A 548310-nucleotide genomic window follows, 5' to 3' on the forward strand; every position below is an offset into this window, starting at 1 on the left:
GGATGAAAAGCAGCAATTCATCAGCAAGTTCCATCATATGTGATGGTGATGATGTCATCCATAAATGTATGAATTCTCATTGCTGTTCACCGAGTTGACCCCAAGGGTTCCCCAGGTAACCAAAGACTTTGGAAGAAGGATGACCTCCTCTAGCACTGTGGCATCTGGCAAACGGACTGAAGATAGAGGAGACCACTACTGCCTACAAATGTGATATTCCAGAGGCCTGGGCTTGGTTCTGTTCCATAGCAAGGAGGCTTTAGTAGTTGTGCTGAGCTTGAAGGATGCTACTTAAGGACCAAAGAATAATGGGAAGCTGAATATTGAGGGCCACAAACTCAGGACCTATGAGAGACAGTCTTTGTTTCTGGCATGTAGCCAGTGATTACCACTGTAATGGTAGCTAGCACAGCATAAAGAAGAGCAGTTTGTTTCATCAGAAGCTCATGGTCAACTTATGGCCATAATGAGAAGTCCAGAATTTCTAGGAGGAATGAGAGGAAGTTGCTAAAGCCTTCCTAATAAGGAAGTTTCTTGGGGACACTAACAGGAGGGACTGTTTTTTATAACTTAAGACAGATTTTTGGGCCTTTTGTTGGAGGGGCACCATTCAAAGGTGGGCTGATTTGCAAGTAATAGTATAAGTAGGCTTAAATAAAATTTGTAAACAAGGATGATATAGTTTGTATGTTTGTTCCCTCCAAATCTCATATTGAAATGTCACCTCCAATGTTCAAGGTGGACCTACTGGTAGGTGTTTTGGTCATGGGAGTAGATCCCTCATGAATGTCTTGGTGCTGTCCTGTGGTAATGAGTGAGTCCTGCTCTATTAGTTTGCATGAGAGCTGGTTGTTTAGAAGAGCTTGGCATCTCTCTCTTCCTCCTTCTCTCGCCAGGTGATGCACCTGTTCCTTCATCTTCTGCCATGAGTAAAAACTTTCCAAGGCCTCACAAGAAGCCAAGCAAATGCTGGTACCATGCTTGTACATCCTGCAGATCTGTAAGCCAAATAAACCTCTTTTCTTTATAAATTACTCAACCTCAGCTATTCCTTTATAACAATGCCAAATGGACTAACATAAGGATGATGTTGCCTCCAGAACCCAAAAACGCCTAAAGGATGTTGGGCTTGTTTTAATGTTGTAGGTGCTGAGAGTATCAATAACTTTTTCTTGATAATGTAAGAATAGAGCAGCTCTCAGTTTAGCAAATAATTTTCAGGAATTTAGCTGAGGTAGCTGGCCTAGCTCTATGTGGGTCAATGGCCTGTCCTCTTTTCATTAATTCTTTTATGAACATTTGTATGTCCTAAATTAGTATGTCAAATACATCTCCTTGGAGGAAGATGTCATGAGTGTAAGGTCATACCTGTGTTCCTGGAGAAAACTGGATGCAGCAGTTAAGATTTTGTCTGCAAAGATTGTGTGTGATGGCAGTGTCCCTTCAGAGATGAAGGCAAATTGGCTGAGAGGCTGTTGAAATAGGCATGGTACAGAATAGATTAGTCAAATGTATAGTAGTAAAATATTTACCAACTGCTAATTGAATGGAATCAGTAATGTCAGTAACACTGGCTATGGAGGCCTTAATGGATGAGACTATGGTATTAAGTTTGCAGGAATCTACTGTGAGGCATCATGCATTCTTTCCAAGTTTAAGAACAGGCCAAATTGGACTATTAAGCAGAGAAATGGGATAATCACCCCTTCTTTAACTAGGTCTCATGTCACAAGTTTCAATCCTTGAAGGCCCTGTTTTAATTTACACTGGGTTGTATTAACCCTTTTAGCTGAGAGGATGGACTATGGGGTCCTATTTTGTCAAACAATTCATAAATGCCAAAGACTTCTTTTAATTCATTATTTATTGGGTCAGAGCATCCATGCCCACTATGAGAATTTTAGGGCAATGGGTGCTATGACAATAGGGAATTGAGCAGGACAATGGCTCTTACGGTTAAGGTGAAACATATGTATATGTCATTTATTTTATATTTAGGAGCTCTCCTACATTTAGTTTAAATTTAAATTTAAATTTAGTGAGATTGCTATAAATTATAAATGTAAGTTGAGCCCTGGTATTGATGTAAGGCCATGAAAATTGGCCGATTTGTGCATTTCAGATGTTAAAGTTAATTCAGAACCTATGCTGCAGAGGCACAGAAGCAACCAGACCCCTTTTAATCTTTATGTTGCATAAATTCTTTTAGTACATTTTGTCCAATTGGGCGAAATTGTAGAGCTCTTCAGTTTTTTGTTTCTTCCCCTTGCATCCAGCTTTTTTAATTTTTTAAATAGAGTTTCACTCTTGTTGCCCAGGCTGGAGTGCAATGGCGCCATCTCGGCTCACCATAACCTCTGCCTCCCAGGTTCAAGCAATTCTCCTGCCTCAGCCTCCTGAGTAGCTGGGATTACAGGCATGCACCACCACACCTGGCTAATTTTGTATTTTTAGTAGAGACGGTGTTTCTCCATGTTGGTCAGACTGGTCTCAAACTCCCAACCTCATGTGATCCACCTGCCTTGGCCTCCCAAAGTGCTGGGATTACAGGCATGAGCCACTGCACCCAGCCACATCCAGTTTTTGTTTTTGTTTCCTTTTTTAAAAACTTAATACAAACTTGTATTAATTCCAGCTAGTTGAGTGAATGCCATATTCCAATGAGGTCATTATGTTAATACACATGGATTAATATTCAATATAAGACTCTCCTCTTTTTTAACTTTGCAAACGCTTCTTTTATAAGGCAAATCTAGCATTCTTTTTAAGTGCAAATTTGAGTTCTTCCTTTTTAAATAATTTATTTTGTCAATAGGCAGATACTTATATTTTTATTGTATATAACAGGATATTTTGAAGTATATATACACTGTGAAATGGTCAAATCTAGCTAATTAACAAATGTATCACTCACATAGCCATCATTTTTCTGCTGAGAACACACAACATCTACTCTTTTTACATTTCTCAATAATACAACATATCATCATTAACTGCTGTACAATAGATCTCTTGAAATTTATTCCTCCTATCTAATTGTAATTAGATATCCCTCCACCAACATCTCCCCACTCACCCCTCCCCACTAACCACTTAGCCTCTGGTAACCACCATTATACTCTCCACTTCTATGAGATCGATTTTTTTAGATTCTACACATGAGTCACTAGCCTCTCTTCCCTACTCTTCTTTCTTCCTTGATACAAGTGACCGCCAATGGGGCCATATATTGTACAGGGTAGGGTCTTTCCCCTGAGAGATCTACAGAATGAGGGCCAATGCCTATTTGAGCCATCCAAGCAATTGGTTGGTCACAAGGTAAGAGTGCTTCCTTCAAGTCTAGTGTGAGTCATGGCTTATGCTGGAATTGAGACAAATGATTCAAGCCAAGATGCACAGGTAGGTTCAGGCAGAGACACATGACCCAGTGATACATTAAGGAGGGCCCCAAGCTTGTCCTCTCTCCCTAAATGCCAATTAAATACTAAAAAAACCAAAATCTGACTTAGGCCAGTTAAATCTGTAACAAAGGCTCAATAAAATTTAGCAAATGTAGTACAAAGCAGCACAGCTCAAAGAGTCAGCTAGTAAGCTGGAAACAGCTCAAAGTGCATAATTGCTAACAGGTGGCAAAGCCTATTAATAAGCTAACCTAAGATAAGACAGACCCCGGTCATTGTCTAGATATCATGCTTTCTGTGCTAACTGTTGTGACCATTCCACAGAGTCAGGATGAACTCTTACCCAAAATTTGACTTGAATGTTAAGACTGCTTATACTGAATACATACCAAGAGGGCATGAAAGGAAGCATTACATAATAAGGCTTTCTTGGAGAGCATGACAGACCTTCCAAGCTGGTCAAAAAATGGCTTGAGAAACCAGGAAAAGGAGACTGGCTTGGAATTTTTATGGTAGTTAGATGGTGAGGCTGGGATGAGGGTTCCCACATACAGGAAGGGGCTTATGTGGCAATAAAGAAGGACATAGCTAGGGCTTCTTATTAGCTTGCCCAGATGTGGGGCAGAAGAGAAAGAGGTGAGGTTTAAAAGCTGTCAGCAATCAAACATCAAAAAATGTAGTGAGCTCTTTTCTAGTTCCATATGAATTTTAGAATAGTTTTTTCTAATTCTGTGACAAATGACATTGGCAGAATGATAGAAATAGCATTTAAAATCTGTAGATTGCTTTGGGTGGTATGACCATTTTAATGATATTGATTCTTCCAATCCATGAACATGGAATGTTGTCCCATTTGTTTGTGTCACGTATGACTTCTTTCAGCAGTGTTTTGTAATTCTCCTTGTAGCGATCTTTCACTTCCTTGGTTAGCTGTATTCTTAGGTTTTTTTTTTTGTTTGTTTGTTTGTTTTTTTCATTGTGAATGGGATTATGCTCTTGATTTGGCTCTCAGCTTGAGAGTATATTGGTATACAGATATACTACTGATTCTTTTACATTAATTTTGTATCCTGAAACCTTACTAAAGTCACTTATCAGTTCTAAGCAATCCTAAGCAAGAAGAACAAGGGAGGAGGCATCATGTTACCTGACTTCAAACTATACTACTAGGCTACAGTACCCAAAACATCATGGTGCTGGTACAAAACAGACACATAGACCAATTGAACAGAATAGAGAGTCCAGAAATAAAGCTACACACCTACAACCAATGGATCTTCCACTAAGTTGACAAAAATAAGAAATGGGGAAAGCACTCTTCATTGAATAAATGGTGCTGGGGTAGATGTGCAATATACAGGAGAATGAAACTGTACCCCTACCTATCACCATATACAAAAATTAACTCATTATGGATTAAATACTTAAATGTAAGGCCTAAAACTGTTAAAATCCTAGAAGAAAACTCAGGAAATACCTTTTTGGACATTGGCCTTGGCAAATAATTTATGAATAAGTCCTCAAAAGCAATCACAACAAAACCAAAAATTGACATGTGGGACCTAATTAAAGAGCTTCTGCACAGCCAGAGAAACTATCAACAGAGTAAACAGACAACCTACAGAATGGGAGAAAATATTCACAAACTATGAGTCTGACAAAGGACTAATATCTACAGCCTATAAGGAATGTAGACAATTGAACAAGCAAAAAACAATCTCATAAAAAGTGATGAAAAGACACGAACAGACTCCTCTCAAAAGAAGACATACAAGCAGCAAACATATTTTAAAATGCTCAGCATCACTAATCATCAGAGAAATGCAAATCAAAGCCACAATGAGATACCATCTTATACCAGTCAGAATGGTTATTATTAAAAAGTCAGAAAACAATAGATGTTGGCATGCCTGCAGAGAAAACGGAATGCTTATATACACTATTGGTGGGAATGTAAATTAGTTCAGCCACTGTGGAAAGCATTTCAGGAATTTCTCAAAGAACTGAAAATAGAACTACAATTTCAGTCAGCACTCCCATTACCAGGTATATATCCAAAGAAAAATAAATTGTTCTACCAAAAAGACATATGCATTTGTATGTTCATCGCAGCACCATTCACAATAGCAAAGACATGGAGTCAACCTAGGTGTCCATCAACAATGGACTGGATAAATAAAGTGTGGTACATATACACTATGGAATACTATGTAGCCAAAACAAAATGAAATCACGTCCTTTGCAGCAACATGGATGCAGCAGGAGGCCAAGATATACAAAATTGTAGGCCATAAAACAGTCTCAATTTTAAAGGATTCAAATCATACATATGTCTTCTGACCAAGTAGAATTAAATCACAGTCATTTCTAGGAAATCTTCAAACATTAGGAAACTAAACAACACATTTCTGAGTAACCGATCCATCAAAGAAGAAATCAAAAGACAAATAAGAATGTGTTTTGAATTGAATGAAACTAAAAACATAAGTCAATATTTATGGGATAAATTTAAAGCAGCACTTAGAAATTTACAACAATAATGTATGTAATAAGAAATATCTCAAATTGTTTACCTCAGCCTCCACCTTAAGAAAATAGCAAAAGAAGAACAAATTATTCATAAATCCTTCTAGAATACTGAAGGGGGGAGAATATTTCCCAACTCATTCTACAATACCAACTTTACCAAAACTAATAACAACATTACAAGAAAGCTACAGACCTGTATTTCTCATGACTATATGTGAACAACTTTTCATAAAATTTAGCAGATGAACCCAACAATATATGAAAAGGATAATACATTATAACCAAGTAGGGTTGATCCTAGGAATATAAAGTTGATTTAACAATAAAAAATCTGTGCATTAATATTTTATTATACTAATATTCTAAAAACGTATGATCATATCAGTAGTTTCAGAAACAGCATCTGACAAAATCCAGCACCCGTCATTCATAAAATTGCTCAGCAAACTAGAACTAGAAGAGACTTTCTTAAACCTAATGAAGAATATCTATGAAAACCCTATAACCAACATCATACATAATGGTTTTGTGATGGAAACATTCTAGTTCTTGATAATGGGTGGCGATTACACAAAAATACATATTTGTCAAAACTCATCGAACTGTCCACATAAAATTGAGTGTAAGTTTCTCTAGGGAGAGTATTGGCCAGAATTCTGCCCACTAAGTGAAATAACCAAATCAATTTTTGGATCTGTATAGCTGGCCCTTGGGCTACAGCCACAGTGGCCCAGCTGACATCATCAGGTTTCATCTGCTGAACCATCAGTGAACCTGGTCTAGATGTTTAGGGGAAACTGTAAATCCAGGGCCCCACCTGAGCCAGTGGCTTTGTTTTTGGTGGCAGAAGAAAAACGTATTGCATAAATTAATGGCTACCCAAATTAATGGCTGCCACTTTTTATGCAAAACCAAAATGATGCTAGGACTAGGTCAGATGCACCCCTAAAGACACTATTACCATTTGGCTAGCAAGGCCTGTTGGTTTAGGCCCCTTTCAAAGCATGCTGAATAAAAGACTAAGTAGAATCCCAAAGTGAAGTACGTTTGGTCTTTTACACTCAAAAAAATTAAAATCTAGTAGGGGATCAAAGAGATAGTTTTTTCTTTGATTGACAAAGGAATTGAGTGTTGTGAATCTGCCCACATAGTTGTTTTTTTTTTTTTTTTTTTTAGATAGAGTCTTGCTCTGTTGCCCAGGCTGGAGCACAATCTTGGCTCACTGCAGCCTCAGCCTCCCAGGTTCAAGCCATTCTCCTGCCTCAGCCTCCTGAGTAGCTGGGACCACAGGTGTGTGCCACCATGCCTGGCTAATTTTTGTATTTTTAGTAGACACACAGTTTCCCTGTGTTGGCCAGGCTGGTCTCGAACTCCTGGCCTGGCAAGCAGGTCCTTGAATTTGTCAGGGTTTGTCAGCCACTCCTGTTGGTAGAGGTGTAATAACACCATAGTCAGGGCCACTGAAATTGAGGATTTTGATTTGCCAACCAACAGGGCATCACCTGTATCTTTGAGCAAAACTTACTGTGGGGAAAAAGGTACCATGATCTTACACATAGGGCACTCAGCCAATTCAATATATAGTCATGTGCCACATAATGACATTTTGGTCAACAACAGACTACATGATATTGTTTGTCTCTATGTCCCCACCCAAATCTCATCTCAAATTGTAATAACAAAGGGCAGAGGCACTCATCCACCCACCTGTGGCAAATGGCAAGGACTCCTCTACATGTGGCAATGCCCTGAATGGGAAAATTTCCCTTGACACTTTATGATCATTCACAGTAAAAGTGTGTAACACAACAATTTCATTACACACACTTAGCAATAGATGGTATAACAGTAGTATTCACGTATCAACTAACAATGTGAATACACTCAAACGTGTCATCAGGTGATTCTGTCATTGTGTAAACATGTACTTACACAAACCTAGATAGTGTGGCCTATTACACACCTATGCTATAGGATCTAGCCTATTGCTCCTAGGCTACAAACCTGTACATCGTGTTACTGGACTAAATACTGTAGGCAGTTGAAAGACAATGGTAAATATTTGTGTATCTAAACATAGAAAAGGTACAGTAAAATATGATATTATGGTTTTATGGGACCACCATCGCATATTCGGTGTATTAGTCCGTTTTCACACTGCTCTAAAGAACTGAGACTGGGTAATTTACAAGGAAAAAAGGTTTAATTGACTCACAGTTCTGCATGGTTGAGGAGGCCTCAGGAAACTTACAGTCAAGGTGGAGGGCAAAAGAGAAGCAAACACCTTTTTTTCAAGGCAGCAGGAGAGCATGGGTGAGTGAAGGGGAAGTGCCACACTTTTAAACCAGCGGGTCTCACTCACTATCACGAGAACAGCACGGGGGAAATCTCTCCCATAATCCAATCACCTCCCACCAGGCGCCTCCCTCGACATATGGGGATTACAATTCGAGATGAGATTTGGGTGGGGACACAGAACCAAACCATATCATGTGGTCTGTTGACCAAAACATCATTACGTGGCACATGACTATATATTGAATTGGCAGAGAGCCCTATGCATAAGATCACTTTAACTTTTTCCCCACAGTAAGTTTTGCTTAAAGCATATTAATTGATTTCAGGTTTTTGTGGAGTTTTTTTTCCCTACCAGAACACAGACTCACCTTCACCTGCGTATGGGGGGCGGGGAAGGGGTGGGGCACAGATGCTCCAACAGCCGCCAGTTTAACCTTATTTTCAGACCAGGTGCATAGGGACAGCAAGGGAGCAAGAGGGCCTCGCCTATGGGATAAAGCTGGAGTAACAGGAAGCCCTTTTTTTTTTTCTTTCACCTCCTCATCTCGGGATTGGTCCTACTTCCCTCCTGTGTACTTCCGTGCCTCCAGAAAGCTCCTGGCACAGGGACTTTTTTCTTTCTGGCACATGCTGCTATAGCTCTACCTGGGAGCCTTTGGTGCCTGTGTCTAACAGAACCATGAAACTTTGTGTTCTTCACCTGCCTAAAGTTCCCAAACATGCTGGTCTTCTTCCTTAAAGCAGCTGAGGTCATCCCCTTCTTCCCCACTTCCTCACCGCTAAGGGAGAGTGAGCGACAAACAAAGCACCGTTTGAGTGGTTTCGATCCTGCCTGTCACAACTCAGCCTCTGAACAGTTATTAACAGGCAAGACAAGGGGAAGACCATTATTAGCCATTTCCCCTCCCCAACCCCTGCCTCATACCACTTGGATGAGGGCATTGCCACCGAAGTCCAAGGAATCGTCTCATATTCCCTAATCCAGCCTGCAGGGTTTTCTTTTCCTTCCTCTTCCGGAAAGCTATGTCTCTGTCAGCATCCCATTCTCATTGTCAAAATTGGCAGAAACAGTGCAAATTCTAGGATTTTACCCTACTTACAAGCTGTCAAGTTATCCTACCACAGTTTTATAGACGCTGCCAGAAGACTCCTAAGTCAGAAACAGGGGACTATATTATTTATATAAAGCCCTATTGAACCAGCAATTTTCTTCAGAGAGCAGAGTGGAGGGAAGGTTTCCCCCAAAGGGGTAACTGCTGCTTTTTACTGTAAAGATGAAATACTGCTGGAGCCAGGATATCCGTGTTCTTGAATCTACCATTTCCATTTTACAAGTGATGCTTGTTGGGCCCTTTCTACCTTGTTCGTTGCTGAGTCCAAGCTGACCCACCTCAAGATGGGAAAAAGTCAGAGTTACAAGGTCTCCACAGCTTGAGTGTTCATTCTTGAGAAGAGCTCAGCAGGTACTCAAGGTAATAGCTACTTTTCAAAAAGAGTGTACCTGATAGCTAGGTCAGAGGGAAACAAGTCCAAACCCCCAAAGGGTGTCTTCAGGCAGTGGCTCTAATCAGTACAGAGATTCATAGCTCAAAAAAGTCATTAGGATTGCAGGGCCCCTAACATAAGCTTGCTGGACAGCTTCTAACTCAGTCTGTTGGACTGGGCCCTACTAAAAGGATGCCAGTTTGTAGGTTAGCCAAGATTAAGGCCATAGTCAGGCACATGCCACCTCCTATACCCAGAGCCCATCAAGGTGCTGGGCCTCCTCTTTTGGTAGTTGGGGTGGAGGTAGGCGGACTGCAAAAAGGCAATAGTTTTTCTTTGACTGCCAAAAGGACAGCCCATTATGAATCTGCCCAGATAGACGCAATAAACTTTATCTGGTAAGCAGTCCACCTAATTTTGTCAGAGCTTATCAGCCACCACTGCTAGTGGAAACATGGTAATACCACATTCATGACTATTGAGACTAAGGCTTTTGACTTGCTAACCAATAGGACATCATCTATAACGTGAAACTTATGGATATCAGAGGGTACAAGTATTCACGTTAAATCCCAACCCACCCACTGGTGGAAAATGGTAGATGACTAGGTATCCTTAAGGGAGTACTACAAATGTTTACAAACTGATCTTAGTCCTCAGATGTCAGTGGTGTACGAAAGGCATGCTGATAATGTCCAAGATAGCAAACCAAGAGTCAGCTGTCTGAATAATGGATTCAGTAAGTCACAATGTTTGGAACAGCTAAGTTATGGAGGCAACAAATGAATTCAGTTGGTAATAATGCACTGTAAGTCTCCAGCTCCATTAGCAAATTTTACTGGCCATACAGGGATGTTGTATTTAGAAAATGCATTTCTTAATTTTTCTGCTGCCTTTAAGTCCTAAATGAAGGCCATGGTTTCCCTTTGTCCTCCTAGGATCCTGTAAATTTTTTTATTGAACCATCTGGAAGGGGACATGGAGACAAGTGAGTAGTGATTTGTATGTCACACTAGCACTTCTTTACACATGACTCTTCCAATGATTCTGATGTTTATGAAATGGAGATGATCTAGCATATAACACATTAACTCCTCATATACATTCAGGTGTAGGAACAACAACAGTTGTTGTTAGGTCAGTTAAATTGGCCTAAAGAGCCTCACCTGTAAGGTTTAGTTCCCTTCTCCATTGTGAACTATGCCCAAATCCCATGAGCTGAATCTAGGTGACTTTTCCTTCCTTCCTGGGGTAGGAAGAAGCTTTGCCCACCACCAGCAAAGCTGCACCACCACTGCCATGAACTCTGCCAACCTAGGCCACTGAGATGCAAATGACACAAGCACAGATTACAGCTAAAGAAACTACATGGTGACTACACTACTGTGTACATCCAGAATCAAATCCAACATACCCTACCTGAACCAACACCCAAGACCCATCTAAACAAATAAGTCTTTCCCTACAAAACCTTCCCCAAAAGATGTGACTATTACACCAGATATGTAGAAATCTACATAGAGACATATCAAACATGAAAAAGCAAGGAAACATGACACAAAGAAACACAATAATTCTCTAGTAACAGACCCGAAGCATAAGGAAATATATAAAATTCCAGAAAAATATTCAAAATAATAATCTTAAAGAAACTCTGAGATACAAGAGAATACAGATTGATGATTCAATGAAATCGGGGAAAAATCATGATTTGAATGAGAACTTCAACAAAGAGATAGATATCATTAAAAAAAGAACCACAGGAATGCTATGAATAATTAAATGAATGAAATAAAAAATACAATCAAGAGCTTTAACATCAGACTAGACCAAGCAGAATATAAAAATTTCTGAATTTGAAGACAGGTCCTTTGAAATAACACAGGCAGACAAAAAAAAGTCTTCACCTATCAAGTATAACCTTGAAAGTAAATGAATTAAATGCCAATTTAAAAAACATACACTGGTTGAATGGATAAACATAACAAGATGCAAATATATGTTGCCTAAAATAGAATCACTTTACTGGCAAACACTTGAAAGCAAAGAGATAGAAAAAGATACTCCACACAAACAGAAACAAAAACCAAGAAGGGATAGCTATACCTATATCAGACAAAACAGACTTCAAGTAAAAAGCTGTCAAAAGAAACAATGAAGAACATTATATAATAATAACAAAAGGATCAAGTCAGCAAGAGAATAACAACTGTAAATATATATGCACCCAATACCACAGCACCCAGATACATAAAGCAAATATTATTAGATCTAAAGAGAGCGAAAGGCCCCAATACAATAATAGATGGAGACTTCAGCAATCCACTATCAGCATTGGAGAGATCACCTAGAAAGAAAATAAAAAAGAAACATTGGATTTAAACTACAGCACAGAACAAAGGGACTTAACAGACATTTACAGTACATTTCACCTAACAGCTGCAGAAAATACATTCTTTTCATCAGCACACAGAACATTCTTCAGGAATGACCATATGTTAGGACACAAAACAAGTCTCAAAAATTTTTCAAAATTGAAATCTTATCTAGTCTCTTATCTGACCACAATGGAATAAATCTAGAAATCGGTAAGAGAAACATTTAAAATTATACAAATACATGGAAATTAAACAACATACTCCTGAATAACCACTGGGTGAAGAAAGAAATTAAGAATTAAAGTTCATTGAGGGTCAGGCGTGGTGGCTCATGCCTGTAATCCCAGCACTTTGGGAGGCTGAGGCGGGTGGATCATTTGAGGTCAGGAGTTCAAGACTAGCCTGGCCAACACGGTGAAATCCCATCTCTACTAAACATAGAAAAATTATCTGGGTGGTAGTGGCGCATGCCTGTAATCCAAGATACTAGGGAGGCTGAGGCAAGAGAATTGCTTGAGTCTGGGAAGCGAAGGTTGTGGTGAGTCAAGATCGTGCCACTGCAATCCAGTCTGGGCAACAGAATGAGATTCTGTCTCAAAAAAAAAAAAAAAAAAAAAAAAAAAAGACAAAAGGAAAAAAAGAAGAGACATCAAAATGGATACCACAGAAATAAAAAAAAAAATCATTATAGACTACCATGAACAAGAATGTATCAATAAATTTGAAAAACTAGAGGAAATGGATATATTCCTGGAAACATACAACCTACCAAGATTGAACCAAGAAGAAATAGAAAGTCTGAACAGACCAATAAGAAGTAATGAGACTGAATTAGTAGTAAAACATCTCCTAACAAAGAAAAGTCCAGGACCAAATTGCTTAACCTCTGAATTCTACCGAAGTTTAAAGAAGATTAATACCAATTCTTCTCAAACTATTCCAAAAAATTAAAGCAGATAAAACTCCTTGTATTAGTTTGTTCTCACACTTGTTATAAAGAACTACCTGAGACTGGGTAATTTATGAAGAAAAGAGGTTTAATTGACTCACACTTCCACAGGCTTAACAGGAAGCATGGCTGGGAGGTCTCCGGAAACTTACAATCGTGGTAGAAGGCAAGGAAAAGCAAGCACCTTCTTCACATGGTGGCAGGAGAGAGAGAGAGGGAGAGAGAGAAAGAGACACACAGAAAGAGGTGCCCACACTTTTAAACCATCACATCTCCTGATAACTCACTCACTACCATGAGAATAGCAAGAGAGAAATCCTCCCCCATGATCCACTCACCTCCCACCAGGCCCCTCATCCAATTTGACATTAGATTTGGGCTGGGACGCAAATCCAAACCATATTACTCTTCCTAACTCATTGTATGAGACCAGCATCACCCTGATACCAAAAGCAGACAATGACACAACAAAAAAAGAAAACTACAGGCCAATATCCCTGATCAATGTAGATGCAAAAGTCCTAAACAAAATGCTAGCAAATCAAATCCATTAATACAACATGATCACGTGGGATTTATCCCAGGAACTCAAGGATGGTTCAGCATGTGCAAACCACTAAACATGATACATAACATCAACAGAAAGAAAGACAAAAACCGTATTATCTCAATAGATTAGAAAAAGGATTTGATAAAATTCAACATCCCTTTATGATAAAAATTCTTAATTAGGTATAAAAGTACCTCAATACTCAATTCAATGTATTTAATACAATTCAGTATACAATTAAGGCCATACATGACAAACCCACAGCTAATATCATACTGAATGGGGGAAAAGCTTTCAACTAAGAAATGGAACAAGACAACACCACACCACCCACTCTAACTACTTTTATTCAACATAGTACTGGAAGTTCTGGCCAGAGTAATTAGGCAAGAGAAAGAAATTAAGGGCATCCAAATTGGAAAGGAGGAAGTCAAATTATCCCTGTTTGCAGAGACATGATCTTATACATAAAAAAATGTAAAAACTCTACCAAAAACTCTTAGAACTGATCAATGAATTCAGTAAAAATGTAGGATACAAAATCAACATACAAAAATCCAGGAAGAGGAGCCAGGATGGCCAACTAGACACAGCCAGGAAGAGCTTCCTTCACCAAGATAAGATCATCAAGAAGACCAGCACACTCCAGGCAGATCTTTGGAAGGAAGACATTGAGAGTGGATGGAGGGAGAATGCGGACTCTGGTTGAAGTGGGAGGAAGCTGGGAACCCCGCATGGGGTTGCCAAGCACAAGGACTCATTCCTGGCCTCAAGCAGCTTCTAAGGAAAGGGTAGGTTAAATAGGTATAGAGTGGCCCACTCTCAACATGGATCTCCAGAATCCTAGCTGCAGGTGACCCCATGACCCCCACAGACATTTGAGCTGGCAGGGAGAGCTGCTTGGAGAGTTGGCTCAACATTACTCATCATCAGAGAGAAATGCAAATCAAAACCACAATGAGTTAACAACTCACACCATTCAGAATGGCTATTATTAAAAAGTCAAAAAACAATAGATGCTGGTGAGGCTGTGGAGAAAAGGGAATGCTTATATACTGTTGATATAAATGTAAATTACTTCAGCCACTGTGAAAAGCTGTTTGGAGATTTCTCAAAGAACTTGAAACAGAACTACCACTTGACCCAGAAATCCCATTACTGGGTATATACCCAACGAATATAATATTCTACCAAAAAGACACATTCATTTATATGTTCATCACAGCACTATACACAATAGGAAAGACATGGAATCAACCTAGACTCCCATCAGTGGTAGACTGGATAAGGTAAATGTGGTATGTATATTCCACGGAATCTGATGCAACTATAAAAAAAAAATGAAATCATGTCATTTGCAGAAACATGGATGCAGCTCAAGACCATTATCCTAAGGGAATTAATGCAGGAATAGAAAACGAAATACTACACGTTATCACTTATAAGTGGGAGCTAAACAATTGAATACACCTGGATAGAAAGAAGGGAATAGATACCAGGGCCTACTTGAGGGTGGAGGGTGGAAGGAGGGTGAGTATCGAAAAACTACCTATTGGATACGATCTATGCTACCTGGGTGATAAAATAATTTGTACACTAAGCTCCAGAAACATGAAATTTACCCAGGTAACAAGCCTGCAGAAGTTAACTCCTGAACCTAAAATAAAAGTTGGCAGGAAAAAAACAACAAAAATTAGTAGTTTCTATACACAATGAGCTAGCTAAAAAAGAAATCAAGAAGGCAATCCCATTTACCATAGCTATACTAAAAATAAAATACTTAGGAATAAATTTAACCAAGGAGGTAAAAGACTTCTACAAGGAAAACTATGAAACACTGAGGAAAGAAAGAAGATGCAAGCAAATGGAAATATGGCCCATGTTCATGAATTGTAAGAATTAATATTTTTAAAACATCCATACTACCCAATGCAGTCTACAGATTCAATCCAATTCCCACTAAAACTCCAATGTCATTTTTCACAGAAATAGAAAAAATAATCATAAAATCCATATGGAACCATAAAAGACCCCAAACAGCCAAGCAATCTCGAGCAAAAAGAACAAAGCTAGATGCATCAAATTCCCTGGTTTCAAATTATGTTATAAAGCTATTGTAATCAAAACAGCATGGCACTGGCACAAAGACACATAAACCAATGGAACAGGCAGACAGCCCAGTAATAAACCCAAGTATTTAGTATTTATAATTAGTTGATATTTGACAAAAATGCCAAAAACACAATAGGGAAAAAACAGACTCTTTAATAAATGGTGTTGAGAAAAATACATATGGCTCAGAAGATGAAATTGGACACTTATCTCACACCATACACAAAAATCATCTCAAAATGTATAAAAGACTTAAATGTAAGATGTGGAAATGGGGAATTGTAAAGTTAATCGAAGAAAACGTAAGGGAAAATCTCCACAATACTGGTCTATGCAATGATTTATTGGATAGGACTCCCAAAATGCAGGCATCAAAAGCAAAAATAGACAAATGGAGTTGCATCAAATCAAAAGTTTCTGTACAGAAAAGGAAACAATGAACAGAGTGAAGAGACAAAACATGAACTGGAAGAAAATATCTGCAAACCATACAGCTGACAAGGGGCGAATATTCAAAATATATAAGGTACACAAACAACTCAAAAGCAAGAAAACAAATAACCTAATTTTAAAATGAGCAAGTGATCTGAACAGACATTGCTCAAAGGAAGACATATGAAAGGCCAATAGATATATTAAAAATACTCAATATCTCTGATCATCAGAGAAATGCAAATTTAAACTACAATATGATATCATTTCACGCCTGTTACAAGAGCTATTATCAAAAAGAAGAATGATAAGCGCTGGCAAGGATATGGAGAAAAGGGAACCCCTGTACACTATTTGTGGGAATATAAATTAGTACAGCCATTTTAGAAAGTAGTATGGAGGTTCCCAATAAAACTAAAAATAGAATTACCATATGGTACAGCAATACTACTTCTGGGTGTATCTCCAAAGGATTTGAAATTGGTGTATCAAAGAGATATCTGCATCCCCATGTTTACTGTTGTGCTATTATAATATCCAAGATATGAAAGCAACTTAAGTGTCTATCAGCAGATCAATGGATAAAGAAATGTGTACACAGTGGAATGCTACACAGCCTTAAAAAAGAAGAAAATTCTGTCATTTGTGATAATATGGATAAAACTGGAAGACATCATGCAAAATGAAATAAGTCAGACACAGAAAGACAAATACTGCATTATCTCACTTATGTGTGAAATCTTAAAAAGTTGATCTCATAGAAACAGAGAAGGTGGGTACCAGAGGCTGGGTGAATGGGAAGAAAAGAGGTGAGAAAAAGAAAGATATTGTTCAAAGAGGTATGAAGTTTCACTTAGAATGCAGAAATAAGTTCTAGTAATCTAGTCCACTGCATGGTGATCACAGTTAATAATAATGTATATTTCCAAGTTGCTAAAATACATTTTTAATGTTCTCACTACAAAAAAAATGATAAATTGGTGAGGAAATAGATATGTTAATTATATTGATCAACTCTATAATATATACGTAGATTATAAGATCACATTGTATCTAATGAATATACACAATTATTTGTCAATTAAATTTTTTATGAAAAAATAAAATTAAAAATTAAAAATAAAATTAAAAAGGCTGTGGATAAAATAATTGCAAGGTGCATTTCACGTGCATAGTTTTGGTTGATTCAAAGTACAGAATTAGCAAGGACAACGTTTTGGGGAGATTATGGCATATTTCCCAACAGTACCATCAATCATTAGTAAGGGATTCAAATTTAATGAATGGAATTCATGGCTTAAAGAGGGCAGTTATATAAAATGGATGAATAGGAGATATGAGGTTAATGATGTCACATATATCACTCTCTGCCTTCCTTAACCCTAATCCTCTGCAGACCCTACAGGCTTTTAAACTCAAAGACTCATACATTATTAGAGCTCTTACCACTTGCCCTTTGTGGAAATAATCTTGCAGCCTTATGCCTGACACTTAGTGTGTCAGGGCTAGATGGTTCATTCACCTTAAGAGTATTAAAATGATTGCATTTCCTATGACTATGTGATTGACTTAACTACATACAGTGAGGCCTAGGAGTTATAATATAATATATTCAGAGTTTCCACAGCAAATGCCTCAAGACCCTGCAGTATTTTTAACTAAACTAATTCAACAGATGTTTACTACTGCCTAACATGGACTCATCACTATTAGTGGTGAGTTCTAAGTAGTAAGAGCTCTAATTATGTATGAGTCTAATTATGTATGTATTGCCTTTAAAATACTCATTATTATTACTAGATAGTAAGAAACAGTGGTAAATAAGACTAAATCTCAGTACTATCTGTAATTTAAAGTCAAATGGGAGTAACAGACAATAAATGAGTAAAGAAACATAATATGATACCAGGAAATGATATATGAAGAAAGAATACTAGGAATGGAGGAGGGTGGATGGGTAGATAATTACTTTACATAGAGTGGTCAGAGGAGCCCCCCAACCCGCCCTCCATTAAGGAGGGAACATCTGAGCAGAGTCCTAAATGGTGTGAATGAATGAACCCTGAGAAGATCTGTGGGGGAGAGCATTCCCCTGACGGAGAAAAATATTAGAAAGACCTTGAGGCTGGAATAAGTTTGGTTTGTTCAAGGAATAGTAAGAAGACTAATGTGGTTGAAGCAGAGTGAACAAAGGGAAACATGCTAACACATGAGGCCAGAAATATTAAGTGGGGGCATTGTAGATGATGGTGAGAAGTTTGGACTTTATTCCAGGCATGAAAACATGCCATTGAAGAATACTGATCAGAGGAGTGACATGATTTAGATTACATCTTTACAAGATCGGTCTTGCTGCTATTAGAAGAACAAACTAGACAGAGGCAAAATTGGAAGCAGGAAAATTCAGCTTTTATAGCAGACAGGAGAGATGAAAGTAGCTTGGTCTAAGTCAAGGTGATAGCAATGACAGTGGTGGATTTCAGATATATTTTGAATACAGAATTAACAAGACTTGATGGTGGACTGGATATAAGAGATGAGAGAAACCACAATATCAAGGTTGACTCCTATGGTATTGGTCTTAATAGTTTAGAGGTGCCATTTATAAGAATATAAACTCCACAAGAACATTTATTTTTGTATTTTTTGAATATAAGCTCCACAGGAACATTTATTTTTGTCTTTTATGTTCAACAACACATTTCATTGACCTAGAAATAATGCCTGGAATGTTTATATGCTGAAAAGATTAAATGAATAGGGAACATTAAGAGGAGGGAATCTAAGTTAGTGGAGGTGAAAATTAAGAATTCAGTCTTCATCATGTTAAGTTTGACATTTCTATAAGATATCTAAGTGAAGTAAGTTTTTACATATACACTCCGGGAGTTCATGGAAGAGCCCCAAGATGTGGGAGTTATTCATTTACAAATTATATTTAAAGTTACAGGGCTGAATGAATAACCTAGAAAGGTTAGAGAAAAAATAAAATACAAGGACTGGGTGTGAGACAATCTTACATTTAGAAATTGGAAGAGGAGACCTCCCCAGCAAAGAGTAGCCAATGAAGAAGGAAGAAAACTAGGCGAATGTAATATTACAAAAGGCCAGTGAAAAATATCAGTTTCAAGACAAAAAAGGTAGAATTATTTTTTCAAATGTGGCTAAGTAGTCACAGAGATGAGGACTGAGAACTGATAACCACATCTGGTAATATAGAAGTCACTGGAGACTCAGTTGTGGGTTCATAGGAATGTGTTTCAGGGTTAAGATGACAAGGGTATGGCTGTAAGATCTGTTAAGACCTCAAAAAGATTTAAGGTGGTGACTCATAGGCCTACTCAGCTAGGCAAAAATTATTTTAAGAATCTTAAGTAGCAACTTAGGCCTTCTTTGCCAGACAAGGGCACTTCTAAATTTCTTAAGGACATTTTTGCCACAGCACCCTGACTCTCAGCCCAAGGAAATAGGGGCCTGACTTGAAGATATTTAGAAGTGTAACATTTGACTAATTTAGATCTTAGTTTGATACACAGGAAGCCCACAAAATCTTTAAGAGAATAATAGCATCTTGGACTGAAAGGAACAGGGGTAGTTTAGAAAGAAAAGATACATATGAGAAATTTCAGTCTTCAATGAAAGCAAAAATGAAAAGACACATTTGAACTTTCAACTTCCCACACACAGAACATGGGCTGCAACTACAAACAAAAGTATTTCTTATGGAAAAAGGATTATTCAAAGGGTAAGGCTAAAACGTGAGGGCAAGGCCAAGAACTTCAGAATTACTATGGTCAACTGACTGATGTATGCCTCATGTTTTCCCTCCCTCTACCTTTATAACGGAAGTGTCTGTTCCAATTTTCCTGTTGTTGGCTTATCATTGTATGTAGGGGACAGATAACTGGTCTCTTCAATTCATAGATTTTAAGTTTGAGAGGAGTCATACCTAAGGAGCCTCACCCACATGAACCTTAGTTAGATAATAAAATTTTGTAGTTCAAGCCTGAGCTTGATACAGTAATAGCATGACATTGAGGATCTTGGGAGTGAAGTGAGTATATTTTGCATGTAGGAGGAATATGACTTACTTGGAACTTAGTTAATCTCCAAATATGGTCCCTGATGTACAACTCCTCCCAAGATTCATGCCCTTCTGTAGTCCCCTCCCATACTGAATCAGGACTGAGCATAGGACTTGCTGTAATCAGGGATTGCATTGGGAGTTATACCTGATGTAAATGACGAGTTGATGGGTGCTGACGAGTTGATGGGTGCAGCACAGCAACATGACACAAGTATACATATGTAACAAACCTGCACGTTATGCACATGTACCCTAGAACTTAAAGTATAATAATAATAAAAAATAAATAAAAAAATAAAATAAAAATAAAATAAAATAAATAAATAAATAAATAAAGAAGGTAGTGAGGGTGACCCTGTGCTCATCCCAAGCCTATGTCTTAAGAGGACCTGAAGTTTCTGTTTTTGCATTTTGGAAGCCTTGAGCTGCCACATAAAAAGCTCAGCAGCCTTGTTAGACAGATTATATAGAAAGACCACAACAAGAAGCCCCATGGAGAGAGAGAAGGATAATTCCCAAGATTACATGGAAAGAAAGATCTATATATTATCTATCTAACTATCTAATCTGAGGTGTGTGTATATATATACACACACACACATATACACACACATATATATGTGAGACAGAAAGAAGGAAACAGACACATCAAACCAGATGTTCTTGCATCCCAGCTGAGCCCAGCCTTAACAGCTATTCAAGGTGTCAGACATGTAAGTGAGTGATCATGAGTGTTCCAGATCAATCAAGCTCCTAGATAACTGTAAGTCCATCTAACATCCAACATTAAGTGGAGCAGAAGGACTGCCCAACAAGCAAGTCAACCCCCCAGTATCTTGAGAGATAATAAAATGTTTTTTTTCAATCCACTTGGTTTTGGAGTGGTTTGTTATACAGCAATAAATAACTTACTTATCAAGTGAAAATTGAATATTTTGGAAGTCAGATTGAATGTAATACATAAAAGGTAAACTACAAACTATGTGCCTATACAAGTGGTTAATACCTTGAAAATCAAAAGAGCTCATTATAAAACCTAAACAAAAGCCCCAAGTCTTCAAAAGAAAAAAATGGACAAAGGACATGATCTGTCTACTCATAGCAGGGAAAACCAAAATGACTAATGAGCAAGAAAAAGTGTTAATCATTATTTAAAAGACCATTAATACTCAAATACTGTTGGTAAGAATGTAAAGTGGTACAGTCTTTCTGGAGAGCAATTTGTTAGCACGCCATTTCTGTAAATACATTAGGAGATAATCACAGATACACAGATCCAAATAAATAAGAAAAAGAATGTTAATTTCAAACTTAATGTCCAGCAATATGAAAACTGTTTAAAAACTTATGAATATTAATATTTGAGGACATTCTACATCTTGCAAATTTTTAATAAAATTCAGGTGGCATGCATGTAAAGTCAAAAAATAAAAATTATATGTCTATTTTGATTCAAGCTTTTAAAATTCATAAAAGATATATGTATATATGCATAAGAAAGACTAAAAATAAAATTGTTAAATGTAGCAGTAGAATTATAACTGCTTTTATTTTCTCTTTTACATTTCTCTCCATTTTCTAAATTTTCTGTGACTGTGCATTGCTTTCAGAACATTTAGAAAAAACAAGAATGTTATTTTTAAGTTGTATTAATTAAGCTATTGACATAGGTAACTGAGAATAATTCCCAGTTAAAATTATACCTTTTGAAATTTGGGAAAGAATTTAGAAATGACCTAGTCTGATCTACCATTCAAATAATGAGAGAAATAGATCTAGAGACTTAGATGCCCAAGCTAGTATTTAGAAGCATAATCTTACTTAGAACTCAAATTCTTTATCTTCTGACCTATGTATCTTTTTATATCATTTGTTGAACTACCTGTAATAGTGATTCCAATAAGATATAAAGATGTAAGTAGAATGTTGTCATTTTGAGAAAGTCTAGAATTTGATGTACCTTTAAATTCACACTCTTATTCTCATTTTAAACTATAAAATTATTTGTAATAAGGAGAACATATGCTATTTCCTATAATATAATAGTTGTATTAAGAATTTCCACTGAAATAACTTCCCAGGCTTTTAAATTTCCTTTGAATTTACATTTTGTTATTGTTGTTACACTTTCAGCTGAATTACCAACCCATGAGATTAATTTGTATTACTGGCATCTCAAATCACTTTGCTTTTCTTGAAAGTTTTTTATCCATATTTCTTGATTGACATAAGTAAAGTAGGAATATTTAATATACTTAGACACATTTCCACTTGGAGACATTTGAAGGCATTTTCAGTTTATTTGTATTTAATTTTTTTAAATAGATTATTTTGTGTCCCTAGTCTTACACTTCTAATATAAGGGCAGACACCTTGAGCTCAAGGCATTCTTTTGGGTCTTGGCTTTGAAAGCTACCTTTTAATTTTTAATCTGGTGGAAACTAAGCCTGTGTTCTTCCTTTCAGCTAAGTTAAGACTGTTGTTTTGCCAGCTAATTTCTGTTGGAGATGAAACTAAGTTCCTTCTCTTTGGATTTATACAGATACTCCTGAAATTTACCTCTGATAGAGATGAGTCTGTTTTTAAAATGCTTGGATAGTTATCTTTTAATTTTACTTCTGATGGAAAAAACACATTTTTCATTTTTCTGTCTGGCATGCTTTCTGATTGATGTTCACCTAAAGGTGGTACTCTGCCTGCTTTTATTATTTCCTGGTTAGAAATAGTGCACAATGAGTGTACTTCTGTGGGTGAAGGTGTTGATTCATCACTTTTAGAAGTATCAGCAGTTGAATTATCTTGGTCCAATTGGTTCAAAGTTGGTACAGTCAGGCCTTTCTCAGAATCATTATCCAGTAACTAGAAAATACAGCAATAAAACAAACTACCAATTAATCATTATTGACTGGAAAAGTTTACAAATTAAGAAAATGACTCAAAATCAATTGTACTCTTATCCTTTATCATAACAAATTACCATTATTATTTATAAATTTTAAATTCCTTAATAAACATGTGAAATTCTTTACTTGCCTGAAACCATGGACTGTAGAATACTATCCATAAATATGATAAAGCAGTGGTTCTCATATATCCAAATCTATAAATCAGCAACATCTCAAAATAAAAAATCTGAGGGTCTGACATTCTACTATTATTATACTGCCACCAATATATCATGAAACAAAGGAAATTTTAATAGCAAAACGCACAAGGAATGATATCATAAATCACAACTATATAAGAAAATAAAGAGAATATTAATAGCACCACAGTACAAAGAACAATATTGTAAAATAAAGGATGGCCTGTTAAACTAAATAAATTTAGCTTTATGAAAAATTCTCTATATTATCTTCTTTCACTCTCCTTGAACTGGGGAAAATAGCAATACATAATGACTCTTCAATTGGCATTTGGGAGCCACTGACCCAGAAATGGAAATCATTAAATCCTATTTGTCAAGCAGTAAGTGAACATTTTACTCTTCATTGGTTTACATGGGGATTCACTGCTTTATGGAATGAATACCTTACGTAAATTTAGCTGAAAAGCAAGTTATATTATGTAAACTCTATGTTTTGTTTATTTCTATTATAAACTATAGAATACTATTTTCTGTGCAAAGTTTACAATATGATAAAAGATTTTGGTGAGAAAGAGTAAAAACTGCAGTTAGGTCTATGGCATTTATTTCTAAGATCTTATGTAGAACTTCATGCTTTTTTCTTGTTTCTCCTTCATCTCTTCCTCAACACATTTTGTCCCCATCTTCATATTTTTAAATGTTACTATTTTATGCAGAAGGCTCTTTCAAGAGTGTAACTATACAGATATTGCCATAATAGAAACCGTAAAACAACTGAGTAACTTCTCAGATGCCTTTCTCTACCTAAAATATTTCTCCATTTATAAATATTTTATCCCTTTATAAAATAATGACTATTAAAAGTTCTCTTCCAATTTCCCTTACCTCATTTGGAGTGGTTTCAGCTTCCTCATTTACAAGAGGGATATCTGCTTAAAAATTAAAGGGGGTATTTTATTTTACGTAAAAACAATAAACATATGTATGCACATTGATAAAATACTATTACATTTTTTTCTCACTAAAAACAAAGAGCAACTTAAATCAAAGCAGCTATCCAAACATAAACACTACTTACTATAAACAAGCTGATGAATCTCTGGGAAGATGGGGGAGTGGTAAATGATAACATTTCAGATGCGTAAATACAAGACACAAACACAGGTACATGCTATACATTTTTTTAAGTTGAGAGGAAATAAATTCCAGATGATAAGTGATGGGACCAGGATCGGAAGAAGAGACTAGAATAAGGGTGTATGAAATTAGGCAAAATAGGACCATTCAAAGAAGGCTGGTTGAAATACTTGTAAAATTTTCCTAGAAATATAAGGAATACATATTTAGCATGTAAAAAGGGAAAACCTAAAAGGGACAAAAAGAAAATAAATAACTGAGGCAGAATTCTAGCAAAAAAATTTGCTATGGTCACGACTACATGACTTTGTTCAGCTCTTTTTTTTTTCTTTTCTTTTAATTGTGGTAAGAACAATTCATATGAGACCTATCCTCTTAACAAATTTTCTAGTGCAAAGCACAATAATGTTAACTATCAGCACAATGTTGTAAAGCAGATCTCTAGAACTTCATCATCTTGCAAAACTTAAACTTTATATTTGTTGAAAAGCAATTCCCTATTTGCCCCTCCCCCTAGCCTCAGGCAACCAGCATTCTACTCTGACTATTTCATATACCTCACATACGTGGCATCATGCAATATTTGTCTTTCTGTGACTGGCTTATTTCACTTAGTATAATGTCCTCAAGGTCCATCCACGTTGTCACATATGGCAGGATTTCCTTCTTTTTAAATGCTGAATGATATCCCATTGTATGTACACAGGCATATCTCTTTTTATTGCACTTCTCAGATACTGTGTTTTGTACAAATTGAAGGTCTGTGGCAACCTTGCATTGAGCAAGACTATCGGTGCCATGTTTCCAAAAGTATGTGTTCACTTTGTGTCTCTGCATCACATTTTGGTAATCCTCAAAATATTTCAAACTTTTTCATTATTATAATATCTTTTATGGTACTCTATGACCAGTGATCTTTGATGTTACTATTGTAATTGTTGAGGGGCACCACAAACCACACCCATCTAAGATAGCAAACTTTTAAAAAAAAATTTAACTTTTAAATTCAATTGTACATGTGCAGGTTTGTTACATAGGTAAACTTTTGTCATGGGGGTTTGTTGTACAGATTATTTCATCACCAGGTATTAAGCCTAGTATCCATTAGTTATTTTTCCTGATCCTCTGCCTCCTCCTACCCTCCACTCTCTGATAGGCCCCAGTGTGTGTTGTTCCCCTCTATGTGTCCATGTGCTCTCATCATTTAGCTCCTACTTATAAGTGAGACCATGTGGTATTTAGTTTTCTGTTCCTGCATTTGTTTGCTAAGGATAATGGTCTCCAGTTCCATCTATGCTCCTGGAAAGGACATGATCTCATTCTTTTTATGGCTGCATAGTATTCTATGGTGTATATGTACTACATTTTCTTTATCCAGTCTACCATTGATGGGCATTTAGCTTGATTCCATATCTTTGCTATTGTGAATGGTACTGCAATGAACATACCCGGGCATGTGTCCTTATAAAAGAATGATTTCGATTCCTTTGGGTATATACCCAGTAATGAGATTGCTGGGTCAAATGGCATTTCTGTCTTTAGGTCTTTGAGGAATCACCACACTGTCTTCCACAGTAGTTGAACTAATTTACACTCCCACCAACAGTGTATAAGCATTCCTTTTTCTCTGCAACCTTGCTGGCATCTGTTATTTTTTGACTTTTTAATAATAGCTATTCTGACTGGTGTGAGATGGTATCTCATTATGGTTTTGATTAGCATTTCTCTAATGATCAGTGATGTTGAGCATTTTTTCATATACCTGTTGGCCACATGTGTGTCTTCTTTTGAAAAGTGTCTGTTCATGTCCTTTGCCCACTGTTTAACGAGGTTTTTTTTTTTTTTTTTTTTTTTTTTTTTTTTTTTTTTTTTTTTTTTTGTAAATTTGTTTAAGTTCCTTATAAATGCTGGATATTAGACTTTTGTAAGATGGCAAACTTAATTTATAAATGTTGTGTGTGTTCTAACTATGCCACTGACCGGCTGTTCCCCCATCTTTCTTCCACTCCTTGGCCTCTCTATTCCCTGAGACACAATAATATTGAAAGTAGGCCATTAATAACCCCAAAATGAATCTGAGTGTTCAAGTGAAAGAAGATTTGCACATCCCTCACTTTAAATCAAAAGCTAGAAATGACTAAGCTTACTGAGGAAGGCATGTTGAAAGCTGAGACAGGCCAAAAGCTAGGCCTCTTGCACTAAACAGCCCAGCTGTGAATGCAAAGGAAAAAATTCTTGAAGGAAACTAGAAGTGCTATTCCATACACAAATAAGAAAGCAAAACAGCTTATTGCAGATATGGAGAAAATTTTAATGGTCCGGATAGAAGATTAAACCAGCCACAAACAGTCCCTTAAGCCAAAGCCTAATCCAAAGAAAGCCCCTAACTCTCTTCAATCCAATGCAAGCTGAGAGAGGTGAGGTGGCTGCAGAAGAAAACCTTGAAGATAGCAAAGGTTGGTTCATGAGGTTTAAGGAAAGACAGTATCTTTGTAACACAAAAGTGCAAGGTAAAGCAGCCAAGTGCTGATGTGGAAGCTGCAGCGAGTTACCCAGAAGATCTAGCTAAGATAACTGATGAAAGTGGCTACACTAAATAGGTTTTTATTGTAGATGAAATAGCCTTATGCTGGAAGAAGATGTCATCTAGGACTTTCATAGCTAGAGAGGAGAACTCAATGCCTAACTTCAATGCTTCAAAGGATAGGCCAACTCTCTTGTTAGAGGCTATTGCAGCTGCTGACTTTAAATTGAAGCCAATGCTCATTTACCATTCTAAAAATCCTAGGGCCCTTAACATTTATGTCAAGTCTACTCTGCCTGTGCTCTATAAATGGAACAACAAAGCATGGATGACTGCAGATCTGTTTGCAGCATGGTTTACTGAATATTTTAAGCTCGCTGTTGAGACTTACTATTCAGAAAAAAGATACCTTTCAAAATATTACTGCTCAGTGACAATGCAACTGGTCATCCAAGAGCTCTGATGGAAATGTCTGAGGACATTAACGTTGTTTTCATGCCTGCTAACACAGATCCATTCTGCAGCTCACAGATCAAGGAGTAATTTCAACTTCCAAGTCCTCTTATTTCAGAAATACATTTTATAAGGCTTTAGCTGCCCTACATAATTCCTCTGAGGGATCTTGGCGAAGTAAATAGAAAACCTTCTGCAAAGGATTCACCATTCTAGATGCCATTAAGAGCATTTGTGCTTCAGGAGAGGAGCTCAAAACATCAACAGGAATTTGGAAGAAGTTGATTACGACCCTCATGGATGACTTTAAGATGTTCAGTGAAACTTCAGTAGAGAAAGTAACTGCAGATGTGATGAAAATAGCAAGAGAGCTATAATTAGAAGTGAAGCCTGAAGATGTGAGTAAATTGCTACAATCTCATTATAAAACTTGAATGGATGAGGAATTGCTTCTTATGGATGAGCAAAGAAAGTGGTTTCTTGAGATGGAATCTACTGCCGAAGATGCTGTGAACACTGCTAAAATGACAACAAAGGATTTAGAATTCTATATAAACTTAGTTGACAAAGCAGCAGCAGGGTTTAAGAGGACTGACTCCAATTTTGAAAGAAGTTCTACTGTGGGTAAAATGCTATCAAACAGCATCGCATACTACAGAGAAATCCTTAATGAAAGGAAGAGCCAACTGATGCAGCAAAATTCATTGTTGTCTTATTTTTTAAAATTGCCACAGCCACCCCAACCTTCAGCAACTACCACCTTGATCAGTCCCAGCCATTAAGATCAAGGCAAGACCCTCCAGCAGCAAAAATATTGCAACTCACTGAAGACTCAGATGATCATATATAAAAATATATATATAATTTACAAGAAAACCCAAACAACCTCATATATGTGTATATATATGTGTGTATATGTGTGTGTGTGTGTGTGTGTATATATATATATATATATATATATGAGATGGAGTCTCATCTCACTGTGTTGCCCAGGCTGGATGCAGTGGCGTGATCTCAGCTGACTGCAACCTCCACCTCCCGGGTTCAAGAGATTCTCATGTCTCAGCAGCCTCCTAAGTAGCTGGGACGACAGGTGTGAGCCACCACGCCTGGCTAATTTTTGTATTTTTAGTAGAGATAGGGTCTCACCATGTTGGCCAGGCTGGTCTTGAACTCCTGACCTCAGGTGATCTGCCCACCTCGGTCTCCCAAAGTGCTGGGATTACAAGCTTGAGCCACAGCACCTGGCCTCTCTCTCTATTTTTTGAGATAGGGTCTTGCTCTGCCACCCAGGCTGAAGTGTAGTGGCATGATCCTACCTGATGCACCCCACCCTTGAAGTCTTGGGTTCAAGCAATCCTCCTGCCTTGGCCTCCCAGAGTACTGGTATTATATGCATGAGCCACTGTGCCCAGCCAGCAATTAAGTATTTTTAAATTAAGTCATGTATATTGATTTTTTATATAATGCTATTGCACACTTTATTTAATACACAATAGTACAGTGTAAATATAATGTTTATATGCCCTAGGAAACAAAAAAAAAATCATATGACTTGCTTTATTGTGGTGGTCTAGAACTGAACCTGCAATGTCTCTGAATTATGTGTGTATACCACATTTTCTTTATCCATTCATCTATGACATTTAGGTTGTTTCTACATCTTGACTATAGTAAGTAACATGGCAATAAACATAGGAGTGCAAATACTGCTTTGAGATACTGATTTCAATTCTTTTGGATAGACACCCAGAAGTGAAATGGCAGGATCATATGATTTATCTATTTGTCATTTTTTTGAGTAACCTCCACGCTGTTTTCAAAAGCAGTTGCATCATTTTACATTCCCCCAACAGTGTACTAGGGTTCGAATTTCTTCACATCCTTGCCAACACTTGTTGACTTCTTGACTTTTCAGTAATAGCCATCCTAACAGGTGTCGTATCTCATTATGATTTTGATTTGTATTTCCCTGATGATTAATGATGATGAGCACCTTTTCATACACCCATTGGACATTTGTAATGTCTTCTTTGGATAAATATGTATTCAAGTGCTCAGTCCACTTTTTAAAAATTTTTTTGCTATTGAGTTGAAAAAGTTCCTTATATGTTTTGGAATACTAGCCCTTTATCAAATATATGCTTCGCAAATATATTCCCTCATTCTGTAGGTTTCTTCTTCACTCTGTTGTTTCCTTTACTGTGTAGAAGCTTTTTAATTTGATATAGCCCCACTGTCTGTTTTTGCTTTTGTTGCCTGTGCCTTTGGTGTCTTATCCAATAAATTATTGCCAACACCAATGTCAATGAGATTTTCCCCTATGTTTTCTTCTAGGAGTTTTACAGTTTCCAGTCTTACATTTAAGTCATTAATCCATTGAGAGCTGATTTTTGTTTATGGTGTTAAGCAAAAGTCTAATTTCAATTCTTTTGCATTTGAATATCCAGTTTTCCCAACACCATTTGCTGAAAAGACTATTCTTTCCTTATTGTGTATTCTTGGCACACTTCTCAAAGATCAGTTCATCACATTTACATGGGTTTATTTCTAGGCTCCCTCTTCTATTCTGTTGGTCTATATGTCTATCTTTATGACACTCCATGCTATTTTAATTACTATATTTTTGTAATATATTTTGAAATCAGAATGTGTGATATCTCCAGACTTGTTCTTCTTTCTCAAGATTATTTTGACTATCCAGAGTCTTCTGTGGTTCCATATAAATTTTGGGATTGCTTTTTCTACTTCTGTTAAAAATACCATTAGAATTTTGATAGAGATTGCACTGAATCTGTAGACTGCTTTGGGTAGTATGAACATTTTCACAGTATTAAATCTTCAAACTCAAGAAAACAGGATATCTTTCCCTTTATTTTCTTTTTCATTATCAATGTTTTTTAGTTTTCAGTGTGCAAGGTCTTTCACCTCCTTTGAAAAGTTTATTCCTAATTATTTTATTCTTTCTGACGCTATTGTAAACTGGAATTATTTTCTTGATTTCTTTTTTGGGTAGTTCATTGTTAGTATATAGAAACACAACTGATTTTTCTGTGTTGGTTTTATCTCCTGCAACTTTACTGAATTCATTTATTGGTTCTAACAGGTCTTTTTGTATGGAGTCTACAGAATTTTCTGTATGTAAGATCCTGCCATCTGCAAAGATAATTTTACTTCTTCCTTTCTGATTTGGATACTTTCTATTTTTTTTCTTGCCTGATTGCTCTGACTAGGATTTCTAGTACTATGTTTAACAGAAGGGGCAGAATGAACATCCTTGAGCTGTTTCTGATCTTAGAGGAAAAGTGTTCAGTTTTTCACTGTTGAGTATGGTATTTGCTACAGGCTTTTCATTTATAGCCTTTCTTATTAATATATTGAGCTACTTTATTACTATATCTAGTTTTTTGAAGGTGTTTATCCTAAAAGGCTGTTGAAGTTTGTCAAATACTTTTTCACATCTGTTGAAATAATCATGTGGTTTTTAATCCTACATATGGTCGATGTAGTGTATCACATTAATTGATTTCTGTATGATGAAACATCCTTGCATCCTGGAGTTAAATTCCATTTGCTCCTTTTAATATGCTGTTGAATTCAGTCTGTCAGTATTTTGTTGAGTAGTTTTGAATCTATATTTGTTGAGAATAAAAGACGACACACGAGAAGCAAAGAGAAAGGAACCAAAGCATATCAATACAAAAACATCAATGAAACACAAGGAAAGATGGCATGACAGAAAAAGATAGGCAAAAGTATTACAAGACAGACAGAAACAATGTAAAAAATGGCAATAGTAAGTCCTTAATAATTCAATAATTCTTTAAATGTAAATGAATTAAACTCCCCAGTTGAAAGACACAGAGTAGCAGAATAGACATAAAAACAAGACTCAAGTGTATTTTATGTAGAGGAGACTCACTTTGGGTTTAAGGACACACATAGGCTGAAAGTGAAGGAATGCAAAAAGATATTCCATGAAACTGGAAACCAAAAAAGAGCAGGAGTGGCCATATTCACATAAAAAATAGACTTCAAGTCAAAAACTGTAAAAAGATGCAAAAATGGCATTATATGATGATAAAGGATCAATACATCAAGAGGATATAACCATTGTAAATATATATGCAACCAATCTTTGAGTAAGTGGAAAAAAAAAGTAAAAGAAAAAAAGACAGCTACCACCAGTGATTGAAAAAGTTACCCTCCATTCTTCCAGTGATATTGAAGAGAGGAACTATGATTATCCTATATCTAAAACTTGAATGTTTCAGGTAAAGAGTTAGCTAAAGAGGTAGTATCTCTGCTAGGCTGGTAGATTCCTAGAAGTTAGGAAATGAATCTTTCAAAAGCCTGATATAGCCAGAGAATTAGAAGTGGAGAGGAAAGAGACGATTAATGTGTGACAAAAGTCTTAAAACAGTAAGTCATTATTCCATTCCATGCCTGCAGAATCCAAGACTTTACATTATATTATTATGTATTTTAAAGTGTAGTACTATACTTTAACTTGCTTTCTTAGTGAATTTAAGAGATTTTTTAAAGACTGCATTAACAGTCCATTTATTAAATCTCTTACTGATACTTTACGATAAATTCTCAAATGTAACGCTAATCTAATTTCCTCTCCTTCTTCCTCTGCCACACTTTTTCACACACACACACACACACACACACTCCTCTGCATAAACACACTCCTCTACATAAAAGAGACCAATAGCTCTATTGTTCACAATCTCTAATAAAAATGCCTTTTCACAGGTCATAGTTAATATTTTAACTTTTTTCTCATTCTTAAAAAAATAAAAGAGCATTGGCCAAGCGTGGTGGCTTATGCATGTAATCCCAGCACTTTGGGAATTCAAGGCAGGAAGATTGCTTGAGCTCAGAAGTTTGAGACCAGTCTGGACAATACGGCAAAATCCTTTCTCTACAAAAAAAAAAAAAAATACAAAAATTAGCTAGGCATAGTGGCATGTGCCTGTAGTGTCAGCTACTTGGGAGGCTAAGGTGGGAAGACTGGTTGAACCCGGGAGATTAAGGCTGCAGTGAGCTGTGGTTGTGCGACTGTACTCCAGGCTGAGTGGCAGAACTAGACCCTGTCTCAGATGATAATAACAATAATAATAATAATAATAATATTTAAAAATAAAATAAAGCAGCATTAAAACTTCCTTTTTTTTTTTTTTTGAGATGGAGTCTCACTCTGTTGCCCAGGCTGGAGTGCCGTGACGAGATCTCGGCTTACTGCAACCTCCGCCCTCCGAGTTCAAGTGATTCTTCTGCCTCAGCCTCCCAAGCAGCTGGGATTACAGGCGCCTGCCACCACGCCTGGCTAATTTTTTGTATTTTCAGTAGAGACAGGGTTTCACCATCTTGGCCAGGCTGGTCTTGAACTCCTGACCTCATGATCCACCTGCCTCAGCCTCCCAAAGTGCTGGGATTACAGGCGTGAGCCACTGTGCTGGGCCTTAAAACTTTTTAATATTCTTAATAGGGTCTAACACTTTTCTTTAAAATTATCACACCTACCATATGCCGAAACCAGTGAAATGCATATTTATTTCCTAACAAAAAAGAAATCTACTTAAAGCATATTACTAATTGTCTTTTTGTGATATGATCACTTTGATTTCAATTATCTTAATAATAAAAAATTCAAATTAGTTTCTTACCTACTCCTGCAACATTTTCAAGCTTCTCTTTAGATTGATTACTTTTCGGGTTTTCAGATGCCTCATCCACATTAGTTTCCTAGAAGCAAAAAAAAAAAAAAAAGAAAAGAAAAGAAAAAAAGAAAATATATTGGGGAAAATATTTGAAGAACTAAAACATTTTCCTCTGCCTTCATAACCACTTTTAATACAATACACCTTCCTCCACACCCAAATTTACAGAAGACAAGAAGGAGATGGGTTTGTGAGAAAAGCAATTCAAACAGCAGTATTTTAAGGAGCCGCATACTCTGACTAGGAGTTGATGTTCCAAAGAAAGGGTATCCAAGAATGGACGGAGTATTTGAATGATGGATGTAGGAGATAAATACTATAAGATAAATTACATAATATTGTAACTTCAGGGGGTATGAGAAGATACCCCCAGGAAACAGATTACTTTTTTTATTAGAATACATTTTGGCCTGTAACTTAAAAGTGATGTGTCTCTTTACAAAATTCCAAGGAGAATTATAAGGTAAAGTGATCAGTGGGCACTTAAAAAATATTAAAAATGATCTTATTACAAATGATCTTTTAATAAGAACCCTAAGTTCTTAGTCCCTTTAATAAAAAGTCCTCCAAAGTGTCTCCAAAATATGAATAGTGTATTGGTAAATACTAATCAGTTTATCCAAAAGCAGCACAACTCTGCCCATTTATCACAGAGGCATTAAAAAACATGAAAATATCAATATGTTATAACTACCATTTTAGACTGTGATCATAGTCAATGTTTTATCCATCCATTGAGAGAGCTATGAATCCTTTATTTCCAAGTCAACACGTATAGGTTAGAGTGTATTTCTAAATATTAAACCTTACTCACATTTCTGATAAGGGTTTAATGTCCAGAAAATACAAAGAACTCTTACAACTTAACAATAAAAAGAAAAATAACTCAATTTTAAAACTGGCAAAGGATTTGAATAAATTTTATCTGAGGAAGATATACAAATGTCCAGTAAACACACGAAAAGATGTTCACATCATTAGTCATTAGAGAAATGCAAATCAAACCCACAATGAGATACCACTTCAAACCCACTAGGATGGATATAATAATAATTTTTAAAAGTTAAAAAGGGTAGATGAAGATTTTGATCCTTCATACATTGCTGGTTGGAATGTACGATGATGCAGCTGCAGTGGAAAACAGTTTGGAAGCTCCTCGTAAATCTAAACAGGGCATAATTATACAATCCTGCTTCCACTCCTTTATATATACCCAAGAGAATTGAAAACATTTGTTCACACATAAACTTGCACATAAATGTTCATAGCAGCATTATTCATAATAGCTTTTAAACAGAAACAACCTAAATGCCTATCAGCTGATGAATGCATAAACAAAATGTGGTATATCCAAATAATGGAATGTTATCTGGAGAGAGAAAAAAATGAAGTACTGGTACATGCTACAACAGGGGTGAAACTTAAAAATATGGCAGGCAAAAGAGGCAAATCACAAAGGACAACATATTGTATGATTCTATTTATATGAAATATCTAGAATAGGCTAAAGCTATAGAGTTAGAAAGTTGACTAATTGCTGCCTAGGGCTAGTGGAGGGGGTGGAAAAATTGGGAGGTGTTGGCTAAAGGGTATGGGGTTGCTTTTGCAGGTGATAAAAATGTTCTAAAATTCACTGTGGTGATGGATACACAACTCAGTGAATATACTAAAGGTCACTGAGTTCTATAAATGGGTCATTTGTATGGTATATGAATTATATCCTTATAAATTATCAATAACTATTAAACCTTACAAATTATCAATAAATATTCATTGAATGGCACATTATCAAAACAGGTAAGTACCTGAACCATGGAAAGTATTTTATTATATCAAGGACAAAAAAATTGATCATCATTTTTAATTATCATAATCCCATTCTTAATAAAAAGCATTAAAAGCTATATATAGGAGAATGTATTATGTCAATTACCTTAGAATCCTTATGTTCCAATTTTGGCATTAGAATGCTTTCTAAATAGTTAGCTTTGTCTATCCATGTATTCAGATTTCTATATTCTTTTTTCATCTTTTCCAGCCTAAAGAAATCGATTATGAATGAAAAAAGCAAGTGACAGAAGAATATATATGGTATGATTCACAGAAGAATACATGCAACGTGATCCATTTATAAAATGTTCTAAAAGAGACAAACCAACAATATATTGTCTAGGGATACAGTCAAAGGAAAGGGAATGATTACAACAAAAATCAAGGTACTAGTTACCTGGAGACAGTTAAGGAGAGGGATGTAATCTCAGAAGGGTACACAAAACATATTTCTGATATTACTGGTGGTGTATTTATTAACCTGAATCATAAATATGTACACAATGGGCTTATTATCATTATTTAGGCTATATATACATGTTATAGAAATTATTCAATATATATTACTCTTAGTATTTAAACCACAAGTCTTAGTCAGTTTGAGCTGCTATAACAGAATACAATAGACTGGGTGACTTAAACAGACTTTTTTAAAATATACTTTAAGTTCTAGGGTACTTGTGCACAATGTGCAGGTTTGATACACAGGTATACATGTGTGACGTTGGTTTGCTGCACCCATCAACCCATCATTTACATTAGGTATTTCTCCTAATGCTATCCCTCCCCCAAACAATAGACATTTATTTCTCACAGTTCTAGAGGTCAGGAAGTCCAAGATCAAGGTGCTGGCAGATCCAGTGTCTGGTGAAAGTAGTCTTCCTTGTTTGCAGATGGCCTTCTTATATCCTCACATGGTGGAAAGAGATGGATCTTGTGTGTCTTTCTCTTTTTATAAGGGCATTAATCCCATCATTATAACAGTCCTACCCTCATGACCGAATCTAACCCTAATTATCTTCCAAAGGCAATGCCTCCAAATAACATCACACTGGGGATTAGGATTTTAACATATGAATTTGAGGGGACATACATTCAGTCCATAACACTATATATATTTTATATATATATAATTATTCAATACATATACAATATCTTCCACAATAAAGCAAGTGAAAAAAAGGATATATCTTCTAATCTAAGAAACTTCAAAAAGCTTGAATAATTTAAAGATATAATTAACAAGGATTAAATGGAAGACAGAGAATGTTTCCCAATTCATTTCATGAGGACATAATGGCCTTGACAATAAAACCTGACAAAGACATTATGAAAAAGAAAAATTACAGTCTAATCTCATTCATGAATATAGATGTGAACATTATAAATAAAATATCGTTTTAGTACAAAAATCTGGTAGTGTGCAGAGACAATTTGAGAATAGCAGTTGAAACTGGGAGGGTTTTTCTCATTTCGGGATTCATGGTAAGATCTAAAGGGCCCGGAGCAGCCTAACCACTATGAACGCTCAAAACTGACCAGCCAAGTATCTCTTCCGGGACAGGACCCCAGGAAATCTTAAAAAGCATTCCATTATACTACACTCACACACACACACACACACACACACACACACACACACCCCAAATGAAAACATCAGAGGTGTGAATCTGTGAAGCTAGAAGAGTTTTCTAAGCCAATTCTCCTGCAAAAAATTCAGACAAATTAATTTCACATAAAATAGACCAACACACTTTAACAAAGATTAAAACCTGCAATGGATTGCAATGGATTGCAGCCTATCAAATGTTTAAATCTATGAGTTCAAAATAATATTTTAAATATTTTTTTCAGAAACTAAAGTGTAAGACCTTACACTTCTGGTCCACTATAGGTCACTGCCCTAATGTATATACAACATGAAACACCATTTCATCAATAGGCTCATTTATTTAATTAATAACAGTAATATTAATAATTTTCATAATCTGAGAAGGCTTCACTTCAAAATGGGAAGTCTCAGTAGTGGAACTTTCATCTAAAAATCTCGAATGATTTCATGGCCACCCATAACCATATTATACAATCAAAAAGCCCACGTACATAGAAGCTAAAAATAAGAAAGCAAGGAGTCAAACCCCTTATAACTAGTTTCAGGCTAGCTTCATAACCATTATGACTTTTTCAACAAGCAAGATACTAGTAAAAATGTTACATAACTTTGTCAAAGTTAATTTACAAGTTAAAATTCTTTATATCATTGTGGTATACCTATTCCAGTCAGGCTTTCAAGATGCAGCATCATCTATTATAGAAGAACTACACTTACACAATCACACTGTAATAACCATTTTCTTAATTAGCTCTTTAGTCCTTTATGTTATTTCACTAACACTAACAACTAAACTAACCCACACAAAATAGATGCTTAAGAAGTAGAAACAGTATTAATTATCTTACTCACTATTATTTTAATCCTAATTACTTTACTGTCTTTATGAATCCTATACATGATAAGTAAAATGAGTATCTCTTCTCTAACTTGAAAAACCATAGACTACCAATGATATTTAGGTATAAATATACAGACTACGAAGACCTGAAGTTTGATTCTTATATAATCCCTACAACAGACCTTAAACCAGGAGATCTATGACCACTAGAAGTTGATAATTCGAGTAGCCCTACTTATGGACATATCAATTTTCATATTCATCTCATTCAAAGAGGTATTACATCCATAAGCTGTTCCATCATTAGGCCTAAAAACAGATTAAATTCCAGGGCCAGAGAAACCACGCTGCAGGCTGCCCCTGACAGGCATATCCCCAGGCTGGGCAAGCAGCCAAGAGCCCATGTTCAGGACCTGAGAAACAGCTCCTCAGGCTACCTCCAGTGGCCACGCCCCTGAGCAGCTTTGCACCTGAATACCAGACCTGTGAAACGGCCCTGTGGGCAGCTCCCAGCAAAAACATCACCAGGCCAGCAAAGCAGCTGTGCACCCACATCTCAGGCCCAAGAAATATCCCTAAAGGCTGCCCCTAGCAGACAGGATTCCAGGCCAGCTGAAGAGCTGTGTGCCCACATCTGAGGCCTAAGAAACAGCCCCACGAGTTGCTCTGGGCAGGAATATTCCTAGGCCAGACAAGCCACTACATGCCACCCATTTAAGAAACAGCCCAGTGAGACCATCCCTGACAAAGTCACACCACCATCTCTATAGACTCTCTCAGCCTAGGCTACTGAGAAACTTGCAAATACCACTACTATAGATTATAGCTGAAAAACTATATGAAGACTAAACTACTGGATCCACCTAGAACTGGGCCAATGTGCCCCACCAATCTGATATCCCAAGATGTCATACAATATTCATACAAATATTTCCCTGGGAAATCTACTACATACGATTGAAAGAGGTGACTTTTCCATCAGATACACAGAAATCAATGTAGGGACACACGAGTTAGGAAAAAGCAAGGAAACGTCACCTTCAATAAAAACAATAATTCTCCACCAACAGACCCCGATCATAAGGAAATACATGAAATGTCAGAAAAAAATTCAAAATAATGATCTTAAGGAAACTCAGATATAAGAGAATACAGATAGACAATTAAATCAGGAAAACAATTCATGATTTAAATGAGAATTTCAACAAATATACAGATATAAAAAGAACCAAATGGATATCCTAGAGCTGAAGAATTCGATGACTGGAATAAAATGTAAAATTGTGGACCATGTACAGTGGCTCACACCTGTAATCCCAGCACTTCGGGAGGCCAAAGTGAGTAGATCACTTGAGATCAGGAGTTCAAGACCACGCTGGCCAATAAGGTGAAACCCTGTCTCTACTAAAAATACAAAAATTAGGCTTGGTGGCTCACGTCTGTAATTCCAGCTACTCAGAGGCTGAGGCATGAGAACTGCTTGAACCCAGGAGGTGGAGATTGTAGTGAGCCGAGATAGTGCCACTACACTCGAGTCTGGGCAACAGAGCAAGAAAAAGAAAAGGAAAAAAATAATGAAATGTACAATTGAGACCAGACCACAGAGAAGAAATAATTTCTTAACTTAAAGGCAGGACTATTGAAATAATACAGGCAGATGAAAAAGAAGAGAGTGAAGAAAGGCTACAGGACTTACAGGACACGGTTAAAGAAACAAATTATCACATTATGGGAGTTCCAGAAGAGAAGCTCCTATAATCACGAGAAACTGAATTCTTCAAACAACCTGAACAAACTTGGAAGAGAACCCCTCTAAATAAGAATGCGCTGGCCAACACCTGTATTTCAGCCTTGTGAAATCTCTCTCTCTTTTTTTTTTTTTTGAGATGGAGTTTTGCTCTGTCACCCAGGCTGGAGTGCAGTGACGTGATCTCAGCTCACTGCAACCTCCGCCTCCCAGGTTCCAACGATTCTCCTGCCTCAGGCTCCTGAGTAGCTGGGATTACAGGTGCCCGCCACCACGCCTGGCTAATTTTTGAATTTTTAGTAGAGACAGGTTTTCACCATGTTGGCCAGGTTGGTCTCAAACACCTGACGTCATGATCGGCCTGCCTTGGCCTCCCAAAGTGCTGGAATTAGAGGCATGACACACCACGCCCGGCCAGCCTCGTGAATTCAGTTACACTCTGCCCAGACTTCTGACTTACTGTGAGAAAATAAATAGATACTATTTTAAACAACTAAGTTTGTGACAATTTGTTATGCAGCAATAAAGAGAGAATACACCTAATGATCATTAGTAAACAAATGAAAATTGCAGTATATTCACCAAATGGAATGCCATGAAACAGCATAGATGAGTCTTAGAAACATAACAGTGGGTGATGTAAGCAAAATCAAATAATGTATTATTTAAGCATCCTACATATATGATTTTTTTAAAAAACTTAATTTTCAAAAGGCAAACAATAAAAACTCATTGAAGTAGTTAACTTCTGGGAAATAGGCAGGAGGATGAAATAGGAGAGAAGCCCATAAGTAGATACAGATTATCCATAATGTTTTAGATTTTAGGTTAGGTTGAGTACTGGTTGGTATCATTATATTATTTTATACATAATTTACATTAGTATTATGGATTATTATTTTGGATCAAATATTATATTTAAAAGATAATATAGGCTGGGCACAGTGACTCACGCCTGTAATCCCAGCACTTTGGGAGGTCGAGGTGGGTGGATCATTTGAGGTCAGAAGTTCGAGACCAGCCTGACCAACATGATGAAACCTCATCTCTACTAAAAGTACAAAAAAATTAGCCGGGCTTGGTGGCACACACCTGTAGTCCCAGCTACTCAGAAGGCTGAGGCAGGAGAATTTCTTGAACTCAGGAGGCAAAGGTTGCAGTGAGCCAAGATCACGCCACTGCACTCCAGCCTGGGTGACAGAGTGAGACTCCATCTCAAAAAAAGGAAGGAAGGAAGGAAGGAAGGAAGGAAGGAAGGAAGGAAGGAAGGAAGGAAGGAAGGAAGGAGGAAAATAATATAAAACACCTACATTGGCTTCCTATTTTTCTTAGAATAAAATTCAAATTATGGTCTATAAGGCTCTGAATAATCTGGTCTCCACCTATCTTGTCTTAAGCCGCGTTCCCCCTTGCTTTTTGCTTCATTTCAATGGCTGCCATCTTTTTCTAGGCATAATCTCTTCTTATCTTAGAGCTTTCATACATATTCATACAGTAATTCTCTACCCCTGGATATTTGGTATGCTGACTCCTTTCCTTTAATGTTACCTCAAATATCTTCTCTAATTTTTTTTTTTTTTTTTTTTTTTTTTTTTTGAGATGGAGTCTCGCACTGTCTCCCAGGCTGGAATGCAGTGGCACGATTTCTGCTCACTGAAACCTCTGCCTCCTGGGTTCAAGTGATTCTCCTTCCTCAGCCTTCCAAGTAGCTGGGACTACAGGTGTGTGCCACCACGCCCGACTAATGTTTTGTATTTTTAGTAGAGATGGGGTTTCACCATGTTAGCTAGGATGGGTCTCGATCTCCTGACCTTGTGATCCACCCGTCTTGAGCTCCCAAAGTACTGGGATTACAGGCGTGAGCCACCGCGCCCAACCCCTTCTCTAACAATTCTTATAAAAATCAGTCACCTCCTTTATTTTCTACCATCTTTTCGATACCTTCGTAGTTTATTTCTTAATTTATAATTTATTTGTTTTGCTTTGTATGTCTCTACTCATTATACTCTAAGTTCTTTCAGAAAAGATACTATGATCTTTAAAGTGATCACTGTGATTCTGAACTAGGTTATTTCAGACCAATCATCTCACCACACAACTATAAATTCTGGACAAAACATTGTCTAAATTGTGTTGGAAAGAATCACTGAGTTATAAAGACAGCAAGGATTTGCATACCAAAGATTCCAGACAGAAAGGAAGTCCAGAGACATGGAGCCCATCATTTGGTGCCATTTTTCCTTCAAGGCATTTATGCCTTGAGATGGCCAAGAAGTTAAAAAGCTGAGCAGGGCTTTGAGATAGAGACATAAGGATGTCAGAACAAAAACCAGAGTCCCGGGCTTGTTGGGATGAGAAGTCCTGGTAAACACCCAGTTGGGACCCCAAAAGGCTTTAAGAAAATGACTGTCTCTTTAAATGTTATGACCTAGTTGCCTCATGTGCCTCACACTAGTCCCAGTCCTGACACTAGGAGTAAGAATAAACCACAAAGAGACTAACCCCCCTCACAGGAACTAAAGCCCAGCTTCAAATCATTTCAATTTCAGTCTTAATTGAATTAAAGTGATCTGGGATTGTTAGTGCTCCTAGCCCAACCGGTTGCCAGATACAAATGTATATCTTCTTTGTAGGAATATGTAATTAAAATTAAGATCCTCAAAACAGATCTATAAATTTTCAAATACAATGTCTGGCACTCAATCAAAACAACTAGGCATGTGAGAATGTAAGAACTGACTGAAAACTAAGAGAAAACCCCAATAATTTAAATAGACTCCCAGAAGATCCAGATAATGAAATGGTCAGACTCAGATTTTAAAATAGCAATGATTGCTATAAACTGAAAAGTGTACATACCCCAAAATTCATATGTTGAAATCCTAATCCCTTATGTGATACTAATTGGAGGTAGGGCCTTTGGGAGGTAATTGGGTCATGAGGGAAGAGCCCTCATGAATGGGATTTGTACTATTACGGTGAGAGACGAGAGAGATGATCTCCCTCCACAGTGTGAGGATATGGTAAACAGAAGGCCATTTGCAAACCAACAAGAGGGCCCTCAGCAGGGATCAAATCAGCTGGCACCTTGATCTTGGACGTCCCAGCCTCCAGAACTGAAATAAATAAAAGTCTGTTGTTTAAACCATTCAATCTGTGGTATTTGTTATAGCAGCCTGAGCTGACCAAGACAATAATAAATATGTCCAAAGAATTAAAAGACAAGGCTGTGGATTTTGGCAGATAAATAGAAACTATAAAAATGAAGGGAAATTCCATAGTTGAGAAATAAAATAACTGAAATTAAGAATTCAATTGACTTAATGGCAGAATAGAAACAAGAGCTTGTGAACTAGAATATAACTCAGAAGAAAATACCTAGACTGAAGCATAGCAAAAAAAGGACAAGAAATACAGAAAAAAAAAAAAAAAAAAGCACGAGACCTACGAAATATGTTGGTAAATGAGAAGACAGCAAGAATTATGCTTTATCCCTCATAAATGAGTTTTCACCTCAGCTAGGCACAATGTAATCCCAGCACTTTGGGAGGCTGAGACTGGAGGATCACTTGAGGCCAGGAGTTCCAGACCAGACTAGTCAACATAGCAAGACCTCATCTCAAAAAAAAAAAAATAGCCAGGCGTGGTGGTAGTGTGATGTGTCTGTAGTCCCTGCTTCTCGGGAGGCTGAGGCAGGAAGATTGCTTGAGCCCAGGAGTTCGGGGCTGCAGTGAGCATAATCATGCCACTACACTCCAACACTCCAATCTGGGCCAAGCTGGGTGACAGAGTGAGACTCTGCTTCAAAACATAAAAATAAAGGGAGTTTTCACCTCTTTATCTGGCATAACACTTTTTCAAACAAGATACCTAAATTGACAAGTAAAAATCAGAAATAATCTCTGAATCAATGAAACAATAGCACCATAATGAAAGTTTCTGAGCCTACAGCAAGCCTATGTCTCAAAGGGAGAAATTAATGTATTATACAAATAACACCTAAGATGAAAATTTTGAGCTCTTTTGAATTTTTTTTTTTTTTTTACCTTTCCCGGGGTTGTTGCTGAAGTTTTTCAAGTCGCACTACAGAAGATGTCTGGTCGGAGGATTGCACAGCTGGAGTCCCAACAGTAACATTCAGGTCTGGGGATAAGAATGCTGGATATTCTACTGTCTGTGGTGTAATAACTTTTCTGCAAAATAATAATAAAGTGAAATATTGAAATTATACAAAAGTCCACTTCCAAAATCAGTGGCGGCTATTACTTTTGAACCCTTCCCTCTTTTACACTTTTAGCTCACCTAGCCACCTTGGGCCATCGAAGGCCAGAGCTAGGAAAAAAGCCAAGAGCCAGAGTAAGCGCTCTCCTGATTATCCTTACTACTAAACTCAGACCATAGGCAGCAGGGATGGAAAAGGACAGAAGGGCCTGAAGTTCTAATGAGAAGTACAAAGTATCTGAGCCCAGACATCTCTCCAAATCTTTAGACCCAAATTTCTATCTCTTTTTTTTTAATTTCTTTTTTTTAATTATACTTTAAGTTCTAGGGTACATGTGCCCAATGTGCAGGTTTGTTACATATGTATACAAGTGTCATGCTGGTGTGCTGCACCCATTAACTCGTCATTTACATTAGGTATTTCTCCTAATGCTATCCCTCCCCCCTCCCCCTACCCCACAACAGGCCCTGGTGTGTGATGTTCCCCATCCTGTGCCCAAGTGTTCTCATTGTTCAGTTCCCACCTATGAGTGAGAACATGCGGTGTTTGGTTTTCTGTCCTTGTAATAGTTTGCTCAGAATGATGGTTTCCAGCTTCATCCATGTCCCTACAAAGGACAGGAACTCATCCTTTTTTATGGCTGCATAGTATTCCATGGTGTATATGTGCCACATTTTCTTAATCCAGTCTATCATTGATGCACATCTGGGTTGGTTCCAAGTCTTTGCTATTGTGAATAGTGCCACAATAAACATACATGTGCATGTGTCTTTATAGCAGCATGATTTATAATCCTTTGGGTATATACCCAGTAATTGGATGGCTGGGTCAAATGGTATTTCTAGTTCTAGATCCTTGAGGAATCGCCACACTGTCTTCCGCAATAGTTGAACTAGTTTAATATTTATTTTTAAAATCTATTAATTTTTTGGAATGCATTTTGTGCTAGGTGCAATGTTCATATGGCTATGTATATTACCTCATTCACTTTTCACAGCAAGCCCATCAGCTGAGAATTATTAGATCCTATTTTATATATAAAAAAGCTAGTATTAGAGAGATTAAACAACTCCTCCCAAGGTCTCACAGCTGGTAAGTGGCAAAGCTAACATTTGAACACAGTCTCTTTGACAATAAAGTTTAGATTCTTAAACTGTATTCTATACTATGCATAGTAGTAAGCACCTTAAACTCAGCATGTCCAAAATAGAACTCACCATTTTCCCCTTCTCCAGATACGCTCTTTCCTAAGTGTTCCCTGGTTCAGGAAATAACAGCACCAAATGTATAGCCAATGGTCCCTAAATGTGAACATCTTTTTTCCTCCTTTCCCCTTCTGTCATCTTCCATCTCCAATCAGTCACTTCCTAATTACAGGAGATATAGCTAAACATTCTAAATACTTTACAAATTAGTTTGTTCCTCCGTTCCATTATATTAGTCAGGGTTGTCCATAAAAATAGAACCAATAGGATGTATATATACATAAATATATTTATGATAAGCAATTGGCTCATGTGATTATGGAGGCTGGTAAGTCCCAAGATCTACAAAGTTAATCAGCAAGCTGGAGACCCAGGAGAGCCAAAGGTATAATTTTAGACTGAATTCAAAGGCCTGAGAATCAGGAGAGCCAATAGTGTAGTTCCAGTCCAAAGGCTGGTAGGCTGGAGATCCGATCCAGAAGAGCTGATGTTTCACTTTGAGTCCAAGGGCAGGGAAAAGTTAATGTTCCAGTTCAAAGATAGTCAGGCAGGAGGAATTCTCTCTTACCCCAGGGTGAGTCAATCTTTTTGTTTCATTCAACTTATTGGATGAGGCCCACCCACACTAGGGAGAGCAACCTGCTTTCCTCAGTGTGCCAGTTTAAAAGTGAATCTCATCAAAAACACCCTCCTCTCAGAACAATTTTTGACTAACAGCTAGGTACCTATGGCTGCCACTAACATGTCATTAGATCTGTTGCATGATATGATCCAAATGGCAGAGCAGCTTGCATGGCAGCTTGGACCTGTTGCAGAGCCTTCTCTTGTTCTGGGTCCCACTCAAAACTAGCAGCTTTTTGAGTCATCCAGTAAGTGGTTCAGAATAACACACCCAAAGGAGGAACAGATTACCTCCAAAATCCAAAGAGGCCCACCTGTGGTTATTTCTCCAGGTGTTGTATCTCTTTTTTGTTGTAGGAGAAGCCAGATGCAAAAACCCATCCTTCACTGTGTACAGGATATCACCACCCATACCATGGACCCCTAGAAATTTCACTGAGGCAGAAGGCCCTTGAATTTTTGTCATATTTATTTCCCACTCTCTGACACAAAGATGTCTTATCAATAAGTCTAGAGTAGTTGCTACTTCTTGCTCACCGGGTCCAATCAGCACGTCACCAATAAAATGGACCAGTCTGCTATTTTGTGGAAGAAAAAGGCAATCAAGATTCCTGGAAACTAAATTGTAATGTAGGGCTAGAGAGCTGATATACTCCTAAGTTAGGACAGTGAAGGTGTATTGCTCACCTTGCCAGCCAAAAGCAAACTGCTCCTGCTGGTCTTTATTAACAGGCATGGAGAAATAAGCATTTGCCAGATCTGTGGCTGCACTCCAGATACCAGGGGATATGTTAATTTTCTCAAACAATGAAACTACATCTGGTGTAGCAGTTGCAATTGAAGTTGTCACTTGGCTAAGCTCACAAGAATCCACCGTCTTCTTCATCTGTCTTCTTCACAGGTCAAACATGGGAGTTAAATGGAGATGTGGTGGAAATCACCATTCCTGTGTTTTTCAGGTCCTTGATGGTGACACTAATCTCTGCAATTCCTCCATGCAGTATTGCTTTCGGTTTACTACTTTCATAGATGGAGGGAGTTCTATGGCTTCTTCTTGGCCTTTCCCAACATAATAGCCTTCAATCAATAGATCAGGAAACCAATGATTCTGCCAGTTACTGAGAATATCTATTCCAATTATGCATTCTAGAACCAGGGAAATACCACTGGATATATTCAGGGACTCACAGAGCCAACTGTGAGATGGACCTTAGCCAAAACTCTATTGATCACTTGAGCTCCATAAGTCCTTACTCTGACTGCTGGACCACAGTTACATTCAGAGTCTTCCGGAATTAGTGTTAGTTCAGAGACAGTGTCTAGTAGTCCCCAAAAGCCCTGATTGTTCCCTTCTCCCTAGTGCACAATTACCATGATAAAAGGCCACAGGTCCCTTTGGGGAAGACTGGGAGAAATACTAACGGCATACATTTTTGGAAGTATACTAGGGTCCTTTCTTGAGGTGACCCAACCTCCCTTTCATTAAAGGAGTTCTGAGTCTGTAAAGTAGATCAAGTCTGGGAATTGATTGAGAGGTCATGATTCTGTTTTTATGATGCAGATTAGACTTTTGTTCCCTCAACCTAGAACTTTTCTGCTTATACGGATCAGGTTAGAATTCAGTAGGCTTCCTATCTATTCATGTCTAGGAACACAGGATCAGATAGCCAACACCATAGGTCTGCACTACTAAGACCATTCTTATTACTTACTTGATTCTACTGTCCATTATGGTAACCATACCCACCTTGCCTTTGGCAGTTGAGTATCTTCACTTGGTTCCTGCCACCCTGGGACCCTATTACTCCCATTGCATTTAAGTTTCCCAATTCAGTGACTGCAGGTGCCACTATAAAGTCTAGCCCAGAGGGAAGAGCAATCACAGAGCTCTTTAAGGATGCCAGGGTACCCTTCACAAACTCATTTCTCATAGTCATGGTAAAACGTGTGTCTTTTGGACCCTCCCAGGATGGGTGAGTCGATCTTAAATGGCAAGTCCACTCTAACATAATTTCTCTGAACCTCTAAAACCCTTCCTCTACATTAATCGAGCATTTCTAACTAATTCACTGTGAGCCATCTTTTGGTTCCTTTTTCAGTCATTCAACTAAACAAGCTATGAGAGCCCTTTCTAACTCCCCAAGCTGCAGCATTAAATGCAAAAATCTCTGCTTAGGCCAGCTGCAGTGGCTCACGCCTGCAATCCCACCACTTTCCGAGTCTGAAGTGGGTGGATCGCTTGAGCGCAGGAGTTCGTGACCAGCCTGGGCAACACAGAAAAACCCTGTCTCTACAAAAGATACAAAAATTAGTCAAATGTGGTAACACGTTTGGGAGCTACTTGGGAGGCTGAAGAGGGAGGATTGATTGAGCCTCAAGAGGTCAAGGCTGCAATGAACCGTGATCTGTTGCCTGGGCAACAGAACAAGACCCTGTCTCCAAAAAGTAAATAAATAAAAATAATCTCTGTTTAGTAAGTCCATGTCAATAAACTCAGCCTGATCCAACTTTATTTTCCTTCCACCATCATCCCCTGCCCTTAATATCCATCCCTATACATGTTCTCCAGATTTCTGTCTGTATAAATTTAAAAACTCAAATAGTTCTTTTAGAATATATATGGAATATATTCCCGAGGACCCAAAGGAGTAAAATTTGCTCACATTTGAGAAGCATAAACCTACAATGATGATGATGGTAATGAAAAATATTTATTAATTTTATAAATAGGTAACAACTAATTAGGCATTTTGCTATTTGCTACCATGTTCTAAGTACTTTACATGTAACTTATTTAATCATCATAGTAACTCAATTGGGTAGTTTTAATTTTTATCCCATTCAACAAATGAAGCATAAAGAGCCTAAGTAACTTGCCCAAGGTCGTATAGGATGTGAGCCCATGCAGTCTGGCTCTAGGGCCTGAACTCTCAATCACTGTGTCTTGCCCCTGCCAATTACTCTAGCTCATCCCTCGTTGCTCTCCTCCTTGCTCCTAATCTCTTAGCCACTCTCAACTGAAGACTGTTCTCCAACATAATAGAGCCTCTTATGGCTCCCTGCTTTTATTTATGTGCCCTATCAAGAGAATGTGTCCCCTCACTCCTCCAAAATCAGCCAGATGCACTACTACCACTTTTACAAGTCTCACTCTAAGCACTTTCTTTTGTGGAGCCTTATTTAATCATTCTTTCCTCTCCAACTTCCCTAACAAGAATTAGAAGCTCCTTGGCTGTCTCACAGTTCTTTTTTGGTTCTTGAAGGGCTTTTATTCCATTTGCATCATCATAGTAATTATTTTTTATGTTACTTTGCATCAAGGGCAAGGAGAAGGCCTCACATGTCTTTGTATCTGCCATGACTTGGGATATAGCAGACATTCAATAAATGTTTATTTAATCAATGTATGAAGAAGAAAAATAAATAAACATAAGAAAAAATTCAGCTTTACTATTTCAACAAATCACCAATATCAAATAGATAGAGACTTTTAATGATAATATCCAGTGTTGGTGAGACTATAGGAAAATAAGCACTTCAGAACACAATTTCCCATGCAATACCTAATTCCCTCAATCCCATTTCAGCTTTTTTCCATTTCTTATTCTTGGATAACACTATGGATTAAATCTCTTTCTCAGGTGCTTATTTTTCTATAATCTATTTTTATTGTTGAAATTTCAAGATTGATTAGTATACTATATTTTAAGTTACTTTTGGTTTGCTAATGACTTTTTTTTACCATAGACTTTTTACAGATGATTTTATAGCAGTTGGAGTGGTGTGGAGGTAAGGGTAACATTACTCTACTGCAGGGCAGAAAATTGATAACTATCAGACAGTCTGATGTTAAGTCTCTCACCTCTTTTCCCAAAAGGGGTATCTGCTTAGCCTGCTTTCCTTATTAAGCTACTCCTTCCCTCCTTCAGCCATGAACTTGGCACTCCTTCTCTTCTTTTATCTCCACACATCCTCAACTCCTCTATCCAGGGCTATACTCAGAAATTAAAAATTTCTCCCTGTTATTAAGCAAAACAATTCACTACTCTCTGCACCTCAGAGTCTGCCCCATCTTGGCCATGTCCTGGGGACTTCTTAAAAGAACTCCACCAAAATGCTCCACCAAACGGATTAAAATTGTTTTAAATGTCACATGATCTGACCATATTAACGAGACTTAAAACACTTACGTCACGGGATCTGTTCTTTCTGGAGGTGGTGTAGGATTCATAAACATGGATGGTTCAGTAATTTTCTGAAGAGGTTTTAACTGAAAAAAAAATGTAAGTGTATTTTAGCACTGCTTAGTTACAATTAAAACTCACTAATTGTAATATCACACCATATTAATACCATAATGCTATGAATAACCCAGGACTATGAAATAGGCCTTAAATGAGACATGTAAGGAAATAAGGAATTAAGAGAGGAAAGAAAAAATTAACATTTATTAGGTACTAAATATTTGCCAAGCATTTTATTATACTTTTAATCTTATTTAACTATCTCAATAAACCTATACGGTAAGTAACTAAGCATATTCTACAGATGATACTGAAGATCAGTAATTTGTTCAAGGCTACACAATAGGCAAAAGTCAGGACTTGAATGTAGCTTTGTCTGCCCCCAGTGTAGTGCCCTGTTTACAGTATCACGATAGGTTAAGTAGGGGACCATATCACTGAAAAGTTCATAGATATAAAATCAAGTTTTTATTTTGAACTTTTATTATATATCCCATTTTTTTCTGTACAATTCCTTTGTTCCTGGTTTTTAGTAGATTCCACCTACATAAAATAATACTTGCCCAGTTTTATCTGAAAAGAATAACTCTCCTTAAAAATGACTATTACTACATATTATACTTATGTTCAGACACAAAACCTACCTCTGGAGTTGGTGCTCATGTGCTATAACTGTCACAAAAGGAGTAAACAATTAGGGGTCCCTATAAGGCCTAATTATGATAAGAAATTTTTAAAATAACAGAAGAAAAAGTAAAAAATCAAAGCAAAGAAGGGAAAAAAAGCTTGTTCCTTGTGGCTTTCATCTGTATATTACTTCTGATTCAAAATGTATTAAACATCATTATAATATAGGCAAGATTTTAAAACATATTACAGAGACTTCTCAGTTAACATAGTGGTAGACTTGTTTAATAAGGCTGATATCTTCACTCTCAATTCCTAATTTAAAAAGACCCAAAGGCCGGGCACGGTGGCTCAAGCCTGTAATCCCAGCACTTTGGAAGGCCGAGACGGGCGGATCACGAGGTCAGGAGATCGAGACCATCCTGGCTAACACGGTGAAACCCCGTCTCTACTAAAAAATACAAAAACAAAAACTAGCTGGGCGAGGTGGCGGGCGCCTGTAGTCCTAGCTACTCGGGAGGCTGAGACAGGAGAATGGCGTAAACGCAGGAGGCGGAGCTTGCAGTGAGCTGAGATCAAGCCACTGCACTCCAGCCCGGGCGACAGAGTGAGACTCCGTCTCAAAAAAAAAAAAAAAAAAAGACCCAAAACTTTAAAACAGGAAAAACTGAAAGTGAAAAATGATATGCAAATAAAGGTCATTTCCCCTACACAACAGCAGCACTAACAGGACTGCATTTTTGAATACCATAAAACTGATGACATCCAGGAATATTAAGAGTTCTTTCAATATTTGATGACAGTATATATTGGTACAACTTTTCTGGAACAATTCCTTGAAAAGGTCATTGTTCTGGACAAGAATTTCCTTTCTAGGAATCTGGCCTAAGGACATAATGAAAAAAAAAGGATATAGGTTAGCACATAAAAGTATTTGTGGCAATGTGGACCTATGGTAGTGAATTTAAAGGAGGAAGTCAAAACTAGGAAGAGATCTTCTTTGGGTTTATTACTCTCTTGATGAATCAAGGAGAGTTCAAATAACATCAGACGTTGAAATAACTGTGGAGGAAAGGACCGTATGAGTACAAAATATTATCTGAATTAGATCAATTACTCCATTTTGTTTTCCCAGAGCAGGATCTCACTGCGTTGCCCAGGCTGACTCATGTGATCCTCCTGCTTCAGCCTCCAGAATAGCTAGGATTACAGGTGTGAGCCACCAGGCCAGGCAATTACTCAATTTTTAATAACTATTTTTAGATGCAGAAATCGACACTGATTTCTTGAATACTGGTGCCTTAAATTACATCAATATGTATGTGTACACACAAATAAAAGCAAGTTTTATTTTATTTTTTTGAGACAGAGTTTCACTCTATCGCCCAGGTTGGAGTGCTGTGGTACGATCTCGGCTCACTACAACTCCCGTCTCCCAGGTTCAAGCGATTCTCCTGCTCCAGTCTCCCGAGTAGCTGGGATTACAGGTGCCTGCCACCATGCCCGGCTAATTTTTGTATTTTTAGTAGAGATGGGGTTTTGCTGTGTTGGAAAGGCTGGTCTCGAACTCCCAGCCTCAGGTGATTCACCCAGCGCGGCCTCCCAAAGTGTTGGGATTATGGGTGTGAGCCACCACGCCTAGCTTAAAATCAAGTTTTATAATAAAGACATGTCGAATAAAATATCATTGCTTTAAAATGTATAAACAAATCATAGTAAAGTCTCATCTTTCTTTAGGCTGAAGAAAAGCCCACATACCCCAAGATCGGGAGGTAAAGAAGCATCTTTTAAAAATATTTATTTTAAGTAATTGATCAAACTGAAATAGAGCCTCAGAAGAGGATAATTTGACTGAAGAGTTACAACAGAATAATCTTTTAAAAGCGGGGAACTAACCTGATGTGAAAATCCATAACCAAAGTTTCCATAGGAGAACATAAATTCCACCTCCAACCTGCAGACAAACTAAACATGTGGTAAATTTTATTGTTTGATCAGGATGATATTTTAATGGAGAAGTGACAAAAAGTGATATTTTTACTTTACAGATCTGTAAGTTAGAAAAGCCAAAGTATGAACCTCCCGACTTTTAAAAAAGCATTTACACAAGGAACTCCTACAGAAGAATTTGAGTTCCTAAAATGTTAAAACCTTTTATGTTAAAGTTAAGTAGTATTATACAATTAAAATATGGAAAATATCAACTTCTAATTGTTACTAGGATTACAATGAGACACTGACACACATATATATACATGTAGGTTCATACATGTATATGAATAAATATACATTCATGCATGTATATTTTTAAATATTTACTAACACTCCTCTTACCTCCAGTCCCAGTTTCAGATAAAATTTTGATTTAGACAAGTGATTTCACTTCTCTGAAACCCAGGTTGCTTATATGTGAAATAAAGGAGGGCATGAGAGGTAATAAAGTCAAGTGTCCATCATTCTGTTTTTTATGTTCCTGGCCCCTGTTTTGGCCACTGGCAGCAAAAGTCTCTCTGAATAGAAAGATCAATTAATCTAACTACTAATTTTAAGGACTTAAAAAGAAATTAAATTAAGAACTGTAAACAACTCTTTAGAAACTCCCCAGAGAAAAAAATAATACTTCCTCAATTTAGCAAGTGAGGCTCCTGAGGCTATGCAGTCAAGGCAGTGGCCAGAGGCATTCTACTCTCTTACCCAATGATTTCTAATTTTCTTTATCACCATTTAGCCAAAAAAAAAAGAGGAGGAGGAGGAAGAGGAGATTTTTGTTAGTAAATATTGTACTTCCTATTTCATACATTTCTACTATTTCAAACCATGACTGGTACAGTAACTAAAAGAAGAAAAAACATGTAGGCTACAAATAATATCAGAGTAAAGTTACATGAAATGTTAAGAAAATATTACATGCACATAAAACTTAAGAAGTTTCAGGAAAGTCCTTACTACGTTTCTATGCAACACTTGGACTTCTTCAATGAAGCACCCTTTCTAGAAAAAATAAAATAAAAGATTTTAAATATAGAATTACTCATGTATTTCCCTGTATATTATCTAAACCAAGGGTCCCCAACCCCTAGACTATGGAGTGGTACTGGTCCATGGCCCATTAGGAACTGGCTGCACAGCAGGAAATGAGTGGTGGGCAAGCGAGCAAAGCTTCATCTGTATTTACAGCCACTTCCCATCACTCACATTACCGCCTGAGCTTCACCCCCTGCCAGATCAGTGGGGGCATTAGATTCTCACAGGAGCACGAACCCTATTGTGAACTGTGCATGCAAGGGATCTAGGTTGCGAGCTCCTTAGGAGAATCTAATGCCTGATGATCTGTCATTGCCTCCCATCATCCCCAGATGGGACTGTCTAGTTGCAGGAAACCAAGCTCAGGGCTCCCACTGATTCTACGTTCTGGTGAGTTAGTTGTATAGTTATTTCACTATATATTACAATGTAATAATAATAGAAATAAAGTACACAATAAATGTAATGCACTTGAACCATCTTGACCCACCCTCCCCACGCTGGTCTGTGGAAAAATTTGCTTCCACAAAAATCATCCCTGGTGCCAAAAAGGTTGGGGACCACTGATCTAAACCACAAATCAGGTAATAATTTTTCAAATGCACATATGAACCTAATAGCCAAAGTACAAACATAAGGAATGTCCAAAAGAAGAAAATAAAAATTCCAAGTTCAAGTAACAGAAATAAATGTATTTATATTATGTTGTAGACAAAAATGTTCTGCTAAGTTACAGTTCACCTTTTTGAAAGTCTTAAAGGAACTGCCATGCCTACATTGTTTTTGAGGGTGTATTGAGCATCCTTGACATAACTAACTCCATCTTAGAAAAAGACTCCATTTTATATTTTATAGGGCACTTTGCCAATAAGGATAAGATGTTTTGTTTAATGCACAAATAAAAAAATAAAGACTACGTTCAATCAGATAAGGACAGAAACAAGCACACTCTTCCACTATCTGTTTTCAGCAGAGGACTCTGTGACTATAAAAGATTAGGCTTTCAGCAGCTCGAAACAGCCATCTTAACTGACACCATCTTACAGCCACTTGTGATAAGAACTTCACTTCTGCCACTGAAGGTTCTGCAACCTCAGACTCCTCCTTGCAAAACTGATGGACTGCCCAGCCCAGACCAGGGCTCCTTTTGTCTTCTTTGCTCCCCATAGGCCAGTTCGTTAACCTTTTCTCCTATTTCTTTTTCCTCTTGATATTAAATGTTACTTTGTTGTAGAATGTAATGTTTACATATTAAGTGTACTATTAGGTATGTTTGCAATATGGACTGACTTGTGGAGTGGCCTGAGCCTGTGTGCCCGTGGCATGCCAAGTGAACGGGAGGTACTAAGGAGAACTGGCTCCTTGGGAACTCCATGTAGCTTGTGGCTTTCATGATTGAAATAGCATTAATAAAAGCCTGACATTGTCGAAAGACACAAACATGCATGCACCCTCCTGAGAGAGGGGTTACTTAAACATAATTCTACATGATAAGCTGACTCCTGATAGGACTGAGTACTTCTCTCATCTCTCAGGGAGGGCTGGATCTTTCAAACCACGTATCCTTGCTCAATATCTAGTCATCTCTGCTGTTATGAGTAGGTCCACAATTTTCCAGAGGCTTTTTGAGTGCCAAAATGACACCAGAAGTAAAAAATTCCATACCTGGCCTATGTGACAAGTCACAATCAATATACAAAGAAGACTTTGTTTCATGCACAAAATTATTTAAAATATTATATAAAATTACCACTAGGCTATGTGTATAATATGTATATGAAACATAAACGAACTTCATGTTTAGAATTGGGTCTCATCCCCAAGCTATCTCATTATGTGTATGCAAATATTCCAAAATAAAAAAAAAAAATTAGAAGTCCAAAATGCCTCTGGTCCCAAACTTTTTCAGATAAGTGATATTTAACCCGTACAGACATTCTGGAAAATACTATGGGTGTTACTCAAAAAATTAAAAATATCATTACTATATGATCCAGCAATCCCACTTCTGAGTATACATTTAAAGGGATTGAAATCAGTATGTCAAAGAGATATCTGCACTCATGTCAGCACGATAGCCAAGATATGGAAGCAACCTAGTGTCCATCACCAAATGAACAGATGAGTATGTGGTGTACATACCTACATGCAATGGAATACTATGCAGCTTTAAAATAAAAAGAAATTCTGTCATTTGTGACATGGATGAAACTGGAGAATCTTACGCTAAGTGAAATAAGCCAGGCACAGAAAGACAAACACTGTATGATCTCACTTATCTGTGGAATCTAAACAAGTCAATCTCATAGAAACAGTAGAAAGGTGGTTACCAGAGGCTGGGGAGTAGGGGTAGGAATGGAGAAAGGGAGGATGTGTATAAAGTTAGACTGGAGGAGCAGGTTCTAGTGATCTACTGCACTGCCTGGTTAATAATAACGTATTGTATGTTTCAAAATTGCTGAATAAAATAGATTTTCATCATCCTCATTATAAAAAAAGATAAGTTGGTGAGGTGATGGAAATATTAATTGGTTTGATTGAACCTTTTTCAGTGTATACATAGATCAAAACATCACATTGTACCCCATAAATATATGCAGTATTTGTCAATTAAAAATAAATAATCAGCTAAAAAATTAATTTATGGGCAAACAGGAATATATCCATATGGAATTTTATACAGCAGCAAAAAATTAAGACTAGCTAAGTGTATTAATATTAGAAACATACTATACTTAGAAATATAAAGTAATATTTCTACAATCATACATAAGTAGTAAAGTTATGAAAAAATAAGGGAATAATAAATACAAAGTTTTGGATAATCATTTTTTCTTGAGGGAGAGGAAGGAGACAGAAGATGGCAACAAGCAGCAACATAAAGACTTGAACTCTATGTTTATTATAATAAAATAAAGAAAATGCAAAAATCTTGTATTATAAAAGTCCTTTAGACCTCACCTTCTCCCTATGCTATATGCTATGGTTGTCATATGCATTACCTCTCCAAACATTATAAACCGCACAGATCAGGTTATGATTTTTACTTTAAATAGTCACACAAATTTTAAAGAAAGTTATAAGAAAACAATAGTCTTTCCTCTAGCACCTCCATTCTGCTGTTGAGCCCAATCCGCAAATTTTTAATTTCAGATATTTTACTTTTCAGTTCCAGAATACGCATTTGGGTCTTTTTATATTTTCTATTTTTCTGTTTATGTTTATAAGAAAGAATTGGAAAGAAACTCTGAACAATGAAACATTATATTAGAATTGTGGAATGATGGGTGATTTTTGAATTTTAAAAAATTTACCTTTGTATTTTACAATATTAGCATATTATTGATCTTATAAAAATAAATATTGAAAAGTTTGCATATATGCTTCTAGTCTAAGTATTTAAGTTTCTACATTTTCTTGAACAAAAATTAACTAATATGTAATGTCACATATTTTGATGCCTAAATTGCCATAGTCAAAGGAACTTTAGTCATTTCCAAAGATCTTCTCCCAAAATATTTTTGAGACTCTCTGGTTGCTTATATTTATGCATTTCTCCATATGTTTATCTCCTTCTTCATCTCTTTCTATGTATTAGAAATTTATCTGATTTTCCCCAAGTTCTTATCATGAAAATTTTCAAACACACAAACCACTCAAAAGACTCCAAAAAATACACTCCATGGAAGAGTAAAGAAATTCAAATATTTGTTTAACAACTGTTAAAATTGTTTAACAGTGTGCCATTTTTTAAAATCTCTGTGTGTGTATAGATATATGTTTGCTGATCTATTTATAACTTGCAATAATCATTACTCTTCATTCCCAATTTTAAAACTTTACTTTGGATACTGTAAAAATAAGAATATTCATACTTATATATCTACAATATCAGTATTATACCCAAGAAAATTAACAATTCTAGAATTTTTTCTAATATTCAGTAAATATTTATTAAATTTTCCTAATTGTCCCAAAAATGTCTTTTATTTATGTTTATGTTTCCTTTTTTGAGACAGGGTCTCACTCTGTTGCCCAGGCTGGGGTACAGTGGTGCAATCATGGCTCACTGCAGCCTTGACCTCACTGGGCTTATGTGATTCTCCTGCCTCAGCCCCGCATGTAGCTGGGACTACAGGCAGGTGTCACCATGCCTGGCTAATTTTTTGTGGGTGTTTTTTTGTGGGTTTTGTTTTGTGGGTTTTGGGGGTTTTTTTGTTTGCTTGTTTGTTTGTTTTAGAGAAGGGGTTTTACCACGTTCCCCAGGCTGGTCTCAAACTCCTGGGCTCAAGCAATCCACCTCCCTCAGCTTCCCAAAGTCCTGGAATCACAGGTGTGAACCACCATGCCTGGCTCCCAAGAGAGTCTTTTATAACTTTTTCAAATCTGTATTCAGTCAAATTGGTTGTATCTCTTTAAATCTAGAACAGTTTCTTCCATCTTTGGTGCATTTTTTTTTTTTTAATGATCACCACTATTTAAAGAATCTACACTGGTATGTCCCATTTCTGTATTATCTTAAGGTATTGTTTAACTTTTTCCCTACTTACTAAATTCCCGTAAACTTGAAGTTAGTTCTACACTCAGCTTGATTAGATTTGGGTTGAACTTTTTTGTTTTTTGTTTGTTTTTTTTGAGGCAGGGTCTTACTCTGTCACCCAAGCTGGAGTGCAGCAGCACGATCATAGCTCACTGCAGTCTTGAACTCCTGGACCCAATCAATCCTTCTGCCTCAATCTCCCAAGTCACTTGGACTATAGGCACATGCCACCACACCTGGCTAATTCTGTGTGTAGAGACAGGGTCTTGCTATGTTGCCAGACTGGTCTCCAACTCCTGGCCTCAACAACTCTCCCACTTTAGTCTCTCAAAGTGTTGGGATTACAGGCCTGAGCCACCGCAGCCAGCCAGGTTAAACATTTCTGATGACGATAAGTCACAGATAATGTTGTGTACATCACATTGTATCACTACAGGAAGTACATGATGCTGAGTTATCCACAATTCATTATGCTAAATTCGAGCTCTTGGTTAAAGTGGCAACTACCACATCTCTCTATTGTAGAGAGGAACATTTCCCCTGCACTGTTACTATGGCGCCATGCAAATATCTTGCTTCCCAATAACCTTTTACCTAATGGTTTTTGGTGCCATTACTAAATATTGACTGAATTAATCATTATTCATTATAAAGAGTTGCAAAAACAATAATTTGTAATTCTTTCATTACTTCCACATTCATAAACTGGTATTCTTTTGTTTTAAAAATTTCCTTTTTCTTCCTATGCCACCTCTTTTCTTTTCTTTTTTGAAGATTATCATGGAGTCATAAATTTTCCTTTATTCAGAATGTTGTAATTATCTATGTTCAAGTTATTCTGAAGTTGGCCAATAGGAGTCCCTGCAATCTGGCTGTTGACATAACCCCATTAGTCTTTGAAGACTTCCTTGCTGTATGCAACAAAAAATATTCCTGAAAATACTTTAGGTTGTTTGTACTTATTCACTAATCAATAAGTTCTTGACTCTGAGTTCAACACAACCACAAAATGAGCTGCTGGAAAGTGAAAAGGACTCCTAGAAAAGAGAAAACAAGAGGGAAGCAACCACAAAATCTGTGTATAAACTCTGCCCACATCTTTGGCTAACCCCTAAAAGACACATGCACAAGGAAGTCTATAAGCAGCTCAGCTAAGGATGAAAGAACTAAACCAAAATTTGTGTTGCCAACTAAGGGACAGAGTTTGCAGCTTCAGTCATGTCTTAAGACATTTCAGAAACATAATAAAGCATGTATAACTCTATTTAGCCATTCTACAATGTATACATATTTCAAAACATCATTCTGTACATGATAAATATATGCAACTTTTATTTGCAAATTTAAATAGCCAGGCACGGTGGCTCAGGCCTGTAATCCCAACACTTTGGGAGGCTGAGGCGGGCAGATTATTTGAGCTCAGGAGTACGAGACCAGCCTGGGCAACATAGCAAAACCCTGTCTCTACTAAAAATACAATGAGTAGTCAGGTGCAGTGGCATGTATCTGTAGTCCCAAATAGTGGGGAGGCTGAGGCAGGAGAACCCCTTGAGCCAGGGAGGAGGAGGCTGCAGTGGGCCAAGAAATTTTATTTTCCAGAAAGTTAGTTAGTGATACAACCTAAAAGTCTAAGTGTGGGTTTTTTGGTTACTTAATTTCATATATATATATGTATTCTGGAAAATATTTTTTTTTTGAGATGGAATATTGCTCTTGTTGCCCAGGCTGGAGTGCAATGGCACGATCTCGGCTCACCGCAACCTCCGCCTCCCAGGTTCAAGCGATTCTCCTGCCTCAGCCTCCCAAGTAGCTGGGATTACAGGCATGCGTCACCATGTCCAGCTAATTTTGTATTTTTAGTAGAGATGCGGTTTCTCCATGTTGGTCAGGCTAGTCTCGAACTCCCAACCTCAGTTGATCTGTCCGCCTTGGCCTCCCAAAGTGCTGGGATTACAGGCTGGAAAATAAATTTTTAAAAACATTATGCTACTATAAGCCAACTCTTTTAAAAAATATATAGCCAAAGGGAGATTTTATTTCTTAAGCACACGAATTTGAAGGCAGATGATAAACAAAAAAGCCCGTCAAGTATAATAAATCACAACAACAAACTGGACAACCAACTGGCAACATGATACCAAGGTGAAAAAAATCATTTATACATACCTGAATTACTTCATAAAGGTGTACCTGAACACTCCCTAACAAGAAGGCACGTTTTTCTGTATTGTCATATTGTATGAGTTCCAATAAAATATTATTCCGCTCATCATCATAACGTCTGGGAACCTCAATATCAGAATATATAAGAAAAGCAGCATTAAATTTGAGCCTAAATATTTCTGAACACATACATCCACTATACTATTACATTATTTGCATACCTAGTGATTCGTTTTTATATGTCATTAGCTTTGTAACTTTCAACCTCACAGTCACATATATACTAATATCAACAAAATGAAGATCTTGCTTATATCTAACGGCAATTATCGTCTTTTGGAAACACTCATTGCCTACATTCTCTTTTTAACGCTATACAAAAGTTCACCCTCAATACTCTATTGAAATTACACTATCAAAGATAATCAACTACCCAATATGAAATCCAAATAATCCAGATAATCCAAATACAGGTTATCCAAATATCCAACACTAAAAAATATCTAATATCCTTTTCAGTCTCTGTTCTTTAACTTTTTGATAACACATATACTATTGCCTGAACTTGAAACTCTCTCCCAACCCTGAGCTCTGGAGCACAGTACCATTATTATGTAACCTTTAGTATCTGTCCACTCTCTTGCTAATTAGAAACAAAGTCATGCCTCCCCACTCCTAAGAATCCAGGTGCCTTCCTACAGTGTCTCTCCTGATGGTTGACATCAGAGCCTATATCAGCCTTCTTAAAGTTATGTTCGTGACCGTCTTCCCCCGAGAAATGAGAAAAAAGGGATCTGCAAGCCCTGTGTGCCAGCAGACTAGTTAAGAGGGCAGGCTCCATTTTTCCACAATTTGGCATTCGGATTATCAGAAGCAGAAAACTACAAATGCTCAATAAAATATTTAAAATACCATTTTAAAAGCAAAACAGGGTAAATAAAATGGTGAGACATAATCATATGAAACTCCAAGTACTGGCAGACACTCAGAGAAGTAAACTAGACCCTGAAGTTACATTTGCCCTAAGGGCACTTCCCAATCAGGTGACCTAAAACTGCAGTTTGTATGGTCTTGAATGGCAAAGTCTCTCTAGAAGACAAGACAGGATACATTTAGCAGACGGTCCTTGCCCAACCGTCCTCCCAGAAAGCTGAGAACCCAAAGGGCCATGGCTTCGGTGAATGGAGAACCCCTTCTCCCATCATGTATCTATAGAAGGCTGCAAGGAAAGTTGTACTGCTGAGTAGAACGGAGTGTGGGGTCCCTAATAAGCTATAAACGAAAACCGGTTCAGCGAAATTGCAGCCTAAAGTCACAGTCACTGAATCTTATAAAAAATTTTGAGCCAGACACGTAAAATGGTTTACATGGTAAACTTTATATTATGTATATTTTGTCATAACATAAACAAATAAACAGGTCAACTTAAATTTTTAAAAATATCTCAAGTGGAATTTAGTTTAAAACTCTCTCAAACTGGTAGTGGACTCGGTTGCCTTAGAAGAAACACAAATCTTTCGTAGAGCTACTGCTTTCATCCTAGACCTCAAAGAAGTTCCATAAATAATTTTCCAAGGAAAATGAGCAGTTAACAGTCAAAAATAACTCAGTCAGCATGGAAACAAAGTGCCACAAATGAGAATAGCAAAAATAGACCCCCAAAAAACTTTAAATATTGGAATTTTAACGAGCTATGTTTACTATGTTTAAAGGAACAAAAACCAAGCTGAAAATATACTCCTGGCACAGAAAACTAAAAATGATTTAACAAACCTAAACAAGGAACAACTTGTAGAAATGATAACTAAAACAATTGAATAAAAACACTATATCAACTCAACCACAAATCTGATGCAGCTTTGGAGAATTAATGAACCAGAATTAAGGAATCCCAGCACTTTGGGAGGCCAAGGCAGGTGAATTGCTCCAGCCCAGGCATTTGATACTAGCCTTGGCAACATGGCAAAATCCCGTCTCTACAAAAAAATATGAAAAGTAGCCAAGCATAGTAGTGCACGTCTTTAGTCCCAGTTACTCAGGAGGCTGAGATAGGAGGATCACTTGAGCTCAGAAGGTTGAGGTTTCAGTGAGCCGTGATGGTGCCACTGCCCTCCAGTGTGGGTGACAGAGAGAGACCCTGTCTCAATAAAACTAATAATAAAACAAAATAAAGATCACAAGAATTATGTAGAATGCAAGGCAGAGAGACAAAGTGATGAAAAATATTTTTTATAGGTTAAAAGACATGGAAGATAGTGTAAGAATACCTAACATAAGTTAACCAGAGTCCAAGGAAAGGAAATAAAGGATTAAGAAAATGGAGCAGAGAGGCACTATTTTAAGAAATATTAGCTAGCCAGGCATAGTGGCTCATGCCTGTAATCCCAGCACTTTGGGAGGTCGAGGTGGGTGAATCATGAGGTCAGGAATTCGAGACCAGTCTGACCAACATGATGAAACCCTGTATCTACTAAAAATACAAAAATTAGCTGGGCATGGTGTCACGCACCTGTAATCCCAGCTACTCAGGAAGCTGAGGCAAGAGAATCGCTTGAACCCAGGAGGTGGAGGTTGCAGTGAGCCGAGATTGTGCCACTGCACTCCAGCCTGGGTGACAGAGTGAGACTCTGTCAAAGAAAGAAAAGAAAGAAAAGAAAAGAAAAGAAAAGAAAAGAAAAGAAAAGAAAAGAAAAGAAAAGAAAGAGAAAGAAAGAAAGAAAGAAAGCAAGAAAGAAAAGGAAGAAAGAAAGAAAGAAAGAAAGAAAGAAAGAAAGAAAGAAAGAAAGAAAGAAAGAAAGAAAAGAAAGAAAGAAACATTAACTAATAATTTTTCATAACTAATGAACATCAACAATCCAGGTTAAGCAGCCAATAAATCCGAACATAATATACAGAAACCCAAATACAGACACATCAGAGTGAAATTAGAAGAAAAATATTTATAACACACACACACAGAGAAAGATACATTATTTTCAAAGGTGACAGGCTGACAAGTGACTTCTCTTCAACAAATATGGATGCTAAGAGATAGTGAAATGATACTTCAGAAAATAACTGCAAATTTACAATTCTATACTCAATAAAATTTTCATTCAAAAATGAGAATGGCATAAAGACCTTCAAACTAATAGAAAACCAAACACCACATGTTCTCACTCGTAAGTGGGAGTTGAAAAATGAGAACACATGGACACAGGGAGGGGAACATCACACAGGGAGGGGCCTATCAAGGGGTAGGGGGATAAGGGAGGAATAGCATTAGGAGAAATACCTAATGTAGGTGACGGTATGATGGGTGCAGCAAACCACCATGGCACGTGTATATCTATGTAACAAACCTGCCCATTCTACACATGTATCCCAGAACTTAAAGTATTAAAAAAAAAAAAAAAAATTCCCTACAGAACAAGGAAAAAAAAAAAAAAAGACCAGGCAAACAAAATAATTATGTCACCAATTAACTCTCACAGGAAAAATAATTCTAAATAAATAGTTCTGACAGAAGGTAACTGACCCCAGGAGGATGATCTGAGCTGTAAGAAAAGTTAAAGTGGCAAATACGTAGGTAAACTAAACAAATATAGACTATATTAAATAAATACAAATTATAACACAGGGGAATTAAAAATACAAAAAAAAAGAGACCATAATAACATATTAGTTAAGGGCAATAAATGGAATTAAAGTTTCTAAGATCCTTGCTCTTCCCAGGAGAAGGATGAAGGATGAGGGTATTGTTAAACATCAGATTTGATAAAGCATACAAAATTTCCATGATAGCCATTTTTGTTTTTGTTTTTTTTTTTGTTTTTTTTTTTGTTTTTGAGACGGAGTCTCGCTCTGTCGCCCAGGCTGCAGTGCAGTGACCGGATCGCAGCTCACTGCAAGCTCCGCCTCCCGGGTTTACGCCATTCTCCTGCCTCAGCCTGATAGCCATTTTTAAAAAGAGTAGTGTATAATCTCCAAAACAAGAAAGAAGAAAAATGCAATGAAATTGTAAAATACAGTTGACCTTTGAACAACATGGTTTGAGCTGCATGAGTCCACTTAAACATGGTTTTTCTTTTCAATAAAAGTTAGACCCAATGTGCCTGCCTCTCCTTTTACCTCCTCCACCACTACCTCCTCTCCCACCTTTGAGACAGCAAGACCAACCTCTCTTCTTTCTCAGCCTGCTCAATGTGAAAACAAGAATGAAGATCTTTATGATGATCCTCTTCCACTTAATGAACAGTAAATATGCTTTCTTTTCCCTATGATTTTCTTCACATTTTCTTTTCTCTAGTTGCGGTATTGTAAGAATACAATATATAAAATATAACACACAAAATATGTGTCAATCAACTGTTTATGTTATCAGTAAATATTCTAGTCAATAGTAGACTATTAGTAGTCTACTGACTGGGGAAGTCAGAGTTTTGACTGCAGAGTGGGGGTCAGTGCCTCAGTGCCTGTGTTGTCTAAGCATCAACTGTACTCAATCCTGGAGCTGAAGAAAAGAAGACAAAACAGGTAGGAAAAAAAAATAATCCACAGCGGGGGCGCCCAAGATGGCCAAATAGGAACAGCTCCAGCCTCCAGCTCCCAGCGTGAGCGACACAGAAAAGAGGTGATTTCTGCATTTTCAACTGAGGTACCGGATTCACCTCTCTAGGGTGTGTTGGACAGGACAGTCAGTGCTGGTCAGTGGGTGCAGCCCGACCAGCGAGAGCTGAAGCAGGGTGAGGCATCACCTCACCTGGGAAGCGCAAGGGGGAAGAGAATTCCTTTTCCTAGCCAAGGGAAACTGAGACACACAACACCTGGAAAATCAGGTAATTCCCACCCTAACACTGCGCTTTACCAAGAGTCTTAGGAAATAGCACACCAGAGATTATATCCCATGCCTGGCTCGGAGGGTCCCATGCCCACAGAGACTCCCTCATTGCTAGCACAGCAGTCTGAGATCTCACTGCAAGGGGACAGCGAGGCTGGGAGAGTTGTGCCTGCCATTGCTGAGGCTTAAGTAGGTAAACAAAGCCACCGGGAAGCACGAAGTGGGTGGAGCCCACCACAGCTCAAGGAGGCCTGCCTGCCTCTGTAGATTCCACCTCTGGGGACAGGGCATTGCTAAAACAAAAAGCAGCAGAAACCTTGTCAGATGTAAATGACCCCGTCTGACAGCTTTGAAGAGAGCAGTGGTTCTCCCAATATGGAGCTTGAGATCTGAGAATGGACAGACTGCATACTCAAGTGGGTCCCTGACCCCCAAGTAGCCTAACTGGGAGACACGCCCACTAGGGGCAGACTGACACCTCACACCTCACATGGCTGGGTACACCTCTGAGACGAAGCTTCCAGAGCAAGAATCAGACAGCAAAACTTGCCATTCAGCAATATTCTATCTTCTGCAGCCTCCACTGCTGATACCCAGGCAAACAGGGTCTGGAGTGGACCTCAAGCAAACTCCAACAGACCTGCAGCTGAGGGTCCTGATTGTTAGAAGGAAAACTAACAAACAGAAAGGACACCCACACCAAAACCCCATCAGTACATCAGCATCATCAAAGACCAAAGGCAGATAAAACCACAAAGATGGGGAAAAAGCAGTGCAGAAAAGCTGGAAATTCAAAACATCAGAGGGCATCTGCCCCTCCAAAGGTATGCAGCTCTTGGCCAGCAACAGAACAAAGCTGGACAGAGAATGACTTTCACGAGTTGAGAGAAGAAGGCTTCAGTCGATCAAACTTCTCAGAGCTAAAGGAGGAACTACGTATCCAGCACAAAGAAACTAAAAACCTTGAAGAAAGAATGGAAAAATGGATAACTAGAATAATCAATGCAGAGAAGTCCATAAACGAACTGATAGAGATGAAAACCATGACACGAGAACTACGTGACAAATGCACAAGCTGCACTAACCTACTCGATCAACTGGAAGAAAGAGTATCAGTGATTGAAGATCAAATGAATGAAATGAAGCGAGAAAAGAACTTTAGAGAAAAAAGAGTAAAAAGAAATGAACAAAGCCTCCAAGAAATATGGGACTATGTGAAAAGACCAAATCTATGTCTGATTGGTGTGCCTGAAAATGAAGTGGAGAATGGATCCAAGCTGGAAAATACTCTGCAGGATATTATCCAGGAGAACTTCCCCAACCTAGCAAAGCAGGCCAACATTTAAATTCAGGAAGTACAGAAAATGCCACAAAGATACTCCTCAAGAAGAGCAACTCCAAGACACATAATTGTCAGATTCACCAAAGCCGAAATGAAGGAAAAAATGTTAAGGGCAGCCAGAGAGAAAGGCCGGGTTACCCACAAAGGGAAGCCCATCAGACTAACAGCAGATCTCTTGGCAGAAACTCTACAAGCCAGAAGAGAGTGGGGGCCAATATTCAACATTCTTAAAGAAAAGAATATTCAACTCAGAATTTCATATCCAGTCAACCTAAGTTTCGCAACTGAAGGAGAAACAAAATCATTTACAGAAAAGCAAATTTCTGAGAGATTTTGTCACCACCAGGCCTGCCCTACAAGAGATCCTGAAGGAAGCACTAAACATGGAAAGGAATGACCAGTACCAGCCATTGCAAAAACATGCCAAAATGTAAAGACCATCGATGCTAGGAAGAAACTGCATCAACTAATGAGCAAAATAACCAGCTAATATCATAATGACAGGATCAAGTTCACACAAAACAATATTAACCTTAAATGTAAATGGACTAAATAGTCCAATTAAAAGACACAGACAGGCAAATTGGATAAAGAGTCAAGACCCATCAGTGTGCTGTATTCAGGAGACCCATCTCACATGCAGACACACACATAGGCTCAAAATAAAGGCATGGAGGAAGATCTACCAAGCAAATGGAAAACAAAAAAAGGCAGGGGTTGCAATCCTAGTCTCTGATAAAACAGACTTTAAACCAACAAAGATCAAAAGAGACAAAGAAGGCCATTACATAATGGTAAAGGGATCAATTCAACAAGAAGAGCTAACTATCCTAAATATATATGCACCCAATACAGGAGCACCCAGATTCATAAACCAAGTCCTTAGAGACTTACAAAGAGACTTAGACTCCCATACAATAATAATGGGAGATTTTAACACCCCACTGTAAACGTTAGACAGATCAATGAGACAGAAAGTTAACAAGGATATCCAGGAATTGAATTAAGCTCTGCACCAAGCAGAGCTAATAGACATCTACAGAACTCTCCACCCCAAATCAACAGAACATACATTCTTCTCAGCACCACATCGCACTTATTCCAAAATCAACCACATAGTTGGAAGTAAAGCAGTCCTCAGCAAATGTAAAAGAACACAAATTATAACACACTGTCTCCCAGACCACAGTGCAGTCAAACTAGAACTCAGGACTAAGAAACTCAATCAAAACTGCTCAACTATATGGAAACTGAACAACCTGCTCCTGAATGACTACTAGATACATAACGAAATGAAGGCAGAAATAAAATGTTCTTTGAAACCAATGAGAACAAAGATACAACATACCAGAATCTCTGGGACACATTTAAAGCAGTGTGTAGAGAGAAATTTATAGCACTAAATGCCCACAAGAGAAAGTGGGAAAGATCTAAAACTGACACTCTAACATCACAATTAAAATAACTAGAGAAGCAAGAGCAAATAAATTCAAAAGCTAGCAGAAGGCAAGAAATAACTAAGATCAGAGCAGAACTGAAGGAGATAGAGACACAAAAAATCCTTCAAAAAAATCAATGAATCCAGGAGCTGGTTTTTTGAAAAGATCAACAAATTGATAGACCACTAGCAAGACTAATAAAGAAGAAAAGAGAGAAGAATCAAATAGATGCAATAAAAAATGATAAAGGGGATATCACCACCGACCCCAAAGAAATACAAACTACCATCAGAGAATACTATAAACACCTCTACGTAAATAAATTAGAAAACCTAGAAGAAATGGATACATTCCTGGACACATACACTCTCCCAAGACTAATCCAGGAAGAAGTTGAATCACTGAATAGACCAATAACAGGCTCTGAAATTGAGGCAATAATTAATAGCCTACCAACCAAAAAAAGTCCAGGACCAGATGGATTCACAGCCGAACTCTACCAGAGGTACAAGGAGGAGCTGGTACCATTCCTTCTGAAACTATTCCAATCAATAGAAAAAGAGAGAATCCTACCTAACTCATTTTTGAGGCCAACATCATCCTGATACCAAAGCCTGGCAGAGACAAAACAAAAAAAGAGAATTTTAGACCAATATCCCTGATGAACATCGATGCAAAAATCCTCAATAAAATACTGGCAAACTGAATCCAGCAGCACATCAAAAAGCTTATCCACCATGATCAACTGGGCTTCATCTCTGGTATGCAAGCCTGGTTCAACATATGCAAATCAATAAACATAATCCAGCATATAAACAGAACCAAAGACAAAAACCACGATTATCTCAATAGATGCAGAAAAGGCCTTTGACAAAATTCAACAGCCCTTCATGCTAAAAACTCTCAATAAATTTGGTATTGATGGAACGTATCTCAAAATAATAAGAGCTATTTATGACAGACCCACAGCCATTATCATACTGAATGGGCAAAAACTAGAAGCATTCCCTTTGAAATCTGGCACAAGACAGAGATGCCCTCTCTCACCACTCCTATTCAACATAGTTTTGGAAGTTCTGGCTAGGGCAGTCAGGTAAGAGAAAGAAATAAAGGGCATTCAGTTAGGAAAAGAAGAAGTCAAATTGTCCCTGTTTGCAGATGACATGATTGTATAATTAGAAAACCCCATGGTTGCAGCCCAAAATCTCCTTAAGCTGATAAGCAACTTCAGCAAAGTCTCAAATACAAAATCAATGTACAAAAACCAGAAGTATTCTTATACAATAATAACAGACAGAGAGCCAAATCGTGAATGAACTCCCATTCACAATTGCTTCAAAGATAATAAAATACCTAGGAATCCAACTTACAAGGGATGTGAAGGAACTCTTCAAGGAGAACTACAAACCATTGCTCAGTGAAATAAAAGAGGACACAAACAAATGGAAGAACATACCATGCTCATGGATAGGAAGAATCAATATCATGAAAATGGCCATACTGACCAAGGTAATTTATAGATTCAATGCCATCCCCATTAAGCTACCAATGACTTTCTTCACAGAATTGGAAAAATCTGCTTTAAAGTTCATATGGAACCAAAAAAGAGCCCACGTTGTCAAGACAATCCTAAGCCAAAAGAACAAAGCTGGAGGCATCACGCTACCTGACTTCAAACTATACTACAAGGCTACAGTAACCAAAACAGCATGGTACTGGTACCAAAACAGAGATATAGACCAATGGAACAGAACAGAGCCCTCAGAAATAATACCACATATCTACAACCATCTGATCTTTGACAAACCTGACAAAAACAAGAAGAAATGGGGAAAGGATTCCCTAGTTAATAAATGGTGCTGGGAAAATTGGCTAGCCATAAGTAGAAAGCTGAAACTGGATCCTTTCCTTACTCCTTATACGGAAATTAATTCAAGATGGATTAGAGACTTAAGTGTTAGACCTAAAACCATAAAAACTCTAGAAGAAAACCTAGGTAATATCTTTCAGGACATAGGCATGAGCAAGGACTTCATGTCTAAAACACCAAAAGCAATGGCAACAAAAGCCAAAATTGACAAATGGGATCCAATTAAACTAAAGAGCTTCTGCACAGCAAAAGAAACTACCATCAGAGTGAACCGGCAACCTACAGAATGGGAGAAAATTTTTGCCATCTACTTATCTGACAAAGGGCTAATATTCAGAACCTACAAAGAACTCAAACAAATTTACAAGAATAAAATGAACAACCCCATCAAAAAGTGGGCAAAGGATATGAACAGACACTTCGCAAAAGAAGACATTCATACAGCCAACAGACACACGAAAAAATGCTCATCATCACTCGCCATCAGAGAAATGCAAATCAAAACCACAATGTGATACCATCTGACACCAGTTAGAATGGCAATCATTAAAAAATCAGGAAACAACAGGTGCTGGAGAGGATGTGGAGAAATGGGAACACTTTTACACTGTTGGTGGGACTGTAAATTCGTTCAATCATTGTGGAAAACAGTGTGGCGATTCCTCAAGGATCTAGAACTAGAAATACCATTTGACCCAGCCATCCCATTACTGGGTATATACCCAAAGGATTATAAATCATGCTGCTATAAAGACACATGCACACGTATGTTTACTGCAGCACTATTCACAATAGCAAAGACTTGGAACCAACCCAAATGTCCATCAGTGACAGACTGGATTAAGAAAATGTGGCACATATACACCATGGAATACTATGCAGCCATAAAAAAGGATGAGTTCCTGTCCTTTGTAGGGACATGGATGCAGCTGGAAACCATCATTCTGAGCAAACTATTGCAAGAACAGAAAACCAAACACCACATGTTCTCACTCATAGGTGGGAATTGAACAATGAGATCACTTGGACACAGGAAGGGGAACATCACACACTGGGGCCTATTGTGGGGATGGGGTAGGGGGAGGGATAGCATTAGGAGATATACCTAATGTAAATGATGAGTTAATGGGTGCAGCACACCAACATGGCACATGTATACATATGTAACAAACCTGCACGTTGTGCACATGTACCCTAGAACTTAAAGTGTAATAATAATAAAAAAAAAGCTTTACAAAGTTTTATCAAAAAGCAAGCATTTTTCTTGAAATACAGACCATAATGCTTACATCAATATCTCCTTGAAAAGGTAAAATTAAACTCAGTTTTTATCTACATAATCACAGATTTCAGAATAGAATAATTTGCATGAAGTTTATTTTACTGTTTTGATATTACATAAAGGAGTACACAAAGTCATGAGCTCAAGGTTAGAATAATATGACAATATTCATGTTTACTTCCCAGACATTTTGTGACACCACTGATTCAAGAGCTCATATCCCTTAAAATTCATTCATGCATATTTTCAACTATACAGTTTATTGAAGCAGGTATGATAAATTATGTTATTTCCATTTTAAGTGTTGCTCTGTGAAATGAATATGGTACATATTTATGGAGATGACACTGGTAATTAATTCAGAGAAGCAGCAGAACCTACATAATTTTTAATACATGGTTGAATTAAAAGAGTGTTTAAATAACACTTCAACATTTATTTCCTTATTTATTATACAAGTGGACAAAATGTACTTTATAATCATTAAATTATCATTATGAATAATTTACTGGTCCTAAAAACAGGTAAACAGAGTCAAGAAATCTACCTTAACTACCTGTATAGTCAACACTTTCTACAATGTTGCACCTTTCAATTATTCAAAGCCTACTTGTATATAATTGGCTTTATTAAGTAGTATATTTTTGTTTGATGATTAACTCAACACCAATCAGATAAAATTGAATGCGAGTAAATAATGTCAAAATATCATAATAATGTATTACTTTACTCTGGTGACAAATATCTTTTTTTTTTAACAAGGCTTAAACATGTTTTTGTTCTTTCTTATTTTGTTTTTAAATTCTGTCATAGCAAAACTTTTTTTGCCAAATAGAAGCACAGCTTAATTAGTTTTATCTAATATTTCTTTGTGAAGGACACTATTTTGTGTTGAGCTAATCATTATTCTAGGATTAATGGATACTATGATAATAAAAGGTTATTTACTTTGTATTAAAAAAAAAGAAAAAATAATCCATGGTTCAATTGGGATAAATAGAAAGCACAAAAGAAGGTAACCAATTTAAACTCAAATATATTATAATTACATAAAATGTGACAGACGCTACAGTAACGTTACATACATTAACATTACATATATTAACTACTACACTAACAGATGTAGATAAAATACAAAGACTGTCAGACTGGATGTTTTAAATCTATATTCAGTTTACAAAAGATACAGCTAAAACAATGTAATTTATATTTTTCTAACACAATATTCTATTTCATCTATATTTTCAAATTTTTGGCATAGAGTTATATATGATATTCTAACTTTTTAAATTGCCTTCATATTTATACCTATATTCCAAATTTTGCATAATTTTCTTAATGAGACTTACCAGAATTGTGCCTACTGCGCTACTTTTATTATTAGCTTTTGTATTGTTACATTTCTTTAACATCTACATTGCTGTAAATAACTCATTTATTTCTTTTCTGTCAATAATTTCTTCTTCTTGATATCCTAAAGTTTTACTGTCATTTTCTAAGTTCTCAAATTTAATGCTAATTTAGTTTCCACACTCATCTTCCTCCTTCTCCCTGACTCCCTCCCTCCCTCTCCTTCTCCTTTCTTCCTTCCTAATACAATTTTGTTTAACTTTTAGTGGTTGCTCTAGGGATTATAATATGGATCTTTCACATATCACAATGTATCTTGAATTAAAATTAAGCCACCATGTCCAATAGTATAATTCTGTTTACACCTCCTCATTCTCTGTGCTATTCTGGCCATGTATTGCACTTCTACATATGCTACAATTCCTATCATTCCTTGACATTATTGTGTTTTTAAATAATAAGACTCAATTGTCTTTTGGAGAAATTTTTTTAATAGTCTTGTGTTTTTACCCACACATTTACCATTTCTAGTGCTCTTCCTTCCTGTGCATCTGGGCTTCTATCTGGGATCATTTGTCTCCAACCTGAAGCTTTCTTTGATATTTATTACCATGCAGGTCTTCTAGATACAAATTCTCTCAGCTTTTCTCTTTCACCATCTTTTTGAAGTATATTCTCACTGAATATAGAAATCTAGGCTGAACTTTCCCTGCCTCCCAGCATTCTAAAGCTGGCATTCTCTTGTCCTCTGACTTACATTGTTTTTGATGGAGAGTTAGCTGATATTCTTATTGTTGTGCATCTGAATGTAATGTGTTTTTCCCCCCCACTGGCTGCCTTTAAGATTTTCTCATTATCTTGGGTTTTCAGCAGTTTGAATGAGATGTACATATGTGTGATCATTTCTGTACTTATTCACTTAAAGTTCACTGAGTTTCTTGAATCTATGGATGGATTTTTAATCAATTTGGGGAAGACTTAGGTCATTAGTTCTTTAAATATTTCCTCTTCTGGATTCAAATAAACACAATTAGAAACGACAAGGGGGAATATTACCACTGACCCCACAGAAATACGAACAACCATTGGAGAGTATTATGAACACCACTACGCAAATAAGCTAGAAAATCTTCAAGAAATGGATAAATTCCTGGTCACATATACCCTCCCAGGACTGAACCAGGAAGAAACTGAATCCCTGAATAGACCAATAACAAGCTCTGAAATTGAAGCAATAATAAATAGCCTACCAACCAGAAAAAGCCCAAGACCAGAAGAATTCATAGCTGAATTTTACCAGATATACAAAGAAGAGCTGGTACCATTCCTACTGAAACTATTTCCAAAAATTGAGGAGAAGGGATGCCTCCCTAACTCATTCTATGAGGCCAGCATCACCCTGATGAAAACTTGGCAGAGATTCAACAAAAAAGAAAACTTTAGGCCAATATTCTTGATGAACATTGATGCAAAAATCCTCAACAAAATACTGGCAAACTGAATTTAGCAGCGGATCAAAAAGCTTGTCCACCACTATCAAGTAGGCTTTATCCTTGGGATGCAAGGTTGGCTCAACATATACAAATAAATGTGATTAATCACATAAACAGAACTAAAGACAAAAACCACGATTATCTCAATAGATGCAGATAATGCAGCTACTGAATAAAATTCAATACCATTCATGTCAAACCTCTCAACAAACTAGGTATTGAAGGACCATACCTCAGAATAAGAAGAAAGATACTGAGGTATTGAAACCCACAGCCAATATCATACTGAATGGGCAATGCTTCCCTATTTTTTTTTTTTTAATAAACCTCAACGTTATTCAGCTGATGTGCTTCAAAAACAATGGATGTAAATCCAAACCAATTCCCTATTCCCCTTAAAAACTGGCACAAGACAAAGGATGCTCTCTCTCACCACTCCTAGTCAACATAGTATTGGAAATCCTGGCCAGAGCAATCAGGCAAGTGAAAGAAATAAAAGGCATCCCAATAGGAACAGAGGAAGTCAAACTATCCCTGTTTGCAGACAACATAATCCTACATCTAGAAAACCCCATAGTCTCAGCCCAAAAGCTTCTTAAACTGATAAACAACTTCAGCAAAGTCCTAAGACAAAAAATCAATGTGCAAAAATCACTAGCATTCCTATACACCAACAACAAGTCAAGAACTGAATCAGGAATGAACTCCCATTCACAACTGCTATAAAAAGAATAAAATACCTAGAAGTACACCTAACTAGAGGTGAAAGATCTCTACAAGAGGAACTACAAACCACTGCTCAAAGAAGTCAGAAATGACACAAACAAATGGTAAAACATTCCATGCTCACAGTTAGGAAGAATCAATATCATTAAAATGGCCATTACTGCCCAAAGAAATTTATAGATTCAATGCTATTCTTAATAAACCACCCTTGAGATTCTTCAAAGAACTAGAGAAAACTATTTTAAAATTCATGTGGAACCAAAAAAGAGCCCAAATAACCAAAGCAATCCTAAGCAAAAATAACAAAGCTAGAGGCATCACACTACCCAACTTCAAACTATACTATACAGGGCTATGTAACCAAAACATCACGGTACTGGTACAAAAACAGACACATAGACCAAAGGAACAGAACAGAGAACCCAGAAGTAAGACCATACACCTACAACTATCTGATCTTTGACAAACCTGACAAAAACAAGCAATAGGGAAAGGATTCCATATTCAATAAATGGTGCTGGGATAACTGGCAAGCCATATGCAGAAGATTGAAACTGGACCTCTTCCTTATACCATATACAAAAATTCATTCAAGATGGATTAAATACTTAAATGTAAAACCCAAAACTATAAAATAAAAACCCTGGAAGACAACCTAAGCAATACCAATCAGGACAGAGGCAGGGACAAAGATTTCATGATGAAGACACCAAAAGCAAACTCAACAAAAGCAAAAATTGACAAATGGGATCTAATTAAACTGAAGAGCTTCTGCACAGCAAAACAATTAACAGAGTAAACAGACAACCTACAAAATGGGGGAAAATTTTTGCAAACTATGCATCTAACAAAGGTCTAATATCCAGCATCTATAAGGAACTTAAACAAATTTACAAGAAAAAAACAAACAACACCATTAAAAAGTGGGCAAAGGACATAAACAGATACTTTCCAAAAGAAGACACACATATGGCCAACAATTATGTGAAAAAAAGCTCAGCATCATTGATCATTAGAGAAATGCAAATCAAAACCACAATGAGATACCATCTCACACCAGTCAGAATGGCTATTACTAAAAACTCAAAAAAAAAAAAAAAAAACAGATGCTGACGAGGTTGCAGAGAAAAAGGAATGCTTATACACTGTTGGTGGGAGTGTAAATTAGTTCAACCATGGTGGAAGACAGTGTGGTGATTCCTCGAAGACCTAAAAACAAAAATACCATTTGACCCAGCAATCCCATTACTGGGTATCCCAAAAGAATATTAATTGTTCTATTACAAAAACACATGCATGCATATGCTCATTGCAGCACCATTCACAAGGGCAAAGACATGTAATCAACCTGAACGTCCATCAATGATAGACTGGATAAAGAAAATGTAATACATATACACCATGGAATACTATGCAGCCATAAAAATAACGAGATCCTATCCATTCCAGGGGCATGGATGGTGCTGGAGGCCATTATCCTTAGCAAACAAACATAGGAACAGAAAAACAAATACTACATGTTCTCCCTTATAAGTGGGAGCTAAATGATTAGAACATATGGACACAGAGGGGAACAAAACACAGCGGGGCCTATCAGAGGTGGAAGGTAGGAGGAAGTAGAGGATCAGAAAAATAACTGAGTACTAGGCTTAATATCTGGTGATGAAATAATCTGTACAACAAACCCCCATGACACAAATTTACCTATGTACCAAGCCTACACATGTACCCCAGAACTTAAAAGTTAAAAAATGTATTTCCTCTTCTCTTCCTCTGGGACTCAACTATATGTTATAAATTGAGTGACAGTATCCCACCAGTTTCTTACATTTTTCCAATCTTTTTTTCCTCAGCTTCGATTTGAATGATTTTGATGGATCAGTCTTTCAGTTCACAGATCCTTTCTCTGTTTCCAGAATGCTTTTAAGTCCTTCAATGAACTATCCATTTCAAATACCGTATTTTAAGATCTAGAATTTTTACTTGGTTCTTTTCCATTTTCACTGTCTTCAGAATTCCCATTTTGTCCACCTTTTGTACACCATTTCCACTTTGATATGTTTATGACAGTTATTTTAAAGTTCTTGTTTCTAATTTGAACATCTGGGTCATCTGTGGGTTTACTTCTATTGACTGCTTTTATCCCTCCGTAAGTGGTAATTTTTTATTGTATGAATGGACATTATAAATGATAGAGACTCTGGATTTTTAAAATATCTTCCTCTAAAAAGTGTTCTTTTTTGGAAGGCAATTCCTGGCAGATTATGTTCGTCCTATAGAGGCTTCGTTAGAGGATGGGTCTATTGCAGTTTCTGTAGAACATGGTCCTTGCTCCTAAAACTTGGCCTTTCTGGGATCTCAACTGAATTCTGGGACTATTTAATGAGATCTCTCTGCTTTCGCTGAGTCAAACTCCAGGAACTCTGAATTTGGCCTTCTGAATTTCCTGGTCAGCTCTCAGCCCTCCAGCGTCTGTTCTCTGTAGTTTCTCCTGGAGGTTTACCATGTCCACACACAACTTATTTTCAGCCAAGAACCTGAGTAGAATACCTACATAGATTTCTGGGCTCTTTATCTGCTATTCCTTTGTCTTTAGAACCCCGCTCAACAAATTCCAGTCTCCGTAGGGGTACTAAACTGCCGTCTCTGCTTCCTCGGCTCGGCGTCTGCTTCCTCGGCTGGGCGTCTGCTTCCTCGGCTCGGCGTCTGCTTCCTCGGCTCGGCGTCTGCTTCCTCGGCTCGGCGTCTGCTTCCTCGGCTCGGCGTCTGCTTCCTCGGCTCGGCGTCTGCTTCCTCCGCGCACCAAGATTGCCACACTCTTCTTGGGTTTCACTTTCTGTGCAGGAATCGCTGCCAGATAAAAAGCTGCTTAAATGTGGAGCTCTCCGCTTGTGCGTCCCTTCTCTTTAGAAGTGCCTCCCTCCACTTTCCATTGTCCCATGCCAGGATATAGTTTTTTCATGTATTTTTCTGTTTCATAGCTGTTTAGAGCAGACGAGTGAATCCAACACCAAATATTCCAGCATGGCCAGAACCAGAAATTCGCTGCTACTCATTCTTCAGTGTGAGTTTTTATATCACTTTCCCAGCAGCTTTCTGGAACAATAAGTTAAATCCACTTCCCATGTGTTTTCAGTTCTTAGTTTGTATGGATTTAAAATTTTTTAACCTAGATCTATGTTGTACATTTTAGCAAATTAAAGTCCTAAAATGTATGCAATGTAATTTTATTTTATCCTAATTATATACTATATAAAGTCAAAAATTTCTACAATGGTTAAAACAAAGTACTTTTTTTACTCTCGCCTGTATTAATCATGGTTTTGTTGTTTTGTTGTTGTTTGTTTTGGTTTGATTATTTTTGAGACAGAGTCTCACTCTCAAGCTGGAGTGCAGTGATAGGATCATGGCTCACTGCAGCCTCAAACTACTGGTTGCAAGCCATTCTCTGCCTCAGTCTCCGGAGTTAACTAGGACTACAGGTACATGCCACCACACCCAGTTAATTTTTTAATATTTCTTTTGTAGAGATGGGGTCTCACCAGTTTAGAACTCCAGGCCTCAAGCAATCCTCCTGCTTTGGCCTCCCAAAATGCTGGGATTATAGGTGTGAGCCACTCTGCTCAATCACATTTTGTTTTAAGAGGGAGAAAAAAAGCTCCTGTACGTTATGAAATTCTGGCATCTTGAAAAGCTTGTTGAGGGAGAGACTTCCCCGCCCAGTGTTAGACTGCTAGAGACAGCAAAGGCTTAGCAGAGAGCATATCTTTTAATTGCAAACTAACCAATCCCAACACCGTAGCTCCACCCACCAGTTTTTGTTTGTTTGTTTTTGTTTTTGTTTTTTTGTCTCACTCTGTTGCCCAGGCTGGAGTGCAGTAGTGCCATCTCAGCTCACTGCAAACTCTGTCTCCCGGGTTCAAGCGATTCTCTTGTCTCAACCTCCCAGGTAGCTGGGATTACAGGCATGTGCCACCACACCCAGCTAAGTTTTGTATTCTTGGTAGAGATGGGTTTCACCATGTTAGCCAGGCTGGTCTCAAACTCCTGACCTTAAGTGATCTGCTCTCCTCAGCCTCCCAAAGTGCTGGGATTACAGGCATGAGCCACCGCGCCCAGCCAACCACCTACTAATCTAATTCTCACACATTTCCTTTGCCCTAAATTATCCCAGGGCCAGGTATTAGAAAACTAGAGACCATTTCTATAACCCAAAGACCCCTGAAATTATTCAAACTAGCCAATCCTAAACAGTTTTACCTTCCCCTCAGCAATCCCCAAAAGGCCTAGATTCTTCCCTCACTCCTGTCCTCTGCCTCCTGACCATTCTGATACTTCCCCTGTGTCCCTCAGTGGTGTTTCATGTCCCCTACTCTCAGAGAATATAACGAATTCTTTTTTCAATGACAGTACCTCTCCATGTTTTCATATAGTCATACTTCTGTAAATTAAATCCTGGGTACAATATTAGAATTCCACCCCACCCACCCCCTAATTTCCACTCCTCGGAAGCTGCCTTTTTGACTTCTAAATAAATTTCTCTACGTTTTGCCTTCCTGTTTCTAAGTAACATGCTTATATTATTCATTGATTTTTTTGTTTGAAATACTAAGTATTAACTGCATATTGTGGAAGAAAAATATTATCTCTCTATTCTCCCCCGACAGTTTTCATACTTCTCGCCATTCCTCCAATATATTCTATAACATACATTTTTGTTAGATTGTTAGTGTTTGTATTAGTTTATATGTATAACTATCATTCAGAGTTTAACAATATATTACAATAATATTTCCTTTCCTGTATCATTTTTCAATTTCCCTGTAGTTAACATGTATCTTGATTTTTTGTTTCTTTGCTTGCTTGTCCAATTTTCTGTGTAATTATTAAGTCATTCTCAAGCTTTCTATTAGAGTTCCATTAAAACTGTCCTTTTCTGAGATCCGGCCACTGCACTCCAGCCGGGGCGACAGAGCGAGACTCCGTATCAAAAAAAAAAAAAAGAAAAAAAAAAACTGTCCTTTTAATGTGCTCAAACTAACAGTACCTATTTAAATAAATACAGGAAAAAGATTTTGACTATGCTAATGAAGATAAACACCTTACTATATACTTTACATTATTTTCAAGTATTAATGTTTCAAATTTTATTTAAATGGACATATATCCCCCAAATTCTTGAGAATTTGCCAGTGAAGCTTAGGAAAACTATTTGCAGAGTAAAACAAACAGTATGTATTGCCTCGAGCAAAACTATTCCTTGTTTTTTTTTCCTTAAAAAAACAAACAAACAAAACCCTATGCTTAAAAAACTGTCTTCACAGTGTGGCAATTCCTCAAGGATCCAGAACTAGAAATACCATTTAACCTAGCGATCCCATTACTGAGTATATACCCAAAGGATTATAAATCATGCTACTGTAAAGACACATGCACATGTATGTTTACTGCAGCACTATTCACAATAGCAAAGACTTGGAACCAACCCAAATGTCCATCAATGATAGACTGCATTAAGAAAATGTGGCACATATACACCATGGAATACTATGCAGTCATAAAAAAGGATGAGTTCATGTCCTTTGCAGGGACATGGATGCAGCTGGAAACCATCATTCTTAGCAAACTATTACAAGGACAGAAAACCAAACACTGCATGTTCTCACTCATAGGTGGGAACTGAACAATGAGAACACTTGGACACAGGGCGGGGAACATCACACACCGGGGCCTGTCAGGGGGTGGGGGGCTGGGGAAGGGATAGCATTAGGATAAATACCTAATGTAATTGATGAGTTGATGGGTGCAGCAAGCCAACATGACACATGTATACCTATGTAACAAACCTGCACATTGAGCACATGCACCCTAGAACTTAAAGTATTAAAAAAAAAAAAAAAAACTGTCTTCACTACTCAATGCTTAAACAGATAACGTCTGAAAAATAATATAGAGCATACAGAAAATGCTTTAGGATTCCCCTAAAATTCAACTAATGTAATAAATAATTGGACAAATCAATGAATCCTGCAGCTGTATGGAATAGTGTCATTCTTTTTTTTTTTTTTTTTTTTTTTTTTTTTTTTGAGATGGAGTCTAGCTTTGTTGCCCAGGCTGAAGTGCAGTGGCACAATCTCAGCTCACTGCAACCTCTGCCTCCTGGGTTCAAGTGATTCTCCCGCCTCAGCCTCCCAAGTAGCTGAGATTACTGGTGTGCACCACCACTCCCGGCTAATTTTTGTATTTTTAGTAGAGACGGGGTTTCTCCGTGTTGGTCAGGCTGGTCTCAAACTCCTGACATCAAGTAATCTGCCCGCCTCAGCCTCCCAAAGTGCTGGGATTGCAGGCGTGAGTCACTGAGTCTAGCCATTTTTTTTTTTAAAGTTTTAAGATACATTTAAGATTCTAATAAGCCTAACTGTAAGCAGAAACATAGTAAGAGCTGGCGTGTGAGGCAGTTTAATGAAGTGTGGTCTGAAACCAGAGTGCCCACACTCCCAGCTCAACCACTTACCACTTACCAGCTCCATGACCTAAGAAAGGTCCTTAACCACAGAGTGCCTCAGTTTCTTCATCCGTAAAATAAGGATGAGAGAGAGAGAGAGAGAGAGTGTGTGTGTGTGTGTGTATGTATATGTGTGTGTGTGTGTGTTTGGGTTGTAATAAAGACTAAGTTAATCCATGCAACAATACTTAGAGAGAGACAAAGGGGAATAGAACAGGATAGAAGAAAAGGAATGGGAAAGGAGATGGGAAAAACTCTAAGGTGGAAGACAGTAGATGGGAAGAGAAGAGCAAGATAGAGATAAATACATGCATAATGAATACTTGAAACCACAGACAGTAACATCTCAGGAAAGAAATCTACTAAGATTATGCATTTTGCAGTAAATTGTTTATTTTTTTAAAAACATCACTATAGCCCACAGTATAGAAATAGAATACTGTAAGATACCAAATAAAAAGGCACTCACTGCTTTTGTTTCTTTTCTACTAATTTTTATAAAAAGACAGAATTAGGGTAGAATATTTGGAACTATAAGGAGCCATTCTAATATCTAGAAGAGATATTAACATTACCTGTACAGAAAAATACTTCACTTCATCGAACTTAATTACAGTGTTCCTCTCACTGTCTTTGGATAGCAAGCTACACATTTTTGTACATTTCACAGCTTTGTTTATAGAGATGCGAATAAATAAATTAGCATAATGTTGTAAACTGACTGCAAATAGAATGATGTTTAGGAAATAAGTTTTGTTGTAATTGAACAATAATACATTATAAAATTAATACATTAAATGATTCAGACCAAAACCTAAGAATCAATCATGTAGCATTAAACAATAGAAAAAAAGTCTTCTAAAATAGTAGTTTTGCCCATCACTGGTGGACACAATATAAGTAAAAGAAGGTTGATTCTTCCTTACATCCCATATATATATATATATATATATATATATATATATATATATTTTTTTTTTTTTTTTTTTTTTTTTTTTTTTTGAGACGGAGTCTCGCTCTGTCGCCCAGGCTGGAGTGCAGTGGCCGGATCTCAGCTCACTGCAAGCTCCGCCTCCCAGGTTCACGCCATTCTCCTGCCTCAGCCTCCCGAGTAGCTGGGACTACAGGCACCCACCACCTCGCCCGGCTAGTTTTTTGTATTTTTTTAGTAGAGACGGGGTTTCACCGTGTTAGCCAGGATGGTCTCGATCTCCTGACCTCGTGATCCGCCCGTCTCGGCCTCCCAAAGTGCTGGGATTACAGGCTTGAGCCACCGCGCCCAGCTACATCCCTTATATTTTTAACCTCACATTTCCAGCAAAATTTCTTTGCAAGTTTTTCTATATATTAATTTCAAGGTGACTATGCAATATATAGTTGAAATATTTCCTAAGGATAATTATGTAGAAATTCAAAATATTTTAAAATATATCAGAATAACTTATTTTTAATTTTGAGACAAAAAGTGTTCTACCCTAATTCACTTAAGAATATAGTTCATTTATATTATATTGGACTGTATTGTATCTTTCATAGAATGCTACAGAGTAAAACAATTTTGTTTCACGATTTAACTATCTTCAAAAATCTCTTTATACAGAATTATTTTCCAAAATTCTCTTTATATAAAAAAGAAACATCAAATCTCCATAATGAGGCTAGTTTTATGCTGTGATAAATCTAAAAATAAGCACGCAGCTTATTTAAAAGCACCAATATAAAATAAATCCTTTTTAAAATGTTTAAAGGAAGCACACATTACTTACAAATAAATTAACATTATCATACAAGAAGATATATATTTTTCCTTTCACTTATATGGTGATTGAGGTGAATACAGATGGCTGAAAAGCTTTTGTTACTCCCACATGAAAAAGTGGACTTTATTTCCCCTGCCACTAAATCTGGGCTGGCTCTATGATTACATTAACCAATAAAATGTAATGGAACGTGACTAGGGTTGGGACTAGTAAGCCAAAAAGGCACTCACCTCAGGCACAAAATTTAAGGGGACACCAAAAACTAGTAATCAAGATAAATAATATATTACTGTGATATATTTTTAAATTAAAATTAATACAGGGGGAAAAAACATGATAGGACTCAGGGAAAGAGGGAGAGATCCAACCATTTCAGCATCCCAGCTGAGTCTAGCCTTCCATGCATCCCACTAAAGCAACCAGACATGTAAATGGGCCACTTTAGATATTCCAGCCCTTTTGAACTGCCAGACAACTACAACCCAAGCTGTTGTATCATGAAGCAGAAGAAGCAACTAGTGAATGCACAGTAGTGATTAATAATAAAATGGTCAATGTGTTAAGCCACTAAGATTTGGAATGATCTGTAATGCAGCAATGGATAACTGAAACAGTGAGATACAATTACTATGATTCTTAAATCAAAAGAAAGGATACTGTTAGGCGTAAAATGTCTGCAGTTCTTTACATGAATGCCCAGGCAGCCAACCTACAACAATCAAAACAAAAACACAGACAATGAATGCATTTAAAAAGTTAACTGTTCTTCCACTTTACACTGAACTCTATTTTTAAAAAGTAAAACTCCACGTTGTTGTTTTTTCTCACTCGAAATATTGTTTCTCATGAAAAATATCTAGTTAATAGAAATCATCAGAAAGCAGAAATACTGAAGAAAAATGGGCAAGCCGCATTCAAAGTAAACCGAAAATGAACAAGAATACAAAGCCAAAGAATAATTCATTATTCACATAAATCTGATCATCACTTTTTAAATTGTTTTTATTTGATATTAGGTGAGAACTGATAAAATACAGCACCCTGCATATAAAATTAAGAAATGTGCCTTATGTCAGACAAACTCTTTTATCCAGTATCCTAAGACCACTTAATTCATTCAGCAATGATTTATTGGCTGTAACATGCCAGGGGCTGTAAAATATTCATGCTCTTGCACCAAGTTGTTCTAAATGTTAAAGAAAATTGCATCATGTGCTTAACCAAAAAATCAAATACAAAATAAATGCAGGAACATTTGAATCCTTATATGAGAATTAGTTAAATATATTTAGCCATGTTTAGTATTTAAAACCAAGTCGAAATGACAGAAATATTATATTAAACATTGTATATGATAGGAGGTAGAGGGACAAGAAAAATTCTTATTTCATACCCAGTTACAACTCTAATAGTGTTCAGAAAATAAAGATAACTGTAAATGAATGTAATGATATTTGATAGTTCTATATGCATGTAGATTTTCATGTCTTTTTCTGTACTTTGAAAACAGAATAACAGATTTTTCTGGTTCTCAGCCTAGATACTGGGTCATCCCTTTGTGGTGGGTGGGTGGGTGTGTGTCTGTGTGTGTGTGAAAAGAGGGGGGGGTGTTTGCTTTTGTTTCTAGGAGGCTTTTTGGATGGGGGAGGGGCGCAGGATCAATTTTCAAACTTTAGCATGATCTAGCAATAAATATAATCACTTTAAGAGCTCAGTAAAATTACTGATTCCCAGGCTCCTCTCCTAGAGATTCTAAGCTAGCAGATGTTAGGTGGAGCCTCAAGTTAATGTTTTATAAAAAGCATCTCAGGTAATTCTGATGTAACTAGATTTGGGAATCCCTAATATAGAAGATATTATTTCTGTGAATCAGGATGCTTTCTATAATTTCAGTGATTATTACAATGTTTTTCTGACTCATAAAAATTAAAAATTCATAAATATATTATCAGAGAGAACCATTTTCTGCATATACTTTTTGATTATCAAATAATAAATAACTTATACAGGTTTTTGAGGGTTACTCATACATACCACATCCCCAAACGGCACCAAATTTGGTGTCTCCTGTGTTATTTCCAGTTCTTCACTATCAGACCCTTTAAGAGTTTTTTTCAGCATCTACAATGTAAATAAATTAAGATTTGGGAAAAGAAAGAAAAATATAACTAGGTGAAATATCAATTCAATAATTATTGTATGAATCTCTAGTAAGTATCAGGTCTCCTTGGTAGTAGGTATTAATATGATTAAGAAACTCATCCCTATCCTCAATAAGAAGTTATCAGAGAAATAAAAATGTACACAAGTATAAAATTAAGGGAATCAAGAAATAAGAGAAAAGTACATAGTTCTTCAGTTTGTTAAGAGATGGAATATTTAGTAGGATATCTTGAAAAGCTTATAAGGAGAATTCCAGCTGGTCCTAGTATAGGAGATACCTTGAGTGTGAATCTCTACTCAATCAAATATATATATATATACATATACACACACACACACATATATATGCACACATGCACACACATATACACACATATATATGCACACGCACACACACACTATAGGGACAGAAAGCAAGGAAAGAGAAATCTTAAGAGATGCTGGAAAAGAACAGAGAGAAGTAGGGAACACAAAAGGAAGCACAAATAAAATCATCCTGAGAAAGAGAAAGTTCAACATTGAGTACAAAAATTCTGACCACAGGTCTAGGAGTGGTAGCTCACGGTAACAGCCATAGAGAAGGGACCTGAAAGAGAAGGACCAGAAGCAGCGCTCATCATGATGAGCGTGAAGGTGTCAGAGAGGAAGAGGTATCCCTGTATACATGGCAGGGAAGAGAAAGAAGGATGTAAGAGGGGAAAATTAAGCATAGCCAAAAAACCGAAGAGAACAACAGGTTATGCCCCTTCTTTCCCCTTACCTCCCATCAATTACAACTTCATCCATTTAAAGAAACTATACTTCAATACACTGAAAGAAGAGAGTATACTTAAACCACGGCAAAGAAATGATCATGGCCAAGAAATACGGAAAATCAGACCAACTCCATTAAAAGCTGTTATAAGGAGAAAATGGGGAGAAATCTTCATATGACAAAAATTCTTCCTCTCAAATAACCACAAAACAGAAGTAAATTATAACATAAGATTTCAAACTGAATTAAGTATCTTCAAACAAGCATTTGGAGATGTTTTTAAGCCTACAATTAACAGTTCATTCATTTATTCAACAATTAAAACAGAAGTTGACTAAAGAGAAGAAAAAATGAAATAAGCCTTGATTAATTCAGGAAATAAATTTTTTAAAAAGACAAACCATCCCAGAAATAAATACTAAATTACAAAGTGCCCAAGGTAGCATCGATTCAAATAAAAACTTTATAACGGGCATTGAAGAAGATAAGAACCAGCGAAGAAAATGATAATGAGATAGAGAAAGAAGGATAAAGGGTCAGGGAAAAATAGTTCGACTGGAAGGCAGACAAATGAAAAATCCTCGAAGAAGTAAAACAAAATGGAGGAAAAACTAAAAGTTTAAAATTACAATCCAAGAAAAATTTAAGTAATAAGAAAAAAATCTATATGTGGATAGGACTCACCATGTGTCTAGAAAAACTGGCTCATAATGATCAACTCCAAGATATGTCCTAGTAAAATTACTAGGCTTTATAATGACATCTTGCCTACAGGCAAATGACCAAGTTACCTATGAAGATAAGAAATAAGACTGGCATCATACTTCTCAAGGGCAACACACAAAGTAATGCAACTGTAGAGCTGTATTTTTATAAAGTTCAAGGCAAGAAAGCTCAAGCCAGGGATTTTTATCCAACCAACTCTATTTTTATCCAACAAAGTAACAGCATTCGAGTATGAAGGCTATTTTTAAAAATACATGAAACAGACATTCCAGATAACACTTTACTCTTGAGCCCCTCCCAAGCAATCTACTAAAAGATGAGCTTCAACCAAACCAAAAGATAGCAGGGAAAACTTCAGAATAAGACTTACGGAGAAGACAGGCATGGTGGCTCACACCTGTAATCCCAATACTTTGGGAGGCCGAGGTGGGTGTATCACTTGAGGCCAGGAGTTTGAGACCAGCTTGGCCAACATGGTGAAAACCCACCTCTACTAAAAATACAAAAATTAGCAGGGCATGGTGGTGCACACCTGTAATTCCAGCTACTTGGGAGACTGAGGCAGAAGAATCGCTTCAACCTGGGAGGCGGAGATTGCAGTGAGCCAAGATCGTACCATTGCACTCCAGCTTGGGCGATAGAGTGAGACTGTCTCAAAAAACAAAAAAAAAAACAGGGCAGTTCCAAGATGGCCAAATAGGACCAACTCCAGTTTCCAGCTCCCAGTGTGAACGACACAGAAGACGGGTGATTTCTGCATTTCCAACTGAGGTACTGGGTTCATCTCACTAGGGCATGTTGGACAGTGGGTGCAGGACAGTAGGTGCAGACCACCGAGCGAGAGCCGACGCAGGGCGAAGAATCACCTCACCTGGGAAGTGCAAGGGGGAAGGGAATTCCCTTTCCTAGCCAAGGGAAACCATGACACACACATCTGGAAAATCGGGTCACTCCCACCCTAATACTGTGCTTTACCAAGGGTCTTAGCAAATGGCACAAAAGGAGATTATATCCCATGCCCGGCTAGGAGGGTCCCACGCCCACGGAGCCTCCCTCATTGCTTGCACAGCAGTCTGAGATCTAACTGCAAGGTGGCAGCCAGGCTGGGGGAGGGGCGCCTGCCATTGCTGAGGCTTCAATAGATAAACAAAGCAGCCGGGAAGCCCGAACTGGGTGGAGCCAACCGCAGCTCAAGGAGTCCTGCCTGCCTCTGTAGACTCCACCTCTGGGGACAGGGCATAGCTAAACGCAGCAGAAACTTCTGCAGATTAAAATGTCCCTGTCTGACAGCTTTGAAGACAGTAGTGATTCTCCCAGCACAGAGTTTGCGATCTGAGAATGGACAGACTGCCTGCTCAAGTGGGTCCCTGACCCCCAAGTAGCCTAACTGGGAGACACCCCCACTAGGGGCAGACTGACACCTCACACCTCACACGGCCAGGTACACCTCTGAGACGAACCTTCCAGAGGAACGATCAGGCAGCAACAGTTGCTGTTCAGCAATATTCACTCTTCTGCAGACTCCACTGCAGATACCCAGGCAAACAGGGTCTGGAGTGGACCTCAAGCAAACTCCCAGACCTGCAGCTGAGGGTCCTGACTGTTAGAAGGAAAACTAACAAACAGAAAGGACATTCACACCAATACCCCATCGGTACATCACCATCATCAAAGACCAAAGGTAGATAAAACCACAAAGATGGGGAAAAAGCAGTGCAGAAAAGCTGAAAATTCTAAAAATCAGAGTGCCTGTCCCCCTCCAAAGGAACGCAGCTCCTCACCAGCAACCGAACAAAGCTGGATGGAGAATAACTTTGACAAGCTGAGAGAAGAAGGCTTCAGACAATCAAACTTCTCCAAGCTAAAGGAGGAAGTTCAAACCCATCGCAAAGAAGCTAAAAACTTTGAAAAAAGATTGGATGAATGGCTAACTAGAAGAACCAATGTAGAGAAGTCCTTAAATGATCTGATAGAGCTGGAAACCATGACACGAGAACTATGTGACAAATGCACGAGCTTCAGTAACAGATTCGATCAACTGGAAGAAAGGGTATCAGTGATTGAAGATCAAATGAATGAAATGAACCGAGAAGTTTAAAGAAAAAAGAGTAAAAAGAAATGAACAAAGCCACCAAGAAATATGGGGCTATGTGAAAATACCAAATCTATGTCTGATTGGTGTACCTGAAAGTGATGGGGAGAATGGAACCGAGTTGGAAAACACTCCGCAGGATATTATCCAGGAGAACTTCCCCACCCTAGCAAGGCAGGCCAACATTCAAATTCAGGAAATACAGAGAATGCCACAAATATACCCCTGGAAAAGAGCAACTCCAAGACACATAATTGTCAGATTCACCAAAGCCAAAATGAAGGAAAAAATGTTAAGGGCAGCCAAGAAAATGGTCGGGTTACCCACAAAGGAAAGCCCATCAGACTAACAATGAATCTCTCAGCAGAAACTCTGCAAGCCACAAGAGAGTGGGTGCCAATATTCAACATTCTCAAAGAAAAGAATTTTCAACCCAGAATTTCATATCCAGCCAAACTAAGTTCCATAAGTGAAGGAGAAATAAAATCCTTTACAGATAAACAAATCCTGGGAGATTTTGTCACCACCAGGTCTGCCCTACAAGAGATCCTGAAGGAAGCACTAAACATGGAAATGAACAACAGGTACCAGTCACTGCAAAAACATGCCAAAATGTAGAGACCATCCATGCTAGGAAGAAACTGCATCAACTAACGAGCAAAATAACCAGCTAATATCATAATGACAGGATCAAGTTCACACATAACAATATTAACCTTAAATGTAAATGGGCTAAATTCTCCAATTAAAATACACAGACAGGCAAATTGGATAAAGAGTCAAGAACCATCAGTGTGCTGTATTCAGGAGACCCATCTCATGTGCAGAGACACACATAGGCTCAAAATAAAGGGATGGAGGAAGATCTACCAAGCAAGTGGAAAACAAAAAAAGGCAGGGGTTGCAATCCTAGTCTCTGATAAAACAGACTTTAAACCAACAAAGATCAAAAGAGACAAAGAGGGCCATTACATAATGGTAAAGGGATCAATTCAACAAGAAGAGCTAACTATCCTAAATATATATGCACCCAATACAGGAGCACCCAGATTCATAAACCAAGTCCTTAGAGACTTACAAAGAGACTTAGACTCCCATACAATAATAATGGGAGACCATAACACCCCACTGTCAACATTAGACCGATCAACGAGATAGAAAGTTAACAAGGATATCCAGGAATTGAACTCAACTCTGCACCAAGCAGAGCTAATAGACATCTACAGAACTCTTCACCCCAAATCAACAGAACATACATTCTTCTCAGCACCACATCACACTTATTCCAAAATTGACCACATAGTTGGAAGTAAAGCAGTCCTCAGCAAATGTACAAGAACACAAATTATAACACACTGTCTCCCAGACCACAGTGCAATCAAACTAGAACTCAGGATTAAGAAACTCAATCAAAACCGCTCAACTACATGGAAACTGAACAACCTGCTCCTGAATGACTACAGGGTACATAACAAAGTGAAGGCAGAAATAAAGCTGTTCTTTGAAACCAATGAGAACAAAGATACAACATACTAGAACCTCTGGGACACATTTAAAGCAGTGTGTACAGGGAAATTTATAGCATTAAATGCCCACAAGAGAAAGCAGGAAAGGTCTAAAATTGACACCCTAACATCACAATTAAAAGAACTAGAGAAGCAAGAGCAAACAAATTCAAAAGCTAGCAGAAGGCAAGAAATAACTAAGATCAGAGCAGAACTGAATGAGATAGAGACACAAAAAAACCCTTCAAAAAATTAATGAATCCAGGAGCTGGTTTTTTGAAAAGATCAACAAAATTGATAGACCACTAGCAAGACTAATAAAGAAGAAAACAGAGAAGAATCAAATTGATGCAATAAAAAAAGATAAAGGGTATATCACCACCGATCCCACAGAAATACAAACTACCATCAGAGAATACTATAAACACCTCTATGCAAATAAACTAGAAACCTAGAAGAAATTGATAAATTCCTGGACACATACACTCTCCCAAGACTAAACCAGGAAGAAGTTGAATCCCCGAATGGACCAATAACAGGCTCTGAAATTGAGGCAATAATTAACAGCCTACCAACCTAAAAAAGTCCAGGACTAGATGGATTCAGAGCCAAATCCTACTGGAGGTACAAGGAGGAGCTGGTACCATTCCTTCTGAAACTATTCCAATCAATAGAAAAAGAGAGAATCCTACCTAACTCATTTTATGAGGCCAACATCATGCTGATACCAAAGCCTGGCAGAGACACAACAAAAAAAGAGAATTTTAGACCAATATCCCTGATGAACATCAATGCAAAAATCCTCAATAAAATACTGGCAAACCGAATCCAGCAGCACATCAAAAAGCTTATTCACCATGATCAAGTTGGCTTCATCCCTGGGATGCAAGGCTGGTTCAATATACGCAAATCAATAAACGTAATCCAGCACATAAACAGAACCAAAGACAAAAACCACATGATTATCTCAATATATGCAGAAAAGGCCTTTGATAAAATTCAAGAGCCCCTCATGCTAAAAACTCTCAATAAATTCGGTATTGATAGAACATATCTCAAAATAATAAGAGCTATTTATGACAAACCCACAGTCAATATCATAGTGAATGGGCAAAAACTAGAAGCATTCCCTTTGAAACCTGGCACAAGACAGGGTGCCCTTTCTCACCACTCCGATTCAACACAGTGTTGGAAGTTCTGGCCAGGGCAATCAGGCAAGAGAAAGAAATAAAGGGTATTCAATTAGGAAAAGAGGATGTTAAATTGTTCCTGTTGCAGATGACATGATTGTATATTTAGAAAACCCCATCATCTCAGCCCAAAATCTCCTTAAGCTGATAAGCAACTTCAGCAAAGTCTCAGGATATAAAATCAATGTGCAAAAATCACAAGCATTCTTATACACCAATAGCAGACAAACAGAGAGCCAAATCATGAGTGAACTCCCACTCACAATTGCTTCAAAGAGAATAAAATACCTAGAAATCCAACTTACAAGGGATGTGAAGGAACTCTTCAAGAACTACAAACCACTGCTCAGTGAAATAAAAGAGGACACAAACAAATGGAAGAACACACCATGCTCATGGATAGGAAGAATCAATATCATGAAAATGGCCATACTGCCCAAGGTAATTTATAGATTCAATGCCATCCCCATTAAGCTACCAATGAGTTTCTTCACAGAATTGGAAAAATCTGCTTTAAAGTTCATATGGAACCAAAAAAGAACCCGCGTTGCCAAGACAATCCTAAGCCAAAAGAACAAAGCTGGAGGCATCACGCTACCTGACTTCAAACTATACTACAAGGCTACAGTAACCAAAACAGCATGGTACTGGTACCAAAACAGAGATATAGACCAATGGAACAGAACACAGCCCTCAGAAATAATACCACACATCTACAACCATCTGATCTTTGACAAACCTGACAAAAACAAGAAATGGGGAAAGGATTCCCTAGTTAATAAATGGTGCTGGGAAAACTGGCTAGCCATAAGTAGAAAGCTGAAACTGGATCCTTTCCTTACACCTTATACAAAAATTAATTCAAGATGGATTAGAGACTTAAATGTTAGACCTAAAACCATAAAAACCCTAGAAGAAAACCTAGGCAATACGATTCTGGACATAGACATGAGTAAGGACTTCATGTCTAAAATACCAAAAGCAATGGCAACAAAAGCCAAAATTGACAAATGGGATCTAATTAAACTAAAGAGCTTCTGCACAGTAAAAGAAACTACCATCAGAGTGAACAGGCAACCCACAGAATGGGAGAGAATTTTTGCAATCTACTCATCTGACAAAGGGCTAATATCCAGAACCTACAAAGAACTCAAACACATTTACAAGAAAAAAACAATCCCATCAAAAAGTGGGCAAAGGATATGAACAGACACTTCTCAAAAGAAGACATTTATGCAGCCAACAGACACATGAAAAAATGCTCACCATCACTAGCTATCAGAGAAATGCAAACCAAAACCACAACGAGATACTATTTCACACCAGTTAGAATGGTGATCATTAAAAAGTCAGGAAACAACAGGTGCTGGAGAGAATGTGGAAAAATTGGAACACTTTTACACTGTTGATGGGACTGTAAACTAGTTCAACCATTGTGGAAGACAGTGTGGTGATTCTTCAAGGATCTAGAACTAGAAATACCATTTGGCCCAGCCATCCAATTACTGGGTATATATCCAAAGGATTATAAATCATGCTGCTATAAAGACACATGCACATGTATGTTTATTGCAGCACTATTCACAATAGCAAAGACTTGGAACCAACCCAGATGTCCATCGATGACAGACTGGATTAAGAAAATGTGGCACATATCCACCATGGAACACTATGCAGCCATAAAAAAGGATGAGTTCCTGTCCTTTTAGGGACATGGATGCAGCTGGACACCATCATTCTCAGCAAACTATCACAAGAACAGAAAACCAAACACCACATGTTCTCACTCATAGGTGGGAATTGAACAATGAGATCACTTGGACACAGGAAGGGGAACATCACACACCGGGGCCTGTTGTGGGATGGGGGAGGGAGGAAGGATAGCATTAGGAGATATACCTAATGTAAATGATGAATTAATGGGTGCAGCACACCAACAGGGCACATGTATACATATGTAACAAACCTGCACGTTGTACACATGTACCCTAGAACATAAAGTACACTAAAAAAAAAAAAAAAAAAAAAAAAGACTGTGGAGAGCAGTTAAAATATTTAATTGCAGAGTTAAAACTAAAGTAAAGATTCAAATGTTACTACTACAGAAACCACCAAACAACTATAATAATAAGGGAGACAAAAAGGAACAAATGACATATAAAACAATCAGAAATTAATTAATAAAATGATGAGAATAAGCCCCCACCTATCAATAATAACCTTGAATGTGAATGAATTAAGCTTTCCACTTCAAAGATATACACTGGCTAAATGGATCAAAAAAACATGACCTGATTTTCCAGATTTGGGTAAAAGAAGCCAGACCTACTGAGTTTACATTTTGCTTCTGCCCTCTGGCTGTGTTACCCGGGGCAAGTTACTTAACCTCTGTAAGTCACAGATGCCGCATGCAATTTGCTGAATCATAACAGAACCTATTTAATGGGGCTCTTGTGAGACTTAAGAAAATTAATATTTATAGGTCAGGCATGGTGGCTCACACCTGTAATCACACCAATTTGGGAGGTCAAAGCAGGAAGATTGCTTGAGCCTAGGAGTTCGAGACCAGTCTGGGTAACCTAGCAATACCCCCCCATCTCTACAAAAGATAAAAGTAAATTAGCCTGGTGTGATGGCACATGTCTGTGGGCTGAGGTGGGATCATTGCTTGAGCCCAGGAGTTCAAGGCTGTAGTGAGCTATGATTTCGCCACAGCACTCCAGCCTGGGTAGGATAGAGCAAGACTCTGTCACACACACACACACAATTAATATAAATAAAGCAACTAATATACAGTACCTGGTATATGGTAATCAATACTTAAGAGTTTACTCTAGCTAAAAACCGAATTATCTTTCCCAAAAATGCATACATTACAATCCTCACTCCTTGTGCCTCAGAATGTGACTGTATTTGGAGATGGGATTTTTAAAGAGGTAATTAGGTTAAAATGAAGTCATCAGGGTGGACCCTAATCCCATATGCTAAGAAGAGAGGCCTCAGAAGAAACCAACCCTACCACCTTAATTTTGGACTTCCAAGCCCCAAAGCTGTGAGAAAATAAATGTCTGAGGTTTAAAATACCCAGTCTGTGGAGCTTTGTCATGTAGCTCTAACAATGAATGCTGCTTGCATTACGGGACAGCGATGCTAGATTTTACGTATGGTAAGTGTTCCTTCTATAAGCATTTATTAGCACCTGCTGGCTGGGCTGGGACTCATATAGAGTAATTGCCTCCAGCATAAAATTTTTGGGTCACGGGGGAGACAGGGTCTTGCTCTGTCACCCAGGACGGACTGCAGTGATGCAATCATAGCTCACTGTAGCGTCAAACTCCTGGGCTCAAGCAGTCCTCTTACCTTGGCCTCTCAAAGTACTAGGATTAGAGACATGAGTCATCATACCCAGCCTCAGGCACAGAACTTAATTGAATGCCAAAAAACTCAGTCACCATGATAATAATATGTATACATTTATTTTTAATTTTGGTAGAGGGGAAGGGGCATGGAGCCGTCATGCTCTCTCTGGGCATGTGACCCTCCAGGAAGATTTTAACGCATGTTTTTAAAAAGATCAAAATGCTTTCCCCACTTCTCACTACTTCACTTGACCAATATTAAAAATAAAATAGGCTGGACATGGTGGCTCATGCCTATAATCCCAGCACTTTGGGAGGCCAAGGTAGGCAGATTACTTGAGCCCAGAAGTTCCAGACCAGCCTGGGCTACATGGCAAAACCACATCTCTACAAAATACACAAAAATTAGCCAGGCATAGTGGCAAGTGCCTACAGTCCTAGCTACTCAGGAGGCTGAGTTGGGAGGATCACCTGAGCCCAGGACGTCAAGGCTGCAGTGAACTGTGATTATGCCACTACACTCCAGCCTCTGTGACAGAGTGAGACCCTGTCTCAAAAAAAAAAAAAAAAAAAAAAAAAAGAAAAGAAAGAAAGAGAAATAAAAATGCAAAAAAGTTGATTAAAAAAAAACCCTACTATATGCTGCCTATAAGAAACTCATCTCATCTGTAAAGACACATATAGAATGAAAGTAAAGGGATAGAAAAAAATATTCCAAGAATAGCTATGCTATGAGCAGAAGTAGCTATGGTTATATCAGATAAAACAGACTTAAAGTAAAAAACAGTAAAGAGACAATAAAAAAAAAGGTCATTAGAGTATTATATAATGATAAAGGTGTCAATTCAGCAAGAGGATATAGCAATTCTAAATATATTATATACCAAACACCAGAGTACTCAGATATATAAATATTATTACATCCAAAGGGAAGGGTAGACTCCAATACAATAATATCTAGGGTCTTTAACACACTACTCTCAGCATTAGACAGATCATCTAGACAGAAAACTAACAGAGAAACATTGGATTTTTTTTTTTTTTTTTGAGACGGAGTCTCGCTCTGTCACCCAGGCTGGAGTGCAGTGGCGCGATCTCGGCTCACTGCAAGCTCCGCCTCCCGGGTTCACGCCATTCTCCCGCCTCAGCCTCCGAGTAGCTGGGACTACAGGCGCCCGCCACCGCGCCCGGCTAGTTTTTTGTATTTTTAGTAGAGACAGGGTTTCACCATGTTAGCCAGGATGGTCTCGATCTCCTGACCTCGTGATCCACCCGCCTCGGCCTCCCAAAGTGCTGAGATTACAGGCTTGAGCCACCGCGCCCGGCCGAAACATTGGATTTAAATTACACATTAAACCAAATAGACCTAACAGACATTTACAGAATATTTCATCCAACAGCTATGGAATACACACTCTTCTCATCACCACATGGAAAATTATCCATGACAGACTATATCTTAGGACACAAACAAGTCTTACCAAATTTTAAAACATCAAAATCATATCAAGTATCTTCTGAGACCACCATAGAATAAAACCAGAAATCAGTAACAAGGGGAACTTTGAAAACTGTACAAACACATGTAAATTAACAACATGCTCTTCAATGATCATTGGGTCAAGGAATAAATTAAACAGAAAATTTAAAAATTTCTTGAAACACATACAAATTGAAACACAACATACCAAAACTATGCTATACAGCAAAAACAGTGCTAAGAGGGGAGATTGTAGCAGTAAGCACCTATATCAAAGAAGTAGAAAGGTTTCAAATAAACAATCAAACAATACACATCAAGAAAGGAGAAAAGAAAGAATAAACCAAACCCAAAATTAGTGAAAGAAAAGAAATAACAAAGATCAGAGCAGAAGTAACTGAAATAGAGCCTTAAAAAAGTACAAAGAATCAGCAAAACAAAAATTTGGTTTTTGACCTTACTAAGTAACCAAGAAAAAGAGAGAGAACACTCAAATAAACAAACTCAGAAATGAAAAAGAAAATATAACTTATGTCACAGACATACAAAAGATTACCAGAGACTATTAGAAACACATCAACATGGCACATGTATGCATATGTAACAAACCTGCACATTGTGCACATGTACCCTAGAACTTAAAGTATAATAAAAAATAAAAATAAAAAATAAAACAAAAGAATTGCTATAAATGAAAAAAAAAAAAAAAGGATTAAAGGGTTCAATGTGTGCCAATTGAAGGGAGAGGCAATTGGCACACACTGAACCCTTTAATCCTTTCACTACCATCCAGGTGTCCTGCTGGCCCTGGTCCTCCAGGTGCTGGCCAGGCCCCCACTCACGTTCAGCAGCCGGTGCCCGGTGCCCTCCTTGTTCTTGTCCTTAGGCAGGGCCATCGTGCCCTGGTCCAGGGTGTAAGGGACGGAAGAAGCGTCTGACCCTTTCATGTGCATGACATCCGGGCTGCTGTAGGGATTCCTCTGCAATAGCGGGGTGGGGGCCCTGGCTTGGACCCGCCCGCTGCGGTTATCAAGTGTGCTGAAAGGCCTATTTGTATCTTGGGGTGGCTCCATCTCTCCATCTTCTGGGGCCTGTCTGCGCCCAACCGACGGCCCGCTACCGCGCAGGCGTGGCCCTCCCGCAGCCTTTCCAGCATTTTCCCAGCACGTGCCTGCCGCCTAGTGACCCACTCAGGCCGGGCCCCAGCTGGGAGTGGCGGGAGGCCAGCTTTGGAGGCATGCGTGCTTAGCGAGCTTGGAGGGTCTGCTGCACACACTTGCCAGGCTATTTCAGTCTCCTTTAGAAGGAAGTCAGAGCACGCTGGTGGAGAGCAAAGGCCCCTCACGGGGCCCAACCACTTTAGTTCACTGTCTTGTCCGCCCTTTAGCCCTCACGAGTCCTTTTCTCCCTGCACCATTTCTTTCTGGAAGATTTACAATATCAGTTATTACTTCCTCTACACTGTCCCCTGAGCTCCAGATGTTAAATATCCAACAGTCTACTTTGACACTTTTACTCAATTGTTCCACAGACATAACACGTTAATATTCATCTTCCCTCTTAAACCTGTAGTACATTCCAAACTCATTTGATGCAGCAATATCATATCCACAGAATCTTAAAAATTCAGACACATTTTTAAATTCTGACCCTAAATATCTGAATCGTACCTTTCCCTTTATGGCACCTAGTTTGGGACATCTCACACACGAGACAATTGCAATGATTTACTCATAGCTCTGCCAACCTGCTGTCATCCGTCCCTTTCACTGTCCCCGTATTAGCCCTTTGCAGCAACGGATGGAGCTGAAGACCATTACCCTAAGCAGACTAACACAGAAACAGAAAGCTAAATACCGCATGTTCTCACTTAAAAATGAGAGCTAAACAACGAGAACACATGGACACAAAGAGGAGAGCAACAGACACTGGGGCCTACTTGACGGTGAAGGATGGAAGGAGGGAGAGGATCAAAAACTACCTTTTGGGTACTAGGCTTATTACCTGGGTGATTAAATAATCTGCACACCCCCACGACACAAAATTTACCTATATAACAAACCTGGACATGTACCCTTGAACCTAAAATAAAAGTTAAATTAAAAATTTAAATAAATACAAACAGAACAAAACCAGGTAATTCCAGAACTTTTTTATTGTACACAAAAATCTAAATTTCTTAATATGGAAACCAAAGGTCTACAAAATGTACTCTCCTAGCTTAGGATCATTATTTATTCCTCTTATTTTTGGAATCTATTTCTTTTATTCAAGGACCAGCTCAAAGGTCAGCTTTTAGTTAACTCTTATATCCCCATACACACATACCCTAAAGGCAGAGTTAACTGCTGTATCCAAGCTACTTCTTGGCATATCCTTGTCAGCCTAAATAACAGAGAGGCAGACTCTCTGAAAGAAAATGTTTATTCAGGAATGGCATTGCAATGAGAATACAAGTGCCACAGTAAACTATGTGCATATTCAGGGAGGTAAAGGAAGACAATGGTTTTTAAAGCAAAAATGATTGTTTTGAGAGAATTATCCTTGGCTACAAGGATCAATAACAAGGATGTTGCCTTTTGGACATTGGACAGGCAGTTGCTGGGCAAATGTCCTCATAGAAGTATTTTTTGTATATCAGGTTGTGATGGCCTTTGTGCAAGGTGTGGTTTTGTGCAGTCTTTTATGACAGTCCTCATTATCAGGCATCTGTGCATGAAAATCCTCCTTTCATGGCCTTCCCCAGCTCTATTTGTTAGGATTTTTAACACAATGACTACAACTTGATTTTGACAACTTTCACATCCTGTTAGTGGGCTCACACTATTAGTTGCTAATCTCAAAAGATAAGAGTTCTTTAGGGGCAAGAACCTGCAACTCACCTTGCGCTCCTCAGAGTACATGGCCCAATATCCCAAGGCCCTTAACACGTTTGTCATTATTTCAGATTTATACTATGTGGTGTGTTAATTACTGCACCCAATGAAACTTGCTGTCTAGCAGCTCACTCTGTTCCTAGGGTTCATGTTATGCAACATAAAGTAAACAGCATCACAGATGAAGTTATTTTATTTTTGTAAAAAATCTAATCAAACTGCTTGACCTAACCTCCAGTCTACAGGAAATTTAGGAGACTGAGGAACAAATTACATGATGTCATTAGGAAAATGTCAGACAATTCAAAAATGTAGGTGAGACACTCTAAAGCAAAACTAGTTTGGACTCTCCACAAAATTGTCATGGGAAATTAGTTGGTACCACCAACTCTGGAAAACAGCTTGGCAGTTTCTTTAAAAACTAAATATGTAACTACATACAACCCATCAATTTCACTCCTGGGCATTTATATCAGAGAAATGAAAACTTAATGTTCACACAAAAACTTGTACATGAATGTTCACAGCAGCATTATTCAGACTGGAATGAGCCCAGATATCCTTCAATAGGTCAATGAGTTAAACCAAACAAAACAGTAAAAAGAAATGAACTATTGATACACACAACAGCTGAGATGACTCAGAAAAAAAGAGATGAACAGAAAAAAAGTCAATCCCATAAAATTACATACTGTATGATTCAATTTATAACATTATTGAAATGACAGAGTTTTAGAAACCGAGCTTTTTGTACCTGGCCAAGGGCTTTGATCAGCAAGGTGCCCCTGTGTTATCTACCCAGGGCAGTGCCTCACCAGATTGGCAATAAAAGTATTTTAAGTCAGTGAGTAATGAGAAACCATGATGCCTTACCAATTGGACTGAATCAACTTACATGTCAACCTAGTCCACTGTACGCTGGAGAAAGTTACATGAATTATCATCGACAGCCTTAGCAATGTGCCTCAAGTGTCACTGTGAGATCATTCCCTACTTCCTGGAGACATGCATTAGCAGTGAACTTCTTCCAAACTTCCCAGTCATCACGGTCAAACAATCTTTGAGAGACACCAGAAACATCAGAGAAAACATTGAGTTCTCAGTACAAGTCCTTCATCAGGGAAAACATTGAGTTTTACAGGACTTATACAGGGCTACCAGCTGCTCTGGTTTATGTGCTTCCTGGGTCATTAGGAGATCTGAAGTCTAAGTTGTACGTCCCAGACCTGGAAGGATTCAAGGCAACTATGCCCATGCCAGTTACATATTATCAATGTAGCCAGCTTTCCCAAGTGCATTCCACAGCAGCTCTAGCCTTCTTTATTCTCTAAGATATATAGCTTTCTATTGCTATATATAGCTTTCTATTGTTATATTAGCTTTCTATTGCTGCCATAACCAATCACCACCAATTTAGCAGCTTAGTCAACATACACTTGCTATCTTACAGCTCTGTATGTCAAAAGTCTGACATGGGCAGCACCAGGCCAAAACCAAGGTATCCACAGAGCTGCATTCCTTTCTTGGCTCTAGGGGAGGATTTGTTTCCTTACTCATTTGGGATACTCATAGAATTCAGTTCCTTGCAGTTATGTGACTGAAATCCATTTCCTTGCTCATTGTCGGCCAAGGGCCATACTCAGCTGTGAGGTCATCACTCTCCTTGGCTCATGGCCCCCTCTTCCATCTTCAAAGCCAGCAATGACCTCTCTGACCACAGACATAAAAGGCTTTCTTGTCTGCTTTTAAGGACTCATAAGATTACACTGGACCTCTCTGGATAATACAGGACAATGTCCCTGTTTTAAGGTTCATAACCTTAATCATATCTGCAAATCCCTTTGGCCATGTAAAGTAGTATATTCACAAGTTCCAGGGATTAGGACATGGACATCTTTAGGAGACATTATACAGCCTACCACAATCCCCCACATTGGCAGCAGCTTTCTCACATTTCTCCTTGATGACACTGCTCAAGTGTGCTAAGTCTTGGCTCTTTCCTGAAGTTTGCTGACGAGGAAGATTATGAACTCCTATACTGCCAGCTTATTGCCAGAATGAAAACCATTGCTGGTCACAGTGAAAGCTGGAACTGGCAGGATGCCTTCAGAATTGCCAGCAAATTGACAATTCTGTGACAGCAGGGAGAATCCCTTTTCGGCAGCTCCAGCCTTACAAACAGCAAAAGAGATTCCTAGTATAAAGTTCACACCAAATTTAGACCTATTCTCAGGGTCAACCATCTCTATCATCAATTCGTCAATCCTCTTCTGTTCCGTAACATTCAGTTGCTTGCTAATCAAGGTAGGCCCAATAGTCTTATTGATGTGCTTAACAGCCTTTGAAACATTTTTTCCCATAACTAGTCTTCTCCTCATCTTGAGCTCTAGGGTCTCACACACAACAGCTGAGGTACCACTGGATATAGTTCTGAAGAGATCTTTTCCAGTGCAGGACCCTATCTCAAGAGTGGGATTTCCTGGAAAGCCAGAAACCTGTCTGACAAAGAGCTGGAGTACAGAGATGGTGAATTTCCACTCCTATTTCTTGTCACTCAAAAAAAAGAGACACAGGAATGTTGCAGATGTCAACTGGGAGCCCACAAGCTCACAGGTCTCTCCTTTATTGCCGAGTCTTGCCCTGCTCAGCCTCTTTTACTACATAGATTTTTTAAAAGCTCCCTCTATGATCCTGATGTACAACCAGATATGAGAACCAGTAGTACAAATTATAGTAAGAAGCAACTTTTTAGTTACTTCTAGGTAAAAATTTTACGTTATAAAATTCTTCAAACAGAAGATACATTCCCTTTTTATTGGCCATGATGTAAAGCATCTTTAAAGCTAAATTATAATTATTACATGATACTCAATCACTAAGCCAGTTTCAGAAAAGATAAATTTCATATTTCAATTTATTCAGTAAGGGGAGGTCAAAAATGAAGGCTTTTTTCCCCTTCTACCATATTCACTAAATTTATGTTTAAACTTGATATATATTTTATAACACTATTTAAGTTATGGCTTTTTCTCAACCAGTGCTTTTTTAAGATAATAGTTATAAATACAACTGTTTTGAGAAAATAGGAAATAAACACTTTCACTTGCTGGTTTCTAGTTCATTATTCCCTTTGTCATTAAGATGATAATGCTATACAAATTAATATTTGGACATAAATAACAAATACAATTTTAACATTTTTCATAGTATTGAGAGATGTTTCAGTATTATATAATCAAAAAAAATCTATTACAAATACACATGTATACATCTTATAAAAATACATTTAAAAACAAAAGTGGGACAAATACTGAGTCACTATTCTTCCAAAGGTTAGCTGGTATTATGAAGAGGCTTTGATTTCTTTATCTTTATCAGGATATTCTTCCACCTCTGAGGAGAACATTAACTCTGGAGAAGAAAATGAACAGATCATAAAATTGTTTCCCAGTGCCTCCAACAGAGTTGTATAGCTTATTTATAGTCTTTTAAAAATTGACATAGAAAGCCCTCAATAGATTTCTTGACAGTGAAATCTGATTTCAAAGGTAAGCTGATAACAAATGTACAAGTTTTACATTTTAAAATATTTAAATTTTAAATTATGAACCCCTTAAAAGTAAAACATAATAGGGACAATATACAAAATCCTACCTGGAAATTTAAGTCACTTAGATAATCAAAGATCATTAAACAGCTAAAAGGTCTAATTCTACAGTGATGAGATCATCTAAAATATAGGGGACAGATACAGAGGAAGGACCTAGAACTAACAAGAGATATGTGCCAGGATAGTTTAAATGGGTCATCCCATTTCATCATCAAAACAACCCAATAAGCCAGGTATTATCACTCATTTTATACTTACTTTTAAAATCTACATGTTGTATGACTAACATGGCCTTAAAAGAACAGGATTCTGGAAATACTAAGTAACACACACTTTATGATTTAGACTGAATACTGCAAAATCCAGATGCAGTTTTGATGCCAACCACAATGTAGAATGTTATTAGCTGACATTTTCTACATTTAAACTATTACTTAGCATAGATGTTGGCGAAATTCTCCATGCTAAGGCTTCTGAGGCAGATGGGTTGTAAATAGTTGATCAAATCAAAAATAAAGTAATAACCAAGGTCAAGAAAATATCCATAAAAGATGTTCAAGGGTCAAACTGTTGAACACTGCCCAAGGAAACACAATTTACAATACAAATACTAAAAAGTTCCTCAAGTAGCATAAAAGTTTAGCAGTTCGCTAATATGATGATTCTTCTTCAGGTGTTCCAGAAGGGGTCTGGGAACTAGAGATGAGTGAATCACTGCACACTGAGCATGTTAAAAGTAAGAGTACTAAACACTGTGTTAGACAATGAAGAGTTACGAATTTGTACCAAATAGAGGAGGTAAGAATAATTAACTTGAGTATGTGTCTGACAGAAAGGCTATGTAGACGAAGCATGATTTATTTCAAAATTAAGAGATACTTTCATCAGCAGGAAACTAAGAGAAGTAAAGAGCAAAGACTTTTTCTAAATTACTTGAAGGGTTCCAAGAGAAGAAATACCTCCTGAATATGCACAAGGGCCACAGACGCCCCTCACTAAGTAGTTCCAGACTCCAGCCCTCCTAGGCACTCCTCCCTGCTTCTCTTGGCATTCTGTTACACCACTTTATTTTCTCTCTGCTTGTATTATTTTAATTTAAATGTGTCTTTGTGATTGGAATATTATAAGCTATAAATATTAAAAGGAGGTTTATAAAACCATTATAGAAGATTTCAGGATATTCTTATACTATTTTTTTCTTTAATACCTTCACTAAGATCCATGCCTGGCCTATAAGACAAAAATAGCCAAGATAATCCAACCAGCAGAGCCACCACGAGATTCACCACAATCCATGGCTGGAGAATCTGTTCCTCAATTCCTGCTTCCCTAAAAAGGTAGAAATACTCATTAGAAGTACCTTCAGTTTGGTTCATATATACAAATATATCTATTTTAGGAACTTCAAGAAAAAACAGCAGTCATCTCCTAGAGAAATAACAAGTAAAGCGTGAAAGAAAATATAATTTCCCTGTAAAATATACCACATATATAATGAGAACAAGGGTTCAAAGGTTAAACTCTAAACAGATCTGCTCTATACATTCATATAAATGCAACGTTAGTATTCCCAAGAAAATTTTCTAAAAGTTTTCCTTCCAACTACCATGACATTACTCATCAATAAAGTATATTTGCTTTTTCTTTACCTAATGTCCCTAGCCACTCTCTCAAAAAAGACTACTTTTGGATGCCACATTCAGCATTTGGGGGAAAAAAAAAAGATTGCTTCTCTGAGTTTAATGAACTAGAATCTCAGCTATCCTGTCAACTTCATGGCTGGCCACCGATCTGCAGATGTTGGCTCTCCCTATTCTGCTCTTTCTAGCATTGCTTGGTTTTCTGAATCTATCCCAGCTACTCACTCCTATCACTGTTCTGGGGTATGAAACTCTCTGATAGTGGGTAAGAATGCAGGGCTCCTTCCGTCCATCATATGATGACTTATTGTAAAACTATAACTTGGCTGGGCGCAGTGGCTCACACCTATAATCCCAATACTCTGGGAGGCCAAGGCAGGTGGATCACCTGAGATGAGAAGTTCAAGACCAGCCTGGCCAACATGGTGAAACCCCATTTCTATAAAAATACAAAAATTAGCCAGGCGGGTGCCTAAGTAATCCCAGCTACTCGGGAGGCTAAGGCTGCAGAATCGCTTGAACCCAGGAGGCGGTGGTTGCAGTGAGCCGAGATAGAGCCATTGCACTCCAGCCTGGGCGACAAAGCGAGACTCCATCTTAAAAAACAACAACAACAACAACAACAACAAACAAGAAAAAACTATAACTTGAAGATCTAAAACAGATTTTTAAAAGGAAGATATTTCTTTAAAAATGCAGGTGAATATAACAATAGTTACCCATTAACCAAAGGAATAAGTATTTTCTTGCCATAGATTTGGAAACAAAAACAGAGCCTTCATTATTTGTAGATGAAAAAGAATGGAAGGATACGAAAAATTGCTGTTATTGCCATTAACAATTGCTAATGTCATTGTGAATTCTTACCAGAGGCTACCATTAACAGAAGAAGGTGTGTAAAGGTGGATTCTGTCACTTGTCATTTGCTGACTCAGAGATAGTATAAGAGCAGTAAAGTACACTGAAAAAAAGATAAATGAAATTACTAATAATTTTTAACAACCTGGTTTATTTTGAATTTATAGATTAATATCGAAAATAATCTGTACTTTGGTGACTGATATAAAAGAAATTTATTTTACCAAATAAACATATTTCAATAGGCCAGATATCCTTATATAAATTTTTGAGAACAACAGGTGCAGAAGGATCTTTTGAGACGTTCACTGTTTCATCATTAGAACTGACAAGAACCTAGATCTTTTGAAAAGTTAAATGACTTGCTCAAGGTCCTAAAATTAGTTTTATTAATATTCTCAAAACTTAGAACAAAATGCATTCCAAATAATCAGAAAGATATAAAATAGTGTTTGTTATTAAAAGGCTGTACCATCTGAATCTGTTTAATGTCAAGTAGAAAATACAAAAGTTAAAAAGTAAGTAATATAGTACAATAAATTAAGCTTTTCAAAGTTATTCAGATGAACCTCTATTGAAAAATAATTCTATCAACATTATGCCTATTATGTTTCTAATTACAAATTCACTGACCATCTACAGGTAATGTTTATAAGGAGCAGTAATACAACTTTAAAAAAAAAATTAACATTTTTCCTGGTTCAAAATTATGGTATAACTCAAGTATTACACAGTTACCAAGTTAAACTGTTTACTCACAGAAAGATGCTAAAGTTGTAGGATCCAGGGCCAAAAAATTTCGGATTGCTACTGACATTTTAGCAAAGTCAATCCTAGAAAATATAAAAGCTTCTTGTCACAGTGCAGTTGTAAACTTTTTAACAAAACTTTACTTTCTTGACAATAGTTTTTTCCTTCTCTATTCTAATGCTACCACATATACTATTACTAGGTTTTAAGTAGCTACAGTGTATATATAACACATATGACAAAATTATCTTATTTACAAAGGCCACATAAAACATCTAACTAGACTACTTTGGACAACATTCCTTTGGGGTTAAGACATTCTAAAGAAACTTAAACTTGATAAACAAAATTTCATTAGTTTCTACCTCTTTCTATTGCCCATATCATTAGGCTCTAATTAGGTGGGGTTTTTTTTTTTAAACGGGTTAAATTGTGTTCCCAAAAAGATATGTTGAACTAACCTGGAGTACTTATGAATTGACCTTATTTGGAAGCAGGGTCTTTGCAGATGTAATAAAGTTAAGATAAGGTCATTAGGATGAACCCTAATCCAGTATGACTGGTGTCCTTATTAGAAGAGATATAGATACAGAGATACACAGGGGTAAAGCGCTGTGTGACGATAGAGGCAAATATTGGAATGATGCATCTACAGCCAAGGATTGTCAGCAACCACTGGAAGTGAGGGGAAGGGCATGAAACAGACTCTCCCTCAGAGCCCTCGAAAAAGGATTCAACCCTGGCCACATCCTGATTGCAGACTGCTCACCTCCAGACCCGCGAGAGAATAAATGTGCTGTTTTCAGCCAGCCAGTGTGTGGTACTTTGTTACAGCAGTGCTGGGAGACAAATACAAATGCTCTGAGTCTTACCTATACCTGATTTAGATGATATTTAGGAACTTCTGAGTTGACTACATTTGGATGAAATTTTGGACTTATGAACTGATGCTGGAATGGGTGAAGTCTTTTGGGAATATTTTGTTTACAACAGTCTCATCCCCTCAAAAAAGAACAGAAGTAGACTGGCCTTAAAACTTTTTGAAGTAATATTGATACTCTATAATTCTACTTTGAAAACTGTCATGGTCAGTGACACATTTTGCTCAGCATTTCCTTCTGAAGAAGTTAGACAGATCTGGAGTCACAGGCATTACCTGTCAAAAGCTGAAATTGTACTCAGAGCCAAAAGCAAGTACAGAAGACTCTGGAATGGATACGCTAGAGTCTTGTATTGTTGCAGAAGGTTTGAGAGGTTGGATAGCTGATCTCCTGCTAGAACATATATCACAACAATATTCCACACAGCACAGCCAGCCAAGAATCCATGAGAAAAGAGACCAATCATCCTGAATGGTAAAGGGTTTGATTATTATACATGAATTACTAAAGTAAAAAGCTAAAACATGTTTAAAATCTCTTCATATACAAGAATAAAATTCAACATTTCATGACAAGTAAAAGCAAGCTCTTTCTTTTTAGTTACACTGATAGGTAGATCATTCAATTCCAATAGGATGTTTAAAAAATACACCTACCGGCCGGGCGCGGTGGCTCAAGCCTGTAATCCCAGCACTTTGGGAGGCCGAGACGGGCGGATCACGAGGTCAGGAGATCAAGACCATCCTGGTTAACATGGTGAAACCCCGTCTCTACTAAAAAATACAAAAAACTAGCCGGGCGAGGTGGCGGGCGTCTCTAGTCCCAGCTACTCGGGAGGCTGAGACGAGAATGGAGTAAACCCGGGAGGTGGAGCTTGCAGTGAGCTGAGATCCGGCCACTGCACTCCAGCCTGGGCTACAGAGCGAGACTCCGTCTCAAAAAAAAAAAAAAAAAAAAAAAAATACACCTACCTACCATTTTAAGCGGTCATTTCGTTAACCATATTGAACAACCAATAGGCTATTTTTTTCTTTAATTACGGAACTCAGTTAACATTTGTTTTAAGAAAAGTCCAACAAAAGCAGCCACCTGAAAGCCCGGTGCACCGTAAGTGCCACATCTCTGGTGGTCCAGGAAGGCTTCATGTCCATTGACACATCTATGTTTTCTGTGGTCTTTATCAACTCTGAACGGTCAGCAGCCTGGAATCTCCCTAAGAACACATAATGTAATTACTAACAACTAGGGAGAGAGAACCCTGGTAGCCCTTTCTTTTTTTCTTTTTTTTTTTTTTTTTTTTTAATTCCACACTCAGGAAGCTGCAAACTAAGACTGAAATATTGCTGTTCTATCTGAAAATTCTCCTTGACTCAGCACCTATTTCAGAAAGATCTTTACTTTGGGTTCCTTAAACATAATTTTTCATCTTGAAGAAAAATAAGCAATGTCAGTGTATTTTCTTCTCAATCCAAAGTGAAGTAACAATTTCAGAAATCAATTATATTTAATAAAAAATAATGAACTTTCAACCAGAATAAAGTCTAGAAACCTTTAACATGACCTAGTCTACAAAATTCTAATTTAGAGACTTTAGAAGTATTAAAGTTTATATGCCTATACTACCAAGGTAAGTCAATATTTGAAAACTACTTTAAATTTCTTAGAAAAAGATGTCAGGATGTGTAGCATGGCTTTCTGGGATGACAGGAAAGAAATGGGCTGCTTCATAAATTTCTCTTTAGAACATTCCTGTGAAGAACATCAGTTCAAGAGTCAGCACTGCAATATTGTATGAGCAGGGCTTTAGCCTTTTTACTGTTGATTCAGAGGCTCCTTCCTGTATATTTAGTAATCCACAAATAGACCTCAGGAAGCAGGAAAGGTTCCATTTCAATTATCCTCACCAAACCCAGTTCGCAGGTGTTTTGGAGGATGAAAGACAGGGGTGTGACAATTTTCCCTAAGAAAAGACAACTTCTGGGCAGACAGTAGAACCACTGGTGCCTTTTATGGCCAGTTATGGCCAGTTACTCTAGCAGGGAAATTTCTATGCTAAGTGAAATAAGAATAAAAATGAGGATTAAGTGATACTGCTTGAAAAAGAACTGGAGTAAATTAAATGGCCACATGGTAGATGAATAAAACCACATGACTAGAAGTCATAAAACCACAGTTCAAGTCCCAGTTCCACCCTAACCAACTGTGAGACACTGGGTAAGTCAGCCAGAGACCACAGGTTTCTTATTGGCCAAGAACTGCAAGATCCTTTAGATGGGATCTTATGAAGTAGAGTTCTAAAACAATGTAGACAAAATCTAAATTGTAAATTTTAAGGACTAACCTTTATGTTTTAGATGAGTTCTTTAGGCAGCATATCCTTAACATATCCATGGTAGTATACAGTCATGATCACGCTTTGAGTAGGTTTTTCTTAAACACTGTGTTATAGACTGAATGTGTCCCCCAAAAATTCATATGTTGAAGCCCTAACCCCCCAGTGAGTGTGAGGTCACTGGGAGGTAATTAGATTTTGATGAAGTCATGAGGACGAAGCTCCCATGATGAGACTAGTGTCTTTTTAAGCAGAGGAAGACACACCAGAACTCTCTCTGCCACATGACAACACAGTGGCAGCCACTGGCAAGCCAGGAAGGGGCCTTCTCCAGTAACCGGATCTGCTGGAACCTTGTCTTGGACGTCCTAGCTTTAGGAACGGTGAGAAATAAATGTCTGTGGTTTAAGTCACTCAGTCCGTGGTATTTTGTTATAGCAGCCTGAGCTAAAATACACTACAAACCTAGTCTCGTAGCCAGTATACATTATACAATGTCAGCACTATTTTCCAAAAGAATATACAGCTATAATGTTGTATTTCTTATTTAATATGATAGTATCATCATGTATTTTCTCTCTAATTTTCAGATGTAGAATTTATATCATTATCTGTCCCACCACAACTACTACCAATTGCAGGAAGCTGGTAAAGTACAAGAAAGAATAAAGAATCAGGCAGGGGTGGGGAAGATCTTTACATTACCCATAACCCCATAAATCCAGAAACAACCAGCATTAATATTTGAGCCTATTTCCTTCAAGTCTTTTGTCCTATGTATAGATCAAACTCTGTGTGTGTGTACACATGTGTACATGCTCTTTTATCAGAATCTTTCCATAAAATGAAAAATTCTCCCTAAACATGATATTTAATGGTGAAGAATATTATTATATAGATACACCACAACTTACTGAAATCATTCCTCTCCTATTTCACATTTAGGTTGTTTCCAGTTTTTCACTCTCATGAATCATAGCATGATGACTAGTTTTGTGTATAAATTGTTGTACATAGTTTTGCTTAATTCCTTAATTCAGATTTCCAGAAGTATAAAGGATATCCTTGTACAATTTTTAAGAGTTCATATTCTAAAACAAGGCATCTACTTACGGCTTTTTTCCACAAATACTTTGCCTACAGGCTGGCTAATGCCAGTGGGTGCAGTGAATACAGACTGCTGTTCCAGAGTAGTTTGCTCATCAGTGATAATGTCTTCATCTTCTACTCCTAGCTCATTGGCATACTGTAATTCTGCTGGTTGGGTTTTCCTGTAATAAAGAAGTATATATGAAAAATGGATGATTATTGAATACTCACAGACTTACATACGGAACTAGCTATAAATATAATGGAAAGAGCCCTGGACTTGGAGTTAAGAAATTTGATTTTTACTCAAATAAATCTGTTATTAACTATTATGTGCAGCAAGTCACTTACATTTCTGAGGGCTTCAGTTTTCTCATTTGAAAATTGAAGTGACTGAACTAATCTGTAAGCTTCTTTCCAAATTTAAAATTGTATGATTCTCTGTAGACACTGATATGATTTAGCTATGTCCCCACCCAAAATTTCATGTTAAATTGTAAGAATCCCCACCTGTCAAGGGACTGTTCTGGTGATAGTGAGTTCTCAGGAGATCTGATCATTTTGTAAGGGGCTTCCCCCTTCACTCAGCTCTAATTCTTCTCCTTCCTGCTGCCCTGTGAAGAAGGGCATGTTTGCTTCACCTTCCACCATGATTGTAAGTTTCCTGAGGCCCCCCCAGTCATGCTGAACTGTGAGCCAATTAAACCTCTTTCCTTTATAAATTACCCAGTCTCAGGTATGTCTTTATTAGTGTTGTGAGAACGGACTAACACAGACATTGATCACTATTTGTAGGTTCATTTTCAAATACAAACAATAGTGCTATATATATGCCTTCCAGTGTTATTTCTTTAAAGTATACTTTACTCATTTTATCTTAATGCTAAAACACAGTTTTACTTATTGCTGAGATAATCATAGTTTGAATTCTGTTAACATAAGAAAATAAATCATAATAGCCTATTTCATTATCTTTAATTTTTAAATATCCTTAATGTTTAATTTTGCTACTTATATATTCTATTTGTGTTCCTCTTTTTAAGAGATGGCTCTGAAGTTTTTTTATTTAAGTACAATCTTAATTTTTTAAATTTTCTCAGTGGTTTACTCTTCTCAAATTTATCATTAGATTGGTTTAACTGATTTTTTGTAATAATACTTACCCTAGAGGTACACAAATACAAGTATGTAATAAGACTTAATGAGAAGCTACTGTCTGGGAACTCCAAACAAAGCATCAGGGTAATCCTGGAGAATAGTTAGAAAAATAAATTCTTACTTTGTCTTCCTCCGAGGTTTTTGAATAACTGCCTCCTCAGCTGGCTCTGCATCAATACCATTTTCATTTCGTAATAAAGATGAACTAGATGCCTTATTTTGAGTGGAGGAAATCTCCAATTCTGAAAACAAATAAATTTAACTTTTCAAATAACTAAAACAGAAAAAGAAAAGTAATATACAAGACTTGTATAAGAGAAAAGAACTTCAAGAATTTTAATTGGGCAAAAATATTTTCACTATCTTACAAATTTTTAATGTCTAAAAAATGTTATACTTCTAAACTTCTAATGTAAAAATTGAAATTGTAATGCCAAACAATATGAAAAAAAATTAAGTAACCCAACACCCAGGCTGTGTTGAAGATTCCCAAGATTATCTCCAGGTTCGCTGACTTTCTAGAAGTGCTCACAGGACTTGGAAATCATCACACTCACAATTATGGTATACTACAGCAAATGAATATAAAGCAAAATCAGCAAAAGGAAAAAGCACATGGACCAAGTCCAGAGGAAACCAAGTACAAGCTTCCAAGAGTCCTCTATCAGTGGAGTCAAATAGGATGCACTAATCTCTCCAGTAATGAGTTGTGACAACACATGTGACACATGTTCTACAAGGGAAGTTCATCAGAGACAGTATCCAAGGTTAGGGGCTAGTCACATAAGCTTAGCACATACCAAAATTCTGGATGCCCAGAAGGGAAGCAGATGTTCAGCAAAAATCACTTTGTATGCACAAATGCACAGTGAGCCACCTTATAATTTAGGGAAAGTTTTCTATCAGTGTAGGGAGCTGTTTATTATCCAAGTTCCCAGATGCCAGCTAAGGACCAATCTTATCAGCAGGCCTTTCCAAGGATAGCAGTCTCAGGTCTGCTATATTAACTCTTTTCTGTATACAGGGTAGGTATGAAGTTTAAATGAGTCAGTGAAGCCTTCTTCTAATCCACTAGCTACTCTTCCTATCTGGAAATACTAGTTCCCTGGAATACCTTCAAGACCTTACAATTCTATTATAATAAAATACTTACAGCCTGGACTGGAAATATAATGCAAGCAGTAGAGCCTACCATTGGTCATCCTGAACAAAATAAACAAAAACACAATTTTTAAATCCAGAAATTTAGAAAGCTGACCTGCCAGGCTTGGTGTACTTTGGAATGGCAATGACAGGTCCTTTTTGATCCAAAACTTAGTTGGGTCCTGAATTTTCTAAAAAAGGTCATTTCTGTAAACATACTTTTCACAAATTATAAAACTAGGTATTGGTATCCATCTTGATTTTTAAACTTGTATCCTAACTAACCTACTAAAAGGGAGTTTTAATTAAACTACATTTACTGTCACTAATGAAATAAATTGTAGAGTTTTACAACTAGTCTGAGCACCATTTCTGTCTCTTTTCCTTCTTCTGCCATCATCTGCCCCTTCCTTCTCCTCATAGATCCTCAGTGCCCCCAGGCACTGTGGTATCCCACTTCAACTTGCCTTCCAAAATTATGTTCCATTCTCCTGACTTTTCTAGTTCCTGCCCTTCTACTCCTATAATTCTTCCATCCAATCAAGACACTCCGTTTTCTAGAAGGACAAGTAATTAGGAAAATTAATTTATAATAAATTATGAATAAGGGCTGATGTTAATAGGAGAGCACTAATCTCCCCATCTTTGTTCCTTCCCTGAGTTTTACTCCAAAACAACCCTTTGTCCTTTTTCTAATTATTATAAAAGTCATAACGCTCAAAATATTAAAAATTAGTAAAATATAAATGAAGGAAGAAAATTTTAAAAATCATACTTCCTCCTTCTAAAACTTCTACCACTGTAACACTGCTATATTCTTCCATTCTTTTTAATATATAGATGTATGTACATATTTACGTTCTGGGTTGCATTGTGCTCCAAAAAAAGATACGTTCAAGTCCTAACTCATAATACCTGTGAGTGTAACCTTATTTGGAAATAGAGTCTTTGCAGATGTAATCAAGTTAAGATGAGGTCATGCTAGATTAGAATGGGCCCTAAATCCAATGACTGATATCCTTATAAGAAGAGGGAAATGTGGACACAGACACACAAGGAAAAATGTGAAGATGGAGGCAGAGATTGGCATTATGCCGCCACAAGTCAAAGAATGCCAAGGACTATCAACAACCATAAGAAGCTAGAAGAAACGGCCGGGCACAGTGACTCATGCCAGTAATCCCAGCACTTTGGGAGGTCGAAGTAGGCGGATCACCTGAGGTCAGGAGTTCAAAACCAGCCTGGCCAAAATGATGAAACCTTGTCTCTACTAAAAAATATGAAATTAGCTGAGCATCATGGCAGGTGCCTGTAATCCCAGCTACTCGGGAGGCTGAGGCAAGAGAATCGCTTGAACCCGGGAGGCAGAAGTTGCAGTGAGCTGAGATTGCACCATTGCACTCCGGTTTGGGCTGTAAGAGTGAAACTCTATCTCAAAAAACAAACAAAAAAAAGAGGCTAGAAGAAACAAGGAAGGACTCTTTTCTAGAGACTTCAGAGGGAGCATAGTCCTATAGACAACTTGATTTTGGACTTCTCACCTAAGAACTATGAAAAAATAAACTGTTGTTTTAAGTCGCTCAGTTTGTGGTAATTTTTTATGGCAACCCTAAGAAATTAACATAGTATATTTTACAAAAATGGGATTCTCCAATACATACTATTTTATAACCTTTGTTTTTTGATTTAATAATACACAACTGATGATTATCCGTGTCATCCTAACAATCCTTTTAATGAGTACAAAATAGATAAAGTATGATTTATTTAGCCAGTATCACACCGTTAAATATTTGGGTCATTACCAATTTCTACTCTTATAAATAATGTTGCAGTTAACATTCTTTAATTACTGCAGCTATTGAATTTACTACTATTCCCAGAAATCCGACAGGCTGTATCTATGCCCCTACGAGCAAAAAGCATGAGTGCACCCATTTCCCATCAATATTGGATTTTATAACTAGAAAAAAGCATTGCCAATTTGATAGGCCAAAAAGTGGTATAGTATTTTATTTACCTTGTGAACTGCCTGGGACATAGAAAGACTGAACAAATATTAGTTGTTGTTTCATTATATTATTGTTAGTACAGAATCTATCATTTCCCCACTAATCTGAAATGTCCATTTCATCATTTACTAGGTTTTTCTATGCACTGAGATCTGAACTTTCTGTTTAGTCCTGCATTTGTCGCCCTCCTCTCACAATCTATACATATATGATCAAAAGAGACCTATAAAGTATTCTTGGCTGAAGCCATTGGAGTTATTCTAGTGGTAAATATTTTAAACATAAAAGCAAGAAACCACCTGTGGGATATTGATAGGGGGGAAAAATGAGAGCAGAGAGGTTTTTATCGTGTCACCAAAATCACAACTGCTATCACAACCTAACCTTGGTTTCTTCACGTACCAAGAGGTAGCCTTGTCTTTTTCTGTCTTCTTTGAACAGGAGCCTCTGGGTGCTCTTTGAGTTCTTTAGTTGATGGCTCACTGCCCTCAGAGGGCCTTCGACCAGCAGTCTGAGCAAGACCTTCCAAAGAAGCACTTGCTATAGAAAAACAGAGTAGAAAAAAATGAGATTACTTGAGCAAAGATCACTGAATTTTAAAAAGATGGAGGAAAAGGTAACTAGAATGTTTCCTATACAATAACCCCATCTCTTTCAGAACTAATTGTCCCCGAAATCTTTCCTTCCTCTTCACCTTTGGGATTTAAGTTAGGAAAAGAAATAAATGAAGGAATACGAAAGGCTGAGGAAGAAAAAAAGAGGGGGTTAAAAAGAAGAGCAAAAGACAGGAGGAGGAGAAATTGCTTCAGAACATCTAGAACTTTGAAAAAGGTGGAAAACACAATAAACACTGACAGAGAATTCTCTTACTTGCCTCTTGCCTTAAGAATTTTCATCAGCCTCTATATAGTAAAGTCCTTCATTAATAAGTTAAAGAATGATAAAGTCATCATGGATAATTGGAGTTAGCAGGTAATTTATCAATCTCTTCATTTGGTCATTCACTTCAACCTCTTTCCTCATGAAATCTTTTAAAAGAATTTCAACACATTTTGGCAGATTTGGATTTTACCTGACTGCATTCCCTTCCTTGCTTGTCTGCTTCACAAAAGAAGCAGCAGAAAGGCACCGGGCGCAGTGGCTCATGCCTGGAATCCCAGCACTTTGGGAGGCCAAAGCGGGCGGATTACCTGAGGTCAGGAGTTCAAGACCAGCCTGACCAACATGGCAAAACTCCATCTCTACCGAAAATACAAAAATTAGCCAGGTGTAGTGGCATGCGCCTGTAGTCCCAGCAACTCAGGGAGGCTGAGGCAGGAGAATCACTTGAACCCAGGAGGTGGAGGTTGCAGGTAGCCAAGATTCACAGCATTGCACTCCAGCCTGGGCAACTGAGCAAGACTCCATCTCAAAAAAAAAAAAAAAAGAAAAAAAAGAAATAGAAATGTATCAATAAACAAATGAAAAGATGTTTAACTTCACTAGTATTTAGAGAAATGCAAACTAAAATAAGCTACTTTTTGCCCATTAACAAAAAAATTTTAATGATTGATATTGTTCAATGTTAAGGATTTAGAGAATGAGACACTCTCGGACTCTACAGGTAGCAAGATAACAACTAAAGCTTCCTTAAGGTAATTTAGCAGTCAATCATACCAACAACGCACGCATCCTGCACCTAGCAATTCCACTGCTAGCAATCCATCCTACAGAAGTACTTCTTCCCTACCAGCCACTATTTTATGCAGACCTGCAACACTGTTGGAGTGAAAAATTGGAAATAACCTAAATAAATAACAGACCAGTGATTATGGTACATTCTTATCATATAATACAATGAAGTCACTGTTTAAGAATACATAGAACTCTATGTATTAAGAAACAAAGACAGTATGTATGATTCCTTTTATGTTTTTCTTGTTGTTGTTTGTTTTAAAAAAGGAAGAGCAACCACAGAAACCTTTTAGGAGTGTGAGAAGTCACAAGTAAAGAGTGAAGTTAAAGGATCAGGTAAAGACAACCTTGAGGTTTCAAGCCTGAGTGCTGGGAAAATGGCAGGTTCCATTAGCAGAAAATTATGAGATGTAAAAAATTATTTATTCCTAAAGGCGATGATGAATTCTAGATGTTCTGGGTTTAGAGTTACAGATGCAACTTCCAGGATTATTAGTGGATGACTAGGACAAAAACGAGTTCTGCTCATGACTGAAGCTTTACTATTTAAATGATGATGTGGCCATGCTTTCAGACTCATGCTCTAATGTAGAGATAATCTGACTGAAGTGAGATTTAAGAACTCTGTGTTTCTAAATTCAGTATCTTGTTCAAGGGTCTGGAATCAATCATAGCTTAAAACCATGTATGTTGTCTAGGGATAAAAGATCTTAAAGAGTTCAGGAATATCATGGAAGTAGGAGCTTAGATGGCACCACCTTCTATTCCATGAATGCATCCAGATACTCTTCAGGCTACCCACTGCCCTGCACCTGACCACCACCAGGAATTCCACTGCTTCAAACTGGCCTTAATTCTCTCCTCAACGAAGTGGTGATTCTGGGCTGCTGGGGCCTTACTTCTCCCTGATCTGTGAAGTTTACCATGCCTGAGGTCCTGGGAAAACTTGTGATCCCACACAACAAAGAATAACATCTTACCTGGTGTGTTTTTTGTTCTGGGCTTCTTTTTCTTAGGACGACTAAGTGGAATATCATCTATAAAGCAGGGGAAAACGTCAACAGAAAAGGCTGCCTAAAATTCAGTGCAGAGAACAATCAGAAGAGAACTTTTAGCAGGGAAGAATTTTCCCTCTCTTCCCTGGGCCCAGCAAACTTTTATAGATTAGGGGAAGAAGGCAAGAAATTGAGAAGACCAGAGAGCGCCCACACTGTGGTACCAGTAGCACACTGCGAGTCAGTAATGTTAGAAACCATGACACAGAAAGTGGGTTCAACAAATATTCATCTGATCCCCTACATTTCCCAGTCCCCTTGCACATAGGTGTGGTCTATGACTAGTTCTGGCCTATAGGCTGTGAGCAGGTGATCTGTGTCATTTCAGAGCCAAACGTTGAAAGAGCCAGTGAGTAATCTGTCAGCTTCTCTTCCCTTGTTGTGGTGACTGAGGAAGCCTCATGTTAAGATGGTGGGACCACAGCATAGAAGTAGCCTAGATTGCAAGCCAGGCGCAGTGGCTCACGCCTGTAATCCCAGCACTTTGGGAATCCAAGATGGGCAGATCACTTGAGCTCAGGAGTTCAACATCAGCCTGGCCAACATGGCAAAACACTGTCTCTACTAAAAATACAAAAAGTAGCCAGGCATGGTGGCACACGCCTGTAATCCCAACTACTCAGGAGGCTGAGGCAGAAGAATCACTTGAACCCAGGAGGCAGAGATTGCAGTGAGCCAAGATTGCACCACTGCACTCCAGCCTGGGCAACAGAGCAAGATACTGTCTCAAAAAAAAAAAAAAAAAAAAAAAAAAGAAGTAGCCTAGATTGCTATACCAATAGTAAAAAGGTAGTGAAAGGCAATTGTCCCCAGTTTTTGCCATAGCGGAGTTGGTATTAATTAGAAATAACCCTGTGTGATACTAAGTCACTGAGATTTGGGGGTTTTTAGTATGGTATAACCTTGTCTACCCTGACTAAATGAGACAAAGGAAGGTGCAGTCCTCGTTACAGAGCTACAAACTAGCCAACAGTTGTGTGCTCAGTGACCCCATTCAGGGATGAAGTGCTTTTATAATGGCAAGGTCATCTAGTGCTATGTATTAAACACAATTTTTAAATGGTAGTCATGGGAGATTATTTGACAAAAACATATTGTAGAATTACAAATTACACCATTCAGATTCGGTTTTAAGATAAACAAACCAAGGAATCAAACTAATTTTTGAACACCAAATACTATATTTAGAAAATTTTATATTCACATTAAACTAACTCACCTTGACTAACATGTCATGTAACACCAAACAAATTTAATCAGCAGGACAAAGACAAAAAAGGAACAATTAATTAGAAACCTGTTAATATTCACAGTGAAAATTGACTTAAATCATTACAAATTTAAAATAAAATTAGCTTTCATGTAATAGCTAGTTTACAGACTAGTTTACTGTTTATAATTAATAAGCTGTTTAATAACACTACTAATAAAATAATGTCAATATTTTCTGAACCCACATATACATATTCCCTACTGTCTATTAATAAAGTGGATTAAGCAGATTAAGAACTCTTACTTGTCACTGATTAAAATCAGCTTAAACTCTGAGGAAACTATTCTCACAAACGAAAGATCAGAATTCTGATTAAAAAAAAAAAAAAAAACACTAAAACAGTTAGAAAGGGAATGGATCCATTATCCTACCATGATGATATTCAGGCTTTTAAATTTAACATTCAATTTTAACTGCTATTCTTATAATTCAAGGATTTTTCACCTTTAAAATTTCAGAAAATCCCTAAATTTTTCAGAAGAGTTTCCAGAATCATTGTAATTTTGCAATGATACTAGTTAATTTTTCTACTGTCTTCGTTTTCCATTTTTAAAGCTCAATAATGAAATTACTGTAAATTATGTTTACCTTGGCACAGGTGGAAGGGCTCGTGGAGGACGCTGTGGGGGAAAAAAAGAAATTTGCTTGTAAGTAAAAGCCTAGAGCATCTTTACTTCATGTATCCCAAACACCATAAAGCTATTCTTTTTTTCCTTTTTTTTTTTTTTTTTTTGAGACAGAGTATTGCTCTGTGGCCCAGGCTAGAGTGCAATGGCACGATCTTGGCTCACTGCAACCTCCATCTACTGGGTTCAAGCAATTCTCCTGCCTCAGCCTCCCAAGCAGCTGGGATTACAGGCACCCACCATCATGCCCGGCTAAGTTTTGGTTTTTTAGCAGAGATGGGTTTTGCGATGTTGGCCAGGCTGGTCTTGAACTCCTGACCTCAGGTAATCCGCCCACCTTGGCCTCCCAAAGTGGTGGGATTACAAGAGTGAACCACTATGCCCGGTGAAACCACTTCTTTCAAAAGTCTGTTGTTCAGACATGACAGAAAAATATAATGGATCGGACCAGGATCTTCAAATCTTTTGATAATCTTGTTCATTAGTGAAACCTGGGAGGTACTGATGAGAAACATGGGCAATTTAAAATTTGTTCTCCCATTCTAAATTTCATATAAAATTATTTCCTTCCTACATTCCTTTCTATCTCTAGGCCAGGCCCTTTTCTAAGCATTAGGAGTACACTAATGAACAAAACGGAGAGAACTCTGCTTTTATGGAACTTACATTCTAGTGGTTATTAGAAACAAGGTTAAATATATATAATATATACTATATATTATATGCAGCATGTGTAACATATATATGCTATATTTAAGACATATATCTTGTATACATACCTTGTGTATATATACACAAACACAAACACACAAAACGTAATGAATGAAGGAGACTGAGTGCTACTTTTGTTAGGGAAAGTTTCTCTGAGATATTTGAGCTGAGACCTGAATGAGAAAGGAGCAACCGGAACAAATGCAAAGATTTTTAGGTTAAATTGGGCCTGGAATATTTCAGGTAAAAGGACAGCAAGGCTGCCGCACAATTGCCAAGGAGGTAGGCAGGAGCCAGATTTAGTTAGGGCCTTGCAGACCAAGGCAAGGAGTTTGGATTTTGTTTTAATTCAATGGGAAACCAATGGAAGTTTTAAACCACATACTAACACAAATTTTTAAAAGGCCACTTGAATATACTGGGAAGAATGCGTTTTAGGGCAGAAAGAATGGTGGGGGGAACCCTTCTAAACGCTCATTTATATGAATAAGAAAAGTGTTTGCAGTCAGAGAGCATTACAGTTGAGAAGTATTTTCAGAATTAGATACTAAGAGAAATGCCTAGAAGCCAATTTAATGTTCCAAGTATCTCATGCTGCTTGCATAAGACATTTATTCAAAAGGGTTAAATTTTAGACATTTTTGTAGTTTGTCCCATTTAGCAATCCATTCGTTCGAACAGTAGATTAACGCAAGTACTACAAGATTAGGACGAGGCAAGCTCCCGTAATACCATCCAGTAGTCAAAATCACAACTGGAAAAGAATGACAATCACGGGAACGCGCTTGTTCTACAGATGCTACGAAACGCGCGCGATCGATCCAAGGACTCAGTTCACGTAACTGATTTCAAAAGTCCCGCAAAAATGACATTCCACCCACCCAGAGACCCAACCTCTACTCCTCAAAAGTAGGACGGCTCAACTGAAGACAAAAATCCTAACAACTAAAAGTAGCTAAGGCTCGCTTACCACAGGATTCTTCCCCATTCTGTGTTTAGCCGGCCTCGGCAGCCGCCGGCCCGCAAGCACAGGGCGCCCCACCCCTCCCGGCTCTGTCGCGCGCGCAGGCGCAATGCGTCATCGGGCAGCGCCGCCGGGTGGGTAAGTTGGGGTGAGAGACGCGCAGGGACCTGGATTGGCCAGTCCAGACTAGCCCTGCCAAAAAAGGGGCCTCTGAGTTGGGGTAATGTGCCCAGGAGCAGAGATTCGGCGACCGTGGCGCTGCAATCGCAGCTTTCCCGTGGTTTCCTAAGTGGTCGCGGTGATTTGTTTGCGGGGAGCGAGGCGTGAGGGAAGACCTTGGTTAAAGGACTCCGCAGGCAAACAACGATCTTTTCTAGGCAGCTACTGCCCTCTCGGAGGGGGAGTCTATGAGAGGCCTGGCTGGAAGCCCCAGCACCCGCCGGGCGCTGGGCCTCAGAGAAGTGAGGCGTCGTCGTGGCAACGCGGGCTCAGGTACCCGCAAACTTCATGCCAGGCCTCTCTCCCCTACTCCAGGAGTTCGGTCCCGGCCTCGCCTGGGTCTCCGTCCCACTCCTGTGAATGCTGGAGGGGCGGACGCGCGCACCCCATGAGCAAGGCTCTCCCTTAGTGATCCCCAGCTCGTTAGCGCCCCCCCCCCCACACACACACCCCCACCCCGCCAAGTGTAGCTTTTACCCGCCACCCCTCGAGGCCGACGCGCCCCTCGCCGCTCACCAGGTGGCCCTCCTCCAGCCGAGCCCCCGAGTCAGCCCTCATGGTGCTCTCCCCGCGGGGCTTCCCCGGCGCAACCGCCGGCGGCCCGAGCCCAGCTCCCCGCGACGCTGCAGCCTGCGGGACGCCGGGGCTTCGTGGCGCCTGGCGTGGCCGCCTCCCCGTGAGCCAGGTCCCCGCCCGCCTCTGCCCTGCCAAGCATTGCTGGGTTTGGGACGAATGTGTTTACTCTCTAGGACCAACGAGTCTGTGCGGGCCTGGGTGTGTGGATGTGTATTAATATAGGCAATTCTCACATTTTCTCCGATTGCTTACCCTTCATCCCACAACTGTGTAAATCAAATTTGGAAAAACTTTTTCTTGAAGAACCTTAAAATCAAATCCGACCTCACATAAATATCATTACAAACTACTTAATTTGCATAGTTTTATTTGGTTAGGTTTTTTTTTTTTTTAAGATAACTTTCACTTTAAGTAACAGAACTACAAATATTTTGAATCATGCATTCTATTTTACAGTTAAGAAAGAGATGGGAAAGATGGAAGAATGATGTGGATATGGAGAAGAGAATGATGCAGAAGATGAACAGATACAGGGACAGGGAAAGCGCCTGGAAATCTCAAATCTGGGGGAAGAAAGAGAAACAGGACTTTGTAATGGCATCCTAATCTTGTTACCAAACAAACGGGGTTTGTTGCCCTATATGCACAGAAGCCAATATTATGATGCTGGTTTTTTGAGAAAAGTTGTTATTGCGAGTCAACTAACAAGGAGACAGGAGTATAGCTCTAATCTGTCTCCCTGTGCTGGCTTTAAGACAGTATTTTTATTAGAAAAGGTTTAGGGAATGGATTCTGGGATTAGTAAATGATTGGTGGAAGGAAAGAAGCCATCTGGAAAATCTTTTGGCGTTCGCGGTTACCTCTTCATGTCCCTTCATGGGTCGCATGTGCAAATTTTGGAGGGAGTCAGTATGAAACATGGGGGAAGACTCGAGCTGTAATGCCAGCAAGCTCATTTTGTACAGACTTCAGGTAGCCATCCGTGTTAGTCCTAACCAATTTCAGCCAGTTTGCTTTATTTTGTTTTTTAATCTCACAATAGAAGAAGTTTAGGCGTTTTAGCAAATTGTTTTTTATCTGCTGTCCTGCACGCTCAAGAATTTCTGTTAGTCCCTGGTTTAACTCTGAGACACGGTTTCAGTCTTGTGATTCTTCTATATATAGGTCTCCTGGACTAATCCATTGCCTTTTCTAATTTAGGCATGCATGTAGATATTGGCTGTAAGGAAAATTCGTGTTTGTCACACCTCTGATGAGAATAATTTTTTCCTTGTAGGCTGATTTGTAAATAGTGAAGGCAGTGCAGTTTTTTGTAGGTTTTGATTTTAGATGTGAAATGTGCATATTAAACCTTTCTTGCTGAATTAAGTAAGCACTTTTGGTAAAAGATGTTTTCTTTTTTTTTTTTTTTTTTTTTTTGAGACGGAGTCTCGCTGTGTCTCCCAGGCTGGAGTGCAGTGGCCTGATCTCGGCTCACTGCAAGCTCCGCCTCCCGGGTTCACGCCATTCTCCCGCCTCAGCCTCCCAAGTAGCTGAGACTACAGGCGCCCGCCACCACGCCCGGCTAGTTTTTTGTATTTTTAGTAGAGACGGGGTTTCACCATGTTAGCCAGGATAGTCTCGATCTCCTGACCTCGTGATCCACCCACCTCGGCCTCCCAAAGTGCTGGGATTACAGGCTTGAGCCACCGCGCCCGGCCAAAAGATGTTTTCATAAAACACGTTTCATAGAGTAAAATACAATTTCTGAAGTTAAATATTGCTTATTATATTTAGGAAAGCTCTTTATTTAAATCTTTAAAAGATATGAAATCTGCAAAAGGTTCTCATACTCAGTGACTTAACATTATTCATATTTCTACTACAGCTGCATATGAGATAAAGGAAAAAAAAATTTTTAAGAGCCAAATAGGTAACTACATAACCATACAATAAAAATTTTTTCAAATAAGATTAATTAATAAACTACTGCACTTTTAAAGTTGTACACATTATAATGGGTCAAATACTGCTGTTTTAGATTGCAACTGTGGATCGCTGTAACAAGGGCACAGTGTTAAAACTCCAGCATTAAACAAGAAGTCTCATTAAGACTCAGTATCTGAGGAAATCCATGTTGCTGGTACCCACTGAGGCTCCTCCTGAGCCTTCTGTATGGCAGACAACAACTGGGCACATGCATCATGCAAGCTGTCATTCACAATCACATGATCAAAAAATTGGCCAAACTGAGTTTCCATTCTTTGGGCTAAATTTTCCATCTCTTGTAGGTCTTCATCCTTTAGGAGAAATAGAAAAATATGGATAGTACAGACTTAATTGGACAAATGGAAAAAATACAGTTTGTTATGCTGTCACATTCAGTCGTGAAACTACTTATAAAAACAGTAAGGTCCGCAAATTTTGCACAGATGATTTTTAATAATGTTTAAAACATATTTTCTCAAAATTCTACAAAGCTAGCTAACTAGAAAATAGTAATTTTTTTTTACCCTCTGTTAATTGAAAGAATGTTGCTAAATATAGATAAAATTATTATTTTTTTTAGACAGGGTCCCACTCTATCCCAGGCTGGCATGCAGTGGCATCATCTCAGCTCACTGCAGCCTCTGCCTCCCAGACTCAAGTGATCCTCCCACCTAGGCCTCCCGAGTAGCTGGGACTATAGGCACATACCATCATGCTCAGCTAAGTTTTGTAGAGAAAATGTAATTATTATAACAGGTATAAGCATATCCTTCCAAATTAATGTAAAGCATAAGCAAAGCTGGGAAAAATATATCACTATCCACAGTATGTCATCCTTTATTTCTTAGAAATGTATTACTGAGATAAAAGAAATTTTAATTTGTAATTTTTTTAAAATAATAAAAGACTGAAGTTTTTATTTTAAAAAATGAGGTCCAATAAATGTCTTCTAAACTACAAAACTTATGTTTTAATCTTTAATCTTAATGTCTGGTCATGTTTTGCAAAATTTAGTAATAGTTTGCAGACAGATTACTCCCCTCAACTTCCCATATGAAGTTATTTTACTCCTCCCTAAACACTTGAAACTCTAACCATATACAACATAAAACCAAAGAAAATGTACCAGTTTAAATAAAATTTAAACATAAATTTCAAGTGAACATTAATCTGATAGGAATAACATTATTTTAAAGATACAAAATGGCCACTTTCAACATGAGGATGGTATAAGCCAGTTGTATTACTGTTTCTACTATTGTGAAATGTTCATTTAATGAAGGTAAATTGGCCTTCACTTGGCACTAATGCATTAAATTCATTGCTGTTATTTTCTTATTAGTTCACGAGAAATAGTACCACTTGTCACCAGTTCAATCTGAAACACAAATACAAATGCAGCCACCAAAATCTTGTGGCTTTACAAAGTGACCATACATATGATCCAGAAACAATGTTGTTAATTTGTTTAGACTGCCATAAAAGTGAGAACAATTTTAAATGCCCATAAGACTCAGCAAATACATTCATGGACTTCACTGTTCACAAGGCAAACTGGAAAATCAGACCTCCAGAGTCATTGAAAAAAATATGAAAATAAAAATAATAAGAGAAAGGATAATTTAAAGATACCTGTGCTTGCTTTGGCAGCACATATACTAAAACTGAAACAATGCAGATTAGAATGGCCCTTGGACAAGCATGACATACAAATATTTAGTGAATCATTCATAGTTTTAGTTTCAATTTTGCCAAGTAAATAAATTCTGGAGATCTGTTTCACAACAATGTGAATATACTTAACGCTAAATACTAACACTGAACTGTACACTTAAAACAGTTAATATGGTAAGTTTTATGTATTTTTACCACACATACACACACACACACACACACACAAAATAAATGGCTGTAATATCTTAATCTAGGTGATGGTTATCTGGGTGCATACACACCTAAAAACTCATTAAACTGTACACTCTATACACCTTACTGAATGCATGTTATGACTCACAATATTTAAAGTGTATTTCATGTAAAATATATGTATGCAACTGGAAAAAAATCACTTGTTCTAGGATGAGATCACTGATTAATTTCACCTGGCTTGCCCCCTCTATTATTACCATCATCATTTTACAGATGAGATATACTCACTGAGCATTTTTAAAGTAAGCTTTTAAGTAAAAGATAATCTGTTTAAAATACAAATACCAGGTTCATATATGCCCAATTTCTGTTTGGCTTTGCAAACTATGGCTCAAGGATTTTTTTTTTTTTTTTTTTAGCTAGATCCAAAAAAATAAGAAAGAAAAAAATAAGGGTAGCATCATAGCATTTATTAAACTTTATTTTTATATCTGTAAGTGATGTCCCTCCAAAAGGATAAATCATAAGGGCATTATCCATTAGAAACAAAAGTTACATTCTCTAACACAGATCCTGTAGAAACAATACAATTTTAAATTTTGCGTTTCTTGTTTGTTTGTTTGTTTTGTTTTGTTTGTAAAATAAAACCAGAGTAAACCATATTATTGAGGGTCTTTTGGGGAGGGGGTAAAAAAGGAGGAGGAGAACAATGAGATCAGAGATCCTTGGCCTGACCCAACCCAGATCTCTCCCACGCAGAAGTCACTGAAAGCAATACAGTAATTTTTGACTTGCTCTTACCTTGAACTTCATGTCCACAAAGTAGTCAGTAATAATCTTGGCATTTTTCCGAGATTGTTTCATACACCTCATATTCGATGGCTTTATAAATATGACATAGGGCTTCAGTTCATGAGTTCGAACCACTTGAATATCCTACACAGAAAATTCAAATGCACACTTATTTTTTGTTTTTTTTGAGACATGGTCTTGCTCTGTCACCCAGACTGGAGTGCTGTGGTGCAATCACGGTTCACGGTAGCCTCAACTTCCCAGGCTCAAACAATCCACCCATCTCAGCCTCCCTAGTAGCTGGGACCAGAGGCACATGCCACCATGCCAGCTATTTTGTTTTGTTTTGTTTTGTTTTGTTTTTGAGACAGAATATCATTCTGTTGCCCAGGCTGGAGTGCAGTGGTGGGATCTCTGCTCACTGCAACCACCGCCTTCCCAGTTCAAGCAATTCTCGTGCCTCAGCCTCCCTAGTAGCTGGAATTACAGGCTTGTGCCACCACGCCCAGCTAATTTTTGTATTTTTAGTGGAGATGGGGTTTCGCCATGTTGGCCAGGCTGGTCTCGAATTACTAACCTCAGGTGATCTGCCTGCCTCAGCCTCCCAAAGTGCTAGGATTGCAGGCATGAGCCATCACGCCTAGCCCCAGCTAATTTTTTTTTATTTTTTATTTTTTGTAGTGACGGGGTTTCACTATGTTGCCCAGTGGGGTCTCAAACACCTGGCCTCAAGAAATCCTCCCATCTCAGCCTCCCAAAGTGCTGGGATTATAGGCATGAGCCACTGCACCTGACCTAAATGCACATTTAAAAACAGAAGTCCTAACTTTCTAGAGTCAACATGAAGCTTCTCAAAATTTCTAAGACCAGAAATTAGCAATTATTTTTAGAGTATCATCTCATGTGCCCCCAACTGCTCAATTCTTAAAAACAAATGAACATTTTAATAATTTGAAGATGGAGTTTTAGAATCAAAATTAAGGTCAAATCTTGACTCTTACTAGCTGTGACTAGCAATTGAAATCTTACTAGCTGAGCAACAGTCTATACATGAAAGAATCTCATTTACTGAGAGTAGGATTCTGTACATGATCTCATATGACAAAGACTCTCAAGATGGATCAGCTCTGTTTCACCTTCACTTCCCTTTCCTCTTGCTATTATCTCACATTGGATACTACTGCCATCTCTTTTCCTCTGATTCTCTAGCACACGAAGTGTATTTCTAATGACAAAGAAAACATGGCCGGGCACAGTAGCTCATGCCTATAATCCCAGCACTTTGGGAGGCCAAGGCAGGTGGATCACTTGAGCCCAGGAGTTCCATTGCCAGACCAGCCTGGCAAACATGGCAAAACCCTGTCTCTACTAAAAATACAAAAATTAGCCAGGTATGGTGGCTTGCACTTGTAGTCCCAGCTACTAGGGAGGCTGAGGTATGAGAATTACTTGAACCCAGAAAGCGGAGGTTGCAGTGAGCCGAGATCATGCCACTGCACTCTAGTCTGGATGACAGAGCAGACCTTGTCTCAAAAAACAAAACAAACACAGACACACACACACACACACACACACACACACACACACACACGAAGAAAATACAAAGATCACAAAAATTGGGCCTATGGATTGCATGTTCTTTATCTTACCTTAACTTGCTCACCCCTGCTCCATTCTACATGTGGTCTCAGGAAGGTAGCCACAGATATGACAACATAGAAACCTCACCTCCTTGTACAAAGCAACATCTTATTCACTCCACAAGAAGTGACCTTGATGCCTTTGTGATCAAGGTTAAAGCAAGAAAGATTCTTGCTTCTCTTTGCGACCACCCACTCAGTTCTGCTTTTCTGTATGAGAAGCAAGACTTCTTTCCCAACTAAAAGCAAAATGTTTTAAATTGACACATTAAGTAAGATCTTGGATATGAGAAATGGCCTTATTCTTAAAAGGCTAACAGAATAAATGTCTCAACTATAACCTACAGCATGTGCACAAAAAATGGATGATATGCATTCATTGTTTGGGGACATAAATATTCCACAAATATTCCATGGACCCACCTGAGGCTCTAAGTCCATGACGCAGATCTTTCTTTCATCAAGGACTGTTTGAACAGCATCCACACTAGTGCCATACAGGTGGCCTTTGTACTCACCATACTCCAGCATCCTGCAAGGGCAGGCCAAACAAAACAGAACGCTTTCTACAAAGAAAATATTATTAGTAGTAACATGAGGATAAACTGCACTAGAGTTGAATATAAATATGTGGACTTTATTAGCACAGAAAAAATGAATAGATATTCAAGAGGTGAACAAAATGAGCATATCTAGAGTTTATGTATTTCCTCAAATTCTCCAAGGTTTGCAAACTCCATTCTGCTCCCTTTCCAAAGCTAGTGAGTTGGTATGCTGATATACCAATGTACATTTCATGCTTGACTCCTCAGAAACAAAAGGAATTACCCAGGAGCTTTGGAAAATACATAAAAATAGGGAATCTATTTTGAATGTAAAACAACAAGAGGCAAGAATCAGCTTCTGAAGCTCCACTTTACCTGTGACTATATATGAGGCTTTCAAATGTTTCCTTGGACACATAGTGATACTCACGCCCATTCATTTCATAACTCTTTTTAGTACGAGTAGTGTCTATCAAAAAAAAAGGGAATGAAAGGTTTCGGTGTCTTCAAAATTATTTGATTACCAATATACATTTGAATAAAGATATCTAATCAAAATAAATAAATGAATATATAATCAATTAGATAAAATGCTAGAACTAAAAAGAAGAAGCCTGAATTGGTGATAAGTTCTTATATCAAAATCAGTTAGTCTATAAACCTTTATTGAGTGCGTATGGTGTGAAAAAGAATGCACTAGGTATTAAGCCAACATAAGAAAGACCTAAGGTAACACCTGTTATTACTTCAAAACAAGTGCTAGTGAATTATGTGTGAACCTTTAGATGCCTAAAGGCTCCCAGGTAGCAATACCAATAATATCTTACATTTGGATAGTACATTTCCCATTATCTCATTTCATCTTCCACACTCTTATCTTAGGTAAACTGTTACTATCTATATTTTACTCATAAGTAAAGCTTTTGGAGAAACTTGCTCACATTCATAAGACTGATGAAAAATGAAGTTGAAATTAGAACCTATGTGTTCTGACTCCTCCTAGATGAATGTTTTTTACAATAGGTGCTCAAATTTGAAATGGAGAAAGCCCATGACATTCTGCAATCTTGACCAGATGTATTAATACCCAAGTGAGTGGTGATTCGTTTTAGGGATCTCTAGGAGGGAAAGATTAGCTGTGTCTAGATTCAGTCTGATTCTTTGATATGGCCACTTTGATTACAGACTCTTCAACTTAAATAGTGACAGGTCATATAGAATATAGGAATTCATCAAATATCTAAAAGTTATTTGTTGTCTGCTCATTCATGTATTCAACTAGTGTGTACTGAGTGCCCACTATGTTCCAAGTATCATGTTAGGTTCTGAAAACACAAAGACGAGTAAGACAGTTTCAACTCTGCATCCTATATACTATAAAGCTAGTCCCTTAATCTACATTACCACCAGTTCCCTTATTTATACAGAATTTGTGTATTTGCATCTGACAAAGTTTAAGGATGAAATAGATCAACATCTGATGATATCAATACATGGAAATGATCAAGTAGGAGCTCGAAACCAGCCTTAAATTATCAAAGGAGTTACCAACCTTCAAGGGGGTCTAAAAGCAAATGTCATCTTGGGGTCATTTTTGTATTTTCCTTATTCAAGCCTCTCATCAGATCCTTAGAGTTCCTACAGTTACACCACATCTCCCACAGCTTCCTACTTAAAACAAAATTCTAGTGAAACTTTATAGCTCTCAGGTGATAGTGAATTACGTCAGTCTAAACCCAAGATGACTCCTTCTCCTTTGCTTCCATTGGACTAACATTCATATGGTAGGTTAAAGTCTGTGAATTGATGCATAACTTGAGGTATCCATTTTAAGCTTAAAACTTCCATTTAAAAAGCAAAATATGAGAGTATTTTCTCATTTTGAATGATTAAAATTCCACATTGACATTCTTAAAATTCTTCTATGTTCTGTGGGCATTTTATTTTTATTCAGACTATCAGAAAATGGTGATTTTGACCAGGGGCGGTGGCTCACGCCTGTAATCCCAGCACTTTGGGAGGCCAAGGCGGGTGGATCACCTGGGGTCAGGAGTACAAGACCAGCCTGGCCAACATGGTAAAACCGCATCTCTACTAAAAATACAAAAATTAGCTGGGCATGGTGACATGCACCTGTAATCCCAACTACTCAGGAGGCTGAGGCAGGAGAATCGCTTGAACCCAGGAGGTGAGGTTGCAGTGAGCTGAGATCATGGCACTCCAGCCTGGGCAACAGAGTGAGACTCCATCTCAAACAAAACAAACCAACCAAACAAACAAAAAACACACAGAAAAGGAAAACGGTGATTTCTTTGGTAGTTTTTGGTTTTGAGATTAATGCCCATTCCTGTACATGAAAGCAGTACTTCAGAAAGCACGGCCTATGGGATGCGATCATAAAGCAACTTCTTGGTCTCCCACGGCCCTTCTGTGAGGCAAGATCTTCCCCAGCCCCTGCATAAAATCCTAGCAGTTTCCTGGCTAGGCGCGGTGGCTCACGCCTGTAATTCCAGCACTCTGGGAGGCTGAGGTGGGCAGATCACTTGAGTTGCAGGAGTTCGAGAACAGACTGGCCAACATGGTGAAACCCCGTCTCTACAAAACTATAAAAATTAGCTGGGCATGGTGGCGGGTGCCTGTAATCTCAGCTACTTGGGAGGCTGAGGCAGGAGAATCGCTTGAACTCGTGGGGCAGAGGTTCCAGTGAGCCGAGATCGCGCCACTGCACTCCAGCCTGGATGACAGAGCGAGACTCCGTCTTAAAAAAAAAAAAAAAAAAAAACACAAAAAAAACAACTAGCAGTTTCCATGACTCTTTCACTCAGGTTTAATTTTAAAAGTCTATCATCACTCATGCCACAATTTCATTTTCATCAGCCAGTCTCAACTGACTAATTAAAATTCCATTCCCACATAATCATCAAAATTATAAACTTCACTTAGATTTTAGGCTGCTTCTCCACACATCTGGCTCAAATTTGCTACACCGGGGAAGCCTACGCTCAGAGAAGCCAGACAAGAGTATGAGTCACTTCTCTTTCCTTTCATTGTATTTCTACTGCTCCTGCTTCTCCCTCCCCTCGATAAATCTCACTTCCACTGGTTTAGAACTCTCTAAGGCTAGAGTGCGGGGAGGGAGAGGAAAGCAGGAAGGAAGGTTCTGGTTTGGCAAATACTGATTCTGGCTGCTATTGGCTTTCTTTAGATTTGGCAGATGCTTAAATCTGGCTCTTTCTCTCCTAAACCATATATTGGGTTATTGTGCAAACCCTATCACCACCACCACAAGGCCTCTCAAGCCCATTCCTATTCCAGTTCGTCATCTGTGATTCCTTCTAAAGCCAGATATATTTGGGAGTCCACTTTTGGCCTTTTTCTCCTCAGGCTTCCTCCTGGGCAGGAATCATATAACCCCGGGCTGACTTTTTTATACATTACCTGCCCAGATCTGCTCCTTGGGCAACATCACAAGTCTAGCTGTGATGGACCCTATGAGGACAGCTACTTCCCAAATTATAGCCATTGGCCACTTCCTGTAAGCTCTCCTCCTTTGGATTTTTCAGGTATAATTTGGACACCATTCTTCTGTGTCCCCCAAAGTTCAGGGGACACAAAGAAAGCTCTCTAAGTGGTCCCCCTAGGTTCCTCTGTCTTGCCTTGAGGGGAGGGGGGAGCAAGCACACCCGCACACTCTTCCCACACTCAGCGGGTCTGGAACACGCAGCACGGCTCTCTCCAATAAAAGCCTCCCTGAAACGCCCTCAGGAATCTCCCTCCCCAAGCCTTTTATACCCTCGAGATGTGTGAGGAGTTTAACTTGTTTTCACATTCCTCATTTAAAGATGTGCATCTTAGTGCCACAGTCAAAATTTTAACTTCCTTTTACACATATTAGAAACTATGCATTATTATACATTATTATAAACATGCATTATTAACTTTCTATTTTCTTGAAATCAGGATTTCTATCTCAAGTCTTGATCTTTTCTATTTTTACAATAAAACAGCTTTTCTTAGAGTGATTTTAAGGATGAATCTCAGTATGAAACAAATAATTTCTTCTGTTTTTAGAATTGCAGCTCTCAAATGTCTTAAAGCTTAAAAAAAAACCTCATATAACAACTCTAAATGGGTAAGAAATTCACACAACTCTACATAAAGTCTGGAAGATTGTGTTTTAGGAGTTGGTTTGGAGCTGGTAGTAGTGAAGGGGGAGTTTAGGAGAAACAGAGGAGTTATGAGTAAAAGAAAATAAGAAAACACTTTTTTTTTTTTTTGAGTCAGTCTCACTCTCTCGCCCAGCCTGGGGTGCAATGGCGCCATCTCGGCTCACTGCAACCTCTGCCTCCCAGGTTCAAGCAATTCTGTCTCAGCCTCCTGAGTAGCTGGGATTACAGGCATGCAGCACCACACCCAGCTAAATTTTGTATTTTAAGTAGAGATGGGGTTTCACCATGTTGGCCAGGCTGGTCTTGAACTCCTGACCTCAGAAGATTCACCCACTTCGGCCTCCCAAAGTGCTGTGATTACAGGAGTGAGCCACTCCACCCAGCCAGAAAACACTATTTCTAAAACAGTTGTGTATTGTATAATCATACTCATAAATTTATATAAAGTTGTATGTGCATATATCAATTTTTAGATAGTAAGTACTGGGTGTATGTTAGCTATTATTGCTAACTATTAGTTTGCCTGAAAGGCCATCCATGTTAAGAAATAGAAAAAAGCCCATTTAAAAGCCAGCAGCCTACATTCCAATAAACCAATTTTCCTTATTAAAATAAATATGGTTAGAAATACTTAAGAACTATCCCTGGTGTTGTATACTTTTACAACAAAGATGGAATGACATAGTTAAATGAGATGAGCAAAGAAAGTTTTACCAAAACACAAACCATTATGAAAGCAAAACTAAACATACGTGGCACAGCACTTTGAAAATGGCTGGGATTAAATTCAATAAGTTGTCTTCTGAGCTCATTTACTCCAACACCAGAGGGTCCTAAACATAAAAAGTCACACACAGAAATTATCAGATGTGGATAAATATAATTATGCGATGGAATAATCATTTTAGTCCTTCTATTGAAGAAACTTGAGAGCAAATATTTTTAGGGAAATTATGTAACTTCCTTTCTCATAAATTGGAAGAACCCCAGAAAACTTTTGGGAATTTTTCTAGTGACCCATGGAATAATCCACATTGCTTCAACATTCAGGAATGAGGTAAGGAATCGCAGGAACCTGACCCCCAGCAAACTCTATCTAATGTTGAATGCCATGAGAATTAGCTGGTCTCATTTTAGAGAATCACAGAGCTCTGCCTTTCCTTTTCAAATGAAGTTTTTATCAAGTCACAACCAGAAACCAGCCTCGACAATTACAGGTTCTGTGACTTACAGAATTCAGGGGTACATTCCTGACAGGTGATTGAGTAAGCACCCCCATGTCCAGCTGGAGGCAGGGCTGCCTTCGTGGGTATAGAACCTGTGCAGTTACACAGGGCCCATGCTTAGAAGGATACTGTGCTTGGATGAATTATCTGCTATTGTATCTTGAAATCCTTGATAATGTTTTAACCAGGGGCCCTTGCATTTGCATTTTACAATGGGGCCTGCATATGATATTGCTGGTCCCAGCCGTAAGGCACATCTTTCTGCTCTACAGGGACCTGCCTTGCTCATGGAGCTAAACACGCAGACAGGAAGGCAGTAGGATACAAGTTGCTACTGCTACAGGGGCCAGCTTTGCAAAAGTCATGGGCACAAAAGCAGGTCACTCCTGCACTATATTTGCCATGATCTTTATAAAGCACCAAAGATACAGTCCAGAAGATGTTACTTTTCTAAATGAGGTAATTACAAATTTCTTAGGAGAATGGACTTGAAGAATTTAACACATTTCTCAGGGAAATGGACGTTAAGAACTTATTTTCATGATACAGGTTAATGATCTGCCTGGGGAAACACTCATCTATGTTTACAGAACAATTCTAAGCAGGCCAAAAAAAAAAAATCTCAGTCATAACGACATCATAATACTTGTTATATAACAAGTAGCTATATAGTTCATGGACACCATGGCATACCACATTCACTTGTAGATTTTTTATAAAGCTTGATACAATAAAATGTTACTTATAAACTCACAGTACAATGGTTTTATTTTGTTTTTTAAAAAAGGTATTTGTATGGGGGTCTATAAAGAGTTCTACTTTTACCATCATTCCCAATATGAGACACCTGAATCTAGAAGGAAAACTCCTCAAGGAGGAGGAGAGAGAGTGCATGCTGGGACATACCCATGAGCACTATGAGGCGGTACTTGTCTGAAGGGCGTCGCTGGTACCTCACCACCTCCTCGTAAGGGGCACCCACTGCACTGTAGCAGCTGCCGGTGCAGCACACACTGGCATGCAGCGGGCTGAGGTGAGACTTCCTGCGACACAGGCGCATGCTGCGGCGGAAGCCAGCTAGGGAGGGGAAGTGCACAGAACATAAGAACCAGACAGAAGAGATCACTTGTAGCCTCACGCCTGATGAAATATGTAGCAACCATGATCCTAAAGTGTTCGTTAATATAGTCACGTCTGTCTGAAGTTAGAAGACAGGAAGTCATATGAGGGAAACATATGAAAATGCCCCCTGCGCTAGCCCATCTCGCACCTGCTCTGGACCAGGCATTGTCCTGGGTGCTGGGGAGAGAGGGCTCAACTAATCCAAGGCCACTTTCTCATGAAATCTGCATTTTGTAGAAGAGGAGAGACAAAAAGTAGAGGAAAAAAAATAAGTACTTAGAAGACGAAGTAGATAGAGACTGATGGGGGTGCTTTTTTAGATAGGCAGTAAGGTTAGAGTATCTCTGAAAGGTTGGCATTGAGCAGACATCTGGAGGAAGGCAGGGAGCCAGATCAGGAAGCCTCTGAGGAGACAGGCAAGCCAGGTCAAGGGAACTGCAAGTGCAGTGGTGCAGAGAAACGAACTGTGCTTGGAGCATTTGAGGAACAGCAAGGAAACCTGTGTAGCTGCAGGGCAGTAAGCAACAGGGAGTATGAAACAGGGTAGGGGGAAGTGGCTGGAGCCAGATCACATAGGGCCTCTGAAAAGTGTTGGATTGTTTTGGAAGTGTGACGGGAAGCTGTTGGCGGTGGCATGATTGGATTCATGTTTCTGAAAGACTCCTCTGGTTGGTGTAAACGTAGAGAGAGCAAGTGTGGCCTCAGGGGAGAGCAGTTAGGAAGCTACTGCAGTGGTCTGAATGAGGGATGAGGGTGGCTTGGGCCAGGGCAGAAACAGTGGAGCAGGCTCATTTTTCACATTTTTCAGGTGGTTTCACTAAGACACAGACAGATTAGGTGGTTGCTTAGGACTGTGTGGTCAGTGCAAAGTTGGACACATGGATCATGATTTCTAAGCTCCTAGATTCCTGCTTCATCTGCCTTGTGAATCATGGGACTTTCTGGTATCTTCAGAGCTGTTTGCAGGTCTTCTCAGTAGACAGTTAGCAACTCTATGTGTACATATAAATACACATGCACACTTCAATCTATATTTGTATGTCTATATATTGAAAACCATGAGTTCACACCAGTACCTACAATGTCAATCCAACACTAGAGGATTCATTCTAGACTTCCCCTTTCCATGTTTATAACTCCCTTCTCTAACAGTGAGAACCCTGGTCCTTGTTGTCCTCAATACATTTGCTTATCATATCAATCAAGAGCACTTAAGTGTGCAAGATAGGGGACAGACAATGTCAGTCGCCTCGCAGAAAGTGTCAGAGCCCAAGCTGGATGAGGCGGGCATCTTTGTAAAGCCTGTTGGGCATCAGAGGCCAAGTGATGGCAGCGGACCTCTTGATTTTACTCCGGCTCTGACAACCTGCACCAGGCTACCATTGTCCCCTGCACAGATGCCTTCTTTACCCTGCTCATGCTCCTTACTCTCCACCTTTGTGTAGCTGCGTACTCTGCTCAGCTCTACCTGACAGCTTTTAGGCTGAATGATTCTGAAAGCAATACAGAAAGGTGGCCCCTTGTTTTCATTTTTTGTTTTTTGTTTTGTTTTGTTTTTTCACACTCCCCTGATGATTCCAAAATGCATCCAGCTTGGGAACCAACCTTCTAGTTTAGAGACCCTCCAGCTCTGCTAGTCTTCCCCTGCCTCCCTATAGAAGGAAGCCCAGAGCGGTTCTAGATGAGTGGTACCTGGTCCTACAAAAAGCTCTGCCCAGGTGACAGACTATAGAAATGTGGCCATAAGAAGTAAGTTTAAAAGTCAGAGACTTTGTCTCTTTGGTGTAAGATAAATAGGTTATGAAACAGTCTGAAAGAAAACAAAAAGATTTGTGTTTGGTGAGTAATTAACAGATACCCAGTGGAAATTAGATGAATAACAATGAATAATTAACAGATCAGAATATTGACAAGAATAAAGGACAGAAAGAAAAGGAAACTAGAACGAGGAACAGGTTTGGAAATGTCCATCAGCAAAAGAAGCTTTCAAAACAGTGTCAGGCTTGGAAACGTAATTTAACAAGAGACAGAGACCCACCTCATATTATCACCTACCTATAAAGAACTTCTGACCATAGCCAACAAATTCCTCCTTGTCTACAGAGAACAGCAGGAGCAGAATATGTGAGAGTAAGAAGTTTATTTAGAACAAATTCACGAAGTTATCTTCAACTTTTCAAGTGACTACCTTAGTAGATGGCAGCAGAGTTGAATTTATCCTTGAGTGGCTCATTGAATGTTCTAAGCATTTTTCATCCTGTTATTCACACACAACAAACTACAGAGATGCAGTTCACAGAATTTGAGCATTATACTGAATGTATTCTGTCTAGTATGGTTAAAGCCAAAACCAGTTTATTAATTTTTTAAGATAAGTTTCCTTAGGATATGTTTAAAAATACATACCCAGTTTTAATGTTTTTACTGTGATTCAATATCTTATAACTTTAAACAAGCTTAAAGTGGCTCTTTGTTCTATTTATTTATTTATTTATTTATTTATTTTCCGCTCTTGTTGCTCAGTCTGGAGTACAATGGTGCTCTCTCAGCTCACTGCAACCTCCATCTCCCAGGTTCAAGCAATTCTCCTGCCTCAGCCTCCTGAGAAGCTGGGATTACAGGCATGCACCACCATGCCTGGCTAATTTTTGTATTTTTAGATGTATTTTGTATTTGTAGATGTATTTTTAGATAAGAGATGGCGTTTCACCATGTTGGTCAGGCTAGTCTCAAACTTCTGATCTCAGGTGATGCACCTACCTTGGCCTCCCGAGTGCTGGGATTACAGGCGTGAGCCTTGTTCTTGACCATACTGTTTATAACATTATTTTTTTCTGCAGCTCCTAAAATTAATCTCTTTGCTAGATACGGGTTTTTACTTTCTCCCTCTTAAAAGGGTTCATTCTATATAAAATAAGATTTGCTCTATGGCTGCCAAATGTTTCTGATTGGCCAGGACTCTGAGAGACAAAATGAGGAAAACTGCGTCCAGTGCCTCTGAGGCATCTAGAGATAGTTCAAACTCCTGTTTCTCCTTCCACTGAGACCTCAGAAAAACACTCCAGAAAAAAAGTTATAAGAATATTATTTTCAAATTACTTTTTACTTAAGTTCCTTCTCATTTTTACAGCTCTGCTCTAATCATTTAAGTAATATATGACCAAGTGCGGTGGCTCACGCCTGTAATCCCAGCACTCGGAGGCCGAGGCGGGCAGATCACTTGAGGTCAGGAGTTCGAGACCAGCCCACCCAACATGGTGAAACCCCGCCTTTACTAAAAATACAAAAAGTTAGCCAGGCGTGGTGGCTTGTGCCTGTAGTCCCAGCTACTTTGGAGGCTGAGGCAGGAGAATCACTTGAACTTGGGAGTTGGAGGTTGCAGTAGGCTGAGATCACACCACTGCACTCCAGCCTGGGCAACAGAGAGAGACTTTGTCTCAAATATAAACATATATATAAAATATAAAGAGCATTTGTTAAGACAATGAACTGACATATGCAACCTTTTTTCTTAACCTTTTTTTTTTTTTTAAAGTGTTTTAAAATACAAAGAAAGAAAACACACCAATATCAATTCCATCTTCTGGTAAGTATGTACATTTTCTCACTTAGCTATGTCAATAAGTTTAAAAAGAAATGTTTTCTTGGGGATATATTCATAAAGCTTAATTATTTTTATTGTTCTTTTAAATGTTATCTATGAAACTGAATATTTAATCATTGATTTCACCCACAAAATGTCATATCCTTGGAGAACCTCATAAACTTAGTTTGGAAGTGTGTTTCCTGGGGAAAAAATGTAAATATGAGGGGGAAACCATAAACAACAACAAAACAAATACCGTATCTTCATCTTAAACATTATCTGGGCAAGTATTCATTTTGAGGCACTGAAAGATCTTAAACATAGTTCTATTTGGTGTATCTAGGAAATAAAAACAATTACCTTCTGAAAGTTCCTCTGGAGATTTGGGTAGGTGCAGAAACAGACATGAAAAGTTAAGCCTTTAAGAAGATCGTGTTAGTCATCAAACCAGACAAATGACATAAGCAAGACATTCAGGTCACCACTAGCAAAAGGTAAGTCGGGTAAGGCCTGGCAAGGCAAATGATGACCACATGATTGGGCCTGAGAAACTGGTTTGCCCTGACTGCACTGCTTGGGACAGTACCTTTTTCTGAAAGTTGCCTATCAAGACTTTCCCTGAAGGCTTTTTAACCCAGGAAGACTCTACTTGGTTGGCACAAAATGGAGCTTGAAAGGGAGAACTTAAAGGAAAGTAACAGGTTTGAGCCTTCTCTCTCCTCTCTCCCCGAGGCAGTACTGCAGCAGCTCTGTAAAGGAGAGGAAGTGGTAGAAATGGCACTGGCGCTGGGGCTGGTGCTGCAGCAGCCTCTGGCCCGAGCAAGCGTCCTCATTCCTTCCCCTTCCTAGGTCTCACACACTTCCATCCCCAGCTGCCCCTTGAAGACAGAGGAAACTGAATATGAAGCAAACTGTTTTGTTTTCTAGACATCACAAAATAGCCATATTCTGTTTTTTGGTTTGTTTGTTTTGAGATGGAGTCTCCTCTGTCACCCAGGCTGGAGTGCAAATGGCGCTATCTCGGCTCACTGCAACCTCTCTCTCCCGGGTTCAAGTGATTCTCTCACTTCAACCTCCTAACTGGCTGGAATTATAGGCATGAACCACCACGCCTGGCTAATTTTTGTATTTTTAGTAGAGACGAGGTTTCACCATGTTGGCCAGGTTGGTCTGGAACTCCTGACCTCAAGTGATCCACCCGCCTAGGCCTCCCAAAGTGCTGGGATTAGAGGCATGAGCCACCATGTCCAGCCTTTTTTTTTTTTTTTTTTTTTGGCACTTCTGATTAAATAAACTACACCATCACCTCGTCACCTCCTGGGGAAATTCAAGGAAGTCATACTATACTTTATTCAGACTACAGACCGAAACTGAAGAAACTTAACTGCTCAAGAAGCAGTCTAAGTAGCAAAATTAAGCATCACGGAATGAATGCCAACGGTTCTATGCTTAGAAAATATGCCAGCTGGGTGATCAACAGCAATGCGGGGGTAGTGGTTCTCGACAGATAGCACTGACGTGGAGGGCTCAGGGCAGAAGTATAAGGGGCGCTGAGTCACAGGACTGCTCGTGAGGGTGTTCCAGGTACTGCCGGGGTAGGAGGGGCTCTCAAAAAGTCCCAGGATTCAAATGTTCTTGTAGCAGATGAAGAGCTCCCGGCTGGACGGATGGAGCCAGTAGAAGCCACCTCCTCCCCCGCTCAGTTCTTTACATCCCCGAGCGCAGCTGGGCGAAGGAAGTGCCCCCGCATTGCTGTTGATCACCACACTCGCATCTGTAGATAACAGCTCTCCAGCCTGAGCTTTCCGCGTCAGCAAGGACGAATCGTTTTTTGCTGCAGAGAATAAAAGGACCACGTGCAATACTTAATGCTATATGATCTCTATCCCTCTTCCCAGGTGGAGCTCGCTGTTTTGACAGCCCTTGGCCCCTGCTGTCTGTAGAATAAATGCTGTGGCTTCTAAAAAAAAAAAAAAAAAAAAAAAGAAAATATGCCAGCTGGGTGCTAACTGTTCCTTAATTGAGCTCCTAAGAAAGCTGGGTTCAGAACGAATCAATGCTCGAGAGTTCTCTCTTTTCCAGCTGAGAGGAGTCCACAAGGGGCGCTCTAGAGTAGGCAACTCCCTCTGCAGTGCTGTTCACGAGGAACTGGCTGCTGACTCCCGCAAGGAACAGGATTTCACAATAATAACACCTGCTAACACTTGTGCAGCACTTCCTGTGTGCCAGGCACTGTTCTAAGCACTTTATTCATATAAATTATTGTTCCCATTTTAGAGGTGAGGAACCTGAAGGGCAGAGAGGTTAACAGCCAGAGAACCTGCAGTTAGTGAGTAATGAACCCAGGGTTCAAACTGGCAGATCTGGCTGGAGTCTGTGGTCTCACCCATTGCCTCTCCTTCCACAGACCCACAAACACTCCCCGGCCTCAACCACAGCCTTCGCATGTGGAGTGTTCTCCAGTGGAATAGAACAAAGAAGGATGAGAATAAGCTAGAGAAATGAAAAACTAAGCCAATCCCAAACACTGGGCAAGGATAAATAATCAATTAAATTATTTCTAACAGGCCAACCATCTAATGGAAAATAGGACATTTTGAAACAACATAAATGTAAATAATTTAGAAAAGTGGTTCACAACTCATCTGTCTCAATGCTTTTTTTAAAATAACTAATATTCGTAGCAATCTCTCTACTTTTATGAAAGGAAACTCATAGATGGCATAATCTACCATACATGTAATTTAAAAAATCAATACAATGCTCCAGCTGTAACATAAAAAAACATTTTAAAGGAAGTAATTTATATTTTTAAAAATATATATGTATTTTAAAAGTATATACATACGAGGCAGGCGGATCACTTGAGGCCAGGAGTTCAAGACTAGCCTGAGCAACATGGAAACCCGTCTCTACTAAAAATACAAAAATTAGCTGGGTGTGATGGTACACACCTGTAATCCCAGCTACTCAGGAGGCTGAGGCATGAGAATCACTTGAGCCTGGCGGGTGGAGATTGCAGTGAGCCCAGATCACACCACTGGACTCCAGCCTGGGTGACAGAGTGAGACTCTGTCTCAAAAAAATTTTTTTTAAAGTATACATATCAAAATATAAATCCTCGGGCATAACATCTTTGGAAGACCTAAGAAACTACTAGATGCTTATATTAATATTTACTTATAACAAAGAAGCATGGATTCAAGAGAATTTAAGAAATCAGAAAATATTCCTTATATGAAGTACAGAAAAATAGAAAAGAAACAGGTGGACACCAGAATAAAAAGTGTTTTGGTAAGTAATAAAAGGCTAGATTTATTTGTATGTGATAAGAGAAAGAAGGAAATTGCCTTAATTGAGGTAAAGATAATATGCCAAAGCAATTAGAGACCAATGAAATGGAGAAAATGAGGAAAAATAATATGCCTGGAATTGGGTGGGTCATGTTAACATGCCCTAGCAGGTTTGGAGTTTAAAGATAAAATTCTGTGGGGCCTATTTTGTTTTTAATGATTTCAACATTATTTTGAGGGACAGACACTTGATACTTACCGTATGTCATCAATAATAACAAATAATGTATTAAAGAAAATTAATTCAGTATAGATATACTTTCCAGTTTATTTACTAGCAATATCGAGTAGACAGGATACGTGGAATAAATCATTCAATAATTGCAAGGCAATGTCTGCATTCTGTTTGAATGTCTCTCTCCATAATGACTGTCTTCTAAATCACTGTGTTTCTCATGCTAAATCTTATGAAAACTTTTTGTGTGTTGAAAAATGACCCTTTTATATTTGTAACAAGTTTTGTCCAGCAGGACATTCAGAAGATATATGGGTCAAGAGACACCAGTTAAAGGCCAGGAGTATCCCCCAATCAATGTGACAATAAAAAAATGCTCCCAAAGAGTTCCAAAATGCTGCATCAGGGACAGTACTAGCCCTGTGAGAATTACTGGTTAAGGTAAAATCTACATTTCACAACAGCACTGTTGCTGTATTTTTTAAAATACATTTTACTGGGACCAGGTGTGGTGGCTCACTTTGGGAGGTCAAGGTGGGAAAACCACTCGTGGCCTGGAGTTGGAGACAAGCCTGGGCAACACAGTGAGACCTATATCTACAAAAAAATTGAAAAATTAGCCATGCATGGTGGCATGGGACTGTAGTCCCAGCTACTTGGGAGGCTAAAGTGGGAGGGTCACCTGAGCCAAGGAAGTGAAGGCTGCAGCGAGCTATGATCATACCACTTGCACCTCAGCTTGGGCAACAGACTGAGACCCTGTCTCAAAACAAATAAATAAATTAGCCAGGTGTGATGGCATATGCCTGTAGTTCCAGCTATTTGGAAGGCTGAGGTGGGAGGATCGCTTGACCTCAGGAATTCGAGGCTGCAGTGAGCCATGATCACACTGCTGCACTCCAACCTGAGTGACAGATTTTTTCTCAAAAATATTAAAAATTAAAATTAAAAATAAATTTTAAAATGTATATTTGAGATTGACAACATGATGTGGGATACATATAGTTACTTTTTAATTTTTTTTACTGTTGATATATTTAAACAATTATTATAACCCTAAATATGTGTATAAATTGCATCAAAATTTGGAATATACATTTAAAAATCAGTACCAAATACTCATTTTTTTAACTCACCAGATTCAAATGTTTCTTCATCTATGATTTTCCATGGAGGCAAAAATAAAAAATGTTATTACATGACCATCTACACTGAGTCTATATTTTAAGTCTAATTCTCTGGCCCCCTACTTCTGCCCATACACCACCTTTTAAGTTTTTTTCCTAAATCAAGGTCAAATTGATGGTGTCTCTATGGCATATATCAACTTTAAATGAAAGACATGGTATTCGGCAGCTGAGCCATGATGACAGTCAGGGGTGCAGCAGGAGCTCAAAATAAATAAAATAATAGAGGATAAATAAAATAAAATGTGAAAAGCTCAGAGGGAAGGGGAAAGTGGAACGTCAGGGAAACCCGTAGAGATAGTTAGCTACTGCTCAGCTTTGCTGCAGATGGCTTGCTGATGTAGGAGGGGTGCACCCTGCTTGAAGAGTTGGAGACCCACAAATGGGGGTGATGGTGAGGAGAGTGAGCATATGAACGACTTGATTACGTTGGCTTGATCGGGTGGCTGAGAAGGATGTGAGATAAACCAACTTCCTCATTAGTTAAAACAACTCTTGTTAGCATTTTAAAGAAAGATTAAGGATTAAGAAACATACATGGAGGGCAATTTGAAATATATGGCAACATTGCCAATGGATGCATCCTTGGATCAGGCAATGCTGCATCTAAGGTATTCTCATGCATGTAAAATGATATATGTATAAAGCAATTCATTATAGCACTGTTTATAATAGAAACAAATGGACATAACACAAATGCCTACAAATAAGTGATTGTATCAGTATGCAATAACCAATAAGCTGTTAAAAAAAATAAAGACAAGGCTCTTTATGTGCTAAGATAGAGTCACCTCCAAGATTTAGAATGTTAAGTTAGAAAAGCCAGGAACAGAACAGTGTGCATTTCATGCTATCAAAGGGTATGTGCATGTAGATTTAGAAAAAAAGACGGGGGTGATGAAGTGGGGAGGAGAAATATACACATCATTGCTTTTTTTTTTTTTTTTGCTTTTTTTTTTTTTTTTTTTTGACATGGAGTCTCGCTCTGTCACCCAGACTGGAGTGCAGTGGCACGATCTCTGCTCACTACAAGCTCCGCCTCCTGGGTTCACACCATTCTCCTGCCTCAGCCTCCTGAGTAGCTGGGACTACAGGTGCCCGCCACCATGCCCAACTAATTTTTTTTGTATATTTTTTAGTAGAGACAGGGTTTCACCGTGTTAGCCAGGATGGTCTCAATCTCCTGACCTCGTGATCCACCCACCTCGGCGTCCCAAAGTGCTGGAATTACAGGCATGAGCCACCATGCCCGACCACATCATTGCTTTTTGGGCACAGAATATGTGTGGGGTGATACTGAAGAAACTATTAACATTTATTGCCCCAAGAAAGAAAAATGAGTAGGAGAACATGGAAAGGGAGGAACTTCTTACTGAATATATCTTTGTAGTTATTAAATTTTGAACTATGTGAATTATTACCTAATAAAATATAATGAAAATTGTAGAAAGGAAATGAATATTACTGCAAGTTTTAAAAAAAAGTATACTTGGTAAAATAAACATAATGTCAGCAGTATTCTGCAGTTGTTCTGGAAAATATATGTGAATCATTGAAATGCCCACTGTTTCAAAATTTTATATTGTTCTTTCACTTCTAAGAACTAGACTAGCCTATAAAGCAAAGACAGATTCACCTATCAGACTAAGGTTCTCCAACTGGTCTCCTAACAAAATCCTAGTGATTCTTAAGCCGGTCTTATTTCTGCCACTAAATTTGAAAAATCTTTTCCCAATTTACAAAAAAATTAAAGAATAGAAATGTAAAAAACTTTCATGCATGGCTTCTCATTTTGGAACCTACTACTATTTATCTATACTAGAATCCACCAGAAGATGGCATCAAACTTAATAATAAAATATATATTGCTCTTTAAAAATTTGATACTGCAATATTTTATGTTATTTCACAAAGAGCAGAGGTTTCCAAGTGTTCTACCATCTGATATGCTGAGTGTTACTAAGTGTTGCTGAGATCATTTACAAAGCGCTGCTTTCTAGAACATTTTCTAGTAGATCAATGGGAACCTGGAGACATTACCACAGCTTCTCCTTCCAACGGCCAGAACTACAGAAGAAAGATGGGGGTGGAGGGTCATTTTACGCATTTCTCCCAGAGGAAAGGCCCATGGCCCCTTTGGACACCTCTGCTTCAGATAATCTATAATTGACATGCTTCATATTTCTTCTAACAGCAAAGCAATCAAGAGAAAATGTTACCTGCTTCCACACATTTCTCATCAATCTTCATGTCATCTTCTATAAAAGAGTACAGAAAGGGAGAAACAGAATTTAAAATGTGTCTGCATTAAAAACAAAATTCCATGGCCAGGCATGGTGGCTCACGCCTGTAATCCCAGCACTTTGGGAGGCCAAGGCGGGTGGATCACCTGAGGTCAGGAGTTCGAGACCAGCCTGACCAACATGGTAAACCCTGTCTCTACTAAAAATATAAAAATTAGTCGGGTGTGGTAGCGCACACCTATAATCCCAGCTACTTGGGAGGCTGAGGCAGGAGAATCATTTGAACCCAGGAGGCGGAGGTTGCAGTGAGTCGAGATAACGCCATTGCACTCCAGCCTGGGCAAAAAGAGCAAAACTCTGTCTAAAAAATAAATAAACAAATAAATAAAAATTAAAAATTCCCTACGTATGTCAATAAAACTCATAAAATAAAAATAAAAAACTATGCATGTCAATAAAACTCCATCCACCTTATGATAAATTTACTTTTAGAGCTATTGCTTACTTGGAGAGATAAAAAGGGCTCTCCTGTATTAAATGAAAATGTATGATGTGGGAGGCTATATAATATAAAAATGGTGAAAAATTAAAAACCATAGGCTTTTGAATGCTGCACAAATTAGTTGATCTCTAAGCCACTGTTATCCATCTGCAAATGGGGAGAGTAATAGTACCTACCATATAGGCTAGGATTGAGAAAATGCATTAAAAGCTCAGGCATATACTAAGTACTCAATAAATGTGAATTCTCTTTACCTTTAGCTGAAGTATATATAAAAGAATAAAGGAATATAACTTTAAAAACTACTTATCCTAATTCTCAAAACTCTCTACAGCACGATCTAAACCCAGCTTGGAAGGTTGTCGTCCGCTTCTTTCCTTCACGCATTTTACACTACCATTAGAGTGGACATCATGGCCTTTGCTACCCTGTTCCCTGTGCCTGTCATGCTTCTAGGTCCATCTCAAGCACTGATCAGAATGAATACCCCCTTGCAGAGCATTTTCTTCCTACTACCTTGAACTGTCGGCTACTGCACATCTATTGTACATCTATAACCATTCGGGGGTTTACCTTCTTTGTTCTCCTAGACAGCTTCTTGAAGACAGGGACTGTCTCACTAGTTTTTACAGACTCTTACTACAGTATTTTGCACATAGTGGGCAAATGATAAATTATTTCTTAAATTGAGTTTTCTTTTAAATATCAAAATAGTTTATTTGAATATAGGTTCTGAATTTTTTTTGTCTTTCAGCACTTTACATCTTGTTTCTAGCAGTGCCCATCACATCCCAGGTGCTCAACAAATACTGATTTAATAAATGAGGCTAATACAGGTTCCAAAAGTACATAGTCTGTAAAAGTGTAGTCCAAAGTACAGTCTGTAGAATAAGCTACAATATAAAGTGACGCTTATCACCACCCCTTAAAAACTACATCATTCATTAATGTTTTTAAATGAAATATGAAAAATTTTATGAAATAACACTGTCTCGTACAGTTAGGGACACAGATAAACAAGTGACATGGTTTAGATTTCCCGCACTGTCATTTGTTTACTTGTATTCATTTAGAGATTATTTTCCTAATTAATTAGATTAATTTAATTTCCTAATTAAATAATTAGATTGTTATTAGCCATCCATAACAACTAGCCATCCATAACAACAGTGAGTTCATTAGTTCCCAGGACATAATAAAGTTGTTTTTCTTTAGGGCAAACAAAGACTACAATTTTCACTTTTATTTTACAGAGGAAGGTACAAAAACTAGGCATGATTATCTAGTAACAGCACAAGAAGCTCTGACTTTTCTGACACTTGACTCTGATAAGTGTCAAGTGGCCCTAAGATAGGGCCACTGATTTTTGTTCTCCTCAAATCAATAATTCCACATTATCAGCTAGGATAATGTACTGAATTGTGTTCCCCCCAATATTCATATGTTGAAGCCCTTGCCTTCAGTATGGCTGTATTTAGAGATAGGGCCTTTAAGGAGGTCATTAAGGTTAAATGAGGTAATATGTCTAGGGTCTTAAATTGATAGAACTGGTGGCCTTATAAGAAGAAGAAAACATACCAGATCAATCGACCTCCCTGTCTCTCTTCTTTTTTTTTTTCTCTCTCTCTCTCCCCGTGCCCCCCACCACCATCCCTCTTCTCTCTCTCTCCCTCTCCTTTCTCTCTCTCCCTCTCCCTCTCCCTCTCCCTCTCCCTCTAAGGATGCACAGAGGCAACACCAAATGAGCACACAGCAAGAAGGTGGCTGTCTGCAAGCCAGGAAGAGAGGCCTCACCAGAAACCAACCCTGCTGGAATCTTAATCTTAGACTTCCAGCCTCTGAAACTGTAAGAAAATAAATATCTGTTGTTTAAGCCACTTTGTCTGTGGTATCTTGTTACGGACGCTCAAGCTAAGACCATGGCCTTATCACCCACCAATACCATAGAGTTCCCAGCTCCCCTCTCCCACCAAGGGCTATTCCCAGGCTCCCCTCTACAACTCTTAACATGCAGTCTATAACGTGACCCTGAGTAGACAAACCAGAAGCAGGCAACCTGGACTTGCCCCTCTCTCCCTCTCCTTCTGCTCTCACCTTCCTGTGTCATATACCTTTTTTTGTTTTGGGGGGACACAGATTGGAGCCTTGTTCCCATAGATCAGCCTTCAAAAGTCATTCTGCAGTTCTCTGGTTTCCCTTTCCAAATTCAAGGATGAACTGTGGATGGTGGCTAAGGGGACACCTCTTCTTTCCCCTCTCTGGAAGCAGACAGCATCTTGCTTTGGAGAGTGTGTGTGTGTGTGTGTGTGTGTGTGTGTATGTGAGAGAGAGAGAGAGCACCATCAAAATGAGTCATCCAGATGGTTGGGCATGGAGAAGGGGAAAGGCTAGTAACTGAAGGTCCCATTTGTTCCCTAATGCAGGGCCTTTTAGACAGACGGAATCTTGAATCCAGATTACACTGTTTGCAACTACTGACAACTGTTCTTACCTTCTCTGGATGTCAATCTTTTCATCCATAAGATGGGAATAATAATAATAATTTCACTATGGTGTTATTGTTAGGTTAGGTAACGTGTATAAAGCAGTTGAAACAAAACATCTCATCAGTGTCACAGCTTTTATTGAGTTCTTGCCATATGCTATGCTAAACTTTGGAGCTGCATATAAATGTTACTTCTCTTTTCTTTATTCCTCTCAGTGTTAGGACAATTACACTTTGCATGCATATCTTTGAATGACAAATGTTTATAAATTAAGATATTAATGACTATCACACTACTAGGTATATAGGAAGCGCTTAATAAATAGCTGAATGGAATTAAAGTGAATTTTTTAAGCTACAAGAAATTTCTAAAAGATGTTGGAAATAAGAGTTTTTTCCTAAATACTATTTCTTACCTTCTTCCATAGAAATTGCTGGGTACGAGCAAATGATTGAAGCAGGGGGGAAAAAAAGAACACAATATCTGTACTATAGTTTCTCAGATTAATTTACAATAAGAAATGTAATGTGCAAAAATTATTGTAATTAGTATTCTGGGTTTATTCTCTAGAAATTCAGGGAAGATTTAGTAACAAAATGATAAATGAATACCTTATAAAACCAATATATTTGTGAGCCTTGTTGGAAATGGGAATCTACTTGCTTCTGGTAAATCCCACCCTCTTCCATCCCAGCTAGTTCTACAAGGGTAGTATTCTATGAATTTCTGAATTAATATGCTTAGTTCAGCATATTTTAGGAACCCAAATTTTCAGTGGAAGGAAGGAAAGAAGACAGAGAGATGGAGGGAGGAAGGGAGGGAGGGAAAGAAAGAGGGAAGAAAATTATAAGTGCAGCTTCAGTCAATAACTTTTTAATAATCATCTGCAAACTAACATCAATAACACTTCATTAATAAAATTGCCTATATCTTAGGACTCAGTAGCCTGCCCCTAATATTTTTTGCGGGGGAGGAGGGTATGATAAGACTTAAGCAGAGCAGAAATGTAGAAAGTAATATTAATTGTAGGATCATCTATAATAGTTGAAAATAAATGATCTTTTTAGTAGTTCAAAAAATAATCATGTCTATCGGAAACATTCCCTGAGAGAGGGGACCCTTTAAGTCAGTGGCTCCAAATCTGAGGCTCGTGGACCTAGAGATTCGTGAGGATAATAATAGAGTATTGCAAACTATTTTCAGCATGGACTTCTAGAAAGTCTAATACAAATCACACAGGGCACACAACCAAATTAAATGGCAACTAGAGGTTATACTACAGGTAATTATCAGATGCTGATTAGAAACTAATTAGCATTTTCATGTGCCTTTGATAAATGAAAGTTTGATTTAAAAAAAAACTTTTTCAAAACATGGAAGAAGTAACTAAAATATCACTATGAAGATTGTGTCATGAAAAATGTTTCTGATAAGATGTTAAGTGAAGTGGCTGGCAAGATGGCTGAACAGGAATAGCTCTGGTCTGCAGCTCCCAGCGAGATGAATGCAGAAGGCAGGTGATTTCTGCATTTCCGACTGAGGTACCTGGCTCATCTCACTGGGACTGGCTAGACAGTGGGTGCAGCCCATGAAGGGCAAACCAAAGCAGGGTGGGGCGTTGCCTCACCCAGGAAGCACAAGGGGTTGGGGTCTCCCTCCCCTAGCCAAGGAAAGCTGTGAGAGACTGTAAGGGACTGGAACTCCAGCCCAGATATTACCCTTTTCCCACGTTCTTCACAACCCACAGACTAGGACATTCCCTCGGGTGTCTACACCAGCAGGGCCATGGGTTTCAAGCACAAAACTGGGCAGCCGTTTGGGCAGACACCAAGCTAGCTGCAGGAGTTTTTGTTTGTTTGTTTTTCATACCCCAGTGGCGCCTGGAATACCAGCAAGACAGAACCGTTTGCTCCCCTGGAAAAGGGGCTGAAGCCAGGGAGCCAAGTGGTCTTGCTCAGCGGATCCCACCCCCATGGAGTCCAGCAAACTAAAATCTACTGGCTTGAAATTCTCGCTGCCAGCACAGCAGACTGAAGTTGAACTGGGACACCCCAGCTTGGTGGGGGAAGGGGCGACCACCATTACTGAGGCTTGGGTCGGTGGTTTTCCTCTCACAATGTAAACAAAGCCACTGGGAAGTTTGAACTGGGTGGAGCCCTCTACAGCACCCCAAAGCCAGTGTAGCCAGACTGCCTCTCTAGATTCCTCCTCTCTGGGCAGGGCATCTCTGAAAGAAAGGCAGCAGCCCCAGTCAGGGACTTATAGACAAAACTCCCATCTCCCTGGGACAAACAGTCACCTGGGGGAAGGGGTGGCTGTGGGCGCAGCTTCACTAGACTTAAAAGTTCCTGCCTGCCGGCTCGGAAGAGAGGAGCAGATCTCCCAGCACAGTGCTCAAGCTCTGCTAAGGGACAGACTGCTTCCACAAGTGGGTCCCTGGCCCCTGTGCCTCCTGACTGGAAGACACCTCCCAGCAGGGATTGACAGATACCTCATACAGGAGAGCTCCAGCTGGCATCTGGCAGGTGCCCTTCTGGGACGAAGCTTCCCAAGGAAGGAGCAGGCAGCAATCTTTGCTGTTCTGCAGCCTCCACTAGTGATACCCAGGCAAACAGGAACTGGAGTGGACCTCCAGCAAACTCTAGCAGACCTGCAGCACAGAGGCCTATTTTGAAGGAAAACTAACAAACAGAAATAGCATCAACATCAACAAAAAGGATGTCCATTCAGAGGCCCCATTGGAAGGTCACCAACATCAAAGACCAAAGGTAGATAAATCCATGAAGATGAAGAAAAAACAGTGAAAAAAGGCTGAAAATTCCAAAAACCAGAATGCCTCTTCTCCTCCAAAGGATCACAACTCCTTGCCAACAAGGGAGCAAAACCGAATGGAGAAAGACTTTGACGAATTGACAGAAGTAGGCTTCAGAAGGTGGGTAATAACAAACTCTTCTGAGCTAAACAAGCATGTTCTAACCTAATGCAAGGAAGCTAAGAACCTTGAAAAAGGGTTAGAGGAATTGCTAACTAGAATAACCAGTTTAGAGAGGAACATAAATGACCTGATGGAGCTGAAAAACACAGCCCAAGAACTTCCTGAAGCATACACAAGTATCAATAGCCAAATCAATCAAGCAGAAGAAACAATATCAGAGATTGAAGATCAACTTAATGAAATAAAGCATGAAGACAAGATTAGAGAAAAAAGAATGAAAAGGAATGAACAAAGCCTCCAAAAAATATGGGACTATGTGAAAAGACCAAACCTACATTTGATTGGTGTACCTGAAAGTGACAGGGAGAATGGAACCAAGTTGGAAAACATTCTTCAGGATATTATCCAGGAGAACTTCCCCAGCCTAGCAAGACAGGCCAACATTCAAATTCAGGAAACACAGAGAACACTACAAAGATACTCCTTGAGAAGAGCAACCCCTAAACACTAAATCTTCAGATTCACCAAGGTTGAAATGAAGGAAAAAATGTTAAGGGCGGCCAGAGAGAAAGGTTGGGTTACCCACAAAAGGAAGCCCATCAGACTAACAGTGGATTTCTCAGCAGAAACCCTACAAGCCAGAAGAGAGTGGGGGCCAATATTCAACATTCTCAAAGAAAAGAATTTTCAACCCAGAATTTCATATCCAGTCAAACTAAGCTTCACAAGTGAAGGAGAAATAAAATCCTTTACAGACAAGCAAATGCGGAGAGATTTTGTCACTACCAGGCCTGCCTTACCAGAGCTCCTGAAGGAAGCACTAAATATGGAGAGGAAAAACCAGTACCAGCCACTGCAAAAACTACCAAATTATAAAGACCATTGACACTATGAGGAAACTGCATGAACTAACAGGCAAAATAACCAGCTAGCATCATAATGACAGGATCAAATTCACACATAACAATATTCACCTTAAATGTAAATGGGCTAAATACCCAATTAAAAGACACAGACTGGCAAATTGGATAAAGAGTCAGGACCCATCAGTGTGCTGTATTCAGGAGACCCATCTCATGTGCAAAGACACACATGTGCTCAAAATAAAGCAATGGAGGAAAATTTACCAAGCAAATGGAAAGCAAAAAAAAGCAGGGGTTCCAATCCTAGTCTCTGATAAAACAGACTTTAAACTAACAAAGATCAAAAAAGACAAAGAAGGGCATTACATAATGGTAAAGAGATCAACACAACAAGAAGGGCTAACTATTCTAAATATATATACACCCAATAGAGGAGCACCCAGATTCATAAAGCAAGTTCTTAGAGACCTACAAAGAGACATAGACTCTCAAGCAATAATAGGGGGAGACTTTAACAACCCACTGTCAATATTAGACAGATCAATGAGACAGAAAATTAGCAAGGATATTCAGGACTTGAACTCAGCTCTGGACCAAGTGGACCCAATTGACATCTACAGAATTCTACACCCCAGATCAACAGAATATACATTCTTCTCAGCACCACATCACACTTATTCTAAAACTGACCACCAATTGGAAGTAAAACATTCCTCAGCAAATGCAAAAGAACAGAAATCATAACAAACAGTCTCTCAGACCACAGTGCAATCAAATTAGACCTCAGGATTAAGAAACTCACTCAAAACTATACAACTACATGGAAACTGAACAACCTGCTCCTGAATGACTACTGGGTAAATAACGAAATTAAGGCAGAAATAAATAAGTTTTTTGAAAGCAATGAGAACAAAGACATAATGTACAGAATCACTGGAAAACAGCTAAAGCAGTGTTTAGAGGGAAATTTAGAGCACTAAATCCCTACAGGAGAAAGCAAGAAAGATCTAAAATCAAAACCCTAACATCACAATTAAAAGAACTAGAAAAGCAAGAGCAAACAAATTCAAAAAGCTAGCAGAAGACCAGAAATAACTAAGATCAGAGCAGAACTGAAGGAGATAGAGACACAAAAAATCCTTCAAAAAAATCATGAATTCAGGAAGCTGGATTTTTGAAAAGATTAAGAAAATAGACCACTAGCCAGGTTAATAAAGAAGAAAAGAGAGAAGAATCAAATAGATACAATAAAAAGTGGTAAAGGGGATATCACCACTGATCCCACAGAAATACAAACTACCATGAGAGAATACTATAAACACCTCTACACAAATAAACTAGAAAATCTAGAAGAAATGGGTAAATTCCTGGACACACACACCCTCCCAAGACTAAACCAGGAAGAAGTTGAATCCCTGAATAGACCAATAACAAGTTCTGAAATTGAGGCAGTAATTAATAGCCTGCCAACCAAAAAAAGCCCAGGACCAAATGGAGCTTGTACCATTCCTTCTGAAACTATTCCAAACAATGGAAAAAGAGGGACTCCTCCCTCACTCATTTTATGAGACCAGCATCATCCTGATACCAAAAGCTGGCAGAGACACAACAAAAAAAGAAAATTTCAGGCCAATATCCCTGATGAACATCGATGGGAAAATCCTCAATAAAATACTGGCAAACCAAATCCAGGAGCACAGCAAAAAGCTTATCCACCACAATCAAATTGGCTTCATCCCTGGGATGCAAGGCTGGTTCAACATATGCAAATCAATAAATGTAATCCATCACATAAACAGAACCCATGACAAAAATCACATGATTATCTCAATACATGCAGAAAAGGCCTTTGATAAAATTCAACATCCCCTCATGCTAAAAACTCTCAATAAACTAGGTATTGATGGAATGTATCTCAAAATAATAAGAGCTATTTATGATAAACCCACAGTCAGTATCATACTGAATGGGCATGGATGAAGCTCGAAACCATAATTCCCAGCAAACTAATATAGGAACAGAAAACCAAACACCGCATGTTCTCACTCATAAGTGGGAGTTGAACTATGAGAACACATGGCCACAGGGAGGGGAACATCACACACTGGGGCTGGTTGGCGGGTGGGGACTAAGGGGAGGGATAGCATTAGGAGAAATACCTAATGTAGATGATGAGTTAATGGGTGCAGCAAACCACCATGGCACATGTATACCTATGTAACAAACCTGCACGTTCTGCACATGTATCCCAGAACTTAAAGTATAATTAAAAAAGAAAAAAAGATGTTAAGTTTAAAAAAAAAAAAGTGCTATTGCAGCTATTACTGTAACCATGTAAAATATGTATTCACTGCTGGAAGTTAATATGAAAATATTGTCATTGAAAAGGCATGTTTTCTTCTGTCAAAAACTGCCTTTATAGTTGTCCTCATATCTTTTCAATAAGAAAATAAAAGGAAAAGTAATTTTTGGCTTGGAGAAGGGATACATAATAAAGTGGGTGAGGCTTGCCATGGGTAGATCTGTGATGTTGGTACTTTTTGTGCCCTTCCAGTCTCCTCTCTTTGCCTCCCCTCCCTCTTTCTGGTGCCCAGTTCCCTCCCTTAACCCCTTTCCAGGGCCCACCTGAGGGCCATTTCAGAAGGGCCTTGCTCAGTAGGCTTAGCTGGCCTCTGTCAAGCCACAGCACCTTTAATCAAGCATTTGCCACCATGGAGCCTTTACTCACCACTCCCCAACTGCTTCAATAATAATGTCTAGCAATCAAACTGCAATCATTAAGTAACAATTCCATCCCATATTTATTCACCAAAGGCATGCACAATTGTTAATCGGTGCTTCTGTACAGTGTGAAGATTAAGTCCTCTAAGTTGATAGAACCCAAATGAAGGTATATGTGTAGCTATGCAGCCTTGCTTGCAGTCATATATAATGCACATATGAGCTGCGGAGATCTTGGAGGGCCTCAATTTGGGGAGGAATGTCTTCAGGTGTCACCAAGATAAAAACATATGCATTTTCATTAACTGAAAACTCTTCTAAATCCAAAGAACGAATGTCAATGGTAGGACTTCAGAGAGCTGGCTGCCAGGGAGACTATCTGGGAGCAGTGGGGACATTTAGAGATCTCCTGGGCAGGAAGCCAGTCCTGGGAGGGAGGAAGCAGGCTCCCCCAGGATGCACATGCTGGGTCTGAGGTAGCCACATACTGAAATTGCCTTTGTAAAAATTACATCAGTGAGAAAATTATGGCAATGGGGGAGATCCAACATAGCCCAAGCTCCTCTTGCTTTTAGCTTTCAAGCTGCCTTCATTCCAGGGTTAGCTTTGGGAGACATTTTATTTATAGTTTAAATGATAACAGGCCTTCCCCTAAAACTCAGCCACCTTTATAAAGCTAATGAGAGACCATCAGGTTAGCGGGAGGAGCCTGAATTCTGCTAAGGTGAATTCTGCATATCATAAGATATGCAATTTCCCCAATAATTCTTGCAAATAACATCACTATTGTAGAACCTAAGATTGGCCTTTTGTGACATCTTTTTAGGTTTTTTCATGTCTGACACCTGTGGCTCCATCTGGACCCACCAACCAATGGCTTCTGTGGCTCCACCCAGAAGCAACTCAGTGCAAGAGGACAGCTTCAACTCCCTATGATTTCATCTCTGATCCAACCAATCAGCAGCAAGTGCCCATTGAATAGCCACCCCACTCCCTCCCCAAACTACCTTTGAGCAACCCCTAATCTAGGGGCCTTCAAGGAGATTGATTTAAATAACAACTCCATCTCCCACGTGGCATGGCCAGCCTCACATCAATTAGACTCTTTCTTCACTGCAATGCCACGGTCTTCATTTGTGCAGCAAACAGGGAGAACCTGTCAGGCAGTTGCAATACTCACATAAGGTTGACTTGAGGCAGGTGTGAGGCTGGTATGGCTGAGACCACCAGAATTCCCGTTGCTTCCTATGGGGGCGGGGAACCGTGAGACAAAAAACAAACAAAAAACAAAAAGCCAACCCCAGTTAACCGAGGTGAAACAGACCCAGAACAATGACAAACAGAATGTTTCTTAGAATTCTGCTGCCTTCACCCAAGTGAAAAGGGTGATCACTTCTCCAAATGCGTTGTCAAATAAATTTTCCAAACATATAGGCTCTCTCATCTCTTTTTCTGCCTCACAGGATCTTTTCAGAACAACAAATACTTAGAGTGACAATCTCGCCCATGATCACAAGTTTGCACATGGAGTTTCGGTAAATGACCCGTGGTAAGCTGCCTCTCAGGCATGTTAGCCTGCCTCTGCAGTCTCCTTCGAATTCTCATGACATGTTCGGGTTTCCCTCCCAGGCTGTTACAGGCTCTCTACAGTTTCTTTAGATGACTCTGCTCCTTTCTTGATCTCTAGAATCACCCCTGGGCTCGAGGGCAAGGCTTCACCTTTTCTTGGCACCTGAAACCTCTGTTGACTTGTTCCTCCTCCCTTGAGTCCCCCAGCAATTCCTTTGGGCAGGTTTTCCTTGCCTTGCCTACTTCAAAGCAACTTTCTAAGCAAAGTTGTTCCTTCTTTATTCAACACTGTGAAGTTTGGAGCAAGAGAAGACTTTGAAGACACTCTGTTCTTTGTATTCCCGGAACTGCAGCATCACCTTTCCCTGGGAGCTTGTGAGACCTGCAGAACCTCAGGCCCCACCCCAAGCCTTCCAAATTAGAATCTCCATTTTAATAAGAGCCCAGGTAAGTCATATGTATGCTAAAGGCAAGAAGCTCTAATTTAATCTCTCAAACTTTGGAATACATCTGAGGTGTCTGTTAAAATGTAGCTAATCTGGGCCTCCCAGATCTCCTGCCTCCGATTCTCTGAAGATAAGGCCAGGGCATCTGCGTGTTTAAATCAAACTCTCCATGTGATTCTAATTCACAAGAGAGTTTAAGAAGGGCCAATTTAGCCACTGTCCTCACTTTAGAAATGAGGAAACTGATCCAGGGAAGTCAAGCAATGTGGTGGATGTTGAACAATTAGCAGCAGGAGGCATCCATCCTATAATCTACAAAGTGATGGACTGGGATTCAACAGACCTGAGTTCCAGGCGTGCTTCCCCTCCACAGGATCTTGGACAAATCTCCTAACATCTGAAACTTAGTTCCCCACTTATGAAATGGGGCTTAGTGCATTTGAGGCATTGTGAGGACTAAATGATACATGAAACCTTACTGTAAACTCAATTAGCATGGACATGCAGGGCATTCATTAATTCATTTATTAATTATTTGAAGAGATAACACATATACACAGTAAAAATCTTAACAGTATAAAAAAGTAGGCCGGGCGTGGTGGCTCATGCCTGTAATCCCAGCACTTTGGGAGGCCAAGGTCGGCAGATCACCTGAGGTCAGGAGTTCGAGACCAGCCTGACCAACATGGTGAAACCCCGTCTCTACTAAAAATACAAAAATTAGCCAGGCGTGGTGGTGCGCACCTGTAGTCTCAGCTACTCTGGAAGCTGAGGCAGGGAAATCACCTGAACCCAAGAGGCCGAGGCTGCAGTGAGCTGAGATCACGGCATCGCGGTTCAGCCTGGTGACAGAGCAAGACTCCATTTCAAAAAAAAAAAAAGTAAGGCTTCTTCCCTTCCTTCTGCTCAGTTTCTTGTGCATTCTTCCAGAAATATTCTCTGCATAATTAAGGTACTTTAATTCACAGCACATGCAGGCCAGAGCCAAGATTCTTGATTCCGAGTTAGGTGATGAACTCTTTAATATTGTGTTTCCTGTTTTTTAACCTTCTGTACCTTTCCTTGGCTACTTCATGGTTAATTACCGGATAGTCTGATCTCTCTCTATCTCTGTCTCTGTGTCTCTCATTCTCTGTCAGCTTCCTCTCTAGGCTTTACCCTTGCCTTTCTCCTCTGGGAGTTCCCGGTTTTTTATTCTTACAAAATGATATCCTAACATCTTCACATGTTCCCTCTGGTGGAAACTCCAGCAGAATGGGGCCTCTCACCGGAAAGTCATGTCCACTTGCCAAAAATATTTGCTACTCTGGTACAAAGCATCAACTCTAACTCCCCCAATTTGCAATATAGTCATTCCAAACTCCTTTAGATGGGTATTATTTTCCACCAATATGCCCTTTTTGGAGAAGCCTTCCTCCTCACTCTTTTACTGTTTTCTAAAATCAGATGTAAATTTTCTACCTGTTGAAAGTAAAAACAAACAAACAAGCAAAACAAAAACAACCCCCCCCAGCTACTTGCATTCAAATCTGTCACTCTTATAAAGAGCATAAAAAATATTTTATGCGCTCATTCATTATTCTTAAGCACAATGCTGCTCTTCATACCACTTACCCTGAGCACCTGAGGTGCTTGGTGAAGATGCAGATTCCTGGCTCAGTCCATATCTATTGAATCAGGGAAGGGAGGGCAGAGCCAGGGAATCTGTATTTTACAAAATACCCAGCTCATTTTTACTCACAGCAAAGTTGGAGAAATGGGAAGGGAGAAAAATTGTTTGTAGATATCAAAGACCCCATTTATTGAGGCTCGGAGATACTGACTTCTCAAAAGCCACATCAGCCTGTGCTTCTGACAGGACTCTTGTGCAGACGCGGCAGTGGATTTAATCTCAACACCCTCCTCCAGTCCTCCCATGTGCCTCCTGGTTTTCTGAATGAGATTCAGGAGAACCCGAGGTGCCTTCCATCATTCTGTCCCCAACAAGACATTTGTGTAGACTCTGCTATTGACATATTGCTTCTAAATGAAATTGTTTAATTTCTTTTTTTTTTTTTTTTTTGAGGCGGAGTCTCGCTCTGTCGCCCAGGCTGGAGTGCAGTGGCGCGATCTCGGCTCACTGCAAGCTCCGCCTCCCGGGTTCCCGCCATTCTCCTGCCTCAGCCTCCCGAGTAGCTGGGACTACAGGCGCCGCCACCACGCCCGGCTAATTTTTTTGTATTTTTAGTGGAGACGGGGTTTCATTGTGTTAGCCAGGATGGTCTCGATCTCCTGACCTCGTGATCCGCCCGCCTCGGCCTCCCAAAGTGCTGGGATTACAGGCTTGAGCCACCGCGCCCGGCCTTGTTTAATTTCTTATTTTAATATTAGGTTTTCATGTGGCAATGACTAAAAGCAGCATAAGAACTTCCTATCATCCTTTATTTGTGTGTGCTCCCCCAATAAACCCATAATTGGGTTTTGTGTGCTCCTTGCAAGACCCCTGCTGGTCCCCCCTCACCGCTTTCTGACCTGAAACCATGAGGACTAATCTCATTAGGCCTTTATCCCTGTTCATGTCCTTCAGCCCCCAAGCTCAGGTCACCCCTTATCCCCTGTGCTTTAATCCCTATAAGACCCCTGCCAGCCACCCACGCCCTCTGGAACTCACAGCAAATCTTCAGCAAACTCTCTTAGATCTCAGCCTCTTCCTTGAGCCCTTTCTTCTTACTCTAACTGCAGCCTAGCTCTCCCTGCAGCCTGCTTCCCCTGCAGCCTTCAAGAGGGGGATGTTTCCTCTCCCACTCCCAGTGCGGTGCTGGTGAAATAGCTCTGGGGGATGGGAGCCCTGACTCGGAGCCTCTGCTGATTTCTGCAGTGTTGATGCTCTCACGGTGGCTGATTTCAAGCTACCACCCCGTCTTCACCGAATGTGGGTGTGTGAGGAGATGGCTCAGATGGCTCCAGCACATCCCTGTGTATATAGCCTTCCTTCCACTGGGCCTGGAGGTGGGGGTGTGTCCTTGCTTCTCACTGCCATTTCCAGATTATTCTTCCTTTTCCTAGGAGCCCCCAGCTTTGAATATCATCCCACTACTTTTCTGGTAGCCATCACCAGCTCACTCCTGCTCGCTCTTAGGTCTCAACACTGTTCTGTCACAGTTCTCAATGATTTTATCACACATACAAATGTCCCTTTCAGCACGCTGGCCTAGTGGGTGCTTGATCTCCTCTTTTCCAATAACCTTTCACTCATTCAACCTCAGCCACCTCCTCCCATTGTTATACCCAAGACCTCATCAGTACCGACAACAACAATCTCTCCTTAATTTTAACTTCCAGTATCCCTTTCTCCTACTAACACCTCCCATCTTCCCAGCCCCAATACACTGTTGACCTCATAAAGACCTGCAATCCATTGATCTTACTTCCTTCTCACCAATCCTCACGTGTTTCATTTCCTCATCTCCCTCCTAAGCAGCTTACATGTCACACTCCATCCTTATCATCTGTCTCTTGGCCCCCTCTTGATTTGCTGCTAAATCCAACCCTCCGTCTAATCTGGACCCGCACCCCAGAAGCACTTCAGATGTGTGACCTTTAACTTAAGAGGGCCCTGAATGCTGATCACACTGTGTTTACCTAATCTGTTTGTCTCCAACTCGCATGGAAACTTTTCAAGCTTTCTATTCTCTCCTTCCCAATGCCTCCTTCCCCACCCTGCTCTCTGCTTATGGTTCCTCATTTCACTGAGAAAATAACAGTTAGGAGAGAACTTCCACAAGCGCCTGCCATATGCTGCATGCTCAGCTGTGCCCCATACTCTGCCTTCCCTTGTGGTACCATTTCTAAGGATGAGCTGTTTATGATCCCAGGGCAGGCCAAGCCCTCTTCTTGATACTAAAGCATATCTCCTTCTGCCCGCTCAAAGACATCGACAACAGCAATTCTCTTCTCCTTCTCCCATATCATCAAAATGTTCCCCTGGTGGATGACTCCCATTACTTACAGCATCTAAACATTTTGCTCACACCACTCCACTCTCCCCTCTGGCTATTTCTCCGTTGTTCTGCTCTGCTTTATCCCAAAATGTCTCAAAGAGTTTCCCATGCTCATCCATTTCTTCAAATCCCACTCTAATGAGGATTTTGGCCCCACTTCTCCACTGAAATTGCTCTTATTAAGATCACTAATGACTGTCATACTGCTAAATCCAATGGTCAATTCTCAGCCTTCTTAGCAGAAGGTGCTATAGCTGATGAGGACCCCATACAGTCTTGATTTTCATTCTGCCTCACTGGTCATTCCTTCCCAATATCCTTTACTGGTTCCATTTTTCCTTCCTGATCTCTTAACAGTGGCTGAGCCTGGGACTGCTGCTTCTTTCTATTTGTACGCCCTCCCTTGGTAGCTCATCAAACCTCAGTAACATAAGGTGAGGGTGGTAGGTTGAAATTTAGTAACTGAGGTCTCAACTGAGCCTTGAAAGATGAATCCTTTTTTGTCTTAGTCTGTGCAGTTTTCTATAACAAAGTACAGTAAACTGGGTCACTTATAAACAACAGAAATGTATTTGCTCATAGTTCTGGAAGCTGGGACATCCAAGATCGAGGAGCTAGTGGATGCAGTGTCTGGGGAGGGCCCACTCCGTGACTCATAAATGGCGGCTTTTAGCTGTGTCCTCTCAAGGTGGAAGGGGCAAATAAGCTCCCTCAGGCCTCTTTTATAAGGGTACTAATCCCATTCATGAGGGCAGAGTGCTCATGACCTAACCACCTGCTGAAGGCCCCGCCTCTTAATACTATTGCACTGGGGATTAGGTCTCAACATATGAATTTTGGAGGGGACACAAACATTCAGGCCATAGAACTTTTTAAGTTTAATTTAGTTTCCCAAGACTTTTCCCTGTTTTCTAGCTGATATGATTATTCTCGTCTCCTTCGTATTTAAGATGCTTAGTATTTATCAATAAGTTGACATTTGGATATATAAACCAGTGTGTGTGTGTGCTCATTCATCTGCTTGTCCCTCTTTATCTCATCTTAACTGTGGTAACAGAAGCCCAAGAAAAACATTTTGTTTCCTTATGGTTCAGCCCTGAGTACAGGAGTGCTGACGTTCCTTACCTCTTCAGAAGGTGGTTAGAAGGGACAAGCCCAGCGCAGGTAGCAGGGTCTGAGATTTTTCGGGCCTGCCACCAGAGGGCATCATTCTGGTCCACAATCTGGAGGATGTCCCCCTTCTGGAAAGGCAATCCAGCGTCCATGCAGGGGATGTCAGGATCCTCCTGGGGCCAGTACTCAGTCATGGCACGAACATACACCTGATGGCAGGTGCATAATGATGCTATCAGAACGTGCCTAATGGTGCCATCTGAAGAACCCTTGCCCATGGGCCATCATGACTTAAAACCATTTCTCCCACTCCCCGACCTGCTACTCCTATCTTTCCTCTCCACCCTCACCAAAAAAGAGAACTTGCCTCCTGAGCCTAAGTACCATGATAAAAAGCATCTTTGGGAACAGAATCTCTTAACTTAGAGAAGTTCAAGCTCAAATGTTCACAATTTTTGATGTTGCTTCTTGACTTCTTAGTATCCCATCTCCTTATACTGTACTCATTTACTCATTTTGCTTCTTGGGCCATCAGTATTGAAAAATACCCAACACAGTCTTGAGCCCAGGTCCAACACAGTACAAAGGATAGGATTATTATGCATCATATTCAGTTGCTGTTACTTGGGGATTTACTGGGTGTGAGACTGAGGACTCAGTAAATTCTTACCATTTTCTGGCTATTCACAGGAGGGTCAGAGACTGGAACCACCTTGAACATGATTGTGCCTCGAGACATGGCCTGGAAAATGAGAGAGGAGAAAGGATGGCAATCGTGGGGCTAGCAGGGTTACTGGGGCTCGGTAGACAGAGTTACAGTGCAATGTATCCAGGTCTCATGGTGACATCCCCCAAGAGCCTTTCTTTTTTTTTTTTTTTTATTTATTTATTTATTATTATTATACTTTAAGTTGTAGGGTACATGTGCATAACGTGCAGGTTTGTTACATATGTATACTTGTGCCATGTTGGTGTGCTGCACCCATCAACTCGTCATTTACATCAGGTATAACTCCCAATGCAATCCCTTCCCCCGCCCCCTCCCCATGATAGGCCCCGGTGTGTGATGTTCCCCTTTCTGAGTCCAAGTGATCTCATTGTTCAGTTCCCACCTATGAGTGAGAACATGCGGTGTTTGGTTTTCTGTTCTTGTGATTGTTTGCTAAGAATGATGGTTTCCAGCTGCATCCATGTCCCTACAAAGGACGCAAACTCATCCTTTTTTATGGCTGCATAGTATTCCATGGTGTATATGTGCCACATTTTCTTAATCCAATCTGTCACTGATGGACATTCCCCAAGAGCCTTTCTCAAGGGCTCTGCAGCTGTCACCATCCAGAAATAGAAATTAGGAAGCAAATTACCCCTACATCTGCCCTGCTGTGGGGTTCTGGGGTCACTGGTCTGTTAAAAGCCACACTGAGGTGGCCTCTTCCAGGGACCCTCCCACCCCACACTGAAACAGAAACACCCCACCTATCAAGGTCTTCCTCACACAGGCCCTAGGGAGGGACAGGATCTCCATCTGAATTTCCCTCCTTATGTCCTTACTCAGTAAATATTTCCTGAATGCCTGTTTCTACACCAGATACCCCAGTCTGATGGGGAAGAAGAGGGGCTCCTAAGTTTTCTGGGAGAACTGACAACTTTCCAAACTCATGGTGGAAATAGGGAGCTCTCAGACTGGGGGAAGGAAGAATTCCTGTTACATGCACTGTGACGGGCATTAAACATATAGAGATTAAGACCCTGTTTGTACTCAGGAATTTCATAATCCCACTGTCCTGGGCAACATCACAGCTGGCACCAGGGGGTAGAAGCCATGCATATCTGTGATTTCCAGTACTTCAAGCTTCCTTTGCAGCACCTTCTACACCACACAGAATCTTGCAGCAGTGTCTTACAAAGGATTTAGGTGCTTGTCTCATAGCACCACTCCTCACCTCACTCTCTAAGCCACTGCTATGAAATCCTGGCAGGAACCCAGTTTGAGAACCACTGATCTATCCAGTATATTGTAATAGTAATCAACCTAGTCCCCACACCTGGGCTGTGCATGGGGGGAGGTGGGAGGGGCATGCTGCTATGACTATTAACAGCTGAACTGCGATTCAGGGAATGGTTTGAAGGGCAGGAATAGGAACCTGAGGGAGAGCAAATGCTCATGAATCAGGTTATCAATCCTTAGCTCCAACCACAAGAACAGTGGCGGGTCACCAAGGATGTCCCCTCCCTGTATGCTGCTGTCTGGTGACTCCTTTATTCTCCCAAAGCTGCCCTCCAGGAAGATGTTAAACATTTCAGCTGTAGAAAAGTGTTAGTGGGGGAAGGAGTGGTTTGCTCAGGTTCAGATTCTCCTACAAAGTCTCACTCTGTCCACCCCAGGCTCAGTTTCCAATGGAGCAAACCAGGTGATGAGGGAGCTGGGCTAGGGGCCCTGGCAGTCTTCCCATGGCTGAAGAAGGAAGGAGCAACTTGGGAAGGGGAGTTTTCCAGACAGGACCAGAACTTCTCAGGGTAGAGGAGGGAGGTCAGTAAGTGACATGGGTGACAGACAAGGTCTGGGAGCCTGGAGGGAGAAAGCTGCCAAGAGAACTCAAGTCCCCGGTACATCCCAGTGCACACACACAGGCTTGATGGGCCCAGTTCAGCCTTGGCATTTATACAAATCATTAACAAAAAAGCAAAAAGATTTACCAGAATATGGATCACTTGTTCAGGGTCCAGTCCCTCAACTGAAACTCCATTCACTTCTACCAGTTTGTCTCCAGCATAGAGCAACCCTAGGCAGACGGTAACACAAAACAAAGAAAGACACAAAGAAGTAGGATAAAAATAGCAGTAGCTACCTCAATAGTTATTTAACAAACTCACTAATCCAAGCATGCTCTAAAAGTGTTTAATATGAAATAATAATAGAAAAGAAAACTGGTTATTCCAGCTTACGTCGCCCCCAGAAATGTGTGAGCAGTCCATTTTTCTACCTTGTCACAAATACTTGGCATTGACTGATGGTAATACTTTTATTTTTGCTAGTCTGATGTTGTAAAATGGAACCAGAACACTGGTAAGAAAATAGCACTAAAAACAAAGATGTCAGGGTCGTAAGTCAATGACAAAAAGAAAATGGGGTAGGTATTCTTCAAAAGGGAAAATGTGGAGAAACTTGGGGTTTAAGACCTGAGAAATGTGAGGTAAAACAGTGGAGTTGTCAGACAGTTGAGAGAAGAAGCAGAATGATGTCACAGAACAGAAACCAAGGATGATAAAAAAAATTCAAGAAAGGTGTCAACAGCATCAGATGTGGTCAAGAACTGGAAATAAAACTGAGGAGGGGCCAGGTGTGGTGGCTCATGCCTATAATCCTAGCACTTTGGGAGGTCGAGGTGGTTGGGCCACTTGAGGCCAGAGGTTCGAGACCAGCCTTGCCAACATGACGACCCCGTCTCTACTAAAAATACCAAAAAAATTAGCTGGGGTGGTGGTACACGCCTGTAATCCCAGCTACTTTGGAGGCTGAGGCAGGAGAATTGCTTGAACCTGGGAGGCAGAGGTTGCAATGAGCTGTGATTGCCCCACTACACTCCAGCCTAGGTGATGGAGTGAGACTGTCTCTCTCTCTCTCTCTCTCTCTCTCTCTCTCTCTCTCACACACACACACACACAAAACTGAGGAGGAAGGAAGGGCCAATGGACTTAGCAACTAGGAAATCCTTGGTATTTACAATGAGAATGTTGAAGTATAAAGCATGTGCCAGGTTTTAGGGCTTCGGGGTAGCAAGGATGTATAGAATCACTCATTTAAGAAACACAACAGTAGCCAGGTGTGGTGGCTCATGCCTGTAATCCCAACGCTCTCTCTGGGAGGCCAAGGCAGGAGGATTGTTTGAGCCCAGGAGGTTGACACCAGCCTGGGCAACCTAGTGAGACCCTATCTCAACAAAAAATAGAAAAATTGGCTGGGCATGGTAGTGTGCACCAGTGGTCCCAGTTACTGGGGGGCTGAGGTGGAAGGATTGCTCAAGCCCAGGAGGCTGAGGCTGCAGTGAGTCATGATCACACCACTGCACTCCAACCTGAGTGAGAGTGAGACCGTGTCTAAAAAAAAAAAAAAAGAAAGAAAAAAAAGTTTAAAGAAGGACAGCAGTGAAAGGATGAAAACCTGGTTAACTGGTAGAAAGTGTGAGCAAAAGGCATTTCAAGATGGGAAAGAGCTATGCCTTTCTGAAAGTAGAAGGACAGAGTGCAGAGGAAAAGGTGGGAATATAGAGCCAGGCAGATCTGTATTTGAATCCTGACTCAAACGGTGTAATTTTGAGCAAGTTAGTTTCGTAATCTCTTTGAGCCTCAGTTTCCTCATCTATACAATGGCATGATAATACTTACCTTTGAGGTTGCCATGAGAATGGCTTTAATGTGGTACCTAGAATGCGAAGGACTCAGTGAAGGAGCAGAGTAAGATTCTTTGGAATATTTGTTTCTTCTTTCTTTACTGCTTCTATCCAAGCAACGGAACTCACTAAAGCCCTGAACCAAGTTAAGAAAGAGGGATTTCTCTGGAAAGAAGCCTAAACAGTCAAGGGTTTCCCGTTTTTCTGGTAGCACTCGATCCCGGCTGCTCCAGCTTACCACTCCTCTCCGCCAGCCCGCCGTGGATGACCCTGGCCACCAAGATGTCTCCTGTTATCTCGTGGCGCTTGATGGTGGCTCCCTGATGAGAGAATAGACGTGATCCCTCTGTTACCTAACATGACCATTTTTCAGGTGGCTTCCCTCAATCAGTGCAGCTCTGGTCTTTCAAACGAGGTTATTCATGCCAACCAGGACAGAGGGGCTACACAGTGCCCTGTGGCCTGGCAGTCATAGCCTGCCATCACAAAGGAAAGGCCATTCAACTTTGGCTTCCAGCAGTCTCATTCCAACCACATAAACATAAAAGAATATTTAGATTATTCCAAAGATACAGAAACCTCCCACGATTAAAACCTAATTAGAGGGACTGTTCTTAGAAAATCAAATGAATGCCTTCCTTAGATTCTCATTATTATAGGAGGAGACAGGCAAATGCATTGGAATTGAGTAAAATACACGCATAGATCAGAAAGCCACATTCTTTTTCTTTTGAGACAGAGTCTTGCTCTGTTGCCCAGGCTGGAGCAGAGTGGCACAATCTCGGCTCACTGCAAGCTCTGCCTCCCAGGTTCACGCCATTCTCCTGCCTCAGCCTCCCGAGTAGCTGGGACTACAGGCGCCCGCCACCACGCCCGGCTAATTTTTTGTATTTTTAGTAGAGACGGGGTTTTGCCGTGTTAGCCAGGATGGTCTCGATCTTCTGACCTCGTGATCCGCCCACCTCGGCCTCCCAAAGTGCTGGGATTACAGGCATGAGCCACCACGCCCAGCCCGAATATTAAAATAAAATATGTACGTCTTATTTCTCACAAAAATGTCTTATAAATCTCATCTTATTTTTCACAAAAGAAAAACACCAAGCTGAAATCTTTCCTTAGAGAAAACACCATGACATGTAATATGTTTGAAACCACAGGCAAAACCTGTAGAGTTGACAGCTGTTATTATCACTGTATATGTGATCGCAGGGAAGACTACTGCCCAAGTAACCACTAGATATAATTTGGTTCACAATTAACCTAAGCATATCCTAAATGGAAATAAAAAAAATGATTTCCTTACCAGGGGCTGTTGGTTTTTCACCAAACAAACAATCCTCATTGCTTCCTCACTCTCAGGGATATTATCTGGCAGCGGAGGGAGAAGGGGTTCAAAATCTTTCTGAGCTATCGTGTCATGGGCACTGAGCAAGGCCTGGGCACAGGGAAGGAAAAGGTGAGCAAATGTCACACATGGGCCAAGCCCCTCTAGAAGATAGTGACTCAATACTAAGACACAACAACAACAACAAACATCAATACAGACATGCCAGACACAGTGCAAAGCATTTTATATGAATTAATCCAATCCTCACAATAATTCTATGAGGCAGGTACATTAATTGTCCTCAATTTGCAGATAAGGAAATAAGGCACAGAGAGGTTAAGCAGCACACAAAGGTTAAGCAAATAAGGCACAGAGAGGTTAAGCAGTTAACTCTTTCATTTCAGCTAAAATGTATTATGCCACGACATTCTTATTTCCTGGCAGCCCATGTAATCTGTGATGCCCCTGTGGAGTTTGAACTACAAAATAACTTTTATAGTATTTTCCCTAATTAAGGTAGAATGAAGGGCAGTAATCAAAATATCTTGCTGGTTTAATTTGTTAGTAACACTCAAGCGCTCGTGGTACAGAATGAAAAGTTCGTATGATCAAGCTATGATCTTTGATCATAAGCTATGATCAAAGAGTTTCTTTGACTAGCCCATTAGGTTAAATTCTTTATTTCACGGGGTGGGGAAGCTGTCACTTTGCTGCCCTGAGATTGGTAGACAGAATTTAGTTGGAACTCAGAAAATTCTCTAAGTAGTGTGTGCCGTTGAGGATATTTGATGACTGGTGGTTGTGTTGTGAACTATAATTTCAGCACTCCAAATGCAGACATTCTCTTAAAGTTCTAATTTATTGATAAATTGGTCTCAAATCTCTAAGTACTAAGAGATAGGTTTCTGTTCTGCAATCAAATGTTCTTCATAAACCCTCTCACCGGGATAATCATCATTATACTGTATATTCTAAATACCTTCACACACATTATCTAAAACTTAAAATAGTCTCACTTTGGAAAGGAAGCATGAAGGTATTTCTCTAAAACTAGAATGTTCCCTGTTTGCTACCCAAGATTTTTAGATGGGCAATAGCTTTGTAGGGGAAACAAAACACCATGGAAAGTTCTGGATGCCTCCTCATAAACACAGCAGGCTTGGCTGCATGATTGACAACACTGAGCTAGTCACATCTGAGTCCCACATATTTAAGTACAATCTGTTGGTCAGTCCCCATGTACAGTAATAGAACATTATTCAGAGAGAACATTTTCCATCACATATATTTCTCCTTCCCAACTTTGTCTATGTGCCAGATGGGGATGTCTTTTCTATTTTAGCAGGCACTTGCCTTAAAGTGTGGAGCCTGGAGCATTTGTCTCAGCTCTTGGATCTCAGGGGAAGTAGGGGTTTCACGTAATAACTCCACTACCTGGTTCATGGAAAAACATACATTATGAAATTTTTAAAAAAATCTTTATCACCTACGTAACCTCACCCTGGCTGGATAACATATATACTGACTAACATGATATTGACCTTTAAAAAGTTATTATTGGAGCCTTCTTTTTCATCTTTAAAGCCATCCATTAAAGCCTACCATCCTTCTTTATTCATTAAAATTGCTACTTTAATATAACAAATAGAATTCAAGATTTGAGATGGATCTAAACCCAATGCCCCAGTCCTGGCACATAGGCATGGAGGATGTACCAATTTGGTAATAGCATATGAACCAAGGCATTTTTCCTCTAGTGCCTCTAAAATATAATAGCTGTTTGCTGATGTCAATGCTTTGCAGGCTTATGAAGCTGTATGAGTTTCTCTAGGAACGTACCTGGGGAACTCAAAGAGCTTAATCCCATGGGATGCTCCATTCTTCAAATAGAAAATGGGAATCATAATTTCTCTTTTAGAGTATCAGTTGATTAGCAGTTTTAATACTTGTTACAATAAAAAGTGCTAAGCAGAAAAAAATTCTGATCTCTCTGCTGTGGTTTAGGCGTAGACCTGCTTTCAGAGGACATAAGACCTTTCAAGACTTTAGTCAGCCCCATTACCTACAGTCAAATGAAAACAAGCAGTTTACAAAGGTTTACCTCCATTCACTGGGATTTCAACTGAATAAAATATTATATACGTGTTTTCCTGTGGACAACTGAGAACAATTTGAGTTGTTGATTACTGGAATTGAGAGTAGAAGTTTTTTCTTTCTTTTTTGCTGTTTCTTTTAATATGGTTTGGGCAATAAATAATAAAATTGATTATATCTATTCATTCACTTGGCAAACATTTACTAACACTACTATGTGCTGGGTGCTGTTTTAGGTGTTGTGAAAACAGTAGCGGCTGACAAAAATCTCCATCTCACGGAATTTACACTCTAGGGAGGAGACACAGATAACAAATGAAAATGTAAGTAAAATAGTTTTGTTTGATGGTGACAAGTGTTAAGAAGAAAAATAAACCAGGGAAGGTGGCTAGGGAGTGCTAAGAGGGGATGCAGTTTTAGATAGGTGACCAGGAAAAGCTTCACTGAGAAGGTGGCATTTGAGTGGAGACTGGAAGGAGATGAGGGACAAATCAGGTGGATACCTGGGCAAGAGCTTTGCTGACATAGGGAATGGCAAGTGCAAAGGGCCCCAGGCAGAAGCATGTCTGATGATTTTTTTTTTTTTTTTTTTTTGAGACACAGTCTCACTCTGTCACCCAGGTTGGAGTGCGGTGGTGTGATCTCAGCTCACTGCAACCTCCACCTCCTGGGTTCAAGCCATTCTCATGCCTCCCAAGTAGCTGGGATTACAGGCATGCACCACAACGTCCAGTTAATTTTTGTTGTTGTTGTTGTATTTTTAGGAGAGATGGGGTTTTGCTATGTTGGCCAGGCTGGTCTTGAACTCCTGGGCTCAAGTGATCTGCCTGCCTCAGGCTCCCAAAGTGCTGGGATTATAGGCATGAGCTACCGCACCTAGCTCGATGAATTTAAACAACAACAAGGAGTCAAGGTGGCTGGAGAAGAGTGAATGGGGAAAGCATTAAGTGTGAAGTCAAAGAGGTAACAGCAGCTTGATAGTGTTTGGCTATGTAAGAACTTTGGTGTTTAGGCTAGGCATGGTGGCTCACACCTGTAATCTCAGCACTTTGGGAGGCCAAGCCGGGTGGATGGCTTAGGGTCAGGAGTTCGAGACCATCCTGGCCAACACAGTGAAACCCTGTGTTTACCAAAAGTTAGCCAGGCATAGTGGGTTTCTGTAGTCCTAGCTACTTGGGAGGCTGAGGTAGGAGAATCGCTTGAACCCAGGAGGCAGAGGTTGCAGCGAGCTGAGATCTTGCCACTGCACTCCAGCCTAAGCAACAGAGCAAGACTCTGGGAAAAAAAAAAAAATCTTTGGTGTTTACTCTGAGATGGGAAGTCATTTGAAGGGTTTGGGTGTTAGTGAGGAAGTGACATGATTTGACTTGCTTTCAAAGAGGATATGTTTGGTTGCTGCATTGAGAGTAGACTATAGGGGAGCAAGAGTGGACACCGGAGACCAGGCAGGAGGCGATTTTGCAATTCTCTATGTAAGAGATGATGATGATGGTATGGAGTGGTGAGATCCTGGATATATTTTGGTGAGATCCTGGATATATTTTGAAAGTAGAGCTGAGAGGATTTGCTATCTGATTGGGTGTGAGGTACCAGAGAAAGAGAGTCAAAATGACCCCTAAGATTCTGGCCTGAGCACTGCAAGAACACAGGTGTCATTTCTGAGATAGAAAAGCCTCCCAGAAGAGTGGGTGGGGGTGATTGGCAGGTGAGGAAGATCGGGAGCTCAGTTTGGAACATGTGAACTTGGAGGAGTCCATTAGACATCCAAGTAAGATGGAGAGGAGGCAGTTGGATATTTGAGACTGGAATTTGGGGGGAAATCTCCAGGCTAGAGATGTAAATCTGAGAATTATTACTATAACAGTGCCCTGTTTCTGTAGGGTAAATAGAGTACAAGATTTAGGAACAAAGAAAGAAATGGACACATGCTAAAAATGATGTAGGTGGTGGTGGTGGGGAAGTGTTTTAATTTGGGGAGATATCCAGCCAGTTCTTCCTTATATTAAAGTTCAATTAAAAACATTTATTAGGCCAGGCATGGTGGCTCACATCTGTAATCTCAGCACTTTGGGAGGCCAAGGCGGGTGGATCACGAGGTCAGGAGTTCGAGACTAGCCTGGCCAAGATGGTGAAACCCCGTCTCTACTAAAAATACAAAAATTAGCCAGATGCAGTGGTGGGCACCTGTAATCCCAGTTACTGGGGAGGCTGAGGCAGGAGAATAGCTTGAACCCGGGAGGCGGAGGTTGCAGTGAGCCAAGATTGCTGCACTCTAGCCTGGGTGACAGAGCAAGACTCCGTCTCAAAAAAAAATTATTAGATTATTTTATTTAATTTATTATTTATTTATTTTATTAAAAAATATTAAATTATTTTATAGTCATCAATAAAACTTTTCCTTAGAACCTTTAATTTATTGGAACTAGCAATGCGGGTAAAATGGCACCACATCAGGGCTCTACTATTCTGTGGAATAAAACCTCCTTACCTCATAGGATAACGCCTGTGCATGGGGTGTGGCAGGAAGTAGTTTCTTTTCTTTAAACTCCTGGAGGCAGTCATAAATCTGCAGGACAAGGGAGGGGGAATTGATACTGATAATACGACTGTTGCCATTTTGGATTGAAGACTCTGAAAGGGAAGAAACACCCCAGGCAACTGCACCAACAGCCGAACTGCATGGTGTGTGTTGGTGTTTAGTAAGTTGTGCCTCTAGTTGCCAAAGATAAATGAACTCGAATTTGGTGGCCCCAATGCTTCAAAGGCTTAATTATTGGCTGCTACTGGGAAACTGATCTTCCCCAAGCATTTCAGTAATAAAAAGAAATTCAGGCCAGGCTCACGCTTGTAATCCCAGCACGTTGGGAGGCTGAGGTGGGCGGATCACTTGAGGTCAGGAGTTTGAGACAGCCTGGCTGTTATGGTGAAATGCCGTCTCTACTAAAAATACAAAAATTAGTTGGGTGTAGTGGTGGGCACCTGTAATTCCAGCTGAGGCCGGAGAATCGCTTGAACCTGGGAGGCAGAGGTTGCAGTGAGCTGAGATCGTGCCACGGCACTCCAGCCTGGACGACAGAGTAAGACTCTGTCTTAACAACAACAAAGTAGAAATTCAAACTTTCACTTTTGTTACACGGAGTGAGGGTAGGGTGTCCAGGGCCGAAACCAATAGGGATTTATAGAAGATGCATAAAGGAACATCTTAAAGCAGGGGCTCTTTGGGACCAGACACCTGTGAGGACCCCTGTGTTGGGCACCTGTGCAGCACGTGAGCTGCATGGCTCAGGGCCACCGAAGATTCTGAATAAGAGGCAGGTGTGCTACATGTGCGTCTCTGTACTTCACTTTGCTCTTTGGGCAAAGTTTCCCATTCCTCTCCTAATTCTCCATACACGTTCATTTTTTAAAAATTCCAACTTCCTCTCTGCAGACCCTTGGTAGTTTTTTTCCACACCAAGATCTAGGGTTGAGTTGAGGACACCAAAGCCTGCTGAGCTCTGAAGTGCAGCCCTTGATCTTATTTTAGGAATTGAGTTTCTCTTACGGATGAAGAAATAAGGCCCAAGGGGCCAGCTGAGCCCCCAGCCTTTTCTATCCAGATCTGTGACAATGCTGATTCCCTGCTGTATCTCAGGGCCCGCACTCAAGTTTACCTGGAAGTGATGAAGGCTGATTGGATGACTCACCAAGGGCCTAGCAGTGGTGAGCAAGGACAATGCCCACCATGAAATTAAAACTCCTATCTTAGCTGATCCTGTGGGAAAATGCCTGATAGAAATCAGGTGTTTTATAACAAGTGCTGTGAAGAGTACTTCTTTGTTCATGCCAAAGATGTTGCCACTTTTATTGTATAATACTAACATGCATTATAAGACGGACCACATTTCACACTTAAGTGAAGGAAATACCCACATCCCAAAAAATAACTTCAAAAGGATCTTTCTTAATAACATTTGTTCAGAACAGCAAAATTATAGTAGTAGCATCTACTATCTATTTTTCTACTGTCTACTAGATGCTATTGTATAGTGCATGGAATTTTAGCCAAATTAAAAAAAGAATAAACTTTATTTTATTTAATTAAGTTATTTATTTATTTATTTATTTATTTTGAGATGGAGTCTCCCTCTGTCACCCAGGCTGGAGTGGGGTGGCTCAATTTCGGCTCACTGCAACCTCTGCCTCCCAGGTTCAAGTGATTCTCGTGCCTCAGCCTCCAGAGTAGCTGGGATTACAGGTGCATGCCACCGCATCTGGCTAATGTTTTGTATTTTTAGTAGAAACAGGGTTTTACCATGTTGGCCAGGCTGGTCTCAGGTGATCCACCTGCCTCAGCCTCCCAAAATGTTGGGATTACAGGTGTGAGCCATCACACGGGGCCAGAAGAAATTTCTCAGAATAAGATATTTTAGCGTACCTAAACAGAACTGTAGATATCTTACTTTGTAACTTTAACAGATAAAGAGAAATAATTTTTTTTTTTTTTTTTTTTTTTTTTTTTTTTTTTTTTTTTTTTTTTTTGAGACAGAGTCTCGCTCTGTAGCCCGGGCTGGAGTGCAGTGGCCGGATCTCAGCTCACTGCAAGCTCCGCCTCCCAGGTTTACGCCATTCTCCTGCCTCAGCCTCCCGAGTAGCTGGGACTACAGGCGCCCGCCACCTCGCCCGGCTAGTTTTTTGTATTTTTTAGTAGAGACGGGGTTTCACGGTGTTCGCCAGGATGGTCTCGATCTCCTGACCTCGTGATCCACCCGTCTCGGCCTCCCAAAGTGCTGGGATTACAGGCTTGAGCCACCGCGCCCGGCCAAGATAAATAATTTTTAAAAGCATTTTGATGTATCCAGAGTTGCAGCAAGGACAAACGGTTGCAGCCAGCTGATACAGTGTTGCCAGTGACCATTGTGGTGGCTGTTTTGTGATTCCAGGGGGCCTCTGGGAGAAAAAGAGCTGTAGGGAGAAAAGGAAGCGGCTACCGTACTCTTCTCCACCTAAGTTAATTCCTTCCCAAGCTAAGAAGTTTGTATAGCTCTTCTCTGAGAGTTGCCTTCTGAGAACTTTTTCCAAGTTGAAATTTCCTGCCAGTTGATAAGTGACATCATTGGGTAAGTAGTTGCTATGATCTGAACGTGTACTTCCAAAACGCACGTTAAAATCCTCAACCCCAGGTGATGATATGAAAAAGTAAGGCCAGCTGCAGTGGCTCATGCCTGTAATCCCAGCACTTTGGGAGGCTGAAACGGACGGATCACCTGAGCTCAGGAGTTTGAGACCAGCCTGGCCAACATGATGAAACCCCATCTCTATTAAAACTACAAAAATTAGCCGAGTATAGTGGTGGGTGCCTGTAATCCCAGCTACTCAGGAGGTTGAGGCAGGAGAATCGCTTGAACCCAGGAGGTGGAGGTTGCAGTGAGCTGAGGTCAGGCCACTGCATTCCAGCCTGGACAACAGTGTGAGACTCTGTCAGCCGGGCACGGTGGCTCACACCTGTAATCTCAGCACTTTGGGAGGCCAAGGCAGGCAGATCATGAGGTCAGGAGATCGAGACCATCCTGGCTAACATGGTGAAACCCCGTCTCTACTAAAAATACAAAAAATTAGCCAGGCGTGGTGGCGGGCACCTGTAGTCCCAGCTACTTGGGAGGCTGAGGCAGGAGAATGGCGTGAACCTGGGAGGTGGAGCTTGCAGTGAGCCAAGATTGCGCCACTGCACTCCAGCCTGGGCAACAGAGCGAGACTCTGTCTCAAAAAAGAAAAAAAAAAAAGGTAAGGTCTTTGGGAGCCGACAGCTCATCAGGATTCTGCCCTCATGAATATGGAATTAACGCCCTCATACAAGAGACCCCAGAGAACTGGCTAGCCCCTTCCACTATGTGAGGACACAGCAAGAAGTTACCATTTATGAACCAGAGAGGGAGCCCTCAAAAGACACTGAATCTGCTGCCGACTGGATTTTGGACTTCCTGGCCTCCTGAACTGTGAGATATCAATTTCTGTTGTTTATAAACTATTCAGCTATCCAGCCTGAATGGACTGAAACAGTCATTTTTATACACACTCCCCACAACCCCTTCAGCAAGCAAAGGCTTCCGAGCAAACAGCACTCACCTTTAGCAGAGCCTGAAGCCATGGCGAGTGGAGGAGATCATACAAGAGACACACTCCATTCACGTCTCTGCTGTAGAACAGACTCAGCTCTTGCAGCACAAGCCTCAGGATCTGGGAGAGGCCTAGGAAAGGAAGAGAGCAGAGATGGGGTGGCAGGTGCAGGTGTAAATGTGAAAGGCAACTCAAGACAGCTGGGGCATGCCATGGGGTCTCACCAGGAGTGGAAATGACACTTGATTTCAGACCAAAAGATCTGACTTCAAGCCCTGTTCCATCTCTTACTTTGTGAACGTCACAAAGTCACACAACTATCCGAAACCCAGTTTCTTTGCCCAAGATGAGAAGGTGCTAGCTTTGTCACAGTGTTCTTAACATCGAGTAAAATAATAGATCGTGATGTGCAGATGTAAGACGTCATGAAAGGAAAATGATTGCTTTCCCCTCCCCCATCTTACCAGACTGTCATTTATCCCAAAATTATCTAGTTGTGTTCTGTATCCTTTTTCTCTAACTAAACATAAGAGTCATTTCATCCTCTCAAAAAATTCTTACTGAGAGTGATATTGAAAAATTCTAATTCCCAAGAGATTTTTAATGCAAAGCTTAGTATTCTCCTGATTAAAGGGTCTAAACGGATTTTAGTGAATGTTCTATTTTTTTTTTACAGTATTTTTATAGTGTTGTAGTGATATTTTGAATGTGAACATCTTAAGAAGTTCTAAGTTTTACATAAAACATTGTCGGGTAAGGGTAAAAAAGGTTTTGAATCCACCATGTCTGTTTATTTCCTTCCTGGCTTGAAATTTGCTCTTAAAGTTATCACTGTTAGGGCAGTAGTGCAACCAAAAACGTACAAGATCCTCATAGGGATCGCAGTAAGTCTGTCAGGATTCCTGCCTATTGATTTGATCACGTGTCAGAGGTGATACTACTTTCTGGTCTAGAAAAGGGGCCCTGGTGACACATACCATTCTGCGGATTGGTGGCTGTAGAAAGCTTCATGTCCTTCTTGTCTGGTGGATCTGCTCCTTTGTCTGACTGTATCATCCTCCCTGCCGGAGCTTCCAAAAGGAATTCAGGAGTAGGAAGCAGGTCAATACACGGCACACAGCTCACTCAGTCACACTGGCCACCAGCTCTCAGCACACTGGAATATATTTTCAACAGCATTTCCTCAGAAGCCAGGCCCTGTGCGACACATTGGGATACACATCAAATGAAACACAGTCTTTCCCTGTGGTGCCTACTCTTAACCATCACCAGCAGCGTGGAAGAGAAAATGACTATTGCATAAAATGCTCCCCCTAACTCCATGTTTTAAAACATTTTTTTAGCCTTTGACAAGAATTGATTTCCTGGAAACCATCCCTACCCATTTTTAAAAAATAAATGACAAATATTATATTTATTTATCTTCCACCTCTTTACCCAGTTGACTTTACCTAGAGCTCAGAAAAGTCTTCCGTGGACCAGCTGCACTCAGGTACCCCAATTTCCTCTCATTGCACCTTATAGTTCTTCATAGAAGAACTAGCTGGTCTGGTCACAATTGCATGAATTATGGGTTATTACTGAGGCACACTCTTAGAATTTAGAGACAACACTGTAATGATCTGTTTTCTTGTTTTGTTTGATTGTATTTCTAGAGTGTTTTCCTGGCTCAATCCTACAATCTGTATAGAGTCTAGACAGTTTTCTTTTTCCTTTTTTTTTTTTTTTTTTGAGACAGGGTCTCACTCTGTTGCTCAGGCTGGAGTGCAGTGATCATGGCTCATATCATGCACCCTTGACCTCTTAGTTTCAAACGATCCTCCCACCTCAGCCTCTCGAGTATCTGGGACCACAGGTATGTGCCACCACACCCAGCTAATTTTTAACTTCTTGTAGAGATGGGGTCTCACTATGTTGCCCAGGCTGGTCTCCAACTTCTGGGCAATCTTCCCACCTTGACTTCTCTCAGTGCTGGGATTATAGGTGTGAGCCATCACACCTGGCCTAGACAGTTTTCTTAACCCTATCAGATTTAATACCAGTCTTTGAAAATTAGTTTGAAATGTTTATTTTAAGGTTTATTTTTGATATTGCTTTAGGTAGATTTAGTTTCAAGAAGTAGAAACCCAAAATAATTTTGGCTTAGCAGAGTATTTTATAGTCTTGTTCATGTGAAAGTTCAGAGACAGAGAGAATGCAGGACTAATAGGGCAGCCTTGCTCCATGAAGTTCTTAGGGAATAGGTTCCTTCCAGCTCACTGCTCTGCCACCCTAGGATGTAGTATGGTTCTGTCTACCTGCTCCAAGATGGCAGCTGCAGCTGCAGCCATCACATCTACATTTCAGCCAGCAGGGTAGGAGAGGAAGGGATTAAGAAAACACAGGCAAAGAAAACATGCCTACTGCTCTTGAAGCAAAGTTTTCTACAAGTTGCCCTACACAATGAAGAATCGCCTCATGCCTTGTATAACTTTCAAATGTCCCACTGAACTTTCATGTCACTGAAAAACAAAAAAAAACCCTGTAGTTATCTGAATCTAGACACAAACTTTTCTTTACATGTAAACACAAGACATTTTTGCACAGGTTTAATACACAATGGGGAGTAGGGTATTGAGGCAGGGAAGGCGAAAAAGCCAGTAATAGGTTGTTACCAAGAAGTAACCACTGTGGGCAACTAGAGCCTAATCCCACGGGGGAACACGGGCCAAGGGAGTGAGGGTATTTATACACCAATGGCAACAGGAGGGTTCTTATACACCAATGGCAAATTTGGTGTATAAATACCCTCACTCCCTTGGGCCCTGTTGAGAGCCAACAGGTTGAGACCTCTTCCCAGAGAGCATTATTTCTGGCTCTTCCAGCATGCAACATGCATACCTTCAGAGGGGCTTGGAGGGGCTAGCAGCTGGAGTGGGCCCAGAGTGCACCAAAATGGTAACCACCAAGGGGTATGCGGTAGGGGTAGGGACCAACAACATTGTTAGAGTAGCACGATAAAGAATAAATTAAGGTTTTTGTTATAAAAGGAACTCTTCAAATTAGTTGTTAAAGACTGGAGTATTGACTCTGATAGGGTTGAGAACCACTGTCTAGAATCTAGACAGATTGTGGGTTGAAGCCAGGAAGGCTATCTAAAAGAAGAAAAGATTATTACTATTTTGACTCTAAATTCTAAGGCAGTGAGAAGAGCAACACAGAAAGCTGTCCCGGCATTTCAGACAACTTTCCCGTATACATTCCTTTCCAATCCTCCTGAAGTCTTCCAGTTTGCTGGGTTCTACCAAAGCTTGACATCATTATGCTTTTGACTTGCCCTCCATCACCTACCCTGCCCACTTGCAACTGAGTCCGATTAAACCATGCAGTTTCCTCTGTTCTGCGTTTTCGCCTCTATTGAATCATTTAGCATCACAGTTGCAAATCTGACTCATCTTCCTCCCTGGAGGGGAGCACTTCCAGGGTAGAAAATTGAAAAGGGAGACGGACTGCCTGCCAGAGAGCAGACAAAAGTCAGCGTAGACAGATGAGGCTGACGCTCAGGCTGACTCCTACAATTGGTTCCCCTCCAGCATCTCACAAATCACACGTCCTTGGTGAAGCAGTGCAGATTAAACAAGCCAACTGTTGTTTAAAGTGGACCACATTTCTATCATATTTAATGCCCGAATGACTGTGCTGAGCTAGGCCTACCCATTCGGCAGTTGGGGGCATGCACGAGAGACTACAAATTTCTGAGATGAATTTATTGTGAGGGAGCTTTACGGATAGACTGTGCTTCACAGATAGGCGGTGGTTTCTTGAGTGAATGCAATAGTTAAAATAGCTTCTAATAAATCGAGAGCCAACTTCAGGGCTACCTAGATAACTAATTCATATATTCTAAAAGGCTCGTTTTGACCCAAAGTTTCTCAGCCAGAGGCAAAAACAGTAATTACACTAATCTACAACTTATGTAAATTCTAAAAACTGTGCTTGCCTGGTCATCTTCAGGTTCCTATGACAAATTTACTGTGGACTGAAGGTTGTGTCCCCACCCCCAATTCAGATGTTGAAGCCCTAATCCCCATCGTTGATGGTATTTGAAGATGAGGCCTTTGGGAGGTAACTGGGTTTAGTTAAGGTCATGAGGTAGAGGCCCCGTGATGTCATTAGTGTCTGTGCAAGAGCCATCAGAGTTCACGTGTTCTCTCTCTCCCTGCCAGGTGATGGCACAGTGAGAATCCGGCCATCTGAAAGCCAGGAAGAGAACCCTCGCAAAAACCCAACCATGCTGGCACCCCGATCTTCAACTTCCAGCCTGCAGAACTGTATGAGAAAATACATTTCTGTTGTTTAAGCCACTGTCTATGGTATTTTGTTATGGCAGCCAAAGTTAAGACAAAACTCCTAGAAAAAAACTTCCAGAAAATGATTTTCCCTCCCTCCAGGTAGCTAAGAAAACAGTTGCAACTTCTTTCCCTCATAGCACTTCTCATTTTGCCAGTTATCATATCCATTGGCTCACTTAGTGTCTGTCTCCTGCAGATATACTGTCTGCAGAGGGCCTGGGGAGCAGAGCTGTTGCTTAAAATCTTGTTCATGCCGCAGCTTCACCTGCAGCAGTGCTTGGGCCATAGCAAGCACTTGGTATGTTCAGTTGTTGTTGGGAAGGGGTAGAACAAGGAGAGGCCAAGATCCAGAAGTAAAAGGCTGACACCTCCCTCAAGGCAGTGGCCAGCAGCTGGAACTTCAGTCCTGATGTGGGAGGCAGCTGAACTCCAGAGGCCTGTGCCCTCCCTTCCTTTCCTCCCTGGCCTGGTATCGTGACTTAAACCTCTTTCCCTGTCAAACTTTAAAACTGGGGGCAGAAGGGGATCTTAGAGATAACCAAATGCAAAACCTTTGTTTTACAGATAAGGAAACTGACATTCAAAGAGGTATTCAGTAGAGTTAACAAGCAGTAAAATCAAGTTTTCCTCTTTTGTTTCCCTAGTCCTGAAAGATGCGGATGCCTCATAAAAGACTTGCCTTCCTTTCCATGACTTCTGTACCAGATTTGTCAGCTGAAACTTACCTATTTCTGCTATCTTGAGAGTGAGAATTCTTGATTGATTCTGCAAAGAAGTAAGCACCCCACCACATGCAATTCTGGACTGAGTACAGAGAGGATAGCCAGTTCTTGACTCAGAAGATGCATTAGTGTGACTGACTCCTAAGGAATTTGTCCTAAATCTTGTTTTAAAAATCAGTATTTCCATTAGCTTTTAAAAATGTACTATGAAATGCCACAACCCCCTACCCTTATTATGCTTGTTTTTCAAAATAATGCTTTTTACTAGACAAACCCTAAAAAAGCACTTGAAAACGTAATGATGAGAAATGGCCCCTACAAAAATAGCTGGCTTCCTCTGGGTCCAAATGCTGTTGATTAGGACCAGGGCAAATGCCCACTGTACTCAATCTTCCTGACAACTCATTATTCCATACTTAAGAAATGGCTTCTCAAAGCAAAACCTGCTCTTTCAAGATCATAAAATTCCCCGTATCATTTGAGTTACAATGAAACTAAGCCATTTGAGTTAGATTACCCAGATTTATATCTTTAGCTATGAAAAACTGACAGGCAAGCTAGGCAGTTACAGGATACATCTTCTGGTAACTGAGGATTATTTGCCAAGGTCTCTTACCTGCAAGACTGTAAACATGCAATGTTGCTCCTATCCAGACAAAAGCGTTAGTAGAAGATACTAGTGGCCTGTTGGCTGCCAAAGTCACCTCACTGCTCCCAATAAAACCTCTGCACATCCTCTTTGATGTAATCCACAGATGCCTAACCCAGCCTAACAACTAAATTACTCACAAGCCTTTCCTGCCACCAATCTTCTTAAGTATTCCTTGAACTGAAGTCTAATTTATATCATTTTCAAACCTACATTCTAGTATTTTCTCTCAAATTTCTAACACACAGTTTAACAGCAGAAAACACTAATATTTTTGTTGATTATTTCAAGATGACAGACATTCCACAAGAAAAGATAGCATTTTTAATGAAAGAAAAAAAATGTGGTGGGACCAGAAATAATCCAATAACCTACGATCCTTATTAAATCTCTCATGTTATGGTGAGAAAACAACTGAAGACTCTTCGGCTAATAACAGAAGCCCATCAAAAACAGTACCTTCTGGTCAATCCCCTCCTAAGCCACTGTTCTGAACCTAACAAATAGCGTTTTCGATCTCAGATAGGAGCTACTTCTTTATCTGAAAACTTAATACTGCAGGGAGTGCTCAGTGGGAAGAGCATTTGGAAGGGGATATTGCAGAAAGGAGAGGAAGGTATTGCTGACAGCAAGGCAAAAGGTAGAGACCAAATGGCAATTATCAGAGGGTCATCAGCCCTTGTACCCACATGAAACACATGGCTTTCCTTCTCTCTCCATCATAGATGAAAGCACAAGCTGGGAATGTGATACATTTGTGTTTTGAGTACAGCATATTTTGTGAAAAGCACTTGTTTCAATACGATTTTCATTTTTAACTCACTTTTAAGAACTTTCAATACATAACCAGCTATGAAATGACATCTCTGTCAGCTGTAGTAGCAAAAAGCACTGGACTTCTAGAGAAGTAGGGAGTAGGGAAGTTCTGGGCTGGAGTCCCAGCTCTGGCAGTGAGCAAATCTTGGTCACTGCTTGTCTGAAAAATGGGGGGAAATGGGGATAACACCGGTGTCCTTGGGCTGCTGTGAGCATTCATTACGCATCTGAATGATCATTGTAAACTGCTGCAGGAGTGCTGGGGACTTCTATTTACAAACATTGGCCTGGAGATTTAGGGTTTTTCTTCCAATACACTTCAAAATTTATAATTTTAATATGCTATCTGAAAAGCATATAGTAGGAAGAATCCAAAGTAACCGAACAATTTCATCTGTAAAAGGATGAATTGTAACACGGCTTTTCCTAGAACGGAGACAGCCTATCATCATTGGAAAACTTCACAGTGGGTCAATTTGTCTCAAAGTTTTTGTTTGTCCATTTCCACATATTATCCACCCCCGCCCAGAGTCAGATATTCTGTAAATTTGTCTTTACCAGCCAAATGTGGTTATTTACGTGTTTGTTCAGAAACTCAAAACAATCTCCAATGTAAATGCAAAGTATTTAACATAAACGGATCTTTAAGGGTTGGTCCCCTTCCAACAGTGGACAGGCACATTCTGGTAGAGGCAGCAGCAAGATGGAAAGGCCTCTTGAGAAAACATTACAACTAGGAGATAATATCTAACGTTTCTAACCAGAATTTTAAAGCCTCACCTTCCCTTCCCTCAATCTGTTTAGGAGGAAAAAAAAATAAAGAGTAACCATCAAAATATGCTTTTTATTCAAAGAAATAATAGATTTCTTTTGAGACCCATGTCCTTGGGTTATTGGGATCAGAAAGTTAATTTGCTCTTTGCTAGAAAGGGTGCTATAACTATTGGTTTACGTTTATTTTAAAGACAGAGATTTCTAAAACCGAAGAGGGACTTCTCAGGTCAATATTTAGAGGCATGGATTATAATGTGGGCTACAGAAATACTAAGTGTGGGTTTCCTTTCATTTTTTAGGCTGCCCTGTTCATTTCTTCTATAATCATAAAACAACCACATAAACATGAATGCCTTTTATTACGAAAATTGCTGTTACATTACAGCCAACATTCCAAAACAGTATTTTAATAAACACTTGTCTTGATTATAAAGTAGAGCAAAAACCATGATCCTTTTCCAAAAGTAATTATCATCTCAGTCACTTAACATAAATCAGGACACTCTGTATGCTCACCACGGTGTAGGAGATGAGATGAGGAAGAGCACCTATGTTATTCAAAACAGCTACTAGTGTTACTTATACAGTATAAACCAACAACTTACAATAGGGCATTTTTTAAAAAGCAAAACACTGAAATGTTGAGGTGCCACAATACTTTTGAGATGGAAAAAGCCAAAGCTTGTTTCCTTTTTTCTTCCCATCCTGAGTTCAGTGTGAGGTATAGGGAAGAACAACACCAGGCTGGGGATCGATGCAGTTTTTTGCTTATTTTCCAACTGTTAGTCCTGCTCGAAAACACAGCCTGCATGCAAAACCTCCTCAGGCTGCCATTTACAGGCCTCGGAATACAGCGTTTGTGCATGGACAAATGAGGTTCCTAGCAGCTCAGAGTTGGTGTCTGAATTCCAGTGTACTCACTCTCTGTAGCGTGATAAAGAAACCAAAAACAAAATTCCTATGTTCTTTTTAGTCAAGAGGCAGACGACTCCTATTTGGATGCATTCCACATTTCGGGGACAGGATGTGGTAGTTTTGCACAGAACCTCTCCCATAAAGAAAAAGCTTAGAAAAAGTTACAACTGCAGTTTAAAAGCTCCTTTCTCCCCTCCCTTGGCAAAGAAACATGATGCACACATGACTGGAAGGGACTCAGGAAGGCAGAGTGTGGTCACTATAGTTTCAAGTACGATCTGGTTCTTGCAAAGGGATCGGGGTAACTGCAGGTGGATTCAGGCAAACCAGAAATTCAAAAATATCCATCAACTTCTTTAATATAAGAAGCTCTACTGGAAGCTTTTCTTACAACTTCACGTAGCTGACATACCCTTTACTGTAGGAAGGGATATCCTCTTCTTTTTTCAAATAGCAGATGAATGGTATTTTTAGAACTTATCATAGGCCAAGAACTGGTCTAATCTGATTTTTTACCTCCTTTTCAATCCTCCCTTTAAACTATACAGTCCTTTTATCTTGGCTCAGGGCTCTTATTATTAGTAAGGCTCATTCTAACAACCTAAATAACACAAAGTCCTTTCCAATTTCAACACTGTTCTTTTTTGCCACTACAGGAAGACTCCAGATGGTGTTATAACACTCTGTAGTAGATAATCCAGTTTTCAAGCTGTTATGCAGCCTAGTTAAGCTTCTCACGCTGAATCTGGTAGTAACATGCCTGGAAAAAAGTTCAAAACAATTTCAAACTCACTTTTAAAGAAATTACATAAAGAGAGCAATGCATATGGGACTAAAGAAACAAAATCCCTTATGAACAAATTCAGTTGATGGCCCAACAGATTTAACCAATTTCACTTTTCCCGTTCCCTTCTAGTTCCCCTATATAGTGGCTGTCTTTTGCCTACTTGTAATTAGTATAGACAAAATTTTTTCATTTCCCATCTTATTCTAAAACAAAGAAAGTTTTTTTTTACAAGCTATCTAACATTCTTCACCAAGCAGAGACACCACAATTTGCCGTTATTGATTGGACATTTAGAGTATACCAATCATTAAAAGGTACAACTCTAATTAGAATCACCTAGTATGATTAATAAATATACAGATTAAGCATCACTGCAGACCTGGGGAGTCATAACTTTCAGGAACGCATTTTTAAGAAGCACCCTGAATGATAAGTTTCCAGGTATGGGAATTACTCATACCCCAGTGAATAGCACATCCAGATAACATGGAACATTTTCCATTCTTTAATTTCTTAGGCTAAATCCCCAGGAGTAGAACCACTGAGTCAAACTCCACATTTTTTAATGTTGTTTATATCTATGTTAGTAACAATTGCTTTCCAAAATGGGCTACTTACCCCATTATCACCAATGTGGGAATAATAATGACATTACTATAACCCCACCAGTAACTTTAAAACATTCTTGCTAATTTAACAGCACAAAATGGTACCTTATTTAAATCTGCAGTACTATGATTTTCAGTGATGTTGAGTATTTTTCTACATGTAAACTTACTAGTTCAGTTTCTTCTTTGGTGATCTGTTGAGATACTCTTCATATAATGTAAACACTAATAATCAAAGTCATCGGTAGTCAATATTTTCCCGTTTCTCCCCTCTTTCAGTTTATTTAATAGAAATGTTAATGGTAGGCCGGGTGCAGTGGCTCACGCCTGTAATCCCAGCACTTTGGGAGACCGAGGCAGGCAGATCATCTGAATTCAGGAGTTCGTGACCAGTCTGGCCAACCTGGTGAAACCCCATCTCTACTAAAAATACAAAAATTAACCAGGCGTGATGGCGGGCACTTGTAATCCCAACTACTCGGGAGGCTGAGGTGGAGAATCACTTGAACCTGGGAAGTGGAGGTTGCAGTGAGTTGAGATCGCACCACTGCACTCCAGCCTGGGCGACAGAGTGAGACTCTGTCTCAAAAAAAAGAAGGATTAATGATATTTTAGTTGAAAAGTTTAAAAAGTTAACCCAGGTCAGAAACCTGACATTGAATTCTAGTTCTTTTTCTTATTTTAATTTACCTGTCTTTCCTTTTCTCTTCCTTTCTCTATATTTAAACCCCGAAGCATCTATGATTTGCTATTCTACCCTCCCTCCAAAACTGCTAATAAGCTATCCAATACTTTGTTTTACCATTTGTTAAATAATTCCTCTTTTCCATTTTTGTGTTTGGTGTTTCCACTTTCATGTGAAGTTTTTATTATGATAGTGTTTATATGGGAGCTATCCATTCTATTTAGGTAATTGTGTATTCCTGTGACAGTCACATACTATTTTCATTATTATAATTTTATAAATTTTACTAACTGGAAGAGTAGGTCTATTCTTTTTCATTTTTCACAAGTGTTTTTGCACTTTCTATCTGCTGTTCTTTCAATAAACTTTAGAGTGATTTCTTCCAAATTCCAAGAAAAATCAAGGCGGGAAACAAATGACTTCTAACAATCTCTCCAGGCCATCCAGATCAAAGAAGCTCATTTGTAATCTATTGGTTACAGTAAATACAAGGCAAAGAAAGAAGATGGAATTCAAATTCATTATTTACATACTGCCTTCCGTGTTTTACCCTTGTTCCATTAAATAGCACTTCTGCTGGAAACTTTCTTGTACATTAAGAATCCTTTCTGTTTCTTTTTTAGAGTTACAATTATTTATATAAATGTAAGCATTTATAACAATTTGAATGATCAATTTACAAGGAGGATTAGATAATGAAGAACTTGCTTTAGTATTTTGAGGAACAACTGGCTTATCCTACTTTAATATACTATACAATGTTTTAAAGTGTAGAACAAAATGTGCTCTAAAGGCATTTAAGGTTTGCATTAAACTTCTATACAAAAAAAAGTGGTTAATGGCATTTATAATATGGTAAATGAAAGACAGATATGAAGATAAAAAAGTATTAAATAATAACTACACTCACCTTCAAGGTGGTGAACATTATACCCTGTTCCCCATGCTGAAGATAGGGGTCCATTAGATCCTCAATGAGGTGTACCTCAGAGCCTAAATTCCTAATCCTGCCCCAAAGAGAAAAAGATGCTGAGTTATTTTCACCTACATGTCCATTTTCCTTCTGACCCTAGTTGATGGGAAAAAGAAAGAACAGCTCAATAAGAAGGTAATGCCACAGTGGAATGGGTTAATCAATGTTTTTCTAGTGGAAGAGCATACTCCTGTCATCAGTTCAGAAAATGCAAGCAGCGGCCGGGCGCGGTGGCTCAAGCCTGTAATCCCAGCACTTTGGGAGGCCGAGACGGGTGGATCACGAGGTCAGGAAATCGAGACCATCCTGGCTAACACGGTGAAACTCCATCTCTACTAAAAAATACAAAAAACTAGCCGGGCGAGGTGGCAGGCGCCTGTAGTCCCAGCTACTCAGGAGGCTGAGGCAGGAGAATGGCGTAAACCCGGGAGGTGGAGCTTGCAGTGAGCTGAGATCCGGCCACTGCACCCCAGCCTGGGCGACAGAGCAAGACTCCGTCTCAAAAAAAAAAAAAAAAAAAAAAAAAAAAAAAGAAAATGCAAGCAGCAGACTTTTAAAAATAACGACTCACTAATAATAAAGTCAGAAAACAGTTACCTGGCCCGTAGCACCACATACAAGAAAACGGGAAACAAGTCATCCATGGACCACAAGAAGTCTTCCTGGAGTGATGCCAGGACACTCTGGGAGATCTCCTCGAAAGTCTGCTGGATGACCTTAAGTTTGTCTGATGGGGTAAATGTTGTGCTGTTATAGAAACAATGACAAAAAGATATCCTATCATTTTCTTAATAAAGACATTTGATCATGTTTTTTTGATAATATTCCCTCCTAGGGTTCACATGCCTTAACCTGGACACTTAGGCATTATGAGTCGTTGGAAAGAATGACTTTGTACTCCCATGGTGCTATGAGAAAAGTAGCCTCCAACTGTCCTCATTCTCCTAATATATGCTCTTTTCTGAATGAGAAGTTTGGTTCATTTCCCATTGGCTAAAGATGTGATTATGTGGATAAATTTCTGGAATGGCTCTCCACTCCTTTTGCAAATGCAAGGTCATTTTAGAGTAAAAGATAATCCAAGGGTCTCAAAAGAGCTTTTCTGATTTCCAGGTTGAGTTTGACACCATCAGCATATAAAGTGCGGATGCTTAAGGCTTAGATAAAGATAAGACTGTATTAATAATATCTTAACAGACCAAGCACTACTTTGATTTGTGTGGCTTTTCAACAAATCAGAGATTACCTGATCTGCTGCAGACATTCTACTGCTGAGGCAAAACAAGCATCTTTTGTGGTTGGCAAAACCTGCAAAAAAGGGAGTGAAGGTCAAGGAGGAAAACCATTTTCTGCAACAACAAAAATAAATGATATTGATGTCAGAGTGCAGGTCTTTGGTAATAACAGATGCAAACACAAGCTTGGGTACTGTTCTATCAAAGTAAAATGAAAAAGTTTTGCTATTTCAAATCCTTCCCATTAGAGAAAAGCATCTTTGCTGAGGAAAAGAAAATTTACTATACCTTTTTACTCTCTCCAAGGATTGACAAGGTTGCTGGCCAAAATTTCCTATAATGGAAATATAAATTGTTAATATAAGTTGTTACTTATGGTAGACAAATTCCCATAAAAATAGTTGACAGCTATATTGGCTTCCCTGTCCCCATTAAAAAGAACTGCTCCACAACAGGTTAAGTTTTTATAAACATTCCAGAAGTGATTTAAGAGTTTTTATCATCTCCCTAAGGGATGTGTCATTCTATATCCCAATAACCCTACACATTACAGAGATTACCAAACATTTTTCCTTCACTCAGTTTTATCTCATTTCTACTACTGAATTATTCCATTGAAAACAATTAAAGCACAACATTTTTAAAAAGCACAAAAATAAGAAAATACAAAAATTAGCTGGGCATGTTGACACAGGCCTGTAATCCTAGCTACTTAGGAGGCTGAGGCACAAGAATCACTTGAACCTGGGAGGCGGAGGTAGCAGCGAGCCAAGATTGAGCCACTGCACTCCAGCCAGGGCAACAAAGCGAGACTCTGTCTCAAAAAAAAAAAAGGCTTATTCACTTCTCTTGATAGCACAGTGATTGGGGGAGGTGGAATCAGCTTTATCACTGCACTAGAAAGGAAACATAACCATTTAGTATTCCCTGGATAACAAGCAATAATGCCTTCTAATAAAAACAGTGGGGCTGGGCACAGTGGCTCACACCTATAATCCCAGCACACTGGGAGGCTGAGGCAAGCAGATCACTTGAGGTAAAGGGTTCGAGACCAGCCTGGTCAACATGGCAAAACTCCATCTATACTAAAAATACAAAAATTAGCTGAGCATGGTGCCTCGTGCCTGTAATCCCAGCTACTTGGGAGGCTGGGGCATGAGAATCGCTTGAATCTGGGAGGTGGAGGTTGCAGTGAGCTGAGATTGCACCATTGCACTCCTGCCTGCATGACAGAGCGAAACTCTCTTTCAAAAAAAAAGCATTTCAAAAACTTTAACTTAAAAATTGCCAATGGGGAGGGAGGAGAGAAAAGAAGAGAAGGAAGAATGCCAAAGATACGTATTCTGCTCTAAAGAGCTATAAAATACCAGGCAAGATAGCTCATACTTACTATATATACACACACACTTACTATATATATGTATTTATAAAAACATATATATTACTATATATATGAAAACATAATAAAAAACACATTCTGAAAAATCAGTAGGTTTCATACTCATCTCCAAATATTCTCAGAAATAAAGATTATTAACTATCACTTTTTCGTTAAGACGTATGCAAAAAAGTAAATAATTAGAAGCCTTAGATATCAAAGTGCCAAATTTCCAACAATGCTGTTTGCATGTTAAATTAAAACGATTTGGTTGTGCTTATAACTACTACACTTACCTCTGCACCCCAAGAAAGCCCAGGAGAGCAATATCTGGCTGCTTATTTAGTCGAAGGACACATTCCCAGTAAATGTCTTCCTCGCGATCATTATCCAAAGCATAAAGCATAAACAGCGGTGGGTAAAGCCGAGGTAGCAGCACAGGAAGCAATAATCCAGAACTCGTTACTACATAACTACAAAATAATGGAGTGGGAGGAAAGAAGCATTTTTCATATTAAAATTGAATACAGAATCCAAGATACAGCTTCAGTTTCAAAAAGTCAAAAGTAGAGATGGGAAATTTTAAAGAAGTTACATTACTCTGCTCTTTACATGTGCAGTTGACATAAGGACATTACCTATAATTTTGTCTTAGAAGAAACTGTGAATTCTTTTCATGAATTAAAAATCTAACTGAAAACCTACTTTGCTTCCATTTTGAGGCTGATTTCTCTGAGGTTATTCTAGGTCAGTGTGATGTTACTTCCTTTGCTAAGCAGTCTTTGTGCTCAGATCATCTGTGGTTGCTTTTTCCTGGGGTATGGCTAATGGTACTTGAGAGACCTAAGAGGGACCTCAGAGGGGACACCTACCCAGCTACATTTTTTTTTTTTTGAGACAGGTCTCACTTTGTCACCCAGGCTGGAGCGCAATGGTGCAGTCACAGCTCACTGCAGCCTTCAACCTCCCTGGCCCAAGTGATCCTCTCATCTCAGCCTCCCAAGTAGCTCAGCCTGTAGGTGTGTGCCACCATGCCCTGCTAAATTTTTTATTTTTGTAGAGATGGGGTCTCCCTATGTTGCCCAGGCTGCTCTTGAACTCCTGGGATCAAGCAATCCTCCACCTCAGCCTCCCAAAGTATGGGATTACAGGTGTGAGCCACTGTGGCTGGCCCCAACCATACCATTTTAGAAATGAGGAAACAGACCTAGAGAACACACTTTCTCCCTGGGGCTCTTTGGGTGAGATCATCTAGTCCCCACTCCCCTTCTTCACGGTCCCCACCCAACTCCATTTACCCTGGCTCTGGTGATTCAGATCGGGAATCTGACTTCCCAGTGCAAAAAGACTTCCTTTCGGTTGGCAGAGGAGCAGAGAGAGGAATTGTGCTGCCTTCTTCAGGCAGTTCAGGAAATAAGAACCTAAGGAAGAATAAAAAATATAATTATACAATTATACCTCTAGGGGGGTTGAAAAGCATAAAAACACATTTCCATTAGCTATGAAAGCAAGCTTTATTATCAACTAAGTATTTTAGTTCCCTGAGAAAACCGATGTTTCTGACAGGATAAAATTAAGAATGCCACTAATGAATAATACCACTACAAAATCTTCACGTGCTATGATTTTCTTCTGTCTAGTTACTAAGGAATGGAGAATTCCGATCTGTATGAGATACGTGTTCCTTACTGGCAAATCTCATCTGAGGTCAATTTATATTAACTCTGAGCAGGACCACTATTCTAGAATATAAGCAAATACTGATGGAAACTAAATGTCCAACGTTAAGGGAAAAAGTGATTAATTACAGAAGATACAATGTAAAGTTTTATTTTATTTTTATAGATTCAGGGGGTACATATGCAGTTGTGTTGTATGGATAGATCAGGTAGTGGTAAAGTCTGGGCTTCTAGTATCCCCATCACCTGAACAGTGAACACTGTATCCAATAAGAAAGTTTTCAACCCTCACCCTCCCACACACACTCCCCGCTTTTAGAGTCCCCAGTGTCTATTATTTCCCTCTGTACTCAATATAAAATTTAAAAATATGTTTTTAAAAGTTGTTGAAAATTAATTTTTCAAATGATCAAGGGGATAAATCGGTGAGGAATTTTTTTTCCTGAGCTTTGAGTTTTGCCATAGACTTTAACTCTGACTTCTTGTAGGTTAGTGGACTCTACCATAAATAAGTTTATTTTCTCTTATTTTTACAGACTTTAATTTTGGCCCTTTAAAGGCAATATGCAGTCTTCTCTATTGTTGTAGATTTACATCTTGCACCTCCATCTGACCTAATTATATAGTTGAAAAAACTAAAAAAGGTCAGGAAACTTATTTTCATTATACTCATCTAGCTAATGTCAGAGCTAGCCCAGGCTAGTGATCTTTTTAATAGATCACTTCTCCCTCAAAACCTGAAACATTTCCAAATGTTGAGGCAAACAATATATGGAAGTTCTGGGACAAATTTATAAACTTTTGTATAATTATCTCACTATAGTATTTACTTGTTGGCTTCAACTCAGTAAAAGATCTTATATCTCACAAGCTTAAATCTCTTTGCTGCCTGGAACTCTCTTTCCAAAGATGCTTACTGTCTCATTTAATTGCCTTCTTCGAAGTCTCTGCTCAAATACCACCACTGTATTAGTCAGCCTGCTCTGACCTTCTCTTTAAAATAATAGCATCTCACGTCTAGTACTCTTTCCCTTTATTTTTCTCTACAGCGCTAATCACTATCTGACATACTGCATATGTTTTTTATGTTGACTCTTTTCCCCCATTAGAATGTAAGCTCCATGACAGCAAAGATTTTCTTTGTTCACTGATAAATCCCTTGAGAGCCTAGAATGATCGCTATTACATAGAAATGCTCCATAAATATTTGTCAATTTGTTAAACAAATGAATGTATGTGATACTGTTGCCAAAGGACAAGACACAAGAACTCAGGGACAAAACTTTATATTAAACTTTATCTACTCTGTGGTTGGGTTTTAGATACCTGATTTTGCCTAGAGACTGAATCCAAATAAGATGACTACTATACTTCATACCAAAATTGGAATTTAAAAACCCCAAACATTTATTTTAGCTTTCTGTTACACTTAATAAGACATAAAAATAAATAAATAACAATAGCTAAGGTTCATCTTTTTTATGTTTACAGCTTACGCATACATTTAAAACATGTTTTCTTTATTTAATATATTAAAGGACTGTGGCATAAAACTATTTTCTTGATGATTCAGGATGAAACTACCCAAGCATTGGTATAAAATAGTATTCCATAAGCTGCAGACTTTAGTGAAAAGCTCTCTTACCTCACCAGCTGGAAAATTCGCTTAAGATAGGACTTAATCTCCTTTACAGCCTCCTGCAATAACCTGCGGTTGGCTCCTACGCCCACGTATGTCATTCTATACACTGCAACCAGTGTCTCCACAAGCCTGCCCAGGGGGTGCAGAGGAGTGTCACAGGCCTGAGTAGGAAGAGAATCAATGAAGTCAGTCAATGTGCATTAACAGCAGAAACAATCCATCAATAAGAAACAACTTCATAAATGACAAACAATTGTCAAAATGTCAAGAGTCAATTTTGGGACCAGGAATATTCAAATACTTTAATTTTTTTGAAAGTACTGAGTCTACCCCAGTTATATGAACCTGGAGTTCCTAATCTTGATCAAAGAATCTCCTTAACATTTTGGGCAAACGGCTTTGGAAGTACTGATATGGAATACCACTAAAAGAAATACGCTGCTGGATGTGGTGGCTCATGCCTATAGTCCCAGCTACTAGGGAGGCTGAGGCAGGAGGACCGATTGAGCTCAGGAGTTTGAGGCCAGTCTGAGCAACACAGTGAGACCCCCCATCTCTTAAAAAAAAAAAAAAAATTAGGCCGGGCGCGGTGGCTCAAGCCTGTAATCCCAGTACTTTGGGAGGCCGAGGCAGGTGGATCACGAAGTCAGGAGATCGAGACCATCCTGGCTAACATGGTGAAACCCCGTCTCTACTAAAAATACAAAAAACTAGCCGGGCGTGGTGGCGGGCGCCTGTAGTCCCAGCTACTCGGAGGCTGAGGCAGGAGAATGGCGTAAACCCGGGAGGCAGAGCTTGCAGTGAGCCGAGATCGCGCCACCGCACTCCAGCCTGGGTGACACAGCGAGACTCCGTCTCAAAAAAAAAAAAAAAAAAAAAAATTTTTTTTAAAGATTCAAATATACTTTAAACTTCACAAAAATGATACAAAACGTTACCTTGGAGAAAACTAAACACTGACTGTTGATGATACTCTGAAAGAGTCATCCTTCAGTTCCCCTGACTTCTCAGAATACTCCTTCCTGCACTTCCCATCAATATATATCACACTTTAAATTGTAGCCGGTCTTTCAAGGTTTGGAAGGAAGCAAACAGCCTATCCAGGGGTGAGGGCAGCATGCTTTACTTACACAATCTCTAGTTTGCTAATGTTATTAACAAAAAGCAATTTTAAACTCTAATTTTATTTCTTAAGAAGCCCCTTGAATGCCTTAAAAAACTTAAATGTTCTATCATAGTAATGGGACAATCTTTAGATAGAAATGTAATTAGATAGTACATTTATTGGTAGTTAGATAATTAACAAAAGAAATGCACAGGATGCAAAAACAGGATTAGAATAACATTAAGCTGTGAGTCTATCTAAATGATATATTGTGGTAGGTGAATCATTAATTCACAAGACCAGTGTAATTTTTACTCTAGTTTACCTTTATTAAATATTTCCTGATGTCATCATATTTCTCCACAGAGAAGGCACCAACATGCTGTGGAATGAATTCCAAACTCTCTAGTGTCTGAGTCTGTGAACGACTTAATATTTCTGGACTATAAAAAGGGAAAGAAAAGGCTATTGTATTTCACATCAAGAAAGCAAGATACATGTAAATTGTCACATGAAACACAATCAGTGGCTCCAGTCAAAGTGGAGCGTCCAACACAGTACTAACCCCAACGAGCTCAGAAAGGATCATGATCCTGCTATTAGGTACTCGGTTTACATAACATTCATTCGGAAATCAGGTAGTGTTACTTTGTACCAACTACAATAAATTAATGAAGATTCTGCTCCAATCTAAACCATGGTGTTGGAAATAATATGACATTAGCTTGAAGATAAATGTGATATTAGCTTGAAGGTGACAGACCCGTTGATGACAACAGAAAAATTGAATAAAAGGAATAAAAGAGGGAAGGGAGCAAAGGAAAAAGGGAAATAAGTCAAAGGGCAAAGGAAGAAATGAAAACGAGGTTAAGAAGCAAGGAGATAATGATACTCCAACAGGTGACAAGGTAAGCACATAACAGAAACTGGATGAAGAGGCTAAGAGAAAACACATGCTAGTAAACTGAAATTTTTGGTAATAGTATTCTATCATTAGATGACAACCAATGAGAAACTGAAAACTGTGCATAATCATTATTATTATATGATTTTAGATAAACAAATAAGATCTTTGTGGTAGCAATATAATTTTATATAAAAAGTTCATTCATTTTCACTTCTCAGAAACACCTAACCACAGTTAACCCAGGTGAACTGAAGGGCTAAAGTCTCAAGTCGAACTGACAGGCTATACTAAGCTGACCATCTGTATCACGCACCAGGGCCATTCAATGGCTTTAATCAATTCTGGGAGTTTCCATTTCTTCTACTGATAGAGTAGAAGGTAACAATTATGAACTTCATGAATGAAATACTAAAATCAATTCCTATGTACCCCAAATATAGAAAAAAATCACTTCTTTCTACATTTAATTTCTTGAAACACACACACACGAATATCAAGCAAGCAAAAATTATACTATGGTTTACTTTAAATATCAATTTTGGGGATACTCAATTAGATAGAATCTAAACTAATCTCTCCTGGCTAGAACAACAATTAGTATTTGTTAGACTTGACTGTGAAACATTTCAAGTTCCTGAAGTATCTTTCAACCTCTGGAATTTAATTTCTATGTAATTATACTTTAATGTATTAAAATTATTTGAATATTGGTAATTTATTTAAACAATTTGGTAACTTTTAGCAAACTAGAACATTTAATTATTCAGAACAAATATTTGCATTCTGAATACATGGATACTTGCCCAGTTTTTGTTCAATTCCTTTCAGAAAGCAACTGACATGTGGAAATGAAGACCAGCATAAAACTGATTTAAAAATTAACTGTAGGTAGTTACATGCACAGATTAAAGTATGCTCCTTGATATTTTAACAACGAAGGCACAGCTCAAACAAACCATTATCTAGAATTAAACTCAAGAAAGTCATAGTTAATTAGGAAGTTTTGCTGCAGGGATTAGTAGATTTTTTAGGTCCAAATGCTAAGCAATGCTTGTGGGAGCTACTGGTCAAGTTAAAGAAGAAAGGCAGATGAAGAAAAGCAGGAGAAAAGAAGAAAAAAAAAAGAAAAGAAAAGGAAAAAGAAGGTGAAAAAGAGAAAATTTTAAAAAGGAGAAAAAGAGAGAGAAATGAACAAGTACATCTGTAACTTCTCTTTCAGCATTTCAAAAACGTTTTGCCACTTCCTTCTGGCTTCCAAGGTTTCTAATGAGAAATATGCAGTCATTTGAATTGCTGATTTCCCATTATTTTACTCTAGCTGCTTTCAAGATCTTTGTCCATGAATTTTAATATGTGTCTATACATGGTTATCTCTGGTTTTTCCCAAGATGGGATTTGTTCAGCTACTTGAATCTGTAGGTTTCACATCTTTTACTAAACTTGAGATGTTTTCAACCATTATTTCTTCACAAAATGTTCCATCCCTCATTCTTTCTCCTTGTCTTTTCTTTTTTTTTTTTCTTTTCTTTTTTTTTTTTTTTTTTTTTTTGAGACGGAGTTTTGCTATTTTTGCCCAGGCTGGAGTGCAATGGCGCTATCTCAGCTCACTGCAACCTCTGCCTCTGAGTTCAAGTGATTCTCCTCCCTCAGCCTCCTAAGTAGCTGGGATTACAGGCACATGCCGCCACGCCTGGGCTAATTTTGTATTTTTAGTAGATACGGGGTTTCACTATGTTGGCCAGGCTGGTCTCGAACTCCTGACCTCAGGTGATCCGCCTGCCTCAGCCTCTCAAAGTGCTGGGATTACAGGTGTGTGCCACCATGCTCAGTCCATTCTTTCTGCTTTTCTTCTGGAATTCTAAGGAAACAAATTTAGACCCACAAGTCCCTGAGGCTGTGTTCACTTTTTTTTTTCTCATGTTTTTTCTCTCGGTTGTTTGGATTTGATAATCCATATTGATCTATCTTCAGGTTCACCGACTCTTCCATTGCCACCTCTATTCTGCCACTGAGTTCATACAGTAAGTTATTTTGGTTAGTGTAATTTTCAAACCCCAAATTTTGATTTGGCTCTTCTTTATATCTTGTTTCTTTGCTGATACATTTGTTCTAATATTTATTTCAAGGGTGTTTGCGATTGCACATCTGAGCATTTTATAATAGCTGCCTTAAAGTTCTTGTCAGACAACTTCAACATCTATGTCATCTGTTGATATTTATTGATTTTCTTTCCTGAAATAAATTGAGACTTTCATGGTTCTTTCATTGCTGAGTAATTTTGGTTAATGTCTTGGATATTTTGAGCATTATAAAACTCTGGGTCTTGTTTATATCCTATGGAGAATGTTGACATTCATAAAAGAGTAAACATAGCAGGCTTGAAACTGTTATCTTTAGAAGGACCTGGGCTAGGTGCCGTGGCTCACGCCTGAAATCCCAGCACTTCTGTGAGACCGAGGCAGGATTCCTTGAGGCCAGGAGTTCGAGACCAGCCTGGATAATATAGCAAGACCCTGTCTCTATTTATAAAAATGAAATAAAATAAAAAGGAACTGCTTATAAGGTTGACCCTTGGCCGGTACTTGGGAATTAAGCTTCGTATAAGTTCCGTATACTGACAAAGGTGTTTTGCTGTCCTTAGATTAACAATGTGATTTATGTTGAACATCTGCTTTCCTGTAAGCTGGGACTGTGGAATTTGGCAACTGCCAGGCACAGGGTGCCTATGTGACCCGCTCCCAATATAAACGCTGGGCATTGAGTCTCTAGTGGGCTTCCCTGGGCAGAAACATGAGACACGTGTGGCTGCACTTTGCTGCAGGGAAAACTGTGTTGTGTGTGACTCCTCCCAGAAAGGAGAGATCATGGGAAGCTTACACATGGATTCCTCCAGACTCTACCTGTGTCTTTTTCCCTTATGACCTGGTTGTGCGTCCCTACTGTGTTGCTGTAATCTTACTTGTGAGTACAACTATATGCTGAGTCTTGTGAATTCTTCCAGCAAATCACTGAATGTGTAAGTGATATTGAGAATCCCTAAAACAGCAGATATTTTTGCTTTAGTTTCCTGTGGGCCATGAAGCTGATGCCAGTTCACTTCTCAAAGCCTTTGCATCCTTTCTGGGTTTGTTCTGTGAGTGTACAACTTAATGACCGCTCTGGGACCTGAGTGGTCTACCTATGAGCTTGGTTCTCAAACTCTTTGGTACTAATTAGGATCAAATCCTTACATGTGCAGGTCTAGGGTGAGCCCAGGAGTTCACAAACAACTTTATGGGCTTGTTTCCCAGAGCTCCTCTCTCCATCACATCCCCAGTATTTTCTGGGTCTCAGGCACCCCTTTCAAGGTCCTCTGGCCAAAAACTGTCCACTTCTGTGACTGTGCCACATCTAGGGACAGATGGTGGGAGAACAGACAACAAAGTCAAAAATGCAGTGGGGTTGGGGCTTGGACTTCTTTTGACCTAAGGAGCCACCAAAGGGGGAAGAAGATTCCACTCTCTTGGAGTTTTGACTTTTACAAGTTTCCTGTTCATGCCTGCTCTAGCTGCTGCCATTACCACCCCTGCCACAGAAGGTCCTGGAGGCTTGGGCATGAGAAAATGGAGAAAAAAGAAAGAAAACTGAGTATATATCAACCACTCTGAATTTCAGGAGTCCCTTTGTCATTCCTTTAGCCAGAACCAGAGGGATTTTTTCTGTGTCTCTGTCAGTCCTTGCTTTCACGTTTCATGCTGCACTGAGTTCTGGCTGAGGGATATTGGAGCAAAACATCAAGTAAACTCATCACTGGTTTTGTGGTACTTTGAATTCAGGTATTCTTCCTCAATCTACTTATTGATATAGACTTTTCAGAGTTCATAAATAACTGTCCATGTATTCTGTTCAGGTTTAATAGTTGAGTTCAACAGAAGATAAAGAAAGTGTGTTTTAATCCCTCTTACCCAGAAGCAGAAGTACATCATTAACTTTTAAATTAAATGTAGTGAGCCTTGACTACTTACTGGTCTTAAGTTTCATCTTCCCAACATGCCCTGCTCTATGTTGAGCAGGTGTTCACTCACCTGTCTCTGTGTTGGCGCCGACTGGTGGTCAAGGCCACAGCAATGTTGTCCCATGCTTTCCAAACTTCCCCTTGGCCTGGGCCCTCGCAGCCCAGTTGGCGCCAACATTCATCAAACACCGCTTTCCACTTCTCATCAGCTGGCACTGCCAGGTTTCCTAGCTTCCTGCTAATAAAGTCATATCAACCTTTTATTAATCATTTCTTTCGTGCAAAATCGTTCCAAAGAATAGAAACTTTCTAACATACAACTGAGAATGCTTTTTTTGTGACCAAAACTGCCAAGACTGATGGTAATTCTATTTTTAAAACACAAAATGAAAATTTTAAAGGACTATTTTTTAGCTAATTATTGTTTTCTGGATATTAAAGTGTACGGAATATTAAGTACAAAGCAAACCAATTGACTCTGCCTCCTATAATTCCACAGAATTAATTTTTAAAAATTGATTCCTGGCCAGGTGCAGTGGCTCATGTCTGTAATCCTAGCACTCTGGGAGGCCAAGGCAGGCGGAACACCTGAGGTCGGGAGTTCAAGACCAGCCTGGCCAACATGGTGAAACTCTATCTCTATTAAAAACACAAAAAATTGGCTGGGCGTGGTGGCTCACGCCTGTAATCCTAGCACTTTGGGAGGCCAAAGGGGGTGGATCACCTGAGGTCAGGAGTTCGAGACCAGCCTGGCCAGCATGGCAAAACCCCATCTCTTTTAAAAATACAAAAATTAGCTGGGCGTGGTGGTGCATGGCACATGCCTGTAATCCCAGCTACTCAGGAGGCTGGGGCAGGAGAATGGCTTGAACCCAGAAGGTGGAGGTTGCAGTGAGCCAAGATCGCGCCACTGTACTCCAGCCTGAGTGACAGAGCGACACTGCATCTCAAAAAAAAAAAAAAAGAAATTAGCCAGGCGAGCTGGCCCATACCTGTAATCCCAGCTACCCGGGAGGCTGAGGCAGGAGAATTGCTTGAATCTGGGAGGTGGAGGTTGCAGTGAACTGAGATCACTTTGCACTCCAGCCTGGGCGACAAAGTGAGACTCTGTCTCAGAAAAAAAATAAAAATTTAAAATTTAAAAAATAATAAATAAAAATAAAAATTGATTCCTGTTAGAACAAGGACTTTCTGAACCTTGCACATCTTATAATGAGAATTTAAAATGCATTTCATACTGGGTTCTAAAATACTCTAAGAATAAACATGGTACAGAAAACATATCCTTAGGAACAAAAAAAACTGAGGTGCTACCAAATATAATGATAAAATTAAAGCTGCAATCAATAAAGAAAAATAGACATATGCCAAAAACTGTCCACTTCTGTGACTGTGCCACATCTAGGGACAGATGGTGGGAGAACAGAGAATAAAGTCAAAAATGCAATGGGGTTGGGCATAATATACTTAGATTTTGCCTTTTTTCCCTCATATATGCAGATTTTACTATGCCTCTTGGTGGGTGGGTGTGTGTATGTATATGTTCTTTACTTTTCAAAATCAAGTTGTGTACAGATTCCATTTCAGAATGCTCTTTCAGGCTGGGCACAGTGCCTCACACCTGTAATCCCAGCACTTTGAGAGGCCAAAGTGGGCAGATCACTTGAGGTCAGGAGTTCGAGACCAGCCTGGCCAACATGGTGAAACCTTGTCTCTACTAAAAATACAAAAAATTAGCTGGGCATGGTTGTGTGCGCCTATAGTCCCAGCTACTTGGGAGGCTGAGGCAGGAGAATCGCTTGAACCCAGGAGATAGACACTGCAGTGAGCCGAGATGGCACCACCATACTCCAGCCTGGACGACAGACTGAGACTCCATCTCCAAAAAAAAAAAAACTCTCTCACACGTGGAACTTTCCTTTTAAACATCCATGCTTTAAGGCTTATAATCTAAACCAAGACTATAGACAAGACTATAGATTTAGTCATCTAAAGTAGTGTCAGTTGACAATTCAAGGCGGTTACATGTTGTTTAAAAAAAAAAAAAAAAAAAGACGACGACTTTGGCCAGGTGCAGTGGCTCATACCTGTAATCCCAGCACTTTGGGAGGCTGAGGCAGGAGGATCGCTTAAGCTCAGGTTCAAGACCAGCCTGAGCAAGTGCAAGACCCAGTCTCTATAAAAATTAGAAAAATTAGAAAAATTAGCCACGCATGGTAGTGGGTGCCTGTAGTCCCAGTCACTTGGGAGGCTGAGGCGGGAGGATCACATGAACCCAGGAGGTCAAGGCTGCAGTGAGCCATGATCACGCCACTGCAGTTCAGCCTGGTGACAGAGTGACACCCTGTCTCAAAAAATAAAAATAAAATAAAATAAAAAAGAAGACTTTAAGAACTTGATTTTGCTTTTAAAATATTAACCAGCTTTGATAAAAGCAAGACAACTCCAAACATTCAGTAATTCATCCAGAATTAACACTAGTTACTCACAAAACTTTAGGTCTGTCTTTATCACTCTCATACAGACTAGGTTTGAAGTAGGTTCCAGTGATTTTTATCCCAGATCCCCATTCTCCACTAAAATAACCTTCAATGTAGTCTCCATTTGGCATAGTCAGTGTTCCCTAGGTAAAGTCAGAGAATAAAATGTGGGGTTAGAGGAAATATATTCAATATTTATTTATTTATTTGGAGACAGAGTCTTACTCTATTGCCCAGGCTGGAGTGCAATGGTGCGATCCTGGCTCACTGCAACTTCTGCTTCCTGGGTTCAAGTGATCCTCCTGCCTCAGCCTCCCAAGTAGCTGGGATCACAGGTGCCCGCCACCACGCCCAACTAAGTTTTTGTGTTTTCAGTAAAGACAGGGTTCCACCATGCTGGCCAGGCTGGTCTCGAATTCCTCACCTCAAGTGATTCACCCACCTTGGCCTCCCAAAGTGCTGGGATTACAGGCATGAGCTACCACGCCCAGCCCTCAATTTTTAAAATTAAGAGTAAAAAAGCACTAAATGGTTGTTTTCCTTTTTAACTTGCTCTTTACCAGTCTCTAACTCTTTAAATCTCAAACAAAATATGGGCACATGCATGTCTCAAAGAGTATATGAAATAATCCATGGGTAAAAGAAAAAAAACACACACAGGGAAAACTCGAAAATATTTTGAACTGTATAAAATGACCATACAATATATTAAAATATAGGGGATGATGTAAATTACAAGCAGTGCTTAGAGGGAAACTTATAGCTGTTAACACCTATCTTTTCAGGAAGATCTTGAATCAGTAATGTAAAATTCCACATAATAAAATTACAAAAGGAGGAACAAACTAACAACCTAAATCCAAAGCAAGAAAGAGGAGGGAAATGATAAAGATTAGTGCAAAAATCAGTAGATGAGATAGAAAACAAAAAATAAAGAAAAATCAATGAAACTAAAAGTTGCTTCTTTGAAAAGATACACAAAATTGACATTTAACTACATTAATCAAGCAAAAAAGAGAAAACAAAAGTTTATAAAATCAAGAGTGAAACAGGTTATTACTACCAGCCTATAGAATTAAAAAAGTTAGAAGGTGCTATGTTTTGAAAGTGTCTCCTCTAAAATCTGTACTGAAACTTAAACCCTATTGTGATGGTTGTAAGAGGTGGGGCCTTTTGGGAAGTGATTAAGGACAGTGTCCTCATGAATGGAGGAGTGCCTTAGAAAATGGCCAGAGGGTTGGGCGCAGTGGCTCACGCCTGTAATCCTAGCACTTTGGGAGGCCGAGGTGGGTGGATCACAAGGTCAGGAGTTCGAGACCAGCCTGACCAACATGGTGAAGCCCCGTCTCTACTAAAAATACAAAAATTAGCTGTGCATGATGGCACGCACCTGTAATCCCATCTACTCAGGAGGCTGAGGCAGAAGAATCGCTTGAACCCAGAAGGTGGAGGTTGCAGTGAGTGGAGATCGTGCCACTGCACTTCAGGCTGGGTGACAGAGCAAGACTCTATCTCAAAAGAAAAAAAACAAAAAGAAAAATGCCAGAGGGAACTATCTTAGGCCTTTCTGACCTTCCATCTTTTGCTATGTGAGGACTCAGCGAAGAAGGCCTTCACCAGACAGGGAATGCTGTTGCCTTGATCTTGGACTTCCCAGCTTGCAAAATTATGAAGAAATAAATTTCCCAGTCTATGATATTTTATTATAGCATCACAAACATGTGAAGACAGAATGGAATACTAAGAGAACAGCTTTATGCTAACTAAGTAGATAACATAGAGAAATAGAAAAATTCCTAGGAAGACAAAAAGTACCAAAACTGACTCAATGAGAAACAGAAAATCTAAATAGACCTAAAGCAAGTAAAAAAACTGAGTTAGAAATTAAAAATTTTCTCACAAAGTAATGCTTAGGCCCAGAAGACTTCATTGGTGAATTCTCCCAAACATTCAAAGAAGAAATAATAACAAAGCTTCGCAAACTTTCAGAAAACAGGGGAGGAGGGAACACTTCCCAACTCGTTCTATGAGGCCAGAATTATCCTGATATCAAAGACAGACAAAGACATCACAATAAAAGAAAACTACAGACCATTACCTCTCACAAATATGAATGCAAAAATCCTCAACAAAATATTGGCATTAAATCCAGCAACATCAACATATAAAAAAATTATACACCATGACCAAGTACAATTCATCCCAGGAGGGCAAGGTTGGTTTAACATCAGAAAAGCAACCAATATAATACACCATATTAGTAGAATAAATGATAAAAACCACACGATCATCTCAACAGACAATGGAAAAGCACTTTAACAAAAATGCTTTTCAGCCAGGCATGGTGGCTCATGCCTGTAATCCTAGCACTGTGGGTGGATTGCTTCAGCTCAGGAATTTGAGACCAGCTTGGGCAACATAGCGAAACCCTGTCTCTAAAAAAAAAAAAAAAAAATTAGCCAGGCATGGTGGCATGTGCCTGTAGTCCCAGTTATTTGGGGGGCTGAGGAGGGAGGATTACTTGAGCCCAGGAGGTTGAGACTGCAGGGAGCTGAGATCACACCACTGCACTCCAGCCTGGGTGACAAAGTGAGACCCTATCTCAAAAAAAAAAAGCTTTTCTCTAAAATAGAAAACGATATAAAGATGTCCAATCTTAATATTTTCTATTCAACATTCCACAGGAGACTCTAGCCAGTGCAACTGGACAAGAAAAATAAATAAAAGCCTTCCATATTATAAAGAAAGAAGCAAAAATCTATCTACTTGTAGGTGACATGATTCTGTATGCAAGAAATCCTAAGAAATACACACACACACACACACACACACACACACACACACAAACACTAATAAACAAATTCAGCAAGATTTCAGGATACAAGTACAAAATACAAAATCAACTGCATTTTTTTTATTATAGCAATGAACAATCTGAAAATGAAATTAAGAAAACAACGCTTTACAATAGCACCAATACTTAGAAATAAATTTAACCAAAGAAAGACAAGATGTGTACACTGAAACCTAGAAAACATTGCTGAGAGAAATTAAAGATCTAAATAGACTGTGAGATGTTCTATGTTCATGGGTTGGAAGAGTCAATATTATTAATATGGCAATTCTCCCCAAATTGATCTATAGATTCAATGCAATCTCTATCAAAAATCTTAGCAAGGTTTATTGCAGAATCTTGATAAGCCAGTCCTAAAATTTATATGAAAAGGCAAAGAATCTAGATTCGCCAGAACAATTTTGAAGAAGAACAAATTTGGAGGACTTATATTCCTGATTTCACAACTTACTAGGAATCAACAGTAATCAAGATGGTGTGGTATTAACACAAGGAGAGACATGTTGATCAGTGAAATATAACTGAGAGACCAGAAATAAACACATTTGCTGGTCAACAAAGGTACCAAGATTCAACGGGAAAAGGTGCCAGGAAATTTGGATAGCCATATGCAAAAATATTAATTTGGACACATAACTCAACCCATATACAAAAGTTATCTTAAAATCAATCACAGACCTAAATATAAAAGGCAAAACTATAAAATTTTTATTTTTTATTTTTTATTTAGACGGAGTCTCACTCTGTCGCCCAGGCTGGAGTATATTGCTGGGATCTCGGCTCACTGCAAACTCCACCTCCCGGGTTCACGCCATTCTCCTGCCTCGGACTCCTGAGTAGCTGGGACTACAGGTGCCCGCCATCACACCTGGCTAATATTTTGTATTTTTAGTAGAGATTGGGGTTTCACCGTGTTTGCTAGGATGGTCTTGATCTCCTGACCTCGTGATCTACCCGCCTCGGCCTCCCAAAGTACTGGGATTACAGGAGTGAGCCAAAAGGCAAAGACTTCTTAGACATAACATCAAAAGCATAATTCATAAATTTTTTTATAGAGTTCGTTAAAATGAAAAACTTTTCTATTTCAAAAGACACCATTAAAAAAATAAAAGACAAGTCACAGACTGCAAGAAAATATTTACAAATCATATCTGATAAAGGACATGTATCCAGAATACAGAAAGAACCCTTATAATTCATACAAGAGTACAAACAAAATTTTATAAGTAGGCCAAAGATCTGAACAGACATTTCATCAAAGAAGATATATGAATCACTAATAAGCATGTTCTACATCATTAGTCACTAGGGAAATGCAAATGAAAACCAGGATATACCACTTCATACCCATTGGAATGGTTGTAAGAAAAAAGACTGAAAATAAGAAATATTTTTTGATATGGAGAAATTAGTATCCTCATTGATATGGAGAAATTAGTATCCTCACACATTGCTGATGGGAATGTAAAATGGTACAGACATTTTGGAAAAAAGTTTGACAGTTTCTTAATACGTTAAACATCAATTTACCATAAAACCCAGCAATTCCACTCTAGGCATCTACTTGAGAAATGAAAATGAAAATATATGTCTACACAAGAAACTGCATTTGAAAGTTTATGGCAGCATTATTCACAATAGTCTTAAGTTGGAAATAACTCAATGTCCATCAACTGGTAAAAGAATAAACAAAATGTAGTTTTGGAAAACTATTCAGTCATAAAAAGGAACAAATACTATACATGCCACAATATGGAAAAAACAAAAACATTATGCTAAGTGTAGGAAGCCACATAGAGGAGATTGCATGTATGATTCCATTTATACAAAAGGCTGAGAAAAGGCAAATCTATAGAGTGATTAAGAGTGATTAGTGGTTGGCTGGGATTGGTGGTGGAAATGGAAGTCACTGAATGAGCAGAAGGGATTTTCTTGGGTGACGGAAATGTTCTGAAACTGGATTGTGGTGGTAGTTTGTACAGCTATGTTGACTAAAAATCACTGAAATGTGCACTTGAAAGGGATGAATTTTATGGATATATAAATCAGCTATTTTTAAAGTCAAAAAAATTAGTAAAAGAATTTATTAGAGAGAAAAAGAAGAAAGCTAGTTTCCAACCTTTCCACTAAGAGTCCAGTCATCTGAAAATTCTCCCTCATAGATAGTATCGTCTTCGGAAAGCAAAACCCCATTTCCCTATAAGAAGAAAACAAGAGAAAAATTACAACACATAAAATAGAGTAACTTAAGAGTGCACGCAGTCATATCCCCAAAGCCTTATGGACTCTTAAAAGAAGGAAAATAGTACTAAGAGGTAGAAACTAATCAAAAGATGACTTAAAAAGTTAGGGACAAAAGAGCTTTAACAAGTTAGTAATAACTACATGCAAATATTCCACTCACCATCATTTTATTAAGGTGAAAGTTGCCCTCATAGTATAATCCAAACTGGGTAACCACCACACCATTCCCTTGACACACATCATCTTGCCACATTCCCATATACTTTTCCCCCCTGCACAGAAATAAAAAGAAAAGAAAAAGCACTGAAGACAAGGATAAAGTAGGGAAAAGACAATTATCACATGGGAGATCCCAGGCATCAACCCTAGGCTGGTATAGATTCCATTTTTCTAGTTAAAGTAGTTAACTTTGTCTCCTCAAATATGGGACAAGGTGAGAGCAAAAGACATCTCACTCAGTAATGTTCTCTGAGGAATTTAATATTGTGGTCTATCTGACACAGGTCTATAGATACCTCAGGTAGTTACTTGATAACTTTAAAATATATAATTTTTAAAAAGAAGGCCTAGAATTCAACTCTAAATAATTTCATTTAAAATGTAATAAGCAGAATAAAACCTATGCACAGGTTTTTCTTACACAAAAGTTTGCTAACTTAAAAAGAAAGAGGCTGGGTGCGGTGGCTCATGCCTATAATCCCAGCACTTTGGGAGGCAAAGGCAGGTGGAACACTTGAGGCCAGGAGTTCGAGACCAGCCTGGACAATATGGCAAAACCCCATCTCTACCAAAAATACAAAAAATTAACTGGGTGTGGTGGTGTGTGCCTGTGGTCCCAGCTACTTGGTAGACTGAGGTAGGAGGATCCCTTGAACCCAGGAGGCAGACATTGCAGTGAGCTGAGATCGCACCACTCCAGCCTGGGTGACAGAGTGAGACCCTATCTCAAAAAATTAAAATAAATAAATAAAAGGGTTTGTCATAAAAGAAGGTTCATTTTTCACCTACTCAAACTCAAAGAAATCTTACTAATCTCCATGAAAAAGACAAAATAAGTATAAACTGCTTGTTAAATAATCATGGTGCTTAATCATTTGCTTAAACTGTGAGAAAAGAAGGAGAACACTGTACCTAGTGATATCATCAAAGACACCATATCCTGCTTTCTTATCCGTTACCCACTGGCCAATGAACATACTAGGAGAAGAGGACGTCAATTTCCCACTTCGTAGAAGGCCATGACCATGACGCATATTATCTTGGAAACAACCCTCAAACACTTCACCAGAAGCATAGCTGTGGTTGGAAAGAATGGATAATTACCACATGCACATTGAATTCTGATGCTCATTTTTACAAAGTTTAGAAAATCCAAAACCATACTCAGTCTCACTGGTAGCTATAATTATTTGTTTATATGATTATTTTTCACCACTTAAAAAAACCTTGTTTTTGAATGATTAAAGTTAAAAAGTTAAAGACACCATGGGTGGTATTTTGCATTAACATGGAAAAAATGTGTTTTTAGTCTCTTATGGGAAAATGAAATAATGAGTTTTTTGTAAGACGGAAGAATAAAAGTTTTGTCCATTAGAATCAAGTAAATAAAAATAAGATAAATTTATAGATAAGACATATAGGAGTCTCTATAAGAAAATTATGGTTTATGGTTTATAAGGTATATAAAATTTAGATAAGAACTAAATTTAATAATCCAGTATTTTCATCCTGTGATAGATGAGGGGTTGACCTTTAAAAGAAGATCACAGAGAGTTTCAATTTTATTTACTCCTCTAAATTTTATCTATAAGACTAAGCAAAACTTAAACCTTGGAAATTTTGACTATGCAAACATTCAGGTTTACATGGTTATATGAAAAACCAACACCAGTCGAATAGCCTTTCCAATGTCATTACCTGTAGACTCCTTGACCGCACATTTTTCCTTCTTTCCAATGGCCCACATAATGGTCTTCTTTGTTAATTGCCTTGTTTGGGATTCTGTATTCTCCATACCTGCCACGAAAAAGAAAAAATAACAAAAGAATATGCATTTATGACATATTCACCTTTTGTATGTGTATCGTGGTAAACATTTTAACAAGGAAGACAGAGAAAACATTCACCTGTAGGAGGAAAGGGTTAAAACAGCATCTTGGTTTAAGGTGAATCTATAACCTAAGCTGTTTGGCAAGAGGAGTGGGACATCAGCCCCACTACACTAAGATACGGTGTTTTAATACAAGTCCGGTGAAAAACAGAAGACCTGTGTCCTTCGCCTATCTCTGTCACTAATTACCTGCACCACCATGGGGTAAGCCCAGGTATCCAGCTCCTTTATTTAGATAATAAGAGGGGCAACTCAGTGGGTAAATGAGATGATCTAAAGTCCTTCTCATCTAACAGTCTATTAAAAAGAGACTTTAACACATCACAAGAATTTACATGATCACACAGACACACAAAATCACCTACCCAACATTTTTTATACACTAAAATAAATTACTTCCTTAACATTATACAAAATACTGTCACAAACTAATCAGGTAAATACATTTCTAGTGTTAGAAAACATGATAAATTTATTTTAAAAAGTCATTAGAACATCATTAGGATAATAGAGCACTTGGAAATTTTCTCCTTTAACATACCACAGAAATTAAAGATGACTTAAAACAACTGAAAGGAAAATTTTTCTATGTCCTTTGTGTAAAGGGGGACTACTGTCTCAATAGTCCTACCATTAACATTACCAAAGTTCTCAGTCTTCACAACTCAGAAATTATAGAAAACATAGCCCCATTTTAACAGATGGAAGGCTGTGTAATTTGAGGTCACACAGCTATCAAGGAAAATGACCCAGTCTAGGTACATCAGAGGCTGTACCCCTCACTCCTGGCTCTCTTCATGATCATACATGTGCATTTCTGAAAAATAACAACAAAAATATACTATTTGTTTGAAAAGCAGCTCTGCATACAAAATAACATAATTTATGACCTTACTGAACTTGAATTTACTATCATATTTTACAGAATTTTCTTACCCATCTTCCAAGCCATTCCTGAACATGCCAGAATACATCTTTCCATCAGGCCACTTCAAAACCCCTCTGGAATGCGTAAGCAAAGAATAATGCATGTCAACTAATATTTCAGGTAATCAATACTTTTTCTATCACGTGATGATCATCCTCACCCCAGGTATAAATCTTCAACATTTTCACCTGCCATGAGGCTTCCCTGAAAGCCAGCGTCCATCATAGGTGGCATCCTTTAGGCGAGGATCTTTGTAGAAAGTATATTTGGCACTGCGTGAAATGGGTGGTTCCTGTCTCTGAACACTGCTACCACTTCCATAAGCAGGAAGATCAGACATCCCTCTCAAAGCCTGATCTACAGCTTGGCTTATAGCTCGCAGCCACTTTGTCTAGGAGCAAAAAGTAATGTCAATAAGCTTAAGGCAACAATTCATCAAGCATTGCTTTACATCCTGTTAGTTTTCTTTGGTGTGAATAAATTATTTGCGTCCCATGCTTTTCCTATTAATAGAGTAATATTGACTGGCTCTTGGATTTCTCTGCTATATGTTTAAAATTGAGTCACATTAAAAAAAAAACAAAACCAAGAACCTATAGTTTTGGCTTAATGAAGATTTATCAGAAGAACTGTACATCATTAGTCAAGCAAGAACAATTTATATTTCTTCTTTATTACACAAGAGGCAGAAAGAGCCAGGGTGAAGATTGAAAGCAAATACTATAATGGACTAACCTTTTCCTGGGGTGTAGATGAAATGAGAGTGAACTGCTCCTCAGGTGTGGTTATCTTTAAGCCATTCCTAAAACGTTCACAAGGACAAATACCAGTAGGTTTAACAACCTGTCGTTACAGTATCAATCCTCAAATTTGAAAAGCAACCTCTTTATTTCAAGAGGAGCAGAAGTCAATTAATGTAAACGCTTGTTTGGTTTTGGGTCCCACCATGGTGGAAAGAACAAAGAATTCTCTGCTCTGTGTTGAACGATGGGGATGTGTGCAATGAAGATGCCTTTTCATCACCTGATCGTGATTTGCCATGATCTTTGCAACAGGCCATTTTATTATCAATAGACTACTTTACTGTCTAATGTGCTGGGAGGTGGGTCTCGTTATGCAGAATGGGGAGACTGTCTCCCAAGTCCTCCTGAGCCTTTTTTCACGTTTAAGGAAGCAAGGGTAACAGACTGGGACGGGGTAGAGTGGGGAGGGGGGACACACTTACACACCACCAGCTTCTTCAGACAGTGGCTCTGCCCACAGCGTGGCCAGAGGGAAAACATGGTGTGTGGAGAACTGAAACAGAGAACATGGAGGCACTTTTATGAAAGCCCATGTAGACCTTGGGGTCTCTGCCCATATCCCCTTCATGTCATTAACCCACATGGGCCCTGCAGTCGCTGCTGCACAACCCCTTGAAATAGTTAAGTCCATGCAGGTGCCACCAATTCTGCCACATTGTCCCCATAACACAGCTAACCCAAAGGGCCTCGCCATCTCTGCTGCAGGGCCCCTTTCACATGGCTGCCACTCATTCTCAAGCTGGAAAGTTCAGAAGTTCTCTGAAATCCAGTGCATACACAAATCCATGCTGTAGCTGAACAGTCTCTTTCAGTCAACAGTTTCGGTAAACTCACACTAGTTTTGAACATAAACTGATAGTACAGTTAAAAAGGATAGGATTCCACCTTTCAGGGATTCTTTTAAGGTGAGGAATCCAGCCTACCTGGGCATGGACCAGTGCATCATTAAAGAGAATGAACCAATTCACAGAAAACCTCCCAGCATGCTGCAGAGACAGGGCTCGGTTACTGCTCTCACACAGCAGTCGACGCTCTGGCTTCCTCAAGGAGTCCTGGAATTAAAGACAAATATAATACTAAGTGAAACAATCAAAATCATTTTAACATGTAAAGAGAAAATAAAACAGACACAAATCACGTTTAAGGGAATTTGTTGGTCATAGCTTAGCGTGGTGTAAAAACTAAATTTATATGGGATCTAACCACTTCACAAAATCAGAGCTCAAAGGAGATTAAAAAGAAGACAAGGCCGGGCGCAGTGGCTCAAGCCTGTAATCCCAGCACTTTGGGAGGCCGAGACGGGCGGATCACGAGGTCAGGAGATCGAGACCATCCTGGTTAACACGGTGAAACCCCGTCTCTACTAAAAAATACAAAAAATTAGCCGGGCGCGGTGGTGGGCGCCTGTAGTCCCAGCTACTCGGGAGGCTGAGGCAGGAGAATGGCGTGAACCCGGGAGGCGGAGCTTGCAGTGAGCTGAGATCCGGCCACTGCACTCCAGCCCGGGCGACAGAGCGAGACTCTGTCTCAAAAAAAAAAAAAAAAAAAAAAAAGAAGACAAAAACAAACTAAAGGTGAGTAAGTCTTCAGAGAGGATTTCTAGAAATGAGAGAAGGTATTTAGAGTACCCATTGGTATGGTCCTTAGACATTTTAGGAAAGGGGTCATTAAAATGTTATTGCCATAAACAAGTGAGGAACAGAGAAAATGATATCAATTGTTATCGAAACAGTTGCTGTTTGCTAGGGTAACAAATGACAACTGGCATGGCTTACCGTCATTTTTCCGGGGAAGGTCTTCCAGAAGCCCAGTGTGTATTCTGCTTCCTTCCTCTTCCTGCCGAGATGGAGAGCAAGACACTCATAACAAGAACTGGAATCCTGCAGTTTCTGATATTCTGGAGATGCCTACAGGGCAAAAATTAAAGAGGAAAAAAAAAGAACATAAAATCATTATCCAGAATCTGTAGCCTCAGTCTGCTTTAGATATATAGCATTAAATGTAGGGGAAAATTTGGCCCAAGAGCATAAGTAGCACATTGCAGGAGACTGGGAAAAGGAGACTGGTTTTAGAAAAATTCTACTACATAAAAATACATATGAAATAGGGGAATAATTCAGGGGAGAGAGACAAAACCCGGCAGTTACTGAGAAGAGCAGCAGAGACCCCAGGATAGGGCAGGAGTTCTCAAATGTTTTGGTCTCGGGATCCCTTTATTTTTCTTATGTGGACTGTATCTATTAATATTTACCATATTAGAACATAAAATTAAGAAATGTCAAAAGCTTTTATTAATTCACTTACAAAACTTTTTTAGTGGCAGGGCTCAGTGGCTCACGCCTATAATCTCAGCACTTCGGGAGGCCGAGGCTGGCGGATCACGAGGTCAGGGGATCAAGACCATCCTGGCTAAGAGTGAAACTCTGTTTCTACTAAAAATACAAAAAATTAGCCGGGCGTGCTGGCGGGCACCTGTAGTCCCAGCTACTTGGGAGGCTGAGGCAGGAGAATGGCGTGAACCCAGGAGGCGGAGCTTGCAGTGAGCTGAGATGCGCACTCCAGCCTGAGCAACACAGCAAGACTCCGTCTCAAAAAAAAAAAAAAAAAAAGTTTTTAGTGAGAAAAATGGCAATGGTCCACATTTTTTCTAATCTCTTTATTATCTGGCTTTAAAAATGACAGCTGGACTTTTATATCAGCTTCTGCATTTACTGTGTTATATGTTGTTTGGTTAAAACCTATGAAGAAAATCTGGTCTTATAAAGGTATATACCTGGAATAGAGAGAAGCATTTTAATAGCCATTTCAAATGAATGTGGATATTTTCCTTTGATACTACATTAAAACTTGCTAAGTGGTAGATTCTTTTTTTTTTTTTTTTTTTTTTTTTTTTTGAGACGGAGTCTCGCTCTGTCGCCCAGGCTGGAGTGCAGTGGCCGGATCTCAGCTCACTGCAAGCTCCGCCTCCCGGGTTCCCGCCATTCTCCTGTCTCAGCCTCCTGAGTAGCTGGGACTACAGGCGCCCGCCACCTCGCCCGGCTAGTTTTTTGTATTTTTTAGTAGAGACGGGGTTTCACCGTGTTAGCCAGGATGGTCTCGATCTCCTGACCTAGTGATCCGCCCGTCTCGGCCTCCCAAAGTGCTGGGATTACAGGCTTGAGCCACCGCGCCCGGCCGGTAGATTCTTAAAGAGAGCTGCAATGTGGAATCTAAAACCAGAGCCATGAGCTTTTTGTACGCTGAGATGTTAAAATCCAGGGGTTCATCGCGCTCTTTGAATGGGTCTTTTACCATCTATGACTTTGTACCATCTATGATTGTGGATTGGACATATAGAAAATACTGGTTGACTGAATTATGCAGATTTTCCAAATGTTGACATCTTTCTTCTACAACATCAAAAATCACAGGATCATAGAACCACCAATCTCACGAGATAAAGTCCTAAGTATCAGGAAACTGTCACACTCACAGTGGGAGATTCATCTCTAACATTCTAATTTTTGCTTAAAAGTTGAGATTTTATGATTGGCAACAAATACTATCATTTGTTCCCTTTGAAATGACAGGTTCATTTACTCATTTCTGAGAAAATATCTGCCAATATCCAAATCTGAAAAATCAGTTTATCTGTCAATTGTCCTTTCAAGTTGAAAGAAAAAAAAAAAAAGCAACCCATTTATTTCAACAGGAGCTCTCAACTCAACAATCACAATCATGCTTTTTCTTGAAAAACCACCACACTTCAGCATGCAGCAGAACTGCTTTACATGTACTTTGCACGTCACCACACGTAATAGGACATTCTTAAGTGAAATTGTATTTTAACTGCAAGTGCATGGCAATGAAGAATGCAATGACTACTAGTATAGTCTGGTGCCACTGCCCTGATTCCTACCAAGGAGCCAGCAGTTTTACCCACCTTAACTTCTGCACTATCAATGTAAATGACAACACAGTGGAAAAGGCAAATATCTTAGTACTGTCATGAAAATAGTTTTGACCTTGTGAACCTCTTGAAATGGTCTTTGGAAGCCCCAGGGGTCTGCAAACCAAGCTTTGAGAACCAACTACTGGGATGGGTGTAACTGCTATGCCATGTAGTGAGGGAGCAGAAGGTAAGATCGAAGGATGATCTCTCACATTCATGAGTTTACTTGCCACAATTGTGAGAGTCACTCATTTTCATTTTTTCCATTCACTTAAGAAACATTTAATGAGTATCTACCACATATGAAACATTCTGCTAGAATGCTAGGGAAAAAAAAATAAGGCATGATCTTTGTACCATAATTAGGCAGACAAGATAGAAAAATGTACCAGAATAATGCAGTGGTTTTGTTAACAGGCTATATACCATAAAAGACAATCTAGAAAAGTAGGTTAAGAGAACAGATTCTGGAACCAGAGCCTGGATATGAATTGTAGCTCTGCCAGTTCTCAGCTGTGTCTCAATTCTCTCATCTGTAAAAGGCTGATGATGAAATAGGTATAATAATAATGCCTACTTCACCGAGTTGATGCGGGGATTAAATGAATACATATAACTTGCTTAGAACACTGCCTGGCATATGGAATTCATTCAATAAATGTTAAGTATTATTATTATTTTTATATGGAGACATTTAAAAAATACATATATGTGTACACACACACAATGTCAAAGGTGTGCCTTAGACTTACTCAATTATAATGTATAGTGATGGAATACGGGCAGGTTTGTTTTGAAAAAGCTTCCACAGTTGATTTTGACCCCCTGTGATGAGGATAAGGGCCACTGATATAACATGAGAAGTGAATAATGGAAAGTGTTAGCAAAATAGAGTAAATAATCCTTCAGAGATGGATAGGGGAAAGAGAACCAATATAGTCAAAGAGGGCTTTATTTTCATGATAAAATGACTTTTGTCCCAGAATGAGGATGGGAGTGGGAGTGTTTCAGGAAGGAAATATAAAACACATGAAAGCTACATCCAGGAAAACTGAACTCTGACTCTGAACAATTCTAAGCTGATCTGGTAGGAAACTTTTTTGTTGACTGAGGCCATATTGGGGTGAAAGTTGTATCTCATTGGGATATTTGATAGGTCAAACCTTCACAGCTAAAGCTAGATCAGTTTAAAGATCTTGTAGGTCTTTTCTTTAGTCTAGTTTTAAAGTCAAAATCAGACTAAAGAAAAGACCTACAAGATCACAGTAGGCTCAACTGTAGAAAGCCTACATCGATCAGTTCCTGGGTCACTCTGAGGGGTGAAATCTGTTTAGATCAAGAGACAGACCCAGAGATTAAGAAGATTCTAAACCTATAAGGGGCCAGTATGTTGGCTCATGCCTGTAATCCCAGCACTTTGGGAGGCCGAGGCAGGGCAATCACTTGAGGTCAGGAGTTCGAGGCCAGCCTGGCCAACATGGTGAAACCCCATCTCTACTAAAAATACAAAAACAAAAAAAAAGTAGCCAGTGTCATGGCACATACCTGTAATCTCAGCTACTCAGGAGGCTGAGGCATGAGAATTACTTGAACCTGGGAGGTGGAGGTTGCAGTGAGCCAAGATTGCGCCACTGCACTCCAGCCCCAGTGACAGAATGAGACTCTGTCTCAAAAACTAACAAACAAACAAACAACAAAAAAAAACCTATAAGGGACTTTGGAGTCATTATAATTTATCTAGAGACTTTCAGGGTAGAAACAAAATGAAACCACACATTTCGATGGTATTTGAAAGGTGAATGTCTCAGGACCAGCTTTAACATACATCTATATCCTAGTGTGGTGCTAACTTCCTAGGATTCCACCTAACTAGTTTTATATAGGAGTGGACTAGTTAACATTTGAGAAAATCCTGTAACACTGATTCCTCTCAGCATTTGCTAAGGTAACCTAAACACCTGGTATAAAGTCTAGCATGAATCCAGGTCAGTTAACACCCCTGCCTTACAGGTGTATGCCTTTATACAGAAAACCAGGGCTTTGAAGAGCTCTGTTTAACTCATAGTCAGCATGCATCCAATAAATTTTGACAACTACTGAGTGAGTAACATCTGATAGAGTCTCAACTTTAGACAAAGTTTCATAAAATGAATACAGTTTATTCATCTTGATAAGGCCCTAAAAGGAAACTGAATCCACAGAAAACTCAATTTATCTACAGTCATACTTTCCTCTATCATTTCCCTGAAGAAAATTAAATTTAATTAGACACATGTAAATATTAAATTACTGGAGTTCCAGATCTTGTGGTGGCATAATCCATACAAACAACTATGATCCTTGGCTTTCCAAATGTCCAAAGAGGTATACATGGGAGCTTACCACTTCAAAACAAGTAGCAAGCTTTAGCAAAACTTTTGCATAATTATGAAGTCGTCTGATTGGCAAGAAAAACAAAGTATTCAGTATTTCCATCAACTGAGTGTTTTCATCATTCACTTCTGATAAATCTTGCAACAGCTCTTGGTTTTTATTTAGGAAATCACTAGAGGCAGAGGAAAACAAAATTAGTTAATCCTTTTTGAATTGGTAATATGCATGATATTAAATAAAACATTTCACTAGAAAGTACCTTTCAGAATGCACATTTTTTAGCTGCTATGAAAGTAGAAATACAATGAAATAAGCCAGATATAATTAAAAGAATTTCCCTATCTATAAGATAGGATTTTTTAAGTATAAAAAGTAGCAAATGGTAGCAATACAAATGGTTAATCACAGGCTTGTGCCTATGTTCCAGGAAATGAATCATGCATCCCACAATTTAAGGTGAATAATCAGAGACCAGCTGACACCATTACCTGTTAATTTCAAAGCCAAAAGTCACAGCAATAAATGGCAAGACTAATTGCTCTAGGCAGCTGTGCTAAATAGAAACACTGGAAGAAAAGCGAAGCTCCTTGCTCCAACAGAATTAGTGTGGATATTAAAACACTTCTAATTTCTTCTTTTTTCCTTCAATTATGAGTTTATTATAGGAAAGTAATAAAAAGCTGAAAGAACTAGTATTACAGTTAACAAGAAACAATAAAGATGATTATATGTGACGATTTCAATGCTGAGATCTTCAAAAGCATTTCAAACTGAAGCCAAAAATTAGTTTTTAATATTCAGTTTTTTATAAATTCATCGTTAAAATTTTATTCCAAATTTTAATGCTGATCAATAACCCATTAAGGCTTAGCTCACCAAACCAAAATACTTAATGGTAAAGCAGTAAGAGTTGGTGAGCTGGGTGCAGTGGTTCACACCTGTAATCCCAGCACTTTGGGATGCCAAGGTGGGTGGATAGCTTGAGCCCAGGAGTTTGAGACCAGCCTGAGCAACATAACGAACCCCTGTCTCCACAAAAAATACAAAAATTAGCCAGGCATGGAAGTGTACACCTGTAGTCCCAGCTACTCAGGCGGCTGAGGCAGAAGGATCATTTGAGCACAGGAAGTTGAGGCTGTAGTGAGCCGTGGTTGTGCCACTGCACACCAGCCTGGGAGACCAGCTTGTCTCAACAACAACAACAACAACAAAAAAAGATCTTAGATAGAGTGCCCAGATTTTATTTATGTTTGGCTTGTGCTAATGTTCTTACTTTGTTCTCCATGTTCTACTGCAGAGACCAGCTGAGGACTTATTTAATTCTATACAAGTGTTCTGCTTTGACCTGCTCCTGAGAGGCGGAGGTAAGATATAGTGAACACAAACTCCCTTGGACCTTATTTCTCCTCAATACCCAGTACCCAGTCTACAGCAGACCAGAAATGTTCCAACTCTTGTGAACTCCACTACTTTCCAGGACTCACTCATGTCCTTACCTACAGTCTTCCCTGAAAGAGGACAAGCTACACTCCTGAGAAATCTGAACCAGAAATCATCTCTGATCAGCTTATCTTTTCTAGGGAGTTTTTAATCTAATAGTGGCAATATTACTTTTTCCTTATATGGCAAGGTCTATACTTTTTACTCAGATTTTTAAAATAAAAAATATTAAAGGTAGAAACAACCTAAGTGTCCATCAGCAGATGAACTGATTGATAAAATGTAGTAGTGTGTACATATAAGAGAATATTATTCAGCCATAAAACAGAATGAAATTTTGACGTATGCTACAACATGATGAACCTTAAAAATACTATGCTTAAAGAAATAAGCCAGACACAGAAGGGCAAATAAATACATGATTCGACTCATATAAGGTACCTAGACTGGGAAAACTCATACAGAGAGGAAGTAGAATAGAGGTTACCAGAGCCAGGTAGACAGGGGGAGACAGTATGGGAGGAGTTATTATTTAACATGCACTCAGTTTTTCTTGGGGATAATGAAAAAATAGTGATGGTTATACAATACTGTGAATGTATTTGATGCCCCTCAATTGCACACATATTAGTGTACAATTAAGATTAAAATAAATATGACATTACATATATTTTATCACAGTTAAGAAAAAAAACTTGCATAATAATCAAACCACCAGGCAAGCCTGATGTGAGCAGCTGAGTGATAAATCAGATGAATGATAAGTGCTTGCACTTCATCATCCAAGATCCACTAACAGCCATGTGGGCACCCTAGCTGTGCTCTAGATATTCTCAAACTCTCCTCTGAAAATGAAATCTTTAAGGTAATTTTAACTATTGACTTTGTAAATAGAAATGGGAAAAAGTTGTCAGTGCTGCCTTTAACTATGTAAAACCCAGGCTCTGGGCATGGTGCTGTGCAAAAGGCAAGAGGCTTTCAACTTATGTCATCTCATTTTCCTGTTCTAACAAGGTCAGTTGTTCGGTAATGTGAATCTGACTCAGAAATACTAGAGGAAGGTCAACAACAGCAGAATAAGGAACCAGGGTCAGTAATTGCTGTAGCCCTTCAGGAAGCCCAGAAGCTTTCCATTTAAATTGTCACAAGTCTTCATCTATCTTTTGCATCTTCCTGTAATTAAACTTGTTTTTCTTTAAGCATTACTATTTGAAAAATAACTATTGCATTTTCTCTCTGCTCCATTTAATTATAGGTTTGGGTACAACCCCATTTTCTCCTATTTTCTTTGGCTATGATTCAGCATTTCACCAACATTATAGGTTAACTAAGCTATTTTAGTCATTATAATAATGAGATTTAAAATAATAAATATAAAATCAGTAATTACAAATCTAAACTTGTCAAAACCAGAAGTTCTCAAATGTAAACAACAACAATAACAACAAACAATAAGTCTATCCATTTGCTCCTCATAAGAAATATACCAAAACAATGTAGACAGGCTGAAAGTAAAAGAATGGAAAATGGTGATGTATTAAGATCAAGAATTTTAAAGTTACTACACAAGGTTAAAGACATATTCTTGAACCTGTCATTTTAAAAAATAAAGGCCAAACTCCTATATTTTGGAAATCAACAAGCGTGTAAGTCCAAGGATTCATAATGGAAGTTAGAAAAATACATCCAAAAATATTTAGAACTGAATGACTATAAAAACAAAACGTATCAAGACTTGTGAGATTCAGCTAAAGCAACAATTAGAGGGAAATTTGTAGCCTTAGATGGCTACATTAGAAAAATTTTAAATTTGAAAAATGAATGAACCAAGTGCTAAACTCGAAGTTGTAAGAAGTTAACAGGTGAACAAAAAGAAAGAAGGAAATAAAAAACAGAAATTAATGAAATTTTTTAAAAGGGAAAGAAATGATTCCCTAATTTTTGAAAAAATTAATTAAAAAAGTAGTAAACTGCTGACAAGACTGATAAAGATAAAAAAGATAAAAGGCCCAAAAATCATAAGAATGAAAAATAGGGGGTACAACTACAGTTATTCTGGTGTAATCATCTTAAGACTTGAACATTATGCCAATAAACTTTAAAACACGGGTGCAATGAACAATTTTCCAGAGAAATATAAATAACAAAAGCCATAAAAAGAAATAAAGACCTGAAAATACCTATTCATTAAATCAGTAAAAACTCCCTACAGCAAATGTCCCCATGAAGCCCAGATTATTTTTACAGATGAATTTTACTAAATCTTCAAAGTACAAATAATTCCTACTTCATATAAACTACGAACTTCCAGGAAACAGAAAAGGAGAAAAAGCTCCTCCATATCTGTGAGTTCCAAATCTGTGGATTCAACAACCTCAGACCAAAAATATTTCATAAAAAAATTATGTCTCTACCACTTTTTTGTCATTAATTCCTAAACAATACCATATAACAACAATTTATATAGCATTTATATTTTATTAGATGTTATAAGTAATCTAGAGATGATTTAACATATATGAAAGGATGTGCACAGGTTATATGCAAATACTAAGCCATTTTATATCAGGGACTTGAACATCCTTGAATTTTGGTTTCCTTTGGGAGGTCCTGGACTCAATCCCTCATGGGTACTAAGAGACAACTGTATAAGCAAATTTAATTCAGTAATGTATTAAAAAATTAATACATAGATTACTGAATTTTGGAATTTGGAAACGCAGAGATATTTAACATTATAAAAATCGCTTCCTCTACAACTTTTAGAAATAGGGGCTTTTTAACCCTATAAATTGTATCTACCAAAAACCTAAAGTAATCATTTTTAATAGTGAAATATTAAAAGTATTCCCATTAAAACTAGAAATGAGATGAGATGGTTAGCATTCCTTCTATCAGGATAAAAGATCAAAAGGAAACACGGGGCTGGGCGTGGTGGCTCACACCTGTAAGCCCGGTACTTTTGGAGGCCAAGATGGGTGAATCACTTGAGGTCAGGAGTTCCAGACCAGTTTGGCCAACATGGTGAAACTCCGTCTCTACTAAAAATACAAAAATTAGTTGGGTGTGGTGGTGCACACCTGCAGTCCCAGCTACTCGGGAGGCTGAGGCAGGAGAATTGCTTGAACCCAGGAGGCAGATGTTGCAGTGAGCCAAGATTGTGCCACTGCACTCCAGCCTGGATGACAGAGCGAGACCCTGTCTCAAAAAAAAAAAAAAAAAAAGCAAACGTAAAACATTAACATCTGCTAAATCTGGGTGATGAGTACATATTTAAAGTATTTTCTATTAAAATACAGAATTTTTGGCCTGGCACAGTGGTGCATGCCTGTAATCCCAGCACTTTGGGAGGCCAAGACAGGAGAACCACTTGAGCCCAGGAGTTCCTAACCAGCCTGGGTAACACAGTGAGACCCTATCTCTTCTATTTTAAAAAGAAAAAAAAAGTTAAATACAGATTTTTTTAAAACCTTGGCTTTGTTGCTGGGTCAACACTTGTTGAGAAACTATCCGTTTGGGATTATTGCCTTGTGTAAGGAGCTTTTAAATTATTTACCCAGAAGCTAAATGCAAATACTTTCTATCTGCGCAAACACTTTTTTCTGTGTATCAGCACATACATTATTTGTTCCTCTCCAGTGAAAGAGAACATTACCATTTTTCAGATGAGAAAACACTAGGCCTACTGAAGTAAAGAGAGTTGTCCAAAGTCTCAGGGATAGCACGGAAGGACCCAGAACCTGAGCCTATTCATTCAGTGCTTTTTCAATGGCATACTACTTACAATGATAACCAGCGGTTAATAGTACCTGTCCTTTGTAAGACTTTGACTCAAAGTTTATATTTTGATTTGTTTGGTAAAATGATGAAGTCAGAGCTTTCCCTGGGCACTTGAAAACACAGAGCACTATAAAACATGATCTTTGGTTGAGAAAACAACTGGAAGGTGTGGGTTTGCTTACATGGCAGGCTTAGCAAGAAGCTGGAATCCTCCCATAACCAGGAAATTTGTAATAGATGTGCAATACCTTGAGCAGAAAAGAAAACACATGTACGTTAGCTGAAATGTAAATTAGTTCTTCAGTTTCCAAACACATACCTGGAATAGATAATTCTGGATTATTTCACCAACGAATTTCAGAAGTTTTGTGATGTCAACATTTGTGAAGGGCAGGTTGTGTAATAATTACAATAATGGAGGTAAAGGGAGGGGTAGGGGAATTCCAGCTTAGTAAAGATGGTAATATAAGGCTGGTCACATTGGCTCACGCCTGTAATCCCAGCACTTTGGGAGGCTAAGGCAGGAGGATCGCTTGGGCCTAGGAGTTTGAGATCAACCTGGGCAGCATGGGGAAACCTGACTCTACCAAAAAAAATAGAAAAATTAGTTAGGCATGGTGGCACATGCCTGTAGTCTCAACTACTTGAGAGGCTGAGGTGGGAGGATCCATTGAGCCTGGGAGGTTGAGGCTGCAGTGAGCTGTGATTCCAACATTGCACAGCCTGGGCGATAGGGTAAGACTCTGTCTCCAAAAAAAAAAAAAAAAAAGATGGTAATAGAAAAGGAAATTTTAAAAACACCTAAAGCTATGCAGAAAATGCAGTAATTTACTTGGTATCTACCAAACAATATCTATTATGTGGTAACTTAATTAACATACTTGAGAAAACATAATTAAAATAGTTGAATTTTGAATGAAAATTTTCTCTAATCTTCACTTCAGGTTTCCCAATTAAGAAATGACAATGAAGGCCGGGGGCGGTGGCTCACTCCTATAATCTCAGCACTGTGGGAGGCCGAGGCAGGTGAATTACCTGAGGTCGGGAGTTTGAGACCAGCCTGGCCAACATGGTGAAACCCTGTCTCTACTAAAACTACAAAAAGTAGCTGGGCGCGGTGGCGGGCGCCTGTAATCCCTGCTACTTGGGAGGCTGAGGCAGGAGAATCACTTGAACCTGGGAGGCAGAGGTTGTGGTGAGCCAAGACCGTGCCATTGCACTCCAGCCTGGGCAACAAGAGCGAAACTCCAGCTCAAAAAAAAAAGAAAGAAGAAAGAAAGAAATGACAGTGAAGGTAAGAAAATATGTTAAAAGTGGTTGAGTCAGTGTTAGAGAATGTTGATTAAATATTGATATACTGCTAAAGAACAAGTCTAGTTATACTGCTTTGAGCCTTGTACATTTCTTGTACACACCTGGGCTGGCAAAGGGAATCAACTGACTTTGAGGAAGAAGGGAAACTCCTACTAAAATTAGCCCACAGTACTGTACAATTAAATATGGTTATAATGGTTAATTTTATGTGATGTGTATTTTATCACAATTAAAAATAATTTTGGCCAGGCACAGTGGCTCACACTTGCAATCCTAACACTTTGGGAGGCTAAGGCAGGAGGATAACTTACACCCAGGAGTTTGAGACCAGCTTGGGCAACATAGTGAGACCCCTGTCTCTACAAAAAATAAAAAAATTTAGCTGGACGTGCTGGCATGCACCCGTAGTCCCAGCTTCTTGGGAGGCTGAGGTGGGAGAATCACTTGAGCCTGGGAGGTCAAGGCTGCAGTGAGCTGTAATGGTGCCACTGCACTCCAGGCTTCAATAACTTTAAATTTATTATAAAAATAATTTGAAAGATTCATACATAAACCCAAATATTTTACTTGCCCCATCTATAGGAATAAAACGTTATGTTAAAAAAAAGCCCAAAATATCTAAACAAAAGCATTTTTAAGCATAAGGCCTAAAGTACCAGAGAAGAAAAAGAAGTGAAGTAGAAGTATTATGAGATGAATTCCAGTCAAAAAATGAAAATTATACCAGTAAAAGCTGGAATCACAAAAACAACAAAATCTAGTTTTAAAAAAGAAAACTAGTAGTAAGTTCTATTATTTTTATTTTTCATTTCTGAAAGATGATGTGTTAAAAGACTCAAACCAGGATATTTCCTCTTAGACAACAGCTTCAAATATTTTCAATTTTGCTTAGAATTAAAATAGCATCCAACTATCTGCACATATTACATAGGTTGGAAAGGAAATACACTAAGAAGATAAACAGTGGTTAGTTCTGGTGGTAGGATGTTTTTTTTTTTTTTTTTTTTTTTGAGGCGGAGTCTGGCTCTCTTGCCCAGGCTGGAACGCAGTGGCCAGATCTCAGCTCAGTGCAAGCTCCGCCTCCCGGGTTCACGCCATTCTCCTGTCTCAGCCTCCCGAGTAGCTGGGACTACAGGCGCCCGCCACCTCACTCGGCTAGTTTTTTATATTTTTTAGTAGAGACGGGGTTTCACTGTGTTAGCCAGGATGGTCTCGATCTCCTGACCTCGTGATCCGCCCGTCTCGGCCTCCCAAAGTGCTGGGATTACAGGCTTGAGCCACCGCGCCCGGCCTGGTGGTAGGATTATGGGTGATACTTGATTATCTTTATTTGTGCAGTTTTCAGTAATAGACACATGTTATTTATGTTATAAATAATCAAAACACCAACAAAACATGAACTCCGTGAGGGCTGGTGCTTTTCGCAGGCCCCATGCTGTGCTGCTGTGGGCTTGGAGCTCCCCGCAAATGCCTGGCACTGAGTGGGCACTCAGTGTTTGCTGGATGGTTGAGGTGTGAATGAAGAGAGAACAAAACCTATACATACTTCAGATCAAAGCATAACCTAACATACATTAAAATAACACTTAAATTATGCCTCACATCATCATATCAAAATACAAGTTAAGAAAAGGTAAGAAACATTTTAAGTTACATTTTCTAGTACACTTGGGATATTTTACTTGAAAAACATGCAAAGAACCTTGAATAACTATTCTAGGTTTTATTAAGGAAAAACATCTTCGAGTTAAAAATAGTTGGATCTTTTAAAACTTCCATTTACACAAAAGTAAAAAGCAGACATCAGAACAGCTCCATACTTACAGTCAGCAGTTGGTCTTAAAATAATTTGTTTAGTTACTAATTGCTTCAAGTTTTAGTACAATTTAGTTAAGTAAACAAAATTGTTTCCTAAAGAACCACTTATAATAGTACATTTTATGTAAATTATGCTATCACTCTGCTAGAATATAGAAGAAAACATGATAATTCATTTTTTAAACCTTTTTTTTTCACTTAGAGAAGACTAAATTTTAGCAATCCAGAACTATAGTTGGCTTAAGATTAAAATAACTGCTTTGCAATTTCTATTACCTTATATCACTCTCCCTAATCTAGTCTCTTCTGATTAAGGAGCTGTTCTCCTTGGCAGAATAACCCTGCAGAGATTGAACATGACACGGGACTGGATACTTGCTCTGTATAACTATCCAAGAAGAGACTTGCATGCTTCAGGATGACCAAACTCCTGGCTTCCTTTACCCCATGAAGGAAGCTGCTCAGTGAGGCTCCATGTTGACCAATGAGGTAACACAGCTTGCTGAATCGGCTAGCCACCTCCTGCAACAGCTGGACTGTAGTTGTAGTGCCCAAATTTTCTATAACAAAATAATGATGATGATGACAACAACATAAACTGAAAACCGATCACTTTATTACGATCATATGATTATGATTATGAATTCCTCTAAGACTACTTAACCTGTTGCCATGTGCTCTCAACTAAGGAACCCAAATGATTACAGTATTAAAGCAACCTCAAAGATCACAGTAACCAGTACTTTGAGGAACTTGTTAAAAACACATTCACAGGAACCTTATAGATTCCAGGATGGCTTTTTCTGTTAAAAAAGACTCTCCAGGTGATTTTAAAGATGAGCCAAATTTGAGAACCATTGAGCTAATGCAACTCTCTGGTCATTTTGAAGATAAGTCATCTGAAGCCAAGAGAACGGAAGTCAATTATCTAATTTAAGTCACTGATTAATGACAGTCAGGAATTAAACTCACTTGGGGTGTTATATCTTTGTTAAGATTTTCAGCTTTTTTGTTCTGACTTCTGCTCCACTTGCCTCTTTGACAAGCCCAACCGATCAGTGCAGGAAAGGCAATCCAAACACTGGACTGCCGAGGATGCTCTGAATTTCAGAGAGGGCACCAGGATACTATTTGCTTTTTGCCTGTCTAAAAGTCTTCATTTCTAGCACTTCTTTCCAAGCAATTAGGAAACTAGACTGGGAAGACCAACAAAGAAATCAGCAACCAGGACAGGAGAGAGGCAGATTTAACTTTCCTTTCAGAGCAACCCAGGAAGCTTCCAGCTTAGATTGCTTCCTTTCCCTTGGCAAAGTTCTGGAGTGTTCAGCCTACCTAGAGGAGGGGAATTTATAGAACAGAGACTCCACAACACTTAAAAGGCAGAAGGTAATAAAAACAAAAACACAAATGCAGACCGTCCTCAGCTTACAAAGGGATTATATTCACAAAGACTGTAAATTAGTTGTTTGAAAAGATGTTTTTCCACTAGAAACAATGGGCAGGCCAGGCACGGTGGCTCACACCTGTAATCCCAGCACTTTGGGAGGCCAATGCAGGCAGATCACTTGAGGCCAGGAGTTCAAGACCAGCCTGGGAAACAGGGCAAAACCCCGTCTCTACTAAAAATACAAAAATTAGCAAGTGTGGTGGTGCACACCTGTAGTCCCAGCTACTCAGGTGGCTGAGGCACAAGAATCGCTTGAACCCAAGAGGTGAAGGTTGCAGTGAGCCGAGATTATGCCACTGCACTCCAGCCTGGGTGACAGAGCAAGACTCTTCTCAAAAAAAAAAAAAGAAAGAAAAGAAAAGAAACAATGGGCTGACCTGCACAAGAAAGACAATGTCCTCAACGTGGCAAAAGTGATGTATTGAGTATTAGCCTGAATTCTGGATCAACACAGGGGGCAAGGAGTGCAGGACAGAGAAAGAGAAAGAAAACTTCCTCTCTGTTTTCTGACTGTAGGGCCAAGCCCAGAAAAAAAATTTGAAATAGGAAAAGTTTATCTGCAACAGTTCCCTCAACTTCCATTCTGCATTCCTTTCTATTCTCCCAGAAACCCCAGGTACCCAGTATATCTGGACAGGGGCATCCCATCTAGTACTATTGTAACCCATTCCCTCTGTATTACCCCCTCACTTCCAATCTCTTTGTAGCTGGGCATAGCTAAGAAAAAGAATCAGATTTAATCAACTCATGCTGAGGGATAAGATCTTTTTTCCCCCCGAGATGGAGTGTTGCTCTGTCACCCACGCTGGATGGCAGTGGTACAATTTCGGGTCACTGCAACCTCCACCTTCTGGATTCAAGCAATTCTCCTACCTCAGCCTCCTGAGTAGCTGGGATTACAGGCGCCTGCCACTGTGCCTGGCTAATTTTTGAATTTTTAGTAGAGATGGGGTTTCACCATGTTGGCCAGGCTGGTCTCAAACTCCTGACCTTGTGATCTGCCCTCCTCAGCCTCCCAGAGTGCTGGGATTACAGGTGTGAGCCACCATGCCCAGCTGGATAAGATCTTTAACACTCTTATAGTTATCCACAATTTTAAGAGACTACCTGTAAATCCAAATAAATCTCTACTTGATATAATTCTAAGAACTATAATGAGGAAAACAAAAAATTCAGATAGTATACTGGAAGATCTCTTAGGACCAGCAGGGGCAGAAGTGTTGTTTGGAAGTCTAACTTTATGTAGGGTCAACTTTCCCAAAGTTGTTTTTGCTCCTCTGCCATGAATATCCTAAAAGTTCCATTTTTCTACTTCTGCAAGCCGAGGGAGCTCTGGGAGTGGCAGGACAGGGCAGGGGCAGTGAGGCTATTGACAAATTGGAAACAGTTTATAAACTGTTGACTACCTGTGTACACACACACACACAAAGACAGTGGATAGAAAGAAGTAAACCATAAACTAACAGGTTTTCATTATTTGTGATATAGGAAGAAGAGATAAAGACCTGATGATTTAGTGGTGGGAGAGAGGGGGTTGCAACTTACCTAAACTGAGAAGAGGCCTGAGAATCTGAGATTTGATATCACTTAGTTTTGAATAGAATCGTCTTTCTGTAGTAGCTAACTCGTGGAGACTGGCAATATACCCCATAATGTTTTTATCCACCAAGGCTAGATAGCTATCTTTTCCTGCTGTCACTCTGCTTATATATCCAAGCTGAAACAGAAGAAAATAAAAGGATTAAATATAACATATAATTATGTTAGTAATTTGGTATACCGAAGCTGGCTTATATCAGCTGACAAGAGCTAACTTAAATATTCAGAAAATTTGCAAGCAAGTAATTAAACCATTGGCAGCTTGAAAATTGGCCACAGTGAAAATTTGCAAGCACTACAGACTAGGGTTTTATTTGGCGGGGTGGGGGGTGGGGGGTTGTTTCTTTTTTTTTAGAGCTGGTTCATCAGTGCATCATTGTTATATATGCATATCTGGATCTATACATAACTATATACACCTACTTTCAATTATCTCCAAGATACCTTTCATTTCACATTACAAGTGTTTGGAAACAGACACCCTGGATATATAAAGATCCAAATGATAGGGATATATGTCTCAGGACCCCTTTCCGAGTAAAATAAGATTAACGAGATCAGGGAGAATCTCTATGCTATATATTTAAATATCTAGGATTCAAAAATTAACCTGCCTTTTGTACAATGAAACGAGATTTTCTTAAAAAGGGACTTTTTGTCATTTACCCAAGATACCACTGTATAAAAAACATTCCATGTCTTTATTCACATATCCCATTAAATCAGGCAGGCAAGTTACAGACCCAATGCACTATTAACATCCCATGGTAACCAAAGACACACGCGAGAGCTCTTCATTCCTTTCATCGGCCCATTTGATCCTTTATCTAGACTGTGAAATCATTCATGGAGAATGTAACGCCAGGACCAGCAACTACAGACACATCTTGGCCAATGTTGCCTTTAATTTTTAAATATTTTTTTGTTTTGGTTGAGACAGGGTCTTGCTATGTTGCCCAGGCTGGTCTTGAACTCCTGGCCTCAAGTGATCCTGCAGTCTCAGCCTCCCAAAGTTCTGTGATTATAGGGATGAGCCATTGTACTCAGTCCCAGTGTTACCTTTAGCAAGAAAGATCTTGTTCCCACGCATTCGTAACTTACTAGCTAGAAAAACAAACACAAAGACTAAAAAAATAAAATAAAATAAAATAAAAAAGTCAATATGCTATTTTACTCAATAAAAATAAGAAACCCTAGAATATACTAGTTTTGGGGGTTAATTTCCCTGCAACATGTCACTTTATGGGGAAAAGGAAACCTAGAAATAAGCCAGTGGTTTCAGTTTATGAAAAAGAAGAAAGGAAAACAGAGTAGGAAAGCAGATCAAATGAAAAGGGGATAAACAGTAGGTAAACAGTAGGAAATAAAATTAAGGCCAAGCAAGGTGGCTCAGGCCTGTAATCCCAGCACTTACGGAGGCTGAGGCAGGAAGATCACTTGAGGTCAGGAGTTCAAGACCAGCCTGGGCAACATGGTGAAACGCTGTCTCTACTAAAAATGCAAAAATTAGCTGGGCGTGGTGGTGGGCACCTGTAATCTCAGCTACTTGGGAGGCTGAGGCAGGAGAATTACTTGAACCCAGGAGGCAGAGGTTGCAATGGGCCAAGACTGCGTCACTGCACTCCAGCCTGAGCAACAGAGCAAGACTCAGTCTCAAAAAATAAATTAATTAAATTAGAGGCAGAGAAGTGAAGCAGGGGAAAACAGAACACTGCTGGTTGTCTGTCGGGTCTTTCACGGTCTGCCATGAGCCTATCTCAGGCTCTTGCATTGTTACTTCCCACTTACAGTTAGAAATTCAACTACTCTGTTTCTGTTCTGATTCACCTCGAGGGTTCTATGGCTGCAGTCAGGAAACTTCACAGTAAAATGTATTTTCCAATATTCCTACATGAGGGTGTTAATTCAACAAATGTTTATAAAGTATGTACTATGAGGCTACAGCAGTGAATGAGATAGCCTAAAATCCCTACCCTTCTGAATCTTACATTACAGTAAGGAGGGCAGACAATAGACAAAATAATTAATTATATAGTGTGTTCGATGGTGATAGGCCCTCTGGAGAGAATAAGGAGAGAAAAGATAAGGAATGAAGGGGGAATAAAAGGAGTTTGCAATTTTAAATAAGGTAGTTAGAGATGCTTACTAATAATTACGCATACATACAAATAAAAACAAAAAAGACTTCTCATGTGTTACTGAATGTGGGCCTTAGGATCCAATTCCTGTTCACCTTACTACAGGAGAGAAGTACTGGAGTCTTAGAACCACTGTGATTCTCTGGAAGGTTGTCACCTTCTGTAGGGTCCTGTCGGCCACTGTAATATAACCCAGGCTGGAAGTCTTCTGTATCCACTAAAAACAGGGAATAATCCTGGCCTGCGGCTACGCTCCAGACTCCATTTTCACTGCTTATCTGCAACAACAGAAAGATAGTGTCTGTCTAAGATAAAGGCAATCAGAGAGAACTTCAGATCCACAGAAACTGAAATATTAGGTTGCTTAAATAAGCATGGTGCAAAGTCAGTCATATCTGAGAGCAAACTCACCCAGCAATTTGCCCAATCAAATGCAGAGCAGCAGGTGCAGGAGTAAGACGGAATCCCTTGTTCAGCTTTTAAATTTAGAACTGTTTTTATAAAAATCTGAAAAATTGGAATTTAAAAAGGAAAAACCACTCATCTAATTTTTTATTGTTACTTTTGGAAGTCTGCACAGACTGTATTATAATGAAGAGACCCAGAAACTTCCAGAGCCCTACTCTAGAAGTGACAATTAGGACATACCTTTGTCTTTCCACATTTGGCTGTGTGCACAAAAATTGAGGTAAAAGAAAATCTAATAAGGCTAAATTCTATTCTGGCCAACTACACTCTTGGGAGAAAATTCAGTTTTACCACTTGGAACTCTACTGGTCCTATGTGACTTTACTGTGCCTACTCCCAGGATGTTAAAACAGGCAGAGCCCCTGACAAGCCCATCTACAGGGATACCTTAGACCAGTGGTTCTGAGTGGTCTTTGCAGCAGCAGCAGCAGCCATCACCTGGGAACATGTTAGAAACACAAATTCCCAGGCCCCAGAGCTACTGGGGGAAGGGGAATGGGGAATAGAGTCCAGCACTCTGTTTTTTTGTTTTTGTTTTTTTGAAATGGAGTCTCACTCTTTCGCCCAAGCTAGAGTACAGTGGCGTGATCTCAGCTCACTGCAAGCTCTGCCTCCCGGGTTTACGCCATTCTCCTGCCTCAGCCTCCCGAGTAGCTGGGACTACAGGAGCCCACCACCACGCCCAGCTAATATTTGTATTTTTAGTAGAGACAGGGTTTCACCAGATTAGGCAGGATGGTCTCGATCTCCTGACCTCCTGATCCGCCTGCCTCGGCCTCCCAAGGTGCTGGGATTACAGGCGTGAGCCACCGCGCCCAGCCCAGCACTCTGTTTTAACAAGCACTCCACAGGTGATTCTGATGTATGCAAAAGTTTGAGAACCACTGCCTTTAAATCAGTAATTTTAAACCTTGGGATTCCACAAAGTGATTCAGTAGCCACCATGCAAAGGCAGGTGCCAGGGCTCCAGGCCCCCACTCCATCCTTAACCAAAGTAGTTCCTCATTTGTGGGCTTTATGTATGGGATTCCTCATAAGATTTCACTTGGAGAAAGTGTGTTACTGCAAAAACTACTGCCCCTAACCTCTGGACCCAGCTTCAGCTCCTAGACTGACAGATAAAACCACACACACACACACACACACACACACACACACACACACAAATACACTCTCTAATCTGTTAGATCCTTTGTGTTTAGATAGTTTCAGCACTGACTCCTGGACTGATGAACAAATAACCTTAATCTATTCGATCCTTAGTGTCTAGCTAGGCTCTAAATCACAGGTGATTTTGTGTGCGTGTGCGTGTGCGTGTGTGTGTCTACTACTAATTTTATAGCAGTCTTCTTGTGGCATGACATTATGCTCTCAAACTCAGGCTATCCAAATAACGGACTTCCCATTCATTTTGCAAAGGATGCATTACGATTTTTGCAGGAGGAGTGAGTCTTCTTCCTAGCCTCAAAACTAATTCAAATCTCACTCTGCCTTCACTTTTAATTCTCACAGATTAATCAGGATGACTTCAAAAGTTTTTCTCAGCGTTCCTCAAATAAAGAAACCAAGCTCATAATGGTGTTGAAGAGTTATGAAACTAAAATCTTGTAACAAACTATTCTCTTGTCTGACTCTAAAATGTTAAAAAGGAGTTTGATTTTCAGGTCTCCATGCTACATTACAAAGCTTTCCTTAGTATGAATAAGTGCACACTTTAATCAAATAAACAAAAAACAAGGAACAATGATTTGCAATATTTTTGTGATAATGTATCAGAAACTGAATAGCTTACTACTAAGATGTTTTATACTGAAAACATTTCAGATCGGAGCTAGAAGTGATCATTGTTCCCTAATGTTTTATTAAACCTTTTCATCCCAGTAAAATTAAGTTCACCAAAAGGAAAGCCAGCATGTAAAAGTCTTAAATAGTGACAGATGCACAGTGCACAATGCATATATGAATTACTGGAATATATTTTAACTGTCACTTACATTCAAAGCGTATTCCTGAAATTGATGTAATTGCCCTTCTTTAATCTCCATTACTCCAGAGGGAGCATATCTTGGGATAGGGGAGATACCAGGATCCAACTACATATCTATGACCTCCATATTCCATTCTGTCACATGGTGGGCATCTCTACCAAAAACCCCTAAAACTCTTGTTTAAGGAACCAATACAACTGATGAGAATTTGGTATTTCCTCAGGGCGATGAGGCGGAAAACAAGGTGGAGAAACACATTACAGAATTGCTTCAAAGGGACTAGAAGCTACCAGTCTCTCAATAGCATTACATAAACTAAAACCAATCCATCTAACAGTTAAAAAAAAAAAAATCACCTCTACTTTTAGCTTTACTACAGAAAGTGAAAAGGCTTACCAAAAAAGGTTTTACTACTCTGCATGTTATTTTAAAATGCCCACACAAAATTACACCACCAAATAATGTTATGTAAAAGTCGAACAATGGAGAATTCAGAATAGACATTATCTGGTAACACTGAGAAAACAGCAGAGTCCTAGAAACATGTTTTAAAAGAAGGTACTTTTTCATTTTTTTACTTAAAAAACAAAGGAACTATGAATATTTAATGAACAGTTGAAGCTAAGAAATATAAACATATAAAAAGCGAACATTTAGCTTGAAAACATGTGGCTTCCTGTTTTTAAAACTTTTCTTAAGAAAACCAAAACAAATTTAGGTTGTACATATGAAATTCCCCTGATTTTTTAAAGTAAGAAATAGAGAAATATAAGGTTACATTTAAGAATTGTGGAATAAGTTGCTATCAAGTTCACAAAAGTACCTTTGCAAGACGAGGAACTGTTGTTGGAAAATCGGAATGCCCCAGTTGACCAAAGGTATTGCTACCCCATGAGTAAACCTATCAAAAAAACACAGAAAAGTAGCTAAGAGTTGTGAATCTGATTTTGCACATCAACTCTGAACCTTTATAATAATTAACATATATATACAAATACCAACAATTATACATAAATTACTTATGTTAGTCTTTTACTCTTTAACAGATATTAAGGAAATTCATTTTTAAACAAGACCAGAGATAATGGGCAAATAGAGTCTTGCTACATAAGAAGACACAGAGTCCAAAAATTAGCCAGGTGTGGTGGTGCACGCCTGTAATCCCAGCTACTTGGGAGGCTGAGGCAGGAGAATTGCTTGAACCAGGCAGGCAGAGGTTGCAGTGAGCCGAGATTGCGCCACTGCATCATTGCATTCCAGCCTAGGCAACATGAGCAAAACTTGGTCTCAAAAAAAAAAAAAAAAAAAGACACAGAGTTGAAGAGTCAATAATAACAATAACTAACACTTTTCAGTGCTTACTAACTGCCAGACATTGTTCTTAACACTTTCTGTATGTTAATCGATGATTCATTCTCACAACTATCCTAACAAAAATAAATAAATAAATAATAAGGAAACCCAGAGAGGTTAATTAATTTACACGTGGTCACAAATTCATATGTAAGAGGCGGGATTTAATCCCAGGAATTATCATATACTGCCTCTTTTAGAGACAGCAATAAAAACGTTAAGTGATATAGAGGAAAAGTAATCATGATTTCCTACCCTGTAGATAAAAGTACTATGGAATGAACAGAAAACCTTTCATACATGAAGAGTTGCTGTAAGAGAAACAAAAGTACCTGCACGTCACTACAGACAAAAGAAACAAGATTACAATAACTATGTTTAGTTAAAATGTTTGTTTATTCTGATTATGAAAGTAATTCATGGTCATTGTACAAGACTGTGACAGTACAAAAATAAAAATAGAAATAAAGTGAAAATCACTGATCAACCACTTGATGGCACCTACTTTTCTGTACATCAATAAGTATAGATCTGCAACATCATTTTTAATAACTGTCTAGAACTCTACTGTCATATACTTTAACAAATTACCTATTGAATTAAGTTCTTTCCAATTCCTTTTTTTTTGGGAAACAGTCTCATTCTTGTCACCCAGCCTGGAGTGCAATGGCACGATCTCAGCTCACTGCAACCTCCACCTCCCAGATTCAAGCAATTCTCCTACCTCAGTATTCCAAGTAGCTAGGATTACAGGCGCCCGTCATCATGCCCAGCTAACTTTTGTATTTTTTTTTTTTTTTTTTTTTTTTTTTTTTTGAGACGGAGTCTCGCTCTGTCGCCCAGGCTGGAGTGCAGTGGCTGGATCTTGGCTCACTGCAAGCTCCGCCTCCCGGGTTTACGCCATTCTCCTGCCTCAGCCTCCCGTGTAGCTGGGACTACAGGCGCCCGCTACCTCGCCCGGCTAGTTTTTTGTATTTTTTAGTAGAGACGGGGTTTCACTGTGTTAGCCAGGATGGTCTTGATCTCCTGACCTCGTGATCCGCCCATCTCGGCCTCCCAAAGTGCTGGGATTACAGGCTTGAGCCACCGCGCCCGTGGGGGTCTCACTATGTTGGCCAGGCTGGTCTTGAACTCCTGACCTCAGGTGATCTGCCCACTTCAATCTCCCAAAGTGCTGGGATCACAGGTGTAAACCACCACACCCAGCCTCCAATTCTTTAATATTAAAAAGGATAGGAAAAATCCTTGAATACATATATTCATGTATCTATTTGCTTAGGATAAATTCCTAGGCAAAGACTATGCCATTCTGATTTTTGATACATACTGACAAACAGTCTTCCAGCAAGGTCCAATTTACATTCCTGCCATGCACACTTTGTCCCACATTTTAATCAATGCTCAGCATTAAAGGCAATCCTTAGGTTTGCATATGTTAATCTCATAGGTGAGAAAAACAATGTACTGTTGTTTTTTACTTTAAACGTATTTGCTAATTGATCATCTTTTCATTTATTGCTGGCCATTTCTACTTCTTTCATGACTAAAATATAAATATCCTTTTGACAATTTTTATCCTTTGACAATTGTTCCTTTATATTTAAGTGTAGCAACACTTTATCACATATGTTGCAGATATTTTTACCCAGTTTGTTACGTATTTTCATTTTGTTTACACTGTTTTCATTGCTGTTCGGGACTGTTGAATCATCATGTTGACAAACATATCTTACTTCCTAATTTCCAGTTTTGATGTTATGTCCTTTTCTATGCCTAAAAGAGTCATCTTAATTTGTTCACACACACACACACACACACACACACACACACACTCACAGTTCTAGTTTTTAATGACATCATTAATACACCTAGAATCGGAATATGTATAGCCATCTTAGTTTTCTCCTACAGATATGAAGTCAGTAAACATTTACTACATTTACCGGATACTCAAGTCTTGTTTTCCCAATTGAATTGAAACCCCCACTTTTATATCTTAAATTCTCATATATACTTGAGATTATTTCTAGCCTATAGGCATATTTCTGTTGCATTGATCTGTTTAATTTTAAAATATATAAGGATAAATCTCTCTTCCTTTTTACCTGGCTCATCTATGTTTATTCTTCTAAAGTAATTTTGCGATTATTTTATCAAATTGTAAATATTATACTGGAATATTTTGGGGACTGTACTGAATTTTCACTGTGCTGATTAAGGATTCAAGAGAAAAATGACATTTTTACAACTGATGCATCTCATCCAAAAGATGCATCTCATCTCATCTCCCTTTACTACTGCTTTTATGACTCTTCAAAAGAGTTCTAAAGTTTGCATCATATGGGTTATATGCATTTTCTACTGATTCCTACTTCCTTAATACTTTTGGTGTAGTTGTGAGCAGAATTTCCTCGAGTATGTTTTGTTTCATTGTATGTATACAATAAAGCCAGTAATTTTTATTTTGTAACTGACCTCCTTCCTAATCTCTCATTTTTAAGTTTTTTGAATGAATCATGTTAAAAACAGAAAATTCTCCTTTTTCTTTCCTAATATTGACATTTATATGGGTTATGTTAGTTTTTTGGCTAGCCTAGTATGTGAAATTTGCAATCAAATCAAATATTAAAAGGTTTAGAATTATTTATTGGCTTCTTAAAAAGATAAAGGAATTGGTGAAGAACCATTATCGAAGTATGAATGTATTTAATAATAACATTGCAGATGAGCAGTCTGAGTTTTAAAAAAAAGAGTAACTTAAAACAACTTATTTTGTGTTTATGTATATGGGTATGGTTTTTAGTAATGCTAGAGGTCACTTTCAGGTCCCACAGTTTTAAAGAAAAATGCCTTTGTTTTCTTAGAGTTTTACTATATGCTTTCTTTGTCAAGTAACAAATAAAAATTCACCAATACCCCGGAAAATCTGGGGTTCTCTTTTTAGATGAGAACACATTATAGAAAGCTCCTAAATCAGGGAGACCAGTGTTTAAATCCAAGCTCTACTGTTACATACGTGTGACTTTAGACAAGTTACATAATTTCTCTTACTCCACTTCCCTCATCTGTAAAGTGGAAATAATACCATGCAAAATATTGGAAACCTAAATTAAGATACGGTATCACTGCCTGACATATAGCGGATACTCAACAAATGAGGGTCCAATAACGTCATGTTGGCCTTCCATAAAAATAAGGTAAGTATTTAATAGTTTGCCTCCTACCTGGGATTTTGCAGTAAGTGCAAGAGAATGGTAACCACCTGCCTCCAGATGGATTACTTCTTTGCCATCCAGGCATTTTACGCACAACGGTTGAAGCCTTAAGGAGAAACACATAGGCACACAAAGTCAAAGTATTCTCAAGCAAGAATCGTAGCCTTTCTCAAATTATAAACTACATTCATGTAAAAATAATTTTTTTTTTTTTTTTTGAGATGGAGTCTCGCTCTGTCGCCCAGGCTGGAGCGCAGTGACGCAATCTCTGTCACTGCAAGCTCCGCCTCCCGGGTTCAGGCTATTCTCCTGCCTCAGTCGCCCAGGTGCCCACCACCATGCTCGGCTAATTTTCTTTTTGTATTTTTAGTAGAGACGTGGTTTCACCGTGTTAGCCAGGATGGTCTTGATCTCCTGACCTCGTGATCTGCCTGCCTCGGCCTCCTAAAGTGTTGGGATTACAGGTGTGAGCCACCGTGCCCAGCCAAAAATAAATATTTCTAAAGAAAACATTAAAATAAACATAAAGGATATATGTTCAATCTACTCCTAAGTATCATAAATAATTTTTGGAAGGTTTTAATCTTTGTCTATCAATCACTAACTAATCCCCACAATTTAGAATCTGTTAAGAACCATAAAACTACAAATGATTCTTTATAGCAGAAAGTATACTTAGGATATAATAAAAAATAACCATAGAAGGAAGGTAATTTTTAAATTAATTCCAGTTGCCTTCACTCTACTATGAATAGAGGCATTTATATTAACTCACTACTTTAGATAATCATTCCAATTACCCACTTAAAAACTTCTCAACATCTAACTTGTTAATATCATAACAGTTTCTAATAAACAAAATGCCAGTTTTACTCTAATATACATGAACAGACATAGTCTGATGTTTCAGTTATAGTTATTTTGGCAGTGGCAGAGAGACGTCTTTCAGGATAAAAAACAAACAAAAACCTGTTGGCTCTTTTCTTTCCCTATGTGACAGGTGGTGACCTTTTCATCAATTAAAAATCTGAGCCATTCCTGTCTTCCACTGAAATATAATCTTACCCCAACATCCCTTTCTGTACTCCAAGATGAACACACATCGAAGAAGATGTGGAAAAGTGCAGCATGGTACTTAAGTCTTCTACTGCTTTTTTTTTTTTTTTTTTTGAGATAAGAATTTTGTTCTTTTACCCAGGCTGGAGTGAAGTGGTCCAATCTCAGCTTACTGCAACCTCTGCTCTTCCCAGATTCAAGCGATTCTCCTGCCTCAGCCTCCTGAGTAGCTGGGATTATAGGCGCCTGCCACCACACCCAGCTAATTTTTGTATTTTTAGCAGAGACAGGGTTTTGCCATGTTGGCCAGGCTGGTCTCGAGCTCCTGACCTCAGGTGATACACCTGCCGCGGTCTTTCAAAGCACTAAGCACTAGGATTAAAGGTGTGAGCCACCGCGCCCGCCAAGTCCTTTACTGTTAAGAACAAATTCAAGACTAAAGTGACAACTTTTTATCAGAGTTAATGGTGCATAATAATCTGAAGCTAGAAGAGCCCAGATTTCCTCTATGAGGAAAGTGAGATTTAGAGACCTTCCCAGGAGAGAGGTTATTTGTTTAAGCCAACTCCTATCAGTAAAAGGTGGTAGCACTTACCTAGGCAGAACATCGCCATGCCCCAGCTGCCCTTCCTTCCCTTTCCCCCAGGTCCACACTTCTGTTCTCAGAGAAGGCAGGAGCGCATCTGCCTCTCCACTGTATGTGGGGGTCAGAACCACTGTCCTCGTTTTCACCCGTGCAGCCTTTCTTAAGAGCCTGGGGGAAACTGAAAACCAACCAGACATGGGGTGAAGGAGTGGGAGTCCAGAGGGTAAGAAAACATATCATTCGGACAAACTTAACATTTTCAAAAACATACATCACTCGCAGTATTTTTGAAGCATATTCTAGAGGTTCTCTGTAGAAAAGCGGATCTATTAGTCAAATGAAATTGGTAAATACTCACTGCTACAATCTATCCTCCCACTACCTCCTCTGCAGAGATTCACATACACATTAGCACACACTGAAGGTGGTGACAAATCCTGTAAATAAAAGCCCTGTTTAAATATGTTTAACCCAGCTGGACTTCCAAACATTTAGCCACAGAATCCTTTTCTAACATCTAGTGGCATCCTATAGAACTTGTATTCTAAAGAATATGCTCAACAAGTACTATACTAAGGCTGACAAATATTTTTCCCATTTGAAAACAAAAATTAAAGAGCCAGGCAAAGTGGCTGCGATCCTAGCTACTCGGGAGGCTGAGCTGGGAGGATTCCTTGAGCACAGGAGTTTGAGGTTATAGTGTGTTATGACTGCACCTGTGAAAACACACTGCACTACAGCCTGGGCAACATAGCGAGACATTATTTTTTTTTTTTTTTTGAGACAGTTTCACTCTTGTCATCCAGGCTGGATTGCAGTGGCAAGATCTCAGCTCACTGGAATCTCTGCTTCCTGGGTTCAAGCGATTCTCTGGCCTCAGCCTCCTGAGTAGCTGGGATTACAGGCACGCACCACCACACCCAGCTAATTTTTGTACTTTTAGTAGAGACAGGGTTTTGCCATATTGGCTAGGCTGTTCTCAAACTCCTGACCTCAAGTGATCCTCCTGCCTCGGCCTCCCAAAGTGCTGGGATTACAGGTGTGAGCCACTGTGCCCGGCCCCCATCTCTTAAAACACAAAAAGCCTTTCTAAGTCAAGGTCTAAGTTCAAATATATTACAAATAATTGTAATAAAGAATTCATTTTAGCTATAAAATGTAAACATTTCTAAGGCAGGAAAAAGATTATGAAAGGGAAATACTAAAAAGGTTTTGTATTTGCCTATTTCAAATTATTTTATAGAGATGTTAAAAAATGTTTTAAAAGAACACAGCCATTTTTTATCGTTATCGTGTTCAAAATTACATCAAACACACACAACACTATGTGAATAGTGTTTGATGCCCGGATAAGTTTTGAAGAAAATCATCAAATGTCACTCAGTAGAGGCTTAGTCATTAAATCATTAACTTCTGGGCCACAAGAAAAGTGATCATCACTGCCTAACATCAACATCTTTTCTGGTAAATGTATCGTTTCTATGCATACAGAGACTTAAATAAACCTACTTGAAGATTCCTCAAGGATGCACTCCAGATAATTCTTAGAGAGGGGAAAAGAGTACATGTAAAATTTTTCTAAAGATACTTTAGGTTACTAAGTAAAATTTAACCTTAGGAGGTAAGTCTATTAGTGGGAATCATGATGTAATGACATGAAAAAAATATTCCACATTTGTAGTTCAAAGAGATTGCAAATATATTTATATACTTAAAATGGTAAAGGACACTTAAGAATAAGAAAAATTTGGGGCAAGATTTTCCTTCAGACTTAATAGAGATCACAGGTCTTCTTATACATCATATATATATAATATATATATATTCAAATTAATCAGGACTTAAGTTTTATTTGTGTAGAGGAAAATCTGGTGGTAATTAGAATTAGGAGGCAGAATAAGAGTGGCACAAAGTGTTCAGTAAGTAGAGCAAGGGGAGAAACAGGTGCAGAGTAAAAAAAGGTAAGTTTTAGTACAGTCTAGATTTCCTAACTTTTGAGCTTTGCACAAAATCATGTAAACCAGGAGCTGGTCAATTATAGCCCATGGGCCAAACAGGGCCTACCATCTGCTTTTGTAAATAAAGTTTTGTTGGGATATAGCTTCACTCATTCATTACATATTGACTCTGGCTGCTTTTACATAATCACAGCGTAGCTGAGTAGTTGTCAGAGACAGGATGGCCTACAAACCTTAAAATATTTCTCTTTGGCTCTTTACAGAAAAAGTCTGCCAACTCCTGGTCTCATCAAATGCTTCTCAAACTTTAGTGTGCATACTAATCACCTGGGGGATCTTGCTCTAATGCATGTTTTGATTCAGTAAGTTGAGAGTGGAACCTGAGCATCTGCATTTCTAACAAGTTCCCAGGTGCTGCTGATGCTGCTGGTCTGCAGGCCACTCTCGACAAGCTCGAGTCCAGATGGCTGAGGCTGTTGAACTGACTGAGAAAAGGAGAAGAGCCAACTGTGTAATATTCTAAAAAGTTTATTGCCTATGGTCTCAGAAAATGAAGTTTTCTCTTCTTGAAGCTTAAGAGTTCTCTCCTCTTTCAAGTCAAGTACAGTAATTCCTCACTTATCCAATGGTCACATCTGCAACCTCATCAGTGTGGAGTATAGGTCCCAATTAGGAAATAAGAAGGGTATTGTAACACTCCAGAACAATAAAATAAGATTCAAAATAAGGTTCATAAGCAGGAGCAAACACCAAGAAAAAGTTACGTTCTAACTTTTTAGTGATATCTAAAGCAGATAAACATGCAACTTTCTTTTAAAACCACCCTTAAATAAATTTTGACATTTGAATATGTCAGCTTCATAATTAGGAAAGTTTTTATCAATAATACAGCATGTGATGTCAGGAGCATCCTGGATTCCCCAAAAGTCAATTCATAAAACCTGGTTATTTCCTTACCTTGTGACAACAATCCAGGGAGGGAGAGTCTTCGACTGCTTCCCTCTGTTTCTTCTTCTCTGATATCCACAAGACTTGAACTTTTCTTTCCTTGCATTGATTCCTGTTTAACCTGTTCTTCCCTGCTATCTTTCAAACCTTCTGGGCCAATGGCACTACTGCCTGCCTGAGCTCCAGTTTCACAAGGGGTTGTACTATAAAAGTTCATAACTTTCTTCAGTGACAAGGCACCAGCTTCGTAAGTAGCAGCCACTCTCACACCAACAGCAGATGCACAAGAGACCACCAGGCTGTTTAGGGCTGAGGTGCTTGTGGTAGGTGGGCTGTGGAGATTAGGAATTGCTTCTTCTATAAGAGGCTAAAATATACACACATAAAAAATTACATAAAAATATAATCCCTTATACAATAAGCAATCAATAAAAAGAAAGTTTAATATCCATCGCTGTTTGCTTTAAGAATCTAAAATGACAGGAGAAGTTCTCTTCACCTTCAACTAAAGGTATTCTCTTCTTGATCATGGAGTTAACACATTAAAAGGAAATGAGTACTCTAGTTCCTTTTCCAAAGTACTTCCTTTTGTCTGGATGTTGTATTTTTCTACGGTATTTAAAAATAAGCCTCAGCTGCTTTTATAAAATTAAATATAGTAAAAAGGTAGAGGGAAGAAAAAGCATGGAAAACACTGTCTTTAATACCATGTGCACTGTGACAGCCCTGGATGGAAGGTTGAAAAAATGCAAATTTCATTATTGATCACTTTCAGGAAAATTTATACAGACTACCACCTAGAAGTGGCAGGAAAAAAATTAGATTTTATGGAAAAAAAGCTTTCCCTGAAATGCTTTATAAATTGAAATTTAGATATAGCATATAGAGATGGAAAAATAAGTTATACCTATAACCTATCATCTCCCAAATTATGCTAAGCTTGAGTGCCTTTACTGGCTCATCAATGAGTTATTTTCTATGACCCTGGGGCTAGACAAGCTGTAGGATTACCTTTGCTCTTGCTACCACAGATGGCAAATGTGGTAGGTTAATAATTAAACATTTGGAACCAATGTTCTTAGTGTGATTCTAGAAGTGTACTAGAAAGTCAAACTAAAGTTTTCTGATATCTTAATGAAAAATCAGTAGAAATTTACTCTAAGCTATCAAACATCAATGTTCCCTAAAAAGGAAGGTCATTAAATGTACCTACCAAACACATAAAAAAGCTTTCATCTCATCAGCATAGATCATATTGAAAAATATGCTTCTTATTGTACCCAAAGATCTCAAAGGGAATATACACATTCCTTCATTTGTCCTAAATTAAAATACAAATATTGCGTGTGTGTGTGTGTGTGTGTGTGTATTTTAACACTGGTTTTTGACTTCTTAAAGGAAAGAATTCCTGGTACCTAGCAAAGTGCCTGACACGTAAGTACTCACCACATTTTGTTGAATTAAATGCTAAATTCAAAAGAGCTATTTACATGCAAATGAGTAGTCTGTAAATAGTCCATAAAATAAACAAATATACTTAATAAAACAAAAAATAAATACAAAGTCTATTACTTCTTTGGTGATACAGCTCCCATGATAGCTTGTTCAAAAGAATTAGTGTCACTATCTCCACTTTTTGTTCACAAAGACTCCTTACAGAAGCAGTGATGGTATTTAGAGGTAACTATTTTAGGGGGTTCTTGACCACTAGGTAGAGCAAAGTCACAAAACTCTACCTTATATAAACCTTGAACTACTGTTCTAACTGGCTCCTTCTACTTAATTATATTTAAAAATATAGTAAGTAAATAAGCCCTCCCCTACAAAAAACATAATTAGCAATTTTGATGAAATATATAATTTTAGGAATTCCAGTCAACCAATAATACTTTGGTTTATTTCCCAAGTGAGAGTGTCTCAGTTATATCTCACCAGAAGAGAAAAAACTTGCCATAGAACACATAAATTCCTTGTGAATTAGCTGTATGATTGAGATGTTACTTACAGAGAATAAATTAAATGTAATAGAAACACACATTTATTTAATTTAAATAAATTAAATTTAATTCAGTAGAAACACACACATTGTTACTAGCATAAGTAACAAAAACTTCCAATGTTTAACAAAGTAAGTTAAAGGTAATAAGCATGTACAGTCTAAGAATTTTCTACATGCATTATTAAATTACTACTTTTGCTTTGTTCAGACTTTATAATATCTTTCTCCAAACAGCTTATCCTTGATTTTTAAAAAACTCAAATACCCACAAGTTTCAGTAAATGGATTGTGAAATAAAGACTATTTCTAAAAATACCTTCATGTTTGCATTCTGACACAGTAAACAATAAGAATTGAGAAGCAAGAGGCTATGTGGTTTCAAAAACCTAAAAAGAAACACTGCAGGGCAGATCTTTTATGATTATGATCTTTTGTTTTCTTAGAGTTTTGGTAAAGCAAAATCAAAAGGCCACACTGAGTGAAACACAGAAATAATTCTTTTTTTTTTTTTTTGAGACGGAGTCTCGCTCTGTTGCCCAGGCTGGAGTACAGTGGCGCAATCTTGGCTCACTGCAACGTCCGCCTCCCAGGTTCATACCATTCTCCTGCCTCAGCCTCCTGAGTAGCTAGGACTACAGGTGCCTGCCGCCCTGCCTGGCTAATTTTTTGTATTTTTAGTAGAGACGGGGTTTCACCGTGTTAGCCAGGATGGTCTCGATCTCCTGACCTCACGATCTGCCCGCCTTGGTCTCCCAAAGTGCTGGGATTACAGGCCAGAAATAATCCTTTTAAAACAATTTATTTTAAGCGGGAACTCAAGCTTTACCATGTGCTACTGATAAACAGCTTTTGTTCACTCTACCATAAATCTTCAAAATGAAAATAGTTTTAATAAGATACATAAAGTAGGCTGGGTATGATGGTTCCGCCTGTAATCTCAACACTTTGGAAGGTTGAGGTGGGAGGATTGCTTAAGCTCAGGAGTTTGAGATGAGCCTGGGCAACAAAGGTCAACCTCCTCTCTACTTAAAAATAAAATAAAATCAGCAGGTGTGGTGGCACGTGTGTAGTCCCAGCTACTTGGAAGGCTGAACTGGGAGGATCGCTTGAGCCTGGTAGATCAAGGCCGCAGTGAGCCACGATCGCACTACTGCACTCCAGCCTGGGTGACAGAGCAAGACCCCATCTCAAAAACAAACAAACAAAAAGATAAAATATTAGCCAGCTCTTCAAATAAAGCCTAGTAAGGACAACAGCTATAACTGAAAAAAACGGAAACATGTAATTGCCTGTAAGTTTTAAATCTGCCTACAACTGAAGGATCTGCCACAAAGCAACCTTCCCTGTTAAAGAAGGAAAGAACTTTTCTCTACAGAATTCTGAACAGTGTTACAAATACAAGTAAGAAGAATGTTTGTGAATGTATAGTTATATAAAAGTATTCAGGGCCTACCAACATTCAGTACCTTAGCCATAGAAAAAAAGTACTAGCAAGAAAAACAAAATGAAATGTTCCTACTTACAAAACAAGCCCAACATGATACCTTTCAATATCATAAAGGCCTAGAACTTAAACATAAAGAGTCATTTTGGATTAATCCAGGTTCTTTCCTTTATCTAGGCTTGCCTGATAAAACAAAATTATAGTCAAACTCAAAAAACAAAAAATGCTACCAAGCCTCACTCATTTTAAAGTTTCTAAAGAAAAGCTCACACAGTTCAACTCTAGAAACACTTTTATTTTATAAAATTTAGCAGGTACCTGAGATGGCACTGGCTTTTCACCATGCTCTGAGTCCTCTCTTACTGAATGATCTGACAGTTTCCGCAGGTATTCACTGACTGCTTGGGTGTCAGGGTATGATGGCACATTTCTGGCAGAAGAAATTTCAGTTGTTCCCATGACGTTTTGTTGAGAGGATACGGCATCGCTGCTTGTGGTCTGAGCACTGACTGCATTCAGTTCAGTAGCAACAGACTGATCACTGGCTACAAGAGTGTTCTCAAATACTTCTTCCTGCCTGTCAAGGGTTTCAGTGGAGGGGCTGAGAGCAGTGCTGGGATGGTTTTCTGCCTGAGATTCTGTCAGTGTCACACCTAATGGGCAACAATGACTGTCTGATATAATCACATGGTCTTCTTTGTCAGTCATAGTAATCAAGAGCTGGCTGCACTGGTTGCATCGTTCTGGGACTGGCTTCAGATCTTGGGAAGGGAGGCATTGTACAAGGGCTAAGCTGTGGAAAGCACCACAGGCAACTTGAAGCACCACTCGCCCAGCAAGATGTTCTACCTTTTGCGGCTTTGTCACTGGGAAGGCAGTGGTAATGAGACCCAACTGACAACCGGTACCCCATGCCCAAATCTCTCTGCTTATTGACAATGCCAGAGTGTGTTCCTCGCCACATGCCAACTGTAAAATCCTGACTGCTAACAAAGGGCTGGCCTCAGAATCAGCAATGCTGACAGGGTTCGGTTCCGGCACATACTGCTGGTTGGCTACTGCACACTGGCCAGCAGAATTCTCTCCCCACATGTATGCGACACCATTGTCTGTCACTGCTCCACTATGGAAGCTTCCTGTTGCCACAGTAACAACATATTGCCCAACCAGGGCATTTTCTAGAATGGGGCTACTTGGACAAATCTCTGCTGGTCCACTTCTCCAGGGAAGGGTCCCAAAGCTGTAGACCTCACCATCTGAAGTTTCAAAAAAAGGAAAAAGAAAAAAAAAAAGGGTTAGTGAATTAACTAAAAATTTTAACAGTAAACTTTTAGTGCCCTCTAGATTTAACCAAATTGGACTTTCTTTTTAAATTTTCCAAAGCAGTTGTAGAAATCTGGTTCAAGCACACAGTATTTAACATTAATTCATCTTTTTAAAAATGACTCATTTTAATATTCTCCACTATGGTGAGAATTTCTACAAATTGTAGGAGGCTACTCCTTTCCTTCAGCCTCATCCTACAAACTCCTCACATCAATCCACTGCTAATGGCCACCATCACAGGCTATTACAGAAGCAGATTCCAAGTGTTCAAAGGCAAAATAAACAATGATGTTAAAATAAAATAAGCAAAAACTAAGACAAAACAGACACATTCACTAATATCTACAAGTCATTACTAGTAAACAAGTTGGAACAGCAGAAAATTATGCAATGGCTTAAAAATATTAGAGATTCATTTTGGCCAAAACTAAGAAATTAATTTCATGCCTCTAGGCTGTACAGAAAGCACCAGTTCTTAACAAGACATGGTTGTCTTCACATTGTACGGCACGTTATGTACAGTTTTGAGATGTTACATAAATATACAGGTTGAGTATCATTTATCCAAAACGCTTGGGAGCAGAGGGATTTTGGATTTCAGGTCCAGGTTTTGGAATATTTGCCTTATACTTACTGACTGAGCATCCCAAATCTGAAATGTTCCAATGAGCATTTCCTTTGAGCATCATCACATCAGTGCTCAGAAAGTTCTGGATTTTGGATCATTTTAGATGTCAGATTTTTTAATGTGGGATGCTCACCCTGGACTTTTTGTACTAGATACTAGCTAGTCTTTCTGAGGTGAGATTTGTTTAAAAAGCAAATCAGCTTCTTCTCCAAAAAAAACATCAAATGGCAGATGATGCCAGTGCAGCGGGAGGGCCTGGAGGCCTCAGGGAACCTGGGATGGGGAACCACAGCGACTTCCTTGGAGGCTTGGGCAGCAGCATCTGGGGCCAGGGTCAGGGCCACAGAGCTCAAAGAGGCAAGGCCGAGGATAAGGAATGGACACCCACCACTAAGCTGCGCTGCCTGGTCAAGGACATGAAGATCAAGTCCCTGGTGGAAATCTATCTCTTCTCCCTGCCCATCAAGGAGTCTGAGATCATTGACTTTTTCCTGGGGACCTCTCTCAAGGATGAGGTTTTGAAGGTTACGCCGGTGCAGAAACAGACATGCACCGGCCAACACACCAGGTTCCAGGTGTTTGTTGCCACTGGGGACTACAATGGCCACTTGCTCCAAGGAGGTGGCCACTGCCATCCAAGGGACTATCATCCTGGCCAAGCTCTCCACTGTCCCTGTGCATAGATGCTACTGGGGGAACAAGATCAGCAAGCACCATGTGGTCCCTTACAAGGTGACAGGCTGCTGTGGTTCTGTGCTGGTGCGCCTCATCCCTGCACCCAGAGGCACTGGCATCCTCCTAGCCCTGGTGCCCAAGAAGCTGCTGATGATGGCCAGTATCAATGACTGCTACTCCTCAGCCAGGGTCTGCACTGCCACCCTGGCCAACTTCACCAAGCCCACCTATGATGCCATCTCCAAGACCTACAGCTAACTGGCCCCCAACCTCTGGAAGGAGACTGTATTCACCAAGTCTCCCTCTCAGGAATTCACTGGCCACCTTGTCAAGACCCACACCAGAGTCTCTGGGCAGAGGACCCAGGCTCCAGCTGTGGCTACAACACAGGGTTTTTATACAAGAAAAATAAAGTGAATTAAGCCTAAAAAATATTTAAAATAAAAAGCAAATCATAACAGAACAAAGCAAAAAAGCAAATGAACCTGTCAGCAGAATAACCAGCTAGCTTTAGAATTAATGAAGACACCAGTGAGTTGGGTATATAAATAACTTATGTATATCCAGGTATGCTACCAAGTCTTAATTTTACTGTAGTATTGTGGGAATTTGGGAGCAGGTGCACATAATCTACGCTGGCTAAAAATTCAGTGAAACAAAGACTTGGCTATGGGTTTTGAAAAATACTGAACCAAGCCCACTATCCTTTCTTTTCCATATGACCAGAGACTTATGATTTTTTTTTAATTAATGAAGAAATAAGCATTATTTTTTTCTCATAAGGCAGCAATTGAGTTGATGATGAAAACATGCAAACTTTATCTCTGACCTATTATACATGGTCACGTATACACTCAAGTTAACTCATCACATCTATATAAGTAAGGACTCAATAGTGGCTAGAGGGAAGATATATGCATTTATTAGGAAATGTAGAGTCTGGATCAAGATGAGAAAATAAGCTCACTGGTTAAGTTCTTTTAAACTTTGTTTCCTAATACAACAATATACTTGAAAAAGCTCACCAAGTCTTTCAATTAACATTATTGCACTAGAAAGAGCAATACTGCAAACAAACGGATATTCAGATTCCCCTCCTTAAAAAAACAAAAACCAAAAACTGGAGCATATAAAAAATAGTGAAACAGGCCAGGCGCGGTGGCTCATGCCTGTAATCCCAGCACTTTGGGAGGCCGAGGCAGGCAAATCACAAGGTCAGGAGTTTCAGACCAGCCTGGTCAATATGGTGAAACCCCGTCTCTACTAAAAATACAAAAAAAAAATTAGCTGGGCGTGCTGGCGCTCGCCTGTAGCCCCAGCTGCTCAGGAGGCTGAGGCAGAAGAATCGCTTAAACCTGGGAGGCAGAGGTTGCAGTGAGCCGAGATTGTGCCACCACACTCCAGCCAGGGCAACAGAGCAAGACTCCGTCTCAAAAAAAAAAAAAAAAAAAAGTGAATCAATGAAGTATCTTCATGAATTATGAGCTAATGGTCATATTTAACAGAGATGGAGAACCTTGAAAATTTCTAGCACTCAACCATTTCCTCAGCTGAAAAAGATAGCACTGGAGATCTGTATGCAATTTCAAACACACGCTTGTATTAGATGTTTTTTTTGGTAACTGTGTCACACTAATACCAGGACACTGCTTAAACAATGATAGGCTATGTAAATATTTTTGAAAAGTTTTCCTTCAGTTGTCCTAGCCTTGAAGGTATGATTCTAAAGATACCATGTTTATAGTTGAATAACTTTTTTTTTTGAGACAGGATCTTACTTTGTCACCTAGGCTAGAGTGCAGTGGCATAATCACAGTTCACTGCATGCAGCTTTGGTCTCCCAGACTCAAGCTATCCTCCTGCCTCAGACTCTGAAGTATCTGGAACTACAGGTGTGTGCCTCCATGCCTGGCTTATTTTTAAAATATTTCCTGTAGAGACACGGTCTCCCTATGTTGCCCAGGCTGATCTTGAGCCCCTGGGCTCAAGGGATCCTTCTGCCTTGGCCTCCCAAAGTGTTGGGATTACAGGTGTGGGCAATTGTGCCCAGCCGGTTTCACTATCTTAATGAAAATATTCCAAATATATTATTGAAAACAATAGAATTCCACTTATATTTGCTTGAGAACTACATATTTTAAATTTCACAGGACAGGTATTGAATCTAGTTCACATTTTTAAAGTAAGATTGTTTTTAAAGTCCTGAATCATATAATAACATTATAATAAAACTGATATAAGACAAACTAAAAAGAAATCCATGTTTATCCCATACAACCACCAGGACCAGACTTAATCCTTGTTTCCTAGAATTTGTCTTCCTTTAGTTCCTAGAAAGAAAATACCAAATCATTATTTAATATCTCAATAAATGCTTGCACAGCAGAAATGTATAAATTAGTGAAGTAGATGGCAATCGGTGCCCAAATCAAATCTGCCGAGTTGATAAAGCACCATTAAGATTAAAGGTAACTCTAAAATTATAGCACGTTTCTGTAATAGACTCATAGATTTTATAATATGTCTTGTGAATTGCTATTTATGTCTGAAAAAAAAAATTATACTGCGAAAGTTTAGCCAAGTGGCTTTAAAAGCCAGCTTTGAAATCAGACTGAGTTCCAGTCCTGACTCTGACACTTCAATAGCTGTGTGTGCTTGGGAAAATGTAATCTCCCTGACTTTCAGTTTCCTTATCTGTGAATAATAATAGAAGCCACCTCACAAGGTAGTAGTGCAGATTCAGTGAGATAACACATGGAAAGGGCTTAGTATAGTATCTGGCACACAACTGCTTAACAAACATTAGCTATTATTAGCATTATTATTCTGATAGACTTAATGAACAAAAGTTATAGCAAAAGAGTCTCTGAATAGGTGACCTTTTAAAAGTTAATTTTTCATTTATTTATTACTATAAAATTTTAAAACAATAGTTCTCCCGTTTATTCTAGTTAACGGTATATTTTAAATTTAAAAACTAATCTGATTTCTGATAAGGGAGTAAGAATATATCTTGAAAACAGAAAGAGTTCATTAAGAAACCCTAGGCCAGGCGCAGTGGTTCATCCCTGTAATTCCAGAACTTTCGGAGGTCGAGGCAGGTGGATCACCTGAGGTCAGGAGTTCAAGACCAGCCTGGCCAACATGGTGAAACCCCATCGCCACTAAAAATACAAAAAAAAAAAAATTAGGTGTGGTGGCGGGCGCCTGCAGTCCTAGCTACTTGGGAGGCTGAGGCAGGAGAATGGCGTGAACCTGGGAGGCAGAGCTTGCAGTGAGCCGAGATTGTGCCACTGCACTCCAGCCTGGGTGACAGAACGAGACTCCGTCTCAAAAAAAAAAAAAATAGCTGGTGTGGTGGTGGGCCCATGTAACCCCAGCTACTTGGGAGGCTGAGGCCTCGCTTGAACCTGGGAGGCAGAGGTTGCGGTGAGCCGAGATCGCGCCATTGTACTCCAGCCTGGGCGACAAGAGCAAAACTCCGTCTCAAAAAAATAAAAAAAAGAACCCCTAGTATCCAATTATTCCCATACCTGACTTTCCACATTCAGGCATTTGTTAGCATTGCAGTTCGTATTTGTTAAGCCATTCTCTTAATTACCTTCAGTCAGAAGAACTCCATGTTTCACTCCGAGGGCTGCCTGCAAAACAGTCTTTCCTCCCCAGCCTGCCAATCTCTCTGGTGTTATGGGAAAGGATCCTGCCTGCCAGATATGGACCAGGCCTCTTTCTTTGGATCCTTCTGCCTCTGTTGAGCTACAAACATCAAGAAACATAGCTTAATTGTTTCTACAATTCAGAACGGTATCCTTTGTTCTTAATACTTTTCATGATTGTACCTTTTACTAGCACATGGATGACTGGGTCAGATAGCTGAATTAGCACCTATTTTATGCTTTGGTTATGCTCATAGGAGCCAAAGTAAAACAACTATTTATGTAAAAGACTAAAGGATGTGGGACATGGTCGCTCACACCTGTAATCCAGCACTTTGGGAGGCCGAGGCAGGCAGATCACAAGGTCAGGAGCTCAAGACCAGCCTGGCTACTATGGTGAAACCCCATCTCTAGTAAAAATAAAATTAAAAAAAATTAGCCGGGCATGGTGGCATGTGCCTATAGTCCCAGCTACTCAGGAGGCTAAGGCAGGAGAAGCGCTTGAACCCGGGAGGCGGAGGCTGCAGTGAGCCAAGATCGTGCCACTGCACTCCAGCCTGGATGACAGAGCGAGACTCCGTCTCAAAAAAAAAAAAAAAGACTGAAGGACACTCTAAACCCACAAATTACTTTTCTCCATCTAAGAAGCAAACAAAACTTGGGCTATTTTTAGAAGTTTTAGCATTTGGTAGCATAAAATTCCAAGATTCTAACTTCTCAATATATTCACTCCTTGTTTAGATATTAAAGCTACAACATGCCCAAGTTGAAGTCTTATCATAAAATTTTATAGTAAGTAAAAAGTACTTGATGAGAACAATATGAGATACAGGAATTCATTTCACTTTATGTTGAGTTTAAGTGTAGAATTGCTATTTAAACTTTTAGGAATCAAGTTTGTAATAGATATCAGTAAAATCCTTCATGCTTTGTTCAAGTTCTAGCTAAAGAATCCTACACATCTGATGATTTTGGTTTAAAGAATACAAAACACACAGCTGCACAGTAATGACCATATCCTAACTGCCCTCTTCTAAGAAAAGGCCGTGTTAAGATATGTGCCACCACTGGTAATACATTTTTTCAGTTTCTTTTTTCTAGAACACTGATGCCAAAATTTTAATGAGGCACAGAAACTCTTTTGAATAGCTAGGAATTTCTCTACGTTTGCTATATAATATTCCCTTAAATGATAACTGGACATAACCATGGTTCTATAGGAGGAACACTACACATTTAACCTTCCTTTTAGATATCTTCCATAACTAGTTCTTTAAGGATGGAAGATGATTAAGATTAGCAAGGCTACTTCTAAAAACCTGAAATTATTTGTGAGGGAAAAATGGCTACAAGCACTTTAAAATGATTAAATGAAGACATTTAGTGCTTCTTACAAAGCTTACAACTAACTAGCCTTCTTTAAAATTTGTTTTATCTTTACCAATCAACTAACTACAAATGTCACTATTCCCACTTAACAACCATCAACAAGAAAATTAAAACGAAGAGAAGCTACACATATGTGAAGCTGTTTGCTATGTTTTCCTAGGAGGATAAGAGAAAAGGAAGAAATGGTTTTACCTTCTCTTCTTTGAGTCCATCGGTCAGTGGGAACACTCCATCACCAAATCATTCCTTCTTTACAGAAAGTCTATCAAGACCTAAACAGTACAATACAAGTAAGGAAAAGAGCAGTAAAAGAATATGTTACCCCTTCAGACATTAAAAAAAAAAAAAAACAAAACAAACAAACAAAAAAAACTGCCCTCTAACAAGTGCACATTCACTAGGAAATAAATATGCAGTAAAACTATTTAAACTATTTCATATCTTGCCTGCCAAAGTCAAACATAGGCTGAGCCTGCCCACTAAACTTATAAAAATGCCCGTTGACTGTCAAATGTAATGTCAAAGGAAAAGACTACCCACAATTAAGCTGTACTCTTTCAGGCAATAGATTTTGTTTTTTATTACAAAGAAAAAAGTTCAATCTGAAAATCAATATGTTAAGTACAAAAAGTACATATACATTAAGGTTACTTTTTAAATGCTGTATCTGGAAAGCATGAAGACTTAAATACCAATTAACTCAGATTTTCTAAAATCTCTTCAGTAATGTATCTGATTCAAGTAGTTTTAATTTATACTTTTCAGTAATGCACAAAAAATTATGTCATTAAAATAGGAAGTTTTCCACTTATTGGAAGGAGGAACATTTTCCCCAAATCACCTTCAATTCAGACCAACATGCCTCGTAACTCAAACGCTTGAAAGAAAGAAGTCTGAACTTTAAATCAGCTGTTTTAAAATCCACCTTTAATAGAAAATAGCTACATGAAAATCATGGTTACAAATATCATAACCCATCAGTTTAGAAACTCAATATTTAATAAAATAAGAGATAGAAAAATAAACAGAAATGCTGAGTGCATTTCAACTCAAAAAACCACATTTGTAAGGGTAACAAAACACATGAAAACAAAAGCACTTAGGTCTTATTTGTGTAAACCATAAAAATATTGGGGCCAAATTTGTGGTTTTTCTGCAAAAGGATATGGAATGGTCACTGTGTTCTGGAAACAGCCCATACTGGCAGGAGTGATCTACAGTCCATCTGTTTCCTCCAGGTTGCCTGTGAATTCTTACCATTTCCCATCTGTACATCTGAAGAAAATTACTTTCTACCTAATGCTTATTTTAGAAAGATTATGAATCATTCAAAGTTGGAAGATGGATACTATGTTAACAAGAGATATATCTGAATAAATTTAATAAATGCTATTCACTTAATAAATACAATTAAGTGCTACTATGCTTTGCCCATGATAGTAATTAGCCTTTTGTAAAATGCACAGTTCATGGTGTACAGAGAAATTCTGCCACCAGATCTAATCTGTGCTTATCTATCACAGATCATGGAGTTACTATGCCCTTGATTAAATTTCAACAATATGTAGCGGAAGCCAGAGAATTATTCTACGAGGATGTGGAAGCACACAAGCACACTTTACTTCACACAACTGGCACACTATATGTAAACGGAATTTTGTCCTACTGACTAACAATCAAAAATGTCGAGAATTTTTTGATAAAATGAATCAAGTCAACCTTTATTCTCTCTTAGTGCCAGATTTTTTAGTACAGTTTTCTTAAAGTTGGTTATACCTTACTCAATATTATTTATCACCACCACTCATTTTTTTAACCTAAATGGAATTAAAACTCTACAAACTGTTTTTACAACTTTCTTTTCTTACTTACATATAGGGCAGCCCAAATAATGGTCTCCAAAGGTGTCCAGGTCCTAATGCCCAGAACTTGTGACTCTGTTAGCTTGCATGATACTAATCAACTCTCCTTCAGATAGAAAGATTATCCTGGTTATCCAGGTGGACCCAATGTAACCATAAACATCCTTAAAACTGCAAGAGGGAGGCAGGAGGAGAATCAAAGAGACATGATGATGGAGGCAGGGTCAGAGGTGATGCTACACTGCTGACTGAACATGGGAGAAGGCAGCCATGAGCCAAGGAATGCGGTGACAGGTAGCAGCTGAAAAGGCAAGGAAAATGATTCTTTCCTAGAGTGTCCAGAAAAAAGCAGCCATGCAGACACCTTGACTTTAGGCTACAAGACCTGTGTCAGACTTTCAGCCTACAGAACTTGAAGGTAATATATTTGTGTTATTTTAAGCCACTAAGTTCGCAACAATTTGTTGCAGCTGCAGTAGAAAACTAACATACTATTTCATAGACATCTTTTTATATCAGTATTTACAGATCTCTCTCTCTCTCTTTTTTTTTTTTTTAATAAGACGGAGTTTTGCTCTTGTCACCCAGGCTGGAGTGCAATGGCGCGATCTCAGCTCACTGCAACCTCCACCTCCCAGGTTCAAGCAATTCTCCTGCCACAGCCTCCCAAGTAGCTGGGATTACAGGCACCTGCCATTACACCCGGCTAATTTTTATATTTTTAGTAGAGACAGAATTTCACCATGTTGGCCAGGCTGGTCTCGAACTCCTGACCTCAGGTGATCCACCTGCCTTGGCCTCCCAAAGTGCTGGGATTACAGGCATGAGCCACCTTAAGCCACCATGCCCAGCCCCTATCTCATTTTGTTTTAATGGTGTTTAATATGTTTGACATCTTCCAACAAGATATGTCTGCCTGAAACTCAAACAGGGCAATGAAGAAAAGAAAACTGATTGCTGAGGAAACATAACTAAAAAGGAATATTGCAACTAAATGTAGGGAGCTTATGTTATTAAAGTTTTATCCTCACATACTTAAGTAAGGGTGGTATTTACCAACTCTATTTAATCTAACATTCTTTCTCAATTATGTATCCATCCAGGAAAAGAAAGTAAATGAAAAACTTTTGTCTTTCTAATATTTTTATGATTGTCTCTCCAGGAAATCTATTAAGACTCACCTCAACCAGTCAAATAGCATTCAAATTTCTGTATGTTGTTTCATTGCTTTAACATTTTAAGTTTTTATAAAATTGCCTAATCATAAGACTTCCTCTGGGGATATTTCTTCCAGAGGAGCTTTAAGGTCTCTACATTCTTTAAGAGGGGCAAGATCCTTATACTCTGCTGCTTTTCTTCTGTTACAGTAACTTTCCTGCATAGACCTGTTAATCAGCTCTGATAAAGAAGCCATGTGATGCTGCATAAACAGCATTTACTGTGGGACCCTCTCTTACCTTGCGTGGCTTCCCTACAGATAAATGGCATCTCCATAAAATGAGTAAACCAGACATCAGCCTTCTGAGCCACAGGACACAGCTAGATCCACTTTAAAGTATACCACTCTATCCTTCAAATTATCATCTCCTTCACAGTGATATGTAAAGTAATTAAACCCCAGGTGGCCCTTTAAACAAAGAGCAAACCTGGCTTCTCAATAAACTGATGCCACTTTTAGACTCTACTGGATACACACCCTTCTGTCACATCTAACAGAGAAATAAGTTGTCTTGTATAAGCCAAGGATATCATTTTAACACCATGTCCTGGAAGTGCCCTTAACAACAACAACAACAAAAATCTAGTCTAGATGTCCCAACTATTGTTAGAAAGATGAGCTACAACCATCTACAGGTCTACAATACCTTAACCAGAAATCTATAGCTCTGAAAATTAAGTTTTTTCAATAATGCCTTTGGTGGCAAAATCTAATCTGACCTGAATTCATCTGACAGCAAAATCTGACCTGAACTAATACGAGGTTATTTATCACTTTTATCCCTTTAGTGTGAATATTCATACATTGTGTTGTAGAAATATCAATATGAATATAATAAGGCAGCACTACAGATCCTATAGGAAGTGTTATGTAATATATGGCTTATGCATCTTATTCTAAAGAACAAAACATAAATCTGAATTCCAAAATGCATCTTGCCCCAAGGGTTTTGAATAAAGGACCAGGAATCTATATTCAAAAACAACTACTATCATTTTTTAGTAGAAGTCTCAAAACTTTTAACTATTTTATACTTAACTTGGTTTCTTTTATGTACTTTGAACATTTATTAACTATTTTAAACTTAACTTGGTTTCTTTTATGTACTTTGAACATTTATTTCATTTTAGAGAGTACACTGGAGAGTTGCATTGCTTCCAGTGGGACAGTCCACTGATGCTTTCATGCTTTTTTTGTTTTGTTTTGTTTTTGTTTCTTCTTCATTTTTGAGACAGTCTTGCACTGTCGCCCAGGCTGGAGTGCAATGGCGCGATCTCAGTTCACTGCAACCTTCGCCTCTGGGGTTCACATGATTCTCCTGCCTCAGTCTCCCGAGTAGCTGGTGGCGCACACCACCACACTTGGATAATTTTTTGTATTTTTAGTAGAGACGGGGTTTCACTATGTTGCCCAGATGGTCTTGAACTCCTGACCTTGTGATCTGCCCACCTTAGCCTCCCAAAGTGGTGGGATTACAGGTGTGAGCCAATGCGACTGGCCAATGATCTATTTTAATGACGATGATTTACATTTGTTTCAAAAGTTTTAAGCCAATTTTATGGTGAACACTCATGGAGCACCAAAATGATTTTTTGCAAGGAATATCCAGCCTGCGAATACTCAGTCGACTCATCTTTTCAATGGAGGAAGGAAGCCTGGATTCTTAAGTTTCATACAATGCTGCTAATTTGGTGAAGAAGAGGTGAATAAATGAGAGATGCTCTGGAGGCAGAGCAACTAGTACTCGGTGATTAGACAAAGGTGGGGGATCAAGGAGAAGGAGGTATCAGAAATGTTCTCTGGTTCTGCCTCAAACAGCTGTGTGTTGGTGGCTCCATTTCCTGAAATGGGCAAGAGTGAGGGAGATGGGACTCTGAAGCCAAGATAAGATTCTGGTAGGATAAAATTTATTTTTAAGTTCAAGATGTCTGTGAGAAACCCAAGAGTACATATCAAGTAAGCAGTTAGAATATATGAGCACGGAATTCAAGAGAAAAATCTCAGCTGCTGCTAAACTTGGGAGGGCATATGGATAATGTTTAAAAACAAGACAATGGATAATGCCATTGGGGTATATGGAAAGACAAAGGAAAGCACAGGGTCAAGCTTTAAGGAGCTCCTGCGCCTGGAAGTTGGATAGGATGAGGACTGGACAAAGAGGACTGAGATTGAGAAGTGGTCTGCTATGGGCACATGAAAACAAAGGAAAGCACTTCAGGGAGGACGTCAATTAGGTCAAGGCAGCTGGGGTCTTGTAGGAGAACTAAAGTGTCCATTGGATTTGCCAACACAGGTAACTGCTGAGCATGGCCACAACCTCAGTGGTTTGTTTGGGCACTGAAAACCAGATTGAAGTACGCTGAATATAAATGGGAGGTGACAATGTGGAAATATCTTTATTTTCAAAGGGTGATCCTTTTGAAAAATGTTGAAATGGCAAACAAAGAAATGGAGTGGTAGCTGGAGGGGAATGTGAAAATGAAGGGTTTTCTTTTGCTGGGGGGACAAGAGGAAGCTGAACATGTCTGCACGACAAAGACTGTGATCCTGGATAGAAGGATGATGAGGACAGTGGGCAGAGCCAAAGTCCTAGACAATGTGAAGGAGGATGCCATCCAGAATACATGTGGAGGGATGTCTGTTTGTTTGTTTGTTTGTTTTCCATTAGAAGAAAGGTCTACGTTTTTGAAAGAAGCGAGATCACAGGTACTGATATAAGCAGAACTCTAAATTTTGTGGTGGGAGGATAAGGGTTCCATATGATGGTACCTGTGAGTGACGAGGACTTCACAGTATGCATGTTGTAGAGTCTAATCTCCCTCCTGGCTCTACTCATTGTTTCTTTATTTTATCCCACCCTGCTATACATTTTTGTAAGCTGCTTTAAATCCTTTTGGGAACAAGGCAGGATATAAATAAAAACTTTAAATGTGGTACAGAAATGTGTTGAGTCTATTATCCCAAATGCAAAGAGAAAGTTAAGTCATGCAGGATCCTACATATTCATCTCTACTAAACTATTTTCTGGATAAAGTCTTTTTGGCTTAAATCGGTGAAAGGTAAATTTGTGAGTCATAAGTATAATAACTTTCAAATGCTTAAATTTCAACCACTGAAACCACATGCATTTTTTTTTTCATCTACTATGTTCCAGGTACTATGCTAGTCTGAAATTTCCATGAGAGCAGAGTGACAAATATCGTATTCTCTAGTACATCCCACCAGCTTAGTTCTGACGTATAACAGGTACTCAATAAATATCTGTAAATACATGAGTTTCTGCCCTTAAGAAATTTCCATACTAGTATGTTCTCTTTCTCACTAGAATAATGGCTCTCTATAGAGTTACACAGTACCTTAAGGCATAAGAAAGCTAATTTACATTAGCAAAGCTGGGCCTTCCTAGTCTTATTCTCCTGTCTCAAATACTGGTTTAAAATAGCAAAACAACAGTAATAATTGTAGTTATAAGAGTAATGTCAATCAGTGATTAGAATGACAAGACATTCAGATAGAAAGGCAATAAAAATAATAGGGAAGTAAACTGTATCATAATGCCCTGAACGAATATAGACATAGAGTGACCGGTGACTTGGATACAAAATTACCATAGATTTCATGTAGCCATTAACACTTCCTTTTAAAAGTCTGAGTTGGGTACATTTTATTACAATGTAGTAGTGACAAGAGATTTGGATACAAAATTACCAGCAATTTCATATAGCCATTAACACCTCCTTTTTAAAATCTGAGTTGGTTACATATTATTACAATGTAGTAAACCAGAGTTTATACTTTGAATGCAGTAAACAATAACAGAGTCTGGTATTTTACACTTGGTAAATGCTTAATAAATAATTTGCTTTTAGAGGCTAGGTCAACATTTACAAGTGGATTATGGTAACCTTTGACTCAAACATGTGACTTACAAATAATCTATACACCACCAACAACTGCTACTTCCTGGATACCCTGCCACTGAAGCCTTCACCAACCACTGTGGAAGGTTGAGGAAAACCTGCCTTGCACTGAAGCCTTGGCCAACCAACCACCAAGAAGGCCACTTGGAACCCCACACCTCTCAGCCTTAACTGCTGCACAGAAAGCATTGCCTGATACCAGTATGGGAGCCAATGAGCCTTTAAATCTTGACTCAGAGTGAGGGAATTCAGTAAATTAAGGCATTGGATATATTCAATAGACTGGCCTAGAAAGCTACTTATTAGTTATAATTTTGTTACTAATAGGATATGCACTAAGTCACTGATTCAAAATATATTTTAAGCTCCTGGAGGTCAGAGACTACGACTTATTCATTGGTATACTCTTGTACCCATAATAATCATTCTGAACAAGCTGGTTACATTTAAGCGAGTGCTTGAGTGAAAGATACAGCCCCGATTTTCAGTTCCAATCCACAGACTTCCACGCTATAGATTTCTAGTGCCTGTAATAAAATTCAGTATCAGATACAAAAGAAAAAACTGTCTTCTCCTAATAGAAACTCTCATATATAATTTGCTAAAGGTATATCCTAACGATGAAATTACTTTTATCTCATGTCACTTTAAAAAGGGTTAAACAACTCAGAGAAGTGTTCCTTTCTCCCTTTCTCCTTATACACAGACAGCTTTTGGTGCAATGAGAAACAGGAAGATTTTACAGTCCTTTTTTAATGCCTTGCTAATTTCATGCTGAAACTTACTGAAACTACACTCTCTTGGTTATGAGGATCCTCTAAACGGGAAATTATCCACGGTGGAGGGGGTGAAAGTGTGTAAACATGGTACAATAATTTCCCAGCAATGCCCACTTAGCTCTTTTTTGTACCCACTCTATATTATTAAACACATTTTTCAGGATTATTAAATAATCCCACGATGCATTGTGATGAATATTATAATACTAACAACTGAATTTCAAATTCCCAGGTACTGCCACTATTTGTGCCTGTTATTACATGGTACAGTGAATGTCCTGGTAAGTCCTGATACAAACTACTTATTCTCTTAATATTTGCAACTACTCTCTTATTAAAATGGCCACAATTTTTTAAAGGCAATATTAGATTTACAGTTCAAAGTATGATGACTTCTTTTACTAACTGATAACACTTAGTGCTTAGGATCATTCAGGGGCCACATAACCAAACAGGAAATATACACACTAAAAAATATCACTCTGGTGATACAAGTTTCACTTACTTCAATAGTGCTAGTAGCAGGTATTCTTTATTAGAAATGAAAATATTGTTTAACTCACAAGTTTAGATACTGAGGTTACATGAGGGATCAGCTACTAAATGTTTTATTCATTAGTCAACAATTTAACACACTGTCATCAGGTTACTTAGTAATATCTACAGAGACAATTATTTTCTTTGAGCAATAACTAGGATACTTGCACTCAAGGTATAAACTCAAGGTAACTACATTGTAGTAAAATGTAACCAAGCTAAGCTTTGTAAAGTGTTAATGTTAATACTACACAAATCTGTAGTAATTTTGTATCTGAGTCACTCTATGTCCAAATTCCTTTCAGGGCCTTATTATACAACTTGCTCCCCTATACTTCCAGAGTTCATGATTGGTATATGCCTACATTTCCCAGGCATCTCTAGAATGTTAATGCCCCTGCAGGCTTCATGTCCTGAAGAAAGCATTTTCCCAGGAGCACAAACAGCAAAGCAAAACTGACCAAATAATTGGTCTGTCTCCTCTCCTTAGAAAGGCTTTACACAGTGGAGCTGCACTGACACATTCCTTTCTTATTGCAGGGAGAGAAGAGTTATTTTTCCACAGTCTCCTAATTTGAGGGTACAAAGTAAAATAAAGCAAGCATATTGGGAAACAGCCCTGATTATAAATAAAAATGTTAAAGTGCTAGTTTCACAAACTATCTTAACTATACATAAAACTGTAAAAATAAATAACAAATATATGTACTCATCATCCAGTTTTAACACATATTAATATATTTTCATATTGGCGTCCACTCTTTCTTTAAAATACAAGAAAAAATAAGTAACAGAGGTGAAGAAGCTCCACTCAGAATTAGTTACTATTTCTAAAGTTAATGTATCCCATTCCCACATTTTTATATTTACGTTTATGTACTTTCATTAGATATACACATATCAATAAATAATGCATGCTATGATGTTGCTTTTAAAGTGTACATAAATGCGTCTTACTGTATAAATCCTTTAGCATTTTGCTTTTTTCATCTAGTATTACATACTTGAGATGCATATATGTTGGTAAGTATAGATCTAGCTCATTCATTTTTATGAGAAGATAGTATTGAATTGCATGAATAAACCAGTTTATCCATTTCCCTACTAATCTTTACAGTTGGATTGCTCTACTTTATTGCTCTTTTAAAGAGCTGCTATAATCATCCTTGTTATATGTTTGCTTAGGCAATTGCCCCAAGTTTCTTAAGATCTTGGCTCGACAAAAATTTAGGCTGTGGGAAAAAAAAAAATCCTGGAGTGAATGTTAGCCCACCCGAATGCTATTATTGGGTCTAAACCACTCCCTTCCTAACAGGGAGGCCATGTGAACTGAAGAACTGTGTGATGACTCAAAAGAAAAATATTTAAAATGTGATAATTAAGGGAAACATGAGATGATCAATTTGTGGAATTAATGAGACGAAAGCTGATCTTCTCTCTGGACATAATTCATTAGCAGCTAAGCGAACCTCTGCCAACAAACCCCAGTCTTTTTCTCATAGGTGTTGAGAAAACCATAAATTTTCTTCAAATTTAAAAGAAATATACGATAGCTCCAAAAACTACTATCTCACCAATTTAAATATTTTTCCCTCTACCCACCTGGATCAATCAGTTCAGCTACATGCAGGCAAACATCAAGACACAAGCTATAAGCTAAAGAAAGTACCATCACATATACAGAGGAATAAGAGATAGGGAAAGGAAAATTAAATGCAATACTAAAAAGAAGCCAGAAATTGTTGCTATTTTATTGGTGATTACCTAACATTTTCTTAAGGACTGACACCCTACAAAACAGAGTACTTTCTTATTACTGATAACAAAATTGTTTGGGCATCAATGAAGGGTTAAGAGACAAAAATCTGTTAAAATTCTATCAGGAAAATTCATATCCCGAATACACTTGAAATACGTGGTAGATTTAATTCCACCAAGTTATAAAAAGAGCTAAATGATTTAAAAGTCACATATCCTCACAGCATGCCTCTGAGTGAGAAAGGTACCTCACGCACCCAAAGCAGGCCTTCTTTTACACAAGCTTAAAAATCACCACTCTGCCTTTCTTCCTAGTTTTTCAACTCATACTTTACCTAGTCTCACATTAATACATAATTGTAGATTTTTACAAGTCAGTCACATTTTTGAGATTATCATTAGAATGGACCCAGCAGCTACTGCTTTAAACCCACATTTTTCATGAAAAGGTAGGAGATACCACCTAATTACAAAAACACTACATCAAGACTCATTGAAGTTCTTAGCATACCCTTTGTCTTTAACAGTCAAAGTGCCCAAAGTAAGTGTTTCAAATGACAGCCCAAATTCTGAAAAACTGAAATTTGGAGAGAAGGGATTCCTGTTTATATTGTATACATTTAAAAAATAAATGGCTCACATAATGCCACTCAAGTTTTGTTCTTTTTCCCAGAATTACCTGTTTGGTATTTCATTTTTCTGGATCATTTTCAAATTTTAACACTGTTAAACAGTTTTGACGTTTTCTTGCTATAATTATGAATTTTAAATCTGCCAATACTGGTCATAGTTTAGAAGCTAATAAACTCGAACCAAGTATGGATTCTGTCAGTATCTTTTTCACATTAAAATGTCCTTATGGAATACCAAAATTACTACGGAACAACTTGAAATCATATTTTATAGCTACTTCCTTAAAATATTCAGTTCCCTTCCCCATCACTTAGGAAAAGAGTCCGTTTGGATCATGATGTAGTGGGAGGAATTAATTATAAAAATAGCTAATATGTATTGAATACTTACCATAAAACAGGCACTGTAATAAATATGATACATGAACCATTACATGTAAAGGTACTGTCATCAGGAAAACATTGTTATCCCCAATTTAGAGACAAGAGAACTGAGGCAGAGAGATTAAATAACTTGCCCAAAGTCAAAGATGTTAATGGATGTGACTCTGGGCATGTTCAGATGCAAAGCCTAGAATCTTAACCACTATGTTTATGTTATTAAGGTCAAAACACTGCAGTTTACTGCAAAAACAAATTTTTCACTGCTTTAAATTATTCATTAACTCAAAGGTCAAGCGGTCACTCCAAATCATATGATAAATGGGGGGAAAATGTGGGACTAATAGATTTGCTGAAGTTTCGTACCTGCTCAGAATAAACATATCACACAATTTTATTCCGTACAGCCAAATATAAGGGTAACTGAGTAAAGATCTTCATTTGGGTACAGCAGTCAGTTCCTTCTCCACCCTAAACCAGAAAGAAAGCACGGTACTCGGATATGCCACTTCAACTAGAGTGTTTTTCCTCTTCCACCATCAAAGCCCTAAGCAATAGTACGATTCTACCCGTCTACTGCTGCCTGTCTTCAAAGCAGTCCTGTTACCCGAGGACCAACACCAGCGTCAAGGACCTGTGTTATTTTCCTGGCTTCGCTTCTCAAAATAACTTATCTTCTCCTCTTGATAAATCACTTGATACGCTCAAAGACTTGCCTAAACTACTAATTCTTATTATCAAAGCCATTTTCTTTCTCCGTAACCGCCTTTTCAAGCAACCCTTCGTCCACTCTTCAACGCGATTTGCACCCTGTGGCAAGGCCGCCAGGGACAATCAGCTGGGTTCCCGGCCACGGACCGCAGTTTATCAGCTCAGCGACTAGTGTGGGCGTTCAACAAATTCTCATGAATGAATAGCTGGAAGGCAGCGTGGGTGGAGGCGGGAAGAGGGGGGCTGAAAGAATTTCACGCGGCTGAGACCACTGCAGCGGAGCCCAGTCTGGGGAGGGAGAGACCGTGGCAAGTGGGAGAATCTGGGGCCGAGGCAGGGGCCGCCTCGGGTGCTGCTGGACCGGCAGGCACAGTCGATTGCACGCAGAGCCGGGAAGATGCGGGCGCCGTCTCCGCAGGCCCCCGCAGCGCGCTCTCAGGCCTCGACCACAGCCTCTGCCTAGCTCCCTGTCCCCGGTCTTCCGCATACAAGGGGTCGCAGCTGATAAGCCCTCCTTAGCCAATAGCCAACCCGGGACCCGCGCTCGCTCACCTGAAGCTCCACCGGCAGCACGGCGCTCTGCATCCGGCGCGATCCTGGCAACCCCGTGGGTCCGCGGGATCAGCTGATTCATGGGGGGCGGGGCCTCCGGACAGGGCGGGACTGCAGGGCGACTAGCGAAGGTAAACGCGGGCGCGGAGGGGCTCTTGGAATCCGAGCTCCTGGGAATTGCTCTTGGGAGACTGTCGACGGCGTCTGTTGGGGGACAAAATTACTGAGAATGCGTTAGGCACTGCAGGCTATGTACTTGGGAGCACAGCCCCTCCCTTAGGTTAGGGCGGAGCTATCAGTCCTGGGATGTGCTTTGACGATGACGTAGAATAGAGTCGTCCAAGCCTAGCTACCCGAGCGCTTCCATGGTAACAGGCGGTGGTGAGAGTGGTTGGGAGCAGCAGTCGTTTGTTACCACCTCAAACTGCAAGGGCCGGAAGTATGCAAGTAAAAAGGCTGAAATATTTTCAAACTGCCTTTATGGACTGTACCCTAACGGTGGTCGCTGTTCCCGCCCCCGCGAATGACGTCATCGCCTCGCGGCCCTGTTGTGCCGTTGTATCCGCAATGTGTAAACTTACAGGTTAGTTGCAACCCCAAAAGATGGGTTGGGATAGGAGAAAATGAATTGCCTCTCCAATGATTCCCGTAGGACTCCCCAATATGCAATCAGTAAAATCAGTTTTCTTGTCCCGCGCAGTTTCATAACACTGTTTGTCGCAGCCACAGTCCCACCCCACCTAGCCTGCACTCCCAAGTCCTCCCATGATTTTATGATTTTCCAGAGCCACCACTCACGTCGCACAGTGGGTGCAAACCTTCTGCTGCTAGGCATTGTGCCATCGCTGGACCTGCAAACCTGCAAATATTTAGACCATCAACGACAGATGTGTAGTCAGGTTCTGAAACTCCTGTATCATACTCACCAACACCCTCAACTCAATTTCCTCCCTGATCCTTCGCCCACCTGCAAAACTGTTAGTCTGCAACAGTTCACCCAACCTTGCTCACTCCTGGATCGGTGCAGAAAATCACACACCCCTGAGAATTGGCACCACTGCGAACCAAAAGTGTCCAACTTCGGTCGGGACTTCCACATACGACTACGCAATATTGCTGAGCCTAAAACAGTCACGTTTACACATTGCTACTCAGATTATCTCGTATTCCCCTCCCCTACTGTTCCCAGCCCTCACACTCTTCTAACCTCTTATTGAACTCTACTCACCCGCTTTGGTAAAAATAAAAATAAAAAGCTTTGTTTCTTACATCTCTGAGGAAAGTGATTTTTTTTTCTGATGGTGAAATTCACCATCAGAAGTGAATTTCCTTAAATCTCAAATTCCACCAGCCACTACCACAAAACCTACCTGCAACCAGTTTTGTTTTGTTTTGTTTTGTTTAGATGGAGTCTCTTGATCTGTCGCCCAGACTGGAGTGCAGTGGCGCGATCTCGGCTCACTGCAACCTCCGCCTCCCAGGTTCAAGCGATTCTCCTGCCTCAGCCTCCCGAGTAGCTGGGATTACAGGTGCCCGCCACTACGTCCGGCTAATTTTTGTGTTTGTAGTAGAGATGGGGTTTCACCATGTTGGCCAGGCTGGTCTCGAACTCCTGATCTCAAGTGATCCACCCGCTTCGGCCTCCCAAGGTGCTGGGATTACAGGGCGAGGCACCGAGCCCGGCTCCTTTTCACGGAGTCCTTTTCTTCTCCCTCTTTCTTCTTAGAAGAGGTGTTCTGTCCTCTCAAGGTTAATGTCTCCACCTGAACTCAGTATCCTTCCAATCTACCCAAAGGAAAGACTTTATTCTGTTGATGAAAAAAGACAAACTTTGTAAAATATTTGAAGAGGTTAAATATACTCTGATCAAAACATGAGTAACCATGGCCTGGGACACAGCCTCAAGAAGTCCTGAGAACATGTGCCCAAGGTGGTTGGGTTACAGCTTAGTTTTATACATTTTAGAGAGACAGAAGTTATAGGCAAAGACATAGATCAATGCATGTAAAAGGCGGGGGTGGTGCTCACAGATCATAGGTGGATTCAGAGACTTTATGATTGGTTGAAAAAGCTAAGCTTTTCCTAAAGAGTTGAAGTTAGCAGAAAGAAATGTTTGAGTTAAAATGAGGGGGATTGTGGAAGCCAAGGTTCTTGTTATGTAGATGAAGCTTCCAGGTAGCATATGTTATAGGACCTTAAAATGTGTCAGACTCTTGGTTAAATCTCTCCTGGATCAGGAAAAGACCTGAAAAAGGAAAGGGATTCTGTACAAAATGCAGATTCCCCCCAAAAGAGACAGCTTTGCAGGGTCATTTCAAAATATGTCAAAGAAATATATTTTGGGGTAAAATATTTTTATTTTCTTCAGGGTCCACTGTCTTGTAATGCTATACCATAGTCAGATTGGAGTTGGATAATCTTATTGCTACAGGAGTCTGTTTTGTCAGTCTTACGATCTTTATTTTCATTTTATGAAAATGGTTTAGACCAGTTTAATGCTGGTCTAAACTCCAAAGGGAGGGAGTATAATGAGGTATGTCCAATCTGCCTTCCCATCATGGCCTTAACTAGTTTTTGAGGTTTTCTTTAGGATCCCCTTGGCCACAGAGGGTGGAGGGAGATCTATTCAGTTGGTTGGGGAGCTGAGAATTTCATTTTTTATTTACATTTCCATTACTTATCCCTTCTCCTTCATGTATTTTCAACCTCTGCCTCTCTTCTTATTCCTATATACTTACAATGTGTAAACCTGCTACCTATCTCATCTTTAATTTTTTTACTTTCTGCCTTCTTTCCTTTGCAACTTAATTTTCTACTTCTACTTTCTGACTTCCCAGTCTTCCTCACCCTTTCCTTAAGTCTACTGAAATCAACAGTCATCTTCTCATTTTGTAATCTAATGGTGCTATCATAGAATGGAAGCATTCTATGCAACAATCTAAAATAAAGAAAATCATCTCTATATACTGATATGGAATGATCTGGAAATTAGGAATTAAGAGAAAAAAACTAGATGCTAAGTCCTGTGCATAGTAGTCTACCAATTGTGTATTATGTATGTCTTTTCAGGAGAGAGATAGGTAGGCTGGAAGATAGTGTAAACTGAAGAATCACCTTTCTAAATTTGAGATATACAAATTTAGAAAGGAGATTTCTTTTCTTTTTTTTCTGAGACAGAGTCTTGCTCTATCACCCAGGCTGGAGTGCAGTGGCTCAATCTCGGCTCACTACTACCTCTGCCTCCTGGGTTCAAGTGATTCTTCTGCCTCAGCCTCCCCATTAGCTGGGATTACAGGCACATGCCATCACACCCAACTAATGTTTGTATTTTCAGTAGAGATGGGGTTTCACCATGTTAGCCAGGCTGGTCTCAAACTCCTGACCTCGTGATCTGCCCACCTCGGCCTCCCAAAGTGCTGAGATTACTGGCATTAGCCACTGTACCCGGCTGAGACTTCTTTTCTTATGAAGAGTTAAAACCTGCAAGGTGGCCATACTGACAGGCTTGGAAGTATAGCCTACAGTAGAAACCATTAGCAGGCACTTTGGAGGAGGAAGGATTGAGGCAGGAGCTTTATGCTAAATGGGTTGGCTAAACATACACATTCAACAGATTGAATATTCACTTTGGGGGGTCCTGACACATGTATATTGAATAGCATGCATGTTACATGCATCCCATGTTCACTTTGGGGTAGAGACTTAACACTAATTGCATTACATAATTATAATATCATTTTGATATAGAGGGCAATTATAATTATGTAATGCATTTAATGTTGAAGGTGAAGCAGGAATACAAAGGCACTCAAGTGGTCAGCCACTGTCAACTAGCCAGAACCAGTCCATGGTCGGTGGTCTCTTATCAGGAGAAAGTTACTGAAATCAGTCTCTTGTCCAATCAAAGCTGTGGTTATGGCTTGTGGGACAGAGGCTCAGGTAGTCAGCATCTGGTGGTAAATGAGCTGCAATTGTTTTAATATTGCTTATCTCAATGCCAGCACTTGTTTAACTGCTAGGGAAAAAAAAAAAAAAAAAGAAACCTTAGGCAGTTAGAACATAGCTCATTCATTCATTCATTCATCTTTGAGACAGGATCTTACTCTGACACCCAGGCTGGAGTGCAGTGGCATGAACATGGCTCACTGCAGCCTCAATCTCCTGGGCTCAGGCAATCCTCCCACCTCAGCCTCCTGAGTAGCTGAGACTATAGGTGCATGCCACCACATTCAGGTAATTTAATTTTTTTTCTTTTTCTTTTTCTTTTTCTTTTGTAGAGAGAGGGTCTCACTCCGTTGCCTAGACTGGTCTCAAACCCCTGGACTCAAACAGTCCTCCCACCTTGGTCTCCCAAACAGGTGTAAGCCATTTTACCTGGCCCAGAACATAGGTTATTCTTTAAGTGCAGGGGTGCATGACAACCCTTTCGTGGCGTGGTCTTAGATCCTGTTTGTAATTTGGTATCTTATTGCCACAGAGAGTCTGTTCCATCAGTTTTGTGATCTCTATTTTAACGGCTGGTCAGTTGTGTCTAAGCCACAGAAGAGAGAGGTTATAACAAGGCATGTCTGACTCTCCTGATGCCAGGAACTCAGTTTTTAAGGTTTCTCAGGGGTCCCCTTGGCCAAAAGAGGGTCCATTCAGTTGATTGGGGGGCTCAGGATTTTAATTTTAGTTATCAACAAATAGATGGATTTAACATATATTTTTATCCTAGTATATGCATGTATTAGCTCTGAAAGAATACATTAAAGAGTGGCTACCACTGGGGAGGGAAATCGGGAACAAGAGGGAGAAAAAAATTCACTTTTCTCTCTATACCATTTTGTGCTGTTTAAATTTTTAATCGTATGCTCTTTGCTTATTTTTAAAGCTTTTAAACTTTATTTTATTTTAGGCAGGGTCTTGCTCCATCACCACGGCTGAAGTGCAGTGGCACCATCTTGGCTCACTGCAGCCTTGACTTTCTGGGGTCAAGTGATCCTCCCACCTCAACCTCCCAAGTAACTGGGATTACAGGTGCACACCACCATACCTGACTAATTTTTGTATTTTTGGTAGAGATGGGGTTTCACATGTGGCCCAGGCTGGTCTCGAACTCCTGATCTCAAGGGATCTGCCTACCTCGGCCTCCCAAAATGGCGGAATTACAGGTGTGAGCCACTGCACCCATCCCTAAACATTTTTTTTTTAAAGGTCTAGTTCTCAATCATATCTTCCTTTCACTTTTTTCTTCCTTGACTGCTGGGACACACTCCTTCCAGGAGTCATAGCAGGAGCTTCCCCCCTACTCCTTCAGACCCTTCCTTTACCTTTGCAGACTCCTTCTTTCACCTGCCCCTTAAATTCAGAGACAAAATAAATATTTGATACGTACTTATTATGTGTCAGGCATTGTTCTAGGCACTGAAAAGACATAATAATGAATAAAATTGACACGAGTCCCTGTTCTTATGGAACAAAGACTCTGGTGGTGTGGAAGACAGTCTCAACATGGAAGTCATCACTTCCTCCCTCCATGCATACAAACATCACTACTGACATCAAATGATGGAACCTGTGTCCTCTCCCCGCACATATAGGCTAGCCTTGAGATTTTTTATTTTTTTGAGTAATAGAATGTGGCAATAATGAAGTTCTGAATCAAGGCCTTAAAGAGAACTGGCAGCTTCCATGTTTCTCTCTGAAAAGCCAGCTTACATAGTATACTCCAGATTGATTAGCCATATAAAGAGAGAGGTCACATGGATAAACATTGAGGTACCAGACATATAGGTAAAACCTTCTCGTACCTTCCAGGCTGGCCCAGTCACCTTCTGAATGCAGCCGAATGAGTGGCATCAGCCAATGCCAAGTGAAGCAGAAGAACAGCCTAGTCAAGCACTTCCTGAATTCCTGACCTAAATTCCTGAGAAATAATAAGTTGTTGCTTTAAGCCACCGAGTTTTGGGGTGGTTGGTTATGCAGCAATAACTGAAACAAGTGGGAAGAGTGGGAGATAATAAACAAATCTAAAATATGGTAACGACCAGTGCTATAAAGAGGCAAAATAGTGCGGTAGCTAAAAGCCCATGCTGAGCCAGACAGCCTGCATTCACATTTCAACTCCAGCTTTGTGACACGATTTGTTTAACCTCCCTGTGCCTCAATTTCATCATCCAGAAAACAGATAGTAATGTCACCTACTTTATGGAGTAATGTGAGGTTTAAATGACCCAATAATACGTAAAGTGCTATGCATGGTACCTGGTACATAGTAAGTGTTATGTGTGTTGTTATTATTGAGAGCAACAAAGAAAGGTAGGGAAATAGAAGGCAAAGGCCTAATTTTATATTAATGGGACAGGGAAAGCCTCTCTTTTAAGAAGACATCTGAACAGAGACTTGTAAAGAAGTGAGAACATAAACCACGTGGACATAACTGCAAAGGCAAGGAGGGCGGTGCTGCTAGAGCTGAGAAAAGAGTGGGAAGGTGAGAGATAAGAGCCAGTAGATAATGATCTGGTAATAGGACCAGAAAAAGAACTATGGGTTTTATCTGAGTGATACAGGCAACCCTTGGAGGCCTTTTCACAGAGGGTTTTGTAATCTGGCTTCCCTTTTTCAAGGGATGATTCTTCTGCTTTGTGGAGAGTAGAGAACAGAATGTAGGAGTGAAAGAGTGGAAGCAGAAAGATCAGTAAGAGGGTAATAGTTGCAGATGGTTATGATGGCTTAGCCCCAAGCAGCAATGGAGGAAAGGTAAAAAGCAGTTTGGTTCTGGATGTATTTTGAAGGTAGAGCCTGCCATATTTGCTCATGATTAGAAATGAGCTTTGAAAGAAAGAAGAATTAAGGCCTGAGTAAAGGCCTTAATTGGTAAAGATGAGCTGGCTGGGCACGGTGGCTCACACCTGTAATCCCAGCACTTTGGGAGGCTGAGGCAGGAGGATCACCTGAGGTCAGGAGTTTGAAACCAGCCTGACCAACATGGTGAAACCCTGTCTCTACTGAAAATGCAAAAATTAGCTGGGTGTCATGGCATCTGCCTGTAATCCCAGTTACTAGGGAGACTGAGGCAGGAGAATCACTTGAACCTGGGAGGCGGAGGTTGCAGTGAGCAACCTTGCACTCGACTCTGTCACAAAAAAAAAAAAAAAAAAAAAAAAAAAAAAAAAAATGGTGGGCTATCATTTACTGAGATAGGGAAGACTGGAAAAAGAGTATGGTGGAGGCTATGGGAAGGAAGTATTAGGTTTTCATGTTCAGAAAATGGCAATATTTTATATGGCTAGTAGGCATTGAATGGATAGGAGTCTGGTGTTGAGGAGAATGATCAGGGCTGGAGATATAACATTGGAAGTCATTGATAGAAAAGAGAAGCAGTCTGAAGCCTGAGCCCTGAGACACTCATTCTATTTAGAGATTGTGAAGATGGAAAGCATCTAGTCCAAGATCCTGCTGGGTTCTCTGAAGGGAGAAATCATTTGTATTTGAGAAACAGAAGGCCAAAAATAGCTAGCAGAGAAGGAGTGACAGGGAAGAGTGGCACAAAATGGGGTTGCAATGATCATCTAGGGGTTGGTAGGCCAGGGTATGACTTTGTATTTTATCCTAAATGCATCAGAAAGTTTTAAGTGGGGGAATGACCTGACCTGATTTGTATTTTTTGGACTTCATTCTAGCATGTGCTTTACATGTACTTCCATTTCCTTACACAGAATATTAAAAAGATGTTTACTTAAGAGTTAGGAGTTCATAAAATTAATATTATTTGTTTAAATTCATTCAGACTGAATAGATTATAGGAAATTTAGGAAGGAAGTAATCGCCCAGTGGCTTCACCTTGCCTGCTGCCTAGACGGAGCCGATTTATCAAGACAGGGAAATTACAATGGAGAAAGAGTAATTCAGATAGAGCTGGCTGTGCAGGAGACCAGAGTTTTATTATTACTCAAATCAGTCTCGGGGGATTGGAGCTTTTAAAGACAAAGTGGAAGGTAGGGGCTTGGGAAGTGGGGAGTGATGACTGGTAAGATTGGAGATGGAATCATAGGGGGTCGACTTGAGGTTTTCTGACTGTCTTCTGTTCCTGGGTGGGATGGCAGAACTGGTTGAGCTAGATTATGGGTCCGGGCGGTGTCAGCTGATCCATCCAGTGTAGGGTCTGCAAAATATCCCAAGCACTGATCTTAGGTTTTATAATAGTAACGTTATCCCCAGGAGCAATGTGGGGAGGTTCAGACTCTTGGAGCCACAGGCTGCATGACTCCTAAACCTAATTTCTAGTCTTATAACTAATTTGTTAGTCTTGCAAAGGCAAACTGGTCCTCAGGCAAGAAGGGGCCCTTTTTCATGAAAGGGTAATTATCAATTTTGTTTCAGAGTCGAACCATGAACTGAATTCCTTCCCAAAGTTAGTTCGGCCTTCACCCAGGAATGAACAAGGACAGTTCAAAGGTTAGAAGCAAGATGGAGTCGGTTAGGTCTGATCGCTTTCACTGTCATAATTTCCTCAGTTATGATTTTTGCAAAGGTGGTTTCAGAAGCAGGGAGACTTAGTAGAAGGTATTGCATTAGGCCCAATGAGGGATGGTGATGCTTGGACTGGGGAGAGACAGCTGTATGAATAGAGAATTAGATAGATTTGAGTTATTTTCTGGAAGTAGAATTGACATGATTTACTAATGGATTAGATGTGAGATTTTATTTGTATGCTGCCTGGGTTTACTTTCCTGAGTAACTCATTGATGGGAATACCATTTTCTGAACTGGAGAAAACTAAGGAGAAGCCATCTCTGCACAGTTCGAGAAATCTGTTTTTGACATATTATTAAACTTTGGAATACCTTTTAGGCAGTCAAGCAGAAATGTCAAATTGACAGTGTTGTAGAGAGAAGTCAGGGCTGGAGATAGAGATTTGAGAATTATTCATAGATAGGTGCCATTCAAAGTCAAGGGACTAGAAGAAGTTATCTAGAAGCAAAGTACAGATAAGCAAGTGTTGAAAAGGCCCAGACTGAACACTGGGTCCACTCAAATTAGGAAGTTGAGCAGGGGAGGAGGCATCAGCAAAGATGGTTGCAGAAGAATCCCCAGAGAGGCAGAAGGAAAACCAAGGAAGTGTCCACTTCACAGAATCAAGGAGGCTTTCATAAAGGGTGGCACGATTATGGTGCTAAATGCCACCAAAGAGTAAAACAAGTAAGATCTGAGAAGTAGCCTTTGGATTTTAATAACATGGAATTTCTGGTGACTTGGCAAAGGCAGGTTTGTTAGAGCAATAAACACAGAAACTTTATTGGGGTGAGTTAAAGACAGAATAGGAGGTGAGGAAGCGAAGACATCTCCTTCAAGGTTTGCTGTGGAGTCAAAACATGGGGTGGTATCTAGAGAGGATACGGTCAAGGTACAGAGTAGATACTATAAACCCAAGCATTTAAAAACAACGACGACAACAGATAGTATGACAGCAAAGCTAGATTTTCTACTGGACAGAATCTGACCTTAAAAGGAAAACAGAAAAGATATCCAAATATATCTCTCTATATATTGTCATAGACTCAATACTGTGAGTGCACAGTCTGGATCAAATATACTTATAAATATAAGTTCTTTTATCATGGCATATATAACACTAATTTACAAACCTGTCTGTCTCTCTTATTGGAGTCTAAGCGCTCAGACAATTTTACTCATTTTTAAATTATCAAGTCTAGCACAGTGCCTTACACTTTACTGACTTTTCAATGAATTCATTTATTGAGATTCAGCAATTTAACAATTTGTTGAAATGCAGTTCATTGAGATAGACATAAGTACTTGCCTTTTCTGTCACCTACCCAGTTGCCATTGGTTATAGTTCACATCCTCTGATTGGCTGCCCACTGGGAGGAATTGAAGAGAGTTCCTCCCACTTCCCTATCCTTAGAAGTCGTGCAAGACAAGACAAAGATCTTCCTGGTCTCAAATGGAAAAAAGACTGAAGGCAATGGCTTTTCTGCCCCAGAGTGATCCACAAGTGTGGAGTGGTATGTGATGCAGCCTTTGGGAGGTGATGATATTTGGACTAATTTTTATAATGTTGCAATATAATATATTTTAATGTACTATTTGCAAACTTCTTTGTGTGTGCATTTTATCCTCAAAACAACCCCATCCTAGGAATAATTATTCCTAAAATACAGATGAAGAAACTGAGGCCCAGTGACCTGTCCAAGTTAATTTAACTATTCTAAGTGAGAGAGGGACTCAAACCCAGGTCTGCAAACTCCAAATACTCTGCTTTCTCCCTCCTTCAACCCCTAATGAATCAAGGTGTTTTCATTTCATTTTTTATTTTTTGAGACAGGGTCTCACTCTGTCACCCAGGCTGGAGTATAGTGGGGCAACTATGGCTCACTGCAGTCTCTAACTCCCAGGCTCAAACAATCCTCCTGCCTCAGCCTCCTGAGTAGCTGGGACTACAGCTGCTTGCCACTACACCCAGAAAATTGATTATTGTTTTTTTGATATTGGGTCTCATGCTGTCACACAGGCTGGAGTGCAGTGGCACCATCATGGCTCACTGCAGCCTCGACCTCCTGGGCTCAAGTGATCCTCCTGCTTCAGCCTCCTGAGTAGCTGGGACCACAGGCAGGTACCACCATATCCAGATAATTTTTTGATTTTTTGTAGAGACAGGGTCTCCCTATGTTGCCCACACCAGTCTTGAACTCCTGACCTCAAGTGATCCTCCCACCTCAGCCTACCCAAAGGGCTGGGATTATGGGTGTGAACTACCACACCCGGACAAATTAAGGTGTTAAGTAGAGTTCAGGACTAATATAAAAAGTAAGGTTTAAGAAAGGGATGATAGAGGATAACAGAAATGAAATAACGGGGTCAGCGAAGGCCAGTATTAAAAACTGAGGATAAGGTTCATGGGAGGGTGGTAACAGGGATATGCCTCAGAGGGGGATCAGAATGAATACTAAGTAAACATTGGTTCCAGGAGCCCATCTTGCGTGTATGTATATGTGCGTGTGTGGGAGAGGTGTATTCACATTTATATAAGTACTCTTATTTAATTTGACAAGTGTTTCTTAGGACTCTAAAAGAGGTAGAAGATCTAGTTTATATCCTGATTGTATGCTTACCATCTTGTGAGGAAAACAATAAAAATAAGGATTAGAAAGAACAAATCAGGATTGGGTGCGGTGACTCGCGCCTGTAATCCCAGCACTTTGGGAGGCCAAAGTGGGGGGATCACCTGAGGTCAGAAGTTCAAGACCAGCCTGGCCAACACAGTGAAATCCTGTCTTTACTAAAAATACAAAAATTAGCCGGGTGTGGTGGTGCACTCCTGTCATCCCAGATACTTGGGAGGTTGAGGCAGGAGAATCACTTGAACCTGGGAGGCAGGGGTTGCAGTGAGTCAAGATGGTGCCACTGCAACTCCAGCCTGGGTGACAGAGCGAGACTCCGTCTCAAAAAAAAAAAAAAAAAAAAAAAAAAAAAAGGGATTGCACAAATCAGTCAGTGAGTGATCCAGAGCTCCACCTTGGGGGAAGTCAGTGTTGGGGAGGGGAGGGGAGGGGAGGGCAAAGAAGCAAGGAAAGGTTTAGCAGAGATGGCACCTCAGTCTGGACTTGAAGGAGGGCTAGGCACAACGGAAGGGGAACATGTCAGATGAGAAACACTTGAAGGTTCAGTCAGATGAGCAAGGGAGGTTGGTTAGAAAGAGAAGCTACTGGTGTGGCTCCTGTGAACAGAGGTAGGTAGGGCACGATAGAGTCAGGTAGTTAGAAGCCAAGCTGAGGAATTGACACTTAATTCCATAGGTAAGTAGGGGACCTTTGAGGATGTTTAATCAGAAATGGTCAAAGAGGCATTTAAAAAAATAAACCACCAAAAGATCTTCTGTGCTTTCAAAGTACAGTTGTAGTCTGGGTACCTTAATCAACTTAACTATTAAAATAGAGACTGTGTGTATGTGTGTGCGTGTGTGTGCATGTTACATTTTTTATTCTTACTGAATTAGATTACATTTCGTCTCTCAAGTTAAACAAGGTAGTTAAGAACAACTTAGACTATTGTTTTTAAAATATATATGCTGTGATTCTAAGTGGATGAGACCTTAGAAAAGGGGCACTTACCCCTCATTGATATCTGGGAGTATTTTACTATGTGGCTAAACTTCATGCAAGAAGATAAAGCCCAAAATGATGAGCAAAGACCTGTTGATGACATGCGGTAATTTGGAGGAATGATTTAAATAGCAATGCTTCTACTCATCTCATACCAAAAAATAATTAGTGGATTGAATGACTGATCACCAGCTGCAGGTAAGCAGATGCTAGCTTGCTATTTTTAGAATGGAAGCACATGCTGTTTGAGACTTGTTGAGACACATTCATAAATCCTATATTGACATAAATAATTAGACATCGGAGCCAGAATATTTTAATTAAAAGTAAATATCTAGATTTAAATGAAATGTCCTTCTATATCTGAATAGTTTTATGCAATGTGTGCCTAATGGTGTTATATTTCTCCGTCTTATTCTTTTCTTGTCTCAGTGTTGTTGGCAAAGCCTGTGCTGTTGACATGGCCTAGCATTCTGATCTCAATCTGGGCATTACAAGCACCCTGGTTTGTTTTTTTCTTTTTAAACTTCCTTTCTTTTTTTTTTTCTAAAATTTAAGAGCAGTAGTTTAGGGCTAAAGAGCTTCTTTTTTCATATTACAATGCACAACACATACATTTCTATGTATGTTTTTATTTAAAAAGCATTAGTCCCCCTATCTACCAAAAAATCATGCCTCAGATATTTGTTTGCAAGTGAGTTGTTTTCCCATAGAAACAGTGAGGTTAATAATGGTTTAGTTCCTGGGCTGACTTACGATTACTGATTTATGATGTCATTCTTAGCTGAAAGCAATGGTGTTGCAGTATTTTGTAATTTAGAAAATGAGAAGAAAAAACCCTTGGTATGGAGTGAGTCATTTTTCATGAATATCGGTGCTTAAAGAAAAGCATGTTTCAGGGTACCAGGACCAAGAGATCCACGGGAACTGTGGAGTTATGGGGCACAGTGAAGAAGGGGTTGGTGAGCAGAAACAGCACCCTGCCCAGCCATATGGGAGCCCGAGGCAGAAGGAACAATGTGTGCCTTTATACTTATGGATGTCAAAATATCCTCCCACATATTGAATCAAGTAGAAAAAGTTAATACAATTCCTATAATTTGGGAAACACCTACATATAAAGCCCTGTGTTGTCAATCTGTTCTCACATAGAGATCAACCCTCATAAACCCACACTGTGGGGGCTGGGGCAGAGAGGAGGATGGGGGGCCCTCCTGGCAGCACAGTGACCTGGGACCTGTGGACTGATTGGAAACCACTATTCTCTTTTTAAAATTCTGCTACTGATTATTTTGCTAATCATGGATTTTTGTGCATTAATTTTTATTTTAATTAATTTTTTTTTTTTTAGACTGAGTATCACTCTGTTGCCCAGGTTGGAGTGCAGTGGTGCGATCTTGGCTCACTGCAACCTTCACCTCCCAGGTTCAAACAATCCTTCTGCCTCGGCCTCCCGAGTAGCTGGGACTACAGGTGCCCACCACTGCGCCCAGCTAATTTTTGTATTTTTTAGTAGAGACAGGTTTTCACCATGTTTGCCAGCCTGGTCTCGAACTCCAGACCTCAGGTGATCCACCCACCTCAGCCTCCCAAAGTGCTGGGATTACAAGAGTGAACCACCACACCCAGCCTATTTTAATTTTAAAGTTTGTTTTAGAAATATTGCATTGTGAGATTATTCATTATTTTTATGCATTTAACTACTGAGTGTTTTGGGGTCCCCTTGCTTCCTTTCAGTCCCAGCACCCATGGGAAACAGTGAGGAAGGGAGCTGCATAAGGGGTCCTCCAGGCAAAAAGCTTCCCTCTTTCTTTTTCTTTTTCTCCATTCTTTCTTTTCTTTCTTCCTCTTTCCCTCCCTCTCTCCCTTCCCTTTTTCCTTTCCCTTTTTCCTTCTTACTTTGCATCTCCACCTCCATCCCTGGCTGCTACAGAAGACTCTGCTATGGGCAGGAGCCAACCGGATACTAGGGGCTGGGAGCTGGGAGGAGGACAGAATTTCTGAGGGGTGAATGGCCTAATCAATTTCCACAAAGCTTTAAAATACTTAAATTTAAAAAATGTAGTTAGCCACTCTACATTTCAGAGCCTTGGGGCCAAGTCTGGCTTGTCCAGCCCTAGCAACTGTTAGGCTTATGTATGTGATAAAGGCAGTTGGAGGAGTGAGAAAATCTTATGAAGCAACTGGGTAGGGCGAAGAAAAAAGATTTTTTAACAAAGGATGTGTGTACATTTGAGAAAGAGTGCCTGAGGTGGAACCACTTGGCTGTGAGTAGCAAAGTCCAAGGAAAATTGGGGTAGGTGGAGAGGTTTGGGGTTTGGAAGGGCATCATCATCTTGAAAAAAAAGTTGGCAGGGAAGAAAAGGTGATTTGGACAGTTCTCCATCCTGGCCACCGAGTGGTGCTGTCGGTACAAGGCTGTCTTCTTTCTGGAATGAAGGCCAGAAAGGGTCCAGGCACCCTGGGATTGAGATGGGGAGAGGGAGTCTTAGAGGATCTCCCACACAATTTGTGAATATCAGAAATTTACAAATCAGGTTTTTGTAACTTGCGTTTATTTGTATTTATACATCCAAAAATATGCATATTTTAAAGTAATAACTTGCAGAAGACGTTTTCAAACAGTTCTAAAATTACTGTTTTTAGTACTGTGGAGTGTGCTGAAATTCATGAAAAAGGAGGGTTTCCAGGCCAGACCACTTTATTCTGACAGAGCAAGAAACTTTAGGATAATATTAAAGAAGTTAATGGGAGCGTTTTAATGTACTTCACAGGAATTAACAATGACAAATTGTACAAAGATGTCATCATTCTTTAGTCAACAGGCTGGGCACTTCTGTAGTTGACTGATTGTTCTGTGTGCACACTGACTGTGAGGGACTGCTAGAGAGAGAGGCATGGAATTGAGGACAGCAGGTGGAGGACGCTCACCTCAGCCTCTGTTTTAGTAATGCATTGTTTCCTGTCAGAGAGGAAGTTTTTTTCGCATGACTACCAAAAAGCAAATCCTACATACAAGGAATGATGTGCTGAGCTGTCAGACCCACTGTGTCGGGGAAAGGGTGCTTACTCACAGTAGCTGGGTCCTCATTGTGTGGAGACACGGCTAAGTCCCTAGCGTCAATACCAGTGAGTTTATTTATTTTTATTTTTATTTTTTCAAGACAGTTTTGCTCTTGTCACCCAGGCTGGAGTGCAATGGCTCAATCTTGGCTCACTGCAACCTCTGCCTCTCAGGTTCAAGCGATTCTCCTGCCTCAGCCTCCCAAGTAGCTGGGATTACAGGTGCGCACAACCACACCCGGCTAATTTTTGTATTTTTAGTAGAGACGGGGTTTCACCCTGTTGGTCAGGCTGGTCTCAAACTCCTGACCTCAGATGATCCGCCCACCTCCTCCACCCAAAGTGCTGGAATTATAGGCGTGAGCCATCGATCCCAGCACCAGTGAGTTTAAATTCTCCCTGATACCTATGCTCCAAAAAACTTTGAACAATTTGCAGTTTTCTTATCCAAAATTGGGGGAATAAATATCTACATCACAGAATTAACTAAGATAATGTATGCAAAGTGCTTGTTTAGAACAGATACAAAATGGTAGCCATATTCGGTGATAATGCCTGCTGAAGGAAGGCAGAAGCAAGCACAAGCATAAAAGCTCTGGTATGACTCATCATCTCTACATTCTTAAATTGTATGAAGAAGGAAAATGGTCAAGTAGGCTAAAAGTATGGCCTCTGCAGCTGATCCACCTTGGTTCAAATCCTAGTTCTACCACTTCTTTCTTGTTTGGGCATATTATTTAATAATTTTGCCACAGAATGGTTATGAGTAAATGTAAGTAAACCATGTGTTTGCCTTCTTATTATTTTCACTTCCTAGAGCCAGAAGACTTGTACTAAATTCATGACAAGTTGCCTCACTCTGGGACCTGACTGTGCTATATTTGCAACCTGTTCTTTATAAAAAGAACGTTGAGTCATTCTTTTAAAAATTCATGCTGTTATATTGAAAGTGGAAAATTAAATATAAAGTTGTTGTTCTCCATTTCAGGGGAATCACATCATCAATTCAAGTCCTTTCTGGAATTTTCCCATAGTCCATTCAGACTCAAGAAACCAATCAACCGTACAAATGCAAAGAAAAACAGAAAGTATCTAGTCTGTAGAAGCATAATTTTCTTTTTTGTTTAGACTGGAAGTAAGAAGTCTTCCACTTTCCCTGCTTCTACAGCTATCCCAAGTATTCCTACAGTTTGAGATGATGAGTCCTTTTTTAGGTACGGTGTTCAGTATACAGCAGTCCCCCTTTATCTGTGAGGGGTGAGAGATATGTTCCAAGACCTATAGTGGATGCCTGAAATCAAAGCTAGTACCGAATCTCTATATACATTGTGTTTTTTCCTGTACATACATGCCTATGATAAAGTTTAATTTATATTGGGGACAATATGAGATTAATAACAAAAACTAACAACAAAATAGAACAATTGTAACAATATATCAGCATCGCTAGTCTTGCACTTTGAGGCCATTAGGTAAAATAAGGGTTATTGAACACAAGTGCAGAGATACGGTTGATCTGATAACCTAGAGGGCTACAAAGTAACTAATAAGAGGGAAGAATATACAGGGTGAATACGCTGGACAAAGGGATGATTCACATCCTGGGCAGGTTAGTGTGAGATTTTTATCACACTACTCAGGACGGCGTGCAATTTAAAACTTATGTGGTGTTTATTTCTGGAATTTTTCATTAAATATTTTCAAACTGTGGTTGACCACGGGTAACTGAAACCATGGAAAGCAGAATCATGGATTAGGAGAGGACTACTGGAATTGCACTGTTTCACAAGCTAAGCCATTCTGTCACAAGAACACCTTACAATGAGATTTCCTTACCTGCCTGTGCAACGTCCTTTTTTTTTTTTTTTTTTTTTTTTGGCACGTCAAATGCTTTCCAGTAGATTTAGAATGTGGACCTACCCATATGGAATCAATCAGCATTCTTGAGCATTCCATTTGTAGTTAAAAGAATTTTGATCCACAACCAGTAATCTTGTTTCAGGAGTGAAGTCCAGGATGTGGAGAAAGCCTGAATGAGAGGCAGGAATCTAGTATCAAGGCAAGGACCATGGAATTTAAGGCTAGAAACCTAACCACATTATTCACAGGACCTCAGGAATGGTCTTTTTTTTTTTTTTTTTTTTTTGAGATGGAGTCTCGCTCTGTCGCCCAGTCTGGAGTGCAGTGGCCGGATCTCAGCTCACTGCAAGCTCCGCCTCCCGGGTTTACGCCATTCTCCTGCCTCAGCCTCCCGAGTAGCTGGGACTACAGGCGCCCGCCACCTCGCCAGGCTAGTTTTTTGTATTTTTAGTAGAGACGGGGTTTCACCATGTTAGCCAGGATGGTCTCGATCTCCTGACCTTGTGATCCGCCTGTCTCGGCCTCCCAAAGTGCTGGGATTACAGGCTTGAGCCACCGCGCCCGGCCGGAATGGTCTTTTAAAGCCAGTAAAAACTCAATAACTCACCAGTTTCGAACCTTACTCTTTATTAAAAACAGTGGAAATAGAAGATAACACTGGAATTTGCAACATCAATTTCATTGTAAATAGTATACTATTATGCAATAATAGTATGATATAAAGAAGGAACAGATATATGTATGTGTAAGGCTACAGAGGAGACCGAGATACCATGTGCCTGCAGTTCTGCTGACTGTCAGCAGACAGCACTCTCAGCATGTCAGTTTCAAGTTAGGGTACTCCAGGAAGAAGGAAGAAGTGTGACTTAAGAATGGGCGGGACCTGATGGCTCACATCTGTAATTCCAGCACTCTGGGAGGCCAAGGCAGTTGGATCACCTGAGGTCAGGAGTTTGAGACCAGCCTGGCCAACATGGTGAAACTCCATCTCTACTAAAAATACAAAATTAGCCAGGTGTGGTTGCACATGCCTGTAATTCTAGCTACTTGGGAGGCTGAAGCAGGAGAATCACTTGATCCCAGAAGGTAGAGTTTGCAGTGAGCCGAGATCGCACCACTGCACTCCAGCCTGGGCAACAAGAGTGAAACTCTGTCTCAAAAAAAAAAAAAAAAAAAAAAAAGAATTGTAATCTATTGCTTTTATTTTTTACCAAAAGACGTACCATCTTTTTACAAAGGATAATGTTACATACCTCCTGATTAATGAACTAGAGTCACTTATTGCTGGTTTAGTTTATCTATTACTGGTTTATTTGAAATATAACAACTCATTTAAAGTTCAGCCTTATAATTAGTAAGAAATGTGAGCACACTAAGAGACAGTTCATGCTCTTTTACAAATACAAGTTATTAATGTCTCCTCATTAAATAAAATTTGTGAAATTTGGTATACAGTCTTTGGGGAGTTTTATAAATATTTTTCTACTATTTGCTAGTTTATTTTATTATTTACTTATTTTGAGATAAGGGTCTCGCTCTATTGCCCAGGCAGGAGTACAGTGAGGAGATCTTGGCTCACTGCAACCACCGTCTCCCGGGTTTAAGTGATTCTTGTGCCCCAACCTCCCAAGTAGCTAGGATTTCAGCCACGTGCCACCACGCTAGGCTAATTTTTGTATTTTTAGCAGAGATGGGGTTTTACCATGTTGGTCAGGCTGGTCTCAAACTCCTGACCTCGGGTGATCCACTCGCCTTGGCATCCCAAAGTGCTGGGACTACAGGTGTGAACCACCATGCCCGGTCTATTTGCTAGTTTAATAACCTTGGGGGAAAGTTACTTAAACTCCCTGAACTCTGTTCCCTCCATGATTAAATGTGGTTAATAATGGTAGCTACCTCACTGTCATGGCATTGTAAGGATAATCTCTGCCTGCATGGAGCCTGGCACAGAGCAAGCACTGACATGGCAGCTGTTGCTATGATGATGATAATGATTGCTGTACTTTCATTGAAAGCCTCCACCACCCTTGATGAAAGTAGCCATGAATATAAAAAAAGAAATACATTATCAAAATGTATAGATTTTGTATAAAATGTGTTTTTTAAAACACTGTTGTTTTTCTACATTTTTATTTAGAAGTCAGATACACAGAAATGAATCTCCCTATAGTTATTACTCAGTTTAAACGATGATCAATATTTTTACCACTTTTGTATTTTCTATCCCCAGAATATATGTCTGCAGTATTTTAAAGGAAGCCTGGAAATTATGCCATTCTACCTATAAATACTTTAATATGCATCTCTAATGGCAGGATTCTTTTTAAAACATAATCATCATGCAAAATTAAAAATAAATTCTTAAAACCATCTAATACCATATTTGAATTTCAATACTTCTTTCAGGAATGTCATTTTACAGTTAATTTGTTCAAATCAGGAGCCAAACCATATCTATATATTGCATTTGTTTGTTATCGGTTTTTTTTTTTTTTTTTTTTTTTTTGAGAGAGACACATCTTGCTCTGTCAGCCAGTCTGAAGTGCTGTGGCACAACCACGGCTTATTGCAGCCTTGACCTCCTGAACTCAAGCAATCCTCCCACCTCAGCCTTCCCAGTTGCTAGGACCACAGGTGCGTGCCACCACACCTGGCTAATTTTTTCAGTTTTTGTGGAGATGGGGTCTCACTATGTTACCCAGGCTGTTCTTGAACTCCTAGATCAAGCAATTGTCCCACTTCGACCCCTCAAAGTATTGGGATTACAGGTGTGAGCCGCTGGGCCTGGCCCTTAAGTCTTTCAAATTCTCTTCATTTTCTTCTTATTTAATGCCATAGATTTGTTAGAGAAATCTCTTAGAGATTTTTGTCCTTCCTGATTTGCCTATTTGATTCCTGTGATATTTAATTTCTGTGTCCTCCGTGTTTCTTGTAATTTGGTTTTAGAGCTAGAAACTTTATTAGATTCAGGTTTAATTGTTTTCTTTAGTTACATCACAAGTGGTGCTGTATGTCCCGTTCCATCATAACAGGAGACATATAATATCTGGATGTCCCAAATTTAGTGAAGCTAAGATTGATCAGTGGGCTCAGATGGTGTCAGCCTGACCCCTTCATTGCAAAGTTCCTCATCAATCCTCCACCTAATGATTTTAGCATCCATTAATGATTGCTTTCTTAGATCATTGCATTAGAGATTCCATGATAGTGATGTTTGTATTTCTATTCCTTCTTTTGCATTTATTAGCTGGAATTCTCCCATAAGGAAGAAATTTCCCCTCATTAAGTCTTTGATAATCTTGAAAAAATAATTTATGTAGAAAATACAAAATACAAAAAATACTTGATTTTTCTCCTTTATTAATATTCAGAGTAATAAGTTTGTAAACTGGAAACCTTCAAGTGGACACTTTTGTTTAGAATTACTGTAAAGTTACAGATTTTATACATTCCATGTGTCATTGCAGTCATTCTTATTTTTGCTACTCAAATTGCCCAGTCTTCAACCAATGTGAGTCCCTTTCAGGTTAGCTTTCATATCCTTTTAACAGGACTCCAGTTGGCTTAAGATGAGCCTAGGATATCTTTCTTGATAACTTCCTTGTTTCTGGCAAGAAAGATATCCCAGGCTCATTTGTCGAGTTCATACTCCAGACCTGGAATCTGGAATCCACCATTTCTCCACGGATGTTTAGCTCTTTCTTTTTAGTGGAAAATGGTGTTAAGAGACCAAAATTGGAGCAGTAGGGCTGCTCATTGCTATTGAGTTGTCATTGCTTCTAGGTCTTTTTGGTTGACAGAGCTTTTTTTAAACAAATAAAAGCCATAAGTTTTTATTTCCAAGTCAAATTTAAGATCACATACTTTTTACTTGATTTCTTTGATTTGATATTTACGTCTATTTTCTCTCACACTGAAAAGTTTGGTTTCCAATGGCATTAGCATAATTACTCACCAGTTTTAACCTAAGATATGCCTATAATAATGATGGGGTTCAGAATATGCTACCCCCAAGTATGGCACCTTGGTATTTGAGAAAACAGCAGAAGCAGGAAAGTCATTCTCATCTTCCTATCTTCCTCTCAACCCTTCTCCCTTAAAGCAGGTCATAAAATCTAACTGACTTCCCTCTAAAGTAGGTCATAAGACCTCAACTCCAGAGATAAGTTTCCTATACCCTGTAAAAAGGAATATCATTATCCCTGAAGACACGGAGATGCCAAGAATAATAAACAGGTCTTGCTAAGTTCTCCCCAGTTTCTTACCATTAGATCAGACCCTTTTGTCCTCCAATCACGTTTCTTCACAATTATCTACTTTTCTTCATCAAGCTTAGCATAAAAATACAGATTTCCCTGTTTGTTTGGGTCTTCATTTCAGAAGGCTCCTGTGTTGTGTAAACTTGCATTAAATAAATTTGTGTGCTTTTCTCTTGTTAATCTGTCTATTGGTATATGGATGTCATCCATGAACCTAAAGATGGGTGAGAAATCTTTTTTCCTCTATAATAGATTTAAAATAATAGTAATAATATTGCTACTATTGGTAAGATTACTACTACACTTTTTTTATTTGTTATTTTTATTTTTTGGGATGGGGTCTCACTATGTTGCCCAGACTGGTCTCCAACTCCTGGGCTCAAGCAATCCTCCCACCTTGGCCTCCCAGAATGTTGAGATTACAGTTGTGAGCCACCATGCCTGGCCCTGACTATACTTTATTTCCCTTCATTTCTTTGCCACCAAATATTGTTCTGCATTTTGCTTTTTTAACTTAACAATATATTTTGGTCATCACTCCATGTCATTATATATAAATCTCCTTCCTTTTAACAGCTGCATATTACTCCATTGTGTAATTACTCCATTGTAGACATATATGAATTATTTTCAATGTTTATAACAGATTTTACATTATTTCTCATATTATCTGTTGAATGCTGTGATAATCAACATATTCTAGAAATGTTATATTTGGCTAAATTTAATAAAGATAGAATGCAAAGATTGGAAAAAATGGCAACTGTTAACTAAACATAGTAGTTTGAATTTACACCACTTGAGAAGGGAAAAATAACTTCAAAAATGTGGTGGGTGGAGAAGCTAGCCTGAAACGATCAGTAACTTAAAATTTTTACTGCCAATTAAAAAGTGGCTACCATTTGTCTTAACACAAATTCCCTGAAAACAGAGCCTGAGGTAAAAGGGGTGGGGTTGTAGGGGCAGTTTGTGCAATCTTAGGGAAGTAGAAGTGAGGAGAAGGAGAGAGGAAATATTAGGATTATTAGGTTGGTGCAAGAGTAACTGCGGTTTTTGTCATTGAAAGTAAGGGCAAAACTGTAATTACTTTTGCATCAACCTTATAAATGGAAGTTTTTTTCCCTTTCTTTCTTTTTTTCTTTCTTTCACCTTTCATCTCTCTCTCTCTCTCTCTTTTTTTTGAGACAGGGTCTCACTCTTTTGCCCAGGATGAAATGCATGATGCAATCATAGCTCACTGCAACCTCAAACTCCCAGGCTCAAGCGACACTCTCAAAATGGAGCATGTTTCTGAGCTGATCTCAACTCCACAACATCTCTGGTTTCCCAATGGTGGAACCGCACTCCATGGAACTTCCTGCAGTTCTGGTTGTATCACCTGGCCCTTGCAAGCCGTTGCTAGAGAAGCCCGAGCCTCTCTGGCTCTTGGTCTGTTTAGGCTGGTGGGCAAGCACGAGGGTCTCTCCTGGTCAGTCAGCTTCACGTGTTAGGGTTCCTTGTCCTATGACGGGAGGAGGTAGCAGCAACAATGAGTGTGCTTCAAGACCCCAGAAATGGCCTCTGTTGCTATGATGGCAACCAGGCTGCTAAAGGAGGTGCAGCCAAGCCAATCTGGAGTGGTTCACAAACAGCCTAATGCACAATGCTAAATGAAATCGTCTAAGTCTTCTGTCCTTCAGAAATCTTTCAGAACAAAAGCTATTTCTGACACAGCAAGAAAATATCTTAAAAAGTCATCAGATATTTTTCCTTGGCTTTAAACAAGACCGTAAAGCCAGTCTGGTTGCACACACCTGTAGTTTCAGCTATCTGGGAGGCAGAGGTGGGAGGATTGCTTGAGCTCAGGAGTTCTGGCAGGTACGCAGTGCACACCTGGGAATAGCTCTTGCACTCCAGCCTGAGCAAGAAAGCAAGACCCTGTCTCTGGAAGAAAAAAACAAGTAGCTCATTCTAGTATCTAAACATAGCAATTTACACCTTTAATTAACCAGGCTGTAGGCCAGTGCTGTGGCTCACCTGTGTATTCCCAGCACTTGGGGAGGCAGGAGGATCACTTGAGCCCAGGAGTTGGAGACCAGCCTGGGCAACATAGTGAAACCTCTGTTTGTACAAATAATTTAAAAAGTATCCAGGCTTGGTGGTGTGCACCCCCAGTTCCAGCTATTTGGGAGACTGAGGTAGGAGGAATTCTTGAAAGCCAGGAGTTGAAGACAAGCCTGGGCAACATAGTGAGACCCTGTGTCTACAAAAAATAATTATCTGGTTGTCTTGGCACAGGCCTGCAGTCCTAACTACTCGGAAGGCTGAGGTGGGAGGATCACTGAGCCCAGGAGGCTGAGGCTACAGTGAACGATGATCGCCCAGCTGGACTCCAGACAAAAATGCAAGAACAGTCGTCATAGACTTGACCTGGGACATAACTTTTATGTGATGAAATTAACAATCTTTTAGGAAGAAATTAGCATTTCTGATAAAATGTATTATAATTACATTATTATAAATTCAAATGGAATTAAATATTCTGAGAAACTAGCTTCTCAGTCTCTCAGTTGTCAGTCAAAAGTTTAATGTCTTTGGCCGGGCGCGGTGGCTCAGGCCTGTAATCCCAGCACTTTGGGAGGCCAAGGTGGGTGGATCACGAGGTCAGGAGATCAAGACCATCCTGGCTAACATGGTGAAACCTCATCTCTACTAAAAATACAAAAAATTAGCCAGGCGCAGTGCCGGGCGCCTGTAGTCCCAGCTACTCAGGAGGCTGAGGCAGGAGAATGGCGTGAACCCCGGAGGTGGACGTTGCAGTGAGCTGAGATCGCGCCACTGCACTCCAGCCTGGGCGACAGAGAGAGACTCCATCTCAAAAAAAAAAAAAAGATAAAACAAGTTTAATGGTCTTTGAGCCAAGTATTGTTCCTTTTCTTTTTTTTTTTTTTTCCACAAAATATCTCTAGATTGAATCTTAGAATTGACTTAAGTCTCTTGTGGCAATTTTGAAATGAAAAAATACATGCTCATAATTAAATTACCTGAACATTTTAAAAAACCATCATGAGGTTCAAATATCAAATATTCGTAAATATTGTTGTGATGATAGACATGACTCTTATTTTTTCCCTTAATAATGATTGAATGTTTATATATCCTCCATTCTGTCTCACTCTATGATTAGTACATTATAGTGGCAATAATCTTAGGAATCTAACAGAGAAAAATGTTGCATTTGAAGACTACAGACTGCAAACCAATTTGAGCCAGGTTCCTTGACATGTCGTGCTATTATTATAGTACTTTACATATAGTAAACATTAATTACATATATGTGTAAGGAAGCAAGAAAAGAAGAAAGTATTTCATTCAAACTCCTCTCTCTCCATCACCATTGGCTAATATCATCATTTGTATAGTTAAGAACAACACAGGCACTCACCACATAGTTTTTGAATAAATGAATGAATGGCAACCCTTCTAAGACTATTGGATACACTGTTGTTTGAAGGCAAAGAGATAGAGTAGATATCTTCAACTTTTTTCCTGTCTTATGATTCTGTGGTTTCTATGACTACTAAAAGTTAGCTACGTAGAAAATTTGTTTTAAAGTCTGAAAACCAAAATGCTTTCAGATAAAAGGCAGGGAGAAAAATAGTCTTCAACATGTCCACTTTAGCACCAGGAAAACCTAATATCAATATCACTATCAATGATATCATATAAATATCATTACATTGATGAGCAATGTCAATCCCTAAAAACTATGTATACCAATAGCACTAACTTGTGGCCAGAACAAGAACCTTAACTGTGCCAAATTTTATTCTATTCAATAGCAGCTGCCTCGTTTTCAGTTGTGCACATCTGAATGCAAGCAATCCCTGTCTGATGTGGAGTTTCTTGCACTGATAAGGAAAAACTGCTGAAGTTGTGAGGCTGCTCCAGGCAGAGTCATCATGTGAGTCATATGAAAGCTCCACACTGCTGACCTCTGGCAAAAAGGGAGAGAACAAGGATAGGAGAGGCAGTGGGGGAAAGGTTCAAGTGCGGGTTTTCTCCTTGAACCTAGAAGATTATGGGTCAAGAGCTGTGTGCAAAGACTGTACAGCCTGGATGCAGCTGCTATCGTTGTTCAGAGGGAGGCGAGGCACACAGCTGTCGGAGGAGTCAGCCTGAGACCATGGAGGCTGCGTTCAAGGTATTTGTATCCCAGGAGGAGAGCATCTTTCTCTATTGATAAACCAAGGAGTTCAGACACTCCCTTTTTGTAGCAGGGTCTGATTCTTCTGCGGTAGGTCTAAACCAATAAAATGAAAATTCTATTAAAGTCACAGAAAATTTATGGCTGTAGTTATCAAATTTGGAGAATTTCTTGTAAACCAAAAGGGAAAAATAATCCTTGGCTTTGGGTTGCACGAAACTCACTTGGCTTGAAGTAGTTCTCTCGAAATCTCTAAGGTCCTAAATTACAGAGCTGAGATTTAAAAGGCAAGCTGCAGTATTAGTTGATATGCTATGGATTCGAAACTTTAGTAATTAGTTCATGATTATTAGCAATGCAGTAGTAGATTATTCCCCCACAGCAATAAATTAAGTGGACAGGAAAAAAAAAAAAGCCAGAGTTAAACAGAAAAAAGTTGGAAAACATCCATCAAAGAGATTTAGGTTAACCTAAATGTTAAAGACATATTTTTAGGTGAAGAAAGAATGTAGTATTTCAGGAGTTGATACCATTGTGGTCTTTTTCGGGGATTTTTCAAGAAAAGTGCCTTTTGGGGGTACAGGAAGCTTAGAAAACATGTGAAGAGTGAAAATGAGGCAAATAAAGAAAAAATTGTTTTACCAGGCACTGAATCTTTACTTTGCATAAATTATATTTCTGCTCTTTCTTTTTTCTCTAGCTAACAGACCTAAAAGAAGCATCATGTTCCATGACTTCATTTCACCCCAGGGGACGTCAGGATGTCCGTGCCCAGAAGTTCAAGAGTAAAAGGCCACGGAGTAACAGTGATTCTTTTCAGGAAGAGGATCTGAGGCAGAGTTTTCAGTGGGTGAGTGAGCAGCTGATGTTGATCAAGAAGAATTTAATGTGTGCTTGTCTAGGGAGGCCGGCCCTTATGTCCAGGGCAATTACTGAGCGAGCCTTCCCAAGTCTGCTCTGGAAATGCTGTCTAATTTCCCTGGAGAAAAAAGTCAACACTAAAAAAAAGTGCTCTTTCTCTCTTCCCTTTCACTCACTCCTTTTCCCCATTCCCCTAAAGCAGAGGAAGAGCCTCCCTTTTGGAGCAGCCTCATCTTACTTGAACTTGGAGAAGCTGGGTGAAGGCTCTTATGCTACAGTTTACAAGGGGATTAGCAGGTGAGTGACACATAGCTGGGATACACTTTAGAGATAAGGGTCCTGCCCCCTTAATTCACATTATAAAGCCAGGTGAGACATCATAGAGGTTCATAGCACTCAGGACCTGGGCAAGACACCATGGCCGACAGGGAGAGAGACATGATGACTTAAACAGCCTTGAAAGAAAAACAAACCTGCCCTGCCCTAATAAAAATCAGCCCACTTAAATGTTTATCAGCCTTTCCCTTCTTGCATTCAATTCAGAGAATTCAAAGAAAATAGACATTCTCTACTACTGACCCAAAGAACAATTACCACTCTTCAGGCCGGTGGGAGGCACAGTTGGTAAAGCGTCTCTAACAGGTTTTTTATATCCCTCCCTAAATCACAATGACAGAGGTTTGTAATGGCAACCTGGAGTTTGCTGCTTCATTCCTCCACCTGGCCTTTATAGAAGAAATTGGAGTTGGTTTCTGCAAATTATGGTACATGCAAAAGATGATGAATCCTAGATTTTTTATACTTGCAAAATATACAAAATGTCTGGAGAATAAAAATACTGCTTATCCAAAAGCTAAGTACTAATTTTGGTAAACAACAAACTTTGTTAAATATATATAAAAGATCCATGAATTCCCTTGTCTTTTAGTCAAGGTGGGAAAGTTGGAAGGTCGTTTTTTCTTTATGTTACTCCAATAGATAAAAATAATGGCTCAATAGTGGTTAAATATTAATTTTAAAAATATAGCTGATCCAAGTGCAGTGGTATTTACTACTTGATCACAACCAGCTACAGATTTCTTTGTTCCTTCTCCACTCCCACTGCTTCATTTAACTGGCCAAAAACAAAAAAAAGAAAAAAGAAAAATTTTATATAACTACTACGAGACTAAATATTCATTATTTATCTTAGTATTTATGCTGTTATTATTATTTTTACTTGTTAAAACAAGATTGTAGGGGACATACAATTTTATTTTATTTTATTATTTATCTATTTATTTATTTTGAAATGGAATCTCACTCTGTCACTCAGGGAGTGCAGTGGCACGATCTCAGATCACTGCAACCTCCACCTCCTGGGTTCAAGCGATTCTCCTGCCCTGGCCCTTTATACTTTCTTAATCTGTTTTAGTCATGGTGTATATTAACTTTTTTTAATGCTGAGAATATCTGCAATAAAAGACCACATTTGATTTTATTCTAAGGTTCCTCATATCAGTTTGGCCATGGTAACTGTTTCAAGATGGCTCAGATCTGGGGCACCCTGGAACATACTTGGATACATGGGTACCATGAACACTTCTGATCTTCCCTTCTGAGTTCTGACTTTGTCCCACACAAACAGACCTTTCTAGCCCAAAGTTTACACAGAATTCACTCATCTTTTCTTCTAGTTACTGTATGTTTTCTTTTTCATTTAACTCTTTTATATATTGGGAATTTATATTGTATATTCACAATCATCCCAGCTCCATTTACTAGATTTTCTTTTCTCTGATGGTTTGAAATGCTGCCGTGATTACATATTAGATCTCATGACTACTTGAAATTGTTTCTGTTCTAATCTTTTTAAAAAATCATGTTTCCTTAATCTATCTTTTCTTATATTTGTGCTGCCTTTTTTTTTTTTGAGATGGAGTCTCGCTTTGTTGCCCAGGCTGGAGTGCAGTGGCGCCGTCTCGGCTCACTGCAAGCTCCACTGCAAGCTCTGCCTCGCAGGTTCACGCCATTCTCCTGACTCAGCCTCCCTAGTAGCTGGGACTAGGGACTACAGGTGCCCGCCACCACGCCCGGCTAATTTTTTGTAGTTTTTTAGTAGAGGCGGGGTTTTACCGTGTTAGCCAGGATGGTCTCAATCTCCTGACCTAGTGATCCGCCCACCTCAGCCTCCCAAAGTGCTGGGATTACAGGCATAAGTCACCGCACCCAGCCTTGATTTTAATTATTGTTGCTTTAGACTATTTTTAGAATATATCAAAACTCTAAATTAGAGAATTATTGACATCTTTGCTCTATTAGATTTTCTAATACAAATATCCTGTAAATATCTAATACAAAACAGTCCCTGGAATGGTCATTTACAAGACCCTATACAATCCCTACCCTCCATTCCCCAGCACACACTCAGCTGCTCTCTGTCCTCATCTCTCCTTCGCTTCTCCTGCTCCAATGCCAGGACTGCTCCTGCCTCAGTCAAGGACTTTTAACTTGCTGCTCCCTCTGCCTGGAGCTGCCTTCCACTGTTCATGCACACAGCTGACTCCTCCCCTCCGTCAGATTCCCGATTCAACTGTTACCTTATTTATAAAACTGTAGTCCCAGCTACTCAGGAGGCTGAGGCAGGAGAATCACTTGAACTTTGCAGGCGGAAGTTGCGGTGAGCTGAGATCGACACCACTGCACACGAACCTGGGCGAGAGTGACACTCTGTCTCAAAAAAAAAAAAAAAAAAAAAGGTATAAAGCATTTTCTCTTATAAACATACTTGCCAAAAAACTTTTTGCAAGGTTTAGGGGAGAATTTCACGGAACCATGTTCTGAGGAAAATACATCATAAAACTTTTAAACAAAATTTAAAAGACATGATAAGGCAAACAAAAGAAACTGGGGAAAAGTATGTGCAAAATAGTTCAATAAAAAGGTGGGCAAATCAGCAAATCACAAGAAAAACAGAAAAGATCCATAAACGTATGAAAAGTCAGTTTCACATATGGTTAAGGAAATGTAAATTGAAATGTGATAAACCTTTTTACCTTTCAAATAGGCCAAAAAAATGAAGATGAAAGCAAAAAGCAAACCCACATGATAGGGCTATCTCAGAGGGACACAGGAGCCAACTGAAAGAGCTTCCAAAGGACAAAGCTGCAAAAATTTGAGCAACCAAAAAAAGTGGTGTTAAATTATAACCCAAAGTATAAAATAAATATCTATGAGTTCATACTGATATAAATAAATTATTCAATACATTAACAAATGGGAGAGAAGAAACAAATCTTTCATGCCAAATAAATACAAATAATTTATGTAGATAATATACCTTCAAAGAGGTACAGCAAAACTCTCCACTCCTTAAGTGTGGGTCATTCATAGTGGCATTTCTCTAAAAGTACAGTATGAAAAAGGGAGAGAAAGAGTAACTTTATAGTAGAGAAACCTGACCAACACTGTCTCAGACAGGTGATTAAGGTCAACATCAAAAGTCATAAATCATGATGATGGTATGCACTTTTTTTTTTCCAGATGGAGTCTTGCTCTGTTGCCTAGACTGGAGTGCAGTGGTGTGATCTCAGCTCACTGCAACCTCCACCTCCCAGGTTCAAGTGATTCTCCTCTCTCAGCCTCCTGAGTAGCTGGGATTACAGGCGCATGCCACCACACCTGGCTAGTTTTTTGTATTTTAGTAGAGACGGGGTTTCACCATGTTGCCCAGGCTGGTCTTAAACTCCTGAGCTCAGGCGATCCACCCACCTCAGCCCCCCAAAGTGTTAGGATTACAGGCGTGAGCCACCACGCCTGGCTGATGGTATGCACTCTTAATATGATGTGATAAAAATGGTACTTTACCTCCCCCAAACCCATAACCCAGTCTAATCATAAGAGAAATATCAGAAAAGTTCCAAGAGATGGGTATCCTACCCAATACTTAACTAGTACTCCTCAAAACTCTCAAGGTCATCAGAAACAAAGAAAATCTGGGAAACTGTCACAGTCAAGAGGAGCCTAAGGAGACAGGACAGCTAAATGTAATCCTGAATGAGATCCTGGACCAAAAACAAAAAAGACATTAGGTAAAAACTAAAGAAATCCTAATAAACTATGGACTTTAGTTAGTAATAATGTGCCAATATTTGTTCATTAATTATAACAAACATCATATTAATGTAAGATATTAACAATAGAGGAAACTAGATGGGAGATATGTGGGAACTTTCTGTACTGCATTCTCAATTTTTCTATAAATCTAAGACTGTTCTAAAAAGTAAAGTCCAAAAGCCCCCAAAACAAAACCTGCCCCATGTTGGTGAGGGAATAGGAGAATGGCCATTCTCATGACCAGTTAGTGTACCATTACTCCATGGGACAGTTTGGGAACACGAGTGCAAATCAATAAAAACACGTGCATTGCGTACCCTTTGAATCAGCAATGCTGCCACCACTTTAAGGAAATAACTGGGGTTTTCTGAAAAGATTTGTCAACAAGTATGATCATCACAGTATTTTTGTAATAGCCCAAAGCTAGAAACAACGAAAAGGCTTTTGAAATTGGCTAAATACGGTATAGTATATTTATATGATTAAATGTTAAATCATTATTAAATATTGGATCATACAAGAATTAACTATAAGAGAAAAGTTACATGGAGGAAAAAAGGTTACTAACAATATGATTTTAATCCCACTGTATTAAAAACAATGGATTTATACCTGCATTAAAATCTTCTCTATTCTAGGCACTTAGCTGAGAAATGAATAAAATGACAAATGAAGGGACAGTAGGAGGAAATGAAGAGAGAGAGAGAGCTAGTGGTGTGACCTGGGAAGATCAGGTAGCACCTAGAAGCCCGCTGTAAGAATTTGGCTTTTATTCTGAGTAATGCATGGAGATATGGTGGTTTTTGAACAGAAAAGTGACTTGTCCTGATGGTCATTTTAAAAGCATGCCTCCAACTACTCAGCTGAGAATAAATAGTGGGAGTGCAAGTGTCTCAGCAGGGAAACTGTCAGAAGACCACTACAAGGCTGGGCATGGTGACTCGTGCCTGTAATCCCAGCTCTTTGGGAGCCTGAGGTGGGCGGATCACCTGAGGTCAGGAGTTTGAGACCAGCCTGGCCAACATGGCGAAACCCCATCTCTGCTAAAAATACAAAAATTAGCCAGGCATGGTGGCTGTAATCCCAGCTACTTGGGAGGCTGAGGCAGGAGAATTGCTTGAACCCGGGAGGTGGAGGTTGCAGTGAGCCGAGATCATGCCACTGCACTTCAGCCTGGGCAACAGAGCAAGACTCTGTCTCAAAAACAAACAAACAAACAAAAAACAAAACACTACAATAAGTCAGATGAAAAATAATAAGCTCCAAATTTTCTATAATGGACATATATGTATCACTTTAGTAAAGAGGGAAAATGCTTTGGAATATATATGTTATATATGTATTGATATATGCTAAACTTTTTATTTTGAGAAAATTATAGATTTATATGCTACAATATGTTTTGAAGTGAAACTGCTTTTGTTTGATCTTTGGTATAAATTGCTGCTTAGAACCACCTCAATAAGTGTGTGCCCCTCAATCCCTCTTTTCTAGAATAAATGGACAACTAGTGGCTTTAAAAGTCATCAGCATGAATGCAGAAGAAGGAGTCCCATTTACAGCTATCCGAGAAGGTAAGAACAGCAGAAATGGACCCAACAGATCTGTTTTGACTCCTTGATTTGGTAAAAAATTTATTGCATTGATCCATTCAGCATCTAGTTTTGATTCTTCTGGAATACTATAATTACATTTTTATTTTTCATACAAGTTTTTCAAGAGCATTTACACTGCTATTTTATTGCTTAATTTTGAGGAAATTGAGATTTAAAACTATTATATCACTTGACCGAAACTATGAATTCACTGAGCAATTACTAATACTTTCCATGTGTTTGGCCTCATGCTAGGTGCTAAGGCTATACCTATATAACCTCAGAAAATTCCTATAAAAGAGAAAATATATAATCACACAAATTCTTACTGGGAAATTTGCCTGAACATAACATGTTGTTAGCTGGCACCTGGAGATTTTCCAGAAGGTATGCATTTTTAGTGTTCTGCCTGTATTTTGTCTGTGCCCTGGGCAGTATAGCAAATCGGTGAGGAACCTGGTGTCAAATGGACTTGGGTTTGAAGCATAGGTCCACCAATCACTAGTGGTATGATGTTGGGTAGATTACTTTAACTATTTATGACTCAGTTTATTGCAGAAAGAGGATAATAATAGTACCTATTTCATGGAGTTGTTATGAGGATTCAACAAGAATATGTATATAAAGCATTTATCACAGAGTCCATTTTTCAGAGTTCAACAAATGTTGACCATTATTATTCCATTCTTCTTTTCCTGGGTAATGTCTTATTTACCATCAAGATAACTAATACTTTATAATATAAAATATAAAGCCAACATAGTGAAATGAATCATTAAAAATATAATTTATCAACCTTTATTGCATGAGCCATTTGAAATAAGATGATGATAGGATTGCTGTGCATTTCAGCAAAATCCCAGAGAAATGGCACTTCCCTGGCCTTATTTTCTCCCACTTTTAACTACTTATTTTCTGTTCTTTACTAAGCACATGCTATATGCAGATTATGCTGCTGGATGCTGTGAAGGATGAGAAGAGAAACCCATATCTTCGTTCTGTCATTTGTAGTCTTAACGGAGCACATGATTCAAGTCACAAGTGTATAAAAGACATAAACTAAGATTTTAGAGAACAAGTTAGTCTCAGTGTGACTGATGGAGTCAGTAGATTTTGAAATGAGCTTGTAAGGATGGGTTATGCAAACAGGCATGGAAAAAGCAATTTGGAAAATGAGTTTATAACTGAATTTGATATCCTTTTCAAAAGTCTTTCAGAGCCCCTGGGAAATACATCATTTTGAATTTAATTGGAGGGCCAAATGGGCTATTGGTTTAGCCAGAGATTCATCCTGGTAGGATCAGGTGCATTCTGGGAGAAGGCATGGTTTTAAATGTTTAATGTAATGGAAACTGCATTAACTAATGTACTTATTAATGGTCTCCATGAAAGGATGATCAGATTTGGAAAGAGATGTATGGGTAGGTTAAAGAGTATTTGTGAACGTAATAGAAATTCCCAGGTCACCTGCATAAGAGGAAGGTCTCCTTTGTGAGCTTGAGTTTGTCAATTGCTGAAGATTGGCTTTGCTTAGATATTGCCCACAGCCAAGTTTTTCAGGTTGACATTTAACTGTAACAGTGAAACCTTTTGCCAGGTTTGCTAACAGATGGTTCTCAGCATGGTTCAGAAAAGCTGGATCCGTTTTGTTCTGTATGCTAAATGTTTCTTTCATTGCATATTTACGGAGGAATTGCCTCTCCATCACAGGTGTTTACAATTACATTTAGTAGTCAACTGTGGACTTTCTTGGTTTGTTTTATGGACTTACCTTACCGAATGCTTTGCTTGTGTAATATTAAAAACCACAAGAGGATTTCTGACACATTGGAGGTTGTTAGGAATCCAATTTCCAACAATGAATGTTTCTTTTTACACCACTATAAAAGCTTGGAGCCCTTGTTAAAAGAGCCCTCTCCCCTCAAGAAGATATGAGGCTTCATTTGGAAACTTTGGCACTGTCCCATTTTTCCTGTAAGAACTTTAAGGATGTGAGACCAGGGAGACAGGAGGTTAAATGAGAAGGGCTGGAAGGCAAAATAAGAACAGCTGGAGTTCATTAGCTAAAATCCAGGGTCACTAACTAAAAAGGCAACCGAAAGGCACGTGCAGGAAAACTGAACAAGTAATGCAGCCTTCTTTAAACAGCCTTGAAGCAGGAATTGCTTTTCCTGAACAATTTGGCTGCCCTGATGCTATAGCAGCCAAAGATTTATTAAGTATGATTTTACTACATATATGGTCTCTTTCTATACAGGTAGAATACATGTGGCAATTTACTAGTCTGGTCATTTGGAGTACTATTTTCATTTGACCTTAACATGTGATATTATGAAACTAGCAAAAGTATGAACAGCACTAAGGGAAATATATGTTTTTTGTTTTTTTTGTTTTTTTTTTTTAGATGAAGTTTTGCTCTTGTTGCCCAGGCTGGAGTGCAGTGGCACGATCTCGGCTCACTGCAACCTCTGCCTTCGGGATTCAAGCAATTCTCCTGCCTCAGCCTCCCGAGTAGCTGGGATCACAGGCATACACCACCGCACCGGGCTAATTTTGTATTTTTAGTAGAAACGGGGTTTCACCATGTTGGCCAGGCTGGTCTTGAACTCCTGACCTCAGGTGATCCACCTGTCTCAGCCTCCCAAGGGAAATATATCTTAATACATGTGTCAGGTGCTTTTCATACTTATTTCAATCCTCTTAATAACCCTTAGAGGTAGATATTATTAATATTATTCCACTATATGGCAGTGATTCAAACCAAATCTCTCTGATTCAAAAATTTGTGTGCTTTCTATACACCCACTCTAGAAATATTCATTTAGCACCTACTATGACCAGGCACTCTGCTGAACTGCTAGATACGCAGCAATACACAAAATAGATGTGTTCCCTACCACTCTCATTCCTTTGCTAATTAAGAAAAGCAGAGGCCTTCATAGTACCTTAGAAATCTCTCACAATTGACTCTAGAATTGTATTTTAAGTGTTTATTTTTACAACTAGGAGAAAATACTTTCATTTGAATAGGTTAATGTGTTATGTTTTTACATAGTATAACATTTCTTAGTTTTATGAACTTTATAGCAATATCTTAATAATGTGCATTGTTTTAAATATTTTTGTTCAAGTGGTCAACTTTTGGTTTAAACTGAGGACTTTCAGCCTGCTAATAGCAATTTTCTTAGGAAGGAGTCGTATAACTAATCTTTTTTGAGGACCAGGCACATAACATAATGTCCCTTTCCCCCTACATAATATATTTTTTAAAAACCTTTATACTAACCCTAGGAAGTAAAATGTGCTATTTTTGTTTTGGAGAAAAGAAATTCCAGCCGCAGAGAGGTTAGGTAACTTGTCTGAGGTCACAGAGATAGTAATCAGAGTTGTTAGAATCCGTATCTATTCTATTTAAAATCCTTTCTACTTTATTATGATGAATTTGGAAATGCTTAACTAAAGTATTTGTTTAGCAACAGTAAATATAAAAATAGAAATCTGTTTTTCATGATACATTTTGTATAAACATTAAGGAAAATGCAGAAGAAGTATTTTTTTAATCTTTAATTTTAGATTCAAGGGGTACATGTCCAGGTTTATTGCATGAGTATATTGCATGATGCTGAGGTATCCTGTCACCCAAATAGTGAATATAGTACCTGATAGGTCATTTTTCAACCTGTGTCCCCCTCCCTTCCTCTCCCCTTTTGGAGTCCCTGGTGCAGTGTCTATTATTCTCATCTTATGTCTGGGTGTAACCAATACCCCCACTTATTAGCTTCCACTTGTAAGTGAGAACATGTGGAATTTGGTTTTCTGTTCCTGCGTTAATTCACTTAGGATAATGGCCTCCATCTGCATCTATGTTGCTGCTAAGGACACGATTTTGTTCTTTGTGTGTGTGTGTGACTGCATAGTATTTTATGATGCCAGTGTACCGATTTTCTTTATCCAATCCACCATTGCTGGGCACCGAGGTTGAGTCCATGTCTTTGCTATTGTGAAGAGTGCTGTGACGAACATACAAGTCTAGGTGTCTTTTTGACAGAACAATTTATTTTCTTTTGGGTATATACCCAGGAATGGAATTGCTGGGTCAAATGGTAATTCTGTTTTTGGTTTTTTTGAGGCAGGAGGTGGGACTCGACTCCAGAGGTGGGGCTTGAACACTGAACCAAATTTAGGACTAGCCGGAACAGGGCCTGGGTGGAGACAGCTTTCCAGAAGACACACCCACCAGTGTGCCATGTCAGTTTACCATTGCCATTGCAACACCTGAAAGTTACCACCCTTTCCCATGGCAACAACCTGACAACCTGGAATTACCACTCTTTTCCTAAAACTTTCTGCATAAACTGCCCCTTAATTTGCATATAATTAAAATTGGGTATAAATGTAACTGTAGAGCTACCTCTGAGCTGCTACTCTGGGCACACTGCCTATACAGTAGCCTTGCTCTGCAAGGAGCAGTACACCCACTGCTGCTGAACACTGCTGCTTCAATAAAAGCTGCTGTCTAACACTGCAGGCTCACCCTTGAATTCTTTCCTGGGTGAAGCTAAGAACCCTCCCAGGCTAAGCCCCAGTTTTGGGGCTCGCCTGCCCTGCCTCACTCTGAGAAATTTCTAAACTGTTTTCCACAGTAGCTGAACTAATTAACATTCCCACCCACAGTGTGTAAGCATTCCCTTTTCTTCTCAAGTTTACCAACATCCATTAATTTTTTACTTTTAAATAATAGCCTTTTTGACTGGTGTGAGATGGTATCTCATTGAGGTTTTGATTTGCATTTCTCCGATGATTCGTAATGTTGAGCAATTTTTTCATATGTTTGTTGGCCACTTGTGTGTCCAGAAGAAATATTTTAAATAAAATAACATATCATGTTGTATATTCATCAATTCTGATTCTATCATTGATTCTACAGTGCTGGTAATTGCAGTGTTTAAATTAGAAACAGCTCAGCTAAGAATCTTTTAAGATCATTCTCTAGTAGAAAAACATTACAAAGTAATGATTCCCAATCCATATATGAGAAAACTGAGCCAAAAATAGGCTAAAGGTCCTCTCTAAGGTCATACAATGAGGCAGGGGAGGAGGCTGATTAGAACCTCTGAACTGCCAATGACCACAAATAGTCTAGGGTATGCCTGGTTGACAGAAAGTCTACCATTGAACACAATCAAATCACATCACAAATATAGCAAATCCACTGTGCATAGTTACATCTTTATAAAACAAAACAATGCCAGGATAATGGTATGTGATCAGCATTACAATTCCAAAAATACCAAGACAACTACTTATCTGACACTTGTCTTACTATTTCTCTAACATTTATCTAAAATTATTTCAATTATTTCTTTTCTTGGAATGCATAACTTGACTCATTGATTTGTGATTCTCAGTTCAGAGGAAATGTAACAACAGGGACTAGAAACACTTTTTAATTCAATGTCCAATGAAGGTTGGGGAGGACTCCATCCTTGACTCATTATATGATTCCTCATAAACTCATTACAGTTGGCCTGACTTTCATTAATTCATGAGCATTTATTGAGCACCACATGCCAGGCCTGTGCTAGTGCTGGAGATGCAAAGACAAGGGCAAGTTCAATCCATGCCCTCAATGAGTTTACAGCCTAAAGACGACTTTGACTACCAGGCCTTCATTATATAGAGCCACATCCTAGGACTTTGGAGAATCAGCTTTCTTCTGGAGACTTAAAGATATCCCTATTTACTTTTGTGTCATTTATTTGAAGAAAAACAAAAATAAGTATACATAGGATACATGAATAATAAAAAACACTATTTTATGAGACTCAGAATGCTAATTTTAGGATCTTTGCCCTTCTCAGTTGATTTTTGTGTCCCTCAACTGTTTAGTCTGCAGGACAGATATCACATCCTGCTGTGCAGTTTATAAAATGTCCTTAAAATTAGAAGAAAGAAAGACCTTTTCTTCCTGGGTTTAAGACCCACACATCTGAGGCTGTAGGCATTTCAGATCCCTCTGGTGGATGGACCAAAATGATAAACAATACTGTGAGATAAATGCTTTAAACATCATCTGCTCTTTCATCTGAATTCCCTATTCATTATTCAGCAAAATTCAGTTTTCATATAACGATTTCAGTAGTTCTAGGGCACTAGAAAAGCAGTAATAGGCATGGCCATAAAGCCTACAATATTTATAATCTAATGAGGGAGACAACTAAAAGAAAGGGGGAATAAAAGCATCTTCAACAGAAACACCCTTTGCCAACCAACTAGAGGTATAGAAAGGATATTAGGTAATTAGTGACCACTAATTTAAAGATAAATATTTATTGAGTGCCAGACATTGTTTTAGGCACTGGGTATATAGCAATAAACAAAAAAACAAAAGTGCCCGCTCTCAATGGAGTTTATATTCTCAATTGTGGAGACAGACAATAAGCAAATATTTATATATAATATGTCAGATGGTGGTGACAGGCACTATGGAAAAGAATAAAGCAGGGCCCAGAGAGAGAGAGGGTAGGATGGGGTAGAGGTGGGATGGTGTGGAGGGCTGCTGAGATGGGATGGAGTAGATGGCTGCTTTTTCATGTAGAATGGTCAAGGAAGTCTGTACCTGTGTGTATCATTTGAACGGAGGCTCTGAAGAAAGTGAGGAAGAATGAAGGCAGAGATGTAAGAAGAGAGGGTTACAGGAAAAGACAATGAGAAGTGTAAGACCACGGAGTGGAAATGTGTTTGCAAGTGTGTCTAAGGAACAGCTAGGAGGCCAATGAGGCTAAAGCCAAGTGAGCAAAGATGGGAGTGTGAGGAGATGACAGGTCACAATGCGCACAGCCAACACAGTGGGCAGGAAATCACAAGTCCTTTGAATTTACTCTGCATGAGTTGAGAGGCCACTGGAGGGTTTGGAACCAGGAGGCATATGCCCTAACTCATTTGAGAAGGATAGCAGTGTCTGGCTGTCCTGTGAATAAGTGGCCGTAGGAAGGAAGCGGGGAAGCAGGCAGTTGGGAGGCATTTGCAATAATTCAACCAACATATGATAGTGGCTTGGTCCAGGGTGCTGGCAGAAGGTATGGCAAGAAGGGAGGGGTTCTGGACAATCTGGAAGGTAATGCCAATAGATCTGTATGTGATAAAAAGTTGGATGAATGGTTAAAAAGATTTCTGCAAAGAAACTGTGGGTTGTGGGTAAAACTAGTAATTCCAATGTAAGTGAACAACAGAGAAATACAAAACAGACACATTTCCTACTTCTACAAAAACTAGAATTATCAAGAAAACGACATGAAGTTTATATCCAGTATTGTTAGCAGGAAGCCTCATCCCAAGTAGGTATTGTTCCTTGACCATTTTAGCAAATGAGAGCATGAGGCCATCATAATGAACAAAACATGCCATCATGATTTATAAAGAAGCATCTGGAGTTTTAGTAATATAGTTAGGTGAGACTAAAATTATATTAATCATAAAATTAAAATATCTTAACAATATTCTTAGCAATTTCAGTTTTACCACATCCTTTTGAAATCTAATTTTGCTATATGCTTCGCAACATAGGGGTGGGGGAAAGAGAGAAATGTATGAGATAATTTATAAATAAAAATACACATAAAGTATAAGCATTCTCAACTGATGGTCAGAAAATATGGAAGGTGTTTAAGACTCTAGCAGAAACATACCATAAACAAGATTTTAAGACTGAGAGTAGAGGTTTAGTGGGGTTCAAGGTGAAAGGCAGGGGCAAGAAGCTGGCAAGAAGAGGGAAGGGATACCAATTCTAATTTGCCTCTGTAATGCTTTACATTTACCAAGGTTCCACAAATGGTATCTGATTCCATCCTCATAGCAACCCTATGAAGTAAGTCAGAAAAGACGATGTCTCTTTTCCTAAGGAATGAATTGAGACTTGGGTTGAGATACTCTCCAGAGCTTACTCAGATAGGAAGTGACAGGGCCAGGATTCATATTAGGGCTTCTGGCTCCACAGACAGTTCTCCTTAAGACACTCAATAAATATGTTTGACAAATTAAGTGCTTACTCTTGGCTGAGTGTGGTACTAGGTGGTGTGGCAGCATCTCAAAAAGGGGGAAAGTCACTCCCTCAATTCCCATGTGGCCTTTAGTCTGAGACTAGGGAGATTAAACAGATGCCTGAGAAGTTGTTTATTACATTTACAAAGCAACACATTTGTAAAAGTGAAATAATAAATTTAGCCCATAAGGACTCTGGGGGCAAAAAGTAAAAATTAGAGCATTAGTCATTACAGCAAATAGGGTTAACAGGTGTGATGGAGCTCCTTTGGTGTAAGTCAGCTTAAACTGACAAGTAAAGAGAGCAATTCACTGGCTCCCAGATCTGATAACTACAGGCTGGTAGGGCATAAGAAATACCACCAGGAAGCCATGTCTCTCATTACCCAACACTGGTTTGCCGTTCCTTCATTTTATTCCCAGGCATGCTGTCACCAGGTGTTGGTAATCTGACCCCAGCAACTCCTAGCTAAATCTTACAAGTTTAGCTCTCACAATAGAAAAGAAAGCACTTCTTTTCTAATGGCACCAGCAAAACAGGGCTCTGCCAAACTTGGGTTTTGTGCCTGTCTCAGAACCAATCACTAGGCATAGGGGAGTGCCGTGCTCTGATTGGTCAGCTCTGGGTCACATGCCCACTCTTGGGTAGAGGCAGGGTCAGCCCTGCCAGATGAGCATGGTCTGAGGAAGAAGACGGTTGTTTCCCCAGGGGAAAATAGAAGTGCCCCTACTAGAAGGGAGGGTCAAAAGGGTCTGTCAGGAGGGCAAAATGACAGATTCACTAAAATAGGTTGATGACTGAAGAAAATAATTTTGTTCCTAAATTTAAGGGAGTATTTCAGTTGTTTGTTTCTAATCTTATGGAATTCTACACTGGGAGGGAGTTGGTGCAGGAGATTCATGATATGCAGGCATAGGCTACAGAATGCTGCTTTGAGTTTTTATCCTTTACTTTTCCTTTCCTTTAAGCTTTGACAGGATTTATTCATGCAGGGATGCCCTGAAGTGAGCCTCATCATCTTTTTTTTTGAGATGGAGTCTTGTCTGTCACCCAGGCTGGAGTGCAGTGGTGCAATCTTAGCTCAATGCAACCTCCGCCTCCCAGGTTCAAGCATTCTTTTGCCTCAGCTTCCTGAGTGGCTGGGATTACAGGTGTGCACCACCATGCCCCACCATACCCGGCTAGTTTTTGTATTTTTAGTAGAGACGGGGTTTCACCATGTTGGCCAGGCTGGTCTCAAACTCCTGACCTCAGGTGATCCACCCATCTCGGCCTCCCTGAGTGCTGGGATCACAGGTGTGAGCCACCATGCCCAGGCCTCATGGTCTCTTTATTGTACCTTTTCTAGTCTCTGCTTTCCTGAAGCCAGAGGTCTTCCTATCTCTGGAAGCTCAAAGACAGACTTTCAAACCCCTCCCAACCACTTGGCCTTTTGTGATGACTTCTTCCCTTCAAGGCTGCCTTTAGTAACCTATTACTGAAGAGGCGAGAGAAAGCCCTCAGCCTTCTCCACTTTCACCTCCCTGGGCTCCCCAAGTTTGGCTGACTCCTCTTTTCAAGTTCACATTTTCTCCTTTCCACAGAGGTTTGCAACATTACCTTTAGGAAATCCTCTCCAGTCTCTATCATGTTTCAACAGTTCTTTACCCCATGCTCTTATCCCTGTCTCCCACCAATCATATCCACCGGCCTTATTGACCGCTTGTGAGAGTTAGAATTTTGGAGACTGGTCATGTGTCACAAAATCCTGCTTTAGAAGGCAGAACACTCCATTTCCTACTCGTCCAAAGCACTTTATCTCTCAGGCCTCTCCTCCTGTAGCTCTGAAGCTAGGTTGATGAGATTCCCAAAGGGGAGCATTTAGTGATCTGAGTGCTTTGAAGAAATTGATTAGGTAAATGGAAACATATTTTTTGCAACTACTGTAGCCTGTAGGAACAATAAGTTGTGTAAATGCAATGTTTTGCCATTTTTGAAATAATGAAGGTTCTTTGTAATTTTAAATATTCTTTTGCAACAAGAGATTGTTTTCCAGCAGTAAAATAGCCAGAATGTTTGATGTGAAATGTTTAAAAAATATATACTGCCTGATATCTTTAGAGCAGCACTTTCATTATCAATGATGGATTTAACATTTTGTTGAATTTTTCTAGCTTCTCTCCTGAAGGGTTTGAAACATGCCAATATTGTGCTTCTGCATGACATAATCCACACCAAAGAGACACTGACATTCGTTTTTGAATACATGGTGAGTTGTTCGAGCATTTTACAACACATGAGAAAAATAGCCTGGTACTTGTATAATGAATCTGTTAATATTTTATGGCATGATAAAACTTTTATTACACAATGTGGAAAGTATCATGGAAATATTCATTATTGTGATTAGTAGAACCTTATTGTTCCCACATCCGTCTTTGGTCCTGCTTCCTTACCCATGACTTTTGCTGTCCTTTTTCCCCTCATCAGCAATAATAAATGAGGATCTTGAGTTTACCTCCTAAATAAAGCCTTTGCACTTATTTTTAATCTAGTTTTAATCACTATCTGAGCAGAATCCAACATTTTTTTCATTGACAATAAAGGTAAAAATCACAAGATATTTAAAAATTGTATGCAAGCTTGCTAAAGAATAACTCATGTTGTATTTTTGGAAGAAAAAATATTTAAATAAGCAGAAAGAACTTGTAAGGTATGTGTACTTGACTTGCCTCCAAGGACACTTGGAGAGTGAAAAATTCCTGCGTCGTCGTGTTCAGTGCCAGTCATTTAAAATGAGCATCTCTGTGCTGAGAAACAGGCTTTGTTCTAAGAGCCACCAGTTAGAAAGACACACTGTGTTTGACCTTAACAGTGGGTTCTCAGAAAACCTGGTTATATTCCTTTTGTACCTTTTTCTTAAAATTCTGTACTTCGTAATACCTTCTGACAGTCAAGTCAATGTTCTGCTTTAGGAAACTATCCAAGCACCACTGAATTCACTCTCTTCTCTTTCTCTGCTGTTTTATTTAGCACACAGACCTGGCCCAGTATATGTCTCAGCATCCAGGAGGGCTTCATCCTCACAATGTCAGAGTGAGTACGTTAAGGGTCAGGACCCTCTCCTGGCTTGCCCACAGAAGGAGAGTTCTGAAACAGACTGCCTCACAACGCAAAGTCCTATGATACTAAATAAGAGGATGGACATCACTGATATTCCAGAGAAAAGTTTTGTTTTTGTTCTTTTTTAAAAAAAAAAAAAGGAAAGAAAGAAAGAAAAAAGAAAAAGAGTTGCTGAGTTGCCCCTTAAGATATAGAGCAATGTTTTCTGAGCAACCTAATGCTGTCAGTCATGGCCACATGCAAATGTGTCTTTAGATGAATAAACAAGTGAAGGAGAATTATACTAAAAGGAAAAAACTAAAGCTAGGCCATCGTAAAATAAATACCTTCTTCCTATCAGATTACTGTGGTCTGTGATGAAGTCTGCAATACTTGTTCTAGCAGATCCTATTATATATGTGGCCCTAATCCCTATTTTTCCAGTCATTAGAATAGAAATAATAATAAACTTTTAACTAGCTATAATTCTACATGTTATAAATTTTAGAAACCATTTATATTTCATACTTTTCATTCCCTAAGGTTTTATTGGCATTAATTAATTGATTGGCTCTTAAAATAACCATATGAAATTTGTATATGATATATTTATTCATTTAACTAATATTTATTTATGTATTCATTTATTCATTCAAGAAATATTTATTGAGTACTTAGTGCTGTAATAAGTTCTGGGGTTTCAATAATGAATAAGTTGTGTTTCTTATTTTCAATGAGCTTAAAGTCCAGTAAGATATATGAACTTAAATAGGCAGTGAGGGCCACCCTTCAAGCGACAGCAACGCAAGATGGCAGCCACCATGGGCTCAGGCAATTTATGAAAACAGAATATATAGCCTTAAAATAGAATGTGGACCTAAATACCCAGAAGCACTCCCCTTTGTAAGATTTGTAACAAAAATTAATATGAATGGAGTTAATAGTTCTAATGGAATGGTGAACCCAAGAGCTATATCAGTGCTAGCAAAATGTCAGAATTCATATATCATCAAAGTTATCCTTCAAGAGCTTCAGCGCCTAATGATGTCTAAAGAAAATGTGAAACTCCCTCAGTTACCTGAAGGACAGTGTTACAGCAATTGATCAAAAAGAAAAATCACAGGCCCTTCCCTCTCCCCAACATTTGGTGTAAGCAGTCTTCATTTTCCACAGTAGTAAATTTTCTAAATACATCTCATAGACCTCAAAGTACTGGAAAGGAAGCTCCTATTCAAAGGAAGTTTATCTTAAGATACTGTAAATGATACTAATTTTTGTATGTTTGAAATATTTAAGTTGTTAGCCTGGCGCGGTGGCTCACGCCTGTAATCCCAGTACTTTGGGAGGCCAGGGTGGGCAGATCATGAGGTCAGGAGTTTGAGACCAGCCTAGCCAACATGGTGAAACCCTGTCTCTACTAGAGATACAAAAAATTAGTCAGGTGTGGTGGCACATGCCTGTAACCCCAGCTACTCAAGAGGGTGAGACAGGAGAATTGCTTGAGCCCAGGAGGTGGAGGTGCAGTGAGCAAAGATCGCACCACTGCACTCCAGCCTGGGTGACAGGGCAAGACTCCATCTCAAAAAAAAAAAAAATGTAAGTTGTGCTATAATTAATAAATAGGTGGTGAGAATCAAAGTGCTAAAGCCTATGGCCGTAGTAACTAGGAATACTGTGGGAACACATAATAAGGGAACCTAACCCAGTCTTGGAAGTAAGGTTTTGGAAAGGAATGTTTGAGAACAAAGGGTTGAGAAGAGTGAAAAAAAAAAAAAATTAAAATACCAGTGAGCTGTGTGGAGAATGGGATAGGGAGCTAACTAGAGAAACCAAATAGGAATGTTTCATGATGTGTTAAGGACCCTGGTAAGGGTGAAGACCATTACATTATCTGTACAATCGTGGGATTTTTTTTTTATGGTAATGCTTGGCAATTTGAATAGAGGAGCAGAGAATGTAGACAGTTGGATTGAGTCAGAGTTGAAGTTCTGCCAGACATATGAAAGGAAGAGACAGGTAGGCAAGAGAGTTGAAGAGATTATCAAGACAGAAGTTAAGGTGTTGGCCAGTGGTATCTAGTCTGAGTCTAATCTGAGCAAAGGAAGTGAAGATAAGCAGCTTGCTGATAGTTATGAAGAGAGTGGAAGGGTTCAAGGACCTGGAGGTGTTGATTAAATAGAAGAATGGTTGGAGAAAGAATAACTGTGAGAGAGTGAGATTTTCAGGCTTGAGTGACTCTCACATAGCAGACACTGTGCTAAATGCTTCGAAGGAAAACTAGGCATAAAAGATATGATCCCTGCCCTCAAGGGAGTACAGCCAAAAACAAGAGATAAGAAATAGGCACCAATACTATTACAGTACACTTGTGTAGAATGTCAAGAAAGAAATACAATCTAGTACTATAGATGTGCAAGGGCATCAAAGATATCTTCTAGTTTTAAGAAGTTTGAGATCTTAGGCCGGGCACGGTGGCTCACGCCTGTAATCGCAGCACTGTGGGAAGCAAGGTGGGTGGATCACAAGGTCGGGAGATCGAGACCATCCTGGCTAACACAGTGAAACACCGTCTCTACTAAAAAAATACAAGAAAAAAAAAAATTAGCCGGGCATGGTGGCAGGCGCCTGTAGTCCCAGCTACTCAGGAGGCTGAGGCAGGAGAATGGCGTGAACCCAGGATGTGGAGCTTGCAGTGAGCCAAGATCCTGCCACTGCACTCTACCCTGGGTGACAGAGCGAGATTCTGTCTCAAAAAAAAAAAAAAGAAATTTCAGATCTTAAACACACTGTATTTCAAGAGTCTGGAATAGGAGAGCATGTTACAGGGAGAGAAAATGTTTTCAGCAAAGGTACAAGGTAGGGAAATAGAGGATATGTTCAGGGAAGAGGACCCAAAAGTCATGGCTTGTTAGGGTTAGAGGAAACACAGTGTTTTGCAATCTCTAGGTTCCATTAGTGCGTTTTGAAATCAATATGGTGGTTAGCAACCTGCATTTTTAAGAATGAAATAAATAAATGAGAAGAGAATAGAAAATATTAGCATGCATTACATTTTGAAAGAACAAATATTATTTTCTGCAACTTTTGCTCCAATTGTAACTGTACTTATATTTTTAATGTATGGATGTGAATACCAGATACATATATATTTCTTACTGTAGACTGCGGTAAAAAAATCTTTAAAGCACTAGCCTGGTCTAACTTCCTTATTTTGCAGAGGAGAAATCCAAGATCTGAGAGGACAAACATTTTGCCTGAGGTTACAGAACCAACTTATGCCATTGCTAAAAGCGATTCTTAGTTAAAATTCTTTCCCACTAGTGCCATAGTTCTGTTGACCTGAAATACAGAATATATTAGTTCTAGTTCTGTTGACCTGAAATACAGAATATATTAGTTCTGTTGACCTGAAATACAGAATATATTAGTGAAACAGCATATACAAGTCTGGGGAAATAGATTGGGTAGGTGGCTGAGAGCCTCATTTTCTAAGAAATGTGGACCTTGGGCAGGGTATGGTGGTTCATACCTATAATCCCAGCACTTTGGGAGGCCAAGTCAGAAGATCACTTGTGCCCGAGAATTCAAGACTAGCATGGGCAACATAGCAAGACCTCATCTCTACAAAAAATTTAAAAATCAGCTGAGCATGGTGGCATACACCTGCAGTCCCGCTACCTGGGAGGCTAGGTGGGTGGATCATTTGAGCCCAGGAGTTTGAGGCTGAGGTGAGCCATGATCACACAACTACACTCCAGCTTGAGTGACAAAGGAAGACCCTGTCCCTAAAAAAGAAAGAAATGTGAATTTTATTCCTTGGAGAGTACAGTCATTAGTCATTAAATTTGAGCTGAGAGAAAATGATATGATCAGAAGAAATTCATATCACTGTGGTCTGTAGGATGTATGAAAGGAAAGAAGAGACTAGAGTCAGGGATTCCACTTAAGAATTTTTTGTTTGTTTGTTTTGAGACAGAGTCTCGTTTTGTTACCCAGGCTAGAGTGCAGTGGTGCAGTCATGGCTCACCTCAGCCTCAAACTCCCAGCCTCAAATGATCTTCCCACCTCGGCCTCCCAAAGTGCTGGAATTATAGGTGTGAGCCAAAGAATTTATTGATGTGGCCTGGCCTAATGCTTCTCAAACTTCAGTGAGCAGACAAGGTGACTGGAGACCTGACTCAGCAAGTCTGGGGTTAAACCTGAACCTCTGCATTCTAACATGAGCCAAGCTGATGCAGGTGGTGCTGATCAAGAGCCAAGCACTGAGCAAGGATCTAGTTAGCAATTAGTAATCAAGTACAACATTATGGTAGTGACAATGAGAATGGAGAGGAATGTGAAAATCAGTAACAAAGAAGAGTTCACCTCTTGGTAATGTGAGCATGAGGAGGGAAAGGATGGGGCCAAACATAACTGGTTTTGAGTTTGACTGACGAGGAGAATTGTAGCTCTATTAACAGAAATAGGAGAAGAAGTTGGTTTGGAAAGAAAGAGGAGGAGTCCTGTTTCAGACATGTTGAGGTCCCAGGTGAGACAGAATCTCCAAAGGGAAATGAGCAGTAGGCAATCTAAAAGGAAATCTGTGCTCAGAAGGGAGCTGTGAGCTGGACGTGTAGATCTCAGGGTCTTCAGCACATAGAGTTTAGAAGACAAGGAATAGGCAACCAAAAGAGCAAATACACAAAGAGAGGAGGACTGATGATGAGACTTTTGCCTTTTGGGATGAGAAGAGGAACAGGAAATTAAGGAACGAAGGGAAGCAGCTTATAGGAATGCAGAGCATCTGGAAAAAATTACACACTGTCATGGAAGTTAAGGGAAGAAGCAATTTCAAGAAGGAGGGTATAGTGGACAGTATTGCAAGCATCGGAAATACAGCTAAAAGTCATACTCTTGACTGCATTGACCTTGTGGATTTGTGAGGGACACACTAATAAATAAAGGAATTTATTGTGGGTATATAGAGGCACAAAGGAAGAGGTTATCCAAATCAAAGCAGGTGGGAGTAAGGATGAGTTCTCCAAGGTGGAGGCATCAGTGAATGTGTGAAGGGGCACAGAGCATCCATGCCCATCCCAGGCAATCCTCCTCCAGAAGCCTCCATGAGAGTTCAGCTATCCAGAAGGTCTCTGTACCCTAATCTTTCTGGGTTCTGCAGAGGCTTCATTGTGTAGGCATGATTTATTAAACTATTGGCCACTGGTGATCAACTTAACCTTCTGGTGATCAACTTAACCTTCAGCCCCTCTCCCCTCCCTAATCGGGTCTTGGTCTTTCCAGTGACCAGTCCCTATCCTAAAGCTACCCAAGGGTCTGCCAGCTATCGGTCAACTCTACAAAAAAGACATCACTTTGGAGATTCTAAGGATTTTAGGAGTTGGCTGCCAGGAATCTAGTTGAAGATCAAACATATATTTCACAACATCACAGTCGTGCTATTTTATATAAGGAGCCATTAAGTGGTTTTAAACAAAGAGGTGATAAATTCAGATTTTCTTTTTATAAAGCTTACACTGATGACAGTGTAGTGAATAGACTGGAATGAGGGCAATACTTTTTTTTCAAAATGTTATATTCCCCTGACCCTACTTTCTCCTTGTTTTCTTCTACCTCTCTCCCTCTACTCATTCCCTGAATGCTGGTATCTGTTAAGGTTCCAGCCTTGTCAGTGAGGCTAATCAGAACCACAGTGGTACAGATGTGAGATGATGGTAGGAGAAAGTGGGCAGATATGAGACCAATTACTTAGCCAGAACTGATGGGAAAAACAAGAGTCAGCGATATTTTTTTCTGGATTTGAGTACTAAGATGGATAATGGTGCCAGTCACTGTGATAGAGAATCAGAAAGAAAAATTTACTTTGGAGAGATACGGTGAATGGTGTTTTAGACATGCTAAGTTTGAGGTGATTGCGGGATGTACAGGCGAACTCCAGACTATGTGGGCCTAAAGTAGAAAGGCAATCTGAATTGGAGATAAAGATTTTGAAATCATCAGAATACAGTTGTTCATTAGAGCACTGTCAATGGGTAAGATAGCTAAGGGAGCATGTGTAGAGTGATAACAGAAGATCAAAGATGGAGCCCTAAGAATATCAATATGTTATTATTTATTATTTTATTATGTTTTATTTTTTTAATTTAATTTTTTTTTATTTGTTTATTTTTTAGATGGGAGTCTCTGTTGCCCAGGCTGGAGTGCAGTGGCGCAATCTCAGCTCACTGCAACCTCTGCTTCCTGGGTTCAAGCAAGCCTCCTGCCTCAGCCTCTCGAGTAGCTGGGTCTACAGACACCCCCCACCTCGCCCGACTAATTTTTGTATTTTTAGTAGAGGCGGGGTTTCACCATGTTGGCCAGGCTGGTCTTGAACTTCTGACCTTAAGTGATCCACCTGCCTTGGCCTTCCAAAGTCCTGGGACTGCAGGTATGAGCCACTGTGCCTGGCCTATTTTTATTTTTTATAGAGATGGTTTCTTGCTGTGTTGCTCAGGCTGGTCTCAAACTCCTGGACTCAAGCACTCCTCCTGCCTTGGCCTCCCAAAGTTCTGGGATTACACGTGTGAGTCCCTGCGCCTGGCCAGAATATCAATATATTAGATATCAGTAGAAGTAGAATCTATAAAAAGAACAGCCAGAGGGGTAGAAAAAAAATTAGGAGATTGTGGAACCGAAAGAAGAGAGCAGCGCCTCAGGAAGGAAGGCATGGTCTATGATGCCAAATGCTGCAAAGATAAGGAATAAGAGGTATCCATTGGGTTTCATAGGAAAAGTCATAGGAAACCATGGTAAAAAACCCTGTGAATGACACAATCATTGCAAAAGCATTTTTATAGGGGGATGAATTTTGTATTTCAGAGGACAAACAATTCCATACAATGGCAAGATCTAGTGTGTGACCACCGGAGTTAGTGTCTGAAGTGGACTGGAGAAGCAGATCATTGGAGCTGAGAGGTTGGCTAGAGCTGTTCTCATGGGCACTAATGTCATAGAGGCAAAAGCTGTAATCCAAGTGCCCACATCTTCAGTGAATGACAGAGAGTGATTGAGAGTTCAGTGAATGACCGCTAAAAGAAGAGTAATGGAAGATGTCACTGGATGGCATTAAAATCCAAGGGACAGGGGTTTTTACTTAAAAGTAGAGCAGTAATGGTTTTGAAGTGGTAGTGGGGAAAAGGGAGGCAGCTTATGACACTTGTCAGTGGTCAAAGGTATGAGGAAGTTATAGAAAAACTAATATCCACTTGAGAATACTATAGGGAAGCAGTGAGCTCAAGGTCTCATTTAAGGAAAGGAGCCAGAAGGAAATTCACCAGAGGTTAGCTTTTAGGTAGTTTTTAAAGCAGGATTGAGGAATGGAGAGTAAACAGTGAAAAGGTTTGGGGGAGAGGGGAGCAATAGATACGAGGCTAAACAGAGGAAGCACAGAGCAGAATGGAGATGAGCATGTTGGGAGGAAAAGGAATAGTCGGAAGCTTATATTTTGAGTTGTGACCATGGAAGGCAGGGTGGGAATCCTAGTGAGGTTATTTTGTTTCATATTTCTAGTAGAATGAGTCCCAGGGATCAGGGGGATGGAAGGACTCAGGCTTCCCTATAAGGAGTTGGCTAACGGATCTCATTGGTTTTTGAGTAACTCCTGGCCCAGATGGCACTAGTTCAATGGAATTATTTTGTTCCCCCAAACCTTATTGAGTTGGAAACAGGTCTAACCCCTGGGATTTGGGAAGCCTTTCTGGAAAGAGTCACCCACAGTCTGGCTGATGTTGAACTGTGCAGACGCCATCATATTTGGTGATGTTAGGATGCAGTAACTGGTGAAGCTTCTGCAGTGTTGAAGGAAGAATCCAGGTTGGGAGGGATGAAAGGGTGAGTGGGTCGTGAGGTTTGTCAGCACAAAAGTTTTGAGAAATGTGGTTATAAAATGCCATACCTTAATGCTGCAGTGCTTTACCACTTACAAATGCCTGTAGACGTATCTGGCAGAGAGGAAAGGGGTTGAATGGCAAGAAGGTGGGAAGTGACTGTGGCTAATTAGTGAGAACAGTCTACACTCGAGACATAAAAGGCATTTCAAGCTGACCTACTAAGAAGTTCTGTCTCTGACTCAGCCAGCTCGCTCTCTCCTTCCCTCTCATGTTTTCATTTTCTGTCTTTTCTCTAGTTTCTCAGGATGGTATAGTGGAGTCAGACAAGTCTGAATTTGAGTCTTGGCTCTGACTCGTCCTAGACATGTTTTTAAAGTTACATTGAGCCCTGTTTTTCTCTGCAAACTGAGGATAAGCATGCTATTCCAAAGGCTGTATCCCTCACTGGTCACCAACTTCCTGTCTTCTATCTACCTGTCTTCATCTTCCTCTTTCCCTAGTCCTGCATATTGAAAAACTTTTTTTTTTTTTTTTGAGACGGGGTCTTGCTCTGCCACCCAGGCTGGAGTACAGTGGCACAATCCTGGCTCACTGCAACTTCTGCCGTCCAGGTTCAAGCAATTCTCCTGCTTCAGCCTCCCGAGTAGCTGGGATTATAAGCAGACGCCACAACACCCAGCTAATTTTTGTATTTTTAGTAGAGATGGAGTTTCACCACATTGGCCAGGCTGGTCTTGAACTCCTGACCTCAGGTGATCTGCTCGCTTCGGCCTCCCAAAGTGCTGGGATTATAGGCATGAGCCACTGGGTCAGTCTCAAAAACATATTTTTAAGCACATACTGTGGTATCTTCTTGTCTTTTACCTGGAATTTAAGCTGGTTCTTTGTATTGTCTTTTCCGTGAACACATTTATATTTATAACCAATCAGAAGGTTTAAATGTCAGTGTAGGAATTTTGTGCTGTGGAAGCTTTGTGGCTTGGTGAATGGTAAAATGAATAGTGTGTGTATATTTGAAGCACCAGGAAGAGAAAATGCTGGGAAGATTCATGGAACCAGTTAACATTTGACTAGGAGCCAGAAGAAATTTTTAAAATTCTTAAATGGTTTATGAACCTGATGTGGTAGCTACATGAAACCTGCACAGCTGCAGGTCTGCTATGGCAGGTAACTCCCCATGCTCCTGCTTCCATTGGACCATTTGGCTCCAATGTCTCCAGGTCATTGTTAGGTCAGTAGTGGTCCTAGCATCTCTGAAGGTCCTAGTTTTCTAAGATGCTGTTGAAAAAGAGGATTAATCCACATAACTCTGCATCTGCCATTTTGCCCATGTCCCAGGAATGCTGGGCCCGGCCCTTCCTTTCTGAACTGCCAGAACATGTTCTCAGTTGACACAGGTCTTTATAAATACTGATGTTGGTGTTTGAATTCTCAGTTGCCGATGGCACTGGAAAATAGCAAAAGATACTTGGAATACTAAGCATTCTTTTTTTCCCGTAAGTTTCCGTGATGGTGGGAACCTAGTAATGGCTTTGGTTTCAGTGCCTCATAACCACATGAAACATTTTTAAATTGGGGCTTAGAATGTGTTTTTCCCTTTTATTTCTCCACCACTACCATTTACCCTTTCTCCCTTCTTCCCCCTACAATTTATTCCTTATTCTTTTTTGATTTTTTTTTTGAGGGGGGGGGTCTAACTTCTTTTGGTCTCTCTTCCCTTTTCATCGTACTATGTATTTCCCGTTTTCGACTTTGAATTTAAGACTTTAAAAATAGGTTTAAGAAGATAAAGATTTCTTTATTTTCTAATACCATCTAAAGATATATTTTTTAGTGTGGTCTCCTTGTGTTGTGTTTTTAAAAGGGTTTCATATCAGAGAGCCTGGAAAACTTAAGCAGTTGTAAACTTTAGAATATCATTTCCAGGTCAACTTTGATCTTATATGCCAAGTTCATCGGTGGGGAAAAAAATTAAATCTTTCACATCTAAATCAATAACTAGTGTTCCAAAGGAAACTTCAAAGTTTCACTTTAGATTTTTAAAGAAGGGTAATTCCTTCAGTATCAAAGAAATGAGATGTCAGGAAAAGCCGGATTCCCTTTGTTTAGGACACAGTCTAGTTACTTGACTTTCCTTGTCCTTTTTCTTCCCCCTCTGAATGTAAAATTCTTCTTCTTCTTCTTTTTTTTTTTTTTTTTTTTTGGCTCTCAAGAGACACTTTTACTATATTCTTTGAGATGACTGTTTTTGATTTAGAGGCGAAATCAGCACGTGGTGGCTCAAATCTCCTTATGGATAGTGTTTCTTCCTTCCAGCTTTTCATGTTTCAACTTTTGCGGGGCCTGGCGTACATCCACCACCAACACGTTCTTCACAGGGACCTGAAACCTCAGAACTTACTCATCAGTCACCTGGGAGAGCTCAAACTGGCTGATTTTGGTAAGTCGCCCCTCGGGTCTCATTCTGGGCTGTGAACAATGACGCTTTTGTATGCGCTCGTTTAAGCATCGACTGGGCCTGGCCTTTGAAAACTGGAGGCCTGAGAACATGATGCTTTGTGAGGATATCAAACTACCATAAAGGAAGTGTGAGGCACGAAACAGGGAGGGATTGGTAGCTTTCTAGGATTCCACCAAGTCCCAGTTTAGTCAGATGGCCAAAAGCTGGGCACCTCTACTGCCCCACTGCCAGTTTTGATATAGAGACATTGGTAGAGTAAACTGTACTTAGTAAGTTTTCCTAAATCTAAGTGAATATACAAATTATATTTGAGTAGGTCGAGATTATCCCAAGATGATAAAGAGGCTAACCCCAGATTGTAGCATGGACTCCTGTCAGGATGGAGACTCCAGGACACTTGTTCCTGCTCTCCTACCTTCTTTATGTAGGTATGAGATGCAAAGTTTTGTTCCCATTAAAGTGAAGCAGATTTCCTCTAAGTATCACTGTATCTTTCCATTTTAGCACTTATCACAGTTTATAGTTATATTCACACACACAAATACATGCATACACACAAATATATGCACATGTGTGCGCACACCCACACGCACAAATATATATAGATTTGCGTGATGATTTTGTCTCAGCTGGACTGTAAGCATAATGAGGGCACCCTGGGTATGTTTTTGCTTATCATTTTATCCCTAGTGCCTGGTACCATAGTAGGTGCTTAATAAATACTTGTTGAAAAACTGGCTCTATGTGAGCTAAGGAACCAGTCTTCTCTGTCTGGCAGATGCCAAATGGTGATACTATCACTGCAGTATTTATTCTGAGATGGCAGCTTTTATCCTGACATGTAAGCATTTAACAGATATTTGTTTATCAATTTTCCATAATAGCAAACTCATCTATTGAAGTTTTTTTGCAATTCTGTGAGATAAACAGCTGACTGACAGAAAGACTCATTTTGCAGAACAGCACTTAGAAATTCATCTAAGGTCCTACCAAACTGATTAATTTGGATGAGCAGTCCCTACGGTTTATCTGCTGAACTGGGCTTTCCTGGAGTGCCAAAACGGAAAGTGGCCATGTTAGTCATGAACTGAGCTCAGTTTCTGTTACAGAGACCCAAAATCACAGAGGTATAACATGCTAGAAACTTAACTTTCTCTTGCAACACAGTCCTGAACTAAGCGGGCAGAGCATGTACAGTGGCCCCATGCTGTCTTCACCCAGGCTGCTTCTGTCACGTGGCTCCACCATCCCCCATTGCATGTTTCAAGATGGCTGCCACCTCCTGCTCATCACAGCCTGGAGGAAGGAGAAAAGGGAAACAGAACCCTTAACCCCTCCACTAAGGCATGATCTGGAAGTTCACACATCACCTCTGTTCATATAATATAGGCAAGAACTTAGTCACCTGACCACACTCAGCTGCCAAGAAGGCCATATCTAGCTGCAAAGCAGGCCAAAATTTGAGAAATTCACTTAAAGAAGTGATAGACAAGTCAAGATAGCGATTAGTTCTACTAAAAGCACCTAAATTTGTGTTATTTTTTTTAATGGTGTTTACCCCGGTCCAGTGCATCAAGGTGCAAGCCAAGGTCCAGAACAATGGGTTTTATGCTTTTCCCTTTTGGACAGGTCTTGCGCGGGCCAAGTCCATTCCCAGCCAGACATACTCTTCAGAAGTCGTGACCCTCTGGTACCGGCCCCCCGATGCTTTGCTGGGAGCCACTGAATATTCCTCTGAGCTGGACATATGGTAAGAGTGGTGCCAAGAAAATGGAGAAAGTGTGAGTCATCCTACTCACGAGGGTTGCTTTATCATCCACATTATATTTTAACAATAATTCTAATAATGGCAATCACTAATATACATATATATTTTTGAGATGGAGTCTCGCTCTGTTGCCCAGGCTGGAATGCAGTGGCGTGATCTCGGCTCACTGTAACCTCCATCTCCCGGATTCAAATGATTCTCCTGCCTCAGCCTCCTGAGTAGCTCTACTAAAAAAAATACTAATATTTATATACAGAAACATAAAGTACTTTCAAAGATACATCTCATTTGATTCTTGCAATTATTCTACAAACTTTTACTGTTGAACTGAGACTCACAGTGTTCTTGTCAAGGCATCTTCTGAATCGAACACTCTTTCTTTTTATTTTATTTTACTTTTTGAGGTTGGGGTCTCACTAGATTGTCCAGGCTGGTCTTGAGCTCCCATGCTGAAGCAGTCCTCCCACTTCAGCCTCTTGAGTAGCTGGGACTATAGGGTTACACCACTGCACCCTGGCAATCTCATGCTCTTTCTTTCATGCCTTTCCTCCTAGCTCCTCTCTTTAATCCTTTGCCTTGTCTCCTCCTTGACACCTTATCCTCAGAGAAACAAACATACATCCCCAAACCACAGACACACAGATGTGCACACACGTACATGTGCATGCACACACATCTGCATGAACATAGTCACACAAGTTCAAACATAGTTCAGAGCCTGGTTTAGGGGGGAAAAAAAAAAGACCAAGCTTCAAGACACTCGATTTTCATGCCAGTTCGATTTCTAATCAATTAACTCTGGATTCTGTTATCTTGAAAAAGTCATGTATCCTCTCTGTGTCTATGTTTCTCCATTTTAAAAAATGAAGGTAATAAACTCTCCCCATTGTAGTTAAATGGAACTATAGTACAAGTATAAGAACCAAATAGGTAACTGGGCGTGCCGGCTCATGCCTGTAATCACAGCACTTTGGGAGACCAAGGCTGGAGGATCGATCGCTTCCCAGCCCAGTTGTTTAAGACCAGCCTGGATAGCACAGTGAGATGCCATCTCTACATTTTTATTTTAAATTAGTCAGGTGTGATGGCTAATTAAACACTTCAGGAGGGCTGAAGTAGGCGGATCTCCTGAGCCTGAGAAATTGAGGCTACAGTGAGTCTTGATGGTACCCCTGCAATCCAGCCTGGGTTACAGAGTGAGACCCCATCCGAAAGAAAGAGAGAAAGAGAGAGAGAGAGAGAGGGAGAGAGGGAAAGAGGAGAGGGAGAGGGGGAGAGGGGAAGAAGGGAAGAGAGGGGGAGAGGTGGGGGAGGGAGGGAGGGAGGGAGGAAGGAAGGAAGGAAGGAAGGAAGGAAGGAAGGAAGGAAGGAAGGAAGGAAGGAAGGAAGGAAGGAAGGAAGGAAGGAATCCAGATAGGTGCTCTCAAGTAAAGCCACAGAGTTGGGGAGGCTCTAAGGTTAATGGGGTACGATAGTGAGCTCTCAGACACTCATCATCCTAGAACGGCAGTGTTATTTTCTCTGGATCATATTCCTGGGGACCTCCCTGTCATCTGGGGGCCACTGTTAGACATGTGATGACTTTACAGACACAGCCAACTCTCCAAAGGTAATGAAATATATGAATCTCTTTCAGTACCTTGGAAGAAAGGGTTTATATAAAAACACAAAGCCCTATTTTCAAAAATCCATAATTGATTTTAAAAAATTAAATGGTGTCCTAAGAGACTAAGCTAAGCTTTTAGATCTCCCAAAGAATTAAGAAAGGTTGCAGACATTTTTCTCCAGTGTAAGTCATTGATTTCTGATACCCGGCACAATTTCTAGAAATATCATCTGCTAGTCAAAACCCTCCTGAAACTGTCAGCTCACACTGCTCAGCACTGTCACTTCAAAGGACTCCGGCAGGCTCTGGCTTACTCAGCTCTTAATGATAGCTTCCTGATTATGTTTCACAGACAGAGTGAAACTTCTACCCATCAATTTTAAACTATATTTTATTATGGAGTATTTAAAACATTCAAAAGTGTATATAACATATATGTAGATCAGTGATTCTCAACCAGGGAGCAATTTTGCTCTGCAGGGGACATTTGGCAATGTCTGGAAACATTTTTTGTTTTCACAGCTGGGGGTAGGGGGTTGGGGGTAGCACTGGCATCTAGTGGGTAGAGACCATGGATGCTGCTAAACATCCTACAGTGCCGAGGACAGGCCCCTGCAACAAAGATTTATCCAACCCAAAACGTCTGTAGTGTCAAGATTAAGAAAGCTGATGTAGATTAAGAAGTTTAATTTACTTTTAGAGACAGGGTCTCCCTTGGTTGCCCAGGCTGGAGTACAGAGGTGAGGTTGTCTCACAGCAGCCTCCAACTCCTGGGCTCAAGTGATCCTCCTGCCTCAGCCTCCTGAGTAGCTGGGATTACAGGTGTGTGCCACCACACCTGGCTAATTAAAAAAATGTAGAGAGAGAGAGTCTCACTTTGTTGCCCATGCTGGTCTCAAACTCCTGGCTTCAAAAGATCCTCCTGCCTTGGCTTCCCAAAGTGTGGAATTACAGGAATAAGCCACCACACCCAACCAATTCAGAAGCTTAATAACATGAACTCCATAACCTGCTACCCAGTGTAACAACTAGAACATAATCCGTACTGTCCTATCAACTGTGTCCCTTTCACATAACCTGCCCCTCCACTAGAAGGCCTTTACCTGATTTTTTTTTCCTTTTTTTGGGTCAGTATTCTCTTACATCTTTTTAAAATAATCCTTTTACATTTTAGAGGTATTCTAAAGAATTTTTTTGTTTTACTTGATTTTGAGGTTTTATAAAAATGATGTTATATTGCTTTTAGTCTTCTGTAACTTGGTTTTGTTTCATCCAATATGTTACATGTTTCTAAGATTCATCCATGTTGATCTGCTTTGCTATACATTATTTTCTTTAGTGAATATTTCAGATATATATATATATATATATTTTATGTGTGAGATAGAGTCTTGCTCTGTTGCAGTGGCTTGATCTCGGCTCACTGCAACCTTCGCCTCCTGGGTTCAAGCGATTCTCATCCCTCAGCCTTGTGAGTAGCTGGGATTGCAGGTGTGCCCCACCACACCCAGATCATTTTTGTATTTTTAGTAGAGACGGGGTTTCACCATGTTGGCCAGGTTGGTCATGAACTCCTCACCTCAGGTGATCCACTCGTCTTGGCCTCCCAAAGTGTTGGGGTTACAGGTGTGAGCCACCGCACCTGGCCTATGTTGTCTTTTTGAACAAAGTTCTGAATTATAATATTACTGACCTTATCACTCTTTTCTTTTATGGGTAGCTCTTTTTGCTTCTTGTTTAAAAATTCGTTCCCTTCCTGAGGTCAGAATGATTTTGTCCAATACATTATTATTATTATTATTATTATTATTATTATTATTATTATTATTTTGAGATGGAATCTTACTCTGTAGCCCAGGCTGGAGTGCAGTGGCGCCATCCGGTCTCACTGCAACCTCCGCCTCCTGGGTTCAAGCATTCCCCCCACCTCAGCCTCCCAAGTAGCTAGGATTACAGACATGCACCACCATGCCTGACTAATTTTTTTGTATTTTTAGTAGGGACGAGATTTCACCGTGTTGGCCAGGCTGGTCTTGAACTCCTGACCTCAAGTGATCCCCCTACCTTGGCTTCTCAAAGTGCTGGGATTACAGGTGTGAGCCACCACCCCCAGCCTGTCCAATACATTCTTTTAAAGATTGTAAAGTTTCTTCTTTCACTTTAAATCTTTAATACATTGAAATTGACTTGTATTTGCTAAACAGTTGTTTCACACTAATTTCTTCAGTGATGTGCCATGCCAAATCTCCTTTATATCAAGTTTTCATAAATACATAGATCTGTTTCTGGGCTCTCTGTTCTGCCAATTTGTCTGTTTTTGTACCAGTGCCACAATATTAATGTCTATAACTTTGCAATAATACTTGATATTTTGTAGGCCAAGTCTCCCAGCCTATTTCATCTTCTTCAAAAGTGTTTTGGCTATATTTCTCTTCTGATTTTTCATATAAATTTTAGATTTAATGTTTCAAGTTTCATGAAAAATGCTCCTGGGATTTTCATTGGAATTGCATAGTAATTATAGAACAATTCGCATATAATTTACTTCTTTATAATACAGTATTTTCCTCCAATTTTTTAACATGGCATATTGCTCCACCTGTTTAAGTTATTTTTAAATGACTTTTAATGAAGTTTTATATCCTTCTCTTGAAGGTCTGACATATCTGAAACAAAGGTTCTTGTAAGTCTATTTCATTGTTTATTGTTTCTTTTTGTTCTTGCATATGGTATCTTTTTTCCTATGTGTGTTCATTTGTTTTTGACAGTGATATGCTGATTTGCCTTGGAATTTTATTTGTGAGATTTCATTGAGGACCTGAATGAAGTGCGTTCCCTCAGAGAGGATTTGCATTTAATGATGCCAGATATAGCATATATTTTAAATGAAATTTATTATTATATTTTACATAAATGTTGGTCTACTACCCAGACCCTGATTTCTTAATAACGTTTTCTGTTAAAAAGAACTTGGATTCTTTGAATAAATGACTGATTCTAAAGCTGGGGCAGATAATGTACAAGATGAGCCTGGAGCATCTTGTTGGGCCAGAAAATTTCCTTACAAAGTAATCAAAAAATGATAGGAATATGTCAAAAGGACATGGGAACTTGAAGAGGCTTTTGCTGGTTAAATCTGGGACAATTTGAGCATCAAAGTAAATAATGAGAGTAATGGATTATAATCCGTTGAATAAAATAAGATAGCTAGCTTCCTGGCTAGTTAGATAAGAAGGGAAGCTCACTGGATGCAGTGGCTCACACCTGTAATCCCAGCACTTTGGGAGGCCGAGGTGGGTGGATTCCTTGAGGCCAGGAGTTCAAGACCACTCTGGCCAACATGGTAAAACATGATCCCTACTAAAAATACAAAAAATTAGCTGGGCCTGGTGGTGCACGCCTGCAATCCCAGCTTCTCAGGAGATTGCAGTGAGCTGAGATCGCGCCAGTGTACTACAGCCTGCCTGGGCAACAGAGTGACAGCCTAAGCTTCTCCTGACAGAATAATGTCAACTAATAACTGGATTGAATATGACAGTTAGAAAATCACTATTTTATAACCAGTATAGTAGTATTTGGTGGAAACAAGAATAATTAATGCTAAAGTAGAGGGGGAAAGTTTGATGAGGAATAAGATATTTACATAGTCTCAAAGTACCTTTCACAAATTACTTGTTAATCACAAAGGGAAAAAACGGTAACTTTACAGTAGAGAAATTTGGCAGACAATATCTTGCCCAAGTGACTAAAGTTAATATAATGAATAATGGGACTGACTGGCATCATGTGTCTCCTCATATGATGCACTGAGAAGGATATAATATCATTTATGTGGTATTTCTGTTGGGGGGAAGCATAATCTGACTCTAATCATGAGGATACATCAGATAAACCTAGTTTAAGGGACATTCTACAAAGTAACTGGACTGTACTTATTAGAAGTGTTAAGATTTTAAAAGATAAAGACTGAGGAACTGTTCCAGATTAAAGGAGACTCCAGAAACATGCCAACTAAATGTAATGCATGGTCCTAGATTGGATCTTGAGGGAGATGGTGCTCTAAAGAATACTGTAGAAACAATAGGTGAAATTTCAATAGGGACTGTGGATTAGATAGGGGTATTAGATGAATGTAAATTTCCTGATTTTGATAATTGTACTGTTGTTATGTAAGCGGATACTTTGATTCTCAGAAAATACCAACATAATTATTTAGGGATGAAGAGTCATGATATCTGCAATTTACCCCCTAATGCTTCAGAAAAGATATAGACAGATACATAGATAGATAGATAGATAAAATAATGAAACAAAAGTGACAAAATATTGGCAATGACTGAACCTGTTTGGAGGATATAAGAGAGTTCTTTATACTGCTGCAACTTTTCTATAAGTTTGAAATTATTTCAAGATTAAGAGTTGCCTCCAAATTGCGAAATCGTGTTTCATCACAGATAGTGTGAGACACACTAGCCTAACATATGATCAGAATTTGTAATTTCATAGCACACAGAATGTGTGTTTGAGAAGAATGTGTGTGTCCGCCCAATTGTTGAGTGCTATTTTTTGTTTGTTTGTTTTGTTTTTGAGACAGAGTCTCACTCTGTCTCCAAGGCTGGAATGCAGTTGCTCTATCTCGGCTCACTGCAACCTCCACCTCCTGGGTTCAAGCGATTCTCTTGCCTTAACCTCCCAAGTAGCTGAGATTACAGGCGCACACCATCACGCCCAGCTAATTTTGTATTTTTAGTAGAGATGGGGTTTTGCCATGTTGGCCAGGCTGGTCTCGAACGTTAGACGTCAGGTGATCCATCTGCATTGGCCTCCCAAAGTGCTGGGATTACAGGCGTGAGCCACCGTTTTTACATATGTTCAAAAATTCAAGATTGCTGTTTGTGTTATCCAAATCTTCTTTATATTATTTTCGTCTTTTTAACCTACCAACGAAAGGTGTGTTGAAATCATTCACGATATTATTGATTTGTCAGAATTCTATCCACTTTTGCTTTATGTGCTTTGAAGCTATTTTCATCAAGTGCGAGTAAATTTAAGACTGCTCATTATTCCTTTGTGCACTTTAGTTACCACTTTCAGAATAATTTTCCTTTCTCCTGAAATACATCTTTTAGAGTTTTTTTGTGTGTGTATGTAGGCCTGCTGGTGGCAAATTCTCTGTTTTTGTTTTCAGAAGATAAACCCTAATTATTGAAAGGTAGTTTTGTTGGGGATGTGATTCTAGATTGATAGTTGTTTCTCTCAGAACTTTGAAGATGTCATTCGTCTTCTTTGTCTTTCTTTGTTGCTGTTGAGGAGTTTGCTTTTAGCCTTATTACCTTCCTTTTGCAAGTGATCTCATTTTCTCTGGATGTTTTAAAGACTTTTTTCTTTGCCTTTGTAATTAGGCAGTTTTCTCTAGGAGGTGTCTAGTGTGGATTTCTTTTTACTTACCCTGCTTGGTATATCTTGTGCTTCTTCCATTTATGAATTCATGTCTTTCATCAGCCATTTTCTGTTTGAATATTGACTCTATTCTATTCTCTGTCTGTAGAGCTCCAATGAAAGACTATTAGATCATATTCTTCTGTTATCCATTTCTCTTCTCTCCTTCATATTTTCCATTTCCTTAACTTTCTGTGATGCATTCCGGGTAATTTCTTCAGCTCATCTACCAGTTCTTTAAGTCTCTCTTAAACCATGTATTATGTTGGCGCAAAAGTAATTGTGGTTTTTGCCATTGAAAGTAATGGCAAAACCATAATTACTTTTGCACCAACCTATATCTCTTACCTTTTTACCGCATATACAAAAATGTATGTTATTCCATGGATAAGTGTTTCATGAATTTAACCATGAGCAACAATGACACTTACAATATAAAAATGCAATTATAAGTTAAAATTATTATTACTCTTATTGATTTCATTTGATTGTTGTTTGCCTGGTAAAACTAAAAATGTAATGTAGAAATAGAACAATATGCATCTTCCATTGAGCTCACTATATTTGTTTACCCTCAAAGTAATTGCTAGACCTTGGGTGTTTACACTGAGATCCCTCTCCTCCCATTTTTTTCTCTTTCTTTTCAGAGTGATAAGAGGGGAAGTGAGAAGGGAGAAGATTTCCAGTTGGTAAAGAATGAAAAAGAAAGAAAAATAATCCTATTCTGCTAGGCCATGCAACCCCATAGGGTCCAAAGTGAATGCCTTTGTAGGAGGTAGATGATGCTTGGTGAGCATTAGTACCTTTGTCTTAAAGAAACCAATTATAACCCGTAGTGCAGAGCCTCTCCTTCACAATGAGGCCTGGTGGCAGCAGTGTCAGTAGGGGGCCAGAGCAAATAAACAGGGGCTCTTGTTAATTATGGAAAACTTGCAACTAGGACATATTGGTTATTCCCAGTGCTCCCAACCAACATTCTCTCATCTTCCGACATCTTTTCTTCTCTCTCTTTCTGCTACCTTTTCAGACCTTAAAAGATTCCATTAGGGACTTTAGTGAGAAAAACACAATATTTTAGGATTATTAAATGGTGTGGTTTTTAGTTTTTTTGTATTGTGTTAAAATATACATAAAATTTACCATTCATCACCATTTTCAAGTGTACAATTCAGTGGCATTCAGTACATTCACATTGTTGTTGTAACCATCACCACTGTCCGTCTCCAGAACTTTTCATCATCCCAAACTCAAACCCTGCACATATTAAACGATAATTTCCCATTACCGCCTCTCCTCAGCCCCTGGTAACCATTATTCTACTTTCTATCTTTACGAATTTGACTATTCTTGGTACCTCATATAAGTGGAATCGTACGATACTTCTTCTGTGTCCAGCTTGTTTTGCTTAGCATAACGTTTTCAAGGTTCATCCATGTCATAGTACACTGAGTTTTCAAGAAGCATTTATTTCAGTACACAAGGTCGTCTATTCAGTATCAGTTTCAGGCAGCTGCTGGTTTTAGGACTAGAGAAAGTTGTCTCCGCCTAACAGATCTTTACTGTCAAATTTCTTGCTGCAAACTTCCAAATATAAAAAGAGTGGTCTAGAGAAAAGCAAGTGAGAATGTCATGTCACTGCCATATATTACGTTATTCTGAATTAACTTCAACAGTAAAAAATGAAATACTGATTCATTTCTCCCGACAACATTTTGATATGCTCCTTGCACCTCCAAAAAGCCTAAAACTCCTGAGATGGTTTTTTTCTCCAGGGATTGCCTAAGGAATCTGAGGAATCTTTCCCCCTCTTATGGAAGAATTTGTTCATGCTCAGAATAGAGAAAAAGTAGAAGGAGAACCAGAAAGAGGAGAAAACATGTAAGCAGTTTCCTCTAACTTGACTGAAGAACCACAGTTGGAACCATAAAATGATCCAGCGCTTCTCTCCCTTCTGGAAGGGTTTAATGTTTGATATCACCAGGTCTTTTCTCCCTTGCATATGCATTTCCCCTTCATCTACACGGGCTGCCCCAGGGGTATCTCCACAGAGCAGAAATCCTCGGAGAAGCTTAAAGATATGTAGGGTAAGAGGAGCCCCAGGAATGAAGATTTAAGAACAAAATAGAAAAATAAAAGGAAGTGGAAGCTAGTTCCCTATCTGGACTTGAATGTTCAGAATATTTAAAATGTTTGCTTTAACAATAGTCTGTGGTGGGCAAAATAGATGATAGCCACGTGACTTGTATTCTTAAGGGCCAAGAAGCAAATTAAAAAAAAAAAAAAAAACAGTTCTGAACAGAAATGAAAAAAATAAGATAAATTGCATAGTTTTGTTTGTATGTTTGTTTGTTTGTTTGTTTGTTTGAGATGGAGTCTGGCTCTGTCACCCAGGCTGGAGTGCAGTGATGCGATCTAGGCTCACTGCAAACTCCAGCTCCCCAGTTCAAGCAATTCTCCTGCCTCAGCCTCTTGAGTAGCTGGGATTACAGGGACACACCACCATGCCAGGCTAATTTTTGTATTTTTAGTAGAGACGGGGTTTCGCCATGTTGGCCAGGCTGGTCTTGAACTCCTGACCTCATGATCCACCCGCCTTGGCCTCCCAAAGTGCTGGGATTACAATGCTTACACCTAGAACAGATCTGTCACCTTTCAAACTTACAGTGTGGACTTACTTTGTTTTCAATGCATTGATATTTATGGTACCTATGGATAGTCCATGTACTGAAATAAAATTGATTTAGGAATTTTGTAAGTGTTCTAAAGGCATGCACAAGTGCATACTATATATATAGTGTGTGTGCATGTGTGTGTGTATAAATGAGTAACCTTAGACTTAGATTTGTTAGATAAGGAAGGTTTCAACCTTCCCCAAAATGCAAATGGAGAATTTCAAGTATATAAACCAAATATTGGCATTATATCTCTGGAACACAAACATCTTATGTTACTTTATGGTACTTACATAATGGCCTGAGTGCTGTAGTTTTTGCCAATATATTTTACATAATTTTGTATACAATTTTAGTGGTATAGAAGGTAAATGACACGACATAAGGAATTGTGTAACGAAATGACTTCTTGGTTCCCTACAGCTGTAAGTATGAAAACACATCGGCCAGGCACGGTGGCTCATGCCTGTAATCTTAGCCCTTTGGGAGGCCGAGGCGGGTGGATCACAAGGTCAGGAGATCGAGACCATCCTGGCTACATGGTGAAACCCCGTCTCTACTAAAAATACAAAAAAATTAGCCGGGCATGGTGGTGGGCGCCTGTAGTCCCAGCTACTCGGGAGGCTGAGGCAGGAGAATGGCGTGAACCCGGGAGGCAGAGCTTTCAGTGAGCCCAGATCGCTCCACCGCACTCCAGCCTGGGCAACAGAGCGAGACTTCGTCTCAAAAAAACAAAACAAAACAAAACAAAAAAAACACACCATGAAAAGGCAACAAGCTTCTTCCAGGCAATGGAAGGCTTTTTGGGGGAGAAAAGAAAGTGAATTACAGGTTTAAACCTAGGAATGTCATTTTTTGAACCTTGTTTAAAATGTTTTCAATCCTTCTAGTGGTTTGTGAGCTCCTGGGGTTTCTGGGAGGTGTTTGGGAACTGGATAGAGGGTTAGTTCATGCCTTTAAAAGCCAATACATTTCCATTTCTATTTCATAACCAAGTAATACGCCAATTATATATGTATTTTATATACACAGACACGTATTTATTTTTACTTCAAAACAAAATGGTGTGAGGCCTTTCAAGAAAATGCAAGTGGAGAAGTCACAGGGGGCAGGGTGGAGACCATTTGGTGGCGCCCACGAACTAGGTTTCTCCGTTGGCTTATCTCTTAGTGGATCATTGCTAGCAACCAGGGTGTTTTTAAGCATTTGACCATTTTCCATCACTTTTATTCGCCTTCATATATTGTTTCATTTATACCCTTAATATCTCTTGTTTTAAAGACAGGAAACAAAAAGAACATGGATATTTAAACACAAGCTAATGAGGAACTTTAAAATAACAATAATTCTACAAATTTACCTCAAGATACTCTACCAGATTCATAAGTTAAATTTATCTGATCAAAATTCTTGTATCACATGTCAAGATGTTTCTTATACAGCAAAAATCAGTAGAAAAGAAAAAATAGGCCAGGTGCATGGTGGTTCACACCTGTAATCCCAGTACTTTGGGAAGCCAAGGCAGGAGGATTGCTTGAGGCTTGGAGTTCAAGACCAGCCTGGGCAACATAGTGAGATCCCGTCTCTATAAAAAATATTAGAAAATAAAAAAGAAAAAGAATAAAATGGGGCTTTTTAAAAATTGGCAATAAGGCTGGGTATGGTGGCTCATGCCTGTAATCCCAACACTTTGGAAGGCTGAGGCAGGTGGATCAATTGAGGCCCAGAGTTTGACACCAGCCTGGCCAACATGGTGAAACCCTTTCTCTACTAAAAATACAAAAATTATCCAGGCATGGTGGTGCATGCCTGTAATCCCAGTTACTCGGGAGGCTGAGGCAGGAGAATTGCTTGAACCTGGGAGGTGGAGGTTGCAGTGAGCTGAAATTGCACCACTGCACTCCAGCCTGAGTGACCCTGTCTCAAAAAAAAAAAAAAAAAAAAAAAAAATTGACAATAAAAACAACCTGTTGCTTCATGGAGGACAAACCTGCTTGCAAAGCTCACTCTGATATCATTTTTTAAGCAAAACTCTAAGAACAAGCCAGTCAGTTAAGTTAAAACCAAATATTAGATTATGAAAAGAGTTTTTGTCTATTTTTACAGGATAAGATACAAATAAATTTCACTCTTTCTTTTAATATGTACTCTGTTCCCAAACCAGAAACAAAGCAGTTTTTAAACTTGATTGTCAATAAATCTGCTTTCTCCTACACAATCAATGAAAAGTAATCTAAACAGTGTATGTCAGGCCGTGTGCAGTGGCTCACATTTATAATCCTAGCTTTATGGGAGGCCTAGGCAGGTAGATTGCTTGAGCCCAGAATTTCAAGACCAGCCTGGCCAAGATGGTGAAATCCCGTTTCTACTAAAAATACAAAAATTAGCCAGGCATGGTGGCAGCTGCCTGTAATCCCAGCTACTTGGTAGGCTAAGGCAGGAGAATCGCTTGAACCTGGGAGGCGGAGGTTAAAATGAGCTGAGATTGCATCACTGCACTCCAGCTTGGGCGAGAGAGCAAGATTCCACCAAAAAAAAAAAAAAAAAAAAATTGCAGAATCGGTGTCGGCAACTTGGAAGAAAACTCTGCAAACAAAAGTCCTCTTTTTTTTTTTTTTTTTAAACTCCTAGGAACCAAATTGTTGTGGAGAAGGAGCAAATCAGACATGTTTAGCAACATTCTTTAAGCAGGAGTCAGAAGTAAGCTAACACTACATAACTGCTAGGCCAGCTTAGGAGCCCAGGACCGATGACTCTCAGTTGTTTTATGGATTATTTTAAGAAATGCTGCATCATCAAATTCTTAATATAGAGGATGATACATAGATAAGTGTAGACATCAAAGAGTCTGAGTCAAATGCTGAATGTGGAAAAGTTTTAGGAATACCTAAACCAATTTATTTTGCTTAATGTTTCTCTTTTTCATGTACAAGTATGCAATATGAGAAAATAATCTACATTTAATTAAATTTATAACAGCCCTTTAATAAGTATAAAATGAACATTCCGATCACATCATAGTTTAACTTGCATTTTTTTTTCTTAATGGCAAAAATCCAATGATGCTTCTTACAATGATAGCATCTTAGACTCAATGAAAAGTGGGGATGAAATGAAATTTGGGGGTGCAGTACCTTCCCTTCTTCTCCTAAAACAGATAATGAGCTTGAATGATCTATAATGTTTGCTAACTCTACTGCTTTCCTAACTGCTTCTCGTGGTGTTCCATTTTAATAAAAAGCTGTGGGCTGTTCTTATTTTTGTTTGACATGGGGACTTTTTTTTGGCCCAAGACTTTTAATATCATGTGGTCCCTATTTAACTCTCCCTAAAATATTTCTCGGGAGGAGAAATTCTAGTAGTTCAGTTTCGCTTGTATGATTTCTTTCAAAGTGTCAATTTACTCTTGTTTCCTTTGCTAGGGGTGCAGGCTGCATCTTTATTGAAATGTTCCAGGGTCAACCTTTGTTTCCTGGGGTTTCCAACATCCTTGAACAGCTGGAGAAAATCTGGGAGGTAAGAGAAGAATTCTTGTAAAGAAAATGGAATATCTGCGTTTTAAGTTTTGAACCAAATTTGCCTTACAGACAAATGAAGCAGTCCATCTGCTTTGAGATATTAAGCCATATATTAAGATTGTAGAAACTGTAGCATTTGCCACAGCTATAAGCACTCTGGGAATGTGTGGTCAGGAAACTCCCTGTTGCCCCATAGCAGCCCATGAATCCAGCTCACTGAATGACATTCAGGTCTCCTGCTACCCATCATTATTATTGTCTTAACCTCCCCAGGGCAATTTCTGCCATTACTACTCAGACACGCCCCTACTTTGCTACCTCCAGTTCTAATGCTACCATATATTTGGCCCTGGATCTTTGTCAACTGAAAATAAGACAGAGAATTTTCAACTGGGTACAGTGGCTCATGCCTGTAATCCCAGCACTTTGGGATTGCTTTGAGCCCAGGAGTTCAAGACCAGCCTGGGCAACATGGCAAAACCCCGTCTCTACAAAAACATACAGAAATGAGTGGGCTGTGTGGCGCACACCTTAGTCCCAGCTACTCAGGAGGCTGAGATGGAAGGATTGCTTGAGCCTAGGGAGGTCGAGGCTGCTGTTAGCTATGACAATGCCACTGCACTCCAGGCTGGGCAACCAAAAAAAAGACACAGAATTTTCATAGAACCCTGATAGAACAGAGGCTTTCCATCTCAGTGTGAGAGAAGTGTACCATTTATCATGCTTATCCACAACCAAGTTCCTAAAGTGTCAAGGTGCCTTTGTGTGTGTATGTGGCTCCATTTCTTCATTCATTATTTATCCCTACCTCATTTGCCTACGATATGCTTTGTTTTTATGGCCCTTATATAATACTACAGTCATACTATAGTCATCTGTATATTTCCTTTTTTGGTCATATTTTTATTGTGGTAAAATATATAAAACATGAAATTTACCATCTTGACCCTCCTTAAGTGTACAGCTTATCGGCATTAAGTACATTCATATAGTTGCGCCACCACCACCACCATCCATTTCCAGAACTTCTCTATCATCCCTAACGGAAGCTCTGGACCCACTGAACAATAACTGCCCATCTTCCATCCCCTAGCCCCTAGTAACCTTTAATCTACTTTCTGTCTCCCTGAATTTGCCTCTTCTAGGTACCTCATATAAGTGGAATCATACAAATTTGTCTTTTTGTATCTGACTTATGTCATTTAGCATATTTTTAAGGTTCATCCATGTTGTAGAAAGTGTCAAGGTGCTTTAAATCGGCAGGGTGCAGGGGGGTACTTTATTACTTGCTATCCTGGATCCCGCTCTTTGTCTTCTGGCTAAAATAAAATGTACTTTGTGAAATTAAGACATTTTATAGAGATTAATTACTGACATTAAATTTTCTTCTAGAAACATGGGGGCTATTATGAAGGAACATGGGAAAAACTGGGAAGCATTCACAACTAAAAAAAAAAAAAAAAAAAAAAAATCCAAGCCAAAAGACTTTTTCTAAAAACGTCCATGCAAGGCAGAGAAATCCTTTCTTCACATTGTGAAGAAAGGTGCTATAACATCATCTAAGCTGGAGACAGCCTACTGTAATAGCTCTGAAGTCAGAAGACCTGGGTTTGAATTCTAGCCATTTTCTAGCTAAATGAACAAAAGCAAGTTATATAGTCCCTCTGAACTTTCATTTCCTTGTCTGTAAAATGGGAACAGTGATAAGGACTTTCTAATTCTTGCTTTGAGAATTCCATGAGAACAAATGCATAACAAGCTCCATGCACCATAAATGCTCAATAGATGTTTGCTTTCTTCCTGTCTCATACAAATTGTTGTACGATGTTTCAGTAACCTAACTGCTAGCAAATATTACCTGAAATTTAACCTGATTGTTCTCTTCTTTCACTTAGCAGTATTACTTCTTGTCTACAATAGAGGAAGCACAATTGCAGTTCTGATACTGCAATGACCTTTTATACATTTGCAGAGTTTTTCCTGGTCATTTAATCAGGAAACAACACTTAGTGGTTATTCACCATATATAAGGTAACTCTATAAGACTCTACAAGGTCTTGTAAGAAGCTGTAAGCCAAGAGGGGAAAAAAACAGAATAAGAAAAACACATGATCTGTATTTTCAAGTGTTGTTCAGTCTAGGTAGAGCAATGGTGAAGTATAAGTAAATATATGTGAAACAAACATAAGCTATGTATATATGTAAAAGGATGTATCTAAAGATAGTTAATATAAATTGTAATAGTGAAATAAGATGTGCTATTAGGATATCTGAAGAGTAGTTTATTTGAAAAAAATGTAAGTATATCCTTATGTGCTATTAGTATTTGAAGAGTTGTATATAAACTGATTTTTTTTTTCTTTTTTCTTTTTGTTTTTTTGAGACAGAGTCTCACTCTGTCACCCAGGCTGGAATGCAGTGGTGTGATCTCGGCTCACTGCAAGCTCCACTTCCTAGGTTCAAGCGATTCTCCTGCCTCAGCCTCCTGAGTAGCTGGGATTACAGGCACATGCCACCACGCCAGGCTAATTTTTGTATTTTTAGTAGAGACAGGATTTCACCATGTTGGTCAGGCTGGTCTCAAACTCCTGACCTCATGATCTGCCTGCCTTGGCCTCCCAAAGTGCTGGGATTATAGGCGTGAGCCACCGTGCCTGGTCTTGTAGACTGATTTTTAAAATACAATATACAGTTAGGCACAGTCATGTGTGCCTGTAGTCCCTACTGCTTGGGAGGCTGGCAGGAGGATCGTTTGATCCCAGGAGTGTGGGCAACGTAGTGAGACCCCCATCTCTAATAATAATAAATATAAATTTAAAATAACCCTTTAAAATATGACATACTATCTTTGAATGACGATACAATTTAAAAAGCAATCATTTTATGATTCTTTAGTGTACAGTTGGCACAGCACTTAGAAAAATCATAGAATAAAGTGAGCAAGATGCTTCTCAAGGCCTGATCACTCTTTAGGACTCACAATGGGCTAGGTACTATGCTGGAAAGAGAAAAAATAATAATTTTCTAACCTGCTTGAGACATAGTGGTATAAATGATAACGCAGCTGCTAAACATGATGACTTTCTCACTTTGTCCGCAGAGCAAGAAACTACAGATGCAATAACAAAATTGCATTCAATGAACATGGGACTGTAGATAACAAACTAACTTCATTTCTTTGTATATATGCCCTGTATTGGGATTGCTGGATCATATGGTAGTTCCATTTTTAATATTTTGAGGAAACTCCATACCATCTTCCACAATGGCTATGCTATTTACATGCCCACCATCAGTGTGCAAATGTTCCCTTTCCTCCGCATTCTTGCCAACACCTCTTTCATCTTTTTGATAATAGTTGTGAGGCGATATCTCACCATGGTCCTAGTCTTCATTTGTCTAATGACTAATGATATTGAGCATTTTTTCATATACCTCTTGACCATTTGTAGGTCTTCTTTTGAGAAATGTGTATTGAGGTTTTTAGTCCATTCCTGCTACCATAACAAAATCCCTTAGACCGGCCATTTTACAAAGAACAGAAATTGACCGGGTGTGGTGGCTCATGCCTGTAATCCCAGCACTTTGGGAGGCCGAGGCGGGTGGATCACCTTAGGTCAGGAGTTCAAAACCAGCCTGGCCAATGTGGTGAAACCCCATCTCTACTAAAAATACAAAAACTAGCCGAGTGTGGTGGTGGACGCCTATAGTCCCAGCTACTTGGGAGGCTGAGACAGGAGAATTGCTTGAACCCAGGAGGTGGAGGTTGCAGTGAGCCAAAATCATGCCACTGCACTCCAGCCTGGGCAACAGAGTGAGACTTCGTCTCAAAAAAAAAAAAGGAACAGAAATTTATTTCTCACTGTTCTAGAGGTTGGAAAATCCAAGATCAAGGCACTCACTATATGCTCTTGTCCAGTAAGAGGATTTGGCTTCCAAGTTAGTGCCTTGTGGCTGCATCCTCCAGAGAGGATAAATGCTGTGTCCTTACGTGGTGGAAAGGCAGAAGAGCAAACGGGCCTGGCTAATTCTCTCTAGCTCCTTTATAAGGGCATTCATCTCCGTCCTTGTGTCCTAATCACCCGCTGAAGGCCCCACCTCTTAATACTGTTGCATTGAGGATAAAGTTTCAACATGAATTATGAAGAGAACACAAACATTTAAACCATAACAAGTGCTTTGCCCACTTTTTTTTTTTTTTTTTTTTTTTTTGGAGATCAAGTCTCACTCTGTTGCCCAGGCTAGAATGCAGTGGCTTGCTCCCAGCTCACTGCAACCTCCGCCTCCCGGGTTCAAGCAATTCTCCTGCCTCAGCTTCCCGAGTAGCTGGGATTACAGGTGTGCACCACCACACCTGGCTAATTTTGTATATTTAGTAGAGACAGGGTTTCACTATGTTAGCCAGGCTGATCTCGAACCCTCAACTTCTGGTGATCCGCCTGCCTCAGCCTCCCAAAGTGCTGGGATTGCAGCGTAAACCACCGCGCCCAGCCCTTTGTCCACTTTTTAATGGGGTTGTCTTCTTGCTACTGAGTTCCTTGTATTTTTTTGATATTAACCCCTTATCAAATGTATGGCTTGCAAATATTTTCTCCCATCGTAGGTTATCTCTTCACTCTATTGATTGTTTCCTTTGCTGTGAAGACACTTTTTAGTTTTATTTATTCGCATTTGTCTATTTTCACATTTGTTGCCTATAAGCAGGTTAGAAAATTATACAGATTATAAATAGTTCCTGAATTTGTGTTTTACTAAACACGGCCTACACAGATGAAAATAGGAAAGCTACTTCAGAATCTGTGATATTTGATGTCAGAAGTGCATGTCTGAAAGCAATGGGTCCATTCTAAATCTCTTAACCTCTAACCAAAATTTGTTCTCCATTTATCCTGAGATCTCATTCTTAGGAATAAAAACACATTGAGAAGTCCTGAATCTTTGTTTTACTATTTTTCTGAAATGCCTGTAGTGTATGTGTTTACATCTAAATAATAGCTGTCACCACTTTCTGATCAATTTTAAAAACTGATTTTAAATAAGTGTTTTTCATAAATAATCCTGGATTTAGTTCTAAAATCAGAAAAAACTATGCAAACTTTAAATCCATTAATCAAAATGCTTTTAGTTTCCTTTCCAACAAAGGCAGATAAACAGCCCCTTCAGACCACTGTGGTTTGAAACATAGCACTCACTGGCTGCCTTTTAAGGGCCTTCAGGGAGGGAGTAAAACAACAATTTTTGGTTTTCAGTTTCCCAGACAGTGAAGGAGAGATTTAGTAATTTTCTCAAGTGAAAAAGAATTCAATAACTTTCAAATAGAAACTGAGGTCAAATTTCCAAATAAAGTATATTGAATTTTTGTTTAAACTTTTAAAATCTCAAGCTTAAAGCTTTGAACGTAAGATTAAAAAAAAATTTTGGTATCCATTTTGTTGGCTTTAGTTAAATATCATACAAAGTAACAAACCTTCTGGTAACTGTCACCTTAGAGAAAACATGATAGTGGTTGTTATGTATTTCTCCTATTGTTTTCTCTTCATTATATTTGCTTTCTTTTCATTGCACTTTGCCAGCCAACAGAGGATGTATGGGTACATGTGATTCACACCCCCTTGTTTACACATGCATCTGTGCAAATACATAAGGTGGTAGGTTCAAAAAGAAGAATTAGCTTCCTGTCCCCTGGCCCTCTCCCACAAAAGAAGAATTAGTCCAGTTGGTTTTTCAAAATGGATTCCAGGATTCTTAGTGTTCCCTCGGGCTCAGGGTGGTTGATAGGAAAAGTCTGTAATCCTCTCAGTTGCTTTTTAGTTTGTTTAGGGAATGGATCAAAGAAGGAAGATTTTACTGGGTGGCATGATTTTTTTATTATATGAGGGAAAATAGCACTTCAGTGTCTTTTGTTTAAAGACAAGCTTAACAGATGCCAAAAAGTACACCTCTCAGCCAGAGTCCTAGTCAACAAGCTGATAGATATTAAGATTCTGGATTCTTCATTGATTATATTCAGTCATTGTTGGGCAATTGACTCCCTGCCGTAATAATTGGGCCAGTATCTATAACCAGCATTTTACGGATGGATTCGCTATACTCTTTCTGTAAGAGATGTTTCTAAAAAGAGTTATAGTGAGATATGCTTCTAAGAAAAGTTATACTACAGTAGTGTAATGAAAGCTACTAGTGTTTTATTAGTATTTCACAAAAACAATGTTACTCTAGCTACCATATATGACTGCCTATGGGCTTTTATGATTATTCTAAAAAAATACTAAGGTATTGCCTACTGGGGAACTCAGTAGCTCCATCCAAAGTCTGAGCTGTTTGGGCTTTGTACTCCAAAAGACTTTATTTTCATACATCTTAACTAAAAACTAAGGCTTTAAATTGGTAATTCAAGGCTGGGCGCGGTGGCTCACACCTGAAATCCCAGCACTTCGGGAGGCCGAGGTAGGCGGATCACAAGGTCAAGAGATCGAGACCATCCTGGCTAACACAGTGAAATTCCGTCTCTACTAAAAATACAAAAAAAAAAAAAAAAAAAAGGCCGGGCACGGTGGCTCAAGCCTGTAATCCCAGCACTTTGGGAGGCCGAGGCGGGTGGATCACGAGGTCAGGAGATCAAGACCATCCTGGCTAACATGGTGAAACCCCGTCTCTACTAAAACTACAAAAAAATTAGCCGGGTGTGGTGGCGGGCACCTGTAGTCCCAGCTGCTCCAGAGGCTGAGGCAGGAGAATGGCGTGAACTTGGGAGGTGGAGCTTGCAGTGAGCCGAGATCGCTTCACTGTACTCCAGCCTGGGTGACAGACCAAGACTCCGTCTCAAAACAAAAACAAAATCGGTAATTCAAAGCATAGGGCAGCTCTTTTTCAAGTGATGTTGTTCCCATGACAATCCATTAGTGAAAAACCAAATACCATATTCCAAGCTGCTAGTCACAGAGAAAACAAGCAGATGAGATGAATGTGATAGAAAGGACTAGAGTTAGTTTTGGGGTCATCTGTAGCCAACATTCCATTGTGTGAAGGTCAGTAATCTGAATCCTTTTTAATTTGAGCACATTGGGGAACAGCTGAATACCCATACTGAGGCATAATTTAGGCTGTCAAGTGTCTCCTGTCAATATACATATTGTCATCTGATGTAAGGCAAAGAGACAGTCACTCCTGCTTCTTTATATCCCTAGCTCCCAACATGGTGTCTTAATGCATGATGATCATGCAGTAAATCTTTAGTGATGAGAACATGACTTTAAGCAAGGCTGTATGATCTGTCTCAGAACAAGTGAGTCAGTAAGAATGCAGGCCCAGGACCATAGGAATGTATTACAGTTTTGCCCAGGAAACCACAAACGTTGGAAACACTCAGAGTTCTTTCCTGTATACATCAGCTAGTGTCATGCAATGGGACATATATCGGTTCTTCCCTTATCTGTTCTGCATGTCTCCATACCTCTTCCATCCACCTCTTCTCCCCACCTCACCTGTCTTTTTCTTTGTTTGGCTTTATATAGGTGCTGGGAGTTCCTACAGAGGATACTTGGCCGGGAGTCTCCAAGCTACCTAACTACAATCCAGGTAACATTGATCTGAGCTTCCGAATACTCTGAGAATTAGTAATGTAAGGAGAGAACTGGCCACACTAACAGGGCGTTCTTCTTGTATTATGAACTCAGCAGCAAAGATCGGTGTAGAGGAATTTCTACATTCATATATTCCCTGACTAATCTTTGTATGAGGAAGACACTGAAATAGTAATTGAGGTTAGACCAGTTCCCCAGCTCTGTAAAACAAGTAGCAAGCTGAATATAATTTGAAGTGACTATTACTGTGGATTCCACATCCATTGTCAAATACCCAATGGCTCAAAAGAACAACTCAAAAGATGGGCTCACTTTTGGGCCCCCTGATTGTCATAAGTTTATGGATTAAATTGTTAAATTTCATAAGTACAAAAAGAAAGCTAATGCAACAGAACAGAGGTAGAGGCTCGCTAGGCCTAGGACATGCCAAGTAAGCTGTCTCTAGGTTATACTTACTAAGAGTTCATTCATTGCCTGTAAACCTGACACTTGGTCATTTTCTCTCACATTTGGTCTTTCAAGACTGGCTTCTGGGATGGATTTAGAAGTGCTAGAAGTGTTATCCATGGGGAAATTCTTTGAGAAGTTGTTGCAAGGCCACATCGGAGGGATCAGATTAAGCAGTAGTCACTTCAAGGATGTTGAGACAGAAGGGAGGAGACAGGCATTGAACTACAGGATGAAGGATCATATTAGAAGCTGAAGAAGCAAATAAAGACCATGCCAAAGCTGAGCTCTCACTGGCAGGGTTAAAGGGGAGGTAGAAAGGTACAGATAAGGACAAGGTTAGGGTGGATGTGCTCCAAGCCAGATTTTCTAGTCTATAATTGTTCCAATACTAAAAACGAAATCTTCCCAAATTGTTGTCCTTACTTTTTTTTTTTTTTTTTTTTTTTTTTTTTTTTTTTTTTTTGAGATGGAGTTTTGCTCTTATCGCCCAGGCTAGAGTGCAGTGGCACGATCTCAGCTCACTGCAACCTCCGCCTCCTGGGTTCAAGCAATTCTCCTGCCTCAGCCTCCCCGAGTAGCTGGGACTACAGGCACCCACCACCATGCCCAGCTAATTTTTTGTATTTTTAGTAGAGATGAGGTTTCACCATGTTGGCCATGCTGGTCTCGAACTCCTGACCTCAGGTGATCCACTTGCTTCAGCCTCCCAAAGTGCTGGGATTACAGGCATGAGCCACTGCACCTGGCCTGCTGTCCTTACTAACTTTGGTATGAGATTATCCTGGAAGGGTTTCATAAGAGCAAGAAATTTTAGATAGAGTTAAAATGTGATTAAAGAGGAAAATAAAAGACATAGGGAGCCGGGGACTTTTTTTTTCTTCTTTTCTTCAGCATCCAATACTTTTGTTTACGGCTATCCATAGGGATCAGGCATCTTGAACCACCAGGATTATGGAAGCTCTACAGCAAGCTAAAGACTAACTGTAAAGTCCTTTCTGCTGCTGTGTGAATGGTTATATCCATTACCAAAGGCCTTAAAATCATTTGCAAATGGTTTATGATTTCTAACTATTTTTCTAGAGTTTAACACCTGAGAAAAATGCCATTCTCTGGTCACAGGGCTTGGAATAGTGCCTATTTCCATTGGTCTGAGATAGAGAAAAAAGAACAAGTTTCTTGTGGAGCCATGGTCCAGTCTGCAAATTGCTCCTATCTCCAGTTGCCATGGTTTCCAGGAGAACTTGGCTCTCATCTTTTCCTGCCCTGCCTGTACTTCTCCCTGTCCACTGTGTTCTCTATTTTCCCTCAGCTTCCTAACTGAGGATGCCAGCAGAAGTTCAGAGTCACAGATGGATTGTAGGAAACAATTTGGATGATGCCAACACAAAGCTACTGTGGTGGGCATATGCTGCTCCCCCAAACTTCAGACATTTGGGTTTCAGGTTGGTTCAGGCAATCAACAGTGATCCTTAATACAAAATGTCTTGGTGAGAGCAATAATCATAGAAACTTGGCCAAAGTGCTTCCCTGCCAGATTGTGTGCTTAATAAGATAACTGGGTTCCAATAAAACAGAGAAAATATGTTGTATTTTTTAAAATTTCCTGTTGTTTCAAAACAATGTGCAGTTTTTCTATATAAAAAGAAAAGTCTCCAGGCCCAACATCCACAGGGCGCATCATCCATTGTTTTTCTTTTAAGTTTCAATTTAATTCGAATAGGTCAAACATTTTCAGGCACCTACTATCTGTCAGTTGCTGTGCCATGTGCTGGGGCTACATAGATGGAGAGGGTCCATTCTTGAATCTCTAGTGTTTGAGTTTGGATTCATTCATCCACACTCTTTCACCAGTTCTCCTTGTTACTGGGGTGCTCATTTGTGAGCCCTGCTTCCATAGCTTGAGGAGTTTGTGGCTGTGGGCCAGGCTGAGCTTATGGAGCAAAGGGAATTGGAACCTTAGCCATAGCCAAGATGTCTAAACCTGGATTTGGAAATCTTAGAAGTCCAGCCTATCTTGAGCCATGGGGTCAGTACTATCGATAACTCAATCCCAAGGACTGTGTTTTAAAAGGGTCTTCAACATCTGCATTTCAGGAACATCCCCTTACATGAGTCAATAAGTTCCTTTTGAGCCACCCCCTACCCATCCCCATCCCTGAGCTGCTGTGGCTTCTACACACTTGAATGTCAATGATTAAGGGCAACAGAAGACAAGCTGGGAGCCAGGAAAGTGTCACAGATGAGCACTGTGTCAGCAGCATTCTGGATGAGCTTCCCATTCCTCTCCTTTTCATTCTAAGTAGTCCTAGGAGCCCCCAAACTTTGAATCAGCCAGTACAATTTTGAGGGAGTCCAATTGTCCGAAACTTGGGAGAATCATCCAGTGTCCATCTACACCCATGCCACCATTTCTAGGCCTTATCTGGACACCTCTAGGAGGACAGCAAAGTTTCCATTTGTACAGCTTTTAAAAAGTCACCTGATGCTGACCCAGCCGGACAGATTTCTCTGACAGTTAACTGTTTTCTTGGAGCTTTGATGAGCGGGGTTGTAAGTTTTCTAGCCATCAATTCAGATTCTAGAGCCTGATTAAACCTGGGCAAGGTAAGAGGGTTGTGTGATTTTGGAAACTTACTTTTCCTTTCCTTCCCTCCTTCCCTCCTTCCCTTCCTTCCTTCCTTCCTTCCTTCCTTCCTTCCTTCCTTCCTTCCTTCCTTCCTTCCTTCCTTCCTCCCTTCCTTCCTTCCTCCCTTCCCTTCCCTTCCCTTCCTCCCTCCATTCCTCCATCCATTCCTTCTCTCTCTTTCCCTCCCTCCTTTCCTTCCTTCTCTCTCTCACTCCCTCCCTCCCTTCCTTTCTTCCTTCCTTTCTTTCTGTCTCCCCCACTCCCCGTTTTAAGCAAGCTGGCTGAGAACTCTGTGTCCTCCACTTCAAAGGGCCAGTTGTCTTATTTTGATGTGGGCAGATTGAAAAGTAGGCTTTGAAAAGTAGGCGCTTTTTTTGTTTAATCTTTTCTCCTGGGATAGCTTTCAGAGCAATATATCCAAGTGTCAGTGAGGGGGTTCTGACGAGCACGGGTTCCCAGACTCTCAGCAGGATCATTCTCTAACAGAAATATAAAAGTGAAATATTAAAAACCCTGGAACGTGAACTCCATCTGCAGAGTACCCAGTATCTTGCCTGCTTGCACCATGGGAAAAAAAAAATCTTGAAAAAAGAGGGAGGAGAAAAAAAGTGTTTTGAGTTAGAGGTTTACAGGTTTAGTAGAGCATAGTAACATCCCCTCAAAGAAGTGGGTGTTGCTCTGTGACCCCCCAAAACGCTCCTCCTTTGACTCAGCCGCCAGAACACTCACCCTCCTCCGGCAGTACACCCCCTTTTCACATGCTAACTGAGGGGCCCGTGATTGGCTGAACAATAAACTGGTCACACTTGCTAAAGGGCTGCCGTCTTTCACACAATTAACCAAGACACATTAATCAAGCTGGCTGGACGGGGCTGCGCGGGCCTCCTGCAGTGGGGGAGGGGAGAGTTTGGTGAGCCTTAATAATACTCCACAGGAAGCAATAGTAAAGAACTGCAAGCTGGAGGAGATTCTGCACTCAGAAAGTTGGAAGAGTTTAAAGCCCCAGTGGATGCCATAGCTAGAATGGACAGGAGTTGTGGCGCTGAAGATCCCAGAAACTTAGAGCAAATTGAATGCTGGTCTTAGCTAAAATCTGCTAGTAGAAGACAGTACTGTGCATTCAAATGGCGACCCCCTAGAGACATTTTTACAAAGTTCCTTTAGCCTTCTTAGCTCTCCCTACCACTCCCACGAAAATGCACTCAGGAGCCACTTCCCTATGGAGACACAAGCACTGAGCAGTGGCTATGCCAAACCATACAGTGTAGGTTTCACTATGAGAACCAATAGAAATGAAGAATATACAAGAAGCATTCTGAATGAGATTTCCATTCCTTCCCAGTTCATTCAAAGTAGTCATAAGCACCCCTAAACTTTCAATTCAACCAGTACAATTTGAGGGAGCCCAGCTGGGAGCCCAGTCGAGGGTTCTCTCAATTTAGAACCAATTAAGAGAAAGTAGTAACTGGAAAGGTATTGGTCCTAAACTAAGTATCTGAAGGGTATTAAAAATAGTTAATTTTGAGAGAGAAAAAGTTAGCATTTGTATTTTTAATAATATTTTCTGCTTTTTCTTTTTCAAATTCCCTTTAAATAGATGTTCCAATAGCAATGCAGAGCTGATAAGATCATACCTTAGAGACCAGTTTGCTACAGAATCGTGTAGGGCTTTTAAGAGAATCAACTAAATATTTAGACATTTCTCAACTAAAGTAAACGGAGGCCTTACTCCTCTGGAGGTTGTCCAGTCACCATCTCATTAGATGCAAAGATCCTGCGATAAAGAGAAACTTTTTTTCCTGCCTACATGATTGCAGCCCAGTTGTGGTTTTTAATGTGTCATTGATTGTTTCATCCAACTCCTTTTGCTCCACTGAAAGGGTCTGTCATAGCTCTGTTTGCTTCCTTAAACACGGTTTTTGAAAGCGCTCACGCTGTGTGAGCTCAAATCCTAGCATTAATGTACTGCTGGGTTCATTTCACCACACTCAAAAGCGCTGAGTTTAAATCCCTCTCAATTCCATTTGAGGCACCAGAAGACTTTATCCTTCTCCACTAATGGTTCCAAGTTTACATCTAGATACTGGGGGTCAAGGACAGGAGAGGATTTAGAAATAACAGTGCATGACATTAGTCAATGCATTTGCCAAATTGGCAATTAGTTCCTGATGTGCGTGCAAAGCATTTTATTCCTGTCTCTTTGATGCTTGTTCCCATAGAGAACGGAATAGAGTCCACAGAGGCCTTCAAACTTTTAAAGAAATATCTGCTGAAAATCATGCCTGATTTGTGACATGAGCTCAGCCGCAGGGAAGCATCCGGGATTATCCTGGTTCTTTTAGTCCCAGGAAAGAACACTGCACGTGGGAAGTTTTTCCACTAGAAGAACGTAATGAAAATCAAAAGGCAGGAAAGCGGTACTAAAAGCCCTGCAGGAACCAGAATCAGATGTACCATAAGCGACAGGCCAAGGGACGCCCAGTTGTTTTTCAGTATGCTTGCTTTATCAACTTCTGACCACCAGGTGGAAGCAAGAAACAGCATGGATGGCATACTGACATCCGACAGCATTGTACTGCAGCAATGCAGCCTTGTTCTCGGAATGTCTTATTTTGACCTTAAATCCAGTGTGAGAGCTTCACTGCACCTGAAACCACTATGGGACAGACGATGATTAAAATGATCCTTGTCCCCACTGGGATGATAAAGAGCTATTCTGCTTTGGGCTCAAAGGGTTCTAAGCAAGTCTCTGTGTTTGCTGTGAACACAAGCTAAGGTCTGCATCTGGGTCGGCATCAGCTTGGTTGCATGAACTGTTAGCCAAGGGAGTTATTCAGTGGGTTGAACTGAGGGGAAAGATATTGATTGATAAGAGAGGCTTTAACTGTGGGCATCAATTCATATGGAACTGTAGGTCCAAGCTCCCCCTTTTACTATCTGGGGTAACTTGACGAAGTTACTTATTTCCTAGTTCCCTAATCTGCAAAATGGGAGAAATCCTATCATTGTAAAAGTGTTTCCTGTGTGCCAGACACAGAACATACACAATTGCTAATCCCTATTACTGCCTGCCAAGATCAATGCTGGATGGAGTAGCCCAATTCTACAGATGAGCAAACAGAGGCTTTCTCCTAGGCTCACACAGAGGCGTTTACTTATTGGAAATGGGTGAAATCTGCATCCAAACCTTGTTCTCCTTTCATTAATCATATTGTATCCCTCTGTCTCATTTTGCAGGATGAGTCTGAAAAATAAATGATATTGAATTGCATCTGCTATAGTGCCTAACTTTTAGTAGGTGCTCAATGAAAGTTAGTTCCCATTCGGTTTTGGGTTTTGGTTTTTCTGTTTGTTTGTTTTTTGTTTTTTGAGATGAAGTCTCGCTTGTCACCCAGGCTGGAATGCAGTGGCATGATCTCAGCTCACTGTAACCTCCGCCTCCCAGGTTCAAGCAGTTCTCCTGCTTCAGCCTCCCGAGTAGGTGGGAATACAGGCACACACCACCGAACCCAGCTAATTTTTGTATTTTTAGTAGAGACAGGGTTTCACCATGTTGGCCAGGCTGGTCTTGAACTCCTGACCTCAAGTGATCTGCCTGCCTCAGTCTCCCAAAGTGCTGGGATTACAGGTGTGAGCCACCGCCCCCATTCAGTTTTGTACACAGTGTGGAAGTTCAGCTGCTCAGTGACTTGCCAGTGGTTCAGACCCAGTGACAGGTGTGTGAGAACAGATGCTATCTCTGCTCCCTTAGAAATCTTGGCTTCCTTCTAGAGGTCAGACATACCTCCAGGCACCAGAACTGACTTTTGCTTTTACTTGCATGGCCTAAACCTTGCCTGAATCCACACATCCTAAGAGCTGACTCTCAGTTTTCAAACACCTACCTAAGTCAGTTGTGCACCTGTTAAGGCTGTTCTTATTTGGTGATGGGTCCATTCTGCTCCCCGCACCTGGACTGCAGTGATATGTCTGCCCACTCTATGCCCACAGTGCCTTTCCCCGGGAGAATCCTTGTCATCTACATGCTACATAATGGGTATCTAGTAAGGGCTACTAAATCACAGACAACATTAGTGTTACCATTGTTAATTTCACCCAAACATGCTATAGTGGAAAGAGTGCTGAAGTTTTCTACAGAGCACACCTGCCCACTTCTAGTGCTTCTAGTATTCTACACAAGCCCCCTACCTGGCACATAATAAGTAGTCAGTAGATATTTGTGAAATGAAATCAATGACTAAGAGTTAGAAAACCTGAGTTCTAGTTCCAGTCGCACCCTCTTGGACTCTAAATAATTCTCATTGTCTGCTTTGCAAAGAAGAACATGTAAGTTATTATTCACCTTATTAATGGTAATAATAATTATGATTTATTGAGGACTAACTATGAGCTAGACACTTTACATATTTTATTTTACTTTGATTCACAACAGCCCTATCAGATAGAGACAATGTTGTAATCCCTACTTTATTGATGAGAGAGCTGAGGCTTTGAGAGAGGTATGTGACTTGCCCAGGGTCACCAAACCAGGAAAGGGGTGACCCAAAATATCCACACCTGTTGGACTCCAAGGGGGTCATAGCAGTATTCCACTTTACCTTAACTATCAAAGGGCAGATATAATGATTTGGTAATTAAAACAGTGCCCTAGACTGGGGACTGGCCATAAACTTTTGCAGGTTCATTTCCAAATGATTATGTCTTTCCACCCAGACTTGATTTTAGAATCTGTGAGCCTGGCGACATATTTCAGGAGTGTAATCTGAATGGAGTTCCTACCCTGGGACTCCAGCAGCCTCCCTCTCTATAGCTAATGAAGCCACTGGCGTTCACTGAATCTATGAACCTCGATTGGGCTCATTACTGTCTCACTTCTGGAGCGCTGCCGAAAGCTCCTGGGGAGTTACTATTAACATCTTTATTAACCCGTCCCCCAAATCAGTCAGTGAAATTAATTTAGATACACAGCCACTTTGATCTTCATTAATGGTTGCTTCTAGTTTCTACATTTATTTTTAGTTTTCTCATCTTTAATTTATTTGATGTCAATTATTAGTTTTTATTGGGGGGAGTAGATTATCTATCTTAAAGTAATTAAGATTAGGAAAAATTGCAAGTGAGTAAAAGCGGGTAAAAAGTATTTTTTCTAAAGTAAAACCCCAAGAATATATACAATTTTAATTTATTAATTAAAAAAATAAATTTTAATGTTAAAAAGAAATAAAAGTAAAGTAAAACTCTGCCATGTTCCTTCCAAGTTGAAGAATAAAAGAGGCCTCAAGGTGCCAAATACCATGTAAATGGCTCAGACCAGAGCCTCCTTCTCCATGTTTATGGCCAGTGCCTTGCACCGTCAAGCTCTGTAAAACACAGAGCTGGGGCCGGGTGTGGTGGCTCAATCCTGTAATCCCAGCACTTTGGGAGGCCGAGGCAGGATCACTTGAGGTCAGGAGTTTGAGATCAGCCTGGCCAACATGGTGAAACCTCATCTCTACTAAAAATACAAAAATTAGCCAGGTGTGGTGGTGGGCGCCTGTAATCCCAGCTACTCGGGAGGTTGAGGCAGGAGAATCACTTGAACCCAGGAGGCAGAGGCTGCAGTGAGCAAAGATCATGCCACTGCACTCCAGCCTGGGCAACAGAGTGAGACTCCATCTCAGAAAAAAAAACAAACAAAAAAATATACACACACACAGAGCCAGGTACACAAGTGGGCTCACTTGAGTTACTTTAACATTTTAAAAATAAGTTTTAATATATTTATTTCATTTTTATTTTTCATCCAACCATCTACTTCTTATTTATTCAGCAAATACGTGTTGAATGCTAGGTACTAGGGACTGAGAGAGTAAAAAATAAATATGACACTGGTACCTGCCTTCAAGGAATATAGTCTAGAGGGGGAAATAAATAAATAATACAATGTGGGAAGTATACTACAGCAGCATTGCCTGGGTATCTTTAAGAAACTAGGGAAATCTTGGACTTGGCAGTGACATGACAAGAAAGAATAGGAAAATAAAAGAAAAGAAGGAACTAGGGAAACGGCCTTCTTAATTTGGGGAATTTAGGGATGGTTTTATTTATTTATTTTTTTTGAGATGAAGTCTCACTCTGTCACCCAGGCTGGAGTACAGTGGCGCGATCTTGGCTCACTGCAACCTCCACTTCCAGGGTTCAAGCGATTCTCGTGCCTCAGCCTCGCAAGTAGCTGGGATAACAGGCGTGCAGCCCCATGCCCAGCTAATTTTTGTATTTTTAGTAGTGACGGGGGTTTCACCATGTTGGTCAGGCTGGTCTCAAACTCCTGACCTCAAGTGATCCACCCACCTCGGTCTTCCAAAGTGCTGGGATTATAGGCATGAGCCACCATGCCTGCCCTAGGGATGGTTTTTAAAGAAAGAGACGTGGGCTTGGCCTTCAAAAGTGCCAGGATTACAGGCATGAGCCACTGCACCCGGCCACCCCTGCTATTTTATTCAAAGGAAACAAAAGGGGGAAGGAAGAGATTTATAGAGAGAGTAATAAGTATAAGGTTTTAACCTTTTGAGATTAAGATATCTGTGGAACCACAAAATGGAGATATCTAAAAAGCAAGTAGAAATATAAACTGTGAGTACAGAAGTCCAGCCTAGAAATACAGGAGAAGTCATGTGCTTAAATCGGTATTTAAAGCCTCAGGTGTGAATTCAGTTGCCCAAAGGAAAGTGTGTAGAGAAAAAAGAAAGGAGGAGGGAACCCTGTGGGGCCAGTACTATAGGACTAGGTAGAGGGAAGGGAGTCTTTAGAAGCTGAGAAGGAACAGCCACAGGAGCTAAAGGAGACCAGTAGGTAATCCTAGCAATACCGTGGAAATCATATGGCCAGCACTCACTGGAGGAGGGCTGGGTTCCATGCCTGTGTATTCTCAATGCTGAGCTCAATGACTGCATGTGGTGGCCCTTTACTATGTGTAGGGACTACAGGGAGTGGTCAGTGTCAAATGATGCATCATTAAATACAACACTCACTGAAAAGCATGATCAAACCATAGGTCAAAAATCATTTGTTGTGGTAGACAGAATTCAATCATGGTCCTGCCTCTGAGAGAGGGGAGAGTCCTGACTATGCCCATTCCCTCCACCTTCTCCATCCACCAGGAGCAAGGCCTGGTCTCTCCTTCCTTTACAGAGACCTCAGGCACAGGCTTTGGCAGAGGGATATTTTCTCAGAATCCGCAGAAAGTTTTGATTCACAATTAGAAAAGTAATACACTACAAATATGAGTTGGAGGGCCAAGGTTGAACAATGCCAAGGAGTACCCTCAATGAGGACATCAGCTTTTAGAGCATCCTGATGATGCTCAAAGGGGACTCTAAAGCTTGGGAAGGAACAGGTGCGGTGGCTCACACCTGTAATCCCAGCATTTTGGGAGGCTGAGGCGGGTGGATCACTGTAGGTCAGGAGTTCAAGACCAGCCTGGCCAACATGATGAAACCCCGTCTCTAGTAAAAATACAAAAATTAGCCAGGCATGGTGGAGTGTGCCTATAGTCCCAGCTACTGACTGGGACTGAGGCAAGAGAATCTCTTGAACCCGGGAGGCAGAGGTTGCAGTGAGCCAAGATCGTGCCACTGCACTCCAGCCTCGGAGACAGAGCAATATTCCATCTCAAAAAAAAAAAGAAAAGAAAGAAAGAAAGAAAGAAAAAGCTTGGGAAGCCTTGAGCCAAAGACTAGGGAAACTTCCAAGCCAGTTACCTGAGAAAGAGTGAAGCAAACAGTTGTGAGGCCATGAATGAGTGTGTGTGTGTTTGGGGTGAGGGTGAAGGGCAGGTAGGAGAAAAAGAGTTACAGATTTTGGCAGTGCAGTTTTCAAGTTACTGCTTAAGATAGTGAAATAAGGCTAACAACATTATCAACTATTTAAATATACGGTATCTCAAGAATGCATTGTATTCAGGAAATTCCAGAGGTGTAGTTCAGTAGACAGCACTATAAGATAACCTTAGGGTGATTGTGGCAAGACTATAGTAACTAGAAAATGTTTTACCTTGAGCTAAGACTCAAAATGGTGCAGCGATGTTTTACCAATCAATCAACAAATCTCTGTTGACTAAGGTTACCAGACTTGAATTCTGTTGTGAAATGAGCTTTATTAAATATTTATGAAAAATGGACTATTTTTACTATGGTAGCAAAAGTTCTGCCCTCATTTTAATTTCACTCCACTTAGTTTGGAAACGTAAATGTTCTGCTTTATTACTTTCCTTTTGCAACTTTGCTTTTCCTGCCTCGAATTCCAATTGAACTCAGATGAGAACTCTTTTTAGAGAGAACTGCAGAGGGATAAGGAGAAAAATCGGGTCTAATGATTTACTCTCGTCTTTGGAAGGAGAAGGGAAACAAGCTACCTCCAGACCTATTATTTTTAGAGGCTATTGAAGCCAGAGAAACCAGACTCCTCTTGAAATGGTGCTGTGTGAAATGCCTATCTGTTTGTGGATCATTCTCTCACTGATCGCTCGCAGCATACCTACTGGGAAAAATCAATGGGAGAGAGGCAAGGTCATTCAGCCTCAGGTTATCTGCCTGAGTGGGAGGGCAGGCCACAAATAGGCGTCGTGCTTTGCTTCTACTTAATAGCAGCTCCCTGACTGACCCTGGACACATCCATTCCTGTCTCAGCTAATGTAGCTACAAAATAGAGGTGGAGGGGCGTCAGTACAATCCGTCTACCCCAAGCATGGACTCAAGTACAAAATGTTGTTACTCCTGGGGTCCTGGGGCAACTATTACAGGTCATCCTTTTCTGGCAGAATTTATGAGAACTGAATTTTCCCTTGTAGTGCTTCCTCTCTCACATCCCTGAACAAACATATTAAGTATGTGTCAGACACTATGTTCTGCAATGTTTATATACATTGATTAATTAAATTCTTACAACAACCTCATTTGAGTTGTTACAGATGAGGAAATGAGCCTCAGAGAAGTGTGTGTTGAGTTGCTGGTGAGTGATAGACCCTGCCCTCTTTGCTAGACCAAAGATCCTCTGTTTTAGCTCCTCACTGGAAAATTCTGGAGACCATTGAACCATTGAAGACATAATAACAGGCCAGGCATAGTGGCTTATGCCTGTAATCCTAACACTTTGGGAGGCTGGGGCTGGAGGATTGCTGGATACCTGAGTATGAGACCATCCTGGGCAACATAGGGAGACCCCATCTCTACAAACATTTTTAAAAATTAGCCAGAAGTGGTGGTGTGCATTTATGGTTCCAACTACTCAGGAGGCCGAGGTAGGAGAATGGCTTGAGAACGGGAGGTCAAGGATGCAGTGAGCCATGATCATGCTCATGCCATTGCACTCTAGCCTGGGCAACAGAATGAGAACGTCTTTCAAAAACCAAAAGAAACTCATAATAACAGTACAATAAGTAACCAATGTCTGGACCCTTCCCAGGCTAGTTGAATCAAACCTCAGGGCTTCCTTTCTCGTAAAGGTTTCCAGGCAATGCCAGTATGCAGCTCCCCTTGAGAACCTACCTCTCCAAAATGAGAGGTCAAAACCAAAAGAAGAAAAGGAATGAGATTAACACTTACTGAGGCCCTACTACAGGCCACGTGCTTAATCTTTTGTAATTTTCCCAGCAACTGGAAAATGATTCCCATTTTACAGATTTGGAAACTTCTCAATTATTTAACCAGAGAGGCTAAGCAATTTCCCTAAAGTCTCAAAGCTTGTAAGTGGCAAAAAGGAGACTTGAGCTTGGATTTGTGTTCATGTTACCATACTACCAAGCTAAGAAACACACCACTGACCCACATTGAGGACTCAGAAGAAATCAAGTCAGACTTAGAGGAACTGGAGCTTGGAGCAAGTTAGAATTTTAGTAGAAGATATTTAGAGAAGGTTTCCAAGGAGAACTAACAATAAGGCAGAAATACCTGAGTGGGAGAGAGGGGGATGTTATATCAGAAAGGGAGAGAAGCAGGAAAAGAAGAGACAAAGAGTGAAGAAATATTTATATTACATTTACTATCCTAGTTTCACAACCCTATGCAGTAGGAACTATTACTATCCCCCTTCTACAGGTGGGAAAACTGAGGCCCAGTGAGGTTAAGGAATATCTTCAGATGACACAGCTGGTCAGAGGCATTGTGTGGGTTTACCCAGGTCCTGGATCCAAGTGCCTGGCCACGCATTGTTTATACTGCCCATAACTTTTCAAAGAAAGGGAAAGAGGGAGGAAAAGCAAATAGGATTTATTTTGTTTAATGGTCCAGAGCAGGCATTTTGCACTCATTATTTCACTGGTTCGCTTCAGGATCCTTGAGAGGTGAATACCACCTTCGATTTGCATTGAGAAAATGGAGGGTTGCCCCTACAGAATGGGAGAAAATTTTTGCAATCTACCCATCTGACAAAGGGCTAATATCCAGAATCTACAAAGAACTTAAACAAATATACAAGAAAAAATCAAACAACCCCATCAAAAAGTGGGCAAAGGATATGAACAGACACTTCTAAAAAAAGACATTCATACAGTCAACAGACACATGAAAAAATGTTCGTCATCACTGGCCATCAGAGAAATGCAAATCAAAACCACAGACACCATCTCACACCAGTTAGAATGGCAATCATTAAAAAGTCAGGAAACAACAAATGCTGGAGAGGATGTGGAGAAATAGGAACACTTTTACACTGTTGGTGGGACTGTAAACTAGTTCAACCATTGTGAAAGACAGTGTGGGGATTCCTCAAGGATCTAGAACTAGAAATACCATTTGACCCAGCCATCCCATTACTGGGTCTATACCCAAAGGACTGTAAATCATGCTACTATAAAGACACATGCACACATATTGTTTATTGTGACACTATTCACAATAGCAAAGACTTGGAACCAACCCAAATGTCCATCAATGATAGACTGGATTAAGAAAATGTGGCGCATATACACCATGGAATACTATGCAGCCATAAAAAAGGATGAGTTCATGTCCTTTGCAAGGGACATGGATGCAGCTGGAAACCATCATTCTGAGCAAACTATCGCAAAGACAGAAAACCAAACACCGCATGTTCTCACTCATAGGTGGGAATTGAACAATGAGAACACTTGGACACAGGGCGGGGAACATCACACCCTGGGGCCTATTGTGGGGTGGGGGGCAAGGGGAGGGATAGCATTAGGATAAATACCTAATGTAAATGACGAGTTAATGGGTGCAGCAAACCAACATGGCACATGTATATGTATGTAACAAACCTGCACGTTGTGCACATGTACCCTAGAACTTAAAGTACAATAATAAAAAAAAATTAAATTTTAAAAAATCAGAAAAAAAAAGAAAGAAAACTGAGGGTTGCCATGGATGGTCAAAGTATCTTAAATGAGGTCTCAGCAAAACTGAAGCAGCAGGGTCCATATTCAAACCCTAAGTCAGCTAACCCCCAACCCACATGCCACAGAACACCACTCAAGTTAGAAAGAGTATTAAAATATTGAAGGCCAAAAACACAGCACATAGACCTCTCAGAAGGGAAAAATGGAAAATGGGAAAGGATGGAAATGGATTTCATTTTGTTGATTGAAACTGGGAAATGACTGAATGAGGAAATATTTTGATTTTGTTTGGCCAGGGAAGAGCTGTAAATAGGCAGCAGAAAGTGGTTTGAAGAGAAACATACTAAACAAATGCCAGATATTCTTATCTTTACTGGTTATTTTGAACTTAGGCAAAATAATACTGAACAGAGAGTAAATAACCTAGACAAGTACTTCCCTTAGTGCCCACCTGGGACTATAAAATGCCAGCAGAGAGGTTCACATTTGATTGCACCTGCCCTTGAAAACTCAGTTGAAGTCACTTTGATCACTCCTTTCACTCTACAACTCTTAGCACTATAAATTCAAATTTTCATTGAAGTTCCTTTTGAAATTGCAAAATAATATTGTATATGCTTTATTTCAAAAATGTTTGAGAAAATGGGCAACAAAGGAAAAAAGGTAAGCCCCTGTAACCACCACCACTATCTAGTGAGTAGCCTTCCAGATCTATGTGCACACCAATGTGAACACATGAGTATTATCAAATTAATTTTTGGCCAACCATAATTAAATTCTTTGTTGTGATAAACAACCTTGGTTTATTCCATTTATATAGGAACTGGAGGAAGAGATTTCTAAAACCAAAATAATGGCTGGGAACATTGGCTCATGCCTGTAATCCGAGCACTTTGGGAGGCTAAGATAGGAGGAACACTTGAGGCCAGGAGTTCAAGACCAGCCTGGACAAAAAGAAAAGTGAGACTCCCATCTCTAAATAATTTTTTTTTTTTTTTTTTTTTTTTACTCCAGAGGCTGAGATGGGAGAATCACTTGAAGCCAGGAGTTCCAGGATGCAATGAGCCATGATCATGCTAGTGTACTCACCAGCCTGGGTGAGATCCTGTCTCTAAACAAACTAATAAACAAAATAATTAAATTTCAGGCCTAAGAAAAATATAAGGCAGAAATACCATTTTGAATGAGAGTTGAAATATTCTTTTTTCAATTTGGAGTGGACAATGGAGGAAATTTGATGAAGAGCATCCATCAGCTTGCCTCCCCTGCAGCTCCTCTTACAGCCCTTACATGGAAGAAGCATTCAGTTAGTATTTCTTGAGTGAATGAGAAATCATTCCCTTTTAGGATGGTTTTTGTTTGAGTTAAATGGCATCAATACTAAGAATCATAGAAACACATACACCCAAATATAACTGTTATAGAGTGCTCCAATTTTTATTATCACCTATTTTGGAATATTCAAGCCAGGATTCACTTCCATTTTTTCCACAAGTGACATACAAAATTTTTTTTGAGACAGGGTCTTGCTCTGTCTCCCAGGCTGGAGTGAGTGTCACAATCACAGCTCACTGTAGCCTCAACCTCCCAGGTTAGTGATCCTCCCACCTCACCCTCTCAAGTAGCTGGGACTATAAGCGCATGCCACCAGGCTCGGTTGTCGTTGTAGATACAGGTCTCACTATGTTGTCCAGGTTGGTCTTGAACTCCTGGTCTCAACTAATCCTCCAGCCTGGGCCTCCCAAAGTGCTGGGATTACAGGCAAGAGCCACCGTGCCTGGCTCCCCTGAGTTTTTTTTTTTTTTCTTTTTTTAACCACTTTTGAGTCTTTAAGACTGCCTCATTATTCATCACATTTCACGCACATATACTTGTTCTCCCAAATGAATTGTAAGCTCTGCAGAAGTAGTGGGGTTTCTTTCGATCTGTTTTGTATTCTTCCCAGCACTTGGTACATGCTCTGCACACAGTATATGTTAAACAAATGTTTGCTGACTTTACTGAATATGTTGACTGTATTAGTTTGCTAGAGTTGCTGTAACAAAGTCTCAGACTGGTGGTTTAAGCAACAGAAATGTATCATCTTACAGTTCTGGAGACTGGGAAGTCTGAAATTGAGGTGTTGGCAGGGTTGGCTCCTTGGGAGGGGTGTGAGGGAGAGTTTGATCCAGGTCTCTCTCCTTGGCTTGCTGATGGTCATCTTCTCCTTGAGTCTCTTCACTTCACCTTCTCTGATGCACGTCTATTTCTCTGTCCACATTTTGCCTTTTTAGGAGGATGCGAGTCAAATTGCATTAGGGCCCACCCTAGTGCTTTCATCTTAACTAATAACATCTGCAACGATCCTATTTCCATATAAGATCATATTCTAAAGTAGTTGGGGTTAGGACTTCAACATGTGAATTTTGAGAGCACATAATTCTACCCATAATAGTGACCTTTCACCAAATCATAAACATTCAGCAGGAGATGAAGCTTTAAAAATCACGGTAGCCTACCTGATGCTTGAATCCTTTTTTTACACCAAGCCAAGAAGAGCATTTAGAATTTTAACAGTATATTTGGCAACAGGGTTTTCGGGTTGATTTTATTTTTTAACGCCCTCTGTATGCTTCCCAGAATGGTTCCCGCTACCTACGCCTCGAAGCCTTCACGTTGTCTGGAACAGGTGAGTACTACCTCAGGAAGAGATCGTTAAGCAGGATTGGAGAGACATTTCCCTGGATCTCAGTCCACTGAACAGCAGCCCCTGAGCACTTCCATGTGGGGGCTCTAAGCTGTAGGAAGATGCCTCTGGGAGCCCCAGACCCCTGCGAGTCTGTTAGTTTTTCTCTATGAACCATTTTACTTTCAGTGAGTTTGGTCATTAAAATTGTTTTGTGTCCCTCAGCCATGCCCCAGGCCCTGAGAACAGGGAATGTTGGTCTGCAAGAAAACCTAGTGGGTTTATTATTCTCTGACACAGAGAAACCAAATAACATCATTGAGTGGCTATTGGAGGGGGGGCAACTTGATTCATGGGGGTCATGCTTTCCCAGGCCCTCTCTACGCAGTCTCGGCTCAGACCAGGGCAGACTTTTATTACCAGCTTTCAACAAATCCCTAGTTTCTTTTGCAAAGTAAAACAGATAATAGAGACATTCCGGGAATAGTTAGCTAACTAAGCTGTGCCAGGCAACCTCCGGGCTAAGAAGAACTCAGTGTTTTCGGACAATGACCAATTACAATAACCAGTATTATTTGATCTGAGAGTAATTAGCCGAGGCTCTGTTCTTTTTGCTTCAGTGAGGAGGCAAAAAGGGCAGTGAGGAAAACATCAGAGACAGGGGAGACGAGCTCAAATGTCAAAGAAAAACACACTCTTGCAGGTGGGGAGAAGTGGAAGAGTTTCACTGGCCAAGATCCTGACTGAACACTTGAACATTGTTTTTCCCTGAAAATATGGTAGAATTTAACTTAACCAAAAGTCGTTTGAATTCTTCATTCTTACTGTTCATATCCTTTAAAAAGCCTCCACGTCGAGTAAATTTCAGGGTACAAAAGAGTAAAATAGGTAGGGAATATAGAATTGTGGACTACCAGAGGATCTTTCACTGGGAGGGACAGGTCTCTCCAGGACACCTGCACCCTCCACTCTTATTTTCAAAAACACTGTATAACCTGAAACTCCCCTTTATTTTGGAGACAGGTACTAGGGAACTGCTGTTTATCACTTCATTCAAGACGTGCAAATGTTCTTTTGAACAGTATAGTCAGGCTCCCTCCTCTCTATCTAGAGATATGTGGATTTCAGCACTGCCCTGTGGCTTTCTTTCATGTCACTATCAGCTTCCAAAGTAAATGGCAACTCTCAACCTGAGAACCATCTTACTACTCCATGCTGCTGCTGCAGCTGCCCCTGTCCCGTGGCAGAAGATAGTTCACCAGCCTCCTGCTATCACCCCACCAGCCTTTCTTTCTAGGGCTGAGCAAGGCTTGAATTCTCTGAATACCTCTCTGGCTTTTCTGACAATACAGCACCCATGGCCTCTGCCCCTTCCCTTGTCCCCTGGCAGTATGTATTCACGTTTTCTCAGACTTCTGGCTTCTCTGCTCAGATCTTTAATGCAGGAAGTAATGTCCAGGCTGGACCCGGTGGCTCACACCTGTTAATCCTAGCATTTTGGAAGGACAAGGTGGGCAGATCACCTGAGGTCAGGAGTTCAAGACCAGCCTAGCCAACATGGCGAAACCCCGTCTCTACTAAAAATACAAAAACTTAGCCGAGCATGGTGGCATGTGCCTATAGTCCCAGCTACTCAGGAGGTTGAGGCATGAGAATCGCTTGAACCCGGGAGGCAGAGGTTGCAGTGAGCCGAGATCATGCCACTGCACTCCAGCCTGGGAGACAGAGTGAGACTCCGTCACAAAAAAAAAAAAAAAAAAAAAGGGAAGTAATGTTTAGAGGGGTTTAGAGGTATGTTGTCTAATACAGTAGCCACTAGCCACATGTGACTGTTTAACTTTTAATTTACTTAAATTTAAAATTCAGTTATGTTGCACTAGCTGCATTCCAAGGACTCAGTAGCCACATTGGAGTAGTGACTATGATATTGGACAGAGCAAAAATAGAATATCTGCATCATCATGGAAAATTCCATTGGCAGCGTTAGCCTAGATTATCACATGGGAAAATTCTTGGCTCTGGGAAGGACTCTGTGAAAGGGTTAATATTAGATGGGATATAGACTATGTACCTAGCAGGGTGCTACATATATTATTACATTTAATCCTTATGGATGTCATTCCCAGGTCAAAGAGGAGGAAACTGAGGCTGAGAGAAGTTAAGTAACTTGGCCAAGTTAGTCCAACTAAGTAAGTGGTAGAGCCAGGGTTCATCTGGTACCCGGGTCTCTGTGGATTTGGCCATTGAATCAGGTTGCAGATGTGGCGAGTAACAAGCAGCCGAAGTGCCACTGGCTTTTCTACACAATCCCTACAGAGGTGTGGTGGAACCATTCACAGGCCTGCAGATGGATCCCCAGGGCTTGCTTGAGGTTTGATGGTGATCTCATTAATGTGGGCCTAGTAGGTACGCACTCACTTTTTAGATTGATTGGTAAATTGTAGGACAGCTTCTGCAATGTTTCTTCCTAGTATTGGATATATTTCTTACTGTGGGCATCTACTACATCCCAAACTGAGAACATTTAAAAAGTGCCTACTCTCTCCCTGCCCTGTTCCTCTTCCTGTAGGTCTAGGAAAACCAAAGAACCCACTTGAGCTCATACTGACCAGCCTGTCCTGCACCTCGGAGGTCAGTGGCAGTGCTGTGAGTGGGAGACTTTTATACTCAGAGCCAGGCTGTGCTAGGAAATCAAAACTGCTGTCCCAGACCCCTGAGAACAACCAGATTTTAGAATTATGGAGTGATGGGTTAGTAGATGGTGTTTTACACAGTCACAAAACTCAATTTTAATTTTTTTTATTGTTTGTGTTTCTATTCTGGACTTGTAAGATTACATGTAGCTGTCCTGGCCCCCAGCACATCTTTTAGGATTGATATACAATTTTAATTATTTTTATGACTTTTATAAGCAATGGGGCCTGTGGCAATTCAGGTGGGTTGGAATGAATTTATTATCCTTGCCCACAGGGATGAGCACTCTCTTAGGCTGCTGGCAGAAATGGAAACTGGTACAGCTCTTCTAGCTGATAGTATGAATCTACAGCTCTTCTAGCTGATAGTATGAATCAAATACTTTAACGTGTTGTATATATCCTTCAACCAAGGAACATCAATTCTAAGAATTTATCCTAAGGAAATATTATACAAACCCACAAAGATTTCTCTTTGAGAATATTTGTTACAGCATGATTTTAATAGTACTACCTCCATCCCAACAATAAAGGAAACAACTCAGATAGGAGTCTAGCTCTGTAAATTATGGTATGCCTACATAATCGAATGATAACAGCCAGTAAAATTATGTCCTAGAAAGTGATTCAAAGTTATGGCAAGATGATCAAGGTAGTTAAATGGAAAAAGTAGGTTATAAGAGCATGTATAGTATGATCCCATTTTTTTGTGAAACAAAAACTATACCTGTCTAAAAGCAAAGGACTGAAGAAAACAAAGACCTCAAGCAATGGTGATTATCTTTGAGTAAAGAGGATTATCTCAGAGTGAAGGGCTAGTCATAATTTTCCTTCTCAATAAGTACTCTGCAATAAGTATGAATTATTTTGGCATTGGAACATTCTCACTTCTTGAAATGTTATTAGAAGGAGTGATTTATCATAGGATTCTTTATCTTTAATAACAGATTCTCATTAATTGGATGGGTGGGTTTTCCTACCTCTGCAAGATACTCCTGGCATGTTTGGTAGTTAACATCACAAACCTAAGAGTAGGAATTCACATTTAGCTTATACGGAAAGGTGCTGGTAGGCAAATTTACATTTGTGATGTTCATTTTTTGTATGCCAATGTTTATTTTTAAAGTAGGGGTTGTAACCAGTGGATAATTGTTCCAGTGGAAGTTAGAGGTGGTAGCCATGTGTACAACTATGAGAGTAATGGCAGTTGGTAGCAAGCAAGGCCATAGGTGACAGGAAAAAGCATAATGATACAAACACGGAAGATGTCAGTAAATCATTTGCGCCCAAAAAGCAACATTTGTTCCCCCAGGACTCTTTTCTCAGCCTTGCAAAAAGAGCTCAATGTGCAATAGCAAGGCGGCAATCACTGAGGCGCTTGCCAATGGTCCTGCTACTAGTGCTGCCAGTGAAGGTTTGCGTTCATGTGGGGTGGAGTCGGCTTGTACAGGGGAGACCGACACACACTTGGCTCCTAGGAGGAAGAGCCTTCACCTGCCCACTTTGCCCTGGTGACCACCTCTGCCGGCGAAGGAGAAGGAGAAGCAATGTGCAGCAGTCATAGTTCAGAGGCTGTGAGACTGGAACAAGTCCAGAAACTACCAGAAGCCCTGAAACAACCCTGTGGGGAGGGTGAGGGTAGGTTCTCTTGGTTGAAATGGAAAATCCTAAAAAAGAGGTCCTTGTGTCACTGATTAGTACCTACTCTTCTTTTATTCATTCACGTGGTTTAAAAAAAAACAAAAACAAAAACCTGTTCTTATTTTGTTTTTTTGAGGCAGTGTCTAGTTCTGTCACCCAGGCTAGAGTGCAGAGGCACAATCATGGCTCACTGCAGCCTCGACCTCCTGGGCTCAGGTGATTCTCCCGCCTCAGCCCCCGGAGTAGCTGGGACTACAGGTGCATGCTACCACACCTGGCTAATTTTTGTACTTTTTGGTAGAGATGGGTTTTCACCATGTTGCCCAGGCTGGTCTCAAATTCCTGGGCTCAAGCGATCCTCCCACCTCAGCCTCCCAAAGTGTTGGGATAACAGACATGAGGCACAGCACTTGGCCAAATACCCTGTTCTTATAAGAAAAGGGGTGCCCCTAATACCCCTGTAAGCTCCATTAGCCTTTCTTGGCTTCCCCAGACACTACATAAACACAGTCTAAGTAAAAACAATATGTCTGCCATGCTAACACAAGTTTAAAACCGGTCTCCCAGCCTTCCCTGTCCAATCAGACTGTAGCCCCTCAGCCCCCACTACAGGGCAGTTCAGGAGCCACCTGTTATGGGTTAATGTTGGGGGAGTATGCGAGAGAACAAATCGCTGATTGGGGTGGGACTGTGGAGGTGGAAGCTGATAGATGCATTGCTTCTCACCACCTACCTGCTCTCCCCGTGTCCAGAAGTTAGTATTTAACCAGAAAGCGTGAAGCCTGCAGAAACTGGATTCAGGGCCCAATTTTGGCACAAACTTCACCACACCACCCAGTAGTGTGGGTGGACCAGCTAAAATTTGTTCATGAGATTACCCCTGAGTCTCCTTCCAGATGGATCCTAGGCTCTAGTGATTTGTACTAACATTCTTCTTCCAAACCTCCATTTCATGGGCCCTAAAAAAGCTCTGCCTGCTTTCTGTGCCAATAGCGCTCACGCAAGCATGGTTAATGTCCCTAAAACCCGCTGGACTTTCTGTAAGAAGTGTGGCAAGCACCAATCCTTTCTGTAAGAAGTGTGGCAAGCACAAAGTGACACGGTACAAGAAGGGCAAGGATTCTCTGTATGCCCAGGGAAAGTGGCAGTATGACAGGAAGCAGAGTGGCTATGGTGGGCAAAGTAAGCCGATTTTCCGGAAAAAGACTAAAACTACAAAGAAGATTGTGCTAAGGCTTGAGTGTGTTGAACCCAACTGCAGATCTAAGAGAATGCTGGCTATTAAAAGATGCAAGCATTTTGAACTGGGCGGGGATAAGAAGAGAGAGGGCCAAGTGATCCAGTTCTAAGTGTCATCTTTTATTGTGAAGACAATAAAATCTTGAGTTTATGTTCAAAAGAAAAAAAAAAAACAAAACCTCTGCTGGACAGGATGCCCTGGATGACTGGATGAGGAATATATCTGTCAGACCTTCTTCAGGCCACAGCAAATGAGTAGACTTCTACCCGATTCCTTTTTCTCCTAACTGGCCTGGAAATTTGCAAGGATTTGGAAATTTGCAAATTTCTTCTCTATCTTGTCTATGAAGTAATTACTCCTGAGTTTGAAGGTGGTTATCTGTTTGCAGAAACAGTTTCATGTCTTGGGAATCAAATAGCCCAAATTTGTTATGCAAATCTTATGCAAAAATTAGGTAAATTACAATTCTGGGCCAGGACTTCAGGCATCTCTGCATTGTAGCACCTGGAAGGGAAAGAATATCTGATCTTTCTTGCTTTAAGTCGGTAGGTGTATTTAAAATTAAGCAAGCCCATCTATATCTGCTTAACTGGGGATTTGCTGTGGTGTTTCGGGGCCACACAACTTAATTCTGAATGTCAGACATCAGTCCCCTGAGCAGCTGCCCTCTGAGATGTGCAGTTTTCCCTCTTGTGCCTTTCCAGTTATAAACCTCTGTGTGTGTTGTGGAGTTGGGTGTACGTAAACGATTGGCATTAGATTAGCAAAGACTTTCACGCATTGTAAGTAAATAGGAAACATGAAGACCCACAAGCCACCCTCCCCAGCTTCATGTCAGGCCTCTCTCCCCATTTTTGTCCTGGGCCAGCCAAGTGGCCTGATTCCCTTCTTTAAACTCTGGCTTCTCCCTCCCACTCTAGGGTCTGTGTGGGTACCACAGATCCCTGTCAGCAAGGCCTGCCTCTTGCCTGCCCTCCTTTCTTCAACTCTCAGCTCAAATGCCACTTCCTCAAGAAATCCTTTCCTGACCACCTCTTCCCATTCTAGGTCAGGTATTGAGGCTATCTTAACCCTTAAAAAAAGATCAACTTGAGGATTTGTCCTTACTGTGATTCAGGTACTTAATTATCTCTCTGCCTCTGCTCCATCTCAGGAGAACCAAAATGTTATACCTGAGCTGCTATAACTAACCTTAACTGGGTAATTGCCAATTAATAGAAATGTATGTCTCACAGCTCTGAAGCCTGGGAAAACCAAGACCAAGGTGCCAGCAGCTTAGGTGTTGGGCAAGAGCTCTCTGCTTCACAGATGGCACCTTCTCACTGTGTCTGCACAGGGCAGAAAGGGCAAAAGGGCTCTCTCAAGCCTCCTTTATAACCCAATTACCTCCCAAAGTTCCCACTTTCTAATACTATCACTTTGGTAATTAGGTTTCAACATAAATTTGAATTTTGGAGAGATACAAACAGTCAGACCATAGGATTCTTTTCTTCACAGTTGTACTTAGACATCTGTGTGATAATTTGATGAACATCTGACTCCTCTATCTGAGCTGCCAGAAGACAGTCTTGTCCTGTGTCTCCCAAGCCAACCACTTACTAGCACAGAGTAGTTGCTCAATAAATGAATTTGCTCATCTCCAGATATATATTTCAACATAAGGTCAACTTGAGGATTTATCCTTACTGTGATTTAAGTACTTAATTATTTCTCTTCCTCTGCTCCATCTCAGGGGAACCAAGAGAGTTTTCTAGCTAATAAGCCTGGCTGAGCTTCAGAAATGCTGCAAACAAGTGTATTTTCTACCCAAACTTCACCCTCCAGAATCACCTCTTTAGAATTCTGTGCTTTTCCCCCTCCAGATTTCTGTGCTTGCCACCCTTGGAGTCCAGAGCCTCAAACATGTTTTTTGTTTGTTTGTTTGTTTGTTTGTTTGTTTGAGACAGAGTCTTGTTCTGTCACCCAGGCTGGAGTGCTGTGGTGCAATATTAGCTCCCTGCAGCCTCTACCTCCCAGGCTCAAGCGATTCTCATGCCTCAGCCTCCTGAGTAGCTGGGATTACAGGTGCATGCCACCACACCCAGCTAATTTTTATATTTTCAGTAAAGACAGGGTTTCACCATGTTGGCCAGTCTGGTCTCGAACTGCTGGCCTCAAGTGATCTGCCTGCCTCGGCCTCTCAGAGTGCGATCATATTTTGAATCAGGCCTTTCTACTTGGTTGTGCTGCAGTGTTCCTCCAAAAAGAATCCTTGATTATATATTTCTGTTTATAATATTATATATTATATTATATATATTATATATTATTATATATTTCTGTTTATAATATATTTCTGTGTCTTTTATGTGTGCATGGTGCCCAGACACACGGTGGAGGGCAAGGGAGCCAAGTGATAGAATGAGGAGATTTTTCCCCTTCAACTTAGTAACAGGACAGTCAGTCAGAGTTTAGTATGGGGGTTACTTTTCCACTTGCCATCAATTTTAGCAATTCCAGGAAAATTCTACTTAAAATCTAAGTCTAGCAATCTCCTTTTCTTTACTTTTTGTTTTTCTCCCGTTGTTTTTCAGAAGGGAGGCTGCTGGAGAAACTCTATTTTTCTCCCCCACTTTTCCAGGCTGGGCAGGGTTCCTGAAGCTGAAGACCTGGCCTCCCAGATGCTGAAAGGCTTTCCCAGAGACCGCGTCTCCGCCCAGGAAGCACTCGGTCACGATTATTTCAGCGCCCTGCCATCTCAGCTGTACCAGCTTCCCGATGGTGAGCGAGGAAGTGTGTGCCTGTGTGCGTGCGTGAGTGTGTGTGCGTGACTGCGTGTGTGTAAGTCTTGGTGTCTTAAGTAGTTTGCCTCAGCACCGAAGAACCATAGCATTTACCCCCAGGAGTGAAGTTAGAGATCCATTTGCCTGGGAGAAGCAAGATAGGACCCAATCTTGTCTGAGTTTTGCATGAGCTTCTGTCAAACTCTGAAGCACTGGTGGGGAGAGGTTACAAGGACCTCTTTGTAATTGTGCAGACATTTCACAGGTACACATTTACACTCAGAAATTGGATGAGATGGACGTTGTCTCTGAGTTGTTTGGCTTAGCTACCATCTGCCAGGAAGCCACACCAGTGTTTCTAACAAGACTCTTCTCCCTTTCTGCAGAGAGTAAGATGATAGGTGAAGCGGATATGTCCTGAGAGGGAGCTGGGCCTTTCTTGATTGGTAACAGCAAGCTGCAGAAGGCAGTGCCGGGGTGGGGTGCTGGGGGAAGGAAGGCCTCCTCCCAGGCTGCCCACCTCCTGTAAACACAAGTTACCCTGGAATCAGCCTTTGCTGCCTGGGCCTGAAGTCATCTTCCAAATCTGAAATCTGCTGAGGGATCATGTGGTTGGAACTCCCGTCATGTTTCTCGGACTGTGGCCAGGAAGAGCTACAGGAGGATGTGGGCAGTGGTCATGGGGGACTATCCTTAGGTGAGGTTTCTTTGAAAAAATCCACCATTCAGCTAAAAATAGTTTTAGGAACAAGGGACAAGTAGACAGGAAAAGCAAAGCTACCAGGAAAGTAAAACAGAAGAAGAGAGAGAAGCAGCCAGGGTTGGTTTTAGAAGTCCTAAGCCAGAGAAAAGAAAGCTTAGGAGGGAGGGCCTAAGGGCTGGGACTGGGATGAGGACACTGGAAGGGATGTGGGGGAGTGGTGATGGGGTGCCGTGAGATAAGGATGGGGACAGGGTGAGGAGCTACTGCCCAAGAGGTGTGGAAACAGCCTGGTCCGCCTTGCCAGAGTTTGCAGACGCAGCTCCTCTGTGTCTAGGACATCATCCTGCAGCAGTCCAAAGCGCTTAGTTTGGGACTTGTTGAGGCATTCTATTTTATGACTAAAGTGAGTCATTTAGGATCTCCAAAAATAACCATAATCATACAACTGAGGTTAATGTCTTACTTAACCCTGTAGAAAGAGTCAGTCATTAGTATTTATTAAATTGCCATTAAGTGTCAAGAACATATTAAGTGCTATAAAAAGTGGAGGAAAACAAGAGACTTGTCCTTGGCCTCCAGGATCTTACGAAGTGGGAGGAAAAGAGGGCAAGGAAGAGGAAATGGGGCACCCTCGCACACATATCAGCACAAATCATATCTAAACAGCTAAAAATCTGTGCATAATCAACTGCAGATGTGCAGAGACTATGTGTGTGTTGAAGGCAATTCTTTGGAGGAACAAGAATAATTCAAATGAGATGGATTAGACTGGAGGTGAATCTGAAGTGGAATTTGGAAGGAGAGAGGCAGGGGTTAGCATATGGGTGGAACAAAAGACATTGCAGGCAGATCCACAATTCTCACTCCCTTCCTGGTACCTCTGCCCCCACTTTGGCCCCATTCCTCCCTGGCCACTCCCATCCCAATCCCCTCTTCCCAGTCCAAGCTTCTAGATTGTTCCTTTTCAGCTTTCTCCTCTCAGGCTTGGGACTTATAACTCTACTACTTCATGCAAGTGTACACGCTTGGATGTACATGCACACACACACACACACGCACACACACACTCTCCCTTCTCTCCACTTAAAGAAACTTGCCCCGTTGGCCCTCCTTTAGGATCTGTTATTCCACATGCTGAGAATTGCTGGGGATCTTCAAAGTTTTCTAGGCTCCAGCTTTTGCCTGACGCAGGTTGATTAGGAAGAAACACTCACTGTCCAAACTGATGTGTTGTTAGAAACGTGGGTTTTGATTTTTCCTGGCTGACCCAAAAGCAAAGCCACCAACAGAGGGGCCCTGGTGCATGGATGTCTAGGGTTGTGTGTGTATGTGTGTATATGTGTGTGCGTGCGGGTGTGTGTGTATGTATGAGAGACAGAGAGAGAGAACAATCTGTATTCCTTCCCTGTTCACCCAGTCACAGAGCCCAAATCTACTTTGACATTTTTAGAAAAATGAAAAGATGGAATCTTGCAGGAGGCTGCCTGCACTAGTGGGGGAGACCAGGAGTGCTCACAGCAGGAGGGAAGTTGACTTTTCTTTATACATATAGGGGTTTTTCCATGCAGAGTTTAAATTATGCCTGATAAAAGGAGTTTCGTGGATGTTTCAGTTCTTTCAAATTCTCCTGGCTTCCTCCCAATTAAATGAGGTTTGTCAAAGCCACAGGGCTCTGCTGCTGCTGCCTCGGCGGACAAGCATTTCCTGCAGCGACATCTCGAATCCCCGAGGGAGAAGATGAAAGGGCCGGTGCCAAGAGACAGGGGAAGGCGGGGGCAAGATTGGGTGTGTGTGCCTCTGTGTGTGTGTGCTTGTGCACTCATGTGCACGAGCATATGTGTGTGCTTGTGTATGCGTGTGGCAGGGTGGTGGGCATGTAGAAATATGTATAGAGACAGATGGACAAGTAGATAGAAAAAGCAAAGCTACCAGGAAAGAAAAATAGAGGAAGAGACAGAAGCAGCCAGGGCTGGTTTGTGCACCTTCGTGACAGTGGCCCTCACCACCAGCACATAATCTACTAAGAGATGCGGTCCTTGGCCTGGCAGTGCCAGCCTGCTTTTTCATTGCCCCTGGCAATGAGCCTTTATTAACAGCCTCCTTTGCAGACAGAGCGTACCAGTGGGTAATCATAGTTCCCAACCTGCAGGGACATAGAAACTCCATCCCTGAGGAGGGCTGCCCCAGGCATGAGAATTGTGCAAAAATCGGCATGCTCTTGTGAGTGATTTGTAAGAAGAGTTTCTCTGCCATAATTATGCAAGAAATTTTGCTCTCTGGTGGCATTTTAGTATACAATTATTTAAGGGCTTATATTTATATCATTTTATTATTCTGGTTTTCTTCTGGTTGCAGGATAACAGAGTTGTCACTTTAAAATACATTCTGTTTCCCCTTTGATCTGGAAGATGCCAGCTCTTATTGTCTGCCCTCTAAAGAAGACGATTAAAGCATAAAGCCTGGGACTGGGAAATACGTGGAGAGTGGAAGGACAGCCTAAATCCCAGTGCAGGAGCGGCATAGAAATTCCGCACCAAATGAAAGAATTGTTCCAGTCCATCTCTATTTTCATGACGCTGAGAAGTCCCAAACAACCCTTTCCCTAGGTTGTGGCAGTATGCTTAGAGTCAAAGGGCATTTATCAGGGGGTTATTTGCCAGGAAAACCAGGAATTCCAGGATTAGTTTCCTTTTGGACAGCACCTGAAGTGGAGAAGTGTGAATATTAGAATGGCAAGCGTGTGGGAACTTCTGCCAAGTTCTGACATTTTCCCTCATTGACTCGTGAACACCTGAAGAAACACTTGTTGAAGGAGAAATTATTGGTAGTCCCTCTCAAAACACAGCCAACGGCAAGCTAATTGCTTTTGCAGATGGCCAGGGAGTCTCTCTTCCCACTCAGACATCGGCTTATGGCCACACTTGTGGTCCTCGTGGCTGAGCCAGCAGGGCAGGACGTCAGCTGGAGCAGCTAGGACCTAAAATTAGGCCCTTGGCAACTCTCTAATCTTAGCTGCAGGTTCAGCTTCTTCATTTAATTCCCTTTGCCCTCAGCATGAACTTGGGCTCTGGGAAAGGAACACTGTTTAATGATTTGGGGGTGGGGGTAGTAGAAAATCATTAAGCTGCCCCTTCTCAGAACTGGCTCCGCTCTGTTCTTGCAGGAAACCTTCCAAATGTTACCCTTGGAAAGTTAAGACTGATTTTGGAACCTAGCCATTTTGAACTACAGACACTGATCCAGAAAAGTATTTTTTATCTGAGGCAGTAAATGACACGTGATTTAAGAGTCTGGTCCTTAAGCCATGGTCCTTGATCGTCAGGACATCAAAGGCTGTCTCTCCTTCTCTCTCTCTCTCTCTGGGTTGGTCCCATTTTGCTTGTCAGCCAAGTCTCATACTTGAGTCTCCCATTCCTTCCTGAACTAAATCCCCTTCTCCTTTAAAACGGGTTTTAGCATCTTAGAGGGAAAAAATCTTAAAAGCTTGCAATTGTTTCACAAGTAATTTTGCAAAAATGCTGTACCACAGGCCCCATTGTTAGCGTATACTTATGTACACATACGGATGGAAGAAAGCATGGCATCTACCTCTACCTTTGATCACACCACCCCGATATCTATACTCTGAAAGTTCTTCAGCGTGTCCCATTGCCCTGTTAAAATCTGAGTTGCATTTTGTTTTGGTTCAATGAAAGAACTTCAGGCCTCTTCTTTGAGTGTTGTCTCCTTAATATATTCGAAGGTCCCTATGATATCACTTCCCAAAGGCCACTTTAGGCTGAATTCCTTGAACTTTTGTTTCTGAATGCAAATTCTGTTTCTCCCACTTTTTAGTCATTTTGTTTTATTGTTCTCTTCTGAATCTGTTCCAATTCTTTTGCTTATGTCTGAGAATATGGAGGCAGCTTAGACTCAAATTTCTTGCATGGTGGGAGAATCATGTTCCATTCATTCATTGGAGGTTTACTGAGTGTCTATGAGGTGCGATATTAAAGGATACAAAAATGAATTCGTCATGGACCCTGTCCTCAAAGAGCTTACAGTCTTTTAGGAAATAAGACAAGTATATAAACAGCTGCAGATCAAGTAAACAAATAAAGTGCTCTAAGTGTTCGAAGGAGGTGAGATTAACTCTAGCTGTGGGGATCCAGGATGATTTTGTGAGTGGGCCTTGAAAGATGATGGGTCTGGATGATTGGGGAGGAAGGGCATATGGGGAAAGGAATGTCATGTTCCTCTCAATACCATCTAAGATCATTCCGAAGTTGTCTTATTTTTAATAATAGTGGCTCAGTCTTAACTCATATACCATTGTAGTTTTTCTTACCATTGTATGCCTTTTTGCAACAATTTAAACATTCTTTAACATGTACTAATCAAGCTTAGTTTCACTCTAAATGCTTCCACATAATTTCAAACCTATTCTGTTTATTGGTTTTATTGTCTATTCTATTCAAAGTTGAACCAGAATATTTTGTCATTCTATGAGGCCAGGTTTCAGGGACTGGGGATTTTGGAAAAGAGGGAAGGAAGAGTCTCAGTCATTCTCTTGACTCTATGCTACTTCTAGGAATTTGTAACATAACTCAGACCCATCTGTCCACCTTTTGAATCCTCCATCAATCAGCCCTTAAGAAGCACATTTGGAGATGTCCTCCATAACACACTTCCTCACCTTCTATGCACAAAGTTGTTCCCAATCCATTTCAATACATTAAAGGAGATACTGGGTTGAGACATGGTTTATGGGGTTGCATAGCATTGTGTTGCTGGGAGAAGTCTGGGCAAACCGACTCCCTCAGCCCTACCAAGCCCTTAAGTTGGTTAAATGTGTTACGTTCATGGCTGAGTCTCCAAGTAAAGATAAATAATTCAGAAAAGAGTTATTTATAAAGACTACTTATTCCATACCTTCATTATATAGATGAATCACTGATGCCCAGGGAAGAACAATCGTACCTGCCTTTTATTGGACATCTATATGCTTTATATAAATTATCAAGCTGTGTACTAATTGGTGAGGCTGGAATTGTTATCCTCATATTACAGATTAGACAGCTGGAAGTGAGGTAGGGTAATTGCTTGAAGTCACACAGTTAGAAAGTTGTAGAGCCAAGATTTTACTTCAAATACGACTCCTAAAAGCTACTCCTTTCTTACCATTTGTTGTTCTTGCTGAAGATCCCATAGGAACTTAGCTGCAAAACCAAGATTAGAATCAAGATCTTGATGCCCAGTTCTGTGCTCCTCCCACTCTCTCATGTACTGTGTTTATTTTAAAGCTTTTCTGGGAAAGATTCCACACATCCCCAGGTAGCGTGTTTAATATCTCACAATTAAGAGGGCTCAATTTATGTTGAATAGAGATTTACGCCCCAAAACCAACTTCTTCCTCAATGCCATCTTACCTTAGTTTCTTTTCTTTTCTTGTAATAATTATGCAATCAGCCTTGAGTTTTAAGATTTTTTTTTTTTTTTTTTTTTTTTGAGATGGAGTTTTGCTCTTGTTGCCCAGGCTGGAGTGCAATGGCATGATCTTGGCTCACTGCAACCTCCATGTCCCAGGTTCAAGCGATTCTCCTGCCTCAGCCTCCCGAGTAGCTAGGATTACCTGCCTGTGCCACCTTGCCCAGCTAACTTTTGTATTTTTAGTAGAGACAGGGTTTCACCATGTTGGCCAGGCTAGTCTCAAACTCCTGACCTCAGGTGATCCGTCCGCCTCGGCCTCCCAAAGTGCTAGGATTACAGGTATCAGTCACCTGATCCGGCCAAGATTTCTTAATCAGTGGTGATAATTGTTTTTGTTTCACCGGTAACTCATTCAGGTGAAACTCATTCAGTTTTATAAGACAAACATCAAGGAATCCAATGGAAAATGAGGTGAAGGCATAAAATAGCAATTTATACAAGAGGAAACAAAAAGAGCACAGCAACACATGGAATAAATCGACTGCTTTACTAGGGATAAAAAGTACAAATAACCGTTAAATTAGTTATTTTTTCCTGTAATCTAATAGCTCCCAGTGTTTGTGAGATTACAGTAAAATGATTCCCTGCTGATGGTAGTGAAACTTTTGCAAAGTATTATAGCATGCATATCAGGAGCCATAAAAATGATCATACCCTTATACCCTATGCCTTTGTTCCTGGAAATTATCCAAAGAAATAATTGAATAGGGGGAAAAACCCTAAGACCTAGATTAATGAAAATGTTCATTGCAGTGTTATCTATAATGTTTTACAATTTTTTGAATAAAGAGAAGCAATGTAACTGTTAAACACCAGAGAACCAATTGGACAAATGTTGGTGTATGGACTCAACATACAGTACTATGTAGCCATTTTAAATGATCATTAATAGAAGTGTGTGATATTATAAAAGTTCTTATGCTATAACATGAGCTATAAGAAACTAGAATACAGAATTGCATATTACAATTGACCTGTGAAAATTAGTATGTACATGAACAAAACTGAAAGGTAGTGTACAAAATAAAAATGCTCTTCTAGTTTAGTGGGGTTGTAGGTCATTTCTTTTCCTTTCTCAGAGCTTTCTTTAAACTGGTGTTATATTGTCTTAGTTGTTTAAAAGAATAGGTTAAAACAAAACGGCACAGGCAGTCTGAGCTGGGGATTGAGAGTTAAAGGACCTGAGTTTTCTTCTTTTTTGTTTCCCAACATAATGTGTTTTGGCTGTCATTAACCTCAGTTTCTCCATCTGCACGATGGGTTAACACTAGTTTTCTTTACCCCAGATTGACAGAATATTTATTTTTATAATGCTTTTAACTCATTGAATGCAAGGATTCATATAAATTTGGTCCTGGGAGAATGAAGGGCAGGAGGGAAAGGAAAAAATAAATAGGCATAATTAATTTTAAAAGGAAAGATCATCTGCTTTAATCGGAAATGTATGTGTACTGTGCCCCTAGTCAGAGTTTTAAGTGCACTTCGTGTTAGTTAGCAACTTCAATTTAAAGTGCTGTGTGATCCTCTGGGCTTTGAAGATATGAAGCCTCTATACATACACATGAGCTAAAATTACCGCATAATCACGAGGATGTGTGCACTTTGAATAATTAAATGCACTAAGCATCTCCAGCTGATGGATTGATGATGTGGGAGGGTAGTGCAAAAACCACATGACACGGAAGATTACAAGACATTTTGAAATGATAGCTGAATTTTCAACCTTTTTTTTTTTTTGTTTGCTTGTGCTTTCTCTTTTAGCCATTATGGTCAAGTAAAAGAGATCTGATTATCTTGTTTCCTGTGAAAGGTTATTTAGCCCCTCAATCCCATTAAGTCACTTTCTGCACTCCAGTGCACTGAGCCTTGGTCGGGTTATCAGCCCAGGAAGAGTAAATGGAGACACCAGGATCGGATTTCTAAAGGAAGGAGAGTTAAAGCAAAGTTTGAAAGGGGTGACAGCCAACAGCCATGAGCTTAGGAACTCAATTAGACTAAAAAGACAACTATCTCATTATCTCGTTCTGAAATGATCTAAATACATAAGAATCTAAAAGTTTTAAATAAACTTGTCCTGCTGACTGTCTAGATGACTGAATTTCCCTTCTCAAAAAATTTTTAAACACCCGCTTTCATATTTATTTATTCTAAGCGTGAAGCAGCTGCGATAATTATGCTGTCAGCCTTGGGAAGCTAATGAGGAGCCACCAGAGTGGAAGGTTTTGCATTTGTGAGATTGCTGAAGGAGAGCCGTGTACAGCTTTTTTCGTTTTTTTCTTTCCCTTTCTTTCTTTCTTCCTCCTTTTTCTTTTTCTATGAGTTGGGAAGGAGAGTCTGGCAGTCCACGGCCAAATTGGAATCCTTTTGATTAACCGGTTGCCTTCCCAGCATGTTCTGCCAGATAGTGTCTCTCTCTCTCTCTCTCTCCCTGCTTTTGAGGAGCTGCTGCTTTTAAGGGGCAAGGAAGCCGAAGGGAAATCCCAGCTTTTCATGCCACTGTCCCCAAGGCAAGAGGATACTTCTCCCCGAGAGAAGTTCCCCAAATGGTTTGGATTTGAGTTGATTTGAGAATAATCGGTAAAGTATATGCACTGTTTATTTTAGCCGTTTAACTGTCTATACTATGACAAGATCTAAAATAAAGTAGAATACAAAATTGCATATTATAATGTCCTTGTGAAAGAGTCTTATACATATCAACAAATGGTATGATGGCTCCCCTTTCCAGCCTAGCCAATATGCGATTCCAAATACAAGGAGACTAGACCCCAGATTACCCACAGCATTTAAGGGCACGAGTTTAGGCCAGGCGAGGGAGAGCTGGCAAGTTTCTTTCTTTTTTTTTTTTTGAGACGGAGTCTCGCTCTGTCGCCCAGGCTGGAGTGCAGTGGCCAGATCTTAGCTCACTGCAAGCTCCGCCTCCCGGGTTTACGCCATTCTCCTGCCTCAGCCTCCCGAGTAGCTGGGACTACAGGCGCCCGCCACCTCGCCCGGCTAGTTTTTTGTATTTTTTAGTAGAGACGGGGTTTCACCATGTTAGCCAGGATGGTCTCGATCTCCTGACCTCGTGATCCGCCCTTCTCGGCCTCCCAAAGTGCCGGGATTACAGGCTTGAGCCACCGCGCCCGGCCTAGCAAGTTTATTTCTTCCCTTTGGGTGTGAGCAGCTTCCAGCAAACAGTACTATTAAGGCATTTTATGCTTTTGGTGCACTAAGGACAGAAGCCTCTCTTTTTGTTAAATTGTGAGATATTTTGAGCAACCCAGGTTTATGCAAATTGTGAACCTGGGAAAAGCAATGCCCAAGTGGAAGGGGGCCCTGAGCAAATTTTGTGGATGTGCTTTGGCGACAATGTGGCTGCTGCCTCTTGCTATTTTTCTCAGATATCTGCGCTAATACTTGTAACAATGGCTACCATTTATTAAAACCATATTGTGTATCAGAAACTAACACAAGGTGTTTTGCATATATTGTCTTATTTAAGCTTACAGCAATCTGCCAGGAAGTTTTATTTTCCCCACTTTTCAGATAAGCCCCTTGCAATGTCAGCTTTTGGAGGAGTTGGCCCATAGCTTTAGTGTAGTGAGCATTCAGGAGTAGCAAGCACTTAACAAACACAGGCACTTGGGAAAATGTGAACTGCCAGTATTCTGAGCTAACCAAATACCTGATTTGGACATCAAAGGTAGTATATATATTTTCAAATGGTTGTGTTTTTTTTGTTTGTTTTTTTGTTTTTGTTTTTGTTTTCAATTTGGAAGTTGCACCTTAGAGTCTATATAGATTTCCAGCTGGGCACCGTGGCTCACGCCTATAATCTCAGCACTTTGGGAGGCTGAGGCAGGTGGATCACCTGAGGTCAGGAGTTCAAGACCAGCCTGGCCAACATGGTGAAACCCTGTCTCTATTAAAAATACAAAAATTAGCCAGATGTGGTGGTGCTTGCCTGTAATCCCAGCTACTGCAAGACTGAGGCAGGAGAATCACTTGAACCTGTGAGGTGGAGGTTGCAGTGAGCCGAGATTGCACCATTGCACTCCAGCCTGGGCAACAGAGCGAGACTCTGTCTCAAAAAAAAAAAAAAAAAAAAAAAAATTGCCTAATGTATCTAATAAGATTGGAAACTTTCTAAAACGTATCTAGCTCAGTGTGATGCTCATTGTCTATCACTCTCTAATTAACATCACCCTCTAACGTCCGGACTCCTTGACATGACATTAGCTCCCTTCGCTATCTGGTTCCGACCATTTTTCCAACTTTATCTCCCAATCTGTCTTGTTCTAACCATGCAAGATGACTTGCAGTTCCCTCAAACACTTTTCTTCCTTCATGTCTTTTCTCATGCTGATCCCTCAACCGGGAATATCCTCCTTGGCAGTCCTTTACTATGGAGGGCATAGTCATCCTTCAGGTCTCAAAGGGCACCTTGTCTATGCTCTCCTTGTCCATAGACTGGAGGGAGGGGTTATCATAAGCCTTTGTTTGTGCCTCACTTTTGGTCCTTGTTTGTATGTGTATGTGTGTGTTCCTCCCAGTTTTATTCCTATTTTTATCATCTTCAACACATAGCATATTGCCTTGCACAAGTGTTCACTTGGTAAATATGCATTAAATTGAATTAAATAGAAGGCACTTGCCAACTATTGGATTCAGTAAAGTGAGTCATCTATGAGTCAGTATGAATTATTAGTAAATAAGTCTGGCTCATGCTTTGACATTTCTTCAGGTGACAAATATTACAAGAGACAAAAATATACCACAAAAGATCCCAGGAAATAACATATTGGTGCTTCTCTCTTTTCATTCCTACAGAGGAGTCTTTGTTTACAGTTTCAGGAGTGAGGCTCAAGCCAGAAATGTGTGACCTTTTGGCCTCCTACCAGAAAGGTCACCACCCAGCCCAGTTTAGCAAACGCTGATGAAAAGAAAGGGCGAGATCACCAAGGTTCTTCCAGGTAAGTGATTGCAACAGTGAGGTTCCTTATGGACAAAATTGAAATGCAATTGGTGCCAAGTGGAGAGGACATTGTTCAGGGATTCAGAGCACCTCTGTGCTTCTAGTTCTTCCTCGCCAACTCTAGGACAGGTGGCCTTGCCTCTTCAGGCCTCCATTGCCTGGGCTGGGCAAAGAGAATAATTACATGCATTGCCTGTCTCTTCCACTCCTGGAGCAGGGATAAAGTTCCTAAGACAGAACTTCTAAGCTTCCTCATCAGTGTGAAATCTTCAGCTGACACAGGTGGGATGAAGGATTAGAACTGTTTTCCCTTAACTAGGGAGTTCTCACTGTCAACTGACAGGGCAAAATTTGTCCTGATAAGGGTAACCAACTGTCCAAGTTTTCCCCAAGACCAAGGGGTTTCCTGGCTGTAGGATGCTCAGTACTAGAATTGGCACAGTCCTGGGTAAACCAGGATGGTTGGTCACTTTTGTGGCACAAATTACCTTCCAGGGTAATCTTGAGTAGGAAGGGGTGCTGTGAATGATTTTCCCAAAGCCACTATACCCCTTAAATGAGTACTGCTAGCAGGCACAGGAAGCCAGGTGGGACAACTCCAAAAGTCACCATAGTATAGACAACCCTGCAGATGTCTCAAGAGCACTTCCCATACTGGGGCTTCCATGATGGTAGATGGAATCAAGATAGAGGAATCAAGGTAGAGCCCACACGCAGAGCCTGCCAGCCAGCCTGCCCGCCCGTTAGGTGACCCTGGCTATATCCCAAACCACAAGCATTATCCTATGATTTGGCCACCCATTTGACAACCACAGCTTGGCCATGCTTCCCAGGGGCCTAGATGGTAACCACTGGCATCTCCCTACACACCCCCGAACACTATCACTCACATGGCTGGATTCACTCTTCATTCTTTCTTTTGATCTCTATCTTTGGCTGTCACGATTTAAAGGCATATACACATTAAAGATATCTGCTTCCTGGCTCTTCCAAGATCATTGTCTTGTCTTCAAAGAGCAGGGAAGTTTTAAAATTGTAGCTGATCCTCAGGGCATTTTATGAAATACCTAAGTTTGTATTTTGACAATACACATTTAGAATTACAATTGGTGATATAATATGGTATTTCCCAAGCAAAATATTCTCTAGAGCAGAGCTTTCACTGTATAATTATTTTAAACCTGCTAGTTACAAGGACAGAATGAACTTTAGCCACATTCTGTGAAGTGGAGGGCTTACCCTTCATAAAATTATCAAAGACACTAATGGAAATGGACTCAGATGGTGGTGCTCCATTAACATTATTATTATTTCTATTGTTGTTATTTTATTTTATTAAGCAACTGGAAGGTAGGGAGATAACCTTACCTTTCTGATCTACAGTGACCTTCCACAAAGAATTGTTACCTGTAGACATAAATTGGTTACAATAGAAAATCAATTAAATGCAGCGTGTCAAGCTTGTGGGCTGCACCAGCAATTGAAGAAGGGAGAAGGCAGATTTCGCCTCTGCTGGAGTAATCTCACGATGTCCCTAGGCCTTGGTACAAATATAAGGAGATAAAACCGAGATGAGCCACAAGAGGGAAAAGCTAGAGCAATTAAACTGTTTAATAAATGGCTTGGGATCAGCAAAATCTAGAGTGCTAGAGTTAAAGAGACTAAAAGCAGTAATCACATGGACACTTGGGGCCTGTAAATCTTTTCCAGTGAATTGAATTTATGTTAAAATATTCACTTTTCAGGAGAGTCAAAATGTAAATTGGGATATTAGGACTTCGTAACTGGCAGCAATGCCTCAAAATTAAGATTCTTGAAAGAGCTTCAAAATGTTGGTTTCAGGCAGGGAAGAAATGTATACTAATGTCTACAACAGAGAAATAGAGGGGAACTAAAATTTACTGGATAGATACTACACACCAGGCAATACAGTAAGGGCTTTACACCTACTCTTTCAAAGCTCAGCATGTTTTGAGCAGTCGGTGGTGAGTTACAATAATAGTTTATAGAATCTATCTGGAGATAGATTTTGATTATTTGTAAAGCTTTCTCAGTTCTTATAACCAGGGTTAAGATGCTGCTTCCCTTATGCTTTATCATTACCTTTTCTATTAAGATATATAATGCCATCAATAACTTTGCAATGTTTAACTATTTTCCTTCATCAATACTCTGTTGTTCATTATTCTGATTGTGTTTATTTTTCATTCACTTCCAGGGCTGTATTTCTGCAGTTTTGATTTTCATTTGCTTCAGCCTACTAAGAAGTTTCAAATATAACTCCATACTGAACAAGGGGTTTTATGCCCTCGCCTATGACCTGGAATAGTTTAAATATGATGTTCGAGGCAACAGTACATAATACTGGAGGAAAACGCAATGGAAGGTTATTGCTATTGTCATTTGCCTAGAATTTAAGTGATTGATTTTAAAAAATTAGACATAAACTAAGATAGTCTGAGAAGAGGACTTCTGAATAATTTCATTCATTTGCCATTTGATAAGAGATTCCTGGGCTAGAAGGCTGATTTCCCAAAAAGACAGATAAGAGACTGATAATGTGACAAGAATCTGGAGACAGAGCTGGTGCTTACAGAGACCTGCCACTCCTGTGTTCGCTTACAGTGTCTCCCAACAAAAGGATTTCTGTGGCAAAGAGAAAACTAGTCTAAAGTTTAGAAAAGTCTCCAGGGAAGACGGTTTCTTGGATAACATTGTCAACAACAGGACTTCCTGAGGACTATTTATTATTATTTCGTAGGGGGCACTTCCTCACTCACTAAAGTGGATTATCAGAGCATACTACCACCCAACCCATATTTTAGGAGTTTGGATTTGGCTGCTGATTAGAATTGAATTTCAGGCTATCTCCTCCTACTGAATCTCAATTGTCTGTGATGATGGCAACAGTGATGGGGAATCTAAGCACTGGTTTGATGGTGGAGATATTGAATAAATAGATGGGAGCAGAGTTCCAAAGATAGAATTTAAGCCCTGTTGTACCACCACCACCACACACACACACACACACACACACACACACACCCCCCTCAAGTAAAATGAGAGATCTGTCTTAGCTAACATGTGTGCCGTTTTATACAATGACTCCTTCTAAAAGAAGCCAGGGAAACTCAAATCACTTCTGTCTATGGATCATCTCAGGAAATGTAGTAGCCTAGAAACCAGAGACCTCTGTATATTCTTTGGAAGAACAAGGAGGAACTAATTAAGAGAGAATTAAAAAATAGTAACTATCCCCCAACGTCTGAGATGGGAAAAGGAAAAAGACACATGGGTAGCCCAAATCAACCTGCCTGAGTAAGTATTTGATTTTAGTAAGGCATTTGACAAAGCCTGTCCAACTATACCTGAAAGATGAAACAGTGTGGGTTGGGTGATGGAGCAGATATATGTACTCAAATCATGGTAGTTATTTAACCCAGAGAAAGGCCAGCTGTGGCGTGCTACAACGTTCTGTCTTGAGTCCTATTCTGGTCAAATATTTTTATTAATTACTTGAATAAATTAGAGTACTTGGACAACTTATTCATACAACTGCTTAGAGTAAGTACTATTATTATTAATTTATGACTTCCATTTCACAAAAGGCGAGACTGAGGCTCAGTGAAGTTAAATAACTCCTTCATAGTAACATGCCAGACTTAAGATGCAAACCTCAGACCTGGCTCTCCAATGTTCCTGATACCTGTCAAATTTAGAGAATATATAACTCTTGCAGAGGTAGCTGCTATTTAGTATTGGATCACGATTCAAAAGACACCTTGCTAGAAGCCAATGAACAGCAGGCCAAAACAACGCTTATTTCCATCAAATTTCATCTGACTTAAATTCTTACACTTTGGGCTACAACTTAAAAAAGGCTGTGACTTAGTGGAAATTGGCACTTTTAAGTACAATATGAATTAATAGTATAATTTCACTGTCCCCCAAAGATAATGCTAGTACCAATTGAAAGCTCAGGGATGCTACCGTTGACGCATCAGCAAGAGTTCTTGAGCAGCTTCACCTGTCCATCAGTACACTGAGTTCCCACAACAGTAGTGGGATTCCTCTGCCTCCCTGAAGATATGAGAGCTGTAGGAGGGATTCCCATGTTGGAGATTAGAACAGCTGACCTCCAGTGTCCCATCTAATTCCAAGATTCTCCAATAATGAGTTTGGAACAGCTGTGGACAGACTATACTTGGAATTATGGTTAGATACTATTGCTGCAGGAATGGATAGACAAATTTGGTTTTTTAAAAATTGATTTTATTACGTGGAAGTTGACAGAATTATCCTCTTTATAATGGAAGATACATTATGCTTATGCATATGCATATATATTATGCATATGATTATGCTTGTGCTTCCTTCTTTAATGGATTTACCTATTCAAAAGCTTAATAAAAAGTATAAGACTCTAAAACATTTAAATCTTTCATTTCTCAGTTTTATCAAATAAACATTCCTGGAATTTGTGCATATTTTTTCATCCCATGTTTTTGTTGTTTCTTCTGTATAGACAAACACCAGACTTTTAAAAACATAATTTATTTTTGTTCAGTTTGAGGCACTAGTTATTTTAGTAATGCTTACTTAGCCACTAGTGCTATTCACCTAATATTTCTGTCTTCCAGGCATCCATAATGCGGTGGCACTTCTTGGCTCTCGGATGGCTGGATATGGCCATGTGGTTAGTTCTAGCCAATGAATTGTGAGGGGAGGTGATCTGTATCACTTCTGAGCCAAGCATTCATTTGATTGCCAGCATAAGACCCTCCAAATTTCTTTCCTTTTTTTTTTTTTTGTTTTGTTTTTTGAGATGGGGTCTCACCATGTGGCCTAGGCTGGTGTGCAGCAACTATTCACAGGTTATGATCATCACACACTGCAGCCTCAAACTCCTGGGCTCAAGCAATCCTCCTACCTCAGCCTCCCAAGTAGCCAGGACTACAGGTGTGCACCACCACATCTGACTCAAATTTCTTTTTACTTTTCCCTCGGTTCCAGTGACCAGGAGTGTTTAAGATGATCCCAGAATGAGGAGATGTAGAATAGAGTTCCCGGATGACATATGATGAAGGTGTGGTGGAAGAGAGAAGTAAAACTTTATTGTTTTAAGCCACTAATATTTTGAGGTTATTTGTTACTATAGTGTAACTAGTCTACCCTGACTGCTACCAGGACACATAAAACACACACCTGCACTATCCAACGTGGGAGCTACTAGGAACATGTGACCATTTATATTTACATTTGAATTAATTATTAAATTTAAAAATCAGTTTCTCAGTCAATGTTCAATAGCTCTGAGGCTGGTGGCTGCCATATTGCATGATGCAGCTACAGAACATTTCTATTATTGCAGAAAGTTCTATTGAACGGTGCTGACATAGAGTGTCAGGATTTATGTGAAAGTTGATAGTGATGTCTTCTAACATTTCTTGATATTTTAAGTGTGCATTTAATACCACTTTGAAGTTAGTCTCGAAAGGTTTTGCCTTTTAAAAATAAAATCTCTGAGAGCCTCCAGTGGATGCTGGAAGAAAATAAATCACTCTGAAAAGTTACACTTCTTAGAACCAAATAACTCAGAAGGTCTTTTCCTGAAGGTTACGTTGACAGAGAAGATGAACACCTTTTGTTTAGTTTTGACACTTTTCATTAATAAATTCCGAGGGCAGTTTTATTTTGGTCCATCCTCCCTGATTTTCTGCATGTTTTCTACTTCTAACTCTTCTCTATCCCTAAGTGGGTTGATGTGCACCTGATATAAGATCTCATGTGCTCAGTAATGAAATCATCCAAGTTTATTATCATCCTTGTACACAATTGTTTCTATTGTAAGAACTATTAATATCATTGGATATTACAAGAAAATCTTGTAAGTAGACCAAAATGGAACTAAGATATAAAATAATCCTTCTCATTAATTATTCAACAAACATCCAGGCAATAGAAATACAAAGATTAACAGTTTCCCCAAGGATCATATAGTCTAATGGAGAGTTAGCTTTAAATAAATATAAGATCCAATGACAACATATCAATCTACCCTGTCACAGAGGAGATGATGTAGGCTTTGTCTTGAAGGGAGAGTGTGCCAGGCAGACAATTGAAGGGATAAGAAGATCCCCAATGTAAGGGTGTTATAGAAAGGACAGGAGCTGGGAGAAGTGACATGAACCTGTATTTCCAGCTACTCAGGAGACTGAGGTAGGAGGATCCCTTGAGCCTAGGAGTTTGAGGCTGCCTGGGCAATACAGCAAGACTCCATCTCTAAAAAATAATAATAATAATAAAACTAATAAAAAAGAAAGAACCGGTTGTTTGGGGTTATAAGGAATTGAAAACCCCAATTCAGTGGCTTAACCCACAAGGGTATTATTTTACATAAGAAGCCTAGAAGTAGGTGGTTCCAAGATTGATTCATTTGATGGGTCGATGACATCACAGGGACGTAGGGTCTTTCTATCTTTCTTCAGTGCATCTTCAGTGTCCTTCATTGCCTTAGTCCTCAGGCTGGTTCCTATCATGGTCACAAGATCCTGCCACAATTCCCAGCACCACATGCAGACATGTCTACATCCAGTTGAAGAAGAGACCATCTCTTCCTGTATGCTTCACTTTAAAAGAAAGCACAGGCCAAGAGCAGTGGTTCACACCTGTAATCCCAGCACTTTGGGATGCTGAGGCGGGTGGATCACGGGGTCAGGAGTTCAAGACCAGCCTGGCCAAGATGGTGAAACCCCATCTCTACTAAAACTACAAAAATTAGCTGGCCGTGTTGGCAGGTGCCTGTAATCCCAGCTATTCAGGAGGCTGAGGCAGGAGAATTGCTTGAACCTGGGTGGCAGAGGTTGCAGTGAACCGAGATCGTGCCACTGCACTCCAGCTTGGGTGACAGAGTGAGACTATCTCAACAACAGCAAAAAAAAAAAAAAAAAAAAAAGAAAGTACAGTTCTCTTTATATCTTACTGATCAGACTGTCACATACCTGCTTCTGAAATGCTAGCAAGGGGAATTCGATGGCTGCTTTAGAATGTTCAGGATTTCCTCCTGATCTGAAGCTAGGACCACCTCTCCTGAGGGGCAAATTCCTAAATAGTCATGACAACCTATCGGTCTGCCCTATCACAGAGGAGATGACTGAGGAAGAAGTGGGCACAGACTGTTGGGCAGACAACCAATAGAATCTGCCACAGCAACTAATTGACCGTGGGGCTGTGTGGTGTTGGGCGGGGGCAGTGGGAGGTGAAGAATGGGCATAAGGTTTCCAATCTGGGGGCCTGGACGGCTTGTTACAACATTCACAGTTGGGTACTTCCTTTGAGAGAGACAGTTATGAGCTCACTTCTAGACATCTTGAGTTTGAGGTACTGGTGTGCATAAGATGATTAGAACTGCCAGCCTGGGAACAGGACATGGAGATGGCTGTGACTGTGTGTCATCTACACACTGATGGTCCTTGAAGTCCCCAGGATGTGACTGCCCAAGAGAACATATCTGAAGAGAGGAAGCACAAGAATTGTACCTTGGGAAAGCTCATATTTAGAGCATGGAGATGGAAGAATCAACAAAGGAGACAAAGCATTAGTGGTTAGAAATTGGTAGAAAGGGGAGGTGTTGCAAGGAGAGGGGAGGAACTAGAACCATTCTGTGTGACAGAAATTAACAAGAACGTTCCAAGATTGAGTAGCTTGCAGAGAAAACCGTCAGGAAGGTGCAAAGAAAGGCCGTGGATTTGGGAGGCTACCGGTCCTTGGTAACCTACAAGGGAGCAGCTTCTGTGGCATGGTGGTCATAGAAAAGCATGATGGATTAAAGAGACAGTGACAGGGATGAAAGCAGAATCAGGGAATATCTTTCAGAAATTCTTGCATAAAAGGATAGGAAAGATGGAGGACTCACTACAGCATGGAAGGACTGATAGGTTTTGTGTTTTGTTGGCATAGGAGAGATTATACATTTTTATGAGCTGAAGAAAAAAGAAAGAAGTTGAAGAATCAGTGGATAATCCAAAAATACCAGGCATGATCCCTTCTCGAGTTCTTGCCTGGCTCGTCCCGCTGCCTAGAATTCCTCTTCCAAATATCCACACATCTTGCCTACTTCAAGCCTTTGTCTAAATGTCCCCAGTTGGTGAAGCCTACCCTGGCCACCCTATTTAATGGGCCACTAATTTGGAAGCCTCCTGCACACCAATCCCCCTTAACCTGCCCTATTTTTCTAAAGCATCTTATCACTTGTTGTTATGCTCCATAATAGATTTACCAATTTATAATATTTATTGTTTCTATCTCCCCCCAGCTGGAATGTAAGCTCCATGAGGATAGGAATCTGTTTTATTTTATTTTATGTACATTTTTTTGAGATGTAGTCTTGCTCTTCTCACTCAGGCTGGAGTGCAATGGCATGATCTCGGCTCACTGCAACCTCTGCCTTCCAGGTTCAAGCAATTCTCCTGCCTCAGCCTCCCAAGTAGCTGGGATTCCAGGCATGTGCCACCATGTCCGGCTAATTTTTGTATTTTTAGTAGAGATGGGGTTTCATCATGTTGGCCAGGCTGGTCTCAAACTGCTGACCTCAGGTGATCCACCTGCCTTCGGGTGAGCCACCACCTCCAGCCTAGGAATGTGTTTTATTCACTGGTGTATCTCAAGCACCTTGAACACTCTCTTGCACGTAGCAGAGTCTAAGTAAACGTCTTTTGAATGAATGAATGAACTCTACCATGTTTCACCTGCAACCCGGCACACTTTTTCTCCCTTGCCCTGTACTGTTTTGGCTTTTCTTCATATATGACATACCAATGTATTACATTTATTATGTTTTCTATCTACCACAGTAGCAATCAAGCCCCACAGGAACAATGATTTTGATATGTTCTGTTACTGATATACCCCAAGCACCTAGAATTGTGCATGACACATAGTCGGTGCTTAGGAAACACTTGTGGAATAAATGAATCAGTGAAGATTCAGAGATTGAAGGAAATGAGATTAACAGTCTATGTTTGCCTGGGAGAGGGTAAGAGATGCATGTCCTCTGAGACCGGAGAAGAAAAGTACACAGATAACATATCATCAAACCACTGAGCAGGCGTACAGAATCAGGAGCCAGGGGGTACACAATCAGGCATTTGTTCAAATCTGTCTCTGCCACTTACTAGCTGTGCGATTTGGGGGCAAGTTACCTCCCTTCTCTGCTTTCACTTCCTTCTTTGTAAGATAGGAATAATAGTATCTGACTCAGAGTTGGTGGTGAGGATTAAACGAATTAATACATTTAAAATATTTTAAAGAAGCTGGATACCATGGCTCATGCCTGTAATCCCAGCACTTTGGGAAGCCAAAGTGGGAGGATCACTTGAGGCCAGGAGTTTGAGACTAGCCTGAACAACATAGTGAGACCTCATCTCTATAAGAAATGAAACATTAGCTGAGCATGGTGGCACAGGCCTGTAATCCCAGCTGCTTGGCAGGCTGAGGTGGGAGGGTCACTTGAGCCCAGGAGTTCAGAGGCTGCTGTGAGCTGTGATGGTGCCATTGGACTCTAGCCTATGTGATAGAGCAAGACCCTGTCTCAAAATTAATAAGTAAATTGGGCTAGGCGCAGTGGCTCATGCCTGTAAGCCAGCACTTTGGGAGGTTGAGGTGGGCGGATCACCTGAGGTCAGGAGTTCGAGACCAGCCTGGCCAACATGGTGAAACCTGGTCTCTACTAAAAATACAAAAATTAGCCAGGCGTGGTGGCGCATGCCTGTAATCCCAGCTACTCGGAGGCAGAGGCACGAAAATCGTTTGAACCCAAGAAGTGGAGGTTGCAGTGAGCCGAGATCATGCCATTGCACTCCAGCCTGGGTGACAGAGCAAGACTCCGTCTCAAAAACAATAATAATAAATAATAAAATATTTTAAACAGTGCCTGGTACATAGTAAGCACTATAAAAACTAGGTGGCGGTGGTGATAGCAAAGTGAAAAAAAAAAAAAGGAACAGGGGAATTAAATATGCTAATAACCATGGGGCTTAACCTGGAAGGGAAGGCGGGAGGACAATATGGAACCAACTTAGATTTAACGGTGAGTTTGGGTTTGGGGATGAAGTTGGGAGGGAAAGTCGACAACTGATTCTGGTTCTATTTGTGACTGTGGTTACATTTGGTGAGCCTGGCTAGTTAGAGCTGCAGCAACCCTGGGTTTCACTAACCTCCTACTCTGAAGAATAGATTAAAAAATGAAGATCAGAGTTTTAAAATACAGATATTTTTCTCTACAGACAAATTCCAATTCCTGAAAACTTGTATGAATAAAATAATAGAACTGATTTTTTTCCGCTTTGAGATCTTTTTGGTTTTCGTTTTAGTTTTGTAGGTATTTTGTAATTTTTTATGTTTCAATGTTTAGCGAAAGATCTAGGGGATTTGAGGCAGGAAACACAAAAGGCCAGGCTAATCACACAAACAGCGCCCACTACAATGGCTGCAATGGGCCACGCATCTCTGGAAAAGACAGTTCCCCAAAAGAGTGCCTGGGGAAGGCAGATAAAAGACCGAAGTTGGGTCATGTGACAGGTGTCACTTGAGTAACGATACTGGGGCCAGAGATGAAAGCCCACTCCTTCAGGTCACATGACCCAGCTTCATTACGCTCCCAGCAGGGGGTGAGAGAGTCTGGATGCCATTTTTACTTATTTATTTATTTGTGTTTTTTCCCCTTATTCTGTGATAATGAGAAAATGTTTAAACTCCCATCTCTGTGTTTAAACATTTCTTCCTGCTGACAGCAGCGGGATACCCCTTGATCAACTGTCAGATTGGAAAGTGCAATTTTTCTGGAAAGTAAACAGCATGTTAGCTGGTTGGAAATAATTTTCTGTTTATTGGTAGCTGTTACTCTAGGAGTGATGGAGCCCTGTGACAGCACTTGTCAAGTGAAGAATAAGAAACAAGTTTGGAAATACCTTTAAGACATAGCTCTGACAATAGGGCCTTACGAGTTTTTGATAGAAATGAACTCTAAAAAAGTTAAATTAAAATGGGCAAAAAAACTTTTCCAGTATTGCCGACTCTTGGAGATCTTTCTGGCAAAACTGACAGAGAATCAAAGGCAAACTCATGGAATGCTGGATGTGGATGGGTCCTTGGCAGGCACAAAACCCAACCCCTGTGTTTTACCACTGGGGGAACCTTGGACTCTTCACATAAATAAGAGGAAAGCTGCTGGGCACGGTGGCTCACACCTGTAATCCCAGCACTTTGGGAGGCCAAGGCTGGCAGATCACGAGGTCAGGAGATCAAGACCATCCTGGCTAACACGGTGAAACCCCATCTCTACTAAAAATACAAAAAATTAGCCGGGTGTGGTGTCGGGTGTCTGTAGTCCCAGCTACTCGGGAGGCTGAGGCAGGAGAATGGCGTGAACCCGGGAGGCGGAGCTGGCAGTGAGAGGAGATCACGCCACTGCCCTCCAGCCTGGGTGACAGAATGAGACTCTGTCTAAAAAAAAAAAATAAAATAAAAAATAAAAATAAAATAAAATAAAAAGAGGAAAGCATAACAACTATCAATATAACAAAAGTTTTATTTTCTTTTATGTATGAAGATGCATGCAAAAAGCTGGTGGAAGCAGTTTAAACATTTTGACCTAAGTAGACTTAACAAGGTTTAATGGCACATATAGATATATACAGATGACCTTGAACAACACAGGGATTAGCGGTGCCAAACCCCCCACCCCCTACCCCCGCTCCCCATCCTGTGTGCAGTAGAAAATCCACATGTAACTTTTTATTTTATTTTATTTTTGAGGCAGGATCTAGCTCTGTCACCCAGGCTGGAGTGAAGTGGTACAATCACAGCTCATTGTAGCCTTAACCTCCTGGGCTTAAGCCATCCTCCCACCTCAGCCTCCCAAACAGTTAGGACTACAGGCACTTGCAACTACACCTGGCTAGTTTTTTTAATTTTTTTTTTATTTTTATTTTTTTGAGACAGCGTCTCGCTCTGTTGCCCAGGCTGGAGTGCAGTGGCCTGATCTTGGCTCACTGCAAGCTCCACCTCCCAGGTTCATGTCATTCTGCTGCCTCAGCCTCCCGAGTAGCTGGGACTACAGGCGCCCACCACCACGCCTGGCTAATTTTTTGTATTTTTAGTAGAGATGGGGTTTCACCATGTTAGCCAGGATGGTCTCGATCTCCTGACATCGTGATCTGCCCGCCTCGGCCTCCCAAAGTGTTGGGATTACAGGTGTGAGCCACTGCACTCGGCCAATTTTTTTAATTTTTTGAAGAGACAGAATCTTGCTATGTTGTCCAGGCTGGTCTTGAAGTGAGCCTGGTCTCAAGTGAGCCTCCCACCTTGGTCTCCCAAAGTGCTGGGATTTCAGGCGTCAGCCACCACACCTGGCCCATATATAACATTTGACTCTTCAAGAAAACTTATCTACTAATCATCTACTGTTTACCAGAAGCCTTACCAATAAGATAAACAACCAATTAACACATATTTTATGTATGTATTTTATACTGTATTCTTACAATAAAGTAAGCTAGAGAAAAGAAAATGTTATTAAGAAAATCATAAAGAAGAGAAAATGTATTTGCTGTTCATTAAATGGAAGTGGATCATGATGAAGCTCTTCAACTTTGTGTCTTCATGTTGAAAGGGCTGAGAAGGAAGAAGAAGGGTTGGTCTTACTGTCTCAGAGTGGAAGGGGCAGAAGAAAATCCACTTTATAAGTGGACCTATGCAGTTCAAACCCATGTTGTTCAAGGGTTAACGGTACACTTGTATACAATCTTTTCTTTCCCAGTGGCTAAAAGAACACTATTAGTCTTTTGTTAATTAAACATGTCGTAAGAAAAAAAAAAAGGGGGGGGGTGGTTCTCTTTCTCTTTTTTTTTTTTTTTTTTTTTTTTTTTTGAGATAGGGTCTCCTCTGTCACCCAGGCTGGAGTGGAGAGGCACGATAGTGGCTTACTGCAGTCTCAACCTCCCTAATAGCTGGGACTACAGGCTCACGCCACCACAGTCAGCTAATTTTTTTTTAAGTAGAGATGGGTTTCACCATGTTGCCCAGGCTGGTCTCTAACTCCTGGGCTCAAGCAATCTGGCTATCTCAAATCTGTAATCTGGCTATCTCAAATCTCAATCTGTAATCCCAAAGTAGTGGGATTACAGACATGAGCCACCACACACAGCCAAAGGTTTCTAATATAAGTAATATATATTCTCAAGCTACATATAGGTTCATATCTATCTTCAATTAGGGCAACTTTAAGGTCCTAATTTGTCCCAGAATTCACCTCACTTTTTCCTAATAGTTAGAAAAGTAATTCCAGCTGCTTGATGAGGCGCTTTCACCTAGATGTTTCTAACAAATATGTCAAATTCTGCATGTCCAAACTTCTTCCTACATCAAAAACAAAGCAAAAAAGGTCTTCTCCATTCTCGTTTTGGTTAATAGCATCACCATCCTCCCAATTGCCTGATTCCCCTCTCCCTGCCTTCTAAATACCTTTCAGTCCATTTTCTTCTCTCGCCAGTGCCAGGCTATGTGGTTCTCAAAGTGAGGTCCCTGTACCAGCAACATCAGCATCCCCTGGGAAGCGGTTAGAAATGCAAATTCTCGGGGCTCACCTCAGACCTACTGAATCAGGAACTGGGTGGGGTGGAGCCTGGTAAATCTGCATTCACTAAAGTGAGAACACTGTCCTAGCTGTATTCTGCCGTGTAGTCTCCTAACTGGCCTTCCAGCCACCAGTTTTTCCCTGGAGTATTCCTCATGCCAGTAGTTCTCAACCTTGGCTGCACATTGGAATCATCTTGAAAATACTGATGCCTGGGTCCCGCTCCCGGGAATTCCTGTTTCATTGCTCCGGTCTGCAACATAGGCACAGGACTTTTTTAAGCTCCCCATGTTACTCTAATGTGTAGCCAGGGCTGATAATCACTGCTCCACACTGAAGCCAAGGTTCTCTTATTAAAAAACAAATCAGATGATGTCACTATCCCCCCTAAAAAAATCTCTATCAGTCATAGGATAAATTCTGCACCAGCTCTTCAGCATGGCCCCAACTGAGTGCTCCGGCTGTGGCTCCATCAGCCTCCAGGCTCACTCACTTCCTCTACACTCACCCATGTGGAATTTCTCATTATTCCCTGAATGCGGTATTCTGTTCACATCCCTAGCCTTTTGCACTTTCTGTTCCCTCTGCTTAGAATGCCCTCCTCCATCCTCTCTGCCTGGTGAATTCTTATCCTTCAACGCTCAACTGAAAGGTCCTCCAGCCCCAGGGTGAGTTGCTCTCTTCTCTGGGATCCCAGAGCACTCTGTTGCTATGTATATGATAGTATTGTTCCCATTTCATTGCAATTATTAGTTGACACTTCTTTCTTCTTCTTTTTTATTTTATTTTTGTTTGTTTGTTTTGTTTTTTTGAGATGGAATTTCACTCTTGTTGCCCAGGCTGGAGTGCAATGGCGTGATCTCAGCTCACTGCAACCTTCGCCTCCCAGGTTCAAGTGATTCTCCTGCCTCAGCCTCCCGAGTAGCTGGGATTACAGGCACCTGCCACCACGCCAGGCTAATTTTGTATTTTTAATAGAGACAGGTTTCTCCATGTTGGTCAGGCTGGTCTCAAACTCCCCACCTCAGGTGATTCGCCCACCTCAGCCTCCCAAAGTGCTGGGATTACAGGCATGAGCCACCATGCCTGGCCTTCTTTATCCTTTTTAAAAACTGACAGCGTTAGGAGATTAGAAGAATGCATAGCTTTTTAAATTTTATCCCCAATGTCTACTGTAAGTTGGATATTGAGAAGATGTTCAATCAATGTTGGTTAAGCGAATGAACTGGAAACACCACCACTTCCTGCCTTCCATTGAGATCAAACCATGGTGCCATTTTGCTTTTCTTTCCGGAATCGGTAAAGATCATATATCTCATATCATACACATATGACTTAGTAATCACATACCATAAACGTGTGATTGGGAGCCAACCAGATCAAGTCTGTCACTTGCTGGCCTTGGATTTCTAATCTTTAAAATAAGGTCAATAATGCCTATTTTGCAGAGTGAGTGTGAAAATTCATTGTATAACACCCAGCAGCATGCCTGACACAGATTAGGCACTAAATAAATTAAAATATTTATTATAATAATAAGTAAATAAAACTCACTGAAAAGAAAGTTAAACTGAGCAGCACTTCTGTTTATACATCTGTCTCTCTCTTCAGTCTGAGCTGCTGAAAGGCAGAAACTGTCTTATTTATCCGTGTGTTCCCTGGGGCGGGAAACACAGTAGGCATTCGTTAATTAATTCAGTCGCTCATTCACCAAGCATTTATTAAGCTAATGAATGAAATGAATAATATTTGGGTTGGAATGATGGCTTGCTGTTTGGGACACAGAGAGACTCACACATTTGTCTATCTCACAAAACAGAATCACAAGCTTGGCCGCTGGAAGGTGTCTCAGAAATCATTTTTAAAGGTTCTCATTTACAGGTGAGAAAAGGGAGGTAACTAACCAGGAAATCCATTTTAATTTCAATATTAAGGATAATATTTCTGGAGTGCGAATGAATGCTGACCAAGTAGGAAACCAAGTTCACATTTGTAAAAGTTCTTGGGTGGGTGATACTTAACTAGGACAGTGCTTGGTTTTTCATGGGGTGAGAAACTGGGCAGTTGAGAAGAATTTTAGCAAAAATAATTGGAGGCACCTTTGACTATTGTCAGTTCCATATTATATAGTTTCTCTGGTGGAAAATAAAGCACCTTCTACCCAACATGCAATTGAATTTATGTTGTTCTGTCCTTTTAAAGGGCAGGTAGAAGGCACAATTTAGGTCATTTGACAGGTGTCATTCCAAGCAACAACAAAGAACAGACAAAAATGTGTTTAGCAGATGTAGTCGTGTAAATAAGCCTCTTTTTAAAAATGAATCGCCACATGTCCCCAAGATTGGAATCACTCCTGGGAACATGGTGTGGAGTCTCCTCGATGCAGAAGAAAGAGGAATGAATGAATGAATGATCCAGACCAGCCAGAGACTAAACTGCAAGCAATGTTAGGTTCCCCTGTGACCATTCAGACTTGATGTGACTCTGTGAGAAAGCACTGTTGCGGGCCGGGGATTGGCAGGCAGCCCCGGCTTCCAGCCCCAGATAACAAGCTGCTCTCCAAGAACACGTGCTAGGAAAAGTGCTTGATCAGAGTGTCAGCTTGTGGACTGAGTAGGAACACTAAGTGGTTTTGTCTGTCACCTCCTCTACCCCAGCTGGAATTTGGCCATAATCTGATGGAAACACTTTGCCCACTTTCAGGAGAATTTTCCACTATCACTAAGGCTGCTTTTTCATACTTCGGCTATCACCAAAGGCTTTCAGAACACTTGTACTACTATTGCCCAGGGGAGCTTATGTGTCTCAAGGGTAGGGGGTAGGGGACCAAAACCATTCTGAGCATGGAACGCTCAGTTGATTGAAGTTTCATGCATGTGAATTTCAGTCCCTGTTTCCTGAGGACTGGACTGTACTAAATGCTATCCTGGAATCATGTCTTCATTAGTCCCCTGGGCCACATGACAGGTGAGTGAGTAAGCTGGGCTTCAAACTCAAATCCAACCCTTGAGGTTTCATACTTGAAACCTCTACTCATGATGTCTTCATGTCACTGTGAAGAGGACTGACAGGGCTTCAGAAGCTGCTGTGTGGGAGAGGGTTAAAAGTGTCAGAGTGCCTGGGTTCAGATCCTGACTCCACAGCTTTGTATGAATGCCTTTGCGCAGGTTACTTAACTTCATGAAGCCTCGGCTTCCTCATCTGTAAGAACTGGTCCAGCAACAGTACCTGCCTGTAAAGGGGCTATCATGAGGCTTGAAAGGGTTTGACTCACGACAACTGTATAATAAATGATAGTTCTAGTATTGTCATACATGTCACAAATACAATCAACATTATGGATTTACTCCCATCTAGGTATGAATAGTCATGTGTTTGTATGTACACAATGTGACAATGAAGAAACACAATAGCCAAAATTTATCGGGCACTTAGTACATGTCAGGTAGTAAAATAGGGGTTCTGCATATATAACCTCATGCTTTTCATATATATGACCTGATTTATTCCTCATAGCCATCTGTGAAGTAGTTATTATTATTATTATAATATATTTTTGAGATAGAGTCTTGCTTTGTCACCCAGGCTGCAGTGCAGTGGTACAATCTTGGCACACAACAACCTCCGCCTCTTGGGTTCAAGTGATTCTCATGCCTCAGCCTCCCTAGTAGCTGGGACTACAGGCGTGCGCCACCACACCCGGCTAATTTTTTGGTAGTTTTTAGTAGAGACAGGGTTTCACCATGTTGGCCAGGCTGGTCTTGAACTCCTGACCTCAGGTGATCTGCCCGCCTCAGCCTCCCAAAGTGTTGGGATTACAGGCGTGAGCCACCATGCCCAGCTAGTAGTTAATATTATAATCCTCCCTTTCAGATGAAGAAAATTAAGCTTGCCAGGCACAGTAGCTCACGCCTGTAATCCCAGCACTTTGGGAGGCTGAGGTGGGAGGATCACTTAAGGTCAGCAGTTCAAGACCATCCCGGCCAACATGGTGAAACTCCATCTCTACTAAAAATACAAAAATTAGCTGGGCATGGTGGCATGCACTTGTAGTCCTAGCTACTCAGGAGGCTGATGCAGAAGAATCGCTTGAACCCCAGGAGGTGGAGGTTGCAGTGAACTGTGACAGTGCCATTGCACTCCAGCCTGGGTGACAGAGTGAGATTCCATCTCAAAAAAAAAAAAAAAAAAGGAGAGAAAAAGAAAAGAAAAGGAAGCTTACACAAGTTAAGTGACCTGCTTGGAGTCACACAGTTGATATTATATGTGGTGATGCCGAACTTAGATTCCAGAACTGCCTTGAGAGCCTATGCTTCTAATCACTATTCTACAGTGCCTCTCTGAGGCAATAGACTTAAAAAAGTAGATTCCAAAAATTGCTACTTTCAAATGTGTTGTCTTTTAAAGAAATCTCTTTGAAAAGTGCCAGCTTACCCTATCAATACTGCCATTGTTCAGACTCTTTGGCCTTCAGAACCATACACAATCCTCATGAGAAAATGAGTCTCAATTTTATCATCCTCATCTTTTAATCTAAAATGGTATTACTTAACTTGATCATGCACCTTATTCCCCAGACTTTGATCTAAATGAATTTTAGCTGTTAAAAATCAAATCCACCTTTAAAGGATAAATATTTGTCCTCATCAAGATACTCCATTCACTTCGGTGTCGAAAAAGAAACGATCCAGAGTGTTTTTAACAGCATCTTTGGAATAAGTAATTCATCTTCCAGGGAGATTGCTTTGAAGGAGAGCCTCATGTGGGATGCATAAGCTCTGGTATGTTTATTTAAAACATACCTTAAATTTCCTTACACATATTCACAAGTAACTTGCCTGGAAGCCCCAGACACTCAGCTCTACTAAGGCAGGAGAAATTGTTGAAGTCATCAATTCCTTTTGAATTGTGTGTTCCTAGACTTTTAAACTTTTATTCAGTGAATTGTAAACATGAGTAAAAGGTTTTGTTGCGGAAAAGGATCCTGCCTAAACAGAGACGCTCACACACATGCACCTCAACCCACCTCTCCATTCTGCAGTGTGAAGCCTTAAGCCATTGCTGGCTTAGGGCTAGAGAGAGCACTTGGGCTCTGAAGAGACAAATCAGAATAGGCAGCTTTTTTGATAGGAAGTCAGCAACTTCCATTCTTGCAACTATCCTGAGCTTAACTTAAATGCCTTCCAGTTGCTAAAAACTTGCAACTGCATCTGAGCCCAGACGGTCTTTTAACAAAAGTCGTCCATTTTTATGTGACCTGCCATTTGGTAATCAATACACACAAGATCACCCTTCCATAACCTTTTTCAGTCCCCAACACTTGATGAGTCGGGGTAGCTAACCCAGCCCAAAGACACTGTAGCTGGGCTTCGTCATTACAGTAGACCCTACTTAAACCCCTTCTTGCTGATTTACTTACAGCACAGCTCTTCTACTTTTTGCAGTAACATGACTTTGGTTTAAGCTCTTGTCACTTTCAGTTTTGCCTAGGCTGCCTCCCACTTCCTCCCAAAGCACCCCCCACCCCCATCATGCTGTGCTCTCCAGATGTTCACAATCCTGAAATATCCCATATGACAAAATATATACATGCTGTAATTATCCAAGTAAGTCCATCTTTGCTTACTTTGGTCTGGTTCCCATTTGTCTCATCGGTTAAATAGCAAAACTTTGATTAGTGTGGTAGGCAGAACACTGCCCCCCAACCAAAGATGCCCACATCCTTAATCCCAGGAACCTATACCCATGCTATGTTACATGGCAAGGGGGAATTAAAGTTGCAAATGGAATTTAGGTAACTAATTAGCTGACCTGAGAATAGGGAACATATCCTGGATTATCTAGGTGGGCCCAATGTTATCACAGGGTCCTGAAAGTGTATAAACCAAAAAGTATCTGAGACAAGCCTCAATCAATTTAGAAAGTTTATTTTGCCAGCCGGGCACGCTGGCTCACTCCTGTAATCCCAGCAGTTTTGGAGGCTGAGGAAGGGGGATCACAAGGTCAAGAGATCAAGACCATCTTGGCCAACATGGTGAAACCCCGTTTCTACTAAAAATACAAAAATTAGCTGGGCGTGGTGGCGCATGCCTGTAGTCCCAGCTACTCGGGAGGCTGAGGCAGGAGAATGGCTTGAATCTGGGAGGTGGAGGTTGCAGTGAGCCAAGATTATACCACTGCACTCCAGTCTGTGCCACTGCACTCCAGCCTGGTGACAGAGCAAAGCTCCGTCTCAAAAAAAAAAAAGAAAGAAAGTTTATTTTGCCAAGGTTAAGGATGCACCTGTGACAAAGCTTCAGGAGGTCCTGACGACGTGTGCCCAAGGTGGTCGGAGTACAGCTTGCTTTTATACATTTTAAGGAGACATAATACATCAATCAATACATGTGAGATCTATATGGGCTCCATCTGGAAGGGCGGGACAACACAAAGGTGGGGAGCGCTTCCCGGTCACAGGTAAATTTAAACATATTCTGATTGGCAATTGGTTGAAAGAGCTGTTATCTGTAGAAAAGAATGTCTGAGTTACCATGGGGGTTGCGGAGACCTAGGTTTTATCATGCAGATAAAGCCTCCAAGTAGCAGGCTTTAGAGAGAAAAGTAAATTTCTTATCAGACTTAAGGTCTGTGTTGATGTTAATGCTGGAGGGGTCTAATGAGGCATGTCCAACTCCTACTTCCTTTCATGGCCTGAACTAGTCCTTCAGGTTAGATTTTTAGGGTACCCTGGCTGAGAAGGGGGTCCATTCACATGGTTGTGGGCAGGGCCTTTGAATTTTATTTTTGGTTTACAAGCATAAGAGGGAGGCGGAAGAGAAAGTCAGAGTGATGTGATGGAGAACTGGTCCTGCTGTTGCTGGCTTGGAAGATGGAAGAAGGCCATCAGTCAAGGAACGCAGACAGCCTCAAAAAGCTGGAAGGGGCCAGGAAACAGACTCCCTGCTACAACTTTCAAAATGGAGCACAGCCCTGCCGAAATCTTGATTTTAGCCCAGTGAGTACCATTTTAGATTTATGAACTAGAGAATTATAAGAAATTTGTGCTGCTTTAAGCCACTGAATTTATGATAACATGTTATTGCAACAATAGGAATCCAATTCAATCAGCTGAAGCCTAAATAACCAGAAGACACAATCACTTCACATTTTTGGCATATCACTTTTGAGAGAAATATTCAAATCTCAAGAGAAACTTAAATCAACAGTTTACTTTTAAGCAAGACCCTAGATTGAATTCCCTTGAAATAGACCCTGACAGGATTGGGGGCCACAGGTTTATTGGGGAGCTCTCTTTGGTGCAAAAAGCTGGATCTGGCTGAGACACTGGCCTGCAATGCAACTGCATCTGAGGCCTTAGGCAATCCTACAGGCAACTCTGGAACTGGGATGGCCCTTCAAAATAGCCCCAGACTGAGGCAAAGGGGCTGAAGCTCTGTATCCACATCATCTGGTTTGAGCGAAAGAATAGCCTTGGGTGAGGCGGTTCCTGGTGGCTCAGAGCAATGCTCAGGCAATAAGATACTGTGAGCCACCCACCTTTGATATTTCTACCTACCGCTGCTGGGGGATGGATGGGTTGGCGCTGAGGAGAGGATCTGGGCAGGCACTAGGATATTCCCTACAAGCAATCTATATTTCTATGGGCATGTCCTGAGATCAATACCTATTCCATCTTGTCTTGCTATGACACAAGAAGAGCTATTATTAATTTAGTGCTTCCTACATAACAGATACTATTTGAAGGATTTTACACTCACCGTCTCTAGTCCTAGCCTCTTCCTAACCTAGCAAAGTAACTATAATTAGTTCCACTCTACAGATGAGGACACTAAGGCTCAGAAGTTTAGACTGGCAGAGTGCTTTGTCCCAGGCCACCCAGCTAGTGAAGTGGCACAGCCAGGTTTTGACATCAAAGCCGGCCCATTTCATCCCCAGTCTTCCGCAGAGCACACGCAGCACACCCCTAGGAAGAGAGTCAGCATTCACAGACATCAACCTGACACCACAAAAATTCTTGGTCCTCAAAGATAAGATTGTATTTGGTAAACTCTGATTCCTAAATAGGAAACAGAGCCTGAGAAAGATTGATAAGATATTAAACAAGGCTGAAAATGAAAAAAAACTTCTGGTGGTCCAGAAGGGTTGAGTTGATCAAAGTTTGTACTACATACTGTAAATCAAAGTTAATTACATTTTTACTCCACGTTGCACATGGTGAATTTTATCATAATTTTTACTTGTGCCTCGGTGTTCTCTTTCCGAGTGGAAGCTCCTGGGGGAAAAGGGCCAAGAGGTTCTAAGTTTCCTTGTATGGCCCCTAGCACCACATCAACACAGGACAGCACATCATAAATACCATTTGATGATTTTCATCCTGCGCATTCACAGCCCCAGACCCCGTGTAAAAGCCTACAAAGCAATATCATTCACTGAAGCGCTACTCTCCTTGCGGGTTGGGTCCAGACAATATGGTGCTCTGGAAAACACTGTAAAAGCTCCCTCTTTAATAAGGATCCTGGTGTCCTGTGATGGATGCTATAAAACCTCAGACCGGCTGGTGTGTTCATAGCCATGTAAGCCCATTAACAGTGTCTGGTCCTGTGGTAACATACTTCATATTCACAGTGCAAAGACAAAGCATTTATTATAAATAATGCTAGGTGACCCTGGAGTAAACACAGCTGTGCCCTCATGGTGTCTTGTCAGTGGTGCTCCCTCAGTAGATTAAAGAAATCCATGTTTTATGGAGCCATCACTTATTCTGTGTATACACAGAGGACTGGTTTGCTATCAACCTGCAGCTCACTGCGTACAAGGTTTCAGGCCCAGGAATTGCATGAAGCTGAGATGCTTCACTAAAATGCTTATTCTTGCACGTTCTAATATTTGCAAAAGGGGATGAGAGTTGGTTTCTATTTGTTCTTAAATGATTTACATGACATTTGGGGCTCTATACAACTTGTGGCTGCCTTTCAGATTTCTTACAGTCTCCTCTCTGCGCTCTGAGCACCCTCCCCTGAAGCTGAGGCTAGGGGAATGAGCATGACTGTCATCCACTAGCTGTGGGACATGGGGCTATTCCTTTAACTCTTTGAGTCTTAGTTTTCTCTCCGTTCTTTTTTTGATTTTTTGTTTGTTTGTTTTTTTGAGACGTAGTCTCGCTCTGTCACCCAAGCTGGAGTGCGATGGCACAATCTCAGCTCACTGCAACCTCCAGCTCCCAGGTTTAAGCAATTCTCCTGCCTCAGCCTCTCAAGTAGCTGGAATTACAGGCACACACCATTACACCAGGCTAATTTTAATATTTTTAGTAGAGACTGGGTTCCGCCATGATAGCCAGGCTGGTCTTGAACTCCTAACCTCAAGTGATCCACCTGCCTTGGCTTCCCAAAGTACTGGGATTTGTGTCAGCCACCACAGCCGGCCACTCACTCTCAGCACCTCCTCGGCCTCCGAGCCCACTCTGGCAGCGCTTGAGGAGTCCTTCAGCCCGCCACGGCACTGTGGGAGCCCCTCTCTGGGCTGGCTGAGGCCGGAGCCACCTCCCTCTGCTTGCGGGGAGGTGTGGAGGGAGAGGCGCGGGTGGGAACTGGGGCTGCGCTTGTGGGCCAGTGTGAGTTCTAGCAGGCACCGGCGTGGGTCGGTAGCCCGCACATGGAGCGACCAGCCAGCGCCACCGGCCCAGGGCAGTAAGGGGCTTAGCACCCAGGCCATCAGCTGAGGACGTTGCGCCAGGTCCCCCAGCAGTGCTGGCCTGCTGGCCCCCTGGCGCCGCACTCAAACTCTCCCCGGGCCTTATCTGCCTCCCCGCGGGGCAGGGCTCCAGACCTGCAGCCCGCCATATCTGAGTTCCTCTCCCTGCCGTGGGCTCCTGCGTGGCCTGAGCCTCCCCGACGGGCCCCGCCCCCTGCTCCGTGGCGCCGGTCCCGTGGACAGCCCAAGGGCTGAGGAGTGCACACGTGGCTCAGGACTGGCGGGCAGCTCTGCCTGCAGCCCCAGTGCAGGACCCACTGAGTGAAGCCAGCTGGGGTCCTGAACTGGATGGGGACTTGGAGAAATTTTATATCTAGCCGGATGATCGTGTGTGCACCAATCAGCACTCTGTGTCTAGCTCAGGGTTTGTGAATGCACCAATTGGTACTCTGTATCTAGCTAATTCTGTAGCTAACTAGCACTCTGTGAGGCTGTGTCTGGTTTAAGGATTGTAAACGCACCAATCAGCACTCTGTCAAAACGGACCAATCAGCTCTCTGTAAAATAGACCAATCAGCTCTCTGTAAAATGGACCAATCAGCAGGATATGGGTGGGGCCAGATAAGGGAATAAAAGCAGGTTGCCACGCTAGCTAGCGGCATCCCACTGGAGTCCACTTTGTTCTTTTACTGTTTGCGTTAAATCTTGTTGCTGCTCAGTTTTTGGGTCCACGTTACTTTTTTGAGCCGTAACATTTGTGCAAAGGTCTACAGCTTCACTCCTGACAGCGAGATCATAAACCCACCGGAAAAAAGCTTCAGACAACCTTTCACGTCTGAAGGAACAAACTCTGGACACACCATCTTTAAGAACTGTAACACTCACTGTGAGGGTCCGTGGCTTTTATTCATGAAGTCAGTGAGACCAAGAACCCGCCGATTCCGGACACAGTAGTACAGAGTAAGATCCCTTAAGCTGCTGGAAAAAAAAATAGAGTATCTATGCATTTTGTGTTTACATAACATTATTATATAGACATATTAATACGATTTTTGTTAAATATGGACATGTAAAATCATGCACAGAATATGTATTATACAGTTGACCCTTGAACAGCAGGTTTGAACTTAAAGGGTCTACTTACACGTGGATTTTTTTTCAACCAACCAGATGGAAAATTATTCACGGGTTGCAAAACCTATCTATAGAGTAAAGGGGCAACTTTTCATAGGCACAGGTTGTGCAGGGCCGACTGGAGGGCTTGAGTATGCATGGATCTGGATATACGGGAGGCGGAGTGGGGGTCCTGGGACCAGATGACTCTATATGCACATGTAGGTGTGTGTATATGTATATAAAAGGCTAGCATTATTTTAACTGTATACGATTGGTGCAGCAGCATACACATAATTTGTAAGTAAAAACGATACATATATTGGGGTGAGCCACTAGGACCAGTGGACGACATAGCCCAAACTAACACTGCCGTTTGGAGTGGTGAACGAACGCCATATGGTGGTTTTTTCACAAGATTTCCGTCACCTCTCCAACCACTTTGTCTTCATTGGTCAGAATTAGACCTAGACTGTTCCTTTCATTGTTTTCTCTGCCTTCTACAGACTGAGATACTTGAGAATCTTCCTCAACAATGAAGAGAGTGATGCTGAGGAGGGATTTCTGCCTCAGTGATTAGGGAGGAGACTCTCCTAATTAGGTGGGTGGACCTGTAATCCACACAATGATTAGATTTTTGAAGAAAAACCTATCACTGGAATGAAACCAAATTCTTGAAGGTTCTCTTTATACACAAACTTAGTTGCCTCTCCTCCATTCCGAAAGAAAATATACATTTTTTCTTTAATAAGATATATATACACACGTGTATGTATACATATGTGTATATATGTGTGTATATATCTTACTAAAATAATGTTTTATTGTCACAAATTCAGGGACACCAAGTATTTGACTTATGTTTTGGGGGCCCACTGTGTGTCAGACATGTTGCTAGGCCCTGGGAATTCATAAATCTCCATGACATCACCTCTGCCCTTGAGGCACTCACGTGGAGTGAAGGAGATGGGCAAGTCAACAAATATCTTAGTTCATTTTCTGTTGCTTATAGCAGAATACCTGAAACTGGGTAATTTATAAAGATAAGGAATTTATTCTTACCATTACGGAGGCTGAGAAGTCCAAGGTTGAGCCAGCTGCATCTGGTGAGGACCTTCTCGCTGGTAAAGGCTCTGCAGAGCATAGAGGTGGTACAGGGTATTACACAGCAAGGGAGGCTGAGCGTGCTAGCTCAGGTCTCTCTTCCTCTTCTTATAAAGCCACCAGTTCCCTCTCATGATAACCCATTAATCTATTAATCCATGAATGGATGAACTCATTCATGGGAGCCAAGCTGTCATGATCCAATCACTTCTTGAAGGCCCCACCCCTCAGTACTGCTACATTGGTGATTAAGTTTCAACATGAGTTTTGGAAGGGACATTCAAACCACAGCAACAAAGAATCACAAAGTGTATGTCAAGCAGTGAATTACATATAGAGTTATGGGCACAAGTAGCCTGCCTGTGAAACCAGACAAGGCTTCCCAGAGGGGCACTCCCTTCCAAAAAAGTGAGTTGAATTTGCCAGGTAAGGAAACACAGAGTGGATAGGAGCAGGGCATTGCAGACGGGGATCCTCATTTATGAAGGTTCGGAGGATGGAAGAGACAAGATGACAGCAGGGGTGCATGATTCCACGGGGCAAGAGAATACATGGTGTTAGGGGAAGTGTCAGGATATGACCTAGTAAGTTAGGTAGGGAAGCTTGTTGAGAGTCGTGTATGTTCTGACTTTATCCTATACACAAAGGAGAGGGATGGAAGGCTTATAAGGAGGAGATAGGCATGACCGTGTGGTAGGCTACCCCACTGCGGATTAAACAGATATTTTCCCCTTTTATCATCAGCAACAAAGGTGTCAGAAAAACCGTATTGGATTTATGAAGGTAGTTTCCCTGTGTGTGTAACCCAGGGGTTATTGTGTCCTCCCTAAGAAACAAGGGATAAGAGGCAGCATAGAAGCCTCCCTTTGAAAAGGCCCAAATGCCCTGGAACGACTGAAGACAGCTTGCATTGAACAGCTAGAAAGAGGGCAAGGGGCCTATGGAAAGGGGTGCACAGAGGCAGAGGAAACCCTCTGTGTATTGGAAAGGTAGCCCTGCTGCCAAGGGGAAGAGAAGAGGGATCGATCTCAGTGGTCAGAGACTAGTGAAAGAACAAATCTAGGAGACCTACAGGCAAGGAGGAATTGGCTGTGTGTGAGAAGTGAAAGAAGAATTCTTGCAAAAGGCCTCATTCAGGTGTCTGTGGAAGTCACCAGAACTGAAAACACTTTCAGATGAGCTTTCAAGGCCAGCAGCTACTCAGTTTCAGGAACTCCTTCTTATCATCAAGGCCAAGAAACAGAATTGACCTGGGCTGAGCTTGTCCTTTAAGATTATTGCAAGCCATCTGGGTGTGGTGGCTCACGCCTGTAATCCCAGCACTCTGGGAGGCTGAGGTGGGTGGATCACCTGAGGTCAGGAGCTCAAGACCAGCCTGGCCAACATGGCGAAACCCCATCTCTACTAAAAATAGAAAAATTCGCCGGGCTTGGTGGTGCACGCCTGTAATCCCAGCTACTCAGGAGGCTGATGCAGGAGAATTGCTCCAACCCAGGAGGCAGAGGTTGCAGTGAGCCAAGATCATGTCACTGCATTCCAGCGTGAGCAACAAAGTGAGACTCCATCTCAAAAAAAAAAGATTATTGCAAGCCACTTCTCAAGACATGTAACAGGGAGAGTGCAGACATTAGTGGCTACAGGATGTGGTATTTGTAGAGGTGAAGATATTGGGGGTCACATTTTTCAGACCTTAAATAATCAGATCAGTGTTTAGTACTGTTAATTACCAAGTCATAGAACACTTCGTGAGATGTTATTCTATTATCACTACTAAGCACACACACCGACACATACACACACACATACACAAAACTACCTTCAACTTGCCACATTGAGATTTCTCCAAAACTGGAATCTATTTATTTTATTTAAAAAATTTTTTTAAATAACTTTTTAAAAACAGCTTTAAGGTATAATTCACATACCACACAAGTCATTCATTTAAAGTGTGCAATTCAATGGCTTTTAGCATATAGGTTGAGTTGTGCAACCAGCACCACGATCCATTTTAGAACATTTTCTTTCAGTTTTTTTGAGAGACAGGGTCTCCCTTTTTTTTTTTTTTTTTTTTTTTTTTTTTTTTTTTTTTTTTTTGAGACGGAGTTTCACTCTTGTTGTCCAGGCTGGAGTGCAGTGGCGTGATCTGGGCTAACTGCAACCTCCGCCTCCTGGGTTCAGGCGACTCTCCTGCCTCAGTCTCCCAAGTAGCTGGGATTACAGGCCCGTGTCACCATGCCCAGCTAATTTTTGTATTTTTAGTAGAGATGGGGTTCCCCATGTTGGACAGGCTGGTCTCAAACTCCTGACCTCAGGTGATCCACCTGCCTCGACCCGCCAGAGTGCTAGGATTACAGGCATGAGCCACCGCACCCGACCTCAGGGTCTCCCTTTCTTGTCCAGCTGGTCTCGAACTCCTGGGCTCAAGCTATCTTCCTGCCTCAGCCTCCTGGGTAACTGGGACTACAGGCACACACCATTACACCCAATCTTAGAACATAGTCATCATTCCAAAAGGAAACATCATAGCCCTTAACCATCACCCCTCAAATCTCCATCCTATTCATTTCTAGGCCACCATGAATCTACTTTTTGTCTTTATAGATTTGCCTATTCTGTACATTTTATATAAATGAAATCCTACAATTTGTTGTCACTTGTGTCTGGCCTCTGTCATTTAGCATAATGTTTTCAAGGGTCATCCATGTTGTAGCACCTATCTGTAAGTACTCCATTCCTTTTTATGGCTGAATAATATTCCATTGTAGGATATAACATTTTTATTTATCCATTCATCAGTTGACATTTGGGTTGTTCTACTTTTGCCCGCTGTGAACATTCATGTACAAGGTTTTGTGTGGATATATGATTTATTTCTCTTGGGTATATACCTAAGTGGGACTGCTGGATCATATGTATACACATGGTTAACATTTTAGGGAACTGCCAGATGTTTTTCCAAAACAGTGCACCATTTTACATTCCCACCTGCAGGGTATGAGAAGAACCTCATTTTAATGTCAAATTCACATTAATTCCTAGGGGAATTCCCCTTTGGATAGACGGGCTGGCTCTTGCCCCTTACTCCTGAGGGAAGAACTGGGACGTGGTCATAGTGCTGGCTTTTGCTTTCAGCCTTGCTTGGAACTTGTTTCAGAATATCTAGGCCATCCCCTTTGTTTCAGGCAGCCTCAACATCTGGGACATTGGAATGCAAGACTTATTTTCCTGTTTCTTACAAGTATTTTAAGGAGAGAAATACTCTGAGATCCTTGAAACAGAATAGCCCAATTTTATGAGGTCTTGGTGGTGGTTGCCAAAACAAAATGAATAGCTGTAATACTTAAAATTGTTGAACGTTAACCCTGGAAGTGATAGTGAAGAGATCGTCTAGTCCAGGCATGGTAAATAAGCAGCAGCTTGCAAGGACGTCTGATGGGTTGTAGGTGCTTGGGAGTATGGAGCTCTATCCAGGCTCAGGAAAAGGACAATGATTGGTTAGCAGTGTCTACCATGGTGGCAGGAGGACATCAGTGGCAGCCCATATGCTACCTATTTGCTCTCTCTGATTGAGGCCACCCGTAGGACTCCCCAGGAAACAGGTGAGGAAGTATCCACGGCTGCACAGCTGGCTAATGACAGAGTTAGAACAAGAATCAGTACAATGTTTTTTCCTCTGCACCATACGACCCTCGGCTCTGAAAAGTGCTTCCTAAAGGGAGCTGCCTGGGGACAGGAATAGGGTAACCCAGTCAGAAGTTCCATTTCTATCCTTCTGTGTTCAGACTGTTCTCATCGGTGCCTATGGGACTTAGTCCATCAGGGTAACTAGTTAATGATTATAAAAGCTTGGTAAAGGCTAACTAATAAAGAGGGGCCGTTCCCACCTGCCGAACCCCTATACCTCCAGCATTCGTGTGGAACGCCCTTTGAAGTCCACAAACCTGATGCATTTGTACACAGGGAGGCGTGAAGGGGATGGGTTTGGACCAAGGAAAAAAGGTGAAGCCCCTTCTGATCTGAAAGGGAATGATCCGGCGTATGAATTCTCCACTTGAACAAAGGGAAAAGGAGTTCCATATTCTGCCCTTAGATCAATCAAACCCCATCTTTCCAGAAGTAGAAAGGACCAACGTCATTCTGGAGGAGGGGAAATGATCTTTCTGCAGGGGAGAAATGAATATTGACTATGAAAGATAGCCATGTTTTGATGGTTACCCCACATTATGAATATATGTAATACCACTGAACGGTACACTTAAAGGTAGTTTAAATGGTAAATTTTATGCCAGGTGCATTTTATCCCAATTAAGAAATTGAGAGAAAATAACAAGTTTTGAAATCCTTAAATCTATTTGAATTTCATTAAGATGTAAAATATGGCCTGAGTTTCTCCTTTTCCATTAGTGAATGAAACTACATAACATCAAAAAGTTTACATAAAACTCAGAGACCTCTTGTAACAAATTCCTTTTCTCTTTTTAAATGTTATTGTATAAAAATTTTATTATTATTATCATGTTGTTGTTGATGATGTTTTGAGAGAGTCTCACTCTGTCGCCCAGGCTGGCATACAGTGACACAATCTTGGCTCACTGCAACCTCTGCCTTCTGGGCTCAAGCGATTCTCCTGCCTCAGCCCCCCCAGCAGCTGGGATTACAGGCACCCACCCCTGCGCCTGGCTAATTTTTGCAGTTTTAGTAGAAACGAGGTTTTGCCATGTTGACCAGGCTGGTCTCGAACTCTTGGCCCCAAGTGATCTGCCTTCTTCAGCCTCTCAAAGTGCTGGGATTACAGGCATGAGCCACCATGCCCAAAACTTTGTTTAAATATAAAAAATGAAGCCAGGTGTGGTGGCTTACGCCTATAATCCCAGCACTTTGGGAGGCTGAGGGGGGCAGATCACCTGAGCTCAGGAGTTTATAACCAGCCTGGCCAACATGGTGAAACTTCATCTCTACTAAAAATACAAAAATTAGCTGGGCATTGTGGCAGTTGCCTATAATCCCAGCTACTCAGGAGGCTGAGGCAGGAGAATCGCTTGAACCCAGGGTTGGAGGTTGCAGTGAGCTGAAATTGTGCCACTTAACTGCAGCGTGGGAGAGAGATCAAAACTCTGTCTCAAAAAAATAAATAAAAATTACAAATGATCTCCCTTTTCCTTCTGTCCCTCTATCTTCTTTTTGTTTTTTCCTTCCCATGATCACTTGAGCACCTACCATATTCCCCGCATTATGCTACAGTTCCCATGAGCAAGCCACAGTCCCTGCCCCTGAAGACTCACAATCCAGTAGAGCCTGTGCTATTCCCTATCCAGGGGACAGCCTCAAATTGTACCACAGCCTGGAGTAGGAGGCAGAAACCAATTGCCTCCGGAGGAAAGGGGAAAGGAAAGGTCAGGGATGGCTCCATAAAGACAAGTTACTGGGCAGAGAATTAGGAGAAAAGCATTCCAGGGTCAGCATGCACAGAGGTATGGAAGGTTCCAGAACTGCAAAAAGTTGAAGATCTAAAGTATTAGGTAGATGTGGAGGAGGGACATTGGAGAAGCGTAGTGATCTCTCTTCCCAGACTCCTGGAGGGAGCCTGGCACCAGACCCCTCCTGTGAAGAAGGCTCCTGTTTTTTTCAAAACTAAACCAGGAATGCAGGCCAGGGTATGCGTGTGCGTGTGTATGCATGCATGCATGCGCGCCTGAGACAGAGCTACAGGAATTGGTGATGAATACATTTGTTAAAAATTTGAATTCGTGTCTAACTGTTCCTTTAGATCTCCTGTTGCATAAGATATCGTTTATTTCATTTGACAAGCTCATGACATCAACCTCAAAGGTGAGGACTGCCTCTGTCAGCTAGAGATTTGTTTAAACCTTTTGTGAATGTCATCATTATATTTTTCAGACTGCACCATCTCTTGGATGACAATGAGATGTATAAATTTTCCCTCAACTGTGCCCCATCACTGTCCCCTCTGCCTGTCCTAAACCCACTTCCCTCTCAGTTCAGTGAGTGTCCCCTGGCTCTGGTGAGCAGGACTGGGGAACCCACCAATGAAACAAGTGCCGAGCCTGAGCAGGCTGGAGCAAGGAAATGTCTTTGAGACACTGAATGTTATGAGTGTTCAGCATGGGTTTCTAATGTTATCCATCTCTCTCCTTTGTGTGTGTGTTTGTGTTTTGTTTTGAGATACAAATTGATGTACCATAAAATTTACCATGTAAGAGTATATAATTTAATGGTTTTCAGTATGTTCACAGAGTTGTACAACCATCTTGAAACCAACCATGGTTTCTTTTTGGGGTGAAGAAAGTATTCTAAATTGATTCTATTTTAGAATGTTTTCATCACCCAAAAAAGAATCACGTATCCATTAGCAGTAACTCCTTAGTCTCCCCAGCTCCCTGACCCCTGACCCTAGGCAGCCACTAATCTACTTTCTGTCTCTATAGTTTTGCCTGTTGTGGACATTTCTTATAAATAGAATGATATGATAATATTATATGATATATGTTATATATCATATATATTTATGTATCTTCACTATATCATATAGTATATATCATATATGATATATAATGTGGTTATAAAATAATATGATTATATTATATAGGATTTTGTGGTTGGCTTCTTTCACTTAACATTATTTTCAAGATTCATCTATGTTGCAGCATTGATCAGTATTTCGTTCCTTTTCATGGCTAAATAATATTCCACTGTGTGGCTATACCACATTTTGTTTTTCTGTTTATTGTTTGATGGATATTTGTGTTGTGTTCACTTTCTGGCTATTATGAGTAATGCTGCTATGAACATTTGTGTACAAGTTTTTCTGGGACCTTATGTTTTCATTTATCTTGGTTACAGATGGAGGAGTGGAATTGCTGGCTCGAATGGTAACTCTACGTTTGACATTGTGAAGAACTGCCAAACATTTTGTTTATACTTTAAAAATCTGAATTAAAAGGTAATTTTAAAACTTCAAAATATATGGCTTCCTTCTAACAGTTGTAAAGCAAAAATACAATTTGAAGCCCCCTGCTCCCCTCCACAACCACTGGAATAAAGTTCCTCCTCAGCTAGGGCACTCTAAAATCTAACCTGAAGGACTGGTTCAGGCCATGACCAGAAGTGGGGATTGGACATGCCTCATTAGACCCCTTCAGCATGAATGTCAACAGAGACCTGAAATTTGATAAGAACATTTACTTTTCTCTCTGAAGCCTGCTACTTGGTGGCTTCGCCTGCATGATAAAACCTAGGACTCCATAACCACTTATCATAACCCAGACATTCCTTTCTACTGATAATAACTCTTTCAACCAATTGCCAATCAGAATATGTTTAAATCTACTACGACCTGGAAACCCCCACCTTACATGTATTGACTGATGTATTATGTCTCCCCAAAATGTATCAAAGCAAGCTGTACCCTGACCACCTTGGGCACATGTTGTCAGGACCTCCTGAGTCTGTATCATGGTGTGTCCTTAACCTTGGCAAAATAAATTTTCTAAATGGATTGAGACCTCTCTCAGATCCTTTTTTGTTTACACAGTTGTACACAGCAGTCTGTGCTCCTCTGTGGTTATGTGTGTATTATATGGTCAGGGCATCATAGTTTCATCCCTGCGGCTTGCGGCTGGAGCATCCTGAGCTCTGGCTGGCCTAAGCCTGCAGGGGCCGCCATCCGCCTCCCAGGAGAATCCCAGGTTAGCATCTCAGACTCATGGAGGAAGTTTCCTTCCTGTCTGGCCTAAAATCTTGGCTTTGCTCAATGCTCACATCCCGTAGGTCCTGCCCACCCTCTTCCCCTTATGCATTGACCAATGACTACAGGGTCGTGAAGGGTAAAGGCCTGGATAGTTCTGAGGGTGCTGAGTTCCCACAGCAATACAGAGAAGAAAAGACCAAGTGAGACGTTCATCATGACCAGAAGACTTAGGCAATACTATCGTGACGGATCGGGTCTCAGTAGCCCAGACTGGGGAAGGCAGTGGGATGAGGAAGGGTGTCTTTGAGCCAGGCAGCAGGGGTGTGGAGGGGGAGAGCCTGGCCTGCCCAGCAAATTGCCCACCTACTGTGTACCAGCTGCTCTGTGTCCAGCTCCTTATTTACCCCCACCTCTACAGAGCAGGAAGCCAAGAGCTCAGAAACCCTTGCTGAGTGCCCCACAGCAGCAGAAGGTAAACCTGAGCTGCAGACCACATAGGCCAAGTCCCCCGGTCAGCCTCAGACCCCGGCCAGCAGCCCTAGGATCTGGAGCCTGGATACTGGCACAGGAGCAGGGGACTGGCTCCATTTGCTTTTGCCCGGGCATCCATTCCACATCATTCAGTCGCCTTCAAACAGCAGCACCTGGCTCTGCCCAGCAGAGCGGCTGTCACTGCTATTTTAGAGGCAATCATATATTTTTAATAACCAGCAAAATCTCCCTGTGAGAAGGGAGGGAGAGTTGAAATTACAGCCAAGCAATTTGCATTGCGAATCAAGTTATCCTCCCTCCTGCCCTCCAAGAATATGCAGAAATAAATGCCTCCTAATGAACCCTGGGGGGCTAAGGCTTTGATATGAATTCTGCTGTAGGCGTAAAGAGTTCTAGCCAGACTGAGACCCAGCATGAAGTTGAAGCGGGAGGGCCAGGGCCGGTCCCTTCAGCACAAGGGAGAAAGGAAATTGGATTATCTTGCTAGCAGTTGGGGTTTTTCTATCACTGAGAACCACAGATGAGAGCTCCCCTCCTTCAGATGGGGGGAATTAGATTTAGCCCTATTTAACCAGCGGGTTCCTCACCCCACTCCATCCTCTCCATCCTGACTCATAAGTCCTCCAGCCCCATCCAGACTCCCTGGGTCTACCAGGAGCATCAAAGCCTTTTGTCTTTTCCAGGACTTAAGAAGACCTATGAAGGAAGGAAGGAAGGAAGGAAGGAAGGATGGATGGATGGATGGATGGATGGATGGATGGATGGATGGATGGATGGATGGAGACAGACAGACAGACGGACAGACAACCTTTCTATCTGAAGTCAGGTAACCTTTCCTTCTGGCTGCCACTGGCAAAACACCAGCTTCTCTGTCCTCCTCCATGGCCTCCAAGGTCTGTGTTTACTCAGTACAGGAAGGTGTGCGTGTTGCAAGCACGCCTTTGTAGGAATGAGCCATATGGGGGCTGGCCTGTCAGCCAAGTGGCTGGGTAGAGTGCGTCTATGGATCTGAGGGTATGTGCATGTGATATTTATGTGGACTTGAGAGCATGTGGTAATAATGGTTCATGGGGACTTGTGAAAGAGGGGGTGGGAAGCCTGTTCACTGCCTGCCTTGGGCAATGCATAGAAATGGGCACGAGCCCAGCGTGGACAAAGGGAATTTGCAGGAGATCTCCAGCTCCCTGTTGCTCTCACCTTTCCTCAGAACTACAGACACATCCTACTGATCAAGATTTCTCCTCCTTCTCTGCTGGTCCTGCTTGAAAGGGGCCTGGAAGCTCAGCAAACCTCTTGGCGTGAAATGAGATCTTGCGTGCAGAGACAGGGTCTCTCAGTGATTGAGCAAGTGGGGTGTCCATCAGACAATTCCATTTCAAAGCCCAGATCCACCAGTTGGGATAAGTAAAACGGGTTCCTCTATCCTTCTACTTCCTCATTTATAAAATGGGGATAGTAAAAAAGAAATCCTATTGGGTTGTGGTAAATACTTATTAATAAATGTGAGTCACTTTTGGAGTGAGTGGATTAGTAACTGCTCAACACTTTAGGATCCCATTATTGCAACTGGCATTGGAGTGAGATGATTTAGCCTTTTGAAGGCTTTCTGAGGGACAGTGGGTGGAGGCCTGTGGGTTAGGGCCATCCCCAAGGGAATCATTGAATCCATGGTACAAGGAAGGTCTCTGCTGATAAGGGTGCTTTCAGTATTTCTTTGTCGGTGATGGCACAGTATACATAAGTTTGAGGAAATTGTCTACATTAAGATGCCCCTGGGAAATAAAAAGAGAGAAAGGGGAAACTATTATGGATTAAAACAAAAAGACACATAAGAGTCATATTAGTCAAATGCAATTGGGAACACTGATTGGATCTTGATTTAAATGAATAAAATATAAAAATATATTTGTGGGACAATCAAGAAAATCTGGACATTGAGTAGATACTATATCATGTTAAAGAATTATTGCTGGCCAGGCATAGTAGCTCACGCCTGTAATTCCAGCAGTTTGGGAAGCCAATGCGGGTGGATCACTTGAGGTCAGGAGTTTGAGACCAGCCTGGCCAACGTGATGAAACTCCATCTCTATAAAAACTTTAAATAAATAAAAAATAAGTAAAAAATTAAAAAGGAAAGAACTATTGTTAATGTTTTTAGATGTGACAGTGGTATTCTGGTTATGTTAAAAGACCAGATGATCTTTATCTCTTAGAAAATATACTGAAATAGCCGGGCTTGGTGGCTCCAGGGCTTGGAGGCTCACGCCTGTAATACCAGCACTTTGGGAGGCTGAGGCAGGCAGATCACGAAGTCAGGAGATCGAGACCATCCTGGCTAACACGGTGAAACCTTGTCTCTACTAAAAATATAAAATATTAGCTGGGCGTGGTGGCAGGTGCCTGTAGTCCCAGCTACTCGGGAGGCTGAGGAGAATGGCGTGAAGCCGCGAGGCAGAGGTTGTGGTGAGCGAGACTCCGTCTCAAAAAAAAAGAAAAAAAGAAAAGAAAATATACTGAAATAGTCGTGAATAAAAGAATACAATATTTTGGGTTTAATTTAAAAGAATCTAGCTAGTGGGGGTGGTTTGGAAGCAGGGAGAAGCAGATGAAACACAAGATTGGCAAAGGGATGGTTCAAGAGGTTTCATTGTATTGTTTTCTCTAATTTTGTGTATTTGGCCATTTCCATAATTAAAATATTGAAAAGAAAAAAAAAAAAAAGAAGCCCCCTCTGGATCTGCCCCTTGGAGGGTGGCTTCTGCCCTCTTACAATGTCACCAGAGCAGCATGATTCACTTAGGCCCTTGGACCCACAGGGAGGGCCAAGGCTCAGCGGTGCTTTCTAAGCCCTATAAATCAACAAGCACAGCTGAAGCCATTTAGTAGGAAGCTTGTTAATAAGAAAAATATGGTTTAAATGGGTCATTTTATTGGAGAGAGGGAGCAGAAGATGATGGAGAACAGGGCCCCCCTGGCAAGGAGGAGGTTTGTAAGTAGTGCCAAGCTCTCCTTCACAGGCAAGTGTTGGATTGCGTTAACTCTATCATGCCTCAAACCTTTTCCAGGAGGATGGGGAACCCAAGATGGGAGCAACAGGAGGGGGGATGGGCCCAGAGAATGTGCAGAGGAGAGCGCCCCTTGGGTTATCCACCCACCAGAGATGTGTGGGTCCTTCAAGGGGCAGCTGGGAATTTTCAGATTCTAGGAAGACCACAACTGGGCTGGAGCATGGACTCTCATGTGCGACCCAGGGCACAGAACTGAAGGGAGAAAGTCAGCTTGAAGTTTTCAAGAAGGGTAATGAGCCAAAGAGATAAGAAAGACCTCTAGAGAGGAGGGACTTCAAAGGAAAAGAACCTAAAAGGGAGCCTGAGGAATCAATAATGCAGTCAAACCAAGGTAAGGACAACTGTGCTTGAAATGCACTGGAAAGTGTTTTTTATGGTAGTTGCCTTGGAGGATCATGAGACTTAGCTTCCTTAGCCCAAGGACTAAGAAGGTCCAAGCACCTGAGTTTAGAGCTTGGGTAATGACAGACTAAGGCAATGAAGCTGAACTGATCTGATTTTTCATTGACGAGGACCACTGCATGGGTCACAGGAAGAAGAACACTGAACTTGTAGTCAAAAGACCCAAGTTCCAGTAGGCTTTGCCATTTCCTAATGAGGAAACTGAGCAATCAATCCCTTGAACTTTCATCCTGCGTTTCCCCATTGACTTATAGGATGAATGATACCTGTTTCATAGGCTTCCTGTCAGAGCCATATTTGTGCAATAAAAAGTGCCTAGGATTTGGAGTCAAGGTGCCATGGAGTCTTAGGCATGAACCGAACCATCACCCTGTGATTTCAAGCCATCAGTCAATGCCTCTGAGCCTCTGTTCCTCATCTGAAAAACAAGAGAGGAATACCAGCCTACATGAAGAAGTAGAGAGAAAATGTAAGTAATCAGCTTAGCATAGTACCTGGCACATGGTAAATACCCAATAATTGTAGGAATTAGTATTAGTGATATAAAATATAAGAATAAGGAGTGCTTGCTTCAGCAGCACTTATGCTAAAAACAATTGGAATGGTACAGAGAAGATTCACATGACCCCCGTGTGAGAATGACATGCAAATTCATGAAGCATTTCATTTTTTTTAAAGAAAGAACATTAAATGAGGTTAAATGTGGGAAGTCACTAAGAATGGCACAGAGAAAGTACCGTGGGTGAGGGAAGGAAGTTCAGATAGTCCCAGACTTCTGGTTAAAATGGTGCCTTCCTCAACTTAGCATTTACCATTTGTACTTTTTCTCTTTTCACTTTGAGGACAGGGACTGCCTAGTTTTAACACAGGCACTCCTCTGCTTTGACATGCAATAGACATGGAAGTGTCTAGTAGATCAATAAAGACTGTAGATTGACTAAGATCTTTCTCCACAGGAGCAAATGTACAGAAACTACGTTATGGGCATGATCCAAGACTTAGGAGAAGAGAAAGGGGATTAGAAGTTGGGAAAATAAAGGCAGAATATGGTTGATTGTTTTCTTTTACTTTTTTTTTTTTTTGAGACAGAGTTTCACTGTGTCACCCACACTAGAGTGCAGTGACACGATCTTGGCTCACTGCAACCTCCACCTCCTGGGCTTAAGTGATTCTCCAGCCTCAGCCTCCTAAGTAGCTGGGACTACAGGTGAGCACCACCATGCCCGTCTAATTTTTTGTATTTTTGCCGAGACAGGGTTTCACTATGTCGCCCAGGCTTGTCTCGAACTCCTGGGCTCAAGTGATCTGCCTGCCTCCGTCTCCCCAAAGTGCTGAGATTACAGGTGTGAGCCACCATGCCCAGCCTGGTTGTTTTTGTTTTTTGTTTTCATCTTGTGTTTAACTGGGTAGCTTCAGAAAAGTTTTTAACATGAACAGTGATTTGTAGATCAAGAATCTTAGCACAGAAGAAAATTTAAAAAAAAAAAAAAAAGGAGAGAGCTTTTTGCATTGTTAATACATGGATCTTTAAATATGGGCATGCAGACAGTCTTCCTTCCCAGGGTTTGTACCTTGTGGTTGCTGAGGAGACAATTATGATATTACCTTTGCTAAATTAAACCTCATCCACTTCACCCACATTTGTTCTCAGTTCCTGCCACACGGAAAGCCCCTCCCTCCCCTGGCCCAGCCTGCACCCTGGCTGGTCCCCTCCCACAGAGCAGGAGGTGACCCCAGCTGGGTCTTGGGATGTTTTCCTTCCCGTCTGCCCCGTTGGTCCCCGTATGGTAGACGCCCGGGGTGTGAATCTGCACACCTACAAAGTTGGCCTTCTGGTTTGGGAGGCCTCAAGAGGAAACCAATGGTCCCTCCATTTCCTGTGGATGAAGGATTATGTGATTGAAACAAATCACCCCTCATTCTTCTTCCCAAGTCACACATGCCCAGTGGCTGAGATTTAAATGAGCATGAGACATCAAATCAAGGCGGGGCTGAGACTCCAGAGTTTAAAGAGACGCGTGTGGACTTCCAGGATGCTTGTTCATCTCCTTCCAGCCCCATCCCCTTCTCCAGTGAAGGGAGGGGGCCAGTACCATCTCCTTGTGCAGAAAGGGTGAATTCTACCACCCCCACCTGCTCTTGTTCCTGTACATTTTCTTCTACTTTCTTCTCTCTTGCAGGCTGATGAAAAGCTCTTTGAGTTTCAAAGGGCTTGTGTCACACAAGCTTGGTCTTGCCGGCTGGTGCCAGGCAGAGAATATACATGGAATTAACATGGCACTGTCTACAGCCATACCACCCTGAACACACCCAATCTCGTCTGAATTAACATGGCACCACAGGCCAGGGTGCCCGGAAGGGCCTGGAGGGAGGGCTTTTGACATGGAGATGAGTGCCACTTGGCTCCTTCTGTAACTAATCACCACTGTTGTTGAAATATTACTATTTCTGTTACAACCACTAATGCCTTAAATGAGTAACAGGCACTTTGGGGTAACATCAAATACAGGATGGTCATTTCTCATTTGGGATCTCCCAAGCCTCCCAGTGAAGAGCCAGGGAACCCCAGTTTGATTGCTGTTGAGTGAGTTGGAGCAGTGCCAGGAACCACTTGACTCCTGTTTAAACCAGCGCTTCCCTGATGATGGTTTTGGAGTATCGAACCTGGAAGGAGATCTATAGGGAAGTGAATGCAAAGGAGTCCTAGAGTCACCCAGCCTGAGTCCTAGTTTCAGCCCTCACTAGCTATGTGTCCTCGGACCATTACTTGCCCTCTCTGAGCTCCTTTTCTCAAAGAAATGAATATACTACTAATATCACTAATACTATTGGGGTTGTCATGAGAGCTCAAGGTAACAGAGACGGGCAGTTAGCACAGTGCTGGCACCCAGCAGGGGCTCCAAAATGCAAGCTGTTATTACGGTTTTGTTGATCTTGGTGTCTGACACCCTTCATAGACTCCCCCACTCCACACACACACCACACACAGACACACCCATGTCCTTAGCAAAATAACTAGCTTATGATTTACACCTCTCTCCACTGGCACTGGGTCCTAGGAAACCCATAACAATGACAATGACCAACACTGTGCATTTCCCTTCCTGTTTTATAAAGCACATTCAACACCCACACTCTGCTATTTAACACAGACCCACCTTGAGGGGTATATTGTGCCTCCTTAAATTCTTTTTTACAGAAGAGAAAGTTAAGAGGTTAAGCAAGGTACCTGGAGTCACATAATTCACAAATGGCAAATCTGGGGCCAAAACTTGATACCTTTTTTCCACTCCAAACTGCCTGTTGGCCCAGCATTCCCCAAAAACATCCCCCAAGGGCCTATTTGCTAGGGAATTAACTTACTTATTGGTGAGAATGTAGAGACAGCTGTCAGAGGTTCACCCATTGCAGGTAAAGTATTTGTATTTTGATGGCCGTCTTCTATTTGCTAGGCCTTGATCCAAAGGATTCACTATAATGGGCATTTTCGAGTCTTGTGCAGGAAATTACATTAACCCAGTGGGTGACTGTGTTTTTCCTTCTATGTATAAAATTTGTCATACACATTGAGGCTATGGCCACAGGAAATAAAGGGGAGACATCACAAAATTGTAAAGTGGTCAGCAATCTTTAACTCAGTAGGGTGTAGCCCAGCCACTGGACTATTGCCTCCTAGACTTAACCCCCTTGTCTCACCCAGCTGGACTCAGCCACTGCACTCTGGGCCAAGTGAGGAACCAGTTTAACCTTCTGGGCTGAGCTGAGGGAAGAGTGAGCTTTTCAATGACATCCATATCTCCTTTGATCTTAAGAACATCCTATGAGGTTGTGTGCAGTAGGTACAATTTTCCCTTACATCAAGGAGGAGGTTACAAAGGCTTAAATGAGGTGTCCAAGATCCCAGGCCAGCATGCAGTGGTGTCCAGACCAATCTCATCCTTTCCAAGTGGTGCCTCTTCTACCCCTTCCTGCACACTTCCTGGGTAGTAAATGAGAAAACCACAAGTTTATCCTCCCAGGAGGCTGGCCAAGCCTTGTCTCTACAGATGGAACAGTGAATCAGGGAGACTGGTAGAACCCACAGAGACCACCCTGTTCACCACCACATTGCATTTAGCTGCAGACTCTGGAACTCCACTATGATGTGGGTTTGGAGAGGGCCCAGAGACAAACCTCTCCCAAAATGGAGCTAAGTAGGGAGAAGAGGAGGTCAGGGGTTGACCTTTTTATATTCTCTAAGAATGTGAAGGAGTAACTGTGGCTGCCATTTTTCCCTAGGACAAGGCAACAGATTATGGGTTTAAATCATAGCAACAAGATTCAGAATAGACATTAGAAGGAGGTTTCTGGTCATAAAGCCCACAAAAAGCTGAAGTAGATTTACAGGAGAGGAGAGGAAGCTACTTCTTTGGAGATTTATAGGAAAAAGGTTAGCTGTTGAGTAAGATAGCAAAACTCATCATGGAGAAGAGGATATTCAAGTCTAGGATTACTAGATTTCTCTTTGAGTCTTGAGGCTAAAAACTGCCAGATGATACCATATAAATAGAAGGTGTAACTACACTTATTTTTAATTGAATAATCACTGTTTCTAATTTGGGATTATTTCAACAATGCGTCTTCTTGTATTTTTATTTTGACTCTCTAGGCGAAACTTGAAGTTTCCTGGTAATTTATCATTTTAACCGCAGTTTTCCTGAGGCAGTAAGTTTATATGGGAAAATAGTTCACTCTGAATCTTCAAAATTTTTTTCTATGGTATAATTTGCCATCACACTAAACACACGTGTCATTATCTCATAAGCTCATAATTGCTGACTCCTCTAACCCTGACATCTCCAGAACAGGTAGTTCTCCAAAAGAACACATCATTGCAATGCCAATACAAAATGCAGGCGCCCCTGTATGTCAGGGTGAGAAGTCAACATTGTTTTGAAAAGGAACTGCCACCCAGGGATAGAGGAATCAAGACTGCTGTGCGACTCCAGTCCCTGATGCTTTCTCCTTGGATTGGAAAGTCCTGTCCATAGATGCAGATGAGGGTGCCGACTTGTTCCCAGAGGGCACATGCGCCACAGCCTTTCTGGCAGGTAAGCGGTTGATGCAGATCCAGACACACCCCTGCCCTCTCTGCCTTGTGTTTATGAGATGCCTCCCAGAGGACTGAGCGGAGTCTGGGAGGCTAAATCATCAGCCGGCAGGGCTAAACCTGTGGCTAATTTATTCTGAGCTAGCTAGACAGCATGAAACTAACTGAATCATCCATCGTGACTACATTACAGAATAGGATGGCACTTTCCAACATTCCTCACACCATGGCACACAGAGAAAATAATAATACAACATAAGATACCCCAGGACAAACAAATGAAGTTGTTTGCAACTAACCAGGTGACTCCAGCCACTTCAGGCCTTGCCTGGACAGCCAGTGGCTGAAGGGCTAATATTTTGTGCCATTTATTGGGAGGTCTAGTGTAGAGCAAAATGGTTAGGGCAGAGTAGTGCCAGGTGGGAGAGGGCTCTGAAGATAGATGGCTTGGATTTGAGTCCTGGCTCTGTCACTTATGACCTTGGATGAGATCCTTAATCTCTCCTTGCCTCAGTTTCTTCCAGATGTAATGGGCTTAGTAACAGGACCTACTTCAAGGGCCTGTTCTGAGGATTAAGTGAGTTAATCCATGTCAAGTGCTCAGAAGAGTGTCTGGCACAGAACAAACACTGAGTAAATGCTAACTGCTGCTGTTACTGCTATACCGGCTCCAGAGACCCAGGGCTGGCTTCCCAGCAGGGAAGCACAGGCACAAATGGAATAACGCTCCAAATGCAATTAGAAGTCGTAGTCAGATGATTCATTGCTTTCCCCAAATCTGTGCCTCTTCCGTTCTCTTCTCTCACCCCCTTTCTTTCCTCCCTTCCCTAATGTGGCTGTGGATGCCTCAGAAGCAATAGTAAAAGAGGAAAGAGAGTTGACCTGGGAGTGGGAATGCACATCCCAATTCTAGTTCTTTCACTCTCTAGTGGGCTGCTGCTGGGTAAGTCACCTCCCTCTCTGCCCCTCCAGCTCCTCATGGGTTCAGTGGTTGACCAGATGACTGCAAAGGTCTTTTTCTGCTTTGATGTGTCATGGTTGGTACAGAATTGTATGCTATGGAGTGCATGTGTGCCTGTGTGTGTGTGTGTGCACGCGTGTGTGTAAGGGGGGTATAGGGAGGGCTATGTCTGGTGCCTGAAACTGCAGCATGATGTCCAGGATGATTCATACAAAACAAGTTAATGTTTTCTATGCATCAAAACCCTCCAACACATCCCCCACCTGCACTCAGAACACACCTTCAATTTGCCAACGTTGCCCTCCAATTGCTGCATTCTAAATTGGAGCCTTTTCTACCTAAAGAATAAATCCATAAGTATGTCTCCTAGGTAACATCTTGTTAACCCCATTACTCAAAGCTCTTGAAAACAATAAAACTGCATTTCTTTATTAAAATACGAATTCAGACATTTCACTTAGGCATCTCACCCAATTAGCCTGAATTAGTAAAGTATGTACACATTTCTGTACACATGAGGACATTGGATAAACATATACGGACTTATATTTATCCGTAGAAAATACATGTTTTAAAAAGCCATTTCCCAGCATCTGCAGTTATTCTTTCCTAATTCGATTTTATATAGAGGTAGTTATAACATGTTCATCCTTCCTGTTATTAAAAATTAATACTTTAGCCCAAATAGTCATGAATAACAGCCAGAGCAACATCTCAATTTCATCCTGATCCTGACAAGAACTACCTCCCACCTTCCCGGTGTGAGAATTTTCTCCCTTTTCTTTCTCCCCCACCCTCTAGAAAGGATGCTCCTCTGAAGCCATTTCTCACACTCCCCAGAAGCCAGCTGTCCTGCTCTTGCAGAGTCATGCAAAAATGTCCTGGCACAGCGAGGAAGAGGCTCAGGCAGAGCTGGGTAGCCTGAAGGATTTGGTAGAACAAAGCCCCACCAAGCAGGACCCTGCAGTTTCATTTTGTTTTCACTGACATAATGCCCTTCCTCTGTGAAGCCCAGTTCAGGCTTGTGTGAGACAGACTTTCCTGGGGTTTGGATACCTACCACAGGCTCAAGTGACTGCTGGGCTGTCCAATGGCTGGGGCAATGTTTTTGAAGCTTTAGAGAGAGCTCTGACCTGCTTCCTAGGAATGGATGGGCTGACAGCCTGGAGCAGAGCCAGGTCCAACAACTGGGCATCCTCACAGCCTTCATATGTCAGGCTGTGGGGGGGCCAGGGCTGGCAGCAATAGCTGTCATGGGCCTGCATCCTGGAGGAAGAGAGGGAGGGCAAGATGAATGTGGCCAGGACTTTGATTGCCTGCCGCCTTTGACAAATGACAACGGTTAGGAGAAAGAGTTCACCAGGAAAAACAAAATGCAACTCACAGGGCAGCCCTGGAGCCCTTTGAGGAGAAGTACATTTTGTCTCCCCTGGTGGCACAGCCATTGTCTGAGGCAGAGAGAAGCAGGCCCCTGAGTATGGCGTGGCCAAACCAAGTTTTTCCCTATGACTTGGTTCCTGTGGTAGGCTGAATAAAGGCCCCCAAAGATACCCAGGTCGTAATCCCTGGAACGTGTGAATGTTACTGTTGGCAGCAGCAAATCCAAACAGGTCTCAATTCTGTTCTGTTCAGGTTCTCTCAGCGACCTCAAATCTTGCCTTCTCGGAGGAAAAAATTCAACAGAGAGGGCATAAGGGAAAGTAAAAAACAGAGGCAAGTTTTCAAGCAAGAGTGAAAGTTTATTAAAAAGTTTTAGAGTAGGAATGAAATGAAGTAAAGTATACTTGGAAGAGGGCCAAGCAGGCAACTTGAGAGATTCAACTGCACTGTTTGACCTGTGACTTGGGGCTTTATACATTGGCATGTGTATTAGTCTGTTTTCACACTGCTGATAAAGACATATCTAAGACTGGATAATTTATAAAGAAAATGAGGTTTAATGGACTCACAGTTCTGTGTGGCTGGGGAGACCTCACATTCATGGCAGAAGGTGAAAGACACGCCTTACATGGTGGCAGGCAAGACAGAATGAGAGCCAAGTGAAAGGGGAAACCCCTTATAAAACCATCCGCTCTCATGAGACTTATTCACCACCATGAGAATAGTATGGGGGAAACTGCCCCCATGATTCAATTATCTCCCACCAAGTCCCTCCCACAACACATGGGAATTATGGGAGCTACAATTCAAGATGAGATTTGGGTGGGGACAAGGCCAAACCATAATAGCATACTTCCAGGGTCTGCACTCCTTCTCCCCTGTTTCTTCCCTTGGGGTGGGCTGTCCGCATGTGCAGTGTCTGGCCAGCACTTGGGAAGGGCTGCATGCACAGTGTGTTTACTGAAGTTGTATGCATGCTCACTTGAGGCATTCTTCCCTTACCAGTCAGGTGTAGAGGAAGGTCGTATACCAGTTAAACTCCGCCATTTTGCCTCTTAGTGCACATGCTTGAGCCCACTCGCCCAACTCCTGAGATCTTGCTGCTAATCACCAGCTTCAGGTGTTTTCTTTCAAATGGAAAATTGCCTTTTCTTGGTGCTGGCTGTGACTAATTGTTATTTTAGAGAGACAGTTTAACAACTGCCTGACCTAATGGTTACCTGACATTCCTGGTTGGGGTGGGGGCCCTATCCTTTCCTGCTCATGCCTGCCTACCTACCTACTGTAACATTATCTCATCTTGCAAAAGGGACTTGATAGAGATGATTAAGATTATCCTGAACTTGTCTGAGTGGGCCTTGTATGTAATCACAAGTGTCCTTATAAGAGGAAAACAAAGGGAGATGTGGCTATAGAAGTGATGGCTATAGGAGGCCTGAAGCAGAGCTTGGAGTCATGGGCTTTAAAAATGGAGGAAGAGGCCACAAGCCAAGGAATACAGGCAACCACTGGAAACTGAAAAAGGCAAGGAAAATGGCTTCTCCCCTAACACCTCCAGAAGGAACCAGCTCTGCTGACACCTTGACTTTAGCACACTGAAACTAATTTCAGACTTCCTGTCTCCAGAAGTGTGACAGTATAAGTTTGTATTGCTGCAAGTCACTAAATTTGTGGTCATTTGTTATAGCAGTCACAGAAAATTCAGATGGTTTCCAAGTGCAGGAGATGCCCTAGTTGCAGGGCTGCCCTTTATGGCAGAGAAACTCCTGAGAGACAAAAGGGAGCACCAGTGCACCTCGGGGCAGTTATTCCCACAGATTATGCATCTCCAGCCAATGCTAGGAGTGGCAAGGGCCAGGATGAGGGAAAGGAATAGCCATTTATTGAGCATCTGTTATGTCCTGATATATCACTGTTCATATATTCTAATGTAACCCTTGCAGCAACCTTGTAAGGCAGATGCTAGTATTGTTTTCTGATGAAGATGGTGAGCTCAGAGACTTCTGATCACCTGCCCAAGGTTGCACAGTTGGTCAGCAGCTGTTCCTCTAGGAAAGTTTACTTGGGGCTTCCCTTCATTCCCTGCTCTATATATCCCTTCCTTATGGATTCCCCAAAGTGAGAGATTGGGTAAGGCAGTTTTTATGGCTCCAGTTCCAAGGAGTTCATTTATTCATTGTCCTTTTCATTCATTCACTAAATATTTAGCCAGTACTTCCCATGTGTTAGGTCCTATGCTATGGGAATCAGGGCTCATCCTGTCTCAGATCACTTACAAACCAGGAACAGACTTTTACAAAACAAATTATGCTGGCATTTCCCCCTAAAAGTCCACCACCCACTTCGGGCAAGGACGTTGGCACAGAGGGTCATGCACAGTCCACAATGAGAATTCCTTTATTTTATCAAGGAGAGGCTAACATTTGGCCTTGTTGGTAACTTGTCAGAACAGAAGAGGGACTGGCATCCTTCACAAGGAGGTAATGCCACTAGTTTTCCTGAAGGTGTGCATAAATTTCATCAGGCCCCAATGCTCTCTCGCGCTACTCCCTGCACATCAAGAGTGAGCAGGGGTTAATGATTGGCCAGTTTACAGGTGCAGGCTGTGGCCTGTACAGTACTACTGCTAATCTTGATCCAGGGTTTAGCTTGGACTTTGCTTCCATAACTTCAGGCTCTGTAGGGGCAAGAACAAGGCCTAAGGCTTGTGACTACATCAGCTGCTCCGTATCTAGGGTATAACAGGAAGGCATTGTGGAGTTTCACCTGGGTGCTCCTCTCTTTATGTCCCCTCCCAGCAACAATACTGACTTTGTGTCCCATTTGGTCTTCTACTGTTGGTTTCTTCCGATCGAATGCTTTCAGTTGCAAATAATGAAAAATTCAATCCAAACTGATCACATAAGCAAGGTATTTTATCGGCTTCATTTAATCTAAAAGTCTAGAGTAGGGCTGACTTCTAAGAAGAGCTGTTCTAGTAGTGCAAATGATGTGAACAGACTGGGTTTTTTTTTTTTTCCTCTACATTTCCCAGCTTCCTTTCCTCATCAGGCGTCGCCCACATGAGGCTCTCTTTCTTTGGGCAAGATGGTTGCCAGCAGTACCCCAAACAGTCTTGTTGGCCCTGATGGGCAGATGAAGGTGATGGTCCCAACTGGGAGCCAATCAAGAAGGCCAGGAGGAGAGTGATGCACTGATTGGTTTAGAGTAGATCACGCGCTCCCTCCCTAACACGGGGGCGGGGGAGCACCTAGCACAGCTGAAAATGGGAGGGAGGATGACTTCCTGGAGGAAGTTGGGGGTATTGTTAAGAAGGGGAAGAGGAGAATGGATAGATATTGGAGAGCCAATCAATAAATGTCTATAAAACTTATAGGGTTTTGTTGTTGTTTTGATCTTAAACGAACAAATTCTCTACCCTTCTTAATACTTCCTGGGAGTGAATAATCTTGCAAGGGCTTGTTTAATTGGGTACTTATGATATGACACTCTCCTTAACACTCCCATGAACACATTTCTTCTTCATTAGGGTTTCAGGAGTTTGAAATGCCAAGCTCTTCCTGGTGTTTTCTGTCTGCGCTTCCCCTAAAAGAACCAGGGCTGCAATATTGCCCTTGATTAATCACAGCCCAATTATCTACGTGGATTATCAGGACTCCTCCTTTCTGTTCTCACATCCTGCCTGCCTTTTAGCCACCCCCTGCTCATTAAGAACCTGCCTGCCTTTTAGCCACCCCCTGCTCATTAAGAAGACTGTCTAAAAGGATGGGGTTTTAAAAAAAAAAGGAAGTAGAACTCCAAATCAGTTGGTTGGTAAGTTCAGCTCCTTACCAACCCTGGTAAAATTTTGGAGAAGACTTTGAAAGGAATGATTGCTTGAAATTATCTTGAATTTCCAGCATACATGATGACTTTATTGACTCCTTCCCACGTCCTGTCCACCCCCACCCCAAGTCCCAGCCTCCTTAGAGATATTGAAAACAGCTGAATCCAGAAACGGCACATTCCTTAGACACCCAGACATTTCAATGGTTCCATTCTTATTCTCTCATTTCCTAGGTATCTCAAGTAACTTTTTATTTTTAAATCAAGCCAATTGTTTTTGAGAACTGTTGAAAGGATAATGACCCAACCCCACTCCCCAAGTTGAGAACTCAGATCCCACCTCTCAGTTTCCTAGGAAATGAGTCAGAGAAGCACAAAAGCCCTCGCTAAATCAGGTAAACAAAGTGAAGGGTGTGGAGGCAGACTGGGGGGACCAGGCATCCCTTCCAGCATGTCGAAGTACTTACATCACCTTCCCCGAGCATTGATCACTATTTCCACCCACATTGAACTGGATTCACCCTAACTCTGGTGTAGGCTAGACAGGAATTGGTAATGATCTCCTAGGTTTTCAGTCTCCTTAGCAGAATTTGAACAAAAGGAAAAAGATATCTTTTCCATTTTATAAAGGTCAATTTTTTCCCCAACATCTAAAAAAAAAAAAAAAAAAATGATTTTTCTCTGGGATTTGCCTTTCTCCTGACCGCAGCTGGTGGAACAGAGACTGCCAGCTCGGCCACTAGATAAGAGTAGTTGGGCAGTTATTAGAGAGCTCCAGCTCCTGCATGCCATCGTGTGACAGCGGCCCAGAAGCTTTAGGTTCGGTAATGAACGAATGGAAGTGTTTTCAAATCCAAGCCACCGGCCCCACATTCAGCCTGTAAGTCTTGGTAGAAAGTAGGGGGCTGGCATTTCCTTTTACTGGCAACACAGCTTGGCCTAGGTGGCCTGCATGTTCACACAGAGAGTTACAGTAAGCATTGACAGCCTCTCCCAGCTATGTTTAAAAGGGGCATAAGCAACCCATCCCCTCGGCAATGTTTGTGATGACTGTTCTCATGGCAGCAAAATGCATGCTGGACTCAGAAACTTTCTATAATCCTTATTTGTAAATAAGAATAATAGTTGTTGCTGTTACTCTTATGATCCCAGTTTTACATGGGAAACTGAAGCCTAGAAAAGACTAGTACCTGTAGCTTTCCCAAGGTCATACCACTAATAAGGACACAGCCAGATTTCAACCAGGACCTGCCTGACTCTGCATTATCTAACCATTAAGTTTTACTGCCTCTCCACTCCCTTTCCCCGGAAGACCCCAGAAGGGCAGTCAGGCCTGCCTTTTCAAAGCCTTGGAGAAAGGCCAAGCTTCCTTCCCGGATCTTGGAGCCTCCTCCTCTTTAGGATGATGTGGTTCTCTGAGCCCTGAAAGTTTCACCCAGGACCTCTAGGTGAGAAGCGACTCCCCACCACCAGCAGGTTCACAGATAGCACGATGCCCAGAAGGGGAGCAAACCCTTCCATCAGCCGGGGCTCAGGAACCTGAGGATTAATTGCCCTGCAAGCGGCTTGTTAGAGGCTGTGTTGGCAGATGAGGAGAGCAGCAATAGAATCAGCCAATTAAGCAGCCAATGGTGCTGAACTAAATGTGACCTCGTACTTAATTGTGGATGTTGTTTCTCGGTAGTTTCTCACCAGTCTGGGTTTGGGGGAAAGAAAGGGAAGGATGAGGGGAGGGTGAGTGGTGACAGGAGGGTCCTATTTGTAGGGACGCAAAACTCTCATTTCTTTCTTTCTTAAGGGGACAGTAGCATCAGGGATTCAGTGATTTCCAGCACAAGAAAGTTGAGGAAGGGTGGCCTGTCTCTGCTGTATCCCTGGGGCAGCAGGCAAGCGGAAGGCCTAGGCTTAGATGACAAAGCGACAAGGCCTTGTCAGTTGAATGAAACATTTCCAAACAGGCTGGAGACTTAGACTCAGGGTCACATCTCTAATAGGGAGGAGAAGACACTGATAGAGGCAGGAGCCTGTGCTGCGCTTCACAGAGAGCTCACACCATTTGGAAACCTCATTCTTCTCTACTCATACCCTAGCCTGGTGATTAGGGAGACCCTCGGTCCTCTCCATACTTTGTCAGTAACATGCCTAGAGCACCAGGTTCAGGAACTTGTGGGCCTAGAGAATAGGGGGGTGGGTGGCTCAGACGGAGAGGGAGATACTGATGTCTCCACATCTAGTAGGACCTGCCGATCCAGCTGCTTCCCCACTGCCTTTGTGACAGCTTCAGGAGTGTGCTGCTTGGATCTCCCCTCAAGAGATGACTTGCCACTCCGCTGCAAGGAGTGCAGTGGGCTGACAGCCTCCAGCTGGTAGAGCCTTTGGGACTCACCCCGGCTCTGAGGTTACCTCTTCTTGGTGAGCTCTAGCGAACGACTGAGCATGGTGGAGTGTGGGGCTTGGAGTCTCTGCCAGCGTGGCACTCCCAGTGAGGTTGGCTGAGAGAGACTTCGTCAGATGTGCATTGCATTCTGAGACTCTCCCTACCCAATTTGGCTTCCTTGCCCTTTCATCTTTCACAGGCATTATCCTCCAACAAATCTCTTGCTGCACTCTTGACTCTGTTGCAGCATCTTCTTCCCAGCAATGGGCTTTGGACACACTCCCCCAGTATGTGGCATCTTGGCATTCACAGAAACAGCAGCAGCAGGTAATAAAACCTAGGAAGGTCCCTCTCACCTTTCTTCCACCCTTCTCCCCTGAAGCGGGTCAAAAGACACTCAGAGAGGGGCTCCCCACCCCGTACCTGGAGGAGAGGAACATCCTTATGTCTGAAAACACAGGGACACAGAGAAAAATATGAACAAACAGGCCTTGCTCAGTTCACCCTCCCTAGTTTATTGCCATTAGATCATGCCCTTTGTCTAATCGTACTTCTCCATGACTACCCATCTCTTCATCACGCTGAGCATAAAAATACACATTTGCCTGTTTCTTTGGGTCTTCATTTCCTTATGAAGACTCTTGTGTCATGTAAAACGTAAATAAGTTTCTATACTTTTGTTATATTTCTTTTGTTATAGGGTCCTCCGCCATGAACTTAGCAATGTTTGAGGAAAGCAAGCTTTTCTTCCCTTACAACAGAAGACACAGCCTTCTAGTGAGGATATGTCCCAAACCCAAAGGGCTGTTTCTTTCCTACTTCTTCCCAGCCCTATTCAGATTCTCCAACAGACGTCCTCTCCCTGCCTACTCCTGTCCATGTCCCAGGGAGCAGATGGTGTGGCCTGCAGCTCTGCCAACCAGTGCCTACCATCTAGGTCTTCTTCCGAATCCCAGACTAGCGGAAAACCAGATAGGTTGCTAAAAGTTGGGTTCTAGTCAACAAGGGGGAAAATGTCACAGGCTGGCAAAAGCATTTTTATCTCTTAAAGGTGAGACTGTGAGTTTGCAGAGTCATCTGACAAAGCACAGACATTGGCTGAGTGCCTCCACAATGATGAAGATGCCACAGGTAAGGAGTGCCTGTCTTTGGAACAGACAGTCCTTTAGGGATGGCATCAGGTGCTGAAGATGCGTGAAGAATATAAAGCACCAGAGGTACAGCAAGGCACTAGGGAACCCACAGGAGCAAGAGACCAACTCAGCTTGTGAGAGCCCTAGGAGGACTTCCTGGTGCAGGCAGCATGAGGGTTCTGTCTGAAGTTACAGGAAGGGTGGGGTGTTATAAATGGAGAGAGGGGCAGAGATTCTGAGTCAGGAGAGTGCAGGAGGATTCAGGCCACGGTGACTGGCCCAGAATGAATGGGGTACTTGGTGTTTTGAAGATAAAGTTAGAATGATAGGGTATCTTTAAATAATGGAGGACCTTGAATGCCTAGGATATTTGAATTTTATTCTATTTGTCCTGGGGATTCATGAAGAGATGTCAGAAGAGGGGCAATGTGATCAGATTAGTGTTTTAGAAATATAGGTTCTTGACAGGACAAAGGGGTAGAGATTAAAGATGGGTAGAACAGTTAAAGGCTGTTCCATCAATGAAAGCAAGGATGGTGATGGCCTGACTAGGTCAGAGAAATGGCCATGGTAAAGAGGAAAAAGATTGGAAATGTATTACAGAGGAGAATAACCAACAGGATTGGATATAGGGCAAGCTGAGGAAGAGAAGGTGCCAGAGTCATGCGTCTGAATAAGCTACTAAGTGACCTCAGAACAGGATTGAGGGCAAGTGGAAGAGTGTGGGTCAGGATACGTGGAGGCTGAGATGAAAGCAGCTAAACATGGAGTTCTGGAGTCTTGGAGAAGGATCAGATTAAAGATACAATTCTGGAATCATAGTTATCTTCACACCTCTGGTTCAGGTGCTGAAAAGGAGAGAGAGAAAGAGAAAAAAGAAGAGAATCCAAGACGAAACCTTGGGACGGCCTCCATTTAGAAGCATGAGTCCAGAAATGATTGAGATGACATCATCACAGTGCACTGGGGCCAAGCTCTGGAAGAAGTCCCGAGTAGAAGGGCATGGTCAACAATATCAGATGCTAGAGAACGTCATGAAGGATGTGGCCCATTGGGAGACTGCCAGGTGGAGAACACTGGGGTGGGGTTGGCCTTAGAAAGTGTGGCTGCAGCAGAGAGCTGCAAGAAGAAGACAATTTTGCTGGGTTGAGTCATGAGCTGAAGGCAGGGAAATGAGGTAGAGTGCTGATCCCTCCTTCAGGAAGTTTGTTGAAGAACAAAAGGAGAGAAGTCTTAAGTTTATGTAACATGTTCCAAAGAGTTCTTTATCTAAGAGCATACATTTTTAAAACCTTTTATTCAAAAACAATTTCAAGCATGCCGAAAAGTTGTGAGATTATAAATCATACATAGAAAACCCATCCACCAGGCATGGTGGCTCACACATGTAATCCCAGCACTTTGGGAGACTGAGGTGGGTGGATCACTTGAGGTCAGGAGTTCGAGACCAGCCTGGCCAACATGGTGAAACCCCGTCTCTATCAAAAATATAAAAAATTAGCCAGGTGTGGTGGTGCACGCCTGTAATCCCAGCTACTCGGGAGGCTGAGGCAGAAGAATCACTTGAACCTGGGAGGCAGAGCTTGCAGTGAGCCGAGATCATGCCACTGCACTCCAGCCTGGGCGACAGAGTGAGAATCCATCTCAAAAAAAAAAAGGAAAAAAAAGAAAACCCATCTACTTTTTACCTAGATTCATATTTTGCCCATTTGTTTCATCATTTGCTTTCTCATTTTCTCTCTTCTGTTTCTCTATACACACACATATAAATATATACAAATTATATAATTTTACATATCCATGCACATATATGTCAAATGTTTCTCTGAACCATTTAAGTATAGTTGATCCTTGAATAATGCAGAAGTTAGAGGCATCAACCCCCTATGCAGTCAAAACTTCTCGTGTAACTTTTGACTCCCCAGAAACTTAACTACTCATAGCCTGCTGTTGACCACAACTTTACCAATAACATAAATGATCAATTAACACATAAGATGGAGTAAGCTAGAGAAAAGAAAATGTTATTGAGAAAATCATAACAAAAAGAAAATATATTTACTATTTATTAAGTGGAAGTGGATCATCAGAAAATCTTTATCCTTGTCATGTTTACACTGAGTAGGCTGAGGAGGAGGAGGAAAAGGAAGAACTGGTCTTGCTGTCTCAGGGGTGGCAGAGGTGGAGGAGGTGGAAGGAGGTGAGAGAGTTGGGCACACTTGGTGTAACTAAAATCCATGCACCCAGTGCAGTTCAAATCTGTGCCATCAAGGGTCAACTATACGTATTTCATGGCCCTTTAACCCCTAAAACCATCAGTATGTATTTACTAAGGATAAGAGTACTCTCTTACGTATCCATAGTATATTGTCAATTTTATTAAAGTTAACATTGATACAATCTTTTTTTCAATTGACCCAATAATATCCTTTATAGTATAGGGGAGAAAAAGTACTCTTTTTCTTACCCATCACAAGGTTCGTGGCTGAAGCCCTTATAACAGAAGATATTAATAACGAGAAAAACATACAAATTTATTTAATATATTTTATGTAACATGAAAGCCTTCAGAAGTGAGGACCCCAAGAAACAAGGAAATGTGTGTATTTATACCTAGGTTTGATGAAGAGGTGGAGAGTTGTGGAGAAGTATGGTTGAACGAGGGGATGTGATCTAGTGGTAATAAACTGGGAGGAAACTTAGCAAGGCCTACTTGTTCAGATTCTTCTCTTGTGTCCCTGGATCTTCAGAAACGAGGGCATTTCTTTCTTCCAGGTATAGGGTGGGCAACTTTCAAATGAAGGTCTCTTGACCTACCTCAGAGAAAGACCAGGGAAATTTTTTATGGCCTGTTTCAGGGGAGAAGGGCAGGAAAAGGTCAGAAAGACCTTCCTGCTTCTGCCGTTTTCTCCAATGCCAAGATTTTGGGGTAGTGGGTCCTGAACCCTATCAATAGCATTTCCCCCACAAACTGGGGTGAATGTGTAAGCTTGTCTTTCTGCCTGGGTTCACAGCAGCTGTAGCCCCTTGAGGGGGCAGGATCTTTTCCACTAGCAGCCACTTAATGCATATATCAGTTGCTAATGGCCCTGGTTCCTGACAACAAGTGCTGGATATGGGTCTACCTAGAAGGTGAGTAGAGGTCAAAGTGCAGAATTGGGCCAGGTGCACTGACTCACACCTGTAATCCCAGCATTTTGAGAGACAGAAGCAGGAGGATCGCTTGAGGCCAAGAGTTCAAGACCAACTTAGCAACATAGACCCCATTTCTAGAAAAAATTAAAAAATTAGTTGGGCATGGTGGTACGTGCATGTGATCCCCGCCACTCAAGAGTATCACTTAAGCCCAGGAGTTCAAAGCTGAAATGAGCTAAGATCACATCACTATACTCCACCCTGGGTGACACAGCATGACCCTGTCTCTAAAAAAAAAAAAAAAAAAAAAAAAAAAAAAAAAAAAAAAAAACAGCAGAATTTTGAATAGGTAAGTTAGGCTGACCTCCATGTCTACTAAATTCACACCATATTTATTGGAAGAATTCCTTCTTATTTCCATTGTCAGTTTTAGAAAAGAAAAGAACTGCCGGACGCAGTGGCTCACACCTGTAATCCCAGCACTTTGGGAGGCTGAGGTGGGCGGATCATGAGGTCAGGAGATCGAGACCATCCTGGCTAACATGGTGAAACCCCATCTCTACTAAAAACACAAAAAAATTAGCCAGCCGTGGTGGCGGGCACCTGTAGTCCCAGCTACTCGGGAGGCTGAGGCAGGAGAATGGCGTGAACCCAGGAGGTAGAGCTTGCAGTGAGCCAAGATCTCGCCACTTTTACAGCTTGTTCAGCAGACTAATCAACACATTACATTGCTCCTGTATTCTCTTTAGGCAAGGATGCATTTCTGAGCCTGTGTTAATATATCCACGTCAATGAAAATGGATCCAGCCGGGCGCGGTGGCTCACGCCTGTAATCCCAGCACTTTGGGAGGACAAGGCAGGCGGATCTTGAGGTCAAGAGATGGAGACCATCCTGGCCAACATGGTGAAACTTCGTCTCGGTAAACATACAAAAATTAGCTAAAATTAGCTAGGCATGGTGGCAGGCGCCTGTAGTCCCAGCTACTCAGGAGGCTGAGGCAGGAGAATCACTTGAATCCAGGAGGCAGAGGTCACAGTGAGCCGAGATCGTGCCACTGCACTCCAGCCTGGCGACAGAGCAAGATTCCATCTCAAAAAAAAGAAAAGAACGGAAAAGAAAAGAAAAAGAAAGAAGGGAAGGGAGGGGAGGGGAGAGAAGGGAAAATTGATCCTCCAGGCTATAATCTCAGCAATTTGGGACATTAAGGCAGGTGATCACTTGAGCCCAGGAGTTCAAGACCAGCCTGGGCAACACGGCAAAATCCCGTCTCTACAAAAATACAAAAATTAGCAGAGTGTGGTGGCACGTGCCTGTAGTCCTGGCTACTCCGGAGGCTGAGAAGGTGGGAGGATCACCTGAGCCCTAGAGGTCCAGATGGCAGTGAGCTGTAATCATGTCACTGCACTCCAGCCTAGGGATGGAGTGAGACCCTGTCTCAAAAAAAAAAAAAGAAAGAAAGAAAAGAAAATGGATCCTCCTTGGAATATAAACCCATGTTAAGGTCATTATTATTTGCTGAAGCCTTTCTAGGATGATGGTGTATTTACCCTCATTGGCAGTCTCTGGCCCATGAGAGATGCATAAAATTTCATCCTTCTTAAGGCTGTTTACTTTCTGAATTGGGCATTTCTAACTCTTAATATACCTACTACTTTATCAATTATAAATATAAAACTATCTGAAAGGAGACACAAACAGGGGTGTTTCTGACCTGAATACATTTAGTAGGATTATTTGGCAACACGGAAGTCTGTTCTCCTGAACATCTTTCTGAATTTTGGCAATCCCAGTATCTCACACTGGTATTCTTCTTTTTACCAGATGAAAATGATACATATATCTCATTGTATTTCCTATCTTGCCTTGGCTACCAGAAAGCTCAAAGCTAAATTTAGTACTCTATTACAACAAATATATTACCATAGATTTTTCTTCTATTTATATCTCCATTTACTATATGTATATATTTGATTTTTCTATTTATATTTCCATTTATTTTATCTTGATGTGTCTCTGGGTATAGCTGTCTACATATGGATTTCTTACGTATGTGTCTTTAATATTAAACCTCCTAAAATTATTTTTGGAAGTTAATAGGGTAGCTGCCTCATAAATAGGAAGTTCCTCAAGAGACACTTGTCCATTCAGCTGCTAATTTACCCAATAAATAGCTAGACCAATATGTACCACATATAAAAGCTAGACCAATATGTTTTCTCTTGTAACTGTTAACTACCTTTCCTAGTCCCAACTATAAATGGCCTTGCCACAGAAGATAATTTGGTTTGGGGAGGAGCTCTTAGTTAAAATAGAAACATCTCTCTTTGGACTGTGTCCCAAGTCTTTGTGTTTGTTTAATTTCTTCTGCAGGCTTCAAGTCTGATGCTCACAGAAGCCAAAGGGAATGCTGGTCCAAAGAGGCACACCCTTCCCAAGCTGACTTTTGTAGAGAGAAGGAAAGAAAACCCTGACCTTGGGGAGGTAGGTGCTCCCCCAAGCCATGCCAGAGAAAGGAGAGTAGGTCGGAGGGCAGCAGTTTCCTCAAAGATGATCTTTCTCTCTTTTTATTGAGACAGAGTCTTGCTGTGTCACCCAGGCTGAAGTGCAGTGGCGCGATCTCAGCTCTTTACAACCTCGACCTCCCAGGCTCAAGCAATCCTCCCACATCAGCCTCCCGAGTAGCTGGACTACAGGCGTGCACCACCATGCCCGGCTAATTTTTGTATTTTTGTAGACATGGGGTTTTGCCATGTTGCCCAGGCTAGTCTTGAACTGCTGAGCTCAAGTGATCCGCCTGCTTCAGCCTCCCAAAGTGCTGGGGTTACAGGCATGAGCCACCATACCTGGCATGGAATCAAATTTTAAAGCTAGAAATGGTCTTCAGAGATTGTCCAGTCCCACCCCTCACTTTACAGCTGTGGAAGCTGAGGTCCAGAGGTCACAGAGCAGGTTAATGGCAGGATGGGTCCCCACCCAGGTCTTCCCGTGGCTGGAGAAATATCCTTCCCTTTCCACTTCATCTTCACATGTTCGAGACTAGAGGTGTCCTGAGTTCAGGGACCACCAACTCTGAATTATCAGTTCTCTGGAACCCAGCAAAGTGCCTGGCATACAGTAGGCCCCTCATAAATGCATTTTTTTTTTTGAGATGGAGTCTTGCTGTCGCCCAGGCTGGAGTGCAGTGGCACAATCTTGGCTCACTGCAACCTTGGCCTCCCAAGTTGAAGCGATTCTTGTGCCTCAGTCTCCCTGAGTAGCTGGGATTACAGGCACCCGCCACCATACCCAGCTAATTTTTTGTATTTTAGTAGAGACGGGTTTTCACCATGTTGGCCAGGCTGGTGTCGAACTCCTGGCCTCAAGTGATCCACCCGCCTCGGCCTCCCAAAGAGTTGGGATTACAGGTGTGACCCACTGCGCCCAGCCTCATAAATGCATTTTGAATGAATGAGCCATCTGAATTCTCACCTTCTTCCTGGAAGTTTGAAGATCAATGTTTTTGAAATTCTTTGAAAGAGACTTATAAGATTCTTAATGTGCACACTCTTTATCATCTCTGGCACGGGCAAGAAAATGCTCTGACAGTTCTGGTGAGCAAGTCTTCCCTGAACTTCTCAGGGGCTGAGACCAATATTATACCTTACTGGGACTCGGGTGTTCTGCATCCTGTGGCTCACATGGGACAGGGGCTGCCTGAAAGGTGTATGCTGGCTACTGAGTTAGCATAGCAGAGTGTTAGGAAATACAAACTTTGAAGTCAGGCTTCTGAGGTACAAGGGCCACCTCTGTCACTTACTAGCTGTGTAATCATGGACAAGTTACTTACCCTCTCTAAGCCCCAGTTTCCTCCTCTGTAAAATGGGGATAATTTTAGATAAATACCTACCTTATAGATAGATAGATATACGTGGGTATGTGCATGTGTGCAAGTGCTTGGAACAGTACCTGGCGCCTGGATGGTCTGTGCAAGTGCTGCCTATTATTATTTTTGTTCTTCGTAGTGGAGAAAGGGAAAAATGACCCCACCTACAGATCTCTTCCGTCAATTCTCTGGTGTCTCTTAGAAGCACACAGAAAGTTTTGGATCATGGCTTGTAACTACAAGTGGCAGCTCTCTCATACGGAGCCAATGTAGACTTGACTCCAGAACCAACCATCAGACGATCTTCGCTGCTTTTGGGTGTTGTCTCCATCACAGAGGAAATGGCTTCAAAGTTCCTCACAGACCTGTCTGTCTTTTGTTCTTGGTCCCACTCTTGAGGCCTGAGCCAATAGTCAACGCGGAGTCCACACTGTGAAAGAGGAAGGTCGGCCAGGTGCGGTGGCTCACACCTGTAATCCCAGCACTTTCGGAGGCTGAGGCGGGCAGATCACCTGAAGTCAGCCTGGCCAACATGGTGAAACCCTGTCTCCACTAAAAATACAAAATTAGCCAGGTGTGGTGGTATACACCTGTAATCCCAGCTACTCTGCAGGCTGAGGCAGGAGAATTGCTTGAACTTGGGAGGCAGAGGTTGCAGTGAGCCAAGATCGTGCCACTGCACTCTAGATTTTTGGGGTTTTTGTTTGTTTGTTTTTATTTTTTTTGTTTTGTTTTGAGACAGGATCTCACTCTGTTGCCCAGGCTGGAATGTAGTGGCACCATCATGGCTCACTGCAGCCTCAAACTGCAAGCCTTGAACCAATTTAAGTGAATCCTCCTGCCTCAACCTGTTGAGTAGCTAGGACTACATGCACACATCATAGCATGCTTGGCTTTTTTTTTTTTTTTTTTTTTTTTTAATTTTTGTAAAGATATGGTCTCACAATGTTGCCCAAGCTGGTCTCAAACTCCTAGGGTCAAGTCATCCTCCCACCTTAGCCTCCCAAAGTGCAAGATTACAGGTGTGAGTCACCATGCCCACCCCACTCTGGCATGTTGACTATTTTGAGTTAAAGGTATTTGAAAAAAAAAAAAAGCAGGTGCAAAAAGGTCACTCTGACCTTCCATCTGTTTCTTAAAAGCAGAAGAGGCTATTTCCATGTGAAAGATGCCCTCCCTATACTAGAAGGAAAGCAACGTTTTTATCAAGAATGGATGGTTGAGACTGAGAGAATTCTATACAGACCTTATTGAAATAACTCTTATCTTTATGCCTCCCCACATAATTTAGTTGCTTTTTCACAACTTACTGTTCTTCGTCCCGTTCAGTATATAAGTAATTGACTCCAACTACTTCTGTGAGTCTTCATTTCCTTATGAGAGTTCCATGCCACATAAAACTTTTGTTAAATAATGAATTCTCTTCTCTTCTCTTCTCTTCTCTTCTCTTCTCTTCTCTTCTCTTCTCTTCTCTTCTCTTCTCTTCTCTTCTCTTCTCTTCTCTTTTCTTTGATGGAGTCTTGCTCTGTCACCCAGGCTGGAGTGCAGTGGTGCAATCTTGACTCACTGCAGCCTCTGCCTCCCGGGTTCCAGCAATTCTCCTGCCTCAGCCTCCTGGGTAGCTGAGATTACAGGCGTGCACCACCATGCCTAACTAATTTTTGTATTTTTAGTAGAGACGGGGTTTCACCATGTTCGCCAGACTGGTCTTGAACTCCTGACCTCAGGTGATACGCCCACCTTGGCCCCCCAAAGTGCTGGGATTACAGGCGTGAACCACTGCACCTGGCCAAAGAATGCTTTTCTCTTGTTGATCTGTCTTGCCAATTTCATTCTCAGTCCTACCCAAAACAAAACAAAATTCTAAGAGTGTAGGGGTAAAATTTTTGTCTCTCCACACAGTATCAAAGAAAAGAAAGGGCACCTGAGGTTTTCTAGAGGCAGGTACGCAAGGGAGTCTTTTGGGAGCCATGTGGAAGCATTATCTCAGAGTATTCAATGGTAGGATAGCCCTTTGCAGTTTCCCACTTTCAGAACACAAAAGTGTGGGGAATGAGGATTTCTTAATTGTTGCCATTTCCCAAAAAACACAGGGCTTAAAGTTCATATTGTCATAAGGGCACATACCTCCATGGTCACAAATGTTTAACAACGGGTATCTAAAGCCCCAAAGTAAACATGAAAAATCTCCCCACGCCGGGCGCGGTGGCTCACGCCTGTAATCCCAGCACTTTGGGAGACCGAGGCGGGCGGATCACAAGGTCAGGAGATCAAGACCACGGTGAAACCCCGTTTCTACTAAAAATACAAAAAATTAGCCGGGCGCGGTGGCGGGCGCCTGTAGTCCCAGCTACTCAGGAGGCTGAGGCAGGAGAATGGCGTGAACCCGGGAGGCGGAGCTTGCAGTGAGCCGAGATTGCGCCACTGCACTCCAGCCTGGGCGACAGAGCGAGACTCTGTCTCAAAAAAAAAAAGAAAGAAAAAAGAAAAATCTCCCCAAAGTATTCAAGTAATTTTACCTGAAATTGTGGGGGCAGAATAATTATTTTACATAATACAAAAAGAAAGAAAGTATGATTTTGAAGCTAAAATATTCAAAGCAATTTTTAGAACCCTTGTGCTAAATTTCTAGCCCCTTACCTCAACCATTTGGGGTACCTGTGTACCCCTAAAATTCGAGAAGCACTGGTCACTTATGCCATTAATGAATTCTCATAACTCTATGATATACATGTTTTTAATCAAAGCTTCATGGGGACAATGTCATCTTTCATGTCATGTTTTGTTTCTTCATGTACCTCCATAACTGCCTTTTTCCTAAGCTCGGAATTTTGTTTGAATGGCAAACTTTCTGTTTTGGAATATTACAGAAACATTGCAGAGCTAATACAGAGAGTTCCTCCCTACCCTTCACTTGTACTCCCAGGTTCCGCTAATGTTAACATCTTACATAACCACAGCACATTTGTCAAAACTAATAACATTAACTTTGGCCTTTACTATTAACTCCGCCCGCCGGGTTCACGCCATTCTCCTGCCTCAGCCTCCCGAATAACTGGACTACAGGTGCCTGCCACCACACCCGGCTAATTTTTTTTTTGTATTTTTAGTAGAGATGGGGTTTCACCGTGTTGGCCAGGACGGTCTCGATCTCCTGACCTCGTGATCCGCCCGCCTCGGCCTCCCAAAATGCTGGGATTACAGGCGTGAGCCACCGCGCCAGGCCTAAACTACAGGCTTAAATTCCACCAGTTTTTCCACAAACATCCTTTTACTGTTCCAGAATCCATTCCAGGATTCCAGGTGGCACTTAACATAAATGCCTTTTGCTTAACTGGAGGAACTTTTCATGAGTCCCACTAAGCGCCAGGCATTGCCCTACATCTTGAGGAGCTGATGAAACCAACAGTCCCGGATTTCTGAACGCACAAAGGGATCACATGGGGAAAGTGGCTCATTGTCTGCTCTGTGCCACACAGGTGCGGGCAAGGCCTGCACACTGGCAGCAGTGGGGTTCCCAGCCCCTGCTCCCTAAGTCAAGGCAGCAATCTGAGCTCAGGACGTGACCCGTGTCGGTCTCCGCGCTGGGTACCCTTCCGGAACCGGCCCTGGAAGGTTAGCGCCTCTGAAATCAGATAAAGGACGTCAAGCCACAGCTGTGTTTGTTTTATAAATTAAAGGGCGAATCATTAAAATGATTGTTTTCCTGAAAATAAAGAGATTAAACAGTTCTCCCTTCTCCCCTGCTGCCTCCCTGCCTCTTTTTCCAATTTGTCCCAAAGGACTCCAGCTTCGTGTTAATGGCGAAGAATTATCTCTGTTTCAATCTTGGGGCCTGGGCTGGCTCCATAACAATTATAATCTCTTATCTGAAGCGGCCTGGAGGCAAGGAGCCAGTGGGGCTGAATTCTTTGCAGAATTAGCCGCCATTCAGATGGATAGGAGGAGAATAATTGAGCTGTTCCTCTCACACTGGGGGGGCCTTCAAGGTGATTCTCAACTTTCCTTGGGTACTTTTCCTATGGCCCTTTTCTGCAGAGGGCTTGGTGTCTGTTGGAATTTAAGATTTTAACACGTAGCCGGGCGCGGTGGCTCAAGCCTGTAATCCCAGCACTTTGGGAGGCTGAGACGGGCGGATCAATAGGTCAGGAGATCGAGACCATCCTGGCTAACACGGTGAAACCCCGTCTCTACCAAAAAATACAGAAAACTAGCCTGGCGAGGTGGCGGGCGCCTGTGGTCCCAGCTACTCCGGAGGCTGAGGCAGGAGAATGGCGTGAACCCGGGAGGTGGAGCTTGCAGTGAGCTGAGATCCGGCCACTGCACTCCAGCCTGGGCGACAGAGCCAGACTCAGTCTCAAAAAAAAAAAAAAAAAAAAAAAAAAAAAAAAGATTTTAACACAGAGAGAAAGAAAAGAGGATAAAATGAGCACGTGAAAAGTGCATGAAAAGCACCTGGCATGCAGTAAGTACTCAATAAACATTAAAGAGGCCGATGAGAAACATTTGTACTTAAATTAGAAGACAGTGGGGAGCCGGAAGTGTTTCTCAGAAGGATGACAGGTTTGGAAGGAGTGGGAGTCTTTCAAGGAAATTATGAACTGGGGGGGCTTACATCACGAACACATCACATGACATAAGGCAGTGAAGACAGCGTACATCTAATAATTATGCGGTCACTTTACCTGCATGATGTCATTTCATCCCCACATAAAGCCTATCCGGTAGCCGCTATTTTATCCCCAATTTACAGATGGATAAACAGATGAAAAAAATATGTCCAGCTGGACACGGTGGCTCACACCTGTAATTCCAGAACTTTAGGACCCCGAGGCGGGTGGATCACAAGGTCAGGAGTTCAAGACCAGCCTGGCCAAGGTGGTGAAAACCCGTCTCTACTAAAAATACAAAAATTAGCCAGGTGCAGTGGCAGGTGCCTGTAAGCTCAGCTACTCAGGAGGCTGAGGCAGGAGAATCAGTTGAACCACGGTGGCAGAGGTTGTAGTGAGCTGAGATCACGCCATTGTACTCCAGCCTGGGTGATAGAGTAAGACTTCATCTCAAAAAAAAAAAAAAAAAAAAAATCCAAGCCTGTTAAGCTAGTAGAAGCCGGGTGGGGCAGTTCCAGCACCTGTCCTACCTCCCAGAGAGACGAGGGGTCCTCCCTTCCCACCCGCCCCACAGGCAGCGCTGTCACAGCAGTGTCCACTTGCTCCTCGACTGGCTAGCACAGAGCCTAATATGTGAATACACAGTGAAAGTGTGTGAAATATGTGAAGAGATGTGACTCCCAGTCATCCCTGACTAAGAGCTATTGACCAATCTCATGCTCCTGTTTCCTCTTCTGGCACAAAAGGGAGAGCCTGTGGCTTATTTTATCAAAACATTATGGAGTCGGATGTGGTGGCTCATGCTTGTAATCCCAGGACTTTGGGAGGCCAAGGTGAGAGGATTGCTTGAGCCCAGGAGTTCAAGACCAGTCTGGGCAACATGGCAAAACCCCGTCTCTACAAAAAACAAACAAACAAAAAAAGCAGGATGTGGTGGTGTACTTGTGATCCTGGCTACTTGGGAGACTGAGGCAGGAGGATCACTTGAGCCCAGGAAGTGGAGGCTGCAGTGACCAGTGATTACACCACTGCACTCCAGCCTGGGTGCCAGAATGAGACTCTGTCTCTGCCATGTCCCCGCAGAAAAAGAAAACACATTATGGACAATTAGCAACAGGAACTCTAAAATGCTCAGATAATGCAAAAATACAGTCAATATAATTGTGTCAGTTCCCTGAGCTTTGTAATGAAAGGAGATCCTTAATTTTTTATTTTTTTTTTAATGGGAAAACAAAGAGCTTTCCCCTTCAAACCAGCATGGAGGTTGTACACCATGAGAAAATGCAGAGGCAGCTCAGGAGATGAAGGCTGAGGAGGAACTTTAGGCTTGGAGGTTTCTAGGGACAATCCATAAAGATAGTGGGCAAGGAAGTCACTCCTGTGCCTAGTGAGACTTTCAGAGGTAAAACTCACCCCTTTCCCAAAAAAGAAAAAAGTGACACAATTGGCCGGGCATGGTGGCTCATGCCAGTAATCCCAGCACATTGGGAGGCCAAGGTGGGTGGATTGCTTGAGCCCAGGAGTTCGAGACCAGCCTGGCCAACATGGCAAAACCTATCTCTACAAAAAATACAAAAAATTAGCTGGGCACAGTGGCGCGTGCCTGTACTCCGAGCTATTCAGGAGGCTGAGGCAGGAGAATCACTTGAAACCAGGAGGCAGAGGTTGCAGTGAGCCGAGATCATGCCACTGCACTCCAGCCTGGGCAACAGAGTAAAACTGTGTCTCCAAAAAAAAAAAAAAAAGTAACAATTAAAACAACAGCAATAATAAACCTTGTAGCATAGCAGCAAACAACAGAAAATGAATTTCTCAATCTAAGAGTAAAAAAAAAAAAATGGATTCTCCCAGTGGGCATCTAAAGAGCCCCTGCAGGCCTCTGAATCGTTCACCAAGAAATCCCTAAGCGGAAATTAGACAATGAGGAAAACAACTAAGACCGCTTTGTATGGCTAAGCAGCATCAAAGACCTGCATTTTACAAGTATGGAACGGTCTCAAAGTGAAAAACCAAGCACTCCTCATAAAAGTCCAAAAAAAGCCTCCAGAAAAGCCCAGAGAAAGCTGAGGCTGAGGGGCCAGCCTTCCCTGGGGAGGAGGCAGCCACTGCTGGCAGCTGGGTGGGGAGCTGGTGGCGGAGCTGGCTGGGACCGAGACGGTTGGTTCTTCCTTTCCATCTGACATTTGATCCCCTCCCTGAGGCCTATGTTATTTAATGGTGCAGAACTTCCCTTTCCCCTAAAATTGAGATCCAGCTGGGCCATTTCTGGTTCCCACAGGTGTGTGCAGGCTCAAGCCACCCTGGCTACTGTGAAAGCTACAGGTGGGGGTCCTGACAGAGAGCAGGGTGGTGGCTACCTGGGTTAGGAGGCTGGGTGGGCAGCTGAGGGTGAGTGGTAAGTGCTCTACTGCACCCCATGAGACAGCCCCCTTAGGTTAACCTCACGCAGCAGCCCCCTGCACAAAATAAGATTGGTTTTAGCTGAGTACTTCACATTTGTTTGCTTCTCAGCTTGTTTCATCCTTTCGTAAAATGAAAAATATCATACATACAAAAAAGCAAAGAGGATAATACATTGAGCCCCTAAATACACCTCCCCCAGATTCAACAATTATCAGGATTGTACCACATTTGCTCAATCTATCCCTTTTTCCTTTTCTATCTTTGCTGAAATGTTTTATTGAAAGCAAATGCAAGATATGCTATCTCTACCCATATACTTCAATATGCATCTCCCCCAAAAATATGAACATTTTCTTACATGACCACAACACTATTATCATGCCCAACAGAATAAACAATAATTTCTTGGTGTTCTCTAATACTCAGTGTCTCCTTTTGCCTATAAGAAATGATGCCTTGAGATTAGAATCAGGGCTAAGGAAAAGCCTCCCCTCATACTGTTTAAGACTGGAGTGAACACTATAGCCCAAGTCCATTCTCCAAGCTTCAGTCCGGAATGTTTGCCTTGGTTTTGCAGGCGGACATTTCCCATAAACATCTACCTCTGTGTCTTGATGTGTAGTCTTCCATCTCCCAACCCCAAAGCAGCCTCTAAAACAAGAGTTTAGGCTTTTCAGCTACAGAGTGTCCTCAAAGTGTAGAGTGTATCAGAATCACCTGGAACTTGTTAAAATGCAGATTTCTGGGCTCCAGCCCAGAGTTTCCAGCTTAGTGAGTGTGGGGCAGGGCTGGGGATTTGCATATCTAACAAGTTCCCAGAGGATGAGGATTCTGCTAGTCCAAGGACTATACCTGGAGAGTCACAGAGCTATGACAAACCACACACATGGGTCTTTCTTTGATGAACTATGGCCTGCTCTGCTGAGGCTGCCTCACGACCTGGTTCCAGCAGTCCCTCATGCTCCAGGGCCATCCGTGTGCAGATAGAGATTGGGAAGGCTTTCGTTACCCTGGAGTTATTCTTGACGCTGACATACTTAGGCCTCGGTGTATCAGTTTCCACTAAGCAGGTTTCTGTTGCCTTGTTACCCAGCAACTAGCCCAACTTTGCTCTCCCATGCCTGGGCTCCTTGCCTGGTAACCCATTCCCTGAGGGACCAGTTCTCATCCTCCAATCTCAGCTTCCTCTGGTCAAGTCACCTTACACCAAATCCTTGACTTGTCCTAGGGTTTGGCTGACTTTTTCCCTGCCTTACCAGGGCAAGTCCAGCAGTTGTGAGGAAACACCCTTTCCTATAGCATCTGCTCAGAGGAGCACCTTTTCCTCATTCACACAAAAGTGTGGTGCCAGGCCCTCATCTGATTCTCTGTCCATTTCTTGCTCCACCCTGATCCCGGATTGAGCCTGGACCATTCAGTCATGAGCCCCATCTGGCTCCCACCCCAACCCTGCTCATTCTCCCTCCCTCCCCACCTTTCCCACCCTTCCCAGAATCTGCAGTGCGCGTGCTTCCCAGGGCTGCCCAGCCCTGCTCTGTCAAGACCCAGGCCTTAGCCAGAAGGGCTTCCTGAAAAGCCAAAGCCACATCCCCTCCCAGGCAGGTCTGATGGCTCTCCCTCCATCAGGAAGCTTGTCCCAGGACACAGCCTCGCCCTAGTGGCACTGGGTTTCCTTCTCACCCAGTTGCCCTGAAGGAAAGCTGGGCTGGGTTTTGCCCCGTTTCTCAGAGGGGTCACTCTTGGGGCTTGAACGTCTTTATACACTAAAGTCAGCCAGCCAGTGAGTCAGCTAAATTTGCAGGCCCTATTGGCCCTCAGAATGGGCCCTGTGGGTAAAGACTAAAAATAGCAGGTGTGAGGGCCCCAGCTTTGGGGTGGGATGGGTGAGCGCATTCATCCATCCATCCAGGAAACACTCACTGAGCACCTAGGAGGGCAGGAACTGTTTTGGGCATGGCGTACCAACCAAATGACAAAATCCTTGTCTTTATAGAGGTTACATGTCAATGAAGGAGACAGATGATAACAAATTTGTGAAAATACATAGAAGACTCGCATAATTCTATAGTAGGGTCCAAAAAACTCAATAGTATCAAGTGTGGGATCCTGTGAGATTGATGAAATATCAGGGTGAACATGCTGCAAAGGGCGGGAAGCAGCTGCCAATCATATTTCCTTTTTGCTGAAATTATTGTGGGGTGTGCTATTAAAGGGCACCACTACATATTAAGTCATATAAGAAGGAAATGCGCCGGGCGCGGTGGCTCAAGCCTGTAATCCCAGCACTTTGGGAGGCCGAGACGGGCGGATCACGAGGTCAGGAGATCGAGACCATCCTGGCTAATATGGTGAAACCCCGTCTCTACTAAAAATACAAAAAACTAGCCGGGCGAGGTGGTGGGAGCCTGTAGTCCCAGCTACTCGGGAGGCTGAGGCAGGAGAATGGCGTAAACCCGGGAGGCGGAGCTTGCAGTGAGCTGAGATCCGGCCACTGCACTCCAGCCTAGGTGACAAAGCGAGACTCCGTCTCAAAAAAAAAAAAAAAAGAGAAGGAAATGCTAAGAAAATACATAAAGCAAGGCAGAAAGGCATGCGATGTTGGGGTGGGGTGAGTTGAAATTTTTAATTCTATTTATTTTATTTTATTTTATTGAGGCAGAGCCTCATTCTGTCACCCAGGCTGGAGTGCAGTAGCGTGACCTTGGCTCACTGCAACCTCTACCTCCCAGGTTCAAGCAATTCTCGTGCCTCAGCCTCCTGAGTAACTGGGATCACAGGCGTGAACTACCATGTACCATGCCTAGATAATTTTTTGTATTTTTAGTAGAGACGGGGTCACCATGTCACCCAGGCTGGTCTCGAACTCCTGGGCTCAAGTGATCCACCCTCCTAGTCTTCCCAAAGTGCTGAGATCACAGGTGTGAGCCACTGCACCTGACTGAGTTGAAATTTTATATAGCTTGATTTATTTAATAAGAAGAATGCCTCACTAACAATGCAACCTGAAATGGAGGTTGCATCCCCCTACTGGCACGTACAGGACTGAGAAACCCAGAAACACAGAGGCATAGGAAGGTACAAAAAATAAAGGCAAGGATTGGGAATTACTAGAGAGACTGCAGGAAAGGGAGTTAAATGAAGGGACCAGAAGACCAGAAACAGATCCTCTAGCACTGGATGATGTATTTGCTGGCATCCCTTCAGAGAGACAAGGAAGGGGACATTCCAGGCAGGTGGAAGAAGATAGGAGATGACTCAGAGGTGAGAAAAAGCAAATAGTACTCCAAAGAGAAATTTCCTTGGCTGGATTGTTGACAAGCAAGAGTTAACATGGATCCAGGGTAAGAGGACTAGGAAATGCAACGTGTGAAAATCCAAGATCAGGAAGAATGATTTTATCTTGGGCAAAAGGCCCTTGGACGCCATCACAGGCTCAGAGATGCGGGTGGTACCCACAGATGCCTAACGAAAACTGGCAGGGGGGCTCACATGCTGTGGAGAAACGGTGGCCCAGAGCTGGCGGTGGAGACAGAGAGGCTGCCAAGGGCAGTAGCCAGGAACTGTGGGCTGTTCTGGCCCCTTTGTCTCTCCAAAGATGTGTGGGAGGCACAGAGGGCCAGAGGTTTCCCAACTCCTGAGCAGCTCCCCTGTTCCTGTTTATTCTTATTCCTTTAATGATATGATGAGCTCATGTTCTCGGAGGTGCCAGGAATGAATTAGCCATGCAGCTCACTTCAGCATTAGCAGAAACCATGGAGTGTCCTGCAGCAGGTAGGTCTCAGCTGCGTGTCTGGAGAGGGCAGGATGACAGTGCCACATGCATGTGGGTCCTGCCTTCCAGGAGCCAGCTGGTGACTCTGCCAGCAATGGTGGCCAAGCAGGAGGGAGGGGTGGCTGCTCAGACCACCAGGGAACAAAATGTCCCTCTCCTCTTTGGAGGAAAATAATCAAGTAGATTTATTTCCTCTTTCTTTTTTACTATTCTTGCTTGCTATGGCAGAGCCACAGACTTTCCAAGGAGAGATTTCTTGAAACCACTGTCTCCTTTCCTAGGTCTCAGCTCCCCAACCTGTAACTGCATGTGTGTAAATCCCTCCCCAACCCCACACTCATCCTCATTTCTAACCAGCTCTTCCTAAAATCCCACTCTTTCTTAGGGGGTCTCTTCCACAGAACCCTGGGGAAACTCACTCCATGGTCCATTTAAGTTTCATTTTCCTCTCACCTTAACCCAAACCTGTGCAGGCAAGTCAACATCCTGCCTCTTCCTGCCCCCCTTACTGAAGCCACACCGTCCCCTAGTGTCTTTCACACAACAGGGGAAGCAGTAGCGTGTCCATGCCATTTGGTCATGCCAGTCAAGTCCCTGCCATCTGGGCACACTGCCTTCTCCAGGTCTCTGCTGGCTTCTGGATCACGTTTCCCTGTCATCATCCTTGGTGACCTCAACCTTCATGTCAATGACCTGTCCAGCTCCCTGACCGCCCTCTTCTGTGCCCTCCTCCACATGGATGACCTTTGTCCCATAGGATAGCGAGCACAGCTGGACCGCATTACACGGTTCTGCCTCCCCTTCGAGACCTCAAGCGTGGTGCAGACCCTTCAACCTCAGCCTCCTACCCTGCCGACATCCCGCCTCCTCACTCCTCCTGAACCAGTTCTTTGTCATTGCTGAATCATCTCATTTCTTGACCCTTTGTAACACATACAATCTAATACCCCTCTTTGGTCTACATTTTTCAATATACATGTATACAGCTCTCCAGGCTCTACCATGCCTTTTCCCCTGGGTCTCCTTCCTCCCCAGCAATTAGCACTATGGAGCCAAAAGAAAGAAATACTTGCAAATTTACCTTCTCTTCTAAGATGCAATTACTTTTGTACCAAGCTAATATATGCATTAATATTATGCACTTACTATAGGCTAGATTCCTCTAAGCACTTTGTCTGGGTTGTCTCCTTTAATCTTCACAATAACCCATCGGTAGGTATGATCATCACTCCCATTTAATGTATAAGGAAACCCAAAGCACAGGAAAAAAAAAAAAAAAGTACTTTGCCCATGGTCATGCAGTTAGAGGCAAGATTCAAACCCAGAATCCACTATCTCTCACCTACCTTCCAAGTTACAGAGAACAGGTATTGGTCTACTACAGTTTTTATTTATTTATTATTTATTTTTAGCTGCTCCTTGCAGAGCAGGACTAATTCTTAGGCAATGTGCCTGAAATTAGCCTATTAAGATTTTTTTCCTTTTTTTTTTTTTTTTTTTTTTTTTGAGACAGAGTCTTGCTCTTGTCGCCCAGGGCTGGAGTGCAAGGGCACGATCTCAGCTCACCGCAACCTCTGCCTCCTGGGTTCAAGCAATTCTCCTACCTTAGCCTCCCGAGTAGCTGGCATTACAGGCACCTGCCACCATGCCCGGCTAATTTTTTTTTTTTTTTTTTTTGTATCTTTAGTAAAGACAGGGTTTCACCATGTTGGCCAGGCTGGTCTCGAACTCCTGACCTCAGATGATCCACCCACCTCAGCCTCCCAAAGTGCTGGGATTACAGGCATGAGCCACCACACCCTGCCACCTACTAAGATTTTTAAAGAAGTGTGCCTGTGATTCATTCTAACCTTCATACAGTAGTGCTTCATACAGTAGAGAAACTTAATAAAGATACGTTGAAAGTATTTAATTTACAAAGTATTTAAATTACACCAATCTAATTTGTGTAGAAAATGTAAGACACTCAAGTTCATGAAGTGAGCTCCAAATGTGAAAACACTGAAAAGATGGATGCATGAATCAAAGGCACAAGCATGCATATTAAAAAAAAAAAAAAAAAACTGTTCTACTTGAATCATTACATTTAAAATGTTTCTAACACTATACTCTATGCTCATTCAGATGCAAATTTCCAATTGTTGATGTATTTACATCCATTTCTCAAAGAATCAACACTTGGATTATAGTCATGCAAATAGTGTCAGAAATTTCTTAAAGACTCAACTCAGATTTGTTTTTAAATTTATACTCTGTATGTGAAATTTTTCTTTTTTTTTTTTTTTTTTTTTTGAGACGGAGTCTTGCTCTGTAGCCCGGGCTGGAGTGCAGTGGCCGGATCTCAGCTCACTGCAAGCTCCGCCTCCCAGGTTTGCGCCATTCTCCTGCCTCAGCCTCCGGAGTAGCTGGGACTACAGGCGCCCGCCACCTCGCCCGGCTAGTTTTTTTTTTGTATTTTTAGTAGAGACGGGGTTTCACCGTGTTAGCCAGGATGGTCTCGATCTCCTGACCTCGTGATCCGCCCGTCTCGGCCTCCCAAAGTGCTGGGATTACAGGCTTGAGCCACCGCGCCCGGCGTATGTGAAATTTTTCAAATTTAACTGACAAATAATTATGTATATTTATGGTATTCAACATGATGGTTTGGTCTATACATTGTAGAAACCTATACATCATACACATTGTAGAAAGATTCCATAAAGCTAATTAATATATCTATCACCTTACCAATTTGTCACTTTTTGGGGGCTGAGAATGTTAAAAATCTGTTCTTTTAGCAATTTTGAAATATACAACATGTTAACTGTGGTCATCATGCAATGCAATAGATCACTAAAAGCAATTCAGATTCTTAATGTGATCGCAGAAAATGTGATGTTTTCTGTATTTAAGAATAGATCCCAGAAACAAGATAACCATCAATAAAGAAACCTGCTGCTACCATAGCATGCAAATACAGGCTTTAGCAATGAGGCAAAGACTATCTGAGAATTGTGTTGGCAGCTTAAATGTCCATGGTTTACCAGGCAGTCATCATTCTCATTTGCTACATGGAATACGCATCTCATGGCATAATGATACGTAGAAGCTGTGTCATCACACTGAAAAAGCCCCTCAACCACTGCCTGCAAAATCGGCTTTGAATTGGCAAAGTAGACATCCCTAAACCTCAGCCTTCTCTCTCAAGCTAATTCCTCCAACATCAAGCAATAACTATTAAAGAGCAGCTGCTCCAGGTGACAGGTGACCAGCATGGCTGATTCCTAGCACATCCCTCTGAATTGGTCAAAGGCAAAAATCAAAAACAAAACTAAACTAAAAACAAAACACACACACACACACACACACACACAGAGAGAGAGAGAGAGAGAGACAGAGAGAGAGAGAAACCTTTCAAGGTACTCTAAGGATAAGGATAAACTCGAGAAATAAGGGGAGCGTGTTAAGAAGTAGCTTAGGTTCAGTTAATACACACGGTAAGCACAAGACACGTTATAGTGTCTGCATCAACAAAACGAAGGGAAAAAGCCACCTAAGCAGCAGATCATGGATCAAAACTCAAATTCCAGAGATTGTGGCAGTTGATTGGCAAAACCTGTCAGTTCCAGACTGGCTTAAATTATCGTTTAAGAACAGATGTCTTTTAGGAGTCAAGTATCTGAAGGCAATTAACTAATACTAACTCATTGGGCCACTCTAACTATGCCTGCTTGGCAATCAGTAAAAGTTCCCAAAAGGATGGTGGCAGAGTACAATGGAAAATAAGCTGGAAGCCAGAGAGGATGTGGGGAGACTGGCTTTCCCACCCATTGCCAGGGAATGTGGATGCCACAACATTTTTGGCAAGAGTCAGGCAGTACATATTAAAACTTAAAACTCACATGCCCTTGGTACCAGCAGTCCCACTCTGGGAAATCTATCCTAAAGAAATAAACGCATCCAAGTGCAATAATATGTTGCAAGGCTACTCGTTGCAATAATATGTTGCCAGGCTACTCGTTGCAGTGTTGTGTGCACAAGCAAAAAACTAGAAACAAACTGAAGGTCTCTCAGTATAGAAATAACTGAACGTGCAATGGACATCTGTTGACTATTCATTCAACATTATCTGTCCCCTTCTTCTTTGCAACAGAAGCTTGATTCTGTTTAGGTAACCATTCCCCAGGAAAGGAGACCTATAGTCCCCACTCCAGAGGAAAATCTGTATTAGTCTAAAATGAAGTAGATTTGAAATCTACTGGTTCCAACCTGGTCCCACCATGCCCTAGTTGTATAACCTGGGTGTCACTCCACCTGCCTGGGGCCCCAGTTTTCTCTTCTGCAAAATGCCCTTTCTTACACTTGCCCTGTCTAGATGATAAGGTTTTTATGTAAAAGCATTTTGTAAACTTGTAAGCATTTTGAAAACTTGTAAGCATTCTACCAATTTAAAGAAGGATGGGTTTTGGATCAGCCTCTATGTGTGGACGTTGTGTCTGCACTCACCTCCAGGACGCCATTCACACCCGCCTCCTCAGCACCACACTGTTCCTACACATGAGCTAAGCGGCAGCCAGCCAGGACCCCAAGCTAGGTTGGCTTTCCAATGCTTTGTTTCCACCCAGGGCTCCAGCCAACACTTCGATTAACTTCTAACCGAAAAACGACGCCAGCTGTAGGACCCAGCTGCTCTTGCCTTCGATGGGATTTCTCTCAGGTTTTCTTTCTTGTGAATCATGACTAAGATGTCCCATCTGTATTCACCATCTTTCCAAGGAAAATGTGTAAGATTTGCTTCTTGGGTCCAGTCCTCTCCCCACTCACAATCACACATGCTGATTTAATCTCAGGGGACATAAACATTTGCTGGACTTTCTCCATTTATCCCCATCCGTCTGCGGCTATCTTCCCCACACACGCATGTCTGTGATGTTCTCCTTTTCTCGACACCCACTCCTTTACCCATGCTGCCCTGCGTTCCCTTTATTTCTCAAACACTCAGTTTTCCTAAAATGCAGTTTCCCATTCTCTGGACATAGGAAACTTCTTGCTTCTTCTCCAGTGGGGTAAAAATTAGTAAAATTTGCTTCCAAAGCTGCTTTTTTTTTCCCCCAGAGAGATGCCATTTTGGGTGTATGGTGTTTAAAGACCCAGGGCTAGGTCCCTTGGGGATGAGCTGGAATAATAAGCTTGCTGAACCAGACCTAACCCATTTGGTTATAACAGAAAGTTGTTTTCTCCTGAGAGTGGCTTTGAGGCTGAGATGGAGGAACAACATATGGGGGAACAGGCGGAGGTGGGAAGGAATCACAAGGCGACCTGGAAGACACACAGGGGCTGGCTCAGGGTTAAAGGGAAGCTGGCTCCTGTAGCTGGGTGCTCCCGCGTTGCCATTTGGCATTGATGTCTGGGGCCTCTAGGACTTTTTCCTTTAAGTTCCCCTTGTCCCCTGCCTGGCTTCACGATCCCTCCACAGTCCAAGGCAGAGGACCACAAAGAGATGTCACAGAGAGCACCTGGGTTGCAGTCAGCACACTAGGGTTTGCATTTTGACCCTGCTCCTTCCTAGTGCTGTGATCTCCAGTAAGTCACCTCTCTGGGCCCTGGGGGCCTCGTCTATGAAGAGCAAACTGTAATACCCAGGAGGATCAAGGAAAACCAATGCATACTAAAGCTCCTGCTCGAGGTGTGGGCCTCTGCTGCACGAGGCCTATAAAGAAAGGGTTTGCAGTAGACTAAAAGAAGCTTATTCTGAACCTAGGAAGAAGATGAGTCTCATTAGGGGAAAAACAAAACCCTACATAATAGGTATTAGCTGCAACCCTACAGAGACAATAAGAATTAGGTGGGTGATATAACGCTGTAAGTTTGCCCTAATTTTGGCAAGTTCCAGTATAACCCTCTGAGGCTAGGTATTTTCTCCCTGGGTGGGGAGTTATTTCTTTAAAAGAAGAAAAGAGGCTAAGTGGGATGACTCAGTCCCATAATCCCAGCACTTTGGGAGGCTGAGGTGGGCAGATCACTTGAGGTCGGGAGTTTGAGACCAGCCTGGCAAACATGGTGAAACCTCATCTCTACTAAAAAATACAAAGATTAGCCACGCGTGGTGGCAGGCGCCTGTAATCCCAGCTACTCAGAAGGCTGAGGCAAGAGAACCACTTGAACCCAGGAGACAGAGGTTGCAGTGAGCCGAGATCATGCCACTGCACTCCAGCCTGGGCAACAGAGTGAGACACCATCTCAAAAAAAAGAAGAAGAAGAAAAGAAAAAGTGATTTGTCATTTTGTATGCATATAAGCAAGACATATAATTTGTCTCTGTCCACATTACAAACAGGGCCCAGTTTGATGCCAGTATCCTCAACAACTGCCCCTATGTTACCTGAGGATTTACATGGTGCTCCAGAAGGAAGATCTTGGCCTAATCCAGATTCTGACACTATCTGAGTGACCATAGACTGGCCACTTACCCTCCTCTCAGGGCCTTATTTATTCATTTGACACAAAATATTGGAATCAGGAGCTGTCTAAGGTTTCTTCCATCTCAGGCGTTCAATGATTCTGGTCCTTGGTGGGAGGCCTGGACCTTATCTCCCGTGCAGAACTCCTCTCCCAGGTCGGGCCTTCCCCAAGGAGACTGAGAGTTAACTGTGATAAGTTCTGAAGAACAAGAGTCCCACAGCTACCATCACCACAAGAAGAGGTCATCCAGGAACTCTGCTAATGGGTGGCAAGGCCAGTCTTGGTGGTGATGGGGAGGTGGAGACTGTCCCCTCCCCACCCAAATCCTGCCTAGTGGCCTTCTCCAGTGCACCACAAGAGGACTGAGTCTTGGTCGCTCCAGGCGGAAGAAGCTCCTCCCTGCACACCAGAGCTCCTCGTTGTCCACAGACACTTCTCCCCATAATGACTTTAGCGAATGTGCCCCGAGGGCAAGGTGATCATGTATTCCAGAGAGAAAGGAATACCCTCAACCACGCCTCCTGGGGGGTGGGGATGGCCAGGACCATTGTTGTGCTCCTGCTGGCTCCATTATAAACAGGGACAATGAGGTCAAGTTACACAGGAGTCCATATGTTCCACTGAAATTAGCCACAGGCCTTGATGCAGTCCAGTCTCAGAAAGAAAGTCACGCAGTCCAGTCTCAGAAAGTCACGGCCTGTGCCCATTGTGAACATTTGAGGCTAGCCAGGCCAGGAGTGGGAGCCAGTGGGGTGTGGGTCAGACCTTGACATCCTGCCTCTTTTAGAGCCACAAAGCTGCTAGCAGCAGAGCAGATACTGTTCGTGGCAAGAAAACAAGAGAAGCACAACGTTTTCATGGATCACAGGCGTGGGGGAGAAGACACTTCAATTCCGTTGTGTGCTGACAGCTCATCTAGCCTGTCCCACCACTCCTCAGCTGGTCCCACGACCTGGGCCTCTGTCCACGGCCCCCTTCCGTTCAATGGTCTGCATTGTGTAGGGAATCTCTTCCTTTTGTTTTTCCATCCATTTATACCTCGGCTCATTTGTTTTCCATTCTTGGGAGCAATTCATCTGCTCTTGGGCCCCACAATGTCTTTCTCCCCTTGATTCCTAGACAAGATGCTTGGACAGGTCCATTGTCTTAACAGTGGCCAACTCGCGGTATTTAATAAAAGTTGTGCTTTAAAAAGAAAAACCAATGGGGATTCCAGTTTTTATCCATGGTAACTTCTGAGAAATTTGGTAGTGGTGCTGCTCCTGTGTGGCTTGGCCTTTGTCCTTTTCGTTTGGATTTCAAGAAAGAGTTCCACAGGGATACCTGGGGAAACGTTCCATGATGCCAAGACAATGGGCAGAGTTCCTTCCCCTTCCTCTCTGCCATCCTGGCAGATTGTAACATTATACTCTATTGCTAGAATGAAGGAGAAATTGTATGGAGAGTCCTTTCTATTGCCCTGTGGACTATAGCCCTTCATGGTTGTTCAAGAAAAATGGACTGGGGGGTGGAAAGAGAAAAAGACAGTGAGGTTCAGAGCAGTTTGGGCCCAGGCAGGCTCATATATGGAAGGGGCAGAGGCTTGCAATAGAAAGTGTTGCAAAGACCTGGCCTGGAAGTCCCAGAAAGGGTCTTAATTGTAAGTTATTTTGTCAATGCATCGCAGGCTTTTTTCTGGACGCACCGAGAAATTATTGTTGCTGGGATCATTAGGGGTGCAATTATCCTGGTTATTAATACACCACCAAACGTGGGAGGGGAGGGCGTGCTCAGCCCCATCCATGGGCTCCCAAGCTGCAGGTTTTAATTTCCCAACAGCACAGGAGGTCTTGTAGGGATCCCCAGAATTGTAAAGATAACTACTGGCATCTCTTCGCTCCAACAGAGACTCGCACAGTATTATAGACAGAAGAAATGCCATTGAAGAAGTGGCTGTAAGATTCTTCAGGGTTGGATCTCCTTGGATCTCTCACACTTTTACCCTAAGAAATGTGTCACGGTTAAAGTAAGTATTTCCAAACAAATCTTCAGGGTAGCATAAAAAGGGTCAGACTCTCCTCACTCCACACAAGCCATGGGTTTCACGATGTCTATGTATCCATACGTGCACATGCCATATGCACACACACACATACCTTTGGACATGGTCACTGGGTGGAGAATGAATGACCTCTGCTCTAGCCTGAGCATCTGTAAGATGGTCAAGGGATGCTGCAGGCTCCACTGATCTACAGGGAGGCATCGCATTGAGCCAGACTGCACAAAAGCACCTCCTTAACATGGCGGACGCTCAGCACTCTTGGCAGAAACACTTGGCACTGGCAGGAAATCTCAGCAGGGCGGCTTGTTTCCGCTCATCAAACACCAGTAGCTTTCACCGAGAGCAGCAGCAAATGGAAGAAATGTGTCTGATCGCATCCGGGCTGTGTGTCAGCACTTTTCCGAGGCAGAGTTAGCTGGATTCTGGCTTTGAAGAAAAGGTTGTTACACTCTCTTTCTGCCCCGCAGTATCAGCCAAGAAGCAGTTGGCAGAGACTTACCTGACACCCAGCTGCCCTCCCAATGCCCCTGGGACAACCTGAGAGGGTCAGTTATTGAGAAACAGAAACTAATGATAGAGCTCACCCTTTCCCTGCTAAACACAGGGCTGCCAGCTACTCAGGAGAAAGGAATGCCCAGGAACAAAATACTTGGGCCTCTCTTGTGACCCCTCTGTGGCCACCCCAATAGCTTCCTGTTCATTCTGCTCTTGTTGGTCCCCCCAGTGGCTAGGCAGGGAGGGGAAGCGGTGTGTAGACCCCCATGCCTCAGTATGACTTGCACCTGCTCAGCAGCTCCAACAGCAAGACTGGTGAGGAGATGCAATCTGAATTATCAGTGGATCAGGTACTGGAGGATGCCCAGGCATCCCCCAGTAAGTAGCTGCTCTTATAACCAAGAAGCCACGCTTCAGCCCCCTCACAAGAGAGACCCAGGGAGGAGAACAAAGATACCCTTGACCCCATTCCTTGCACCACAATCTCCTACCCAGACTAGAGAAGGAAGTGTCTATTTGCAAGGCAGGATTTGTGTGTTCCACACTTGGATTCACTCCTGAAGGCCCAACTCACCATCCAGAAATACAAAACGACTTATCTGAAGAGTATGAAGCCCCACACTCTTTCAGAGAGCTGCCTTGGAAGGTCAGAACTCTTTTTTAAAAGGTAATTTAAACAGGTCGCCAATAAGGGCAATCTTTGAAATATACTCCTATGCATCCTGAGGTCAAGAAGAGTGGCCACATGGGGTCAGTGGTTCACATCCGTAATCCCAGCACTTTGGGAGGCTGATGCAGGAGGATGGCTTGAGCCCAGGATGTTTGAGACCAGCCTGGGCAACATGGCAAGACTCTTGTTTCTACAAAAAAATCTTTAAATCAGCCAGGTGTGGTGGTACGCACCTGTTGTCCCAGCTACTCAGGAGGCTAAGGTGGGAGAATTCCTTGAACCGAGGAGGTTGAGGCTTCAGCACTGCACTCCAGCCTGGGTGACAGAGAGAGACTCTGTCAAACAAACAAACAAACAAACAAAAGATGATGTACTATTTGAAAGTGTACTTTCCACTTTTTTATTTAGGTTAAGTACATACACATTAAAGTACACAAATTGGCCAGGCATGGTGGCTCATGCCTGTAATCCCACAGTGTGGGAGGCCAAGGTGGGTGGATCACCTGAGGTCAGGAGTTTGAGACTAGCCTGGCTAACATGGTGAAACCCCGTCTCTGCTAAAAAGTACAAAAATTAGTCGGAAGTGGCAGCGCGTACCTGTAGCCCCAGCTACTCCGGAGGCTAAGGCAGGAGAATTGCTTAAACCCAGGAGGTGGAGGCTGCAGTTAGCCAAGATCACACCATCGTACTCCAGTCTGGACGACAGAATGAGACTCCATCTCAAAAAAATAAAACAAAATAAAGATAAAGTATACAAATCTTCAGAAGACAAGTTGATGAATTTTTGCAGACGCATTCACACATGTACCCACCATCCAAATCAAGCTATATATTTCCAGCAGCCCAAGAGGTCCCTCATGCCTTTCCAAGTTGATACCAAGCAAGTTACTACCCTTCTGACTTCTGTCACCATAGATTCGTTTTACCTATTCTAGGAGTTCACATAAATAGAATCACACAGGACCTACCCTTTCCTGTCTAGCTTCTTCTCTACATTCTACCTGTGGTGCTGCCTCACGTTGCTGAATGGAGGAGTAGTTCAGGCTTTTTCATTGCCGAGTTGTATTCCATTGCATGAAAATCCTTACTTTGTTTTGGTCCTTTGTGGCATGAGTGAGAGAAAGCAAGAGAGAGCTGCATGGACTTGGTGCTTCTGCTGGGCAGCTCAGGAGCGGAGGCCAGCATTCAGCCATTGGGAGGAGGAAATGAAAGCAGAAAATGGACTGCAGAGCCCTCAGGAAGGAAGGCTGGAGCCAGCCCTGCTGTCTTGGGCCATTTGTCCTAGGCACTCCTGCTGAGTAGGGAAGGAAGATTTCAGACCAACCTCCCTCCCCACCCCCAACAACAGCCGACTGTTCCTAGACTGTCACCCCCTCCCCAAAAGCTGGCTCTCCAAGGACAAAGAGAAGCTCAGAGATCTCGACTGTTCCACAAGCCAGTGTGAGGAGAGGCCCTTTATTTCCCGGGGCCTCTGGCTGACTAGCCAAACCAGTCGAGCATGACAACAGTCTGCCCATTAATGCCGAGTGCCAGCCCCAAGCATCTGTTTCTTTCTCTCCTGTTTCCCGTGGGTGGTGGGTGGGGGCTCTCTCCAGCTCCTCTGCACTTTTTCTTCCTAATCACAATCATTTGTTTTAACAGGGCTGCAAACCACTGTGGCTAAAAAACCCAGGCAGCACCCGCACAAAGCCAACAGGCACCGGCCTTGCCCACATCCCCTGGCTAGCCTAAAGTGAAATTGAAGCAGCCCACTCTGCCATTATCCTCTTTCCTGCTTGTTTCACAGGGCCTACGGCTGCTTTTAGATGGCCACACTGCCTGGTGTGGCCTCCAAATATCTGACCACCCCTCCTCTGGTTTCCAAAGGCAAATGCCAGGACTCCGTTGACACAAACCTGGTGCCTTAATGATCTGAAGACCAAAGAACCAGCCTTTGCAAGGGGGCCTGGAGCTGCTGTTTAGGCCAGGAGAAAGCCTTTGCTCCGAGGGTGGGCTTTCTGAGTGAGTTCCTGTCTCAATGAAAACCCGAAAGGAACTTTAGGAAAACGTGAAAGGGGCTAACTGCGGAGGTGGAGGAGCCACCCACGGCCACCCAAGACCACTGACTCTACCTGCCCTTTCCCACCCCAGCTAAGGGTCCTAGATGGCCACCCTTCACCCAAACCCCACCCAACACCAGGTTATCAGCCTGGCACCCTTGTCCCTGCTGCAGGCTGTGTCTACCCCAGGGCCCAGTTTCGAAGCCTCTCTCCTTTGATTCTCCACCCAGCACCTTCTCTTAACCCCCACTGCTGTTATGGGCTGAATTGCCCCCACCCAACCCCCATCCATATGTTGGAGCCCTAACCCCCAGTACCTCCAAGTGTGACTGCATTTGGAGACAGGGCCTTTAAAGTGGTAATGAAGTTAAAATGAAGCTGGTGGACCCTCATCCAACACAACTGGTGTCCTTATAAGAAGTAGGAGAGACACCAGGGATGTGTGCACACAGAAAAGAGACCAGGAAGAGACACTCACAATCACAGTCCCTTGTGACTGCACTGGGCTCTCGCAGGCGACCGAGGATTATCTCTTAAAGTCAGCTGATTACTAACTCTAAATCCCTCTTGCCATGTAACATGACATACTCCCTGGGTCTGGGGATTGAGGTGCAGACATTACCGGAAGGCCATTATCCTGCTGATCACACACCTGGGTTTACACTGGTGGGTGTTCTCCCTTCCCAGGGATAACAAGAAGAGAGGACCGTAGGAAAGTTATTCTGCCCCCTTCCTCATCCTTCTCTGCCATCCCCCACCTCACTTCCCCTTCACAATAAGCCCCGTAGCTCAGCTCACTAGTGTGAAACAGCATCCGCAGACTCCAGAGTACCTGTCCGGACCCATGGAGCACTGTCTTCAGACACCTGTCTGTGTGCTATGTGCTGTCCAGACCCAGGACTGGCCACAGGAGCAGATGTCTGCTGCCAATGGCTGATTTCCCCCTGGGCCTCACAGGGAGGGCCTCACTCTGGGTGAAGAATCTCATTTCTCAACCTTTAGGACTAGGAGAGTCCAATCATCCAGAAGTGGTTCATTCCTGAGAGACCTAAACCCACTGAAATGCCAGGTTTCTACTCCCAGAGGCAGGGCAGACTGGGCACACATGTCAGAACCTCTCTTTCCCAATACAGAGCCACAGGCTGTTTGGTGAGCATAGAACCACAGGAAAAAGAATTTAGGTTGTCTGGAAGGGATGTTTCCATCCATCATGGAAGCTTGATGACTCACATTTTCCCAGCATCCAAATACTCTTGTTAAGTGGCCTGTGAGTTTCCCACTGAGTGTTTTAAATAAATGCTTTATACACACACCCTCTCCTACCCCCACGGCTCCAAGATGACCCCAAATGTGTGATTTCTTCATCCTTACCCTGTCAAAACACCCTCAGTACATCTCCCCAAAAACCACATCCCCTTATGCAAGGCACACGCTGCAGCCTCATCCACCCACAGGCATCTGAAGGAGCGACCAGCTTCCGATGAGGGGTCTGGTGGGATGAGAGAGTTGGGGGAGGCGCGTCCACCTCGTAACCTTGTCCCTAGTTAAGAACTTCTCTTGTGTGCTTCAAGATAGAACTACAGAATGAGAAAGTTGGAAGTTGGAAGAGGGACCCCAACATTTACCTAGTCCAATCCCAGTAATTTCCCAACTAGGAAACTGTAAAAACAGTTTTAAAAGTTAAAGCTTGTACAGAATCATTACTGTTGTCATCTTCATCACCATCACCATTGCCATCACGATGATTTCATAAACCTGGATTCTCCAGTCTACTGATGAGTCACTTCGTTCAGGGTCTTTTCTAAAAGACTGGTTTTGGCCGGGCGCGGTGGCTCAAGCCTGTAATCCCAGCACTTTGGGAGGCGGAGACGGGCGGATCACGAGGTCAGGAGATTGAGACCATCCTGGCTAACACAGTGAAACCCCGTCTCTACTAAAAAATACAAAAAACTAGCCAGGCGTGGTGGCGGGGGCCTGTAGTCCCAGCTATTCGGGAGGCTGAGGCAGGAGAATGGCGTAAACCTGGGAGGCGGAGCTTGCAGTGAGCTGAGATCCGGCCACAGCACTCCAGCCTACGGGACAGAGCGAGACTCAAAAAAAAAAAAAAAAAAAACAACAAATAAGAGACTGGTTTTTCCCACCCCCCTTTATGTAGGGTCCCTATGAACTCCTTCTGGCTGTTAGAGGGTGTGCTGGTCTGAATGTATGTGTACCCCCACCAAATTCATATGTTGAAACCCAACCCCAAAGTGATGGTATTAGGAGGTGGGGCCTTTAGGAGGTGATTGGATCATGAGGGTGGAGCCCTTAGGAATGGGATTAGTGCCCTTATGAAAGAGGCCTGAGGGCACTCGCTCGACCCTTCATCCATGTAAAGACCGCTCAGTAAGGCGCCATCTGTGAAGCAGAGAGCCCTCACCAGACACCAAAGATACACCTGTAGATCGGCATCATTTGATCTTGATCTTGGACTTCCCAGCTTTCAGAACTGTAAGTAATAGATTCTTATTGTTTGTAAATTACTTAGTCTAAGGTATTTTGTCATAGCAGCTCCAACAGACTAAGACAGAGGGAGAAAGGGGTCAGCCTCAAATTCAGGAGCATCTCTGTCTTCTGTGAGCTAGCTCTCAGAAGGACCCCCAGGGGTATGCTCAGGCCTCCATCTCCCCCAGTTGTGGGGCTCCCCATATGGGCTACAGGTGTGGGGACTGCCAGTCAGTTTTAACGAATCACTGATGTGCACGGAGCACACTGCATTCCAGACTCTGGTGCTTTTATTTTGATTTTATTTTATTATTATTTTTTTGGACAGAGGCTTGCTCTGTCGCCCAGGCTGGAGTGCAGTGGCGCGATTTTGGCTCACTGCAAGCTCCGCCTCCCGGGTTCACGCCATTCTCCTGCCTCAGCCTCCTGAGTAGCTGGGACTACAGATGCCTGGCACCGCGCCCAGTTAATTTTTTGTATATTTAGTAGAGACGAGGTTTCACCGTGTTAACCAGGATGGTCTCGACCTCCTGACCTCATGATCTGCCTGCCTTGGCCTCCCAAAGTGCTGGGATTACAGGTGTGAGCAACTGCGCCCGGTCCAGACCCTGGTTCTTTTTAGGTGGTAACTCTTTTAATCATCATACCAACACTTTGCAAGAGAGGAGCTCGAGATACAGAGAGGATAAGTCACTCGCCAAGGTCAAGAGACTGGCAAGGGGCAGAACCAGGAAGTAAATCCAGGGTCTAATCCCCATCTCCTGTCTGTGTTTCTGATTGGTTGCAGAACATTATAGGACCCCATTTTCCCACCCTTTCTCCTTTTTCTCTCTCACAGCTAATCTTCCCCTTCCCTCCAGGGCTGCCAGGAGGGTGACTCACATCCATGCCTTTGCCCACCCCACAAGCCTCCTGGTAGCTATTTCTGGAGGGAAACTATCTGAGAAGGAGAACGGGAACGGCTGTTTTCAATTCTAAACTCCGACGCAGCCAAAGCCAGCACCCAGCCCAGGGCCCTGCCCTCTTGCTACTTTCTAAAAGATGATAAAGATGGTGTTGGTGGTGATGACAGTCAGAGGGAAGCAGGAGACTGAGATGCCAGGAACAGGGCAAGATAAACTGAGTAAGACTGCAATTTGCTAAAGCCTACACCAAAATCTTTGCCAGCCACAAAATTGCTATGCTCATTTGAGCTGGATTTCCATTCCAGCTCGAATGCTCTGTACGGCCATCCTGGGACCTTCCCAGGATCCAGGGTATGGAGCCTTAGGGGACTCTCACTCCCCCGGAGCCCACAGAGGCCTTGATGCCTGGAGCATGGGCACCGCCTCCTCTGGTAGGCTCCAGGGTGCCTGGAGTGTCCTGGAAGCAGAGAGAAGCTTTCAGCTGTTCCCACCCCTTGGATCAGTTTCCAGCTTGAGACAACGCGCTTGTCAAAGCCCCTTGGAATTGCCGGAGTAGGTACAATCTAAACATTCATGTAGTTACAGGATAATAATTACACCTTCCATGTACATAACACCTTTCTTCCCCAGAGCAGCTGGCTTCTCACATTATCTCATTAATCCTCCTGTCCCTGGGAGGCAGGGAGGACACAGCGTGACTACCCTGAGTGAGGAGGGAGAGTGAGGGAGGGAGAGAGAGACGGTACTTGCCCAGGGTCATACTCTTAGTCACATGCTTCAGGTATAGGCTGTGCTGGGGCCTTGGCTAGAAATCAGAAAAATCATAATGGTTGTCCTCAATTGAGTGCTTTACTCAATTGACCCTAGGCAGTCATCAGCATAGCTTCCCTCAGTCCTGGCAATGGCCTTGTGAGGCTGGGATTATTCTGGTCTCCACTTCACAGATGGGGGAACTGAGCTCAGCGAGGTGCAGCTCCTTGCCAGGGGTGTGGGAGGCAGGACGGCTGGGCTGCACGTATTCTTCCCTTTGCAGCAGATACCAACAGCCTGCTCCTGAAGCTGGTCTTCCTCCCAGAGCAATACTAGGTAACCAAAGGCAGAGCACGTTAAACAGGGAGGGTCAACCCCTCCTCTGGCCCCTGGGAGGTCAGAGCAGTAGCTGAGCACCAGGAGGTAGAAAAAGCGGCTCATTCTGTAGCCTTATGGAATCTATAGAAAAGACCTAATTCACTGAGAGCTACACCCCACCCCCACCCCTCCTCCAGTCCCATTCCTGTTTCCTGGCCCATCCTTTTGACACAGGGACAATTACTGCTATTCATGCCCACCCCGAGGCACCTGCCACTGACCCATTCTCATGCACATGGAGCTAAAGATCAGGCACAAAGCAGGCCAATCTGAGGTTTTCCACCAGACCTGGGAGGGGACCCTCTGTGCACCTCCCCCCCACCACCCCTCACCCCCATCCTCAGCATTCAGGGCAGCCGGGCGTCTGCGAATTCCAGGAGGCTGCCTGGCCTGGGAGACCCATCAAGGAACTGGCTGCTGGGGACTGCCAACGCCTGCTCATCCACACCAAGGCCTCACATCATTGTCAGGAGGTTCAGCCCACAAGAAACTGGTCTTTGGAATGAAGGCTGGGGTGGTGATCCTGGACAAACCCATGCTTTGGGAGTCTCAAGTCCTGACTCCCACACAGAGATCCCTAGAGGTGGCTCGCTGGAACGGAGTGTTCAATTTCTGGAAATTTTGTGAGATGGTTGATGTCACACCAGTAGCTTGAAATCAGCTACCAATTTGGTAGTATTAATGCCACGTTAATGGCCAAAGCTACTAATCAGCTCCGCCGCCTCCCAGCCAGCTGTTAAACATTTACCAGCGCATCACTCTCTAGGGTTCAGATATTGCAACCTTCCTAGAGCATCTGGGAAGTCCGAAAAACGATGGCCAAGATCTCAGGGCAGCCAGGCTGTGGGGTAAGCAGCAAACTTATTTACAGCAAACACTGTCTTCCTGATGGGTTTCTGGGAATATTCTGCCACCTTGCAGAAATGTTGCCTCTAAGGTCCTTCCTCAAAAGAAGTGTTAGTTGGACCACAGAATGAATTTTTGGCATGGCAAGATTGTGGCTGGCAGATCTTTGTGCTATCACTCACACTAGCCCAGGCACAGAAGCATACCCTCTTCACAACTTTTGCAAATTTTTGGCGAGTTAAATTAAACTAAATTTTTTTTAAAATAGGAAGTTTCAGGTCAGGCATGGTGGCTCACGCCTGTAATCCCAGCACTTTGGGAGGCCGAGGCGGGCAGATCATGAAGTCAGGAGATCGAGACCATCCTGGCTAACACGGTGAAACCCCGTCTCTACTAAAAATACAAAAATTTAGCCGGGCGATATGGCGGGCGCCTGTAGTCCCAGCTACTCAGGAGGCTGAGGCAGGAGAATGGCATGAATCCGGGAGGCGGAGCTTGCAGTGAGCCGAGATCGTACCACTGCACTCCAGCCTGGGTGCCAGAGCGAGACTCCGTCTCAAAAAAAAAAAAAAAAAAAGAAGTTTCAGTTTGTTCTAGTTGAATCAACTTACAGTTGTCAGGGGCAAAGTTTGATAAAGAAAAGTTTATCTGGCTGGCTATAATTCATTGGCCGCCTTTGAATTTGGGGTAATGACAAGGCTTCTCCCTGCACAGCCCTGAGAGCCCTACCTGTAGCTGGAGCTTTCTTTTGGCAATTGAAGAACTTCTCAGGATTCTTCTCCAAGTGACGTTAAATGGCCCAGCTGATTTTATTAAAACAATCATAACTGTTTCCTGCAGAAAACAGGAGAGTAAGAGAATCTTACATAGGTTGTTTTGGAGGTGATTTCCTGCTGGAATGCCTTGTGAGTAAGACTGGGGACAGTGATGTGAACAGCTGCTTCCCCAGGACATTGCTTTATTCTTGAGTATAAAGTAATTAAGAAATATGAATAAATGTCAACTACTGCCAAAACCTCCCAAATACCATCAGTTTCAGCTGCTATCCCGTAGGGAGGCATCTTTTTCGCCTTGTTTATTACCAACTCTGAGCCCTCATCCATGTAGACTCTTCACACCCCCAATTCCCAAATGTCCCTGCAGCTCCTAACCCCTGTGGCTAGCGGCGGAGGCGGCGCTGGCTTTCCACAGTCTCCCCGAGGACTCCAGCCCTCTTCAATGCCTCCCTCGTGCCTGCCTTTTCTCTGGACTGTACATTGGAACATCCTTATCTCTCCAACTAGACAGGAGAAGACGTAAATGTCATTCACCCCACAACAAATAGTTTTAGACATTGGGGTAGACAATGGAGATTCAGCAAAGAACAAGAGGAAACTGTCCGTGAGGCAGACAGATGAGTACATACATAGAAAAGTTGGGGCACGTCTGAGAGGGATCCCTACCCTCAACTTGACACACCAACGAAGACTCCCCAGGTTCCAAGAGCAACCTGAAGGGTGAGTAGAAAATATCTAGATTAGGGGTTAGCAAACTTTTTCTGGAAAGTCCCTGCTACTCCAGATAGTAAATATTTCACTTGGGCTTTGTGGCTTAATGGTCTTCATGGTGGGAGCTACTCAATTCTGCCTTTGCAGCACAAAAGCTTCCGCAGGCACCGTGTAAACAGATGAGCACGGCTGTGTTCCAACAAAACTTTATTTATGGACACTGAAATTTAAATCATATAATGCACAAGTGTCACAAAATCTTCTTTTGATTTTTTTTTTGGGGGGGCTACCATTTAAACATGTAAAAATCATTCTTAGCTCTTGAGCTGGATTTGACCCACAGGCAAATGCTCTCTGACGCCTGTTAGCTCTGTGACCTTAGGCAACCTTGCTGAGACTCCGTTTGCTGACCCCTGATCTGGAGGTGGGGTGCTGGCATGGAAGTGGGGGCTGGGGTTCAGGGTTTGCAGGCTGAGGGATGGTCTGGAGGGAGTGGAGCAGGAGGTGAGCCTAGATGGAACCCTGGAAGCCCTGGAAAGGAATTTGGACTTTACCCTATGGGTCAGAGATGGGTTCTCAGTGGGGGAGTCACTTGTTGAACAAATAATTATCAAGTGCCTACTGAATGCCTGGCACTATCTGAGGGGCCACTTTAGATTGGGTAGCCAGGAAAGGTTTTCTGAGGAGGTGGCATTTGAGCTGAGACCTAAATTACAAGACAAGTTTTATGGAGTGACACGGCCTTTAATTCTTACAATTATCTGTGAGGAGTGATGAACTGATCCTCATTTTACAAGGCAGGAAACAGAGTCTCAGCAAGGTTGCCTAAGGTCACAGAGCTAATAAGCGTCAGTGAGTATTTCAACTGTTCTGAGTTCAAACCCTGCCCCTGGCATTTTTAAAACTAACTAACCTTGGTTAGTGACCTCACCTCAGAGTCCTTGCACACTAGTAATGAGTCCCTCTTTTCTCCATCAAGAAGCAGATCTAGTGATATTTATACATTAAAGAAATATATATTGAAGGCCTACTATGTGCTAGCAATGTTCTAGGTACCTGGGACAATGAACAAGATAGTGCTTGGGTCAGCAAACAAAACAAAGATTTCTATACACACAGAGGATGGGGAGGAAGGGTTGGAATTTTAGATGGGGTAGTCAAGGTAAACCTTATTGCAGACGTGACATTTAAACAGACTCAAAGGAGATGAGGGAGTTAGATGTGTGGATATTTTGGAAATGAGTTCCAGGCAAAGGGATGAGCCAGTGCCAAGGCCCTGAGGCTGGCTGAAGGCCTTGTGTGTTCAAGGCCTAGCTAAGTCAGTGTGGCTGGAGTAGAATGAGGGATATGGAGAGCGGTAGGAGATGGGGTCTGAGAGGTGATGTGGCCATGGTGGGGAAGGGGTCAAGAAAGCTCAAGGACACTGTAGACTTTGGTTTTCCTCTGAGAGTCACTATCTCAAGGTTCAAGCCAGTAGATTCTGTGTCTAGGGTCCCTCAGAGCTCTAGGAGTCTATGGTTCTGTGACTGTACCCACCATAGGTTGACAGCCAGGTTTACCTCAGAACTAAGTAGTCACCCAAGAAGAGAGATTGGGACTGAAAGAGACTGGGAGACACCCTTCCGCAGATCCCAGACTGGAGAATATTAACTAATCAGACGTTCTCTGCAGCACAGGGGGCCTGGGTTGTAGGTAGCTTCCTAACTCTGAAAACTCCCTAACTCTTCCAAAGTGAGTTGCCTTACTAGGCACATGTTGGGTTCAGGAGTCATGCAGGAAAGTGTCAAAAGTTTTTTCTAAATCCTGGTATATTTTACAAGACTCACCTGGCTCTAGCCCAATCTTAGGGTGGTAAGAATATACTGAGAGGCAGGCCAGGGTCCAGGCTGCTCTGGAAAGACCGTGAGAGTACCCTCTCCACTCCAGATCTCGGCTGGAGAGGGTTGGGGTGGGAGTTAGAGTGGGGCAGGAAGGGAAGTTTCTCTGGAAAGACCGTGAGAGTACCCTCTCCACTCCAGATGTAGGCTGGAGAGGGTTGGGGTGGGAGTTAGAGTGGGGCAGGAAGGGAAGTTTCTCTGGAAAGACCATGAGAGTACCCTCTCCACTCCAGATCTCAGCTGGAGAGGGTTGGGGTGGGAGTTAGAGTGGGGCAGGAAGGGAAGTTTCCAAACCACCTGGGACAGACTTGACACTCATCCCCCACTCTATTATGAATCTAGTTTATTCCACCTCCTGGCCTTCTGGTGTTTTTGTTTTGTTTTGAGGATCTGTCTGGTTTTGTTTTTTTCTACATCTGTTTCTAAGTCCCTCCTGTTTAGTTCTTTTGCTCTAAATAGATCAGTAATGGCCTCAAACTGTGTACGGGGCTGTGACACAGGCTACTGAGATTCTTAATAGCCTCCCTGGGGCTTCTCCTATCTCCCTGAGGAAGTAATAGAAGTTCTAAGAGCACAGGCCAACACAAAGGTGAGGTGTCCCTCACGGACCTAGTCTCAGGACAAACACAGTGACAGCTCCATGTGACTCCATGTGACTATCCAACAGAAACAGACTTTTTTCTTTTCTTTTTTTTTTGAGACAGAGTCTCACTCTGTCGCCCAGGCTGGAGTGCAGTGGCATGATCTCGGCTCACTGCAACCTCTGCCTCCCAGGTTCAAGCGATTTTCCTGCCTCAGCCTCCTGGAAACAGACTTTTTATATGAGCTCGAGGGAGTTTCTTTTGTCCTTAGGGAATCTGAAAGTAGCCAGCTTCTGGTTCTGCCAAGAAATCCACTTTCTAGTCGAGGAATATTCCTGGAGCCCAGTGCTCCACTGCGCCTCCCAACACATACACAACAGGGCACCTGTGCTCACATCTATTGTCTTGTCTGAGCTTGGTATAAATTCCTCACCTGTTAAGAATGTTGGTTGTTTTTTCCTGCTCCTTACAGGCTGATACAATTTCATTAGATACATTTTCTTCATTCCCTCCTTGTTATCCCTGGCTAAGAATCTCTTTACCTTTTTGACATTCTCCTTTTTTGCATCTCTGAGATCTTCACAGGGCATTGTTTTAAGTTATTCTCCCACAGAGACTTGTCGAATAACCAAGTAGTCAGTCCACTTACTGTTCCATTTATCACTTAACACTCTATAAATGTGCTCATTTAGCTGAGGTTTTCTGAAAACACATCTAAGGGGATGTGGAGATGCACAAAGAGTCAAAGATAGCTTTTTTTCCTTTTTTAAAAAAACTTTATTTTTAATGACACAAGTCTTTTCTTTAAACATTCAGGATGCAAAGAAATTGATTCCTGGGGAGAAAGATGACGATTTTCAAGCCAGCGGGGGAAAGATGTTGCCTTTTACCTCCTTTGTCTTCTGTCCAGGGCTCACCTGGACCATCTTTCCTTAGTCTTTCAATAGAAAAGGCTCTTGTTGCAAACACCAGAGAGCCAGCAGGCTGAGTACTGGATTGTTCAAAACAGCCGTGGAAACTCTGGTCTAAATAAAACCCAGCCGAAACATTTTTTACTTTAACCGACAAGCCTCATCAGCCTCAACAACAATCTCAGAAACTCAAAGACATATCGGTGCTGCTGGGGACAGGAGTCAGAGTTGCCTGTCACCATGCCTAGGATGATAGGATCATGTGATGGCATGGTAAGGGCACGGGTACAAGGTTTACAAAACCCATGGCTGGGTTTATGAAGCCTGCCTCCTCCTCTTACTACCTGTGCTAGCTGGGGTAGGTTACTTAACATCTCTGTACCTCAGGCTCCCCTTCTACAAAATGGGGATAATGAAAGGAGTTACTTACTGTAGGGTTGCTAGGAGGATTAAATTAGATAATACACACAGAGCAATTAAAATAGTGTCTGATACATAGGAAGCATTATGTAAGCATTAGCTATCTGTATTATCATTGCAGTAATGTAATGTCTGATATATATATATACATACACACACACAGCACATGTCTCTCCAACAGGCTATACAAAGCAAGGTTTGAGCAGATCCTTCATTTCTTTGGATATTTATATGCACAGGGGTTGCCCTAATTGTAAAGCCCTTACAAATCCATCAGCCCATGCCGAGATGCTTATAACCTAAGCCCTTGCTGCAAGCCCCTTGTCTTGCTTCCTGGCACTGAGCCTAGCAGCCTGTCCCAGCCCCACATTAAAGTCAGAGAGGAAAGAGACAGAGGGCCAGCTGCTCCAACTCCTTCAGTCTGAGCCGGGTGTGGCAGGCAAGGGTTGGGACTTTGGCAGGGGAAGTGAAGTCCCCAGCCAAGGAGTGACCAACCAAGCATGAGACAGTGTCTTGCTCTCCTTCTGTCCTACACAACCCCCAATATATACCCTCACAACACCCCTAACACTACACAACACCACAACTCACATAGACACCAGCAAAGCTGTCCTGTTCTCTACACCCTTCCCCTTGGCCTTATTCTCTGAGACAGACCCTAACTGGGTAGCATTCTTTTTTCTTTTCTTTTTTTTTTTTTTTTGAGACACAGTTTCACTCCTGTGCCCAGGCTGGAGTGCAATGGCGTAATATCGGCTTGCCACAACCTCTGCCTCCCGAGTTCAAGCAATTCTCCTGCCTCAGCCTCCTGAGTAGCTGGGATTACAGGCATGTGCTACCATGTCCAGCTAATTTTGTATTTTTTAGTAGAGATGGGGTTTCTCCATGTTGGTCAGGCTGGTCTCAAACTCCCAACCTCAGGTGATCCGCCCGCCTCGGCCTCCCAAAGTGCTGGGATTGGGTGGTGTGAGCCACCACACCCGGCCTCAGGGTAACACTCTTAACTCTAGTCTATCATGCAGGGCTGGCATGGAGGTGGCAGGACAGTACATAGACATTGGAGTTGGAGGGACTGCAGGCATCTGCGCTCCTCTGTGTACCAGCTGTGGACCTTAGCAGGAGAGTTCATCTCTCTGAGCTTCAGTTTCCTCATTTGTAAAATAATAATAATGCCTATCTTTAAGGAATAGTGTTGGAATTAACCTAGATAATAACTAGAAAACATTCAACACAAGCGCCTGTTGTACAGCTACTGTCCCATATGTATAGGACATATATGTATATATAGGACATATATGTATGTATATCCTATACGTATGGGACCGCTTTTTAACAAGCTGGCTCCATGCAGGCGGCCAGGAGGAAGAACTCTCTGAACCTCAAGGAAGCCAAATTCCAATCGACTCTGTGGGGTACAACTCTGTGTGGTAGCGGTTGTGATTGTCATTATTCATGGTTCTTCCTGTTGCTGAGAGTAGGACAGGCATAAAGAAAGAAAGAGAGATGAAAAGACTCGAGGTAAACTACTTCATGAAGGAAATCTCCACCCCAGAAAGAAACCAGTACCCTTCATCCTCTCGGCAAGTTTCGGAGCATCCACATACCACCAGAAACTTGACTCTGTCATGTTCTCTTAATTTGGGACCTTCAAAAGGGAACAACCATTAGCAAGTGCATTAATATTAGTCATATTATCAACCAGATCACTTATCTGAACAGCAGGATTCATGGTTTCTTGTCCCCACTGCCTGCCAGCAGGAGACACGTGGTTGTGTTCTGATGGCACCAGCCCCACATCCTGCGCTCACACATGGCCATTTCCCAGCAGAGCCCGGGCAGGAGCCTGATCCACCCACTGATGACCATCCCACATTGGGCCATTCGTCCAGGTTCCCCCTCCCAACTGTCTGAGGTCATCGTCCTCTCTGACAATGACTCTCCCCTGTTTTGGGGACCCAGGCCCCTTTGAGAATCTGGGGAAAAGGACAAATGCTTCCTTGTAATTCGCATAGATTCTGGCTAGCTTCTAGGCCCCCTTTAAGACCGCTGTTCCAGAATATGTGGGGACACTAGAGCCTGCTTCCTGTCTTGGCTATACCCCACAGAGTCGATTGGAATTTGGCTTCCTTGAGGATCAGAGAGTTCTTCCACCTGGCGGCCTGCACGGAGCCAGCTTGTTAAAAAGCGGTCCCATATGCGCCACACGGCTTTGCTTAGAGCTTCATGTTCTGGCAACGAACCCAAAGAGGCTGAGCTGTCCCACATTTCTGAAGAAAAAGTGAAAAGACAAAGCATGGGCAATTCCCCAGTATTCTACAACCAGAGGAGGGTATGTGGCCCTGACTCAGGATCCAGGGAGGTGGGATGCCCTCAAGCTATGCCACAGCCAAACCAGAAGCTTGGCGGCAGGAACTAACATGAGCCAGGCATTCGTGCCGTGCTGTGAGCTATGATAACTGTCTAACTTAATCCGCTCAGCAACCCTGTGTGGTGAGAATATTCTCCCCATTTCATAGATGAAGAAACAGGCACGCTGAGGTCAAGGAATTTGCCAAGATCCCAATGTAGAAGAGCTAGGGCTTGAACCCAAGGAGTCTAACTCCAGAGCCAAACAGCTGACCTCTCCACTACCTCACCTCTGTTATCATTTGCCTCATCTTTGTTATTACAGACAGACTGGAGAGCAGGAGAAAACAGAAACATTCCCACAGTGCTCACCTCTGGCATCCTCTCCAGTGATGTCACACTCCCAACAGACTGGAATCCAGAGAAGCAAAGTAACTGCCAAGCCAGACTGGTTCCCTGATGCCCTCTGGTCTCTTCTGCCCAGAAGCAAAAGGCACCAGAGAGGAACAGGTGGTGAGCTCAGTACCAAAGAACTCACTTCTCTACCAAATCAGGGCATCTGGGCTTTTCGGACTTGGGTCAGGGGACCTCATCCCTGGGTCTCTCCACCCAGACCTGCTCCTAAGAGTGTAAGTTGTCACAGCTGCAGGCTAAAGACTTTGCTACATCCACACTAACTGGGACAATAGTAACTAGATCAAGACTCTAAACACATATCCTGGTGGCCTCCAAAAATTCACCAGAACACTTTCATCCGGGTTGTATAAATTGGGATATAGCTTCCTACCCAAGAATAAAAAATAAGATGATTTGAGCCTAAGCATTGCTTTGTCCTGTCACCCGTCCCTCACAAAGGACCTAATTACAAATTCCTGCCCCAAACCCCTGCCATGAATACACTCCCTAAAGTACAATCTATGTACAGACACCCAAATAGTATACTTCATAGTCACATTTTCACTAACAGAATCATGGTGTTGAAAACACGATGGTATTCTTGACTAAAATCACATACTTTTAGACACCTGACAATGCAGAAGCAGCTTCTACATCCAAAATGCCAGAGGGCCCCTATGGAGATATTCCAGATTGATTTTATAACCATCCTGATTGGTGTTTGAGAGCAGCATGGCAACAAATCCCATCTTTGCCACGTGCTGGGGACTTAATGTAAAATCCTAAATGCTACTGAGATACACAATTTGACTCCTTCTCATATTATCATGCTCCAACACCCTTTTGATGGACTGTTTCTAATAAAGGACCGGGAAGAATACTTTGGAAGATCTGAATGGAACTTAGACAACAGCTCTCTCTGACAGATTTGGAAAAATGAGATCCAGAGAAGTTAATCACATCACTTAGTTGACCTATTGAGAAAATATCTGTGATTGGAGACAGAAACTTGGGCTGGAGTGCTAGTTCTGCCTCTTCCAAATCCCTGTAATCTTAATGAAGTTAGTTATAATCCTCAGTTTTCTCACTTGTAAAAGGGGACCATAAGCCCCATCTCAGAACTGATGCAAAGATAGCAGCATATACTAGAGCTTGTGGAAATGTTTTATAAAATGTAACAGGTTGTACAGATACAATGTATCATGAAAGACACTTCCCATGCCACTCATTTTTCCTTTCTCTATTGAAAAGATCACAGAAGCAATGGTGATGGACGTTGGGAATGTTTGTGCTGGCTTTACAAATGTTGGGTTCTCTTTTAATTAAGACCTGTCTTTTCTTCTGATGGGAGAGAGCCTGGCCTGCCTTAACAGCCTCCAGACCTGCATATGTTACTGCTGTCAGTGGAAGACAAAACCCAAAAGGAGAGAGAGGGAAAAAATAAATCTCTTGGTTTTGCAGCTAAATAGCCCAAAACGCAGCTAGCAAAGTTCCATGAAGGTTTGGCATTCACCAACACACAGTGGAAACAAAGCTGACCCTCCCCTGGACATGCCCTCTGACCCCACCGCCAGGAAGACTTCCGCTCTCTCAGCCTGGGGAGCTGGCTTCAGGGTTTTCCTTGGGGGCTGTTTGCCTTTGGAGGTTGGGGAGGAAGTATTTTAGTACCAGCCGCCATTCCCAAATGGCAGGGAGAGTTTACTGATTAATATTCATGAGCAATGTTTTGTGCCTGCTGCAGTTTCTCATGCAAGGTGGGTTTTGAGGGAGGAATATATTACGGAAATTACCCTCCTGCCGCCACCTTTGGAAATACAGGACCCAAGCCCCAGATTGTAAATATTTAACACGGTGAACCTCCTTTCCTTCTGTCTCCCCCTGCCACCCCTTGCCCTCTCCCTGTATACATTAAACTCATTCTTTCCGTTTAACGAGGGCCACTGTGTTTCCCCCTGGCTCTGTTCAGTTGGAACCTTGGGTCTGTGTTCATAAAGTCACATAAAATGTCCATAAATCCCTTCAGCCACAGGACACAATTGATGGTAATTCTTTGCTGTTAAAGTTGTCACTGGCCACAGCCCCGGAGCTGGGAAATGTGTTCTATCTGCTCCTTCAGATCCAGCCCTGTGCAGTCAGTCAAGGGCCCCCAGTCCTTAGCCCCCAACCCCCAATCCCTGAAGATGAACCCAATAACAAACAGAAAACAGTACGAATGCAGAGGTGATTGCCGTTGATTTGGGGTGGGAGGGGGTATTCCTTCTTGCCCACACTCAGCACCCCCATGGCTGGAATATCCTACCAGCGGGAATATTCTAATTGGCAGCAGGTGGAGACAGAAAGAGCAGGGAAACCAGGAAGTGGAGAGCACAGGTTTAGGACACATCTTTGACTGAAGTTTTATCTCATCAGTAAAATTAAAGAAAGGAGATTTGCCATCTCTACCATGTGGGAACATGGGGAGGATGGAAGGCAAGAGGGACTTTCGAGGAACTTTGTGCAACAGCTGCACAGCCTTGGCTTCCGAGGTCTTCATTTGATTGTAGTGGTTGTTGCCAACTACATGATAATAATAAAACAAGGGTAATGCAGATTCAGAGATGGAGGTGGACTGTACGGAACTCCTCCCATGAGCAGAGGGCCTTTGATGAGGCCCTTGGCTGGATCATCTCATTTAACTCCCACATTAGCCTTGTGGACTAGGTACTTATCCCCCTTCAGAGATGAGGAAACAGGCCCAGCAAGGCCAAGGAACTCACTCAAGGCCACATGACAAGGCAGTGGTGGAGCCAGGCCTTGAACCTGGCTTTCTTGTGTGACCTTGCACAAGCTATTTCAGATCTCTGAGTCTCAGTTTCCTTATCTGCAAAAAATAAAGGGGCTATGCAGGATGCAAGATCCCCCAAGCCGAGAATACTGGAGCACCATTCCTGACAATCTACCTGCGCCTGTAACAACAGGCCATAGTCCACATTCCACCAGGGGAGACCCTGAGCCAATGTCTGTAAGGTGGATGAACTGAAGGCTGGGTCAGTCCAGGCACAGGCATGCTCTGTGTAGGGCCCTCACTGGCTGCCTCTCCCAGGGCCGGCATCTCCTGTCGGTCACAGCAGAGACCCTGCCAGTGGGATCCATGTCCAGTGGCAGGAAAGCTTCTCAGGCAAGAGGCTACAGGCTACAGAGCAAGCCAGACGGACACGGCTTTTCCCAAACAAAGAAAATACTCTCCCTGGCACCCAGCCTCCCTGGCTCTGCGAGCAAACCAAGAAGAAAAGCCACCCTGTAGCCTGCTGACAGACAGCACGGTGGCAGCCTGCCAGCCCTGTGCCCACATCGCTCAATCAGCCCATTCTCCTTGCATCCTCCCTGGGGCGCTGCTCTGGTCCTCTCATGAGGCCTCACAGAAAGGAAGTTGGGCAGGAGCAGATTGAGGCAGCCTCAATCAGTCGAAACTCTCCAAAAGGCAGTTTAAAAGGCTTGACTCTGTGGGAGTTGCTGGGGATGCTCCAAAACCGGAATGGCTTCAGAGCCTCCAAAAAGATTTCCTGTCTCACCTTCACCCCCGCTGCCTGCCCTTCCCAGAATATGAACTGCACATATTCCAGAAAGGCCATGCTGACAAGTGCGATTACCTTCCGAGCTATTGTAGCGTACCAGTGGGGAGAGTCCTGTTGAGGTTAGAGGAAAGGAACCTGACCTCCAGCTGACTCTCCTGCCATAAGCTTTGGGGCAGGCCTCAGCAACTCTTAGCCTCAGTTTCCCTCAGGGTGAAAATGAGGCCCAATCCGATTTGTGACCAGCTTGACTGTGGGAGTAGCTCAGAGACTTCAACACATACAACCAGGTACAACATGACACGGGGCGGCACAGACCTGGCTTTGTACTGGGAAAAAATGTTTCTGTTTATCTACTCTTGTCTGATGCTGATCTCGTGACCTATGAGCACCTGCTCTGAATTCCTGAGACTCAGAACAGGGACAGCCTCAGCCACCATTTTACCTGGCCTGATCCAAAGTAGAGAAATTGCCTTTCTTTTTTAACCTCCAGAGAACCTGTTTCCTGCAACAGCTGGTACATGAACTGCATGTGTAAGATACTGAGCCCTGTGGGCCCCCTGGGACCCTATTGATGAAAGTGCCAGGGCAATGCTGAGTCTTCACCCACAACCCGAGTGACTGTAGAGTCAGGGCTTGTCCCTGAATTCCCTGCTTCCTTGTATGTGATATAGAATCTTCTCTCTAAAGACAAAGAATAAAACAGAGGTGCTAGCATGTTTCCTCAGCTTCCTCCCAATCATTTCTGCTTGCTTCTAGGCAACCCCTATTTCCTTTATTAACTAATGGCAGGAAAAATTTATTACCAGCTGGAATCCAAGGACTTAAAGGCACCGTTGACCTGAAAAAGCATTTCTGGGGATATGAGGACAGCTGGAGTCTGAGAAGTGGCACCGACATAGATGACCTTAAGTGAGTCATATAAGTGTCTCTGCTTCATTTTCTCCACCTGCGAGAAGGAATGGCACCACCTTAGCCCTTCTGAGTGATAGAGGAGCACGTGAAATACCAGCACACACACGTGGGCAATCAACAGAAGACCCTATTGGGGGTTTTCAGGGATATTTTACAGCTGTTTTCATTTGAAAACTGACAATGAGGATATTATGGTTAGTGCCCACTTCAAATGGATTTGGTAGCCAGGCACAGTGGCTCACGCCTGCAGTCCCAGCACTTTGGGAGGCCAAGGCAGGTGGATCCCTTGAGTACAGGAGTTTGAGACCAGCCTGGCCAACATGGTAAAACCCTGTCTCTACTAAAAATACAGAAATTAGCCAGGCATGGTCACATGCACCTGTAATCCCAGCTACTCAGGAGGCTGAGGCACGAGAATTGCTTGAACCTGGGACCCAGAGGCTGCAGTGAGCCAAGACCACAGCACAGCACTCCAGCCTGGGCAACAGAGCGAGACTCCATCTCAAAAAAAAAAGAAAGAAAAAATTAGCCCGGTATGTTGGTACATGCATGTAATCCCAGCTTCTTGGGAGACTGAGGTGGGAGATTGCTTTGAGCCCAGGAGGTAGAGGTTGCAGTGAGCCAAGATTGCACCACTGCACTCCAGCCTGGGCAACACAGTGAGATCCTGTCTCAAACAACAATAATAATAATAATAATAAATGGAGTTGGTAAAAGTAAGTCAGGTAATTTTCCTGAACCAGGCACCATTTATGAGGCCCAGAATGCTTCACAGACCAAACTACCCCGCCATGAAACCGTCACTCCCCACTCCCTCTCCATGCAATCACACTTCCCCTCCACCGTGACTGTGTGGTCTTCAGACACAGCAGCTGGCTTTGAGTGGTTTTCCAGATCAGTGATGGCTCTGTGCAAATCCATTCATCTCTCCTTAAGTGGTCTCCTTGGAGGCCACAGTCATGTTTGGTCAGGGGAGGCTGGTTGGGGTAAAAGCCACAGATCCAGGGTTGTGGTAAAAACAAAGCTGACAGGCTCACGTAGGGCAGGAACCTGTGACTTCAGGCACAGCTGGTCTGTAATCAACAGGGCTGAGCAGCCTTTCCCCCGGGTTAGGACTAATAGGTCCCAAGACATACTTAACCACCACTTAGGCTATTAGATAATGCCCATTGCCCACCGGCATCTGAGACTACAGCTCTTTTAAATGTTTTCATGTTTCTGTTTTGTGGTCAAATACTCTACCACTGAGCTATAACCCCTGTGTTTCTATTTTTTTTACAGATTTTAACATGTCTGTTTTGTTTTGTTTTATTTTATTTTATTTTATTTTATTTTATTTTATTTTATTTTATTTTATTTTATTTTACTTTACTTTACTTTACTGAGATGGAGTCTCACTCTGTTGCCCAGGCTGGAGTATAGAGGCGTGATTTGGGCTCACTGCAACCTCCACTTCCCAGTTGCAAGCGATTCTCCTGCCTCAGCCTCTCCAGTAGCTGGGATTGCAGGTGCGTGCCACATGCTCAGCTAATTTTTTGTATTTTTAGTGGAGATGAGGTTGAGGTTTCACCATGTTGGCCAGGCTGGTCTCAAACTCCTGACCTCAGGTGATCCACCCGCCTCTGCCTCCCAAAGTCCTGGGATTACAGGTGTGAGCCACCACACCCAGCCACATCTCTCTTTATAAATGTGTTTTCAGAGAGTTTTTTCTTTTACAACCCAAAATTATTTTCTTATTTCATTACTAACCTAATGCCAATGCTCAGCATATAGGTTTTAAATATTTATTTTAAAATACTAGCCTGGACAATATAGCGAGACCTCATTTCTACAAAAAAATTAAAAATTAGCTGGGCACATTGGCACATACCTGTAGTCCCAGCTACCTGGGAGGCTAAGGCAAGAGAATCACTTGAGGCAGAGGTTGCAGTAAGCTGAGATCATGTCACTGCACTCCAGCCTGGGCAACAGAGCAAGACCCTGTCTCAATCAATCAATCAATCAATAAGATACTTATTTTTCTTTCTTTTTTAAAAAAATACTTATTTTTCAAATAAATTCATTCATTCATCATATGCTGTGCATCTATTATGTGCCAGACGTTATTCTAAGCTTTGGAAGACATTGTATTGAATTAACACAAACAACAATTCCTGACATCAAGGAACAGTAAACAAATAAATACATGATGTCAGGTAAGACTACATGCTAAATAAGACAAAGCTAATTAGAGTGGAATGCTGGCTACTGTTTCAGATAGTCATGAGGGACACTGCCAACAACTGAGGGGAGACCTGAATGATGTGGGTGGGGAATTGCAAATATGTCTGACAAAGAGCAGTCCAGGTGGAGGGAACAGCAAAGGCAGTGATCCTGGGTTAGGCAGATGCTGGGCATTTCTGGGAACAGCATGGAGTCCAGCAGCTGGAGCACAGTGGGAGGAGATGATGCTAGAGAGGCTGCCAGGGGCCAGCACAGGCTGGGCCTTGAAAGTCAAGGTAAGGCCATGGGGTTTATACTGAGTACAGTGGGAAACCATAAGAGGATATTGAGCAGGGATGTGATATATGCCTACACTGTGGAGGATAAACTGGAAGGGGCCAAAAATGGAAGACAGGAACATACGACAGAGTTCAGGTGAGAGAGAGTCGAGCTTTGAGCCAAGGTAGAAGCAATGGAGGGTGAGAAGCAGATGCATATGGGATGTCCTTTTTAAGGCAGAACCAAGAGGATTTGCCAATAGATAAGAATGAGTGAATCAAAACTACTTTGTAAAGATCTCTCAAGTCAATTAGGCTTCTTTGAGCCAAGAGAATTTTCTGTGGGGTGTTTTGTTGTATTTTGTTTTTGAGACAGAGTCTTGCTCTGTTGCGCAGGCTGGAGTGCAGTGGCACGATCTCAGCTCATCACAACCTCCGCCTCTCTGGTTCAAGCGATTCTCCTGCCTCAGCCTCCGGAGAAGCTGGGATTACAGGCCTGTGTCACCACGCCCAACTAATTTTTGTATTTTTTAGTACGGACAGGGTTTCACCATGTTGGCCAGGCTCGTCTCAAACTCCTGACCTCAAGTGATCCGCCCACCTCGGCCTGCCAAAGTGCTGGGATTACAGGCATGAGCCGCCACACTCAGCTGGCTTTTTTATTTATATATTCACTTTTCTTAATTGTGTTCATTTCATCCATCGTGGGCTATTGGAAGTATTATGATAATCAGCAGAACTTAGTTATACACTCAAATCAAACTGTCCTTGACCATGTTTCTCAAATGCCAAGCCCAGGAGGTTTGGACCATGTGAATTCATCTATTAGAAATTCTATTACTGAGCCAGCACAGTGGCATGCACTTGTACTCCCAGTTACTTGGGAGGCTGAGGCAGGAGGATCACCTGAGGCCAGGAGTTTGAGGCTGCAGCACACTATGACTGCACCTGTGAATAGCCACCACACTCCAGCCTGGGCAACATAGAGAGACCCCGTCTCTAAGAGAAAAAAATCCTATTACTGATTTGTATATTCTGTATGCTACTTTGACACAAGTAGGCCCAGAAATATTTAACTTGTCTGAGAAATATTTTGCTAAGCTTGAAGACAACAATGAAAACTATCAATCATAGGGTAAAGGTTGTATGATTTCTTTCTAGCAAAAAATATGGGGAAACATTGGTGTTTAAAAAAAAAAAATTTTAGCAGGCCAGGCATGGTGGCTCATGCCTGTAATCCCAGCACATTGGAAGGCCAAGGTGGCCGGATCACGAGGTCAAGAGATCGAGACCATCCTGGCTAACACGGCGAAACCTTGTCTCTGCTAAAAATACAAAAAATTAGCCAGGCGTGGTGGTGGGCACCTGTAGTCCCAGCTACTTGAGAGGCTGAGGCAGGAGAATGGCGTGAACCTGGGAGGTGGAGCTTGCAGTGAGCCGAGATTGTGCCACTGCACTCCAGCCTAGGCTACAGAGCGAGAGTCTGTCTCAAAAAAAAAAAAAAAAAAAAATTGAGCTGGGCTTGGTGGCTCATGCCTGTAATCCCAGCACTTAGGCAGGCCAAAATGGGCAGATCAGTTGAGGTCAGGAGTTTGAGACCAGCCTGGCCAACATGCTGAAACTCCATCTCCACAAAAAATACAAAAATTAGCCAGGCATGGTGGCGCATGCCTGTAATAATTCCAGCCACTCAGGAGGCTGAGGCAGGAGAATTGCTTGAACCCGGGAGGCAGAGGTTGCAGTGAGACAAGATCACACCACTGCACTCCAGCCTGGGTGACAGAGAGACATTCGGTCTCCAAAAAAAAAAAAAAAAAACTTAAAATTCTAAACACATGAAAGAAAAAATCTATAAAGTCTCAGAATCTAGGCAAAACAAACAAAAACAAAACAAAACAAAAAAACTTCGCAACTCCATTACTGATGTCATCATGAATTATCTTTTTTGTCATCTCCACCCACAGTGTAATGACAGATAAATCACATGCCTGAAGTCATGCTCCAGGCTGAGGCCTAGACCGACTTTTTCTCTTTTTCCTCAATCAGACACCACTGAGGCAAGATGAATCTACAGGAAACTTAGTGAGGGCAGAAATCATGTATGGGGAGTAGAAATATTCTATTTGTCGGTTTTAATACAACATGCTTCTTCTTGCACCTTATAGGAGGTGTGCTTGGATCTGAATTTCAGGGATTATAAAGGATCAGATTTTCCCTGCCTAAAATCAAAGAACAACAGAAGTACAAGAATGTTGAGCCTATTTGGTCCAGATTTAAGATATTTAACAAGTGGCGTGTCAGACCAGAAGGCAGCTGGAGCTCGGGGCTGGTACATACTGGTGCGATGTGAGCCTTGATCTCGTCCAGCTCCCTACTGCCCAGACGAGGAGTTGGACACTCAGATAGGTGTCATAACTTGACCATGATCACATGGCTAGCTAGTAGATGAGTTTGTCTGAAACCCTTATTCCTGGTTCACTGCTTTTTTTCCCACCACAATATCCTGCTCCTTATTCAATATTAAACATCAAATATAAATACCAAATAATGAATTACCATGGTCCCAAAACAGCTTTGACTCATGTACTAAAAAATGGCAGGAGTAAGGTGACTTCAGGTACAGCTTTAGAAGACCAGTTTCACTCTTCCTGTATCTTGGATCCGCTTCTGTGGGATTGGCTTCCTTCTCAGATGGTCTTTTTCCCCATGGTGACAAGGTGGCTGCTAGAACCTCTAGACCTGACATCCCTTCAGGTTAAGTCCAGCAGGAGAAAGTGCTCTTCTTCTCTCTCTCTCTCTAGTCCCCGCAAAAGCCTCATTGTGTCTCATTGGCTCTGACTGGGTCATATGACATTGCTAACCAATCATTGTAGCCTGGGGAATGAATGGACTGATTGGTCGAGGATTACATCCCATGCTGTCTCCCCACCACCTCCGAAGGTGGGCCGAAAGTAAAGGAGAGGTGGTTTCTCTAAAGGAAGCCTGGGAACTATAACCTGGGTAAATAGATGAATGGATACTGGAGAACGTAAAGCAACAAATGTTACAAATCACTGTTACAAATGATGTAACGTAAGAGGATGGGCTGCAGAGAAAACCTCTAGGAAACTCCTTAAGGACCGAATATAGCAGATGAGAGGTGAAAGCAGGAAGACCCATTAGAGTCTGTTTTCTCTATAATGTGGCTAGAGGCATTCACAAACCCTAAGTCCAATGGGAAAACTGGCTCCAGAGTATTACAAACAAAGAATGCAGGAGTCAAAAAAAAAAAAAAAAGAGAGAGACAGACAGAGCGGGCCGGGCACCGTGGCTCACACCTATAATCCCAACACTTTGGGAGGCTGAGGTAGGCGGATTGCTTGAGGTCAGGAGTTTGAGACCAGCCTGGCCAACATGGTGAAACTCTGTCTCTACTAAAAATATAAAAATTAGCCAGGCATGGTGGTGGGTGCCTATAATCCCAGCTACTTGGGAGGCTGAGACACAAGAATCTCTTGAACTCAGGAGGTGGAGGTTGCAGTGAACCAAGATCATGCCACTGCATGCCAGCCTGGGCAACAGAGTGAGACTTCATCTCAAAAAAAAAAAAAAAGAAAGAAACAAAAAAAGAGAAAGAGAGAAATAGCAATCAGGTTAGGGGTATGGGTAAGACTTACGTAGTTGCTGGGTTTTAAAACAAATTTTGAAAAACAAGAGAAGCAGATGAATGCGTAGAAGAGTGCTATTGTCTGAATGTCTCTCCCAAATTCCTGTGTTGAAATCCCTACCCCTAAGGTGATGGTATTAGGAGGTGGAACCTTTAGAAGGTGACTAGGTCATGAGAGCCCCACCCTTAGGAAAAGGATTAGTGCCTTAATAAAAGAGGCCCAAGAGAGACACCTCACCCCCATTATGTGAGGACACAGCAGGAAGGTGCTGTTCAAGAGTTAGAAAGTAGGCCCTCACCAGACACCAAATCACCCTTGATCTTGGAGTTCCCAGCCTCCAGAACTGTGAGAACTGCATAACATAGCTTATGCTGTTGTTCATAAGCTACACGGTTTATGATATTTTGTTATAGCAGTCTGAGTGGACTAAAACAAGGAGAGAACTATTTCAAGTGGGCATGAAAACCTGATGCTGGCAACAATCATATGTGTGAGAGATGGACAGTCTTCACTCACTTACTCATTCCTTCCCTCCCTCACTTAGTCAATGAATATCAATTGAATTGTCAGTCCTGGGTCTATGACAGTGGATAAGATACAGTCCTTCCACCAGAGAGCTTGAGGCTAGTGGTGTCTGCAACAAGGAGGCTGAAGACTTGTTACAACAGGGCGAGTACAGAGCGCAGTGCTGGGGGCCACCTATCTGAGAATCGAGAGGAGAGGAGAAAGCGAAACTCTGCTGAGAGCAGGATGAGCCAGGCTGATCTAGGAAAAGTGGGAGAGAGGCGAGTTCTGGATGAGGGAGGAATATGTGCAAACGCTCAAGTAGTGGGAGAAGAGCAGGCCAAATTGGTTGAAGTCTTGAAGGCAGCTGGGAGAATTTAGATTTGATGAAACCACTGCAGGCCCTACTCAGGGTTGGACTTCATGAAAATGGCATAGAAGCAAAACTGCTTCACCAGGGAAGGGCAGGATAGTCTATAGTCATTAGGACAGTTCCTTGTAACTAGGATGTGGGAATTCTCACCTCAGGATATGAAGCCCAAATGGAATGAACCTTGAGGTAGAAAAACAGACAGTTCAGCAGTACATTCAAGAGATGTCAGCAGTCAGAAGGAAGCGGAGAGGAGGGAGTGAAAATGAGAGCTGAAGTGAGTACAGGGCCATGGAAAGCAATGACAGAAGGTTATTTTAACAGAAGAGGCAATAACAGAAGCCAGAATGCTCTGGGGGAAAAATCCAGGAAGCTGGATAATACCAAGTGTTGGCAGGGTTAGGGGGACATAGGCACCCTTGTACATGCTGATGGGAGTGTGGGCTGTTGCAGCAGCTCTGGGGAGCAATTTGGCACATTTAGTAAAATTAAGTACAGGCAGAATTTATAATACAGTAACTCCATTCTGTATAGATCCCAACTACATTTTCTTTCTTTCTTTCTTTTCTTTCTTTCTCTCTCTCTCTCTCTCTCTCTTTCTCTTTCTTTCTCACTTGGTTGCCAGGCTGGAGTGCAGTGGCACGATCTCAACTCCCTGCAACTTCCACCTCCCGGGTTCAAGCGATTCTCCTGCCTCAGCCTCCCGAGTAGCTGGGATTACAGGCATGCACCACCACACTGGGCTAATTTTTTTGTATTTTTAGTAGAGACAGGATTTCACCATGTTAGCCAGAATGGTCTTGATCTCCTCACCTCATGATCCACCTGCCTTGGCCTCCCAAAGTGCTAGGATTACAAGCATGAGCCACCATGCCGAGCTGATCCCAACTACATTTTCTAACCTACAATAATGCAGATTGCATGAGGAATTGGGAGGAATCGGAGCATCCATCTCCGGGTGGGTGAATAAGTAATCGTGGTAAACACAAATGATGGAATATGACACAGCAGTTAGAAGCAACAAATTAAACGCACTCATAGCAGCTTGCAAGAATCTTTAAAATTTGGTGCTAAAGCAAAAAAAAAAAAAAAAAGCAGAAGATAAAATGAGATATGTAGTAATACTATATATGTGAATTAAAAATACAGCATCCTGCCCAAACTCTCCTTCTCCCTCCAGTACTCTTGATCCCCTTTTCTGGATTATTCTTTCCGACAGCACTTACCAACTTCTAACATACTGATAATTTTTTGTCTTTTTATGTGTATAGATGATTGTGTTGCATCCTCTGTTAGAATACATATTCCAGGAATCCTTGTCAGTTTTGTTCACTAATGTATCCCCGAATGCCTGGCACAAAGCAGGTACTCAACAAATACTTGTTGAATGAATTGATGACCAAAACAGCAATACACATTTTGCAAGACCACACACAAACCAAAAGATCTACTCTCAGGACATGAGAATAGTTGCCTAAGGAATTGAGAAAAGGGAGTGGGGCATGAGGAATAAAATAAAATGAATAAATAAATCATAAGAAAAAAACAAAAGGGGTGTTAGAGGGAAAAAGTCAAAATGCAAAGAGGGGAGGTTGCCAAGCAGGGAAGGGAGCAGGTGGGCCACCCCCAAGAGCTCAGGTGGGCCAGGAGAAGGGATGAGATGGAGCCTGGAGGGGCCTTGCTGTGCAGGACATCCTGGTCTTCACCATGTCAGTGGCTTCTTAGTCCCATTCTCTCCGGTTTCCCAGCAGCTGACCTGGGTCTACAATCAACCATGCCTGACTTTTCCAAGACACCAGGCCTTGAAAACATAAGCCCGATGACTCTATCAGTCTATGTTCTAGGAGTCCAGAGGTTGAAGGATTCCAGGTGAACAGGCCTCCCCAAACCCATCTTAGGAAACACGTTAGTTGCAGGAGGTTGCCCCCAGGGACCATGCAAGCCCCAGAGCAGTTTGGCCAATTTTTAGATTTGGAATTCCCAACTAGTTCACATGCATTAGCAGGTTCAAGACAAAGCATAGACTATATTCATGCTAAAAGGCATCTTACAAGTCATCGGTTTCCCATCAGTAGCATGAGAAATACCCGGATCTCCATGGAGATCTCAAGCCTGATCTCCACGGAGATTCAGATTCAAAAGACCTTAAGGGCCCCAGGAATTTGTTTTGTTTTCCTTTTTAACTCCCCAGGTAATTATGGCCCAACCTGGACCAGACCCTTCCTCCCCGCCAACTCCCCCACAACTGGGCAATTGGAATATCAGTCCATCCCTAAAAGCCAACCAGGCTCTCCTGAGGGAGGCAGGAAATCCCTGCTCCCTCCATCCCCCACCGGGAATGCTGCAGGGGGCTTGAGGAGGCGACACAGTGGGGAGCTCTGGGTGCAGGTGGGCAGACAATGGGCCAACACACCCCCTCAGCCCCGCTCCAGTATCAGCATTCCAGGCCCACCCACCTGGGCCCTTGGTCACCGGGAGACCTCACGCGTACACACAGGCTCTAACCTGCCCTGAGCCCAGATCCAGCGTTTCCCAAGCAGTTCTCTCAGCCTGCTGTGAACAAAGGCGATTGTTCTCCCAGGAATGGAGAGAGATGTCTGTCGTCTTTTCTCTCCTTCTCTTCCCATTCCTCCTGTCTCTGCTCCCGCCTTGAAACCCTGGGAGAGAAGGTATTCTAAATATGACTGATCTTGGCTACTTTTTCCTCTCCAACTTGAAAGTCACACGCTCTTGTCTGTGGTTATTTGGGCATGAATCCCTTCTCCCAAGTGGACACCCGCAAGCAGTCAGAGGCACATTTTTCCACCTTGGAAGCTGAGGTGCAGAGAAAGGGAGGGATTTTTTTTTTAATACACATTTGGAGTTGTTGAACCTTCCTGTGGGAATCCTCCTATTATTTAAAGGATGGATCGTGTCTGTCCCTGCCCCTACCTAATGAAGCAGTAAATCATAACAAGAGAATCTGGCTAAACAAGTTTCCAATTCAAACGTTATCTTGTGGACAAAGAACTCTTTGAATATGGTTGCTGTGTTTGGCTTCTTGTGATGGAGTGGAAAGTTATGTTTTCACTGTTGCTGAATTCTTCTCTCCCTTCAGCGTCCGACGGCCATTCACAGAGAAGGGAGTGTTGAACCGAAAGGGGACTGGGGAGACTGCGTGGCAAGAGAGCAGTGGCCAAGTCATTTCCGGCTAATTAACACATGGATATTGATCATATTTCCTCTGGGAAGCTGCCACAGATAAGGTGGTCCATCCCCCTTGGTCACCACATCATCAATAAGCAGACAGCCCCTTTCTAGAAGAGCCCATAATCCAAACATGCTTTGGGTAGGTGATTGATAGAAAGCTACCATTTTTAAAAGATTCCAAGTCTAAGCAGAGTGTGTCTGGTGACTGGCAAAATTAAATTACCCTCTGCTGGAGGAACTTCCCCTTCTAGTGAAAACAAAGTTATAGTTACAGATAAAATCGAAACTTGGGCATAAATTTTAGAGGCTTCTAAGAGCAAGCACATGTGATTGTTAAATTTATGAGCTTAATTTTATTATATGTTTGTCCCACTTTGATATATTTCTTAAGTGAGAAAGTACTCCCCCCAAAATTTGGTAGAATTTAAAGGGTCAAAAGTCCAATAGCCTCTTGTTCAAAGCACCCAGAGGCCCAAGTTTTACTTAATTCTTTTCTCTGGGCTCTTCTGGGAAATATCTTTTTCTCCCTAGAAACATGATAACCAGGCTGCCCAGGAAAGAAAGAAAAAGTAGGAACTCTTCCTGGGCTATGATGGCCTCTCTTTCTCTGGGAAAGATTACATGTAACACCCTGCCTCTGTGGACATGTCTCATCAGACATCCTCACTTTTTCTTGCTTATAGAAACAAGGCAAATGTAGTAAAACTGGAAGCAGGCTGTGGTGAGACAGTTTTCACAGCAGCCAACAAGAGAGCCGTTCCAAGTTCCAATGGTTTTATTTATTCAACAGATTTTTTTTCTTTTTTTTTAGACAGGGTCTCGCTCTGTCACCCAGGCTGGAGTACACTGGTGCAATCTCAGCTCACTGCAACCTCGAACTCCCTGGTTCAAGCGATCCTTCCACCTCAGCCTCCCGAGTAGCTGGGACCACAGGCATATGCTACCAGGCCAGACTAATTGTGTTCTATTTTTTGTAGAGATGGGGTTTTGCCATGTTGCCCAGACTGGTCTTGAACTCCTGAGCTCAAGCATTCTGTCCACCTCAGCCTTCCCAAAGTCCTGGGATTACAGGCATGAGCCACCGGACCAGGTCTTGACAGATCTTCACTATGTTTGTGCTTCAGGTCAGCACAGTTCTAGGCTCTAAGAAGAATATAGGCATCTTCAAGGACATTCCTGTTTGTACAGTACATTTTCATTTACAGGGTGCTTTCACTCACAATAACTCAGATAGATGCCTAGCAAGAAAGAAAATGGTCTCTGGATTTAAAACACTCAGAGAAGCTGGGCATGTTGGCTCATGCCCGTAATCCCAGCACCTTGGGAGGCCGAAATGGATGGATCGCTTGAGGCCAGGAGTTCGAGACCAGACTGGCCAACATGGTGAAACCCTGTTTCTACTAAAAATACAAAAATTAACTGGGTGTGGTGGCTCGCGCCTGTAATCCCAACTACTCAGAAGACTGAGGCACAAAAATTGCTTGAACCCCGGAGGTGGAAGTTGCAGTGAGCCGAGATTGCACTGTACACCAGTCTGGGCAACAGAGCGAGAATAATAATAATAATAATAATAATAATAATAATACACTCAGAGGCTGGCAAGGGAGGTTGGATTGCAGAGAAGAAACCTCCAGAGAATGGGAGAAGCTCTTGCTTAATCCAGGGCTACCCTCTGAGAGACATATTAAAAGTGCTGGCTGGGTGGGGTGGCTCATGCCTGTAATTCCAGCACTTTGGGAGGTCGAGGTAGGCGGATCACTTGAGGTCGGGAGTTCTAGACCAGCCTGACCAACATGGCGAAACCCCATCTCTACTAAAAATACCAAAAAAAAAAAAAAAAAAATTAGCCACGTGTAGTGGCAGGAGCCTGTAATACCAGCTGCTCGGGAAGCTGAGGCAGGAGAATCACTTGAACACGGGAGGCGGAGGTTGCAGTGAGCCGAGATCGCGCCACTGCACTCCAGCTTGGGTGACAAGAGCAAAACTCTGTCTCAAAAAAAAAAAAAAAAAATTGCTGCAACCCAGAGAAGAGAGATCAGTAAAGCCTGGGCCTCCAGGTGCTTCCAACCAGAAAGTCTAGAATTTCCAATTCTGTGGGCTTGGTTTAAGTGTTCAGCTGGAATGATGTCTTCCTCTGAGACCCAAACCTCAACAATAACACCCCTCTCTTTCCTTTGAAGCCAGTTTCAAACTCTTCCCTAACAGAGAAACTTTATCTCCTACATCCTCTGTACTCTTTGATTCCATCCATGGACACGGGGCCGGCGAGTCCAGCTGGACCCTGCTGCAGCCCGTTCTGAGCCCATGTCATCGACAAAGGTTTATGTTTGGGGAAAAATTGCTTTGATTTTGCTTGTGATTAATGCGCTAAGATGTTACATTAGGGAAGGCGGCCCTCCTACCCCTGTCTGTGGGCCCCACTAGGCTGGGTGGGTTCTCGGGAACGCAGCTGACTGCATGTGAACACGCACGTTCCCAGTGTTTGGCAGGGCTGCAGGACTGCAAGGCGCTGGCTCTTCCATCACACTGTCATCGCGTAGCAGGAAACACCCTGGGCAGCCCAGCTGCAGTGCTGCTGGCTGCAGAGAGCTGACCACGGTGGGGAATGGCACCAGGCCAATCCCTCCTGTCCTCCACAGCCCCCCTGTAATGTCTGTGGTAGGCTCTTCATGGCCATGCAACCACTGACTCATCACTGGACTGGATAGGACCCTCAGTCTCCATGCTGAGCAGTATTGCAAGGACTTCAGTGCATCCTGAGTTGTCATCGTCACTATTTACCATTACCACCATTATCAAAGCCACCTACCTGCCCCTTGACATGCTCCAGGATAGTCTACCTGGGCCCCCTTTCAACCAGTGTGCCATTCCTGAAACCCCTCCTATACAGACATTGAGGCACCCTGACTGTTGATATGACAGCCGTTTTAAAATTCAGTTCCATTCAGAACAAATATAACTAGCCTCCATTATCTTCATTCACTTTACATTTATTGATTTCCTCTGTGCCTGACACTGGGATTAAACAGTGAATGCACCTGGCTTTCAGCACTTAGTGAAGCAGTGGCCGGGACAGTGCAGTCATTTATTCTCCAGTCCTCCTGAAAAATTCCCAGATGCCCTCTCCCCGCTTCTTTGGCTCTCCCAAGAAATAGCCATATCGGTTGGCTAGAGCATTAGCAAGGAGAGTATAAAAGAGTGTGGGTAAATCACACAGCTGTTCAAATTGCAGCTCTACTACTCACGTATTATGAGACATTAAACTACTTAATACCTCTGAGCTCAGTTTCCTCATTTGTAAAATGGCAATAATGAACTCTTCATTAAAGGAGCATTGTGAAGATTAACAAACTAAGAACACGTGCAAATTGCCAATGTTGGTGTCTGACACATAGTAGCAGACCCTCTTAAATGGTAGGTACTATTGTTGTGGTGGTTCTATACTATTATTACTATCACCATGACTACAGTTGTTATTAACATCTTTGTCCTTTGGCTGGGAGGATAGCCATCAGGTGACAAGTACCTCGGAAAAACCCTTGGCAGATATCTCTCCTAGGAAGTAGCTTATCTAAGTTTCAGGTGGGCGCAGAGCACATTGTACCAATTCCAATTTTTCACTGGAGGTGGCAAAACCTTTGACAAAAGCAAACATTTACATCTTTCTGGAGGAAAAATATAATTGAGAGGGTTTTTTTTAACTTATATATGATCTCCAGTTAATTGTTTCATCCCTTGGGATCAGTATTCTTAAAAACAAAACCAAACAAAAGCCCCTGGGTTGGAATCCCACTCTGACTTACCAGAGGGAGGGAAGTGCCACCAACAATTCTTTTTCCTTACTTTTTCTTTTAAAGGGTTTGGCACATCATGATTTTTTTTAAATAATCATCATCATCTAAAAATGCTTTATATGTGAATAATTATTGTTTGTTTTTCTTTTTCTTTTTTTTTTTTTTTGTTTGGGGGAGTTGGAGGATTACAAGGGAGAATTACAACTTGACATCTCTCTCTCTCTCTCTCTCTCTGTCTCTCTCTCTCTCTCTTTTGAGACTGGTTCTCTTTCTGTCATTCAGGTTAGGGTATAATCCCAGCTCACTGCAATCTCTACCTTCCGAGCTCAAGTGATCCGCCCACCTCAGCTGCCTAAGCAGCTGGGACTACAGGCGCAAGCAACCACACCTGGCTAATTTTTACACTTTTTTACTTTTTTGTAGAGATGGGTTTCACCATGTTGCCTGTGGCTGGTCTTGAACTCCTGGGCTCAGGCAATCCTTCCACCTTGGCCTCCCAAAGTGCTAGGATTACAGGCGTGAGCCACTGCGCCCAGCCTACATCTCATTTCTTCATCCCCTTAGACAGGCAGAAGAAAAATAATTTTCTGAATCCACCCAGGAATCAGCTCATTCAGACCAGATCAATTATTAACAGCAATAATACAGAAACACTTATACATCAATTTGGCTTTAATTGTACAGAAAGAGCTGGGCATAGTGGCTCATACCTGTAATCCCAGCATTTTGGGATTGCTTGAGGCCAGGAGTGGGAGACCAGCCTGGGCAATATATCAAGAGTCCGTCTCTACAAAAAAAAAAGAAAAATGCACAAATGGAATTTTAATTTTTAAAGATGTCTAGTTTTGTATCATATAGACCAGGAAGATAACCTAGACAGATAATTTCTACACATAAAAATAGTTCCTTCAGTCAATGTAATAATCATAAAGTGGTTTTCATGACATCCACTTTCAGATCTTGATATTGGGCCCAATTCACAATTTGAGTACAGTTTTCCTATTTTTATTGCCAATGCATTGAGTACAGCTATTTCCCACTATTTCAATCAGAGGGAGAAATTTCCTCTAGTATTATTTATTTTCACTCTTTAATTTTAATTCATGTGCCTCTGGAGAATGTATCTTTTGTATGATTCTGTTTCCAAAACCCTAAGGAAAACAGAAGACAAGATGCCATTGCTTTAGGGCCTTTAAAAGGTTATTCAGAGGGGTCTCTCCTGAACTTTTTTTTTTGTAAGTCATATTTCAAGTCTTTGATCTTGACAACCCTGAAATATTACCTTACAATTACATCATAACTATGAAATGACTTTTGTTGGCTAGTGACAGGACTTTTTAGAAAGTTTCCACTAAATACACAAATATTACAGTGAAAGGATGTCAGAGTATTCGAAATGATTAGTGATGGTATTAAAATTGCCAGTATTGCTATATATTGTGCCCCTAGGAAATTCAGAATATTTATGATCAGGCCTTCAAGTAGTCTAGACTTTTTTTTCTCTCCTTTTAAAAGTGATTTTTAGCCTTTTCTACATGCTTTGCCATTACTTAAAGACTTTAACGCCATTGTTATTTTTTCAGCAGGGAAAAATAGCTAACATTCACACAAAAGTCAATAGAGCAACTGAACGAAATAAAATCATCTCAAACATTTATTAATTCAATAAATGTTTACTGTAGAGTCATAACATACATGATACAAATTCAACTGTGTGCCCTTGGCCCTTCTCGCTCCCCACCAAAAAGAAAGAGAAAGAAAAAAATAACTCTTTCAATAGTGGCTGTTCCAATCACCCATCCACTCGGTGACTGAGGTCCCAGAGCTGGCAAGAGGAGGGTCATGGACCCACTGTCAGCTTGGCTAGTTTTACTTTCTTCGTACCTCTCAGAGGTGAGGCTGAATGAGATGCTAGAGTCTGAAAAATAAGTGTTTAGGGTACATCTGGGCCTGTAAATAAGTGCCGACAGATTCATCTGGTTCCCAACTAAAACCAAATAGCAATCTGATCCATTGTTGGAGAAAAACCTAGCTGTGTTGAACTTGGTGAAGGATGTTACTATACTTTATAAGCCATTGAAGGGGCTGGGCACAGTGACTCATGCCTGTAATCCCAGCATTTTGGGAGGCTGAGGCAGACGGATCACCTGAGGTCAGGAGTTCAAGACCAGCCTGGCCAACATGGTGAAACTCCATCTCTACTAAAAAAAAAATACAAAAATCAGCCGGATGTGGTGGTGGGCACCTATAATTCCAGCTACTCGGAAGGCTGAGGCATGAGAATCACTTGAACATGGGAGGCAAAGGTTGTTGCAGTGAGCCGAGATCGTGCCACTACTCTCCAAACTGGGTGAGAGTGAAACTCCGTCTCAAAAAAAAAAAAGCCACTGAAGGGATTTTCCAAGGTTAATCTTGAAAGTTTTATTTGTGCTACCACTCATGGTAGATGCTCATTGCAATGTATCCAGTAAAGTACATCTGCTATATGCAGGCTCTGTGCTGTATACGGGGGAAATTTTGAAGATCTGAAAACAAGATTATCCACACAAACATACATAAACATACACATACCTGACTTGAGTATGAGCCACATTTTTGTAGAGTGGGCCACTCTTGACGTGTCCTTTTCTCTTTTTTGTTTCGAGACAGTCTCGTACTGTTGCCCAGGCTGGAGTGCAGTGGCCAGATCTTGGCTCACTGCAACCTCCACCGCCTGGGTTCAAGCGATTCTCCTGCCTCAGCCTTCCGAGTAGCTGGGACTATAGGCATGTGCCACCATGCCCAGCTAATTGACATATCCTTTTCTAGCCTAATAGTTTAACTCATATTTACTTATTAGGAACTGTGAGTATGCCAAATGATATAAATTTAAAGGGTGAGATGAGATAAATTTTTATTTAGATTTCTCTTTTTAGAAGTAATTATCGATACAGTTGGAAATTTTGTTGTTTTGTTGATGGTAATGATGGCTTTTTAGAACAAGCTAGTGATTTAAAAATAAGTGTAGGCTGGGCGCGGTGGCTCACGCCTGTAATCCCAGCACTTTGGGAGGCCAAGGCAGGTGAATTGCCTGAGGTTGGGAGTTCGAGACCAGCCTGACCAACATGGAGAAACCCCATCTCTACTAAAAAAAAAAAAAAAAAACACACACACACACACAAAAATTAGCCGGGCGTGGTGGCACATGCCTGTAATCCCAACTAGTCGGGAGGCTAAGGCAGGAGAATCGCTTGAACCCGGGAGGCAGAGGTTGCAGTGAGCCAAAATTGCACCATTGCAACCCAACAACAAGAGCAAAACTCCATCTCGAAAAAAATGGAAAAACAAAAAACAAGTGTAGCTGAGCGTGTTGTGGCACCCATGGGTAATCCCAGCACTTTGGGAGGCCAAAGCAGGTAGATTGCATAAGCTCAGAAATTCGAGACCAGCTTGGGCAACATGGTGAAACCCAGTCTCTACAAAAAAAATGCAAAAATTAGCTGGGCGTGGTGGCACACATCTATAATCTCAGCTACTCAGGAGGCTGAGGTGGGTGGATCACTTGAGCCTCGGGGGTCAAGGCTGCAGTGAGTCAAGATCGCGCCACTGCACTCTAGCCTGGGTGACAGAGTGAGACCCTGTCTTAAAAACTAAAAAAATAGAGGCCGGTGCGGTGGCTCACGCCTGAAATCCCAGCACTTTGGGAGGCCAAGGCGGGTGGATCAGAGGTCAGGAGTTTGAGACCAACGTGACCAACATGATAAAACCCTGTCTCTACTAAAAATATAAAAATTAGCCAGGCATGGTGGCGTGTGCCTGTAATCCTAGCTACTCAGGAGGCTGAGGCAGGAGAATAGCTTGAACCCGGGAGGTGGAGGTTGCAGTGAGCTGAGACTGGGCCACTGCACTCCAGCCTGGGCGACAGAGTGAGACTTTGTCTCAAAAAAAAAAAAAAAAAAAAAAAAACTAAAAAAATAGGCCTTGGGCAGTGAGTGGCTCACACCTGTAATCTCAGCACTTTGGGAGGTTGAGACAGGTGGATCACTTGAGGTCAGGAGTTCAAAACCAGCCTGACCAACATGGTGAAACCCCATCTCTACTAAAAAAATACAAAATTAGCTGGGTGTGGTGGCACACGCCTGTAATCCAAGCTACTTGGGAGGCTGAGGCATGAGAATCATTTGAACCCAGAAGGTGGGGAGGTTGCAGTGAGCCGAGATTGCGCCATTGCGCTCCAGCCTGGGCGAAAAGAGTGAAACTCCATCTCAAAACAGAAAATAAATAAATAAATAATATAAATGAAAACAAGTGTAAACACAGAGAGCTTATTTGCTGATCACTGTGCCACGTTAGCCAGTGGAAGGCTCTTATCTGTAACACGTATACATGTTTAGTCATGAGCCATAACATCAAACATTAACTGATACATACGTACTGGATTCTGTGAATTGCTTCCCTGGCCCCAAACAGCCTCAGTTGCACCAAATCTGAAATGCATCCTGCCAATCATTTTCCCCCTAATTGTTTTAACACAGGATATTTTCAGGAAAAGCTAATCCACCCGTTTCTAATTCCATTACAGTTTGCCCCCTTAATATGTTACCTTGCCCAAGCTAATTCTATTTAAAAAAAAAAAAAAAAAACTTTTTACTTCCTCTTTCAAGGTTTCACTACTTTGCAAACAGGTGGTCCATCAAACAGCTGCCCATGCCCTCCCCCTCAACTCATGTTTGATTCAAGCTCAGAAAGAGCCTTGTTTAAGCACTCAGACTCCCGGAGAGGTTGAAAACACACCACCCCGAGATCAGGAGGAGAGAACTGTGAAGCAAGCACTGAACTTTCTCACAACTCAAACCTAATCCTTCCCTCTCTCCTTATAGGATCAAATGGAAATTGCAAAGGTCATATGCAATAACTCATTCAAGCTGACCTTTTGAGTTCAAGAGAAACTAGGGTGACAAGATAGAAGTGTGGCTTTTAGACAGAGGGCCATCCTGCCTGGGGACATCAACAGATCTTGGTAGCTTTATTTCAGAACTAGAAAGAATGGCAGGAGAAGCAATGAGCATCCTCATTAAAACTGATTTACTGGAGACACTCAAAATCCTCCTTTCCTCTTTGGTATCACCTAAGTCACTCATGCCAATCTGTGAAGCTGCACATCATTATTTTAATTGTCTGCAGCCCTTGGGTGAGTTTTAATCATCTCAGTGGCCTGGTGGCTACAAGCAGGGCTCTGGACACTACAGTGAAGAGTTTTCACAGGCACATTTGGTGTCCACCAATTCAGATGGGACCAAAGGAACTAAAGGGACATAGTCTCATTGATAAACTCCGGGGCAAGTTTTGGGTTTTGTTTTGTTCCTTCTCTCATAGCATTGGAGCTAACTGTCCTCTGATGTAACAAAGATAAGTCAGAATCAGGCTCTGGCAAAGGTTTGTATTTGATCAACAAAACACTACACAAAAAATAGGTAGTCCGGCATTGCCCTGCTTTCCGAAGCTCTCACTGCTATGGGTTCAGCCCTACTAAAAAATGTTTCCTTTCTGCAAAACCTCCCGATAATCTTCCTAAAGGAAAAAGCCTTAAACAAAAGCTCCCTCTGCATAGAATATTAATTATCAGGTGACAGGAGTGTCAGCGGGTTCAGCTTCAGAGAAATGCTGAAATCAGCGACACACATGTCCTTTCAAGTGCTATCCAGTCCTCCTTATGTTCCTGCACACATCCTTCAACCTGGGGAATCCACAGGTCTGTGCCTCAAGAGCCCCAGAATCACTCACCCCAGCCTGGCTACAGATTCCACCCACAGCCGTGGGTATGCCCTGCCTGCACTTCTGCTCTTTCCTCAAAACCACGTGATGGGACAGAAACCTGAAACATTCTTTGGGTGCTCCTGGTATTTGAATCATTGTCTAAATGGGTTTGACATAGCAAAGTTTAGAAACTTCGTAAAGAGAGAAATAGGTGGCTGGGCGGGGATGGTTCACATTTGTAATCCCAACACTTTGGGAGGCTGAGGTGGAAGGATCACTTGAGGTCAGGAGTTCGAGACCAACCTGGCCAACGTGGTGAAACCCCATCTCTACTAAAAATACAAAAATCAGCCGGGCTTCATGGTGCATGCCTGTGGTCCCATCTACTTGGGAGGCTGAGGCACGAGAATCACTTGAACCAGAAGAAGGGGGTTGCATTGAGTTGAGATCTCACTGCTGCACTCCAGCCTGGGTGACAAGGTGAGATTCCATCAAAAAAAAAAAAGAAAGAAAAAAAGAAACAAAAAATAAATAAAGAGAGAAATAGGGGAAAGTGAGAGAAAAGATGGGAACTGTCAAAAAACAGTGATCCTGCAGTATGTTGCAGGAGACTCACATTAAGCAAATGCTGGCCGCCTGGAGGGTAGGCGTGGTGCCAGTTGTATTTGGGTGGCCCCATCAGAGACCATGATGGCTGTTCATATTGCTGCCACCCTTCTATCTGGACATTTCTTGTAAGATCTTTCAACAGTACTCTAGATTTGTGTAATTCTGAATCTCTGTGGCTATACAGAGAAAAATGAGGTACAACCAAAATAGGAGTGGGGCTCTCTGGAGAATCTCTTGGATTCTAAGGGAGGTATAGCTCAGGGGTGATCTACCAGAAAGTTTGTCTAAGATCTTTACTGCCCACTGGTGTTGCCAGGGAAACTGGCATGGTGGAAGTTGGCCCATGCTGAGCCTTATTAATAAGTAGCTCAGATTTGCTGCCACACAAAGGCCGGGGAACCACCATGACATGGCAATAGACACAGGGTGAGGGCAAAGCAGGAATGTGAAAGAACCACAATTATATAGACACAGTAAGGAGACAGTTAAGGACACTGGGGTAAGTGTAGAGAGCTGGTTCGTGTTGAGATACAGAAAGAAAAATATCTTCCCTTAAACAAATCAACACCCCATATTCTTGCCACAGAGATAAGAAAAGTGGTGATGAACCAACCCAAAGTAATCTCCAAGGGAGCCAGCCTTTTTGGAGATATGACAATCTACAAAGTCTTTGATTTCCCAACATTCTCCCTTCTGTGCCTTACAGTGCAGAGTGATACTGATTTATTAAGCCAAAGTGATCTGAGGTTAATTTAATTTTGAGGATTTCTCAACATGCCTTCAGATAGTTGGAGACACTCTAGGTTGTTGTGAAACTGAGGTTGGAAGTACCTGTCATCCCACAGATCTAGGCTTAGTGGGGCCAACTGATTGCCTCAGGGGGAGAAATAAAGGAAGTACTAAGAAACCTCCTTTTTCAGGTGAAAGTAAGTAACAAGAAAAAGGATAAGCAAGTTTATTTAATAAATGATTTCATGACCTTTGAAATCCACCCTTCCAGCATGCAGCCGTGGGGCTAATCCTGCCTGCTCAGGCCTGGGATTGGTGAGCCTGCTTGAGCCTTGGGCAGCTGCAGAATCAGACAACTGAAGAAATCCCTGGGTAGCAGCCTTCAGAGGTAAGTCAAGCGAGTTGGCCACTTTTCCTAAACAAAGAGTGCACACATGCACAAGTACTTGATAAAGACAATTTTTTTTCTTTTTTCTTTTTTTTTTTTTTTTTTTTGAGACAGAGTCTCACTCTGTTGCCCAGGCTGGAGTACAGTGGCATAATCTCAGCTCATTGCAACCTCTGTCTCTCTGGTTCAAGCGATTCTCATGCCTCAGCCTCCCAAATGACTGGGATTACAGGTGTGCACCACCACACCTGGCTAATTTTTGTATTTTTAGTAGAGACAGGCTTTCACCATGTAGACCAGGCTGGACTCGAACTCCTGACCTCAGGTGATCTGCCCACCTTAGCCTCCCAAAGTGCCGGGATTTAGACATGAGCCACTGTGCCTGGCCCCTGATTGAAGACAAATTTCTATAAACATTTCCTTCTGAGCAAATTTCAAGGCAATTAGAAAGGCTCCTGTCCTTTCTAAGCCTATATTTTCAGCTTTTCCTTTATTTTTGTGACCTACCTGCATATCTTTATGATAAATGTCTTTTTGCTTAAATTAATTAGAATTTGGCTTCTGTTGCTTGCAATTGAAGTATTCTAACTGCTACACACACCTTCAGAAAAAGTCCAGGTCATTAAAAATGGAAAACCAAAATAGAAAAATAGGAATTTTGAATTCCTATTTTTCCTAGCTTTTTCCCATCGAGAAGGGGAGAGAAGGACAGAGACAATTGCACTCACTGGTTTGCTTTGTGAGGTTATAATTTTTCATTATTTGCCAGAAGAAGTAAGATACCCATTGAGATGGAGAAGTCGTCTAATGTGAACACTGCAGAGTTTACAGCTCAGTCTCCTGTTAGAATGTCTGAAATTCTCTTGCTCTGAAATATGTCCTTTCCATGTCCCCAGACCAGGCTTTGCTGACAGCAGTCGGGGATCTTTTCAGTACTCCTCAGCTCAAGTCATCATCTAATGCAGAGACAGGCTTCATTTCATTGACAGAAGCTGTAAAGCTAACTCCTTACTGAACATCTCTCTTCTGTGTGTCCAATGCCAGACAAGGCCCTGAGGGAAATGCAGAGGAACAGGACCCTGTTTCTGCTCTTGAGAAATTCACAGTTTAGTGGAGCAGTCGGGCACTGACGCTCCTCACATGGTAGCTGCTGCTGAACGGAGGCCACGGTTGCTAGGCAGCTGGCTCAGAACAGTTATTCAAGTCAGGAAGTCAAGTCCTGCTTTTAGCTCTGCCCCTTGACATGTGAGATAAGTCACTTGTCTGAGGATCCTCTGCCTACAGTGTAATACATATAATTAGAGAATTACTTAACATCTCCCTATAATGAGCTGCAGTTGCATATGCCCGGATATATTTTAATGATTCCAATCAAAAGGGAATACAATCTTGTTCCCAGGTCTTCCTGAGTAAAATCCAAGCACCCATTCCCACCAGTCTTATAGGTCATTATTATATTTCTTTGGTGTCTTCCAAAATGGCATGACTAAATTCAGTAAGTGTATTGAAAGAATGAGCAAATGACTCAAGGGTCAGTATTGGCTCCTTATGCTACAATGTCTAGCACTTAAACAACTGTGCCCTTCACGGTCATGGACATCTGTCCTTTTTGCCTGCTCAGCTTCCATTCCCCCTTTTTCTAGTAATAACTGCTCATTTGGCTTTAGGGAACTATCGCTTCCTGTTGGATACAATCATAGTGGTCCTTTTAACCAAATCTAAGCCAGGCTAGAAACACAACACCTGAATTTCAGTTTTGAATGTTCTTGAGAATGGTCAGAGGTCAACGGAGACTGCAGAATCCCGAAGAGACTATCCACTGGTTCCTGCTACCTGAACGCTGGGCTTTGCTCTGGCTCCTGTCCTTTCTAAGCCTATATTTTCTGCTTTTCCTTTATTTCCATGACCTACCTGCATATCTTCATGATAAATGTCTTTTTGCTTAAATTAATGAGAATTGGCTTCTGTTACTTGCAATTGAAGTATTCTAACTGCTACACACATCTTCAGAAAAAGTCCGGGTTATTAAATTGGAAAACCAAAATAGAAAAATAGGAATTTTGAAGCTAAAAGAAGCTTTTGAAATCTAGTTAAACTCTTTCATTTCCCATAAAATCTGACCTGGAGAAGTGACGTGACTTGATGAATATCCTACTGTTGGTTGGTAAAAGCCAAGCCTAGAACCCAGGAGACCTAGAACCCAGGAGTCCTTCCACTTTTCAACCCTATTTCCTGTCCTCAGATCTTCTCTTCTAAGGTTATTGCCTATGGCTACTTTCATGCTAGTACAGTAGAGTGGAGTAGCTGTGACAGATGACATATAGTCTCCCACATCTAAAATATTTACAATCAGGCCCCTTACAGAAAAAGGTTGCCAACACCTGCCATACACCATACATAAATGAATGTATGACTGTGTTCCAATAAAACTTTATTTATAGATACCGAAATGTTAATATCATATAATTTTCAAGTTCCTCAAAAATATTCTTTTGATTTTTTTTTTAAACATTTAAAAATGCAAAACCCGGCCGGGCGCGGTGGCTCAAGCCTGTAATCCCAGCACTTTGGGAGGCCGAGACGGGCAGATCACGAGGTCAGGAGATCGAGACCATCCTGGCTAACACAGTGAAACCCGGTCTCTACTAAAAAATACAAAAAACTAGCCGGGCGATGTGGCGGGCGTCTGTAGTCCCAGCTACTCAGGAGGCTGAGGCAGGAGAATGGCGTAAATCCGGGAGGCGGAGCTTGCAGTGAGCCAAGATCCGGCCACTGCACTCCAGCCTGGGCGACAGAGCGAGACTCTGCCTCAAAAAAAAAAAAAAAAAAATGCAAAACCTATTCTTCGTTCATGGACTGTACAAAAACAGGCAGCAGGCTGGATTTGACCTACAGAATGATGGGATCCTGCATGCATCCCTGGTTTTAGCCAGTTTGAGTTAGGGTTTCTGCTATGTGCAATGAAGTATGGCCTAACTGATAAAATAAAGTCATCCATACATTTATTGCTCATCTATTATGCGTGAGGCACACAATGAGGAATAAGACTCAATTCCTTCTCCTAAGGACTCAGTAATCCAGTTAGGGACTCAAGGGCTTCCACAATAGTAGTCACCATTTATTAAGCACTTATAACAATGTGCTGATTGCCTTGCCCTTCAGATGAATTATCTCATTTAGTCTTAATGATGCCGTGAAGTGGCTTATTGCTATGGCATGGATTAGGAAAGCGAGGCTCAGAGAGATCAAGTACCTGGTCCAAGGTCACACTGCTTACAAGTAGTAGAGCAGAGTTGAACCCAGGTTGTGTGACTCTGAAGCCTGGAGACCCAAATGCTGTGCTAAATGAACCCGCCACACACTGTGATTCCCACTGTCTGTCATCTGCCTGCTCCTGCCTAGTCCTCCACAGACCAGAGGACTTTCTGCTGAAATGCTGCTCATCCCTCTGTCCCAGGTCTTTGAATATCCCAACCACCAACTTTTGAAACTCCTCTTCCTTCTTCTGAGCACTCATAGCACCTGATGTCTAGTTACTCATCTTGAGCATATAGAGTTTTGATTACCATTTAACTTTTTCTCTCTCCCCAAGCTATACTACAGTTTCAAGGGTGGGAACGTTCCTCTGCCTCTTTGGTAACCCTTGGGGACAAATACACAGTCAACTCGAAGTTGAAACAAACTATCAAAAGAATGAGATGAAAGGAGAGATCAGGCAGCTAAAGAAACAACGAAGGACCAAGAAATCATCACCTTCTATAAGTCAGAAAAAACTAAAGGCACAAAAAACACCAGTCCCCAAAATGAAACGAACACATTAGGGAAATGCTTGAGGTAATACAAGTTAAAACAGAGGGGAAAAGCAATAATTAAAGCAACTATCAATCAAGGAATAGAAACAGAAGGTAAATTGATATCCATCCCTGAAACAGAAGTCTCCTCTCTATCCTAAAAAATAGAACTGAGGGAGGCCGAGACGGGCGGATCACGAGGTCAGGAGATCGAGACCATCCTGGCAAACACGGTGAAACCCCGTCTCTATTAAATACAAAAAAACTAGCCAGGCGAGGTGGCGGGCGCCTGTAGTCCCAGCTACTTGGGAGGCTGAGGCCGGAGAATGGCGTGAACCCGGGAGGCGGAGCTTGCAGTGAGCTGAGATCCGGCCACTGCACTCCAGCCTGGGTGACAGAGCGAGACTCCGTCTCAAAACAAAAAAAAAAAAAAATGGAACTGAAAAAATATTTGAGAACATAATACAGAAAAACTTTTCCAAACTCAAAGAACACTTGAATCTTTAGATTTAAAAGGCCCACTCAGCTGGGCACAGTGGCACACACCTGTAATCCCAGCTACCTGGAGTGTTGTTTGAGCCCAGGAGTTCAAGACCAGCCTGGGCAACATAGCAAGACCCCATCTCAAAAAATGAATACAATAAAATAAAATAATAGGGCCCATTCTATGCCAGACAAGGTCTAGATACTTAGAAAAGAAAATAAAGAGAGAGAGAGAGAAGAAAGAAAAGAAAGAAAGAAAGAAAGAAAGAAAGAAAGAAAGAAAGAAAGAAAGAAAGAAAGAAAGAAAGAAAGAAAGAAAGAGAGAGAAAGAAAAAAGAAAAGAAGGAAGGAAGGAAGGAAGGAAAGAAAGGAAAGAAAGAAGGGAGAGAGAGGGAGGGAGGAAGGAAGGAAGGAAGGAAGGAAGGAAGGAAGGAAGGAAGGAAGGAAGGAAGGAAGGAAGGAAAGAAGGAAGATCCCATTCTAAACTAGGGAAATTTGATATAGATTGATCAATAAGAATTCTTGTCCGGGTGCAGTGTCTCATGCCTGTAATCCCAACACTTTGAGAGACCGAGGCAGGTGGATCACTTGAGGTCAGGAGTTTGAGACCAGCCTGGCCAACATGGTGAAAACGTGTCTTTACTAAAAACAAAAATAAAAAAAATTAGCCAGGTGTAGTGACATGCACCTCTGCTACTAGAGAGGCTGAGGCAGGGGAATCGCCTGAACCCAGGAGGTGGAGGCTGCAGTGAGCCAAGATCATGCCACTGCACTCCATCCTGAGTGACAGAGCAAGACTCCGTCTCAAAAAAAAAAAAAAAAAAACAAACAAACCTAGGATCTGACAAGGGGACAACTACAAGCCTGACTTCATCCTTCCAAATAGCAACATGTACTGCCGGAAGGCAATAGAAAAATGCCTACAAGGTTCTGAGGAAAAGAAAAGGCAATTCAAGAACATTATACTCAGCAAGATGTCACTCACATACGTAGTGACGTAACAGTCAAATATTCTCAAATATGAAAGAATTTGGGGAATATTAACACCAATAAGTCCTTCTGCAGGGGCAAAAAATGGGAGAAAAAAGCCTACTCGACAGTGAAATACAACCAGTCAAAAAAACTGACCAAATTAGAGAACTAGTAATGTGAAACTCTTGATAAAAGGACTAGTAGTAAACACTGAATTCAATTAAATATGGAATAAGGACTAGACCTCTGGAGAAATAAATAGATGCAAATCAGAATGTAGATGCTATAAAGTCAAACAAATTAAAAATTATAGAAGCATCAAAAATTGGGAGTGGGGAAGAAGCATGAGAGCACTAAATCACCTTATTACCTGGCAGGAAGCCCATCAAAACCACCCACCCAACCTTTCAGCTCATTTTCATCATCTATTATATTTTTCTAATCTTGGGATGATCTTCGAGAAACTAATATTGTCATTCAGGAACTAATCTTTGAAGTTTATTAATTTCACCTGAGTTCCTTTTTTCTGTTAAGTTCAGGTAAAACCAAGCCTAGTGTTTTTAATTATTTTAAAAGCATGCATAATATAATCATGTTACAATAAAATTATTTGTGACCTCTCTTGCTTTCTTATTATTTTTCAATGGTAATTGTAACAACAGCTAATTCTTTTTACAGGCTCACTACGTGTCAACACTATCTTAAGAACTTTACATGTATCTACAAATTTAATCCTCATAAAACTTTTTATTTCTTTTTTGAGACAGGGTCTCGCTCTATTGCCCAGGCTGGAGTGCAGTGGCATGATCATGGCTCACTGCAGCCTCCACCTCCTGGGCTCAAGTGATCCTCCCGCCTCAACCTCCCAGATATCTGGGACTACAGGTGCACGCCACCAACCCAGTTAATTTTTTTAAAATATTTTTTTTTAGAGATGAGGTTTTGCCATGTTGTCCAGGCTGGTCTTGAGCTCCTGGGCTCAAGTGATCCACTCACCTCAGCCTCCCAAAGTGCTGCTATTACGGGCATGAGCCACTGCCGGTCCCCCACATAAAATTTTTAAGGAGTAGATAATATCATCACCCCCATTTTACAGGTAAGGAAACTGAGGAATGGAGATGTTTCCTATGGGTTACACAGATAGTACATGGGAGAGCTAAGAGTCAAACCCAGGGATTCAGGCTCCAGGGTCTTTGCTGTCTTTGCTCTCAACCATCACCCTATATTGCTTCTCCACAAGTGCATAGGTAGGACATTTGTTGCTTTCTTTGTACTTGAATTTTTAAATGATGATCATATGTCATTTTTAAAAACTCATTACCAAAAAACAAAAGAGCTTCTACTTGGAAAACAAGATGAATATTCCCCAGGCCAACAAAACAGAGGCTAAACTATCCTGACCATCTAACTAATCTAGGCAGGGTGTGTTTAAGAGAAATAACTCCTTTACAACTAGAGTAGGCTTTGGAACAATAGGTAGCCTACAACTTTAATGATAATCATTGCAAAACAGCGTATCTGTGTTTTATTGGCTCTAGGCAGATTAGCTGGAGGAAATAAGCTTCCTCAAGAGATCACCTCTAGGAGAGAGGAAAATATGCAATAAAAGAAGAGGTCGAAAAAGTCCCAGGTGTACGCAGTCAGCATCCAGGTTACTGTATATCTGAGCAATTTGCTGGACTGACACAACTTCATTTTCAATGACATAACATAACCAGCATGATTCATCCTGCCGTCCAAGGGCTATATAATAAGTGTGGTAATGGGGGAGCATCTCCCGAGAGGGTACAGGAACAGCTGTGTGTGTCACCTGGGAATGGCACCCACCTATAAATCCCATCTCTTTGACAACGATTCCAAAGTCCCCCTGTCACTGTCACTCAACCGCAAAATTAATGACTAAAGAGGAGAAGAAGAGGAAATGCCTCGCCCCTGAAATAGAGAAAGACTGAGAGAGGGACAGAGCAAGTTAATAAATAAAACAAGAGCCTGAAGGGAAGAGCTGCTTTGTCAGAATATAAATATTTCCCTTCCCCTTTTATCTTTAATGTAGTGTGAGAAGCTTATTAAAGGGAAATGCTTCTCCGTCCCTGGGGCCCTCGCACAAGCCTTGCAGGGAGCTGACTGCAGAACGGGGTCGCCTAGCCCCACGCTTCTAAACTCTTCCCTGCTGGAAGTGAGCGTAATGTGCAGAGCAATAAAGAAGGGCTGGGGGAGGAAAGGGAAGCCATTGTGGCCATTAGGATCCTTATCTTGATGGGCCTGGTGTCAGGTTATGTTAATCGCTGGGAGATGCTGAGAGACTGAGGATGAGAAATGCCTGTCTGCTCAAAGGCTTGGCCTGAGATTCCAAGGGAGGCTGACATTGCTAGACTTACCCTCTGCTCCGTTAGAGAGAACAATATCCAAATTTAGACAAAGGGGAATTTGCCTGATGGGGGTGTGGATGGGGAGTCCTGTGGGTGTTCCTCTGAGGAGCCCTTGGTGGCTGCACATCTCACATCTCCAAGAAGACAGCCAGCACGAGCAGTCCCAGCATATCCCCAACAGAAGCCTATTCCAAAAGCACGGAAGACATTTGCCCTCCACATCTCCTTCCTAAAACCCCTAAAAGGATGGGACATTAAAGGCCTACATACCAAGTCAGGCCAGCACAGAGCTTGGCACATGGTAGGTGTGCAGTAAGTCTGTACGGCATGACATGGAGGCTGTGCTGGGCTTGTTTATCACTGTATCTGTGGGTCCACACACAGGGGCCGGCACACTTGGTTTTGGATGGATGAATGAACACATGCATTTAGACACAGTGAAGGCATCTCCTTTGCTGCCTCTCCAAAGGATCTTTGGATGTGGTCAGGATTTGGGTCCTGCTGAGCTTTGAGGCTACCATATCTTTGCTGGCCTTTTGGAGATATTCAGCTATGTGATTATACAAGGATAAGCCACCCATCCATCAGGTGCCAGTCTAGCCAAAGGCTGGGAGTTGGGGGTGGAGAGAATGGCTAAAAATTGCTGCCAAAACATGCTACTCCTTCACTCTCCTTGGCTGAGATCTTCCAGGGGAGCAGGCCCTGGCTGCTTTGCTACTATACACCACCTGCCACATACCCATGCATTTCTATTTCTATAATGTAATCAATGGAGAGAACAGAAATGACTTTAAAACTGCATTTCTAAGTCTCTTTTGTGCTCAGACCAGGATATGCACTTAGCACGTGTCTACTGCAATTTCAAACCCATTAGGCACCACATAATCATTCCTGCTGCAGAACCTGCTCTGCATCCCCATTCGGGCGCTCCATCCTACCCATTTTGATGTCTCTTGGGGTCTCATCCTCAATAATTTTGTATGGTTCCCCTTCCCACTGAAACTCAGTAGGTTGGAATAAAGACTCAGCTAGCTACAAATCAGAGAGCTCAAGTCATTGCTATTTCCCTGCACTCACCACTTTCAGGACCAATGACATCTTATGGCAATGTCCGTGCTACAGGGAAGTATGTAATTCAGGGATGGAGAGCCATTCTTAGTTGGTTCCCAGAGAATTCCTTGTCCAGGGTTCTAAACATTACCTACAGCAACTGGCAATACCTGATTTAACATTCTGCCTCCTATATAAGCCCCATCTAGCCTCCCCATGGTCTCAGCCGCATTGGGGGCCTGGAACCTTGAGAGGGCCTATTTCCAGTGTTCCCACCAACCGGGTGGAGGAGGAGGTGTGGGAGCGGGGTGGCACACATATATCTGAGGGGTGGTTGTGTGGGAGAGGGATTAAATGTGTACTGTGAAGATCAATGGAAGCCTTGGGGAGGCAGATTTCCGTTCAATATAATGAAGGACTTTCTAACAATTAAAGCTGTCCAAAAAATGAAATGGGAACATGCAAAGAAAGCCCTCTGTCCCTGGAGTTCAAGCAGAGCTGAGATCTCTCCTGTCAGAACTGTGTTTTGGCCAGTGGCACACACAACTGACACTTGTCAGTGTGATCAAGTGGTGCCTCCACGTCTGGAGCCAGATGGCCTGGGTTCAAATCACAGCCCCACTAGTTACTAGCTCCATGATCTTGGGCAAGTTATTTAGCCTCTCTAAGTGTCCGTTTCTGCATCTAAAACATTTTAGATAAAAACATATTAGACTTTCTGGGCAATTGTGAGGGTTTTATGTTTAGCAAAGGAATCTGTGTTTTTTTGTTTGTTTTTTGTTTTTGTTTGAAAAGTAAGATGGTGTTCTAAGCCTTTGGGTGCTCAAAGCCCTTACTGGTTTATAGAAGTCATAAAAGACAGGCCACCATTTTTACTTGCTACAACATAAAACAGTATTTTTGTAATTAATTGTTTTGGGGGGTTTGTGTGTTTTTAAAGATAGTAAGGGAGATGTATTCAAGGAGGACCATGGCGATAGGTATAAGGACCACTGTAACAGGGTCTTGTAGCTGGGGAGGAAGATTGGACTCAACTCCCATAATTGTTATTTTACATACACACATAAACACAAACTTCAGTGTTTAAGCTTTCAGAAATTATAATGAGGAAAATGATTTTAAACCAACAAATTTAACCGCATAAAGTAGAAAACAACGTTTTTAATGAACAAATATTTATTAAGCACCATCTAGTGCAAAGGCTCCTAGGAAATAAAAATATGTTTTAGGCTGGGCACAGTGACTCACGCCTATAATCCTAGCCCTTTGGGAGGCCAAGGTGGGTGGATCACCTGAGGTCAGGAGTTCAAGACCAGCCTGGCCAACATGGTGAAACCCCGTCTCTACTAAAAATACAAAAATTAGTCACGCATGGTGGTGGGTGCCTGTAATCTCAGCTACTTGGGAGGCTAAGGCAGGAGAACCGCTTGAACCTAGGAGGCAGAGGTTGCAGGGAGCCAAGACTGTGCCACTACACTCCAGCCTGGTCAACAGAGCAAGACTCTACCAAAAAAAAAAAAAATGTAGATGCAGATGCTGCCTGCCAGGGGTTTGCCATGCAGCAAATAACTGCTTCTGACCCTTCCACTTGCAAAAATGGGCAGGGTTCCACAGGCTCTGCAAATCTAAAATGAGCTATAGGGCATTTTGAATGGGCTTGTATCCCAAATGAAATGGGCAGGACCATAACATAAAGCAAGTTGAACATTTTTTAATGCGCCATTGGGACTTCAGTTTTTTCCCTGTTTTCCATCAGAAGGTCAGCTCCTCTGAAGATTATAATCATGTTGGTAAACACTATATGCATATTGCCTAAAACTGAAAAAGACATTTTTTCTTCTTTTATTTATACCTAGCACAGTTTTTGTTTCTGAAAGACCTATGCCTAAAAAGGGCATGGGTAGAAATAAACATGGGATGCCCAAAATATCTTTTCTATGGGGTATAAGCATCCAGATTTGGAAAAGAAAGATTTTTCTTCAACAGCTCCTGTGGTCTGCAGCAACTTACAAACATCCATCTCTTCAGCATATTTGTGTATTGGAAATAGTCAGGATGGAAATGTGACTTTCCTCTGGCCCTGCCATTCCTACAGTATTCTCACTCTCAACTGAGCATACATGATGCCAACAGCCTTTTGAGAAACCAGAAACTTTAGCTCCCATCTTCCCAGATCAAATTGCCTCTTTAAACCATTACCAATAATAATCATTCCTTACTGAGCATTTGTAACATGCCCGGTACTAAGTACATTGTATTATCTCATTAGACCTTTGCAATCCTATGAAGCAGGTGCTACCGTTAAATATTATCACCATTTTACAGATGAGGAAACTGAGGCCAAGCGGAGTTAAGAAGCAGGTCCAAAGTCACATAACTAACAAACTACTGAACAAGGATTAAAATCCACAAAACCTAGGCTCTCCACCAAAACTATCAAACTGCATCTCTAAAGAAAGAGGAGTCCCCACTATACCAAAACTAACAGCTTTCAAAATAGTGAATGGGAAAACTACTCTATAGTTCTTAGAAGAGAATGTGAGATTGTTTCTAAAGGAAATATCCTGTATTCCTTACAGCGATGCAGTATCCCATGAACATCCTGGTCTTGTGATTTTCTCTGGGACAGCTGGCTGCATAGGAGGTAGAGAGAAACACATCCTCACCAAGGCTTCCACAGAAAACACAAGCTCATCCTGTCTGCTCTCTAAGAGCCTTCTCCAGGTCAGGCATATACAGATGGCTTGTGCTGTTAGGAGCAGCCTAAATTTCTTCCTTGTTCTAATTTCCTTCTTCTTCTTTTTTTTTTTTTTTTTTTTCCTTCAAAGAGAGAACTGGATCCAATGTCCCATTCTGAAGCTGGCGTGGTGTCTCAAGCCTGTAATCCTAGCGCTTTGGGAGGCCAAGGCAGGTAGATTACCTGAGGTCAGGAGTTTGAGACCAGCCTGGCCAACATGGTGAAACCCCATCTCTACTAAAAATGCAAGCAATTAGCCGGCATATTGGCAGATGCGTGTAATCCCAGCTACTTGGGAGGCTGAGGCACGAGAATCGTTTGAACCTGGGAGGCGGAGGTTGCAGTGAGCTAAAATGGTACCACTGCACTCCAACCTGGGTCACAGAATGAGACTCCATCTCAGAAAATTCCCATTCTTTGAATTACCACCAGTGTAACCCTAGACCTCTCTATGCCTTGGTTTTCCCATCTGTAAAATGGGTGGAATATGCTGTAGCCACCTCAAAGGGCTGCTGTGAGGATGAAAACTCAAGAAGTATGGGTTAAGGTCTTAGCACAATGCCTGACTATGGTAAACACTCAATAAATGTTAGCTGTTAATAATAAAAATAGTAATGACACGGCTAATACCAGACACCAGAGTCAGTTAGCTGGCTTACTCTTAACTGTTTAGCTGGAATTTAAGTCAGGACATCATCAACCCTGGGTGCCAAAACACAGCAAGACCAATATGGTCCTCAGAACTAGGGTTTTAAAATAGGGTAATCTCTTGGAGCCATGGACCAGCTTTATAAATTAACGCTAGGGGAAGAGAAGGAGTGAAGTTTCACAAGTAAACCAAAGCCCCTTTTGTTAGAGTGAGAAGTCTGTCGCTTCTTTTGTTTATCTCTTCTCTAAATGTTTCCTCTCCGGCCTCCCAGGCTGTTTTCAAAACCCCTCAGTTTTGGTAGCAGCTCTTCACAAGTCTGCTGGAAGCCAGAGAAACAGGCCAACAGCCCCTTCCCCAGCACAAACAGCCAGCAGGCACAGCCAGGTCCCTCCCCTGCCTCTGAGGTGAGGCTGGATGCCAGCAGTGGTTTCTGCAACCCCCTTCCAGTCCTTTCTTGACAAGGCACAGCTGTCCGGGGCAGCTCAGGCTGTGGACACCAAGCAGAGTGGCCCCACTCACCAGCTTTCTGTGGGTCTCCCTGTCACAAGCCACCCCGAAAGCCCCTCACTCCGGCCAGTCACTTGGATCCTTCACTCTGGAACTCACACAAGCTCTTTGCAATGTGAGGTGGAGCAGAGAGAATAAAGTTGGGCCCTTATGTGCAAAGTTCTTGGGTAAAACACAAGCCCAGGAACCCAAACGTGTGGATTCTAGTTCCAGTTCTTTCTGTCATGAATTGTCCAGTGCTTGGACAATTCACTCTACCATCTTGGGCTTCAGTTTTCTCACCCCCAAAATAAAGGGAATGAATGACTGGAATCTGAGATCATTTATTTAAAAATCCATCCCTAGGCCAGGCGCAGCGGCTCATGCCTGTAATCCCAGCACTTTGGGAGGCTGAGGTGGGTGGATCATGGGGTCAGGAGTTCAAGACCATCCTGGCCAACATAGTGAAACGCGGTCTCTACTAAAAATACAAAAATTAGCTGGGCATGGTGGCACGTGCCTGTAGTCCCAGCTACTCGGGAGGCTGAAGCAGGAGAATCGCTTCAACCCGGGAGGCAGAGGTTGCAGTGAGCTGAGATCATGCCACTGCACTCCAGCTTAGGCAACAGAGTGAGACTTTGTCTCAAAAAAAAAAAGAATCCCTGAACCATTCTCCAACTCTGCCCTTCCTATTTATGTATTTACGAGACAGGGTCTCACTCTGTCAGCCAGGCTGAAGTGCAGTGGTGCTACCACAGCTCACAATAGCCTCAATCTCCCAGGCTCAAGTGATCCTCCCACCTTAGCCTCCTGAGTAGTTGGGACTATGGGCACTCTCTACCATGCCCAGCTAATTTTTGTATTTTTGGTAAAGACAGAGTTTCACCATGTTGTTCAGGCTGGTTTTGAACTCAGCTCAAGCAGTCCACCCACCTCAGCCTCCCAAAGTGCTGGGATTACAAGTGTGAGCCACTGCACCCAGCCTAGCCCTTCATTTTTAAATCACATGATAGGCTGGCTCCTAACTCAGGCCAAACTCCCATTATAATTTTGAGACAAACTCAAAGTCATCGCAGAAAACCAGATTCATTTGTCAATCAAGGCTATAAGATTGGGTCGGGCACGGTGGCTCAGCGCCTGTAAATCCCAGCACTTTGGGAAGCCAAGATGGGCGGATTACTTGAGGCCAAGAGTTCGAGACCAGCCCGGCCAATGTGGCAAAACCCCATCTCTACTAAAAATACAAAAATTAGCCAAGCATGGTGGCGCACACCGGTAGTCCCAACTTCTTGACAGACTGAGGCATAAGAATTGCTTGAACTTGGGAGGCAGAGGTTGCAGTGAGCCGACATGGCGCCACTGCACTCCAGCCTGGGTGACAGAGCAAGACTGTCTCAAAAATAAAAAAGAAAAGAAAGAAGAGACTGTAAGATCCATGATGGCGGGGACGCACGTTCCTGCACCTCACACAGCACAGGGCCTGACACATAAGGACTCTAAATACATTTTAAGAAATAAACAAAGACCATGTGGTTTAATTACACCCTTTTAACTTGAGCTGTACCTTACTCATTCATTCAATCATTTATCGAACCCACTCTGCTGCTGGCACTGTGCCCCACTGCAGTGTGACTGTGTAGATTTAAATAACTTTCTGTGATGACCTATAAACAAAATAACTGGTGACTGAGGCAGGGAATTAAAAGCTAGGAGAGATTCCTCAACATATTAATGAGAAAGTTAACTAAGAAATAAAGGGCTTCTCTGTTCCCATCCCAGAGGCTTCTGATAGGCAGCATTCTAATAAAAGTTGCTTTAACCGGCTTCACACTTTCAAAGCCAAAATTAACACCATACAACGGAAGGCCCCAAATAAATTCAGAAGGTAAGACCCAAGCCAGTGAGGGACTCGGATTTACTCATGAAAAGGAAATCTCAAAGCTCTCTTCAGTCTCAAACCGGCTCACTCCGCCCTCTCTTAACCACCTCTTTTTGCCACCTCCCTTTGGGGACCCCGCCAGGTTCCTCAGGGCAGCCACTCCTCGGCCCCTCCCTCAGGTGAAACCATTCTCAAATTAAATCACAAAGAGGAGCAGCCAGTCTGCAATGATCTGTGTTTATTTAGTAAATGGGTTGATTGCCCTCATTTGTGGAGATTAAGGGTTAATTTCCTAACGCAAAGAAAACCAATTTCTCCAAAAGCAGCCCCAGATAATTAAGTGGAAAAAACAAAATTCAAATACCTCTCCCCAACCCCACCCCTACCACCCTGACCCTTCCCATCCAGTTTTGGCCTCTCGGTGGCCTCTCCTGCAAGGTAGCCACAGGCTCTGGGTTCACTGAGGCTCTGAGGAAGGATTTGGTAAACAAAGGCTTAGGAATTCTTTAGGCCCCTCTAAGCTGACATCTGGCAAATTCGAGATCACATAACAGTTTCTCTCTCCCCCCTCTTCTGGCTTTGAAAGGCAAATGTTTTGAGGTTTGTGTTCTCTCCCATTCACAGGGTTTTTAATCAAGTGGAGTCAAACCACTTTGTCTACACCTTAATTGAAGAGCCTGGCTCTAGAGTTTAAAGTACTATTTAGAATAATAAGGAGGAGGCAGGGAAAGGGAGAGGGGGGAAAGGTGGCTAAGTGGAAATGTGAAAGGCTAGAAAAGCGATGGGCAAGTGGCCCTTCAGGGAACACTCAGGGTATCGCGTGCCCGGCCTTCTCAGCACAAGTGGGCACAGGCTGTGTGCTGCTGGGCCTGACTGGTGCGCTGCCATCAGAACCTGGGAAGACAAGAAAGTCCCTACTTGGGAAGTCCTAGCTTAGGCGAGGAACCCCCAGATAGAGCCATAGGCTATCAGAGCGAAGCCAGATCACAAAGCCCAGTTTCTACCACTTACAGATGCAGACAAAGCTTCAAGAGGTGCACTCACTTGCCGGAGAACAAGGGGTTAGTGGCTGGACCAAGACCCCAAGAATTCTCATTTCCCTGGCTGTAACTGAAGTCTGTCTCTGTTCCTCTGAAGACAGAAATGCACCACATCCATCTCAAAACAAATTTTCATACACTTGGGAAGACAGTTAAATGACTTCATATATTTTTCCAAGAGAAACACACTTTCAACTTGTCTTCTCATCAGCTATTTTGGATCCTGACTGCACAGCAGACTCACTTGAAGAGCTTTTAAACAGACTCTCTAGGAGTGGGGCACAGAAAGTAGGCTTTTTAAAAAGTAAATCTCTCTACAACTACCTTCCACCATCCCTTTGAGAATCACCTTTTTAACTTCTTTGGGTTACTCTTCATACTGGTTCCTTCACGCTGCTTCATTCACTTTCCGCATGCCAAATTTATGTGTTCGATTTAAAAGCAATAGTAGGGCCAGGCACAGTGGTGCATCCCAGTAATCCCAGCGCTTTGGGAGACCAAGCTGGGAGAATCACTTGAGCCCAGGAGTTCAAGACCAGCCTGGGCAACAAAGAGAGACCTTGTCTCTACAAAAAAAATTTTAAAATTAGCCAGACATGGTGGCATGTGCCTGTAGTCCCAGCTACTGGGAGGTTGAGGCAGGAGGATCGATTGAGCCCGGAGAGTTCCAGACTGCAGTGAGCTACAATGGCACCACTGCACTCCAGCCTGGGTGACAGAGCAAGACCCTGTCTCTAAACACAAATAAATTAAAACAATAGCAGTGATTGTTGACGCATGATTAGCTTACGGTCTGCTGTGATTCTCAAGTCTTCTGTCCCGAGCTAGCCTTTCACCATCCTGTATCTCTGCAATGTATGCATCTTTATTTTCATTGAACTTCATCTGACTGATGAATTGCACAATTTGATTCAACAAATTGAACGTCTACCTTGTGAAAGACGAGGGAGAAAAATAAGACATAGTTCCTACTCTCAAAGACCTTTCAAATAAATAAGTGGGGTAAGAAAGCACCAAAATGACTGAAATATGAGACAGAATACAGTAATATCAAAGAAAAGTGGCAAAAGAAACTGACGTTTGATGAGTACCTACCATGAGCCAGTTATGTTGTGATAAAATAGGATTAGGCTTGGCTGTGAGGCATTGGAAAGTCTAAAACAATGTTGGCTAAAACAATGTTGGCTAAAACAAGACCAAAGTTTATTTTGTTCTCATATTTGAGAAATCCAGAGGGAGCCCATCCCAGACAAGCATGGTGCACCTCTGTGTTAGAGACTGAGGGCCTTTCTCCTTTTTGCTCCTTTCCCAATGTCACCTCATGGTCCACAACAGCTTGCGGAGTTGCAGCTGTCAGGAGGAGGGAAGGAGGGTACTTGCCACTCCCTTTAAGTGGCACACAACAGTTTTGCTGACACCCCATGGCCTGGGCTCAGTGGATCCCATAAGGGAGTCTGGAAAATGGGATCTTTATTCCAGTTGGTCATATGTCCATCTGAAGACTGGGGGCTTTATTACTATGGAAGAAGAGGGGAACAGGTATTGGCGGACAACTAGTAGCCTCCACACCATGTTAAGAACTTTAGATTCTTCAGTGCACTTATTTCTCAAAACAACCCAAAAGAAAAATGTGTCCCCGGCCTTTACAGATAATTCCTATCTTTCAACACTTTTGCAATCACAGTCCACTCAATGTCAATTGCAGCCCTGGGAGGTATATTCTCAAATTCTTTATCCAGGCCATTGAGCAAGATGAAGGTGGTTGCAAGACCCAGCCTTGTTAATCAGCCTTCAGTGGATACCTCTCCTAGGCTGGTGCTGATGCTCTGTGGTCAGCCTTCTGCTACTGTGGACACATTCTCCAGGAGAAAGTCAGAGAAGACGTGTGTTTTCACCCTTTTCTAAGCCTGGCACTGTGGTTAGTAAGGTTCTCCCTAGTAACAGACAAGGAGTCAGACGGCTTTATTCATAGGGATGGCAGAATTCCGAGGGAAGGAAGCAACCAGGAAACAGCTCTCAGGACTTGGTCTTTTTGTCTTCTCCTTCTGAAACAGGTGTTCCTTCTCTCCTTCCTTCCTTTCTCCTTTGTTTATTTCCTTCCTTTCTTCTGTATTTTTCCACTATAAAGGCCACTGCTCTCCTGTCTTTCCTTCCTCTGCTCCCATTGCCACCATCTAATTGCTGTCTCTACTCACTTCACTGCCTCACAGCTCTTGCTTCCTCCAAGCTTCTACTGCTTCCTAGTTTCTGCTTGTTCCCTCCTCACTGAATACTTCCCAGCTTCTGCCAGCGTATTTTACACTCAGACCCCCAAATGAAAGCATCCGATTAGGTGGCTTCTCTGTATAGAGCAGGCACAACTGTTGGACAGAGGTCTCGTGCCAGACAACCTCATGGCTGGGTCACATCTTCTACTCCAGACTCAATCCTCTGAGGACAGGATTTATGTGGCACAAGGTACACAAATGGCAAGGTCAGTCTAAGGAAATGCTATGAAGCAAACTGTGGAAGTAGCAGCTGTTGCATTTCAGAATAGCCACTGTGACCTTGTTGAGACTCATAAATAAGGTCCCAGACCCAACATCACACCATGCAATGACATTTATCCAACCATCTCTCTCTCTCTCTCCCTCTGTCTCTCTCTCTCTCTCACACACACATTCACACATGACACATGACACATGTCACACTCCCTTATGGTTCTCATTATTTCCATCCTTCAGTTCAAAAAGTAATCAACTAGAGTGAAAACTTCGTGCAAAACTAAAGGCATCAAGCTGGGCACAGTGGCTCACACCTATAATCCCAGCACTTTGGGAGGCCAAGGCGGGTGGATCACCTGAGGTGAGGAGTTCGAGACCAGCCTGGCCAACATGGCGAAACCCCATCTCTACTAAAAATACAAAAATTAGCTGGGCATAGTGGCGGGCGCCTGTAATCCCAGCTGAGGCAGGAGAATCACTTGAGCCCAGGAGGCAGAGTTTGCAGTGAGCCAAGATTGCACCATTGCACTCCAGCCTGGGTGATAAGAGCGAAACTCTGTCTCAAAAACAAAAACAAACAAACAAACAAAAAACTAAAGGCATCCTATAAGGTAACACAATGTACCGCTATGGAATACAAGCCTGGTTCAGTGGTTCCCAAACTTGACTAATTCCAAAGAATCACCCAGTGAGTGTCTAAAAATTAAATCCCCAAGTCCCCCACTAGAGATTCTGACTCAACATATCTGAAGTAGGGCTCAGGCTTCTGAAAATTTTTTTCTTTTTTCTTTTATTTACTCCTCAGGTGATTCTGATGACCAGCCAGGCTTGGACTCCACTGCTCAAGTTCCATGTTTACTCTTCCATAGGATTCCCTGGAAGCTTTCATTACTACCTTGAGTCTGGTTCCCACAGCTTCTCCTCCTAGCTCCCTCCTTGATAAAATTCTCTTACTGGGAGAGCCTGATATACAACAAGTTTCCCATTTGCCCTAGGGGGCAGGAGTAGGGCTCCCAAATCTCCCAATCTAAATGCCCACTAGTGCAGTTTCAGAAATGGAATTGTTCCTTAGGTAATTAGAGAAAATTAACAGATTCTTCCAACTTGGTTTGAAACCTGAGTCAGGTGTAATGTTCAAGGGGTCATCACTAACCTGGACTTGATATATCCCAGCCTAGAAATTCTGGGGCTTCTCTAAATTTTGGAATAGCTTTTTATCAGACATATAAAAGAACAAACATTAGTGTTTATCATAAAAGACGTCAGGTAGCAGTGCAGTGTGAAGTGAAAAATGTATTTAAAAGATAACTATTTTTGATGCTCAAGCTAATCTGAAGATAAGAAGTTCTAGCACACCCAGTGGTACACCAGGGCAAGCTCTTAGGGGCTTGTGGAGCTGATCATGTGCATCTTTTCCAAACACTAAGTTCAGTGACATCACATTGGCTTGAAATTGGTTATGGTAGCATTATTTACACCATGGAAATTGGCAAATGTACAGATCAGAGCTTTTTTCCCAGAGAGTCGATTGTTAAACATTTACCAGCATGCCACTATAAAACTTACAACCTCAGCAAAGAGTCAGAGCCCCAAAATATGCAGCTAACTTGGCCTTTTATTTGATCCCTAAGATTTGTATCCATATAACTAAACCAGGATTCTGCCCTGATGATTTTTTGCCTATGGATCACACAGCATTTCGTAAATATTACCTCATGAATTCTCACAACATCCTGGGGGAGCAAGGGAGGTTAAGTGACTTGCCTGAGGCAAGACAAGAAATCAATAGTGAAAGGCAGAACTAAACCAGTCTGTATCAACCACCTCTGCTATCCATCCTAGATATCAGTACTGTGCAGACCCACATTGGAGACATGGGTAGCAATTACCAAAGGTGCTTTTTACATCATAACCCAGATAGCTGAAGTCGCTTTCTACAGACTATGGTCCATATGCTCTGACCTTTGAGTACAGATTTGACTCCCCAGCGCTCTACATTTGGATGTTTTTCCCAGAACTGTTCATGGTCTTTTATTAATCAACTTCCTCCATGTTTTGTCTCTAGAGTCCAGGGACATGTGTTTGGAGCTGGTTGGCCAGAGTTAGGGTTCTGTCCTGACTCTAACATCTGCAAGTGGCATCATAACCAGTCAACACTGTATTTTTATCTGTGACCCTTTCTCTGGACTCCCCAAGGACAGAGCTCCAAGAGTCATTTCTCTCTGTTGCCTCATCTTCATAATATTCTAGGAATGAATAAATGAATAATCCTTGTAGTAAGCAGCCTCTCAAATGGCTCCCTGTGATTCCCCCAATGGTTTTGCACACTCTATGTATCCCTGCTACCCCTCGAGTGTGGGAAGATCTAGTGACTTGCTTCTAGTGAATAGTATATGGCAAAAGTGATAGGATGTCACTTCCCAGATTAGGTTACAGAAAGACTGTGACTTCTATCTTCTCCGTCATTTTTTCCTGCTCTCTCTCTCTCCCTCCTTCCTTCCCTCCCTCTCTCAGAGGGAGAGACTCTCTGAACCTTTGCTGTGAGGGAGGCAAGGTGCCATATTATGAGTGGCCTTATGAGAGGTCCACATTGCAAGGAACTGATGCCTCTGGCCAACAGCTAGTGAGAGCCTGAGGCCTGCCAACAGCCACATAAGTGAGTTTGAAAGTGGGTCCTCCAATTGAGCCTTGAGGCCATTGCAGCCCTGATCAACACCCTGATTACACAATAGACAATGTATAAAACTCTCAACTAGCCCAGTGTGGTGGCGCACATCTGTAGTCCCAGCTTTTCTGGAGGCTGAGGTAGAAGGATCACTTGAGACTAGCAGTTCAGTGAGCTATGATCACTCTACCACACTCCAGCCTGAGTGGCAGGGTGAGATTCTGTCTCAAAAAACAGAAACACAAAAACCCATCTCAATCGACAAGGGAAGTGTTGGTCAGACTCAGTGACTGAATTTACCATATAAATCATCTCTACAAGATGCGGCCTGCACATCTAACATGATTATTGCATGGTTCTCCTCTTCTTCAACTTAGATATCTCTAATTTTCATAACATTTGAAAGGGTTTTAGTGATAAGAATATTCCCATTTTTGGAATGATCCAACACCCCAACAAAAATGAACACAAGTCAATGACAACCTGACAACTGGAAATTCCAAGTTCTCCTTGTTACCATGTCAAAATTGTCTAGTAAAAGAGAGGCCAGAAAGGAGAGCATGTGTTAAAAGTTGCCCTTTCTGGTCTTGCATGAGTAATTATTGCACTGGGAGCTTCATTACAGCCACAAGACTGGGGCACACGAAGGTGGCCATTTTCAAATCTGGCCTGACATCAGAATGTAATTCAACTAGATAAACCTGGGACTTGGCCAAAATAAGTAGCATTTGTAAAACTGGAGCCAATGAATAGCATCACTTTTCTGCGGGACCATATGACTACATGTGAAGAAATAAAGACCTTTGTTATTTTAAAGGGCAGGGACCATTGGAAATTTTGCAGCAGATAGTTACAAAATTTTCCACCCTTGGCTCTCCCAAGAAGATACCAGTTAGTGGCTTTGGGAGTTGGGTGTGGAAGGGGTTGCTTGGGAAAGAAAATTAAATTGATCCTGGACAGAATATAAACAAATGTCACTACATTTGTCATAGATCCTAAAACAGATGATTAGACCCTTGCATTGTGAACTTACTTTTTCTGATCTTTTATTACTTGGCTCCTTAAAATCATAGCATTCTATACCAGGCAAGGCTTGGAAAGCCAGAGCTCCCCTCTCACAGCAAATTCTTATTGTGGGGAATAATTTTGGATTGATTTTTTAAAAATCTTTAAAAACAAAACAATCTCTTTTTAAAATTGACTTTGCTTCTCTGCTTTTTGCACTTGTCTGCCTGGGACAGAGCAAGAGGACTCACATCTGTGACACTTTCCATCTGGGATGGGTTTTCTGCATCTTAGGCATAGATTGCTTTTCATTTGTACCTTCTATTTGAGTTAAGGTTTTTCTGTTTTTGCCTTTTTTCATTTTTTTTCCCTAAATTATTATCCTATTGCCTAACATCAGAGCTGTCTGGGGTTATAATATGGAGAGTAGAAGCTCATCAGCTAAACTGGTTTTAGCTGCAGTTGAGACAGTATTTTTATCCTGTCAGTTTTCATTTTATTTGATGACAGCGCTTGGTATTTCTTCCTCAATAAGCAAAGATGACTTAGATCAGTGGCCTGATGAATAAGCATGAAAATTTGATTTAGAAAAGGAGGATATCCTGAAGCTCACGGAGAGAAAAAAGGAATCTAACACCCCACCACACATACTTTAAATGACAAAGCAAAGCAGCAGCATTGTCTTTAAGCAACGTATTTCAACCGAAGATCAACACTCCCCGATGTTAGGTAATAGGAATAATAATTTCGAAAGAAAAGGGGGGCCCTTTAAAAAACACAAAGAAGGAATGAAACGTTTTTTAAAGCAAGTGTCATATTACCTTCAGCACCTTTTTTTCCCCCTACCTTTCTTCCCCCCTCCCCGCCAAAGAAAAGGAAAAAAAAAAAAGGGCGGGGGTGGCGTCCGGGAGGGAGGGCGAAACTGATGCTTGGGAGCAAGAAGGCGACTCCCGCTGAGGGCCGGATGGAGGATGTGATCAGTCTAACACTCTGCCTTGGCCCAAAGGCTTCCTTCCGCCCTTTAGACCTATTAACAGGAGTGGGGAAGGACAAAGACCGTGAATTGGAAGGAACGATTCCCAACAATCTTCGGTGATCGAAATAAATAAAAACAGAGAAAGCCAAAGTCTTCCATGGAAGGGAACCCAATTAATTGTCTTCGATTTCAGAATGAGTTTTTTTCTTGCCGTAGAAGAAGCGCACGGGAGGCAGCAGAGACAGCAACTTCTGCCAAGGTTCAACCTGATCAGAAATCGCTCAGAGCTCCAGCACCCGGGACTGAGGCAGAAGGGCTCGGCCCGGAATAACGTTTTTTAAAGCATAGGATTGCTCTGTGTGTGTGTGTGTGTGTGTGTGTGTGTGTGTGTGTGTGTGTGTGTGTGTGTGAGAGAGAGAGAGAGAGAGAGAGAGAGAGAGAGAGAGAGAGAGACAGAGAGAGAGAAGAAGAAGGAGGAAGAGGAGGAGGAGGAGGAGGAGGAGGAGGAGGAGGAGAGGTCGATTGATTTTTTTCCTTTCCTTCTCAACATGTCACTTCCCTGCATGGGAATTCCTGATATTCCTGGCAGCCCGGAGAGAGGGGAGATGCCCCCCTGGTGACTTCTGACCCTCCAGGAGTAACCAGAGAGAGCGCGCGCGAGCGCCTAGCGCCTGGCGCAGGACGAAGATTTAACCGAGAACAAAAGAACGTTTGCCAATCAGAAAACGCTACCCGAGAACGAGGATAACCCCGCTTTGTGTTTTGAAAACTCTTTAATTAGCCTGGTTTCTAAGACGCATTTAAGCATTTCTATGCAGATTCTAAATGGAGGATCTAATGGTTGCTTCTGCAACGAAGATGGGATCCCGAAAGGCCACACGCCGCAGAACCAAAGCACACGGGGCCACTGAGACGCCCGGCGCGTCGTACAGAGTGTTCCTGGGCGCTCGGTCTCAGGTTACTTCTAGAACCAGTCTCCCCAACGCCGTCTTCGTTTCCTTAAAACCTCGCTAGAGCCACCCCAGCTCCCCAGACTCCAGGCCGTGCGCGCGGGCGGGGTGGCCTGAGCCCGGGTTCCCCGCGCTCCCCGCTTTGGGCCCTTCCTCCCACCGTCACTCGGCCCCCTCCGCCCGACTCGGGTTTCTCCTGAGGCGGCCCCTCCTCCTTTTTACAACTCGGGAGAGGGGAGCGGGGACTGTGGCCTCGCGTGGACTGTTTGGGTCCAGGGGGAAAGAAGCGATCCTCAAGGCGCACCCCCTTCTCGCCCCGTCCCAAACCACCCATTGAGGACCCGGCGACCCGAAAGCCCCGCCAGAGCCAGTCTTTGCAGTCCTAACGCGACTCCCGGTCACGTCTCTCCCCGCAGGGGCGCTGCGCGGTCCTCGCTCCCCGCAAAAGCTGCTGGCGAAGGAGCCCCTGCTCAGGAATGCGCATCTGAGTGCACCAGGAAAAGGAACAAATCTTTGAAGCAAATTCCCTTTCTGCGCGTTTTCCCCCCTGAGCGAATTCAGGGTAAAAGTTTTTCCGAACTTTTCCCTCCCAGTCCCCCGCCCCTCCCCTCAGGAATCCGCCCAGAGCGCCGCGGACACCGCCTCCGCCGCTCCCGCGCCCGCCCCTTCCGACTTCCGCCCAATCCAAAGGCGGCCACCGAAAAAACAAAGGCTACCATTGGGCCGCCGGGACCTGGGGCCGCCCCCGGAGTGGTTTGTGAATGGGGGGAGGGGAGGGGGCGGGCCGGTCCGGAACCCCGCGAGCCCGACGCTTCTTCTGGCGACCAGCGCGACTCCGAGGCGTTAGTCGGCGCTCCCTCCCGGCGGGCGGCGGCGGCGGGCGCCAGGACTTGCGGCTGGGGCTGCGCGGGGCTGGAGGGGCCAGGGCCAGGCCGCGGGCACGAGCGCCTCGCGGTTTCGGACGCAGTGTGACTGGATTTCCAAAAAGAACTCGCCGCGCTCCCGACTCTGGGGCCGAGATCGGACTCAGCGAGAGCCGGCCGTTTGGCTGAAACTTGGGGCCGAGGTTTTGGGGTTGAAGAAGGAGTGGGGTGTGGAGGAGGAGGCGAAGGAGGCGGCGGCGAGCGGAGCCTGGAGGCCAGGAGGCGGGGCAGCACCGCGGAGGCGGCGGCTGGGGCGAGCGGGCGGCGGCGCCAGGGGTTCTCCAGGAGGGGGTTCTCCTGGAGGGGGCCCGACCGGGAGCGGGGGCCGTGCGCGCTGCCGTGCGCCGGGGGTCCAGAGACTTGGGCAAACTTTGAAGGGTGCCCGGAGCCGCTTGTTGCTCCTCGCGGCGGAGGGAGCCTCACCGTTAAGTCCTCGCGGGGAGAGCAAGGCGGCCCTCCTCGGCGCCCCCAACCCAGGCTGACGAGTTTTGGGCCCCCGGCGGCCCTGCGAGTGCCGGGCGGCGGCGGCTGCGGCGCCCCCGCGGCGCGGGCACCCAGGCGGCAGCGCCCTTTGCTCCACGCCGCCCACGGCCCGGCCCCGGCGCCGTGAGGACTCTCATGCGCCGGGCGCGGCGGCGCCTCCCCGCATCCTTGCCTCTCCCAACCGCCTCGTCGCACTCCTCGGGCTGAGAGCACCGCTGCACTCGTGGTCGGCGATGCGGGACCCCGGCGCGGCCGCCCCTCGCTTGTCCCTGGGCCTCTGCGCCCTGATGCTGGTGCTGCTGGGCGCGCTGTCCGCGGGCGCCGGGGCGCAGCCGTACCACGGAGAGAAGGGCATCTCCGTGCCGGACCACGGCTTCTGCCAGCCCATCTCCATCCCGCTGTGCACGGACATCGCCTACAACCAGACCATCCTGCCCAACTTGCTGGGCCACACGAACCAAGAGGACGCGGGCCTCGAGGTGCACCAGTTCTACCCGCTGGTGAAGGTGCAGTGTTCTCCCGAACTCCGCTTCTTCCTATGCTCCATGTACGCGCCCGTGTGCACCGTGCTCGATCAGGCCATCCCGCCGTGTCGTTCTCTGTGCGAGCGCGCCCGCCAGGGCTGCGAGGCGCTCATGAACAAGTTCGGCTTCCAGTGGCCCGAGCGGCTGCGCTGCGAGAACTTCCCGGTGCACGGCGCGGGCGAGATCTGCGTGGGCCAGAATACGTCAGACGGCTCCGGAGGTCCAGGCGGCGGCCCCACTGCCTACCCTACTGCGCCCTACCTGCCGGACCTGCCCTTCACCGCGCTGCCTCCGGGGGCCTCAGATGGCAGGGGGCGTCCCGCCTTCCCCTTCTCATGCCCCCGTCAGCTCAAGGTGCCCCCCTACCTGGGCTACCGCTTCCTGGGTGAGCGCGATTGCGGCGCCCCGTGCGAACCGGGCCGTGCCAACGGCCTGATGTACTTTAAGGAGGAGGAGAGGCGCTTCGCCCGCCTCTGGGTGGGCGTGTGGTCGGTGCTGTGCTGCGCCTCGACGCTCTTTACCGTTCTCACCTACCTGGTGGACATGCGGCGCTTCAGCTACCCAGAGCGGCCCATCATCTTCTTGTCGGGCTGCTACTTCATGGTGGCCGTGGCGCACGTGGCCGGCTTCCTTCTGGAGGACCGCGCCGTGTGCGTGGAGCGCTTCTCGGACGATGGCTACCGCACGGTGGCGCAGGGCACCAAGAAGGAGGGCTGCACCATCCTCTTTATGGTGCTTTACTTCTTCGGCATGGCCAGCTCCATCTGGTGGGTCATTCTGTCTCTCACTTGGTTCCTGGCGGCCGGCATGAAGTGGGGCCACGAGGCCATCGAGGCCAACTCGCAGTACTTCCACTTGGCCGCGTGGGCCGTGCCCGCCGTCAAGACCATCACTATCCTGGCCATGGGCCAGGTAGACGGGGACCTGCTCAGCGGGGTGTGCTATGTTGGCCTGTCCAGTGTGGACGCGCTGCGGGGCTTCGTGTTGGCGCCTCTGTTCGTCTACCTCTTCATCGGCACGTCCTTCCTGCTGGCCGGCTTCGTGTCCCTCTTCCGTATCCGCACCATCATGAAACACGACGGCACCAAGACCGAGAAGCTGGAGAAGCTCATGGTGCGCATTGGCGTCTTCAGCGTGCTCTACACAGTGCCCGCCACCATCGTGCTGGCCTGCTACTTCTACGAGCAGGCCTTCCGCGAGCACTGGGAGCGCACCTGGCTCCTGCAGACGTGCAAGAGCTATGCCGTGCCCTGCCCGCCCGGCCACTTCCCGCCCATGAGCCCCGACTTCACCGTCTTCATGATCAAGTACTTGATGACCATGATCGTGGGCATCACCACTGGCTTCTGGATCTGGTCGGGCAAGACCCTGCAGTCGTGGCGCCGCTTCTACCACAGACTCAGCCACAGCAGCAAGGGGGAAACTGCAGTATGAGCCCCGGCCCCTCCCTACGTTTCCCACCCCTGCCCTCTTGCAAGAGGAGAGGCAGGGTAGGGAAAGAACTGCTGGGTGGGGGCCTGTTTCTGTAACCTCCCCCTCTACTGAGAAGTGACCTGGAAATGAGAAGTTCTTTGCAGATTTGGGGCGAGGGTTGATTTGGAAAAGGAGATCTGGGTGGAAAGCGGTTTGGATGAAAAGACTTCAGGCAAAGACTTGCAGTAAGATAATGATAACGACGATGTGAATCGTGAAAGGTACAGGCCAGCTTGGGCCTAAGAGAAGATTGAGACCAGCAGAGACTGCTGTGAGTTTCTCCCGGCTCTGGGGCTGAATGGGGGCTGTGACTGATCCCCCTGCTGCAGGGCGAGTGGCCTGTCTAGACCCCTGTGAGGCCCCGGGAAAGGTACAGCCCTGTCTGCGGTGGCTGCTTTGTTGGAAAGAGGGAGGGCCTCCTGCGGTGTCCTTGTCAAGCAGTGGTCAAACCATAATCTCTTTTCACTGGGGCCAAACTGGAGCCCAGATGGGTTAATTTCCAGGGTCAGACATTACGGTCTCTCCTCCCCTGCCCCCTCCTGCCTGTTTTTTCTCGCGTACTCCTTTCAAGTCTTGTAAAATAAGCATTTAGAAGTCTTGGGAGGCCTGTCTGCTAGAATCCTAATGTGAGGATGCAAAAGAAATGATGATAACGTTTTGAGATGAGGCCAAGGAGACGTGTAGTAGGTATTTCTGCTACTTTTTCATTTTCTGGGGAAGGCAGAAGGCAGGAAGACGGGTGTTTTATTTGGTCTAATACCCTGAAAAGAAGTGATGACTTGTTGCTTTTCAAAACAGGAATGCATTTTTCCCCTTGTCTTTGTTGTAAGAGACAAAAGAGGAAACAAAAGTGTCTCCCTGTGGAAAGGCATAACTGTGAAGACAGCAACTTTTATAGGCAAAGCAGCGCAAATCTGAGGTTTCCCTTTGGTTGTTAATTGGTTGAGATAAACATTCCTTTTTAAGGAAAAGTGAAGAGCAGTGTGCTATCACACACCGTTAAGCCAGAGGTTCTGACTTTGCTAAAGGAAATGTAAGAGGTTTTGTTGTCTGCTTTAAATAAATTTAATTTGGAACACATGATCCAACAGACTGTTAAAATAGTCAGGGAAGTCTCTCCCTTCATTTTTTTTTCCTTGCTATAAGCCTATATTTAGGTTTCTTTTCTATATTTTTTCTCCCATTTGGATCCTTTGAGGTAAAAAACATAATGCCTTCAGCCTCATAATAAAGGAAAGTTAATTAAAAAAAAAAAGCAAAGAGCCATTTTGTCCTGTTTTCTTGGTTCCATCAATCTGTTTCTAAAACATGCGTATGCTGACCCTGTCTCTGTGTGATTGGGTTGGGAGATGATCAGCAGATACCATAGTGAACGAAAAGGAAAGTTCGAAGCATGGGCCCCATCTTTAAAGAAAGTCATTAAAAGAAGGTAAACTTCAAAGTGATTCTGGAGTTCTTTGAAATGTGCTGGAAGACTTAAATTTATTAATCTTAAATCATGTACTTTTTTTCTGTAATAGAACTCGAATTCTTTTGCATGATGGGGTAAAGCTGAGCAGAGAATCATGGGAGCAAACCTTTACCCCACCTTTGACACTACCCTCCAATCTTGCAACACTATCCTGTTTCTCAGAACAGTTTTTAAATGCCAATCATAGAGGGTACCGTAAAGTGTACAAGTAACTTTATATATGTAATGTTCACTTGAGTGGAACTGCTTTTTACAATAAAGTTAAAATTGATCTTGTGTTTCTTCAACCTTCAAAACTATCTCATCTGTCAGATTTTTAGAACTTCACAGGTTTTGGCATCTTTTGTGCTGTATCTTTTAAGTGCATGTGAAATTTGTAAAATAGAGATAAGTACAGTATGTATATTTTGTAAATCTCCCATTTTTGTAAGAAAATATATATTGTATTTATACATTTTTACTTTGGATTTTTGTTTTGTTTTGCCTTTAAAGGTCTACAACGAAGCCCCACTTTATCACATGTACAGATCACAAATAAATTTTTTTAAATACAAAATGAACATTTATTTAGTTTACTATTCCTGTAATATTAAACCAAAGAAGAGAAAGAAGGAAAGTATGGGAAAAAAGTATGGAGGGACACCACTGGGTGTGTCCCCTGTAAAAGAGAATGGTATATGTTATTGAGGTCTTTTTTTCTCCTGCCTTTAAGATACAGAGTATAATTAATGCCTTCACTGTCATTTAATTTTTTTTTTCCTGTTGTTGCTGCTTCCTGCCTTCCTCCATACCACCCCACTACACACCCCTAAGCCTTTCTACATCCTGCTTTGGATAACTATTGAAGGTATTGAATAAGCATCTCTTTTAGAGAAGTGCTGTCTGATCCGTGTTTTTACTGCCCTTAGGAGATGAAATCCATATTCGAAAGGGACTGGAAGATAGTTTTTATATTTGCTGCTTTTTTTTGGTAGTGTTTCCCTAGTGAAGAATTCAGTGTGTTTTTGGGTGTTTGGGTGTTTTCTTTATTTTTTTAACTGATCAGTGTTTTGGTATTCTAATATAACTTATGTAGATTGGTAATCCTTAAATGCTTTGGGTTCAGGTGCTAGGGAAAGTCAGTGGATACTTTGAGATTAAAGGCCTTGCTTGTGGAGTGTTCTCAGCTGAAGGCTTTCCTCTACCTTCTAGGTAAACCAAGCAGAGGTCAAGCAGCTCCCAAGGTGGCAATGACTCAGCAGCTCCGGCAGGAATAGACTCCACGCCTGACCCTGGGATGGCCTCTGAAGCCACTGAAGCTATTCTTTCCTCTTGAGAAGAGGCTAACTTTGGAATCAGATTAGACAGGGAAGCCTTCACTATCCAGAAACTTTGATATGAAAGAGTCCCTCAGGGGAATGGAAAAGGCATTTTAATACATCCAATTCTGAGCCTTACTAGAATTTTTTTTTCTTTCCTTTCGCCTCTCTTCTTTAAATCCGGTGCCTGTTTCCTGGCTTTTTCTAATACAGTGGCTTAATTCCCTGGCAGCCGTGGGACCCAGGAGCAGACTGGGTGCTGCTGTTTCTCTTGCCCCGCTTGGCCTCCAAGTTTCTGTAGTTCTAAAGCACAACAGAAACAGTTCTGTTTTTGTTTTAATTAACAGGCTTACACACATGGTTGGTGTGTTTTACAAATGCATGAAATGAAAACCAGTGACAGTTCTCGCAGGAGCAGGAAGCCGCATTTATACAGTTCGTGCAAAGCAGCTTTTCTTTAAGATCCTCCCGGGTTTTGAGCATCACAATGGGTGTGTGGGGTCATCTTAACCTGTGAAGATTTTGGCATCAAGGAAGGGAAAACATAGTGATTGCAAGTCTCTGAAGGTTTATCCAGTTTTTACTCATAAAATGACACCTTTTAGGTTAAAGCATGCCTCTCTTAACACCACACTAATACCGCCTGTTAAGAATGTTTGCTTTTAGAGTAGGTGGAAGGCTCCCAACGGGGTTTTTTCCTTGCAAATTAACTGCTGAAGGCACTTAGACCCTTCTACAGGGAGAGCCCAGTGGCTGCTCCTCTGAGTGTGTCCCCTTCTTATCAGCACTGCCTTGTCTTTCAGGGCTCTCAAAGATTGAAGAGTGTTGGTCTTTAGTAAGGGAACAAAGACCGCAGATGAATACATTGTTACCTGCTTTTTTTTTTTTTTTTTAAGCAAAGATAAAAGTGTTCAGTTTAATTCCCTTCACATTGTGCTGTGTTCTTATGCAGTCAGTTCATACCTAGGAATGTTAGAAGCTCGGGGATTTTTCTTAAGGAGGCACATCTCTGCAGAAAATATGTGAGGGAGAGAGTGTTTGTGAAAGGGCATGTGTAGCGTTTAAGAAAAACATTGGCAGGAGTTTGGTGTTAATCCCCAGATAAGGAGTAGAAACACTTGTGAAAATTTTCTGCAGTTTATAAAACAAAACTACTCTGTACAACAACCCCATGCAACACCTAATCTTTTTAAGTAGGTATGTGAGAAATCTTGGCAAGAAAAAAATATGTCTGTGGACAACATCTTACCATTAAAATACAGACAGATAATTTTAAAATGTGCCTAAAATAAAATAGTGCTATTAGAAATTCTCTGGGTAGAACTCTAGTAGTATAACAGCTGTAGGTTTGAGCCCTGTAATTCTACTGGGAAAATCTCTTCTAACCCTCCCATCTTTAATTTCACTGAAAAGGCAGGTGGCTATTTATAGATGGTATATTTTTATATATGCATATGTGAAGGGTGAATAACAGCCTACAGGGCTCCAGGAAATCCTAGAAGGGTCCAAACCCACACCAATGTGGACTGAAATAAGCAATTCATAAATCCGTTCTATTTTTCTCTGATTTACCCCCGTCAGTGGCACTAAACCAAATTCATAAAACTTGGTTCTTCACCTCTTTTCACTATGTGACATTTCTTACATCTGAATCTGTATTCTTTACATTTCACACTAAAGTAAACTAGTTAAAAAGGGTACCATTAAAATGCCAGCCCTTTAATAAAATACACGTTACCTCTTATTCTCTTTGGTTCTTTTAAAAAAAAAAAAATCTAGTCTCCTGGAATTTTCTCAATTTGTGGATTTGTGGTAGAAGGAAAAAAGGAAGTTTGACCAAGACAGTAGTTGTTTATTATAAGGGACCCAGTTCAACAAGTACTGATCAAGCAGTCACTACACTGAAGGTACTAGGAAAGGAACCGGAGGGACGCAGATAAAAGTAAGACAAAGTCCAGCTGAAGTAACTGTCAACCTAGTTGGAGTAAGGAGGGCATCCCCCAAGGAAGAATAAGCAAAGAACTCTAATGCTAGATAGAACCTGGCACATGTCAGTGTAGAAGCACAAATGCTGTTTGGAATAATATTACCTGACATTTGGTGGCATTTACTGTTTTTAAAAGCTCTTTTCACATTCATTATTTAACTTCACTCACAATTATTACAACCCTGAAATGGCAATAATTCCTTGTTTAAAGATGAAGAAGGCCAGGCATGGTGGCTCACGCCTGTAATCCCAGCACCTCAGGAGGCCAAGGTGGGCAGATCACCTGAGGTCAGGAGTTCAAGACCAGCCTGACCAACATGGTGAAACTCCAGACATGGTGGTATGTGCCTGTAATCCCAGCTACTGAAATTGAGGCTGAGACAGAAGAATCACATGAACCCGGAAAGCGGAGGTTGCAGTGAGCCGAGATCATGCCACTGCACTCCAGTCTGGGTAAGAGAGCAAGACTCCATCTCAAAAAAAAAAAAAAAAAAAAAAAAAAAATTGAAGCTATTGTGAGGAGTTCAGATATACCTTAGCTGAGGGTTTACTTTGCTTTGTAAGGACCATTTAGGGAGCAGAAGCCCACCTCTTTTGCTCATTAGCTTCCTTTAATGCTTCTCACCTGTAAAGCTCTTTATGCTGGTGGGCCCTGGCATCAGATTCAGCTTAGAGTATAAGAAGTGGTCTCCAAGAGATGTGCACCTAAGGAGCAAGAAAGGAAATTTGCGAGGCAGGGAAAAAGTGGGGAGGAGAAAGGAGATAGATAAAGTTCTATCTAGGCCATGAATAAAGACAAGCTGTTTGAATCATCTAACCTAATACTACTCACTCTTAGACAATCTGATCCCCGGCCGGGTGCGGTGGCTCACGCCTGTAATCCCAGCGCTTTGGGAGGCCGAGACGGGCGGATCACAAGGTCAGGAGATCGAGACCATCCTGGCTAACACGGTGAAACCCCGTCTCTACTAAAAATACAAAAAATTAGCCGGGCGTGGTAGCGGGCGCCTGTAGTCCCAGCTACTCAGGAGGCTGAGGCAGGAGAATGGCGTGAACCCAGGAGGCGGAGCTTGCAGTGAGCCGAGATCACACCACTGCGCTCCAGCCTGGGTGACAGAGCAAAGACTCCGTCTCAAAAAAAAAAAAAAAAAAAAGAAAGAAAAAAAGAAAATCTGATCCCCAAACTTCAGCTTGGCCTTGCAGAATCTAGAGGCCAATTGAATCAAAGGGGAAAGCATGCCGGGGACAGTATGGTGGGACAGAGACTAGGAAATATAGTACCAACAATGAAAGTATATGTGGCATAACCTAGCACCGATGACATTTTTCAATTTCCAAAGGAAAAAAAACAAATGGCATACAGCATTTGGTTCCAGTTTCCAGGCCTGGAATCTCTGGAGGGAGGGATGTGGGTGGCAGCTGGTCATAGCAGCTTTTTGCAGCAGACATAGGGAACACATCCTTGAACTAAAATCATGAATTATCTTCACCTCCAACAGATGGTTTATTGAGGACCTACCACATGCCAGGTGCTGTGCTAGCCCTGTGTGTTTAGCACAGTGGCTGCTGGGACTCACTCTCTCCAGTCTCAGCCAGTGCATCAACCCACAAACAGCACACCTCGCTTATTTCCCACACCAGCTGCTGGAGGGGGATGAGGAGAGTGGGCGAAAAAACACTGCGCTTTTCATTTCAGAAGTGTCTTTCTCCCCAGGGTCCTACAGTACTAACGAATAAATAACAGCATCTTCACAGTGTAAAGATGGGGAAACCAGCACCGTGAGTCTAAAAGCAGCTTCTGCTGTGTCACAAGTAAATTATAACAGGCCAAGCCACAATGAAGGATCCACCCAGGTCACCCAGTGACTCTGAATCTAGTCATCTTTCACCCGCAGCAGTAGGTTTTGAAGATGTGGTATGGTCTAAAGGAACCTGAGAGGGGCAGGGGAGTGGTGGGGTATGGGGACCAGCTTTGTCAAGGGAAGCATGATGGCACAAACATGTCACCAAGTTCAGTGAAGATTGGCTCTTTGTACTTTGTTAATAATGATTATTGTCTTTATAATTGCTATGATATATTGAGCATTACCTATATGCTAAGTCTTGAGTACAATATGGTATAGTGGTCAAAATAGCTCACACGAAGCCTTAACCATAGTACTTGGCATCTAATAAGTGATCAATAAACATCAACATTGCTATTGTTATATAATTATCTCATTTACTCTTCACAATATCCCTAGGAGACAAGTATAATTATTCCGCATTTGACATATAAGGGAACTCAGGCTCTAAAAGGTGAGCTGGAGAGCAGCAAAACTGGCTCCAGTCTGTGCCCCTAATCACCATGCCACAAATATTTACCGAAGTTTTAATGCCTGCCATTCTCTATTATTCTTTTTAATTTAATCCAGAAACATTCAAAAGGGAGGAAAATAATTTACATCAGGACAGAATGGAATCGAGGAGGGGATTTTCAGTGTTAGTCCCAAGAGAGTATTTATTTTTTTCTTGGTGAGATACAGAAGGCTTGTAAATGCTGTTTACATTCTGAAGTGCCAGGTACTCCCCAGTCTCGTCCTGCATAAGTTTCTACATTGGGGTCCTAGGGCCTGGCAGCAAGAGGGAGCTTGGGAAGGTGCTTCCCAGACACCACCTCTAGCCCCTCAGGAATTGGTGTCAGAGTCCCTAAGAGGCCTCCTCCACTGCCACAGGCCCCTTCCCTGCCCATTCCAGCCCTGAAGAACAGGGCGGGCTCAGGAGGGTGGGACAGGGGCTTAGTGAGAAAACGTATCCTTCTTGCAGACCAGGGCAGGCTGTCTTGCTGCTGACAGTGAGTCAGTGAGTGGGAGCATGAGGAAGACAAACCCCAGCACCGCAGAAACCCCCTTCCTGAAGGCCTGTGTGAAGAATCACAAAAACATTCACATGATTCTTACCATATATGTCCTATCAATATCATAATAATGAAATAGTTCTTTGGTTCTTAAAAAAAAAAAAAAAAAGATCTAGTCGCTTAGAATTTTCTCAATTTGTGGATTTGCGGTAGAAGGAAAAAAAGAAGTTTGACCAAGACAATAGTTGTTTATTATAAGGGACCTAGTTGATAGTGACATTGACAGCTGTCACTTAATGTGTTGACTATGCATCAGTTCTGTGTTAAGCACTTATATTAACTCATTTAATCCATACATTATGAGATAGAAATTACTATTTTCATCTTACAGGCTCTAAATATGAACTTGTGAAATCATACTGACCATTCGAGTCGGACATGAGCTCAAGAGAGAGTTGTGGAAGTATCCTACCCTAAATCCCTTTTAATTATCCCCCATTTAACAGACAGGGCAACTGAGGCACAGAATTTAACTGGGCCTTAAGGAGGTACAATGGGGAATATTTCAGGTCTGCTTCCCATTGGAGTGCTCTTGGGAAACCATTCTTGGGCAAGAGTGAAAACAGTTGCAGAGAATGTAGTTAAATCCCTCTGTCCTTCCACCCTGGCTCCAGGAAGTGTAAATTCTGAGGGCAACACTCTTTTTATTATTGTTATCCTTGAAAAAGAAAAAAAACACATGAAATAATTTCACAAGTTTCAACAACAACAAATTCAGGGCATCTGCAGAGAAAGAAGTGGAACATTGTCTTTCTTCTGGTGCTGAATGTCAAGGTAAAATAACACCTTGCACCCCAATTCCACGGTACCACCCCCTTCTGGATTTGTGGCTCTGGGGGCTTACAACATTTGCCAGCAAGATAACTGGATTTCCAACAGAGGGAAAGTTCCAGTCATCAGGGACTTTATAGAAGAAATTGGTAAAAAGAAACCAAAGGCTTTGCCCAGTACAACTGTCTACTAATCTGCTAATTAAAGCCTGGTGTTAACTAGATATCATGGAGGGCTGCAGTCCATTCTTTAGTTTATCCAGGGCCTAGATGAGCTTTAGATTGCTTACAAATTCTACATTCTCACAGAAAATCAAGCTATGCATACAAAAGATGAAAGCAGGGGATGGTGGTGGTGTGCAGTATGTGTGGTGTGTGTGCATGTATGTGTGTGTGTACTATTTCAAATAAAGGGGAGTGGGGGGTAGTTCAAGCTGGATTTTGCTGATCTAAAGGGGAGCAGACGATGAGGGCAAATCTAAATGTTCAGATAAGGTCTTTTGTATTTTGTCCATTATTTTGAAAACTATTTCTTACACATTCTCTCTCTCTCATGATTAACATTGAAATGCTGCATTTCTCATTGTTACCTTCTGGGTCTTGTTCCATGAAGATTGACATGAATGTCAAATGGATGGCATCTGAGACCCTTACACAAAGACACATACCAGTCTGAAAGGAGACTATTTAATTTTTAACAGAAAATAATCCATCCTAAGGATGATATATTGTCACTTTGATCACCATTTGTACTTACCATTCCAAGGAGTTAAATTAGCAAATAACACACTTTGTTAAGGAAAAAATATCAATGCCATATTAATTTGCCACCAGTACTCCCAGCTTCCAGCATAGCAGGCATCTGCCAGTCCCTCTTGCACATTCTTCAAAGGCCAAATGGCTTGATAAAGTCAGAAGACCCAGAAAATGAGAACAACTGTTTCCAACCATACCAACCTCTCAAGCACAAAGAAGTTTCCTCTTGCTGTCAGCACAAGTGGCTAACAAAAGAGAAGGCTAAAAATTAAACTTTTTGAGTCCTTCATTCAGACTCCACTTAGGAGCACTCCCTCTACAAAAGTGAATTCATGCTTAGTTTGAGGTGGGAATCTATTTCACTAGGAGTTAAATGAAACAGCAAGGAAGTTCCATTAGTTCATCTCTGATGACAGGAAGGCAACATACAATTCCTCCATTCACCAAGTGGTTTTTGGTCTACAAGTTGTACAAAATGTTTATTTCAGATAACTAAGTCCTCTTTCAGTGCAAACTACCACTATTTTATATATTTATAACTACTCTGTGTTTATCTCTCAGGATTACCAAAATCTGTCTGAGCTGTTGAGGTGACTACTGAAAAAAATCTAAATGCAATCTCTACTGTCCAATCAGAATGCTATCTAAATTGCTTTTTATTATTTAACTTATAAAACACAATTTCTAGTAGTGAGAACATTAGGTTTGGATATCTCTGCATAGGCATAGAAATACACAACAGGTTCTACCTCCAAGACAGTTACTGCATGGGTAGGAGTAAACATTAATATATCTCTTAATCCTAGCTATTTGGTCTTAAAAATGAAAGACCCAGATATAGCCTTTTGCGTAGGATCAGCCTTTAAGACAAATTACAATGGAGCTAGCCTCATTTGCCTTGGGGATGCTTCTTTTAACCTAGAGATCTTGGGAACACTTCTTTTAACCTAGAGATCTTTCTTACCTGTCACTCTAAACCAAGAAAAAGGAAACACAAAGATGGAATGCATTAAAAAAAAAAAAAAAAAAAAAAAAAAAGATCAAAGGGAAAACTCAGGAAGGAAAGAGAAAGCAAGATAGCAAGAGAGAATTCTGAACACAGCCCTTTTCCTGAGCGACTGACACCTTTATTCAATCATTCTTTTGACAACCATGAATTGACTTTCCATCATTACTCACTCCCTGCACCTGAGTTATAATAAAGTAACATGCATGAGTTTTGATGTGCCAGGCACACATGTAGAGTGTACTAAGCACTCTATACATCTTATCTCATGCGATTCTTTCAACAACTCTCTGAGACACATACTATTATCCCCATTTTAAAGACAGGGAAAGCTGAGACACCAAGAGGTTAAGTAATTTGCCCAAGACCCCTCGACTCATATGCGTGCTGCATCTCTTGCTCCCTGAATTTTTTTTCCAGGCCTGACTACTAAACTGTTGATATCCACAGAATCAACCCTGTTTCTTTGAAAGATTGCTAAAACTGTGATTAGCTTTTCTGGTGATTCAAGTACATTTATCCCAAGTCATGTGTTACTTGTTAGCAGAAATTTAGGCCCTGCTTTTCCACGATCTATGTTTAACGACCTCACCCCACGTGACAGGGTTCCACAGGAGGATCATGGCCACCCGTTGGGCCAATAGACTGGTGGAGCCACAGGGGGCTTGGACTTAGCTCATCTCCTTGTGTTCTTAGGTGTAAAAGGCAGAGAAGCCTGATAAGAGCACTCCCGGTCAGGAGCACTCTGGAGGTCGGCAGCTAAGTCCAGACGACTCCCTGCATGTGCTCTGCAGTGATCTCCCTGTGCTCAGGCTCCAAACTCCCCTTGAAAATGAGAGAGTTGAGAGATAACCACAGATTCCCTAAGGAGGTTGGGAGTTGCTTATAAAAGACACATTAATGGCTCCCTCCAAGCATGAAAACAAGTCATCATTGTCATTCCAGTTTGGGGAAATATCTTCAGCTCAGCTCTTGAGTTCATGGTGCTAGGAGGGCCAAGGACACAAGAATGTCCCAGAGCCAAATTAGGGTCCTCCACCCTATAGTCTGAGATGTCACTTTCCCTCCCTGGGCATCATAGGTAGGACAACATGGATGTTTAAAAGCCTCCTCATCCACACTGTTGGAAGAAGAAGGTGGGGCAGGCATCTCTCTAACAGCCAGCCAGTTATTGTAGTTCCCTCTACAGGACTTTCCTCAGGGGACAGAGAGCAGATTACACGGAAGAAGACAGCCACACTCTTCCTGATGTTGTCAAGGACTGGCATGCTCCATGGCTTTCCCCTGCAGCTCTGCAGGTTCTTGGCATTTAAGAAGCATCATGGACTACTGGGACAAGGTAATTGGGTTGAGATCTAACAGCTGGTGTTATACATTTTTCTCTGCTAGAACCTGTAATTTATTCTTGGCTGTGTCCTCTCCCTCAGTCCTTACAATCAGCCAACCACCATAGATTCTGCTTCCTCCCCACGACCAGTACCTGTTGCTGTGATCACTCTAATGGCCCCTTAACTGGCCTCCCTGCCTCCATTTTGGTCCCTCCTCCAATTCCTCCACACCCTGTGCAGAGGGAATTATGGGAAATGCAACAATGACAATGTCTCTTCCTTGTTTAAAACCCTAAGCATGGCCTGCAAGGCCTTCCTTGATCTCTGCCTGGCTCTCCAGCCTTATCTCCCACTATTCTCACTCTGCAGAGAATACTCTGGCCATGTTGATCTGTTATGGTTGCCCTTCACACTCATGTGTCACAAGAATTCATTTTTTGGTGAAAGAGAGAATTTGTGGCTATTACGATCATTGAAAGTTAACAAGCCCCTAATTGGGCGCACCCACAGAAAGGGGCTGGAATGCGGGTCCAGAAGGAAATCAGAGCGAAGGCCTAGACCTCCTCTACTCCTGATTACTCTAGGATAACTAAAGGAGTCCCCCAAAAAAGGGGGCACTACAGGACTGAAAGAACAAAAAAAGAAGCAAACCAAAAAAGATTAAGTATTATTAGTACCTAAAAAGCAGCGATTTTCTTCTATTCAATTTCTAGTGCCCAACACAATATCTAGTGCACAGCAGATGCTCAGTGTGCTGGCTTCGTGTCCCCCCAAAATTCGTGTCCTTCTAGAACCTCAGAATGTGACCTTATTTGGAAATGGCTCATCGCAGATTTCTTTAGGTAAGATGAGGCCATACTGGCATAGAGTAGGCTCTTAATTCAATAGTGACTATTATCCTTATGAGAAGAGGAAAAGAGGCCAGGCGTAGTGGCTCATACCTGGAATCCCAGCACTTTGGGAGGCCGAGGCGGGTGGATCACTGGAGGTCAGGAGTTCGAGACCAGCCTGGCCAACATGATGAAACTCTGTCTCTTCTAAAAATACAAAAATTAGCCAGACATGGTGACACACGCCTGTAATCCCAGCTACTCAGGAAGCTGAAGTGGGAGAATTGCTTGAACCCGGGGGGAGGTTGCAGTGAGCCAAGATCATGCTAATACACTCCAACCTGGGCGACAGAGTGAGACTCTGTCTCAAAAAATAAATAAATATAAAAATTTAAAAAAGAGGAAGAGAAGATATGCAGAGAGAGACATAGGGAAAGCACCATGTGACAGAGGCAGAGATGGGAGGGGTGTGTCTACAAAGCCAAGGAATGCCTAGGATTGCCAGCAACCACTGGAAGCCAGGAAGAGGCAAAGAAAGTTCCTCGTCTAGAGCCTTTAGAGAGAGCATGGCCCTGTTGCTGCCTGAATTTCAGACTTCTAGCCTCTAGAACGGTGAGAGGACAAAGGTCCATTATTTTAAGCCACCCAGTTTGTGGTAATTTGTTACAGCTGCTCTACAAAGGTAATACACTCAGTGAATGTTTGTTGGATAAATAAATAAAAGAATAAATGAACAGACCACCTGTGGGAAATTATTTGGAGCCAAATAAAGCATTAGCACCCTTAGAAATATGACTTATAGTCCCAGGTACTCAGCTGAGGTTGGAGGATGGCTTGAGCCCAGGAGTTCAAGGCTGCAGTGAGCTATGATGGTGCCACTGCACTCCAGCCTGGATAACAGAGCTGGAATGAGAGCCTGAGAAAGGAGAGGAGAGGAGAGGAGGGGAGGGGAGGGGAGGGGAGGGGAGAGGAGGACAGAGAAAGAGAGGGGGGAGGGAAGGAAGGAAGGAAGGAGAAGGGAAGGGAGGAGGGAGGGAGGAAGGAAAGAAGGAAGGAAGGAAGGAAAGAAGGAAGGAAGAGAGGAAGAAAAGGAAGGAAGGAAGGAAGGAAGGAGGGAGGGAGGGAGGGAGGGAGGGAGGGAAGAAGGATTTATAGGTTTTCAGTCAAAATCAATTTTTCCTGCCCTGTGACTCTATAACCAGATTAGAGCTTAACATATATTTGGAACTGTAAATGGAAACAGTGGGTTCGATACAGACTGACTACAATACCTTGCCAGAGCTAATGAGAACAAAATAAAGAACCCAGAGGTTCTTCTCAAGGAATCATAGATCCTTTAGAGAATCTGATGGATACCAGGCATGGTGGCTCATACCTGTAATTGCAGCACTTTGGGAAGCCAAAGTGGGTGGATCAGGAATTTGAGCTCAGGAATTTGAGACGAGCCTGGCCAACATGGTGAAACCCTGTCTCTACTAAAAATACAAAAATTAGCTGGGCGTGGTGACACGTGCCTGTAGTCCCAGCTACTTGGGTGGCTGAGGCAGAAGAACCCCTTGAACCTGGGAGGCAGAGGTTGCAGTGAGCCGAGACTGCACCACTGCACTTCAGCCTAGGCAACAGAGCAAGATCCTGTCTCAACAACAGCGAAGGCAAGGCAAGGCAAGGCAGAAAGAAAGAAAGAAAAAAGAAAATCTGATGGAAACTATGAGCTCAGTTCCCAGAAAAATATAAGTATAGTCATACACACAGAAGATTTTAGACAATGTCCTCCTACCCCACTCCCACTCCCACAAAACCCATTTAACCAAGATTAAGAACTCCTGAATTAAAAGACACAGTTAGAATATTTAGAATTTTTCACCTTTTCTTTGAACACACTGAAAACATAAAGGCCTGAGAATGGTGATGGACTGTAGGAGAGTAACCTGGCCCAGAAATGCAGAGACCCGAATTCCGAATCCAGCTTTGCCATCATTCAGTTCCTTTTTGTTCACTCTTCTACTCGCTCCCAACCCCAGTAAACTGTAGATGCTTTAGGGTCAGAGGAGAGGCTAATGAGATAATGCTGGTAAAGCACTTTGCCCCCAAGAAAAGGTTCCTATGTAAACACGAGATATTATTAGACATTATCAAACTTTGACTGGGCCAGCAGTGACCCAGCCACAGTTGTGAGTCCTCTTCCTTATCTACCGTTTGGCCAAATTGGTTTTTTTCTCCAAGGCAGGAGTGTGGGGGGTCTGCTGCTGGCTGGTGTTGGGAACTTTGATAAGTGAACCCTATCACATCCCCTTAAGCAGTGCAAACAGATCATTTGACTACGTTTGATGAAAGGCCCCATCCTTTGCTAACAGTGAGTCCCAAATCTCTTTGTGCGTACATATTGAACAATCTTCAGAAAATCTTCAGGGAACCTTCCTTTACTGTGTGCGTTAACTTCAATGCGAATTATTCAAATATATCAACAGGAAAATAAATCTTATTTCATGTTTGGTGGTTGTGATTTATTTATTACCTCTTAGGAATTATTACATAGGCTTTCCCCTTTATTTCTGCTGTTTACGGCCAATTTGGAAAAAGGAGAAAATAGTGATACCACTGGTTTCAGGTATATTGGTTTCAGAACTTATTAAAAATAAAAAGAAGGCCGGGCGCGGTGGCTCAAGCCTGTAATCCCAGCACTTTGGGAGGCCGAGACGGGCGGATCACGAGGTCAGGAGATCGAGACCATCCTGGCTAACACGATGAAACCCCGTCTCTACTAAAAAATACAAAAAACTAGCCGGGCAAGGTGGCGGGCGCCTGTAGTCCCAGCTACTCGGGAGGCTGAGGCAGGAGAATGGCGTGAACCCGGGAGGCGGAGCTTGCAGTGAGCTGAGATCCGGCCACTGCACTCCAGCCTGGGCGACAGAGCGAGACTCCGTCTCAAAAAAAAATAAATAAAAATAAATAAATAAATAAATAGAAAAGAGTAATTTCTACAATTAGTAAATTGCCATCAAACTGAAATGCCTTAAACTAACATTTCCTCTCCTTCCCCCTCCAAGAAAGGAAAAAAAAAGTAATTGCTCAACTTCCACAGCAATTTTTTCTAAAAATCTCAAGGCAGCTTTTTTTTCTTCATCAGAATTGACAAGGAGGATATAGTAAACTGAGAGAAACATAAAATAACCACAATAATTCTCATCAACACAAAGATGACATAGAATCTTAACTAAGACCCTTAAGGAATCCCACTACAAAGGAAAAGGAATTCACCCACAGTTACCCACTTCTCATGCACACTAAGTCTGTCTGACATGATATTAGCCAGCTCTGCATTCACTCATACTACCAAATTTCACCAGTCATACTTTTCAATCAACAGTCAAAGAGATTGTTGAGTTCTGACTACATTGTGTATGACAATCTTCTCTCCTTCTTCCTTCCTTCCTTCCTTCCTCCCTCCCTCCCTCCCTCCCTCCCTCCCTTCCTCCCTTCCTTCTTTCCATAAGCACTTATTGATCACCTATTATGTACCAGGCACCGTACTAAGTAAAGGTGAATAACATACGCCTGTTACCTATGAGTATTTAAACCATTCAGACAGCAGATCTTGATACTTTTGGATGGGCAGAAATGCACCTTGGGAAGAGGATATTGTCTTCTAGATATGGGAAGGAGGGGTAAGGAAGGAGCAAGAAGGGATCACTGGTAAGAATGATTGCACTTGGAAGACAAGTTTGTCTTCAGACAAGTTTGAAAGGCACAGTTATGATCCACTGCTAATATCCTTATCATTTTACTTCCTCTCCTTCTCCCTCCTGTGGATAAAACATTTAATGGTTACTCAGAACCACCTTAAATGACCTCCACTCTAACCTATGATATGTGATCTATGTGTTTGTACCCAGGATACATGTATTTATATCACAGGCTCAATTATGAAGGTGAGCTGTTCTCAAAATCTTTTCCACTCCAAATACTGTGTCCTAGGAACATTCATGCCTTATCAAAAAGGAGTAAGGATGAATGAAAGAGGACCCTCAGTAGGTTTTAGAAAAGGTATACATTGAAATTGTTTAAGTACACATTTAACATTTACTAGAAATAGCTCTGATTGCAAGAGAAAATTAAAGTAGACAAAAGCCTGTAATCGGATTTATGCTATCTGATCTTGTAATTAGACCTGGCTTTTAGGCCATCCTAACAAGTTTATTTGAAAAGGAAGAGAGATCCTTGTTTATTGGAATGGCAATAATTTGGGTTTCTTTAATTGACTCCTGGTGTGAATACGTTGATGCCTGCTGCTAAGAGGCAACATGGAAAGTTTCCAGGAAAAGTTCACATTCCAGGAGAAGCTTTGGAATCTACTTTCCATTGCAACCCAATTCAGCCTTTGGGTTTGAGTTTGTAACAACAAAACACCAGCTTTCAAAGGCAGCCTCTCCAGGCGGCAGCCTCCACAGCAGTGCCAGGGGTTGGGTAAAGAGCCCAGCACTTGGCTGGCCCATCAGGATAACAAAGGATGTTTCCAAAATCCGTCCTTCCCCATGTCCAAAGCACTAAGGGCGCCGAAGGCTGTGGCTACGAGAGCCAACAAAGATTCAGAAACTACCCTAACATTCTGATATTAAGTCAGACGGAGAAAGGCTGCAATGAAGGCAGGAGGGGAGTGAAAGAGATTTCTCTTCCCAATGCTCCCAAATTCCCAAAAACAGTGTTGCCAGTTGCCTGCAAAAGATGAATATACTCCCTAGGAATTTAATAAGGTACAAAATAAAAATAATCCATAACCCACTTGTAAGCAGAAGCGTGTTTTGAAGTTCCTCACTGCTCTCTGCCCTGGTAAACTGACATTTTCCTTATAGGGAGTTTTAGGAGAGAAGGAAGGTAGAGACTAAGGGTTCTGAAAGGGGAAGTGGAGATTTCACAGACTGGTTTGATTCTGACAGCCTAACGGATACCATCTCTGTCTGTCTCTCTCTCTCTCTCTCTCACTCTCTCTCTCTCTCTCTCTCTCGCTTTCTCACTCTCTCTCTCTCATAACAACTACCATTTGTTCAGCACATCCATAGTACATATTACCTCAGTTCATCCTTACGACAACCTTGCAAAGTTAATGGTATTATTCCAATATTACAGATAGGGAAAATGAGGTTCAAAGAGGCTAAGTAACCAGTTCAGGATCACAGGGCAAAGTTTAACCAGGATTTCAAAGTAAACCCGTCTGACTCCAAAATCCACAGTCAGCTCACTGCCATCCCAGAGTACCTGGCTGCACTCTTGCCGCCATCCCCATGGCTTGGTCAAGGCAGGCAGGGACAGCAGTGGCAGCCAATTGTCCTGCACATGAGGTCATATGATGTTTTACTCTCTAAACCAGTCTCTATTTCCTATAGCTCTCTCTGGAAGAGATCAAGCATATTTATCCCACCTGCTTCTTTTTTTCTATTTCGGTTTTACCTTTCAAGAAAATGGAGAGCCATTGGCCAGAATAGAAAAGAAAAGCAACCCCCACCTCTCCATTTGGCCCACAGGTTCCCTTGAAGTGAAGGATGCGGGGCCAGGCCGAGCCAGGACAGGTGAAAAACTTCTTCTCTCCGCTCCTCTGGCTCTTTTAGCAAACAACCTCCAGAAACACCCCAAAATGAATGCGCAAAGGGTCCCACCTTCCGTCAGACGACAGAACACACCTGATAGGTGGAGCCACATTTTTTTTTCTTTTCTTTTTTTATTTTTTATTTATTTATTTTTTTAGACAGAGTTTTGCTCTTGTTGCCCAGGCTGAAATGCGATGGCACAATCTCGGCTCACTGCAACCTCCACCTCCTGGGTTCAAGTGATTCTCCTGCCTCAGCCTCCTGAGTAGCTAGGATTACAGGCATGCGCCACCATACCCGGCTAATTTTTGTTTTTTCAGTAGAGACAGGGTTTTACCATGTTGGCCAGGCTGGTCTCAAACTCTGGACCTCAAGTGACCCACCCGCCTTGGCCTCCCAAAGTGCTAGTATTACGGGCGAGAGCCACCATGCCCAGTCAGAGAGCCACCTTTCAAAAGCGCAAATCCAATCAACTGTGCTGCTTCAGAACCTGTGAGGGCCTCCTGTAGAGAACCCCTTACACTGACATACAGGTCCCACCCGATCTTGCCTCTACCCACTCCCACCTTCACCCCTTACCTCCTTCCTCCTTGCTGGTGTCCCCGAGCCACACTGGCCCTCTTTCAGGTGGTGAGCCAAGCACTGTCTTACCTCGGGCCTCAATCTGGGAATGCTATTCCTACCCACTCCATGCGCATAGCCCAGCAGCCTTTCTCTCTCTAGGGTTTTAGCTGAAATGTTCCCATCTCATAGAAGATTCCAGCAACTCCACTATTTAATTAGGTACCTCCCCATCTCCATCATTCTTCATCTAAGTTCCCTATTCAATTCCTTTTTGGAACTCACTACAACTTACAGTTATATACTTTTTTTCTTTGTTTGTTTATTGTCTGTCACCCCATCCAGGCCCCAAGCACAGAGCCTGGCACATACTAGATGCTCAAAAAAAAATGTGTTAAATGAGTGAATGCACGAGCTTCAAAAATTGTTTGACTTTTCTTGATAGGATGGCTGTGGCAATCAAAACTAATTGCATCCAATATATTCTTTCAAGAACTGGAAGATGCCACTTTCCGCAGAAATGCCAATACATGATTACAGGAAAGAAAAACTCATGATTGGTGCAGGAAAAACTGACCAGGCATTATCACATCATATTTTAATGATCTGTTTATATGTCTGCTCCCCCAGTGGAGTCTGTGCTCTCTGAGAGCTGGGACTGAGTTTTGTTTATGTTTTATGTCCAAATCATAGCACAGTGCCTGGCACATACCAGTTGTTCGATATATGTCTGTTAGGAGGAAAGAAGGGAAGAAAGGAGAGAAAGAGAGGGAAAAGAGAAAGAAGGAAGGGCGGGATGGAGGGAAAAAAGGGAAGCCGGAAGGAAGGAAGGAAAGTAAGTTTCGAGTAAGAAGGTAGCAGTAAGCCTAAGAAATGCCCAACAGATTCTTTACAACTGACAGTTATTGAATCGTAGGATCTCTGAGTTGGGAATGACCTTTATTTGTCTAATTCCCCAGCTGAAGATTTGAAAAGAAATGTCAATGTAGAGAGACTAAGTGGCACACAGCTAGTTAAAACACAACCAAGATAAGAATTCAAGTCTCCTAACTCCAAATCTATACCATGCAGGTTCCTTCTGGCAGAGAAATCATAGGCTGAAAGTGCAGCCACACAAATCTGATTATTTGGGGCTGGTACAAGACGGTTTCTAGTAACTTTGCAGTTGCAAACCCTGATGGAGCTGAAGCCTCTTGATGAAGCCCTGAGAATCTATACGAATCAGATCCAAGAGCTGTGTGCCCTGCAGGAGCTCATCCCACTTCCATTCTTTTGCTGAGAGGCTGTCAAGCTCTCTGCAGAAGAGTGGCATCTGGGTGTTTATACGTCGATGTGCAGCAATGACACTGTAGACATCTTCTGTGTAGTGTAAATATGAAGTGGTCTTCTTAGCAACCCTCCTTCCTCCCTCCTCCAGCCACAATGCACCTGGTAGCCATGAACCCTACCATGTTGATATAACATGGACAAATAATCACAGTCACTTCCTCTGAGCAGTCCCCCAGACTACAATTGATGTGAGATTAAGCGGCTGATCCAAACTAGACCAAGTTGAGCTTCCCCTGAAAATTACTGGAATTGAAAAGAAGTCAGACTACACAGTGGCTCACACCTGTATTCCCAGCACATCCTTTGGGAGGATGAGGTGGGAGGATTGCTTGAGGCCAGGAGTTCAAGACCAGCCTGGGCAATGTAGCAAAACCCCATCTCTCAAAAAAAAAAAATTTTTTTTAAATTAGCTGAGCATGTGGCGCACACACCAGTGGTCCCAGTTACCCAGGAGGCTGAGGTGGGAGGATCACTCGAGCCCAGGAGTTTGAGGCTGCAGTGAGGTCTGATTGTTCCTCTGTATTCCAGTTGGATAACAGAATAAGACCCTGTTTTTAAAAAAAAGAAAAAAGAAAAGAAAAGAAAAGAAATCAGTCTCTCTTTAGGTCCCCGAGTTGTCAGATGTGGAATCTGGGTGCAATCCATGACCATCTTATGGGCCTCAGAAATAAGAAGCAGCAATAACACTAATGTCACCCAGGTCTCTAATCCTACTGTTCCGGAGATGCAACTCATTGGCATCATCATCAATCATCACTAACCCCTTTTCTCTAATATGATCTGCATTGAGTTTCTGTCATTTGTAACCAAAAGGGCCCTACTAATAAAATACACATTTTTTAAAAAAACTTCAAAGAATAATTCGACTAAAAAGAAAAAAATGAGATTTTACTATATGCACTTCTTACTGCCTAAAATGTCTCTTATTCTAGAAACTATCCAATAATGTCAACTTCTAAAAAAAAAGTGGTAATTGGGAAAAGGGTGGGAAATAATAAAGCAGATAAAACAGTAGATTTGGCATCCCCACAAGGATTGTGTGTCCGTCTGGGTCCTCCAAGAAGCGGATGCCAAGACAGGATTAAGTGTGCAAGAGATTTCTTCAGGAAAACACCTGTGAAGGAAGATGAGGAGGGAGCCAGGAGAGCCATCAGACTGGGCACAGGTCCGCCTCGGGCGTAGGAGAGAGGGAAGGAAGGTTGGATGGAAGTGTCTCAGACTACTGTGCAGTTCTAAGAAAGTTCCTCAAGGATATCGGGAGCTCTTGAGCCAAAGTCACCTATCAGAAGAGTCCCACATCTGCAGCATCTTCCAAGACGGAGCCTGGCTACCGTAGCATCTCTGTTATACACAGTCATTGGCTAGGAGCAGCCTGTGCGAAGCTTAGCCTCCAGAAAAATGTGGTGGTCAACTCAGAGCGTAGCAACCAGAACCCTCTATCAATTACACTCCTCAAAATTAGAGATCTGAGGGGTGCCTTTTCACGGCCACCACGGGGTGCCTGTTCTCTTTGCATGGCCCCATTCAGTACCTGTTTCTTCAGCATCCTCCTGAAAGCCATCTACTCCTCTGTCCTGATTTATACCAACCGAAGTGCTCTATCCCTCTCTGAATTCCCAAGGCATTTTCTTGTCCCTCTCTTACACAGCTTAATGCTTTCTATCTTGCATTACTTTCTACTTCGTATTGTGTGTGTATATATGCAGCACACTCAGATACAACGAAACCCTGAAGACTATTCTGGAATGTGTCTGAGATGGGGGTGGAGGCTGCTCACCTCATCTTCTTACTCTGGGCACTGGAATCTTTATCTGAATCCTCAGGGTTTACCTCATTTAGATATCTGCTTTATTCCCTTTATTCTCAGACTCTTATTTGCTCACATTTTAACATTTCCAAAATTGGAGTGCAGCTTATAATTTATGTCAAAAGAAATTTGCCACCTGCTGGCAGGAGAGTGAGTTGAGAAGGAGTTGTTACTGTCTGCCCGTGGGAGAACTTAGTGAGGCATATTTACAATAAGTGAAGCAAATATTTATTGCTGAAGGCATGACTACACTTTCATGTCTTTCAGCGAAACATCAGACAAGCACTTCAGAAGACACAGGAAAAGGACTGCCAGTCTACACTATGGGCACTGTAATTATATACAATAAAAATTGACAGTTACCTCAAGAGAAATAGCAGAATTTTTAAAGTTACAGGAGTTTGGTGTGATCAGCTCATTCATTGAAAAGTCACCCTCAGGTGTCAAATATCTTTCAGAAGCTTCTGGGTGACTTTCAGAAGAAGCTTTTACCCTATAGAAAGGAATAATTTAATTAAGGGAAGGACAAAACCATGAGTTTAACCAAACGGGAAATACAAATGAAACCCTGGTATTCCACAATATGGCTAAAAATTAGACTGTCTAGCCTACATTTGCTAAGGAGGTCAACATCACCAGCCCATGATTAGAAAGCAGAGAATCTCCATGATGCTATGCACAACTGCCAATGGTTACAGATGATTCAGAAGAATCCATAGACTACACCTAAAAGAGGTTTATTATCAAACACTGAATGAGATGCTGAAAAAGAATATATGGATAAATATTATTTTTAGTGTTCATATTTATTATAGTGGTTTTTACCCCCTTAAAAGCTGTTATTAAATCAGTAGTGTACTTAAAATACATGCATCTTGGAATTGAGGAACTAGAGTTAATATAATAATCAGTGGCATAGTTCTTTAACTTTTGGCTTTAGGTTAATGCCAAAAGGAATTGTTAGGGATGATTAAATCCACACCCTGTAGTGAGAATTCTATACAGTTTACAATATTGAGTTGGCAAAGATCAGTATAGGTAACACAATTCACTCTCCCTCCCTTGCCTATGGAAGACATCACTGAGCATCCATGGAGCTCTTTTTTGCTAAGCCAGGAGACTGCAGAATTATTCCCAATCAAGTCTTCTAGGCAGTCACTACCAACTGATTGGACTTGGCACATAATAGGAAGCCTGGCTGTCATCCCTATGCTATATTCTTGTATGGAATGTAACTCTGAAGAATATACAAGGAGCTCTAATACCATCTCTTTCTCCACCCTAAAGAATTAGTGAAACCTAGCCAGAGCAATCAGACAAGAGAAAGAAATAAAGGGCATCCTGACTGCATAAGAAGAAATCAAATTATCCTTGTTTGCAGGCGATA

At 41.3% G+C, this 548310-nt stretch overlaps 6 protein-coding genes, 4 long non-coding RNA genes, 2 other non-coding genes and 2 pseudogenes across 26 annotated transcripts; 8 read left to right on the forward strand and 6 right to left on the reverse strand.

Annotated features, from left to right (window-relative positions):
- Window positions 1–22497: 22497 nt before the first annotated feature.
- On the reverse strand, window positions 22498–96882 carry LOC102118970 (cation channel sperm-associated targeting subunit tau). Its single transcript, XM_015432548.4, has 13 exons — window positions 96526–96882; window positions 84449–84535; window positions 83072–83123; window positions 81230–81375; window positions 59832–59954; window positions 53048–53092; window positions 51998–52066; window positions 49421–49500; window positions 43229–43375; window positions 35086–35191; window positions 33099–33177; window positions 24195–24238; window positions 22498–23080 (listed from the first exon to the last, which is right to left on the reverse strand). Exons 1-13 carry the CDS (start codon window positions 96754–96756, stop codon window positions 22634–22636), a joined length of 1656 nt encoding a protein of 551 aa, XP_015288034.2. The 5' UTR covers window positions 96757–96882; the 3' UTR covers window positions 22498–22633.
- Window positions 96883–97820: 938 nt separating this feature from the next.
- TMEM237 (transmembrane protein 237) lies at window positions 97821–121237 on the reverse strand. Of its 2 annotated transcripts, none has more exons than XM_045367457.3 (13): window positions 121071–121237; window positions 118623–118654; window positions 117981–117985; window positions 116687–116743; window positions 114435–114572; window positions 110999–111119; window positions 109744–109901; window positions 107388–107511; window positions 106574–106765; window positions 105427–105500; window positions 104677–104770; window positions 103377–103498; window positions 97821–101970 (listed from the first exon to the last, which is right to left on the reverse strand). In XM_045367457.3, the coding sequence occupies exons 1-13, from the start codon at window positions 121110–121112 to the stop codon at window positions 101903–101905; spliced, it is 1227 nt and encodes a 408-aa protein (XP_045223392.2). In that variant the 5' UTR covers window positions 121113–121237; the 3' UTR covers window positions 97821–101902. The 2 variants fall into 2 exon arrangements, with proteins under 2 accessions (XP_045223392.2, XP_045223393.2); XM_045367458.3 differs by lacking the exon at window positions 121071–121237 and adding an exon at window positions 120342–120426.
- LOC135966600 (uncharacterized) lies at window positions 120449–124060 on the forward strand. The gene is made up of 2 exons (XR_010580031.1): window positions 120449–120827; window positions 121587–124060. It is a non-coding gene; the product is annotated as an uncharacterized lncRNA (long non-coding RNA).
- Window positions 122894–181297, reverse strand: MPP4 (MAGUK p55 scaffold protein 4). Of its 4 annotated transcripts, none has more exons than XM_045367463.3 (22): window positions 181198–181297; window positions 176506–176598; window positions 175538–175659; window positions 171921–171998; window positions 168692–168772; window positions 167315–167446; window positions 166250–166331; window positions 164318–164403; window positions 162291–162362; window positions 161633–161829; window positions 155693–155757; window positions 148409–148426; window positions 144982–145020; window positions 142712–142732; window positions 138408–138422; window positions 136517–136558; window positions 134246–134416; window positions 132866–132946; window positions 128320–128413; window positions 127823–127931; window positions 125769–125903; window positions 122894–123409 (listed from the first exon to the last, which is right to left on the reverse strand). In XM_045367463.3, the coding sequence occupies exons 2-22, from the start codon at window positions 176582–176584 to the stop codon at window positions 123218–123220; spliced, it is 1911 nt and encodes a 636-aa protein (XP_045223398.2). In that variant the 5' UTR covers window positions 176585–176598; window positions 181198–181297; the 3' UTR covers window positions 122894–123217. The 4 variants fall into 4 exon arrangements, with proteins under 4 accessions (XP_045223398.2, XP_045223402.1, XP_073865857.1 ...); XM_045367467.3 differs by having other exon boundaries at window positions 176506–176684; XM_074009756.1 differs by lacking the exons at window positions 175538–175659; window positions 176506–176598; window positions 181198–181297 and adding an exon at window positions 173875–173976.
- Window positions 124733–124837, forward strand: LOC135966686 (U6 spliceosomal RNA). The gene has a single exon (XR_010580231.1). It is a non-coding gene; the product is annotated as a U6 spliceosomal RNA (small nuclear RNA).
- Window positions 136816–137944, reverse strand: LOC141408210 (uncharacterized). The gene is made up of 2 exons (XR_012421375.1): window positions 137824–137944; window positions 136816–137049 (listed from the first exon to the last, which is right to left on the reverse strand). It is a non-coding gene; the product is annotated as an uncharacterized lncRNA (long non-coding RNA).
- LOC135966601 (uncharacterized) lies at window positions 180505–186408 on the forward strand. Its single transcript, XR_010580032.1, has 2 exons — window positions 180505–180634; window positions 186187–186408. It is a non-coding gene; the product is annotated as an uncharacterized lncRNA (long non-coding RNA).
- ALS2 (alsin Rho guanine nucleotide exchange factor ALS2) lies at window positions 183161–265090 on the reverse strand. 10 transcript variants are annotated; one of them, XM_065525883.1, is made up of 35 exons: window positions 265028–265090; window positions 264131–264235; window positions 252869–252948; window positions 251233–251387; window positions 245321–246258; window positions 241569–241926; window positions 238663–238831; window positions 237021–237117; window positions 233267–233344; window positions 230083–230265; window positions 227796–227967; window positions 225183–225363; window positions 221854–221919; window positions 216461–216623; window positions 211923–212054; window positions 211071–211199; window positions 210570–210640; window positions 210080–210146; window positions 209533–209735; window positions 209353–209418; window positions 208224–208322; window positions 207438–207602; window positions 206467–206578; window positions 206182–206259; window positions 201218–201351; window positions 198799–198963; window positions 194153–194270; window positions 192726–192883; window positions 190700–190822; window positions 189698–189874; window positions 188312–188357; window positions 188035–188096; window positions 187386–187535; window positions 186726–186822; window positions 183161–184495 (listed from the first exon to the last, which is right to left on the reverse strand). In XM_065525883.1, exons 3-35 carry the CDS (start codon window positions 252886–252888, stop codon window positions 184457–184459), a joined length of 4971 nt encoding a protein of 1656 aa, XP_065381955.1. In that variant the 5' UTR covers window positions 252889–252948; window positions 264131–264235; window positions 265028–265090; the 3' UTR covers window positions 183161–184456. The 10 variants fall into 10 exon arrangements, 8 of the variants coding, with proteins under 8 accessions (XP_065381955.1, XP_005574009.2, XP_045223397.2 ...); XM_005573952.4 differs by having other exon boundaries at window positions 198799–198966; XR_012421373.1 differs by lacking the exon at window positions 201218–201351 and having other exon boundaries at window positions 198799–198966.
- Window positions 265091–290294: 25204 nt separating this feature from the next.
- On the forward strand, window positions 290295–382112 carry CDK15 (cyclin dependent kinase 15). Of its 2 annotated transcripts, none has more exons than XM_005573940.5 (14): window positions 290295–290499; window positions 291203–291352; window positions 291563–291660; window positions 296953–297032; window positions 307248–307342; window positions 308107–308169; window positions 318357–318480; window positions 320131–320251; window positions 333409–333502; window positions 341019–341082; window positions 358115–358163; window positions 366355–366494; window positions 377481–377623; window positions 379844–382112. In XM_005573940.5, the coding sequence occupies exons 1-13, from the start codon at window positions 290377–290379 to the stop codon at window positions 377585–377587; spliced, it is 1308 nt and encodes a 435-aa protein (XP_005573997.3). In that variant the 5' UTR covers window positions 290295–290376; the 3' UTR covers window positions 377588–377623; window positions 379844–382112. The 2 variants fall into 2 exon arrangements, with proteins under 2 accessions (XP_005573997.3, XP_005573998.3); XM_005573941.5 differs by having other exon boundaries at window positions 291566–291660.
- On the forward strand, window positions 308274–309402 carry LOC107126996 (ubiquitin-conjugating enzyme E2 variant 1 pseudogene; annotated as a pseudogene).
- Window positions 363501–363911, forward strand: LOC107126941 (large ribosomal subunit protein eL42-like; annotated as a pseudogene).
- Window positions 382113–400408: 18296 nt separating the features above from the next.
- Window positions 400409–403200, reverse strand: LOC141408211 (uncharacterized). The gene is made up of 2 exons (XR_012421376.1): window positions 403127–403200; window positions 400409–401929 (listed from the first exon to the last, which is right to left on the reverse strand). It is a non-coding gene; the product is annotated as an uncharacterized lncRNA (long non-coding RNA).
- A 12200-nt stretch (window positions 403201–415400) lies between these two features.
- Window positions 415401–415511, forward strand: LOC123568116 (U6 spliceosomal RNA). The gene has a single exon (XR_006691342.1). It is a non-coding gene; the product is annotated as a U6 spliceosomal RNA (small nuclear RNA).
- A 107230-nt stretch (window positions 415512–522741) lies between these two features.
- On the forward strand, window positions 522742–526557 carry FZD7 (frizzled class receptor 7). The gene has a single exon (XM_005573955.5). It carries the CDS (start codon window positions 523539–523541, stop codon window positions 525261–525263), a length of 1725 nt encoding a protein of 574 aa, XP_005574012.3. The 5' UTR covers window positions 522742–523538; the 3' UTR covers window positions 525264–526557.
- Window positions 526558–548310: the final 21753 nt, after the last annotated feature.

The sequence above is a fragment of the Macaca fascicularis genome, chromosome 12, assembly GCF_037993035.2.
Source record: "Macaca fascicularis isolate 582-1 chromosome 12, T2T-MFA8v1.1".
Taxonomy (NCBI): Eukaryota; Metazoa; Chordata; class Mammalia; order Primates; family Cercopithecidae; genus Macaca; species Macaca fascicularis.

Bases quoted from the DNA above. Each gene is read 5' to 3' on its own strand.
- TMEM237 (XM_045367457.3), bottom strand. From the start codon at position 121,112: ATGAGGGCTGACTCGGGGGCTCGGCTGGAGGAGGGCCACCTG. The intron at 114,573-116,686 runs GTAAGATGTTAT...GTTTTTCTATAG, and splicing joins CAGAACAAAAAACACACCAG to CAAGTGCTTCTTTGGAAGGT. The intron at 104,771-105,426 runs GTGAGTAAACAG...TCTTTTTTTCAG, and splicing joins TACAACTTTAGCATCTTTCT to TGTACTTTACTGCTCTTATA.
- MPP4 (XM_045367463.3), bottom strand. From the start codon at position 176,584: ATGATACAGTCAGACAAAGGAGCAGATCCACCAGACAAGAAGGACATG. The intron at 168,773-171,920 runs GTAAGGAGGTTT...TCCATGAACCAG, and splicing joins CACAGGCGTTATCCTATGAG to GTAGTGGAGTTATTACGTGA. The intron at 167,447-168,691 runs GCAAGTGCCTGC...CCCTGTGCCCAG, and splicing joins TCCAGGCTCCACACTTTAAG to GCCTTGCTCAGTGCCCATGA.
- CDK15 (XM_005573940.5), top strand. From the start codon at position 290,377: ATGGGTCAAGAGCTGTGTGCAAAGACTGTACAGCCTGGATGCAGCTGC. The intron at 291,661-296,952 runs GTGAGTGACACA...CCTCTTTTCTAG, and splicing joins GTTTACAAGGGGATTAGCAG to AATAAATGGACAACTAGTGG. The intron at 333,503-341,018 runs GTAAGAGAAGAA...GGCTTTATATAG, and splicing joins AGCTGGAGAAAATCTGGGAG to GTGCTGGGAGTTCCTACAGA.
- LOC102118970 (XM_015432548.4), bottom strand. From the start codon at position 96,756: ATGGAGCCACCCCAAGATACAAATAGGCCTTTCAGCACACTTGATAAC. The intron at 52,067-53,047 runs GTAAGGACTTTC...CCACATGTTTAG, and splicing joins AAGTGTTGCATAGAAACGTA to TTTGTCTGCAGGTTGGAGGT. The intron at 49,501-51,997 runs GTTAGTTCCCCG...TTTTTTTTTCAG, and splicing joins GTTATGGATTTTCACATCAG to TTAAAACCTCTTCAGAAAAT.
- ALS2 (XM_005573951.4), bottom strand. From the start codon at position 252,888: ATGGACTCAAAGAAGAGAAG. The intron at 209,736-210,079 runs GTTAGTCCATTA...TTTTGCTCCTAG, and splicing joins CATCTACACCCCAGGAAAAG to ACAAAGTGGCTGCGAGCTAT. The intron at 190,823-192,725 runs GTAAGAGAGCTT...ATTCTTCCTTAG, and splicing joins CGAATTTTCCAGCTGGTGAG to GTTCTTATTTCCTGAACTGC.
- FZD7 (XM_005573955.5), top strand. From the start codon at position 523,539: ATGCGGGACCCCGGCGCGGCCGCCCCTCGCTTGTCCCTGGGCCTCTGC.